General features: G+C 39.3%; 4 protein-coding genes and 1 pseudogene across 12 annotated transcripts; 2 read left to right on the top strand and 3 right to left on the bottom strand.

The window, feature by feature from the left end:
* Positions 1-169,819: 169,819 nt before the first annotated feature.
* B3GAT2 (beta-1,3-glucuronyltransferase 2) lies at positions 169,820-267,311 on the top strand. 2 transcript variants are annotated; one of them, XM_024248367.3, is made up of 4 exons: positions 169,820-171,061; positions 234,159-234,303; positions 266,343-266,491; positions 266,572-267,311. In XM_024248367.3, exons 1-4 carry the CDS (start codon positions 170,471-170,473, stop codon positions 266,656-266,658), a joined length of 972 nt encoding a protein of 323 aa, XP_024104135.1. In that variant the 5' UTR covers positions 169,820-170,470; the 3' UTR covers positions 266,659-267,311. The 2 variants fall into 2 exon arrangements, with proteins under 2 accessions (XP_024104135.1, XP_054413665.1); XM_054557690.2 differs by having other exon boundaries at positions 169,826-171,061; positions 266,343-267,311.
* On the bottom strand, positions 266,303-467,194 carry SMAP1 (small ArfGAP 1). Of its 8 annotated transcripts, none has more exons than XM_054557685.2 (11): positions 467,107-467,194; positions 387,722-387,855; positions 365,228-365,313; positions 354,919-354,994; positions 336,683-336,763; positions 329,717-329,797; positions 291,700-291,790; positions 275,595-275,719; positions 271,251-271,422; positions 270,053-270,360; positions 266,303-268,107 (listed from the first exon to the last, which is right to left on the bottom strand). In XM_054557685.2, exons 1-11 carry the CDS (start codon positions 467,138-467,140, stop codon positions 267,973-267,975), a joined length of 1,323 nt encoding a protein of 440 aa, XP_054413660.1. In that variant the 5' UTR covers positions 467,141-467,194; the 3' UTR covers positions 266,303-267,972. The 8 variants fall into 8 exon arrangements, with proteins under 8 accessions (XP_054413660.1, XP_054413659.1, XP_002817095.1 ...); XM_054557684.2 differs by lacking the exon at positions 467,107-467,194 and adding an exon at positions 462,600-462,852; XM_002817049.6 differs by lacking the exon at positions 467,107-467,194 and adding an exon at positions 462,405-462,839.
* Positions 435,762-462,318, bottom strand: LOC103890926 (transmembrane protein 192-like; annotated as a pseudogene).
* Positions 467,195-528,899: 61,705 nt separating the features above from the next.
* On the top strand, positions 528,900-530,126 carry LOC100447565 (spermine synthase). The gene is given in 2 exon segments (XM_002817048.6): positions 528,900-529,045; positions 529,047-530,126. Coding segments are annotated over 2 exon segments (1,161 nt in total). The 5' UTR covers positions 528,900-528,905; the 3' UTR covers positions 530,068-530,126.
* Positions 530,127-543,138: 13,012 nt separating this feature from the next.
* SDHAF4 (succinate dehydrogenase complex assembly factor 4) lies at positions 543,139-571,845 on the bottom strand. The gene is made up of 3 exons (XM_024248723.3): positions 571,749-571,845; positions 559,541-559,693; positions 543,139-550,437 (listed from the first exon to the last, which is right to left on the bottom strand). The coding sequence occupies exons 1-3, from the start codon at positions 571,810-571,812 to the stop codon at positions 550,328-550,330; spliced, it is 327 nt and encodes a 108-aa protein (XP_024104491.1). The 5' UTR covers positions 571,813-571,845; the 3' UTR covers positions 543,139-550,327.
* Between the last annotated feature and the right edge of the window lie 4,871 nt (positions 571,846-576,716).

The following is a 576,716-nucleotide window of genomic DNA, read 5'->3' as shown; positions in this document are numbered from 1 at the left end:
AGCCAAAGAGAAGACCAAGTTCAGGAAACTCTGTTGGGAAGATGATTAAAATGTCAAAAGACAGAATTGAAGAAAGGTATGTCAAAGGCAGTAACGAAGCCCAAAGATCTGGGCTGTATGTGTGTATGTGTGTGTGTGTGTGGTGTGATATTCTGAGATGGGCATGTAATATTCTGATATAAGTACTTCTGAGCAGTTTTTACTTGCAAATGGATAGAAATTACATGCTTTTTAATGATATTAGCCATATCAGTGGGTGGTGGTGAGAAAAGAAAAATGGAATCAGAGATGTATGGGTTCTGACTAGCTCTGTCATTAACTAGGTCCTGGGCAAGTCATTTAATTCAATAACCCTAAATCTATTCATGACACACAATCCCCAGTTTCTCCAGACCTCTATAAAAATGTAAGATTTCTGTTCCCTAAATCAGAGTCACCAGACTCAACTTTGCGAGATCTGGGGTGAGCTCAGTAAGGTAATATGATTGATTATTATTATTATTATTTTTGATGGAGTTTTGCTCTTTGTTGCCAAGGCTGGAGTGCAGTGGTGCTATCTCGGCTCACTGCAAACTCCGCCGCCTCCTGGGCTCAAGCGATTCTTTTGTCTCAGCCTCCTGAGTAGCTGGGATTACAGGCACCCGCCACTATGCCTGGCTAATTTTTGTATTTTTAATAGAGACGAGGTTTCACCATGTTGGCCAGGCTGGTCTCGAACTCCTGACCTCAGGTGATCTGCCTGCCTTGGCCTCCCAAAGTGCTGGGATTACAGGTGTGAGCCACCGTATCCGGCCGGTAATATGAATGTGTTAAAAACTCCTTCAGCAACTCTGAAACTGAGTTAAGTTTGTGAAGCATTGGTCTGCATGATCTTTATGGTTCCCCCCAGCTCAAAAATCCCAGAGTGACTCCTGAGTCACCAAAAACAAACTGAGATGTGCATCACATCATATTGAGTGTTTAATTTACACAAGCCATGGAAGTAACAGAGCTATTTATTTCATTTTCAAATAGACTCACTTACCAGACACAGCTAATCTTGTTTATTATCTGGTTGGGGGCTGAGAGGAAGGTACATTTGGCACTGAATCATCTGCCTTTGTGTCAATGAACCTCCAAGCAAAGTGATTAAAAGAATTGAAGTAGGCTGAGCATAGACTGGGGATAAGCCTATTACAAGATCTAGAAAGAATTTATATGTTCCCAAGAGACTAAGTGAAAGCCATAAGTATAGAGAGAGCAAATGTTTTCATTTAATATTAACTTCCCCTTTCAGAGACCCCACTGAGCACTGTGCAATGGGCTGGCACGGGTGATGACACAGACGAGTGAGAATCTGATTATAATGTATATGAGGAAAAAGTACCTCATTTAGGACTCCTCTCATCCTTCAGTCCTATTAGTTTCATTTACTAACAGTATAATATTGTTGAGCTCACCCATTTATTAGAGGCTTCTTAAAACCACAAGTATGAAATTTTAATTTTGTACAAAATATTTGTGTTCTGACTTCTTGTCTAGATTCAAAAATTCATTGTATAGCTGAAAAACATTAGCTATTTGTGGCCCCTTTAAAATGTCTTGAAATCCCTAATTGATTAAAACTATTTAACATTATGTTTCCTTATGGTATTGTGCACTAGGCTATAATAATTCATTTCATCACAGCTTCCCTAGGACCTCCTGTGATGTTTATGAGCTTTCTGCTATGGTGATTTGATTTTCATTTATAAAAGAATGTGTTACTACCTAGTCATTCCCATTTTCTAAGAAATCTTTTCTCTTAAATTAGAAACCAGGTGTGAATTTTAACCTTTTGGGTCTGTGATAAGTGTTTTAATGGCTTCATTTAACAAACTATACTATTATTTAATTGCTTTGATTCATCTAATTTTGTGAAAAACCCAGGGAAATAGGGTTGATGTGAAAACTAAATTAATACTCACTGCCATGTATGAACTTCTTTCATACTCAGATGGCTCCTCAATGGCACTTAAGCTTCATAAGACACAGTTCTCATGCTAATCCAAAGGTCTGGAATGATAAACTATTAGAAGAGGAAGGGATCTTAGAGCTTATCAAGTATAACTTCTTACTGGTTTGGAAATCTACCTATCTATCCATCTATCTATCTATATCTATCTTGAAATGTGAGTACTCAGCTTCTGCATGAATTCCTGGGACAGGAGAAAGCCTATACCAGAGTTGGAAACTCCTAAGAATAACTTGGAAACCCCATCATGATATAGAGGTGTTTACTACTAAACTCACCACTGTGACCTCTGGACAACTGAACAAGATTAATTCACTTCTCCTGACAGCCCTCAAATTGTTTGAAGACAGCTGTGCCTACAAAAACATCTCAAAGTTGCACATCCCAAGAGGCTGCAGGAAGAAGGCAGATAGTAGGCAGGGCTAACATGCGTCTCCTACTTGGATGGTCAGAACAGTGTGTGGAGATTCACACTGTGAACTTTTGTTCTAAGAACTACTACAGGAATGTACCAGGAAAACCAAAAGAATTTACAGATCCTTTGAAAGAAATGGCATGCCATTGCAAACTCAGTGAGACAGAAAAAAAACTGTGAGTTCCCAAAGTATGAGGGGGGAATAACCTGCCTCCAAACACATATCCCCACTGGGGAATCTGAAAACTCAGATGGTGGGGGAAGGATTTAACCTTACCTAGAGCTGGAATGGATTTAGGGAGCTGTGCAAAATATAAAAGGAGAAGCAGCACTAGGAATAGCCTTTTAGGCACCCCCAGTCTCCAGCTTGAGCCCAGGGAAGTCATCTCTGACTATATCTCACAGGGCCCCTTGGGGAAGGCAGCCAGCAGAATTAGGGAGGGGTCAAAGGGTGAATGAAGCTGCCAGCTGAATTTTGTGATACTCTCTACTGGGCATGAACTTCCTTGAGCAGAATCTGGGGGGCAAAGAAGAACAGCTGCAGATATAGGCACAAGAGCTACTGCCATTGTGAACAGAAGGGCATGGGCTGTGGCCTGAAAGCCATGTTTACTTTCTCAAGGAGGAGGCTTCTGCCCTAGGGCAAGTGTGAGTTTTGCACACAGGTTTCACTGTTAGTAGGGCACTGCAGGAGCAAGATGACCTTGCCAACCGTGTGGGAGGTAGATGAGGCCTTTTGCTACCAGCTATCTTGCACTTCCCTGGCAAACAATACTGCTAAACAGAGGCAGCCATACTCCCTTCTGAAGCATAACCCCATTGCCCTCAGAACCATACCTTCATCCTCCACAGTGGCCGTGGCAAGCTCTGCCCAAGAAGAGTTTGACCTCAGACCCACCTAACCCTGCCCCCACCTGATGGTATTTCTTTAGCTCAAATCCCTCTACTAACACTGCAGCTGGTGTTCTATTATAAGTGCCACCTCCTGGCTGGAGGCCAACAAACTCAGGTCATTACAGCAACTCTTGTCAGAATGACCCTGATCCCAGGAAGGAGAAAATAATACCTAATTCCACTGCCTGCAACATCCTGGCTAACCAGAGGTCCTGAGTGTATTCACATAGCAACTTCACGGCTAGCACAGCCAGCATTCAAGAAAGCCAGCACACTAAACCTATCTAAAGCCAAGGATTCTCACAGAGTCTACATCACTCCCCTGCCACCTCTACCAGAGCAGGTGCTGGTATCCATGGCTAGGAGACCTGAAGACTGATCACATCACAGGACACTTTGTAGACATTCCCAGGCCCTAGCCCAGAGGCTGGTAGCCCCACTGGGTGGCTATACCCAGAAGAGCAAGTAACAATCACTGCAACCCAGCTCTCAGGAAACCTCATCCCTATGGGAAAGGGGAGAACATGATATCAAGGGATCACCCATGGGACAAAAGAATCGAACAGTAGGCCTAAAGTTCCAGATCTTTTTGCTAGTGGGTAGTTTCTCACAACAGAGACACAATTGCAGTGCTGGGCACAGTAGGGAAAGTCTGCACCTCTACCCCAACAAGCATACACCCTTTAATCATGAAAGACCTTGGAGAAGGGCTCTTTGTTCCCCCTTGGCACTCCAGTGCAGACAGAGCTGGGGCTTCCCTCACAGGACTGCAACTTGAAGGCACCTATAGATAGCCTTTCTGGAACAATCCAGGGTGAGTGCAGCCCCCAGGAGGAGTACCCCCAAGATTCAGGCCTGTATAAGAAGCAGAGTCACAATTCTTCCCTACTTGGAACATCAACATTCCCTGGAGATAAAAACAGGTGCCTGTCTGAATAGCTGAAACATTAGGACAGAGGTGAGGCTGTGAGGTGAATAGTTTTCCTGCTGACCTGGCAGGAGAGTGGAGGTAGCTCCCACTCTTCACCCTGATAAAACCTCAACACATCTAATTGAGAGTTCCCCCAGTCACCCTCATCAAGGCTGGAACCTCAGCCCACTCTTGGGTATTACATTTTACTCACTTATCTTAGCCAAAACCAGTGCCTACCCAGGGATACCTCCCCTATTAGCTTTAAGCCTGAATAATCAACTCAGTAAATGAAACAATGGGAAAAATTAAATAAATAAACTATACACCATGAAAGAATAAGATAAGCTTCAAGAGATCCCTGCCATTTCAACTCCATCAGAGACAGGCAACTCACTGACAAACCAAGAATATACCAGCATCAGAGATAGACAGCACACAAAGACTCTCTATAACTAATGAACTTATACAAAGTCTTCACCCCTATAAGCACAAGAACCAAATTAGGCTAAAATAAACACTATGATCTGATCCTTAAGAGAGAGAAGAAGGCTGGGCACGGTGGCTGATGCCTGTAATCCCAGCACTTTGGGAGGCTGAGGGGGCAGATCACCTGAGGTCGGGAGTTCGTGACCAGCCTGACCAACATGGAGAAACCCTGTCTTTACTAAAAATACAAAATTAGCCAGGCGTGATGGCGCATGCCTGTAATCCCAGCTACTCAAGAGGCTGAGGCAGGAGAATCGCTTGAACCTGGAAGGTGGAGGTTGCTGTGAGCTGAGATTGCACCATTGCACTCCAGCCTGGGCAACAAGAGCCAAACTCCGTCTCAAAAAAAAAAAGAGAGAGAGAGAAGAAAAAGAGAAATTTAAATAAAAAAAAATACAGTCCAATCAAAAATAAATTTAAGAAAAATGTGAAGAAATAGTCTACCAAAATGAGAAGGAAACAGAAAAGTAACTCTGATAAGATGACAAAACAGGGTTCTATAACACCTCCAAAATATTACACTAGCTCCCTGACAATGGATCCAAACCAAGAAGAGATCTCTGAATTGCCGGATAAAGGATTCAGAAGGTAGATTATTAAGCTATTCAAGAAGACACCAGAGAAAGTTGAAAAACAACATAGATAAATTAAAAAAAAAAACTATTTAGGATGTGAATGAAAAATTTTCCAGAGAAATAGATATCATAAAGAAAAAACAAGCACAACTTCTGGAAATGAAAGACACACATGGGGAAATACAAAATGTAGTGGAGAATTTCAACAATAGACTGCAATAAGTAGAAGAAAGGACTTCGGAGCTCAAAGATAAGGCTTTCAAATTATCTCTATCAGGCAAAGACAAAAGAGAATTTTTTAAAAAGTGAAGAAAGCCTCCAAGAAATTTGGGATTGTTAAATGGCCAAACCTAAGGATAATTGGTGTTACTAAGGCGGAAGAGAAATCTGAAAGTTTGGAAAACTTATTTGAAGGAATAATTGAGGAAAAGTTCTCTGGCCTTGCTAAGAGATCTAGACATCCAAATAAAAGAAGCTCAAAGAACACCCAGGAAATTCATCACAAAAACATCATCACCTAGGCACACAGTCGTCAAGTTATCTAAAGTCAAGATGAAGGAAAAAAATCTTGAGACCTCTGGGATAAAAGCATCAGGTAGCCTATAAAGGAAAACCTATGAGATTTACAGCTGATTTCTCAGCAGAAACCTTACAAGCCAGAAGGGATTTGGGTCCTATCTTTAGTCTCCTTAAACAAAATAATTCTTAGCCAAGAATTTTGTATCTAGCAAAACTAAGCTTCAGAAATGAAGGAGAGATAAAGTCTTTTTCAGAAAAACAAATGCTGAGAGAATTTGCCACTACCAAACCAGAACTATACGAAATGTTAAATAGAGTTCTAAATTCTGAAGCAAAACCTCGAAATATACCAAAAATATAATATCCGTAAAGCATAAATCTCACAGGGCCTATATAACAATAACACAATGAAAAAAAAGTATTTGGGTTACAACTAACATGATGAATAGAACAGTACCTCACCTCTCATTACTAACATTGAATGTAAATGGTCTAAATGCCCCAGTTAAAGATACAGATTGGAAGAATGGGTGAAAATTAACCAACCAAGTAACTGATGTCTTCAAGAGATTTACCTAACACATAAGGACTCACATAAACTTAAGGCAAAGGAGTGGAAAAAAAATATTCCACACAAATGGAAACCAAAAGTGAGCAAGGGTAGCTATTCTTATATCAGACAAGACAGACTTTAAAGCAACAAGAGTTTAAAAAGACAAAGAAGGATATTATATAATTATAAAAGAATTAGTCTAACAAGAAAATATCACAATCCTAAATATATACGCACCTAACACTGGAGCTCCCAAATGCATAAAACAATGACTACTAGACCTAAGAAATGCAATAGACGGCAACACAATAATAGTGGGGGACTTCAGTACTCCACTGACAACCCTAGAAAGGTCATCAAGACAGAAAGTTGACAAAGAAACAATGGACTTAAACTGTACCCTAGAACAAATGTACTTAACACATATTTATAGAACATTCTACCCAACATCTGTAGAATATACATTTTTTTCATCCGCACATGGAACATTCTCCAAGATAGACCATATCATAGCCACAAAACAAGTCTCAATAAATTCAAGAAACTCCAAATCATATCAAGTATCATCTCAGCCCACAGTGGAATAAAACTGGAAATTTACTCCAATTTCCAGTTGGAAATACATGAGATACATGAAATGCATGAAATACATGAAAATTAAATAACCTGCTCTTGAATGATCTTTGGGTTAACAATGAAATCAAGATGGAAATTTAAAAATTATTTTAACTGAATGATAATGGTGACACAACCAATCAAAACCTCTGGGATACAGCAAAAACGGTATTAAGAGGAAAGTACATCGCATTAAATGCCTACATCAAAAAGTCTAAAAGAGCACAAATAGACAACCTAAGCTCCCAGCTCAAGAAACTAGAGAAAAAAGAACAAACCCAACCCAAACCCAGCAGAAGAAAAGAAATAACAAAGATCAGAGCAGAACTAAATGAAATTGAAAGAAAAATAATATAAAAGATAAATGAAACAAAAAGCTGGTTCTTTGAAAAGATAAACAAAATTGACAGACCATTAGCAAGATTAACCAAGAAAAGAAGGGAGAAGATACAAATAAGCTCAATAAGACACAAAATGGGAGCTTTTACAACTGATACCACAGAAATACAAATGATCATTCAAGACTACTATAAATACTTTTACATGCACAACTAGAAAATCTAGAGGAGATGGAAAAATTCCTGGAAATAAACAACTCTCCTAGATTAAATCAGGAAGAAATAGAAACTCTGAACAGACTAATAACAAGCAATAGCAAGATTGAAAGAGTATTTTTTAAAATGCCAACAAAAAATTGTCCAGGACCTAATGGATTCACAACTGAATTCTACCAGACCCTTAAAGGAGACTTTTACCAATTCTACTGAAAATATTCCAAAAGATAGAGAAAGAGACAATCCTCCCTAAATCATTCTATGAAGCCAGTATCACCCTAATACCAAAACCAGGAAAGGACATAACAAAAAAAAAAAAGAAAGAAAGAAAGAAAACTGCAAACCAATAACCCTGATGAATATAGATGCAAAAATCCTCAACAAAATTCTAGCTAACTGAATCTAACAGCATATCAAAAAGATAATACATCAGGATCTAGTGGGTTTCATCCCAGGGATGCAGGGATGGTTTAACATATGCAAGTCAATACATGTGATACATCACATAAACGGAATTAAAAATAAAAACCATATGATCATCTCAATAGATGCAAAAAAAAGCAATTGACAAAGTCAAATGCTTTTTGATTTGGGGGACTTGGGGGGAAAGGTGGGAGGGGGGTAAGTAATAAAAGATTACACATTGGGCATAGTGTACACTGCTTGGGTAACAAGTGCACCAAAATCTCAGAAATCACCACTAAAGAACTTTTCCATGTAACCAAAAACTGCCTGTTTCCCAAAAACTATTGAAATATATATATTTTTAAGTTGCACATCCCTACTTCCTACTGTGTCCCTCCCTCCCATGACATGGTTTTTCTAGAGCCCTTGCCCATTTCTTTTTTTAAATCTATTGTAGTTCCAGGATATAGGAATGTTTTGCCCTAGAAGGAAAAAGATTGTCTTTGTAGAGAAGGGTTCATTCCTCTCTTAGAATTTAAAATTAAATATTTATTATAAAAAAACCAAATATGTGGTTACACATTGTAATTTCTCACCAGGCACCATCTACTCTTTGTATGAGCTTTTTATTCAGTAGATTACTGCTCTCAAACAAAGACAATGTCATATTCGTTTTTGAATCCTCTGCAACTAACAAACTGCCAGCACATGACCATCCAATATATGTTTGCCTTAATAAAATTTAAGACACTTCAAGTGAACTTCTAGAAACCCTGCCAGTCTTGATTAATTGCACAATAAACACACCTCTAGTTCAAGATCTGCAAATGAATTAAAGTCCAGCTATTTGACTAGAACAAAAGGGTCTTGTGGATGCAATGTGGAACTTCTGTTCCCCAGTAATTTCTCTTTGGCATAATATACATCACTTTGCAGGATAATATCATTTTCAGTGTTTTTCTCATCGTTTACAAAATCAAAGGACCTAATCCAGGAATTATACTTTCATTCCTACTTATAAAACATTACAATAGAAGTATGTTTTCCTTTTAAAACCTATTTTGAAAAAACCTCTGTTGTTCATTAAAATATTAGCTATTAATAATAATAAATATTTCAACTGGACATCTTATACCTTGGACACTTTTCAAAGCACTTCCAAAATATATGACATTATCATCAGCCATCCTTGTGAGATAGGCATCATTCTTTTGTTTGTTTGTTTGTTTTTTGAGATGGAGTTTCACTCTTTTGCCCAGGCTGGAGTGAAGTGGCGTGATCTCAGCTCACTGCAATGTCCGTCCCCCACCCCCACACCTCCCCCACTCTGGGGTTCAAGCGATTCTCCCACCTCAACCTCCCGAGTAGCTGGGATTACAGGCATGTGCTACCATACCTGGCTAATTTTTGTATGTTTAGTAGCAATGGGGTTTCACCATGTTTGGCCAGGCTGGTCTTGAACTTCTGACCTCAGGTGATCCACCTGCCTCGGCCTCCCCAAGTGCTAGGATTACAGGCATGAGCCACCGCATCCAGCCTAGGTATCGTTCTTTAGTCTTTCATTCTTTTTTAGAGAGAAATCATAAAATTGCCTCTTTCTAAAACAAATACATTTTAAAAAAAATTAAAACTTCCTCTACCTAAGGAATATCCCTGTAACCCACAGTTGTCACATTCCAAACTCTCTTGTCCTTTCTTGGCCTAAGAGCAACCCTAAGAAGAGCTGTATCTCTGAGACCAAGGCTATTTTGTACCCAAAGATTTGGGAGCAGCTTAGCCAGCCCCACAGGAACCCAAATAGTAATCCCTCATTTGTGCAACAAGTTTATGCAGGTCCCAGACACCACACTCCATCTTGCCCAACTTTAATAATGAAATTATGGTAAACTTTAAGTTTCCATAAACCATGGCTCTTTTCAAGATATGCCAAGCAAATTCTCAAGGCGATAAGCCATGTGACAAAGCTGCCAAGTAGGGCAGCCTGCAGTGACCCCTTCTGCTGATTAGTCCCAGCCTTTGAAATGTCTAACTACAACAAAGACCCCAAAATAAAGGTGCTTGACCCTACCTCTGCAAAAGTGATGTAGTGTTGTTGGTAGAAATAGAAAAAAAATTGCAACCAGGAGTAACTTTACTGCCTGCATGACATAATTTCATTCGAGAAATATATATTGCACCCCCTCCATGTAACAGGCATGAATAATTTTAAATATTTAATTTTAAGTGAATTAAACTCCTTTGCATCTTGACTTATAGAATAACATATTTCTGAGAACCAAAGGAGAGTGAAGTTTGCTCATCTTAGGTAAGTAACCAGCCTGTATTACAGATTGAAGTATCAGCTTTCAATTTTTTTTATGGTTTCTTCTTCTTCTTCTTCTTCTTCTTCTTCTTCTTCTTCTTCTTCTTCTTCTTCTGCTTCTGCTTCTGCTTCTGCTTCTGCTTCTGCTTCTTCTTCCTCTTCCTCTTCCTCTTCCTCTTTTTCTTCTTCTTCTTCTTCTTCTCCTTCTCCTTCTCCTTCTCCTTCTCCTTCTCCTTCTCCTTCTTCTTGTTTCTACTTCTCTTCCTCATCTTAGGTAATCATCTTAAATAATCCTTGGGCCAAAAACCCTCCCATGCAACTTCCATCAGTTGCAGTGTCTGTTATTTTCATCTGCCCAGTGTATTATAACCTGACACTGTTAATTTATTTCATTAAAGCTCCCATATTTCTCTTTAAATGTAACCAGATTTTGAAACTCATTTGAAAATATTTTGAAATGAAATTGTATAGGTACTTATTGACAGTGATAAGGGGATAATAGCCACAATAAATCCCAGGCTCATATCTAAATGCTGATGAAAATATTCCCAGGGCATGTGCTAAATTAAACCATTTTTCTTCAGGCAGACTTCTGCCAATTACATGTCGTAGTTTTGTTGACAAGAAGAAATTGCAAATATCTCTTAAAGAAAATTATTTGCAGAGGTTGAATTGTTAAATGCAGAATTGTAAATAGCACCTGTTAAGTTTTGGATGTTAAAAGAAAAAAAGTTTCATATGTAAATCAAAAAAATATATACAATAGTTTTTTCCCTGAATTTGTTTCTAGATTTATTTACCAAAAAGTAGTAATTTTAAAAGGTATTTGCATGAACTCATTACATAGTTACCTTTAGAAAAAAATCAAGTAATCAAATTTAGAAGGCAGAGGAAAGAAAATAAAGGCACAGCATAAAAAGAATCCAATTAATTCATAACAGGAAGTGAAAGTTGACAATCATTACTCTTGCCAAATTGCTTCCCAGACAGGATCTCAAATCAACTGTAAGTTGGCATTAAAGTCAACAACATTTTATCCTGAAACTCATACTTTATTTGTGCCAGTTCTAATGTTCTTGAGAAGTTTTCCTCATTACAAGAATTATTGCATGGTATAGCACAGCCAGTCTGTAACTATATAATATGTTCATATATTTATGTTTACATGTTCAATCAAAAAATATATATTTACTCTATATTTCCTAAGAGACTGGCTCTGGGCTGGATGCTGGAGTTACATCTGAAGGCAAAACAGACACCATCTCTGCCCTAATGGATCTTTTAATCTAGTGGTGCAGTTCGACATTAATCTCACTAATATATCATTGGAACTGCACTTAAGTAGCATGAGGTAAGGTCCAGGGTGTTATCAAAATGTATACCCAACGGGACTTGATCTGAAGTGAGAGAGTGAACAAAGGCTGTCTTCTGGTTTCCAGGGAGATCAAACAGAAGAATGCAAATGAAGTCCTAGTGGCTTTTCTTGTTTTATTTGTTAATGATCTGACTTCCTGGCAGATTGAATTTGATAGATTCAGTGGTATATTATGCTATACCCATCCCTGGGGAGAGAAAAATATTTTAGCCTCAAGGTGCTGTCTTGACATGTGTGCAAAATTATGCCATGGTCCTGGTCTCTTCCTTGAGCCAAAATCACGCTAAGTTCCTGTTTTTAATATGCCGATCACATTATAAAACAGGGTTAAACAGAATGAGAAAAGTAGACGTTGTAAAAATGCCTCTTGTTTTGTGTAATAAAATATTTATTATGATAAATAATCTTGTTTTGAGAAAGTACATCAAAGAGAGACATAATTCACAGATAGCATAGATTTACATATTGCAGAAACAGCATTATTAATGTTACCCATCAAAAGGATGGCATCTTTTTTGTCATAGATCTACATGCCAAAGTAAAAGTATTTAAATATTCAAAAGATTTCCAATTCTGCTAAACAGTATTTAGAAGTTTAAAGATAAGCTTTCTGAAGTTTAAAGATAAACTTACCTTTGTGAAAATACATAAGACTAATTCACTCTGAAATTTTCTGCATTTGTGAACTGAACCATGCGAATTTGAAAGTTTAAATATTTTGGACATCAGAGATGAACCGATATATTTAACTTCCTTTGGCATATACCCTCTGTTGATTACTAAGCAATATTGGTAGGCAGTGCATAGCTACGTGTCCATTCAGAGAAGCATTTTGCCTGGATGGTCTGATGGGCTTAGGCTTGAGGGAATATCAGCACTTTCCTGGTTCCCTTAGTTCCCTGGTCCTGTTCTTCTCGCCTTTTCTGTTTCAGAGTCTTTGCCAGTTCCCACATCTTTTCACCTTCCTCCCAACAGGCTCTGAGAATATGGACTCAACTTCTGTCTAAGATAGGTATTATCAACCTCCATTCCTGAATGTAAAGAAAAAGGGCTAGAGCTTATTTCTCCTTTCCAATGTCACAAAGCAAAAAAATACAGAAAAATTAAGGAACTTCTTGCAACATGCAGACTATGCTAATGCAGATCCCAAAATTCTGGATAAAAAAATAGTATCACAATAATATCACATAGCTTAGACGAAAAGAAATCCTCAATTGGCCAGAAAACATACGTGAATTTTTCAAAACCAGGATGAAAAACATGAATGGATGATGTTTGGGGGTTGGAGAAATCATAAAAAATGGGTCATGTTTTTTCCTGATATTTGTCTTAAATTTCACTTATTTTCATACCAATCAGTATTTTTTTTTTCTGGAGACTGAGTCTCACTGCTGCCCAGGCTGGAGTGCAGTGGCGTGATCTCGGCTCACTGCAACCTCCACCTCCCCGGTTCAAGCAATTCTCCTGCCTCAGCCTCCAGAGTAGCTGAGACTACAGGCGCATGCCACCACACCTGGCTAATTTTTTGTATTTTAGTAGAGACAGGGTTTCACCGTGTTGCCCAGGCTGATCTCAAACTCCTGAGCTCAGGCAATCCAACTGCCCCGACCTCGCAAAGTGCTAGGATTACAGGCATGAGACACCGCGCCCAGCTTCCAATCAGTATTTTCTATTCTTGCAACACAAACTATTTTTATTTTATGTATACAAATAATTTTTTAAATATATATTTTTGTTACTTTGCATGAGAAATGTATTAATTTTTTCTCTTCTTAAATCTTTTGTAAGAGTTAGTCAGAAGAAACATAATTCTCAAAAGAGAGATCTTGTAAAGATTTTTTATGTAACTAATGTCATTAACTGTTATGCTTAGAAGAAGACATACTTTAATAATCATTAGAACCATACAAAAATAAATTAAAATCCACAGGTTCCAACTTCTACTGACTTGACTATAACCCTGGGAAATTCAGTTGACATTTCTCTGTCTCAGTTTATCCACTTGAAAATCAATTTAATAATATTCTTAATTTACTTTTAGTGTCAGTTGGAGACTTAATTAATGTTGATAAACTAATTTTCTTTGGTTAAAAGACTAGATAATTATGCATTACTTTAGTGTTCTTAATTTTGAAAGTATTGTAAGATGTTTAAGTGATTAAGTCTGCAAATTTTTCATTGACCTTTATTTGAATTTGATTAATCACAATATGTTTTAATTTTTAAAGCATATATATGGTTTTTCAAAGTGATAAAACCTTTACCATTCAATAAAGCAAAACTACACCAAAACATTGTCTCCTTACTTTAAAACTCTGTGTCTCATTTCTTACATTGCTTTTGCTTTTAATTGTACTCAAAGAAAGTATATCTAAACTACGAGTGTTCATTTTCAGTTAAAAATATGTATAAATAGATTTTGAATGAGCTTTAAATGCTGGTTTCATTTATCTTATTTCTTCAAACATGGTGTGATTGTGTGTGTGTGTGTGTGTGTATATGTGTGTGGTGGGATAGGGAAATGAGGTATGAGCTCAACGTATATGTGTGTTAGAAGTAAACCTCATTACAAATGTGTAATTGATATAAGTAGATCAAGGTGAACCAAAATAGGACTTGGATGTTTAAGAATCAGAATATATATTTCTTTATCATACCTCTTCTTCTAAAGATTTAACAGAAAAATAATTTTTCTGAGTTTTATCATAATGCCACTCTTTCTTAATATTCTAGCCTTCATTTTGCTTAACGCATTTTCTTCACTTCCTTTCTGTCCCCAAATGATAGGAGCTTCTTCTGAGAAAAGGTAATGTGGAGAAAACTGCCCTAAAATTAGCTATATACAAGAGATGACATAAAATATCAGTGCAAAGAAAGAGATAATAGGAGACCGAGGGGAAGCATGTCAGGGTCGGTGTTCTGGAGCATCTCCCTGCCTTTTTCATAAAGAAAGGCAGAAACTGTCAGTCCACTAATAATGATTTTTAGAAGACTTCAGTGTTCCAGGAATGGTGCTGAGGGACATTTGCAAATTCTGCCTTCACTAGCTGAAGAGTTGCTTTTTCTACAGGCTTTACACACGTTCCATGGGTGAGGACAGCCTGTGTCTCCAGCTCGGTCTATTTAAGAGCATCTGTGCTCATTATTGGCCCAGTCCCTCTGTTCATTTCCTTAGCCATTAACCTAGCTACGTGTCCTTTCTCATTAAATCTCTCATCAAAACATTTGTTGGTGCTCTGGGGGAAATATAAAGTTTGGTCGGGCCTCAATTATCCACATAAAGGCTCTGTGTTGTACATTGCCCTTTTATTCCTCCTCCATTAAATCAAAGGGTGAGGGAGGAAGAGTGTATGATATAATATTGGAAAGATGTGTTGGAGTCAGATTACGGAAAGCCCCAAATGTTGTACTAAGGAATTTTGTACTTTATAAAGGATAGCAATGGGAAGCTATGGGAGGTGTTTGAGTAGTAGAGTGTAATATTTTAATTATACTTAGAGAAAATACTTAGAATACATTAAAAGAAGGGAGGATGAAGCCAGGAAAATATTTAGGTTATTTTAATCAGTGAAGCAGTGATGAGATAACTCTATTGGAGATGGAGAGAAAATGGCAGATGAAAGGGATTTCAGAGGAAGAGGCTGGGAGAGTCAGAGATTATGCCAAATCTTCGAAATGAAGGATGAGGAGGATTGGGGTGACATCCTTAGAAATGAAGGATGAGGAGGATTGGGGTGACAACACAGAAGGAAGATCATAGGCATGTGGAGGTTTTACAAGCCAGTGGATCAGTCAGGTGAGACTAGAGGGGGAAGGCATTGTGAATGAGGGTGAGAGACTCCATAGGAAAGTTCAGTGAGGTCGAGGGAGGGTGAAAGAGCCAAGGAGAGAATATAGAAGACAGCAGAGGGTGGAGGAGGGAATAGAAACTTCACCATTAGAGCAGGTGAAGGTGAGTGTGGAGAGGACAAGGTCAAAGAAAGAAAGGAGTTCAAGAAGGAGGAGAGTTCAGCAGTCTCAAAGATGGCTGAGAGATCGAGTGTGAAGGAAAGGCCACTGGATTTACCCCCTAAAGAGCAAGGATACAGTCTTGACTAGCTGGACAGTTAGTCCAGTTTTCAATTTTCCATGTTGCTGCTCCTCTCTCTAGCACGAAAAATTGCAAGTTGACTCTAAGACACACCCAACACTGTTGCATATCATTATGGTCTCTTCCCTTTTATTTTTAGCCTATTGTCTTGCCTGTCCAATGGGCATTGTAAAACCTACGTCTGAGAACCACACCAACTCTCAAGCTCTGTGAGATGCTGAGAACCTGGTGTCTACATGACACGAAGTGTGCATTGCAAAATTAACTCATTTTCTACATATAATCCATGGTTGTTATAATTCCAGCCCCATAGAGGAGTGAGTAAAATATTTCTTTTCAAAACAAGACTTTGATTTCTAGAAAATACTCTTTATTTTAAATGTGCAGGCACTTTTCTAGGAGTAAATGCCAAGTGACCTGTTTGGAAGTGGCCTTTACTTCAAATAAGGGAGTCGTCTCTTTTCATCCATCTTAATCTGCAGTAAGTATCATTGCCCATCATGCCATTGCTGTCTGCTTTATTATCTAAGCGGAAACATGCACCTAAAAACACAGAAAGGCAGCCTGCAGCCTTTGTGTTGTGGAATTCAGAAGTCACGTGGCCTCTCACAAAGAAAATGGCCACTATTTGCCCAGCTTGTATTAGAGCCAGCTCTGTGGCTCTACTTTGTGGTTGGCATAATACTTCGCTCCAGGTGAGTAGATTGCCAAGTGCCAATGTGATGTGTTTTATTATCAGAAGTAGATTTACTATGAGGCTGCAATGAGGGTTAAGCTTGCATGGGCCCTTTCCATGTCACATATTATAAAATTTGCAGAAGTGAACTATTTTCACAGGATCAACTATAGTCCACCATGACTTTGAGACCCCACCCAACCCAACCCTCATCACACTTTCCCACGTGTCTATTGGTGTTGGGGCCGTGGGCATTTTTGGAATCCAGCCAAGAGAAACTTTGAGAATCATTTAGTTTGAGATATCACTTCCAAGTTATTGCTAACTGTTCTAGTAAAAGAATGGCCTCAAAAAATCCTCCCATCACCCACTCTTGTGCCAACTCCCCTATCAACACAACAGAAAGCCAGGACAGAGGTTGTACCGCATTGTGGACCCATCTTGGAGAGCCTGGTTCCAGAAGCATGCAGGTGGTACCAGGCCTGCTTGTAAAACAAACCTTGTGGCTCATACTAGGAGAAAGAAACTTGACAGTGGCTTTCTCAAACTTAACAACAATCCTAAAAGCTTACATGACATGAAAAATAATGAATTGTGATGCTGAAACAAATTTTTCTAATCTGTCAATGGTAAAAAAAAAAAAAAAGAAAGAAAGAAGAAAGAAAGAAAAAGAAAGAAAGAGAAAGAAAAGAAAGAAAGAAAGAAAGAAAGAAAGAAAGAAAGAAAGAAAGAAAAGAAATAAAGAAAGAAAGAAAAGAAAGAAAGAAAGAAATTTTAATTAGCGTGCTAAAAAGAAAGACTGAATTATCTTTCCAGGGTATTGAAAAAGATATTACAAAGTAGTCATCATATAAACTAGTAGTCAAAAAATATGTAGAAAAAAAAGTAAGACAAGTCATAGAGGTGAGTCCATCAGTTCATAAAAATATACTATTTATATTACTTTTCTGTATTTTATTATGCTGATAGGGCCAGCTCCATGAGTGTGCAACCTATGCAGTTGCAGGGCTCCACACTTAGAAGGGACCTGAGCTTGGTTTAATGTTCTGCTGAAATTCTTAATACTTTTTGAACAAGAGGACCCACAGTTTTCATTTTACACTGGGCCCTGGTGTGGTAGCTTACACCTGTAATCCCAGCCCTTTGGGAGGCTGAGGTGGGCAGATCACCTGAGGTCAGAAGTTCGAGACCAGCCTGGCCAGCATGACAAAATCCCATCTCTACTAAAAATACAAAAATTAGCCAGGCATGGTGGTGCGTGCCTGTAATCCCAGCTACTGAGGAGGCTGAGTCAGGAGAATCACTTGAACCCTGGGAGGCAGAGCTTGCAGTGAGCTGAGATCGCACCACTGCACTCTAGCCTGGGCAACAGAGCAAGACTCTGTCTCAAAACAAACAAAACAAAACAAAAAAACAGGAAAGAATTAGTGCACTAATTGAGATGAGAAATGACAAATCCCAGATGAAGAGTTATTTCTCAGCTTTTTAGTATGTGTGTTTCCTTGTGATTTCTCATTCTGAATAACTGTATACTTTCATACCTAATATTGATTTCATAAATGGGTCTTCCTTTTCTTAAAGAAAGCCCCTGAAATTATATAAGCTTAATGCCCCACAAAACCTCCACCATGGTAAGTGTCCTTCAGGCTTTAGTTATCCAGAACTGAGTAACAGCTGGCAAATTACTCAGACTGAATTCCTTCCCTTCTGTTCAACTTGTAATCATTTCTCAGCTTTTTTAGCTTTTACTTTCAGCAGAGGAAGGAGCAGGAGGCAGGAAAAACACAACTCGGCCAATTCTCATCATTTGTTAAGAGCTCCAGAAATCAAATAGAAAGTGGAGGAGTTGAAGAGAAAGGATTTTGGTATTGTTTGCAACTTTCTTTTGAGAAGGCTAACCCTGTACCTTCATTTCCAACCTTCATGACTGCAGGGTGGTGTGTGTGCTTGTCTAATAATATCCTTATATTTTTCTTGGCAACGGCTCATGTTTCAAGTGATGGGAGGACATTTCTCAGTCGTGAATTTCCCTTGCTCTGTTTCTTCCCTCCACTGAAGGCTTCTTATGGTCGGGAAGCTGGAGACAGTAGCCCGCTCATTAATTTGGCTTTAGAAAGGGGTGGGTGTGGGTGAGCAGAGCCAAAGCTTAGATGTGTGTGACCTTTCTCATGCACATCTTTCTCTCCACCTTCGGGAGTGACAGCCCCTAAATTCAATCTCACTTGAGTAGAGCTCTTTCCTATTTTAAGACTGAATTCACATAAATTTTTCACTTTTATTAGAATACAAACCTGTTTTCTTATGGTGGTAATATTCTAAAGATACTCATTCCTTTGGATAAAGTGATGAATCATTTCTTAGTAGGTGGGTCTTTACCCATATTAACCATAGTTACTATATACAAAGTAAAAGAATATTTGAAACAATGAATAAACTGACTAATTTTCTTCAAGAAATCAATTACTGATAAATTCTAAGGAATTTGACAGGAAGCTAGCCAGCAGTATAGGGAGTTTCTTCAATACATTAATTTTCATTTTTTTAGATGAGGTTTGAAATTAGATTCAGATTGCAAATTACAGCTTTGTATGGGCTCCCCACTGCTAGCTAGTGAAATCTTCTGGCTTCTGGGGATGAAGCAATTTGGCTTCCCATAATAGGACTGCAAGAACCTTATTTCCCACTGGTAGAATAATATGTCCACAGCCTGAAATGCAGAATTCAACAATTGCTCTTTGACTGGGTCACCAGTAGGGACACGTTAAAGTCTCTCTCACTCTCTCTCTTTCTCACAAACACACACACACACACACACACACACACACACACACACACACAAAGGCATGGAAAAATAGCGGTCTGACTGTATATTTCAAATTCATTCTGAAACCTGCCCTCCAAGTCATCTTACTCAGCCTTCGGATATGGTTCACAAATTTGTATTTTCCTTTCTGTGAAAAGAACTAACCTTCGGATGGTTTCTGGGCATGTGATGTATAAACAGTTGGCATCTCTCATACCCCTGCCACACAGTGGTGGATGCTTTCACAAGTTCTTTCTCCAGGCAGAAAAGGAAGTTTCTTTCAGTTGAGACGTCTGAAATATATCACAGATTACTTGATGACAAAGCACGTGATGATTAATTACTATGCATGCACCTTATCGGGGCTTCAGGAGTCACCTAAAAGCTGGCTAACAGTACACACAGCTTCCATCTTTACAAGTTAAATATATACAAATGGACTGGCTGTCTTCATACTCAGTCAGGAATTTCTCCTTCTTTCTGGGGGGATATTTCCCTAAAGGAGACTGTTGATTCAGTCATAGCACCTAGTTTTCAAATATACCTCCCACCTCAGAGTTTCTTGGAACTTCCTGCACAGTTTCAATTAATTTTCTGCTTCTTCTGGTTACTTAGAGGTTGGGAGGAGAGGGGTGCAGAAAAAGAGAACAAATTTCATAACAGTTTATCAAAATTATTTTGCCTCATGTGGTTTTTTGTTGCCCTTTCTGCTGTGTCTTTGAGTGTTTGGAAGCAATTTATGTTGCACTGAGACTGTTTTTCTTTCAGAGGTTCCTGCATTTGAAATTCAAATTTCAACTGTCAGCAGGCTGTTTGCTCCAAAGGCGCCTTTTCATAAGGCCCTTAGCAGGGTCCCTTATGGCATATTCCTCAAACAAGAAGCGTTCTTACTCCAAAAGCCCAGAAGATTCCCATTCTAGCTGGTGGGAAGAGAGGAGTATAAAACAGTAGGCTAATCCTTCTTGCTTTCATTTGGCTGGTACTACTGAGAGCTCTTTGCCTCCAATTCAGGTTATATCATCCCTGGCTTCACACACCTTTCATGGTTCTGTTCACTGGCTTGTCTTGTTCACTCCTGTGCCTGTGTTGGCAGTGTCTGGCTAGAATGAGGACTCAGGGTTAGTAATCACCCAAGAAAACTCTCTCAATGTCTTTTTCTCTCTCTTTTGGCATCACTTTCCGTTTGACATAAGGTTCACAGTGCTTTGAAAGAATAAATAATGTAAGATTTCTAAATCTTAAGTAATCACAACCTTATTCAAACTTACAACCCATGTTATCATATTTGTAATAGTTTCATGAACTATTCAACTTTGTTTAATACTAGGATTTTCCTTTCTACATTTGCTCATCCAAAATAACCGTATTTGCTCCATTCCTCAAACAAGGTGGCCTGGGGAAGAGACATGGGGAGGGCCATATGGCAGTGGGCACAAAGTGTGAAGACTTTTGTGTCACATGTTAACACACACTAGAGATCATCCACCACAGAAGCAGCGGGAAATAACCCAGAAGGTGAACAGATCCAGCTAGCTAGCTGCCATTAGCCAGCCTTTTTCATCGGCCACCCCAGAATGGCATGAATGGAGAGGTCACAGTGGTCAAACTGGTAGAAAGATGTGCACCCAAGAGCATAGACTTCTACTTACCAAAGCCAATCTGACTGTTGCTGCCTCTGAATGCCTAACCTGCTAGGAAGAGAGACCAATATTGAGCCCCCAATATGATTTATTCCTCAGAGACCAACTGACCACTTGGTGGCAAGTTGGCTACTGGGGACCCCTTCTATCCTGGAAGGGCTGGCATTCACCCTCCCAGGGCTGGAAACCTATCCCCTGTATGATTTTCCTTTGCCTGTCCTCAAAACCTCATCCAGCACCACTATCTGGGGCCTAATCCATAGGCTTGAGATCCACACAGACTAGTATCTAACCGGGGCAAGCTTAAGGGAAATGTGGAGGGAAGCTATTACCACCCCAAGGAAAGAATGAATCTGGAGTCTAGTGAGAATGGTAGCTATGAAAGCACATGGAGGGGTACAGCCTCTGTTGGACCAAAGCAGGGAAGACTGGCAGAAAAAAAATCTGAAAATTTTTATCCACCTTCCCTTCAATTTTGTGGTTCTTCCTCCCAGCCACCCGCCTCACCCCCATTGCCTGAATCCAACCTAGTGATGCTATCCCAAAGGCTTCACCTTCTGGGAAATAGAGCAAGGCACAGAACAGAAAATGCATCTGGAAAGAGGGTAAACAGAGGCTACTGCACACTCTGTCACTTCCCTCACCATGAGATATGGGGGATTGTGCCCCTGACCACTGGTTATGTCACACAGTGTTCATGCAGAAGCAGCCAGCCTCGTAGAGTTTGGGAATGGCTTTGTGAGGGCAACACTGAAGTGGCAGCTCAGAGACAGCACTCTGAAAGATAGGGTGCCATCCTTCATGATACAATGTACACATTAAATTAGAAACTTCAAAATGGCACTCTCCCCACAGCAAGAATACCTGGGTTTGGGAACAGAAGGGTACTTCTCCCTGTTCCACTGTATTGTGGATGCACATGTGCAATAGCCCCAAAGCAAGGGTGTGATTACCAAGGGTTTTGACCCTGCAGCAGTGAAGGTTTGAATCACACCTTCCAAAGGCAAACCACCACAACCTGCTGAGGTGACAGCTGAGGGTGATGGGAATTTAGAGTAGAGAGTGGAGGAGGGGGAGGAAGAGGAACGCATGTGGCCCTGAGACCAACTACAGTGACAGGGACTTAGTTTGTTCTTAAGAGAGTAACCTGCCTGTCTTAGTCTGCTCAGGCTGCTATAACAACAAACAGACAAACAAAAAAACATCATTTGAGTGACTTATAAACAACAGAAATTTATTTCTCACAGTTCTGGAAGCTGAGAAGGCCAAAGTCAAGATCTCAGTATCTGAAAAAAAAGAAATGAACAAAGTTTCCAAGAAATATGGGATTATGTAAAATGGCCAGACCTAAGGATAACTGGTGTTCCTGACGGAGAAGAGAAGTCTAAAGGTTTGGAAAACTTATTTGAGGAAATAATTGAGGAAAACATCCCTGGCCTTGCTAGAGATCTAGATATTCAAATACAAGAAGTACAAAGAACTCTTGGGAAATTCATTGCAAAAAGATCATCACCAAGGCATGTAGTCATCAGACTATCTAAAGTCGACATGAAGGAAATAATTTTAAGAGCTGTGAGACAAAAGAATCAGGTAACTTATAAAGGAAAATCCATCAGACTAACAGCAGATTTCTCAGCAGAAACCTTATAGGCCAGAAGGGACTGGGGTCCTATCTTTAGCTTCCTTAAACAAAGTAACTGTCAGCCAAGAATTTTGTATCCAGCAAAACTAAGCTTCATAAATGAAAAAGAGATAAAGTCTTTTTCAGACAAAAAAAGGCTGAAGGAATTGTCATTACCAAACTAGAACTACAAGAAAAGCTAAAAAGGAGTTCTAAATCTTGAAACAAAAGCTCAATATGCACTAAAATAAAGCCTCCTTAAAGCATAAATCTCACAGGGCCTATAAAACAATAATACAATTTTAAAAAAAATCTAGGTAACAACTAATATGATGAATAGAATGGTACCCCACATCTCAACATTAACATTGCATGTTAATGGCCTAAAAGTTCCACTTACAAGATACAAGATGGCAGAATGCATAAAAGCCACCAACCAAATATCTGCTGTCTTCAAGAGACTGCCCTAATACATAAGGACTCACATAAATTTAAGGCAAAAGAGTGAAAAGTGTACTCCAAGCAAATGGAAACCAAAAGTGAATAGTGCAGAATGCATAAAGCCACCAACCAAATATCTGCTGTCTTCAAGAGACTGCCCTAATACATAAGGACTCACATAAATTTAAGGCAAAAGAGTGAAAAGTATACTCCAAGCAAATGGAAACCAAAAGTGAATAAGAGTAACTATTCTTATATCAGACAAAACAGACTTTAAAGCAATAAGAGTTAAAAAACAAAAAGACAAAGTAGGACATTATATAATGATAAAAGAATTAGTCCAACGAGAAGATATTACAATCCTAAACGTATATGCACCTAACACTGGAGCTCCCAGATTTATAAAACAATTACTACTAGACCTAAGAAATGATATAGACAGCAACACAGTAATAGTAGGAGACTTCAATACTCATCTAACAGCACTGTACAGATCATCAAGACAGAAAGTCAACAAAGAAACAATGGACTTAAACTATAACCTAGAATAAATGGACTTAACACATTTATAGAACATTCTTCCCAACAACTGCAGAATATACATTCTTCTTGTCAGCACATAGAACATTCTCCAAGACAGACCATATGATAGGCCACAAAATAAGTTCAATAAATTTAAGAAAATCAAAATTATATCAAGTATCTTCTCAGACAACAGTAGAATAAAACTGAAAGTCAACTCCAAAAGGAACCCTCAAAAGTATACAAATACATGGAAATTAAACAAATTGCTCTTGAATTATTTTTAGGTTAACAATGAAATCAAGATGGAAATTTAAAAATTCTTTGAAATGAATGATAATAGTGACACAACTGATCAAAACCTCTGGGATACAGCAAAAGCAGTGTTAAGAGGAAACTACATAGCATTAAATGCCTACATCAAAAAATCTGAAAAAGCACAAATAGACAATCTAATGTCACACCTCAAGAAAGTAGAGAAACAAGAACAAACCAAACCCAAACCAGCAGAAGAAAATAAATAACAAAGATCAGAACTAAATAAAATTGAAATACACAAGAAAACCAATACAAAAGATTAAAAAAACAAAATCTGGTTCTTTGAAAAGAAAAACCAAAATGATAGACCCTTAGCAAGATTTAACCAAGAAAACAAGAGAGAAGATTCAAATAAGCTCAATTAGAAATGAAACTGGAGATATTACAACCAGTACCACAGAAATATAAAAGATCATTCAAGGCTACTATGAACAACTTTATGCACACAAAACTAGAAAATTTAGAGGAAATTCCCAGAAATATACAACCATCCTAGATTAATAAATTCCCGGAAATATACAACCTTCCTAGATTAAATCAGAAAGAAATAGGAACTCTGAACAGACCAATAACAAACAGTGAGATTGAATCAATAATTTTTTTAAAATGCCAACAAAAAAAAATGTCCACAACCAGATGGATTCACAGCTGAATTCTACCACACGTTCAAAGAAGAATTGGTACCAATCCTGTGGAGACTATTCCAAAAGGTAAAGAGGAGTCCTCCCTAAATAGTTCTATGAAACCAGTAACACCCTAATAAAAACCAGGAAAGGACATAATGAAAAAAGCAAACTACATACCAATATCCCTGATGAACATAGATGCAAAAATCCTCAACAAAATACTAGCTAACCAAATCCAACAGCATATCAAAAAGATAATACGTCATGGTCAAGTGAGTTTCATCCTAGGGATGCAGGGATGCTTTAACATATGCAAGTCAACTACATCCCATAAACAGAATTAAAAACAAAAACCATATGATCATCTCAATAGACACAGAAAAGGCATTTGATGAAATCCAGCATCCCTTTATAATAAAAACCCTCAACAAAATAGGGGTAGAAGGATTTACCTCAAAGTAATAAAAGTTATATATGACAAATCCACAGCCAACATCATACTGAACGGGGAAAAGTTGAAAGCATTTCTTCCGAGAACTGGAACAAGACAAGGATGCCTACGTTCACCACTTCTATTCAACATAGTACTGGATGTCCTAGCCAGAGCAATCAGACAAGAGAAAGAAATAAAGGGCATCCAAATTGGAAAAGAGGAAGTCAAAATCTTACTGTTCACTGACGATATGATTGTATACCTAGAAAACTCTAAAGATTCATCCAAAAAGCTCCTAGATCTGATAAATGAATTCAGTAGTTTCTGGGTACAAAATCAATGTACACAAATCCATAGTACTGCTATATGCCAACAATGATGAAGCTGAGAATCAAATCAAGAACTAAATCCCTCTTACAACAAGTGCAAAAAATAAAATAAAATATTTACAAATATACTTCACCAAGGAGATGAAGGATCTCTACTAGGAAATCTAAAAAACCCTCCTGAAATAAATCACAGATGACACAAACAAATGGAAACACATTCCATGCTTATGGATGAGAAGAATCAATATTGTAAAAATGACCATACTGTCAAAGCAACCTACAGATTTAATGCAATTCTCATCAAAATACTCTCATTATTCTTCATGGAACTAGAAAAAAAGTCCTAAAATTCATGTGGAATCAAAAAAGAGCCCACATAGCCAAACAATACTAAGCAAAAAGGACAAATCTGGAAGCATCACATTACCTGACTTCAAATTATACTACAAGGCTATTGTTACCTAGTACTATATTCTCCAAGATAGACCACAAAACATGTCTCAATAAATTTGATAAGCCACAAAACAAGTCTCAATAAATTTAAGAAAATTGAAATTATATCAAGTATCTTCTCAAGTTACCCAACTTCAAATTATACTACAAGACTATAGTTACCTAGTACTATAAAATCAGGCAGTGAGTACCATCATATTACCTGACTTCAATTATACTACAAAGCTGTAGTACTAACACCATATAGTATGGCATGGTGCTGGTATAAAAATAGGCACATAGGCCAATGGAACAGAATAGAGAACTTGGAAATAAAGCCAAATACTTATAGCCAACTGATCTCAACAAAGCATACAAAAGATAAAGTGGGAAAAGGTCACCCTATTGAATAAATGGTGCTGGGAAAACTGGCAAGCCACATATAAAAGAATAAAACTGGATCCGCATCCCTGACCTCGTACAAAAAAGCAACTCAAGATGGATCAAGGACTTAAATCTAAGACCTGAAATCATAAAAATCTTAGAAGCTAACATCAGAAAAACTCTTCTGGACATTGGCTTAGGCAATGAATTCACTGCTGAGACCCCAAAAGCAAATGCAACAAAAATAAAAATTAATTGGATCTAATTAAACTAAAAAAAACCTCTGCACAGTAAATAATAACCAGCAGAGTAAACAGACAACCCACAGAGTGGGAGAAAATATTCCCAAACTATGCATCCAACAAAGGACTAATGTCCAGAATCTACAAGCAACTCAAACAAATCAGCATCAGAAAAAAACAACCCCATCAAAAAGTGAGCAAGGGACATGAGTAGAAATTTCTCCAAAGAAGATACACAAACAGCCAACAAACACATGAAAAAATGCTTAACACCACTAATCATCAAGGACATGCAAATTAAAACCACAATGAGATACCACCTTACTCCTGCAAGAATGGCCATAAATAAAAAGTCAAAAAACAATAGATGTTGGCATAGATGTAGTAAAAAGGGAACACTTACATTGCTAGTGGAAGTGTAAATTAGTACAAACACTTGGAAAACAGTATGGAAATTCCTTAAAGAACTAAAAGTAGAACTACCATTTGATCCAGCAATCCCACTACTGGGTATCTACCCAAAGGAAAAGGAATCATTATATGAAAAAGACACATGCACATGCATGTTTATAGCAGCACAATTCGCAATTGCAAAGATGTGGAACCAACCTAAGTGCTCATCAACCAATGAGTGAATAAAGAAAGTGTGGTATTTATACACCATGGAATACTATTCAGCCATAAAAAGGAATGAAATAATGTCTTTTACAGCAACTTGGATGAAGCTGCAGGCCATTATTCTAAATGAAGTAACTCAGGAATGGAAACCCAAATATCATATGTTCTCACTTATAAGTGGGAACTAAGCTATGAGGACACAAAGGCATAAGAATGATATAATGGACTTTGGGGACTCTGAGGGGATGGTTGGGAGGGGGTGAGGAATAAAAGAGTACATATTGGGTACAGTGTACACTGCTCAGGTGACAGATGCACTAAAATGTCAGAAATCACCAAAAAAGAACTCATCCATGTAACCAAAAACCCATCTTACCCCAAAAACGACTGAAATTTCAAAAATCACCAATTAAAAAATACATATGTGTGTGTGTGTACACACATATGCTCACACATAACACTGAAAAAATCTAAAGGAACAGAAAATAAACATAATTATCTCATGGTGAGATTATGATGATCTTTTTGATATGTTTTCATATATCATAACTTTCTTTCAACCAGAAAATGTTATATTTATAACCAGGAAAAAAGTAAGTAAAATATTGGAAGTATTCTTTTTGAATTTTTAATTTTTGTGAATTCATAGTAGTTGTACATATTTATGGGTTACATGAGATATTTTGATACAGGCATGAAATGTGTCATAATCACATCAGGGCAAATGGCATATGTATCACCTCAGGCATTTATTATTTATGTTACAAACAATCCAATTATACTCTTAGTTATTTTTAATGTACAATTAAATTATTTTTAACTATAGTTCTCCTGTTGTGCTATCAAATATTAAATCTTATTCATTTTTTCTAACTATTTTTGTACCCCTTTACCATCCCCATTTTTCCCCGTATCCCACCCCTACTACCTTTCCCAGCTTCTGGTAACTATCCTTCTACTCTCTATCTCCATGAGTTCAATTGTTTTAATTTTCAGCTCCCACAAATAAGTAAGAACGTGAGAAATTTGTGTTCTGTGCCTGTTTTATTTCACTTAATGACCTCCAGTTCATACATGTTGCTGCAAATGACGGCATCACATTCTTTTTTAATGGCTTAATAGTACTGTGTTGTGTATATGTACCACTTTTTCTTTATCTATGTATCCGTCCATCTATCCATTCATGGATACTTAGGTTGCTTCCAAATCTTGGCTATTGTGAATAGTTCTTCAATAAACATGGGAGTGCAGATATCTCTGATATACTGACTTCCTTTCTTTTGAGTATACACCCAGCAGTGGAATTGCTGGATCATATGGTAGCTCTAGTTTTAGTTTTTTGAGGAACCTCCAAACTGGTCTTCATCATGGTTGTACTAATTTACATTCCCACCAACAACGTACAAGGATTCCCTTTTCTCCACATTCTCACCAACATTCGTCATAGCCTATCTTTTGGATAAAAGCCATTTTGGGGTGAGATGATATCTCACTGTAGTTTTGATCTGCATTTCTCTGATGATCAATGGTGTTAAGCACCTTTTGTATACCTGTTTGCTATTTGTATGTCATCTTTTGAGAAATGTCTATTCAGATCTTTTGCCCAGTTTTTAATCGAATTGTTAGGTGTTTTCCTATAGACTTGTTTGAGATCCTTATATATTCTGGTTATTAATCCTTTGTCAGATGGATAGTTTGCAAATATGTTCTCCTATTCTGTGGGTGTCGCTTCATTTTGTTGATTGTTCCCCTCGCTGTGCAGAAGCTTTTTAACTTGACATGATCCTATTTGTCCATGGAAGTACTCCAATGTGTTCAGAGCCAGTCAAATGCTGTATAGCAGGGCACATGAACCAAAGTAAGTCCCCAACTAAATTTTAAGCTTTTATTTACTATAGCAACTCACTCACAGTGCTACCACGTAAATATTTTTAGAGGAATACTATTTCCCTTTTCCTGAAAGTTCTCAATATATCTACCTACCACTTCTGAACATTGGCAACAAAGGCTTATGTAATTTTCCTTTTTCTATGTTATCATAACAAAGACAGACAAGTTTTAGAAACTAAAAATTCCTGCAGGAAGAATCTCTATCAATGTTTATTCATTTATTCAATAATTGAGCATTTTTAGTACAATGGGAAACTGAGACAAATAAATATGACATTATAATACAGAATGATGTTATGATGGAGCATATAGTAGAGCTGCTTAGAAAACACCTGACATACCTTGTGGGCCTTGCTCCTCTCCATCCCTCCTCAGGGACTCCTAGCAGAAACTCAAATAATTCTGACTTCTTCAAAATCAATGAGAAGATGTCTTTAAACTTCTCATGTAGGCGTACAAACAACTCTGATGTATGTATGAAGGTGGTAGTAAGGGGAAAACGAAAAGAACATCAATCATACATAAATCTCATTCTTTCTGACTCTTCATCAACAATGAATACACGTTATAATCTGAACAAATTATACTGCCACATGGTTTATGGGGATATTTCTGGTTCAATGCAGAGAGTGAGGGGTTTCACCACTGGTCACTTGATCCATAAAAGTTGGTGGATGCCTCATAGCCACTCCCAAGTGAGTCCAGGGGATTAAAAACGAGCTGTCAAGAAGGGGGTTTGTGTGGAGCTGCGGACCCATTCTCTGCCTTGCTCTACCTGGCCTGTGCCCCAGGAGGCTGATGTCTGTGGACTGCAACAACCAGGCTCCCTGGCTAATAGCAGGCATGAGAAGGAGTCAGCAGATGGGAGAGTAAAGAGAGTGGATATAGTATAGATAGATGCATTTCCCATCTACTGACCAAGGAGCAAGTTCAGGGAAAGTAACTTGATTTGTAACAATCAGCTATCTTTCTTCTTGCAGCATACATACAACACTACAGACTGTAAAATAGATGTATGTTAACATATGCTTATTCATAATTATTTATCTAATTGTTGCAAAAATCCCAAATGTAAATCTTACTTCTGCCTGGGTGATAATATTAAAAGGCTCCCATGTTCTTTGTGCAGTTTCTCAAATTGGCATTAGTGGTTCATTAATATTTAAGAGACCTGCTGTATCATATTAGCTAATCATACCAAAGACTCTCTTTGGAATCTGTCAAGCATAGACCTGGCTTCTATTTTTATAGCTTGATGTGTTCCATAGGCTGATCTGACTATTTTTAAAACTATCAATCCCACTTTGACTAGAAGAAAATTGTCTGCATTAAAATGCATACTTTAACCAAGGTAAATATCACCTGAGATTAATATAATTTGAATTGCTATTTCTGAGAAATAAAAATGGCAAATACATATCCTCCTTGGTTCTTTGCACAAGGGGGCCGATTTTTGTAAAGCTAAAGGAGTAAGTCCTCTGGAAGAATTTGTATAATGTAAGACAGGACAAAGGATATCCACTGTCCCTCAGGCAACCCACATGGCTCTTCTGCTCTTGCTCTCCACTAGGTGCAGGTACTCCTAAACACACACCAGAATATTCATCTGGATATGGAGTTACACGCAATGATCCCCCATTTGGTCTTGTCCAGGGGACCTACAGAACTAAATAGGAATATGCCAACATCAGATGCAGAGACTATCTTTGTAGTGTTGACTTCAGTCTCTGGTGACTGTGCAGAAACAGAAAAAATACTAAAGATTCCTCAGTTAGATTTAGTATTTACTGTATGTAATCATTGCCAGCCATTTCCAACAATAAATAAACCATTATCAAGTGCTTACTGTATAAAAGGCACTCTCTCTGCTGGACCCTGTGGGAAAATCAAAAAGGCTAAAAGAGAACCTGCCCACAAGCCCTTACAACCTGGTTGGAAGGAGACTCTAAATATAAGCTGATGGCCAACTAGTAAAATGAGGCATATATATGTACTAGATACTTGGGCAGGCTATGTAAGGAAGCCCTTATGAAAGCTGTTTATTTAATACTAGGCAAAATGTCCAAATTTTGGTGTAGCGTACACTGGTTAATTCTCCCTGACCCGTAATTCCCTCACTTTCCACAGAGTAATCTCCCATCTTTAGCAGATGAAGCTTAACACAAGAGCAACACCAAAAACCATGAAAAAGAAGGTAAGCTTATAGTGTTTCTTTTAAAACTTTTCCCCATTGTGTGTCTCTATCTCTTATAGTTTATGTTTAACACTAATTATCACCAATATTTTCATGATTTTTTAATAGCAAAAGCATTTATGAGTTTAGAAACATTTGTCTCATTCATTTCCTGATATTTGGAGGCCTGATTAAATGGTGTCTTAGCCCTGGTCTTCTAGAAAACAAAGCTTAAGGCGAAGATTAAATTGCTAACAACTTATTTGGGAAGTGCAAGCCCAGGGAGGTAAGGATAAAGGAAAGGGAAGCAAAGAAAAATGTAATGCAAAGTGTTACTACGTTAGCTATTGCTTCACAACTAGCCATGGAGAGATACAGAAGTTGCTCAGCAGGTGTGTTCCCTCAGCAGCAGAACTTCTCCAGAATGTTGTAAGGAGGAAGTGCACTTTACAGTAGTCCACATTACAGACAAAAGAAGGGGAACTAATAGCCAACTGCCATCTCCCTCTTCCCTTTGAGCAAGGTTTACCCCATTGGAGAGTAACTCCCCTGAACTTTGAGGTTGCATGAATCAGCCCCATCTGTGAGTGCTCAGAACCTATTCAGCTCCCTGGTGACTGACAGATCTCATTCACTACAATGTAGTGCTTCACCCAAGTTCAAAAATGGAGGGCCAACCGGTGCAGAAGAGAGACAGAGAAGACATTATTATTACAGCATTATTGAGGACACTGGAGAAGGTGTACCCGATTTGTATCAGATGGAGATGGCTTGCATAACATAATCTCAATTTCTCTTTACAGCTCTCAAAATATTTAACATAATCGTTTTTAAACAGTAAGCATACAGTAGCTACTGGTTCAACAAGCAGCATGAGACACTCTAAGTCTATGGGTGGCAACCCCCAAACTTGCAGATATAACGTCTGTAATAGACAGAAGAACGGCCCCAAAGATATCCATGTCCTAATCCCCAGATCTGTGACTATGTTAGGTTACTTGGCAAAAGGGACTTTGCAGGTGTGATTAAGTTGAGCTAGGGAGATTAGCCTGGAATTATGCAGGTGGGGAATTCTAATCACAAAAGTCCTTAAACATGTTGAAGGGAGGTACAAGGGAGGTCAGAGTAATGCCATGTGAGAAGGGCTTCACATGCCCCACTGCTTTGAAGATGGAGGTAAAAAAGGACACCAGCCAAGGAATGGAGGCAGACTCCAGAAGCCGGAAAGGGCAACGAAACAGCTCCTACCCCGGACCTATGGAAAGGACACAACCCTGCCTACACCTTGATTTTAGTCCAGTGAGACCCATCATGGCCTTCTGACCTACAGAATTGTAAGTTAATACATTTTTGTTGCTTAAATCACTACTAAAGCAACAAAATGTGGTAATTTGTTATGTCAGCAATAAAAACAAATCCTGTAGTCTCCCCTTATCTGTGGTTTCACTTTGTGAAACTTCAGTTACCTGCAGTCAACCACCATTTGAAAATACTAAGTGGAAAATTCCAGAAATAATTCATGAGTTGAAATTGTGTGCCGTTCTGAGTAGTGTGACGAAATCTCACTCCATCCTGCTCCATTCCCCCAGGAGGTGGATCATCCCTTGGTCCAGTGCATCCACGTGGTAGATTCTCCTTGCCTGTTATCACATAGTATCTGACTCGGTTATAAGATCAACTGCCAAGGTATCAAGTGTTTGTGTTCAGGGAACCATGATTTTACTTAACGATGGCCCCAAAGATCCAGAGGAGTGATGCCGGCAATTCGGATATGCTACAAACAAGCCATAAAGTGCTTCCTTTAAGTGAAAAGGTGAAAGTTCTTGACTTAACAAGAAAAAAAAAATGTCTTCTAAGGTTACTAAGATCTATGGTAAGGACAAACCTATCTGTGAAATTGTGAAGACAGAATAAGACTTTTGTGCTAGTTTTGCTGTTGCAAAACTTTTTTGTGCTAGTGTTGCTGTTCAACTGAAACAGAAAAGCTATGGCCACAGTGTATGCTAAGTGCTTAGTTAAGAAGGAAAAGGCACTAAATCTATGGGTGGGAGACACAAACAGAAACATGTTTCAGTTGACTATAATCAAATTTGGTTCTATTCTTGGTTTCAGGTATCCACTGGGAACCTTGAAACATGTCCCCCAAGGATAAGGGGACTGCTGCACAGTGTCTAGGAAATAAGCAATTTCTGTGAGGCTCTTCTGTCCTTCTGTCACAAACCTTAGTTCATTCTCACCATACCATCACTTTTTTTTAAGAAATAGAAGACTTAAATGGTGTATGTTTTACATGACGTTGGTTTTATAATATCTCTAATTAGTTAGAAAAATAACATGTTATGTTTAATGATGCAAATTTAAAACCATATCCACTAAAAGAGATTAATTTTTTTAATGATAAAGGAGCCCTTTACATGAATGGAAAGAAAACGGAAACACGTAAATAGCATCATCAGTTGTTAAATATTGAGGAAAGGAAGGGAGGAAAAAGCAAGCAGGAAATTTGGTACCAGATTTGGCCCAATGTGAGGAAAAATCTTCTAAAAATTAAGTTGCATGAGATATCTCCCTATCTCAGAAACAAACTTGGGAGATGACTGTTTAAACACAGTTGGTATAAATATTTGATAGATATTATGAAGGAAATGAAAGCTTCTGATGTGTTACCTTTATGGTTCCCCCAGCCTTAAAATCCTGTGATTAATCTAGGAAATAATTATATTGACTTTATTATATTAATGGCATAAAAAGGAGAAATACAAAAAAAATAGAAACTAGATACCAGGAGTGTATCTACAGGCAAATGCAAAAAAGAAAAGTCAAGCTGAGTTAAGAGGAAAAAAGGAAACTCTGAAATGAAATGTCTATTATATTAACCGTTGCTAGAAGTATATATTAAGATTGATTTGTGTGAGGTATCTCTCTAAAAGAAAAAATGTGCCATATCCCAGGTATTACAGAGACATAGTTAAAATAAGGAAATCGTGGCAGGAAGGATTTAAGATATCAAAGAGCTGTGTATATAAGAGATGCATAAACATGACAAAGAGGAGATAGATGACATTAGTACTGGTGAATGACCTAATATTTTATAAGAGAAATGATGATATTAAGATCTTTGGCTGGCAAAAGGAAATCGTTTTGGCAAAATTTGCAATATGGACAAAAATGGTGGAAAGATAATTCTTAGACATGATGACATGGTAAGAAGTACATTTTAGGATAGATTTTCTGAATGTTATAAAAGATGGAAATGACAACACCATTGATCACAAGGGATTTGAATTGACCAGAAATTGTTTAGAGACTGCGCTATAGAAAAAAAAAAAAAGAAAAATCTGTTTCCTAAATGTGCTGAAATGTGTTTACAGCCTTACATAAATTATTGAACAGTCAGCATCCTGAAAGCACATTTACACTTTCGTCCTTGGAAATGAATCAAATGTGTAATGAGGAAGACCAGAGCAGAGATGTAAAATGATTCCAGGCTGTCTACATTTACAGTATAATGGGCTTGGTAGGATTAAGATATGGCTTAAAGGTTCACATCACTAACCTCTTTATGTTTCATCTTTCTCTTTGTGCAAAAAAGGTTCTGACTAAGTGAGCCCTATGTTTCTTACAGCTCCAGAGATTAAGGCTATGCTTTTCAGTATGGCCATGTAATATTTTTTTGACCCCAATCTAATTTTTTTAACCCAGGCCTCAGTGTAATAACTTATCATGCTCTTGTCTTTAGGTTTCCATTTATAATGATTTGAAACTTTCCTCTCTTCAATAGTAGGAAACTTTTCCACTTTTCAACAACCCAAATCTACTTATTCCTTGGCCTACACCTGCAAATCTCATGTTTCACAGATTGTAGTTAGGGTCCTACCTAGTAACTACACTCTGAACTAGCCTGAAGTTTTTTTCCATCTCAGTTGCTCACTCTGTCACTCACAACTCTTTAATTCACTTCTAGATCACATAGAAGCTTTTGAATATGTATTAGTTCTCTATTGCTGCAAAACAGGGTGAGAGATGGAACTGAAATGAGGTGAGGGTGAGTTCACTGAAAGTTTTTATGAGAATGACAGTGCACTTCAGATTCCCCACCCTAATCCTCACCCTTTATCTCTCGTCACTATCCCAACACTAAGAGCATAGCAGGGCATTTTACTCCTAGTCAAGATAGAGGGATCATTTCTAAAGCAACTGAATTAACCATCTGGAAAAGCTTAAGGTTTAAGGTGTGGGATTGGAGTTTCAGCTAGCTTCCTACCAGCTAGTGCTTATCAGCAGACACACCCTGCCCTACTTCATGATCTGTGTATGCACAGTATACACAGAGCGATGTCCTGCCTATGGAAAAACTCACCTACTGTCACAAAGCAGGTGTGATATGTAAGTGGAGAGGTTCTTCTGGCATCAACGTTGGCATCAACGTTAACATCAACATTAAAAAGAAAAACCAAGGTAAACTAACAGAAAATCTGACTCTGGAGGAAATGTTATTCAGGAGACAAAAGAGCACTAAAAAAAATAAAGCTACCAAGCACTGGGATGAGGTCATAGGAGACTAAGAAAAATAAGCAATGTTAGTGATATCTTTTGAAGAGAAAAGAAAGAAAGAAATGTCCATACCAAAAAAAATATGCTTGCAAAGAAAATTTGTGGAAGGACTACAGGTAAAAATAAGAAGTATACCTTATTTAAATAAGCTGATTTTAAATTCAGAAACAAGCATAAAATCATAAAAAATATATATGTTAAAAAACATCTCTGGCAGAAGGAATATCAGTTTCTATTAAGCTTTGAAGAATTTCTTCTCTTTCTCACTGCTACACAGGGAGGGAAAATTATATTCTAAGGTAGAAACAGATGTGGCCTGGAAAGAGAAGCTTGGGCCCTCTTCCGAGATCAATCACAGTGTGACCCAGAAAGCACTGAGTTCAGAGCAAGCAAGTGTTGTGAAATGGGAGGCATTTTCCCTTATTCCCCTCACCGGGTGTGCGATTGGTGGTGTGGCTCACTTCTTTGGTGCTCCACTGCTCAAACCCCTAGGGGAAGCATGTGGACGGGCAGGTCATGGGGGGCGGTTTTGGGCTCCAACCCACGGCAGCATCTAGGGTCGAGTGTTTCCAGCTCCCGAAGCCCCAGTGGGTGTGTGTTACAGTGTGCTCTTTCAGCTTTGCTGTCTGCAAGTGGCTTGTGTTAAACAGCTCAATTAGACCCTTTGCCTTATTTCAAGGACAGCGGGCTTTCTGTATCCCAGGGTTCTTGCCCTAGTGTACTGGGAAAATCGGATCATGAAACAGGAGTGTTTGTCCTCACTTAGGTCCGTGGGCACAGGCCCAAGGGTGAAGCCCTCACCAGGGACTCAGCCCTTCTCTACTCAGTACTTCCGTGACCCTCTCCCGTATCTCTTGGACTCTAGTTCTGTCCCAGCCGGTAATTACTGAGCACCCTTAAACAAATCATTTCACAGTTATGGGCCTCTTCATCTGTAAAATGAGGCCACTTACTTACATGATCTGTGAGGCCCATTTCAGCTATGAATTGGTGATTTTTTTTTCACAGAGAGACTTCAGAAATGTACCAAAAGCAAAATCTGAACTAAGATGACCCATTTTTTGCTCTATTTTTATTCAAGAGAAAACAGCAGCATACAGACCACAGCCATTCAAGAAAGCCTCACCATCTACCTAAAGAATAGTTTTACATCCCCACTTTGAAATAGACATTTTGAAATATACCTAAACATACAGAGAGAGAATAGAAATATACCAAAGGACATGTCGATACAAAGTAATATTTTTTAATTTATGGCAAAAAATAATATCGTGGCTTGATGTGTGGAGCTGATCAGAGTCCTGAGTGATGAGTAGGATTTACTTCCTGAGTCTGGATTTGTTAGAGCATCAACCATAAAAACAAAATTAGATAAGCTATAAATCAGGAGTCACCTCTAGCTTCTTGCCTCTGCCTACCCTGACCAAAAGGAGGAATATTCAGCAGAAGTGACCGTGGGCCCTTTCCACCCAGCCCTGCACAGAGGGAGATGACTTCTCTACTCACTCCTCTGTGAGTTTCCTTAATGACTTACCTCCCTGCAATTACTCCTTTCCACACAAAGAGATCTTCTCTATAGGCCCTATAAATGCTGGCCTTCATTTGTGTAACACTTGCTAGTACACAAAACTCTCACTTGCTAGTACACAAAACTCCCTCACATAAGGCCTTTCAATCGATACTCTCAATAACCATGTGAGATTAATAGAACAAGATGGAAGAACTCTGGCTCAGAAAAGTTTTGCAGCTTGTGTTTCACAATCTGCTAAATCGAGGCAAGGCCAGCATTCCTTATAACATCAAAATAAAAAGGAAAACACAAGGCATCAAGTGACCAGAGCTCATTTAAGTGTTAGCTTTTGTTTCCCCTATAATTAAAATGTTAACCATGACCCATACATGCTGAGACACACTGTCTGAAGGTTGGAGTCCTCGACCTTCCCAAAGACCTTGGGCTCCAGCACTGGGACAAGACAGACACACTTGGCTTATGGCCTCGGCAAGCACAACCCAGTGACTGTCTCTCATGCACCTTGATCAGAAGAAAGATTGAGTGCCCTTTGGAAAATTAATGAGTAAACTTCTCCCTTACCTATTTTTCTATCTATCCATTAATATCAAATTTAAGCAAAATTCTCCAACTACAAGAAACTTTGTACAAAGACCCTCAAGGCACTGCATAATTCTCTCTCTTTGGTGAAGATATGTAAGCTACATAGGGGCCCAGTTTTATTCTTCATAAAGAAGTAATAGTTACACCAATTAGCTCCATTCACTTCTGACAAAAGTGAAACATTTAAAATATGTACCCTTACACATCTCTATCATTCTATGCCTGTATCACTACTCATCTGTACCATTCAACACCTGTATCACTACATATCTGTATCATTCCACACGTATATTACTATACAACTGTACATCCCACATCTGTATCACTACACATCTGCATCATCCCACACCTGTATCACTACACATCTGTACATTCCACACCTGTATTACTACACATCTGTATCTCCCACACCTGTATTACTACACATCTGTATCATCCCACATCTGTATTACTACACATCTGTATCATCCCACATCTGTATCACTACACATCTGTACATTCCACGTATGTATCACTATACACCTATATCACTACACATCTGTACCATTCCATACATGTATCACTACACATCTGTATCATTTCATACCTATATCACTACACATCTGTACGTTCCACACCTGTATCACTACACACCTGTATTACTACAGATACGTATCATTGCACACTTGTATTATAACACCTCTGTATCATGGGTCTGGGGCCCAATTTAGTAGATTTGGGTGGCGACTTCCCAGAATACCAGGGTAGAGCTTCACAAAGTAGCACACACAATCACTCCTGTATTGTGTGTGTGTGTGTGTGCCTGCATCTCTATCTATCTATCTATCTCTCATCTATCTATCTATCTCTCTATCTCTATCTGTCTACATGGTTTTGAGTCTGTCTCCTCTTCTAGTCAATAAGCTCTTTCAGGAAAAAGACACTCACTCATTATTTTCCCCTATTCCCAGTATGGGTTAGGCAATCGTTGAATATTTAATGCCCAGATAAATAAAAATATATGAGTCTTAGAATTAGACAAGCCTGTGTGGCATCCCTTTGCCACTATGTCTTAGCTGGGTGACATTGAGCTAATTTTGTTTTTTGCTTTTAATCTGTATCTCAGACTTGTAGATAATCTGAATCTCAGATTTATAGAGTTCCTTTTCTATAAAGTGAAGATAGTGCTGCATAAGTTTCAGGGTTGCTGAGAGGATTAAGGGAAGAGTTATGAAAGTGCCTGGCACAGTCCAGGTGTATTGAGGCATTCAATAATGCTACTTTCCCTTCTTCTATAAAATTGAGATTGAAGTAATCATCAAATACGCATTGAATATCAAAAATGTACAAAAATTAGTTTTCATCCAAATTTAGTAAAAATAAACAGGATATATTCTCACTAGCAAGGGCTACTCTAGAGGGGGACATAATATCATATTTGATACTTTCAAGAACTATGCTAGTTTATTGCCTGAAGAAATAACAGCTTTACATGCAGCAAGGATGAGCTTTCTGGCAGTTAAAACTGCTCTAAAGAATCACTATTTGTTGCCACTAGTTAACCCAGCCAATTGAGGCACACCCCGAAGGAGTCTTTTAATGGAGAGAGTAAAGATTCCCAAGCTGCATTTTTAAATGCTTCTAAAAATGAACATCCCAAAGGGATGAATTTTTAAACGCTTAAGGGTATATGAATGGGGCATAGTATAAAATGAAGTCGAGATCTGGCAACCATCCAGCACAAGTATTTCTCTGCTGCTGAGGCAAACCCTGAAAAAGAGCAGGCAGCAGAGCCACAAGTCCTTCCTTGAAGAAGGATGTGGCTGGTGCCTCTCCATGTCCACTACTCCTATCCTGTCCCTGCAAATCTCCCTGTTACAAACACCAGAAACTCATTCTGGTACTAAGACAGCAAGCGGGAATTTTGGAAAAATCTACAGGAAGCCCAAAGAACCAGCAACAAATAGGAAAAAGTTGAGAAAGGCATAGCCAAAACCCTGCCACCAAAACCATCTCCTTAGATAGCCGACACTGGACAGTGGACACCAACACAAGTCCACTCTAGACTATGCCTCAACCCCTCCAAACATCATGGCCAGCTGCCCCTTTAGGCCTCTCCCTAAAGAATTGTTTGCGACCTTAGGAAGCAATTAGAGGTGGTTTTCAGCAAAATCTATTTGCTGCCTGGGGTTCTAGGCAGCTTCCAGCTTACTTCCACAAGATGAAAAAGAAGACATATTTTTTCACTTGCTAGGGGAAAGAGGCCATATCTCCCACCTATCTCAGGAATCTCTCAGAATCCAAAGGATATTTGGCTGCTATGTTTCCAAATGCGAATGTCCATCACAGCTCCCTATTCCCTGTTATTTTCCCTGTCTTACACTTGAGGAAATTTGCCAACAGAGCACAGGAAGTGGTAGAGTTCATGTAACTCCTCGAATATACACTTTTTCTGCACTCACTGACAAATCAAGTCTGATTTTTAAAAAAATTAATTCAGTTTATCAGCTTCCTGACAAATCACTTTCATTGTTCTATGAAGACATTGTCTAGGATTTACTATTGTTATAGTTCCTTCAGCCACTTAACTGCTTTTCTTTTCCCCTATAAAGGCATTTTCAGACACTATAAAATCTGAGAGTCTGCATCTCCTTTTCCATCCAAGAATAAATCACAGGGACAATACACTAAAGTTGCATGAAAATACACAAGCTGAGCTTCAGCCAAAGAGCCCGACTCACTCAGAAGCAACTGTGCTTATGCGTCAGGATGCTTTATGATACAGCTAAGTGAAGCCAAGTATCTCGCCCTCTCAAGTACAAAGATCATTTAAATAGATGGCTATATGTGTGACTCTAATCACCAAAATCTGGGATCAATTATGGAAGTTAGTCAGTCCTAAAATTTTATTTACTATCTGATACAGATGTTTACTTTCACTTTCAGATTTCGTTGTCAGCTGGAAAATTTATTTGGCTGTCCCAAGATAACCATTCGTAGGTGTAATTTCTCATGCCAAGAGTTTGCAGCCATTTGCTATCTGCTGTAGTTCTTTTCACTGCGAGGGGGAACTAAAGTTCCAAAAGAAATCTGCCATGAAAAAGTAACAGGGTGGCTCAAACAAACCCATTTCAACCTTATTTTCCTTTTCTTGTTTGACTACAGGTGGTAAAAAAAAATCCATCTTCTCAGACTACCTTGCTGACGAAAAAAATAGCTCTGTGACACAGTTCAAGCCGATGAGGTATGAGCAGAAGAGTTCTCTGACTGTCTGGAAAGTCTGATTTCCTGATACAGACACCACTCTTTTCCCCATGCCTGAATTCTAGATGTGTTGATAGATACTGTGGCAGCCATCCAGGGACCATGAGGGGCAGACCAAGAGAATTCCAGAAAGGTTGACTTTGTTATAACTTCAACCTCTGAACCACCTGCCTACTCTGAACTATGCTGAATGAAGCAAAAAACAAGTAAATAAATCCATATGTGTTTAAGGCTGTGTAGTCTGGCTTCTGATATTCACAACCAAAAGCAATCCTTCCCTTACAAGTCTGACAAATGAGAAGTTATTATTCTTCCCTGGAGGCCACACAATCACCCTGGAGAGGGTGGGACTGACAGTGAGATCAAATGTTTTCCTGTGATCACAGAAACAATGTGGTGATCTCGGCCTAGAGCAATAATATGGATATATAATGCATTGATCCCCAAAGCAAAAAGTCATCTTAACCTTGCATCCCCGTCTTAAATATTACTGCTAGTTAACATCCTAATCTCTCAGCCAGCACTGGATCTGCCAAAAAATAAAAAATAAACATCCTAATCTCAATCGGTTACGTTTATTTTGGAAACTAGTCTAAAGCCATTAAAATCTGCTAATTGAGCAAAATAATGTATTACAAAATCGTTGTTTCTCACTTAAACTTGCTTTTAATTCTGAAAAAGGTCTTTGGCATATAAAACTAAACATTCTATGTTGCTTTCTTTGATCCCTTTCCTGAACAAAACACTTCAATCGTTTCTTGGAATTTATAGAATGTAATCTAACTCATTGCTATGGCCTAAAAGCCTCATGTGAACTAACCACCCGCCAGCCTTATAAAATGCCTTCTCTCACTCATGCTACATCTCTGACATGTCTTGTCTCTGTTCCCAAGTCTGCAAGTCTGACCCTCCCCAAGATTTTGCCTCAGTGTTCTCTTCCCACACTCCTATAATGACAAGCTCTTTCCAGCTGTTCTTGGCATGAACATCTCATCTTCAAAACAGCCTTCCCTGACCGCATGACTACAGCAGCCTCAACACACTGTTACATTCATAGCACCTTCCAAATTCACAGTACCTTCCAAAATTTTAGTCATTTCCTGACTAAATAAATAAGTGGATTTATTTATTTGGTTACTAATTGTCTCTCCCCATCCTATTAATATAAGTCCTAATATAAGAACTTTGCCTAGGTCAAAAAAATGTAACCTATAGATTAGAAAACAAATTGTTTAAATAGATTATTTTGTTTCTTTGCCAAGTGTTTTTCAACACACTAAGAACATCTCAAACTGTCTGTTTTCTAGATCATGCATACAATCAGCAAGAATAATAATAGCTAATGACAATGTAGTTCTCACTCTGTGTCAGGTAATATGAAAGCTTTATATGTATTAACTTATTCCATCTTCACAACAATTCTGTGAGGTAGGTACTGTCATTAGAACCCCATTTTACAGATGAGGAAATGAGAGGGTTCCCTAGGGTTGCCCAGCTGGTAAGTAGCAGAGTTGGGGTTGACAGCCAGCCACTTGGCTGCAGGGTTCTTCCTTGCAAGCATGACCCTGCTGCTGATTGACAGCCTCCCAATAATGACTCCCTTGCATTGCTACAGTGCTTACCTCATTTTGAAATTCTTTCATGTGTGTTATATTAGATGATATAAGATTACGAACTTGTCAGGGATGGTATTTATAGTCCTGTTCTATTGATGAGAATACTAAGATGCAGCCATAGTAAGTGATTTACTCAAAATCATAATAGCACCTGGTAGAAGTGAAATGTGACCCAGAAGTTCTGATTCCTGGTCCAGAATTTTTCCCTTGGCACCATGTGGCCCATGGGCCTAACACAAATCCGCACAATGTGTTATTCCCCTCATAGGAGTCCCTTTAAAGAATCCATTGCTAGTGGATGTTTTATTTCTTTCCTACATTATGGTAATCAACAATGTATATTATATATTACATCTGGACCCTAAAAAAATCTTTTAGAAGCAATCATGTCCCTACATGTTTAACTGATGATGTCACCCTGGACATAACCATTTTTGTAATGAATATGAAAGCAGTTGGAAGCTGTGAGACACTTTACAAGCATGAGTATACTGGAAGTCACTGATTTTACATCAGTAATTATTCTCATGTATAATTGTCCTCTATCACCATTTACAAATTCCCAAGGAGCAAGAACTGCATAATACTTGTTTTTTGGTACTTATTTAGAACAGCCGAGAAGGCAATTTCCACTTGAGCAGGAGTTTGTTTCTTCTTTTACAAATCAGAATGAACAGTCCCAAAGGTTTTGAATGAGTTTAAGTTATCTCACTCTAGCTAATTCTGTCAAACAACAAATGGTTATCAGGCATCTGCTGCAGCCCAGCCCCATGCTAGGCACCAAGGAACACAAAGGAGTGGAAAACACCAGGCTTGCTCCCAGGAAGCTAACCCTCAAGTTGTGGATACAGAGTTAATGCATTGCAAACAATTAAAGAGCAAAATATAGCAACATGTAATTTATGATGAATTCTCTGGTACAAACAATACGAGAACTTAGGAAAGGAAAAAGAAAAACAGGAGGAGACTTCATCAATACACAGGCTACTTTCTGCACATAGACCTACAGGGTTTGCATAAATTGCTATCTTCATGCTTTAAATATACATAGCATTGAGTCAGTGACTCAAATGGGGTGGACAGTAATAATAATGTATGACTAAGAGATAGATATTTTTTGAATAGAATATGTAGGCAGGAGGACATAGGAAGTGTCCCATCCTTTGACTAGAGGTTAGAGAGCAGCGTTCTGAGAGATTTAGTACCATGTGAGCCATCCATGTGTATAGAACTCTCACAAAGACCAAAACTTAAAAGCTAAATATCTCCCAAGTATCTTCTCATTTGTTTTATTGTTTTCCGACTCTTAGAGTCAAACAGATATTTAAGTCCAAATATTTTTAAAATATAAAGTAGTGTGTATATTTAGGACTAGATTCTATAGAATTGGAGCCTGACTGAATGAGGGAAATGAGAAGGAAAAAGGAGTTTAAGATGACTCCCAAGTTTATACAACTAAGGAGATAGTGGGGCCATTTCCTGAAATGGAGAATATAATTAGAAACGTTGGAGGAAATGATGAGTTCTGTTTTGGACATGTTTAGTTCGAAATTCCACAGGGCATTCAGTGGAGATATGTAAGAAGTAGGAAGAAACAATCCTCTCAAGTTCAAGAATAAGGATCTTGAAGACATCAGCATATGGATGGCAGTTGAAGTCATAATCATGACTCATCCACAGAAAGTATATAAGGTTGAGATTTTAAAGAACTAACTATTTAAGGGTAGGCATTTAAAGAGAAAGCTCAGACAAGGTAGCTAGAAAAGGAGCTGGCAATCAGAAATGAGCTAGCTGAGGAATGAAAGCCAAGAAAAAAAAGTTTTAGAATGGAGGAGAGATCTATGAGATTAGGCATACAAGAGATCAAGTAAGGCAAGGACTTAAAACTGTCTACTATAAAAAAAAGATGAAAGATTATTAGTAACCTTGGCAAGAGCAGTTTGCATAGAGAAAAAGAAAAAATAGACTGCAGAGTCAATGGAGTGACCAGAAATTTAGACTTACCCTTCTAATGAACACAACTAGAAAAGCTGAACTAAGTATACTAAAAATCATCCTGATGGCATCAAGGCATAACAAAGATAGTGAAGTATCATTGGGTCAGTATCTTGGGGAAGATAGATCTCAGAGAAGTAAGGCAAATATATGGAACCACTTTTCTTCTAGGGGCACTTGCCGCTTCTAGAGGTGTGGGACCAAGAATCTAAGAGCCTGAGTAGAGCTTTTACAGTTATTGAGAAGATGGGGGACAAGGGTTGAAGTGTGTGTGGGTGGAGCTAGCTTTGAGTTAAGACCCTCCTACAAAAGCCACTACCCTCAGAACAAAAGTGAACCAAACATAGATCCTTACAGCAACTGCAAGAACCATCTCTACTTAGAACCATCACAGTCTTCGGTCAAGGTTGTTCTAGGGAGAAGAATATATGTCTGTTTTCTCTAGGGAAAGATAACATCACCCTAAGTGTCAAATTTTCTCACAGTTTTGCTAAAATAGTGACTAGCATTCAATCAAAAATAACTACGCATGTTCACCAAAAGGTGTGTATAAGAAAGTTAGCCTCCCTGAATGTTAAAGTACCAAACTGAAAACTATAAACAACACAATACTAAATAAACTGTGATGCAGTCACACAATGGAATACAACATAGTAGTGGGAATGAAAAAATCCACAGCAACTACATGAAGTGGTATGAATGATGCTCACAAAGATAATGTTAAGTGAAAAATAGCAAAACACATAAAAACACATACTTTATTATTTCACTAATATAGAGCCCCAAAACCACACAAAAACTCATCTATAGCATGTTGATGACAGAATAATGGTTATCATTGGGTGGGCAGAAGGGGAGAGATGGAAGAGATAGTTTCTAGAAAGGTTTAAAGAGGGCTTTTGGGGATATTGGTAATGATATGTTTATTGATATAAATGAAGGCTACATAGATTAATTCATGGAAATTTATCATGCTATATACTTACATGTGCACTTTTCTGCTTGAATATTTTACTTCAATAAATTTTTTAATTAAAAAACTTTTTAAATAACAAGGCACATAAGATAATTAAGCAACAAGATGTAAACACTTCAAAAAAAGAGAGACATTGTTTATACCACAGAGGCTCCACATATTTTTGGTATCGAACATAGGCTTTAAACTAACTAAAATTTTATGTTGAAGGGGATAAAAGACAAAACTAAGAAATTTTTGGAGTACTGTAAATTATAAAACAAGGAACAAAATGGGAATTTTAACCTGCAAAATATAAAAACCAAAATCAAGATTTCAATGAATAAATTTAGCAGATTAAATAGTTGAGAAAATAGTGAACTAAAAAAGAAGAAATTATTCAGAATAAACCATGGAAACTCAAAAAAGATGAAAGATACAGAGGAGAGGGAAGAGACATAAAGGATACAGTAAGAAGTTCTAGTATGCATGTAAATAGAATCCTATTAGCAGGGAAGACACAGTAGGTAAAAAACAATATTGGAAAAGTTGATGACTAAGAGAATGTTCTAAAATTGATTAAAAACATGAAGCCAGAGACTCAAGAAATACTACAAACTCCAAGCAGGACAAACAAAAAATAACTTTTACTACATCATCATAAAGCTGCAAGACAAAGAGAAAAATACTAACGAGTGGCTGAGGGAAAGGACTGATTATTTTCAAAAAAGCAACAATCAGACTGAAAGTTTAGTACTTAATATTAGAACTGGAAATAGAAGTCTAAAGAAAATGAAATAATGTATGTAAATGCTAAAAATAAATAATGGCAAACCTATAATACTATGTACTGGAAAAATAATTAATGTTTTCAGACAAACAAAAACAAAACACTTGTCATCAGCAGATCTGCACTAAATAAAATACTAAAAGATGTTTTTTGGGAACAATGAGAATGATTCCAGTAAAAGATCAGGGATATAAGAAGCAATTAAAAGCAACAAATGATCTTAACAGGGTTCTTTTGGAATAGGACCCATCTCTTCTTCTTTGCTTATCAGTCATTCCTCTGTCCTCATTGGTTGTGTAGGGTAGACAATGACCAAGTTCATCTTTCTCAGACTTATCCAGGAAAACCTCCATTATACACTAAAATGTATATCCAAGAAAAGTTTTGAGTCTCCAGAGTGGTTCAGGGGCAGTTCCCTGTCAAAGACTTCAAAAATAGGAGTGATTTCCACAGGGAACAAGTCAATGCCCCTGAAATGTCAGTCCCATATTATTGGACAGGATCTGAGCACCAAAGCTGTCTGCCTCCACATGGCATTAATCTCCTACCAGCCCACTGGGTCACTGGGGCTGAAGATACTGGTGATGCCCAAGAAGCTATCATGCCATATGCCAAACTTCTCACTAAAAATGTTGGTTTTCTTGAGCATGTTTAGCAAGATCTGTGCCTAAGGCAGCTGGTTTTCTTCATTCTGCAGCCCAGCATCCAGTTCCAACTGTTATGGTTTAAATTTCCCATATTTGTTTTCCTCTGGGTTCATCTTTTCAGTTTCTACCTGAACTTCTCAAAATGTCCTGACATTTTTTTAGTTTATTTTCACTTCCTCCAGTTCCTGAATCTGATTCACTTTCTGAACTCAATCCATTAATTCTACTTTTCCTACTCACACATCATCTTCTTCTTTTCCAAAAGGTATTTGTAGCTCTGATATTCATCTTTGGTTATAAGAAGCTAGTTAGATATCTAGTCACTCTAAAAAACTATCAGAGCACTCCTCACACAGTGGGTCAGTTATATCTCTTTGACTTTGCAAGAAGTGAAAAAAAATGACCCCAATAACCTTTAGAGTGGGGCTGAAGATATCAATGGTGTGCAACTCTTCATTATAGTGAAGCTGTTGAGAATTGATTACACATGATCCCCCATCCCCATCCCAGAGGGGTCATCATGAGGCTCCACCACGTAGGCATCTGGAGTTACAACCTTTCTGGAGTTAGGGTCTTTCTCCAGGGTCTTCCCTGACTTCTCCTAGGCTACCCTGAACAGCAGAGCTGGGAGCTCTTCAGATGGTAAAATCAAGATCTTGAAGCCTACATCCAGTTTCAGTAGCTGGCTAGAACGCCGGCGAATGCCATGCTCTGAGGACATGGCAGTACTACCAGAAATCTGCAATCTCATCTCTTTTTTAATTGGAAAACAAATATATTAATTTTTAATTTTTTTATTTTTAATTTTTGTGGGTACATAGTAGGCTTATGTAATTATGGGGCACATGAGATGTTTTGATACAGGCATGCATGCAATGCATAATAATCACATCATGGAGAATGGAGTATCCCCTAAAGCATTTATCCTTTATGTTACAAACAATCCAATTATACTCTTTTAGTTATTTCAGAAAGTAAAATTAAGTTATTATTGTCTATGGTCACCCTGTTGTGCTAGCAAATAGTAGGTCTTATTCATTCTTTCTGGGTTTTTTTTTTTGTACACATTAACCATCCCCACCTTCCCCCAACCCTACCCTCCCACAACCATCCCCAGCCTCTGATAACCATCCTTCTGACTCTCTATTTCCATGAGTTCAATTGTTTTGATTTTTAAATCCCACAAATAAGTGAGAACATGTGATGTTTGTCTTTCTCTGCCTGGCTCATTTCACTTAACGTAATGGTCTTCAGTTCTATCTATGTTGTTGCAAAAGACAAGAATGCATTCTTTTTATGACAGAGAAGTACTCCATTGTGTATATGTACCAAATTTTCTTTATCCATTCATCTGTTGATGGGCACTTAGGTTGCTTTCAAATCTTACCTATTGTGAACAGTGATGCAACAAACATGGGAGTGCAGATAACTCTTCAGTATATTGATTTTCTTTCTTTTGGGTATATACTCAGCAGTGGGATTGCTGGATCATGTGGTAGTTCTGTTTTTAGCTGCAATCTCATCTTGATGCCAAGCCTCCTCTGGCTCCTCAATTCCTGACCTTTATTCCTCCTTCTAGAACACTGATCTCCTAGAACCACAATCTTACTAATAATATCTTGACACTTTCCCATAAAACCTATCAGTGCCCTCCTGGGTCCCTATACTTTTATACCTTCCTTTGCTCCTTCTAATCTAGTGGTCTTTCTAAAAGGGAAATTTGATTATCTCACTGACTTCAAAACTTTCCGTAGCACTCCTTCTCGGAGAAGAGTGATCTTTTTTAAATGGACATTTGTGCTGGCACTCCCAGTATCTGTCTTCCTAGCATCCTCGGGTTAAAGTGCAATTTTTGTCATAATTTGTCATACAGACCCCTACCTGCCTTTCCAGTCCCATCTTTTACATTCTTTGGCTTCTCCACTCACAGTTTCCTCCATATCTTCTTACCTGTACTGAATTGACTTTCAGTTATACAAAGGCTGCATACTGTTTCATCAACCTGGAAGACTACTTCTGAGCCTGGCTAATTCACACTCATCCTTGACTTATATGTCACTTCCTCCAGGGAGTCTTCCTTGCCCTCCTAATCTAGAGTAGGTGCCAGCAAGTTCCCTTGCAGTTACACTGGAACTCTTTTAACCCACCAAATTATATAAGTAAATGAGTGGGAGGAAAAAAAAGAGTAAATGGGAATACAGGCACAAAGTCTAGATTCTCTTTTCTAGAAGGGTAACTTTAAAAGGATGAGGAACCATTAAATATAAATATAAGCAACATAAGATCATAGCCGTAGCATGAAGTTACCAAGGATAAGGGGTATTATTAGTGGCAATGGATCCTTGAGGAATACAGAGGGGAGCAGCCCCAGAGCTTAGATGGCAAGGTTAGTCTTGGATAATTATGATAGGTAACATTTATTAATTACTTACTACACACAGAAAGCTATTTTAAGTCCTTTATAGATGAAGAAACTAAAGCACAATATTAGCTGAATTTTACTGCTTGTAAGTTAAAATTCAGGACCTAAATCTAGGCAGCCTGGCTCCAGAGAAAGTGCTCTTAACCATCCTACTGAACTGGACCTAAAGAAGCACATTTTCTTCTTTAAAGCTGAGGGAGAAGGTTTATATAGTTTATCCAGATAACATAGGGTTAGGGAGAAGAAAGAGGGAGCAGGTCTCTACAGCTCCTGCTTTTTTCAGGGAGAAATTAATGTCATTCACTAACATGGTGGAGGTTGAGGGGTAAGTTAGAGAGGAACTGAGGGGAACGTAAAATGTTGGGGTTTCTGCTGTGTTATTTGGAGGCATCTTATTCACAAGTGGGTTTCTTAAACCTGCACTACTCAAAGTGTGGTTCATGGTCCAGGGTTGGTGTGCAAGCAATTTGTTACCTTTCACCAACCCATAAAATATTGAAATTGAGAAAAATATTTAGAATTTTACAGCAAGTTGACATTGTTGCTATATCCAAGTGCATGAGGCAGAGCCTCCTCTCCCTAAATAGATATAGATGAGCTCAAGTGTTGTAGAACTCACGCATGTGGCAAGAACATTGGAAATTTAAAAAAATAATAACAATAATAATAATAATTGTTCCTTTCTACAAGTAGTGAGAGAAGCACCAATTAAGGAGAGAAGAAAGGAGTAAAGCTTTGGAGGATTGCAGAGCTGACTCACTCCAAGATGATCTCACATGACTCTGACATCTGAACTGCACTCCATGAAAAAAGAAAATGCAACTTCTCTAGAAATGGCTTTGCACTCTCTGGGGAATGGTATAAATGAACATGGACAAGTCATGCAGAAAATCTGCTGAGAGTGCTGCCCTGTACTCTGTGACCTACATTACTGAAGCAGAGAGTTGTAAGGAAAAGAATGAAAAGATCTTGGTTCTAGTTTCAGCTCTGCTCTGACAACCTCTATAATCTTGAGAAAGTCATTTAATCTCTTTAATCCATTTGATCCTCAGTGTGATCATTTAAAAAAAAAAAAAGAGTATATGAGGAACAAGAATAGGGGAGAAGAGTGTTGCCCTAGATAATCCCTAAGACTTCTTTAAGCTTTAGTATCCTATTCTTATTCATCCGATGATTCTGAGAAACTCCACCTATGAACACTAAAATACATTTAGCCTGTGGCTTTTCAAGCAAGTATCATAGAAACAGAAATTATAAGTAGTTATTATATCAGGTGAGATCTCACATAAATAGGGTACGTGTGTTCCTTATGAGTGCGTTGCAGAAATGGCAAAGTGATTTTCTGGTATTTCTTGACTTTATGACAGTGCTGCATGCAAATGTTTTATCTTCTGTAAGAGATACTGTGTTCCTGGTGTACTTTGTTTATGAAGAGTCTTGCTTGTATTTATATATATTTTTAAACTTCAGAAAAAATAATCATCGGAAAAGATAAACGCACCTAAATGTCCTAAATTCCATGTCTAACTATTGTTATATTAAGTCCCATTTGTCTCAGCTTTTTAGAACTAGAATCTAAACAAAATATTCACTTAATAAATAATTGGTATATTCATGTAAATATATGGCATTTTTGGCTTAATGATGGTGTTCAAGTTTTTCTACACCCTACTTCATCTGTTGTTCTGTGATTTGATGGCTTATTTTTTGTGTATACTTATATAGAAACTGAAGGGCTCTGCAGAGCGTACATTATCCTCATTCTAAAGAGTTAGATAACAAAGGACCAAACTTGGGCCACAGCCCAATTGTTCATTTTCATTTTGGTGAGAACATTTCATTATCTTCCTGTAGGATCTAATAAAGTATTGTTTAACTGCTTCTGAGTAGTTCTTATACACTATCCTATGTACCTCCTATTTTACTTGATTTCATTGAAAGAATGTCCCCAATTGAATTGTGATAGATAGCAACTCAAGATTTGTTTCTACAGAACAAAATAATAAACCCTAAGTCACAGTTCCCTTTAAAATCCTGCATCTTGGCAGGTGTTACTAAAAGTCTTTGGTTTGCATTTAAATAAGATGCTAATTTATTCCTTTACACGGTTTTTATGAGAAAATAATTTTCCAGAGCATTTTTAAATCTGTGGTTTAATATTTGCAGACTTGAAGAAATACTGTTGTGCTGCCAGCATCTGGTCAATGACATATCGTTTATTTCCCGATGCACTATCAGGCACAGTTTTAAATAATAAAGGCAGATTACATCTATTCTTCTTTAATAAAAGCAAATTCTATGTCTTACTCAGTAATCATTTTAAAAGAGTCAAAATACAGTCAATAAAAATAAATTAATCATTTTTGCCATTTACTTTTCCACAAATTAATGTTAATTATACTTATATGGAAATGTCTTTGCTGACAGTTTCCTCCCAGAAAACATACTATGTCTGCTTTTTTTTAATTCTGGCTTTATTTGGATACTCAGAGGGTATAAAAAATCTACTAGGCCTTTTAGTATAATTATAATAGTGACAATATATTTAATCTGAGATTTTGGTTTTACCAAGGCAATAAGAAACAATCATAGTTTATTTCCAACTATCGAATCTATAATCCCTCATTGTCAATTGCCCTTAGATCCTGTAGGAACTTTTTCCCTGAAGGGGAAAAAGAAGACCTTGAGAGCTTGTAGCCTAGGAAAATGGCATACTGAAAAGGAAATATTGAGTAAGGAAATAACTGAAAAGTAAGCCAAAGAGAAAAACTAACACTCACCAACAATCTGAAAGTCTGGTATATTTTATTTACAAAATTTTTGTTTTTCAGTGTTGCATATGGAAATTTGTAAAATAAAATAAAATTTTTGTTTTATCTCAGATACATGGCCATAAAGTCATTTTGAACATTTTATGACTAAAACCCAAAGTCTATGTCCTTCTGTATTATATTGTAGCAAGAGAACTCTTTGTGCTATTTGTGCTACTGATGCTACTGAATTTGCCATTCATATCACAGCTTTTCAGAATTTTGATTACCCACAATGGTTATATTTTAAGGGAAAACATATATTTTATCTGCTAAAGAGTTCATAGTATTTGACCATCCCAAGTTCTTATTTGCCCCCCTGAGATAGGGAGACAGGGATTTTACCAACTTACAGATGTAAAACCCTGAGCACCCAGAGACTAGTTTACTGTTTTACCAAAGGTCGCACCAGCTGTGGCAGAGCTAGGATCAGAAAACCAAGCTGAGCTGGTTTTTCCACTCATGTGTATTTTCTACACACTCCAAGGTTTTGGCTTCTAATCTTCTTTCAGGTTTCAACACAATTTAGTGGACATTTAATGATGAGAATAACATATGCTATCTTGATAAACAAAAATGCACCATGGCTATGCTCAAACAATCAAGTCATCTCAGTGTTTGTGAATCTTCTTTCTCCTCTGCTTCCTGCAGAACAGGGAGGTATTTAATACCAATTAAAGATGCATTTAATACCTTTCACTGATGCTGAGCCATCTGTTATCAGTTCTGTTCAACTTACAGTTCTAGAAAAAAAATCTTCCTCAATACCTGAATTATATGAACACCATTTCAAAGTTTGTATTCATTCACTATCATCCCAAAAATATAAAAAGTTTAATATAGGAAATTATTTGATTTACCAAATTTAAATTGTTATCTAGGCAAGAAACCTCCCAATTTTAAAAAGAAAATGAGGGAAGAGGTTTGGCAAAGATTGAAAAGATGAGAAAGGAACAAATTTAGTATGAGAAATTAATTGAAAGAATGATAAAATGATGTGAAAAAAATACATCCCTTCCTCCCAATATGCTTTTTATCGATCTTTTTTCGTAACTATATATTTCACTTAATAGTTTGAGTCACTGAAGCTTGCCTCTTCTCATTTGCTCATTTTACTCTAACTTCAATATTCTTTTACATTGTCTCATTCCTGTAAAACATTTGCTCATACCATCATTTAATATCAGTTAAAAATGACTTGGTAGGAAGAGAAGATTTGATTAATCACTGAAGCTTGAAACTTATCTCAAATCCCACCTCTAATGTGAAACCATCCATTTATTCCGGGAGACACACTGATAGACCCCAAATGTGATGGTATGGTTTAAATGTTCGTCTCCTCCCAAACTCATGTTGAAATGTAATTGCCATTGTAACCATCTTAAGAGGTGGGACTTTTAAGAGGCAATCAGGCCATGAGGGCCCTGCCCTGATGGGAGTGGATTATATGGATGAATGGGATTAATGCCATTATCACGGGAGTGGGTCTGTTACTATGGGAGTGAGTTCCTCATAAAAGGATGAGTTGGGCCCATTTCTCTTTCTCTCATCCTTTCTTGTCCTTCTGCCTTCTGCCATGGAATGAAACAGCAAGAAGACCCTTCTGAGATTTCCCAGCCTCCAGAACTGTGAGAAAATAAATTTCTGTTTATTATAAATTACCCAGTCTCAGGTATTCTGTTATAGCAGTACAAACAGACTAAGAGATGTGAAGAGCGCATGCAACGCCAGGGGAGAAAGGTCCCAGTGCACCAAAGTCTGGAGGGAAGGGGAGGGCGAGGGAGAGGGTGAAGAGCTGAACACCCTCTGATTCGACCACCACTAATAGGCTGTAAATTCTCAGAAGAGTTACTAAAAGTTGTGCAATGTTTTAAATCAGAGAAAATGTCTCTGCTGATAATTTTTTTTTTTTTTTAGACGGAGTCTCGCTGTTTCGCCCAGGCCGGAGTGCAGTGGCGCGATCTCGGCTCACTGGCTCACTGCAAGCTCCGCCTGTCGGGTTCACGCCATTCTCCTGCCTCAGCTTCCCGAGTAGCTGGGACTACAGGCGCCCGCCAGCGCGCCCGGCTAATTTTTTGTATTTTTAGTAGAGACGGGGTTTCACCGTGTTAGCCAGGATGGTCTTGATCTGCTGACCTCGTGATCCGCCCGCCTTGGCCTCCCAGAGTGCTGGGATGACAGGCGTGAGCCACCGCGCCCAGCCTCTGCTGATAATTTCTTAAAAAAACAACTGAGGCCTGGCGCGGTAGCTCACGCCTGTCATCCCAACACTTTGGGAGACTGACGCGGGTGGCTCACAAGGTCAGGAGTTCAAGACTAGCTTGGCCAAGATTGTGAAACCCCGTCTCTACTAAAAAAAATACAAAAAATTAGCTGGGCGTGGTGGCGGATGCCTGTAATCCCAGCTACTCGGGAGGCTGAGGCAGAGAATCGCTTGAACTCGGGGGCAGAGGTTGCAGTGAGCCGAGATCGCGCCACTGCACTCCAACCTGGGCAACACAGTGAGACTCCATTTCAAAAAAAAAAAAAAAAAAACGGAAAAAATGACTTATCTTTGTACCCAGACTAGCGTGGCCAAGCCTGGGGCCGCTTCTGTAGATCTGTTGGAGTGAAAAGGCATAATTAAGAGAATCACAAGAAACTAAGCCAAAACCTTGTGGGGGCTCTCGGGCAGGCCTCACAAAGTCTGCAGAATTGGGTTTGGGCCAGGTGCAACCAGATTCCCAGAAAATGGAGGTTGGCAGAGGATGTGATCCCTTTCCCACCACGGCCGAGCTGCTGTTGTCAACTAATAATAGTCTCATGCTTCTACCTTCCTTGTCTCATAATCATCTCTTCTCTGAAGCACTTAGCTCAAATGCATTTATTGACACTCTGCTAATTCTTGTGCTTTAGACTTGCAAACAAAAATGTGAGAGGGTCTTGCCAATAACGGGGTAAGATCAGGAAGGAATAAGGAAAAGAAAAGCAACAGCAAAATTTAGAATACTTCTTAGATGTTAGCCCTGCTTGTCTCTATGTACATATGGTCCTGATAAATTATTATTCACTTAGCATTATTTTCAGTTAATAATTTTAATTACTTAAAGGATGTGCATGGATTTTCAGGAAAAAAATATATGTAATAGTAGGTTACATATATATGTATATATATAATAGAAAATATATATGTATATATAATAGAAAATATACATATATAATAGAAAATATATATATACATATATAGCAGAAAAACATATATGCCAAGAAAATGACCTCTGAATTATCATTTATAATTAAAGAAAGAATGAAATACAGTAGAAAGAAATCCCAGAGCAGCCAAGCCTCAGCATGAGCCCCACCTCCATACCCTTCTAATTGTTCCCACCCACTGATTTTCATTGAGGACAATGGCCCTTGGCCACTTCACTCATAGATAGGGCTGTTCTAAGCCACATGACCTGGTACCTTGGTCAAGATATTTGGACCACAAAGATAATAGGTAAAGGGTAACAAATCTAAAGTCTTCCCATAACCTAGAAAGGAAACTGGTGTGAAAGGTCATCCCAAACAAACAAAAGAATAACATGCCAACAGTTATAATGATTTGAATTGAATTACAGGGTAAACCTGAGCAGTTGATAGGGGCAAGTGGAAGTGAAAGCACAGAAGAAAAGAAGGCAATGTGCAGACTCCTGCTGTAAAGAAAATACATCTGAAGAAAAGAAAAGGTCAGGTGGCTGTGCAAAGAATGAAGAGAAATCTGATGGATCAAAGCTAAATGAAAATGTGTCCAATGGGTCTTCTTCCTCAACTTTCTTCACTTCTTTCCTACATACCATGAGGTCATATTTTGGGTGGTAAAATTGCTTCTGCTTTTTAAGCTACACATATTAAGTAGAGTAGTTAGATATACCATGGGCTAATGATGAGAACTCAAAAATTCTCTTTAGAAAATTGACAATTTGTTTATTTCCATTGCTACTGTTAATTGTACAAGGAAACAACACAATTTTCTTTGAATATTTATGAATAGTTAAAAATTTAAAATAAGAAGCATTGTATATACTTACTTTTCTATGACTGTGCCCATATCCTACACAGTAAAAAGATTACATTTGCCCAAAATTGAATTATTGTGCCTACATTAAAATTATAATGTTTTTGAGGGTCTCATTAAACTATTCCTACAATATTGTTGGTTGTTCAAAATCAAGTATAAATCTGTTTTTTAATACATACGTGGCTACTGGCTCCTCTGTCCAACTGCTGATTCTTGCACAGTGAACTGAATTTACTTTACAGGTATTTATTGAGCACTCATATGTGTAAGGTACTCTGCTATGTGCTGTGGAGTTTTTTGCAATCTTTTACAATATTAAGAATCACCTAGAACATTTGTTTAAAAAAATAACTGAGGTCCAATCTAAATTCCTGAATCAGAATTTCCAGGTAACAAGGGCTCCACATTATTCTTATCCCTGAGGAAGTTGGAGATAACTGTGGTAGAAGACAGAAAGATGAGCAAAGCTCAGCTCCTATAGTCCAGTAATTCAAGAGTTGAGAGACACTTAACAATGGACAGATCATTTAAACAGAAAATCAGCAAAGAAACATCATACCTAAACTGCACACTAGACCAAACAGACCTAACAGACATTTACAGAATATTCCATTTAACAGCTGCAGAATACACATTCTTCTCAACTGCACATGGAACACTCTCCAGAATAGAGCATATGTTGGACAACAAAACAAGTCTTAACAAATTTAAGAAGATAGAGATCATATCAAGTATCTTTTCTGAACTCAATGGTATAAAGCTAGAAATCAATAACAAAAAGAACTTTAGAAACTTAAAAAATACATGGAAATTTGAATAACCAATGGGTCAATGAAGAAATTAAAAGGAAAATTAAAAAATTTCTAGAAAGAAACAAGAATGGAAACACAACATACCAAGACCTATGGAATTCAATACAAGCAGTTCTAAGAGTTCATAGCAATAAATGGCTACCTCAGAAAAAGAAAGATTTCTAACAACCTAACATTGCTCCTCAAGGGACTAAAAAAATAAGGACAAACTAAACCCAAAATTGGTAGAAGGAAGGATATAATAAAAATCAGAGCAGAAATAAATGAAATAAAGACTACAGAAACAATGCAAAAGATCAATGAAATGAAAAGTTGGTTTTTTGAAAAGATAAACAACATAAACAAATCGTTGTTAAATAAGACGAGAGAGAATACTCAAAATCAGAGATGAGAAAACAGACATAACAACTGATACCAGAGAAATACAAAGGATCATATGAGACAATTATGAATAATTATGTCAAAATTTGATAGTCCAGAAAAAAAATAAATTCCTGGACACATACAATCTACTGAGGTTGACTTATGAAAAAAAAGAAAGTCAGAACAGGCCAATAACAAGTGAGGAAACATAATCAGTAATGAAAATTATCTCTTAAAAAAATACAAAATAAACAAAAACAAAAAAACAAAAAATACCACCTCAGAACCTGATGGCTTTACTGCTGAATTCTACCAAACATTTAAAGAAAAACAAATTCCAGTACTTCTCAAAGTATTCACAAAAAATTGAAGAAAAGGTAATACTCATTCTATGAGGCCAGTATTTCCTAATACCAAAACCACAGAAGGACACAACAAAAAAGGGAACTACAGGCGAATATCTCTGATGAACATAGATGCAAATTCCTCAACAAAATACTAGCAAACCAAATTCAACTGTACATTAAAAAGATCATTAATTATGATCAAGTGAGATTCATCACAGGGATGCAAGGATGATTTAACGCACACAGATCAATAAATGTGACTTGTCACATTAACAGAAAGAAGAACAAGACCATATGATAATTTCAATAGACAGGAAAAGCATTTGACAAAATTTCACATCCCTCCAAAATAAACAACCTTTAACAAATTCAATATACAAGGTACATATCTCAATGATATGGTTTGGATCTGTGTCCCCATCCAAATCTCATGTTGAATTGCAACACCCAGTGTTGGAGTTGGGGCCTGGTCAGAGGTGATTGGATCATGGGGGTGGATCCCTAAGGAATGGTTTAGAACCATCCCCTTGGTGCTGTCTCCTGACAGAGTTCTCACGAAATCTGGCTGTTTAAAAGTGTGTAGCACCTATCCCCAGACCCTAGTTCTTGCTTCTGCTCCACCACATAAGATGTGCCTGCTTCCCCTTCATCTTCTGTCATGATTTTAGGTTTTCTAAGGCGTCCCAAGAAGTAGAAGCTGCTATACGTCCTATTCAGCCTGCAGAAGCATGAGCCAATTAAACTTCCTTTCTTCAAAAATCACCCAGTCTCAGATATTTCTTTATAGCAGTATGAAAATTGACAAATACACTCAACATAACAAAAGCCATATATGACAAACATATACCTACCAGCATACTAAGTGGGGGAAAATCGAAAGCTTTTCCTCTAAGATATGGAACAAGATAAGAATGGCTACTTTCAATACTTATATTTAACCAAGTATTAGAAATCCTGGACAGAGCAATTAGACAAGAGAAAGAAACGGAAAGGAGGAAGTCAAATTATTCCTGTTTGCAGATGACATAATCTTATATATAAAAAAACCCCTAAAGACTCCACCAAAAAGCTGTTAGAACTAGTTTTTACACAAATTCAGTAAAGCTACAGGATAAGAAATCAGTATACAAAAGTCGGTAGTGTTTCTACATGTCAATAGTAAATTATCTGAAAAATAAATCAAGAAAACAATTCCATTTACAAGAGCTACCAAAAAACTTATAAACCTAGGAATAAATTTAACCAAGGAGGAGAAAAATCTCTATACTGAAATCTATAAAACATTGATGAAAGAAATTAAAGAGGACACAATAAGTAGAAAGATATCCCATGTTCATAAATTAGAAGAACTAATATTGTTAAGATGTCCATTCTACCCAAAGTAATCTACAGATTCAATGCACCCTCTGTCAAAATACCAATAATATTCTTCACAAAAATAGACAAAACAATCCTAAAATTTCTAAGAAACCACAAAAGATGCCAAATAGCCAAGACAATTTTGAGCAAAACAAAAAAACAAAAACAAAGCTAGAAGTGTGACACTTCTAGACTTCAAAACATACATGTAGTTGTAGTATCCAAAAGAGCATAGTGTTGGCATAAAAATGGACACATACGCCAATGGAAGAGAATAGAGAGCTCAGAAATAAATCTATGCATTTACAGCCAACTAATTGACAAAGATGCTAAGAACACACCTTGGAGAAAGAATAGTCACTTCAATAAATAGTAATGGGAAAATTGGACATCCACACACAGAAGAATAAATCTGGACCCTTATCTTTCACCATATACAAAAATCAGATCAAAATAGATGAAAGACTTAAGTGTAAGATCTGAAATTATGAAATTATTTCAAGTAAATATAGGAGAAATGCTTCATAACATTGAAGTGGGCAAGGACTTTTTTTTAATAAGACCTCAAAAGCACAGGCAACTAAAGCAAAAATGGACAAATGAGATTACATCAAACTAAAAAGTTCTACACAGCGAAGAAAATAATCAACAAAGTGAGGAAAAAACTCAGAATAGGAGGAAATATTTGCAAACTATTCATCTGACAAAAGACTAATATGAGTTGGAGCTCCAACAACTCGTAAGCAAATAAATAAATAATCTGATCAAAAATGGGCAAAAGGCTGTAATAGATAATTCTCAAAAGAAGATATATTAATGGCTGACAGATATATAGAAAAATGCTAACCATCACTAATCGCCAGTGAAATGCAAGTAAAAACCACAATGATATATCACCTTACTTCAGTTAAAATAGATATTATCAAGGAGACAAAAGATAACAAGTGTTGGAGAGGATACAGGGAAAAAAGGGAACCTTTACACATTATTGGTGGGGATGTAAATTAGTACAGCATACTGGAAAACAGCATGGAGGGTCCTTAAAAATTTAAAAATAGAACTACCATATGATTCAGCAATTCCACTACTGGGTATATAAATCACTACATCAAGAAGATATTTGCACTCTCATGTGTATATTGCTGCACTATTCACAATAGTCAAGATATGGAATCAACCTAAATATCCAACAATGGATAAACAGAATAAGAAAATGGGGTATATATACACAATGGAATACTATGCAGCCACAAAAAAAGAATGAAATCCTGTCATTTATGACAAAATAGATGAACCTGGAGGACTTTATGTTAAGTGATATAAGCCAGACACAGAAAGAATATACTCATTCATATACAGAATCTAAAAATGTTGATCTTACAGATATAGTAAAGAGTGGTTACCAGAGACTGGGGAGGGTGGTGGGGAGAACGGAATGAAAAGAGGTTGGTCAGTGGGTACAAAGTTATTAGATACAAGGAATAAGTTCTGGAGTCCAATTATACAGTAGGATGACTATAGCCAACAAAAAGGTATTATAGATCTCAAAATAGCTAGAAGAGAGTATTTAATGTTCCCACTACAAAGATGATAAATGTTTGAGGTGATGGATATGCTAATTACCCTGATTTGATTATTATGCAACGTGTACCTGTATTGAAACATCACATTGTACCCCATAAATATGTATAATTATTATTCATTAATTTAAAATAAAAATAATTTAAAGAAAACATAGAAGAATGAAATGAGTATATAAGAAGTAGTAATATCGAGCAGAAGAGGAAGAGATCACATATGATGGGGAGAGTGATAGTTATGATGAGAGATATCATGAACAGATTGATAGATTTCATATGGTAGAGACTATGGCATTTCACTAGGCATGTACAGACAGCAGCAGGTATGGATGTAGGAAAGTGTGATATGTACTTGAGAAATGGAGAGATGTCCAGCCTAATTTGACTATAATGTATGAGTCTGGCATACAATGGGAAAACGGAACCAACGGAGACAGAGAAGCCTTGAATGCCAAGGTAAAGAGTACCTTTTTATGCAGGTGGTAATGTGATTAAATCTATTCCTTATAAATACTAATCTGCCAGAGGTAATTAGAACAGTTTGAAGTAATTGAAAATGGTAAGCCAGAAGCCCCAAAAGACATCATTTCAAAGGACCAAAGGACCAGTAATGAAGGGTGGTGACGATGAACTAGAAAGACCATTATTTATGTCAGGTCACTGGAGAGATGGCTGTATTTCATCTTCACTGTCCTGTTTCTTTAAAAATGCAAATGTATATAATGTTCACTCAACAAATATTTATCAAGCACTTTCGGCATGCCAGAGCCTTTGTAAGGTCCTGGCGTCCCAGCCTTTACCACTTTGCTAACGGGTTAACGTGGCAGACAGAGGCACCAAGGGGAGTGGGGAAGGGTTAGCAGATTGAAAGCAATTACTCTGTAACATTTTTCTTGTGAATTTACTACATGGGTATTTTCTACACTTGATTTCCAATAAGGAGAATGTCTTAACTCCTTTTGCTGAATTTATTAGTCTCAATTCATTGAAGCTGAAAGTTAAGAAAGAAAACTTACCAGACAAAACCTTGGAGAATAAATGCCTGTGTGGTTTGTGGCACTCCCAGACAGTGCTCTACTGTCTTCAGTCACCAATTTATATGGGATACTGCTTACCTGCTGTGTCCACTTTGGGCCCACATTGCCACAATTGTGCTTAAATTCTCATGATCAGACACTTTTCTGAACCACATATGAATGGGTTTTTAATCCAGATCTTTAAAAAAAAATTGATGAGTTGAGAATTTCTTGAACCCTACTTGTAATGGAAAATATTAAGTGCACTAAAAAGTCTGTATGTGGGGATATAAATATACACAGACACACACATTCACAAAATACAGACACACACGAAGTAATTGCACCTAGTATTCCAACATATTTACATAGAGTGTAAACTACCAATCTCTTTGTTAGAGTACTACTAAAGCCCATAGCTTGAAGTATCCCTTAGCTTGAAGAAAACAAGCTAAGGATGCCATTTTCATCAGCATTCTCTGCTTCTGTCATTGTGCAAACTTCACCCCTGACCCACCTCTCCATTCCACACCAGCATGTTTCCCCACTGACAAAAGCACTTCTGCCTAGACTCAGAATTTTCTTTTATCAAAACTGACAGGCTAAGCTAGGCATGTTGGCCTGTGCCTGCAGTCCCCAGTCCGAGCTACTCAGGAGGCTGAGGCGGAAGGACTGTTTGAGCCCAGGAGCTCAAGCCCAGCCTAGGCAATACAGTGAAACCTTGTCTCTATACAAATAAATAAATAAATACATACATACATACATACATACATATATACATACATACATACATACATACATACATACATACATACATACATGAGATGGAAAACTGACAGGCTAACTATATGGTGTTCTCAGTGTCTGCATCAAACTGTTCAAATTTATCTCCTCCAGACTCAATATCTGCAGATCCTAATAGATTCTGCAAAAAGATCCACTCAAGATGCCTGCTGCAAAATCCTTAGCAGTGTCATCTGTGTTCTCTTCAGGCCCCAGAAGTCACTGTTTCCTAGTTGCCCAGCATCTTGCCAGAAGATGCTCCCTCTCCTGCAGTGGCCAAAGTTAAAAGCAACCCAGTTGAAACCTTGCCAGGGTGTGATGTTTAGTCATTCCTTGTTAACATCTAAATTTGACTTTGAGTTAGGGAAAAGCAGTGAAAAGAGTAATCAAAGGGTACCTCATAATTCCATAAGATGGAAGAAAATACTCCTAAAATGTTCCCATGGATTGTTTCAATACTAGAGTTTTCTTTCCCTTTTTACTTCTCAACATGATTCACATTTTTATTAACAAGCTTTGCAACTTTATAATGAATATATATGTTTTTAAATAACTAAATTGTGTTTAATGGGATGTATATTGATTTTTGCTTAAATATGTTCGAAGAATACACAAGAAACCAATAATATGGAAGAATACACAAGAAACCAATAATATGATTACCTGAGGAGAAAAGATCTGGGTAGCTAGAAGATGCAGCGGGGCCGGGGGCGGGGCGGACTTTTTACTGCACACCCTCTTGTGCCTTGAATTTTGAACCATGCAAATGTATTTCCTAGTGGAAAATAAAATTAAAAACCAAGTCAGTTAGAACAGTAGGAAGGTAATAAGGAGAGGATTTATTCATTTATATATGCATTCTGCAGGCATTACTAGCTATATATGCCAGGCATTGCGCTAGGTGTTGGGACACAAAGATGAATAAAGATGCAGCTGATCTCAAGCAGCTCACAGTGACTGAGATTTGGATATGATTCGTCCACAGCAACGATTTTTATTACTATTTGAAAACCAATGAAGAAAAAAAAAACCTCAGGGAATTTTGTTATCACTGGAGGATCCAGAAATATTTATGCTTTCTTCTCAAAGCTAAATTATGTGCCTAGTTGAAGGCAACTGGGTCTTGCAAAATTAGGCTGGACCTTTTATAACTAAAGAGGCAGCTAAGATTGTCCTTTAGAGCATGGTTTTAGGAATGAGATGAGATTTGATTTTTACTCTCAACTTTGTTCCTCACTAGCTGTATGACCTTGGGTAAGTTACTTAACATTTCCAAGCCTCATATTGCCTACAGAATGAAGATTCTAATGAACTTACCTCATAAAGTTATTGTGAGAATTAAATTTTAAATGTGTGCAAAGCATTTTTTTATACTTGTTATTATTATCTGGAGAGAAATCCTGGATTCTCAACAATAAAACTTGTCTACTTGAAATCTCTCACAAAGGTTAAAGAAAATACAATTCAATTTCTGCTGGCAGATTCCTCTCAAAGATGCCTATTATTTTTTTCTCCTACAATTCTTGCTCCCCAAAATGAACATTTGGCTGACAGCTTAGCCAGAATGCAGAGTGGCTCCCAGGGAAAGGAGGCACCTTCCAAAAATCCATGATGAATATCCTTCAGCTATATAACTCCACAGGCTTAAATTCTACTTTGTAGCCAGGGCCTAGGGCATTAACCTTCTTGGCAGTTTCAAGTCACACACTGTGCAGAAATCAGTTCCTTTGGGGAAAATATATCATGTATTGAAGCAGGTTAGGATCCATAATTTTTATGTGTGTTCTGCACAGGTACTTTTTTTTCATATTTTTAAGCTTTACATTAAAATAAGTCCATAGTGCCATGAAACAAAACATTGATAAATTTTACACATACAGAAATAATATATCCATATTATGTAGCAAAATAATAATAAACAAAGTCAAAAGAAATAAATTGAGAAAAGTATCTGCTACTTATGTAACATACAAAGCTAATCTTGCTAACATACAAAGAGTTCCCACAAACTGAGAAGGGAAAAAAAATCAATCTAATGGAAAAATAGGCAACAAATCTGAACAGATTGTTCACAAAAAAGGAAATGCAAATAGCTGTTAACATGAAAAGATGAGCAACCTAAATTGATATATCAATTTTTATTTAAGATATTGGCAAAAATATAAATATTTAGTAATATACCCTGTATGGTGAGAGGTGGGGAAACAGTCACTCATGCATCAGAGGTAGATGGACATACAAATTTGTGCAGTCCCCATGAAGAGTAATAATTTTCTGGACATGCTATCCCAAAATATGGCATCTTGGTGTTGAATATTTTAAGCTGAATGAATTTAATAAAACAGCAGACGCAGGGAGGTCACTCTGACCTTCCCCCTACACCGCTCCCCTAAAGCAGGTCATAAGATCCTCATGTGAGAGGTGGCATCCCTATACCCGAAGGAAAGAAACATCCCTTTCTCCAAAGACAAAGGAACAGAAAGGCCTTTCTACATTTCCCCACTTTGTTATCAATAGATCATATTATTTTTTAACCTTATCATATTTCTCCACAACTGTCCATTCTTCATCAAGCCTAGCATAAAGATACTCAGGTTTACCTTCTTTGGGTCTTCATATCTTTATGAAAGCTCTAGTGTCTCCTAAAACTTAAATTAAATGAACTTGTGTGCTTTTCTCTTGTTAATCTGTCTTTTGTAATAGGGACCTCAGCCATGAACATAAAATGAGTAGGAAAAAAAAAACAGAAAAAAAGATATTTGTGGTCCCATACAGTATCAATTTGGCAGTATTTGTCAAAACTTAAAATGCGTATGTGTTTGATCCAGCAACTTCACTTATGGAATTTATCCTACAGATGTATTTGTACACCTTCAAAATGATAGATGTACAAGATTATTTATTCACTATTATTTGTAACACAAAAGTTAGAAGCAATGCAAATGTTAAAAAAAGAAATTAAGGTACTGTATTTCCATACAATAGAATACTGGGAAGCTGTATGAATGTATAGCTAGACAGAGAGACAGATATTATAATTTTTACCCAGACATGCTGGCTCAGGCCTGTAATTTCAGCTACTCAGGAGGCTGAGGTGGAAGCTCACTTGAGCCCAGGAGTTTGAGGTTACAGGAAGCTATGATTGCACCACTGCACTCCAGCCTGGGTGATGTCTCTACAAACAAACGAACAAGATACATATTACAATTTTAAGAAGGAAAGTTTACATATACTAACATGGAAAAAACTACTGAATATTTACTGTAAGTGAAAAAAGCAAAATTTAGTAGTCTTTTTATTTGCTACCTTTTATTTTTTAAATTGACTTACAGTAACAATCAATCAGTTGCTTGGATGTGCATACAAAAGCTCTGAAAGAAAATATATTGCAGCTAACCACAGTGATTGGGCAGGAGAGGATGTGAACTTGGCAGAGGGGCAAAAATAGGAGGAGAAAAAAGACACGTACTATTCCAAAGCTTTTGTTTTTTGGCCTACTTGAATAATCACCTGAATTTTTTTAATTAAAATTAAAAATGTAACTGGAGCTGGAACATGAAGCCCCTTAGACACCACCGCCCATTTCTTCATGATGAGAACTGTTTTAAGATGAAAGGTTGGAGATTTAAGTTGGACACACTGAGTATCTGAAAAGACCATGTCTGGGGGCCAGTGCAGGAATGGGAGAGTGTCATCTGTAGAGAATGTGACGGGGAACAGGGGCTGTGGCATTTCTCAGAAGATTCTGTACCATTCTAAATGCTTCTTATTAACCTTACAATTTTAGTATCAGAGTGGATTTGACATCAATTCTCTCTCTTGTTTCATGTGAAAAGCCTTTATGTTTGTTTTAATCTTATGGGACTAATTGGGTACATGAGAGACTGCACAGTGTTGTAAGGAATTAAGAATCTGAACTCTGGAGCCTGACAGCCTGGGTCCAAACCTGGCTTCAATTCTTGCTGGCAACGTGGCTTTTGGCAAGGACATTACTCCTCTGCGCCTCAGTTTTCCCGTATGTGTAACAGGGATCACAACAGCACATCCTCCTAAGACTGCTGTGAGGACTGAATTGGCACAGAGCACTCAGGACAGCCTGTGCCTCGGAGCCACAGTAAGCACTTCCTGTGGCAGAGCAGGTTCTAAGGCCAACCCAGAGCTGAGAGCTGGCATGATCTTCAATACTGAAAGGATACACAGTTCTAATTAAGGTGTCTATACACCCTTCTTGTTTTCACAGTGAGCAAAGCATTTGCCAACTGAATAAAACAATACGATTTGCAGTTGTAATATCCTATTAAAGTAAAACCATTTAATTTTCCTAATGCAATATGGCTTCCTCCATTCTCGTTAGGTCCTCGTTGCTCAAGTTTGGAATGCAAGTACAAGAAGAGTGATGATTCCAAGCAAGGACTTAACCCATCATCTTTTCATCCACTTGCCTCAGCACACAGGGACTGAATGGGATAACCTAAAACAAGACCGAGGTCAACTTCATATTGTGGACCCAGGGGGACCAAAAGTATCCAGTTGTTCAAGGAAAAGACACTCAGCCTCTCCATTCCTATCTGTGAATACATACTGTGGTCTTTGTTCTCAGCACCGTCAGTATTCTAGAGTTGTTAGCACTGTAGATTCTAATGTGTAGGTTAGGAATTGATTTGGCTTTCTGACTATGAAAAAAATAGAACACCTTTTTTTCTAGGGCCTTCCAAAATACGCAAAATCTAGACTCATACTTTCCATTCATTTTAATTATTCTCAAGTGCAATGTCTACAATTTTTACTGTGTTATAATGTTCTATAAAGTTATATTATTACATGCAAGTTACAATAAAGCTTGAGCCAAACTATTATATGAATTTACTATAGTAATACCATGAAAAATGATGCACTCATGAATAGATAAAGTGACAAACGCATCAGAAAAAAAACAAGTCTGAATATCATTTGGAAGTGTACTCTAGCAGCTATGGCATCAAGACACTCTTTAGAGAATGTTTCTGGGTGAACTCAAGCACTCCATATGCTGCTAATGATACCTAATGGAAGTCATTTAAATGATTCCACATCCTGTTATATATTGAAGTCAATAATCAGTGACTTAATATGAGAAGCAAGTCAGTGGTTTTAAAATTATTATGTAAAAAGCCAGGAGCAGTGGCTCACGCCTATAATCCCACACTTTGGGAGGCTGAGGCGGGTGGATCACCTGAGGTCAGGAGCTCAAGACCAGCCTGGTCAACATGGTGAAACCTCGTCTCTACTAAAACTACAAAAATTTGCTGGGTGTGGTGGTGCACACCTGTAATCCCAGTTACTCAGGAGGCTGAGGCAGGAGAATCACTTGAACACGGGAGGCGGAGGTTGCAGTGAGCCAAGATCATGCCACTGAACTCCAGCCTGGACGACAGAAATTCCATCTCAAAAATAAAATAAAATAAATAATTATGTAAGAAGATACTACGTAGATTAACTTTTTTAGGTTTGCTGATCAATTAAGAAGTCACAATCAAGCAGAGCCTACATTCTTCTAAGTGCTGCAGTGAACCACTTTCCTCATTAATAAAATCCAACAGTCCTAAGTTCAAGCAGGCAGCTGTTGCATTTATCATACTTATATTTACAAATGACTATAATGATCACATAATGTTGTTACTATCACCTTTTAGAAATGACCCGGAATTTGTTTTCTTAGAACTCGTGTGGGCCCTTCCATTTCAAATGTGGAATATATTTACTGTGTTTCAGTTGAGGGGTAGAAGTACATCTCACCAATTATTTAGAAGTAATGAATATACAATAAACCAGACATAGAAGCACATTTCTTGCAAATCCCACTTATCACAATACACTATCATATGAAAGATTAAGATCCAAAGCTGGGGAGATTGACTAGCTATTGTACTTTCTAATAGTTGATGGTCAAAATTTTCAAGTAGTTTAGATAAATCCAAACCTTGCAAGTGAATTTATTCTCCATCATAATTCTTGAACCTAAGCGTGATTTATCACTCATCTTCACTCCCTTTCCACCCAGCAGCCACTTTTGTTTTCATCTTGTGGATTAAGTCTATGTCAGATGAAATTCTAAGCATCCTGAGAATTTCAACCCTATCATAGTCAATTTCACCAAGAAGCTGGAAATGTACAATAATGCCTTATGCACATTATCACCACCTCATCCCCTGCACTGACATCTCTACAGCATGAAACAACATTTCTTCTTTAAATGAAGACAAAGAAACTATGAAGATAAGGGAGAACCAGCACCCAAAATCTTCTTTCTAAGTCTTAAATAAGTGTGTCTTATATAGCTTTAAATTATTGTGATGTGCTTTTACACCTACAGTTGAAAAATACAGCTTTATCATAATAAACATTCTAATTCAAGAAGAGAGGAAAGGGGTTAAAAGAGTTGTTTGCTTTGAGGAAATAGGAGGTAGTAAGGAAAGAATCACAGAATGCCTACTAGAATTAACAAGATATAAATTTCTTCCAGGGTGGGACTGTCTCGCTTCCCTATTCTTTCCCCTTCCCTTCAGCCCCACAACCACCAGCAGAGCGTTCTCTCATATTTTTTCCATCTGTTCAGACAGCTGTTCAAGACAGACTACTTTTGGTTTACTGATTTCTTCATAAATTAATCACTGTGCAACAAGAATGTATCAGATCAAATTATCCTCTCCATATAAGCTTCTGCGATAGAAAAAAATGTTATATACGTGTATACACACACACAAACGGGCACATGCACACATGAACAGAGAGAGGGAGAGAGTATATGAATTATTTATGAATATGAGTCTGTTGAGGCACTTCAATAATGAAAGCACTTAGACAGTGGTATTCACAAAAGTGTTCATGGCAGTTAGAATGGTTTTGCATATATAGTGTATTATTTTTTAAATATCTATTGTGAGAATTTCTAACTGGATATTTATGTGTCTTTAACCCAAAAATATAATTTCTTAGGAAGTTGGTCAGAGTATTATAGTTTTTGCAAAAAAAAAAAAACTCATTAAAGCTGATTTTTGAAAACCAAGGTACATATGCAATCTGTTTATTCACAATTTAGCAACAGTAGGGACCTTATTTTAAGACTAGTAACTAAGCAGTTACCTTTACTCTAGTCCAAAGCCATTTCTCTAGGGTCTTCCAAAATACTTTATTATTAAAATTTATTATTAGTCTTATTGTTAGAGTTAGAAAAAGAAAGGCTACAAAATAAATGAGCTGGTGCCAGCTTACAGGAACAAGATGCACTTGGAAAATAAGCACCAGTATTCAAAGCAACTTACATAAAGTTACATTATTTGTATGAGAAAGAGAGGTGTAAAAGAAGGGTAGGTTTTTAGCATCATGATACTTCTATGAGACACTAACACATCCTTAAAAAGTTATTCCCTGAGAAAGGTCGATTGGTTATTTTCTGATCATTTGAGGAACAAAGAGTGTGAAAAAAGAACACACTCCAAAGAAACAAATTCTGGGTTATTTCGTTTTGTTCCAGGGCACAACCCAAGATGTGCAAACATGGAAAATAGTGACATTACAATGACAGCATAATAGGTGATTTGAACACCAACTCTTATTATGACCTTTTAAAATGTATACATGCATACTGTCTACTGATTTTATTGAATTATTACTATAGTTACCATAAGTGCTAATCTGTTGCCAATTTTGTGTTCCTATTTATAAAGAATAAGTAAAGATCCAGCTGAGCTGTAAAAATGCAAAACTGTATAGCAGTGTTAGGAATGTTATAGCAATGTTCTAATACATGAACGGAAGCTATAAATAGAAGTTGCAAAACAGGATCTCAAAATCATTTGGAAACGTAACCTGCTGGCTATCTATACTTACATATTGTTCATTGATCCTCAAGTTATAATAAAGGCTCTTTGGTAGAGAATTCCATGCCCTACGTGATGCTGATAATGCACATACAAATTCTGAGGCAGACCAGGTTCAGTGGCTCATGCCTGTAATCCCAGCACTTTGGGAGGCCAAGGTGGGCGGATCATTTGAGGCCAGAAATTTGAGACCAGCCTGGCCAACATGGTGAAACCTCATCTCCACTAAAAATACAAAAATTAGCCGGGCATGGTACCACACGCCTGTGGTCTCAGCTACTTGGGAGGCTGAGGCAGGAGAATCACTTGAACCCAGGAGGCAGAGGCTACAGTAAGCTGAGATTGCGCCATTGCGCTCCAGCCTGGGTGACAGAGCAAGACCCCGTCTCAAAAAAAAAAAAAAAAAATTCTGAGGCATAGTCACTCCCTCCCCATATTCCCACCTCCAGTCTCTGTAAGCAGAAAGAAGACTATGGAAACACATGCATTATGTTCCCATTCACACATAAACAAGGAGTTTCAGTCAGGTTGGGGGGTTATTTGGCTCGCTGATGGGTTTTAAATAGAATATCTTCCCTCTTTTGAGGAATCTTGTGAATCAGGTCCCCAAGACAGGAAATGTTAACTATATGGAGAAAACGAAAAAAGAGCCATCACTAGATGTCTTCGCTGTGGCCTTGAGCAGCCACCTAATTTATTTGGGCCTCAGTTACCTTGTTTAAAATAAGGTGTTGGACTTCATAATCTCTAAGTTTCCCTCCAGCTCTGTGGTTCTAAATCTAGATCTCTTATCTTCTTAAATATGTAGGTGGCCTAAACATTAACAGGAGACCTAAAAGAAGATCTTATTAGTAAGAAGATCTTACTAATACGTAACCCATAAACGTGTAAAGTGAGAAATCATACTCTGATTTCTCATTTTACACCTCTATGGGCTACTTTGTCCTTCTTTCGTGTGGCCTAGAGCTAGGGAGCATGTGCCTGTGAGCATGTTGGAAGCCACTTGGGCCCTGGAAGTTACCACTAAGCTCTGCTTTTCAGATGAACAAAGGGGCCAAGAGAGGACTCCTATAATTATCTGAGACTGTGACAATTTCCAAGAACCGACATTCATCAGTGCACATATTGGAAAGCAGGGCTTCCTACTTTCCAGATGGCACAGAGGGCGATTGGGGGATAATTCTGGAGAATAATGCAACTTACACTCAAATGGGGGCCTTCCAAAGGAGGTGGGCAAAGCAATATTTTCCCTCAATTATAGCTTTATAAGCCAATTCCTGTATTTTACACACCAAGAGTATGCAAATGTTCCTTTCGGGAGAAATGTTATTAAGCATATTGGCAAGAAAAGATGACAAAGCTGGGGTGTAGCTTAGCTATTTTAATAATACAGAGAGCCAATTGTTTATTCTTTGGAGAGTGACTCTAGCAAGCAATTAAACTTCTAAAGTGTCAATAAAACAAATGTTGATTACACCCAACCTAAGAATCTGTAATAAAACAGAAACAACTTTTTTTCTCACTTATATGTTCAAGCATGTGGCTTTGAAATTACATATGCTTATTTTCTATTGTCATAAGGTAAGACATTTTCAATTATTGGTAAGAAAAATTAAAATCCTAGTTTCAAGAAAATTATCTTCAAAGATGATGCAGTTCCTCTGAAACAGTTGTAGTTTTTGTTTTCTATCACTCAAGTCTTAACGTTCTCAAACCAAGCCTGGGACTTTTATTTTACTCAGTGTTCCAAGTCAGAATTTCTCCATTTAGTTCCTGAATTAGGCACATGGGAAAATTTAATTTAGTTCACAGGGATCTAAGCATTTTGCAAATGTTTCATGCCGTAAAAATGTGTTAAGATACAATACTACATATTTTATCCTACTCCCTCTAAAAATCTCTATTTGAAATGCACATTTGTGACACTCCAGATTAGGTTTTGGAAACTGGGTGGGTAGTTTTGAAAAAGAAAATACGCTTTATGAGATCAGACTGCAAACAAAGGACAATTATTATAATAACAGGAAATCCTAAAAAACCTAGAGTATTTTTCTATTAACTTACTGGCTGGGATTTAATAGAATGTTTGCCAGCTGTGTTTCCAAAGTCAATGTCCAAAATGCAGACATTGGAAGGAAAAGCATTAAATGTCCGGTGAGCAGCACTGAACAGAGTGAATGCCCCAAATAGGTGCTCAAGAAAGCGTGAGCCTCAGCCATCTGAAAGTTTGGAGTAAGACAAGGAAACAGCTTTGTTTCATCTGAGTTTTCACTAATGTCAACACATTCTCTCTGAGTGCTGATATTAGAGTCTGGATATTATTTCTAGGAAGACTCTTTCACTGAGCAATACAAAATGTAAAACACCCAAATGACTTTATGGTATTAACAATATTCCATGCTTGTCTTGTACTTTAAAGTGTTGTAGGTAAGAGTGTTCAAAGACTTTTATATATATCTTTTCAATTTTCAAAACTCTATGAGGTGGACAGAAAATGTACTCCCACCTTTGTTTTGCAAATAAGGATTCTGAGATGCATAGAGGTTAAGAAACTGACTGCAGATGACTGGGCTATGAGTAGATCAGGAGGCCTACCCAAGTCTCCTGCTTCTTCCCCAAAGTACTTTTCGCCACTCCTCCCTGCTTCAGAATTTCTCAAAGGAGTCATTCTCATCTTCCTCAGCAAACACAAAGCTCTAAAATCATCAATGTGTCCAGTGGAGGAAGGATCTGAGATTGAAGCGTCCAAGAGTCTAAATCCCTTTTACATTCAGGTCATTTGTCTAAGAAGCAACTTAAGCTGTCTTTCCAGTGACCTGATTCCAAATAACATGAAAATTGCAGTTCTGTTTCACAGAATCACGTTTTATAATATTTCATTTTGATAGCTTTTCTCCATGGTCAGGTATAAGCCACCGTGGTAAATAAATGATATATTTGTTTGTGTCTTCCTTAAAGGTGGACCCATTCAATGCATTTCCCAGCGGCTCATTACCCAAGAGAGACTGGAGGGCTGGCAGCTTGCGTGACCTCATTTGCAGGATGCACTGCAGTCTATCTAGCCCATTAGCTATCTAAACCATCTCATTGCAAGACAAACTCAGGGCATGGGGCAAGCAGACTATATTAGGCAGCTGCCTCCTACCAGAACCTGTGCAGGTCAGAAAACCAATAGGTCAGTGTTACATGGGTATGTCTGAGCACATGGCATCTTTGGCAGAGCCTATAGCAGAAGTTTCTAAAATGCCTAGTAATTGGTTCCAGCAGGATTTTCTGGGGTAGGTGTCTGAGGGCTGAAATAGTCAAGGTTCTCATTTCTCTGTGCCTTTTCTAGCAAGAGCCAGTGCTGTCAGAATCAAAGCTTGCTCTGTTTCAAAAGATGCTCTGTCTTTTAGTAACTTATTTTTATCACTTGCCATTAGTTTTCAAAGAGTCATTCCTTTTACTCTCACCCTTCACATTTCTCCTTTGCTCTTGAAACCTGTTATGCTTTATACCTAAGGACAAAAGCAGCTGGAAATAGGAGTCCTTTCCACTCTCCCACATTGCTCCTTTTCAGACACAAAACACAAAAGCCAGGCTCTGTGAATGAATTGTTGCCACAGAAGTTTGATTGCAATTATTCCCTCAGCTATCATTTTAACAACACTAATAGAGATAGAACACATGCAAACACATACACACACACACACTCACACTTATGGAAATACATGTGCCTTATATGCCATGGCCTCTAAAGTGATTGCTGATGGACAATAGATCGCCTTTTCAAGAAGAAAAGGGACATTTGAAAATGGATTGCTTTCAATAGATCTTTGACATCTCTGAAGCAGAATTTGTCAAAAATGTTGAGATTCCGACTGAAAGCACTCTCCACACACAAACATACCAAAAGCCTGTCTTGTTGTACAGCTACTTCTCCTCTTGCATATTCATAAAAAGCATTGTTGTCCTACCTCCGTGAATTCTCCTTGCTTTGTTAGAATCTTGTATGTCAGAGCTGAAAGAGAACAGATCAACCATCTTGATTTTCACACAAGAAAACAACAGCCCAGAGGGAAAGTCACTCTGCCAAGGCTACATGATGGTGGCAGCCAGGCTTCGACACTCCATCCAGTTCTTCTTCCACCACCAGGCCAGTCTGCTTCTCAGGGAATACAGTCTAAAATATTTTATGCCTTCCACAAATATTTATTGGCCACAACCATGTGTCTGACCCTAGATGACGCCAGGGGAAGATACAAAAATAATAAGATAAGAACTAGACCTTCATAAAGATGCCAACAGTAGAAACTGGGGACTACTGGGGGTGGAAGGGAGGGTTTAAAAAGTAACTATTGGGTACTCTGCTCAGCATCTGGGTGATGGGATCATTGATACCTCAAACCTCAGCACCGCACAATACATTCAGGTAACAGACCTGCACATGTACCCACTGAATCTAAAATGAAAGTTGAAATAAACAAATAAATAAATAAATAAATAAATAAGAAAAAAATGTGGAGGGATAAAACAAAACTAGACCTTGAGGGTTACTTTATTCTTAATGTCTCTTGTTAGTTTGTTATTTAAAGAGAACACGAAGTAATAAAATATCTCATATAAGATGAAAAGTTTACAGTTACAGTTTTCTAGGTTTGTTGATGTTAGAGAAAAAGAAGACTTAATATCCCTATGGATATCCCCCAAACTATAGATATGCTTGAAGCAAAATGAATGACTTTGAAGACCAGAAAAGGATAATTTAACATCGTAGAGAGTTTTTAAGAAAAGTGCACACACACACACACACACACACACACTCTATACAATATATTTGAAATTTAACACTAAACTCACTAAATCTCATTCAAACATCTCTATTTCATAACCAAATTATATTTAGAAATACATACACATAAAGTATTAATGGATTTAACTTACCATGTTTTTACCTGTTTTAATGTTTCATATGGTAGAGTATATTGGGCCAATTAAATTTAGGGGAAAAAAATCTATAAGTAAATAAGTATTTGTTTCTTCTCTCCCATTTTGCATTTCTGAAGTCCCATATAAATATATAGAATGTTTTCACTGTTAGTGAGGACACCCAAAGCCTTGCAAAATTGAGCATTCATTCTTCCCAGCCCTGAAGGACCGCCAGAGAAGTCAGGTTTGAAAGACACATCATGTGACTCATTTCCCTTTTCTTCTATGCATTCCACCTTTTGATCATGTGGAGTTCCAGCTTCACTCTTGAGTGGCCTCGAGTTCAGGGAGATAGACAGAGCATTAAATTTCAAACAGGAACAGATTCTGAATAGGCCTTGGGTGACTGACACACAACCTGGGGATGCAATCTATTTCACTACCAAAACAAAGTCGCTTGCTGTATCTGCAGGCTCTGTGAAGCCTTTCCTGTGAATAAAATCCAGCTGCTGAATACCTGTGATGGCTGTGTGACTCACAGCAAAAGCTTACATTTAGATGCATTTCCCCCTGTACATGCTTTGCTTTTTTTCTCCTTCTTACTGTCAACGGTCCTTTAACATCTTCACAGCCTTTCCATTTTATAGTAAGATAATAATAATTGTAACTATTTATTAGATATTGATTGTATATCAAGCACTGTGCTAAGCACTTTGCATTTCACTAAAACTGCACACCAAGTATACAAGGTAAAAATTTGTAACACACTTATGAAGAGTACTTAAGTAACTTAACCAATGTCCCCACAAGTAGCAAGGTGGTAGAGTTCAGATTCCAATGTCCAGTTGACATTACCTGCCATGCAGATAATCACTATCCTCTTCCAACAGTGACAGAGTTTGTTATAGGTTTTTTACCTCAACTTCAAATCCCAAGTTCGCTTTCTAGAGTCACTGAGTCACACTTTAAGGACACCTTATCCATCTAGTGGGCTCAGAGAACTAAAGTAAAATTCAATTAATTTTAGAGAAAATACTAGAACACTATTGTGTTCATTTCCTGTTGATGCGTAACAAACTTAGTAACTTACACAACTTAACCACAAACTTAGTAACTTACAACAACACAAATTTATGATCTCACTATTTCCAGGGGTCAATGGTCTGGCACATTTTAGGTGGGTCCCCTGCTCAGGGTCTCATAAGGCTGAAATCAGATGTCTGCTAGGCTGGAGGCGGTGACTCTTGCCTGTAATCCCAGAAATTTGGGAGGCCAAGGTGGGAAGATGGCTTGAGCCCAGGAGTTCAAGACCAGCCTGGGCAACCTAGTGAGACTTCATCTCTACTAAAACTGAAAGATTAGCTGGGTGTGGTGGCACACACCTATGGTCTCAGCTACTCTGCAGGTTGAGACAGGAAGATGGCCTGAGTTTGAGAGATCAAAGCTTACAGTGAGCCATGATTGTGCCACTGCACTCCAGCCTGGGTGACAGAACAAAACCGTCTCATAAAAAAAAAAAACAAAAGATGTCAGCTATCCATGTTCTCATCTACAGCCATGACTAGCCAAAGATCTCTTCTCAACTCCCTCAGGTCATTGGCAGGATTCATTTCATTGTGGTTGTAGGACTGAGTTCCTCATTGTCTTGCTGGCTGTCAGCCCCCAGAGGCTGTTCTCAGGTCCTCGCCAGCCACGTGACTCCCTCCAGCTCAGCAACAGAGAATATCCTCACACCAAATTCCTTTCCTCTTTCAAATCTGTCTAACTTCCTCTTCTGCAACCAGCCAGAGCAAAGTTTCTACTTTTAAAGAGCTCATGTGATTAGGTCAGGCCCACCCAGATAATCTATCTTAAGGTCAACTGACTGGTACCCTGAATTGCATCTGAAAAATCCTTTCTGCCAGTTAAGGTAACATAATCACAGGAGTAACACCCAGAGCTGGAGATCATAGGGGCCATGTTAAAATTCCATCTGCCATAGCAATCCAAAGTCAAATCATCTTTAGCTTATGTTTAAATCTAATCAATTGTTCTCTTCCGTTATTTGAAAAGCCAATAAATATTGCAGAATAAGAGTTGCTATAACAGAACTTTCACCCATTGATTGCAAAGAAAAGATAGATTTGACAATGCTCTGATTTGCTCAAGCAATCCTCCTGCCTTAGCCTCCCACAGTGCTATCCATGTTTTATATCAGTCCCAAGACACACCAACTGAAGAGCCCTTGCCACTCTCATCTGCTTATAGGAGTGTGTTGTGGATGACCCCATTTTTAAGGTACATGATTTTAGAATAAAATAAGATAATATTATATCTGTATGTATCTATGTTTTTCATTTCAAGCTGAATTTTAAAGAATGGAGTTTAGAGGTTCATATTAGTCTTTTGGGGCTGCTATAATAAAATACTACAGTCTGGATGGCTTATAAACAACAGAAATTTATATTATAAACAACAGTTCTGGAGGCTGAGAAGTCCAAGATGAAGGTGCTGTCAGATCCAGTGTCTGGTGAGGGCTCACTTTCTCATAGCTGCTGCCTTTTCCCTGTGTCTTCATGTGGTTTCACTAGCTCTCTTGGGCCTCTTTTATAATGGCACTAATCCTATTCAAGTGGATGCTGCCCTCATGACCTAGTCACCTCCCAACACACTCCACCTTTCAATACCATCAGCTTGGGGGGTTATGATTTTAACATGGAGGACAATCATTCAGACCAAAGTAAGGGCTAGCCCATCAATTTACCTTATAAGCTCAAACAATGGGACCACTGTTCCCTGGTATAGCTAATACAGTATCCCCAAATAAAGCCTTTTAAATACAAAAGAACTAGAAAACAGTTTAAAGATCTCAAGTCCCAAATATACCTAATATGGCTGATCTACATTTATTAAGTTTGAGAACATATTAGCAAAACACAATTTAAAAATGAAAAGCATGCAGACTAGGGGTCAGGAAAACTGGATAATAGTTCTGTATTATAAATTACCTCAGCTGAAAACTAAAATAATTAATTTAGATAGCCTCCAGCGGTTACATGCAAATAATCTGTCTCAAGTGCGAAAGTAGTGCTGCTTGATTATCAAACTCCTAGCTCTCCAGGCTCATTCGACTGCAGTCTTCTCTGTCAAGAAGAACGGTCTTCAGACCCAATTAAGGAGAGAATATACATTGTTAAGATGGATTGGGAACTTGGGGTAGGTGAGAAGATTGTCAAATAGCTTCTACTGTTACCAGTGGAAGAGATCTGAGTTACCCCGAGTTATTGGCAGCGAATCTGTATGGGTCCACAGCAATTTCAGCCCTTGCCTCCTCAGGAGAAAGAACTTGACTGAGGGGCATAAAGCAGAAAAAGAGACTGAGGCAAGTTTCAGAGCAGCAATGAGTTGATTGTAAAAGGCCTTAGAACATGAAAGAAAGGAAGGTGCACTTGGCCTATGTGGGCACATGAAAGTTAAAGAGAAAAGGTCAAATGTCCCATTTAACCATAATCCTAGGACTTCTGTAAGCTTACCTCTGTGAAAGGAAAATATCTTGGGCTCCCCAAATCACTAAGCTAAAGAGAAATGTCAAGCTGGGAATTGCTTCGGACACCTCTGGCTCCCATTCTATTCAAAGTCACCCTCTGCTCACTGAGATAAATGCATATCTGATTGCCTCCTTTGAAGAGGCTAATCAGAAACTCAAAATAATGCAACTATTTGTCTCTTATCTACATACAACCTGGAAGCCCCCTTCCCACTTCAAGTTGTCCCGCCTTTCCAGAACGAACCAATGTTCGTCTTACATATGTTAATTGATGTCTCATGTCTCCCTAAAATGTATAAAACCAAACTGTGTGCTGACCACCTTGGGCACATTTCATCAGGAACTCCTGAGGCTGTCACAGGCATGCGTCCTCAACCTTGGCAAAATAAACTCTAAATTCGCTGAGACCTGTCTCAAATTTTGGGGGTTCACATCTTTCTCTAAGGTGGGCTTTCTGCATGCCCAGTGCTTTCCTTACCCTCTGGAATTGAGCGCATGCCATGTGTTTAGGGAGCTATATGCATCACCATCTGAAGTTTTCTTCCCTTTTTCAGTGGAGTGTGCCCCCAGAAGATTATACTTCACCATTTTTGTCTCTTAACAGGATGCCTGGGAAGTGGCTTCTCCCTGGGACTGCATTCAATTAACGTTTTGATGTTAATAGGTGTGAACCATCACGACATGGCCTCTCGCTGGTGCTGCTGAATTACCATTTTTAGAGAGGTAATGCAATAATTGCCCAACCATCACCCGACATTTCTAGTGGGTGAGGGAGAGAGCCCTCTCCTGCCCCACTCATGCCTAACTACCTGTAACGCTACCTTCTCTAGATGGGGTTAAGTCTTGGACCTTAATGAATTACATCCCAGAAAGTGGGCAACACCTGCAGGTGAAGTCCTTGATTCACTCCCTGGCTGGACGCCTGAAAATAGGCAAATATTGATTTAATTTTTGTCAAAACTGGAAATCCTATAAACTGCAGACATGTATCCTATAAACTGTAAATAGATGATTTGGGAAGGCTTAGGAAAGGAAGTCCAAATGGCTAGGAAGTAGTACAGAGTCATAATAAGAACAAGTGTAAACTGGCTGGCCATATGTCCTGTGCAAATTGGGTTACTAGACTGATAAGGAAAGAATATATAGAACAAATCTTGTATCTGTGTAATTACAAGGGTCCCCAGAGAGAGGACGGATGAATCTAAGTGTGGGGTAAAGAGCAAAGAGAAATAGGAACTGAGAAAGTCAGGGACAAGAGGGACACTAGTGAGGAGAGCCAAGACCACCTGGTGACCATCAAACAGATCATCTGGAGGCAAAACTCCTTATCTGGGAATTTAGAAGCAATCAAATTTCCCTAGTTTCTAAAGTCGGCATGTGGTTCCAGACCTCCTTCAACTTTTAGTTTAAAAGTAAGTAAAATTTCTATACATCTCTGTAATGTCATGCTGAAACTCATTTTACAACCCTAAGCTCCCGCCTTAAGGTCCATAAATACCACTAAGGAAAAATCCACTGCGGTGCATTCAGTCCTCTTGCCGAAGCGCTCTACTGCACCCTCTTGCAGCATTCTTCCTTTCTAATAACTTTCCTTTTAAAACCTATTCTGTTGTCAGTAAATTCTTTTTACCAACCTGCGCGTCAACCACTTCCCAATACCAGGGCTCTGACACCTCTCATGGCAACTAGTAGAAGCGGAAGTGGCAGGGAAGACAAGAGAAACCTTAGCCCTGGAGGAAAGGAAGATAAGAGCAACTCCCTTTGTGAAGAAGAGACCATGTGAACCCAGGAGGGCGCCCCACTCTCCCAGCTCAGAGGAGATGCTGTAGGAGTCTTACAGAATGGGGATGTCAGTACCAGTGCCCTGGCCTTGGGGCACACAGGGATCAGGATGCCAACCACACTGCAGGGAGAGAAGCAGCACAGGCAGAGGCTGCAGGAGCCACCACAGCCCAAGGAGCTATGCAGCTGCTGAGCCAAGCTGCAGACAATGGAGCAATCAGCGCTGGCGCATGACGCTCAAATTGGGTGCCCTTGAGCTTAAGAGAACAGAGCGCCTTTTTTTCTGTCAATGTTGTGAAGACCCACAGACTCATTTTTACTCCCTTAGATTCGTGGACAAACCTGTTAACTTGACTATTAGCTATTAACTTAGCTATTCAGCAGCGTGGGCTACAGGTTTCTGGAGTCCTTCTGCCTGGGACTGAATCCCTGTTCCTCTGCTTATTAGTTCTGATGTGCACAAGTTTTATTCATCCATAAGATGGAGATAGTCAAACTGCCTTCCTAATAGGGGCATTCAGAAGATTAATTGAGAATTATCCATGTAAAGTGCTTAATAAATATTAGTTGTTATTAATACTTTGGCTTAAGCCGGTGGTGCCTAGGGAAACCTTAACCAAGTCTCTCATGACATATTTGTGGACAAGATGGAGAAATGAGGAATAGGCATAAATACAATTTTGTGACTTGTAACTGGCTAAGTGGCAAAGCAACAGAATGAAAATTAATGAGAGAATATCAGTCTGGAGAATTCTTGTGAATTACAAAAGACCTCCTGAGAGTCTTCAAATTGTTTCTCTCCTGCAGGTCCTTGCTTTAATTCTAAGACAAAAAACTGACAGGCAATTCCACAGACCTTCATTTTTATATACTCCTAAAATTACTTAACAGTAACTTGCTAAATCAGTTATTGAAGCTTTCTAAAATTTAATATTTACAATCTAACTAAAATTACCATTACTAAAATTACTGAGGGAGCTACACAGCTCATCCTTCTCCAGGAAGCCCAGGAGCTAGATAATACTGAGCTATACTGCAGCACTCCTACCACCTGGGCACACATGCAACATCCAGAAACTGCATTGTTATCACTACATCATCAAGCTTACCATGAGCTGTCAGAGTTTTTAAGTGCTGCTGTGCATTACATTAACTTGTGTATCACATTACATGTTAACCAATACTCCTCCATCCTCAATCACTTAATGAATGTGCTCTTTATTTCCTGGCACTCAGGAGTGCCTGGATTTTTCCCAAGGAAGTAATCACCCTGCCCCAGGAGATTCCTTGAGTACAAGCTGCTCACTTTCCAACATCGCATGTGCCTTGGGTTCAGATGATAGAGTGGGGATTTTTTTGTTTTTGCTCCAGTGTCTCTCCCAGACCATGATTCATCCATATTGAATAAAATTTTATGCAGGTTCCTTTGAGGCTCCTGCCTTCTGGCTCTACCATCCTGAACCCTCTCCATCCGCCCTCTAAGACCACGCCCCCGCCCCACACCCACTGCTTTATCTTCCTTCACTTCCTCCTGGTTCCTTGAGGACTTTGGCAGCTGATTCACAATCTTCCCCCTTGCCACAAGTGCTGCCATTATCCTGGGTGGTTGCAATGTTCATGTGGATGACCTACCCAGATCCTGGTGTCTCAGTTCCTCCCTCTCCTCAGCTCCACTTCAGAGCAAGCTTAGCTAAGAGAGCCACATGGGGTATCACCATTGTGCAGTATGGCTCCACTCTGAATTTCAGACTCTTTCTAACCACAACCATCTCTCCATCCACAGAATTTTCAAGAGAATTTCTCATTCTCTTCCTTCTTATTCCCAGGACCACATAAATACCTCCAATTCCTCTACTACAGCAATGCTTCCTTATCCAGGCTTTTCCCTATCCAACCCTGGTCCCATGGCACACCCTTAACCAACTCTCTCACTGTATCAGTTTCCTGTGGCAGCTGCAACAAATTACTGCAAACCTGGTAACTTAACTGAAATTGATTATCTCACAGTTCTTTTTTTTTTTTTTTTTTTTTGAGACTGGGTCTTGCTCTGTTACAGTGGCATGATCATGGCTCACTGTAGCCTCGACCTCCTGAGCTCAAGCAATCCTCCTACCTCAGCCTCCCAAGTAGCTGAGAATGCAGGTGCATGCCACCACACTCAGCTAATTTTTCTTATTTGTGGTAGAGATGGGGGTCTCTCTATGTTGCCCAGGCTTGTCTCAAACTCCTGGACTCAAGTGATCCTCCAGCTTCGGCCTCTCAAAGTGCTGGGATTATAAGCAAGAACCACTGCACACTGCTTCTCTCACAGTTCTGTAGGCAGAAGTCAGAAATCAAGATGCCAGCAGGGCCACACTCTCTCCAGAGGCTGTGGGAGAGAATCTCTTCCATGGCTCTCTCCTAAATAGTTTCCAGAGGAGAGAGGCATGGAACAGATAGGTTCCAAGACTTCCTTGACTTGTAGCCATATCACTCTGATCTCCATCTCCATCTGGTATGGTTTGGATCTGTGTCCCTGCCCAAATCTCATGTTGAATTGCAATCCCTAATGCTGGAGGTGGGGCCTGGTGGTAGGTGATTGGATCATAGAAATGGTTTCTCACAAATGGTTTAGCACCATTCCCTTGGTGCTCTTCTCATGAGAGTGAGTTCTCATGAAATCTGATTGTTTAAAAGTCTGTGGCACCTCTCACCTACTATCTCTTGCCGCCACTCCAGCCATGTGATGTGTTGCTTCCCCATCACCTTCCTGCACAATTGTAAGTTTCCTGTGGCCTCCTCAGAAGCCAGGCAGATACCAGCATCATGCTTCCTATACAGCCAGTGGAACCATAAGCCAATTAAGCCTCTTTTCTTTATAAATTTCCCAGTCTCCAGTATTTCTTTCCTTTTTTATTTTCTTTGAGACAAGGTCTCACTTTGTCACCCAAGCTGGAGTGCAGTGGTGCAATCTTGACTCACTGCAACCTCTGCCTCCCAGGCTCACATGATCCTGTCACTTTAGCCCCCATAGTGTCTGAGACCACAGGCATGCACCACCATGCCCAGCTAATTTTTTATTTATTTATTTATTTTTGGCAGAGACAGGGTATCACTGTGTTGTCCGGGCTGGTCTTGAACTACTGGGCTCAAGCGATCTGCCCACCTCAGTCTCTCAAAGTGCTGGGATTACAGGCGCGAGCCGCCACACCCAGCCCCTCAGGCATTTCTTTATAGCAGTGCAAGAACAGACTAATACACCATCATCACATCACCTTCTCTTCTGTCTGTGGGTATTAAAGCTCCCTCTGCCTCCCTCTTATAAGGATAGATGTGATGAACCTTACAGCCCACCTGGATAATCCAGGATAAGCATCTCCTTTTAAGTTCCTTAACTTAATCATACCTTTTGCCAAAGTAACATTTATTCCTTTGCTATATAAGTAATAGTCACAAGTTTCAGGGATTAGGAAGTGAACATATTTTTAGGGAGCCATTTTTTTATGCCAAGCACAGTCACCAGTATTCTCAGCCTCCTACCCTCCCTGGTGTTCCTCTGCTCCCTGACCAGAAAAGTGTTGACTTTCTTCCCTGCCACACCTGGGCCGCCTATTGCTGCTGAATCATATCACACACTCTCATAATAGACACCACTATAAATTCAATCTCTAATCTAGAAAATCAGATCTGTCACTTCTCTTCTGGATTAGGCCACACTATTGAGTCAAGTCCAGGGTCACTGATGGGCATGAATGAGGACTTAGATTCAGTTTGAAGTCGTCTTTATTTTGATGCATCCAAACAAGAAGTGCAAGAGATACCTACAATGCCAATTGGATGTCGTGGGCATATTCCTACGTCCTTCCTTTTCACTCAAGGAGGTATACCAGAAGTTTTGTGGTGTCAGCCACTCATGTGGAGCGAAGAGGGCCGGAGGACCAAAGAACCATGGGCTGGTTGCCTTTGCTGTGTCCAATGAGGTCACACACTTAAAGTTGTGTGAGGAAGCTCCTCAGGAAGCCATGTCACCAGGCCCAATGTGCAGGTTCTGGGATTTGTGTTCCCTGCTGTGCCAGCACAGGGGTCTGGGAGCTTTCCATTTTGGCCTCTCTAGAGGATTTTCATGCCTGCTTAGAATAGAAAGAGTCTCTAGTGATTTCCCATTGTGCTAAGAATAAAATCCAAACCCCTTGCATGACTCCATTATATTCCTCTTAAGTCACTTCTTTCATCTCTTAGCACTCCCCACCAGTAACACTAAAATGCTTGAGGTCCCCAAAGGTATTCATTTTTGTGTCTTGCCCTTGAATCTTGGCACTTACTAATCTCCCTGCCTGGAATATTCTTCTCCCCAATCTCCCCTGGCTTACTGCCATCACCCATCAGGAACCAGGCCCAGCTCCACATCTTCCCAGAGGCCTCCACCCAGCCTCCAAGTCTTCCTCCAGTCCCACCAGCACCACCACAACTCCTGGCTGCTTTCGGTCCCCTCTTCTGACTACAGCACCTTACATGTTTCTCTGCCATAGCTTTTTTCATGCTATTTTCTATTTCATCATATTTATAGTACTCTTTCCTGTGACACCACAGGATCCCTGTAGGCAGATGTATATATCCCCAGCACCTAGCACAGCACCTGACATATAGTGAGTGCTCAGTAAATAATGCATGAATAAATTAGTGTATTTTATTAATACAAATCATCTGTAGTGTTTAGGAGCTAGAGGTGTTCATTATTCATAGAAAATGGAATATCAGGAATGAGGAAGGTGTTGGTCCCCCCATTCCCTGCACTGGTCAGGCTGGCCATGATGTTCCATGTGTGTGCACCACCATTCAGGAAGGAAATGGATACTGTAGCATGTCTGGTGAAGCCCAAAGAGAAAAGCAAGGGGCTGGAAACCATGAAAGATGAGGAACAGCTGGAGAAACTAATGATGTTTACCTTGGAGAAGATTTGGGTGCTGCCTATAGGAAGGCAATCTTCCAGTCCTTGAGACGATGCCATGTGGCTCCAGTGGAACTGATCTACCAGTCAAAACTGGCCTCAGAATGGAATGGGCTACTTTGGGAGAGAGAGATTAATGTGCCTGAACATGCGGGAATCACTTGGGCTTGTAAAAGAGTTGTCAGCATCACGTGAGCAAGTCCAGGAGATGTTTTCTGCAGACTCTCCAACTCTAATGTTCCAAGGTTCAAATTAATTAGCATTCCGGGCACTTTGGTGCTTAGTAGTTCGGAAACAACCTCAGCTCCATTGTGCTGCATGGGAGTGCCAGAGCATTGACAAATGCAGTCCTGGCCAAGCCAATCTCTGCTAGTTGAGTGCAGACAATTCCAGCCAAATCTTTCAGCATGATTGGATTTCTTCTCCCTTCCAACTGTCTGTCAGTGGTTACAAAATTGTACGTTTTGCTTTGTAAGACTTGTGACAAACTGATTTAAGGATGATTCTAAAAACAAAGAGCAACCACTTATTTTCAGTTCTTCAGGAGCCATAGAATAGGATTCCAGACACTTCCTGAGCTGGTATCATGGGTTCTTGTTTGTACATAACATCATTATTCCTCAGCTGACATGTTTGATTTATGGCTCTTAATATCTTTGAAGTAATGCACTTGGTAATTGTAGTCACTCTATTGATTTTCAGAAAGCTACTTTATACACTATGAAGCCACCTTCAAAGCCAGTGAATCATGCGCTCTTGATTTCCAGCTGCCCAGCCAGTAATGTGAATATTCAAATAGGGCTCTTGCCACTATATGGACAACATTTACTCTGGGACAATATCTTTAACTACCCAAACTAATTTATCCATTAGGGAACTGTGTGTTGCTAATCGATTCACTGAACCTTGCTTTACCTATCTCTAGTGCTTTATGTATGTCCAAGACGTCCAAATAAAAAATGATCATATGGAGCAGGGAAAGAATTCCTTCCTTTCTGGAAAATACACACAAATAATAATTATTATTTTATGAAAGAGAATTCACAACTGCTAAGAAAATGATAGAAGCAAACACTAAGATTTAATCTCTCTCTGACAGAAGCCATAGTCTCTGTTGAGGTAAGTTTTCCTGATGGATTTCTAAGGTTTTAAGCTGCTGATTTTGGTCTCCTTTTATCCATGTGTATGTTTCCCTCTGAGGCCTATAAACAGCTTTTAGAAGTGATCAATTTACTCATGCCTAACGGGCCGGGTGTATTTGCTGCTCTCTGCCCTGTAATTTGTTTGCTCGTCATCATTAATATTCAAAACACAGCTTTAAGGACTGGGCAGAACAGGTCATCAATCAATACTGCAAAGAGGAGATGACTGGATTCCCCTGTTTATGTTGCAGAAGCCCTGTCCAGATTAGGCATTTCCCAGTCTCTTCAGCATTGCCCTAAGTGTGCTGATTTATTTGTTGGTGCAATGCCATGGATTGGGAGTCAGAGGATGAGGGTTGCTTCCCATTCTGCCACTGACCAGGTGGGTGATAATATTCAAGCCAAAACTTCCTTGAACTTTGGCCTCATCTCTGTAAAATGGATAATAATTCTTCTACCTACCTCTCCAAAGTATTACAAGAATCAAGTAAGCAAAAGCACTCGATAAGTCATAAGTCACTGATCAAACATACGGTCATGTATTTATCACATGAGATGACTGTGAGGAAATACTTCATACTGTTCATGGTAGGTAAAGAAAAAGGAAGGACATATATATAGGTGAAAAATTTCACATGTAGCACATACAGGCCTGTGTTAAGTTTATAGGGATTTTATATAATTTAAATCTGCACTAATCTAATACAGGACCTTCACAAGCACAGAATTAGACAAACCTCCTACAGATTGTATGAAAGACAAATGTGTGAATTCTTATCCAACTACATACAAGCAACAACATACAAGAGGCAGGATTGAGACCAGGCATGTTCTCCAGATGAACGTAACAGTCTCATCACATTGCATGGAGTTGAATTATTTACTTGTTCATTTCTCACACTAGTCTGTGAACTCCATGGGAACAATGACATTGTCTCTTTTCTTCATCCCTAGTCCCTAACAAGTGTAGTTTCCTAGGCTACCACCTGACTCTCTATGCAATGCAACTAAATCACTCACTCATTATGTTAAGTGAAATAAGCCAGGCACAGAAACACAAACTTCACATGTTCTCACTTATTTACAGGATCTAAAAATCAAAACAATTGAACTCATGGACGTAGAGAGTAGGAGGATGGTTGCCAAGGGTGGGGAAGGGTAGTGGCGGGATAGAGAGGAGGTGGGAAGGGTTAATGAGTACAAAAAAGATAGAATGAATAAGACCTACAATTCAATAGCACAATAGGGTGACTATAGTCAATAATAACTTAATTATACATTTTAAATAACTAAGAGTGTAATTGGGTTATAACTCAAAGGATAAATTCTTGAGGAGATGGATACCCCATTCTCTATTATGTGCTTGTTTCACATTGCATGCCTGTATCAAAACATCTCATGTATGCCATAAATATGTACATGTACTATGTACCCAAAAAATTAAAAATAAACAAGTAAATAAATAAAAAGGCAAAGAGAAAAATGTATGAAAGTGCTTTGTAAATGGCAAGAGCTATAGCAATCACAGGAGCAGCTGCAGAAGCAGCCACATTTTTAATTGATGTAGTGGCTGCCTGAGCCTTCAGAGGCAGGCTGGCAGAGAGAGACGAACTCTAACTGCGGCCCCTGTGTGCAACGGGCCAGCCAAGTGAGATGCCCTAGCTTACAGCTGCGTGATGGCACCTGCAAACTTCTCTCACATATTCATCCTCCTCTTGAGTCTCTGTATTAAAAACTGGACTCTCCTCATTAGCATTTCATTAAGAAGATGGGATTCAAACCAACATAACATTAACAATATGTATATAGTATCTACTACTTGCCAGACGCTTTATATATATATTATCTGCTTTAGTCCTTGAAAAAATCCTTATGAGGTCTACTATTGTCATCTTCATCCTCTTTTTTCAAAAGAAACCAAGGCATGCAGCAATTAAGAAGTTGCTCAAAATCACACCTTTAGTAGGTACCAATGTCAGGGCTTGAATCCAGACAATCCAACCCAGAGCCTACGCCCATCAGCACTACATTACACCACTCATCAGCATGAGAGACATATCCTGTGTTCCTTTCCCTCTCATTCTCCTCTCAACATGTAAACAACGAATGCACAGAAAGGAAAGGTCAGTCTTTGAGGTCCGTGTGTATATAAACAGGCCTTATCAGCCTGGCCAGTGTCCTGCCCATAGTACTGAGCTGACAGCTACAGTTGAGCAACACTGCGTTTAAAATAAAATAAAAAATTTAAAAAAAAGTTAGAATGTGGCTACATATAGAAGAAATATAAATGTGGTCTTGATAGTGTTCATCCCAGTTTAGGAAATCATTGATATGCATTCACATAAGAAAATCCCAGAGAGCCCATTATGAGTTTCGCAACTAGGATGTGATACTGAGTGCAGGAAATTACTGGACTGGTGAGTCTCTAGATGAAGTGAGCTAGGAGTTGAAAACTGATTGAATATTTCTCCAGGAAAAATCTGCAAGCTCTTCTACTGCTAGATATAAAAATACAGAGGTTTCAAACCTCCTAGGAATATTACAGTATCTAATTAGGTTTCTTGAGAATGACGAAAAGTACTGACACATTTTCTTTTCTCCTAAAGGGCAAGGTTTTATCCATCATCACTGATTAATACCCAGAGGCATTTTTCATAGCCCCAGCCAGCAGTCAGTGTCAGCAACCCAGGTGGAAAGAGGCTGGGAATATAATTTCCTGACCCAGAACAATGAAGATAAGCCTAGAGGTGGGATGGAGTAGGAGATAGACCCAAGATTACACCATCCCAATGGCAAAGCAAAAGACACCTAGGAAAGTTTTTAAATAGCCAAGTAGAGGTGGCAGTTTTCCCTTCTCTAATAAGGAGGCCAGGCGCGGTGGCTCACACCTGTAATCCCAGCACTTTGGGATGCCAAGGCGGGTGGATCACTTGAAGTCAGGAGTTCAAGACCAGCCTGGCCAACATGGCAAAACCCCGTCTGTACTAAAAATACAAAAATTAGCCAGACATGGTGGTGCAGACCTGTAATCACAGCTCTCAGGAGGCTGAGGCACAAGAATCACTTGAACCCAGAAGGCGGAGGTTGCAGTGAGCCGAGATCGCACCACTACACTCCAGCTTGTGTGACAGAGCCAGACTCTGTCTCAAAAAGAAAAGAAAAGTAACTAAGGAGTGACATAATGTAATAAATTTATACATTATATGAGAGACATAAATGTAAACTCTATCTTTAATGAAACTAAGAGGTGTATATAACCCCAAACTTTAGTATTAAAGGAAAAGAAGTCACACGTGGTAAAGCTCAAGATGGGTGTTAGAAGATGCTGAACAGAGCACAGTTCTCTAAAGTAAGTGGCACTCTCTGAGGGCAAAGTCAACAATCCTTTGTGTGGAATAACAGAAGGGTTTATATGAGAGAGTGGTAGGAGCTTACCTAGACCCTACTTAGCACAAAGGAAAATTAGAGAAGATGGGGATGAATGCAGAATCACAGTGGATAAGCTATAAATGTAGATAGTCATTGGTCAGGAGACAGGATGGAGAAGACACACCACATCAGAAACCATGCAGCTGCCAGTATCAACTAAGTAGAGAGAAATTGAGACCAAAGTAATTCACACATACCTATGACCCTATAATATGAGGAGAATCCTGAAACACAGAACAATGATTCTCCTTATATTATAGAATTAATTATAATTCTTATGGAATTATATTATATTCCATAAGACTGATGAAAATTGTGAGCAAATATATTGGCATGAATTCAAAAATTTATTAAGAAACAACTGTCACTATAAAATGAGGGCTCAGAGCAGAGATGCAAGAACTCAGATGAAACATGGGAAGACAATGGGAGCAGCAGCGTTCAAGAAGCAAGAGAAAAACAAAATCATTACCAAAGCGAAGGCCACATCAAAACCAGTCCAAAAGATAATAGACATTGCTGAAACCACCTAAGGGGTACATAGAGGACAGAATTGAGAAAAATACGCAAATGAAATGGAGATAAATAGTGTAAAAGAATTACAATAAAATAATAGATACAGAAGTTTTTAAAAGATCTAACAGAGTCCTTTTTTGTCTCAACCACAAAAAAAATTAAAAACTCAAATTTTAGAACAAGAGAAATATTTAATGATATAATTCTAGAACACTTTTCAATAATAAAAGATCCACTTGAACCTACATTTGAAAGTACATATCATGTTCCAAGAAAAAAAAGTGACACAAAAGCATCAACACTGTGGCACATCCTGCTAATGTTATTGAACTTGAAAAATAATGAAAGAATTACTTGGACCTCAAAGCAAACAGTCAATTCATCTACTAATGAAAAAAAATATTTTGGTCTGAGACCCTGGAAAATATTACAACATTCCAAAAGCCTAGATAGTTACTAGTAAAGAACATATGATCTAAGAATTTTTACCCAACAAACTGTTGTTCAAGTACAAACAGAAAAAAACCCTCAGGGAATACAGCTGCCATGAGCACCTCTTGAAGAAATTACTAGAGGACACATTTCAGCTAAACAAAAGATGATGACAAAACTACAAAGGACAGGCTGGCAGTGAGCCCTAAATCTAACTGTAGGAGTAAAACTAAAACAAATGTAGGGATTATGGCTAAAGGATAGAGTTAAAATGCTCTAAATATAGACAAAATTGCCATAATATAACAAATAAAATTTAGGAAGAAAGAAGAAATTAATGGTGACAGATAATGTAGTGCACTGAACCCCTTATCTTTTATAACTAGGGATTAAAACAGCAATTAAAGACATTAAATCAATAAATAAAAGTATAAATGTATTATATGTAAAGGCAAAGACAAACATATCATTAACAAAAAGGAAATGGGGGCAAAGGAGGGAAAATGGAAAAGGTGGAAATGTGGTAATTTATTTCTCAGAAAGATAAAAATTGAAGATTAAACACATACCTCTCTTGGTAAACTGGGAATGAAAGAGAACTTCCTTAATCCATTAAGAGTATATACAAAAAATAGAAAATATGCTTTATCCTAGAAAGTTGAAAACATTCTTTTTATGATTGAGAACAAGATAAGGATGCCCACTATCACCATTTTTATTCAACATTTACTAGAGATATTAGAATTGTAAAGGAAGAAACAATTCTGTCATTATTTGGAAATGGTACAATTCTCTACACAGAAGAATGCAGCACTCTTTCCTGGTATTAAGCCACTATTAAGAAATCAACTGCAAGGGATCATCATGGAAGACAGGAGGCAGAACTAGATTGCAGCTCTGACTCAGATGGACAGAGCGGCATGCGGAGGCTTGCATCATGAATTTTAGCTCCAGAATAACCACAGGAATAAATCAGGAATCCAGAGAGGACGCACAGACCCTTCGAAGGAAGCAGACTGCTCCTGCAGAACCCAGAAGACACCCTAAATACTGTGAGTGCCCAAACTGCAGAAGTGGGAAAGGGAGTTCCTCTGCCTGGAACACCCACCCCCAACTGGAGAAACCAAAGGTCTACTTTGCAGGAGAAGACTCCGACTTTACCTGATGCTGAGTCAATTTAGAGAGCTGAGTGAAAAAAGGGGTAGAGGAAACAGCGGCAAAGGCCCTGGGAGTTTGCTGATCTCTGAGTAGGCCATTCCTGCATAGCACCACAGGGATCCTTCCAGAGGGCAGCCAGAGGTGCAGGGAAAATGTCACAGGAAGAAGGAAGTCTCCAGCTGAACTTTGTAACAATTTGAACTGGTCGAGAAGCCTCCTGCTAGAACTCAGGGGAAGGGCATGAATCTGGCATGCAGACTCCACAGGCAGGGGAAGAACTAAAGCCCTTTTCTTTTGCAGCTAGGAGGCAGATCACCTGGGGCAAGTTCTCAGCCCTGCTTTCCCACTGCCTGGAAACAGACTCTGTTGTGGGTGGCACGGTGGGATTGAGATCAGCTGTTCGGTTTGCATAGGGGCTGGGTGAGGCCTGTGACTGCCGGCTTTCCCCCATTCCTGACAGCCTGCATAACTCAGCAAAGGCAGCCATAATCCTCCCAGGTACACAACTCCATTGATCTGGGAATCTCATCCCCATCCCTCACAGCAGCCGCAGCAAGACCCACCCAAGGAGAGTCTGGGCTCAGACACACCTAGCCCTGCCCCCACCTGATGGGCCTTCCCTACCCACCCTGGTAGATGAAGACAAAGGGCATATACTCTTGGGAGTTCTAGGGCTCTGGCCACCGCTGGTTCCTCTCTATACTAATGCTCTCTGGAAAGCTAATGCTCTCTGGAAAGCACCATCTCCTGGCAGGAGGCCAACCAGCACAAAAATAGAGCATTAAACCACCAAAGCTAAGAACCCTCACAGAGTACATTTCATCACTCTACCACCTCCAATGGAACAGGTGCTGGTATCCACGGCTGAGAGACCAACAGATGGTTCACATAACAGGACTTGTGCAAACAACCCCGGGTACCAGCCCAGAGCCTGGTAGACTTGCTGGGTGGCTAGACCTAGAAGAGAGATAATTGCTACAGGTTGGCTCTAAGGAAGCTAGGAAAAGGGGGAGAGTACTACATCAAGGAAACACCCCACTGGACAAAAGAATCTTAACAACAGCCTTGAGCCCTAGACCTTCCCTCTGACAGAACCTATCTAAATGAGAAGAAACCAGAAAACCAACTCTAGTAATATGACAAAACAAGGCTCTTTAACACCCCCCAGAAAATCACACTAGCTCACCAGCAATGGATCCAACCCAAGAAGAAATCCCTGATTTACCTGAAAAATAATTCAGGAGGTTAGTTATTAAGCTAATCAGGGAGGCACCAGAGAAAGGCAAAGCCCAATGCAACAAAATCCACAAAATAATACAAGAAGTCAAGGGAGAAATATTCAAGGAAAGAGATAGTATAAAGAAAAACAGTCAAAACTTCAGGAAACTTTGGACACGCTTGTAGAAATGCAAAATGCTCTGGAAAGTCTCAGCAATATAACTGAACAAGTAAAAGAAAGAAACTCAGAGCTCAAAGACAAGGTCTTTGAATTAACCCAATACAACAAAGACAAAGAAAACAGCATAAGAAAATATGAACAAAGCCTCCAAGAAGTCTGGGATTATGTTAAACAACGAAACCTAAGAATAATCCGTGTTCCTGGGGAAGAAGAGAAATGTTATAGTTTGGAAAACATATTTGAAGGAATAATTGAGGAACACTTCCCTGGCCTTGCTAGAGACCTAGACATAAGGACTCACATAAACTGACAGTAAAGGGGTGGAAAAAGGCATTTCATGCAAATGGACACCAAAAGCTAGCAGGGGTAGCTATTTTTATATCAGACAAAATAAACTTTAAAGCGACAGCAGTTAAAAGAGACAAAGAGGGATGTTATATAATGGAAAAAGGCCTTGTCCAACAGGAAAATATCACAATCCTAAACATATATGCACCTAACACTAGAGCTCCCAAATTTATAAAACAATTACTAATAGACCTAAGAAATGAGATAGACAGCAACACCATAATAGTGGGGGACTTCAATACTCCACTGGCAGCACTAGACAGGTCATCAAGACAGAACGTAAACAAAGAAACCATGGATTTAAACCATACCTTGGAACAAATGGACTTAACAGATATATACAGAACATTCCATCCAACAACTGCAGAATACACATTCTATTCAACAGCACATAGAACTTTCTCCAAGATAAACCATATGATAGGCCACAAAATGAGCCCCAATAAATTTAAGAAAACTGAAATTATATCAAGCACTCTGTCAGATCACAGTGGAATAAAACTGGAAATCGACTCTAAAAGGAACCTTCAAAACCATGCAAATACATGGAAATTAAATAAACTGCTTCTGAATGATCATTGGGTCAAAAACAAAATCAAAATGGAAATTAAAAATTATTTGAACTGAACAATAGTGACACAACCTATCAAAACCTTTAGGATACAACAAAGGCGGTGCTGAGAGGAAAGTTCATAGCCCTAAACACCTATATCAAAAAGACTACAATAGCACAAACTGATATTCTAAGGTCATACCTCAAGGGACTAGAGAAACAAGAACAAACCAAATACAAACCCAGCAGAAGAAAGGAAATAACCAAGATCATAGCAGAACTAAATGAAATTGAAACAAAAAAAATACGAAAGATAAATTAAATAAAAACCTGGTTGTTTGAAAAGATAAATAAAATTGATAGCCCATTAGCAAGAGTAACCAAAAAGAGAAGAGAGAAAATCCAAATAACTTCAATAAGAAACGAAATGAGAGATATTACAACTGACACCACTGAAACACAAAAGATCATTCAAGGCTACTATGAACACCTTTACACACATAAACTTGAAAACCTAGGAGAGATGGATAAATTCCTGGAAAAATACTAACCTCCAAGCGTAAATCAGGAATAATTAGATACCCTGAACAGACCAATAACAAGCAATTACCAACAAAAAAAATGTCCAGGACCAGATGGATTCACAGCAGAATTCTACCAGACATTCAAAGAAGAATGGGTACCAATCCTATTGACACTATTCCACAAGATAAAGAAAGAGGGAATGCTCCCTAATTCACTCTATGGAGAGTCAATTATCACCCTAATATCAAAACCAGGAAAGGACATAACCAAAAAAGAAAACTACAGACTGATATCCTTGATGAAGATAGATGCAAAAATCTTTAACAAAATACTAGCTAACCAAATTGAAAAATATAACAAAAAGATAATCCACCATGATCAAGTGGGTTTTATACCAGGGATGCAAGGATGGTTTAACATATGCAGGTCAATAAATGTGATACGCCACATAAACAGAATTAAAAACAAAAATTGCATGATCATCTCAATAGATGAAGAAAAAGCATTTGACAAAATCCAGCACCATTTTATAATTAAAACTCTCAGAAAAATCAGCATACAAAGGGCATACCTCAATGTAATAAAATCCATCTATGACAAAACCACAGCCAACATAATACTGAATGGGGAAAAATGGAAAACATTCGTTCTGAGAACTGGAACAAGACAAGGTTGCCCACTCTCACCACTTCTCTTCAACATAGTACTGGAAGTCCTAGCCAGAGCAATCAGACAAGAGACAGAAATAAAGGACATCCAAATCAGTAAAGAGGAATTCAAACTGTCACTGTTTCTGACGATATGATTGTTTACCTTGAAACACCTAAAGACTCCTCCAGAAAGCTCCTAGAACTGATAAAAGAATTCAGCAAAGTTTCTGGATACAATATTAATGTACACAAATCAGAAAGTCTCCTATACACCAACAGTGACCGAGTGGAGAATCAAATCAAGAACTCAACCCCTTTTACAATAGCTGCAAAAAAAAAAAAAAAAAAAAAATACTTAGGAATATACCTTACCAAAAAGGCAAAAGACCTCTACAAGGAAAACTACAAAACACTGCTGAAAGAAATCATAGATGACACAAACAAATGCAAACACATCCCATGCTCATGTATGGGCAGAATCGATATTGTGAAAATGACCATATGGCCAAAAGCAATCTATAAATTCACACGATCCCCATTAAATACAACCGTCATTCTTCACAGAATTAGAAAAAATCCTTCTAAAATTCATATGGAACAAGAAAGGAGCCTGCATAGCCAAAGCAAGACTAAGCAAAAAGAACAAATAGGCAGGCACCGCACTGCCTGATTTCAAACTATACTATAAGGCCATAGTTGCCAAAATAGCATGGTTCTGGTATAAAATAGGCACATAGACCAATGGAACAGAATAAAGAACCCAGAAGTAAACCCAAATACCTACAGCCAACTGATCTTCGACAAAGCAAACAAAAACACAAAGTGGGAAAAGGACACCCTTTTCAACAAATGGTGCTGGGATAATTGCCTGTCCACATGTAGGAGAATGAAACTGGATCCTCATCTCTCACCTTATATAAAAATCAACCCAAGATGGATTAAGGACTCAAATCTAAGACCAAAACTATAAAATTTCTAGAAGATAACATTGGAAAAACCCTTCTAGACATTGGCTTGGGCAAGGATTTCATGTCCAAGAACTCAAAAGCAATGCAATAAAAACAAAGATAAAGAGCTGGGACTTAATTAAACTAAAGAACTTTTGCATGGCAAAAGGAACAGTTTGTGGAGTAACATCCCACATTCTCCCATATACATTCTAACCACAGTTCTGAATAAAGAACTGAAAGGAAAAGGAACTTTGGGTTGCCCTGTCTTTCTCTTCCTTTATATCATGAATTTTTCTGTAAGTGTTTGGCTAATGCAGAGAAGTGACATGAATGAAAAAGGATATGATTGGGTTCCTTGGCCATTCGTATATGTCTTAGAATGTCATTGTCTTCTTTTTGCAGTTTAAGCAAGTTCTGGTTTAAATGAAAAACATGGCCTCTTGGGGCTGTTGGCATTTCCACTTAGCCACATCCATAACACATTTACCTTGTATTCCTTTGAGAAAACAAAAAATTCTCATGTATTGTGGGTCTACCAGAATCCTATAGTCACGGGGCCTCAAAAACACTACATGAAAACAGATACTGAGGAATGGTAGGCATGCTTATTGTGCATATCTCTGCTCACTCCCATGCTTCGTTGTTCCATCAGACATAATTTCAGAAAAAAAAAAAACGAGTTCAGAGACAAAATTGTTAACAATTTCATGAGGATGACAGCTGGGCACTGAAGCAAGTGCAGGGCCCTTCTGAGAATAGGCCCAGTGCAACCGCACAGGTTACACATCCACAAAGCCAGCCCTGCATCCAGACGTTTACTATTAAATGAGAAAATCTGGATGAGCATAGCCGGTTCTCTCTCCTCTGTGTGTTTTGTTTTGTTTTGTTTTTTTGTCTAATGTAATAAATGCTTAGGAGGGACATTATTAGAGCCATCATATTGAAAATATGTCTGAATGACGGGTATTATGTTGTAAATTTTGACCTTTCAAGGTTCTATTTATCAGTTTATTATCAAACTGTCTCTATGTGAGAGAATAGAGCAGTCTTCTGAGCGCTCTTGGTGACATTGCTACTGAATTCTTATGATTATTAATGTGGGATATGGAAATTTCCCCTAAAGAATTAAGAATGAATTCTTAAGTCTGGAGTTATTCTTCAGGGAGTACGTTCAAACTGATAAACTCCAGGATTAGTATTCAGTGGAGAAACAAATGGGATTGGAAGTGCTACTTTCTCCCATTGTCAATGTGAAGCTTGTCAAAAGTATCTTGGGTTTCTCTGCATCATTTGCTTTGCCATGTAACAGAGACCACACAATTGGAAGAAAATATTTCAGTCGTTGTGATGCCTATTCTACTGAGAACTTTCCAAAATGTGTTTGACTTCCAGTTGCCCCAAAAACAAAGTTGGCTCTATTATAAAAAGTGCCCAGATGCCTGGGACAGAAAGGAAACTCTCCATGTTTTTCATAAGCTGTATTAGGTGCAAACATGGCTGAAGAAAATGTCCTTGTAAGTGACCTGGGGTAATTCACTTAGTTCCTCAAGTGTAAAGGGGCTGGTAATAGCAGTATCTAGCTTAGAAGCTTAGTGTGATTTAAATAAGACATGAAAGATTGAGTATAGTGCCTGATTCATAGAAAGTGCTCAATAAATGTTAGCTACTATTATTAGCTGTTATTCCAAGTGCTTGGTAAGTTGCTGTATATTAGTCATGTTAGAGGGAGAGATGATGGAAACAACCCACATAGTCCTATTCAGCCAGCTTCTGCTTTTATCCTGCTGGAATATTGATTGGAGATATTTATTGGAGAATCCTCTAGACAAGTCCTCCAGACATTTACCACCATAGGTTCCCACCCTTAAATAATGTTTCCTGGACTTTATCAAATGGTCCAGATGATAGGCAGGTGGAACAACTTATTCCGTGGCCCATTTCCCTGGGCACACAACCTGGCACTACCTCCAGAAGCTCACCTCGCTAGTGTAACCAGTCACAGTGGGTCCTCAAGGACTCCATTTCGTCTTAAACATGTATCAGAATTTCTTCCCATTGCGAGCAGGAAGGTAAAGCCTAAGTCCCTCAAAACATTAGGAACATTAGAATATGTATCACCATAACTTTTTTAAAGTGTAGCAAAGTAGTATCTCAACAATCTGGATCACAGAAATCCTTTCCTAGAGCATGATTCAAGTGCCTGAAGCCCTAGAGTTTTAGAAATGCTTTATGCTAAAGATAGCAGAAACATCCCTTCTATCTCCAGCTGTGAGGCTAGTCCCAGAAGCTATTGATTAAATACATCACAGCGTTGAGCACACAGCAACTTCTCAGTCAAAAATACTTCACCTAAGAAGAATAATCAGCTTAATAATCATCCTCAAAGCATCAGCCTGGTCCTTCTCTGCTTAAATAAATGCAAAAGAAACTGCAAGTGCCATAGGCAGAGGGGTATAGAAAGGTTTCCAGAGGGGGAAAAGAGCCCATGGAAAGAAAAATAACAAGAAATTAAATGACACACTGTGAAATAAACCATAGATAAAAGAAATCATGAGATAAATTATAAAATATTTTGAACTGGGTAAAAATGAAAATCGTATATAAAAGTGTGTGGGATGCAGCTAAAGCAGTGCTTAGAGGGAATTCATAGCTTCATTTGCTTATATTTGAAACACAAAATGTCTAAAAGTCAAGATCTAAACTTCTACCTTCAGAATGCAGAAAAACAAAAGAAAGTTGGAGGGCAGCCAAGATGGCTGAATAGGAACAGCTCCGGTCTACTGAGCAACGCAGAAGACGGGTGATTTCTGCATTTCCATCTGAGGTACCAGGTTCATCTCAGCAGGGAGTGCCAGACAGTGGGCGCAGGACAGTGGGTGCAGTGCACCATGCACGAGCCGAAGCAGGGCGAGGCATTGCCTCACCCGGGAAGCACAAAGGGTCAGGGAGTTCCCTTTCCTAGTCAAAGAAAGGGGTGACAGATGGCACCTGGAAAATCAGGTCACTCCCACCCTAATACTGCGCTTTTCCGACGGGCTTAAAAAACAGCACACCAGGAGATTACACCCTGCACCTGGCTCAGAGGGTCCTATGCCCACAGAGTCTCGCTGATTGCTACCACAGCAGTCTGAGATCAAACTGCAAGGCGGCAGCGAGGCTGGGGGAGGGGTGCCCACCATTGCCCAGGCTTGCTTAGGTAAACAAAGCAGCCGGGAAGCTCCAACTGGGTGGAGCCCACCACAGCTCAAGGAGGCCTGCCTGGCTCTGTAGGCTCCACCTCTGGGGGCAGGGCACAGACAAACAAAAAGACAGCAGGAACCTCTGCAGACTTAAATGTCCCTGTCTGACAGATTTGAAGAGAACAGTGGTTCTCCCAGCATGCAGCTGGAGATCTGAGAACGGGAAAACTGCCTCCTCATGTTGGACCCTGACCCCTGACCCCCAAGCAGCCTAACTGGGAGGAACCCCCCAGTAGGGACAGACTGACACCTCACAAGGCTGGGTACCCCTCTGAGACAAAACTTCCAGAGGAACGATCAGACAGCAGCATTCGCAGTTCACGAAAATCCACTGTCCTGCAGCCACTGCTGCCGGTACCCAGGCAAACAGGGTCTGGAGTGAACCTCTAGCAAACTCCAACAGACCTGCAGCTGAGGGTCCTGTCTTTTAGAAGGAAAACTAACAAATAGAAAGGACATCCACACCAAAAACCCATCTGTACATCACCATCATCAAAGACCAAAAGTAGATGAAAACCACAAAGATGGGGAAAAAACAGACCAGAAAAACTGGAAACTCTAAAAAGCAGAGTGCCTCTCCTCCTCCAAAGGAATGCAGTTCCTCACCAGCAACGGAACAAAGCTGGACGGAGAATGACTTTGACGAGCTGAGAGAAGAAGGCTTCAGATGATCAAACTACTACAAGCTACAGGAGGAAATTCAAACCAAAGGCAAAGAAATTAAAAACTTTGAAAAAAATTTAGATGAATGTATAACTAGAATAACCAGCACAGAGAAGTGCTTAAAGGAGCTGATGGAGCTGAAAGCCAAGGCTCGAGAACTACATGAAGAATGCAGAAGCCTCAGGAGCCGACGCAATCAACTGGAAGGAAGGGTATCAGTGATGGAAGATGAAATGAATGAAATGAAGTGAGAAGGGAAGTTTAGAGAAAAAAGAATAAAAAGAAACAAACAAAGCCTCCAAGAAATATGGGACTATGTGAAAAGACCAAATCTATGTCTGATTGGTGTACCTGAAAGTGACGGGGAGAATGGAACCAAGTTATAAAACACTCTGCAGGATATTATCCAGGAGAACATCCCCAATCTAGCAAGGCAGGCCAACATTCAGATTCAGGAAATATGCAGAACACCACAAAGATACTCCTGGAGAAGAGCAACTCCAAGACACATAGTTGTCAGATTCACCAAAGTTGAAATGAAGGAAAAAATGTTAAGGGCAGCCAGAGAGAAAGGTCAGGTTACTCACAAAGGGAAGCCCATCAGACTAACAGGGGATCTCTCAGCAGAAACTCTACAAGCCAGAAGAGAGTGGGGGCCAATATTCAACATTCTTAAAGAAAAGAATTTTCAACCCAGAATTTCATATCCAGCCAAACTAAGCTTCATAAGTGAAGGAGAAATAAAATCCTTTACAGACAAGCAAATGCTGAGAGATTTTGTCACCACCAGGCCTGCGCTAAAAGAGCTCCTGAAGGAAGCACTAAACATGGAAGGGAACAACTGGTACCAGCCACTGCAAAATAATGCCAAATTGTAAAGACCATCAACGCTAGGAAGAAACTGCATCAACTAACGAGCAAAATAACCAGTTAACATCATAATGACAGGATCAGATTCACACATAACAACATTAACTTTAAATGTAAATGGACTAAATGCTCCAATTAAAAGACACAGACTGGCAAATTGGATAAAGAGTCAAGACCCATCAGTGTGCTGTACTCAGGAAACCCATCTCATGTGCAGAGACACACATAGGCTCAAAATAAAAGGATGGAGGAAGATCTACCAGGCAAATGGAAAACAAAAAAAGGCAGGGGTTGCAATCCTAGTCTCTGATCAAACAGACTTTAAACCAACAAAGATCAAAAGAGACAAAGAAGGCCATTACATAATGGTAAAGGGATCAATTCAACAAGAAGAGATAACTATCCTAAATATATATGCATCCAATACAGGAGCACCCAGATTCATAAAGCAAGTCCTGAGTGACCTACAAAGACACTTAGACTCCCACACATTAATAATGGGAGACTTTAACACCCCACTGTCAACATTAGACAGATCAATGAGACAGAAAGTTCACAAGGATACCCAGGAATTGAACTCAACTCTGCACCAAGCAGACCTAATAGACATCTACAGAACTCTCCACCCCAAATCAACAGAATACACATTTTTTTCAGCACCACACCACACCTATTCCAAAATTGACCACATAGTTGGAAGTAAAGCTCTCCTCAGCAAATGTAAAAGAACAGAAATTATAACAAACTGTCTCTCAGACCACAGTGCAATCAAACTAGAACTCAGGATTAAGAAACTCACTCAAAATCACTCAACTACATGGAAACCGAACAACCTGCTCCTGAATGACTACTAGGTACATAACAAAATGAAGGCAGAAATGAAGATGTTCTTTGAAACCAATGAGAACAAAGACACAACATACCAGAATCTCTGGGACACATTCAAAGCAGTGTGTAGAGGAAAATTTATAGCACTAAATGCCCACAAGAGAAAACAGGAAAGATCCAAAATTGACACCCTAACATCACAATGAAAAGAACTAGAAAAGCAAGAGCAAACACATTCAAAAGCTAGCAGAAGGCAAGAAATAACTAAAATCAGAGCAGAACTGGAGGAAATGGAAACACAAAAAAACCCTTCAAAAAATTAATGAATTCAGGAGCTGGTTTTTTGAAAGGATCAACAAAATTGATAGACCACTAGCAAGACTAATAAAGAAGAAAAGAGAGAAGAATCAAATAGATGCAATAAAAAATGATAAAAGGGATATCACCACCTATCCCACAGAAATACAAACTACCATCAGAGAATACTAAAAACACCTCTATGCAAATAAACTAGAAAATCTAGAAGAAATGGATAAATTCCTCGACACATACACCCTCCCAAGACTAAACAAGGAAGAAGTTGAATCTCTGAATAGACCAATAACAGGCTCTGAAATTGTAGCAATAATCAATAGCTTACCAACTAAAACGAGTCCAGGACCAGATGGATTCACAGCAGAATTCTACCAGAAGTACAAGGAGGAGCTGGTACCATTCCTTCTGAAACTATTCCAATCAACAGAAAAAGAGGGAATCCTCCCTAACTCATTTGATGAGACCAGCATCATCCTGATACCAAAGCTGGGCAGAGACACAACCAAAAAAGAGAATTTTAGACCAATATCCTTGATGAACATTGATGCAAAAATCCTCAATAAAATACTGCCAAACTGAATCCAGCAGCACATCAAAAAGCTTATCCACCATGATCAAGTGGGCTTCATCCCTGGGATGCAAGGCTGGTTCAATATACACAAATCAGTAAATGTAATCCAGCATATAAGCAGAACCAAAGACAAAAACCACATGATTATCTCAATAGATGCAGAAAAGGTCTTTGACAAAATTCAACAACCCTTCATGCTAAAAACTCTCAATAAATTAGGTATTGATGGGACATATCTCAAAATAATAAGAGCTATCTATGACAAACCCACAGCCAATATCATACTGAATGGGCAAAAACTGGAAGCATTCCCTTTGAAAACTGGCACAAGACAGGGATGCCCTCCTTCACCACTCCTATTCAACATAGTGTTGGAAGTTCTGGCCAGGGCAATCAGGCAGGAGAAGGAAATAAAGGGTATTCAATTAGGAAAAGAGGAAGTCAAATTGTCCCTGTTTGCAGATGACATGATTGTATATCTAGAAAACCCCATTGTCTCAGCCCAAAATCTCCTTAAGCTGATAAGCAACTTCAGCAAAGTCTCAGGATACAAAATCAATGTACAAAAATCACAAGCATTCTTATACACCAATAACAGACAAACAGAGAGCCAAATCATGAGTGAACTCCCATTCACAATTGCTTCAAAGAGAATAAAATACCTAGGAATCCAACTTACAAGGGATGAGAAGGACCTCTTCAAGGAGAACTACAAACCACTGCTCAAGGAAATAAAAGAGGATACAAACAAATGGAAGAACATTCCATGCTCATGGGTAGGAAGAATCAATATCGTGAAAATGGCCATACTGCCCAAGGTCATTTATAGATTCAATGCCATCCCCATCAAGCTACCAATGACTTTCTTCATAGAATTGGAAAAAACTACTTTAAAGTTCATATGGAACCAAAAAAGAGCCGTCATCGCCAAGTCAATCCTAAGCCAAAAGAACAAAGCTGGAGACATCACACTACCTGACTTCAAACTATACTACAAGGCTACAGTAACCAAAACAGCATGGTACTGGTACCAAAACAGAGATATAGATCAATGGAACAGAACAGAGCCCTCAGAAATAATGCCACATATCTACAACTATCTGATCTTTGACAAACCTGAGAAAAACAAGCAATGGGGAAAGGATTCCCTATTTAATAAATGGTGCTGGGAAAACTGGCTAGCCATATGTAGAAAGCTGAAACTGGATCCCTTCCTTATACCTTATACAAAAATTAATTCAAGATGGATTAAAGACTTAAACGTTAGACCTAAAATCATGAAAACCCTAGAAGAAAAACGTAGGCATTACCATTCAGGACACAGGCATGGGCAAGGACTTCATGTCTAAAACACCAAAAGCAATGGCAACAAAAGTGAAAATTGACAAATGTGATCTAATTAAACTAAAGAGCTTCTGCACAGCAAAAGAAACTACCATCAGAGTGAACAGGCAACCTACAAAATGGGAGAAAATTTTCGCAACCTACTCATCTGACAAAGGGCTAATATCCAGAATCTACAATGAACTCAAACAAATTTACAAGAAAAAAAGAAACAACCCCATCAAAAAGTGGGCAAAGGATATGAACAGACACTTCTCAAAAGAAGACATTTATGCAGCCGAAAGACACATGAAAAAATGCTCACCATCACTGGCCATCAGAGAAATGCAAATCAAAACCACAATGAGATACCATCTCACACCAGTTAGAATGGCAATCATTAAAAAGTCAGGAAACAACAGGTGCTGGAGAGGATGTGGACAAATAGGAACACTTTTACACTGTTGGTGGGACTGTAAACTAGTTCAACCATTGTGGAAATCAGTGTGGCGATTCCTCAGGGATCTAGAACTAGAAATACCGTTTGACCCAGCCATCCCATTACTGGGTATATACCCAAAGGACTATAAATCATGCTGCTATAAAGGCACATGCACACGTATGTTTATTGCGGCACTATTCACAATAGCAAAGACTTGGAACCAACCCAAATGTCCAACAATGATAGACTGGATTAAGAAAATGTGGCATATATACACCATGGAATACTATGCAGCCATAAGAAATGATGAGTTCATGTCCTTTGTAGGGACATGGATGAAATTGGAAATCATCATTCTCAGTAAACTATCGCAAGGACAAAAAACCAAACACTGCATGTTCTCACTCATAGGTGGGAATTGAACAATGAGAACACATGGACACAGGAAGGGGAACATCACTCTCTGGGGACTATTGCGGGGTGGGGGGAGGGGGGAGGGATAGCATTAAGAGATATACCTGATGCTAAATGACGAGTTAATGGGTGCAGCACACCAGTATGGCACATGTATACATATGTAACTAACCTGCACATTATGCAAATGTACCCTAAAACCTAAAGTATAATAATAATAAAATAAAATAATTAAAAAAAGAAAAACAAAATAAAGCATATTAAAACCAAAGTAAGTCGAAAGAAGAAAATAATAAAGATAAAACAGGCATTAACTTATCAATTAAATAGAAAATAGACAAGTAATAGAGAAAATTAACAAAGCAAAAATTTAGTTCTTTTGAAAGGTTAACAAAATTTATAAATGTTTAGCAAGGCCAATGAAGAAAAAAAGAAAGAAAATACAAATTACCAATACCCAGAATGAAAGGTGAGGCCTACCTACAGAAACAACATATTTTTAATTGACTCATTGTAATTGTACATATATTTGGGGTACAATTTGATGTTCCAGTACATATATATGTTTTATAATGATCCAACCAGGGTAATTAGTGTGTATCTATCACCCCCTGCATTTATCATTTATTTGTAGTGGAAACATTCAAAAGCTTCTCTTCTAGCTATTTTTTAATATTCAATACTTTACAGTTAACTGTAGTCACCTGCTGTGCAATCAAACACAAGAATTTATCCCTCTTAATTGTATTTTATACCTATTACCCAACCTCTTCCCATTCTCCCCTTTCCCTACTCTTCCCCAGTCTCTGGTAACCACTGTTCTACTCTCTGCTTCTATATCAACATTATTTTTGAGATTCCACATATGAGTAAGATCATGCAATATTTAACTTTCTGTGTCTGGTTTATCTCACTTAACATGACATTTCCCTGGTTCATCCTGTTGTTGCAAATGATGGGATCTCATTCTTTTTTAATCACTGAAGTCACTTCCAGTGTGTGTGTGTGTGTGTGTGTGTGTGTGTATGTGTGCGTGCGTGTTTATCTCATGTTTTCTTTATGCATTCATTAACTGAAGCACACTTAGATTGATTCCATATCTTAGCTATTACAGTGTTGCAATGAACATTGGCATGCAGACATCTCCTCAACATACTGATTTCATTTCCTTTGGATATATATCCAGTAGTGGGATTGGTGGATCATATGGTAATTCTCTTTTTAATTTTTTGAAGAACCTACATACTGTTTCCATAATGTCTGTACTAGTTTACAATACTAATGTTGGTGGCAACAGTGTGTGTTCCTTTTTATCCACATCCTTGCCAAATGTTTTTTGTCTTTTTTATAGTAGCCATTCTAACTGGAGTGAGGTGGTATCTTATTGCGGCTTCGATTTGTATTTCCCTGATGATTAGTAATGTTGAGTGTATTTTTATATACCTATTAACCATTTGTATATCTTATTTTGAGAAATGTTTATCAAAGTCTTTTGCCCATTTTTAATCAGATTTTTGCCTTATTGAGTTGCATTCCTTAAATATTCTAGATATAAACTCCTTGTCAAATATATTGTTTGCAAATATTTCCTCCCATCTGTAGGTTGTCCCTTCAGTCTGTTGATTGTTTTCTTTGCTGTGCAGAAGCTTTTTGGTTTTGTGTAATTTATTTGTCCATTTTTGCTTCTGTTGCTTGTGCTTTTTTTATTTCAATAGTTTTTGGGGAACAGGTAGTGTTTCATTACATGGATAATTTCTTTAGGTGTGATTTCTGAGATTTTGGTGCACCCAACACCCTAGCAGTGTACACTGCACCCAATGCTTTTTCAGTCTTATTTTAAAAATCCTTGCCCAACCCAATGTAATGAAGCATTTTTTCTGTTTTCTTCTAGTAGTTTCATGAATTTGGGGTTTTATGTGAAGTCTATAATTCATTTTGCATTGATTTTTTAATATGGTGAAAGGTAGGTCTAGTCTCATTCTTCTGCATGTGAATATCCAATTTTCCCAACACCATTTATTGAAGAGACTGTCCTTTCCTCAGTGTGTGCTTCTGGCATCTTTGTCAAAGATCAAGCTGGCTGTAGGTGCATAAATTTGTTTCCAGGCTCTGTATTCTGTTTCATTGGTCTATATGTCTGATTTTATGCCAGTGCTATGCTGGTTTGGTTACTATAGCTCTGTGGTATATTTTGAAGTCAGGTTAGTGTGATGCCTCCAGCTTTGTTCTTTTTGATCAGGACAGCTTAGGCTATTTGGGGTCTTTTGTGATTCTATATAAATTTTAGGATCACTTTTTCTATTTCTGTGAAGAATTTCATTGGTATTTTGATAGTGATTGCATTAACCTGTAGATCACTTTCAGTAATATGACCATTTTAACAATATTAATTCTTCCAGTCCATGTACATGGGATATCTTTCCACTTATTTGTTTTCTCTTCAGTTTCTTTCATTGGTGTTTTATAGTTTTCAACATAGAACTCTTTCACTTCCCTGGTTAAGTTTATTCCTAGGTACCTATTTTGTAGCTGCTGTAAATGAGATCATTTTCTTGATTTCTTTTTTAGGTAGTTCAAAACTGGCACATAGAAATGCTACTGATTTTTGTAGGTTGATTCTATATCTTGCAACTTTACTGAATTCATTTATTCTAACAGCTTTTTGATGAAGTCTTTTAGGGTTTTCTCTATATAAGATCATGTTGTCTGCAAATAGGGATACTTTTACTTCCTTCTAACTTCTTTCTCTTGCCCAATTGCTGTGGCTAGGATTTCCAGTACTATATTGAATAAAAGTAGTAAAAGTGGGTGTTCTTGTCTTGCTCCAGATATTGAAGGAAAATCTTTCAACTTTTCTCCATTTAGTATGATGTTAGCTGTGGGTTTGTCATATATGACCTTTATTATGTTGAAATACATACCTTCTATACCTAGTTTGTTGAGAGTTTTTATCATGAACAGATGTCTAATTTTGTCAAATGCTTTTAAAGCATTTATTGAGATGACCATGGTTTTTGTCTTTCTACTAATGTGGTGTATCACATGTATTGATTTTGTGTATGTTAAACCATTCTTGTATCACTGGGATGAATCTCACCTGATCCTACTGAATGATCTTCTCCATGTGCTATTGAATTCAGTTTGCTAGTATCTTGCTGAGAATTTTTGTATCTATGTTAATCAAGGATATTGGCATGTAACTCTCTTTTACTGTTGTCTTGTCTGGTTTTGGAATCAAGGTAATGCTGGCTTTGTAAAATAAGTTTGAAAGTATTCCCTCCTCTTCACTTTTCTGGAATAGTTTGAAGAGACAGAAACAACATATTTTTAAAGGATAAGGAGCTATTATAAATAAGTTTATGCTAAAAAATTACCAAAATTTATTACATAAGAATTTTTTAATGAATAGCCTATATTTGTTAAATAAATTGAATTTAAAATTTAAAACCTCCCCACAAAGTAATTTTCAGGCCCAGAAATCTTCACTAGTAAAGGATAGCTAAAACAACCTTTAAAAAGAATATTGGATAACTTGTGTTACCCGATTTGAATTCAAGACTTCATATAAAGATACCATAATCCAGATAGCATGATATTAGTCCAAAAATAGGCAAACATACCAATAAAATGGAATCAAAATTTAGAAATAGACCCATGCTTATATGATCAATCAATTTCTGACATATGCTAAGTAGTTTGGTATCATATTTTATTTAGTCATCTTATAAGGTAGCTACTTGTTATTAGTATGCCCTTATGAGAAAATTGAGACACAGAGAGGTTATATAACCAGCTAAGGGCTACACTGCTAGCAAGTGACAGGGCTAATCTTCAAAACCAGGCAGTCTGCTCCAATAATCTATTCTCTTAGCCCATGACACTGTTCTGCTTCTATGACAAGTGTTCCATTATTGAGTTAACATTGCAAACCTCTGGGAAAATTTATAATTAAAGGTATAAATGTTCATATAAATCAAACCTATAGTATTAATATTTTAAGCTATGTTTAGGGGGAAATAGTGAATATTTTATTTTAATTACTTGTAATATTTAAAGACATGTAAGAGTTATTATAGATAAGCCTAGAGACAACTTGGATTTGTTTTGCATTTGTTGTTGTATTGTTGTTGTTGTTGTTGTTGTTTCTTAGAGAGAGGATCTTGCTCTGTCACCCAGACTGGAGTGCAGTGGCACAATCATAGTTCACTGCAGCTTCAAACTTCTGGGCTCAAGCAACCCTGTCACCTCAGCCACCTGAGTAGCTGTGGGGGGCTCTTGCTATGTTGCTCAGGCTGGTCTTAACTCTTGGCCTCAAGTGTTCCTCCCACCTTGGACTCCCAAAGCACTGAGATTACAGGCACTAGCCACTATGCCTGGCGTTAGATTGTTATTTTTAATGTAAAAGTAAAAGAGAATTTGGCCAACATTTTAAGCAGTATTGGAATATTAAAGAGCACTTAAGATTACCCTGGGTGTACCAAGGGGTGCAGGCTGTAGAAGTGGTCCATTCCAGCATAAGGAGTATTTTGTCACTGTTATTGATAGTATGTCAGTACATGATAATAATAAAAGGCAGACCAACAACACTTAATTGCTTTTATTATTGTTTTTAAATTATCTACAGATCGCGTACCCCTTTACTGTCTGTACCCCAGAGTGGACCACATCTGTCACTCCCATTGCTATGTCACTACTTTAAACTCCCCATATTTGTAAGTTTAAAGTTTCATATTTATAAGGATTATTTAAGTTCTTTATATGATCTGTTTTTCAGACAACTGGATTTCTTGAAGAAAATAAAGAACACCAACTGTAGAAATGCAATTTAAAGTATATAAGAAAAATTAATTCAGTTGTAAATGTTACTTTAAAAATAATTGTTAAAATTTGCTAGATTTATAAACAGAAAGCTAAGATTTGTGAGTTGAACCTAAAGGCTTAAGGAACGATAAAGTTTTTTATGTGCCAAGCCTTTTATAAACACTTTTTACACATTAACTCATTTATTCCTCACAACTACCCCATTAGTATTCCCAGTTTACAGCAGTGGAAACTGAGACCTCAGCTAGAAGTAATAAAGGCACCTCTGCAGAGTTGTGGTGAAGGTTAAATGAGTTGATGTGTACAAGGATAAGTCCCTGGCCCAAAGTCAGAGTAAGGAGAGCTAAGACTCAAACACTGGCATCTGCTTGACTGAGCTCTTAAACTTTTGAATTTGTAACTTTATTTAAATTGAATATTAATTTTTAAGACAAAGATAGCCCCTGAAAATGGCATAAAAGCCATCCTTCAAGGATACCATTGGTGTCAGAAAGAACATTGACATTATCAACTCCATAAGTAAGATATGATTATTACAGAAGATAAAACTTAGATTGAGGTTTAATAACCTGCCCAAGGTTAACCACCTAATAACAGAGGGGCAATGTTCTGTCTCGAATCTAACTCCACAGCCAATAGTTTCAACCACGTGGGTCGAAAATGCCCTAGCACCTTCCTACTCAGTATGGTCCACAGACCAGCAGCACAGAGGCATCACTTGAGAGCTTGATCGAAATGCAGAATCTCAGGCCCCACTGGCAAATCAGAATCTGCATTTTAACTAGATTTCCAGGTGATTCCGTGCATGTTAAAATTGAGATACACTGCTGTCTCTGACCTGCCCTCTAATTCCCTGCCATTGAGAATCTCCTGGGCCTCTTAACACATCTTCGTTATGTTTCTATGATATTTTCTGCTCAGCCCTTCTGCTAGCCAAAGGGCATGAACAAGGGGGTAAAGATACCTGATTGATAAGTGTCAGAGAAAAGAGGTAGGCAATAAAAAAGAAGGGAAAGAAGATGTTGAAGCTTCCTCTGAATGTTTTAACTGGAAGTAATCTCCCTCATCCACATCACTCACTTAATATGTACTTAAAGTCTAATCTTGTTATCATTTCAAGTGTCCTTGTTTCATCTCTCTAATCATGTTTTAAGCACATTATATATAGGATGTGTATGAGTAGTGGATAGAATAATTTTTTATGTAGCCCTGACTACATGAACTCCCAATTTCAATTGGCTGTGTTGAAATAATAAGAAAAAAAATGTGAGTCCATCTTTTCATTTAAAGGATGAATATAAACTTTAATTCCATCACTAGTTCATTAGTTCCATTCTGGCTTAACACAGGTGCTGCCAACCTGTCCCCATTTTTCTTTTCTTTTTTTTTTTTTAAACAACACTTCAAGCTTATTCTTTCCAAAATCAATTTAACTATTTTCCTCCAAAAATGACTTTTTATCTTATAGTATCTCAACTTACACTAAGACTTTCCACTCAGGCACCCCAGTATTACATCATGGACCTCAGTTCCTCTTTCTCTGTCCCTAATTACAATTGATCCTACCTCCTAAATCTCTTTCTCGTTTGTTTCTGCGTGTTCATTCCTACCTCCATCGGCTCAGTTAAAGCCCCTAATATCTATCACCTGGACCATTGAAACAGCTTCCTAATTGCTTTTCCTGCCTCTGGTTCTCCTCTCTTCAAATGGTAAACAATTTCCTGTCTAGGAAACAAATCTGATCATGTCACTCTTCTAAAAAACCTCTAATGGTTCCACATTGTTTATGGGGCAATGTCCTGACTCTTAACCCAGCACTCAAGGCCCTTGAGAAATGCCCTGGCCTGCAATTTGGGCCTCATCTCCCTGCTCTTCCCCGTGTGCCTGGAATTTTAGTGTCCCTGAATGGCTCCCTCATTCCCGGATGTATCTTCTCATGCTGTTCTCTGCCTGGCATGCTCATGCCCCCTCTCCATTACCAAACTCTTAATATTTATTACCAGTCCTAGCAGAGATGTCACTCCTCCTTGAAGCCTTCCCTACCCACCACCACCCCCTCTAAAATGGTGGTAGACAAACAGCATCAGTATCACCTGGAGCTTGTTAGAAATGCAAATTCTCAGAACCCACCGAAGACCTACTGAAGCCAAACCTCTGGGCGTGGTCACAGCAATCGGTAGTTTAACAAACCCTGCAGGTGATTCTAATGTACGTTTGAGTTTGAGAACTACTGCTCTAAAGACTATTTATCAGCCATTTCTCTTCATACTAATGGTAATTACCCAAGTTTCTTCTCCATTACTTGAGAAGAAGTACCTCACATGCAGGAAGCTTGTCTTACTCATCTTAGTTATTTCAGTGTCTGAAACATAGAAGTCTATCAATCGCTCTGCAAATCAAATAAGAAATAAACAAGTTGGGGAAGGGGCTGTGATGGGGAGATATTGGTCAAAGAATAAAAAATTTCAGTTGGGATGAATAAATTCTGGAGATCTATTGTACAGTATGGTGACTATAAATAATAATAACATACAGTTTTAAAAATATTATATACTTGAAAACTGCTGAGAGATCATCTTAAATGTTCTCACCACAAAACATAACTCCGTGAGATGATATATATGTGAATTAGCTTGATTAATCATTTCACAACATACACATATTTCGAAACATTACATTGTACATTGTAAATATATACAAGTTTTATTTGTCAATTATACCTCACTAAAGCTGGGAAATTTTTTAAATAAATTTTTTACCTAAAATTGAAAAACGTTATCATACTCCTGGCTTTTTACAGTCCTATCCATAACATTAAAATTTTTTAAACTATAGTTTTTCCTCATGTCACTTCCCTAACTTGCCAGATTCTCCGCAGATGTCAACCCTTCCAGAGTTGGATGGTTCTTGTCCCCACAGAACAGAGTGTGAAATCCCAATAATCAATCCAGCATGGCAGGCAGCCTCCAACACCAGTTTTTCTTCCTTTGACAATGGACCCTGTGAAGCAAACTTTTAGGAACCAGCCTCAGTCCAAGTGCCTGAAGCACTTTATAGTCATTCATCTGAAATTGCTTCCAGGCTGGTTATAGGACAATTTCACAGACACACACACACACCACTTGTTGAAGGCCCAAGTAAATATTCAGCATTATCAATAAGGATAATCCCATTAAAGTGAAATAAGAGAAAAAGGTTAATGGCTAAACTGAATATATTTGGTTATTGTTTCTCTTTTGAGAAATATACCTCATGCCATAATGGTATTTTAGTGTAACTCTAAAGTGTGTTTATACAAAATTAGAGAAACTTTGGTTCCACTTTGTGGCAGCACCATAATGTCTATGTCACATGACGCCAACTATTAAATATTAATACAAAGGCAGGGATTTAATGTCTGTTTCCCCTAGAGGAGTGCCTGGTACGAGGTAGGCTGTTGATAATATTTGTTGATTATTGATTTTTTTATTGGTCCTAATAACTCCATTTTTAGTTAAGCCAAAAAATGCACACAGTATAAATATACAGTTTTCACATTATTTTTGTCTAAAAGGAGCTAATGACTAGCTCCATTTTGAACTACAAAATGCAAATTAGTTTCATGTTTTGTTTAAAATTCCTCAGACTCCTCTAGGCGTCCCTCTGGAGAGTTCAGGTTCTTCCCATCATTTAATGATCTATTTACTGAAGCCAAGGGCAGAGTTGCTAGTGGTTAACTTCCCAACACACTGGTTGTTAATAGTAACAGCTGATACAGTGTTTTCTGGCTGCAACTGTGCTGGGAAATCAATAGTTCTTTGTTGATTAATAACTGATTTCTCCACTGATCAAAATGCACAGATCAATGCACTGCTCCATCTGGTTGCAGCCTCCACCCCTGCTTCCTCCCCAATAATGGATGCCTCAGCCAAACTGTAGCACCCGTTCCTGCCATCCAATTCATGTTTCATTCTGCTCAGAATATGACTGGGATACCCTACAACGAACAAGAAGGTTGGGCCATACCCGAAATTTGGCTTTCAAATTTTATAGCCAGTTGTCTGTGCACTACCCCCGCTTCCTGTCCACTAGATGGTGCTACAGACCTGTGTTTGTAACAGTTCACTGGGCTTTCAGAAAGATTGAAAACTGTAGACAGGTGAAATGCTGTGGAATGTTTAAAATCTATGAACATTATTTCTTTAAACATTCTGGTCTGTGCATGTGTCTTGGCAGGCACTTTAATAAAAAGTCCACCCAAATGAATGGAAATTCACAACTTGCCCATTTATTTATTACACCTGGCAGCCTGGGGCATACACAATTTCAGGGCAAGCACCTCCTGGCACCTCTGTGAACAATATAAAGCAGCTATTTACTCAGTGCATAACAATTAATGTGCTCCCTAAAGGGTAGAATTTATGACACTGAATACATAAGAGAATGCTTTGTGATCTCCCAAGACATTGCTCAGTAAAATCAGTGGGTTGTCATATCTCAGGTTCATTAATTGCTCTACGGATCCTAACACCCGGTAGAGAAATCAGAGTAGGAATTTAGCCAGTGAGCTTTTGTGTTTCCAGTAATCACCTTTCCATCAAGATTGAAGGTCAAATTCATGGAGGAATCCAGTTTTTCAAGGAAACCTTGGCTTTTTTTTTTTTTTTTTTAACTATGAAAGAACTTCCCTTCTGGTTATTTCTATACCAGTTCTACTGATGGGGGGATGGGGAGCTAGTAGTAAATATGGCTCATTTGGAAAATTATCTGAATCCTCTTTTGTAAAAAGGCTAATTTTGTTGTTCTATTGTGTTCTTTCCCTTTGTGGCACTGAAGACCTCTCTCAGCGATAACATAAATCAAGCAGATTTGGCTTGGAGGCAGCCATCAGCTTCCTGTCCTTGTGACAAAATGGACTTAACCTCATTTGCAATTGACCACCCCCTTTTCACTAATTTTGAATTGTTTGGTTAACTCACTTTGGGAAGGAGTATCAATAATTCAGCATTAGCCAGTTGGCATGTCACCCTGACAGATGGAAACAGCTACAGTGCTATTGATTCAGCTACTCCCTCTCAGGGGGCAGTGGTGAGATTCCACCCACCCTCACTCCCCCATCTCCTGTCTATGGGATTAGTGAGAGAATAGCAAATGGTTCCAACAGTCACTAAACCCTGTCCAAGACCTCCTGACTACAGCCAAATATGCAAATTTCCCAGGATGTTTTCACATCAGAAAAAAAACGAAGAAGCAAGAGCAAAGGGGGCTGCACAAGGCACCGGAGAAGAGAACTGAGCACCTGGGGGTCAGCAAGAGGTGGCCCAGAAAAAAAGCCAAGCCAGGGACCAGCCTCCCTGCTCCTGATTCAGCCCCCCTCCCAGGCACATCAGCAAAGGACGGGAGGGAGGAGGAAGCGCGCGCGTGCACGTGTGTGTGTGTGTGTGTGTGTGTGTGGGTGGGTGTGTTTTTGTGCATAAAACAAAGAAAGAAAGAGAAGGGGACAGAGACAGACAGATAGAAAGAGAAGAAAGAGTTGGTAAAATTGTGGAGGTTTGGTTGTATACCATGTTTGTTTGGGACTGTGTAATTGTTGGTTTCCCTATTCCTCAGGTTTGTCAGCGGCTGTCACTAAGCACAGTTGAGGAAGGGGAGGGACTGTCAATAGTGATCTAGTCTGGTATACCTAGCTTACGGTTAAAGGCCTTAGTCAAAGAATGCACAACAAAAATATTTGCTTTGTGTCTATAGTTGAAATAAACCTGTTTTATGTTTATGCTGTCTTTGGATTCATAAAAATTTAGAATTCCATAAAGACTTTGGAGTCTTTATGGAATTAGGACATACAAATTAGGACATCAGTAAGATGCCCAACTAGAAGCTCCTAGCGCTCTTCCACACACACAAAACAGAACAAAACTGAATAAATAACTACATTTTGACTAAAATAGCTAAAAGAGAGTGCTAGGGAATAGGAAAAATCCAGCAGGAATCCTATAGAGCTCAGAAACCCAAGATGGCCACATAGAGAATGGAAAAAAATACCTCGCCTCCACCACTCCATCCCCACAGTTGAGATCAGCTTGGAACCAAGAAGGACTTTTCCCTGCAGGGAAAAGGTGAGCAAGAGGATCCCAGCACCCCCATCACCATCCCGGCTACCTGCAGTCTTCACTACTGGAGACTCCTACAGTCCTCACAGGTTCTGAGCCCAGCTGAGACAGTTCCCTGGAGTCCATATGCTGAGCTAACCTTAGAGGAGCCTATACTGCATGCCCCTACTAGCCTGTACTGCTACTTCTCTGCACCATTGTGGAACAGAAGCAATGCTAGAGTGAGCTCTGCTCCAGGGTGAGTAGCCATTGTATACCTCCATCCCAAGAGGCTCAGCCACCCCTGCCCCACATCTACCCAGGAGCCCAGTATCTCTGAGCAGAGTTGCTGCTACATCCAACCCCCAGGACCAAGCTGCCACAAAGCCATTTCATCCTGCCATCTCAGTTGCTGGTATTCCCTCTCCTCAGGGACAAACTGAAGTGATACCCCACAGCCAGGGATCCAGAACTTCTAACTCTCAGAGCAGTCACACCCCCAGAGCCACAGCTGAGGCAGCATCCAGTCCTGTGGCCTCCTGAACATGGGAAGAGTCATGACCCTGGCCCCAGAGCAGATGTAGTAGGCCATCCCCCAGGGACCTCAGGTCTTCTGCACAAGAGAGCAGTTGCACCTCCCAGCACCCCAGCTCATCCTGCACTCTACCATCAGGGATGCAGAGGCTCCACTGAACCTGGTCGCTGAAATTTCTGAGGCTGAGCAGACACAGTGCCTTGCATCCTGGGGAATCAAAGCCTTGGCTGAGCTGGATCACCTTGCCTTCCAGGCCAAGCCGCCACAGTTCTCTGCCTACCTGGAACTGAACTAGCCCTGACTCAGGCCAAGCTACTGAGGCACCCCAATCTCCAGGCAGTAGAATCATCATGACACTCCTACCCATCTTCTGGGACAAAGCCACAGCAGCCTCTTGCCACCTGGGTCCTTACTGCTGCTGCCCCTGGCCTCAAAGAGCCTGGGCTACTGCCATATCCCACCATCTCAGGGTCCAAAGTCACAATTCTGTGACTCTGTGTGGTACCTCATCCCTTGGGTCCCAAGCTGCCAAAGTGCCCTATTGGTTCTGAGTCCCAAATTGCAACTATGCCCTGATTCTTGGGGCCTGAGCCTCCAGAGCATGCCTTCTTCCCCAGAGCCATGCCAGTGGTATAACTTGCCCCCCAGGGTCAGAACCACAGCTACATCCCAGCCTTATGGGCCTAAGCTGCTGAGATGTGCCCTGGAGCAATAGATTTTGGCTTAGTGGAAGAACTCCAATCCTGTAATTGTGGTGTGTAAATCATAATTATCTCTAGTATAAAGATGCAACATAAAAATTTTCACAAATAACTAAAGCTACAATAAGTTGTTAAAGACTACAGAATATAAAGAGATGTAAATTATGACATCAAAAATATAAATGGGGTAGAGGGTAAAATTCCAGTTTTTGTATGCAACAGAAGTTAAGTTTTCATCAGCTTAAAATAGCAGATTTTAAAAATAAGGTGTTTTAGGTAAGCCTCATGGTAACTACAAAACAGAAAAACACTACAGCAAATATACAAAAAGTAAAGAGAAAGGAATCAAAGCTTAGCATTACCAAAAAAATTCAAATCACGAAGCTAAACAAGGAAGGAATAAAAGAAAGGAGCTTTAAAAAAAAAAAAGAAAAATAACAAAATGGCAGTAGTAATTCCTTACCTATCAATAATAACCTTGAATGTAAATGAACTAAATTCTCCAATCAAAAGACACAGACTGGCTACATAGATTTTATAAAAATAAGATCCAACTATATGCTACTTAGAAGAGGAAACTTAAGCTTTAAGGAAACACGTACGCTGAAAGTAAAAGAGTGGAAGAAGACATTTCATGCAAATGATAACCAGAAGAGAGCAGAAGTGGCTACACTCATATCTGATAAATAAACTTCAAGTAAAAACTGCCACAAGAGACAAACAAGGTCATTATTAAATGATGAAGGAGTCAACCAGGAGAAGAGAACAATTGGAAATTTATATGCATCCAACATTGGAGCACCTAAATACACAAAGCAAGTATTAGTGAACATGAAGGGAGAAAGAGATAACTAGCAATGCAATAATAATAGGGGACTTCAGTGTCCCACTTTTAACAATGGGTAGATCAACCAGACAGAAAATTAAGAAAATACTGGAATTAATTTGCACTTTTGACCAAATGGACATATCAGACATATACAAAACTTGCCATCCAACAGCAGCAGAATCCACATTTTGCACCAGTCCACATGAAACATTCTCTAGGATACACTATATGGTAAGCAAAAAAAATAAGTCAACAAATTTAAGAAGATTGAAATCATACTTAGCATCATTTTGGACTGTAGTGGTATAAAACTAGAAATCAATAACAGGAAGAATCTTGGAAAATTTACAAATATGTGGACAATAAATAACATGGTCAGAACTACCAATTGGTCAAAGAGATCAAAGGGAAAATTTAAAATATTTTGATACAAATAATAATGGAAACACGGTGTACCAAAATCTATGGGATGCAGCAAAAGCAGTTCTAAGAGGCAAGTTTATAGCAACAAATGCCTATATATAAAAGAAGAAAGATTTCAAACAAATTTGTCTAATATTACATCTCAAAGAACTAAAAAAAAAAACTAAACCAAAAATTAGCAGAAATAAAGAAGTAGTAAAAACCAGGACAGAAATAAATCAGAGAACACAAAAATCACAGAAACAATAAATAAAACTGAGTAGTTTTTGAAAAAAATAAATAAAACTGAAAAACTCTTAGCTAGTGTAAGAAAAAAAGAAAGAATACTCAAATAAAATCAAAAATGAAAATAAATTACAGCAGATGCCTCAGAAATAAAAAGAATCATAGTGACTATTATGAACGATTTTATTCCGGTAATTTGGTTAACCCAAAGGAATTGGATAAATTCCCAGAAAAATACAATCTACCAAGATTGAACCAAGAAGAAAAAGAAAGCCTAAACAGACTAATAACAAGTAAAAGAAATTGAAGAAGTAATCAAATACCTCCCAGTAAAGAGAAGCCTAAGACCAAATGGCTTCACAGCTAAATTCTACCAAGCATTCACAGAAGAATTAATACCAATAATGTCCTTCCCAAAAATAGAAGTAGAGGGAATACTTCGAAACACAATTTATGAGGCCAGCATTACCTTGCTACTTAAGCCAGATACAGATTTCACCAGAAAAGAAAACTACAGGCCAATTTCTCTGATTAACATTGATGCAAAAATTCTCAATAAAATATTGGCAAACTGAATCCAACAACACATCAAAGAGATTATACATAATGGCTGTATTAGTTAATTCTCACACTGATGTGAAGAAATCCTGAGACTAGATAATTTATAAAGGAAAGAGGTTTAATTTGCTCACAGTTCTACATGGCTGTGGAGGCCTCAGGAAACTTAAAATTATGGTGGAAGGCAAAGGAGAAGCAGGCACCTTCTCCACTGGGTGGCAGGACACAGTGAGTGCAAGCAAAGAAAATACCAGATGCTTATCAAACCATCAGATCATCCAAGACTCACTCACTATCACAAGAACAGCATGGGGGAAACCACCCCCATGATCCAGTTACCTCCACCTGGTCCTGCAATTGACACATGGGGATTACTGGGATTATGGGGTTACAATTCAAGATGAGGTTTTGGGTGGGGACACAGCCAAACCATATCAATGGCCAAGTGGGATTTATCTCTGGCATGTGAGTCTGGTTTAAGATATGCAAATCAACCAATGTGATACATCACATTTACCAAATGAAAGATAAATCTACATGGTCATCTCAATTAACATGGAAGAAGCATTCAACAAAGCCCACAAATTCTTTCTTGATAAAAACTCTCAAGAGTTTAGGCATAAAAGGAAAGATTCTGAACATAATAAAGGCCATCTATGAAAAACCCACACTGTAATCAATGGGAAAAAATAGAAAGCTTTTTCACTAAGATTTAGCACAAGGCACTTCTATTCAACATAGTACTTAAAGTACTAGCAAGAGAAATCAGACAAGAAAAAGAAAAAGAATCCAAATTGGAAAGGAAGAAGCAAAATTATCTCAATGACAGGTGACATAATCCTATCCGTTAAAAAAAAAATCCACAAAAAAAAACCTATATGAACTAATTAAAGAATTCAGTAAAGTATTAGGGTACAAAATTAACATACAAAGATCCATAGCATTTTTATACACAAATAATGACATAACTGAAAAAGATATCAAGGAAAAAAAATCCCTTTTATGTTAGCATCAAAAAAATAAAATATCTAGGAAGAAACTTAACCAAAGAGGTGAAAGATCTATACACTGAAAACTATAAAATATTCATGAAAAAAACTGAAGAAGATCCAAAAAGATATCAATGCTTATGGATTGGAAGAATTAGTATTTTCTAAATGTTCATACTACCCAAAGCAATATACAGATTAAGTGAAATCTGTATTAAAATCCCAATGGCATTCTTCATAGAAATAGAAAAAAACTAAAATTCATATATGCTATGGTTTGAATATGTTCCCCAGAGTTAATGTGTTGGAAATTTAATCCCCAATGCAATAATGTTAGGAAGTTGGACCTAATAACAAGTGATTTGGTGTAAGGACTCTGCCCTCATGAATGGATTAATGTTATTATTGTGAGAGTGAGTTAGTTATCTCTAGAGTGGCTTTGTTATAAGTGTGAGTTTGGGCACCTCTTGCTCTCTCTCACAAGTGTTCTCTTGCTCTTCCACCTTCCACCATGGGATGACATAGCAAGAAGGCCCTTGTCAGATGGAGGCCTCTTGACTTTGGGCTTCCCAGCCTCCCTAAGTGTAAGAAATAAATTTTTGTTCCCTATAAATTACCCAGTCTGTGGTATTCTATTACAGCAACACAAAACAGACTAAGACAATATGGAAACATAAAGATCCCAAATAGTCACACAAAAAAAATCTGAGAAAGAAAAATAAAGTTGGAGGCCTCACATTTTCTGATTTAAAATCATATTGCAAGTCTATAATAATCAAAACAATATGGTACTGGCATTAAAAACAGACATATAGGCCAGTGGAACAAAATTGAGAGCCCAGTAATAAATCCAAACATATATGATCAATTAATTCTTTGCCAAGGGTGCCAAGACAGCACAATGCAGAAAGGATAGTCTCTTCAGTAAGTGGGGCTAGGAAAACTGGATTTCCACATGGCAAAAGAATGAAATTGAACCCTTATCTTATACCATACCTAAAAGTCAACTCAAAGTAGATAATATACCTAAATAAAAGACTTGAAACTATAAAACTTCTACAAGAGAACATAGGTAGAAATCTGAACATCAATCTTGGCAAAGATTTTGTGGCTATCACCCCAAAACCTTAGGCCAGAAAACAAAAATAAATAGATGGGATTATATCAAACTAAAAAGCTTCTGCATAGCAAAGGAAACAATCAACAAAATGAAATGTAGCCTATGGTTTGGGAAAAAATATTTGCAAACCATATATCTGATAGGAAGTTAGTATCCAAAATTTATAAAGAATCCATACAATACAATAGTGGAAAAACACCCAGTCAAAAATGGGCAAAAGACCTGAATAAACATTTCTTTTTAAAAAACTTAAAAATGGCCAACTGGTATATGGAAAGGTGCTCAACATTATTATTAATCATGAGGGAAATGCAACTCAAAACCTCTATAAGAAACCACTTCACACCCCTTAGGATGGCAATTATCAAAAAGTCAAAAGATAACAAATGTTGGCAAGGTTATAGAGAAAAGGTACCTATACACTGTTGGTGGGAAAGGAGACTGGTAGAGCCATTATGGAAAACAGTATGAAGGTTTCCTAAAAAGTTAAGAATGGAACTACCATATGTCTCAGCAATTCCTCTTCTGGCATACACCCAAAGGAAATGAAATAACAACCTTGTAAAAAAACATCTGCACTCCCATGTTTATTGTAGCATTATTCACAATAGCCAAGATACGGAAAAAACTTAAATGTCCATCTACTAATGAGTGGATAAAGAAACTATGGCACATATATGCAATGGAATATTATTCAACCCTAAAAAGAAACAAGATCTTGCCATTTACCACAGCATGGATGAGCCTGGAGGACATTCTGCTAAGTGAAACAAGCCAGATATAGAAAGAAAAATATTGCATGATCTCACTTATATATGGATTTTTTAAAAAAAACAACAAATATACAGAGATAGATAACAAAACAGTAGTTACCAAAGGTGAGGGGAAGAGGAAATGTAGATCAGAGGATACAAATAGCAAGTATGAAGGATAAACAAGTATAGATATCTAATATACCATGTGAGGACTATAGGTGATAAGAACCATATGGGAGTCATGCTAAATGAGTAGATTTTAGCTGCTCTTGCCACAAAAGCAAAAAAAAAAGTAAATATGTGTTATTATGGATATGTTAATTTGCTTCACTATAGTAACTGTTTTAATATCTATATGTATCCCATAATATCATGTAGTGTACCTTAAATATGCAATAAAATTTATTTTTTTAAAAAAAGGCTTTGATCATACCACCTAATTTTTTTATTCTTCATCCCCCAAAATAGTCTTTGGAAATGATAAAACAGATGAGAGTATGAATAGATTGCTGTAAACAAGCTATTGTTTGAGCATGATATTGTCCATTATGGGCACCTAGAAGACCTTACTTTGGGCTGGTTGGTTATTTAGGTACTTTTGCAAGGTCCCCTCTGAATTCATGTTCTTCCAGCTGCCTTGACCCCAGAAGCACATCTTCATTTGTGTTACCTGCTGGGCTGTCCAGCAGTCTGTCAATGAGCAACGTTGCCATGTTGGTCAAGACTTCTTCTTTTTTTTTTTTTTTTTGCTTCTTTTTTTTAAAATTATACTTTAAGTTCTGGGAAACATGTGCAGAACGTGCAATTTTGTTACATAGTGGTTTGCTGGCACGGTGGTTTGCTGCACCCATCAACCCATCGCCTACATTAGGTATTTCTCCTGATGTTATCCCTCCCCTAGCCCCCCACCCCACGACAGGCCCCAGTGTATGATGTTCCCCTCCCTATGTCAATGTGTTCTCATTATTCACCTCCCACTTATGAATGACAACATGCAGTGTTTGGTTTTCTGTTCTTGCGATAGTTTGCTGAGAATGATGGTTTCCAGCTTCATCCATGTGCCTGCAAATGCCATGAACTCATCCTTATTTATGGCTGCATAGTATTCCATGGTGTATATTTGCCACATTTTCTTTATACAGTCTATTATTGATGGACATTTTGGTTGGTTCCAAGTCTTTGTTATTGTGAATAGTGCTGCAGTAAACATACATGTGCATGTGTCTTTATAGTAGAATGATTTATAATCCTTGAGGTATATACCCACAAATGCGGTTGCTGGGTCAAATGGTATTTCTACTTCTAGATCCTTGAGGAATTGCCACACTGTCTTCCACAATGGTTGAGCTAATTTACACTCCCACCAATAGTGTAAAAGTGTTCCTATTTCTCCACATCCTCTCCAGCACCTGTTGTTTCCTGGCTTTTTAATGATTGCCATTCTAACTAACATGACATGGTATCTCATTGTGGTTTGATTTGCATTTCTCTAATGACCAGCGATGATGAGCATTTTTTCATATATCTGTTGGCTGCATAAATATCTTCTTTTGAGAAGTGTCTGTTCATATCCTTTGCCCACTTTTTGATGGGGTTGTTTTTTTCTTGTAGATTTGTTTAAGTTCTTTGTAGATTCTGGATATTAGCCCATTTGTCAGATGAATAGATTGCAAAAATATTCTCCCATTCTGTAGGTTGCCTGTTCACTCTGATGATAGTTTCTTTTGCTGTGCAGAAGCTCTTTAGTTTAATAAGATCCCATTTGTCAATTTTGGCTTTTGTTGCCATTGCTTTTTGTGCTTTAGACATGAAGTCTTTGCCCATGCCTATGTCCCGAATGGCATTGTCCAGGTTTTCTTCTAGGATTTTTATGGTCCTAGGTCTTAAATTTAAGTCTTTGATCCATCTTGAGTTGATTTTTGTATAAGGTGTAAGGAAGGGGTCCAGTTTCACTTTTCTGCATATGGCTAGCCAGCTTCACCAACACCATTTATTAAACAGGGAATCTTTTTACCATTGCTTGTTTGTGTCAGTTTTGTCAAAGACCAGATGGTTGTAGATGTGTGGTGCTATTTCTGAGGCCTCTGTTCTGTTCCATTGGTCTATATATCTGTTTTGGTACCAGTACCATGCTGTTTTGATTACTGTGGCCTTGTAGTATAGTTTGAAGTCAGGTAGCGTGATGACTCCAGCTTTGTTCTTTTGGCTTAGGATTGTCTTGGCTATGTGGGCTCTTTTTTGGCTCCTTATGAAGTTTAAGGTAGTTTTTTCCAATGCTGTGAAGAAAGTCAGTGGTAGCTTGATGGGGATAGCATTGAATCTATAAATTACTTTGGGCAGTATGGCCATTTTCACAATATTGATTCTTCCTATCCATGAGCATGGAATGTTTTTCCATTTGTTTGTGTCTTCTCTTATTTCCTCGAGCAGTGGTTTGTAGTTCTCCTTGAAGCGGTCCTTCACATCCCTTGTAAGTTGGATTCCTAGGTACTCTATTCTCTTGGTAGTAATTGTGAATGGGAGTTCACTCATGATTTGGCTCTCTTTGTCTGTTGTTGGTGTATAGGAAGGCTTGTGATTTTTGCACATTGATTTTGTACCCTGAGACTCTGCTGAAGTTGCTTATCATCTTAAGGAGATTTTGGGCTGAAATGATGGGGTTTTCTAAATATACAATCATGTCATCTGCAAACAGAGACAATTTGACTTCCTCTCTTCCTATTTGAATACACTTTCTTTCTTTCTCTTGCCTGATTGCCCTGGCCAGAACTTCCAATACTATGTTGAACAGGAGTGGTGAGAGAGGGTATCCTTGTCTTGGGCTGGTTTTCAAAGGGAATGCTTCCAGTTTTTCCACATTCAGTATGATATTGGCTGTGGGTTTGTCATAAATAGCTCTTATCATTTTTAGATATGTTCCATCAATGCCTAGTTTATTGAGAGTTTTTAGCATGAAGGGGTGTTGAATTTTGTCGAAGGCCTTTTCTGCATCTATTGAGATAATCATGTGTTTTTTTTCATTGGTTCTCTTTATGTGATGGATTACATTTATCAATTTGCATATGTTGAACTAGCCTTGCATCCCAGGTATGAAGCTGACTTGATTGTGGTGGATAACCTTTTTGATGTGCTGCTGGATTTGGTTTGCCAGTATTTTATTGATGATTTTCACATCGATGTTCATCGGAAATACTGGCCAGAAGTTTTCTTTTTTTGTTGTGACTCTGCCAGGTTTTGGTATCAGGATGATGCTGGCCTCATAAAATGAGTTAGGGAGGATTCCTTCTTTTTCTGTTGATGGAATAGTTTCGGAAGGAATGAATGGTACCAGCTCTTCTTTGTACCTCTGGTAGAATTTGGTTGTGAATCCATCTAGTCCTGGGCTTTTTTTGGTTGGTAGGCTATTAATTATTGCCTCAATTTCAGAACTTGTTATTGATTTATGCAGGGATTTGACTTCTCCCTGGTTTAGACTTGGGAGGGTGTATGTGTCCAGGAATTTATTCATGTCTTCTAGATTTTCTAGTTTATTTGTGTAGAGGTGTTTATAGTATTCTCTGATGGTACTTTGTATTTTTGTGGGATCAGTGGTGACATCCCCCTATATCATTTTTTATTGCACCTATTTGATTCTTCTCTCTTTTCTTCTTTATTAATCTGGCTAGTGGTCTCTCTATTTTGTTGATCCTTTCAAAAAAACAGCTTCTGAATTTATTGACTTTTTGGAAGGGTTTTTTTTTGTCTGTATCTCTTTCAGTTCTGCTCTGATCTTAGTTATTTCTTGTCTTCTGTTAGATTTTAAATTTGTATGCTGTTGCTTCCCTAGTTCTTTTAATTGTGATGTTAGGGTGTCAATTTTAGATCTTTCCTGCTTTCTCTTGTGGGCATTTAGTGCTATAAATTTCCCTCTACACACTGTTTTAAATGTGTCCCAGAGATTCTGGTATGTTGTGTCTTTGTTCTCATTGGCTTCAAAGAATCTTTTTTCACCTTCATTTTGTTATTTACCCAGTAGTCATTCAGGAGCAGGTTGTTCAGTTTCTATGTAATTGTGCAGTTTTGAGTGAGTTTCTTAATCCTGAGTTCTAATTTGATTGCACTGTGGTCTGAGGAACTGTTTATTATAATTTCCATTCTTTTGCATTTGCTGAGGAGTTTTTTATTTCCAATTATGTGGTCAATTTTAGAATAAGTGCGATGAGGTGCTGAGAAGAATGTATATTCTGTTGACTTGGGGTGAAGAGTTCTGTAGATGTCTATTAGGTCTGCTTGGTCCAGAGCTTAGTTCAAGTCCTGAATATGCTTGTTAATTTTCTGTCTCATTGATCTGTCTAATATTGACAGTGGGGTGTTAAAGTCTCCCACTATTATTGTGTGGGAGTCTAAGTCTCTTTGTAGATCTCTAAGAACTTGCTTTATGAATCTGGGTGCTCCTGTATTTGGTGCATATATATTTAGGATAGTTAGCTCTTCTTGCTGCACTGATCCCCTTACCATTATATAGTGCCCTTGTTTGTTCTTTTTGATCTTTGTTGGTTTCAAGTCTGTTTTATCAGAGATTAGGATTACAACTCCTGCTTTTTTTTTGCTTTCCATTTGCTTGGTAAATTTTCCTCCATCTCTTTATTTTGAGCCTATATGTGTCTTTGCACATGAGATGGGTCTCCTGAATACAGCACATTGATGAGTCTTGACTCTTTATCCAATTTGTCAGTCTGTGTTTTTTAATTGGGGCATTTAGCCCATTTACATTTAAGGTTAATATTATTATATGTGAATTTAATCCTGTCATTATGAAGCTAGCTGGTTGTTTTGCCCGTTAGTTGATGCAGTTTCTTCATAGTGTCGATATTCTTTACAATTTGTTATGTTTTTGCAGTGGCTGGTACCAGTTGTTCCTTTCCATGTTTAGTGCTTCCTTCAGGAGCTCTTGTAAGGCAGGCCTGGTGGTGACAAAATCTCTCAGTATTTGCTTGTCTGTAAAGGATTTTATTTCTCCTTCACTTATGAAGCTTACTTTGGCTGGACATGAAATTCTGGGTTGAAAATTCTTTTCTTTAACAATGTTGAATATTGGCCCCCACTGTCTTCTGGCTTGTAAGGTTTCTGCAGAGAGATCCGCTGTTAGTCTGACAGGCTTCTCATTGTGGGTAACTGAACCTTTCTCTCTAGCTGCCCTTAATATTTTTTCCTTCATTTCAACCTTGGTGAATCTGACAATTATGTGTCTTGGGGTGCTCTTCTCAAGGAGTATCTTTGTGGTGTTTTCTGTATTTCCTGAATTTGAATGTTGGTCTGTCTTGCTAGGTTGGGTAAGTTCTCCTGGATAATAGCCTGAAGAGTGTTTTCCAACTTGGTTCCATTCTCATCACTTTCAGGTGTGTACCTGAAATCAAACATAGATTTGGTCTTTCACATAGTCCCATATTTCTTGCAGGCTTTGTTCATTTCTTTTTATTCTTTTTTCTCTAACCTTGTCTTCTCTCTTTATTTCATTAAGTTGATCTTCAATCACTGATATCCTTTCTTCCACTTGACAGCTATTGAAATTGTGTATGCTTCACGAAGTTCTCGTGCTATGTTTTTCAGCTCCATCAGGTCATTAATGTTCTTCTCTACACCGGTTATTCTAGTTAGCAATTCATCTAACCTTTTTTCAAGGTTCTTTGCTTCCTTGCATTGGGTTAGAACATGCTCCTTTAGCTCGGAGGAGTTTGTTATTACCCACCTTCTGAAGCCTACTTCTGTTAATTCATCAAATTCATTCTCCATCCAGTTTTGTTCCCTTGCTGGCAAGGAGTTGTGATCCTTTGGAGGAGAAGAGGTATTCCCGTTTTTGGAATTTTCAGCCTTTTTGCTCTGGTTTCTCCCCATCTTTGTGGATTTATCTACCTTTTCTCTTTGGTGTTGGTGACCTTTGGATGGGGTCTTTGAGTGGACGTGCTATTCCTTTCTGTTTGTTAGTTTTCCTTCTGACAGTCAGTCCCCTCTGCTGCCGGTCTGCTGGAGTTTGCTGGAGGTCCACTTCAGACCCTGTTTGCCTGGGTATCACCAGCGGAGGCTGCAGAACAGCAAAGATTGCTGCCTAATCTTTCGTCTGGAAGCTTTGTCCTAGAGGGGCACCTGCCAGATGCCAGCCAGAGCTGTATGAGGTGTCTGTCGGCCCCTGCTGGGAGGTGTCTCCCAGTCAGGATACACGGGGGTCAGGGACCCACTTGAGGAAGCAGTCTGACCCTTAGCAGAGCTCGAATGCTGTGCTGGGAGGTCCGCTGCTCTCTTCAGAGCTGTCAGGCAGGAATGTTTAAGTCTGCTGAAGCTGCACCCACAGCCACCCCTTTCCCCAGGCGCGCTGCCCCAGGGAGATGGGGGTTTTATCTATAAGTCCCTGACTGGGGCTGCTGCCTTTTTTTCAGAGATGCCCTGCCCAGAGAAGAGAAATCCTACAGTCTGACCACATCAGCCTTGCTGAGCTGCAGGGGGCTCAGTCTAGTTCAAACTTCCTGGCTGCTTTGTTTACACTGTGAGCCTAAAACTGCCTACTCAAGCCTCAACAGTGGTGGACGCCCCTTCCCCCACCAAGCTCAAGCATCCCAGGTCAATCTCAGACCAATGCTGTGCTGGCAGCAAGAATTTCAAGCCAGTGGATCTTAGTTTGCTGGGCTTCATGGGGGTGGGACCCGCTGAGCCAGACCACTTGGCTCCCTGTCTTCAGCACCCCTTTCCAGGGGAGTGAACGGTTCTGTCTTGCTGGCGATCCAGGTGCCACTGGGGTATGGAAAAAAAGAACTCCTGAAGCTAGTTTGGTGTCTGCCCAAATGGCCACCCAGTTTTGTGCTTGAAACTCAGGGACCTGGTGGGGTAGGCACCACAGAGAATCTCCTGGTTTGCAGGTTGCAAAGACCATGGGACAAGCATAGTATCTGTGCCAGAGTTCCTCAGGCTCAGTCCCTCACGGCTTCCCTTAGGTAGGGAAGAAAATTCCCTGACCTTTTGTACTTCCTGGGTGAGGCGATGCCCCACCCTGCTTCGGCTCACCCTCCAAGGGCTGCACCCCCTGTCCAATCAGTCCCAATGAGATGAACTGGGTACCTCAGTTGGAAATGCAGAAATCACCCACCTTCTGCGTCAATCTCGCTGGGAGCTGCAGACCGGAGCTGTTCCTATTTGGCCATCTTGCCAGCAATCTCCAAGCCTTGATTCTAAGTGTCTCTCCAGGGCCTCTCTTCTGCAACCTGTGCAGCCCCAACCCACTCCTCTTCACAACAGTGGTTTGCGTGATGTGTTGGCATGTAACCAGGCTCTTCCTGTTGATTTGGGCAGCAACAAGCATAACTTCGTTGTTTGATTCCCTTTCCCTCAGTGAGTGATTACTGGACTCTACAGGAGACACTGATAAAATTGCTGAAGATGTTAAAAAGAACAATAGTGTGTCTCTGTCTTGAGAGTGAAAACAGAAGGGTACATTCTGACCGTGAGTATTTAGCCATCTCATTTGGTCTTAGCCAGAAACATCTCTGAACCTCCAAAATGACATAATCAATCTTATTGATAATTCACTCTGACAAACAGATTCACTAAATAGTCTTCTCCTTAATAAAAATAACCCACATTTCCAAAAACTCCTTGGTTAATAGTACTTCATTTAATGACCACAAAACCCTTTGATAACACATTATTTTTAAAGATTACCAAAAGTGAAGTTCAGTGGAATTAACTGATTTGGCTAAAGCTTCATGGCTTCATGGCTAAAGCTTCATGACATGGCAGGGCCAGGTCATTTGAATCTAAATCCCACCTTCTCTTTACTGCCTCTGCTGTAAATAATGAAATTCACTGGGTTTATACTGCTGTGTTAATTATATGACTGTATTGGTGTAATACTGGAAAAAAAGTTTTTAAATGTTGCATGCTGTGCTATATCCTCACAAATCTATGGAGGTTAGAAAGAATAAAAAGGAGTCATAGAACAGTGGAAATAGCACGGGATTTAGGGTCTGACTAGCCTGAGCCAGAATCCTCACTACTTATGTGGCTTTAGGCAAAGTACTCAACAACCGTGGACTTTGGTTTTCTCATAAAATGGAGATGATAATTCCTACTCAATGCATGTGTTATGAGAATTAGAAATTATAACAAAATAAAAAGAATGTCTTATATTCATGGCACCTAATACTAGCTTTTATTAGCTATTATATTCACTAACTTCAATATCATTTTATTTAAATAAATAAAAGGTAGGGATTTCATACAATCCCAGAATAATCTGTGAGTTTGGGATCTGACTTAGAAGGTGTAGTGTACAAAATAACAGAAACAGGCCTTGTGTCTTTACAGATGGCAAAAAAAAGATGATGTTTTATCTGCTCTTGTTAACAACTTAGATAATGTTTTCCCATTGTCTACAAACTAAACTGTTCTATTGTCTGTGAAAATGAGTTTGGTTTCAGAAATAAGTTCTAGAATTATTGAAACTTTAGAAGACATTGGGCACTTTGTTTTGTTAACCATCTGACAGTGATATACTCAATTTTGCATCTGATTTCCCCCCCCATCCCTGTCATTGTCAATTACTTTGTACTATATCAGGATTTGGAAAACAGTTAATCAGGTTGGATTGCTAGGCAACCTTGAATGTGCCTTTGATTTAATCACAAACACATGCTGCTGCATTCATCAATGTTCCCTTTATGTAAGCTTCTTCATTATTGTCATGCTTTACCTTCGGTCATAGCATGCCTGTTTGCTGATTTCCATGTCAGAGAAAAATGTTACATAACTGACGTATTCACGGGAATGAGCAACCAGAACTAAGGAGTAGAGTCAATGTAAAGATGTAACTTAGCAGAAAAGTTCAACTATTCCAAATCTATGAAATCCGTATTAGAAAATGTTATATGTCAAGAGATGGTAACAATGCCTACATTCCACCAGGCCATATTTCTCTGGTTAAAGCAATACAATGGTTAAAGAAGTACAATGACAATATAAAAAATTTCAAGGATGGGCTCAAAAAATGGAACAAAGAACACTACAGGTATTGCATGAAGACACTAAAGGTAAGAAAACTATGGCAATATTATTTTATTATGGCCTTTTTTTAAATTAAAGACTATTCTATTTTTTGTAAGTGAATTTAACAACAATGACTTTGTAGAATATCTATGTATGAACTAGGAAGACTCACATAATTATTAGTTCTTCATGTCTCTCAGCTACTTCCAGCTGGAAATGTGAAAATGTGAAAGTTGTGTTGGCATTCATCAATGCAGCCAGTTCAGGAAATTCCTGGCACTTGTCCCTGTTTTTCTTGACACTTTTCTGGGTGTCACTTTCTATGTTTAAAATGGAGAATTTGGACATCTAAAGCTATTTCCAACTCACCATTTGCAAATTTTGTAGCATTTTATATTTAACTCACTTATTATCTCTTATGAGCCCCATATTAAACTTTTGAGATAGGTCAGGAAGATATTCTTATCTTCATTTAACCCATGAAGAAACTGCTCTCCAGAAGCCACTGCCAAGCAAGTCATCCTAAGTTTCACTGCTAAAAACTAGACTGCTAGACAACCTACTACTTTGAAGAAGGCATTTTTAAAAGTGCTATTTTTATTCAATGTGACATGCAGTATTATTGAAATGCAGATATATTTTCAGTCAAACACTAAGATAAAGTAGCTTCTCTGTGACCAAGGATTTAACTTGATTAACTGGCAATTTCAAGTGTTTAAGGGTAGAAATTAGCAGCTTGACTGTGTAGGGCAATGGTACAATATAAAAAAGGGAGCATTCAGAGAGAACACAAGAAGGTGTATCTCTGGGAATGAAAGTACTTTATAACATCAGTGGACAGCCCAGAGCTATGTGAGTTTCTTCTTTCTCATTCAAATTCTTTCTTAGCAACGCTTCTCAAAAATAAAATAGAGCTGGGTGCAGTGGGTGGCACATGCTTGTTGTCCCAGCTACTCAGGAGGCTGAGGGAGGAGGATCCTTTGAGCCCAGGAATTTGAGGCCAGCTTGAGCAACATAAAGAATACAGTTCTTCATCCACGACTCTGTAGGCCAGCCTCTAGAAATACTGCCACCAGTCCACCTATGACCTTGGAATTTCAGGGTCCAGAAATACAGCGATCCACCCTCAACTTTCCATTAGGGAACCAAGAAAAAGCTGGCCAGCTCCTGACACCACTGCCACTACCTGTAGTAATAAAAAATACATTTTAAAAATTTGTATACTTTTCCCTTCAAGCAGTAGAGCTTAATTCCCCTCTCCTTGAGAGTTCACTGGACTTAATGACTCTCTTACATAGAAATACAGCAGCCACAGGAAAAAATGAAATAAAATTCTGACACAATTTGATCTCTCACTTTTATGCCAAAGCAGAAAGATTCATTTATTTCTTATTTATACTATTATAACATCATCCCCAATTTTTCAACTGTTAATGTGATTTCAAAAATGAAGGCTAACTAGCTATGACAAGCCCACACTACAGTGACTGTGGCCCTTGAGTCTTCTGTGGCATCATAAATGTGAACTCAAAGTTCTCTTCAAGGTAAAACCAGCCTAATTGTCCCATAGAACTGATGTTTATGGTTTATCTGAATAAACATAAAAATTGATCCTCCCAGTCTTAAAACTTGAGAAAGGTACAATTGTCTTATCTGAATTCCTTTCTCAGAAAACCAACCATCAGGCTTTCCAGATAATATCAAGGAACTGAAACACACCAGATCACTGCGTCTGAACAATGAGATGCCAGACCCCTCACCCATAATTGCCTAAGCAACCACCTGCCTCCTGTTGACCAACTTCTCTTCTTACCCGCCTCTAATTCCTGTTTTCCCACACATGGTTACATTTCTTCCCTGCTAGATAAACCCCAATTTTAGTCAGTCAGGGAGATGGATTTGAGACTGATCTCCATTTCCTCAGCTGCAGCACCTTACTAAAGCCTTCTTCCCTGGCAATACTTGCTAACTCAGTGATTGGCTTTCCGTGTGGTGAGCACCCCTAGAACAAACCCCAGGTGTTTTGGTAACAACGATAAGCTATAGGTGTAATAGGAGGCATAAGACTGATTTTTTTCTCCACAAATCAGAATGTATGTATGCAATTGAATTTTAGACCCTTCAAAGTAGGCATAATGGAGAGGACAGATCGTGCTGCTGATGCTCAAAATATTTTTGGAAATGCCTTTAGAAAAAATTTGAAAGGCACAAAAGTTTGTCTCATTGTGATCAGACAGTGCATATATACTTGTGTGTGCATGTGTGTGACTAAAAAAGATTTTTAGTGACTAAAAAAATTTGCCCAAGCTTGATTATTAACTATATGCACAAGAATTGACTTTCGGTACTCATGGAAATAACTAAAATTCAATTCCACCTTTAAAAATAAAAAAGTGATATTCAAAAGGAAGGTACTCAGCAAATGCTAAGTGTTCAATATCATTATTTAATTGAAATAAATGTGATGTAGTCCCTTGAGAGTTAGAAAAATTCTCTCATACAGAATTCTGTCTCTTGCTTTCATCCTCCAGTATTTTGAGCCATTCTATTCTTTTTTTTTTTTTTTTTTTTTGGAGATGGAGTCTGACTCTTTTGCCAGGCTAGAGTGCAATGGCATGATCTCAGCTCACTGCAACCTCCACCTCTCGAGTTCACGCCATTCTCCTGCCTCAGCCTCCCAAGTAGCTGGGACTACAGGCCCCAACCACCATGTCCAGATAATTTTTTGTAGTTTTAGTAGAGATGGGGTTTCACCATGTTAGCCAGGATGGTCTCAATCTCCTGCCCTCATGATCCACCCACCTCAGCCTCCCAAAGTGCTGGGATTACAGGCGTGAGCCTCCGTGCCCAGCCAAGCCATTCTATTCTTAGGTGGAAGGAGTATAGAGTCCCAATATTTGTTGAATACAAGAGAGTGCAAGTTAGTGCATTTTCATTTAGCCCTCACGCTCCACTGAGAAATAGGCATTATTACTACCATTTAACACAGTAATTGAGCAAATGAGGGCCAGGAAGTTATGGTAGTTTGGTAGTGAGTAATGAAGCAAGCAAAATGGCCTAACTCATTTGGGCTTAAAAGTCAGTATTCTTTTGACCATATTGCCACAACTCTAGAAGTAACCAAGTTCATTTTGGAGGTGTATTAGTCCATTTTCACACTGTTATAAAGAATACCTGAGACTGGGCAATTTGTAAAGAAAAGAGGTTTAATTGACTCACAGTTCCACATGGCTGGGGATGCCTCAGGAAACTTACAATCATAGTGGAAGGCAAAGGAGGAGCAAACACCTTCTTCACAAGGCAGCAAGAGAGAGAGAGCAAGCACAGGAGAAACTGCTACTTTCAAAACCATCAGATCTCGTGAGAACTCCCTCACTATCATGAAAACAGCATGGAGGAAACCACCCTCATGATCCAATCACCTCCCACTAGGTCCCTCCCTCAACACGTGAGGATCAATTCAAGATGAGATTTGGGTGAAGACACAAAGCCAAACCATATCATTCCACCCCTGCCCCCTCCCAAATCTCATGTCCTTCTCACATTCCAAAACACAATCATGTCTTCACAACAGTCCCCCAAAGTCTTCACTCATTACAGCATTAACCCAAAAGTCCAAGTCCAAAGTCTCATCCGAGACAAGGCAAGTCCCTTCCACCTAGGAGCCTGTAAAATAAAAAACAAGTTAGTTATTTCCAATATACAATGGGGTTATAGGCATTGGGTAAATATTCCCATTCCAAATGGGAGAAATTGGCCAAAACAAAGGGGCCACAGGCCCCACGCAAGTCCAAAACCTGGCAAGTCCCTCATAAAATCGTAAGGCTTCAAAATAATCTCCTTTGACTCCATGTCTCACTTCCAGGGCAAGCCGATACAAGAAGTGGGCTCCCAAGTCCTTGAGCAGTTCCACCCCTGTGGCTATGCAGGGCACACCCCCCACAGCTGCTTTCACTGGATGGCTTTGAGTACTTGCAGCTTTTCTAGGCACACAGTGCAAGCTGTTGGTGGATCTACTATTCTGGGGTCTGGAGGATGGTGGCCCTCTTCTCACAGCTTAGCTAGGCAGTGCCCCAGTGGGTACTCTGTATGGGAATCCAACCTGGTATTTCCCCTCGCATTACCCTAGCAGAGATTCTCCATGAGGGCTCCACCCCTGCAGCAGACTGCTGCCTGTACTCCAAGTGTTTCCATATCCTCTGAAATCTAGGTGGAGGTTCCCAAACCTCAACTCTTGTTGTTTGCACACCCACAGGCCCAACACCAAATGGACACTGCCAAGTCTTAGGGCTTGCACTCTCTGAAGCAATGGCCCAGGCTGTACCTTGGCCCCTTTCAGCCACCTCTGGAGCTGAAGCAGCTGTGAAGCAGGGCACCATGTCCAAGGTGTGGAGGGAGTGGCCTAGACCCAGCCCATGAAACCATTTTTCCCTCCTAGGCCTCAGGGCTGGTGATGGGAGGCACTGCCATGAAGCTCCCTGAAATGCCCTGGAGACATTTTCCCCATTGTCTCAATGATTAACATTTGGCTCCTAGCTACTTATGCAGATTTCTTCAGCTAGCTTGAATTTCTCCCCAGAAAATGGGTTTTTTTTTTTCTACCACATGGTCAGGATGCAAATTTTTCAAAGTTTTACACTCTGCTTCCCTTTTAAACATAAGTTCCAATTTCATACCATCTCTTTGTGAATGCATACGTACACTTTCAGAAAAAGTCAGGTCACATCTTAAATGCTTTGCTGCTTAGAAATTTCTTCTGCCAGATACTCTAAATCATACCACTCAAGTTCAAAGTTCCACAGATCCCTAGGGCAGGGACAAAATGCCACCAGTCTCTTTGCTAAAGTATAGCAAGAGTGACCTTTGCTCCAGTTTCCAATAAGTTCCTCATCTCCATCTGAGAACACCTCAGCCTGTACTTCATTGTCCATACCACTATTAGCATTTTGGACAAAACCATTCAGCAACTCTCTAGAAAGTTCCAAACTTTCCCACATCTTCCTGTCTTCTTCCGAGCCCTCCAAACTGTTCCAGCTTCTGCCTATTACCCAGTTCCTAAGTCACTTCCACATTTTCAGGTTATTTTTATAGCAGTGCCCCACTCCTGGTACCCTACTTTCTGTATTAGTCTCTTTTCACACTGCTATAAAGAATACCTGAAACTGGGTAATATAAAGAAAAGAGATTTAATAACTCACAGTTCCACATGGCTGAGGAGGCCTCAGGAAACTGACCATCATGGTGGGAGGTAAAGGAGAAGCAAGCACCTTCTTCACAAGATGGCAGGAGAGAGAGAGAGAGAGCAGAGGAAACTGCCACTTTTAAAACCATCAGATCTCACAAGAACTCCCTCACTATCATGCAAACAGCATGGGGGAAACTACCCCCATAAATTGGGGTCCCTCCCTCTCCACATGGGGATTGCAATTTGAGATGACATTTGGGTGGGGACACAGAGCCAAATCATCTCAGGAGGTATGAATTCTGACACTATATATTTTTAATGAATTAAATGACTTTGCAATCATACCTCATATTTCAGAAATACCATATTTTTGGGGACTTTCGTATATATATATATATATATATACGAAATATATATATATATACGAAAGTCCCCAAATATATATATATATATATATAGAGAGAGAGAGAGAGAGAGAGAGAGAGTTCGATTTCATTTATTCTTTTCACAGCAGTCCTTTCTTGGTTTCCATTTATCTTATGTGGCTCATAAAACATTATTTATACCCTTTTAACTGAATTAGCTAAAAGGAAAACCTAAAGCAATTACTAGTGATCTGAATAATGTTCATCATAAGAAAAATGCAAACTGTCAAAAACCATGCCCTATATATGAGCAGAAACTGCTAACTTCAGTCCTTCCCACCATTAGCCTTTCTAAGTTGCCACCATACTTTCATCCTCAGGTTTTTTTCATTGGGTAAAGAAAGAGGGAGAACCCTTTCTTTCCTCTGCCATCACTGATTATTTCATTATGTAAAAAGAAGGTATCAAACAGACTTGGTAGAGTATTAGCTTTTATAGAAGGAAGTAGGGCATAACGTGTTTATCAGGCAGAACAGAGAACTTTAACAAAGGCAGAGGCTTTGGGGTACAGAGTGCAGTCTGATTAAATGTTCATTACTCACCAGCCCAACTCAAGTCTATGCTGTTAATCCCCATGGAGGCCTTTCAAACAGCACACCTGGAAATGAGTGAAAAGAAATGTTCTCCAGAGATGACATCAATTTCTTCAATTCAAGGCAAATGTTTAAAATAAAAGATAAAATTGTGCCAGGCATCAGTGGGATTTTAGTGATTACTTGGTTTACTGTCCATGCATGACATAAACATTGTAACTCCTTTTGGAGGGAAGCTGAGCAAAAAAGCTTTTTGCAAGGTTGGATGTGATTTGTTGCAAACACAGACATATTCAAAGGTAGTTAACTAGAATTTATAGAATGCTAAGGCATATTTTTTCATACATTTTTTTCTTCCTTAAACATTAAAACAATAGTAAACACTAAAACAATAGTAAACATTCTTTTTAAAGACTTTGCCTTAGATGTAGTCTACTTATCTTTTCCATGAAGGTGGGAAAAATAATACCCCTACAAGATATGTACCATTTATCTTGGCAAATACATAAATCCTGTGTATTTATTATCATTAGGAATGTCATAGTGGAGCAAATAAAATTTCAGGAAAACAAAGATTGTACCTAAGGTGATAAAAGTTAGGCACATACAGACACCCTTATTCTGCAAACAAATCTGTCTAAAATGTATTTCTCTGACTTTTTAAAAGGAGTATGATCATTTAACTTTTACTTAATGTCTTATGTTATCATTATAGACATTGGTTTTAGTATGTTGTATTTTGATTCTCAGTAATGACCTTCAGTGCTAATAAAATATGTAAATAAATTTTCCTAGGTGCCTATATTTATGTAATTGAGAATTTTGCAATTTTCTCTGTTCCAAAGGCTGTCATTTCCCAATATATTGGCTTCTCAGTGAAACCTCCCAATAGCACACCCTCCTCACATGCCCACACTCACGAGCGCACACTCAACACAACACATGCATTCATGTCCATCAGTCCCTCTCTAGCTCTACTCTATCTCCATCTCTATTTCTCCCTCATTACATCTAATTCCCTGCCTTCTGAAACCTAGGAAGTACCAAAGATCACCAGAGAAACCAAATAAGCAAACTCGTTAAATCAAGTTTTACGTAATTCAAGGTGTACCCTAAGGCAGGTTCCAATTTCATCCTACAGGATTTCCTCACTACCCAAAGAGGACTCCTCTTATTTTGAGTATGTAGCTGTCTAAGGAATCATTAAGAATGCCAGATATCCAACCACCAGATAGATGGGGCATGACTTTTCTATCTCCATCCAGTAATTTGGTCGAAATTTCTTTCTTTACTGGGGGCTAAATATTCTCACTACACCCTAATTATCCTGTACATTGGCAAACAAGATTCTTTTTCTATCCTCTTTCACACAATTGTAATGTATTATTTCTCCTAAAATATCTGATTTGCTTAATTTAAAAGTTTCAAACAGTATTTTACTGAATTTTCACAGACAAATTGAATATGAGTGAGTTGTTCCAAGTTTTCTTTCCACTTTAGGAAATAATGATCTCATCCCTAATTGTACTGCCACAGCCCCCAAGCTGTAAATAATAACGTCTCAATCAAACTAATTAATTAAATAAATCAGGCAAAGTACCCCAAGGAGAAGTATTTAATAAAATATTTGTATTTTTTTGTGAGGAAGTGATTAGGAGGATTTGTTTGCTATAAGCCTCTATGAGGAAAATGAATGACTGAAAACCAAACTGAGAGATTTAATTTTTTTAATCACCTTAAAAATCTGTCCTGGGTCAATGCAAATTTAGACTCATCTCTTAAAAACCCTTTATATCTCCACTTATGGTCCAATCCAAATTGATGTTCACAATGTTATTCCTTAGCCATTGTGAGAGCTTTAGTCACCTAAGAAAAAAATTAAGTATATTCGGTATATTCTACTCACTAGGGTATAACAGCAGCAATAAACTTCTGGAAAATTCTTAACAATAGTTAAACCATAATTGTCTTCTGATTAACTGTGACTTGACCATACAGTTTGCTTATCCAGAATTGCCTCTTTACCAAATTAAGATTAGTCAAACTTTTGCCATATGCTTATTTCTTCTTTAACATACTTCATATGGTTCTCAAATGTCAAAATCTATTATATTGCTACTTTCTGAAATGTATTTTTGTGTAACCTACCTTGTACAAGAAAAAATTTGATTGTTTAAAAAATTCAAGCAATACAACCAGATAGAATTAGTTTAAAATAGGTTAGAAATCTGAGACATAGATTAACAGGTGTAGGAAAGTTAAGCTGAGACCTGGAGTGAGGTTAACACAACAAGGCATGATATAGAATTCTTTACTTTTGCTAGTATAAACTATTATTTTTGTCTTTAATCCTTTTAGCTGCCAAGCATTTACTCTGTAATTCTTCATTTCACAGAAAACCAAAAGAGCCATTGTGCTCAAGGGAGTAAGAGCCTATTAATATTAGCTAAAACCAGCTTTCAAAATTCCAACAGGAAAACCAAACAATTTTCCAACAACCTTTACAGATCATAAAATGCCAGAGGCAGAGTGAAGTGGGCAGTGTCTCCAGAAGCCATTCTGTGCAGATCCACAAAGCTACTAGTCTTGGCCAACTAGAGTGCAAAGGGAAGAGGCATAATCACATTACTTTGTCCCCAGGTACCATTGACCCTTAGTCTGTGTGTTAGTCCGTTTTCACACTGCTGATAAAGACAAACCCTAGACTGGTCAATTTACAAAAGAAAGATGTTTAATGGATTCACAGTTCCACATGGCTGGGGAGGCCTCACAATCATAGTGGAAGGTGAAAGGCACATCTCACATGGTGGGAGGCAAGAGAAGAGAGCTTGTCCAGGGAAACTCCCCTTTATAAAACCATCAGATTAACTGGGCATGGTGGCTCATGCCTGTAATCCCAGCACTTTGGGAGGCCAAGGCAGGTGGATCACCTGAGGTCAGGAGTTCAAGACCAGCCTGGTCAATATGGTGAAACCGCATCTCTACTAAAAATACAAATTTAGCTGGGTGTGGTGGCACATGCTTGTAATCCCAGCTACTTGGGAGGCTGAGGTAAGAGAATCACTTGAACCTGAGAGGTGGAGGTTGCAGTGAGCCGAGATCACGCCACTGCACTCCAGCCTGGGCAACAAGAGAGAAACTCCATCTCAAAAAATAAAATAAAGTAAAATAAAATAAAATGATCAGATCTCAGGAGACTTATTCACTATCACAAGAATAACATGGGAAAGACCCACCCCCATGATTTAATTACCTCCCACCAGGTCCCTCCCACAACACATGGGAGTTGTGGGAGCTACAATTCAAGAAGAGATTTGGGTGGGGACACAGCCAAACCATATCAGTCTGTCACTGTAAAATATCCTCATTGTAGATTATATTTTATCTATTTTCCATATACTCTAAAAAGATGCCCCTCCTCCCACAAAAAAAAAACCTAGCCAGCAGAATTCTAGCTAGCACAAAGTGAAAATAATTTTAAAAAATGATATCCATGAAGGTAAACCAGCTTCCTTAATTTTTAGTTTTACTAAGAATATCATAAATATTTAGATTTCCTTACCTGATAAAAAGGATCAGGGGCTCTGGAGGCCGGGGCAAGGCCCTGGTGTGGATACCAGAAGGGGCTTCCTAAGAAAGCAACAGGTTAGATCCTGGCAGACAGTCTAAAATCCACTTGCGAACGTAAATGGTGCAAGGCAATAGGAGGGAGGCAATTTATGCAGTCAAAGAAGCCAGAGAACAAGGGGAGTAGAACTGGAATCATTGAAAGCAGAAGTGCAGTCTTTGGACAACACTTTCTTTATTCATTCCCTAAGATCATCACTGCTGTGGGCCAGATGAGAGCATTTAAAGATAACAAACAAGTATGACGGTTATAAGGCTTAAAACGCAACCTAAATGCTATCTGTCATATAATGGCTTTGGAATATATACCAGGTATCTTGTAAATCATAACTGAAGACATTCAGAACTGAAGAGAGTATTTCACCTAATCTAAACTTGCTACTGCAGGGTTTCTGCATTTGCCCTCAAATTGTGATCACCTATATCCAAAAAGAGGGTGTTGATGGCTGAATAATGAATATTGGTCTTTCATAAGATGCAGGTGTTGTGATCCTCCCTTAGATTTAGAGGAAAAAGATCTTAGGCTCAGTCTGTGTATGTGTGTTTGTTGTGTTGAGACAAAGTCTCAAGGCAAGTGCAAGTAAAACTCAAAAAGAGCTTATTACTTTTTGATATGGTTTCGCTCCATGTCCCCACCCAAATCTCATGTTGAATTGTAATCTCCAATATTAGGGGAGGGGCCTGCTGGGAGGTGATTGGATCATGGGGACAGATTTCCCCCTTGCTGTTCTTGTGATAGTGAGGAAGTTCTCACTAGTTCCAGTTGTTTAAAAGTGTGGGGCACTTCCCCCTTGGCTGTCTGTCGTGCTCCTCCATGTGAAGAAATGCTTGCTTCCTCTTTGCCTTCCACCATGGTTGTAAGTTTCCTGAGGTGTCCCAGCCATGCTTCCTATATAGCCTGCAGAACTGTGAGTCACTTAAACTGCTTTTCTTCATAAATTGCCCAGTCTCAGGTAGTTCTTTATAGCAGTGTGAAAATGGACAAATACACTTATACATTTTACCATGTCTGAAACATGGAGATTTTGGAAACCTTTCACATCTAAGAAAATGAAAACACATGTTATACTATCTTTGAATTAGGCATTTAAGGACAATGGAATAAATAGGATAGGACACTAAAGAAACCACATGAATTGACATACAGCAGAAATCTTTGCGAAAAGTCAGTGATCAAATTTGTACTCAAACTTCAGTTTGGATCATTTATACTTCAGAAGTAAAAGGTAGATTCTAGATTCAATGGAATGAGAATTACTATAGAAGGTAGGAGAGTTGAGTTCTACTACAAGCTCTGCCATTAATGAGCAGGGTGACCTTGAACAATCCTCTAACTCTCCCTAGGCCTCAGTTTACTCCTCTGAAAAGTTAGGAAATTAAGATATAATATCTAAGTTCTGCTAGACCACAAATTGTGTGAGTCTAGTTCAGGTTTGAGAATTTTTGTGGTTGACATAATGGTGAAATGGCTTCCATTATAAGTTTTCTTTTCAGTTGAAATAAAATCCATGGTAATTTGTTTAGAAAATTGAAGGAGAATGTGAATTACGTTAGATGGGAGAATATTGTGAAGTATTTATTCTCTCTAGGTTGAAGTGTGCCTGTCAAACATATCTGGTTATACTGAGTCAATTTTTGCTTTTTTCCATATTGTGAGGGAGGGGAGAGGAGTTGCTATCGAGATATAAGATATTACACTATAATGGAGCCAATTCAGTTCAATATGACAGAAGAAAGAAAAATATTTACAAATTAGAGCCAACATCACATACACATGTCCAGCAAGTCAGAGTGGTCCCACAGAAAATAATAATTATCATCTCATAATGATCTGGGTTACATATTAAGTCAGCTTCATACTCACACCTTGGTTTATATAATTCAATTCAGTTAACATTTTTTAGCACCTTCTATGTGCATATCCCTAACCTAAGTACTGTGGGGAAGGCAAAAATGCACAAGATATGGCACTTCTAACAAAGATTCTTTGTTTGACCAAGCTTTAGCCAGGTTTCTGAACTTTCTCCTAGGCCCATCTGTGCACTTCCTTATAAAATTTAGTTCTGGCAAAGAACCCTGCTAAGTCAGTTTATCAAAAACCCTCCATGCTAAATATCTGATCATCTTTGATATTTGCTTGGATTCTTCATCCTCCATCATTCCCTGGGTGATATCTGATTACCCTGGTCTGTCTTCATCAAGAATCCTGTTAGGTCAGTTTAGCCAGAATCCCTTCTACCCCTGATGTATCCTTTTATTAATTTTCCATCCATTGACTCCCACCCTGCTCCTTGACTATAAATTCTCACTTGCCCATGCTGTATTCAGAATTCAGTCCAACCTTTCTCTCCCACTGCAAGACCCCATTGCAGTGGTCCCTATACCTGGTGGTATAGGGATCACTAAATAAAGTGAATAAAGTCTGTCACTTGAATAAAGTTGGCCTCAACATCTTTTAACGAGTGGTATGAATATTTTTTTTCTCTAACTCTTCCCACCAAGACCTCATAGAATAGGAGAAAGTTGGAAGGAGGCTGTAGGAAAATGAGAAATACATACAAAATGCAAAGGCAAGATATGCTAATGAATACTATCAGCAAAGTGCAAAGTTAAGGAGAGATTCCACCTTGGAGAAAGTAGAAAGGATTTTGCAATTGTTGATGTCAGATCTCGATGTAGAAATTTGGGTAGGACTCCAACATTGGGGCCAGGGTAGAGATGGAGGAAGGCATTTAAAGGCAGCAGAAGCAAACTCTTAACAAGGGAGGAAAATGAAAGGTGTGTGTCTTAGTCTATTTGTGCTGCTATAATAATTCTGAGACTAAGTAATTTATAAAGAACAAAAATGTATTTCTCACAGTTCTGGAGGCTAGAAGTCCAAGAGCAAGGCACTGGCAGATTTGCAGTCTGGTGAGGACTGCTTTCTGCTTCCAAGATGGCAGCTTTTTGCTGCATCCTCACATGGAGGAAGAAGGCAAAAAGGGATGAACTCTGCGTCCTCACATGGCAGAAAACATGGAAGAGCCAGATGTTCTCTGAAGCCTCTTTTATCAGGTCTTTGATCCTACTCATGAGATTGGAGCTCTCATGACTTAACCACTTCCCAAAAGTCCCCACCTCTGAATATCACCACAATGGGGATTATTAAGTTTCAACATGAATGTTGGAGGTACACAAACATTCAAATTGTAGCAGTTTGTCAAGAGAACAGTGACCTAATACATCATGATGTTTATTAGATAATCATGTGATTGCCATTCTAACTAACTTTGTTTGTAAAAGACTTAACCAATGGTCTTAAAACTTACCCAAAAATATCAGTAAAGTCTTAAATAATTAATTGTAAGTCTTATAGTAAGGCCACAAAAGACTCAGTGTTTCACATATATATGTTCATCATTTTAAAGAACGTTAACTTATCAATTACAGAATTTTGTTTCTGTGAATTTTTAGTTACCTTGGTGAATGTCCGTGAGAAAAAAATCACAAAGCTGTTAAATTAATCCCTTTTACAGAGCAATGACATTTTAGCTTCTTCATTTACCTGTGGTTAAATTGGCAATTGCAGTCTGTATTATTTGCATTTAATAGTTATAGTAGCTACTTTTTCATGAAATAATCAATTTATATACAGAGGACTAAATTGGTTTTGCAGTCCAGAAGTACTGCAGTAAACAAATAAAGCAAAATGAAATTTGATTATAATAAATCTGATATGGTAGATGGCATATTTAATAAAACTCATGGCTCTTCATAGATAAGGAATCCCTAATATAGATGTGTCAAATAAAATGTTAATTATTCCATCAAAGAATTATATAATATCTCATCTTTAGTGAAAAAGACTGGAAGACTACAAAATTGTTTCACTGAAAAATTAAATAATATTATCTTTTTTGTAAAAAGTTAAGCCAAGAATCTTAATAAATTCTGCCTATTTCTTCAGAAAAAAAGTATATTATTTTTAAATGGCCCAATACAGAACATTTTACATAGATGAAATAAGTATAGCAGAAATATTTGAGATTCATTCACATTTCCAAATTACATAATTATGAAGTGAATTAACTTATTTAATATATTTTCCAGTACGATAGATCAAAACTGTGTCATTGTAGGGATAAAAAAATTGACTTGAAAAGATGAATTACTCTTCTGGTTTCCATTCTAAGTGAATATAAATTTGGACAAGATTAAGATTTTAATATCGGAGAGTATTTGTAGAGATTTCATTCCTGAATGTCATGTTTTTGTTCTTGTTGTTGAAATTAATTTGGTATACAGAAAATTTTTTTCTGTGGTTCCATTTTTGTTCGTTTATATCTGAATTTTTCCTGAAAATTATTTATAGTGATTTTGAAAGATGCATAAAATATTGCAAGATAAAGTAAAAATTGATGAGGAAAATGAAGCAGAGAAAACAAAGAAAGGAAAGCAATATGAAGCCTGAGTGAGGTTTGTGTACGCAATACATGGCATGAAGTCTCATACTGTCACTTGAGCAGGCCATACATTTGCCTGTAGTGCTTCCAAGTAGTTAGTATATAGAGTGGATGATGTGTCAGAGAGTCCTGTAGCCAATCATATTTCCCAAAAATGGACACACCAATATTTTCAGTCCCTCATGCTCCTCCAGAATCTTGCTACTCCCAATCAAGAGGTAGAATCTATTTCCCTTCCTCTTGAACCTAGGAAATGACTTGGGCTGCCTCGACAAGTAGAAAGCAATAGAAGTGATGCTATGTGATATCCACAGCCAGGCCATAAAAGATGATACAGCTTCTAATTAGTTCCCCTCCTCTCCCTTCCCCTCCCCTCCCCTCCCCTCCTCTCCTCTCCTCTCCTCCACAGCCAGGCCATAAAAGATGATACAGCTTCTAATTCCCTCCCCTCCCCTCCCCTCCCCTCCCCTCCCCTCCCTTCCCCTCCCGTCCCCTCCTCTCCTCTCTGGAGGTGCTCATGCTTGGAATCCAGCCACCACGTGTAAAGATCCCAGAACACATGGAGAAGCCACATGTGAGTGTTCCAGCTGACAGCTCCAGCTAAGTGCTCAGCCAAAGCCAGCATCAGACACATGAGGGAATGAACATATTGAAGATTCCTTCCTCCAGCCTTTGAATCTTCCAGTAGAGAAACCAGATATTGTGGAGCCGGGACAGGCCACCCCACAGTTTCCTGTTGGAATTCCTGGCCCGCACAAGTAATGAGCAAAATAAATAATCATTTTATGCACTAAGTTTTAAGATAATTTATTATATTATGTAACCATAGCAACTGCAGTAGTCCCTAAGAGAAAAACAAATCTGGAGATGCTCAGCCATTCCCAGTTCTGAGAGACTACAGACAAATTTCTCTTATAGGTTTTAATTGAGAAAACACCGTGAAATAATGAACAAGGTTCTCAACAATATTTGTACAACAACATGGTCTTGGTTTCCTGGGTCTCACCTTATAATGACTCTATGGGGAGGCTGATTGCATCAGGGCAAAGGGCAGCGTGGCCAGAACAAATATCGGAAGAGTGCATAAGTGCAGTTCACATTTATGGTTCTTTGATGCTCTGACCTGCTGCAAAGATGGGTTGTAGTAGGCGGAAGATGCATTCTTAGACATACTCAAAGACACCATTAATAGTGATTATTACAGAGGGGTGGTACTGCGGGCTAGGGGAGGTAGAATAAGAGTAAGACAACAGGAAACTTTTACTTCCTACTCTTTATTGGTAGTTGAAAAATTTACCCTAATCATATCGTTATTTTTTTTTTAAATTATACTTTAAGTTCTAGGGTACGTGTGCACAGCGTGCAGGTTTGTTACACAGGTATACGTGTCCATGTTGGTTTGCTGCAGCCATCAACTCATCATTTACATTAGGTATTTCTCTTAATGCTATCCCTCCCCCAGCCTCCACCCACTGACAGGCCCTGGTGTGTGATGTTTCCCACCCTGTGTCCAAGTGTTCTCATTGTTCAAATCCCACCTATGAGTGAGAACATATGGTGTTTGGTTTTCTGTTCTTGTGCAATTTTGCTGAGAATGATGGTTTCCAGCTTCATCCATGTCCCTGCAAAGGACATGAACTCATCCTTTTTTATGGCTGCATAGTATTCCATGGTGTATATGTGCCACATTTTCTTAATCCAGTCAATCATTGGTGGATATTTTGGTTGATTCCAAGTCTTTGCTATTGTGAATAGTGCCACAGTAAACATACGTGTGCTTGTGTCTTTATAGTAGAATTATTTATAATCCTTCGCGTATATGCCCAGTAGTGGGATTGCTGGGTCAAATGGTATTTCTAGTTTTAGATCCTTGAGGAATTGCCACACTGTCTTCCACAATGGTTGAACTAATGTATACTCCCACCAACAGTATAAAAGCATTCCTATTTCTCCACATCCTCTCCAGCATCTGTTGTTTCCTGACTTTTTAATGATCGCCATTCTAACTGCCACGAGATGGTATCTCATTGTGGTTTTGATTTGCATTTCTCTGATGACCAATGATCATGAACATTTTTTCATGTGTCTGTAGGCTGTGTGAATGTCTTCTTCTGAGTAGTGTCTGTTCATATTCTTTACCCACTTTTTGATGAGGTTATTTGTTTTTTTCTTGTAAATTTGTTTAAGTTCTTTGTAGATTCTGGATATTAGCCCTTTGTCAGATGGATAGATTGCAAGAATTTTCTCCCATTCTGTAAGTTGCCTGTTCACACTGATAGCAGTTTCTTTTGCCATGCAGAAGCTTTTTAGTTTAATCAGATCCCATTTGTCAATTTTGACTATTGTTGCCATTGCTTTTGGTGTTGTAATCATGAAGTCCTTGCCCATGCCCATGTCCTGAATGGTATTGCCTAGGTTTTCTTCTAGGGTTTTTGCGGTCTAACATTGAAATCTTTAATCCATCTTGAATTAATTTTTGTTTAAGGTGTAAGGAAGGGATCCAGTTCAGCTTCTACATATGGCTAGCCAGTTTTCCCAGCACCATTTATTAAATAGGGAATCCTTTCCCCATTTCTTGTTTTTGTCAGGTTTGTCAAAGATCAGATGGTTGTAGATGTGTAGTGTTATTTCTGAGGCCTCGGTTCTGTTCCATTGGTCTATATACCTGTTTTGGTACCAGTACCATGCTGTTTTGGTTACTGTAGCCGTATATTACAGTTTGAAGTCAGGTAGTGTGAGGCCTCCAGCTTTGTTCTTTTGGCTTAGGATTGTCATGGCTATGCAGGCTCTTTTTTGGTTCCATATGAACTTTAAAGTAGTTTTTTCCAATTCTGTGAAGAAATCAGTGGTAGCTTGATGGGGATGCAATGACTCTATAAATTACCTTGGGCAGTATGGCCATTTTCATGATATTGATTCTTCCTGTCCATGAGCATGGAATGTTCTTCCATTTGTGTCCTCTTTTATTTTGTCAAGCAGTGGTTTGTAGTTCTCCTTGAAGAGATCCTTCACGTCCTTTGTAAGTTGGATTTGTAGATATTTTATTCTCTTGGTAGTAATTGTGAAGGGGAGTTCACTCATGATTTGGCTCTCCCTTTGTCTGTTCTTGGTGTATAGGAATGCTTGTGATTTTTGCACATTGATTTTGTATCCTGAGACTTTGTTGAAGTTGCTTATCAGCTTAAGGAGACTTGGGGCTGAGACGATGGGGTTTTCTAAATATACAATCATGTCATCTGCAAACAGGGACAATTTGACTTCCTCTTTTCCTAATTGAATACCCTTTATTTCTTTCTCTTGCCTGATTGCCCTGGCCAGAACTTCCAACACTATGTTGAATAGGAGTGATGAGAGAGGGCATTCTTGTCTTGTTCCGGTTTTCAAAGGGAATGCTTCCAGGTTTTGCCCATTCAGTATGATATTGGCTGTGGGTTTGTCATAAATAGCTCTTATTATTTTGAGATACATTCCATCAATACCTAGTTTATTGAGAGTTTTTAGCATGAAGCGCTGTTGAATTTTGTTGAAGGCCTTTTCTGCATCTGTTCAGATAATGGTTTTTGTCGTTGGTTCTGTTTATGTGCTGGATTACATTTATTGATTTCCATATGTTGAACCAGCCTTGCATCCCAGGGATGAAGCCAACTTGATCATCATGGATAAGCTTTTTGATGGGCTGCTGGATTCGGTTTTCCAGTATTTTATTGAGGATTTTTGCATCGATATTCATCGGGGTATTGGTCTAAAATTCTCTTTTTTTTGTTGTGCCTCTGCCAGGCTTTGATATCAGGATAATGCTGGCCTCATAAAATGAGTTAGGGAGGATTCCCTCTTTTTCTATTGATTGGAATAGTTTCAGAAGGAATGGTACCAGCTCCTCTTTGTACCTCTGGTAGAATTCTGCTGTGAATCCATCTGGTCCTGGAATTTTTTTGATTGGTATGCTATTAATTATTGCCTCAATTTCAGAGCCTGTTATTAGTCTATTCAGAGATTCAACTTCTTCCTGGTTTAGTCTTGAGAGGGTGTATGTGTCGAGAAATTTATCCATTTCTTCTAGATTTTCTAGTTTATTTGCGTAGAGGTGTTTTTAGTATTCTCTGATGGTAGTTTGTATTTCTGTGGGATTGGAGGTGATATCCCCTTCATCTTTTTTTATTGCATCTGTTTGATTCTTCTCTCTTTTCTTCTTTATTAGTCTTGCTAGCGGTCTATCAATTTTGTTGATCTTTTCAAAAAACCAGCTCCTGGTTTCACTGATTTTTGAAGGGTTTTTTGTGTCTCTATCTCCTTCAGTTCTGCTCTGATCTTAGTTATTTCTTGCCTTCTGCACTTTAGAATTTGTTTGCTCTTGCTTCTCTAGTTATTTTAATTGTGATGTTAGGGTGTCGATTTTAGATCTTTCCTGCTTTCTCTTGTGGGCATTTAGTACTATAAATTTCCCTCTACACACTGCTTTAAATGTGTTCCCGAGATTCTGGTACATGGTGTCTTTGTTCTCATTGGTTTCAAAGAATATCTTTATTTCTGCCTTCATTTGGTTATTTGCCCAGTAATTATTCAGGAGCAGGTTGTTCAGTTTCCATGTAGTTGTGCGGCTTTGAATGAGTTTCTTAATCCTGAGTTCTAATTTGATTGGATTTTGTCTGAGAGAGAATTTGTTGTGATTTCTGTTCTTTTACATTTGCTGAGGAGTGCTTTATTTCCAATGATGTGGTCAGTTTTAGAATACGTGTGATGTGGTGCTGAGAAGAATGTATATCCTGTAGATTTGGGATGGAGAGTTCTGTAGACGTCTATTAGGTCCGCTTGGTGCAGAGCTGAGTTCAAGTCCTGGATATCCTTATTAACCTTCTGTCTTGTTGATCTGTCTAATATTGACAGTGGGGTGTTAAACTCTCCCATTATTATTGTGTGGGAGTTTAAGTCTCTTTGTAGGTCTCCAAGTACTTGCTTTATTAATCTGGGTGATTCTGTATTGGGTACATATATATTTACGATAGTTAGCTCTTCTTGTTGAATTGATCTCTTTACCATTATGTAATGGCCTTATTTGTCTCTTTTGATTTTTGTTGGTTTAAAGTCTGTTTTATTAGAGACTAGGATTACAAACCCTAGTTTTTTTGCTTTCCATTTGCTTGGTAGATCTTCCTCCATCCTTTTATTTTGAGCCTATGTGTGTCTCTGCACGTGAAATGGGTCTCCCGAATACAGCACACTGATGGGTCTTGACTCTATCCAATTTGTCAGTCTGTGTCTTTTAATTGGGGCATTTAGCCCATTTACATTGAAGGTTAATATTGTTATGTGTGAATTTAATCCTGTCATTATGATGTTAGCTGGTTATTTTGTCCATTAATTGATGCAGTTTCTTCATAGCTTCGATGGTCTTTATGATTTGGCATGTTTTCACGGTGGCTGGTACCAGTTGTTCCTTTCTATGTTTAGTGCTTCCTTCAGGAGCTCTTGTAAGGCAGGCCTGGTGATGACAAAATCTCTCATCATTTGCTTGTCTGTAAAGGATTTTATTTCTCTTTCACTTATGAAGCTTAGTTTGGCTGGATATGAAATTCTGAGTTGAAAATTCTTTTCTTTAAGAATGTTGAATATTGGTCCCCACTCTCTTCTGGCTTGTAAGGTTTCTGCTGAGACATCCATTGTTAGTCTGATGGGCTTCCCTTTGTGGGTAACCCAATCTTTCTCTCTGGCTGCCCTTAACATTTTTTCCTTCATTTCAACCTTGGTGAATCTGACAATTACGTGTCTTGGGGTTGCTCTTCTCAAGGAGTATCTTTGTGGTGTTTTCTGTATTTCCTGAATTTGAATGCTGCCTTACTAGATTGTGGAAGTTCTCCTGGAAAATATCCTGCAGAGTGTTTTCCAACTTGGTTCCATTCTCCCCATCACTTTCAGGTACACCAATCAAATGTTGATTTGGTCTTTTCACATAGTCCCATATTTCTTAGAAGTTTTGTTTGTTTCTTTTTACTCTTCTTTCTCTAAACTTGTCTTCTTTCTTTATTTCATTAATTTGATCTTCAATCACTGATATCCTTCCTTCCACTTGATCGAATTGGCTATTGAAGCTTGTTCATGCGTCACAAATTTCTCATGCCATGGTTTTCAGCTCCATCGGGTCATTTAAGGTCTTCTCTACACTGTTTATTCTAGTTAGCCATTCATTTAACCTCTTTTCATGGTTTTTAACTTCCTTGTGATGGGTTAGAACATGTTCCTTTAGCTTGGAGAAGTTTGTTATTACCGACCTTTTAAACCTACTTCAGTCAACTCGTCAAAGTCATTCTCCATCCAGCTTCGTTCCATTGCTGGCAATGAGCTGTGATCCTTTGGAAGAGAAGATGCACTCTGGTTTTTAGAATTTTCAGCTTTTCTGCTCTGGTTTCTCCCCATCTTTGTGGTTTTATCCACCTTTGGTCTTTGATGTTGGTGACCTACAGATGGGGTTTTGGTGTGGATGTCCTTTTTGTTGATGTTGATGCTATTCCTTTCTGTTTGTTGGTTTTCCTTCTAACAGTCAAGTCCCTCCACTGCAGGTCTGTTGGAGTTTCCTGGAGGTCCACTCCAGACCCTGTTTGCCTGAGTATCACCAGTGGAGACTGCAGAACAGCAAATATTGCAGAACGGCAAATATTGCTGCCTGATCCTTCCTCTGGAAGCCTCGTCCCAGAAGGGGCACCTGCCTGTATGAGGTGTCTGTCAGTCCCTACTGGGAGGTGTCTCCCAGTTAGGCTACACGGGGGTCAGGGACCCCCTTGAGGACGCAATCTTTACGTTCTCAGAGCTCAAACGCCATGCTGGGAGAACCACTGCTCTCTTCAGAGCTGTCAGTCTGCAGAAGTTTCTGCTGCCTTTTGTTCAGCTATGCCCTGCCCACAGAGGTGGACTCTATAGAGGCAGTAGGCCTTGCTGAGCTGTGGTGGGCTCCACCTAGTTCGAGCTTCCCGACTGCTTTACCTATTCTAGCCTCAGCAATGGTGGACACCCCTCCCCCTGCCAGGCTGCTACCTTGCAGGTCGATCTCAGACTGCTGTGCTAGCAGTGAGCAAGGCTCCGTGGGCGTGGGACCCACTGAGCTAGGCATGGGAGAGAATCTCCTGGTCTGCCAGTTGCTAGGACTGTGGGCAAAGTGCAGTATTTGGGCAGAAGTGTCCCATTTTTCCAGGTGCAGTCACTCACGGCTTTCCTTGGCTAGGAAAGGGAAATCCCCATACCCCTTGTGCTTCCAGGGTAAGGCGACGCCCCACCCAGCTTCAGCTTGCCCTCTGCGTGCTGCACCCACTGTCCAACCAGTCCCATTGAGATGAACCAGGTACCTCAGTTGGAAATGCAGAAATCACCCATCTTCTGCGTCGATCACGCTGGGAGCTGCAGACCAAAGCTATTCCTATTCATCCATCTTAGAACATATCCCATATCCTTATTTTTTAAAAAATGTTTTACAAGTCAGTAAGGCTTTGAGCCTTATGTGAGGAATTTTCAGTCTTCCAAATGTGGGTTTTTTTTTTAAACCTAATATATTTTGCCCTTATCATGTTCTCTCCCAGGTATAGGTTTTAGGGATGGATATAAACTTTTTTTTCCTTAGTTGTCATAACCACCAGCAATTCATCTTTTTAGTTGACCCTTATTGCTTATGTAGTGCTAAATTAATTACCACTATCCTTTAGTCACTGAATTCTGAGAGCTGGCATATGTGTGATGACCAGGGAGTAAATGGAGCATGTGGAGTTCCAATTGGTTGAATTCCCTGGTGTCCCAATTAGTCAGAATCTCAGTCTGTGATGCATCTTCCCAAGTGAGCAGGTTGTGGTAACAACACTTCCGGTGACATGATGATGAGTTCATTTTCTATTGTACATAACACATAAGAGTGTTCATTTGTTCTAAGTAGCTAACAATGTCTAGTTGCACAGATCCTGAAGATTAATAACAAACTAGTAGGGACTATCTCTTCACATATATTTTATAATATATGTACTTCTGTGACTGAGACAGATGCATGCCTTTATCAGACCCTGGCCCAGGTAATGACTCCAGAAGTGGCCTAACTTGCCTTATGGCACATGTGAACTCCACATCTATCTGGCTATACTTCATAAACATCCCTTCTCTCAGCAGAACTTTTGACTCATAGGAAGTTTGAAATTATACTCCTTGAAAAGTTACATGAAGTGCAGTACTTTATGTTACTGGTTAAGTTCAGAGCCTAGATTAAAGCAGGTTTGGCTTCTTCTTAGGGAAACTGGGATGGGATGAATCGGAATTTCAACCATGTGACTTGCCACTCCAAATGCCTGTTGCTTTTAGTGGCATAACATGACCCAGGTTAGATCATGGTAACTATGTAGTAAAGAATTTTTGCCTTGTCTAAAGAGAGGTCTAGCTTTTGCCCTTGGCCCCTACAAGTAATCTCTAAAGCCCTGGAATGTCCTACCCGATTTTTAAAAAGTGTTTTTGTTTATGTGGGGGATTTGAATCACTACAACAATGTGATGTAGGCGGGGGCTTTGGATGGTATCAGCTTGAACTCTCAAGGGGCTGGAGACATGTTTGGAACTTTTCTGAACTCTGTTCTATGAGCTTCTAGTTTTGGTTGATTTTGTTCTGTAACCATTAGTTCTAATAATGAACAGTGAATATAACAGCTATATTAGTCCATTCTCATGCTGCTGATAAAGACATACCCAAACTTGGCAATTTACAAAAGAAAGAGGTTTAATGGACTTAGAGTTCCACATGGCTGGGGAGGCCTCACAATCATGGCAGAAGGCAAGGAGGGGCAAGTCACATCTTACATGAATGGCAGCAGGCAAAAAACGAGGTTATGCAGGGGAACTCTTCTTTTTAAAACCATCAGATCTTGTTCGACTTATTCACAATCATGACAACAGCACATGAAAGACTGGCCCCCATGATTCAATTATCTCCCACTGGGTCCCTCCCACAACAAGTGGGAATTCAAGATGAGATTTGGATGGGGACACAGCCAAGCCATATCAACAGCTTTCAGTGAGTTCTGAGTCCTTCTACCAAATTATTGAACCCAGGGACAATTTTGGACCCCCAAATTTGCAATTGGTGTCACAGTGAGGACAGTTTTGTGGTCTGTGCTCCTTCTAATATCACAATAACAGGGAAGTCTGTGAGCTCTTGAATAATATTGCTGGCTCTGGCATGAGCTAGGCAAATAATAAGGATTATTGAGAATTACAGGGAAAATAAAATTGGGGTAGGACAATGGACCCATGTGAGTAGTTCCTCAATCAGAATTGATGGGACTTTCTGAAACTGAGTGGGAGGTTTAAACAATCAGGTTAAACAGCAGGCAGCCAGACAGAACCCACGATAGGGAGGGAGGGTCTTGTGAAGGGACCCACCTACCTGCTGGAAGAAAAATGTCTACATTAGAGATTTGGTCTCAGGTCTTGAGATTTCACGTGCTCTAATCGCCTTCCATAGGCTGACAAACGATTGAAGAAGACCAGTTCCCAGTGTTTCAATGATTTTCCTGGGAAAGGCCCAGGCACAAGTGTTAGACTTGCCTTTCTTTTGCTTTATGCCCTACTGTTCTAAGAAGGTCTGAGGGACCAAGTCTAAGTTCTGGTTAGTTAAGAAAACCTCCCAGCCAGGTAGAACTGAGCCACTTATGCAGATTTAAGACTCATTCAAGGCAATTTCTCCTTGACCTTCATAAGGAGAAGAAACTGAGGAAGCCACATACCAAGATCATCTATTATAACCCTGTCACTGAAGGACATGAGCAATCTGGAATCAGGCCACTGTGAAAATGATGCTAAGAGTCAGGAACACCTCTGTAGTACCTGAACTGGCCATCCAAACCCATCTTCCAAATCTATCCAGACTCAAAAATCACATGATTAGTTACCAAGTACAGACTAGAGGCTGTGCATGGAGAAATGATCTCTCACTTGGCCATGTGACCTTGCATTCTGGCTCATGACATTATTAACACAATTTGCCCAAACTTCAGTGACTAGGTACCAGGGACTGGGGTTTTCAAATATGGAATCCAGGTGACTGAGAACAGAAACCCATCCAGATAGAGATTTACACCTGTGGGTCTCCTGAGAGTTAGTGGAGGCATTTTGGAGAACCTACTTTGAATGTGGTAGGAACTCCATAGAACAATGCTTCTGGAACTGTGGTCCCTGACTAGCAGCATCAGCATCAGTGGAAACTGGTTAGAAATCCAAACTCCCAGGCCCTACCCAGACCGGCTGAATGAGAAATTCTGGGGGTAGGGCCCAGTTTCTGCATTTTAGCAAGCCCTCCAGCCAGGTGATTCTGATGTGTGCTCAAGTTTGCGAACCACTGCCATTAGGAGAAAGAGAGAGCTACTGCCAGAATTAAGGGAAGAGAGTGGAACAACTCTACCACTGTCACCACATTTGTATTTATATCACTGACCATTAAAGGCTACTTAAAAACTGAAGTGTAGGCTGGGCGTGGTGGCTCATGCCTGTAATCCCAGCACTTTGGGAGGCTGAGGTGGGCGGATCACAATGTCAGGAGATTGAGACCATCCTGGCTAACATGGTGAAACCCTGTCTCTACTAAAAATATAAAAAAAAAAAAAAAATTAGCCAGGCATGGTGGTGGGCACCTGTAGTCCCAGCTACTTGGGAGGCTGAGGCAGAAGAATGGCATGAATATGGGAGGCGGAGCTTGCAGTGAGCCAAGATTTCACCACTGCACTCTAGCCTGGGCAACAGAGCAAGACTCCATCTCAGAAAACAACAACAACAACAACAACAAAAAAAAAAACCACACACACACACACAAAACTGAAGTGTAAGAGAATAGGAAGGAAAATTTTTAAATAAGATAATAAAGGGAGGAGATAAATTTAACAGAAGAATAAAACAAGGTATTGAGGACAAAGAAAAGGAAAGGAAAGGAAAGGAAAAAGTAAACTTTAAAAAAAAAAATAAAAGACAGTACTATGGTTTGGACTGGTTCGTTTGTCTCCACCAAATCATGTTGAAATTTAATCTCCGTTGTGGTGGTATTGGGAGGTAGGGCCTAGTGGGAGGTGTTTGGGTCATGGAGGGCAGATACCTCATAAAGGGCTGCTTGTGAGTGGGTTCTGGCTCTTGAGAGACTGGATCAGTTCTTGGAGATAAGAATTAGTTCCAGAGAGAATAGGTTGTTATAAAGCCAGGACACTCCTTGGATTTGGTACCTCTTGACACATGCCTGCTTCCCATCTGATCTTCTCTGCCATGATGTGATGCAGCACAGAAGCCATCCTCAGAAGCTGAGAAGATGCCAGGACACTGCTTCTTATACAGCCTACAGAACCACCAACTAAATAAACCTCTTTTCCTTATGAATTACCCAGCCTCAGGTATTCCTTTATAGCAACACAAAACAAACTAAGATTGGAAGCAGGAAACTTAAACTGGAGAGATACAGGCACGTTAAGTGAGGCTGTACAGCTAGATCTTAAAAATGTGTGCAAGATTTAGGTACGCCTATGCTTATATTGTAGCTCCACCACTCATTAGTTAAATGATCTCTCTAGCCTTAGTTTCCTAACCTGTAAAATGAAGTGACTACCTGGCCATATTGTTGTGAGGATTCAATGATATAATACGTTTGAAGGGCTTAGCACATTAAAAGACTGACACATATTAACTATGGAATAAATAATAGCTGTTTTTTATTAGAAATACAAAAAATTGTAAATAATCAGCCTCCATTATGAAGCTATGACAGATTCTGATGTATATCAGAGTACATTTGTAATGAAACAAGTAAAAAGAAGTGGAGATCAGGGCAAAAGGAAAGACAAGAAGAAAGGAAACTAGAGGAAAAAAAAAAAGAAACCCATTTGAGATGAGTGATTAGGTAACATGGGACCCTAATAAAGCCTTGAGTGGAGTTGTCTTTCAGAGTCCTGGCTCCTAACACCCAGGCCTTGATCCAGACCCTTTTACTGAGTGCATCAGGGGAGACATACAACATCTCTTTCGCTGTATTTTGCCTCAGGCCCATCCAAAAACACAGGGACATTTCAGACAATTCGTCTATACCCACTCCACTCTGGGCCTTCCCTTCTTAGTTCTGCCTACTCTGGAGGAGCGGTTGCTGGTCTGATTGGTCAGAGACCAATACATCTTTGGGACCACGATTACTAGTCCCACAGAGACTCTGCCTCCTCTGCTCTTTTCATCCTGCTTCCAGCTTTCAGAGGGGCATCTGGCCTGGTGGGAGCTGGCTTCTGATCCAGCCAGCCAGCTCCTCACTCTCCCTTCAGGGCCCAGGCAGCCACATGGGTAAGTGGGCATAGGACTTTCTTGGAATGCAGCTGGCTTAGTCTCCCTTATTTCCTGCGTCTCTCTTAAGCTACACTTCTCCTCAAGGTCCCTGCTTTACATGATTCAGGTGAGGGCCCCTTCTCAAAAATGTTAATCTAGCTGTTTGTTAGAGCCCAGCTCTGGAATATCAGTGGTTACCCAGGTATTCATACATACGTGGTTTGTCCTGCTTTTGTTTCCTTTGTGTGTGTCCTTCCCTTGGGAATATGAAAGGCAGGCAGGAGTCAGGCTTTTATGGATACCTGGCTTAATACTGGCAAAACTTCACCCTGGCAACAGAGATTGGCCTCTGGTGTCTGCTTGGGTCTGTCAAGGAGGGTCCTATCCACTTCATTAAATAGATCTCCACTTTTGTGAAGCCTGGGAACCAAGGAAGCAGCAATCTGTCAGCCAATGCCTGTGAACTTGGGTCATTCATGGGCTTAGCCTTTAGACTTTTATTTTTAATACTTATAGAATGTTCTATATGGTAGTTAATTATTTGAATGTTTACAATTATTTGAGTATTTCATTCATTCACAAGACATTTATGTAGTGCCTACTAAAGGCACATAGGTGGGCACACTAATGTGCCATCACTGTGCTGGGTTGGGGACAGGAAAACAGAATCATAGAGGGTCCTTATGCAAAAGTGTCTATTTTGAGTAGGTATAATTTGCTCATAGTGTCCTCTAAGTGGCATGGGGAGGGGGAGAAGTTTAACAAGGCAATTAATTTCTAATTGTGAATCTGGAATTACTAGGAAGTTGTGACCTATGGGCCAGATGTGACAATATCATTTCATTTCATCTGGCTCCCAGCAAGCTGAGCAAATGCCATGATAGCATTTTTACTTATGCCTTTACTCTGGGTATAAAAAGAAGCACAGTCATGCAGTCCTCAAGGCAAAGTTCTGTGTGACGTCCTGTGGATCCATTTACATACATGAGTGTCTGTGACTATATTCTCTCTCCCCAGCATCCCTTCATACTCCATTTCTACTTCTTTATTTCTCTATCCCAGTGCTGTCCAATAGCAGTTGATATGGTTTGCCTGTATCCCCAAAATCTCATCTTGAATTGTAATCCCCATAATCCCCATGTGTCAAAGGACAGACCAGGTAGAAGTAATTGAATCGTGGGGGCCATTTCCCCACACTGTTCTCGTGATAGTGAGTGAATTCTCACAAGATCTGATGGTTCTGTAAGTGTTTAGTAGTTCCTTCTGCATTCATTCTTCTTCCTGCTGCCTTGTGAAAAAGGTGCCTTGCTTACCCTTTGCCTTCCGCCATAATTGTAAGTTTCCTGAGGCCTCCCTAGTCATGCTGAAATGTGAGTCAATTAAACCTCTTTCCTTTATAAATTTCCCAGTCTGTGGCAGTTCTTTATAGCAGTGTGAAAATGGACTAATACAGCACTACAATGCAAGCCATGTGTGAATTTTACATTTTCTAGTAGTCAGATTGAAAAGTAATGACACAGGTAAAATTAATTTTAATAATACATTTTATTTACTCCAATACATCCAAAATATTATTTCAATATATCAATACAAACATTAACAATGAGGTATTTTGCAGTCTTTAAATAAGACTTTAAAATCCTACCTGCATTTCACACTTACAGCACATTGCAGTTTAAACTAGCTACAACATTGCAAGTGATCAACAGCCACATGTGGCTGACTACTGGCTACCCTACTGGACAGCAAAGCTTTAGCTTCTTGTATGAGGCGGGGTTCTCCAGAGACAAAGAACCATTAGGATGGATGGATGGAGAGAGAGAGAGAGAGAGAGAGATAAGAGATTATGGAAATTGGCTTATATGATTATGGAGGCCATGAAGTCCCAAGATATGCCATCTGCAAGCTGGAGAACCAGAAAAGCAGGTGATATAATTCTTTCTGAGTCTGAAGGCCTGAGAAATAGGGGAACTGATGGCGTAACACCCAGTCTGAGGTCAAAGACCTGGTTGGGGGAATTGGGGGATGGGAAGCGTTGCATAAATCCTAGAGTCCAAAGGTCCTAGAACCAGGATGTCCAAGGGCAGGGGGAAATGGATGTCCTAGCTCAAACAGAGAAAGCAAGAGAGGGAATTTACCCTTTCTCTATGTTTTTGCTCTATTTGGGCCCTCAATGGATTGGATAATCTCTGCCCATATTAGTGAGGGCAGATCTTCTTTCCTCCCTGTACTGATTCAAATCTAATCTTTTCCAGAAACACTGTTGAAGACACATCCAGAAATAATGTTTTACCAGTTATCTGGGCATCCCTTAACCCAGTCAACTTGACACATAAAATTAAGCATCTCATTCCTTCTCTCTTAAGCTTTTTGCCCTATTGCCATCCCCAATTGTATCTCTGCCATTCAGCCTCCTCTCATACAACTCATATATCTTTGTCTATAACTGTGAAAACTGTAAAAAAGGTATAGTTTGTATCACTTTTGTCAAAAATGTAAGGTTGCATGCTGTCAAAAAGAACTAGAGTTGGACAATAGTTAAAATTGTAAAAACAGATATTATTTAGAAACTATTGCAATCGGGGAAAAGAGACATCAGTAAAGAACTGGGCTCAATGCCAAATACAGCATGGATAAGTGAGGATTTACAGCTATGGAACAGGGCAGGAAGTCAGTGGATGAAAAATTATGAAGAGGAAACATCAGGGGTAGAAGGATTCTTACTAAACCAAACTAAGATTCTTGCAAAAGGCAAGCCAAGGCCATCAGATATCTAGGGTGGGGAATGAGGAATTTGATGAGATATTGAGAGTGATCAGATATGAGAGAAATTGTCTCTCAACCGATTTAGCAATATTCTTGCTAAATTGGGTGACGCAGACTTGAGAACAGAGTCCAAGGATGAGGCCTAGTTGAAAAGAGGGCTCAAAGGAGCCTGTCTGAAGTTTGGTCAAGGAGAGAGCCTTTGTACATCAACAAGTATGAGCCTCATAACAACCCTTTCAAGTAGGCAGAGCTGGCTAGCACAGTTTGCCACTCCTAGTCAATTTCTCTAAAAATACCAGTAATAATACCAGATAACACAGGTAGCCCTTAGCAAGTGCAAGCACTATTTGAAGAACTCCATATATATCAAATAATACACTAAATTAATTTTCTAAAAATTTATATTATTAGAGACGTTTTTTCCCCTCTTGATAGTCAATTGCCCTTGTTAAAAAGAAAAAAAAAGAAAGTCATTCCTTTGAACCCATAGTTTGTATCCCACAGTACATCAATTACAGATGATCCAGTAAATACCCCTTTCTTCCTCCAATTACAGCAAGTCTGATGCTGGCAGCAACAAAGAGGAAACATGGAGTACCAATAAATCCTTAGCCTCAAAAAATATTATCTTCTCTAAATACTGACTAAAATTTTTACAGAGCTATCCCTATTACAGATAGATTTTCACTCAAACACTATAGAAGTTAATTCTATGAACTACCACCACAAGTTCTTATTGTTATGAGAGACAAAATAGGAGGGGCCAGAAATGGGACCTTGATCTTCTTACCCCAAATTCAGGCCTCTTTGCTACTAATTTGTGCTTTTACATTACAATGACCACTTGATTACTAATTTTTAAAAATGGAAGCAATCAGTCCTATTCTGATTGTCACTGACTCACTGCACATTCAGAGGCCAAAAGTGGATCCTACACAATAATAATAATAATAATAATAGCAGCAGCCAAAGCTTACTGAACACTTACTGTATTATTTGATATAGTTTGGCTGTGTCCCCACCCAAAATCTCATCTTGAATTGTAATCTGAATTGTAATCCCCATGAGTTGGGAGTGCGACCTCATGGGAGATGATTAGATCATGGGGGCAGTTCCCCCATGCTGTTCTCACGATAGTGAGTGAATTCTCACAAGATCTGATGGTTTTATAAGGCACTTTCCCCCCTTCACTCTGCACTTCTCTCTCCTGCCACCATGTGAAGAAGGACGTGTTTGCTTCCTGTTCTGTCATGATTGTTGAATTTCCTGAGGCCTCCCCGGCCATGCATAAATGTGAGTCAATTAAACCTCTTTCCTTTATAAATTACCGGGTCTCATGTATTTCTGCATAGCAGCATGAGAACGCACTAATACATTATTGTTCTAAGGATTTTACATGTATCAACTCATTTAATTACAACAACTTTAAATGCCGAAGTCACTTATGTTTACAGATCTATTATCTATTCAACTCTTTCACATTTGTGGAAGACAGTTACAGTGGCAAGAATGTTGGCTTTGGAATAAAAAAATAGGATTGGATTCAAATTCTGTCTCTTACATTTAACTGGCTGTGTGACCTTAGAAAAGTTTCTTACTCTACCTACTTTTCAGGGTTATTGTATTTTAAAGTATGTTTAGTGCATTGAACAGACCCTGGCTCATGATCATTCATATACAGTGTCTCTTAGTTATAGGAGCATTATATTTATTTGACAGGTGAGGAAACAAGTTTAGATAGGTAACCAGTGAGTGGATACCTAGGATATGGACTCAGGTCTCCTGATTCCAATGCAACTCTTTTTCCCAGGTACCATGTTGCCACTCTCTTGACAAGACTGACCTGGATCTCAAGTAACTTCTAAAGACTGTAATAACTATGCCAGGTGGACAGTGTTTGCACATTTAGGTTTCTATGTTTTATTACCACCACTTTCTAAGTAATCAAGGCCTACCAGACCATATAGAGTGACACCCTGAGGCCTAGCAGGTGGAAATTATATTAGAATATGAATTTCATCTGAAATTTGAGGGCTTTTGTTTTTGGTTAGCTATAATGTGTCTGTTAGCAATTATACTATAGTTTGGGAATGATGATTTTGCTAGCTTAATTGCATTTTATTTGAGTAGAATTCTAAGCACTTTTCTTTAAAAATAATGGACTCAATTTTTCAGCCCTCGTGCTATTTCTGCTTCAGAACCAAACTTTCTTAATGGGCTCCTTTTCTGGGCATCCCTTAACCCAGTCAAGCTGACACATAAAATTAAGCATCCCACCCTTCTCTTTGTGTGGTTAAATTCTTAGGCTGGGGCTATAAATTGATAGAGGAATAAAGGAACAACCCCCCTCTTAACTTTAAGAGATTTATATTTCACATAGAACACCATATATGTGCCTAAGCCAAGTCATACTTAACTTGGCACTCAAGAAGCAGAAACTAAGAAATGTAGTCATTTCAATGGTCCACCTGCAGGCTCATAAATGCATCTGTTATGAAAATAATAAAAAAATTAATTCAAGCCACTGATCTACTACATTTAGACAAAAGTTGAACTTAAAACATTGACAATGTTCCATTATTTTAATTATTATATTTTGGAGGTAGGTTGCTCATATAACATGTGTTTACCTACAGGAACTAGATTTACTTTTGAGAGAGTGGACAGGAGATACTTTCTTGTTTATGAAGATACACAAACCTTCTTTAATTATGTCTGCAGCTACTAGATAATATGCAACTGGTTATAAGATTTGGTAACACAATATGATATTAATAGTGTAATGCAAACCCATCAACAGAACTGGAAAAATATTCAAAGTACATTTCCTATGGAGTTTACCAAGAAACCACCTAAACTCGTTCATTTTACATACAAGAAAACTGAGGACCAGAGATCTGAGACTTGCCCAAGAGCTAATCAGTAACTGGAACTTTCTATGGCCTTTATCTTATACCCACTCCCCATATTCATATTGTTTGCTCCCAATATTTGTACTCAACATATCCAAGAAAAGGCATCCAACTAAACCAAAAGCCATTTGGAAAGAACATCTTTATTTAAGTAAACATAGGTGGTTTAGATGCAGACCCTGCTTTTGCTAAAGTTTATTTTTAAAATTCATACCCCCACCAATCTTCATATAGAAAAATTGTTTTGAGACAGGGTCTCTGTCACCCAGGCTGGAGTGCAGTGATGCCATCATAGTTCATCATAGCCTCAAACTCCTGGGCTCAAGTGATCCTCCTGTCTCAGCCCCCCAAGTAGCTGGGGCTACAGCCATGCCCCAACACACACAGCTAGTTTTGTTTTGTTTTGTTTTGTAGATAGAGGGTCTTCCTATTTGCCTAGGCTGGTGTCAAACTCCTGGCCTCAAGAGATCGTCCCACTCTGGCCTCCCAAAGTGCTGGAATTACAGGTGTGAGCCACTACACCCCACCCAGTGGTTACGTCCTTGATCAAGATGTATCCTTAAGTGAATTACAGACAGATGTTATGAAAAGCTACATTAATTTTTAAATTTCATCTAAAATAGTAAAATGACTTCATGATCAAATGACTATAAATGCTTCTACTATCTTCTTGTGGAGGAAAGGCATGGTGACAGCAGTTTCTGATCCAGCTGCAGAGATGCCTGAGCCCATGGCCACCAATATGGCCTACGGTGGCCAGTACCAATCTGTCGGGGGTGACACATCTGGGCAAAACCCCAACTGGCACTACACTGGCCTAAAAAGCCATAGAGTGGGGTTAGATGATTCAACTAGTATTTACTGGGACAGGAGGTTTTCCCATGGCAGAAAGTTATGTCAGTTATGGAAGACAGTATTCACTTACTAAGCATTCTCTTTAGTCTCCTCCATCAAGCCTGTTGCCTGCCTAGGCCTCTCGAGTACTGCTTACCATCAACCACACCATAGAGTCTGGATTTGAAATCCCACCCATCAATGTTTCACTTTGAAGCCTTGAGGAAGCTGATGAGTTCTGTACTCAGTGTTCTTCACCTATTCCTTTGTTTCTACGCATGCGCACGCACACAAACACCTGTTGGTTTCATCCTATCATTATGCACAAGTTCCTATCAGATTATAATTGCACTACCACCATCACTTCCTATCTGTATTAGTTTGCTATAGCTGCTGTAACAAAGTTCCACAAACTGGGTGGCTTAAACAGCACAAATTTATGTCTCACCGTTCTGGAGGCCAAAGGTTCAAAATTAAGGTGTCTGCAGGGCCACACTCACTTCAAATGCACCAGGGAAGTATCTGTTCCATGTGCCTCTCCTAGCTTTTGGTGGTTTTTTTGGAAAGCTTTAGCATTCCTTGACTGGTGGCAGTATAGCTCCAGTCTTCACGTGGTGTTCTCCCTGTGTTCGAGCCCCTGTGCCCAAACATCCCCTTTTAATAAGAACACCATTCACATTGGATTAGGGATCTACCCTATTCCAGTATTAACTCACCTTAACTGCTTACATCTGCAATGACGCTGTTTCCAAATACGGTCACATTCTGAGGTACTGGGGGTTAGGACTTTCATGTATGAATTTTGAGGGGATACATTCAACCCATAATATTTTGCACAAATCAGGCACTTGATGTAGTTCTTAAAACAAGAGCAGTTGGAAGCAGTATTATCTTGGCAAACAAGTGGTAGAACATAACCTATTTTACATATTTTAATTTTTTATCATGGAAATGTTGAAACATATGCAAAAATAGGCCCAATAATGTAAGGAACCCCAGGTCTTCATTTCCCAATTTCAACAATTACAACCCATGGCCAATGTTGTTGCATCCCCCTCCTGTAAGATAGAGGGAGATTCTCTTACAGGTATGAACTACAGTGTCTAAAATTACATTCATCTACATTAACTTCTTTGATTTTCATAACAACTGGAAAGGTAGGTTATGTAGTTTTACAATAAAATTCATGTCTAACAAATTACTATTTTAATGTAAATGCCAATTTTTAAGATAGTGAGGGGAAAAAGGGAAGAATGCCAGTATGTCTTTATGCATGTTTTATTGGGTTTTTGTGCATTCTAATCCATTAATAAAAGGAAAGGAAGGAACACTGGTATGTTATATCGTCAGCTCTTATTCACACTGAATGGAATTAGTTTTCAATGGAATTGTTAAGGTAAATTGCCAATTTCTACTTTTCTAGAAAATCACTTTTACTGAAAAATCTTGTTCCTAACCCATCCTATAAAAATGGGATTTTACTGAACTACCTCTAACGTCACATTTTGTACATAATGGCTGCAAATGTCTAAAATGTTAAGGAAACATTATAATTTAGAACAATTCTAGGCAAAAAGTGATTTTGTAGAGGATCCAGATGCATGAAAAAAACAAATGAGCCATTTAATTTGTAGTTTAGATGTCATTTTTCTGACAGTTATCAATGAAACTGTCATGTATCCCTGGAATTTGGGTCTGTTAGAATTTTTTATTTTGATATTCTTTCGCATAATTGTGTCTGATATTTTAATAGAAGGTATTTATGTTCGCATGCATGCGGACATCATCAATACTTTCACGTTACATTATTACTCATACATGCATTAGTTCTGATTCTCTTCAAAACCTAATTTGCATAACTACAATATTATATATTTATAAATACTTAATTTTGTATAGTTTTTAAACAATCCTTTTCCTACTTGACTAAGAATATCAAAGATGTCCCCAAATGCTTACTTGAAGGTTGATTTAGTCACACTAGCAGAACCTCAGGCTCAAATGTCAAATGGGATCATTTCTGTACAGTGCAGTAACCATATTGCAATCTTTCTGCTGCCAAAGTTACAGTTGCATATTACTCATCAAGGCAAAATGTAAATGTTTAGTGATTATATGATATGTTTTTTGCTAATTCCCCAAATGGGATTTTTTTTACCTTTGTTTATTTGAGAACAACAACTGAATGCTGAAATGCAGTGGCTGATGCCAGCAATCTAAGGCTTCATTAGTAGAGATGAAGCAATGCTCACTTTGCTACACAAATAATTAGAGAGATTAAATGAAAATAAACATTGAGAGGATGTGCAGACACTCCAAAGTTAGGTAATTATTTTAATTACTCTAGTGACTTCCAGCAACCTTCATTATCAGCCACAGATCAAGCTTAAATTGTTTTATGTAAGAATATCATAAGCTACATGGAAAAGTACTATAGCTTACTTAGTGATTATGCTTCATAAAAATGACATTTTCTCCAAGCTCCCATTTAAAGGAGTTGTTTCCATTCCAGCTCCTGATAGACTCGTGACATATTCTTAAAGTATGTTTTTGCACTTAAAAATGTTTTGCCCTGGTTTTGTACTTCAAATGGACATCCTTAATAATAATTTTTGTATCTTTATATCTTTGCTCAGATTCGATCATAAGAGATTCCGGGCCACATATTGAGTGGCTTAATGTAAAACAATATGGCATATTCAGCCATCTGAAATAAATGTCACTTGGAATCATGTCATCCTTATTGCATGACAAGCTATACCTTGTATTTGGGGTAAATTTATTTCTTCTTTCTTCCACTCCCTACACCAACTTGGGAAGACTCTAACATAGGCTCTAGGAATCATCTTCATTACAAGCAGAGGTACTATTTAGAAGCATTATCAGTCCTGTTTAGATTTCATTTTATATTCATTTGATAACGATGATCCATCAAGATCTCTTGTGTTAAGGTGTTCTTTTGAGGAAGGGTTATCTGTATTTAAATATCATTTATTGACTGCCTGTGTAATAATGGCTCTTCTTCAAAGTACCCAACATATACCATTTAATCCTTGCAAGATTCCCATGGAGTACGTATTATTAACCCCATTTTCCAGATGAGGAAACAGGCCTTGGGAGGTTCACTGATTTTCTAAAGTTGCACAGTAGAAAGTATCCCAGATGGGACTCAAACCCAGGTCTGCCTGACTCCAAGAACCATGAAGTTCCCCAACAGATGACTGAATGAAGTAAACTTGGGTACAAATGCTAAGGGTAATAGAAAAAAATGAAGTGACAGTTTGTGATGTGCTAATTAAGTGTTGTGTTTTATGACAGCCATGAATTTCTGGGCAAGAGCTAAAGTCAAACTGCAAATTCAATTGATTTTGAAAGTGTTTTGGGCTAGGCACAATGGCTCACATCTGTAATCCCAACACTTTGGGAGGCCAAGGCAGAAGGACTGCTTGAGCCCAGGAGTTCAAGACCATCTTGGGTAACAGGAGACCCCAGTCTAAAAAACTAAAATGAAAAAATTAGCAGGGTGTAGCAGCTTATATCTGTAGTTCCTGCTACTCAAAAAGCTGAGGCAGGAGGATTGCTTGAGCCCAGGACGTCGAGACTGAAGTGAGCTGTGTTCAAGTCACTGCACCCCAGCCTTGGCATTGAAGACAGACCCTGTCTGTCTCTCTCTCTCTCTCTCCGACACACACACACACACACACTCACACACACACACACAAAGACAGTGTTTCATCTCTGAATAGCCCTGGTTCCTGGAGAGGATGCAATAGCAAATAGGTTTTATGGCATAGTTGGACCAACCAAAAGTTCCCCACTAACAAAGTTTAGTGATGTTTTTAGTACAATTCAGTAACCACTTGAATTTTACTCCAGCAAACACAAGTCATTTTAACCAAATTTAAAATATCCAACAGGATGAACCAGACTTCAGTAACTTAGGGGAAAGGGGTGCACTGCTTCCTAAGAAAAACCTTTTCTTAAAGGGAGGCCTTGACTTCCTTCCTCTTCCCCATCCTGGCATGATGCTGGTGCAGGATACATTTCCAAGGTTGTGTTATATTCAGAGGCACATTAGGCTATTCGAGAGAATGGGAAGAGGTCTAAATGGCTTCGTTGTTTTCTATGTGTAGAATGCACTAATCTGCAGAGTTTAATGTATGAGTTGTGGATGGCACAGGGAAGTTGGGACAGAAGGCTAGCTCTAGAGAGTTGTTGGGGTGGCTGGGTGTTAGTCTGAAATTTCACTCTCACGTTTCAGAATCTGAAGAGGAAGTTAGGGAAATTCACAGATAAGCCAATGCCTTGTAATAGGTGGGGGGTTCAGGGGTAGGACTGGGAGAAGAGGAGCTGTCAGAAAAGCTGGAGAGCCATTCGCCCCAGAGCTCTCAGTTGCACCAGAACGCACAGTCGGAGAGAGATTTATTTGTGAACAAGCCCGAGAAAGGCAGACAACCCAGACAAGATGGGCTCAGAAATTATTTATCATAGGCTAGGGCAGAACAGTCTGGAGCTTTCCTTCTGCTTTGCAAGCACTTCCCTGGGACCTGCCTGGGAAGCACAGCCCTTCTTCCTGGTAAGTTACAGAAGGTCAGACACTCAGCTAGTAGGCCAGCTAGACAGCAAAAAGTGTCTAAACTAAGTGCCAACTGTTTACTTGGGGTCTTCCAGACCCTATCATGGTTCTATTCGTCATGGTACGCTCTGTTTGATTTCAATCACACCATCTTTATATCTAGGAAGGCCAAACTGGCCCAGCTGTGTTGGGTGGGATTTCTGCAGGCCATGCAGTGAGGACGCCACCAGCTATAGATACACGCAGGAGACCCAAGTTCTATTTCCACTATGCCACTTGCCACTGACCTCTGAGAAATCATTTTAAACCCTGAACCTCAGCTTCCTCATCCTGAAAATGAAGGCGATTCTACTTCCTAGGCCTTCTTGACAGGAGCCTTGGGAGAGCCAAACGGAATAATTCTGGTGACAGCCAAGAACTGGGAGGGACCGTGACTCCAAATTACTGAAGAAAAATAAGTTAAACATGCTCAGCTGGAGTTTTAGGAATTTCCCCCGCAATGATCAAACTGCAGTCAGGAAGCAGCCCTCTGAATTGATTCTTTCTTATGGACTGTCTCACATGCCAAACACCTATGTGCAGCACCCTTCCATCTCCGTGGGCTCCAATTGATGTCTGCCTTGCAGTGAAAGCGCTTTTTGTTGCCGCTGTTCGATACACCCCAGCACATCAACGCAGCAGCTGGGAGCAGGAGGAGGAATCCCTTCGCTTTCTCCCCTCCTTTCACTCCGAACCCTAGGCATCAGCAGCAACGCGCGTAGCCCAGCAAGTTTCCGCACGTGAATGGATTTTCCTGGCTCATCTCCAAAGACCTTGCAGTATTTCACAAAGCTGAAGAGAGGTGAACGAGCATCATCCCCTCCCGGAGGTTGTGCAGCCCCGCGGGGACGCTCCTCCCGCTCCTCCCGCTCCTCCACCCGCGGTACAGCGGCCGCCTCCTGAGTTTGCTCGCGGGGCCGTTAGCGCCAGACCCAGCGGAGAGCCGGGGGCCCCTCCGCGCCTCCCTCTCGCAGACCCTCTCCACCAGTAGCAGCGCTGCTGTCTTCCCACAGGAGGACTTGAGAGGACGCTGGAGTCTGCAGCGCCCCCGCCCCCTCGCTTTTTCTTTCTTTCCTTGCTTTGGGATCTTGCTGCTGGATCCGGAGAGGTTCTGAGAAGACAACAGCGAGGGACTGAGAGCAGGCTTCCGCTGCGGCGCACGAACACAACCGGGGCCACAACCCCCAGCGTCTCCACAACCCCCAGCGTCTCCACCCGCTCCTCGCCACCCCGGTGGGAATGTGAGGAAGGAAAGCCCCCAGCGCCGCCACCCGCCCTGGAAGGCGTCCCAGAGAGCGTCCTGGGTGCCCGCGGCTGGAGCCCCCGTCTCCGCAGCACCGCGGGACTGGAGCGGCCAGGCGCACCGGGTGCCGCTTCTCGGCTCCCACTCTTCAGAAAGAGCGCGGTGGGGATCAGCGCCTTCCCCGCACTCGGCACAACTCCGGGACCCGCGGCGTGCGGCTGGACCGAGTCCCGCTTCCCGCCAGCTCACTCGGAGTCGGGGGCAGCCCCTGCCCGCCCGCCTGCACCCCTTGTCGCTCTAGCTTGCCCGAACCTGCCGCCCCTCCACGCCCAGGTAGTGAGCCCCGCGGCTCCAGGTCTCTGCAGCGCCCTCGGCCCCATGGACAGGGCACCCGTCACCACTCCTTAAGTGCTGGCGCCGCCGCCGTCCAAGCTGCGCACTGAGGTTCCTCGGCTCGCCCCTCTCTGGGGTGTCCGAGAGCCCGGGGAGCGTGCACCATGAAGTCCGTGCTGTTCACCCGCTTCTTTATCCTTCTGCCCTGGATCCTAATTGTCATCATCATGCTCGACGTGGACACGCGCAGGCCCGCGCCCCCGCTCACCCCGCGCCCCTACTTCTCTCCCTACGTGGTGGGCCGCGGGGGTGCCCGACTTCCGCTCCGCAGGGGCGGCCCGGCTCACTGGACCCAAAAGCGCAACCAGTCTCGGCCGCAGCCACAGCCGGAGCCGCAGCTGCCCACCATCTATGCCATCACGCCCACCTACAGCCGCCCGGTGCAGAAAGCGGAGCTGACCCGCCTGGCCAACACGTTCCGCCAGGTGGCGCAGCTGCACTGGATCCTGGTGGAGGACGCGGCGGCGCGCAGCGAGCTGGTGAGCCGCTTCCTGGCGCGGGCCGGGCTGCCCAGCACTCACCTGCACGTGCCCACGCCGCGGCGCTACAAGCGGCCCGGGCTGCCGCGCGCCACTGAGCAGCGCAACGCGGGCCTCGCCTGGCTGCGCCAGAGGCACCAGCACCAGCGCGCGCAGCCCGGCGTGCTCTTCTTCGCTGACGACGACAACACCTATAGTCTGGAGCTCTTCCATGAGGTAAAGGCCAGCCCGCCCCGCTGGGTGGGCGAGGGCGGGAGGGGGCCCTCCGGGCCGGCCGGGCTGCAGCCACACGCCCCTTGCACTCCGGGTGCACTTTTGAGTTCTCAGTTCTCCATGCGCGCATTCGGGGCACCGAGTGGAGCCGCTCCTTGCTGCCATTCCGCAGCCTCCGCTGGCCGTGGGGGTGGAGGGGGTGTGTGTGAGAAGATCACTGTGGCTCAAGGAGGCGGGTGTCTGCTCTGGGGCTTTTCTGTGTGGAGATTGTGTCACGAGAATAGCACAGGTGTGAGGCGCGGGAATGATTTCCAGGGGCCAGGCTCCTGCCATGAGGATGGAGCTTAGACCTGCAGGCGCTGGCTGCGAGAGGAGATCAGGGAGGGACCTGCACCGTAGCGGGTGGCGGCGGAGGGGTGGGGGGTGGTGGGGGCGGGTAGGCTAGGTGTTACTCGAGGCCTTTCAGTGCCTACAGGTGTGATTCTCAGTCTAGGACCATATAGGGAGAAAGGTGGAGATAGCCTAGAGAGAAATTTCACAATTGCGGCCCACTGGCACGGAAATGGTTGTGAGAAGAAACACTGACTTATGTGGAGGTCCTTCCTCTCTTTCCCACGCCTCACAAAAGTCTTTTCTGACCCTCAAGATTACTTTTTTTTTTTTTTTGCAAGAAAACCGTTTCTGGAAAATAAACTGTTCTGCCCTGTGGTTATGTCTTTTTTGCAGCCCAAGGTAATCATCTGGGCTGCCTGGTCCCTTTTCACAACCTTTCTCTAAGGCCTCTTTTTGGCGAGTTAGCCAGGACACATTTGGCGGGGCCTTTTGCGTCGTTCTGGTGCAGTCAGGTCCTGAGTGCAGCCGGGCTCCCTGCTGTTGAGATGGCACATGAGTTCCCTGGGATGGCCGCGCGCACACACCCTCCCAGCAGGCACAGGGTTAGAACAGGTGTTCCTCCTTGAGGCTAGTATCTTGCGGTGTGTGTGTGTGTAGCCTGCAAATGAGACTAAGTGGCATGGGTTTTGTCAGTTTTCTTCTCTCTACGCAATTACAGCCAAAGAAAATCTTCTTGATTGATTTGACGCCCTGTGAGACTGTTGCCTTCCTCCACCTGAAATTTCTTGACGTCCTGCTTCAGAGACTCCTCCTCAATTCCCCTTCTCCCAAGTAAACTGGACATTGGGAAAATACTATGTGTGAGTTGGACACTGAACTCCTAAAATAATCTGTGTGTCTGGTCATCAGATACCCTAACTGCTTCCCACACTTTCATCCTCGTCTCTGGGTTGCTTTCTTAACCCCAGGGCAGAGATATTCTATACTCTTCCAGTTTAATTTTTCTGTGTGGCTTTAAAAAAAATTTTTCTTAAAGGTAATTGCCGCCTTCATTTCTATTCATCCTCTCTTTCATGAATAAAAGGCACAGTAATTGTTCTTCATCTTTTCTTTTCCATCCTTTCACTGTAGAGGGCTTTCTTTCCACGTTTCTCCAGATGAATAAATAAGCTTGGCATTGTATAGTATGGTCCTTACTCAACCCAAGATTAGAGATACCATCTGACGTTTTTAACTGGGCTTTTAATCCTGCTTCAGTGCTCCCGCCTCCAAAAAAAAGTGGCTTGCATCTGAAGCAAAGACTGTACATTTCAATGCACCATAATTTTTAAACCGCAAGGTCTTTTTTTTTCTTCTACAACTTGGAAGTTGCCTCGTCTGTGAAAATGTGTGGTCTTGTTGAAGTAAAATAGTGCACATTACTGTTAATGAACACTGTAGGAGGCTAGATTGTGAAGGAGGAATGATTTAGTTTATTCCGAGCTTCTAGCCTCTTGGTGTGAGGTGTTAGAAGAGTTGGCACACGCAGGCAGTGAAATGATTCAGGACACAGCCTTCCTTTGATGCTTCCCAAGCTGAAAGGAGGGTTTGTTGGTGGGGGATATTAAGCATCAGGAGAAAATTCCAGTAGGTTTTTCATTAGTCCATATGGGGGAAAATATAAAATGAGGAGAGGGTAAGGAGAAAAAATAGTGTTGTCAGGACATTATAAAGGAAAAACGCAAAACTTTCAAGACACTAAACTTTTGTACAATTGGAAGTAATACAATAATCAAAATAAAATAAGAGCATATGCAACATTTTTAATGGTGAGGTGCCACATATACAAAATATACAACAGGTTTATTGTTTCTGTTGTCATTTTAAGCATAATAGGCATGACATACTTAGAATTTAAGTTTTCTATCTCCTGGAGGTCACTCCCAGACAGTAATTTTATGACTAGTACCTTTCTCTACCACTCCCCCACCAGCATTGTTTTTGGACAGTTTAGGCCTCTGTTTGACATATATGTATGCTGATACATTCAGTTTTCTTTATTATAACATTTTCCTTGCATGGCAAACATTATTGAATTCCGTCATTAGGCTAGTGGAATTTATGAATTCTTAGTCTTGTGCATTTTCCAGAATTTGGAAATCCTTAGGTTTATTTGTGAGACAGCCTACCATACACCCATTCTCAGATTAATGATTCCGTGTAAATTACAGTTTAGACATTGTTCTCTGGAGACAAGGTAGGACCAGATAAAACATTGAAAATCTGCAGCTCCTTGGGGGAAAGCAAAGATGCTGATTTAGGAATGCTATAGGGCTGAGGCATATATCTCAGCCCTTTATATTGTGCATGCACACCAATTAGTTTTTAAGTAATTCACAGTACTTAAGGAAAGAATACCCCAAGTCAGGTTTCATCTTTTATTCATGGTGCTTCTAATTTCCATGGTTGATGTTAAAGTGGATAAGATAAAAGGAGGAAAATGAACCAGGTACAAATTAGCTCCGTAAGTACTGGCTGCAAATGAAGGAAAGCAAAGGATGAAAGGTCTCCAAATTAAATTAAAGACGTAACAGGCAATCTGTGTTCGATTATTCCTCCCTGGTAACTGGAATGGTGCTTTGTCGTCTCATACAGCTAACTAATTTTCAGCCTTTCCTTTCAACTGAGCTGCACCGCCAGGAAAGAAATATTTGCATTGAATACTCTTATGTTAACAGCCAAATCCATTTGCAAATGAAGTTTAGTGTGAATCTTAGCCACAGAAATGGGGCTGTTCATTGGAGAAGGAGGTGGTAGGGGTTTTTCAGGTTTCAAATATCTCAACAGCTACTCCTCTTCTTCCTGTGGCATTGATGGGGTTTTGCACCGTGGATCACAGGTAATCCTGCCTCCCTGTGCATCCTATCCATCTATCTCTGGAAAAGCTTATTTGCAAAGGATTTAAGCTGCTTTAATAAAAGCCACAACTACAGATAAATGTGACTTTATTTTTAGTCATGTTTTCAATAACACTATTGATCAGATTTCTGTTTTTCACCAGAAAACCTTCAAAGCTTTCTTAAATTTAAAACAGATGCTTTTCAGGTGAAGTTGGTTTCACCTCTGGAAATCAATTGAATTGAAATGTAAAAAAAAAAAATAGCACTTTCCAAGCAAGAAAAAAAAAACTTTAGAAATTTTGAATTTAATGAAATAAGACTGGAAGACAGGCTGGCTCTCAGACACTTAAGGGGTTGTCAAAGGAGTCAGTGACTGAGATTGCATCTAGAAGATGTTTCTGGAAAGCAATGAACTAAAGAAGCCCCTTGCTTGAATCTTTTGTTGGGTGCTATTAAGCTATTTGTGTACTAGGCAGATAAAGGAGTTTTGAGGTTTAATTCTGTCTGGCTTTTTTTCAGAAGTATTTGTGTGCTTTCCCTCTTTACCTGCTGCTTATTGGAGTCATAATCTGAAGGATATGCAAGTTTACCATGTTTGGCCCTTTTCCCCCTAAATAGTACTTCCATATATGTTTCCTGAAAGGAAACATGAGATTTACCTTTTACCCTTGGTACATTTACTTTATTTAGGGTAATTCTTTTTAAAGTGAAGGAACCTAGAAGATTTTCTTGGGTGGAACATTAAAAGACCATTCTACCTGAAATGTGTCCCTTGTATTTTATTTCTCTCCCTCTGAAAGCTATTAAGAGTCATGCCATAGGTCTGATAAAATGTGAGAATTTTATAGAAATGTATATATGAAACTACAGCCAATTTTCTTAGGCTATAAATGTTAGGTTTTCTTTACTGTCCCTGGGTGTACAGTATTTGAATTATGGTTTGTTTTTGGTAAGAGTTTTCTTTGGAGACCAGCAGTTTTCATTTGGATGTTGATATTTTAATGGGCCAGAAATAACAATTTGGGCCTAAAGATGTTCTCCCTTCTGCCTTTTCCTATTGTCTTTTTCCATCATTCTTCCTCTCTTAACCTGCTTCTTTCACTGATGATTCTGTCTCGTGAATAGACATGAAAACATGTTCGGATTATTGCTTGGTGCAATGAATGTTGTGTCTTTTAAACATTTAGGCTGTTGCTGCTTCTTGGAAACCATTGTGGGTGGCTCCCTTTTTTCTGTCTACTCTGCTTGCCTCTAAATTACAAGCTGGTAAATTTTCTCTTGTGTGAACAGTAATGGAATAGTAATTGCTTTTAAGGCATGCTGCAAAAGCAAAATAGAAAAACCAAAGTCAGTGGTCTTATTTATTAACTATTTCAGGTGGTATTCAAGTAGTGGTAGGTTTTTTGTTGTCGTCATTGTTTTTTGCACAGAATTCAATATTGTACAGATATGTCTATTTAAATGTTTTGGACTCTGAAATATTCAGCCTGTGTAAGTTAACACATATATATTTGATTCACAGTGCTTGTGAAGCATGAAATTTAAGTTTTCCATGGAGCTCAAATTCTCCCGCCAAAATACAAATAAAATTGTTAAACCAGTGTATAGATAGATGCATAGGTAGGTTTAGAATAGATCTCCAAAGCACAGAAATAAAACTAAGATAATTTGTTGTTCATGCCTGGTAATTTTTGCATACAATTTTAAATAAATGTTAATACCCTATGTCATGGATATAAGCAAAATATAGTTGACATAAATTGAGCATTTACTATAGGCAAAGAAGTACCTTTAGGGTTTTACATGTATTATTTAATCCTCATAACACCCTGAGGTAGGTAATAGTACTGTCTCTGTTTGTTTGTTTGTTTTAATACTAATGCTAATATTTAGTTACGGACCCAGTCCCTTGGTGAGTACAGAGGACTTAAACAAATGCAACCTGATGGTAATATAGTTGTTTACCTCTGATCTATATAATCAGTATCCCCATTTTTTAACAGAAGCACTAGGAAGTAACTTGAAAATGTCATGTAGCTGTTAAGTGGCAGAGATAGGATTTTGAACCCAGGTGCCCTGGTTCTAGCGCCTGCATTGTTGACTGTCCTGCAACTCGTGTCATTTAACACAGTCACATGAAAATATGTCATTATTATAATAAGTAAAGCACCTGATTAGCAGGAGCCTTGTGATATTATTACTGTCTTCTGCCATTCTTGAATTCAGGACTTTCTTCTCGGTTATGTCAACTCTTAGCTTTCTCCTTTGACCTTTTGTTACTTTTTTCCTTTTTGTCGTTAATGTATTACATTGAAAAATAAAAATTACATGTTAATATATTTGTTGTGTAGACTATAATGTTTTGATATAAGATACATTGTGGAATTACTAAAGCTAATTAATATATTCATTACCTTACAATTTTATCATTTTTTGTGTGTGTGGTGAAAACATTTAAAATCTACTCAGCAATTTGCAGGTGTACAATACATTGTTAATAACTATAGTCACCAATTTGTGGTGCAGTTGATCTTCTAAATGTATTCTTCCTAACTGAAATTTTGTATCCTTTGACCAAACATTTCCCCAATTCCTGCCCCTACCTTTTTTCCCCTGATAATATTTGGTCTTGTGAAAATTTTATCTCATCTCTCACTATCTCTAATTTATAGACCATTTGATATTTAGATGATTTTTACAAGCTAGATAAAAACTGCCAAGTTAGTATATAAACTGTAGTCTTTTTCAAACTATGTATTCTTGTGAATAAGAATTGATAACTTCTATAGATATTAAAATTAAGTTTTTCCTCATTTGCTATGTATACATCAACAACTCTGTCTCCTAGGCGTGTATCGTGTCAGGGCAGGCAGAGCTGAATGGAAGAATAATTTTCAGGGTATAATGGGAGAAAATACAGAATTATGTGAAGCAGGCTCAGGGGTTTATTATTGAAAGAGAGGAGAGGAGCTGGGGGCCTGAGCCAATTTGCGCTGAAGCTAATGTGGCTGAGGTGGCTCCTTCTGGGAACAGAGATGTGCTTGGAGGAGCCTTGGTTCTCCTCACCAATGTACCCCTTATGTTGGCTGCTGCAGGCAGCACTACCAGGTTCATTTGCTCACTTGTTGGTAGAAGGTTTGTTAATTTTCTTGTCCAATTTTTTCTGAGATTAGGAATTTCCTTGGATTAAAAACAAAATAAATCATTGGTTGAGTCTTTTTGCAGGTTTAAAAAAAACAAGAAAACTTGGAGGTGGCTTTGCTGAGGAGGACAGCCATGTTCTCTACCAGAAGTCAGATTGGGTATTTTTCCTAAAACAACTAAAAACGCAGTAATTTGTTTACTTTTTAAAATCCGTCTCCTCCATCTGTGGAAAGAGAACTTTAAACACTATTTATGTTACATGCTGAATCTAAGACTGTTGTTCCTTCAGCTTGAACTGCGGGATATTCCTAAATTGTACCTGCATCTCTAGTGAAAGCTGAGTGTGCTAAATGCTGGCCATTCTCCATTAACTGAGATTTCAGTTATCTAAGAGAATTGCATCTTAGCAGTACTACTGTATTACTCTGTAAGATTCCTTCTACCTACCTGAGCTCAAACTTCATCCTATTCAGAAGATGTTTTAATATAGCGAGTCAGTAGGCCTTCTCTACCACTTAACAAATATTAATTGAGCACCTACTGTGTACAAGGCACTTTGCTTAATTAAGTCAGGGAGTATTTCAGCTCCCTGAAACAGAGAGCATCTCAGCCCTTACAGATTGATTCTCTGGACTAAATATGCACAGTACTTTCAGTGCCTGTTGAGAGAAATGAACATGTCTGGGAGTGTAAAGCAGAGGTCCCTAATGGAGTTGTTGATTGTAGGAGTAATTGTGGAGGAAGTGACATTTGAGCTGAGAAGTAAAGAACAACAGGGCCTAGTGGGTGATGGGACAGGGATGAAAGAGCCCTCCAGAGAGAGGAAGCCATATTTGTGAACCTGAATACTCAGAGACCTGAAGGATGTTCTCGATGGCAAGAGGCTGGGTGGTGAGAAGATGAGGTGGAGAAATAGGCAGCCACTTTTCCATCTTCTGCGTGTCAAAGTGCAGTTCTCATCTTTGAGAGAAGCTGTCCTGTAAAGAACTCTTCAGGTTCTGTGTATTTGGAAGTGGCATCTAAATCATGCCCATTGGAATCTTCTTCCTGGATACTATCGTGTCTTTATGTAAACTTGTGAATTTAAAAGTATACATAGCAGTGTCAGGAGCATGCTTTCCTTTTTATTTTTTTGCATCTGGTTTTCAGAGTGCCCATTAGGCAAATTTTTGGCCTTTAACTTTTTCAATAGACCTTGGATAAGGTGGGTGGTAAATTGATAGGAAAACTATAGATAAGTATTTGTCCATCTAGTTGTACCAAAGAAGTGGTAATATAGACTTTTGTGGATCCTTTAGAGCACCTGATATCACATTAAATAATATGATACCTGAATATGTATTTCAGTTGTTTCTCCCACTAGATACCAGGGTAGGAATTTTCTTTTGTTTACTGTTGTATCTGTAGTGTCCAGAGCAGTGCCTAGCATGTAGTGAATGCTCATTAAATATTTTTTGAATGAATGAATTATAAGACACTTGAAAGCTGGAGGAATTTATTATAAACAGAGTTTAATCCCTGAAAGGAGTCCTGCACAGAGATTGTCAATCAAATCATAGTTTTGAAGTCTGTGTTGTATGTCTAAGATTGTATTGAGCCCTTTAAATAGAAACTGGAAGATAAATGTGGTCCCTACTCTGATTCTAAGAGCTTTTATACTAAAAGGAAAGAGAATGTCATGAGTATTTATGTATATAGCAAGGCATTACCATCAACAGCCATTAAAAGAGGGAGGTTTGTCAAGGTGGTCGTGAGTCAGTTGAGTATTTGGCCTCTTCACACGTGTGAGAGGCTGGAGGCTGGTGGGGAGCTCACATAGGCGTAACAGCCCATGTTCAAATCCAGCTTCACTGCTTAGTGTTTGCATTACGTTGGCAAGGGTTGACTGCCTCGAGTGATTGTTTTAAGTGCTCTAGGCAAGTAATAAATATTAGTTCTTTTTGCCTTGTTCTCTCCACTATGGGTGACTGCCCTAATTGAGGGTATACCAGATAACTGCACTGTCTTGGTTTGTTAAATGCCTCTAAATGCTCTTCTCCTGACATCTGGACTATGTTTCTAGAGGCCTGGGGGGAGGAGGAGGTAAAGGTACTTGACTTTCCCAAATTAGTCTGTACCCAAGTGGAACTGCATAAATTGGGTACCTTAATTACACCATTGGGTATTACTAGAGTGATTAGAGGGACAAGAGTTAAATAGGGCTTGTCTACAAAGAGTCCTGGGAGGAAGTGAGATGTGAGAGAACTAAAAGCATCTAAAGGACATTTCAGATGGAGAGGAGGTGAAAGGTGTTCTCCTGTGGGTTCTGACTTCTGATGCTAACTCCTAACGGTGAAAGCTAGGAAGTTGGCTTACATGTAGCTCAGAGCAGGATGCTAACCCGGCTCACTGCAACTTCCACCTCCTGGGTTCAAGCGATTCCCCTGCTTCAGCATCCTGAGTAGCTGGGATTACAGGTGCAAGCCATCATGCCTGGCTAATTTTTGTATTTTTGGTAAAGGTGGGGTTTCAACATGTTGGCCAGGTTGGTCTCAAACTCCTGACCTCAGGTGATCCACCCACCTCGGTCTCCCAAAGTGCTGGGATTACAGGTGTGAGCCACCGTGCCTGGCCCTAGGTGTGGTTTTTAATTACTATGTGATCCCAGGGCCCAGTGTGGACCTAGGGCATAGTTACTACATGATACAGTGATTATCGTTGGCACAAATTAATGAATCAAAGAGATAGTATGTTACAAAGGAGAGGGCATGAAATAGATTTTTTTTTAAGCACATGATTAGAAGCAGTAGTTTAAGGTCATTTCCTGGGGTGGGAGGGTTAGGAGTATTCTTCTGTCCAGCACCTGTTGGAGGAGGTGGAAAGGATCCCAGATGCCAGCCTTCTCTGTGTCCATCCTTCTCCCAGCCTTGCCTGGGGACACTGAGCCCCTTGCTGGGCTTCAAGTGACTGATGCTTTTTTGGGAAGCCCCATAAGCTTGTTTCTCTTTTTGCAAACATTGCTTAAGTTTTCGTTAATAAAAACATTCTAAAGCTTATTTAGTGCCAGAATGAGGAAAATGTAGGAGAGAGAGAGAGGGGGTGTGTGTGTGTGTGTGTGTGTGTGGTTTTACCTACCTGTGTGGTTGCCTTCTCCTTAACTGTGAATGCAGTGGCTGCTTTCCTTGTTCCTTCTCCACAGATCCTGTACCCTCCATTTCAGTTTCTGGCAAGAATTGTGGCCAGACCCAGGGATCTGATGCAGTGGTCCCCAACATTTTCTGGTAACATAATTTCTAAAAGAATTTTGTAACATTAACCCTCTGGGATATTTTTTAATTGACATGTACATTTTAAAAATCATTTTAAACTGTTGCAAAGCTTGTGATTTCCCGTGTATTATAAATGTTGACATTTGTAATGAAACTTAAATATGTCCAGTAGATCTATAAATATTGTTAACAGTTTGATACCCACCACCATTCATTTAATAAACATACTTTTCAATGACATTTGGGTGGAGAGAGATATATATATATATATACATATATATATTTTTAAGTGAGACAGCATCTCTCTCTGTTGCCCAGACTGGAGTGTAGTGGTGCGATCACAGCTTACTGCAGCCTCCACCTCCCTGGGTCAAGCAATTCTTCTGCCTCAGCCTCCTGAGTAGCTGGTACTACAGGCACATGCCACCATACCTGGCTAATTTTTAATTTTTTGTTTGTTTGTTTTTTTTGGTAGAGACAGGGTCCTCCTATGTTTCCCTGGCTGGTCTCAAGCTCCTGGCTTCAAGCAGTCCTTCCGCCTCATCTTCCCAAAGTACTGGTATTACTGGTGTGAGCCACCACACCTGGCCACGTTTGGATATTTTATATTGCTCTTTTTTTTTCTATCTTCATTCCTCCTCAGAATTTTATCTTAGCATAATATTTTGAGGTTCAAGGTCATCTCCCTATCACACATATCTACAATGACAAAAAGAATATAGATAGAATTTAAAGTTTTAAAATCCTGTGGCTATCCGCCTCTGTCTTAGAAAAGCTTTAGGATTGCCTTACCATTACAATTAGTATTGGTAAACAATTAATCAAAACAACAATAAATGTTACAGGGTTGGGTAATTAACTATTAAACATAAAAGCTACATTTATTAGAAATCGATTTCTTAGTGACATGGATGGAGCATTTTGTTGCTGATTATATATTCTGTATTGACAAATATTACAGATTGCTAGAGATAGAATTTAGTATAAATTTCATTCCTATTAGGTCAACTTTTTTTTACGTAAAGAAGTAATTAAGGTGGGAAGCATTTTCTTACAGCAGTGTTTCTCAGTTTTTTGAACTCTCAAGCTTTAAGCCAAAAATTATGTGGTGATCTGACAGCAAAAACTATTTTAATGATTTATTAATGATATTAGGTCCCCTCCAGTTTTGTTGAATGCAAATAATTAGAAACCTCTGGTTGCCCCAACGGATTTATTACCCATTCATTAGAGACATTGGCTTTCTTAATAAAGATAGCAATATTTCTGATTACCTTTGTTTGGTACCCTGCAGGTTTTATTAGGTGGGACAGTGCATTTGATAACAATACAGGATGGGTGAGCAGTCAGGCCCTTTGTGAAGTGGGAGAAGGGTGATGTGAAGCGGGGTGGGGCGGGGGTGGGGGGCGGAGCAAGAGAGAAGGATGGAGAACCTGCCCCTATCCAAGTGGATCAGTTTTAGGAAAGCTTATGCCATATATAGGGATGCCAAGGGTCTGGGAATTTATTCCCTAACTTAAAGCTATCTGCATTCACATATTCCATGGAGAGTTGTGTGCATTCAGGTATCATGCACTCCCAGTCTGAAAAACTGCTATTTTGGTTGAAAGAGTATAAAGACTTGGAAGATGGGGCCTCTAGGCCTGACTGAGCCAAAGGCTCCCATGACCTCAAGGGAACTGACTAGTGCTTTTTTCATTTTTTACTGCATTCTGGGTCCCACCCTTGGCATTCAGATGTGTGCATGAGCTGCTGTTTAATTTTCATCATCTGCTTTACAAATGAGGAAAAGCCCTGATATCCAGCTTTCTCATAGGACCTGATAATAATACCTATGGTTTTGAGAATTAAACGAGGTGATAGATATGTGTAAAGTGGGTAAACAGAGTAACTTCACTCTCTATTTGTACATCTCTCAGAAGTCTGGGGCAACAGGAGCTGTGGAAGGCTCCAGAAGACAAGATGTCACAAAGCCACCTAGCTACTGTAGCTGTACCAATCCTGACAGTCATAGCGGCCCCAAGGTGCTGCTCTGTTGGCTGATGGGAATGCAGATTTAAGTATGGTCCATATGTGGACGTGTTGTTTTACGTCTAAATAAACTTGGCATTGCAAGATGAAAATGCCAGTATCATTTTTAAAGGTCAAGTGACAGTTTGGAAAGATTTTTATAACTTTGATAAGTTCCTCAGCTACATCTGTTCACACTGGCAAGAGTGCTAGAGACGTTCTTGGGAAGTCTTTTCTATCAGAGGAGCTGCAGCCTTGCTCTGCAGAAAAGTTCTGATGACAGTCATCAGAGTATTTGGGGCTCATGCACTAACTGTTAATTATTTTCATTTTTCATTAATGAAAATTTATTTTTTCATTCTTCTTTAATGAATTTAACTATTTGCCTCTACCTTTGCTTCCTGCTGTGTATACTGATAAGACAGGTTTTGGGGTTTTTATGTTTTCTGGTCTTGCTTTTCCCCTTTGTTTTAGGATTTAAAAAACAAAAAGGTTAAAAGGGTAGGTTGACAGTGCTTGCAGTTTCTGTTTTACAGCAATCCCTGCTGTTCCTCTGAAAATTGGTTGATCGTCCTAAAATTTAAAATATATAGATGTTCATTTGATTGGCTCTGGTAAATCTAGTGACATTTAAAAGTACATGGCAGCTAGGCATGGCGGCTCACACTTATAATCCCAGCACTTTGGGAGGCTCAGGCAGGAGGATGGCTTGAGCCCAGGAGTTCGAGACCAGCTTGGGTAACATCATGAGACCCCAACTCTACAAAAATTTTTAAATAGTTGGGTGTGGTGGCATGTGCCTGTACCCTCAGCTACTTGAGAGGCTGAGGTGGGAGGATTGTTTAAGCCCTGGAGTTTGAGGTTGTGGTGGTCTATGACTGCACCACTACACTCCAGCCTGGATGATAGAGTGAGACCCTGTCTCAAAAAAGAAAAAGAAAAAAGTTCATGTCTATTCTGTTTTTTGTTATGTTACTTTCCTCTAAACATGAAGAAAAGCAGTGAGGAGAAACAAAAATTGAGTATTCCTGTGTTTTTTATTGTAGTAAAATATACATTTGCCATTTTATATTTAACCTGATAACCTTCAGTGTTGTAAAATACACATTCATAATTATTCATTTAACCTGATAACCTCTAATCTCCTTTCCATGAATCGGACTAGGTACCTCATATAAGTGGAATCATACCATATTTATACTTTTGTGTCTGGTTTATTTCACTTAATGTCCTTAAGGTTCATCCACATTGTAGCATGTCTCAGAATTTAATTCCTTTTTGGGGCTGAATAACATTCTGTTATATGTATATTCCACATTTTGCTTATCTGTTCATCTCTTGATGGGCATTTGTGTTGCTTTCACATTTTACCTATTGTGAATAATACTGGTACCAATATTAGTGTACACATAATCTGAGTCCCTGCTTTCCGTTCTTTTGGGTATATACACAGAAGTAGAATTGCTAGACACAATGGTACTTCTATGTTAGTTTTTTGAAGAACTACCCTACTGTTTTCCATAGCAGTTACACCATTTTACCACCATTTCTATTTACCATTTCTATTTACCATTTCTATCACCAGACCACGAGGGTAACAATTTCTCCACACCTTAGCCACCACTTGTTATTTTATGTTTTTTGGGTAATAGCCATGCAAAAAAATATGAAGTAAAGTGAAATATCATTATGAAAGGTGTGAAGTGATACGTCTTTGTGATTTTGATTTGCATCTCCCCTATAATTAGTGATGTTGAACTTTCATGTGCTTATTGGCCACTTGTCTGTCTTCTTTGGAGAAATATCTGTTCAAGCCTATTTTGCCCATTTTTGAATTGGGTTTTGTTGTTTTTAGGAATTCTTTAGATATTTTGGATATTAGTCATGTATCAGATATGTGATTTGCAAATGAGGATAGCCTTTTTATTTGGTTGATTGTGTTCTTTGCACAATAGTTTTTATTTTTCATGAAATATAATTTTCTATTTTGTGCTTTTGGTGTTATATATCTAAGAAATCATGCCAAATTCAATGTCATGAAGCCTTTCCCCTGTGTTTTCTTCTAATAGTGTGTAGTTTTAGCTCTTTTGTACATGGTGTTGGGTAAGAGTTCAACTTCATCCTTTTACATGAGAATATCCAGTTTTTTCCCAGCTGCATTTGTCAAAAAGACTCTTCTTTCTTCCATTGAATGATCTCAGTGGAAGTCACTGATCTCATCAAAAATCATTGACCATATGTGGGAGCGTAACCACCCAATGGGTTCTTCTTGCCTGCTGCCCAGATATAGCTGGTTTATCAAGATGGGAATTGCAATAGAGAAAGAGCTTTCCACGTGTACAGCTGGCTAAATGGGAGACTGGAGCTTTATTATAAAATAAATAAACCTCCCCCAAAATTTGGATGCTAGGGTTTTCTCTTTTTTTTTTCTTTTTTATTATTATACTTTAAGTTCTAGGGTACATGTGCACAACGTGCAGGTTTGTTACATATGTATACATGTGCCACGTTGGTGTGCTGCACCCATTAACTCGTCATTTACATTAGGTATTCTCCTAATGCTATCCCTTCCCCCTGCCCCCAAACCAATACAGGCCACAGTGTGTGATGTTCCCCACCATGTGTCCAAGTGTTCTCATTGTTCAGTTCCCACCTATGAGTGAGAACACGTGGTATTTGGTTTTCTGTCCTTGAGATAGTTTGCTCAGAATGATGGTTTCCAGCTTCATCCATGTCCCTAAAAAGGACATGAACTCACCCTTTTTTATGGCTGCATAGTATTCCATGGTGTATATGTGCCAATTTTCTTAATCCAGTCTATCATTGAGGGAAATTTGGGTTGGTTCCAAGTCTTTGCTATTGTGAATAGTGCCGCAGTAAACATACATGTGCATGTGTCTTTATAATAGCATGATTTATAATCCATTGGGTATATACCCAGTAATGGGATGGCTGGGTCAAATGGTATTTCTAGTTCTAGATCCCTGAGGAATCGCCACACCGATTTCCACAATGGTTGAACTAGTTTACAGTCCCACCAACAGTGTAAAAGTGTTCCTATTTCTCCACATCCTCTCCAGCACCTGTTGTTTCCTGACTTTTTAATGATGGCCATTCTTTTTTTTCTTATTTTAATGTATATTTATTGTATTATTTGTGAGGTTTAATATCTTTTTTGTTTGTTTTCTTTTTTTATTTTATTATTATTATACTTTAAGTTTGAGGGTACATGTGCACAATGTGCAGGTTAGTTACATATTTATACATGTGCCATGCTGGTGTACTGCACCCATTAACTCATCATTTAGCATTAGGTATATCTCCTAATGCAATCCCTCCCCTCTCCTCCCCACACCACAACAGTCCCCAGAGGGTGATGTTCCCCTTCCAGTGTCCATGTGTTCTCATTGTTCAATTCCCACCTATGAGTGAGAACATGCGGTGTTTGGTTTTTTGTCCTTGTGATAGTTTACTGAGAGTGATGATTTCCGATTTCATCCATGTCCCTACAAATGACATGAACTCATCATTTTTGATGGCTGCATAGTATTCCATGGTGTATATGTGCCACATTTTCTTAATCCAGTCTATCATTGTTGGACATTTGGGTTGGTTCCAAGTCTTTGCTATTGTGAATAGTGCCGCAATAAACATACGTGTGCATGTGTCTTTATAGCAGCATGATTTATAATCCTTTGGGTATATACCCAGTAATGGGATGGCTGGGTCAAATGGTATTTCTAGTTCTAGATCCCTGAGGAATCGCCACACTGACTTCCACAATGGTTGAACTAGTTTACAGTCCCACCAACAGTGTAAAAGTGTTCCTATTTCTCCACATCCTCTCCAGCACCTGTTGTTTCCTGACTTTTTAATGATTGCCATTCTAACTGGTGTGAGATGGTATCTCATTGTGGTTTTGATTTGCATTTCTCTGATGGCCAGTGATGATGAGCATTTTTTCATGTGTCTTTTGGCTGCATAAATGTCTTCTTCTGAGAAGTGTCTGTTCATATACTTCTCCCACTTTTTGATAGGGTTGTTTGTTTTTTTCTTGTGAATTTGTTTGAGTTCATTGTAGATTCTGGATATTAGCCCTTTGTCAGATGAGTAGGTTGCGAAAATTTTCTCCCATTTTGTAGGTTGCCTGTTCACTCTGATGGTAGTTTCTTTTGCTGTGCAGAAGCTCTTTATTTTAATTAGATCCCATTTGTCAATTTTGGCTTTTGTTGCCATTGCTTTTGGTGTTTTAGATATGAAGTCCTTGCCCATACCTATGTCCTGAATCGTAATGCCTACGTTTTTCTCCTAGGGTTTTTCTGGTTTTAGGTCTAACGTCTAAGTCTTTAATCCATCTTGAATTAATCTTTGGATAAGGTGTAAGGAAGGGATCCAGTTTCAGCTTTCTACATATGGCTAGCCAGTTTTCCCAGCACCATTTATTAAATAGGGAATCCTTTCCCCATTGCTTGTTTTTCTCAGGTTTGTCAAAGATCAGATAGTTGTAGATATGCGGCGTTATTTCTGAGTGCTCTGTTCTGTTCCATTGATCTATATCTCTGTTTTTGTACCAGTACCGTGCTGTTTTGGTTACTGTAGCCTAGTAGTATAGTTTGAAGTCAGGTAGCATGATGCCTCTAGGTTTGTTCTTTTGGCTTAGGATTGACTTGATGATGCAGGCTCTTTTTTGGTTCCATATGAACTTTAAAGTAGTTTTTTCCAATTCGGTGAAGAAAGTCATTGGTAGCTTGATGGGGATGGCATTGAATCTATACATTACCTTGGGCAGTGTGGCCATTTTCATGATATTGATTCTTCCTACCCATGAGCAAGGAATGTTCTTCCATTTGTCTGTATCCTCTTTTATTTCATTGAGCAGTGGTTTGTAGTTCTCCTTGAGGTCCTTCACATCCCTTGTAAGTTGGATTTCTAGGTATTTTCTTCTCTTTGAAGCAATTGTGAATGGGAGTTCACTCATGATTTGGCTCTCTGTTTGTCTGTTATTGGTGTATAAGAATGCTTGTGATTTTTGTACATTGATTTTGTATCCTGAGACTTTGCTGAAGTTGCTTATCAGCTTAAGGAGATTTTGGGCTGAGACAATGGGGCTTTCTAGATATATTATCATGTCATCTGCAAACAGGGACAATTTGACTTCCTGAATACCCTTTATTTCCTTCTCCTGCCTAATTGCCGTGGCCAGAACTTCCAACACTGTGTTGAATAGGAGTGGTGAGAGGCAGCATCCCTGTCTTGTGCCAGTTTTCAAAGGGAATGCTTCCAGTTTTTGCCCATTCATTATGATATTGGCTGTGGGTTTGTCATAGATAGCTCTTATTATTTTGAGATACATCCCATCAATACCTAATTTATTGAGAGTTTTTAGCATAAAGGGTTGTTGAATTTTGTCAAAGGCCTTTTCTGCATCTATTGAGATAATCATGTGGTTTTTGTCTTTGATTCTGTTTATATGCTGGATTACATTTATTGATTTGCGTATATTGAACCAGCCTTGCATCCCAGGGATGAAGCCCACTTGATCATGGTGAATAAGCTTTTTGATGTGCTGCTGGATTCGGTTTGCCAGTATTTTATTGAGGATTTTTGCATCAATGTTCATCAAGGATATTGGTCTAAAATTCTCTTTTTAGGTTGTGTCTCTGCCCGACTTTGGTATCAGGATGATGCCGGCCTCATAAAATGAGTTAGGGAGGATTCCCTCTTTTTCTGTTGATTGGAATAGTTTCAGAAGGAATGGTGCCAGTTCCTCCTTGTACCTCTGGTAGAATTCAGCTGTGAATCCATCTGGTCCTGGACTCGTTTTGGTTGGTAAGCTATTGATTATTGCCACAATTTCAGAGCCTGTTATTGGTCTATTCAGAGATTCAACTTCTTCCTGGTTTAGTCTTGGGAGGGTGTATGTGTCGAGGAATTTATCCATTTCTTCTAGATTTTTTGCGTAGAGGTGTTTGTAGTATTCTCCGATGGTAGTTTGTATTTCTGTGGGATCAGTAGTGATATCCCTTTTATCATTTTTATTGCATCTATTTGATTCTTCTCTCTTTTCTTCTTTATTAGTCTTGCTAGTGGTCTATCAATTTTGTTGATCCTTTCAGCTCCTGGATTCATTAATTTTTAGAAGGGTTTTTTGGGTCTCTATTTCCTTCAGTTCTGCTCTGATTTTAGTTATTTCTTGCCTTCTGCTAGCTTTTGAATGTGTTTGCTCTTGCTTTTCTAGTTCTTTTCATTGTGATGTTAGGGTGTCAATTTTGGATCTTTCCTGCTTTCTCTTGTGGGCATTTAGTGCTATAAATTTCCCTCTACACACTGCTTTGAATGTGTCCCAGAGATTCTGGTATGTTGTGTGTTTGTTCTCATTGGTTTCAAAGAACATCTTTATTTCTGCCTTCATTTTGTTATGTACCCAGTAGTCATTCAGGAGCAGGTTGTTCAGTTTCTGTGTAGTTGAGTGGTTTTGAGTGAGTTTCTTAATCCTGAGTTCTAGTTTGATTGCACTGTGGTCTGAGAGACAGTTTGTTATAATTTCTGTTCTTTTACATTTGCTGAGGAGAGTTTTACTTCCAAGTGTGTGGTCAATTTTGGAATAGGTGTGGTGTGGTGCTGAAAAAAATGTATATTCTGTTGATTTGGGGTGGAGAGTTCTGTAGATGTCTGTTAGGTCCGCTTGGTGCAGAGCTGAGTTCAATTCCTGGGTATCCTTGTGAACTTTCTGTCTCGTTGATCTATGTAATGTTGACAGTGGGATGTTAAAGTCTCCCATTATTATTCTGTGGGAGCCTAAGTCTCTTTGTAGGTCACTCAGGATTTGCTTTATGAATCTAGGTGCTCCTGTATTGGATGCATATATATTTAGAATAGTTATCTCTTCTTGTTGAATTGATCCCTTTACCATTATGTAATGGCCTTCTTTGTCTCTTTTGATCTTTGTTGGTTTAAAGTCTGCTTTATCAGAGACTAGGATTGCAACCCCTGCCTTTTTTTGTTTTCCATTTGCTTGGTAGATCTTCCTCCATCCTTTTATTTTGAGCCTATGTGTGTCTCTGCACATGAGATGGGTTTCCTGAATACAGCACACAGATGGGTCTTGACTCTTTATCCAATTTGCCAGTCTGTGTCTTTTAATTGGAGCATTTAGTCCATTTACATTTAAAGTTAATATTGTTATGTGTGAATTTGATCCTGTCATTATGATGTTAGCTGGTTATTTTGCTCGTTAGTTGATGGAGTTTCTTCCTAGCCTTGATGGTCTTTACAATTTGGCATTATTTTGCAGTGGCTGGTACCGGTTGTTCCTTTCCATGTTTAGTGCTTCCTTCAGGAGCTCTTTTAGGGCAGGCCTGGTGGTGACAAAATCTCTCAGCATTTGCTTGTCTGTAAAGGATTTTATTTCTCCTTCACTTATGAAGCTTAGTTTGGCTGGATATGAAATTCTGGGTTGAAAATTCTTTTCTTTAAGAATGTTGAATCTTGGCCCCTACTCTCTTCTGACTTGTAGAGTTTCTGCTGAGAGATCCGCTGTTAGTCTGATGGGCTCCCCTTTGTGGGTAACCTGACCTTTCTCTCTGGCTGCCCTTAACATTTTTTCCTTCATTTCAACTTTGGTGAATCTGACAATTATGTGTCTTGGAGTTGCTCTTCTCAAGGAGTATCTTTGTGGCGTTCTCTGTATTTCCCGAATCTGAATGTTGGCCTGCCTTGCTAGATTGGGGAAGTTCTCCTGGATGATATCCTGCAGAGTGTTTTATAACTTGGTTCCATTCTCCCCGTCACTTTCAGGTATACCAATCAGACATAGATTTGGTCTTTCCCATAGTCCCATATTTCTTAGAGGCTTTGTTAGTTTCTTTTTATTCTTTTTTCTCTAAACTTCTCTTCTTGCTTCATTTCATTCATTTCATCTTCCATCACTGATACCCTTTCTTCCAGTTGATCGCATCGGCTCCTGAGGCTTCTGCATTCTTCACGTAGTTCTCGAGCCTTGGTTTTCAGCTCCATCAGCTCTTTTAAGCACTTCTCTGTATTGGTTATTCTAGTTATACATTCGTCTAAATTTTTTTCAAAGTTTTTAACTTCTTTGCCTTTGGTTTGAATTTCCTCCTGTAGCTCGGAGTCGTTTGATTGTCTGAAGCCTTCTTCTCTCAACTCGTCAAAGTCATTCTCCGTCCAGCTTTGTTCCGTTGCTGGTGAGGAACTGCGTTCCTTTGGAGGAGGAGAGGTGCTCTGCTTTTTAGAGTTTCCAGTTTTTCTGCTCTGTTTTTTCCCCATCTTTGTGGTTTTCTCTACTTTTGGTCTTTGATGATGGTGACGTACAGATGGGTTTTTGGTATGGATGTCCTTTCTGTTTGTTAGTTTTCCTTCTAACAGACAGGACCCTGAGCTGCGGGTCTGTTGGAGTTTGCTAGAGGTCCACTCCAGACCGTGTTTCCCTGGGTATCAGCAGCTGTGGCTGCAGAACAGCGGATTTTCGTGAACCGTGTATGCTGCTGTCTGATCGTTCCTCTGGAAGTTTTGTCTCAGAGGAGTACCCGGCCATGTGAGGTGTCAGTCTGCCCGTACTGCGGGGTGCCTCCCAGTTAGGCTGCTTGGGGGTCAGGGGTCAGGGACCCACTTGAGGAGGCAGTCTGCCCGTTCTGAGATCTCCAGCTGCATGCTGCCAGAATCACTGCTCTCTTCAAAACTGTCAGACAGGGACATTTAAGTCTGCAGAGGTTCCTGCTGTCTTTTTGTTTGTCTGCGCCCTGCCCCCAGAGGTGGAGCCTACAGAGGCAGGCAGGCCTCCTTGAGCTGTGGTGGGCTCCACCCAGTTGGAGCTTCCTGGCTGCTTTGTTTAGCTAAGCAAGCCTGGGCAGTGGCAGGCGCCCCTCCCCCATTCTCCCTGCAACCTTGCAGTTTCATCTCAGACTGCTGTGCTAGCAATCAGCGAGACTCCATGGGCGTAGGACCCTCCGAGCCAGGTGCGGGATATAATCTCCTGGTGCGCCGTTTTTTAAGCCCGTCGGAAAAGCGCAGTATTAGGGTGGGAGTGACCCGATTTTCCAGGTGCCGTCTGTCACCCCTTTCTTTGACTAGGAAAGGCAACTCCCTGACCCCTTGTGCTTCTCGAGTGAGGCAATGCCTCGCCCTGCTTTGGCTCGCGCAGAGTGCACTGTACCCACTGTCCTGTGCCCACTGTCTGGCACTCCCTAGTGAGATGAACCTGGTACCTCAGATGGAAATGCAGAAATCACCCATCTTCTGCGTCACTCACGCTGGGAGCTGTAGACCAGAGCTGTTCCTGTTCGGCCGTCTTGGCTGCCACCCAGGGTGTTGATTTTCAATCTTTCTTTCTTTCTTTTGTGGGCATTTAGTGCTATAAATTTCCCTCTACACACTGCTTTAAATGTGTCCCATAGATTCTGGTATGTTGTGTCTTTGTTCTCGTTGGTTTCAAAGAACATCTTTATTTCTGCCTTCATTTCGTTACGTACCCAGTAGTCATTCAGAAGCAGGTTGTTCAGTTTCCATGTAGTTGTGCAGTTTTGAATGAGTTTCTTAATCCTGAGTTCTAATTTGATTGCACTATGGTCTGAGAGAGTTTGTTGTGATTTCTGTTCTTTTACATTTGCTGAGGAGTGCTTTACTTGCAACTAAGTGGTCAATTTTGGAATAAGTGCGATGTGGTGCTGAGAAGAATGTATATTCTGTTGATTTGGGGTGGAGAGTTCTGTATATGTATATTAGGTCCACTTGGTGCAGAGCTGAGTTCAAGTCCTGGATATCCTTGTTAACCTTCTGTCTCATTGATCTAATATTGACAGTGGAGTGTTAAAGTCTCCCATTATTATTGTGTGGGAGTCTAAGTCTCTTTGTAGGTCTCTAAGGACTTTTTTTTTTTTTTTTAATTTGTGCACATATTTATTTGTATTTTTAAATAAACATTGGAAGAATAAACCAAAAAACAATTTTTAACCGTTACTTATAAAAATGGAGAAGGAACACAGTTGAAGGAACAAAGATGGAAACAAGACCAGAATAAATACTTGAGTACATAGTTCCCACTTTGGAATCACATAAATTATATGATTTTATATAAAAGTGAAATACAAAATTTAAAGTCTCCGAGATTGAAACACAGAGTGAAAAAGACAAACCTAGCTGTATAATAAGATGGTAGCATAATCAAACAGAACACAATTCTTTTTTTTTTTTTAATAATTCTAAAACTTTTACTTTTTTTTTTTTGGATTTGTCAAATTATTATTTTTTTTCTTTTTATTATTATTATACTTTAGGCTCTATGGTACATGTGCGCAAAGTGCAGGTAAGTTACATATGTATACATGTGCCATGCTGGTGCGCTGCACGCACCAACTCGTCATCTAGCATTAGGTATATCTCCCAATGCTATCCCTCCCCCCTCCCCCTACCCCACAACAGTCCCCGGAGTGTGATGTTCCCCTTCCTGTGTCCATGTGTTCTCATTGTTCAATTCCCACCTATGAGTGAGAATATGCGGTGTTTGGTTTTTTGTTCTTGCGATAGTTTACTGAGAATGATGATTTCCAATTTCATCCATGTCCCTACAAAGGACATGAACTCATCATTTTTGATGGCTGCATAGTATTCCATGGTGTATATGTGCCACATTTTCTTAATCCAGTCTATCATTGTTGGACATTTGGGTTGGTTCCAAGTCTTTGCTATTGTGAATAGTGCTGCAATAAACATACGTGTGCATGTGCCTTTATAGCAGCATGATTTATAGTCCTTTGGGTATATACCCAGTAATGGGATGGCTGGGTCAAATGGAATTTCTAGTTCTAGATCCCTGAGGAATCGCCACACTGACTTCCACAAGGGTTGAACTAGTTTACAGTCCCACCAACAGTGTAAAAGTGTTCCTATTTCTCCACATCCTCTCCAGCACCTGTTGTTTCCTGACTTTTTAATGATTGCCATTCTAACTGGTGTGAGATGGTATCTCATTGTGGTTTTGATTTGCATTTCTCTGATGGCCAGTGATGGTGAGCATTTTTTCATGTGTTTTTTGGCTGCATAAATGTCTTCTTTTGAGAAGTGTCTGTTCATGTCCTTCGCCCACTTTTTGATGGGGTTGTTTGTTTTTTTCTTGTAAATTTGTTGGAGTTCATTGTAGATTCTGGATATTAGCCCTTTGTCAGATGAGTAGGTTGCGAAAATTTTCTCCCATTTTGTAGGTTGCCTGTTCACTCTGATGGTAGTTTCCTTTGCTGTGCAGAAGCTCTTTAGTTTAATTAGATCCCATTTGTCAATTTTGGCTTTTGTTGCCATTGCTTTTGGTGTTTTCGACATGAAGTCCTTGCCCATGCCTATGTCCTGAATGGTAATGCCTAGGTTTTCTTCTAGGGTTTTTATGGTTTTAGGTCTAACATTTAAGTCTTTAATCCATCTTGAATTGATTTTTGTATAAGGTGTAAGGAAGGGATCCAGTTTCAGCTTTCTACATATATGGCTAGCCAGTTTTCCCAGCACCATTTATTAAATAGGGAATCCTTTCCCCATTTCTTGTTTTTGTCAGGTTTGTCAAAGATCAGATAGTTGTAGATATGTGACATTATTTCTGAGTGCTCTGTTCTGTTCCATTGATCTATATCTCTGTTTTGGTACCAGTACCATGCTGTTTTGGTTACTGTAGCCTTGTAGTATAGTTTGAAGTCAGGTAGTGTGATGCCTCCAGCTTTGTTCTTTTGGCTTAGGATTGACTTGGCGATGCGGGCTCTTTTTTGGTTCCATATGAACTTTAAAGTAGTTTTTTCCAATTCTGTGAAGAAAGTCATTGGTAACTTGATGGGGATGGCATTGAATCTGTAAATTACCTTGGGAAGGATGGCCATTTTCATGATATTGATTCTTCCTACCCATGAGCATGGAATGATCTTCCATTTGTTTGTATCCTCTTTTATTTCCTTGAGCAGTGGTTTGTAGTTCTCCTTGAAGAGGTCCTTCACATCCCTTGTAAGTTGGATTCCTAGGTGTTTTATTCTCTTTGAAGCAATTGTGAATGGGAGTTCACTCATGATTTGGCTCTCTGTTTGTCTGTTATTGATTTATAAGAATGCTTGTGATTTTTGTACATTGATTTTGTATCCTGAGACTTTGCTGAAGTTGCTTATCAGCTTAAGGAGATTTTGGGCTGAGACAATGGGGTTTTCTAGATATATTATCATGTCATCTGCAAACAGGGACAATTTGACTTCCTCTTTTCCTAATTGAATCCCCTTGATTTCCTTCTCTTGCCTAATTGCCCTGGCCAGAACTTCTAACACTATGTTGAATAGAAGTGCTGAGAGAGGGCATCCCTGTCTTGTGCCAGTTTTCAAAGGGAATGCTTCCAGTTTTTGCCCATTCAGTATGATATTGGCTGTGGGTTTGTCATAAATAGCTCTTATTAGTTTGAGATACGTCCCATCAATACCTAATTTATTGAGAGTTTTTAGCATGAAGTGTTGTTGAATTTTGTCAAAGGCCTTTTCTGCATCTATTGAGATAATCATGTGGTTTTTGTCTTTGGTTCTGTTTATATGCTGGATTACATTTATTGATTTGTGTATATTGAACCAGCCTTGCATCCCAGGGATGAAGCCCACTTGATCATGTTGGATAAGCTTTTTGATGTGTTGCTGGATTCTGTTTGCCAGTATTTTATTGAGGATTTTTGCATCAATGTTCATCAAGGATATTGGTCTAAAATTCTCTTTTTTTGTTGTGTCTCTGCCCAGCTTTGGTATCAGGATGATGCTGGCCTCATAAAATGAGTTAGGGAGGATTCCCTCTTTTTCTGTTGATTGGAATAGTTTCAGAAGGAATGGTACCAGCTCCTCCTTGTACCTCTGGTAGAATTCGGCTGTGAACCCATCTGGTCCTGGACTTTTTTTGGTTGGTAAGCTATTGATTAGTGCCACAATTTCAGCTCCTGTTATTGGTCTATTCAGAGATTCAACTTCTTCCTGGTTTAGTCTTGGGAGGGTGTATGTGTTGAGGAATTTATCCATTTCTTCTAGATTTTCTAGTTTATTTGCGTAGAGGTGTTTGTAATATTCTCTGATGGTAGTTTGTATTTCTGTGGGATCGGTGGTGATATCCCCTTTATCATTTTTTATTGCATCTATTTGATTCTTCTCTCTTTTTTTCTTTATTAATCTTGCTAGCGGTCTATCAATTTTGTTGATCCTTTCAAAAAACCAGCTCCTGGATTCATTGATTTTTTGAAGGGTTTTTTGTGTCTCTATTTCCTTCAGTTCTGCTCTGATTTTAGTTATTTCTTGCCTTCTGCTAGCTTTTGAACGTGTTTGCTCTTGCTTTTCTAGTTCTTTTAATTGTGATGTTAGGGTGTCAATTTTGGATCTTTCCTGCTTTCTCTTGTGGGCATTTAGTGCTATAAATTTCCCTCTACACACTGCTTTGAATGCATCCCAGAGATTCTGGTATGTTGTGTCTTGGTTCTCATTGGTTTCAAAGAACATCTTTATTTCTGCCTTCATTTCGTTATGTACCCAGTAGTCATTCAGGAGCAGGTTGTTCAGTTTCCATGTAGGTGAGCGGTTTTGAGTGAGATTCTTAATCATGAGTTCTAGCTTGATTGCCCTGTGATCTGACAGATAGTTTGTTATAATTTCTGTTCTTTTACATTTATTGAGGAGAGCTTTACTTCCAAGTATATGGTCAATTTTGGAATAGGTGTGGTGTGGTGCTGAAAAAAATGTATATTCTGTTGATTTGGGGTGGAGAGTTCTGTAGATGTCTATTAGGTCTGCTTGGTGCAGAGCTGAGTTGAATTCCTGGGTATCCTTGTTGACTTTCTGTCTCGTTGATCTAATGTTGACAGTGGGGTGTTAAAGTCTCCCATTATTAATGTGTGGGAGTCTAAGTCTCTTTGTAGGTCACTCAGGACTTGCTTTATGAATCTGGGTGCTCCTGTATTGGGTGTATATATATTTAGGATAGTTATCTCTTCTTGTTGAATTGATCCCTTTACCATTATGTAATGGCCTTCTTTGTCTCTTTTGATCTTTGTTGGTTTAAAGTCTGTTTTATCAGAGACTAGGATTGCAACCCCTGCCTTTTTTTTGTTTTCCATTTGCTTGGTAGATCTTCCTCCATCCTTTTATTTTGAGCCTATGTGTGTCTCTGCACATGAGATGGGTTTCCTGAATACAGCACACAGATGGGTCTTGAGTCTTTATCCAATTTGCCAGTCTGTGTCTTTTAATTGGAGCATTTAGTCCATTTACATTTACAGTTAATATTGTTATGTGTGAATCTGATCCTGTCATTATGATGTTAGCTGGTTATTTTGCTCGTTAGTTGATGCAGTCTCTTCCTAGTCTCGATGGTCTTTACATTTCGGTATGATTTTGCAGTGGCTGGTACCGGTTGTGCCTTTCCATGTTTAGCGCTTCCTTCAGGAGCTCTTTTAGGGCAGGCCTGGTGGTGACAAAATCTCTCAACATTTGCTTGTCTATAAAGTATTTTATTTCTCCTTCACTTATGAAGCTTAGTTTGGCAGGATATGAAATTCTGGGTTGAAAATTCTTTTCTTTAAGAATGTTGAATATTGGCCCCCACTCTCTTCTGGCTTGTAGGGTTTCTGCCGAGAGATCCGCTGTTAGTCTGATGGGCTTCCCTTTGATGGTAACCCGACCTTTCTCTCTGGCTGCTGTTAACATTTTTTCCTTCATTTCAACTTTGGTGAATCTGACAATTATGTGTCTTGGAGTTGCTCTTCTCGAGGAGTATCTTTGTGGCGTTCTCTGTATTTCCTGAATCTGAATGTTGGCCTGCCTCGCTAGATTGGGGAAGTTCTCCTGGATAATATCCTGCAGAGTGTTTTCCAACTTGGTTCCATTCTCTCCGTCACTTTCAGGTACACCAATCAGACGTAGATTTGGTCTTTTCACATAGTCCCACATTTCTTGGAGGCTTTGCTCGTTTCTTTTTATTCTTTTTTCTCTAAAGTTCCCTTCTCGCTTCATTTCATTCATTTCATCTTCGAGAGCTGATACCCTTTCTTCCATTTGATCGCATCGGCTCCTGAGGCTTCTGCATTCTTCACGTAGTTCTCGAGCCTTGGTTTTCAGCTCCATCAGCTCCTTTTAGCACTTCTCTGTATTGGTTATTCTAGTTATACATTCTTCTAAATTTTTTTCAAAGTTTTCAACTTCTTTGCCTTTGGTTTGAATATCCTCCCGTAGCTCGGAATAATTTGATCGTCTGAAGCCTTCTTCTCTCAGCTTGTCAAAGTCATTCTCCGTCCAGCTTTGTTCCGTTGCTGGTGAGGAACTGCGTTCCTTTGGAGGAGGAGAGGTACTCTGCTTTTTAGAGTTTCCAGTTTTTCTGCTCTGTTTTTTCCCCATCTTTGTGGTTTTATCTACTTTTGGTCTTTGATGATGGTGATGTACAGATGGGTTTTTGGTGTGGATGTCCTTTCTGTTAGTTTTCCTTCTAACAGACAGGACCCTCAGCTGCAGGTCTGTTGGAGTACCTGGCCGGCCGTGTCAGGTGTCAGTCTGCCCCTGCTGGGGGATGCCTCCCAGTTAGGCTGCTCGGGGGTCAGGGGTCAGGGACCCACTTGAGGAGGCAGTCAGCCCGTTCTCAGATCTCCAGTTGCGTGCTGGGAGAACCACTGCTCTCCTCAAAGCTGTCAGACATGGACATTTAAGTCTGCAGAGGTTACTGCTGTCTTTTTGTTTGTCTGTGCCTTGCCCCCAGAGGTGCAGCCTACAGAGGCAGGCAGGCCTCCTTGAGCTGTGGTGGGCTCCACCCAGTTCAAGCTTCCAGGCTGCTTTGTTTACCTAAGCGAGCCTGGGCAATGGCGGGCGCCCCTCCCCCAGCCTCGCTGCCGCCTTGCTGTTTGATCTCAGACTGCTGTGCTAGCAATCAGCGAGACTCCGTGGGCATAGGACCCTCTGAGCCAGGTGCGGGCTATACTCTCCTGGGGCACCGTTTCCTAAGCCCATCGGAAAAGCACAGTATTCGGGTGGGAGTGGCACCCCTGGAAAGGGTACTCCCTGACCCCTTGTGCTTCCCGAGTGAGGCAATGCCTCGCCCCTACTTCGGCTGGCACACAGTGCACTCACCCACTAACCTGCGCCCACTGTCTGGCACTCCCTAGTGAGATGAACACGGTACCTCAGATGGAAATGCAGAAATCACCCGTCTTCTGCGTCGCTCGCGCTGGGAGCTGTAAACCGGAGCTGTTCCTATTCGGCCATCTTGGCTCCTCCCAACCTCTAAGGACTTTCTTTACGGATCTGGGTGCTCCTGTATTGGGTGCAAATATATTTAGGATGGTTAGCTCTTGTTGTTGAATTGATCCCTTTACCATTATGTAACGGCCTTCTTTGTCTCTTTTCATCTTTGTTGGTTGAAAGTCTGTTTTAGCAGAGACTAGGATAGCAACCCCCGGTTTTTTTGCTTTCTATTTGCTTGGTAGATCTTTCTCCATCCCTTTATTTTGAGACTATGTGTGTCTCTGCATGTGAGATGGGTCTCCTGAATACAGCACACTGATGGGTCTTGACTCTTTATCCAATTTGCCAGTCTGTGTCTTTTAATTGGGGCATTTAGCCCATTTACATTGAAGGTTAATATTGTTATGTGTGAATTTGATCCTGTCATTATGATGTTAGCTGGTTATTTTGCTCATTAGTTGTTGCAGTTTCTTCATAGCATCGATGGTCTTTACAGTTTGGCCTGTTTTTGCAGTGGCTGGTACCGGTTGTTCCTTTCCATGTTTAGTGCTTCCTTCAGGAGCTCTTGTAAGGCAGGCCTGGTGGTGACAAAATCTCTCAGCATTTGCTTGTCTGTAAAGGATTTTATTTCTCCTTCACTTATGAAGCTTAGTTTGGCTGGATATGAAATTCTGGGTTAAAAATTCTTTTCTTTAAGCATGTTGAATATTGGCCCCCACTCTCTTCTGGCTTGTAGTGTTTCTGCTGAGAGATCTGCTGTTAGTCTGATGGGCTTCCCTTTGTGGGTAACCCTACCTTTCTCTCTGGCTGCCCTTAACATTTTTTCTTCATTTCAACCTTGGTGAATCTGACAATTATGTGTCGTGGGGTTCCCCTTCTGGAGGAGTATGTTTGTGGTGTTCTCTGTATTTCCTGAATTTGAATGTTGGCCTGCCTTGCTAGGTTGGGGAAGTTCTCCTGGAGAATATCCTGCAGAGTGTTTTCCAACTTGGTTCCATTCTCCCTGTCACTTTCAGGTACACCAATGAAACATAGATTTGGTCTTTTCACATAGTCCCATATTTCTTGGAGACTTGTTCATTTCTTTTTACTCTATTTTCTCTAAACTTCTCTTCTCACTTCATTTCATTCATTTGATCTTAAATCTCTGATACCCTTTCTTCCAGTTGATGGAGTCGGCCACTGAAGCTTGTGCATTCATCACGTATTTCTCGTGCTATGGTTTTCAGCTCCATCAGGTCATTTAAGACCTTCTCTATGCTATTTTTTCTAATTAGCCATTCGTCTAATCTTTTTTCAAGGTTTTCAGCTTCTTTGAGATGGGTTCGAACACCCTCCTTTAGCTCGGAGAAGTTTGTTATTACCGATCTTCTGAAACCTACTTCTGTCAACTCTTCAAAGTCATTCTCCATCCAGCTTTGTTCCTTTGCTGGCGAGGAGCTGCGATCCTTTGGAGAAGAGGCGCTTTGATTTTTAGAATTTTCAGCTTTTCTACTCTGTTTTCTCCCCATCTTTGTGGTTTTATCTAACTTTGGTCTTTGATGATGGTGACCTACAGATGGAGTTTTGGTGTGGATGTCCTTTTTGTTGATGTTGATGCTAGCTTTGTTGATGCTTTGTTAGTTTTCCTTCTAACATTCAGGACCCTCAGCTGCAGGTCTTTTGGAGTTTGCTGGAGGTCTACTCCAGGCGCTGTTTGCCTGGGTGTCACCAGCAGAGGCTGCAGAACAGCAAATATTGCAGAACAGCAAATGTTGCTGCCTGATCCTTCCTCTGGAACCTTCATCTCAGAGGGGCACCTGGCTGTATGAGGTGTCAGTTGGCCCCTACTGGGAGGTGTCTCCCAGTGGGCTACTCAGGGGTCAGGGACCCACTTGAGGAGGCAATGTGTCCATTCCCAGATCTCAGACTCCGTGCTGGGAGTACCACTGCTCTCTTCAAAGCTGTCAGACAGGGACGTTTAAGTCTACAGAAGTTTCTGCTGCCTTTTGTTAAGCTATGCCCTGCCCCCAGAAGTTCAGTCTACAGAGGCAGGCAGGCCTGGTTGAGCTCTGGTGGGCTCCACCCAGTTTGAGCTTTCTGGCCGCTTTGTTTACCTAATCAAGCCTCAGCAATGGCAGACGCCCGTCCCCCAGCCTTGCTGCCATCTTGCAGTTTGATCTTGGACTGCTGTGCTAGCAGTAAGCAAGGCTCCATAGGTGTGGGAACCGCTGAGCCAGGCATGGGTTATAATCTCCTGGTGTGCCGTTTGCTAAGACCGTTGGAAAAGCACAGTATTAGGGCGGGAATGTCCCGAGTTTCCAGGTACCATCTGTCATGGCTTCCCTTGGCTAGGAAAGGGAATTCCCTGACCCCTTGCACTTCCCGGGTGAGGTGATGCCCCGCCCTACTTCGGCTAACACTCCATGGGCTGCACCTACTGTCCAACAAGTCCCAGTGAGATGAACCAAGTACCTCAGTTGGAAATGCAGAAATCACCTGTCTTCTGCATCACTCATGCAGAAGCATGAGCTGTAGACTGGAGCTGTTTCTCTTTGGCCATCTTGGAACGATCCTGCTAGGGTCTTTTCAAAGATAGTTTGGCAGGGAGAGAGATGACAAGGAAATGGGTGCTGCTGATTGGTTGGAGGTGCAATCACAGAGGTGTAGGAAATGATCCTCATGCTGAGTCCACTTCTGGGCGAAGGCCGCAGGACTGGTTGGCAGGTCAGGTGATGCCATCTGGTTGTCAGAATTGCAAAAGCCTGAAAAGACATCTCGAAAGGCCAATCTCAGGATCTATAATAGTGATATTATCTGCAGGAGTAGTTGAGGAAGTTGCGAATCTTGTGATTTGCAGAATAATGACTGGTAATTGTTCACGTCTGTGTCTTAGTAGAATTGAGGCTCCTCTCATTCTTCCATTCTGGTGGTCTTTCATTAGTTTTACGAAAGTAGTTTAGTTTGTGGGAAGGGCTATTATCATTTAAACTACAATCTAAATTTCTTCCAAAGTTAGCTTGACCCAATCCCAGGAATGACTAAGGGCATTTGGAGGGTAAAGGCAAGATGTGGGCTGGTTAGATCAGATCTCTTTCACTGTCATAATTTTCTCATTGTTTTAAGTTTTGCAAGGGTGGTTGCATAGGGTTTATTTCTGGGCTCTCTATTCTAGTCCATTGGTCTATATGTCTGTCTTTATGCCAGTACCACGTTGCTTTGATTAATGTAGCTTTGTTGTAAGTTTTGAAATTGGAAAGTGTGACTTATTTATTCTTTTCAAGATTATTTTGGCTATTCAGGGTGCCTTGAAATTCCATGTGAATTTTAAGATGTATTATTATTCTGTTACTGCAAAAAACATCATTGGGATTTTGATAGAGATTGCATTGACTCTGTAGATCTTCTTTAGTAGATTTAGCAATAGTAACTCTTCCAATCCTTAAATATGGAATTTTGTTTCATTTATCTTTGTGGTCTTTAATTTCTTTCACCAGTGTTTCATAGTTTTTAGTGTATATAGTTTTTGCCTCCTTGGTTAAGTTTATTTGTAAGTATGATTTTTTATGCTGGTAGGTTTTATTTTTTTAAATTTTGTGGGAAGTGTTTTATTAATACAAATTTATGGGTTACAAGCGTAATTTTGTTACATGTATAGATTGTATAGTGGTGATGTCAGGACTTTTATGGTATCCATCACTCAAATAACTTCCATTGTACCCATTAAGTACACCCCACTCCCACCTGTTAAGTTTTAATAAGTTGGTTTAGTCTCTGTCCTGTCTCTGAAAAATGTCAGATACTACTAATAGAACTAAACAATCCAGGACTGAGAGAAACTTTAAGTACATACAGCAATATAAACAGATCTTAAAAATATGATACAGCATAGAAAAATGGAAACCAAAACATATTCCACAATGTCATTCAGTACTTTTAAATTACTACACAGAAAGTGTTATACATTTCACAAAAATGTATAAGAATAGCACACACAAATTATCAACAAAATAATACAGGGTTTTCTGAATTGTCTGCCTGTGAGATGTTTCTAAGCAGGGTTTTATTATTGATTGATTGATTGATTGAGACAGGGTCTGACTCTGTCGCCCAGATTGGAGTAAAGTGGTGCAATCCTGGCTTGACCTCCTGGCTCAAGTAATCCTTCCACCTCAGCATCCCAAGCAGCTGGGACTGTAGGTTCACACAACCATGACTGGCTACTTTTTTAAAAAAATTTTTGTAGAGACAGTCTCACTACACTGCTCAGGTGGTCTCAAACTCTTGGGTTCAAGCAATACTGACACCTCAGCCTCCCAAAGTGCAGGGATTACGGGCGTGAGCTGTTGCATCTGGACTAAGCAGGGTTTTAAGTGACTTGGTTCTTGTTTATGTTGACACTAAACATGCATCAAAGATTAACCTTCTAAATTCTGGAACACATAAAGAAGGGCAGCCCTTATTTCAGGGCTGGGCTGATGATAGAATTTACTTGATGCAGTTTTTCATAGAAAGATATGTGTCTTTTAGTTTTAAACATATAAGAAAAGAGTTTCCACTGGTTACCTGGTACTAGGTCCCAATGTCTAAACCAAGTTTGGAGAGTCACATCCTCTGAGCAGCATATGTTGATGATGATGCTGATGACAATGATGACAGAAGACACTTATATGGTACTTTATTTATGTAGCAGAACCATAGTCCTTTACATGTTTTAATTCATTTAATCTTCAAAACAACCCAATGACATGGTACATTGATGTTGTTGTACCCATTTAAATGTGTGGAAATGGTCATACAGTGTCTTATTAGTTTGCCTGAGGCCACACAGCTAATTAGTGGTGGATCTGAGGTTGGATTTCTAGGAGCCACATTCACAAATCCAACACTGCACTTTGCTTTTTCTCTATTGTCTGTCTCTCATTGATTTTTTTATTCTTAATTTTATTTCCTTCCTTTATTTTTGGTTTAATTTTCTCTTCTTTTTTTAGTTTCTTGAGATGAAAACTTAGATCTTTGATTTTTCTACCTCTCTTCTTTTCAATATTTATTATGCTTAAAGCTTTACACTTCACCCTAGGCATTGTTTTTGTTGCATCCCAAATATTTTGATGCTATATTTTTATATTCAAAATATTTTCTAATTTATGTTTATTTGTTCATTTTAAAAACAATTTTACTAAATATAAAATGTTAATTTTGAAATACTTCAGATTTTCTTACATTTGGTTTTGATTTCTAATTTAATTCTATGTGGTTTGAAAATATATTTTCACTCAATTGAAATTTATTGATTTACTTTATATTCCTGCATGTGGTTGATACTGGTGCATGTTGCATGTACACTTAAAGAACATTTATTCTGTGATTGTTGGATACAGTGTTCTATATTTGTCAGTTAGATTGAGCGCTGCTCAGATGTTCTATAGCCCTACAGATATTTCATATGCTTATTGTATAAAATACAAATTGTTAATGTTTCTGATTAGGACTAGAAGACTTCTCTTTTACCTTTTAAATATATTTTTTATTTTATGTATTTTGAAACTATGTTATTTGGTGCCTATACACTTAGATTTTTTTCTTGAGGAATTGATCCTTTATCATTATGAAATATCCTTCAGGCACCCTGCTCCCACAGACGTGTGCATCTTGCTGTACCCCTGCTTCTGCTGGCACAAATGCACAGGCATGGATCCTGCTGCCACCACCTTGATGAAATGTGTGGCCAGCACCCCCATCAGAGTACTGTTACCAGCACACTGGGAATACCTTGCTCCCAGAGTGCAGCAGCTTTCTAACCTCTATGGGGCAGAGAACAAAGTTTGGGGGCCCAGTACCAGCCCACCAGCGTTACATCACATAGGCCATGAGTGATGAGCTGAGCCTTGGTGCCCTGAAAGCATCCAAAATGAAGCCAGTCTACTGAACTGACATTATACCACAATCAAACCTTCAAGAATATCAAAGAATATAAAAGTAAAAAGCCCTATCCAAAGGATAGCAACTTTAAAGATTAAAGGAATGTCAGTCCACACAGATGAGAAAGAATCAATGCAAGAACTCTGGCAATTCAAAAAACTAGAGTGCCTTCCTACCTCCAGACAACCCCACTGGTTCCCTAGCAATGGTTCTTAACAAAACTGAAATGACAGAGATAGAATTGAGAATCTGGATAGAACACAATCATTGAGATTCAGGAGAAAGTTGAAACCCAATCCAAGGAATCTAAGGAATCCAATAAAACAATACAAGAGATGAAACGAAATAGCCATTTTAAGAAAGAACCAAACTGAACTGATAGAGCTGAAAAACTCACTACGAGAATTTTATAATGCAATCACAAGCATTATTAACATCAGAATAGACTACTAACATCAGAATAGACCAAGCTGAGGAAAGAATCTCAGAGCTTGAGGATTGGTTCCTCAAGTCAACTCAGACAAAAATAATGAACAAATAATTAAAAAGAGTGAACAAAACCACTGAGAAATATGAGATTAGGTAGAGACCAAATCTGTGACTCATTGACATCCCTGAAAGAGAGAGAGAAAAAGCAATTTTTCCAGCCTTGCTAGAGAGGCCAAAATTCAAATTCAGGAAATGCGGAAAACCCCCGTGAGATACGATATAAGACAACTATCCCCAAGACACATAGGCATCAGATTCTCCAACGTCAACATCAAAGAAAAAATACTAAGGCAGCTAGAGAAAAGGGGCAGGTCACCTACAAAGGGATTCCCATGAGGCTAACAGCAGACCTTTCGGCAAAAGCACTACAAGCCAGGAGAGATTTGGAGACCTATGTTCAGCAAAAAAAATTCCAACCAAGTATTTCCTGTGCTGCAAGACTAAGCTTAATAAGCAAAGGAGAAACAAGATCCTTTTCAGACAAGCAAATGCTAAGGGAATTCATTTCCACCAGACATGCCTTACAAGAGGTCCTTAAGTGAGTGCCAAATATGGAAACAAAAGACTGTTACTGGCCACCACAAAAATATACTTAAGGACTAGACTTCTGACCACTATAAAGCAATTACACTATCAAGTCTGCATAATATCCAGCTGACTTCATGATGACAGGATCAAATCGACACATATCAGTATTATCCTTAAAAGTAAACATGCAAAATGTCCGACTTAAAAAGTACAGAATGGCAAATTTGATAAAGAAATAAGACACATGGAGTTTTGCTCTAAATGGCAGGATAGGAACAGTTCTGGTCTACAGCTCCCAGCAAGATCAACGCAGAAGACAGGTAATTTCTGCATTTCCAACTGAGGTACCTGGTTCATCTCATTGGGATTGGTTGGACAGTAGGTGCAGCCCATGGAGGGCGAGCTGAAGCAGGGCAGGGCATCACCTCACTGAGGAAGTGCAAGGGGTCAGGGGATTTCCCTTTCCTATCCAAGGGAAGCCATGAGTGACTGTACCTAGAGGAAAGGTACACTCCTGCTCAAATACTGCACTTTTCCCATGGTATTCACAACAGGCAGACCGGGAGATTCCCTCCCATGCCTGCTCGGCGGGTCCCACGCCCATGGAGCCTTGCTCACTGCTAGCACAGCAGTCTGAGATCGACCTGGGATGCTGGAGCTTGGTGGCGGGGGGAGAGGCGTCCACCATTGCTGAGGCTTGAATAAGTGGTTCTATGCTCACAGTGTAAACAAAGCAGCAGGGAAGCTTGAACTGGACAGAGCCCACTGCAGCTCAGCAAGGCCTACTGCCTCTGTAGATTCTACCTCAGGGGCAGGACATATCTGAACAAAATGCAGCAGACAGCTTCTGCAGACTTAAACATCCCTGCCTGACAGCTCTGAAGAAAGCAGTGGTTCTCCCAGCACGGGGGTGTTCAAGCTTTCATAACGGACAGACTACCTCCTCAAGTGGGTCCCTGTCCCCTGTGTAGCCTGACTGGGGGATACCTCCCAGTAGGGGCTGACAGACACCTCATACAGGCGGGTGCCCCTCTAGGATGAAGCTTCCAGAGGAAGGATCAGGCAGCAATATCTGCTGTTCTGCAGCCTCCATTGGTGATACCAAGGCAAACGGTCTGGAGTGGAGCTCTAGCAAACTCCAACAGACCTGCAGCTGAGGGGACTGTCTGTTAGAAGGAAAACTAACAAACAGGAATAGCATCAACATCAGCAAAAAGGACATCCACACGAAAACCCCATCCGTAGGTCACCAACATCGAAGACCAAAGGTAGATAAAACCACAAAGATGGGGAGAAACCAGAGCAGAAAGGCCAAAAATTCCAAAAACCAGAACGCCTTTCTCCTCCAAGGATCACAACTCCTCGCCAGCAAGGGAACAAAACTGGACAGAGAATGAATTTGATGAGTTGACAGAAGTAGGCTTCAGAAGGTCAGTATAATAACAAACTTCTCCGAGCTAAAGGAGCATGTTCTAACAAATCGCGAGGAAGCTAAAAACCTTGAAAAAAGGCTAGATAAATGGCTAACTAAAATAGAATAACCAGTGTAGAGAAGAGTATAAATGACCTGATAGAGCTGAAAACCACAGTATGAGAACTTTATGAAACATACACAAGCTTCAATAGCTGATTCAATCAAGCGGAAGAAAGGATATCAGTGATTGAAGATCAAATTAATGAAATAAAGCAAGAAGACAAGATTAGAGAAAAAAGAGTGAAAAGAAACGAATAAAGCCTCCAAGAAATATGTGACTATGTGAAAAGACCAAATCTATGTTTCATTGGTGTACCTGAAAGTGACAGGGAGAATGGAACCAAGTTGGAAAACACTCTGCAGGATATTCTCCAGGAGAACTTCCCCAACCTAGCAAGGCAGGCCAACATTCAAATTCAGGAAATACAGAGAACACCACAAAGATACTCCTCGAGAAGAGCAACCCCAAGACACATAATTGTCAGATTCACCAAGGTTGAAATGAAGGAAAAAATGTTAAGGGCAGCCAGAGAGAAAGGTAGGGTTACCCACAAAGGGAAGCCCATCAGACTAACAGCAGATCTCTCAGCAGAAACACTACAAGCCATAAGAGAGAGGGGGCCAATATTCAACATGCTTAAAGAAAAGAATTTTTAACCCAGAATTTCATATCCAGCCAAACTAAGCTTCATAAGTGAAGGAGAAATAAAATCCTTTACAGACAAGCAAATGCTGAGAGATTTTGTCACCACCAGGCCTGCCTTACAAAAGCTCCTGAAGGAAGCACTAAACATGGAAAGGAACAACCAGTAGCAGCCACTGCAAAAACATGACAAATTGTAAAGGCCATCGATGCTATGAAGAAACTGCATCAATTGATGGGCAAAATAACCAGCTACCATCATAATGACAGGATCAAATTCACACATAACAATATTAACCTTCAATGTAAATGGGCTAAATGCCCCAATTAAAAGACACAGACTGGCAAATTGGCTAAAGAGTCAAGACCCTTGACTGTATTCAGGAGACCTGTCTCACATGCAAAGACACACATAGGCTCAAATAAAGGGATGGAAGAAGATCTACCAAGCAAATGGAAAGCAAAAAAAAAGCAGGGGTTGCCATCCTGGTCTCTGACGAAACAGACTTTAAAACAACAAAGATGAAGAGAGACAAAGAAGGCCATTACATAATGGTAAAGGGATCAATTCAACAAGAAGAGCTAACTATCCTAAATATATATGCACCCAATACAGGAGCACCCAGATTCATAAAGCAAGTTCTTAGAGACTAAGTCTACAAAGAGACTTAGACTCCCACACAATAATAATGGGAGACTTTAACACCCCACTGTCAATATTAGATGGATCAATGAGACAGAAAATTAACAAGGATATCCAGGACTTGAACTCAGCTCTAGAGCAAGCAGAACTAATAGACATCTACAAAACTCTGCATCCCAGATCAACAGAATATACATTCTCCTCAGCACCACATCACACTTATTGTAAAATTGACCACATAATTGGAAGCAAAACACTGCTCAGCAAATATAAAAGAACAGAAATTACAACAAACTGTCTCTCAGACCACAATGCAATCAAATTAGAACTCAGGATTAAGAAACTCACTCAAAACTGCACAACTGCATGGAAACTGAACAACCTGCTCCTGAATGACTACTGGGTAAATAACAAAATGAAGGCAGAAATAACAATGTTCTTTGAAACCAATAAGAAAAAGACACAACATTCAAGAATATCTGAGAAACATTTAAAGCAGTGTGTAGAGGGAAATTTATAGCACTAAATGTCCACAGAAGAAAACAGGAAAGATCTAAAATCGACACCCTAACATTGCAATTATAAAAGAACTAGAGAAGCAAGAGCAAACAAATTCAAAAGCTAGCAGAAGACAAGAAATAAATCAGAGCAGAACTAAAGGAGATAGAGACACAAAAAACCCTTTAAAAAAATCAATGAACCCAGGAGCTGGTTTTCTGAAAAGAGCAACAAAATAATTAGATGACAAGCAAGACTAATAAGGAAGAAAAGAGACAAGAATCAAATAGACGCAATAAAAAATGATAAAGGGGATATCACCACCGATCCCATGGAAATACAAACATCATCAGAGAATACTATAAACACCTCTATGCAAATAAAATGGAAAACCTAGAAAAAATGGAAAAATTCCTGGACACATACACCCTACCAAGACTAAACCAGGAAGAAGCTGAATCTCTAAATAGTTCAGTGACAGCTTCTGAAATTGAGGCAATAATTAATAGCCAACCAACCAAAAAAAGTCCAGGACCAGACAGACTCACAGCCAAATTCTACCAGGGGTACAAAGAAGAGCTAGTACCATTCCTTCTGAAACTATTCCAATCAATAGAAAAAGAGGGAATCTTCCCTAACTCATTTTATAAGGCCAGCATCATCCTGATACCAAAGCCTCGTAGAGACACAACAAAAAAAGATAATTTTAGGCCAACATCCCTGATGAACATCGATGTGAAAATCCCCCCCAAAAAATACTGGCAAACTGAATCCAGCAACCCATCAAGAAGCTTATCCACCACGATCAAGTCGACTTCATCCCTGGGATGGAAGGCTGGTTCAACATAGGCAAATCAATAAATGTAATCCATCACATAAACAGAACCAAAGACAAAAACCACGTGATTATCTCGATACATGCAGAAAAGGCCTTCAACAAAATTCAACAGCCTTTCATGCTAAAAACTCTCATAAACTAGGTGTTGATGGAATGTATCTCAAAACAATAAGAGTTATTTATGACACACCCACAGCCAATATACTGAATGGGCAAAAACTGGAAGCATTCCCTTTGAAAACTGGCACAAGACAAGGATGCCCTCTCTCACCACTCCTATTCAACATTGTGCTGGAAGTTCTGCCCAGGGCAATAAGGCAAGAGAAATAAATAAAAGGTATTCAATTAGGAAAAGAGAAAGTCAAATTGTCTGTTTGTAGATGATATGATTATATATGTAGAAAACCCCATCTTCTCAGCTCCAAATCTCCTTAAGCTGATAAACAACTTCAGCAATGTATCAGGATACACAATCAATGTACAAAAATCACAAGCATTCCTATCCGTCAAGAACAGACAAACGGCCAAATCATGAGTGAATTCCCATTCACAGTTGCTTCAAAGAGAATAAGATACCTAGGAGTCCAACTTAACAAGGGATGTGAAGGACCTCTTCAAGGAGAACTACAAACCTCTGCTCAGCAAAATAAAAGAGGACACAAACAAATGGAAGAACATTCCATGCTCATGGATAGGGAGAATCAATATCATGAAAATGGCCATACTGCCCAAGGTAATTTAAAGATTCAATGCTATCCCTATCAAGCTATCACTGACTTCACAGGATTAGAAAAAACTACTTTAAAGCTCATATGGAACCAAAAAAGAGCCCACATAGCCAAGACAATCCTGGGCAAAAAGAACAAAGCTGGAGGCATCACACTACCTGACTTCAAACTACACTACAAGGCTACAGTAACCAAAACAGCATGGTACTGGTACCAAAACAGATATGTAGACCAATGGAATAGAACAGAGGCCTCAGAAATAACACCACACATCTACAACCATCTGATCTTTGACAAACCTGACAAAAACAACAATGGAGAAAGGATTCCCTATTTAATAAATGGTGCTGGGAAAACTGACTAGCTATATGTAGAAAGCTGAAACTGGATCCCTTCCTTACACCTTATACAAAAATTAACTCAAGATGGATAAAAGACTTAAATGTAAGACCTAAAACCATAAAAACTCTACAAGAAAACCTAGGCAATACCCTTCAGTACATAGGCATGGGCAAAGACTGTATGACTAAAACACCAAAAGCAATGGCAACAAAAGCCAAAATTGACAAATGGCATCTAATTAAACTAAACAGCTTCTGCACAGCAAAAGAAGCTACCAACAGAGTGAATAGGCAACCTACAGAATGGGAGAAAAATTTTTCAATCTATCCATCTAACAAAGGGCTAATATTCAGAATGTACAAAGAACCTAAACAAATTTACAAGAAAAAAAAACCACTCCATCAAAAAGTGGGCAAAGGGTATGAACAGACACTTCTCAAAAGAAGACAGTTATGTAGCCAACAGACATATGAAAAAATGTCCATCATCACTGAGATGCAAATCAAAACCACAATGAGATACCATCTCATGCCAGTTAGAATGGCGATCATTAAAAAGCCAGGAAACAACAGATGCTGGAGAGGATGTGGAGAAATAGGAATGCTTTTACACTGTTTGTAGGAGTGTAAATTAGTTCAACCAATGTGGAAGACAGTGTGGCAATTCCTCAAGGATCTACAACTATAAATACCATTTGACCCAGCAATCCCATTTGTTGGATATATACCCGAAGGATTATAAATCATTCTACTATAAAGACACATGCACACGTATGTTTATTGCAGCACTATTCACAATAGCAAAGACTTGGAACCAACACAGATGTCCATCAATAATAGACTGGGTATACAGTATTCTATGTCTGGTTAAAAAAAAAAAAGTTATTCAATTTTATGGATTTGGATTAGGATCATTCCCAGTTCTGTAAATATTTGCACCTATAAGGATATCAGGAAGGAATGTCAGGCAGTTTACTAATAACTTTTCAAAGTCTTAGAAAAGTTGCATTTTTTGCTGGCACCAAGAGGGGAAAACGTCATAAAAATAGTTTCAAAATCTATAATCAATGCTTTCTCCAAAATAAATGTCTTTGTTAAAAAAAATAATAATAATAGACTGGATAAAGAAAATGTGGCACATATATACCATGGAATAACTCTGCAGCCATAAAAAAGGATGAGATCATGTCCTTTGTAGGTACATGGATGAAGCTGGAAACCATCATTCTCAGCAAACTATCACAAGGACAGAAAACCAAACACTGCATGTTCTCACTCATAAGTGGGAGTTGAACTATGGGAACACATAGACACAGAGGGGAACATCACACACCGGGGCCTGTCAGAGAGTAGGGGACTAGGAGAGGGATAGTGTTAGGAGAAATACCCGATGTAAATGATGAGTTGATGGGTGCAGCATACCAACATGGCACATGTATACCCATGTAACAAACCTGCACGTTGTGCACATGTACCCTTGAACTTAAAGTACAATTTAAAAAACGAAGAAGAAATAAGTCACAATTGTATATTGTCTTCAAGAGACCCATCTCACATGCAGAGCTACCCATAGGCTCAAAATAAAGGTTTAAAGAAAAATCTACCAAGTAAATGGGAAAAGAAAACAGGAGTTACTATTCTAATTTTAGACAAAGCAGACTTTAAAGCAACAATGATCAAAAAAGACAAGGGCATGACATAATCATAAAGGGTTCAATTCAACAAGAAGACTTAAATATCCTAAATATATGTACCCAACACAGGAGCTTGCAGATTCATAGAACAAATTCTTACAGACCTACAAAGAGACGTGGATAACCACACAGTAATATTGGGAGACTTCAGCACCCCACTAACAGTATTCAATCATCAAGGCAGAACACTAACAAAGATATTTGGGACCTGAACTCAGTATTTGACTAAATGGACCCAACAGACATCTACAGAACTCTGCACCCCAAAACAACAGAATATTCATTCTTCTCATCACCACATGGCCCATACTCTAAAGTCGACCACACAATCGGCCATAAGTCAATTCTTAGCAAATTAAAAACACCAGAATCACACTAACCACACTCTTGGACCGACCATGGCACAACAAAAGTAGAAATCAGCCCCAAGAAGATCACTCAAAACATACAGCTACATGCAAATCAAACAACCTGCTCCTGAATGACTTCTGGGTAAACAATGAAATTAAGGCAGAAATCAAGACATTTTTTGAAACTATTGAAAATAAAGATAAAATATACGAAAATATCTGAGACACAGCTAAAATAAAGATAAAATATGCCAAAATCTCTGGGACACAGATAAAGCAGTATTAAGAGGGAAGTTTATAGCACTAAACATCCCTATCAAAAATTTAGAAAGATCTCAAATTAACAGCCTAACATTGCACCTAGAGGAACTAGAAAAACAAGAGCAAACCAACTGCAAAGCTAGCAGAAGAAAAGAACCAAAACAAGAACTGAACTGAATGAAATTGAGATAGGAAAATGATATAAAAGATCAGTGAAACCAGAAGCTGGTTCTTTGAAACAATAAATAAGATGGATAGACCACTGATTATACTAATCAAAAGAGAGAGCAGATACAAATAAACTTAATCAGAAATGACAAAGAGGACATTACCATCAACCCAACAGAAATACAAAAAACCCTAAAAGACTATTACAAACACCTGTATGCAGACAAACTAAACCTACAAGAAACGATAAATTCTTGGAAACATACAACCTCCCAAGATTGAACAAGGAAGAAATTGAAACCCTGAACAGACCAATAACAAGTTCCAAAATTGAATCAGTAATAAAAAGCCTACCAAACAAAAAAGCCCTGGACCAGATGGATCCACAGCCAAATTCTGCCAGATGTATAAAGAAGAGCTGGTACCATTCCTACTGAAACTATTCCAAAAAATTAAGGAGGAGGGACTCCTCCCTAACTCATTCTATAAGGCCAGCATCATCCTGATATAAGGCCAGCTTCATCCTCATAATGAAAACTGGGAGAGACAACATAAAAAGAAAACCTCAAGTCAATATCCTTGACAAACAGAGATGCAAAAATTCTCAACAAAATACTAGCAATCTGAATTCAGCAGCACATCAAAAAACTAATCCACCATGATCCAAGTAGGCTTTATACTTGGCATGTGAGATTGGTTCACCATATACAAATCAATAAATATGATTCATCACATAAACAGAACTAAAAAGAAAAACCAAATGATAATCTCAATAGATGCAGATACATCTATTGAATGCAAAATTCAATACCCCTTCATGTTAGAAACCTTCAACAAACTAGGCAGCAAAGGAACATACCTCAAAATAATAAGAGCCATCTGTGAAAAAATCACAGCCAGCATCATACTGAAAGAGCAAAAGCTGGAAGCATTCCCCTTGTGGAATAAGACAAGGATGCCCACTATCACCACTCATATTCAATATACTACTGGAAGTCCTAGGCAGAGCAGTCAAGCAAGACAAATAAAGAAAAGGCATCCAAATAGGAAGAGAGGAAGTCAGACAATATGATTTTATACCTAGAAAATTCCATAGTGTCTGCTCAAAAGCTCCTAAATCTGACAGACAACTTCAGCAAAGTTGCAGTGTACAAAATCACTGTGCAAAAATAAGTTGCATTCCTTTACACTAACAACATCCAAGCTGAGAGCCAATCAAGGACACAATCCCATTCATAATAGCCACACAAAAAATAAAATACCTAAGCATACAGCTGACCAGAGAGGTAAAATATTTCTAGATTGAGAATTACAAAACAATGCTGAAAGAAATCAGACAACACAAACAAATGAGAAAACATTCATTCCATGCTCATGGATAGGAAGAATCAGTGTTGTTAAAGTGGCCATACTGCCCAAATCAATTTACAGATTCAATGCTATTCCTTTCAAACTACAAGTCATATTTTTCACAGAATTAGAAAAAACTATTCTAAAATTCAGGTGGAACCAAAAAAGAGCCTGAATAGCCAAATCAATCCTGAGCAAAAAGAACAAAACTGGAGGCATCACATTACCAAAATTCAAACTATACTACAAGCCTACAGTAACAAAAACAGCATGGTACTTGTACAAAAACAGACACATAAACCAATGGAATAGAGAGCCCAGAAATAAAGCTGTGTACTTAGAACCATCTGATCTTTGACAAAATTGACAAAAACAAACAATGGGGAAAGGACCTCCTAGTCAATAAGTGATTCTGGGATAGATCGCTACCCATGTGCAGAAGATTAAAACTAGACCACTTCCTATCACCATATATAAAATCAACTCAAGATGTATTAAAGACTTAACTGTAAAAACTATAAAACCTTAGAGGAAAACCTAGGAAATACCATTCTGGACATAGTCCCTGGCAAAGATTTCATGATGAAGATGCCAAAAGCAATTGCAACAAAAAACGACAAGTGGGACCTAATTAAAGATCTTCTGCACAACAAAAAGAAACTATCAAGAGAGTAAACAGACAACCTACAGAATGGGAGAAAGTATTTGTAAAGTATGCATCTGACAAAGGTCTAATATCCAGAATCTATAAGGAACTTAAGTTTACAAGAAAAAAAAAAAAAAACATTTAAAAGTAGGTAAAGTAAATGAACAGACACTTTTCAAAAGATGACATACATGTGGCCAACAAGCATATGAAAAAATGCCCAACATCACTAATCATTAGAGAAATACAAATTAAAACCACAATGAGATACCATTGCACACCAGTCAGAATGGGTATTATTAAAAAGTCATAAAATAGCAGATGTTGACGAGGTTATGGAGAAAAGGGAATGCCTATGCTCTGCTGGTGGAAATGTAAATTAGTTCAGCCACTGTGGAAAACAGGGTGGCAATTTCTCAAAGTACTTAAAACAGAACTACCATTTTACCCAGCCATCCCCTTATTGGGTATATGCCCAAAGGAATAGAAATCATTCTACCATAAAGACACATGCACACACACGTTCATCGCAGCACCATTCACAGTAGGAAAGACATGGAACCAACTTAAAATTCCATCACTGGTAGATTGGATAAAGAAAATGTGGTACATATACACCATGTAATACTACGTAACCGTAAAAAAAGAGTGAGATCATGTCCTTTGCAGCAACATGGATAGTGCTGGAGGGCAATACTCTAAGCGAACTAATATAGGAATAGAAAACCAAATGCTGCATATTCTAACTTATAAGTGGAAGCTAAACATGGAGAACACATGGATACAAAGAAGGGAATAATGGACACTGGACCTACTTGAGGGTGGAGGGTAGGAGGAAGATGAGGAGAGAAAAAATGACCTAATATGCTTATTACCTGGGTGATGAAAATCTGTACACCAAACCCCCACAACATGCAATTTATTGATAACAAGCCTGCACATGGACCCCTGAACCTAAAATAAAGTCTTAAAAAAAGAAGAGGGGCCGGGCACAGTGGCTCATGCCTGTAATCCCAGCACTTTGGGAGGCTCAGGCAGGTGGATCAGGAGGTCAGGAGATTGAGACCATCCTGGCTAACACGGTGAAACCCCATCTCTGCTAAAAATACAAAAAATTAGCCAGGTGTGGTGGTGGGCTCCTGCAGTCCCAGCTGCTCGGGAGACTGAGGCAGGAGAATGACATGAACTCGGGAGGTGGAGCTTGCAGTGAGCAGAGATCATGCCACTGCACTCCAGCCTGGGCAACAGAGCAAGACTCCGTCTCAAAAAAAAGAAAAACAAAAAAACAAAGAGGAGGAAGAGGAAAATAAGGCTCATAGTGCTTAAAATCACACATGTGCCAAAGCCAGCTAGTAAACAGAGCAAAGATCTGAATTCAGATATTTGTTTAACCACTGTGGTTCTAATTATATCACGCACCTTGGACTCAAAGCAGGATAGAGAAGGTTGGGCAGTGGATCACAAAAGATATCAGCATAAATACAAATCATTTATTCTGTATTATCTGATGCCAAGCAGTGTGCTTAGCACTTTACATACATCATCTTATTTGTACATCGCAATTACCTTCTGATATAGCTGTCAATTCCCACTTTTATCAGGAAACTGAGGATCAAAGAGGGTAAGTAATATATCCAGAGTTACAAAGCTGTTAAAAATATTAGAGGGTCTGACTCCAAAAAGCAGTATCTTAGCCACTCAGTGTATATATTTTTAAAAGCCCCTTATTATCTCTGGTAATCACTGTCTTGAAAACTACTTTGTCTGATATTAATAAAGCCACAGTAGCTTTCATACACCTTCTTGTTTACATGTGATTTCCCATATTCTTTTATCCCGTCTATGTTCTTATACTTAAAATGTGTCTATTGTCAATAGTATATAGTTTTTTCTTGTTTCTTTATTCATTTTGCTTTCCTGATACTCTTTTCCCAATTAAGGAGGTAATAATCTGTAAGCAAAACCTTATTTACATAAACACTGCTGCAGTCTTAGACCGAATAAACAGCCCTAGCATGTGTGTGTGTGTGTGTGTGTGTGTGTGTGTGTGTGACAGAGAGAGAGAGAGTGTGTGTGAGTGTGTGTGTGTTTGGGCTTTCTGAATTGGATTTTCTTTCAAGATCTACCTACATCTTTACTTTTGGCCTAAGTAATGGTTGGTCATGTTAACTGTGTAAAATATTAATCTTTTTCTGAAGCTGCAAAGAGTCCATGTCTACTTACTGTTTTAGGAAAAGTTTTTTCAAATTTGGAAAATGTCTACCTTTTAAAATATTTTCTGGGAGTGTTTAATTACTTCTATGATTTTAAAGGGTTCCCTCCCTGTTTTACTTTTATCCAGCTGTCACGTATTCTGAGTATGTTTTCCACCAGGAGAACCTGAGAATTTTTTTTTCTCTTAGATTTTGAGTATAGAGATGAGATTTTATCCTGCATCCAGTTCCAACCTGTTAACATAATTCTATGCAAGTTTCCTCTCTTGTTGTGTTTATTTCCCTTTATCCTTATCCTCAGTCATCTATTCTAATGTTTATGCTGTGCATTATTATATTTGTATGTATCCTTGTGAAATGTAGAGTGCTTTAGTGCAATATTTTAAGTGTACATAAATGGCATGATAGATTAAAACATTTTTTCATGTTGTACAATGTTTTTAAGGTTTATTTATATTGCTATGTATACCTCTAGTCTACTGCTTCTAACTGTGAAACATTTTTTTCAAATTCAAATTCTCATAAATGCTGTATTTATTTTGGAAATTAGAATTCAGCACAAGGTACTTCTCTGTATTCAACACCATAGCATTTTAGTGCTTTACTAATGGGTGGAAAAATTAAACTTCAGTCCTGCTGTTCAGAGAGCCTATTTAGTCAAAGATGGCCAAGATGGAAAGCTTCCACTTTCTTGTGAGTCAGGTCCTAGTAAATGTGAATCTTACACAGAGATGATTAGTTATAGCTCCTAGCACTAACTCCCTGGAGACAATGTCCTTGGTGCCCCTGACTCTCTTCCATTTAGGCACTCATCTTTTTTAGATGCCTTAGGTTTATTTACGTAAAATCATGCTGCACTTCTCCCTGATACTGTGGTTAAAGCTTTTATGGCCTTGTGCCAAACTAACAGCCCAGAATAGCTACATGCCAGGGAGATATTGTCAGCAAGGTTTGGGCATTAATATGAAGAATCTTGTATATTGTTGAAAATTCTGGTCCAACAGAATGGAAAGTGTGCCGAATAGGAAGCTTTTGGCTACAGGTGACAAAAACCCCAACTCAAACTGGCTTCAACGCTAAGCACATATATTATCTCACTATATTAGCAGAATAACTAAATATTGGCTGCTGCAGAGGCAAACCCTGACTACTGAGAGGCTTGATACAGTAAAAGCTTATTGCTTGGACTCACAAAGTTTGCCGGGGGTTGGTGACTCTCCTGGGCAGTTAGTGACTCAGATATGTCGCTTTATAAGCAACACATGACTTGTAAAGTCACCCCTGCAAGGGAAGAGGACTGGTGGATCACACAGATTGTTTTTAAGGACCAGGCTGGAAATTGACTTATATGAATTTTGCATAAATCCATCATCAGTCATATGACCTCATCCTAACTGCAAAGGATGCTGAAACATGGAATCTTCCTGTGAACCTAGGAAGAGGAAAAGTGTTGAGCAAGAAGCCACATTCCCATAACAGGAAGTCCAGATATACAGCAGGTTTTAGGGCTGGATGACTTAGTGACTCAGTGGTGTCATCACGGTCCTGGAGTCTTTCCAATGCTCTCCACCCTGCCATCCTCACAATGTCAGCTTTGTCTTCAGGCTGGTTCTCTTCCTGGTTGCAAGGTGGCTGCTGTAGTTCAGCCATCGCAACCAGACATGGCAATGTGCTGGGACAGAAAGGGACCATCCTTAGGAGTGAGGGCACTTTTCCCAGAAGCAGCCCAGCATACTTCCTCTGATGGCCAGGACTGCCAGGCCCAAACTAATCACTGACAACTCAAGATTTATCCCTGGCATTGAGAGACCATCACCCTCTTGGCAGTCATGTGGGGGAAGGGCTGGTTACCATTTGAACCAAAATGAAGCTCAGCCAATAAGGAAGAGAAGAAAGTAGATGTTGAGTAGGCAACCAACAGTATCTGCCATAGCCCATCCCTGGACTCGCTCAGGTTTCATGGTAAAGTTTGTGGTTTTCTTCATGTTCCTGCACCATTCTCAGTAAGTGGATGCCTAGCATTGCATATTTTCTTTTGCTATTGTAATGCTGTTTCCATAATAGTTGCTTGTGTATAGGATCGTCATTGATTTTTCACTCACCTTTGTTCAGTTTTCTTTTATCTATGTGTCTGTGTAATTGCCTTAAATTCTTTTTTCAAGCAGTATTAGATGTTAATTAGAGACTGAGAAACCCAGAGGTGGAAGGATCTTAAGTAGAGCAGGGGATGGGATTAAAGAATAAGAAAGCAAAGAATACTGTATTTCATTTCTGTGAAAAGAGAGGTTACATCTCCTTGCATGAGGAAAAAGTAGGAGTGTGTGCTTTTCTCAAAACTTGCTATAAGGCTGGGTGCAGTGGTTCATGCCTATAATCAGCACTTTGGGTGGCCAAGGCAGGAGGATTGCTTGAGCCCAGGAGTTTGAGACCAGCCTGGGAAATCTAGTAAAGCCCTGTATCTACAAAAAATAAAAAATTAGCTGAGTGTGGTGGTGCACACCTGCAGTCCCCAGCTAGCTGGGAGGCTGAGGCAGGAGGATTGCTTGAGCCCAGGAGGAGGTCAAGCTTGCAGTGAGCTGTGATCATGCCACTGAACTCCAGTCTGGGTGACAGAGTGAGACTCTGTCTTAAAAAAAAATTGCTACGAGACAATGCTCTATGTATGTGTATGGTCGTGGTAGAGTATAGGGGTGTACGATCTCTGTAATGTGCTAGAATATTACCTAATTTTGAAACTGCATGGTTAATAACATCTTTTAAGAATGTCTAAATGCTTTAGAGACTTCTTTTCCCCCATTCTCCCTGAGAAGAATAGGAGATAGATAGTTGGTTTTCCTGTGGAAAAATTAAGAAAGAGAAATGAAGCAGTTTAAATTTCCTCACATTATCATGGTATCAAGTAAACTAGAGCAGAGGTCTTTGGGTTAGAACTCATTGGGGAAAATAGATTGAGTGTGGCCAAGGCAACCATTCCTGTAGTGAACTCAGCTCCCTTTTATGTAGTGATGACAAATAGTTGAACAATCCAATACATGCCCCAGTCCCTCTCTACACACACTACACACACACACACACACACACACACACACACACAGTGCCAGGAGACATTCCAGGACCATATTTTTTTAAGAAGAAAAAGTATTATTATGCTTTCAAGTCAGTTATGTTAGTTTATTCCTTTTTTGAGATGTAGAGTAGCTCCTTTGTATCTGAGTTTGCCTATTACATGAAAAGACTAGTGGATAATTATACCAGCTATCCTATGTTACAAAGAGCTGCAGATCCCCATGCCAAGTGAACGATACAGCTACACAAACCTTCTGTTACCTGTTGGACACACTGCCACAGAGGTGAGCAACATGCTGTTTGCCATTAAAGAACTCAGGACCCTTGAAACCCATTTTGGGGAATATATGTAGCAAATAATCCAATTTTAAAAGGGGCAAAAACGTAGGTTATTGGAGTACGTTAGACATGCTAATCTGCAGCAGTTTTGTGCAAACCTAAGTATAATTTAATTTTGTATAAAGTTTTCCTTTTGATATCCAGATAAAGATTAACGTAGTCATTGGCAATTATATTTATATTTTCAATAAACATCACATTTTACTGAAGTATACAGATCTATGCAAGGGGTAGTGGAATAGACAAAGCTCATTTGACTTTTCCAGAAGGAATGCATTTTAACATTGGTGGCTCCTGTGGTTAGGGGGACTTCCAAAGCAGTAACTCTTGTGTTTCCTCAGCATCATCATCATAATTACACCACTATACACAATAATTATACTCCTAGCTGTGATTCTATTCTACAACAGTTGCTGCTTTCCTAGAAACCTTGGGGAAAATAGAAATTTAAATAGCTCATAGATTTGGCTATGATAAGTTCACACAAAGACAAAATTGCATTTGGCAGTTTAGTTTCCCCAACCTTTATTTGTTTCCTGATAACTATATTTAGTCTGAACCTCTTTGTTAAGGACACCACATAGGTTATATTGTCTTCCTCCTTGCATCCAATGAGGCAGCATATATTGCCAGGTCATTTTTTTTTTTTATGGTGATGCCAAACTTGACCACTTGGCCAAGGGAGTGACTGCCATACCTCTTATTGTGAAGGCACATTTTCCTCCTGTAATTAACAAGTAACCCCAGGGATGATACCTTCAGACAATGAGAATATTTTGTTTTCCAATAACTTTTACCCAAGAATAGCTACACACACCCCCTGTAATTATAGACTTATGGGTCAGTTTTTCTCACCGTGTGTTTTAATCCATCGATGTCATTCTTTCTGATGTTTAAAATCGTTCACAGATTGGCCAGGAACCCTTCAGACCAGCGTCTGTCTTCATTGAACTTGTCCTTGTTTAGCTTTGAGCACTTCTTGGCTTTTTTGGCCCAAGATATCTTAGGCTTATCTCGTACTTTCAGTACTCTGGGCGTGTGTCAGACCTGAAATCAGCCTCTTCTCCAAGGAGACCTATTTCCCTTTAGTGGAAAATAATATTTACAAACCAAGAGTTGGGTGTTTGTGCTTTACTGCTACTGGGGTGTTAATTTTTCTAGGCTCTTTAATCGTGAGTTCATATTGAAACCACCTAACTATACCTTTCTTGAGGTATAGTTTACCTAAACGGAAGTGTACTCATTTGAAGTGCGGAGTTTGCTTCATGTTAGCAAATTCATATACCCTGGTAACTGTCGCCCTGTCACCTATGACCTTTTGCAGTCAGCCCTCTTTCAGCCTCTGACCTGCTTTGTGTCACTGTAGATTAGTGTACCTATTCTAGAATTTCATGTATGTGGAATAATAGTATATGAGGCCTTTTCTCTGGCTACTTTTACTCAGCATTATGTTTTGGAGATTGGTACATGTTATTATGCATATCAATTATTCATTACTGTCTCTTACTGAATAGCAATCCATTGTATGTACGTTTTGCTTATCTATTTATTTATCTATTTACAAGTTGATGAACATTTGGGCCGTTTCCAGCTTATGGATATTATGAGTGAAGCTGTTTGAACATTCAGGCACAAGGTTTTGTATGGACATAAGCTTTCATTTCTCTGCAGTAAATACCTAGGAAAGGAATTGCTGTGTCATGTTTTTTAACTTTATAGGAAACTACCAATTTCTTTTCCCAAGTAGTTGTTACCTTTTTTTACTACCACCAAGAATGTATATGAGACCTAATTATTCCACATTGTCATCAACCCTTGGTATTGCCAATCTTTTCATTTTAGCCATTCTGGTGGGTCAGTAGTGGCTTTAATTTCTGTTTTTTAATTTTGTTTAATTTCCGAAATTTTAATTTTATTGTGGTTTTAATTTCCATTTCTGTAATGGGTGATGACACAGAGCATCTTTTTGTGTGATAATTGGTCATTCATATATCTTGATGAAATGTCCATTCATATCTTTCACTGACTTTTTAAATTGGATTGTCTTTTTTCTTGAGCTAAGAAGTTCTATGCATTCTGAATACTAGTGTTTTGTCAGATGTGTGTATTAGGATATGTTCTCCCAGTCTATGGATTACTTTAAAAATTTTACTAATAGTATCTTTTGGAGAGTAGAAAATTTTAATTTTGATGAAGTCCAATTTATAGATTTATTTAAGGCTCCTATTATTTATGTCCTGTTTAAGGAAGTTTTGCCTACCCAAAGACCTCAAAGATTTTCTCCTGTATTTTCTTCTATAAGTTTATAAACTTAAAAACTTTAGCTTTTGTGTTTGGGTTCATGGTCCCATTTTAATTTAATTTTTATAAATTTTGTGAGATATGGGTGTTGTTCTTTTTCTTTCTTTTTTAATTTTTTAGTTAATAAAAATGGTATATATTTGTGTTGTATAACATGGTGATTTGATACATGTATACATTGTGGAATACATATTACCTCACATGGTTATCATTTTTTTGTGATAAGAACACTTAAAAATCTGTCTAAGCAATTTTTAAGTATACAATATATTAACTATAGTCACCATGATATACAACAGATCTCTTGAACTTATTCCTTCTAAGTAAAAATTTATGTCCTTTGACAACAGCCCCTCAATCCCTGCCACCCCTCGCTCCCTGTCCAACCTCTGATACCACCATTTTACTTTCTGTTTCTATGAGTTTGACTTTTTAAGATTCCATTTATCAGGGAGACCATTGGTATTTGTGTTTCTTAGCCTGGTGAATTTTACTTAGCATAATGTCTTCCCAGTTTTTTTATGTTGTTGTAAATTACAGGATTTCCTTCTTTTCTAAGGCAGAATAGTACCCTATTGTGTTTATGTGTATGTATGTGTGTATGTATATATATGTGTGTGTGTATGTGTATATATATGTGTGTGTATATATGTGTTTATATGTTTATATATGTTTATATATATGTTTTTGTTATATATGTATATATATGTTATATATAGTTTGTGTGTGTATATATGTATATATGTATATATATGTATATATGTATATATGATATACATGAATATGTATATATACATGTATATATGTATATATACATGTATATATGTATACATGTATATATGTATATATACATGTATATATGTATACATGTATATATGTATATATGTATACATGTATATATGTATATATGTATAGATGTATATATGTGTATATATGTATATATGTATAGATGTATATATGTGTATATATGTATATATGTATATGTGTATATATATGTATATGTGTATATATGTGTATATATATGTATATATATATATACACACACACATATATATCCCGTTTTCTTAATCCATTCATCTGTTGATAGGCACTTAGGTTGATTTCATATCTTGGCTATTGTGAATAGTGCTGCAATAAACATGGGCATTCTCTTTGACATACTGATTTCATATCCTTTGGATATATATGTTCAATAGTGGAATTGCTGCATCATTTGGTAGCACTATTTTTAATATTTTGAAGAGCCTCCATACTGTTCTCTACAATGGCTATGCCAATTTACATTTCTATCAACCATGTACAAGGGTCCCTCTTTCTCCACATCTACTTTTTTTTTTTTTTTTTTTTTTAGCATGGATGTCCATTCATTCCAGCCCTGATTGCTGAAGAGACTGTCCTTTTCCCCCATTGAACTGCCTTGGCATCTTAGCCAGAAATCAACTGACTATATGTAGGAGGAACTATTTCTAAATTCTCTAGTCTCTTCCATTTATCTATATATTTATCCTTACACTAATGCCACATTGTCTTGATTTATATAGCTTTATAATAAGCAGAGCCCAGTCAGGCCCCTCCTAGACAGTCCATACCAGAATTCACAAATACATATGACCTAAAGCAAGTAACATAATTAAGTGAAGCTGTTCTTGTATAAGCAGTATTACTTTATTTATATTAAAATCTAAAGGGCTAAAATTTCAACATGATTCATTTTCATTTATTAATGTTTTGAGTCATGTCCCTTTCTCACATGTCTCATGGTTCTTATTATGGTTTATTTCTAATGGTATCTTTATACACATACTTTTCACACTAAATATTTAGGAACATTCCCTGTTTTCGTACATAGAACAATATCGCCTCCATACATTTTTGAAATGCATGGCCTATTTCATCTGTTTTTCAGTTTCCCACTTCAAAGAGAGGAATACAGTATCTCCTGTGACAGCATCAGCTGGTTAATGAATGGTGATTGGCATGCAGACTCAGCATTGAGACTGCAGTGGGGAATGATGGGGACACTGTGGCAAATGGGGGAGGGCTGGCACTGCTGAGAGGGGCACAGCCACTCTACGCCACTTTCATAACATCATGTCAAATGTACGCAAATTCACCATTATTTTGTTGCTCAAATTATTCCAGCTTTGTCCACTAGGAGCTGTTTCAATTGGCTATGTCCCTTTGACACACACACCAATGTGGGTGTGTTCGGTTTTTTGTCTGTTATTTGAATGCTTCTTTCCTTTCTGGCTCCTCCAGGCTTATCTTGTGTATTTCCCATCCCAGTCCTAGAATCAGCCATTTCTCTAAGAATCCCTGGTTTCTTTTATAAGAGAATGGCATTAGAAAATGCCACAGAGGTTAAGTGTCATTCCCATTACATCATAGCAAGGGTACATACTATCAACACGATTTATGACTATTGATGTTACCCTTAATCATCTAGCCAAGATGGATGGTGAAATCATTAGGAGAGGGATCCAAGAAAGAGGAAGAAAAGCAGACTTTATGTTCATTTTCAAGCTTTTTCCAAAGGAAAGTTATAGGTGTATTTGATCATATAAATATCGTTTTTGTTTTGGAAAATCACATGTTTAGGGACAATAAAATTGGAAAGAATCCTTGCTTCCAAATCACCTCTGTGTTCAAATCTTCATCATATTTGCACTGCCCTTTCCTTTGTGTTCTTAGTTCACGGGTCCCATTGGATTTGGTGGGTTTCGTTTGCTTTTTGCTACTAAAATTGTTAGTTTAAAAAAACAGGATACAGAGTGTCACATTTTTTATTGTAACTGCACTTTCTTGAAGTTGCCTGTAGCATTTTAAATTTCAGAAGATCAATAACTTTATTCATTCCCCTTTGGGAAAAATAAAACAAGATTTTAACTAGTGGCATGTCTTCAAGGAAGCTAAAGGCATTTAACTTTTTCTGTTTTGCTCTAAGGGCATTCTGATGATTGCCTGAATGTGATCTTCTGAGTGTTCCAGTCCCTGGAGCTGGCTGTTAGCCATCTCCCAAGGAGGGTCAAAAAGGACGTAGCAGAAAACTGCAGAAAGAAAAGTTGGCTAAAGAAACAGGAGCTGCCAGCCAGGGCAACATAGTGAGACCCCAACTCTATAGAAAATTTTAAAAGCTGTCCTGGCATGGCATGCCTGTAGTCTTAGCTACTCAGAAGGCTGAGGTGGGAGGATCACTTGATCCAGGAGTTGGGGGCTGCAGTGAGCATTTCCAGCCTGGGTGACAGAGGAGACCCTGACTCAAAAAAAAAAAAAAAAAAAAAAAAAGAGCTGGTTGTTGGTAAGGGCCACCAGACTGCAGTGCATGGTAGTCACCTGCCTCCCTCCTTTCCTAGAGAAGATGACAACGTGATGAACAAGCACCACTACCCTGGAATAGTTTAAATGGCATTCAGCCTGGAGGAGTGTGCACATGCACCAAATATATCTTGTGTGTCCTTTGTAGCCATTGGGTCTATGGAAATTACTCTGGCTGTGAGTTTGGTTGATTAACATTGCTATGCAAGCCCTGTCCATTTAGTTGGAGGTTATCACAGGAGGAATAAACCACAGAATATGACTTTGGCATTGAATAAATGGGAAGAGAGTGCTTTTGGGGGCCAGACCTGTTTGTAATATTATAACTCCTATAAATACATGAATTGCTGCCCCTTTATCATAATATCCATTGCTTTAATGCTCTGTTTTAGATTGGAGTTCACACCAGACACCTGAGGTTGTGTTTGTTATGTAACTGCTATTTCATGTTGAGAAGTAGCAAAGCTTTTAAATACTGAGAATATTTTAGTTATATGAAGATACTTTTAATAGTCACTGTTGTTATATTCCCCCCACCCCTCAGAAAATAACAGGGCTGTTAAGGAATCCTTAAAGAGCACAGATTGAGTGAAAACGACACAGAACAAAGGATAGATCCCAAGAGTGAAATGAAGTTCTGTAAATAGCTGTGCCATTTTCCTTTGAAATGTCTGGCACACTCTATATAGTATAGTGGTCGAGGATAGAGGGGCTAATTCTGTGATGAAGCATTCTGCATGGAATTTCAGCAGGGCATAGATGGTGAGGGCATCTGGATCTTTTTGAATTTTTAAACTAATTATACGACAAACTTTTTAAAATGTAGCATACCTGGAAACATCATCCTGCCACATCACCTGCATTTAAATAATCATTGCCTCACCTTTAACACCCAGCCCTCTAGAAAAATAAAGCATGAACAAATGTTAGCCCTGAGCTGCTCTCAGTAATTTGGAGTGTGCTAAGCAAAACCTACATTTTCTAGCATGAAATTGGCACAGGAATGCAAAGTTTTGCTTCTTTGATTCATCTGGTTACCTAGAACCTGAGGCCATTCTGTATTCTGTGGACAAAATCCTATATACCTTTCATGACCCAGCTTAAATGAAAAGTCTAATGCAAAACATGCTGAATTTCTTTGGCCATATTTAGTTGTTCTAGTGGTCCCACAGGTATAGTTTATTATTCTTTTTAATTCCCTTTAATGGCAATTTCTCTTTTCCTTTTTTAAAAATGTCTTTTGCCTTCTGTTCATTTATTACCTGTCTCCCTTTTTGATTGTGAGCATGTCTCTTGCACAGCACAGACACATAGTGATTTATTGTTACATGTGGGCCCACATTTATTTTTTATTTCTATTTGTTTTTTATTCCTATTTATTTATTTATTTATTTATTTATTTTGAGCCAGGGTCTTGCTTCATTGGCCAGGCCAGAGTGCAGTGGTGCAATCACATCTCACTGCAACCTCTACTTCCCAGGCTCAAGCAATCCTCCCGCCTCAGCCTCTCAAGTAGCTGGAACTACAGGCACACACCACCAACCACACCTGGCTAATGGGCCCATATGTAAATGACTAATTAGTACTTAAACACTTGCCAAGAGTTGTTTAATACCTGCTGTGTGCAGGACACAATTTTATACATTCTTAAGGGAGCACAGAGGTGTCAGATGGGGTCTGCCCACCAGTTTTTCACAGATTTGAATATTTAGCGTTCTGGGCAAAAGCAGTTTAGGAGCTGAAAAATCATAGCCATTTTAAGAAGATTATCTTACCCAAAAACCCACAGTACTATTGTTATTGCCTTATATATAAAGCCATTCTGTTAATTTTTTAGAAGTATGTATTAGGTTTAACCTGGTTTCTCTGTGTTTGCCATGTTTAACATCTAAGGCCAAAAATTTGAAATATTTTTATTTTCTGAGTATGTCAGGAAAGAGGAGCCTGAAGCTGGAGTGAGTTGGGGAGGTGGGGGGGACTATATTTTTATGAAAATTTTAGTAAATTTCCTGGGTTTTTGTCCCACCTATGGGGAAGACCTAGGATACAAAAGCATTAAATGTTAATATTGATTCAAGAATTAAATCATCAAAACATTGCTGGGAGAAATTAAAGACCTAAATAAATGTAGAGAGATCACGTTTATGGGTTAGAAAACTCAATATTGTTAAGATGTCACCAAATTAATATATAGATTCAATGCAGTCTCTATCGGAATTTGCTGAAATTGACAAGCTGACTCTGAAATTCATGTGGAAATAAAAAGGATCTATAACAGTCAAAACAACTTTGAAAATGAAGGATAAAGTTGTAGGAGTAATACTATCTGATTATAAGACTTATTATAAAGCTATGGTAAATTAGGATATTGTGGCATTGGTATTAAGATCACTGAAGAGACCAATGGACCAGATTAGAGCATCCAGAAATAAACCCATACATATATGCATAGCTGATTTTTGAAAAAGTTGTAATGGCAGCTCAGTTGTTCCAGGACAATTAGATATAGTTGGAACAATTAGTTATCCATATACAAAAAAAGAAAAGAACTTCAATCAGTTCCTCATACTGTATATAAAAATTAACTGAAAATGGATCATAGTCTAAATATATTACCTAAAACTATAATACTTGTAGAAAGGAGGAGAAAACCCTTGTAACCTTGGATTAGGCAAATAAATATATATATATTTTTTTTTTCAAGCAGTTCTCATGCCTCACCCTCCTGAGTAGCTGCGGTTACAGGTGTTCCCCACCACCCTGGCTAATTTTTATATTTTTAGTAGAAACAGGGTTTCACCATGTTGGCCAGGCTGGTCTCGAACTCCGGACCTCAAGTGATCTGCCCACCTCGACCTCCCAAAGTGTGCTGGAATTACAGGCATGAGCCACCGTGCAGAGCCACAAAAATATTTTAAGTAGAACATCAAAAGCATGATCCATAAAATAACAAATAGATGAATTGGACTTCATTAAGATTAAAACTTCTGTTTTTCAAAAGACACTGTTATAAGAATGAAAAGATGAGCCACGGAGTGGGAGAAGATATTTATACATCATATAAAAGATTTGTATGCAGAATATATAAATAACTCTCAAAAGTCAATAGTAAGAAAACCTTTTTTTTTTTTTTTGAATGGGCGAAAGATTTGAACTGACTTTTGCCAAAGAAGAGATACAGATAGCAGTAACCATATTAGTCATTAAAATAATGCAAATTAAAACTATAATGGGATACCACTATTAGTAGTATGTATTAGAATTACTGAAATTGAAGATCGACAATACCAAGTGTTGGTGAGGATGTGGAGGAACTAGACGTCTCTTACACTGCTGATGAGAATGTAAAATGGCAGAAGCACTTTGGAAAATAATCTGACAGTTTCTGAAAAAGCTAAACGTATACCTAGTGCATGATCCAGCCATTCCGCTTCTACGTATTTATCTTAAAAAAAGAGAAAGAAATTCGCATAAACTTGTAAACACGTATTTAGTTTGTAGCAGCTTCATCTGTTAATAGCCAAAAGCTTGAAACAACCCAAATGTCCCTCAGCAGGTGAAAGTGTAAACTGTGGTATGAACTACACAATAGAATACCATCCAGCAAAATAAAGGAGGGAACTATTAATGTACATTACAGGTAGATGAATCTCTTTATAACTATGCCAAATGAAAGAAGCTATATTTACACATACACACATTCACATACACCCCACATGCTGAGTTATTACATTCATACAAGATTCTAGAGGATGCAAACTAATGTATAGTTACAAAAAAGAGATTGGGGTTTCCTGGCAATGGGTGATATAAAAAGGGACTGGACAAATGGATTTAAAAAGGGCACAAGGAAATTTGTGGGGGTGCTGGGTGTGTTATTTATATTCATTGTGGTGATGGCTTCATGGCTATATACATATGTCAAAATGTGTCTAATTTTAGACTTTAAGAAACGCATTTTATTCTATACTAGTATTTCAGGGATCCCAAGACCACCCTGTTTGGTGGTTTACTAGGACCTGTAGCACTCAGCATATAGTCGTTCTTAGGGCTAAGACTTATTACACTGACGTAGAAGGATACACAGGTGGATCAGTAAGGGGAAACGACATCAGGCAGGGTCCAGAGGAATCCATGCGCGGGTTTTCTATGTTCTCTCCCTCCCTCTGAGATCACACACAGCACACCACCTCTCCAGTAGTGAAAATGTAGTCACAGGCGTACAATGATTATACCCAGGGAAACCCACTTAAGACTCAAGAGTTCAGGGTTTTTGTTCAGAGCTTGTCACATAGGCACTCTTGCCCACCAATATTTCATATTCCTGAAAGGAAAGCAGTTGTTCAGTGCCTCAGACAGATAAAATAACCTTATAAGGGTAGGAAATGTTTCAAAAGCCGTGTTCCCGGACTCTAGCCAAGGGCAAGCCTTGCAAGCAGACCTTTCTAAAGATAACAGTCTCAGGCTTGTTAACACTTTTCTGCAGTCACTTGTACCTCAGCTTGTTAAAAAAAAAAAAAAAAAAAAAGTTGTAAAAGTTAGTGTGAGTTAGCACAAGACAGTCGCAGTTCATTTATTGAAAAAATGATAGATACTATAAAAAATAGTAACTTTAGATTTGAGGCAGACCAATGCTGTGAGAACCTCATTACTTGGAATGCTTCATACCCTTAAATCCCCTCTTTGGAATTAGCCAGGAGTGTTGGTGGGTGCCTGTAATCCCAGCTACTCAGGAGGCTAAGGCAGGAGAATTACTTGAACCTGGGAGGCAGAGGTTGCAGTGAGCCAAGATCACACCACTGCACTCCTGCCTGGGCAACAGAGTGAGACTCTGACTCTAAAAAAAAAAAAAAAAAAAAAAAAACCCTTTTTGGAACAAGATAGTGTGTCTGGAATTGGTGGGTTCTTGGTCTCACTGACTTCAAGAATGAAGCCGCGGACCCTTGCGGTGAGTGTTACAGCTCTTAAGGTGGCGCGTCTGGAGTTTGTTCCTTCTGATGTTCGGATGTGTTCGGAGTTTCTTCCTTCTGGTGGGTTCGTAGTCTCGCTGGCTCAGGAGTGAAGCTGCAGACCTTCACGGTGAGTGTTACAGCTCTTAAGGCAGTGCGTCTGGAGTTGTTCATTCCTCCCGGTGGGCTCGTGGTCTCGTTGGCTTCAGGAGTGAAGCTGCAGATCTTCGCGGTGAGTGTTACAACTCATAAAAGCAGCGTGGACCCAAAGAGTGAGCAGTAGCAAGATTTATTGCAAAGAGCGAAAGAACAAAGCTTCCACAGTGTGGAAGGGGACCCGAGCGGGTTGCCAATGCTGGCTCGGGCAGCCTGCTTTTATTCTCTTATCTGGCCCCACCCACATCCTGCTGATTGGTAGAGCCGAGTGGCCTGTTTTGACAGGGTGCTGATTGGTGCGTTTACAATCCCTGAGCTAGATGCAAAGGTTCTCTACGTCCCCATCAGATTAGTTAGAGTTTCGACACACAGGTTCTCCAAGGTCCCACCAGAGCAGCTAGATACAGAGTGTCAATTGGTGCATTCACAAACCTTGAGCTAAACACAAGGTGCTGATTGGTGTGTTTACAATCCTTGAGCTAGACATAAAGACTCTCCACCTCCTCACCAGACTCAGGAGCCCAGCTGGCTTCACCTAGTGGATCCCGCACCGGGGCTGCAGGTGGAGCTGCCTGCCAGTCCCGGCCGTGAGCTCGCACTCCTCAGCTCTTGGGTGGTCGATGGGACTGGGTGCCGTGGAGCAGGGGGCGGTGCTCGTAGGGGAGGCTCGGGCTGCACAGGAACCCACGGAGGCGGGGGAAGGCTCAGGCATGGCAGGCTGCAGTCCTGAGGCCTGCCCCGCGGGAAGGCAGCTAAGGCCGGGCAAGAAATCGAGTGCAGCGCCAGTGGGCTGGCACTGCTGGGGGACCCAGTACACCCTCCGCAGCTGCTGGCCCAGGTGCTAAGTCCCTCATTGCCCGGGGCGGCAGGGCCGGCCAGCTGCTCCGAGTGCGGGCCGCCAAGCTCACGCCCACCCGGAACTCCAGCTGGCCCGCAAGCGCCCCGCGCAACCCCGGTTCCCGATCGCCCCTCTCCCTCCACACCTCCCTGCAAGCTGAGGGAGTGGGCTCCGGCCTTGGCCAGCCCAGAAAGGGGCTCCCACAGTGCAGCGGTGGGCTGAAGGGCTTCTCAAGTGCCGCCAAAATGGTAGCCCAGGCAGAGGAGGTGCCGAGAGCAAGCGAGGGCTGTGAGGACTGCCAGCACGCTGTCACCTCTTAATAGTATAATAATAAGTAAAACCAGGAAGCTTGGATAATGGGAGCTTCTAATTATTTTTACTCTTTAATATTGTGACTTTCATTTCTATTGTATTTGAAAATCTTTCCCAGGTATATCATTTTTTTCCTTTCATAAAAAATTCCTTGGTTGATGATCATTATTTAACCACTGGTTAACTGATTATGACCCGGTTCAGTTCTATAGCAAATAAAAGATAAAGCACTGCTGTTGAAATTATAATCACCTCAACAACAAGACCACCTCATGCAGTTGTGCAGGTTATACCTCGTCCAAGGCACACCCAGCTGTGAGGGTATGTGGAGCTTAAGTCCAGCTTGTATTTTGCCAAGCTATGGGCTCCAGCATGGGGTGTGTCTGCCCGAGAAAGGGGCACCTTTTTCTAGTTTATGCTAAGATGCCTTTTGAGCTGTTCAGCACGAGCCCTGGAAAAAGGTGGTGGTAGCGATTTTCTCCTACAGTGCTGCCTAATATCAGCAAGCTTTCTTGTGGGCATCTCTTTCCCCTTAAAGAAATCCAGCTAGTAACTTTCAGTTGAGCGTCATGTTTAACCAGGATTCCACTGTGTGTAACAAGGACAAGCGATTCCAGCGGTCTCTAGTTTGGCCCAATTGCCCTTGAAAGGCAGGCAAATGTTTAGGGTGTGTGTTTCTTTTTATCACTCTGGAAGAAGCCAGGTTCAGGTCTGTATCTGGATCCCATTATTAATGTCCCCAGCCAAGATTTCTGTGTATGTATAGCAATAGAAAAGTCAGAGAAAGGACGCTCCTGTGACTTCTCTGAGTGAAGTTTTTGTTCTTCCTGAGTAATGAAGTTTCCTAAAAGGGAATTAAACTTTCTCACCTTGGAAGATAGAAGTATTGTTTAAAGATTCAACTTTGAAACAAATAGGAAAATATCTGATAGTTGCAACTTAGCTTCAAATCAGTGATGTCTAGATATTGACACCCATTTTATTCCTCCTAAACCTTGAGCCCTAGCCCAATTTATGACCAAGTAGAGATCATGGCACAGCAGCCAGCCTAACAGATGGGGGCCATACTCTAGCAGCAGCAGGATTCAGTTTTGAAACCTTCAACTTTTGAAATCTTACACCACTACCAGCCCTACTTCTTCTACATAGATCACATTCATTTCCTCCCTCTTTTTCCTAAGAAAACTTAAAACACATGTCTTTTCCCTTTTTATAGATGCGAACCACTCGCAAGGTCTCTGTCTGGCCTGTGGGCCTGGTTGGTGGGCGGCGCTATGAACGTCCACTGGTGGAAAACGGCAAAGTTGTTGGCTGGTACACCGGCTGGAGAGCAGACAGGCCTTTTGCCATCGACATGGCAGGTGAGCAGTGTGGGTGATGACATTTGTTCCTGCTGGACTGTTCTTATGCTCCTGTTTATAATGATGCACTGGATGAAGGAAGCTTTAAAAGACAAATTTGGATAAAACCCTACATCATATCATATTCAGGAGATGAAATATTTGAACTTTCAAAATAGGCTCTTTGGTTAGATCAAGTGAAAATTGATTTGGAGGGTGATTAGAAAATGCCCATTCTGTTCCATTTTGTCTCCTGTCTGTGCCTTTATCCCACAGGCATCTACGTGGCAGCTACTGGGTTGGCCACTAGGGATTCGGTGGTGAGAGCTAGACCTGGCTCCTGCCTTCCAGGGGTCTGTTAGCTGGAACCTTTTGGCTCCCTTCTCTAGAAGACCGATATATTAAAATATATCATGTTTATTGATAAATTTAACAATGATATAAAAATTGACAAGTCATTTTAATGCTTATTGATAAGTTTAGTGCTTTATTGATATATTTAATACTAAAATATAAACTTAGATTTCTAGTATTTCAAGAATTTATTGAGTATAACTGTCTTAAAGTTTTTATTCCCTGAACAACCAACTGAATTGAATTAGCCCTGCAGTAGGACCACACATTCTAAAATGCTACTTTATCATAAAACAACTCATTTTCTATGGGTTATAGAAAATGATGCCTGTGATAACTGTGGAAGGATGGCGTTTGAAACATGAGGCTCAGAGGCAAAAAAAAAAAAAAAATTCGGTGACATTTATACTCTAAAAATGAAGGCAGAAAGGCTTCAAAATTGATCTCATCAATCTTGAGCTCTGAAGCACAGCTCTGTCAGGCTGCCAGCCTGTGCTTGCCCCATCTTCTGTGCATATTTCCCAGCCGTAGTCAAGATCTCCGCGTTCAGTATTCTGATGGGATGGAGGCTGTCTTCTGAACTGGATTCATCACTTTTATTCTGACAATACTATAAATCTGAGGGAGCCAGAGGACGAAGAATACCAGGAGTCATCTGAGGGGTACAGCGCTCATGGACGGCTGTGTGGTGGGTCTTGTCACGTGGCATCATGGGAGAAGACAAATAGGAGATTTTTACTCAACATTTAACACATATCTCCAGAGCACCAGCCCTCAGCCAGGCCACGTCTCAGGCCCCTGACCTCTCCATCCCTCTCTTACTCCAGCTGTTTGCTTTGGTCTTCAGTTCTTGCAGCTCCAGAACTGAGCTGGCATCTCAGCCTAGGTCTCCACCTGGAGGCAGAAGGAGAGGCAGCAGAGCCATCTTGGACGGTCCCGAGGACTCTTGAAAGAGGCCTGCCCTCGACCCGCTCAGAGTCCATGGTCCTGAAAACATGGGGCATAGTGTATCTTTTGAAAATCAGGCTTCTTGCTGACCAGAAGTGTACCTTAGAGCGGAAAATTTAGACAACATTAGGGAAAGTCCTTCTACTTCTCTGGGACGTAGTTTTCTTGTGTAAAGTGAGGCAGTTGCCGGAGATGACCACGAGGGCCCTCCAGTGCAGCCCTCCTTTCCTGGCCTCCCACCTTGGGACTCTCAAGTAAGAGCCCAAGCTTGGGCTTCTAAGTGAGGATTGTGACTGCTCAAGCAGCCGCAGACAGACTTTTGCTTCAGATTTTCCCAGAGCCTTGTTTCAACACAGACTTCCCAGACATATCTCCTTAACAGGTGGGATGTCTGCCCATTTCCTTGCATGGATCGTGCAAGGTGAGGGCAACTTGGGTAACTCTTCTGGATTTTAATGTAGGAACTTTATGTAGATGATCAGGTATCAAATAGACTTGTTGAATATTTGCATTGGCTCCCCTAGAATTTGGGTCACATTGATATTTCTAAAATTAAAGATGTATGTGTTTGTGCATTAGGGCTGGCCTAGCTAGGACTGCCAAATTCTGTGGGAATTCTTTTTTCCATGACAAGACCAATGTTTGGATTTTTCTAAGCATTTCAGTATATTTCCAAAGCATATTAAAAACATACCCATCATAATAAAATATGAATTATTTCCTTGCTCTGTATTCATTATCGTTGTTTTAAAATAGGAATAAAGTGTCTGTCTCTAAGGAGACAACTTTTGTCACACTAAATAATTTTTTTCACTTCACACGTGAACTTGCTTTGCCTCTTAGCTTTCAGTAAATTATTGATATTTTTGGAAGTCTTTAAGTGAGTTGGTTGATAGGATAATTCTATTTGTTCTAATTCTAACTTGAAAATTTGTGGCTTTGTTTAGATTCCACATACAATTCATTTATTCTCTGGGAAAAGGGAAAGACCTTTTAGGCCTTCATGTTCAGTTGGTGCTTCCCACCTCATTTCCAAGTTACATGTACACACACACACACACACACACACACACACACACAATCTCTAGAAGGGGAGAAAGAGGTGGGGGACCCACATCCCTGCTGTGGCCAGGACAGTCTGAGGAGCTCTACTTTGAAAATGCTGTGTGATAGTCAAGTGAGAGCACCATATTGGAGCCTAGGTCTGTCTTGCATTTGCAAAGCAGATTAAGAGCCCAAATGGAACATTTGTGGGTTTGAGCACATTCAGTAGAAGCCCCTCAGAGCCTGTCCTGTTTGTATCTCTGTGAGGTCATCATATAGCCCATCACTAGAAACTCATTTGAGTATCAAACACTGAAACTGTGATGTTTCATGTCATTCTAGTAGTTCTTACACTGTCATTTTATTGCCATGTTGAACTTCCCTAATACTGAAATTTTGCTCTCAGGTGACATGAAACATTGTTCTTGAAATAATCTTATGTTTACAACCATAATGGCAGAATTAAGATTATTTCTGTTCCATTGGAGGATATTTTTTAAAATAATGATTACTACTTAAAAAAATTAATATGCCTGCCCACAAGATGGAAAGAAAACACTGGAGGCAGCCCCACTGGTGGTGTGCAGTTGGCTTCAAAGCTGACCAGTGGCCACGTAGCTCTGCCAAGCCAGTGAGACCCTGGGAGGTTTCTACTGTTCTGTGCCTCAGAATTCAGTTCCTACACCTCAGGAATCTGAGGATTGGCTAAAAGTGAGGAAGTCCACACAAAGGTTTTAGCTCTGTTTTGAAGGGAGGCAGTTAATTTCAAGTGACAGACTCACTTCAGCCACTTCCAGGAGGTGTCAGTAAGAACCACTGCTTGAAAGAACTGAGCTTAAATCAATCTTCACCCTCACCAGGAGGTGTAGATTTGTTCAAGTTGAGAACTTAAAACAGATATTTATTAGGAATCTTCAACATTGGCATGTGCCTTATTATTAATTCGAGGATGTGGCCTGTGGGACATGGTGCTCCATTAATGACAGTATATGCAGTTCCCAGTTGAGTTGCTGGCACACAGTAGGTACTTTATTCTGCTAAAAATACAACTAGGTGTACTGCAATTCGATTCTGACACCACCTGGAGTTGGTGCAGACCCCACAGGTTAGAGGGCACAGTCTCCAACAAGACTGCCCTTACTTCACATGCCCCCCACGAGCTGGAGAGTCCCAGGCCACCTGCACTTCTGATCAACTGACTGCACTGGATGTTTCCCACAATCTCCTCAGGTTTGCTAATTTGCTAGAATGACTCATAGAACTCAGGAGAGTGCTATAATTATACAGATTATCATTGTAATCAGTGTTATAAAGAATACAAGTCAGGACCAGCCAAATGAAGTGACACACAGGCCAGCACGGCCAGGTGGAAGGAGCAGGCTGGGAGCATACAGGTCTTCCGTGCCTTTTCTTCATATAGGTGAAGTCTAGGAAGGCTTAGTTTTCTGGTCTGGAGTTCTGTGGACCAGGATGTGTCGAAGCCCTGGGGATAGATGTGCTCCCACAGGGAGACTCTGTGGCAGCCTCAGATTGCATCCTGGGGGCAGGCATTTGAAGTGACTGCAGGGGAGGAGCCAGGAAAAGAGACAAGGCCCAGCAAGAGGGTATTAGGGTGGACAGTGGCGAGGTCACTGGAGAGAAGGGGTGGATGAATGATGAATTCCGTTGTTGGATGTGGGAAGAGGAGGACCCTTGGTGAGTATGGGAGAAAGACAGCTGGAAGCAGAATGGTCTGAGCAAAGTTAGGTTTCTGGCCGGGCACGGTGGCTAACACCTATAATCTCAGCACTTTGGGAGGCTGAGGCAGGTGAATCACCTGAGGTCAGGAGTTCAAGACCAGCCTGGCCAACATGGTGAAACCCCGTCTTTACTAAAAATACAAAAATTAGCTGGGCATGGTGGCAAACGCCTATAATCCCAGCTACTCAGAAGGCTGAGACATGAGAATCACTTGAACACAGGAGGTGGAGGTTGCAGTGAGCCGAGATTGTGCCTCTGCACTCCAGCCTGGGTGACACAGGGAGACTGTTTCAAAAAATAAAAATAAAAAGTTAGGTTTCTAATGGAGCAGAGGGGGAGAGATTTGATCTGGGAAAGGCTTGGGGAGGTTCTGTCTTGGCTGGACAGGGATTTGAAAGGATGTTGTGCTGATGAGTGGCCAGGAGGTATGGGTTAGGAAGAGGAAGGGTGCAATGGCCACTGAGGTCCCCTCCAACTCGAGGGTTGTGTGATTTTGACAAGTTCTGATTCTAAGGACTGAGGTTGTGTAAGGCGGTGCACCTGGTTATACTTGTCTTCTGTTGGCAGCCAACTCCTCCTCGCCTATGGCCTATCACCAGCTTTCCAGTTGGTGGTAGTTTCTATTCAGTGGAGGCTTAAAAGGCCCTGACTTTTGTGGAGAGTGGGTGGGGAGCATGACTAGGAGGCAGGAGGGCCAGGAGACAACTCTTTCAAGAAATGCGGCAGCAAATGAGTAGAAAAGAGAGACGGTGGCAGTTTCAAGGGGTAGAACAGCTTTTTCTTCTTTCTTTAATGATGGAGGGGGAGAAATTGAAGTTTTAAGAAGTGGTAAGTGTTGAAAGTCCCAAAGGAGAGGAAATGAGGGGACATCAAGACCTTAGATGAACAGGTTCACCTAGATAGAGTCACCTCTGACTCCCAGAAAAAAGGTGAGATAAGTAAGGAAGCCAAGGGCTGGGAAGGTGGAGGGGCCAGTTGTTGGAATTGACCGTCCGCCAAATGTTAATAGAGGGAGAAGTGACATTTGGCTGAATTCCACACACACTGAATATAGCAGCCCCTCGCCTCAAGGAGTTTTGTATCTAGCAGAGAGAGAATGGCTACAAGAGCATGGCGGATATATAGTGGGGTCGAAAATGAGTACAAGTGGAATGTTTGGGGATTACATTTAAAGAGAAAACCACAGCCACTGGGGGAATTTCGGGAAAGGTCTTGGGAAGAGGTGGCATCTGAGAGGCACCTTCCATGCTAGGCCCAGGCCAGGGCAGGGAGGGATCATGGGCAGGGTGTGTTTTTGGAACAAGTTATCCCAGGGTATGTGTAGCTCTTGGGAAGGGCAAGCTGGGGTCAGATGGTGAGGACTGAGTGCTAAGATGAGAAGTTTTTCTTCATTTCTGTGGACATTGGAGAGTCCAACATTTTTCAAGCAGGGGACTGATGTGATTAGAAATACAGTTTGAGAACCACATGTTGGCAGGTGTGGGATGAATTGGGGAGGAGGGCTGGGCCTGGAGGCTCAGGCAGCCATCTGGGTAATGAGCCCATAGGGGGCTGGGAAGTGAGAGGAGGTCTTAAATACCACAGCTATTAGGGGCTTATAAAATTTTAACAGCCTTTTCAGATTATACTCATAAATCAGCAGACACTTAGATCTTTTTAACACCTTTTTCTGTTGTATGGTATGGTGATAAATGATGTATTAAATTTAAGTTTGGTTAATTTTAATTGGTGTAGTTTGTATTATCCTTTGAGTCGTAATTTATGTGCAGAAAATACAGTGATGTTGGGTAATTAAAACATTCTTTTAACCAGAACACCTATTTTGTGTAAAATAGGAGTCTGCATATTAGGGAAAAAAAAAAAATCACATCACCTGACTGAAGTTTTCAAGCTCAGGATTCACTGTGCGTGTGTTGTCCCGGTGGAGGGTGTTGAGGCTGGAAGTGAGGAAGACAGTGATCATGCCTGCCTGGGCCTCTTGTATCCATACCTGCCCTCTCCCGTGTCCACTCCACCTCGAAGCAAGAGGAATCTTTCAGGAATGCAAACCAGATGCTTGGCAGTCCCTTGCTCACAGCTCTTCAGGGGCTACTTATGCTCTTGGAATAAACAATTCCTTGTCACTGGCACCTGCCAGGCTCTGTCTGGCCCACCCCTGCCCACCTTACTATTCTTGTTCCCCTCTACTCAGTCTTTGCGGGCAGAGATCACTTCCTCCAGCATATTCTGCCCTTCCCTTTGGGGCCTGCACTGATGCCCCTGCCTGGAAATGCTCCTTCCTCGTTCAGCCCTACTCATCCTTCAAATCTCAGCTTAAAGGCTGCCTTCTTGGGGAAAGTTTTGCTGATGCTTCAATTAAGATAGCTCCTCCCGCGTTATAACGTGCTGTTCTCTCAGCCTTCCATACCTCTGCACCTTGCCACAGTGGTTGTACATCTCTCATTATAATTGCTGAGGCTCCGCCGCCCCAACTCCCAGAATGCATCCTTCCTGTAGGCAGAAGCCAGACTATCCTGCCTTCCACTCCTTGCCCAGTCCCAGCCCCAGGTTTCCCATAGCCCCAGCCTGTGAGTGGGGCTGAGTGACTGCACTATCCCAGAGCGGCTGTCCCCGCTACAAGTTTACCAGGCAAACCTTTAAAAAATTATTATAAATGATGACCGTGAAACTGGAGGGGGCCAAGGGATCACTCTGGGCAGGTTGCTGAAGCCTGCTTTCTGTGGGCTCTCTGCAGGGACATGGGAATGACAGTTATTCTGGGTCTCCTTCATCTCAACGTTTGTCAACAGGAATTTTGCCTGGGTTAATTTATTTGGCAGACCTTTTCTCAGTAGATAATGCTGTGATCAGCTTCAGCCCAGCCTGGATCAGATGATATCAAAGCCAAATGAGCAGTCAAAATTAATGACGTTTTACTTTGCTTCATGAATATAAATATTGCAAGAAAATGGAGGGAATTGTCTTCCTGCCACTTCGGAGTCATTCGTGATTTAAGTGTGCTGTTTTCCACACGTGAATGTTTTCTATGAGAACTATAAAGTTACTGAATGTTCTCAGTAGAGTGACTTGATGTGTCATGTGGTACCTTTTAGTGCAGGATCTAGGGACCAGCTTGGGACTTTGTCCTTGGGTTGATACAGTGTGATTGTCACCAGGAGAGGACTGCAGCTGCCAGGGGGTGGTAATTCTGTCCCAACAACTTATAGAACCGCAGGGACAGGTGGCAGAGTGTTGGGGCAATAGGCAGCCTGCTACTCAGTTTTTAATCTATTTCTAGAACATGGTGCAATCTAGAGACTTGCAGGGATTTGATGACCTCAGTACTGTGTCTGGTTCTGTCTGCATGTGCTGTGGCCAGGGCTGTGCTGGGTAGAGGTGGACGTGTGGGGCATTGAGCACCTGTGCATCTGTGTGCTCATACTCAGGGTGCTTGCTCTGGAGCAGCTGGCAGTGGGGTCAGGTGGGGTGGACATGGAGAGGGAGGGCTCTGCAGAGGCCTTTCAGGGCTGAAGGGGAAGTGGGGAGAGGGGTTTCCAGGCCTCTGTCCACCTCAATTCTAGCAGCTCTGCATTTACATATTGGAGATCTCCTCAAGATTTCAATGGAATAAAACATTCATTCCAGAACTAAAAATTTTGAAAACCTGAAGTTTTCCTTTCTATCGGGATGTCCAGCAGACTCAATAATTATATATTGTTTGTTGAGCATTTACCAAGCATCAGGCATTCGGAAGCATTCTATGTTCTTTCTTCATGAATCCTCACTCAGCTGTGCAAGGGATATGCTAGTTTTATTATCCCCACTTACATATAAGGAGCCGAGGCCTAGGTATGCTAAGTGAGTTGTCTGGGATTCAGAGTCAGGTCAGTGTGTCCACAGAGATGGTCTCCAACTCACCCACCTATAGCCAAGTCACTGAGTTCTTAGTCTCTGAGCCTGCAGAACAGTTTCTTGGTTTCTTCATCTGCAGAACAGGAAAAATGAAATTTTTCACAAAATCAGACATCACGTGCAAAGCAGCCAGGAGTAGAACATTGTAGACACTTGGTGAATGTCACTCTTAATCAAGAAACAAGACTGTGCCTTTGGGTTCAGCTGGCTCACACATTTATTTTGATGAATTAGGTCAGTGTTTTGTTTGATTTTCACAGTGGTGAGGTCCATGCAGGTAGCTGTAGGGTGGAAGAATCACTTATCCTTGGGTCCTGCTCTGACACATACAGGCTGTGCAGCCTGAAGATCTAGGGGAACATCTGTTTCTTCCTAATACCTGTAGATTAGGGATCATTGCACCAGCTTTCTGGGTTGTGTTGAGGTTGAAGTAAAATAAATACATACAGAAGTTCCTGCTGTTCTGTGACTATCTGAATCTGCACCCACTTGTAGCTTTGTGAGCTCACTCTTAACAGTAGTACTGAAGAACATTTGAACTCCGCTGTGGGCTCATGATGAACTTCATTTCTCTTCTGGTGGGTGGACCTGTGCTCATTATCATTCAATGAATTGGCTCAGCATGCAGGATGGCATGCTGAGATAAACGCTAGCCCTTACTTTAGATTAAATACCCCCAAAAGAGAGTGATCAACAGGAGAAAATCAAAGCCAAAAAAGATCATTAAAGAGTTGTTTAGGAGCAGATATGTGTTCATTGTTAAAATTTCCCAGCTGAAAAACTAAACAAACAGCACTTGAGCTTTCAGAAGAAAATGCCATTTGTAACATTGAGATTTGCAAGGCATTTGGTGCCATGTGAGTGCCGCTGGCCCCTGTAGGTGAGTCTATGTAGACCATGAGACAAGTATTCAATATGCAAATTCCTGATGGCACATAGGGAAGGACTTAAAAGAATGATTTTCATGCTTTCTAATCAAGTCACAAGGGGGCAAAAGTCCTTTTTCACCACCTTGACTTTCCTAAGAGTCCCTAGGAGAACATCTGCGGGTAATAGTTTTCATCTAGAATCTATTAAAGAGGTATTATTTATTTTACTCATGTAAATAGTTAGGATTAAGGGTTGTTGCCCTGCACCGCTCACATGGGGGCTGGGGTGCAGACCACTTCTCTCTTTGGCATGCAGGTTGTTTGCTGTGACTACTACACATTTTTCTGCACTAGCTTCAGAAGTTAAGGCTTGCAGGCATTCTTCCTGGGCTCCCTGAGCGGCTCCCTGAGCAGCTCCCTGAGCAGCACCCTGACCCCAAACACTCTGCACATCAGTTCACCTCAATTTTAAATCCCTCAGGCCAACCGCCGTGGTCAGTCAGCATTGCCCTAAGCTGATGGGCCTGATTAAACCAAGAGTGGCACACACTGCCCTCCAGCCTAGGATATGGAATGTCACTTTTCTTCTCACGTTTGCCTAGCTAATTTCCAGTTACTCTTCCAGACTCATTGATGAGGCAGAAATCGCTTTGTCTGGGAAGTTTTTCCTGATTTTCCATCACACATGGATGCCCCTTTCTACCTTTTCTCCTAGAATCCTTGGCTTATGCATTTATGAATATTTCCACAAGGTGGCGCTCATGTCAGTGTCCTCCCTGCCCCTGGCCGCCTTGCTAGCCTGGGAGTACACTAGGAGGGCGCTCGGGTCTCCCTGCATCTCCAGGCGGACACAGTCCCTGATGGTAATAGCTTGAACAAATGTTTGCTGAATTCATGAATTTTAACATGTTTTCCTTTTCTAGTGTAAGGATTATCAAAATTAAGACTTAAACCTTCTCGCTTCTGAGACAACATTGCCATTATTTAATGGTGGAGGTGTAAAGGGGGATGCTGAGCTGTACTCCAGAGCTCTCTGAGGAGGGTCTAATTCAGCGGGTCTCCCCATGGCTTCGCATCAAAATGGCAAGGGGCTTTGAAAAAACACCCACACCTGAGCTCCACCTAGGAGCAAAGAGACCATATGGTCTCTGAGGGTGAGGCCTGGTATTTGTGTGGTTGCAGGTCTTTTTTTTTTTTTTTTTTTTTGAGTCTTGAGGTGATTCCGAAGTGCACCCAGGAGTAAGAGCGGCGGGCGAAAGTGACCAGAAGCGACTCCTATTTCCTTCCTGTGGCTCTTTATCGTCCCTCAGTGGTCACAGTCCTTTCCCAGGCCGCCCCCTGTGTCCATCTCAGGTGGGATAACCTCATGACAGAGTTTGGGAACACTCAATAGAGTCACTTCCATAGAAAATACTTCTTCCATTGCTCAAGCAGGAAGAAAATTTGAGCATAGGACAGGAATATTTTAATCATAATAACTGAAAAACACCAGCAACAATATAAATAAAAAGATTGCCTGTATTCATTGGGAATGCAAGTTTAATCTGTGTTTTTATTGTGGTGAAATATACATAACATAAAATTTACCATTTTAACCATTTTGAAGTGGACTGTTAAGTGGTATTCAATTCATTCACATTGTTGTGCAACCATAACCACTGTCCAACTCCACACCTTTTCCATCATTGAACCAAAATTCTATGCTCACTAAACAATAAGTCCTGACTTGCCCCTCCCCTCAGCCCCTGGTTACCACAATTCTACTTTCTGTCTCGATGAATTAGACTATTCTAGGTACCTCATATAAGTGGAATCATGTTTGTCCCTTTTTTTTTTTCTTATTGAGCATAATATCCTTACGGTTCATTCATATTATATTATGTATCAGAATTTCATTCCTTTTTAAGGCTACTAATATTCCATTGTTACGTATAGGCCACATTTCGTTTATCCATTCATACAGCCATGGACGTTTGGGTTGTTTCCACCTTTTGGCTACTGTGAATAATGTTGCTATAAACATTAGTGCACAGATATCTGTTCGAGTCCCTGCTTTAGATTCTTTTGGATGTCCAAAGTATAACTGTTGGATCACAGGTAATTTTTTGTTAGAATTTTTTGAAGAATCACCATACTATTTTCTACAGCAGCTGCATCATTTTACACTCTCCGCAGCAATGCAGGAAGGTTCCAGATTCTCCATATCCTCACTAATACTTATTTGCTTCTGTTTTGTTGTATTAGTTTTTTTAATAATAGCCACCCTAATGGGGATGAAGTGGTATCTCATTCTGGTTTTGATTTGCACTTCATGTGCTTCATGGCCATTCGTACTTCCTTCTTAGAGAAATGTCTATTTGAGTCCTTTATACATTTCTATAAAATGTGTATGTATTTATTTGGCTTCACCAACAGAAATGGGTTTTCTCACAGTTCTGGAGGCTGGAGGTCCAAGGTCAAGGTGTCAGCATGTGGGTTCCCTTGAGGCCTCTCCTTGCTCACAGGTGGCCTTTCCTCTGCAGTATGCATTCTCTGCTCTCTCCTCTTTTTATATCAGTCATATTGGACTTTGCCCATTTTTGAATTGAGTTGTTTGGTTTATTGTTGCTGAGCTGTAGAAATTCTTTATATTTTGGGTATTAATCCTTTATCAGATATGCTATTTACAAATATTTTTCCCATTCTATGGGTTACCTTTTCCACTCTGTTAATACTGTTCTTTAATGCACTAATGCTTTAGTTTTGGAAGAAGTCTAGTTTATCTATTTAATTTATTTATTTTTATTTTTTATTTTTTGAGATGTAGTCTCGCTCTGTCCCCCAGGCTGGAGTGCAGTGGCATGATCTTGGCTCACTGCAAGCTCTACCTCCCGGGTTCACGCCATTCTCCTGCCTCAGCCTCCTGAGTAACTGGGACTACATGCACCAGCCACCACGCCCAGCTAATTTTTTGTATTTTTAGTAGAGATGGGGTTTCACCATGTTAGCCAGCATGGTCTCAATCTCCTGACCTCGTAATCTGCCCGCCTCAACCTCCCAAAGTGCTGGGATTACAGATGTGAACCACCACACCCGGCCTACCTATTTGATCTTTTGTCGCCTGTGCTTTTGGTGTCATATCTAAGAAGTCACTGCTGAATCCAATCTCATGAAGCTTTCCTCATTGTCTTCTAAGAGTTTTATAATTTGAGTTCTTAAGCATTAGTCTGCTGTTAGAGAAAGAATAACAAACCTTCATTTATCCAGAATGGTTAAGGGATGGGGGCAGAGTATGGTCTTTTTTATAATTAACTGTAATAAGTTTTACCATTTCTATATTCCTCCATCCATTAAAAAGATCAGAATTAGAAAGTAAGAAAATATCTAAAACCATGCTGGAAAACAGAAAAGGACATGTACAATGAAGCTTCTGGGAGAAATGTGAGGCTAAGTTTGGATGGACAGACAGAGGAGGGGGATCATATGAGAAGTAAGAGGATGGTGTCCTCATGGGAGCCTCTGGACACCCCTATTCTCAGAGTGCAGAGATCCAGTGGGCTGAAGGGGCCGTGCCTCAGACACATGCCATGAAGCCCCTACACAGCTTCCTCGCTTGGCAGAGAATGTCCCCACATCAGGTGGGGGTTGTGTGGTAGGCTCCTGGTTCTGCCTGACTTCTGGGCAGTTTCCTCTCATTAACATGGAGGGAAAAGCTCTATCACAGCCCACTGGTGAAGCCCCCTCTAAAGTGTTGAGTTTCCCTGAGTAGCTCCCTGGTTTTTCTGTGGAAACTGTTCAAAGTGGCCACCGGTGTGCCTAAAATAAAGCCTCTCACAATTGCTGACAAAGACCAATACAAGTCATCAGTGCTGTTCAGCCTTGACTTCTGTTTGCAAATATGAGTAGATAATTAAAAAAGTAAACCAAGACACAGGAGTTCCCAGTGAAAGAGTATAGGAATCAAGAGAGAGCTTTTAAAAATTCTAGAGTTCATTCTCAGATTTTAAAAGATGTGGCATCATAAAACAAGAGCCAGCAGCTATGAGGAAAGAGTCATTGGAGAGCAAGGATTCCTGTAAATAAAAGGCATGACTGCTGGAATAACCTCATGTGAGAGGGTGACAGCATCGAGGCTCTAAGTGTCAGTGATACTGTTAGGGTTGCAATGTAGAGAAGTGGACCCCAAAGCCCTCCTCCAGGAATTCTTCCAAAATAGGAGCAAAAGTACAAAGAAATAGAAATGTCAGTGGAAGGAGACTTATAAATCCAGCATGTTCAGTAACGGTTTCAGAATTAGAAAATAAATATATATGAAATATCAAGAAAGAAACAGAGCTGGTTGTGGTGGCTCACATCTGTAATCCCAGCACCTTGGAAGGCCAAGGCAGGAGAATCGTTTGAGGCCAGGAGTTTGAGACCACCAGCCTGGCCAACATGGTAAAACCCCATCTCTACTAAAAATATAAAAATTGGCTGGGCATGGTGGTTCACACCTGTGATCCCAGTTACTCGGGAGGCTGAGGCAGGAGGATTGTTTGAACCCGGGAGGCAGAGGTTACAGTGAGCTGAGATCATCCCACTGCACTCCAGCCTGGGTGACACAGCAAGACTCACAGAGCAAGACTCTGTTTCAAAAAAAAAAAATTAGCCAGCTGTGGTGGTGCACGCTGTAGTCCTAGCTACTTGGGAGGCTCAGCCAGAAGGATCACTTGAGCCCAGGGGATTCGAGGCTATAGTCGTGCCACTGCACTCCAGCCTGGGTGACAGAGTGAGACCCTGTCTCTAAAAATCAGAAAGAAGCAGGATACAAGTTCCTATAATACTTGAGTTTTGAGAGTGATTCCATTGCCAGGTTTGAATTTGGGCTCTGCTGCTTCCTCAGAGTGAGCTTTTAGGCAAGTAACTTAGCCTTTCTGTGCCTCCATTTCTTCAACTGTAAATTATGGTAGTAATAGTATCTACCTAGTGGGGTCACTGTGAGGATTAAGCAGGTTAATACAGACAGGGCACCTAGAACAAGGCCTGGTTCACTGTGAATGTTTCCTAAAATGTAGCTGCTGTTAAGCCAACCGTCACTGCCACCACTACTCTTAGTTCTTAGAATGTACAGGTATGCGGCTGCCCCGTGAAAGCTTCACAGTCAGTCCGGTTTACCACTCCAGTCTCTCTCTCTACCTCCTCTGCCACATTGCCGCCTCCACCCCCACCCCCACGCCCCGTCATCTCTTACCTGGACCAGCAGTAACCTCCTAACTAGCTCCACAGCTTCATTTCTTATCCCCAATAATATGCTCCCTGACCCGTTAGGCTCCAGCTTAAAACATTTCTGCAGCTCCTCTTGCACTTCATTTCTCCATGGCCTCCCAGGCCCTGCGTGGTGGGCATCCCCACCCCCGAGCCTCGCTGAAGTCATTTTCCTTGTGTTCTCTGTGTGCTCAGCTTCAGTGGCTTGCTGTCCCACCTCACAATCCCGCCATCACATATACTTGTCTCTGCCTGGAAGGCTCTTTCCTCGACCCACCTGCCTCTCCCACATCATCCTTCAGATTCCAGCTTAATCATCCTTGGTCCACCCTGGAGGGTCAGATTTCTTCACATAGCACCCGCACCCTTCCTTCATAGCACTCACCACCGTGTGTGCACCTGCACTATTAGCCAACATTCCACCTCCCTGACAAGACTGCACCTGGGCTATAATGACTCTAAGATGCAGATCATGACTGATTTTGCTAACCACCTTCTCCCCAGTCCCTGGCAGTTTGCCTGGTATGTATGTTTTTGTTGGATGAATGAATGAATGAATAAATCCTAAGTTTAGAACAACTGTGCCAGGATTTAATAATAAACAAAACAATCCCAAGGGTATTCAGAGGGGGTCAGGGGGAAAACTGCTTCTCCATGAAGGAGGGAAAAATCAGACTAGCATCAGGTTTTTTTCTATAACACTGAATGATACAGAATAATGGAGAAAGATGTTTAGAGTTCTAAAGAAAAGAAATGGATCCTAGGATTTTGTACCCTGTGAAATCATTATGTCTGTGTGAGGGCAAAAGAGACATTTCAAATATTTTTCTCAAAAAAACAAACAACAACAACAAAAAAAACCAAAGTCACTTAAGGAAAGCACTTTAGCCAAAGTGAATTGGAATAAGAAACTAAAAAATAGGAAGGTTGCTGTACCAGATAAAGTAGTAAGCAACAAAAGTGGCAAGTTTTACGATTAAAAGTGGATAGTAACTAACATGATTGTGAAGTTTAAAGCTGTTTGTTGGAATCTGGAAATAGGAGAAGCAAGGTGAAAATGAAGTTTTCAAATAAAAACGTTGGTGTATTTCAATGCCTGCTGGTGAGGGAGAGGATAGGAAATGAGAGAATAGGTGCCCACTGCTAGCAGATGTAGTCTCATTCGAAAAGGTAGGGGGGATAGGGGACAGAGAGAGGCTTTAATTCATGATGATAAGAGAAATATCAGTTCCTTAAAAGCTCCTTAAACAGTTAAAAATATTTTAAATAAGGAATTTTAAAGGTAACCACAGTAGAATACATATAAAACAAAACCTTTTCAACAATTAGAGGAAGAAGAGAAACCAAAATGAATTCAAAAAGAAAGGAAAAAAGCAAAAAAAAAAAAAAAAAGTATGTAATGCACCTAAGATAAAACCAAACATGATAACCACACTGTGTGAAAAAAATTAAATTGCTCTAAATAAAACACAGCAGCAAAGCTATATCTCATATAAAAGACACCTAAAAATGTGATGGAGATGAACAATAAAGAGATAAACTATAGTATCCTAAGGAAGGACAAACAACAAAAGAGCAGGAGTGTTCACATTCGTGTTGAACAAAGCAGAAGTCAAGGCCAAAAATGTTGAATGAGAAGGAGAGGAACATTTTGTATTGACGGAAACTATGTATACCACAAAAGTACAGCATTCATCAGCCATTGTGTATGAGTTATCAACGAGTCCAAAAACTAAAGGCAGACATAGATAAAAATAGAAAATTTGACAAAACCATAATCATAGTAGACATGTTTAACACACTTATCTAAATCTGACAGATTTAAGTAGACAAAAGGCTGTAGAAAATGGAATATATAAAAAACTTGATCTAATAATTATATATAAAACACTGTAATCAATATACACAGAATATACCTTTATTTCAAGTGTTCATGAAACATTTATAAAAATTGAAACTGCATCAGGCCATAAAACCTTAAAAAAGTGCTTATATAGGCTCAAAGCACTACACTAGAAACTAATAATATTACATAATAATGATAATTAAAAAGTGGAGTTAGATCTGTTGACAAGTAGGTGACCAGAGGTAAACTGAGAGCAGGGCTGGAGAAGCATGAATGGTTTGATCCTTGCTCAGAAGCCTGGTCCCTGGCCAGTCTCTCCCTGTGCTTCCCCATCAGCTTTTGCAGGGAGGAACACAGGATTACAAAAGTCATGGCTGGCTTATGGAAACACAAGCTGAAACTGAATCTCAGGTAAAACACAATGTCCGTTAGGACAGTGTGTTTTACCCACAGTTCGTTTTAAAGTGGGGAAGCATGGACAGTCTTACAGGCAGGTGCCTTGAGCAGCTCCACCCCCACCGCCACCACATTCATGTCAGTCTTGGCCTGAAGATAATCTTCAGGCTACACCAAGGTTCAAAGCCAATGTAAGGTAAGACTTGGCTGCAGGATTTTGCATGCAGAAACCATCAGCGCTGTTAGAAGCCCCTTTGAAGGAGTGAGAAGGAGAAAAACCTGTACAGAGGAGAGAGTACAGGTTACTCTAGGTACTTAAGACCAGGACTTGATGGTAAGAGAGCCTACGGGAAATGTCCAGGAAGAACCCATAGCTCTGCAGAAGAGGCAGAGGGTCGGGGGAAAACTGCCTGGCCATGGAGTGAGAGTTGGACCATCCCAATCCTGCTCCTTCTCTTTTGTGTCTTGGGTGAAAGAGTAAAATGCCTTCCAGGTTCTGATGTAAGCTCCTTCTTTGTCCCAGTGTCCAGGCCTGCACTGGTGACCTTCTTCAGCACTCTCTGTACCTGTGCTGAACACCCCAGGTGGGGCCCATCTGTCTGCTCTTACCTGGACCATCTAGTGCAGCAGACACTTTGCTGGTCTCTCTACCTCAGGCAGTTACTATACTGCTGCCAGAGAAATTTTCCTAAAATTGACTTTTGATTAGACTCTGGAGCCAAGGTTGCCTGCCACAGAGTAGGGTGCAGAGTCCTGGGCACAAGCAACTTGACAGCCTTGTCACCCATCATTGCTGCTCCAGCCTAAGACTTGGCCTCACAACTCTCCCTTCCTCTACATGGATGCTTCAAAGTCCCTCTCAGATTTCAGTGTCTCCAAAGCCCATACTCATTCTAGTCAGATAGCATTTGCTTCTCCAACTTCGGTGCTCCCAAAGCTCTTTTACAGCGTCTGTGGCACAGCTGTGCCCGTATCTGCTCTTCTAATTAAACTAGGAGTTGCCAGAGGGCAGAGACCACACTCAGTATTGTGTTACCAATACTGAAAACCAGCAGTGGGCCCCTAAAGAGCTTCTGAATGAGTGAGTAATATCAAAAGGAAGATGAAAAATGAAAGATAACATACTTTAGATTGGTGAATAAGAATGCTCTTTTTTAATGATTATGCTTAACAAAGAATGCTTACTATGTTTCCAGGTACTGTTCTGTTCGTTTACATATATTCATTTAAGATTTACAATAACCATATAATATGGTAACTGTCTGCATTTTACATTTGTGTAAACCAAGGCACAGAACAGTGAAAGTACCTTCCTGAGTCACTTTAATAGTAGACGGCAGAGTAAGGATTTGAATTCAAGCCCTCCAAGTTACAAGCCTTTACTCAACTACCATCCTTCCCCACCACACTATTTCATTAAAATAGGTCTTTAGGAAACTCTGAAGATTTCCAGTCAGAAACCAACATAGCTTCCATGTGAAACTAGGAGGTGATGTAATAGCTTCATTAGTGAATCCCTGAAGAGCTACTATTTAAAAAATTATTTCACCAGTATTCACTAGGATTGGGGAATAAGCACCTTCTTCACTATGCTCTGCTATATTTTCTGGGTTGGACTAGAGTGGCTTAGTTTGACCAATTCAGTAGTACCATGGCCTCTTACCCAGGCCATGTCAAGCATGTTGACTCTGCCATGCCCAGCATATACAAATAAACTCTGATGGGTTTATTTCCCATCAGAGTCTTTTTGGTTCTAAACTTCAGTGTTAGTTGTGCCCACTAAAAAATAATTCATGGATATTTTCCATATTCAGTTAATTAAACCTCTTTATATTATGTTTGGTTATTAGGATCAGATTTTCCATCCTTGCTCAGCATCCTGATTGTTTCCTTAGAAGATTCAGTTTTCTATGATAGTATTTTCAGAGTAGAGATTTAAATGAGTTGTTTTATAGATTAAATAAAGAACACTTCTTGGAAATGCAGAGTGTTTCACTTTTTTCCATGGAAAATAATGACTGCTAAATACCTTTTGAGGAATTTTTAAAATTACTTTTACTTAAGTTTCACCTTGAAGCAATTATGAAGTTTCAGTCAGTATTCAGCAGATTAACAGACCTGTTTAACAACCAAGGCACGCTTTTTCATTCTTCTTCCACAGCAGAAGAAAATAATTCTAAATTATAATTGGAAGTAAATGCGGGAAGCTATGGTTCTGTTAACTCGGTAGGAAAGGGTAGATTTGGAAGAAAATCTATCATGGCTGTAAAAGAACACTTCATGACATATGAACACTCAGTCTTAGAGCCATGAAAATTATAAAGGAACACTTGCAGGAAACAGTGGCAATTTGGAATAGTAAATAAGCAAAGGAAACATTCCTTTATATAGCCTTCTTTTCTGCTTTCTATATTTGATTTAAATCTAGTGGAAATGATTCCTAAATCAATTCTACTAACACATTTGTTTCTCAATTGGATAGTTTTGAGATGCCAGGGCTGGAAAGTACAGGGCCAGGGGGAAAAAAAAAGTAGTTAAATAGCAGTTTTCTGTTTTCAATCATCAAACCCTACATTACAGTATTTTCTTTATCTTCTATACTTAACTATAATGTGATAATGGGATTTGGGGTTGCAAAAAGAGTAATGTCATTGGGAATGACAGAGTAAGGACTTCTGAATATTCTCATCCATAAAAACAATGAGAACACTGGCAATATTTGTCAAAGTCAACTTTTTAAGAACTATGGAAATTAGCTAAAAGTATGCAAGAATCTGGGGCGTTTTTTTGTTTTTAAAAAAAGGCTAAATCTTGGTAAGAGCAGTATTGTAGTATATCAATTTGCCCTATTTCCATCCCCTTCTCTCCGTTTCCTCCATGGTAGCTTTGAAAACCAACAGCCCTGTAATCATGGTGAAAACCAGCAGCATAGCAGTTACTAGAAGGGCAGAACAGGGTTGGAACTCATTCAGAGCTCCATTCTAAGAGAATTGTCATTATGTGATCTGTCCAGCAATTCCCTAGAAAACCCTATTCACAAGGCTTGTCTTTATCTGACTTCATTCACCAGAGCAAACAGCCTTTTCCCTGGGAGCATTTGTCAAAAACAGCTTGTGGTGATTGTTTACCATCACAGCTCCCTGAGGCAATAACAGTTGTGGCAAACAAGCTAAGCAAAAAACTTCATTCCATAGGGGCATTTGAAAAGCTCTGACATATTTCTGGAAGGCCTTGTGGATGTGTAGGACTGTATGCATGCCCAGGGCTATGTGCTTGTTCAAGAAAATCCTTACAAAGCCCTCAGTTTCCCCCTCTTAGTATTGTGAGCCCCTGTGCAATCAAGAAGTGAAAACTAAGGCAGTTGTAAATTGCCTGGCTGAGTGTTGAAAGCATGCCCAAATGGACACAGAGCATCTTGGCAAAGACTGAGAGACTCTGGTTCCAGGCATTTAAGGAAATCTATGTCCAATATTTAGTTGACCTCTAAGCTAACTGAACACAGACTTCATTGCCTACACTCAGCAAAGAACACAGACTTTACAAAGTTAGTTCAAGAAAGTCACTAAAACGATAATGACAACAATAAAAGAACAACTAACCTTAGAGAATCTGATTTCCAGCGTTGTCACATTATTTCAAATGTCCAGTTTTCAGCAAAATATTACAAGACATGCAAATAAACAAGAAAGCATGACCAATACACAGAAAAGAAAGCAGTTGATAGAAACTGTCCCTGAAAATGTCTGGACATTATATTTGCTAGGTAAAAACTTTAAATCAGATATTTTAAATATATGGAGTCCACTAAAGATAACCATGTCTAAATAGCTAAAGAAAAATGGAAGAATGATGTCTCACAAGTAGAGATCAATAAAGAGATAGAAATTATATATTTTTTAAAAAGAACCAAATAGAAATGCTGGAGTTGAAATGTACACTAATAAAAACAAAAAATTCAATAGAGGGGCTCAAAGCAGTTTCAGCAGGCAGAAGAATCAGTGAATTTGAAACATAGGTAAATTGATATGATCCAGTTTGAGGAACAGAAAAAAGAATGACGAAAAATGAACAGGGCCTCATAGTCTTATTATTCACATATACTAATATACATACTATGAGTCGTAGAAAAAGAGAGAAAAAGGGGCAAAAAGAATATGTGAGAAAAAATGTTAGAACTTTCCAAATCTGTATGAAAAACATTAAACATCGAGGAAGCTCAGTGGATTCCAAGTAGGATAAACTCAGAGATTCATACCTAGACACATCATAATCAGTTGAAAGCCAAAGATGAAGAGAATCTTGAGAGTGACAAAAGAAAAGTGAATATGATTAACAAAGACTCTTTAATAAGCCTGTTTATTAACAAAGGCTGATTTATCAGAAACCACAGAGACTAGAAGGCAGTGGGATGACAGATTCAAAGTACTGGAAGGAAAAAAAAAAGATCAACTGAGAATTCTGTATCCAGCAAAACTATCCTTCAAAAATGAAAGAGAAATGAAAATATTCCCAATTAACAAACACCATGAAAATTCATTGCTAGCACATGTGCCCTACAAGAAATACTCAAAGGAGTCCTTTAGGCAAAAGTGAAAGGATGCTAGACGGGAACTCTAATCCACGTGAACAAATAAGAACACTAGTAAAAGTAACTACATAGGTAATTTTGAAAGGCCATATTAATGTAATCTTTATAGCTCTTTTCTCCTGTTTTGAAAAACAACTACATAAGCCAGTCATCAAAAATCTGGTTTGAGGAGCACAAAATGTATAAAGATATAATTTTTATGACAATAATAGCACAAATGAGGGGCAAGAATGGATCTATGTAGGGGCAAAGTTTTTTTATACTGTTGAAATTAAGTTGGTATTAATCTGAACTAAACTGTTAGAAATTGAAATGTTGATTGTAATCCCCATGGCAACCTCTAAGAAAATAACTCAAATGATAAATGACAAGAGAATTAAAGTTGTACACCAGGAAATATTTAATAATAAAGAAGGCAGTAATAGAGAAATAGAGGAATAAAAACAACATTAGACAAGTAGAAAACAAACTTCAAAAAGAGAAATGTAAATCAATTTATTGGTAATTACATTAAACGTAAGTGGATAAAAAATCCAATCAAAAGGCAGATGGACAGGATGTATAAAACTGATCCAACTATATGCTGTCTACAAGACAAACATGTTAGATACAAAGACACAAATAAATTGAAAGCAAGAGAATAGAAAAAAGTATATATCATGCCAACAGGAACCAAAAAAAAAAAAAAAAAAAGAACGGGAATGATTATATGAACAGCAGACAAAATAGACTTTAAGGCAAACTGTTACTAGAGACCAAAAAAAAGTTATAATGAGAAAAGGGTCACTCTGTCAAGAAGATATAACTATAAACATATACGTGACTTACAACAGAGCCCCAAAATACACAAAGTAAAAATGACAAAATTGAAGGAAAAAATAATTCATCAATAATCATTGCAACTATCAACATCCCACTTTCAATGGTAGACAGAACAACTAGGTAGATCAACTGGGATAGAAGACTTGACAAACACTGTAAATCAATTCGATCTAACAAACATCTATAGAACACTCCACCCAAAAAGAACAGAATACACTTTCTTCTCAAAGGCACAGTGGATTATAATCTTGGACATTCTCCAAGATTATAGACCATCTTAGGCCATAAAGCAGGACACAATAAATTTAAAATAACTAAAATTACACAAAGTATGGTCTTGGTTTATACTGGAATGAAATCAGAAATTAATACCAGAAAGGAGTTTGTGAAATTCACAAATATATGGAAATTATACACACACTCCTAAAAAAACAATTTGTTAAGAAATCACAAGGAAAATTGGGAAATATTTTGAAGAGAATGAAAATGGAAAAACAACATATGAAAACCTATGGGGGTACAGCCAGAGTAGTGCTTAGCAGGACATTTATATCTTCACATACCTCCATTAAAAAGAGGAAAGATCTCAAATCAATAACCTAACCTTCTACCATAAAAAACTAGAAAAAGAAGAGTAAACTCAAAATAAGCAGAAGGAAGTTATTAGATTAGAGAAAAATACAGAATATAAAAACAATATAAGAAAATCAATAAAAATGTTTTTTAAAAACCAACAAATTGGGAAACCTTTAGTTAGACTGTCAAGAAAAAGGAGAGAAGCCTCACATTACTAAAATCAGGAATGAAAGCACGAATATTAATACCAACCTTACATAAATTTTATGAGAATACTTTAAAAAATTGTATTGCAACAAATTAGATAACCTATATGAAAATGGACAAATTATTGGAATGACTGTTAAAACTGACTCAAAAAAATCTAAATAGGCCTATAACAGAGAGATTGAATTAATAATCAACAAAACTTCCCTCAGAGAAAAGCCCATTTTCAGATGGCTTTACTGGTGACTTATACCAAACATTTAAAGAAGAATTACCAATTCTTCACAAATGCTCCAAAAAATGGAAGGGAACACTTTTGAAGTCATTCTACCAAGCCAATGTTACCCTGATACCAAAACTAAAGATATCACGAAGAAAAGAAAAAAAAAACAGACAGACCTATCCCTTTTGAATACAGATGCAAAAATCCTTAAAAAAAATACTAGTAAAGTGAATTGAGCAACATATAAAAAGGATTATACACCATGAGCAGGTAAGATTTATCCCTGGAATATAAGATTATTTCAAATATAAAAGTAAATCAATGTAATACACCATATCAATACAATAAAAAACAAAAGCCGCACAATTATATCAGTAGATGCAGAAAAAGCACCTGACAAAATTCAGCATTCTTTCATGATAAAAACACTAGAGAGAAGATCAATACACTAGGAATAGGAGGGAACTTCATCTATTTGATAAAGCATATCTATGAAAAATTCACAGCTAACATTTTTAATAGTTGAATGCTGAAAGCTTTTTCCCTAAGATCAAGAATAAGACAAGATGACCCCTCTACCCATTTGTATACATCATTGCACTATAGCTATAAAAGGCACCCAGATTGTAAAGACATTAGTAAAACTATCTCCATTTATCAATGACATGATCTTTTACATAGAAAAATCCTAAGGAACACACACACACAACTTTTTTTTGTTTGTTTGTTTTTAAGAGATTTTCTTGAGGGTTAATTTACATGGCTGTTTGGACATCTCTTTGTTGAAAAGGAAAACTCTTTTTTTTTTTTTTTTTATTATTATACTTTAAGTTTTAGGGTACATGTGTACAACGTGCAGGTTTGTTACATATGTATACATGTGCCATGTTGATGTGCTGCACCCATTAACTCGTCATTTAGCATTAGTTATATCTCCTAATACTATCCTTCCCCCCTCCCCCCACCCTACAACAGTCCCTGGTGTGTGATGTTCCCCTTCCTGTGTCCATGTGTTCTCATTGTTCAATTCCCATCTATGAGTGAGAACATGCGGTGTTTGGTTCTTTGTCCTTGCGATAGTTTGCTGAGAATGATGGTTTCCAGCTTCATCCATGTCCCTACAAAGGACATGAACTCATCATTTTTTATGGCTGCATAGTATTCCATGGTGTATATGTGCCACGTTTTCTTAATCCCGTCTATCATTGTTGGACATTTGGGTTGGTTCCAAGTCTTTGCTATTGTGAATAGTGCCGCAATAAACATACATGTGCATGTGCCTTTATAGCAGAATGATTTATAATCCTTTGGGTATATACCCAGTAATGGGATGGCTGGGTCAAATGGTATTTCTAGTTCTAGATCCCTGAGGAATCGCCACACCGATTTCCACAATGGTTGAACTAGTTTACAGTCCCACCAACAGTGTAAAAGTGTTCCTATTTCTCCACATCCTCTCCAGCACCTGTTGTTTCCTGACTTTTTAATGATCACCATTTTAACTGGTGCGAGATGGTATCTCATTGTGGTTTTGATTTGCATTTCTCTGATGGCCAGTGATGAGCACACACAACTGTTAATGCTAATAAAATGAGTTCAGCAAGACTGCATTGATACAAAATCAATATATGAAAATCAATTGTATTTATATACACTAGCAATGAACAATCTGAAAATTAAACTAAGAAAATTTCATTCACAATAGTGTCAGAAATAATTTTTATTATTTCTGCTTAGTAATAAAGTATGACACACACAGGAAACTATAAAATATCACTGAAATGAAGAACTAAATAAGTGGAAAGATATCTTCATGGATTAGAAGACTTTATATTGTTATGGATCAGAAGACTTAATATTGCTAAAATGGCAATATTCCCCCAAATTAATCTACAGATTCAATGCAATTTTTATCAAAATTCTGGCTGCCCTTTTTGTAAAAATTGACCAGGTGTTTGTTTCTAAAATTGATATGGAAAGTGATGAACTCAGAAGTTGGGGGATTTATACTTCCCAATTTGAAAACTTATAAAACTACAATAATGCCATCACCAGATGGAGCGACATGTGCCTTGTAGTCCCAGCTACTCAGGAGGCTGAGGCAGGAGCATCCCTCGAGCCCAGGAGTTTGAGACCAGCCTGGACAACACAGGAAGACCCTGTCTCAACTTAAAGAAAGCAAACTACAGTAATACAGTGTGGTACTGACATAAGGATAGCCATATAGATTAATGAAATAGAACTGACAGTGTAGAAATAAATCATTTATGGTCAGTTGATTTTTGCCAAAGGTTCTAAGGCAGTTCAATGGGAAAAAAAGTCTTCTCAAAAATTAGTTCCCAGAGTTATGAATATGCTAAAACCCCCTTAATCATACCGTATAAAAGGACAAGTTATAATATATGTGAATTATATCTCAATAAGGAGGGCTGGTGGGCAGGAAAGGTGGAAACACACAACATTCCAAAAGGCAGTGTATGCTTTGCTGGGAAGAGGTATGAAAGGAGAGTTGGCCAGCTCATATCTTTCTCCAGCAAGTTCCATGACTGTATTGTGTGTATATACTTTTTAATATGAAAGTTGAAATCTCTTTTTCTTATTGTTTAACGTGGTGGTAAGGAGAGGCTTTTGAAGTTACCTGATAGCTATTGTTAACAATAAATGTGTGTCAAGAGCCCAATACTCTAGAACAACTACCCAGAGTGATCATTACAGAGAAAAAGCTGTTAGTATCTTTCTTGTGGCCAAACTATAAAAGTCTTGTTGCCAAAAGTCATCATTTAGAAACTGGAACTAGTTCTTATTTGTAACAGCCTTGCTAAGATTAGATGATGTATAGTTGGAGAAGAGAGAATGTGGCAGTGGGATGAGCCTATGGAGGTGAGGCTAAATTGGTACTTACAGAAGGAACTGAGAAGCACTATTGATACTGTTAACTGTGGCTGAAGGGAGAAGAGGACGCTTGCTGTACTTCTTCCTTTCCAATATTTCTGCCTTTTTTGTGGGGGCGGGAGCCTTATTTAAATGGCCAGGATCTCCAGGACTTTGTTGAATAAAAGTCAAGAGCAGCCATCCTTGCCTCATTTCAATCTTCAGGGATTTAACACTCAGTCTTTCACCATTAAGTATAATGTTGGCATTAGGTATTTTTGTAGATGCCATTATTAAGTTGAGAAAGTTCACTTCTAGTCTTAGTTTGCTGAGAGGCTTTTATTTCTTCTTTTCATTATGACTAGATGTTAGATTTTGTCAAAGCATTTTCTCCAGCTATTGTGATAGTCAGATTTTTTTTTAATCTGCTAATATGGTGAATTACATTGATTGATTTTGAAATTTTAAACCAACATTGCAATCTGGAGATAATCCTCAAGTGGTCATGATTTATTGTCTTTTTATTGTTGAGTTTGATTTGCTAAAATTTTGAGAATGTTTCTGTGATCATGAGGATTATTAGTCTGTAGTTTTCTTGTAATGTTTTTGTCTGGTTTTGGTATCAGGGCAATGCTGATCTTACAGAATAACTTGAGAAAGATTTCTTCCTTTTCTATTTTCTAGAAAAATGCATGTAGAATTGCTGTCATTTCTTCCTTAAATGCTTGGTAGAATTTACCAGTGAAGCTCTCTGGTCCTGGAGGGTTGTGTGTATGTGTGTGGGAAGATTTTAATTATAAACTTAATTTGTTTGATACAGGGCTATTTCACATTATCTATTTCTTCATGAGTGAGCTTTGTAGCTTGTCTTTCAAGGAATTTTTCTATTTTGATCTAAGTTGTCAAATTTACTGTCATAAAAAGTTGCTTATAATAGTCCCATATTATCATTTTAAGGTTTGTAGAACCTATCTCTTTCATTTCTGAAGCTGGTAATTTATATCTTCTCTTTTTCCTGATAAGCATGGGTAGAGTTTGTCAATTTTATTAACTTTTTTTTCCTAAATGACTAGGTTTTTGTTTCACTTATCTTCTCAATTGTTTTCTATATCTACTTTAGTCATTTCTGCTCTTATATCTATTAGTATAATCCTTTTCTCCATTTACTTTGGGCTTCATTTGCTTTCTTTTTCTAGTTTATAAAGGTAGGAGCTTAGGTTATTGAATTCAGACCTTTCTTATCCAGTAAGTGCTTAATGTTTTCTAAAAACTAATTTCCCATCTAAGCACTCCTTTAGATGTATCCTACACATTTTGATATGTCTTGTTTTCATTTTCATTCAGTTAACCACTTTATCATTTCCCTTTTGATTTCTTCTTTGGTTTGTATTTTGCTTAGAATTATATTGTTTAGTTTCCAAATATTTGGGATATTTTCCAGATATCTTTGTATTACTGATATCTATTTTAATTCCACTGTAGTCAGAAAACATATTTTGTACAATTTAAATTATTTTAAATGTATTGAGACTGATTCATGGCCCCAACTATGGTCTAACTATCGTGATAATGTTCCATGTGTACTTTAAAAGATTGTATTCTGCTGTTGTTGGGTGGAGTATTCTATAAATGTCATTTAGGTGTAGTTGAGAGTGTTATTTAAGTCTTACATATCTTTTCTGAGTTTTCAAGTTTGTAAATTTTTCAGTCGTCATTTCTTCAAGTTTTTTTCCCTGTCTCCCTCATTCATTCGCCTTTCACTCTGTTCGTGTGACTCTGTACAGTGTGTGTGTCTTGGTCTTGCCTTTTCTGTTTCATTTTGGTAGTTTCTATCATTATGTGTTCGAGTTTACTCAACTTTTATTCTGCAGTGTCTCCTCTGCTGCTAATCCCATCCAATGTATTTTTCATCTCAGACATTGTATTTTTCATCACTGAGGTGACTTGGGCATCAGGCATTTTGAATTTTATGTTGCTAGATACTGGATGAGAGAGACATCTATGTATACACACAACCATACATAAAAACACATATATATGTAATGTTATACTATATTATAAATACATATGTATTCTTGAGCTTTGTACTGGGACACAACTGAGTTAACTTGGAAACATTTTGATCCTTTCCAAGCTTGCTTTTGAAGTTTGTTAGGCAAAACCATCTCAGCCTTTAGTTTAGGGCTAATCAATTTGACCTTACAACAGGCATGATAACCTTCCAAGTTCTCCTCCAGGTGCTCCAGCTGTTACTAGGTAGCTCCACTCTGGCTACTGAGAATGGGAACTAGTCCCCTCCAGTAATTGATTCACCTGCTCCTTGCCAGTGGTTCTGTACCTGGCCTGAGGTAGTTGTGTGAGTATTTGCTCTTCATACTCAGTTGAAGACTTGAGGAGAGCCGTCTACAGATCAGCAGAGTTCTTCCCTCTCTAGTACTCCACCCTGCATATCCTAGTTGTCTTGGCCTCCTCAAATTCTCAGTTGTTTCCTCAATTCAAGGGGACTGCAGAGCTTTCCGGGTTCCCCTCCCTGTGGTGTAGCCTGAAAACACACTTCAGGCAGGAAGCTGGGGCAGTTGTAGGGGTCATATTTCTCTTTTCTCAGAGATCTCTGTCTCATGTGCCTCTTTTCCAATGTCTGGAAACTTTTTTCAATCATTTTGTCTGCCTTTTCATTATTTAAAACAAATGAGGAAAAACCAGTCCCTATTGCAATTTTGTCCAGAAATGGAAATAGCTTGTTGGACTTTTAAAGTCTTACAAATTTTCTACTCAGTAATCAGTAGGCATATATGGAGGTAGGCCCTATCCCTCTGCCTGAGAGGGAATAGTTATTCCTGAGTATCCATAATTGGTTTCAGGACTGCTACCGATACCAAAATCCATGGACGCTCAAGTCCCTGATATAGTGTTTACATATAACCTAGACACATCCTCCTGTATAAATTATCTCTAGATTACTTACCTAATACAATGCAAATGCCATGCAAATGGTTGTTATACTATATAGCTTTAAAACTTGTATTATTTTGACTGAGCATGGTAGCTCATGCCTGTAATCCCAGCATTTTAGGAGGCCGAGGGGGACAGATAACTTGAAGTCAGGAGTTCAAGACCAGCCTGGCCAACATAGTGAAACCCCGTCTCTACTAAAAATACAAAATTAGCCAGGTGCACGTCTGTAGTCCCAGCTACTCGGGAGGCTGAGGCAGGAGAATCGCTTGAACCCAGAAGGCAGAGGTTGCAGTGAGCCGAGATTGTGCCACTGCACTCCAGCCTGGGCAAAAAGAGTGAAACTCTGTCTCCAAAAACAAAAAAAGCCCTATTATTTCTTGTTGTATTGTCATTTTTTTATTTTCAGATATTTTTAATCTGAGGTTAGTTGAACCTGCAGATGCAGAATCTGCAGATACAGACGGTGACTGTGTATCCTCCTCACCTAGCTCTGCTGAAGAAGTCAGGAAATCCTGCCTTCTCAGTGAATAATCATTTTTATTTGCATTTTTTTTTTTTTTTACTCAGCTGACCAGGGCAGAAAATCCTACGCCCATGATTTTCGTAAGCATCTCCAAAGTAACCAACATCTTTAAAGATAACGAATCTCACTAAAAAAGGAAAGATATAATACTTGAAGTACATATACTTGGAATTACCCAAGAAAACATCTTAGGTTGGGAATCAATGGTTTAGGATTCCCTTTACTGTGATTTCAGAGGGGAGAACTCTTTAACTCTGCCCCCAGCTTCACAGCAGGTCAGATTCCCCAAAAGTAACCCAGGGGTTGACCTAGTTAACATGCAGTCTCTCCTGCCAGCTGTGACCCGCTTCCTTTCAAGAGATCACTGAGCAAAGGAAATTACGTTAGCTGATTGAGGGGCATCTGAATTGTGCTCCTCCACCCCTTTGTATTAGAGAATAGAAAAACACTTGGGTACTGTGGAGAGCCACAGCTAACATGCCTCCAGGGTGCCGGCCTTTCAGGTGCGCACCATTCTCTAGTGACACCAGGAAAGGGGACCTTGCAGCAAAATGATGTATAGCTTCACAACTGGCTGTTAACTTTGCAGAAATTGTAGATTTTGCCACGTAATTCTGTGTGAAGAGCTGGAAGGATATTCCTGTGCCAAGGAAAGCAACAAAATAATCTGAATCCTTCAGTGGTCATGATGATTAATGTGTTAAAGTCTTAGGGGAAAATGAAGGAAATCAGATCCAGGTGGTTGCATATCATTTCCAGAAATTACCTCTGCACAATTTGAATTTGGATCCCATGTTTTTGAGAGAATGGGGAAATACACCCAGTATCCTGAAGCCATGTGAAGAACGTATCAGGAGTTTTAGTGTGACTGAGAAGGGCAGGCTCTCATCTGGATTAAAAAAAAAAAAGGATAAAGCTTATTTATAAGCATATGGAAAAAAGCAAGAAATCTTTTAACACTAAAATCTGACCTGTTGGAAAGGACACTTTACGTATCAACTTGAACCTTTGGCTTTTGCTGAGGTGTCTGGTGGTTGTCCTAGTTGTGTCTAAGGAAGGCTTCGGACTTGTTACCAGAGTTGCTATCACATGTAGGTGTCCTGGCTTTGCTACCTGGAACTTTCCCAAACCTTTTAAATCTGTCAACCAGTATTCTTCCAGCCATAAATGGTGGCTGGCATCACCTGCCCCTCATGATCACACTGACAATGGTATTTTTATTTATATATTGTAGTATCTTTTGAACTTGCTTTGCAGTCAGTGGAGTCTTTCCATACCTCAATTTTTCATCAGACATTGAGTTGAAGTGTTACACTTCTCTCGCAAATAAATGGGGAAGTTAGAAAATCAAGAAAGGTTAAATGAGTTGGCCAGTGTCCCAGGGGCAGGGACCTAGGCAAAAACAAAAGGCTTCTAATTCCAAATCCAGTATTCTCTGCTAAAATGTGCCACCTCCCTCCCTTTAGGGTTGGTGGAGGTATCGATACTGGGGCTAGTCCTACAGCTAATGCTTTAGGATTCTTTGTTCTGCTTCACTCAGCACCTGCTGTACCATGTTATGTTTGTAAGTGGCTTAGTGTTAACTTTTCTCCAAAAGGCAGCAGGGTCTGGAACAGGGAGACTGGCCCAGTCTGGCATCTGGAGAGGATGGTGGTTGTGGTGTTCTCACAGCTCCTCCATTACCACCTGGTATCATTTAGTATTACTTTGCAAACTGAATCATAAATTAACTCATTTAATGTAGAGAAGGGCAAAAGTTGCTGAGAAATGTTTTGGGGGTTGGTCCTCAGAGCTTCAACTCTGGGAGGGTGCCTGACTTGACAGTATCACCTTAGTCACTAAGGAAAAAGAGAACCGGGGCTTCATACCTTCAAAACAATTATTATTTGCTGAGATGGCAAAAACAATTGTAGAGTGCTTCAATGGTTGAGCTTTAAACAGTTTGTTAAACTACAGATTAAATACTAATGATTCTTTTTTCTTTGAGACAGGGCCTCATTCTGTTGCCTGGGCTGGAGTTGCAGTGGCACAGTCATAGCTCACTGCAGCCACAACCTCATAGGCTCAGGCAATCCTCCCACCTCAGCCTCCTAAGTAGCTGGGACTACAGGCACACACCACGTGCCACGACACCCAGCTAATTTTTGTATTTTTTGTAGAGACAGGGTCTCATTATGTTGCCCAGGCTGGTCTTGAACTCCTGGGCTCAAGTGATCCTTCTGCCTTGGCCTCCCAAAGTGCTGAGATTACAGATGTGAGACACTGTGCCCAGACAGTAATGATTTTTCTTATGACCAAACCACTGAAGAAAATTTACACTTATTTTTGGTAAATGAAATACCAAAAAAAAACTTTATCAGATGATGGCCTGATATCTCCTGCACTGATTTCTGCCCCACATACCCTTTTTAGATTGAACCAAATTAGAAATATAAACCAGATGATTAAAAATTAGGTATGATTCATTTTCTAGCTAACTGGCTTTACTTCTGTTGCTCCGTCTTCTAAATGCAAAATGAATCCAAGCAGTGCTGAATTTAAGGAAGCATACATAATTAATATTACAGGGCAGACAGGAGAGCTGGGCATGTGGTCTCATACCCCACGTGTAGTTAGGTAAGCATGTATGTTTTTCAGCTGCATTTATTTCTTAGTTATTCCTAGAGTGGCAAATGTGGGGGGCTGACCACTGTGAAACAGCAACTTATAAAATTCACCCTTTATTATCAACAGACTAAACTTCCTATTTTGCATAGATGCTCCTGTGCACACCTTTATTTTACACGGAATGTAAAATATTGTAATGATTGATTTTCCTTTGAGACTGTAATACAGGTAATGTTCCTATTCAACTTTGTAAACCAAGACCTGACACACAGTAGGTATTTTAAAAACTGTTTTGATGTGACCAAAATTATACAGAAAAAAGAGAAGTACACCAGTATTTTAAAGTCTCTTTTTTTTGTTGTTTATTTTTCACAAAGGATTTGCTGTAAGTCTTCAAGTCATTTTGTCCAATCCAAAAGCTGTATTTAAGCGTCGTGGATCCCAGCCAGGGATGCAAGAATCTGACTTTCTCAAACAGATAACAACAGTCGAAGAACTGGAACCGAAAGCAAATAACTGCACTAAGGTATTCATTACACTTGTGCTGCCCGACCTCGAGTGTCAGCATGAAGAGTGCGCTACCCAAGCTATTTCCTTCCCCTTTAGGTTCTCGTGTGGCACACTCGGACAGAGAAGGTTAATCTAGCCAACGAGCCAAAGTACCACCTGGACACAGTGAAAATTGAGGTATAAATTGAAGCAGCAACTGGTGCAGTTAGCCCAGCCAGTGGATCCATACGGAAGAGGATGTTTGGAGTTTAGGCTGCAGAGCATTCAGGTATTGTTTGTTTTACTTCAGTACAACAGCCTTTCTTGTCATCTGATGGACATCTGTTTAAATGGAGCTTGTCAGTTAACATAAGCTAATTGGATGGTTGGTACAAAATGTATGTTTTGTCTTCATTTGTTCTGCATGTTTTCTCTACAACTAAATTGAAAGATTTTTGTACAGTGCCGATACTGCAAGATACCACTCTGAGTATATTATATATTTTTTCTTTTTCTCCAGTTTGCCCTTATAATTGGTAGACTTGAACAGGTTGGTAGACTTGAACAGGTTTTTAAAACAGACAAGTATCTTGTCGGCTAAACGTTCCTGATTCCTGACTCTGCAATACTAAGTAATTTTTGGAAGGTTAGTGGGAGTATACATCATAGGAAATAAAAACCCAGAAATGAAAAGGTCTATGGAGTCATCTGTTTAATATAGGGAAATAACATTTTGTCAATACTAGGCACCATAAAATGTAAACACAATTACTGTCATAAACCTGGATATACCTTCAAGGATTGAAAGTGGCTTTGTTTTAGTTACCCTGTTTGCATATAGTGCAGAAAAAGGTCTTCATGTTAGCACTATGTACATTAAGAAGAGATCCAAATTACAAGAGAGGCAGATAAAATTTGAATTCTTTAAACATTCATTAAACTAAGTTTTGGAGTAACATCCAGGTTTATCTTCCTTTCACTAACCACGTGCCCTGTTAAGCACATCATAACAATAGCACAGTGAAGTGAATGATGAAGTAAAAGAATTTTGATACACTAGAAAACAGTGCTCAGTGAGACATTTACATTCTATTTATATGATTAAACATTTGATCATACGGTACCTTCCTACAGGATTACTGGCTAATTTTGGGGTGGGGTTTATACTGTTAGAGGTATTACTAACATGATAACTACTTCCCTTATATGCAAACATTAGAGCTATAATTTTATTGAGAGGAAAACTGATTTTGCAAGTTGAGCAGCTTCTCAACTAACGCAGTACATGAAATCATGGGAAATATGAGCAAAGCTGCCCTTGACATAAAATGGTTTATCAACCTGCTTTTCACCACATCAAATTGAATCAGTACAGACCAACACGGTCAATCAGGTCATTCTTAATATGAACAAATGGGTAAAAAGAAAAAAATATGCATATGAATAAACAGGGGAACTAGATGCGTTTCAGCAAGGAATGTCAAGTGGTAGTTCTGGATGAAACTTGTATTGCAGTTTTCATTTCCACAGTTGTGTGCTCAGAGTCTGACCCGATGAGCTTCCAGACCATCCTGCTGTTGTGCTGGGGGGCTGGCCAAAACCTGCAGTAGGGGTTGCACTACTGATACTCATGCCAGCCATTTGCTGATTCATCTGTGAAACATATAAAAGGCTTAGTTCAAGAGGCTTACTTCACTTTTAATTCTTGTTTCTTTAGCCACACAGTTGGTCATTTTTTCATTAATGTGAAAACTAGTCCAAGCACTGGAATAAAAACAGAGTACCATACAAATATTTCTTAAAGCAAATAGCTACTTTGTTCCCTTCTTTATCTACTTTCTAGATTCAGTTTCCCCAAAGATTAACCACAACTTAAAAAAAAATACCAAAGCAATCTTGGGATTTTAATGAGTCCGCTACTCTTTCACCTACACTAGGATATTGTGCTTTAACTACTAAGGAGTAAGAAAATTTTAGGAAGTAAAATAGTCTAAAATTATCCTATAAACTTTGTATGATAGATATTATTCTCTATTAAAATCTTATATACTTCCTAAATATTTTAAAAGTGGCCATAAAGCATTTATTTCTCTGGCTGATCTAACAACATAAACATCTAAAATTTATTTTCATTGTATACAATAAAGTATAAGATTACATGTATTTTTCTTCAAGACTGGAGTCAAATATATATATAAGCATCTTAACCCTGTGATTCTCTTACTTCCAAAATTGGTGATAAGAGAAGGAAAGGCAAGATTTACCATATAGTGAGTGGGTTTAAAACTTACACTCAGAGTTAGACTGTGTTCTTAATTTAATACATTTGACTTATTTACAGTTTCAAAGACACTAATATAAACTACATCACTAATCAGGCATAAGTGTCTGAAGAAGCAGATCACATCTTCATACCTACTAAAGGACATTTTAACCACCTTGTCATTGGCCAGTAGATTGCACTGATGGAGTGCTGGAGAACAGCATCACCCTTCTGCATTATCTGGAAGTAGGAGCCAGTTTTAACTCCTTCCTAGTTCATCTAGCACCTTAACCTGAGCTGGGTGTGCTTCAGCATGTTGACCATGTGACTGACACTTAGCACATACAATTTTTTAGATTCCCAGCAGGTAGAGACCAATGTTTTACCTATATTCTTGTAAATGGTGGTAGCAAAATTAACTGGGATATATAGTGATTGTGCTATTGTTAGAAATCACTCTAGACTGTTCCCTGAATGCTCTAAAGGTAAAATAAGTGACCAAACAGAAACCAAGATTGCCAGAATGCTGGAGGAACATCAATGGGAAGTGTAAAAGGAAAAAGAGTGGGAGCATGAACCTCTCTAAGAGCCTTTGTCTGTGCAGCTAGAGAAAAGTCAGAACACAGCACCTGAAATAGAAATGTTCTATCTTAGCTCTAACTTAGGTAGAAATAGGATTTTATAATATGAGGGGATGTCTGGTTCACACCTTATGGGAATTGAATCTTTTGTACTCTTTTTAAACATAAAAGTCATTATAGGGTATGTAAAAAGAAAATACAACTTTACGAAGGTTTTTGAACAAAAAGAATTTTTACAGAGCCATGGGGCAGTAATCATCTGACCTGAAAAATAGCCTTAGATCCCTCATAAAATAGTGCTTTGAGAATATGAGGCTAGATTTTTTTTTCTAATAAAAGATCCTAAAATTATTAGTGAAGCTAAGTTGCCTAAGTGGACTGTAAAAACGTCCCGCCAGCAAGCTGGATAAAGCTTAATGCTAATCTCAGAGGTGGCAGAGAGGGAGTCTCCTGATGCCTAAGATAATTTCTGGCCATTAGCAAACAGATTAGTGGTGTTCACGTTACAGTTACATTACAATTTGAAATGAAAGACGTTTAACCTTTTTTTTACAGAGTACTCTAAAATAGGGATAATAACACATCATTTGTCTATCTGATACAACTTCATAATATTTATAGCTACTTTTGACCCTATAACATATTATCCCTATTGAATTCTTTCTGCCAGATCACTAGACTTAAAAAAAAAAAAAAGATTTAGAAAATAAATCTGGTTTGATTTGGGAGAAGCTAGAAAGTAAATGACCCCTACCTGTGAGAGGCTCCACTGGGGCTGCTGAGCTTGTGGCAGGCCAAACTTACTCTGGGGTGCACCCATTTGTCCCACCATTCCTCCTTGGGGGCCAACAACGTTCTGAGGAAGTGGCATCACACCAGTTTGTGCATTTCCCATAAACCCATTGGGCATGGGCATGCCCACCATCATGCTTGGACTCTGTCCCATCACATTTCCTATAAGGCCAGGAGCTGCAGGCACAGGCACGCCCATCGATGGAAAGCCCTGAAATGCAGCTGGTGCTTGTGAGGTAAATGGTATATTTGTGGGTCCCATAAATACACCTGCACCACAAAAAGAAAATGAATGAAGACAGAGCTATCACGTGTAGTTGCACTCACCTCTATAATCACAGAAAAATTGCCTTTCTGAACTACTTACAGCAAACATTTTAATTCCACTTTGGCTGCTCCTACTACTCAGACCAACCCACACCTAAACCCTGAGAGCTGGTTGTTTCTAGGATGCAGACAAATCAGTTATTAACCTGAGTAAATTTAATTAAGAAATGTAAATCATATGCAACAGCCACACAAAATATCTTCCACTGTGAAGACCAAACTATGTAGCATGACATCATACACTGTTTTATTGCTGACTTGTACCACTGATCCCCCAGTACGAAACAGGGAAGTGAGAGCTGACTGTATCTCGCTTCAATAGGTGTAGTGGGCTGCCAAACAATTTTAGCTCACATGTGAAATGCAGCTCATTATTTTAAAGGAAATGGTGTGAAAGATTAAAACTCTGTAAACAATAAGCCTTATGCTAATATTTTGTTATGATTACAAAAAAATTCTTAAGATTTTTTTTTAATCCATGTGGTAACTCAAGACTGTTTACCTGCAGAGAAAATATACTGTATGCCGTCATAAACTTCATGCAAATCAAGTTTCAATAATTCATCAAAGATAATCCGTGTTCTATAAGCTTGTGAAACAACATTTAGTGATCTATGAACAGCTTGTTAATTCCAAATAAAGTTCTGTGAATCCTGTACATGCCTCTTAATTTTTTAGTTCTAATGCTCGTTCATTTCGGCTTCATAGTTGTATAAACTGCAACAAAAGCACTCACTACATGGAACAATAAAAGATATATAATTGATCTTATTATAACTACAAAGGATGTACTTCTAGTAATGTCACTGAAAGCAGATATCAAAATTCATTACCAGGAGTACTTTGCTGTTGAATGGTTCCTGTGCCATACAGAGATAAGATGGAGTCTTTGGAAAGTTGTTTCTTTGCCACTTCTTCTGATTTTGTAGTTTGCTCAGTGAATAAATCTAGATCCCCAGATGTTACTGTAGACAGGGTCGCAGCTGCTGGTGCAGAGGATGTCCCCTGAGACAAACACCAAAATAAGCTATCAAATTCTGCATAGTAAAGCGCAGCTTATCCATTACTTAAAATCCAAATAAAGTTATAAAATTAGACAGGAATCAAACAACTGTAGAAGGTAAAATGGTGCCATTCAAGAGGATCACTTACAAGCCCATATAAAAACATCTACAGTCAAGACAGTACTTCTTAATTTGAATCTGTTAATGTAGGTAGACTGAAGCATTTTCACAGTAAGTTGCATTTACTACCTAAGGTGACGCCAAGTTTTTGCTCATCAAATCCTGGGGCTCAACAATAGTTACAGATGAGAGGACCACCACTCCATAGCAACTACTGCTTCAAGAAACTGGTATCCTTTGGAATAAAGAACACTTCTACAACTACAACAGACTGTAAGAGGATTTGCAATGGCTACTTAAAAGGTTTTATCTTTTCAAAACCTGTATCATAGGATTTTTATACATCTAATCAGTTTTAACTGCAATATTAGACTGCTTCTTATCTATCCAGAAATGAAGGTACAGCAAAACTTTGACCATCTATAGTCTGAACATATCCTGCCCTTCACTTTTGGACAAGGGGGCAAATGAACACAAATACAAATAAACATGTAGATAATTAATATAAAACAAACATTTTCACTTAATCTCATATCTTGCACACAGTATTATACAATCACAACTGCTAACCTTAATCATCTCCATAGTCATTAAACATTAAATCACATTCACATGTTATATGGACTTGTTTTGAATATGAAAAGAGTTTCAAAGAATTCTATGAAGACTAGTAAAAGCTGGCTGATCCTTCTCAAACTAGAGAATAAGGTGAGTTGCAAGTGGAAATTAAATTCAAACATTTAATGTCCTCCTAGAACACCATGCAATAAGTTACCATCCAAACATTGTACTTATAAACTACACAGAACAGTATTTTGAATCTTATGACTAAGCAAGAATTTTAAGCAACAAAAAGCCACTTAATTTTCCAAAAATTCAAATATGTAAGAAATTAGATATCATGGAATACTAAATATCACAATACCATTGAATAAAATATATCTAAGCTACCAATGAAGCAGCAGCAGATCACAGAGCTAAGAGCATGGGCTGGAGCCTGTCTGCCAGGACTAGAGCCTGCCCCCATGACTTTCTGTGGTACACTCAGACATGTTACTTAACTTCTCCTTTCAGTCTCTCTCCTATAAACTGGGGATAAGCTTGATGATCACAAGAAGTGTTTTGCACAAAGGCTGGATTAAGTACTTGGTGTTTATTGTTAATATTGTTTATAAAACAAAGCCACTACATCACGAAGTGATCTTTTTATCACACTTAGTATCTGTTCAACCTAAAAGTCTGCTGAAAACCCTGCGGTCTATTCCCTGTGGATAAGAGAGAACTATAAAAAAACCCAAAATGTTGGGAAGCTATGATTCCACTCTCATAGTAGAGCAGCCTAATATTCACATACTGTAAACATCATAATATGAAACATCTGCCTCAACAAGGACACAGTCTAAAAACAGCCAAACCAATCAGCAGGACTAGTAAGCACTCAAATGACCACTTACTTTTTGGTGCTCCATTCGCCAGCACTATGACCCCAGGATAAAAGGGGAACAACTTCTGCCTCTCATTTTACACTTCGGGAAGCTGCAGACCATCTAACCGAAGGCTTTCTGGCCTTCTGAGACCCAAGGGCTTAACCAAGAAAAAACAGGACTCAGCCCTTGTGTATGTCTAGGTACTGTTGGTATATGCATATGTATATGTATATGTATATGTATATGAAAGAACAGGAAAGGGGTTTCTCCATGTCAACAATGAAGACTCTGGAACTGTTCCTCTCCAGCCCCCAAAACACAGGTACACTCCTGTCAGCTAAGTATTTCTAACTAACCCCTTTAAGAAAGACTAGACCCCAGAAGGCAGATGATAAAATCAATCTATTTCATATTCATAAGTTAGAAAATATTTTACTAGAATTTGTATATACTCAGAAAATAACACAAGGAGTGAAATAATACAGGGTTCAGAAGAATTCAAAATCTTGGTGTCCACAACTAGTTTGAGCTCAACTTCACGTATTAAAAACCCACCAAAATGAGTAAATTACATGGTAGCAATATATGCATAAAATCTGTAGTTTCAGCACCATCCCCGACTTTCAAAGGCATTATTTTGAAAATATGTCTGGATTTTTTTTTTTTTTTTTTCAGACGAAGTCTCACTCTTGTCCCCCAGGCTGGAGTGCAATGGCGTGATCTCGGCTCACTGCAACCTCCGCCTCCCGGGTTCAAGCAATTCTCCTGCCTCAGCCTCCCGAGTAACTGGGATTACAGGCACACGCCACCACGCCCAGCTAATTTTTGTATTTTAAGTAGAGACGGGGTTTCACCATGTTGGCCAGGCTGGTGTTGAACTCCTGACCTCAGGTGATCCACCCACCTCAGCCTCCCAAAGTGCTGGGATTACTGAACCACCATGCCTGGCCAAATATGTCTGGATTTTAATCTCTACATGAAGTTTAGACGAAAGATACTACTGTTCACCAAATATTTTACAGGGCTCAACATAACTGGTACAATCTAACCAGTGCTCAACAAAGCAGTGTTCCAAAAAGAAGTATTAGATATGATTTTAAAAATTAACCCTATGTCCTACCAGGTACTGCTCAGAATGCCTAAAGTGAAGGCCAGCTGCCACCCCTCTTAAAGCCAGAGGCTACACTCCTTGTCATGGCACTACTTGTGCTTAAGAATTAAACGACATCTGCATTGTTCTACTTGCTGCTTTAATACAGAACAGAACACGTGAAGTACACTGAAACCTCAGAGGTGGGATCTAACTCTCTTAAGCAGCTAGAAAGCAACTGTCAGACCCCAGTGACAGTGCTAAATAAGTCTAGCAGGTATAACAGCCGCACTACAATGCTAGACTAAAAATAAATGGCTTTTCACTTTCTGATTGTCAAATATCCTAAATACTTCTTTCCAAAGACACAATATTAGACAATTTTGTCACATGTACACCTATGCCTGTACCAATTTGTAAGTTAATTAATGTTAACTGAAATAACAGTAACAATACTCTCTTTTTTGTGTGTGTTATAGGAGGGGAAGAAGGGGCAAAGCCATAAAATAAGCTATTTTGCTGAAAATAAACACTACTGCTGCAGACAATTTTGATAAAGATCCATTTAATTATTCCTAAGAAATCTACTTGTTCCATTCTAATGGTAACTATATAATGACTATCATAATAACAATAAATATGTGCAACAGAAATATGTTACCAGCCTTCTTATAAGACATTGACTTTTTCTTATTAAAACTGCCTGCCAGAACAATTCAGATTTGACTCAGTTTTTCTATGGAAAAGGAAATATTTTATCTCAAAAATTATGCTGCACAAACTGGTTGTTTATTTGTAAAGTATAAACTTAAGATAGAATCTTAATGTTGTATGCTGAAGAGTAATTTGTTTCCTGAAAGTTCATATAGTTCACATTACAAAAATTCCATGTAATGTTAAGAATGCAATTCAAAATTTCTTCACCATTAATACTTTTATTAAAATATCCCAATCATTAATTGTTCTAGATTTTTAAAAAATCACTTAAAAAAAAAAGCAAGGTAGATTTTAAGGCTAACTTAAAACATAATTTACCTTCATTTTACCTTTATTTTAAAAAGACAATGAGTACTGAATTTGCTAGAACTTCTGCAGTCAATATTTACAAACAGCCACAATTTTAAAAGCTCTGAAGTAAGGGACCTTGTTGATCTCAGGAAAGTTGAGGTAGTCAGGGTTTTTCCACTTGTTCATTCTAAATACTGTTGTTTCCCTAAAGCAAGGGTTAGAACTTTAAAGACAGTGAATATTTTAGGTTTTGTGGGCTATACATTCTCTGTTGTTAATATTTAACTCTGCTTTTGTAGCAGGAAAGCAGCCACATACAGTACGTAAACCAGTGGGAGCGGCTGTGTGCCAATAAAACTTTATTTGCAAAAACAAGCTGCTGGCTTAGTTTGCAAAACCCTGGCCTAAAGAACAGGAGACTTTTAAATCAGTTACTGCTCAGGAACAATTCTTCCAAAATTGAAATTTTGAAACTTTTCAAAAAGGAAATAAGCAGCAACCATATAAAACCATATTCTTATCACATACCTGAGCTGGGGGCATGACAGTTGCAGGTAAGGGATTAGAAATCATCGGTCCAAAGATGTCCAGATCATCGTTCAGGGGTGGCGCCGTTGTGTTCCCATTGGTCACTGGTGCCACAGCAGGGCCATCTGAAAAGAATATAGATTCTCGTCTTAACGTAGAATATCTTAAATTACTTGAAACATGGCATTATTTTAAAAATTGATATATGATTAAAAAAAAAGAACAGTTCAAAAGTTGGTAAAACATTTGTTCTCCTTCTACCCACCCCGGATCCCCTTTCCCAAAGAAACCATTTCCAGTTTTGTCGATTCCCCCAGAAATATTCTTTATCCACTGGTTTCTAGGTATATATCCAAACCTCCTTTTTAACCAATGGTATCATACTATTCACATTATTTTGCACCCTAATTTTTTTAAATAAAATCATAGATTTTTATGGTGCTTCCTATATGCCAGGCACTGTTCTGGGTACTTTACATGTATCAACTCATTTAATCCTCATAACCTTATGAGGTAAAAACTACTTTTGAGATAAGGGGCTAAGGTGGAGTTTGATACCACACTCATATTAATAATCCCTCTCCATAAATGTATGTGTGAGGGTGTGTGTGTTTTGGAGATAATATCATTTTTACCTACCATGGAAATAAGTTTTGATGATCTAAAACATCTGAAATGTTATGTTTTAAAGTCACAACATGGAAGAAAACTAGATAGAAAAAAGAAAACACACATACAATACTTAAACTGATTCTACAGGAAGCATCCATAAAACTCCAAAATAAGTCCTTTCTTTATTCCAGCACAGCCACTTTTAGTGATGGCTGTACCAAGCCACTGCACTGTACAGGGAAAGGGACTCTGACAGAGCTTCCTATTTAAAAATTCAAATTAAAAAAGTTTTTAAAACTGTAATTTCAAGAATTCAAAACCGGTTTATTTTATATCCCCTTTTTATGTTAGTGAACATTTATAAGGGCTGGGGGCAGGAGCTGAAGTGGAGTGCTGTGGGTCAAGTTTGCATGCACAGCACTCCAGGACTGGAACATCTCACAAGGTTCAGTTTTCTGTAACCACAACCAAGTAACAGTTCAGAGCATCATGACTCCAGCCTCTTGAGAGTTATAGCCTAATTAACCTTCTATCTTAACAATTTACAGTCTCATTTGATCTCTCTTTGGTAGACCATACTCTCATCAAAGGGAAATTTGTCATCTTTACAAACCTTTTCAACAATGAATGGGATATCTTGTACAAAGTAGATACTCAAATACTGACAAATTCAATGGAGGATCTACCATCTCATTCATATTTCCACCACAATCCACAGAAACTTAGAGAGTTCTTGTCTTTTTCCAAGTATAACTATAGAAATTGGTATCTTATTTCCCTGTTTAAGCTTCAGTTACAAAGAATTATTAACACATAATCATGATAAAATATTTTTTGCTATTTAATTTACAAAAGACTTTGTAAAGCCCAAATTAGGTTAATCTGGAAGTTATTTAACTGCAAATTTTTCAAGTCATTTTCAGTGATATCACATTATCACAACCATTAAAAGAAACATATTGATATGTATTATACATGTTATATCTATATCTAGTACTATGGACAATTAAAAGGTGAAGCAATAAAACAATGTATATAGATTATAATTTATAATATATGGAATTTTAAACTGAGACAACTATCAAAGTATTAAGACTCATACATGAAAACAATTTTTTTCATTTCTAACCCTTTCAAATGGCAATATTCACTTTAAAGTTAGACCTCCTTAAAGCGCTACTTTGTTTTCCAGTTCATTCCATACCCCATTTACATGATGTATAGTACATTATATAAATATCAGCCAGAAATAAAGTGATACTTTAAAGGGACAAGGCATTCTAGGTTTAAAAACACAACTAAGGAATATCTTTTTTGTTTGTACCTACACTTCAGTAAAGAAAGTCCAATAATAATGACATATAAGCCAGTGGTGCTTTAACTCGTGAGCTACAGAGTTAGAGATGGGCAAACATCATCATCAATTAGACATGTTTCATTCTATCACATGAATTGAGGAAGCACTTTATTAGCTGCAAATATATATAAAATGTATATATATATGTACAAATTTTATATGTTTATAAAATTTAAACTCAAATAGAAGCACATGTCCTCTAAAACAATGTAAACTACAACCAAAATGAAAGGAAAAAAACGGTGACAAGCTGAATATAAGCAACTATTTCCAGTTTTTCCGTTACAGTTGTTTTTACTTTATTAAGTAGTAGTTCACAAAATCAGACAAATTTATGGAAAAAAAATTAACATGAGAAAATCCCGCTGATTTTTTGGCAAACCGAGAAAATACTATCAATTGCTTTTTACCATAGCACATGTCAATCTAGTTCACAGAACACCAGTGTGCCCAGGATGCACTTAGTGAGAATCACAAAGTTCATCCACTACAAACCAATGCTATGTCTTATTACTTTTATAAACTGTACAGCTTTCAGAAATTTTAAGACTGTTCTACTTAGTACCTTAGACTCCTCTCAGAATATTTACTTATACTTTCAAATCTAAACCACATTTGGTATCTAGCAATACATTTTCTAATCCGTAAAACAACACACAGCACATTACTTGGTTTCTGAAGTCTTATTTTACCTTTAACCCCCTTTAGTATCACATATGTGACTAATAACTTCTCCAGTGTCACAGAGCAGGAGCAAAGTCTTAGATTGTAATCTTATTCGATGTTTACTGTAAAAGCAACACATTCTTGCAAAAGATTCAAACCATGCAAAAATGAAGAAACTAAAAGTACCATAGATGGTGGTGACAGTTGTGCAATGTGAATATACTTAATGCCACTGATTATATATTGTAAAATATTTAAAATAGTAAATTTTATGTGTGTTTTACCACAAGTTTAAAAACAATGTATATACGATCATACAAAAATAGTCTTCTTTATATAAAATTATGTATGTGTAGGTTCGGGATTTGCATTCTGTGATACTGCATGTGCCTATAATAATTTATTTATTTAATGTGTGACTCAAGAGAATTTAGGTAGTTTCCAGATTTTCACCATAAAAACAGAACATTCCTCTATATAAAGTCTACACAGCTCATGTCCCTTCACTGCAACGTAACTTGAATTCTGTTTTTACCACTGCACTATAAACAAGTCCATATTCTCTTTCCATGTGTTTTTTTATTATTATTACTATATTAAAATTAGCCTCTTGAAATTTCTGGCATTTCACACAAACAACAAAGTTGTGATCTCTCTGTAACCAGCCACCATGGTTAATGGAGCTGTCGTGAAGTCAATTCACAAGGTAAGTCTGAGGGACTTCGGAATCCTTTTTAGAATGAGACAGAGGAAGCACCTGCTTAGGGACAGCAATCTTTGTGGCAAGGCTGACACTGTTTTCAATTGATTAAGAAAGACTTTTTCATACTCCTCAAAAACCTGAGGTAAGAACTTTCTGCCAGGCCTCACCAAGATTTTTCTCTACACGGCATCCTTGTGATGAGCATAGGTGACTGCTCTCTGCTCTCACCATCTGTCTCTACTCCATCTTCTCACCCTTTTGTCTCTACTCCATCTTCTCCCCATGTTATCCCTTAATAGTGGGTTCCAGATTTCACAGCCATCAATTTTTCTAGTTACTATCAAAGCTATGCATTCACAGAATTGTTGAAAAAACAAATTCTTAACCTAAATGAAAACTTCTCAGCCTTGCAAAATTGGTAAATACAAGTTCCCAATGGGTTTTCAATAGTTGCTAATTTTACTTACAACATTTAGCTCGCTTAACACATTATTTAAAAGGGATTGCTTCAATTCATTTTGAAGGTCACTGTGTTTTTAATTTTCAGTGTTTAAAAAGGACAGTTAAAGACTCGTTATCATTACCATCATTATAAACATCACATTCATCCTGGATGTTTTTAAAGAATGTTTACATGTTATCATTTTTGTCCCCATGCAAGATGAGAAGGGCATCTCCTTCCATTATCTCCAGTTATACCAACTAGGACACAGAGCAATGAAAAGACTTCCTCAATGTCATTGACCTTTTTAAGCAGCAAAATTTGTACCAGAACAGAGTCTTCTCACACCTAGACTAGTGCTCTTTTCTTTAAACCACATTTCATCAAAAGCCATGTAATTTCAACTGCACCTAATTATAAACAAATCACTTAAAGTTCTGAAAATTAAAAAACAACTTTAAAATAGTTTATAATTATTTGTACTAAATTTGAGAAGCAGTTACTTAAACAGTCTAAAAATCATTTGGTGCCACACTCAAAATTTTCCTCATCATGTCCCCACTCCACTGTCCTGTACTGACACCAGTATCTTTTCAGTTTTTAGGGAGGGATTCAAGTGGATATGGTCATCAGTGAGCAAACTGGGCTCCTGGAAGCAACTGTGGGATATAATCAGGCCTTGGTCAACTAAGAATATTCACAAATTATTGGGAGTTAAATGCATCCTTTTGATCATGGGCCCACTAATAACATGGTCTTTGCTGATTAATAAAAGCTCAGAGGCCACAAAATCAAGAAAATACCAAGATATTGAAAACAGTTATTCAGATAAATAACTTTAACATTTAGAAAGCATAAGGCTTATTCAAATTAAATATTGTAAATCACCATAATGTAAGAAAAACATTTAAATCAGCATGGGTTATACCTTGTTGGTGCATGCACACACATGTACAGTCACACACACACACACACACACGGAAACTTCCTCTTTCAGGGGAGAGAGAACATCAGACCACACAGTGCCTTCTATGAGATTAGGGGATGTGTGTGAAAACTAATCAAAATTCACCGTAGACATGCACCTTGCTCAGCTACAGAATGATGGTGGAAGCAGCAGGAGGCAGCAGTCCCCCTTTAATTAGTATGCAGAAACAGTAGCTAGTGGACAATAAAAATAATGGGAGATCCAGAGTACAAGAAAAGCCTAGGGCAAATGGAGGAAATTCAGCTGGGAATATCATAAAGAACGATAAGGAAGCACAAAGGACCCCTTGAAAAGGCAGTGAGCAAACAGAAGAAATTAGGACAATGCAGTAAAATGAAGACAGGATTTCCATCTTAAAGGCAAGACATCAAACCTACAGTTAAGTAGCTTGTGGTAAGTATTTTCTTTCTTCATTACCTTAAGATGTTAGGCTAGTGTCTTATTTGGGAACTGAATTGATAGATGAATGTTTTTAACTACCCACATATGAGAAACTGACAGGAAAAGATTAAAATGTTTTCAGTTGCAGAAAAAAATTGTTAAAATCAGTGCTACAACTTCCAAGAACAGAAGGCATTCCCAGCATGCATTCACTGGCCCACTTCACATCATCACACTGAGAGATGTTAGAAAGAGGTAACATTTCAAATATGACAAAGTCATGAGGGCCAGTCTCTTGTCACCTAAAAATCCTCAATATGGGAAGTGAGCCAAATGACTCTATTAATTGTAACGATACCAGAATTCATCTGATGCCAATAATCCAAATGAGGATAAGGTAAATAAAGTATTTTTAACAATATTGTCTCCCCTTGGCACATTCCAAGTGCCTTTAAATTTATAAACTAAAACTAAAAGGAAATAAGAATACAACACTTCATATTTTAATACAAGTTTAAACACTAATATTTATTTAAGTACTATGTGCCAGATACTCTGATCAATAAAGTATCTCAGTTTAATCCTTACCTCACCTGGAGGGAATCTGCACAATAAGCCTAGGACTTCAACACGGGTCTCAATGGTGCACTCGGAAAACTCAACTGCTATAACCACTTTGAGAAATGTTTCCTGGTGTTCTCAGACAGAAACAGGTGCCCATTCCCTACCCAGAGTTACAATAATTTATATGACCATTGACCTACCTCCCTAAAATAGTGCCCTGAGGGCAGGGGCTGGCTTCACTACCCAGCCCAGGCATAGTACTTGGCACAAGCTCCTTTCTGAGGCACAGGATGACTCCTGAGCCCACAACACCCAGCACCACCTCCACTGCAGGCCATACCATCCACAGCAGGTCAGTCAGGCCTACAAACTCTACCTCCAAATGTTCCGCTAATCCAGGGGCTGCAAAGTAGAAGCCTTCCCAAGCATCTTATCCTTTTCATCTTTAGTTTTTATGGCAACGGAATGTTCTTAGGCTGAACAGGCATGCCTCAGTATTCCAGAAGCCTCTTTACTCCTCGCTGGCACCACTTTTATAGCCCAGAGCCATGACCAGTCCCACCTGCTTCGTCACCAGGAAGAGTGCAGCTGCCTCCTTAATTTAATGCCTGACACAAAGCACATACTCAATACATGATTAATTGAAATGCTTTCCAAACACAGGTTATGGGAGGATTTCTTGGTGACAGCAGAGCCATGGCGGAAAACAAATAGTAGCTCAGGTGATCCTACTTTTGTGGGAGAAAAGTGAAATAATGACACTATTTTTGAAAAGTACAAGCAATCTCCTGGCTACAAATCCTTTTCAGTCATCATCCTACTTACCACCAGCACATTTAGCCCTAGCTGATCCTTCCTCCTGTAAAATTGCCTCTCTTAGAGTTTAGAGCCACATTCTCCTTGAAGACTCCACAGCCATTGCTACCAATATCCTGGACTGGCTCCTCTTCCTCTGTTTTCATAGACACAGCTTCCACGCAACTATCTGCCTATGAGATTACAACTGCTTCTTAACTAGAATCCCTACACCAGGGCTTCCCCTTTCCAGCTGAACAAGTACAGTGAGGCTGGAATTCTTTTTTTTTTAAATTAATTTATTTATTTGTTTATTTTTATTTTATTATTATTATGCTTTAAGTTTTAGGGTACATGTGCACAATGTGCAGGTTTGTTACATATGTATACATGTGCCATGCTGGTGTGCTGCACCCATTAACTCATCATTTAGCATTAGGTATATCTCCTAAAGCTATCCCTCCCCCCTCCCCCCACCCCACAACAGTCCCCAGAGTGTGATGTTCCCCTTCCTGTGTCCATGTGTTCTCATTGTTCAATTCCCACCTATGAGTGAGAATATGCGGTGTTTGGTTTTTTGTCCTTGCGATAGTTTACTGAGAATGATGATTTCCAATTTCATCCATGTCCCTACAAAGGACATGAACTCATCATTTTTTATGGCTGCATAGTATTCCATGGTGTATATGTGCCACATTTTCTTAATCCAGTCTATCATTGTTGGACATTTGGGTTGGTTCCAAGTCTTTGCTATTGTGAATAGTGCCGCAATAAACATACGTGGGAATTCTTCCTCTCAATCATAAATGTGTCTCCAGCGCCCCTCTGTCCAAAGTTCAGTGCATCACTGTTGTCACAGCACCTCCCAGGACTATTCTACCTGCTACCTCACTGGTCAGAGCCGTAACTTACCCTCCTGCTAATCTGTTCCAACTGTCCTAACATAGCACTTGTGTGCCCTATGATAAGATACACATAGGTTTTAAATCATAAGATCCTCTACAAAGGTACAGCTCTAAAAGCTGCATTTATCTGGGCATTTGCTTATCTTTTCCAACTGTTATTCACTCTAAAGGTGATCTCCATAAAACATTAGATTTTACTTGAAATAAGTTTGCATAGCACAAAATAAACTTATTTTATTCTCCTCTAGCAGCAGCAAGAAAAAATCAACCTCTGAATTAAGGAAAATAGAATTTAAATTGGAATTTTAGCATTAATCCAGATTTCAAAATGAATTCTCACAACCAGTTCTCTTAGATAATCCCATCTTTTCCCTCAATGATAATTCTGTCTTCCAGTTTCTGGACAGCAGCCCCATCCCCCTCTTGCGCTACTATAAACACACAGAGCTGCATCTTCTGGTGTTTACCAGTGTTCCATGAACTCTGCTGGTGCTCAATAAATACTAATTGAATTCATCCTTTACTTGAATGTCAAGAGGCATTAGCTGATCATAATCTATTTGCACAAATAAGAAAAAATGTCAAAGAGCAACATGAGATTTTATGTATTACTAATCTAGTTTAAGGCAGATAAGAATGTGACAAATGGCTGTTTTTCATTACCATTTTTGTCTGAGCATGAACCTTCTACCTGTAGTACACACTTGCTACAATGAAAACTCCCAAATCTAATTCTTCTTCCATAACTAGTGAAGCGTCATCATAACCAGTGATGAATTTAAAGTGGAAACAGCACTGTTTAAAGAAGGCTGCTTCCATGATATGAAGTGATTCTCTCCTTAATGGAAAAACTCCTTAAAGCTTTCTAAATTTTCATGTTGATCAAAGAACCCTTTTTATTTTCTACTCAAGAAACCATTTAAGGTTTTCTCCTTAATTTTTATTATTACTTGGAATTCCTTTATATTAAAACACAAGACTTGATTTGTAACATCAACTCACATGTCTTATTTTAGTAAATTCAAGTCACAAATGTCCATTTGAAGCATATTAAACTTTTCAAGCTTTAAGTTGTTTTCAATTTGTTTAAGTGTGCCTGAGAGCTAAGTGGAGCTATTTATTTTTATTTTTCAGTTAATTTTTCATACAGTTAAATAGTATTTAGGCTAATTTGCTAAAATGACTAACATGGTCTTAAAAGGTAATCCTAATCCTCTTACTGTATTTGGCCCTCCCTTTTCAAGCCACTACCAAATGCCAGTCTACTGTGCCAGCAGGGAAATCTACTACACATTTCTACAAACCAGCCAACTTCTGATCACGGGATTCTCTTATGCACAGGCACTATGATGCTGTGTAAGGGCAAGAGCCCCATGGTGCTACTGTCTTTCAGAAGACACCACACACACACGCACACATGTGTACACACACACGCACACTGATTTAGAGCTATCTGAAATAGCTGAGAAGTGGTATAAGGAGGAAGCTTTGTAGAACTGATTGTTTAAAAAATAAATATATATCAAATCACTGCACCATTTTATGGCCTCAAAAAACAAGAAATATATAAATATGAAACCAGATTGTATAACCAAATTTCTTTCTAAATGTTTAAAATGGTGATAAACTAGATTCCTGAGGCCACCCAATTTCCTCAGTTCTTTTAGTCAACTGCAAATCCATCAGAGGCCACAGACCATGCTTTGCAATCACTGTTTCCCTCCATCTCCCTCTTTCTCTCTAATGGTGGTGGCTATTCAAGGAATAACCCAGCAGGAGTCCTACTGTGTGTTACTCAGCATAATTTTTGAGTCCCTTCTCCACACATTCCTTCAAAGGCCTGTACTACCTCTTGGTGATCTCCCATGACCTGGTGTTCAGGTTATAGTCTCAGCACAGGACTGTGTGCAAGTTACTGTGCTAGGTGCTTCACATAAAGCACACCATTTATTCTGGCCCTCAGCTACAGAAGAGTTCCTATTTCCATTTCCCAGATGAAGCTGCTAGAGGGCAGACAAAACCCAGGTACTACCTCTAAACCAAGTGTCCCGCCCCCATGACTTAATACTGCCATCTATTGATTTGATGAATGGGTCCAATGTCTATTTTGTGTATAGCACAATCTCACCTGTCACAGCTCAACATAGTGTTAAGATTCTGAGCCCTGAAGTTAGACTACTCAGTCTAAATCCCAGTTCTGTAATCTACCAGCTGTGTGACCTTATGCAACACTCACTTAACCTCTCTGTGCCTCAGTTTTCTCTTCTATAAAAGCGAAATAATGATAGTTCACCAATCTCAGGGCTGTTGCAAAAATTCAATAAATAAATATCTGTCAGCACACAAGACAGCCCCTGGCATCTAGTTAGCAGTATCTGATTATTAACATAATAAGATAATTTAATACTTGGGTTAGATGCCTTGCTTTGGTTCATCTTAAGAGCTGAAATTAGACTTTGGCATTAAACAGATCTAGGTTTGAGTCCCAATTCTATAGTACAGCAGCAGTGCCTTGGAAATTAATTTTTGTTAGCTTATTAGTTGTTAGTTTTATTATTAGTTAATTAAAAAAAAAAAAAAGGGAAAAGTGTGTGTGGGTGTGTAAAATACTCGCTACCCTAAAGAGCTGCTGTCAGGATGAAATGCAACTGTGCCAGATACCACAGACTGCCAAAGCCCCATCTGGGCGCTTCTTGCTGGCACAGCCTACCTCCACTCTATAGGATGAATACTAATTTCCTAGCCTCTCTTGCAACTAGTGAGGTAATATAATCCAATTCTGACCAAGCATACCCTGGGAATCCTGCTGGGGAATTTTCTGGCAAGTTTTTACTCCTGAGAAAAGAAACTGGTAAGGAAAAGCCATCCTTTAGGCGTGGTCCTATGAGGATAGGATGCTGCACCTTCCATGTGTTGGCCATAAGGCGACAAGCCTCCAGAGTAAAGCCAGTGCTGTGATGAGGGTGGCAGAATGAGGAGAAGCAAAGAGGAACCTGGCTCCCTGCGCTCACTGTTCCACCACTGCACAGCCCCAAACCACCGTGTCTCCAGATTTCTCTTCAAATGAGATAATTAGATGTCCTTATGTTTAAGCCATTTTCAGGCTTCCTGTTACTTGTAGTTTGAAGTCGCCTCATTCAGAGGTCAATTTTACTCCTCTCAACACCTAACAATTCTTTGTCCTATCCACCAGCACATTCTCTGGAGGTTCTGTGCTGTTTCTAAGAAGCTGTCCCTTCTTGCTCTCTTCTAAAGTCTGTGATATCATCAACTCACCCAACAGCACCTGTTTCTGGTGTCAGTTCCCCAACTGCCCTACTACTGACTCAGGACCACTTGCAAGTATCTGCCCATTGCTAGTTACCTTACACCAATATATTCATGTAACTGCATTTTCTTTCCTATGCAGTGTGACTACATAAGAATAAACCAATCCCTGAGACCTCCTTTTTGAAAGGGTAATAATAGTTCACTGAACATACTTTTCTGAGCAGAGGCAATACAGGTTGTTATCAGGTTTTAAACCATCTCTGAAAAACATAACTTGACTATAAAATTTTCTTGGGCACTTCTGCTACAGTCTTCCTCACCTTCAATCCTCCTCCAAGAAAAGGGGGATGTGCACATAACCACACAAACGTCCTCCAGATCTGGTCAAATAGGTAGCTCTAGGACACCAGCGGTTTTCCAGGTCCACTGGTAACTGTGGATCACCAGGACCACTGCTGCTAAATCTGGCATTCTTTTACTCAGCTCATTCCCAAATTTGCTTTATATAGCACATGGACTTTGAGAAACGGCTAGAAATTTCTCTGTAGGAATTTTCTGTTTGAAAGGTAAGTAGAGTACTTTCTGTAGTACTTTCTGTATTCATCTGTCTCATATAAAACTGGGTATATGTTGCTAATAACAAAATGGGTTATATACTAATGGCTTAATTTCACTAGCATTGTCTTGACCACTGTCATATGTTAAAGCCTTTATTTCCTGAACACAAACATGAATGGGGAAACTAAAATTTGCAAACTTTTCTCATCGACTTGCCCAAAACTGTATGTTCCTTTGAGTGTTTCAATTAAGAAAAAACTGAGGGAATCTCTACCTGCTTCTCCATATAGTTCAGTATTTAAAATAATTTAAAGTAAAAGTTATGAATGTTTAGATAGAAATTTCCCCAGATTAAAGTAATGATTAGAATGGATAAAATCAAATCAGTTTTATATAAACAGTGAATAGAGAAACACATGAGTACACCCCTGAGCTAGATTTTCATTACCAAGATCATGACTTGATTCTTTGTGAGATGCTTTCTGGGGCACTGAGAGGATGCAGTCCCCCCAGACAGCCTCGGCAGTGCACCCAACACATACAACTCTGTGTCTGGTAGGATTGTGGGTAACGCCTCCTGACAAGGAACCAGGCTGCTCTGCAGTGCGCATGTGGTACACAGCCACAAAACAGAACCCCTGCAGGAACCATTAATGGGAGGTTGAAATGAAATCTCTAAGGTCACATTCAAGGCCAGTAATGTGTAATTCTTCTCAAGCCTTATGCCCAAAGCATGTGCTCGCCCTTGAAGACTTTATTCTCAGAGGCGGTCTTATGCCCCCACACTCTAAAAATAAGCCCCATTGAATAGAAGCATTAGTCTGGTGGAACTGTCCTAACCAATTGGTAAGCAGTCTGTCAATTTTTATATCTTTAAAACTAATAAACAACAAAGAATAGACACTAGCCTAACAGTATAATTCACAGTCCTAAACTAGCTTCCTAAGTAAGGGGACCCGAAGAGCACTCTTCTCACAAACCCTAGAAGCTGATTTTAATTCTATTTTAACATAGGACGTGCATACTCAAGTCAGGATATGTCTGTGTTTGATTCAAATCTGGTACATTCAGAGATTATTCAATCTGGCACTTAGTCAAGAGGGGCCCCAGGCCCTCGGTAATTTCTAAGACTAGAGGCAGGTCAAGTATCTCACCCTGTTTATGGTATTACAGAGTAAAGTACTATAATAAATAGTAGTCCTACAGCTTTCAAACACGAATTAATATCTAAATATGAGGCAGCTCTTGTAGGTACTATTGGGAACATAAAGCAGGGGTGAGAAAACCTTAGCCCATGCCTGTTTTTACAGTTGATCGGAACACAAGCATGATCGGAACACAAGCATGCTCATTCATTTACATGTTTATGGCTACTTGCACACTACAATGGGAGTTGAGTAGTTGTAACAGAGATCATAAGGCCTGCAAAGCCAAAAATGTCTATTTGGCCCTTCTTGGAAAAAAATGGCTGCTAAAAAGTATATATAATATAAAGTATTTTATGTTTGAACTTTGAATGGGTAGTAGATCAGGAAAGGTGAGCTTAAGAAAGAAGGTTTTACCTGAGTTACTGGGTTACAAAAAAGAAAGTAAGTTCATTAAAGTCCCATCTAAAGGAAAGATCAAAAACTAGTCTTAAGTATTAGGCTATTATGAAACTGTTAAGAGTGATAAAGATGGCCGTGAGTCCCATGGATCCATAGCTGTGTAACTGAACTATCGCTATACAGGTTTTCTCTATATTTTCTGGAAATGTTTTAAGTTAATGTCTGTTCTAGTCTCACTCATACGGAGATATGCTGTCATCTTTGCATGACCATAAATCATACTTCAAGGCACCTACCCCCCCAATCCCCGCTGTGTTTCAATTTACAGGGGAAAACCAGGGTCCCATTGGAGGAGAGTGGCATGCTTCTGAGCAGATAAATAGCCTGAGACCCAAGGTGGACACCAATCATCAATCCAGATTTAGAACCACTGTTTGTTTTGAGCTGAAAGAGACCTTTGATTCTCTGTAGTCTCCTGGACTTTCATGAATTCATCGAATTTTATGCTGAAACATAGCTTTTTTTAAAAAAAGTCTGAAAATATTTTTTAAGAGTTTAGGAAATCGATAACCAGCAGATGTGAAGAGCTGTATGTGCTCTGGGTAAGACACTTCCTCTTCCCTGCTGCTACAACTCCCTCACAGCAAGACAGCCCTCTTTCTAACCCCATCTCCCACTCCTGCTACCTTTGGAACCCTTCCGCCAAATGATCTAATGACCCACTGTGAGTCATTGCAAAATCCCCCTTACATTCTTAACCTTTTTTCACAAACATTCCCTAACTTCTCCTGCTAAATGAACTTTGGTTCTCCCTTAAAGACACTGTTTCCTGAAGCTGTTCCACTGTCCAAAAGAGTGACGTCCCAGCAGACGTACAGGCCCATGAGTGACAGAAATAAATGTTAGTTGATGTAAGCCACTGAAATTTTGGAGTTGTTTGCTATGTAACACGCACAGCAAGAGTTGACTACTTTAGAAACTGATACAAGAGGGGTGCTGCCACAACCAAACCCTAAAATTTGTGGCAATGACTTTGAGACAAGGTGGTAGAAGATAAGGAAACACTTGTTGGAACTTAAAATGGAGACACAATATGCAATAGTGAAATGGCTGGTAAAAAGTGCCCTGCAATAATCAGGAAGGTAGAAAATGTATCAAATGAAGTCACAGTAGAGCTGCCCTAGCTGACCCACAGAAAGAGAAACAGATGTTTAATGTTGTAAGCTGTTGAAACCTGAGGCTTATTTACTATGCAGTATTATTCCAACAATAATGGAGTATCTCAAAGGCCACTCATACCGTTTGTCAACTAGATCCCATCCACTCCAGGCTATTCAAGGACACTTCTAGAGCAATTTTTCCTTGTCCTGAAAGTTATCAGATTTACCTCTCTACAAGTTCATTTCTAACACTAAACATCTTGTAATGTCATCCTTAAAAAAACCCTTTCCTGTCCACCTTGCCCTACTATAATCTAGTCTCAGCACAACCGCCACAATAATTCTTTAAATACTAAAGTCAGATTATTTCTTTTCAGCAAATTCCTCCAATGTGTTTCCAGGTCACTCAGAGTTAAAGCCAAAGTCCTGTTATAGTCAGCTTGCCCACTCCCTACCCCTTCCTTCCTTGTCTCCTCTGTTACTACTCTCCCCTAGATCATTCCACTTTAGCCACACTGTCATCCTTGCTGGTCCTTGCACACTTCAAGTAGGCTCCTACTGAAGAGCCTTTGCATCTGCTGTGTTCTTCTCAGAATATTCTTGCTTACAGATCCAGATATCCAGACTTTCTTCACCTCCTTGCTCCAATAAGACATCTGTGAATGCCCCCCTGTCCACTCTATTTAAAATTACAACCATCCATTTTTGTTTTCTTTCATCTATAGTACTTACCACATATAACTTACAATATATTTTATTTAATTGTTTATTCACTGTCTCTCCAGATGGAATGAAAGCCCCAGAAGGCAGGGGTTGTAGTCTGTCCTCTTTCAGATCTATCTCCCTAGTATCTACAATGGTACCTTGACACACAGTAGACAGCAGCTATTTGTTGAATGAATGTGTAAGATATGAATCAGGCCTAGATTATATTTTATATTTCTAAGTTATAAACTAATAAACCAGGCATGTAGACTGGAAAAGAAATGCTGCAGTGAAGATAAAGATATACTAAAGTTTTACTAAGATTTTTTTTTACTTTAATAATAATTTCTTTTCTTTTTCTCTCATTTACAGTAAAGGAAATAAAACAAGAAATTGAGGACTACAATTCAACATAATTATATTTAGAGCCCCTGGACTGAAGCCTTATTTTCAAAATTACACTTATTTTTTATATTTCTAATATACAACTTTTTACCATCATAGAAGAATTGTACCTCCAGGGAGTATATTTGTACGATGTACCAGCTTCCTAAGAAATGAATAAAACATTCAGCTATAATTCTTAAAACAGACAACAATTTATTCAATAACAACTAGGATCAATTTTTTGGAAAGCAGTATATGAAGGTCAACTCTTCCACTTCAACTAACTGCCTTTCACTCTTTTCCTTCTCAATCTTTCTCCAAACTAAAAGAAAAGAAAAATTTAAATTATTCCTGTGCCAAGGCTCAGATATTACTAAAAGTAACCTTTCATCAAGCCAGTTCTTTTAGAAGAAAAAAATGTAAAAAAAAAAGAGAAGCTAACAATATTTGTAGATAAGCACAATATAAACACTCCTTGAACGAAGGCCTGTTTACTTACTACATAGACAACATATACCTTTCAGCCATGAGAACAAACAGGACATTATATTAAAATTAGCACTTCTCATTATCATTGAATAAGTTATATGAATCTAGTCACTAGATCTGGATGCAAAATGTGTTGCTTCAGTTAACCAAAATTAAATTTTATTTTAAACCAACATATTTTACAATAAGGCTACCCTAGAATTATTTTGCTAAGGGGAAAAATCCCCCACAAAACTAAAAATTCGAGAGAGAGAGAGAGAGAGAAGAGAAAATAATCCACTCTTTATTGTAAGCGCTAAAATGTCACATCTAGCAAGCCTTTGAAGATTACTTTGATATCTTCTTTTCCCCAAGGAACTCATTACTCGTATTTCAGTGAAAACAGTGCTGACAGACACTGGCTCCCTTATTAAAGATTTCTTTTTTGTGGGAAGTTAGCAAACTACTCATACCATTTTCAAATTCAGTTAACAGGTATGTTTTGGCATACTCAAGATAAAGCCATTATATTCACTCCAAGTAAAAGTTTCAATTGTTTTGTAACTCCAGCAGTGACTTTTATTTTTTATTACTTACCAAGTCCTAAAAGATCCACAGTGGGCTCCACAGCTTTTTTAGGGCTGGTACTTTTTTTAGGCTCCAGTTGCTGATCTTCTTTCTTCTGCAGCTTTAAAGTAAATAATTGGATTTATTAATTTTTCTTAAGTAAATTTAACAAGATTTTAAGCCCCAATTAATTACAGGTTTCTGATAAAGTTAGTGTAAAAAAATATATGAGACATAGTATAATAAAACCTAGAATATTGTTTGTTATATACAAAACAAGCAAACATGACTGTTGAAGTTGCAATGACAATCCTCACATATTGGGACCCCAAAATAGTGAATAAAACAATTTAACTCTTAATATAATTGTTCTTAACTACTAGCTCTTTTATATGAAATTATACATTTTAAAGAAATGCATTTCATATTAGTTCCTAACTACCATTAATGTACTTCTGTGATAGAGTTTGGCTCTGTGTCCCCACTCAAATTTCATCTTGTAGATCCCGTAATTCCCATCTTTTATATGAAATTATATATTTTGAAGAAATGCATTTCATATTATTTCCTAGCTACTGCTAATGTACTCCTGTGATACAGTTTCGTTCTGTGTCTCCACCCAAATCTCATCTTACAGCTCCCATAATTCCCATGTGTTGTGGGAGGGACCCAGTGGGAGGTAATTAAATCACGGGGGCGGGTCTTTCCTGTACTGTTGATTTGACGGTATTATAAGGGGTAGTTTCCCTACACAAGCTGTCTTTGTCTGCTGCCATCCACATAAGATGTGACTTGCTCTTCCTTGCCTTCCATCATGATTGTGAGGCCTCCCCAGCCACATGGAACTGAGAGTCCAATTAAACCTCTTTCTTCTGTAAATTGCCCAGTCTCGGGTATGTCTTTATCCTCGGCATGAAAACGGACTAATACATCCTGTTAGCTGAGACTGGGGAGGCCTCGGAGTCTTCATGAGCACACTGTTAACCCATCATCCACACACTGTATGATACATGAGACACAACTGCCAGGAAAAGCCTAATGAAATGGTATTTGATATACTTTCTTCCTGAATCTACATTATTAATTACTTTTTAAATATAATATTCTTCTAGTTCTCAGGAGCTGAAGTCATAGTTACACATTCCAAACTTACTTTCTCACAAAAAACATTGCATAGGACAGAATGAAAAAACCTACACCTACTGGATTATCACTTCTAAAGCCTACTTCTAATAAACTAAGAAAATAAAACGTTCAGTTGAGTGCAGTGACTCACACCTGTAATAACAGCACTTTAGGAGGACAAGGTAGGAGGATCTCTTAAGCCCAGGAGTTTGAGACCAGCCTGGGCAATGTAGCAAGACTCTGTCTCTACAAAAAATGAAAAAATTAGCTGGGTGTGGTGGTGCACACCTGTAGTCTCAGCTACTCGGGAGGCTGAGGCTGGAGGATTGGTTGAGCCCAGGAGGTCAAGGCTGCAGTGAACTATGATTGCACCACCGTAGTTCCAGCCTGGGTGACACAGTAAGACCCCGTCTCTTAAAAACAAAATGGAATAAATAAAGAAAACATTCATTCATTTCATTCAAGAAATGTAGAAGATCATTTCTTCTACAACTACCTGAAGAATTCACAACTTAGTTGTTACATGAGTTCATTTTTTGTTAGCTATTAGAGATATGTTAACTTCTAAGAACATATACCTACCCTTATTTGTCTTTTAATCACTACACTCTCCCTTAGAATTATTGTTTAACCAATTAGCCTACTATTACCAGGTGTCAATTCTTTTTTTTTTTGGAGACGGAGTCTCGCTCTGTAGCCCAGGCTGGAGTGCAGTGGCGTGATCTTGGCTCACTGCAAGCTCCACCTCTCGCGTTCAAGCCATTCTCCTGCCTCAGCCTCCCAAGTAGCCGGGACTACAGGCGCCCACCACCACACCTGGCTAATTTTTTTTGTTTTAGTAGAAACAGGGTTTCACCGTGTTAGCTAGGATGGTCTCCATCTCCTGACCTCGTGATCCGCCCGCCTCAGCCTCCCAAAGTGCTGGGATTACAGGAGTGAGCCACTGTGCCTGGCCCAATTCTTTAATAACTCTCTCAAATACAGAATTAGCCACCTGTAACAGTATATAATTTTCAGAAGTTTAACATAATCCATTTCACATTCTCTATTCTTTCACTTTTCAACCTCTAATACAGGTTCAGACTTACCTTGCTTAGCAAAAGGATTTCAAAATAATTTCAAGAAAAATATTCCCTGTAGTCATGAAGTAAGGAATTCTTTTCAACTGATTACTCAATCTGCTACTATAAATAATCAAATCTGCAAGGGAATCTGCGGATCGTGTGGCCATGAGCGTGCAAACTTCAAATATTCCAGGGCAGGATCCTAGCAGCTTCCTGGGGTGGGTCTTCACTGGTCACATCACAGCCTATAATACTCTGAAGAGTGTCTTAAAGTAGTCTTTAAGTAGGTAGTTAAGTCTAATCCCTATTTTAATTTGGCTTAAAAATCAGAAAACTTTGAAGTTGAAAATAAACTTAGAAAATCTGGCCAAACACATTCATTCCACAAATTAACTGAGGCTCAGATGTTATGTGCCAAATAGTAATACAGGAACTAAAATTCTTATTTTCTGCCACTCCAAATTTAGCATTCTTTTTTTTTTTTTTTTTTTTTTTTTTTTGGTGTATTTTACTGAATCTTCTCCCATGGAAAAAAGCATAAAACAAACTAAACCTGTGAGGAATTCCTTCCTATTTATTTTCTATGATCTAAGACTTTGGAACCCCTTCAGGCTAAAAAGGATCTTTTTAAAAAATTCAAATAGAAACTCTTGTTTATAAGGCATTTGTTGCCAATTAGAACTACCTTTTAAAATGCTGCTGAGTGTGAAACTATCTGTCATAGTTTGAAAAGAAAAGAAAAAGCTAAATTGAGCAATGCAGAGGTCCTCTAGTAATCCCAACTCCCACCCTCAGAACTACTGCAAACAACTTGGAAAATATCTTTCTTTCCAGATGTTCACACATGTATCTGTGTTCTAAAAGCTTCTCATCTTCCTTACATTTCAATTTAAATGAGTAGTCATCAACCATTTTCATAGGAAACTGTATAAATGACAACATATATATAGCTGTGCAAAGTAAAGAGAAACACTAAGGCGAGAATAAGAGAAATCCTAAACAGTTTATCAAACTGCAGGTGGGGCCCACTAGCAGTTTTTGAAATCTATTTTATGGGCCACAACGAAACATTTTTTTGGCATGTAAAAATGATTCAGAATAGAAAATAGGGTACACTACATAAAAGAAAGGTAAATATTCCCAGATTGTTGTTTTGCACATTTGCACACACATGTGAGCACAAATCTGGATCATAATGTAAAATGTATTTCTTAGCAGAGTGGTAGGTTGACAAATGCTGCTCTAAAGACAGTCTGCTCCTTTGCTCCTACAATGCTCAGATTATGAATGAGAAATGTCTATGTCCTAAACCCTGTTATTCCAAATAGAGTTGGCTATTCTAGATGGATTTCAACAATTCAGACATGAATTATCCTTAGAGTTGGCATCTGAAAGGTTGTCCCACAAATCAAAAAAGCAAAAGGATTGATCACTTTAAAATCTACTTTGTATCCCTCCATTATCAAATCTTGTGGAGGCCGTAACCTGAACACAACAATGTGTTGCAAAGGTGATTTTAGAGATTACTTTTCTATGTCTTCATAGTATATACAGTATATACTTCTTCATATATATTAGCGAAAGCTACAAAGATTAAATTCAGATGATACTCTTCTTCATTGATAATTGTAAACATAAGAAATTAACCTCACTATTTTTATTTTTAAAACATTTAAGGACAGATACACCAAAGCACAAACTACATAGGTAAGGAATCCTTCTAAAATTCTAGATAGAGTAACAAATACTTAATCTTTTAGAGCTTAATATCCATTAAGAGTTATTAATTTTCTATACAGTTTTCTTGAAAGACTTTAACAAAAACTGAAAGTTATTTTTTATTTATATTTAAAAATATTTTTACAGATTTTTGTGTAAAATGACAGGAAGTAAGTACTTATTTCCTAGTCCTAGATGAGTAATAATAACTTAAAATACAGACTCAGGAGATGCTATTGTTGGAATGTGTCACCCAAAGTTCACGTGTTGGAAATGTAATCCCAATGTAACAGTGTTGAAAGGTGGAGTCTAGTAAGAGATGATTAGGTCAGGAGGGCTCTACTCTCGTGAACAAATTAATATCATTACCACAGGCATAGGTTAGTTATCAAGAGAGTGAATTTGTTATGAAAACAATTTCGGCCCCCTCTTGTTCAAGTGCTCTCTTGCCCTTCCAGCGTCCAACGATGGGATGATATAGCATGACGGATCCCACCAGATGCTGGAGCTGTCCTCTTGGACATCTCAGCTTCCAGAACCATGAGCAAATAAACTTCTTTTGTTTATAAATGAGTCTGTGCTATTCTGTTACAGCAGCACAAAACAAACTGAGATGGAATAAAGAAAATCTTTGCATATATACTGCCATTATGAAGGTTCTAAAAAACCTGAAAACATGCAATCCCCTAATAAAGACACACACACACATAGATTCAATGTTTTTTAAAAAAAATTTTAAATATCTAGGTGTTGTGTTTTATTCCATTACATTGTACATTTAAACCCAATACTATCACCAGTAAATCAAGGTGGGCAAAGCCTATCAAAAGGCTACTTCCACACCAAAAGCAATTGCAAAAAAAAACAAAAATTGACAAATGGGACCTCATTAAGCTAAAGAGCATCTGCACAGCCAAAGAAACTATCAACAGTAAACAGAAAACCTACAGAATGGGAGAAAATTTTTGCTAAGTATGTGTCCGACAAAGGTCAATATTCAGAATCTATAAGGAACTTAAACGAATTAACAAGCAAAAAACAACCCCGTTAAAAAATGGGCAAGGACATAAGCACTTTTCAAAAGAAAACATACACGTAGCCAACAAGTGTCTAAAAAAATGCTCAACATTACTAATTATTAAAGAAATGCAAATCAAAACCACAATGAGACACCACCTCACACCAGTCAGAGTGCCTATCATTAAAAAAATTTAAAAAATAACAGATGCTGGCAACGCTGTGGAGAAAAGGGAACACATATACACTGCTGGTAGGAATGTAAATTAGTCCAGTCATTGTGGAAAGCAGTTTGGCAATTTCTCAAATAACTTAAATAGAATTAGCATTTGACCCAACAATCCTGTTATTGGGTATATGCCCAAGAGAATAAAAATTGTTCTACCAAAAATACATATCCACACATATGTTCATCACGGCACTGTTCACAATAGCAAAGACATGGAATCAACCTAAATGCCCATCAACAGTAGTCTGGATAAAGAAAATGTGGTACATATACACATGGAATACTATACAGCCATAAAAAAGAATGAGATCATGTCCTCTGCAGCAACACTGATGGAGCTGGAGGCCATTATCCTAAGCAAACTAATGCCAAAACAGAAAATTAAATACTGCACGCTCTCACTTATAGGTGGGAGCTAACCACTGAGAATACATGAACACAAACAAGGGAACAACAGACACTGGGACCTACTTCAGGTTGGAGGGTGGAAGGAGGGAGAGGATCAGAAAACTATCAGGTATTATGCTTATGACTTGGATGACAAAATAATCTGTACACCAAACCCCTGTGACATGCAATTTACCTATATAACTAAAACCTGCACATGTACCCCTAAACCTAGAATAAAAGTTAAAAAAAAAAGTAAAAATAAGAAAAGATTACTTCCAATCATTATATCATGACCACTGCTAGGACTGCCTAATATTGCCATATTCTAAAAGCTGACAAGACAGGTACTCAGCCTCTGACTGAAGGGGAAAATCATGGCTGGCCTCAGATATCAGACTAGGAAGACAGAGTTGAAATGATAATTCTCTTTTGTCACATTGAAGAATCCAGCATTTCAAAAATCAAACATTTAAAATAATTAAAATCAAATCTCACGAAATAAGATAGGAAGTTCAGAATAATTTTCTTCTTGTCCTTCATTACAGTATCTGTAGCAACAAGGCAATTTAAATAATCCAGATTAATCAAGAAGAGAGCAGCAGTACCCTGTGTACATGTTAAAAATCCTGTCTCATGGCCACTCTAAAGTCTACTTAGTTTCTACAGCAAAGCACACTTGATGCTCTTTGTCTTTCTTTACAATATAAATCACCAATGTTAACGTGTAGAGAGGAACAACAGATTTCCAAAATGTATTCCAATTAAATATTTTGGTTAACAGACACAGACATATGTGTAATGGATTATGTCTTCCTGAAAACTTTTCTAAAATGGAAAAATCTTCAAGAACATGTTTGACTTTTTCCAGGTTTGCCTGTAACACAAGAAGTCATTTTTATCAAATATTTTCAAGACATAAAGGTTGTAAACCTTAAACAACAAACATGAATATATAAACTATCAATTAGTACTTTTGCTCTGTAGCATACCAACTGTATTGTACTTTGCAAAGACTTACAAGATACAATTATTTAAGATACTTAAAATATAGCTATCGTATAAATACAAAGTAAATAATATCTGGAAGCCAAATTTTAGAAGATTTAAGAATAAAAATGCTATTATCTTGTTAGGATTTATGGGCAGGGATTACTGGTGTGTGATAACAGTAAATTAATACCTTGATGACCACACCTTCCCTCATTTAACTGTCATCCTTTTGATACCTCACATTCATCTCAGACATGGCAAGCAACACATACAGACTCACTCCACTATAAATTCTGCTGCTATTGAAAACATTGCATAGGAAATTTGTCTTTTAATAGTGAAGAATGCAGTCAACTGTGGGTAGATAAAATTAGGCAATCTATAATTTATTAAACAAAATTTTCTAACAAGCAAGAACATAAGTCTACTTAAAGCAATTTTATAAAATGTAATTTCCTTAGATTCACATTGAGCAGATGTCTCATTCAAATTATTAAAGCTTTTATTAGCAGAAGCTTCACTACCCAATCTTTTTGGGATTCATTAATGCTACCCCACAGAATATAATTGAATAAAAAACTATTTAGGTCCCAACTCCTACACTTACCACCATTTCCTAGCCCTTATTTAAATAACAGACATAACAGCTGAGCCTCTAGAAGGTGATTCACGATTCTTCAGCTGGCCAGTTAATGTAGACAAGAGCACAAATATATAGTACAATAGGAAAGCTATACAATTTTCTAAGTTCTAGTGGTAATTATTCAAAATTTTCTTTTAAAACTGACATCTCAAATTATAACTTAGTTTATTTATAATCAGTTTCCTTTAATATTCCTATAATCTTAGAACAACAAGAAACATAAAATGTATTATATTCAACTTTTTCATTTTAACATTAAGGAAATTAAATGACATGATTTGTCCAAAGGCTCCGTAAGTGGCTCTCGTGGCAAAGGTTAATCTCCTAACAGGGTTCCTTGCCCTGCACCATGGTGCCTTTTGCTGAATAATTTCTATCTATCAAAAATTAGATTTAAAAATAAATATTTACCCAATGCTTAACAATACATGCATATTCTTACAATGACATAACAGAAAACTGCAATTAAAAAAAAATCATGCCAGGTGGCACATGACGGTAGTTCCAGCTATGTGAGAGGCTGAGGTAGGAGAATCGCTTCAGCCCAGTAGTTGGAGAACAGGCTGCACAACATAGCAAAAACACATCTCAAAAATAAAAAAACAAAAACAAAAAGAAAACAAAGAAAAAAACAGAAAAAAAAAATACAATCTGATAGAGGGTCAAAGCAAGCATGCCAATAATTTTAACTCAAGGTACACTATAAAGACCACATGAGAAGTATGATTCTTTGAAGTTCAAAGGTAATGGTAGTCGTAGGTGATTAGGATTTTATAAAGGTAGTGACATTAAGTTTTGTGTATGTAGGAAAAATAGGAAAGAGTCAAATAGGAAACACGGTTCACTCTACTGCCCAGGATAGAGTGCAGTGGCAAGATGGCAGCTCACAGCAGCCTTGATCTCTTGGGCTCAGGTGATCCTTCCACCTCAGCCTCCCAAGTAGCTGGAACTATAGGCATGCACCACCATGCCCAGCTAATTTTTGTGTTGTTCTGTTGCGGTTTGAGACAGAGCCTCACTCTGTTGTCCAGGCTGGAGTACAGTGGAGCAATCACCACTCACTGAAGCATTGACCTCCCTGGAATTGGCAATGGCACCATGTGAAGAACACTGAGTGGGAAAGGTGCTAGATGGTGGATGTATCTGACCTCTAGTTCTACATGTAAGGAATAAAAGATGAATCTGAAGATTTTTATTCTATTTCCACAATGTGGAAGGACCTAAATAAATAGCCAACTAGAGCTAGCATTCATATATGTCACTGTTTTTCAATGGGGGTAGTGAAAAGAAAAAATATTACTCCTGGAGAAGTATGTTGTGTATATGAACAGCAATGAGGAAGAAAAATCTGACCACCATTGTTGTAGGTGGGAGGCTTTGTGACTGTGATGTGGTCAGAGCAATACTTTAGGAAAAAACTAATCGACTGCCTCAGTAGAACCTGATGATCTGAAATACATTTTCTAACAAGTTACTCAACAACACATAATTCCCAGAATACTATCCTACCTGATTACCTACTGAAATCTTCATAGGTCTAACCTTTACTAAAATTTTCAGTAAAAAATCCATGAGTTAATATTACCCACTATATTACCTACATTAGTTGTTTACTCAAATAAAGTCTTTTGACTATATGCTATAAATACATTAATAAAAACCAGTCTTATATTCCTATATAGATTGATAGCTATAATTACTATGTTTGTTTGTATTTGTATGCTTTCAAAACTGAATTATATACAACCTTAAAACTATTTTATGTGAGAAAAAATTTTGCATATAATTCTTGTTTATTCCCAATATCTTATTTATTCAAAATCTTTAGTTTCTTTTTCTCCTGTTTACCATTCTTTATAATATAGATCTTTTTTAAATTAAAGCTGTCAACACATAGAGTACTCTTTTTGAATTTAATATTCTTTCTTAAATTGTATTTTTAGGGTTTAATTTATTACAATGTACATTTTATTTCCCCAATCATATGGACATCTTCCAGTAAATGTTCTCTGTAAGACCTATGGACACTACCGTCCCAAACAGTATCTCACTGGGCTGGAGAAGTTATCAAGGATTTACACAAATTTCAGAAGTAGGAGCAGCCTTGAAGACATTTAGTGAATTATGTGATACACAAAACACTACTGTAACATCTCTCTTACACGTCCATTCTCTCTGTAAGAAAATCTTCCAGTGTTATGGAATCACTGCATATGATGATATAGCATATTTTACATTTGGATAATTACAAATATTAGAAAGTATCCTCTTCAGACAATTTGTAACATCTACCCACTTAGCCGTACTCTCTATGCTACAACCATGCAGAAAACTAATGGAGGAATAAATTTGTGGAGCTGACCTTCTCCAAAGCAACAGAAGACCATTAATTCATACCAGAACTTTGGTCATCTACAATTCAATGACATTTTCTTTTGTGCTATATTCAGGACAAGTTTGGGTACATTTGCTTCAGAATTTTACATTTATCCAATTTGTTGGCATTTATTTTAACACTATCTGAGGGATTTATTCTGTCATTTGATAACTAATCTTTATTGCTTGGTCATTTGAAAATTTGAACAATATGGCACAGATATCCACAGTTAATAAAAATGCTGAAAAGAATAAGTCCAGTATTGACCCCTGAAGAAAGCAGAGAACTTCCTCTAAACTGATATCAATTCTATTAATTGGAAAGCTGTCTATCTGGTTCATAATCTACCTTACTATCTGATCATCAGGCCCACCTGTCTACATCTTGACCAGACGCATATTTAAGAATCTTGGCCAATAAGCGAGCTTAGTCTGACAGGAACTGTGGGTTTTTTTTTTCTTTTTCTTTCTTTGTTTCTTTTTTTTTTTTTTTTTGAGACACGGTTTCACTCTGTTGCCCAGGCAGGAGTGCAGTGGCAAGATCACAGCTCACTACACTGCAGCCTCGATCTCCTGGGCTCAGGTGATCCTCCTACCTCAGCCTCCCAAGGAGCTGGGACTGTAGGCATGCACCACCATGCCCAGCTAATTTTTGTTTTGTTTTGTTGGGGTTTGAGACAGAGCCTCACTCTGTCATCCAGGCTGGAGGGCAGTGGTGCAATCACCACGCACTGAAGCCTTGACCTCGCAGGCTCAGGTGATCCTCCCACCTCAGCCTCCCAGGTAGCTGGGACTACAGGTACAAGCCACTATGCCCAGCTAATTTTTTGTAGAGATGGAATTTCACCATGTTGCCCAGACTGGTTTTGAACTCCTGAGCTCAAGCAATCCACCTGCCTCGGCCTCCCAAAGTGCTAGGATTACAGACGTGAGCCACCATGCCAGCCAGGAACTGTTCTTAAAGAATCCATGGCAGGCAACCAGTGAGTGCTGGTAAGACTATGGAAAAGAAGTAAGTTGTTAAAAAAAAAATGCTTTTAAATTTTGCATAGAATCCATGTCAAGCTTAATGACACAGCATTCATAATCCACTATATTTTCCTTCTGAAAATCAAGATGTGAGCCCATCTCTAATCTCCTGGTTCCCTAGTTTGTAGCATTTCTCAAAGAATGACCTAGAGTGCTCTATAAATGGTTCTAAAAGGTTTCTTATTATTCATCCCAAATACTGAATGGCTACACTGGTAAGTTTCCTTAAAATAATACTTGGCAGGATTTTTGTGAGAATTAAGCAAAGTAATTTAAAGAGAGTCCCTTTCACAGTAGCTGGCACATAAGTGCTTCATAAATGGTAGCTGGTAGTGGTTGCAGTAGTACATTTTATAGTTACATAGCAGGACTAGTAAACACTAGGGATACAAAAATGAAGAACACGTTTCCTAATCTTAAACTCATACTCTAGTTATGCACATGGAAACAAACATAATCTGGTTCAGTGTGGATCAGTGTAATGATAGAGTTAGAAAATAGAAGTTTTCTGGGGGCACACAGGAGTGGCATGCTTATTCGGCTTAGCATGTGTGTGAATGAGAGTCAGGTGAACACAAGTCCTGGTTTGCTCATAACAGCTGATGCCTGTTATTCCAACTTAACTGTTTAATAGTGCCTGCTTTCACTCTTACAAGTATCCAATTTGAAATACCCATCATAATTATACCTAGAGCCTTTAACTTTAGACAGGAATTGGCTACAGTACTGCTAAACTTGTCATTAATAGGTTCCTCTCTTGACAATGGTAAGCTCCTGTTCGTAAGACTCTACGGATTGCATGCAAATGCCCAGTCACCTCTCAGTAGTGAATTAGCAAGACTTTTTTTAAAAGTAGTAAACCCAACAGGAGTGGCTATACCTACAGCTATATCTTTAACACTCATCTCACTATTGTTATTCTTGTTTTTACACAGTATTCTGGATGTTTGCAGAGAAGGAAAAAAAAAGTAGTTTTTGATAATACCACTTATTAGCAAAACTATGAAAGAAAAAAATTAGCCAAACACCTGAGTTTTAACCCCAGCATGGACACTTCCCAGCTGGGTGACTTTGAACAAGTCACTTAGTATCTCTGAACATGGCTGGCCTCACAGATTTGCAACCTATGCAGTCTCATGGAGCCCCAGTGCTACCTTTAATATTTCCCTATGGCCATGATAGGACCATGATTTCTGTTCCTATTAGAACTTGCTTCAAAAGCAGAAAGAAGGCAATGGTGTTCTAAGAAACAAGGAAGACCAAAATATCCTATCCTATCTTACTCATGTCACTCCCCTGTGTTAGCCAACACATACAGTGAAAATGATGACAGAGAAAGAAAAAAGATAGGGCAGCCGACAGTTCTTTTCCCTTTCCTCATCGGTAAACTGAAGGTAGAGTTGATAGAAAATATGTGTATCAAGAAGTGAAATAAAAACAGTAGAGTTAGTTTCTGCATGTTTCCACTGCTCTGCTAAGAACAAGTGACATATGCATGTGGAAGCTAAGAATATGAAGTGTATCACTTCATTGATTCCATATATGGGTTAAATGCTCTTATGTTTGCAATTAAAACTTCACTGCATAATATAAATAATAAAATTCATATTAAGAATGTAAAATTTTAATTTTTCTTGATTTAAAACAACATTAAGTAACAAAAACACACCTTCATAAGCACAGAGACTGTGGAAGAAAAAAAAGCTTTATATTTTAGTACCTTTAATGGTACTTTTTATTCCTGTTTTCTGAACAAGAGGTCTCTAATTTTCATTTTGCACTGGGCCCGCAAATTATGAAGCTAGCCCTGTGAGCCTAAGCTTTTGATCGGCAAAATAAGAATAATAATAGCTATCATATTGACCTTATGACTGCTGAAATAATAATAAAGATTCATATTATGAGACTTTCCACTTCTGGTCCAGCAAACAGGGAGCCTGCAAGTCACCATCCTGTTTTAACAAGTAAAAAGCTGAACGAACTGGAAAATAAACACCTCTTTTTAAGTCTATCAAAGAAGTGAAGTCATAAGGCAAACTGTAGCCCTGAAAACAAGAGAGACAGGCAGGAAGATACACAGAATCAACTTATGGGGATAAAAACCCAGTCCCAAGGTAGGAAAATCTGAACTGTAATTGATGAACTGCTGGAGGCTCAAATATGGACAAGTCTGAGAGATAAAAACTTCAGGGGATCCAGGTCATAGGGTGGCCCTCACCCTTCTGAGTTTTACCTCCAGGATGTCAAGCAGGTTCCTACAATGAAGATGAAAAAAGAAAAAAAAAAAAAAACCCTTGGGCTCTGGCAGGGGGAACTGAAAAATAACTACGGTTGGCTCTCTATCTGTGGGTTCCACATGCATGAATTCAATCAACCACAGATTATAAATATCCAAAATAAATAAAAATAAAAAATAATACAACAAAAAATACAAATTAAAAAACAGCCTAACAATCTGCATAGCATTTACATTGTATTATGTATTATAAGTAATCTATATATTATTTAAAGTATATGGGAGGATGTACATAGGTTAGACACAAATATGACACTTTATATAAGGGACTTGAGCATTTGTGGATTATGGTATCTGCAGGGGGTCCTAGAACCAATGCCCCATGAATACCAACAGACAACTGTATTTTGAAATATGATGGAACATTCTGTTCTTTTTAACAAGGCCTGCCCTGAAGAGAAACTATTTTACCAGAGCCTGACCTGCTAGGAGTTTTATTAGAGCTTAACCTACCTAGAGGAAGGAAAATACCCAATTCTAGTCCCCTCCAGCCATCCTGTCTCACCTAAGGGGTGCAGGATAGAGGCACTTGTGAAGTATATAACACAGGGGCACAGGCTCATTAAAGGACTGAGATCTAATCACAGGATGATAGAACACTTCCCCTCCCCCAAAATATTAATAAAGTCCTATTTATCTGAGTTCCTTTCACCCACTACATCATGTCTAGCTTTCATGAAAACATTACAAACATACTAAAAGGTAAAAAACACAGTTTGAAGATAAAGATCAAGCATCATAACCATACTCAATTATGGCAGATATGTTGGAATTATCAGACCATGAATTTAAAGCAGCTATCATTAGTATGCTAAGGGCTCTAATGGAAAAAGTAGACAACATGCAAGAATAGATAGGTAATATAAAGAGAGATGAAAATTCTAAGAAAGATTTAAAAAGAAATAAAGAGATCAGAATTGAAGAACGCTTTTGGTGGGCTCATTAGGAGACTGGACACAGCTGAGGGAAGAATCTCTGTGCTTGAGGATATATCAATACAAACTTCCAAAACAGAAAAGCAAAGGAAAAAAAAAAAAACACTGAATAAATGGAAAGGAATATCCAAGAACTGTGGGACAACTAAAAAAGTGTAACATACATGTAATGGAAATACCAGATGGAGAAGAAGGAACTGAATGTAACAAATATCTGAAACAGTATGACAGAATTTCCCCAAAATTAATGTTGGATACAAAACCACACATCCAGGAAGCTCAGAGAACACCAACTAAGATAAAAGGCCAAAAAATTATACCCAAGCACATCATGTTCAAACTGCAGAAAATCAAAGATACAGAGTTGAGGTCCTTTGCCCTTACCTTTTCTTGCTTCTTTCCTTCCCCTTCCTATTTTTGGATGTTATAGAAATAGACTGAAAAGCCATATAGCATATTGGTTAAGGATACATATTCTGAAGGCAGACTGATCATATTCAATTCTCAGCATGGCCACTACTCAATAGCTGTGTGACCATGAATAAATTGCCAAACTTCTGTCTCTCAGGTTCTCATCGTAAATGAGAATAATAATGCTATCAACCTGATATAACTACTGTGAGGACTACGAAATAATATATTTAAAGAGCTTAGAACAATGCCTCACAAACATTAAGCACAAAGTATTTGCTTGCTATTTTTATTACCTTCAATGACCCATCTAATCTAATTCTTGACCCTTTCACCTGGGCTGCAACATTCTTAAGTATAAGTTTTAACTTAGTAAAACTACCTTCTATCAAAGTGTATATATTCAGGAAGTATTTTCCTAATTTTCTATTTAAGGAAATTTCTAATTTACTAAGAAGAACTGTAAAGCATGCATGCTTAGTGAACAAAGGCCTTTCTTTCATTAACTAGGAAAGCTTTGCACATAAAGTAATTGGATTTCTTCCCTTTTTATTGCCTCACTTGCAATAAAGCTTCAAATGATTGCAAAAACATTGTAGAAATTCCATGAAGAAAAAAATGTTTTCAATTTACTACAAGCCTGTAATAGAACCTAAAATATGGTTTTCTGCTACAACCTACACATTCTTTATCATCACAGTTACTTTAATAATAAGCAAGTGTTAAAAAGCTGTTACACCTTTGGCGGGTTTCTTCTTTTAGGCTTGCGGGCATTGTAGTATATGGTTATTTAACTAACAAAGTAAAGTTACTATCATCCTGCTATTGCTTTCTGTTAAGTAATAATTCTTATTTTAGGTATTCAATTCTTTCTTTTTAAAACTAGGTAAAACAAAACAGTAAGAACAGAGCAAACCATCTTGGCTGAAAGAGCTTTTTTCACGTAGTAGTCAATATTTTCTCAGGCTAATTAAATTTACTCATTTAAAGACAACCTCTCAACTGCCAGGAAATTCTGTACTCTTGATTAGCACAGAATAAGAAAAATGTTAGTTTCTATACTCACTAGGATATTTTTCTTCATGACAATGCCATATATTTATAAGAATGTTCATAGCAGCTTTACTCATTGAAGCCCTAAGCCAGAAACAACTCAAATGTCCACTAACAGCAGAATAAGAAAATAAAGTATGGCATATGTAGACAGACAATAGAAGAATGTTCAGCAATAAGAAATGAGAATGCAATGACATGGATGAATCTCACAGACACAATGATCAGCAAAAGAATCCATACAGAGGAAGAGTTGCATGGTATGATTACATTTACATGAAACTCAAAAACAGACAAAACTTAATCTTGTTGATATAAATCTAAATACTGATTCAAAGTTTTTAATAATCGTCTTAATTTTTCTCTTTAAAAACAGGACATCTTGAGAAAATGGGGCAGGGAGGGGGGGAAATCCTAACAGGAACTTCAAGTGCTACCTAGAGTGATATCTACTAAGGAAAAGGATACAGAAATCAAACTTTAGACTTTACAAGGTCTAAATCCAGCAGCTATTGATTATTCCCTTGAACCACTGTTACTGTTTGTATTAATTAGTTTATTTAGGTATGATAGTTTGGGCTACTTAAAAATAAGAGTCGAAAAGCAAACTTCCAAATAATGCTTATCATAAAAAAGCAAATCAACACACTCTGCAAAATTAAACGGGAAAAAATAACCAAAAAAATCTGCTAGACTGTCTTAGACGGAAGTTCTCTCTCACTTGATCAAATTATCTTGAATAATAAAGTTTTCTTTTTTTTTTTTTCAAGACGGAGTCTCACTCTGTAGCCCAGGCTGGAGTGCAGTGGCACGATCTCGGTTCACGACAACCTCAGCCTCCCGGGTTCCAGCGATTCCCCTGCTTCAGCCTCCTGAGTAGCTGGGCACCACACCCAGCTAATTTTTTGTATTTTTAGTAGAGACGGGGTTTCATTAGCCAGGATGGTCTCGATCTCCTGACCTCATGATCCGCCCGCCTCAGCCTCCCAAAGTGCTGGGATTACAGGCATGAGCCATTGCACCCGGCCTAAATAATAGTTTTCATAATATTTCTCTAGTCTCTGTATCAAGGCATACCATAGTTATCACCATCAAATTAAAGAGTTTCCTTTTCTTTTTTAAAAAGCTCATAACATCAATTATGACTATTACCTATAGAAAAATGACATGAAAATCTATAAACAATATCTCTACTGATATATCCAATACATATAATGCTTATATATTTAATCAAAAGAAGATATTCCTTAAAGGTATAAATACAAGAAGAATTTGAAATCATTTTTTATATTTTTGCTTATAACATTCTGTGGTCAATATATGGCTCCAGAACCTTATCTTTAATCATATCCCTATAGCTCCAAACACATGAGAAAATATTAAAAGAAAAAATCCATAAGATTAGTCAGGCTCAGAACTGAGGTAAGTATCTTCCTGGAGCAGAAATCAAAGAGAAAGGCAAGCAGACAGTGGGACTGAAGCCACTATCCTATAGAGCCTTACGGGCAGGAAACAGAATCTCACATAGTAATAGGGGATTCCAAGTCCAGTCCAATGTTTGAAACCACAGGCTAAGACAGGATTTTCCAAAATGATCTGAAGTAGAAGCATATTACTGTAATTCAGGAGAATGTACTCTTCTTCTTAGTAGAATTTAGTTTAAGTAACAATATATGTGGGCAACCTATTTCGAAATCTTGGAAATAACACTGTTCTTATCCGACTTCAACATATTCTAATTAAAAACTGTACCCTTTTAGCATTCAATTTGACTCTCATTATATTACGATTAATAGTGCTCACTATTTACCATCTGGGTCTAAACAACCTTCTTAATTTTCCTGTATATTTTCAAGTCATTTTATGCTTTGGAGAAGAATAAAGGGAGACTGAAACGCTCCATTACAATTTTCAATAAAAATGGAAACACAGCAAACTCAAATTTTAATTCCACATGTTTCAGGTTTTGATGGTATGAAGACCTGAAATAGGAAACATCCTTTGAATGAAACTATCATGAATGAACATAGAACTTATCCATCTTGTAAATATTTATTCTAGATTTAAAATATCTCTATTAAGTTTTAACATATAGTTACTCTGGTTCTTTTTTTTTTTTTCTCACCCTTACATCATTGAAACATGGTATTTTTAAAAACACTGGCAGCTCATCTTTTTGTTGATGAGAGAATGACCATTTCTTTGCTCTGTAAGTGCAAAAATAGCAAAAAAAAAAAAATTGCAAGAAAAGAATGCAGTACGTTTACATGCTACAAACATGGATAAGCCTTGAAAAGACTATGCTAAGTGAAAGAAACCACTACAAAAGACCGTATCTTGAATAACGTTTATATAAAATGTCTAGAATAGGTAAATCTACAGAGACAGAAAGATTAGTGGTTGCCAGGAGCTGTGGAAAGGAGAAACGGGGAGTGACCACTAATAGCTGTGGGGTTTCTTTTGGGGGTGATGAAAGTGTTCTAAAACTGACAGTGGTGATGGCTACGCAACTGTTAATGTAAGAGAAGCCACTGAACTATATATTTTAATGAGTGACTTGTATGACATGATATATGAATTAAGATATCAATGAAGTTGATATTTTAAAAGTAACATCGTAGAAAAATTTTAAATTGGGAAAACGTTACTAGCACAGTTCTCCTGTAAACTGGAAATAAAAAGGCTGCTGTGACCATACTTTAGCAGTGAATACATATTCCAATCCAGTTTGAGGAATGCCAACACTCTACAGGGACAGTCTTCCATTACCACAAATTTGGCATCCCCCAGCCCAGCTCCACTTTCTCATCTGAAAGAAAAGAGGGATAGAAAGCCAGGAAAGAAGAGAGAGATGACTAGGGGAAGCAGGTTTGACAAAGAAACCTCTCCACTTCAACATCCTGCCTCAAGGCCAAAAGTACCTCCTGGATACCAATTCCTAAAAGAATTCCCCATTATAACCTTCTTTATTCTATTTTGCTTGCAAATACATTTGTATGTGGCAAAATAGCATAATATGAAAACCACAGAAATAGGCTTTCTTTTCTTTTCTTTTTTTTTTTTTTTTTTTTTTGAGATGGAGTTTTGCCCTTTTTGCCCAGGCTGGAGCGCAATGGCACAATCTTGGCTCACTGCAACCTCTGCCTCCTGGGTTCATGCGATTCTCCTGCCTCAGCCTCCCGAGTAGCTGGGCTTACAGGTGCCCGCCACCATGCCCAGATAATTTTTTTTTTTTGTAATTGTTTAGTAGAGATGGGGTTTCACCATGTTGGCCAGGCTCATCTCGAACTCCTGACCTCAGGTAATTCGCCCGCCTCAGCCTCCCAAAGTTAGGTTTTCATTATAAAGAAGATTTGATATACTCCAGAAACCCTAAAATTACTTGAATATTCAAGAGTAGAATTTAGAAAGAGGAGAAAGTGAAAATAATGGAGAAATGGGAATGGAAAGAAATGCCTGATGCTGACGGTTCTTGAGCAGCAAATCACAAATCTAACAAGGTCACTGTTGGCTATTTTAGTCTGGAGATATACTTTTTCATCTAATGAAACAAGAGTTCTAATTTCAAATCCACAATCTGCTTTTGATTTGCTTTTGTTTCAAAGACAATTCTCAATTTCTAAAATTCTCAATCCTTAGTCTTTGGAAATGGGTTTGAAGGGTAACCCTTTAGCCCCTTACAGATCTTGATTGGCTTCTACCTGGTTTTCAGGGAACTCAAAACAGCCTGCTTGTACAAAATAAATATCAAATTTATTTTCTGACCCCTCTTTAAAATCAACAAAGAGATGGGGCCAAAGAGAACTCTGTGAACATCTTTGGGAACTCAGAAGTACGATCACAAAGGGGATAACAATAAAAACAAACTTTTTAAAGCAAAAAACACTCTCAATAAGTCCTGGACTATTTGGTTGTCATTTAAAAGGGACTTTTTAATGAAGGTGAAGACCTTAGTCCACAGCTGTGGTTGAAGAGAAAAAGTCCCGGTTTTCTGAAAGCAATGGATAAGAGCTTGCAGAAAAGAAGAGGAGACTCTGTTTTGTATCACCGCAAGGAACTATGATTACACAAACCACTTTTAAACTTTCCAAAGATCAGAAATCAAAGAACCTCAAATTGATCTTTCCTTAGATGTTTTTAAATCAACTATGAAAAAAGGATTGCTTTTCCTTCTAGCAATCAGTTCCAGAAATTTAAAGTCCACAATACTAAAGCAATAAAGGTCCTAAGGTGTGGTGAGAAAACATAGGGACAATGAACTAATATCTGTTCAGCAGAATAATAATGTGTGGCTTGAACAGGGTTAGTAGTTAAGAAGCAGAGAATATGGCAAAAATATATATATATATATTCTAATACAGTTTTCTAATATAGTTTGAGAGCTACTGCTTCTGGGAAAGGGGTCCTGTCACTAAAATCTACCGATTGGAAGTGGGAAGAGATGGAACTGGGGGGACTTGTTAGATGCAATGCAATGTCCATAAATCACAAATATATCTGAAATAGACATTTGCTCCTTTTGTGTTCATTTTATATATTATCCCTTTTATAATTGTTATAAATGCTGTCATTAAAAACAAATTACTAAATCTTTAAATCTTTAAATGCTATAAAGTTTAACGCCTAATCATTAGTTTTAAAAAATCTTCTAGGAGATAAAATACAGAGTTGGCAAAATAATATTTTAGGCTTTTGGTTAACATAAAGCAGTGGTAGTGACAACTACTAACAATCACACTTATACCTTTTATTGATAAAGCACCACATATGTTTGAAATGATTATATGTAACAGCAGGACATTTTGTTTTGTTTCTTACTATATCCCTAGTGCTGGACATACAGTGACTGCTCAATAAAAACGCACTCAGTGAATAAATAAATGAATCTGATACAGCAGGCCTTGGAGTTTGGTAAGACTGTTTGTTCAAAAGCAAAGTAAAAAAGTATTTCAATCATTCTTTGAGAAGCAGATGCTGGCTAATCTACCTTTATAAATAGGACTGTACATCAACCTCCAATTATCTCTCTCCCATAGCTTCTTAGCTAGTTTCTCTTTTTCTAACCTCACCTGCCTTCAATCCATCTTACATACTATAGCCAGGATTTCATCTTACTAAAGTGAAGTATACTTCCCTACTCAAAATCAGAAACAATCCACTATTTATCACGAAATTTAAGGTTCTCTCAATATTATCTTTATTGGTTTATACTCCATTATTGTCTTATACTTCAGTTAAATTGGATAATTGCCAAAATATGCCTTACAATTTCCATTCTTTTAATGTTCTTCCCTCTGCCTGTTGTTCTCTCCTCCTAACAATCTTTCAAAGCTCATGTCAAATATAAACAACTTCCATGAAGACTTTCCTAATAATCTCAACATGATATCTCTCAATTCCCCAAACCTCCACACTCTGTCTCCTATTGTATCATATCTGCCTTTTGCTAGAGTTATTTATCATATCATCCCCTTTTAATTACTAGTTCTTTCTGAATTTTAAGATTCTTGAGGGTAAGCTGTTTTCATCATTTTTATATTCCTTCCAACCCTTTAGCCTGCCTTACACACTGCAGGCATCCTAAGAGTTGCTACATTCAATCCCAAGATTTCCTCCCAGAAACCTTTCAATGCATTTCTTTAAATAATACACAAACATACACAAATACATATAAGCAAATATAAACATATGTCTATATAAACTTAAAAAAAAAACACCTTGAGTGTATGGGGATTGACAGCAATCATCCTGTTTCAGTCTAACTGCCTTTTGAGCTTCTTTCATCTCAAGGGAACGATCTTGTCTTTAAAATCCCTACATTCTACTATCAACAGTGGGGTGGGGCACGAAATAGAATTAAAGTTTTTAGATGCCACATGGAAGGTTTCTCTCCTTTCTAGCTATAGGTCTCCTGCTCTGCAATCTGCCCCACCTCCCCGCCAAAAAAAGTATTCTTTCTAAAGAGGACCTTAAAAATGTTTTTTGCATAATTATGTTTCTTGCACATCTTACATACATAGTCCTTTACTAAGAGTATCATATTCCACAAATATTTTATGCAATTGTTATGGGCCAACCATCAGGACTGCCAAGGTAACTTACACAATTGGACTGCCCATCATAAAGCACTAAAAACGTAATTTACTTGTTCAATTTTATGTATTGTATTTTATACAACTACATTCAAATAAATTAGACTTTAATGTTAACCTATAGTTTTGGTCCTCTGGGTAGGTATTCTACCTTAACATTTTGGTTAGCATTCCAGAAAATCCTTGGGACAGTAAATTACTATACCCAGATAAGACACTAAAAAGGAACATATTTATTTAATCAGCACAGTACCACTTACAAGCAATTAGTGTGAGCAATGCCAAGGTCAGGAACAAACCTACAGCAGATAAATTTTATAAAATGCTAAGATTATCTTTGTCATTAAAAGCTGGGCTCCAGTCTAACCTCTGAGTAGGAAAAACACAGCTAGTTCCATATCTGTCCATCCTTTGCCTATTCATTTGACCCTTTATGAGCTGAACTATCCCTAGATGATAGGTAAACATTTAGTAATGTACAGAAGCTAACAATACAGTGTGTTGATAAGGTGATACGTGTGACTGATAGTTCACTATAAAATGAGACAAATGTAAAATGGTGGTAACATTTAATCTACCACCAATCTCAAGAACAAACTGTCAGACCAAATCCTTCTTAAGATTGCTTTTTTCGGCCTCACTCTTCAAGTCACACTGAATGTCAGAGTGGCTAGAAGAGCAATGCCTCCTTAGTCCTAAGGCATGCTTTATACAGTAAAAAGAGGAGGGCTAAGTGTGGGTAGGCAGGATGAAATCAGATGGTATACTCAGGAGACTAAATTCAGACGAAAGGAAACAATAGGATGTAAAACACAGCACAGAGCTGAAGGCTCTAATGACATCTGATCAAAGCTATGCAGTCTATAAATCTAAAAGGGAAAGTTTCAAATGATGAAAGGTCTTGAGAACATTGGCACAGGGGAAAAAAAAACCAAGGCTGCATAGTAGTCTCTGTAAGATTATTATATCCACTGCTATCAATGTTCTCATCAGAGTCTACAAATGTTCCTATCAGGTAACTATGAAGTGATAAGACTGATTTTCAAAATCCATACATAAAAGCCATTGTTGATCCTTCTGATGCAATATCTCAATAATTATCATTGCTATCAAAAGACAGAGTCTCTATTTCTCCAGATCCACAACGAAGAATGTCAAATGATGGGTCAGTAATGGGTCCAGGCTGATAGTAGGAGACCATAAACCTAGGAAAGAGGCAACTGTAAAAGACAGAACAGCCATCTTTTGGCAGGCAGCAAACCAGGGAGACTAGAAACTCCCAAGGCCAGGAGATGCTTTACTGTAAATAGGTGCAATCGTTTTTAAAAATAGAACACGGATGCCTCCCATGTTAGTGGAGAAACATCTCCTTTCATCGCTGCACATTTTTTACTTTCAGGTTAAATTTTATTTCCTTCAGTCAAATGCTACCAGATAAATTAAGGATTAAACAGAAAAAATGATTTTCAATTCATTAAAATTGGATTATAAAGATAAAATTGTATATGCCTGCAATGTGTCTTTTTAAAACTGTATTTATTAATTTTTTATTGTGCAACATAGCATAAAATTTACCATCTTAACCATTTTATGTGTATTGTTCATTTAACAGATTTTAAAAATTTTCTGGGAGATTTTGTGCATTTAACATATTTTTTTAAAAATGTTAAAAGACAAATATTACCAAAGGAAGCATATATTAACACATCTAGAACACTACAAGTTTAAGGCTCAATATATACGTTCTTATGCACTAGTTTTATTGTGGTGGGGATAGGTGAGAGGGAGGGAGTAGGGGAAGAGAAGGTAAAAAATGATTTATCAAATTTTAATATTTAAAAATTTTGTATAATTATGAAAACATAATATTAAACCCTTAATTACTCTGGGTAGTTTGTTACACAGTATGTAAGTGGTTGGTGAAGAGAAGCATCTAACAGAATTATATTTATTCATTTAAACAAAATATATTATGCAAATATATTTGTATAACTTAAGCCTATTTTATTTTCAATTCATTGCTGTTCTCACTTGTAAGGATGGAATAATAAATGGGAAGATAAAATATCCTTATTCCCATTTATTAATTGGTAGGTAATCTTTACTCAGTTGGAGAAGCAAACCCTTGCTGGGTACTCTCCAGAAGCCTGTGACATACCCACCCCCACTACACCATCATAGGCCAGTACAACACATTACCATTAAAGGTAAAATAAATGCTTATAATACAACATTAAATTGGGGGTGAGAGAAAAAATAAAAAATACAAAACCATACCATCTACATTCCCAAAAGAGAACTAGAAACAACTAAAATGTTAAAAGTGGTGAGACTCCAGACAGTAAGATGTAAGGTGATTTTCCTTTTTACTTTTTCCTCTATTTTCCACAGTTTTTATAATAAGGGAAAACTGCTAAAAAAAAAAAAATGAGGCTGAACATAATTATCACAGTGATAAAGATTTAGAAGGAGATGTAGACCTTGTTATGTAGAAAGGAGAGACACACTGGGGGCACGAGTATAGAACTAAATCAGAGCTACTGAGACAAGAATAAGAATGCCATGTTCAGAAGACAGTCTCTATTCCGGTTCCCTGAAACTTCATAGGTTCCAAAAGAATAAACTGAAATGAAATGAAAGGTGAAAACATAGGTAATGGACAGACTCTGAAAGGGCTAGGCTTTATTAACATTTATTCTGTAAGCAATTGATTTAGTTATCTTTTATTTTTTAGCTTGTAATTTCTCCCTGTATTCAGGTCCCTACTAAGTTTTGAAGAAGTTAAAATATTTCTTTCCTGTCTCCAGTTTTTCTGGCACTGCAATACTTTCAAATAAATGCAGTACTCTAGAAAAACTATTATTAAGTACCACAAAAGTAATATTCCAGAAGATGAAGAATAACAAAGTGTACGGCTACAGGCTAATGGTTTCTGTGGCTCAAGACTACATGTCTAATCAAATTTTTATCCTAACATTCTGTTCTGTTTTCTTCCTCCAAAATGCAGATAATTCTAATCAAATAAGAATTAGATAAAAAGATGTGTGATTTTGAAAGATAAATCTGACTTTGGATAACTTATAATTAAGAAAACGCTAATTTCTGATTCACTCGATCCTGTATTTTACTTTCCACCTAATGGTATTAAAACTTTTCTTCATATACGTAACTATATTATTTCCTTCTGGCATCCGAGTAAAACCTGAGAAAAAGATCTTGTGTCTACAGCAGTCCCCCTTACCTAACGTTTTGATTTCAGTGTCTTCAATTACCTACAATCACGGTCACAAACTATTAAATGGGAAATTCCAAAAATAAGCAATTCGTAAGTTTTAAATTACACACGGTTCTGAGTAACATGATGAAATATTGTCCCAGCGATGTGAATCATCCCTTTGTCCAGCACATCCACGCTTTATACGCTACCCACTTGTTAGTCACTTAGTAGCCATCTCACTTATCAGATCAAAAATCATAGTATATACAAGATTTGGTACGACCCAAGGTTTCACTGGCTACATCTTGGGACATATTCTCTGCAGATATGAGAGGGACTACTGGATACCGTTGGCCCTCCATTTCCATGAGTTTCACAAGTTCCAAAAAGCAAAACTTGAATTTGCCATGACAGGGTACTACACTGAATCCACAACAATAAAGGGATCTGCAGGCATTGTACTGTATTACTATAAGTAATCCAGAGATGATTTAAAGTATATGGGAGGATGTGCAATAAGTTATATGCAAATCGTATGCCATTTTAAATAAGGGACTTGAATATCCACAGATTTTGTTATCTGTGTGTGTGTGTGTGTGTGTGTGTGTGTGTGTGTCAGCAGGGGTGGGGTCCTGGAACCAATCTCCCACGGGTACTGAAGGACAACTATATTCAAAGGAAGCCTTGACTGATCTCACCGGTGCCCTCCCGAGGATGGCATAACAGGCAGGTTTTCATTCTTCTACCGAGACCCACTTTCATGGATCTAGATTTTGAATCAACAATTCTCAAGTGAGAAGTGATTATGCTCCCCAGGGGGCATTTAACAATGTCTCTGAAGACATTTTTTACTGTTAGGACTGGTAAGATGCTGCTGAACATCCTACAAGAAACAAAACAGCCTCCTGGCCACTCTATCCCTAATGCCAAAAATAGCACTTGGCATGTAGTAGGTACTCAGAAATGTCCAAAAATATTTACATATGAGGAAACTGAGGCACAGAGTAGTTAGATATCTAGTAAACAATAAAGTTGAGAATCAAATTAAAGTCTTGTAATCAAGTATAGGTTCTTCTATTTGCATCTTTTAGTAGTTTGTTAATATTTTTCAAAAGGCTTTTAAAAGCCTATATCCTTTGACTCAGCAACTCCAGTTTTAAAAATTGATTGTAAGAAGTTATTACACAGTTGTACACAGATTATGTATACAGATTTTTATTATCCCAAAGAGAGATAAACTTTAAGCAGAGTCTTAATGTGCTCAGTGGAAGGTAAATTATGCTACATCCATTTGATGGAATGTTAGTAAAGACAGAAAGGCACAGTATATGTTCCAATAAAAAAAGGGGAGCCAGGTGCAGTGGCTTATGTCTGACTTGAGGCCAGGAGTTCAAGACCGGCCTGGTCAACACAATGAGACCTCATCTTTAAGAAACTTTTTTAAAAATTAGCCGGGCATGATGGCATGCTCCTGTAGTCCTAGCTACTTGGAAGACTGAGGCAGGAGGATTCCCTTGGGCCCAGTTTGAGGCTACAGTGAGCTATGATCACACCACTGCACTCCAGCCTGAATGAAATAGTGAGACCCTGTATCTAAAAAAGAAAAAAACAAAGAAAAGTCAGTCAAAATACTGTCAAATGACAAAGGGACAGAGTAGGTTACAAAATAATATGTATAATATGATCCCATGTGGATATATATATTTCCATGGGAAACAATTAGGAAGGATGAATGCCAAGGCATTAGTGATCATTTTTTTTAAGTGGTAACATTAATTTTTTCTTCTTGCTTACATGTATTTTGTGACTTCTTACAAATACATATGGTTTGAATATTATGGGGAAGTAGAAGAAAGAGACTATCAAAAACCTACTAGGAGAGACAGGCACATTGGTGTATGCCTGTAGTCCCAGCTAGTCAGGTGCAGAAGGCTGAGACAGAAGGATCCTTTGAGCTCAGGAGTTCTACGCATGCCTGAGCACCACAGAAAGACCCTATCTCAAGAAAAAGAAAAGAAAGAAAATACACTTGGAGGAAACATACATTTACCAATTTCTTGGTTAAAGAATAAGAAACCCTATACATTTACCAAACAAGACAGATTATTTATTTTTACTTAGGGGTACCACTGTAATCTTTCCTGCTTCAGAGGGAAAAGATTTTTTCTTTTTTAATACTTCCTAGCTAAAGAAAGATGGGGAGTTGTTAACAGCAACTAGCATTCTATACCATAATAAAACTTGGGCAACAGGGAAGCAACACTAAAATGCTTCCTAAACCTAATATATAGTGATACTGAATCTATTATTTCCTTAAAAAATCTATAAACAAAAGATCACCATCAAACTAATCTTCAAGATCTAGCTTTAAGCTAGAAATGCAAAGATTTGAGGAAAATATAAAGAATCTTCGAAAACTGTTTATACAAATGTTCTGTGAGACATCTGCTGCATTTACTCACCTATACCATGTTTCTATGATTTTTATAAAAGTATTATTTATTGAAAATATCTTGTTCTAAAATGCATTCACGTATCATATGAAAGGTTTATTTAGCTTAAATTACAATGAGAGCTTGGTGGGTGTGTAAATGTATCTGTCAGATTGTTAAACAACATAACCTATCAATCTAGCATCTGGCAATGAGCCATTTAATTTAATGATTTACTAAGAATAATTTATTTGATTTACAACTGGTTGTTACTTTTACATGGTTATATTGAAATTTCAAGTTCAACAGATTTGCAATTGTTATATTGTGTTTATATTAATAGGTTAGCTGACATATTTATCAAATACAAATGTATTTTTTAAATTGTATTAACATAAAAGGTTTGTTCAATGAGGAAGTTTGATGGTTGTTTTCATTTCTTTCCCAACTAATTTTTTTTTAAATCATTATTCATCTACATTATCTCCTTAAATACCCAAATACTTGCCGTATCTTGAAATAAATGTATTGATGCTGGTAAGTATGTATTATCAAAAGCAGTGGTCTTCTCTTATAGCATCACTGCTTCTCCACTTTCCTTCCTGGAATTTTTATTCTACTTTTATATACTTTGTGAATTGATTTTCTCTTAAAAACGTCAAGAAGCTAATGGCAAATATCTGCACAAGAGACATTATTTTACATTAAGAAATATCACAATACATACTTTAGGGACTCTATGCCAATGAAAACAATCTATTTTAAACTAAGAATACTCCACCAAGGCATATATACAAGAAACCAGTAAGTGTACACACACACACACACACACAGAGAGAGAGGGAAACAGCCTGCACTAGAAATAAATGGCTATATTTTCTCCTAAATTAGACTTTGTGTTTTAACAGAAAAAAAAAAAAAAAAACCTGATTAAAGAGAGCAGTAACTAAGGTAGGCAAGAAACCAGTTTGAAATAATAATGAGGAAAAGTCACTGAATAAAAACTAATTATGTAGCTATCTGAAATCCACCTTTAAGGATACTGTTAGATGATGTTTGGAATCAGTCCCTATGTTCAATAGGTGAAACAAGTAATTCTAAATTTAAAGCTATTTATTGGCAAAAGAGGCTCTAGAGATCATCGAGGCAAATCTTACCATTTAATAAAGAAAGAAAAGGAGGCTCTGGACAGTTAAGTGACTGATGGACCAGAAGCTAGAGCCTGGCTCTCCACCTGACCCTGCTTCTTCCGCGGCAACCATTTCTCACTGTAAGGAGTTGGGGAAGGAAGTGTCTCAACAAATTGGGCTATCTGTTTTTAAAAATAAAGTTTTCATGGAACACATTCACTTACTGCTTTTATGCTATAAGAAAAGAGTAGTTGTGAAAGACACATTAAGGTCTACAGCTTAAAATATTTACTATCTGGTTCTTCACAGAAAAAAGTTTGCTGATTCACATTACAGATTTCTTAACACATGATCAGAAGTTTCAGAACTGAATACGTAATAAGTACAGCTGACCCTTGAACGACATGGGTTTGAACTGTGTGGATCCACTTACATGTGGATTTTCTTCCACCTCTGCCACCTCTGAGACAGGAAGACCAGCACCTCCTCTTCTTCTTCCCCCTCAGTCAACTCAACATGAAGACGATGAGGATAAAAACCTTTATGATGATCTACTTCCACTTAATGAATAGTAAATATATTTTCTCTTCTTTCTGATTTTCTCTAGCTTACTTTAAGAATATATTCTTATATATAATATATAATTAAGAATATAATATCTAATACTTGTGACATACAAAATATGTATTGACTATTTATGTTATTTGTAAGACTTCCAATCAACAATAGGCTATTAGTGGTCAACTTTCTGAGGAATCAAAAGTTATATGAGGATTTTCAACGGCACAGCGGGGGTAAGGGCCACAACTCCAGCATTGTTCTAGTGTCACCTGTATATATAACATGTTGTAATAAATAGTACTATAACCAGAAAAGAGTAGTAATCATCTTTAAAAGGCTTAACTTTTTTTCCCAGCAAAGAATTGATTATTTTCCATGTTCCATGCTTTGATATGTAAACCTTTGAGAAAACCTATAAAACTTAGAAACTTCCAAAGGAGAAATTAAAATCTGATTAAACTGAAAGATAACTCATATAACATTCCTTTAATAGAGTACTCCTCATCTACAGAAACATATTTATAGATCATTGATTACTTGAGAGACAACCTAGTACATAAATCTAAACTAAGTGAATTAAATAGAAATGTCCAATGAATGACAGAGTATTTTAGAAAAAACGAAATTTACACACAATTTTCTACTGGTATATCTTAAGCATAAAAGAGAGATATCTATTTAAATATCAAAGGCATCTGCCTTATTAGTCACTTGATTCATTACATTTTTAGGTTTTACCTTTCTCCTCCCAGAAAAAAAGCAAGCCTACCTCCAACTGACACAATTAGTAATAGTTTCTGGAACATTACAAAAATGTAAACCTCAATGAGACTTAGGTATAAACAAAATACAATTTAAACAAAAGTAGTAGACTGCTCAAGGAAAACAAGTTTACAGAAGGAAAAAGTTGCTAACTAGAAACTAACAAATCAATGAAAGTTATTAATTCCCTAGTTAGCATAGTATGGGATGAGGTTATATATGAACACAGTTCTTTTATAGGGAAGCCTGGATAATTCATTATAAATTATGTAGAATGTACAACAGCACTTTAAATTGCAATAAAGAACCTGAAGACATATATGTCAAATAGAAATACACACAACACATACAACACAGGGCTTGAAACCAAAAGAATTGGGTTCAAATTCCTGAGCTGCCAGCAACTGGTAACACTCAGCAAGTCACTCCTGAGAGACTTTAGGTCCTTTGAGGATTTAGTTTTCTTCTTTATAAAATAAGGAATTTAAACGAGATAAGCATGGTTCCTTCCAAATCCCAAATATGTTTAACTGCTTATTAAGCTATTACTACGTGTCAAGAACTATATTAATGGCTTTAATAACTTATAGAAATAAGTTTGACTTGAAAAAACTAATTCTAGAATAAATAATCCCTATCAAGCATCTTCTTTCAAACTCATAACGAGGTGGATCTTCATCCAAGACAGCTCCGGTCTGCAGCTCCTAGCATGATCGACACAGAAGATGGGTGATTTCTGCATTTCCAACCGAGGTACCTGGTTCATCTCACTGGGACTGGCTGGATAGTGGGTGCAGCCCATGGAGGGAGAGCTGAAGGAGGGCGGGGCATCACCTCACCAGGAAGCACAGGGGGTCACGGATTTCCCTCTCCTAGCCAAGGGAAGCTGTGACAGACTACCTGGAAAAACGAGATACTCCTGCCTAAATACTGTGTTTTTCCCACGGTCTTAGCAACCGGCAGACCAGGAGATTCTCTCCCGTGCCTGGCTTGGCAGGTCCCACACTCACAGAGCCTTGCTCACTACTAGCGCAGCAGTCTGAGATCGAACTGCGAAGCTGCAGCTGGGCAGGGGAGAGGCATCTGCTATAGCTGAGGGTTCAGTAGGTAAACAAAGTGGCTGGGAAGCTCAAACTTAGCAGAGCCCACCGCAGCTCAGCAAGGCTCACTGCCTCTATAGACTCCACCTCAGTGGACAGGGCATAGCTGAACAAAAGGCAGCAGAAACTTCTGCAGACTTAAACGTCCCTGTCTGACAGCTCTGAAGAGAGCAGTGGTTCTCCCAGCACTGCATTTGAGCTCTGAGAATGGACACACTTGCCTCCTCAAGTGGGTCCCTGACCCCCGTGTAGCCTAACTGGGAGACACCTCCCAGTAGGGGCCGACAGACACCTCACACAGGTGGGTACCCCTCTGGGACGAAGCTTCCAGAGGAAGGATCAGGCAGCAATATTTGCTGTTCTGCAGCCTCTGCTGGTGACACCCAAGAAAACAGTGTCCACAGTAGACCTCCAGCAAACTCCAACAGACCTGCAGCAGAGGGACCTGACTGTTAGAAGGAAAACCAACAAACAGAAAGGAATAGCATCAACATCAACAAAAAGGACATCCACACCAAAACCCCATCTGTAGGTCACCAACATCAAAGACCAAAGGTAGATAAAACCACAAAGATGGGAAGAAACCAGAGCAGAAAAGCTGAAAATTCTAAAAACCAGAGCGCCTCCTCTCTTCCAAAGGATCACGGCACCTCGCCAGCAACAGAACAAAGCTGGATGGAGAATGACTTTGACGAGTTGACTGAAGTAGGCTTCAGAAAGTCGGTAATCACAAACTTCTCGGAGCTAAAGGAACATGTTCTAACCCATCGCAAGGAAGTTAAAAACCTCAAAAAAAGGTTAGACGAATGGCTAACTAGAATAAACAGTGTAGAGAAGACCTTAAATGACCTGATGGAGCTGAAAGCCATGGCACAAGAACTTTGTGATGCATGCACAAGCTTCAATAGCTGATTTGATCAAGTGGAAGGAAGGATATCAGTGATTGAAGATCAAATTAATGAAATAAAGCAAGAAGACAAGATTAGAGAAAAAAGAGTAAAAAGAAATGAACAAACACTCCAAGAAATATGAAACTATATGAAAAGACCAAATCTACGTCTGATTGGTGTACCTGAAAGTGATGGGGAGAATAGAACCAAGTTGGAAAATACTCTGCAGGATATTATCCAGGAGAACGTACCCAACCTAGCAAGACAGGCCAACATTCAAATTCAGGAAAAAGAGAGAACACCACAAAGATACTCTTCAAGAAGAGCAACCCAAGACACATAATTGTCATATACCAAGGCTGAAATGAAAAAAAAAAGTGTTAAGGACAGTCAGAGAGAAAGGTCGGGTTACCCACAAAGGGAAGTCCATCAGACTAACAGCAGATCTCTCAGCAGAAACACTACAGGCCAGAAGAGAGTGGGGGTCAATATCCAACACTCTTAAAGAAAAGAATTTTCAACCCAGAATTTCATATCCAGCCAAACTAAGCTTCATATGTGAAGGAGAAATAAAATCCTTTATAGACAAGCAAATGCTGAGAGATTTTGTCACCACCAGGCCTGCCCTAAAAGAGCTCCTGAAGGAAGCACTAAACATGGAAAGGAACAACTGGTACCAGCCAATGCAAAAACAGGCCAAATTGGAAAGACCATCGATGCTATGAAGAAACTGCATCAATTAACGGGCAAAATAACCAGCGAACATCATAATGACAGGATCAAATTCACACATAACAATATTAACCTTAAACATAAATGGGCTAAATGCCCCAATTAAAAGACACAGACTGGCAAATTGGATAAAGAGTCAAAACCCATCATCACCAGTGTGCTGTATTCAGGAGACCCATCTCACCTGCAGAGACACACACAGGCTCAAAATAAAGGGATGGAGGAAGATCTACCAAGCAAATGTAAAGTTAAAAAAAAAAAACAGGGGTTGCAATCCTAGTCTCTGATAAAACACACTTCAAACCAACAAAGATCAAAAGAGACAAAGAAGGCCATTACATAATGGTAAAGGGATCAATTCAATAAGAGCTAACTATCCTAAATATATATGCACCCAATACAGGAGCACCCAGATTCATAAAGCAAGTCCTTAGAGCCCTACAAAGAGACTTAGACTCTCACAAAACAATAATGGGAGACTTTAACACCCCACTGTCAATGTTAGACAGATCAACGAGACAGAAGGTTAACAAAGACATCCAGGACTTGAACTCATCTCTGCACCAAGTGGACCTAATAAGACATCTACAGAACTCTCCAAGCCAAATCAACAGAATATACATCCTTCTTAGCACCACATCACACTTATTCTAAAATTGACACATAATTGGAAGTAAAACACTCCTCAGCAAATGTAAAAGAACAGAAATCACAACAAAACTGTCACTCAGACCACAGTACAATCAAATTAGGACTCAGGATTAAGAAACTCATTCAAAACTGCACAACTACGTGGAAACTGAACAACCTGCTCCCGAATGACTACTGAGTAAAGAAATGAAGGCAGAAATAACAATGTTCTTTGAAACCAATGAGAACAAAGACAGAACGTACCAGAATATCTGGGACACATTTAAAGCAGTGTGTAGAGGGAAATTTATAGCACTAAATGCCCACAAGAGAAAGTAGGAAAGGTCTAAAATTGACACCCTAACATCACAATTAGAAGAACTACAGAAGCAAGAGCAAACAAATTCAAAAGCTAGTAGAAGGAAAGAAATAACTAAGATCAGAGCAGAACTGAAGGAGATAGAGACACAAAAAAACCTTCAAAAAAATCAATGAATCCAGGAGTGGTTTTTTGAAAAGATCAACAAAATAGATAGACTGCCAGCAAGACTAACAAAGAAGAAAAGAGAGAAGAATCAAATAGACGCAATAAAAACTGATAAAGGGGTATCACCACCAATCCCACAGAAATACAAACTACCATCAGAGAATACTATAAACACCTCTACGCAAATAAACTAGAAAATCTAGAAATTGATACATTGCTGGACACATACACCCTCCCAAGACTAAACTAGGAAGAAGTTGAATCTCTGAATAGACCAATAACAGGCTCTGAAATTGAGGCAATAATTAATAGCCTACCAACCAAAAAAAGTCCAGGACCAGATAGACTCACAGCCAAATTCTAACAGAGTTACAACGAGGAGCTGGTACCATTCCTTCTGAAACTATTCCAATCAATAGAAAAAGAGGGAATCCTCCCTAACTCATTTTATGAAGCCAGCATCATCCTGATACTAAACCCTGGCAGAGACACAACAAAAAAAGAGAATATTTAGACCAATATCCCTGATGAACATCGATGCAAAAATTCTCAATAAAATACTGGCAAACCGAATCCAGCAGCACATCAAAAAGCTTATCCACCACGATCAAGTCGGCTTCATCCCTGGGATGCAAGGCTGGTTCAACATATGCAAATCAATAAACGTGATCCATCACATAAACAGAATCAAAGACAAAAACCACATGGTTATCTCAATAGAAGCAGAAAAGCCCTTCAACAAAATTCAACAGCCCTTCATGCCAAAATCTCTCAATAAACTAGGTATTGATGAAACATATCTCAAAATAATAAGCGCTATTTATGACAAACCCATAGCCAATATCATACTGAATGGGCAAAAACTGGAAGCATTTCCTTTGAAAACCAGAACAAGACAAGGATGCCCTCTCTCACCACTCCTATTCAACAGTGTTGGAAGTTCTGGCCAGAGCAATCAGGCAACAGAAAAAAATAAAGGGTACTCAATTAGGAAAAGAGGAAGTGAAATTGTCCCTGTTTGCAGATGACATGATTATATACCCAGAAAACCCCATCGTCTCAGCCTAAAATCTCCTTAAACTGATAAGCAACTTCAGCAAAGTCTCAGGATACAAAATCAATGTGCAAAAATCACAAGCATTCCTATACCACAATGACAGAGAGCCAAATCATGAGTGAATTCCCATTCACAACTGCTACAAAGAGAATAAAATACCTAGGAATCCAACTTACAAGGGATGTAAAGGACCTCTTCAAGGAGAACTACAAACCACTGCTCAACGAAATAAAAGAGGACACAAACAAATGGAAGAACATTCCATGCTCACAGATACGAAGAATTAATATCGTGAAAATGGCCATACTGCCCAAGGTAATTTATAGATTTAATGCCATCCTCATCAAGCTACCAATGACTTTCTTCACGGAATTGGAAAAAGCTACTGTAAAGTTCATATAGAACCAAAAAAGAGCCCGCATTGCCAAGTCAATCCTAAGCAAAAAGAACAAAGCTGGAGGCATCACGCTACCTGACTTCAAACTATACTACAAGGCTACAGTAACCAAAACAGCATGTTGCTGGTACCAAAACAGAGAGAGAGACCAATGGAACAGAACAGAGGCCTCAGAAATAACACCACACATCTACAACCGTCTGATCTTTGACAAACTTGACAAAAACAAGAAATGGAGAAACGATTCCCTATTTAATAAATGGTGCTGGGAAAACTGGCTGGCCATATGTAGAAAGCTGAAACTGGATCCCCTCCTTACACTTCATATGCAAATTAATTCAAGATGGATTAAAGACTTAAATGTAAGACCTAAAACCATAAAAACCCTAGAAAAAACCTAGGCAATACGATTCAGGACATAGGCATGGGCAAGGACTTCATGATTAAAACACCAAAAGCAATGGCAACAAAAGCCAAAAATGACAAATGGGATCTAATTAAACTAAAAAGCTTCTGCATGGCAAAAGAAACTACCATCAGCGTGAACAGGCAACCTAAAGAATGGGAGAAAATTTTTGTAATCTACTCATCTGACAAAGGGCTAATATCCAGAATCTACAAAGAACTTAAACAAATTTACAAGAAAAAAACAACCACATCAAAAAGTGGGCAAAGGATATGAACAGCCACTTCTCAAAAGAAGACATTTATGCAGCCAACAGATACATGAAAAATTGCTCACCATCACTGGTCATCAGACAAATGCAAATCAAAACCACGATGAGATACCATCTCATGCCAGATAGAATCACGATCATTAAAAAGTCAGGAAGCAACAGATGTTGGAAAGGATGTGGAGAAACAAGAACGCTTTTACACTGTTGGTGGTAGTATAAATTAGTTCAACCATTGTGGAAGACAGTGTGGCGATTCCCCAAGGATCTAGAAGTAGAAATACCATTTGACCCAGCGATCCCATTACTGAGTATATACCCAAAGGATTATAAATCATGCTACTATAAAGACACATGCACACGTATATTTATTGAGGCACTATTCACAATAGCAGACTTGGAACCAACCCAAATGTCCATCAATGACAGACTGGATTAAGAAAATGTGGCACATATACACCATGGAATACCACACAGTCATAACAAAAGGACGAGTTCATGTTCTTCACAGGGACATGGATGAAGCTGGAAACCATCATTCTCAGCAAACTATCACAAGGACAGAAAGTCAAACACCACATGTTCTCACTCATAGGTGGGAATTGAACAATAAGATCACTTGGACGCAGAGCAGGGAACATCACACACCGGGGCCTGTCAGGGGGTGGGGGGCTGGGGGAGGGATAGCATTAGGAGATATACCTAATGTAAATGACGAGTTGATGGGTGCAGCAAACCAACATGGCACATGTATACCTGTATAACAAACCTGCATGCTGTGCACATGTACCCTAGAACTTAAAGTATAATAATAAAAGAATTAAAATTAAAACAAAAACAAAATTAGACACAATGAAGAAATAAGGTATTTGCAAACACTTAACTGGAAAAGGACTAGTATCTCCCATACATTATGTATATGTGTATAGAGAGCTACAAATCAATGAGGAAAAGCAGGCAATCCAATAGAAAAATAGGCAAAAGACCTGAACCAGGCCTATGAAAAGGACGATTTTTGTGTTTTATTCCCTTCTGTATTTTTTTTTAAAGGGTGTCTTGCTGTGTTACCCATGCTGGAGTGCAGTGGCTATTCACAGGTATGATCATAGCACACTGCAGCCTCAGACTCCTGGGTTCAAGTGATCCTCCCACCTCAGCCTCCCAAGTAGCTGGGGACTACAGAGGTGCACCATCACACCCCATTTAAAGTTTCACTTTTTAAAAAACACGTGCCTTATTTTCACATGTATTATTTTCATTTTTTAAATGTAAAATAAATGAAGCTATAGTGAAAAGAAGGAGGCAAAAAAGACATGAAAAGGCACTGGGCCTCATTTTGTAATCAAGGAAATGAACAGTAAAAATTTAATGAGATACCATTACATACTCACCATATTGCAAATGCTAAAATCCCTGACTGACAACACTATGTGTTACAGAGAATGTGAAATTACTTTGATGGTAAGAGTACCTTTGGTATACACTTTGGAAAAAAGTTTGACATTATCCAATAAACTTCAAGATGCACATACTTTATGATGCAGAAATTCCACTACTAAGTCACCCTAAAAACATACAAGCTTAGATTCCATATACAAAAGTTTCAAAGCAGCATTATTTAGAATAGTTAAAATCTGTATATAATCCAAATGTTCAACAGCAGAATGGATCTTCTTTCTTATATACAGTACTTCTATTATGTACTTTAAATGGATGTACTTTGTAGTATCCAATTTATGTCTCAATAAAGTTGATTTTTAAAATTTCAACAACTAAAATCAAGGATGCTCCCTTTACTGACAATTCTCTTAGTATGATTCCATGCTCTTATGATGAAATGCATTCAAAGCCAAGCCACCATAAATATTTAACCAATCCCTTTACAAAGTACAACGTTCTCACTAGCTCCAGTTCGCCTAATCACATCTATCCTGTGTATCACTGCTAAAATAATTTTCAAAAAAACTTTTCTGAATTAGGAGTACCATGTGCTTTAGAATTTGAAGTGCTGCTCACAGCCTTTCCTCCCCCTGAAAGAATAAACATCTACAATTTGAGTTCAATCTACCACTCTGGTCTTATTTTTCACTACTTTCTATACATAGACAAATCCCTTTCTTTAAATTCACTATTTTTCTAAACATTTTATTTACAATTTTCATACATTCTTCAGGCTGTTCTCTTAAACATGTACCCCTGTCTTCCACCTTAATCCTACCTATGTTTTAGGAGGTAGCTCAAAGGCTAACCTTAAGCACAGAGTCTTTTCTGAAGTCCCTTTCATTTATGTTCTTTTCATTCTCTAAAATTCTAAGTCTTCTAAGTCTAATTGTGTATGAAAGCTAAAAACACCATTCTCTATGTCATTCACAGGAGAATACCTGTCTCCAAGGAACTCAGATGGTTTATACCCACACATATAGATAACTGATTACAAATAATATAGAGACAAGCTAGAAGGACATGCTGAGCACACAGCATTCACTCAACAATTGCTTGTTGAAAATAATGATTATTTACATATTATAAATATCCAGAAAGTCACTAATATATAAGTATACAAATAAAATGGTAATCCTAATAGATTATTTTTAAAAAAAGAATTTTACCTTTTCAGCTGTAAGTGGTTTTGCCGGCTTTTCTGGCTCCTTTTCTCTCTTTTTCTCTTCCTTTTTTTTTTCCTTTTCTTTCTAAAACACAGCCCAAAGTTTTGATAAGTTTACTTTTTTAAAAAATGGCAATTTTTGACTCATCTTTATTAGTTTGAGTCATCATCTGAAAAAGGTAGAAATATTCAGTAATTACAATATCTACATGCTGTTGAAATATAATAAACAGTAAATTCATATTCTCATTGAGGTTATATGCTGATGACACTAAAGAATATCTGTTAAAAAATTAAGACAGAGGCACAGCGGTAAGACAATTTAGCTCTTCTTTGATATAGCAGGGTTTGTTTCGTGTTTGTTTTAAATGAATGAGATCTCCATTCAATAAATTCTCACTATATCCTTTTATTAGGTTAGACTTCCTAACAGCAATCACGAAGTTGAATTTTGAATGAAAAAAAAAAAAACTAAGTGATAGAACAGACTTCTTTATTACACAAAGATAAATTATAATAGGCAAATATAAGGGGAAGCCTATAAAATCAGTTTTTTTAATCACAAAATATCTTCAGTCCATTATCTCAGATTTTGCTTTAAAAAAAGGGGTAAATACAGTGACTTTCTCATGAAAAAAATAATGTTCAAGATAGTGCTTGGGGACCACAGCCAACTGACTAGTGTAAGGCAGTAAAGTATAAATGGCATTATGATATTCACAATTTGCATTTCCAATAAGGATTAGATATAATGTTAAAAACTTAAGGATTAAAAGATCAACAATAAATCTTAAGGGCCAATAGAGGAAAATGAAAAGAGATTAAACAAAGAGCATTCATAAGGCATTTAGAGGAAAGAGATGACTAGAAACTGAGAACTGAAAGTCTACTGCAACTAAACACTAACCTGGCCCTTAGTTTCCCAGCAGCAAAAGAAGAAAAGATAAACTGATGAACCTAGGGAAGGCAGCATGATAAACACGCAGAACTTAGTCAAAATACCTAACGGCTGCATTTGTACCTATGCCTTTAAAATGGTGTCTGATGCAACCTCTGTCAAAGTAAATCTGCCATTTGTAAATCAGGAAAGATAATATTGGCAATTCCCAGGCCATAATGTGAGAGAAATAATAAAAGTTCAAAGGGCTTTGCAACCATTCATATAAACTTCAAAAACAGGCAAAAATATGATGTTTGGGAGGGTGCACACTAGTATAAAACTATTTTAAAAAGCAAAAAAGTAAAGACGATGATAATAAAAATCAGGATGCTAATTACCATTAAGGAGAAGGGATGAGGTTATTTAGGAACAGAGTTACATGGGAGCTTTCAAAGTGGTAATAACGTTTAGTTTCAATATTCATTACACAGTGATAGTCTTGTAAGTATTATACTAGATATATATTTAATGTGCATTTCAGCACTAAAAAGAAAAAGTAAAAGGCACTAAGAACCTAGAAAGCAACTTTGCAAACTATAAAGCACTACACAAATACGGCACATTATAATTTTAGTGTTTGTTGTGTGATTTTAAAAAGAGGAAAGGAAAAACTTACATCTTAGTTCAAAATTTTAAAAGAAATTCATAGCAAAGATCTTTACATTTGGGGCATGAATAAGCAATGTCTTCAACTGCAATTTTAAGAACAGGGAAATTCTAAAGCATTTCTTTTTTTAACCTTTTATTAGCCATTAATAAAAGGCAGTAAGTGTTGTAATAGTAATTCACCAATTAGTGAAAGCATTTAAGTAGAGGACAAAACTAACAAACTATTGGTATATTGCTTTGCAACAAAAGAAGAATACACGGATAGCATTTCCAGAATATGGACAGTTTATACATCAGTCTCCTTTAGACTAGGATTCTCTAAAATTATGTTTCAATAATGCTGTTCAGGAACAGGATAAAAGTCAACATAAAGTGGAACTTGTGCTAAAACCTGAAGAGTAATCTATATCCTTTAGTTACCAGACAAGCATATGTCAAAAGTGACATTCTCCCTTAAACATTAAGGATATTAACATAGTCTAGCACAGACAGAAGACCATCTAGAAAGTTGGGATAGTTCTCAAAAAAGATCTTCATATCTACTAAAGTGCCTGGGCTTTATACTGGAAATAAGGAAGATGTAACCCTTTAAGGATAACTAGAAACATTACCTACTGCTGACTCAACCATTTCCCAAATCAAAACCTTCATTTCCAAAGCACAACTACCACTTATTAAGTGCTTCCTATGGGCCAGGTGATAAGCACCTTATTGTCTAATTTAATCTTTGCAACAATTTTCTGAAATAAAAACTTTACCTACTGTCATCTTACAAATGAAGAAACATAATCTTAAGAAGTAATGCCCAAAGCAACACAGTTAATCAAAGCTAGTAGTAGGACTGAGGGACTATGGAGCCCAAACTTCCAAGTCTCACTACTAACTGTGGTCCAGTGGAGCTTTGATATTTATTATTTCTGTTATTATTCCTTACAGTAACAGCTAATACTTTCTGAACCGTTACTATGTGCCAGGCACTGTTTTGGCTCTTTTAATCCTCATAACAACTTTATGAAGTTAGTAATATTATCCCTATTTTATAAGTAAAGAATAAATAGGATGTGCAAAAATTTTATATATATTATAAAATGTTTTCTATATATTCGTAGTAAACTATGGTGCAGAAAGCAATGTGACAGAACATTTTCATTAATATGTTGAGAATGAGGCCAGGCACGGTGGCTCATGCCTGTAATCCCAGCACTTCGGGAGGCCGAGGCAGGCCTATCACCTGAGATCAGAAGTTCGAAACCAGCCTGACCAACATGATGAAACCCTGTCTCTATTAAAAATACAAAAATTAGCCGGGCGTGGTGGTGGGTGCCTGTAATCCCAGCTACTTGGGAGGCTGAGGCAGGAGAATCACTTTAATCCAGGAGGTGGAGGTTGCAGTGAGCTGAGACCGTGCCATTGCACTCCAGCCTGGGCCACAAGAGCAAAACTCCATCTCAAAAAAAAAAAGGAAAAAGAAAAATATGTTGAGAATGAGTTGCTCCCTAACCTCTCAGAGCTATTAGTTATTGCTATGGTTTGAATGTTTGTGTCCACCCCAAAATTCACATGTTAAAACCTAATCCCCAATGTGATATTATTAGGAGGTGGGGCCTTTGGGAAGTGATTAAGTCATGAGGATGAAACCCTCATGAATAGGATTCACACCCTTATTAAAAAGGCCCCAGAGAGATTTCCTGCCCTTTCCCACTATATGAGGGCACAAAGGTGTATCGTTTTATGAACCAGAAAGTGGACCCTTCACAAGACACAGAATCTGCTGGAGACTTGATCTTTGTCTTTCCAGCCTCCAGAACTGTGAGAAGTTAATTTTTGTTGTTTATAAGCTACTCAATCTATGGTATAGTGTTAAGAGTAGCCAGCACAGGTGAAGACAGTTATTTCTCAAGAAGGCCACTGTCATGAGTAGGAAATAAGTTTGACTTCCTAATCACCGTGATTGGTGGGCACATATGAAATCACTAAAAACAAATCAAATTCGCTTGCTACATTTACTAGAGGGAGAGCATGACTTGATACTCTTTTAACACCGGAATTCAGCTGTAAAACTACAGCTGTCAAGATACATGCAGCACATGTATGTTTACTGCAGCACTATTCACAATAGCAAGACTTGGAAACAATCCAAATGTCCATCAGTGACAGACTGGATTAAGAAAATGTGGCACCGAGGTCAGGAAATCGAGACCATCCTGGCTAACACGGTGAAACCCCGTCTCTACTAAAAATACAAAAAATTAGACAGGCGTGGTGGTGGGCACCTGTAGTCCCAGCTACTCGGGAGGCTGAGGCAGGAGAAAGGCGTGAACCCGGGAGGCAGAGCTTGCAGTGGGCTGAGATAGTGCCACTGTACCCCAACCTGGGCGACAGAGCGAGACTCCATCTCAAAAAAAAAGAAAAGAGAAATGTAGCACAATACACCATGGAATACTATGCAGCCATAAAAAAGGAAGAGTTCGTGTCCTTTGTAGGGACATGGATGAGACTGGAAACCATCATTCTGAGCAAACTATCACAAGGAAAGAAAACCAAACTCCCCATGTTCCACTCATAGGTGGGAACTGAACAATGATATCACTTGGACACAGGGCAGGGAACATCACACACCGGGGCCTGTCGTGGGGTGGGGGGAGATACACCTAATGTAAATGATGAGTTGATGAGTGCAGCAAACCAACATGGCACATGTACACCTATGTATCAAACCTGCACGTTGTGCACATGTACCTTAGAACTTCAAGTATAATAACAATAATAAAAATATAGCTGTCACCTACTCTGATTCTGGCAGTGGTATTAGGATACAGGCTTCGAAGTAATATTAACAGCATGGGTTCTAAACTCATCATGCAGTTTGACCCACAGATGACTCCCATCCATAGAATTAAAAGCTGCTAAAAGATCTAACAGTACTGTGAAAACCTAAGTTGTTTTAAACTATTTTCTCAGCAAGAACAAAATACTGCAGTATTTTGTATTTTAAAATAGTCGTTCTTGAAACCTGGTGGCTATATGCACAAGTGACATAGTGAAACAGCTGACCTCCTGTGCAAGAAAACTGGTTAAACATTCAAGTCCAGTAAGATGGAGGTAAGTACATACTGGGTTCATTATAATCAAACTATACTTGAGTGATTTAAATAAAGACATAGGGCCAGGCACAGTGGCTCACGCCTGTAATCCCAGCACTTTGGGAAGCTGAGGTGGGCAGATCACCTGAGATCGGGAGTGCAAGACCAGCCTGACCAACACGGAGAAACCCCATCTCTATAAAAATACATAATTAGCCAGGCATGGTGGCGCATGCCTGTAATCCCAGCTACTCGGGAGGCTGAGGCAGAAGAATTGCTTGAACCCGGGAGGCGGAGGTTGCAGTGGGAGGTTGCAATAAGCCGAGATCACACCACTGCACTCCAACATGGGCAACAAGAGCGAAACTCCGTCTCAAAAAAATAAATAAATAAATAAATAAAAATAAAATAAAGACATAGTGTCCAAAATTTTTAAGCTTTCTCTCTCTCTCTCTTTCTCTCTAACTACTCTCCTCCCCTCTTCTTTCCCCTGGGCCTAGACCTGTATATCCAACCAACTACTAAACACCTCAGTGTTCCACAGTGACCTCATACTTAACACGTCCAACTTTTAATTCACCTCTTTCCTTTTCTGCTCAAACCTGTTCCTTCTTTTCAGCTCATATCCTTGTCTCACTAATTGGCACCATCATCTACTAAGAGGTTTAAGATAGAAACTAGAAGTCACAAGCTTCCCAAAGCACCTCCACAAGACATCAATTACTAAACCCCACAGACTGTACCTTCTTAAGACCTCTCAAAATTACACTCTCTTGGCCAGGTGCAGTGGCTTATGCCTGTAATCCCAGCACTTTGGGAGCCCAAGGCGGGCGGATCACAAGGCCAAGAGACAGAGACCATCCTGGCCAACATGGCGAAACCCCGTCCCTACTAAAAATATAAAAATTAGCTGGGCATGGTGGTGTGCACCTGTAGTCCCAGCTACTCAGGAGACTGAGGAAGGAGAATCGCTTGAACCCAGGAGATGGAGGCTGCAGTAAGCCGAGATCGCACCACTGCAGTCCAGCCTGGCAACAGAGCAAGACTCCGTCTCAAAAAAATAAAATAAAATACAATAAAATTTAAAAATTACACTGTCTGTCACATTCCCTCTGTTACTACTTTGGAACATGTCCCCCTCATTTTATTCCTGGATTAGAATAATAGGTTAAGTCTTTTCCTCACCCATGACCACAAAATTCACTCCCCACGGAGCCTGTAAAGTAGTGTTACAACATGAAAATCTGATCCTGTCACACCCACCCCCCAACGCTTAAAACTCATCAATAAAGTGCCCAAGCCTTCAGAATCGAACTCCTTCAGTGGGCTCATAAGAAGGCTCCTTCATGAGAAAGAGAGGAGCCTTGCCGTTCTACTCATATTTCAGTTATGCCATTCTACTTGCAACTCCCCAAACACTGCACTTTGCCCATATGTTTTTTCACAGGCTAGTTTACCTGTTTGGAATTCTTCCTAATCCTTCCTTATATCTAATGCTTATTCAGAGCATAAGATGCATCAAAATGATGCCTCCTATATTAACTGCAGGACAGTAAGCGTACCTCAATCACAGCCCATAATATATTGTACTATAAACTGCTATATAGTTATCTGTTTTCTTGCTTTAGACTGTAAGCTCCTGGAGGGCAGGGGCTATATCTTGCCTTTGTATACCACACATCTAGCCAACCATTTATCATTTATCCCATGTCTACGGGAAAAAATGATAGGTGAAAGGATGCCTGAAACTAATTTATTAAGGCCAATGTAACAAAAAAAATAGGTAAAGAGTCAAAAGAAATGAAAACTCTCAAATATTTGTACGGATGACTTTAAAAATACATAGTGGTAGTATCTGCACCCTAACCACTTCCACCCAAAATGCATTCTAACAGTTGTCATTGATGATTCTGAACTCATTATCCCAATATACACGTTTTATCTGTATGATGTTTACTATTGCTTAAAAAAAAGAAACTTGACATTAACTTTCTTTAAGTGCTTTTAACAACAGAATCATAGAAAGAAAATATTTTTTTTAAAAAACGTTCCTGTAAGTATAAGATAGTAATGGGCACAACAACAAAAAACTAATTGCTTCTTAACTGTTGAGATACAGCCATGGGGCCAATAAATCAGTCATTCTGAAATTAAATATAGATTCAAAGTTCTTTAATCATACCTGTGGTATAAAAAATTTCTAGAAATTGCTGTTTTAATTCTAGGGATCATTCAAAATATCAACAACTATTATAGTGTTCCCAAATGACATACTGCAAAAGGAAGTTAATTTACCATTTAACACTACATAATGTAGCTGGTTAAAACATTACCATACCTCCAATTTATTTTTGTCAACAGCAGCTTGCAGAGAAGGAGAGGATACCAAAGGCTGAAGAGGAGCATCAGAGGAAGAAATCTGTGGAGTACAGGTGAAAAGTCAGGAGGAAAAAACAAAAAGAAGGTAATGAGAATTGACAGGCACACGAAAGAAAAAATCCCCGTATATTTTTGAGATATAGAAGCACTTAGAGGCATGTTAATAAAGTAAAACAATGCATCGAGAAATAAGTAGTGCTTTTTAAAAATTTCAATTTGAAATTTATAAAAGGATTTCATACTGAATAATATATGATTTAAAATGGATTTTACTAGGATATAAAATTTAAAATGTAGTCAGATAAGATCATACCAAAAGTATATGGAAAATAATTAAGCTTCTCTCATAGTTCATCTTTAGTCGACATGACTATTGAAATACAAATGTTCTGAAACATGAAGACACATTGTCCCAAGTAGTAGAAGAGCAAAAATGAGTTTTTGGTTTTACTTATAATAACTTTTAAGAATGAAAAATAAAATGCAGTTGAAATAGTAAAAGTTAATTAAAATTTTAATCAACTGTTTAAGAAAACAGAAAAAAAGCTAGGAGAAAAAAAGAGCAGATTAATGTAATATAACAGCTGAGCAGCAGACTTATTATAAAGCAATTTATACACTTCCTTAAGATCAGCAGACAAACACCATTTCCAGTGCTATACTTGCTGAATAACCCCAATGAGAGTTATATATGCAGCCCAGGCAATTTATACACGAAAATGGGTTTCATCTAAAAGCTTTTTTCACACATCTTCCTGCCCAATTTCTACATGCGTAGTTGATCACTTTAATGGAAGCATTATCTTCCTGCTCTTTTACTGCCAAAATGTAACTGAAATACATTTATAAAATGCATAGATCTTTGGGGCCATAAAACTGACATCTCTATATTGCCCTATCATATCAATAGTGCCTATGAGAAATTTTTAAAACTAAAAGGTGCTATTACAGATAGGTCATTATGTAATGTCAAAATAACACTGCAAGATGACAAGTCCTCCCTCAATCTGCTTGTTATTAAGTTAGTTATGGCAGTAATTCCTGAATCACAACACAAGACTACAAACTTCAGGGAATTTTTTTCTCCTTGCTTGCTCACTGTTGGCTCTGTTATAATTGTGTAAGTTAGCCACTTAATGAATATTAATGCAAGTTACACACGACAGAAAATAAACAACAGAAGAAAATGTAGATCTTCCATTAAAAAAAAGGCAAAGTCGAACCTTAAAGCCTGGCTTAAACCTGGTTTGTCCTATTGGATATTTACTTGCTAGAAATCTTTAATTACTACTTTATACAGAAAATAAAAATAAAGCACTTTGGGAGGCCGAGGCACGCAGATCACTTGAGGTCAGGAGTTCGAGACCAGCCTGGCCAACATGGGGAACCCTGTCTCTACTAAAAATACAAAAATTTAGCCAGGTGTGGTGGTGCATGCCTGTAATCCCAGCTACTTGGAAGGCTGAGGCAGGAGAATCACTTGAACCTGGGAGGCGGAGGTTGCAGTGAGCCAAGATCACGCCACTGCACTCCAGCCTGGGAGACAGAGCGAGCCTCCGTCTCAAAAAAATAAAAAATAAAAATAAAAAAAGAATAAAAAGCCATAAGATCACTTTAGAAGATAGCTGTATCATAAAGACCTCTTTGCCCAAGCTCATGAAAAGTGGAACAAAAATATAAAAGGATAATACAGGCATTGAGTATGTCAAAAGTTACTAATCCTTAGAAAGCAGCAAGATAATTCATTATAAAAGTGCTTGTCCTCCATTTGAGAAGATGATAAGCTGATGTGGCCACTTTTAAAACTCAGTAGCAGGAATATAAAATTCTATTCAATAAATATCAGTAATTTAACAACAACAACAACAAAAATTCAGACAGGGTCTCACTCTGTCACCCAGGCTGGAATACAGTGTGAAGATCATAGCTCACTATAACCTTGAATCCTGGACTCAAGTAAAAACCTTTTTTATTTTAGTAACCACTTTTTTTTTTTTTTTTTTTTGAGACAGTCTTTCTATGTTACCCAGGCTGGACTCAAACTCCTGAACTCAAGCGATTCTCCTGCCTCTCAGCCTCCCGGATAGCTGGGATTACAGATGCACATCACATTTTAATACAAAAAAAAGAAAACAGAAAAATAAATGATTTAATACCATGTTCCAGTTGGGAAAGAAAACAAACTTAACTCAAGAAGAAAGACATTTGAAAAGTCAATGGACAGATGAACAAGTGAATTGATAACAAATCAGAAACATAATGGAAGAAAGATGCAAAAGGGTACACAGTGTATGAAACCACTCACATAAAACTCTAGAAAAGAAAATATAATCTATGATGATTAACAAAACCAGATCAGTCACCAAGGCCATGGTTGGGGGCTGACTAGCAAGGGACACAAAGAAACCTTTTGGAGTGACGAAAAGGTTCTATATCTTGATTGTGGTGGTAGTGGTTACACGAGGATGTGTATTTGTAAAAATTCATTGATCTGTACCTTAAAATATCTACCTTTTATTATATATGAATTATATTTCAATAAAGTCACTCTTTAAAGTCATATTAGCAGGGTAATATTCATTACGTGAGCAAGGAATAAAGAAACAGAAATCAACATATTGACAACTGGAAGCAAGTGACAGTACAGAACACAGGGGTAAATGAGGGAAGAAAAAAGGGCAGTAAAAAGGAAAAAAGAAATACAGAGACATGAAAAGCTAGGTACTCGAGTCTTCTTTCTAAATCTCTAGTAGGAAATCATCAATATCCATCTTCTGGATTAGTCCTCCTAACTGGTCTCCTTGCCCCAAATCTTGCTCCTCTCCAAATCCATTCTCCATACCATGTCATTCTCGAAGTAAATCTGACCACCACATATCACTGCTTAGAAGGCCTGAATAGTTTATATACATTATATAAGGACAGAGTACAAACTCCTTAATCAGGTAACAAGTGTGATCTCTACCTTATCCCCCTATTCTTCCCTCCCCTGGCTACATTCATATACACTCTGCCCAGCCATATATGACTCTTTCTGCTTTTTCTCTAGTCTGCTTCTCTGAACTCCAGGGGCCTTTCCTCTTTCGTCCCTCTTCTTCAGAAACCCATGCTTCTGTTAGTTCCTACTCATCCTTTAATTTTGAGTTAACACTGCCTCCTCTGGGAAATATTCAAAGTATTCCTTGATCTCTCTATAGAGCCTGGAGTAAGCACCTCCTATAATATTTCCCTAATATGTAAGGTTTTTTTTAAATTTTTTATTTTTATTTTTTATTATTATTATTATACTTTAAGTTTTAGGGTACATGTGCACAATATGCACGTTTGTTACATATGTATACATGTGCCATGTTGCTGTACTGCACCCATTAACTCATCATTTAGCATTAGGTATGTCTCCTAATGCTATCCCTCCCCCCTCCCCCCACCCCACAACAGTCCCCTGAGTGTGATGTTCCCCTTCCTGTGTCCATGTGTTCTCATTGTTCAATTCCCACCTATGAGTGAGAACATGTGGTGTTTGGTTTTTTGTCCTTGTGATAGTTTGCTGAGAATGATGATTTCCAGTTTCATCCATATCCCTACAAAGGACATGAACTCATCATTTTTATGGCTGCATAGTATTCCATGGTGTATATGTGCCACGTTTTCTTAATCCAGTCTATCATTGTTGGACATTTGGGTTGGTTCCAAGTCTTTGCTATTGTGAATAGTGCCGCAATAAACATACGTGTGCATGTGTCTTTATAGCAGCATGATTTATAGTCCTTTGGGTATATACCCAGTAATGGGATGGCTGGGTCGAATGGTATTTCTAGTTCTAGATCCCTGAAGAATCGCCACACTGACTTCCACAATGGTTGAACTAGTTTACAGTCCCACCAACAGTGTCAAAGTGTTCCTATTTCTTCACATCCTCTCCAGCACCTGTTGTTTCCTGACTTTTTAATGATCGCCATTCTAACTGGTGTGAGATGGTATCTCATTGTGGTTTTGATTTGCATTTTTCTGATGGCCAGTGATGGTGAGCATTTTTTCATGTGTTTTTCGGCTGCATAAATGTCTTCTTTTGAGAAGTGTCTGTTCATATCCTTCGCCCACATTTTGATGGGATTGTTTTTTTCTTGTAAATTTGTTTGAGTTCATTGTAGATTCTGGACATTAGCCCTGTCAGATGAGTAGGTTGCGAAAATTTTCTCCCATTTTGTAGGTTGCTTCTTCACTCTGATAGTAGTTTCTTTTGCTGTGCAGAAGCTCTTTAGTTTAATTAGATCCCATTTGTCAATTTTGGCTTTTGTTGCCATTGCTTTTGGTGTTTTAGTCATGAAGTCCTTCCCAATGCCTATGTCCTGAATGGTATTGCCTAGGTTTTCTTCTAGGGTTTTTATGGTTTTAGGTCTAACATTCAAGTCTTTAATCCATCTTGAATTAATTTTTGTATAAGGTGTAAGGAAGGGATCCAGTTTCAGCTTTCTACATATGGCTAACCAGTTTTCCCAGCACCATTTATTAAATAGGGAATCCTTTCCCCATTGCTTGTTTTGTCAGGTTTGTCAAAGATTAGATAGTTATAGATAGGCGGCATTATTTCTGAGGGCTCTGTTTTGTTCCATTGATCTATATCTCTGTTTTGGTACCAGTACCATGCTGTTTTGGTTACTGTAGCCTTGTAGTATAGTTTGAAGTCAGGTAGCGTGATGTCTCCAGCTTTGTTCTTTTGGCTTAGGATTGACTTGGCGATGCGGACTCTTTTTTGGTTCCATATGAACTTTAAAGTAGTTTTTTCCAATTCTGTGAACAAAGTCATTGGTAGCTTGATGGGGATGGTACTGAATCTATAAATTACCTTGGGCAGTATGGCCATTTTCACGATACTGATTCTTCCTATCCATGAGCACGGCATGTTCTTCCATTTGGTTATGTCCTCTTTTATTTCGTTGAGCAGTGGTTTGTAGTTCTCCTTGAAGAGGTCCTTCACATCCCTTGTAAGTTGGATTCCTAGGTATTTTATTCTCTTTGTAGCAATTGTGAATGGGAGTTTACTCATGATTTGGCTGTTTGTCTATTATTGGTGTATAGGAATGCTTGTGATTTTTGCACATTATTTTGTATCCTGAGACTTTGCTGAAGTTGCTTATCAGCTTAAGGAGATTTTGGGCTGAGACAATGGGGTTTTCTAGATATACAATCATGTCGTCTGCAAACAGGGACAATTTGACTTCCTCTTTTCCTAATTGAATACCCTTTATTTCTTTCTCCTGCCTGATTGCCCTGGCCAGAAATTCCAACACTATGTTGAATAGGAGTGGTGAGAGAGGGCATCCCTGTCTTATGCCAGTTTTCAAAGGGAATGCTTCCAGGTTTTGCCCATTCAGTATGGTATTGGCTGTGGGTTTGTCATAAATAGCTCTTATTATTTTGAGATACGTCCCATCAATACCTAATTTATTGAGAGTTTTTAGCATGAAGCATTGTTGAATTTTGTCAAAGGCCTTTTCTGCATCTATTGAGATAATCATGTGGTTTTTGTCTTTGGTTCTGTTTATATGCTGGATTACATTTACTGATTTGCGTATGTTGAACCAGCCTTGCATCCCAGGGATGAAGCCCACTTCATCATGGTGGATAAGCTTTTTGATGTGCTGCTGGATTCGGTTTGCCAGTATTTTATTGAGGATTTTTACAGCAATGTTCATCAAGGATATTGGTCTAAAATTGTCTTTTTTGGTTGTGTCTCTGCCAGGCTTTGGAATCAGGATGATGCTGGCCTCATAAAATGAGTTAGGGAGGATTCCCTCTTTTTCTATTGATTGGAATAGTTTCAGAAGGAATCGTACCAGTTCCTCCTTGTACCTCTGGTAGAATTCGGCTGTGAATCCATCTGGTCCTGGACTTTTTGGTTGGTAAGCTACTGATTATTGCCACAATTTCAGAGCCTGTTATGGGTCTATTCAGAGATTCAACTTCTTCCTGGTTTAGTCTTGGGAGGGTGTATGTGTTGAGGAATTTATCCATTTCTTCCAGATTTTCTAGTTTATTTGCGTAGAGGTGTTTATAGTATTCTCTGATGGTAGTTTGTATTTCTGTGGGATTGGGTGGTGATATCCCCTTTATCATTTTTTATTGCATCTATTTGATTCTTCTCTCTTTTCTTATTAGTCTTGCTAGCGGTCTATCTATTTTGTTGATCTTTTCAAAAAACCGGCTCCTGGATTCAATAATTTTTTGAAGGGTTTTTTGGGTCTCTATTTCCTTCAGTTCTGCTCTGATTTTAGTTATTTCTTGCCTTCTGCTAGCTTTTGAATGTGTTTGCTCTTGCTTTTGCTTTTCTAGTTCTTTTAATTGTGATGTTAGGGTGTCAATTTTGGATCTTTCCTGCTTTCTCTTGTGGGCATTTAGTGCTATAAATTTCCCTCTCCACACTGCTTTGAATGCATCCCAGAGATTCTGGTATGTTGTGTCTTGGTTCTCGTTGGTTTCAAAGAACATCTTTATTTCTGCCTTCATTTCATTATGTACCCAGTAGTCATTCAGGAACAGGTTGTTCAGTTTCCATGTAGTTGAGCAGTTTTGAGTGAGTTTCTTAATCCTGAGTTCTAGTTTGATTGCACTGCGGTCTGAAAGACAGTTTGTTATAATTTCTGTTCTTTTACATTTGCTGAGGAGAGCTTTACTTCCAAGTATGTGGTCAGTTTTGGAATAGGTGTGGTGTGGTGCTGGAAAAAATGTGTATTCTGTTGATTTGGGGTGGAGAGTTCTGTAGATGTCTATTAGGTCTGCTTGGTGCAGAGCTGAGTTCAATTCCTGGGTATCCTTGTGAACTTTCTGTCTTGTTGATCTGTCTAATGTTGACAGTGGGGTGTTAAAGTCTCCCATTATTATTGTGTGGGAGTCTAAGTCTCTTTGTAGGTCACTCAGGACTTGCTTTATGAATCTGGGTGCTCCTGTATTGGGTGTATATATATTTAGGATAGTTAGCTCTTCTTGTTGAATTGATCCCTTTACCATTATGTAATGGTCTTCTTTGTCTCTTTTGATCTTTGTTGGTTTAAAGTCTGTTTTATCAGAGACTGGGATTGCAACCCCTGCCTTCTTTTGTTTTCCATTTGCTTGGTAGATCTTCCTCCATCCCTTTATGTTGAGCCTATGTGTGTCTCTGCACGTGAGATGGGTTTCCTGAATACAGCACACTGATGGGTCTTGACTCTTTATCCAATTTGCCAGTCTGTGTCTTTTAATTGGAGCATTTAGTCCATTTACATTTAAAGTTAATATTGTTATGTGTGAATCTGATCCTGTCATTATGATGTTAGCTGGTTATTTTGCTCGTTAGTTGATGCAGTTTCTTCCTAGCCTCGATGGTCTTTACAATTTGGCATGTTTTTGCAGTGGCTGGTACCGGTTGTTCCTTTCCATGTTTAGTGCTTCCTTCAGGAGCTCTTCTAGGGCAGGCCTGGTGGTGACAAAATCTCTCAGCATTTGCTTGTCTGTAAAGGATTTTATTTCTCCTTCACTTATGAAGCTTAGTTTGGCTGGATATGAAATTCTGGGTTGAAAATTCTTTTCTTGAAGAATGTTGAATATTGGCCCCCACTCTCTTCTGCCTTGTAGAGTTTCTGCCGAGAGATCCGCTGTTAGTCTGATGGGCTTCCCTTTGTGGGTAACCCAACCTTTCTCTCCGGCTGTCCTTAACATTTTTTCCTTCATTTCAACTTTGGTGAATCTGACAATTATGTGTCTTTGAGTTGCTCTTCTCGAGGAGTATCTTTGTGGTGTTCTGCATATTTCCTGAATCTGAATGTTGGCCTGCCTTGCTAGATTGGGGAAGTTCTCCTGGATAATATCCTGCTGAGTGTTTTCCAACTTGGTTCCATTCTCCCCGTCACTTTCAGGTACACCAATCAAAAGACGTAGATTTGGTCTTTTCACATAGTCCCATATTTCTTGGAGACTTTGTTCATTTCTTTTTATTCTTTTTTCTCTAAACTTCCCTTCTTGCTTCATTTCATTCATTTCATCTTCCATCACTGATACCCTTTCTTCCAGTTGATCGCATCGGCTCCTGAGGCTTCTGCATTCTTCACGTAGTTCTCGAGCCTTGGCTTTCAGCTCCATCAGCTCCTTTAAGCACTTCTCTGCACTGGTTATTCTAGTTATACATTCATCTAATTTTTTTTCAAAGTTTTTAACTTATTTGCCATTGGTTTGAATTTCCTCCTGTAGCTCAGAGTAGTTTGACCATCTGAAGCCTTCTTCTCTCAACTCGTCAAAGTCATTCTCTGTCCAGCATTGTTCTGTTGCTGGTGAGGGACTGCGTTCCTTTGGAGGAGGAGAGGCACTCTGCTTTTTAGAGTTTCCAGTTTTTCTGCTCTGTTTTTTCCCCATCTTTGTGGTTTTATCTACTTTTGGTCTTTGATGATGGTGACGTACAGATGGGTTTTTGGTGTGGATGTCCTTTCTGTTTGTTAGTTTTCCTTCTAATAGACAGGACCCTGAGCTGCGGGTCTGTTGGAGTTTGCTAGAGGTCCACTCCAGACCCTGTTTGCCTGGGTATCAGCAGCGGTGGCTGCAGAACAGCGGTGGCTGTAGAACAGCAGATTTTCATGAACCGCAAATGTTGCTGTCTGATCATTCCTCTGGAAGTTTTGTCTCAGAGGAGTACTCAGCCGTGTGAGGGGTCAGTCTGCCCCTACTGGGGGATGCCTCCCAGTTAGGCTGCTCGGGGGTCAGGGACCCACTTGAGGAGCCAGTCTGCCCCTTCTCAGATCTCCAGCTGCGTGCTGGGAGAACCACTACTCTCTTCAAAGCTCAGATGGAAATGCAGAAATCACCCGTCTTCTGCGTCGCTCATGCTGGGAGCTGTAGACCGGAGCTGTTCCTATTTGGCCGTCTTGGCTCTACTTATGTATATTTCCATATTGGCCACCTGGGTCAGTGGAGGTTGTTGGCCTCTCTTCAAATCCAAAGAACACTAAAGCCCTCACTCAGAGAAACAGAGCAAACAGAAACATCCATAGTAGGACCAGAAATTCCAGGGGAGGACCAAGAAGGCATCTGTCTTCATGATCACAAGGTCCCAAAATAGGCTGCCTGCAAGCTGAGGAGCAAGGAGAGCCAATTCAAGTTCCAAAACTAGAGAACTTGGAGTCCGATGTTTGAGGGCAGGAAGCATCCAGCATGGGAGAAAAATGTAGGCTGGGAAGCTAGGCCTCATATGTAAGTTTTATCACATGTCGTCTTATAAAAATCTAGTTACTTATCAGTATTCTTTGTTCAACTAAAGTTATCTGAGGCAGATATTATTTCTATTCTGTTCACCATCTTTAGCACCTGACATTCAACAGGTCTCAATAAATATTTTCAACTGTTACAGGAAAAGAGGAGGAAGGAAGCATCTCAGAAGGAGAACCAAAAGGAGGCTCCATCTCAGCAATTGTTCTTTGAAAGTTCATTGGCTTGCTAACATACTTTACTGAAATCTCATAGAAGTTATCCATATTTACTTTCAAATTTAGAATTTATTTTGTAACAGATATTAATTCTATTTCACCGGCTCCTAGTACTTTTATACATGTAGAGCATAAGATTCCGACCTTAGAAAATTTTGCTGGAAGTTGGTGGTGTCAGTGAATTCAGTAGTCATATTTAAATGTCCTTCCAAACTCCCACCCACCCCTTCTATCCATGAAATATGCGGTAGAAATCCAGTAAAGACATTCTTCGGAAATAAAATGAGTTTTCTTCAGAAATAAAATGAGTTTAACAGTCCTTCCTTCAGTTATTCTTAAGCTCAGACGTTCTTCTCTAGGCCACCAACAAAGTAACCGATATGTGAAAAAACTCCCAGAACACAATTGTATAAACTTAACCTCATGCAAAAGAAAAACTGACCATGTAAAACAAGTTCCCAACTCCCATCTACAAGAATAAGGTGAACAAACACCCTTTGAAAAGGTATGAAGTAATTGAAGGCCATAAAGTAATTAAAGGCCATAATTGAAGGCCATAATGTTTAAAATTTTCTTGATGAATTTTTTGAAATATTTGCTACTACCACCCTTTTAAACAGAATAATGCTATGAAAATTAAATCTGGTGGTCCAAAGCAGTGAAAAAGATACAGTCACTGAAAAACATCTTATAGATTAATTGTTGGCAATGGATTCCTCCAATCTCATTTTGGAAATTCCTGGATGTGTTTTCTAAGTAGAAATTTTATCACAGCAATTCTCAAATGGCTGTCTCATGAGCTTTTAGTATACCATGAAGCTCAAGTTTTTCAGAAGTCTAGTAATCATTTTAAATATATGATTTCCAATGTCTCTTGCACTCCATGGCATGTCTTGGATTAAAAAAGCTGAAAACATAAACATTTACTAAATTAGTATATAACCCATACAAAACACAACATCAATGAATCTCATCCGTAGGAGGATTAAAAGACATTGAAAACTTAACCAAGTAACCATAGCTACCAAGTGTGTAGAAGAAGCCTAAATCTTAATATTTAATATTTTAACTTTAAAATCTGTGGCCAAGTCAATAAGAAATATGTAGAATTCTGGAAAACTTAAAAAAATTTTAAGTCCTTTACATGCTCTATTGGGGTGTCCCATAATTAAAGGGCTGATTAAAATGTGGAGCAATTAATGAAACAGAACTCAAGCCAAGATTTTTCGAATGATATAAACTCTTATAATTAAGTTTGAGTATTCATTTTTCTTAATTATCTACCTGCTTATAGTCATTTGCTGCCATCACAATAGCTTATATTGCAAGTGGTTATGTGCTAGGCACCCTACTAAGAACAGAGTATACTTCATCTTAATTCTTGCAGCAGTACTATGAAATTCAGACAATATGACATCCCTATTCCACAGAAGAGGAAGCAAACTGTAATGATAAGAAGTAACAAAGAAAACCAAGTAGAAACCCTGCTCTTTTACACTAATCTCAACTCACTAGCTGAAGAGACACAGAGACAGGATGGGGCAGGGGGAGAAAGAAAAGCTACTGGAGGAAAAGAGCGAATTATGTGGCAGTTCAGCCTCATCTACCTAAGTCCTCTTGTATCTCTTAAACTCACTTAAAATACTTTGCTTCCCATTGTGATTCACTACTGGTAAGTGAGCAAGGGAAGGAGGACAGACAGGATAGATTTCTCTTTTTCTTTTTTGAAACAGGGTCTTAAGTCTGTTGCCCAGGTTGTAGTACAGCGGTGTGATCACAGCTCACTGAAGCCTCAACTTCCTGGGCTCAAGCAATTCTCTCACCTCAGCCTCCCGAGTAACTGAAACTACAGGCGCACTCTACCACACCCAGCTAATTTTTTATTATTACTTTTTGTAGAGACAGGGTCTTGCCATGTTACCCAAACTGGTCTCAAACTCCTGGACTCAAGTGATCCTCCTGCTTCAGCCTCCTAAAGTGCTGGGATGATAGACATGAGCCACCATCCCTGGCCAACAGGACAAATTTCTGCAAAGTGTGTCAAATTTCCCATCACTCAATGAAATCAGGCAGAACAAGGGAGGTAGGCTCATTCTATATGACCATAGTAGGCAGAATTCTGACAGCCACTAAAATTCCCACCCCCTGGTATACACACTCTGTATTAACACCAACCCTGTGATTGTGGGCAGGACTGTGGTAAATCAAATAATGAGCGGGCCATGTGTGGGCTAAAGCAAATGTCAGATTCTGACTTAAAGCCTGCCACCAGATGCAGCTATACAGTTGAAGTACATCAACTCACTTGCCATTATAAACCCTGCCACCAGATGCAGCTTAATTGTCACTTACTACTCAATGATAGGGTTTTGATATGAGTCTGCAAGCAACTGATTTACTATGGTCTCTGTGCAGTCAAACCTCTCTGCCAGTGTTGATCTGTCTTTGTAGCCACTCTCCAGCACTAGCATCACTGCTTCAGCTCCACCTCGGATCATCAGGCAATACATCCTCACATGGAGCACACAATCTGGATCCCTCACAAGGGCAGTTCTATTCAACATGCTCTATTCAACACACTGAATAGAGCACTAGGGGAGAATAGTAGGAATCAGTAGGTTAAGTGACAAGGAAGCTCAGAGGCAGGGAAACCCGAAATGGCAGCATCAAGAGGGAAGCCATGCAGCTAGCCAAGATAGGCTAGAAGCCAGGAAGGACTCCCCATCATGGTGGCAAGGTAAGCAAAAATCCTTAACAGTCCACATTCCCACCACAGCTCCTGCAATCTTAGCTACAGGAGAGTCCTTCAGCCCTCACAGGCCCTGAGTCTAGTATAAGGAGCTGCCTGGAGTCCACGCAACTAAACTATCCCAGAGAGAATTCATACTGGATCTCACCCACCCACTGGGACCAAGCTGCTGCTGCACAGTGCCATTTTGACAGTACCGCCAACACTAGACTACATCCAGCCCTGAAGCCCAATAATCCCAGCATCTTGACATCCCTGGGATCTCCCTCCCAACATCACTTGACATCTTCCCGGAAGGCCTCAGCATCAGAACACCAGCTAGACTCAGCAGTGCAGCCAAGTCCCTGGCACCTGAGTCCTGCAGAAGCCTACACCCTGGAGAAGAGGCAGTCTTGCACATCAGGGAGTCTGCTCCAGGATATAAGGAGCTGAAGCATGTGCTCTCCAGACCTGAGAGTCGCCTGCCTGGGGCTGCCACCATAGACAGTGACCCTGCCCCTTCCAAGAGCAGAGCCATTGTGTATCCACGTACATTGCCTGGGACACCAATGCAAATGCGTGCACATGCTGCCCAGGGACCTGAGAAGTGACTGGCCCGGTTGGCCAACATCCACACACACTGCCTGTGCAGTGGACAGGACTGAGGAATGGCTTGTCCCTATCACTGTCAGTGCCCACACACCCAGCCCAGCGACCCAAGGAAGGGCTTGGTTAGAGGTACCCCATGGCCACCATATATATCTGGAAAGTCCTCCTGGATACCTGAGAACAGGCCTACTCAGAGCTGCTGCCACCAACACCAGCATGGACTGCCCAGGGGCCTGACAACCGACGTACTCAGACTGACACTGTTGTTGGCATCCTCCACCTAGGGACCCAAGAACCCTCCCACAGCCACCACCGCGCACATGACCCAACTAGGGGCTTGAGGATTAACTCATCTGGGTCCTATGACATCCATTGCACATGCCCAATCTGCTCATGATCAACTGGGATTTATCCCAAGCATGCATAAATGGTTTAACATATACAAATCAATAAATGTGATACATCACATCAACAGAATGAAAGACAAAAACCTTATCATCTTTTCAACAGACACAGAAAAAGAATTTCATAAAATTCAACATCTTTTCATGATAAACATTCTCAATAAATTAGGCATAAAGGAACATATCTCAACATAATAAAGGTCATATATGACAAACCCACAGCTAACATCATACTGAATGGGGAAAAGCTGAAAATTTCTCTTCTAAGAACAGAAAAAAGACAAGGATACCCACTTTCACCAGTCTTATTCAACATAATAACATAATATTCAACATAATATCCTTTGTGTTTGTAACACAAAGGATAACACTTGAGGGGGTAGATAGCCCATTTTACATTATGTGATTTTTACACATTCCATGCCTGTATTAAAACATCTCGTCTCTTATAAATATATACACCTACTATACACCCACAAAAATTAAAAATTATTAAAAATAGATTAAATACTTAGCTGGGTGTGGTGGCTCATGCCTGTAATCCCAGCACTTTGGGAGCCCGAGGCAGGGGGATCACTTGAGGCCAGGAGTTCAAGACCGGCCTGGGCAATGTGGCAAAACCCCATCTCTAACAAAAATACAAAGTTAGCCAAGCATGGTGGCATGCATCTGTAATGCCAGCTACTTGGGAGACTGAGGCAGGAGAATCACTTGAACCCAGGAGGCGGAGGTTGCAGGGAGCTGAGATTGCACCATTGCACTCTAGCCTGGGTGAAACAGGGAGACTCCATCTCAAAAAAAAAAAAAAAAAAAAAAAAAAAAATTTAATAATGAAGACTTAAATAGGAGACCAAAACTATAAAATTTGTAGAACATAGGAAACACTGTTCTAGGCAAAGATCTTATGAATAAAACTTCAAAAGCATAGGCAACAAAACCAAAAATAGAAAAATGGGACTACATCAAACTAAAAAGCTTCTGCATGGCAAAGGAGACAATTAACAGAGTGAAGAGACTTTCTCTGTAAAATAAGAGAAAATATTAGCAAACTACCCATCTGACAAGAAACTAACATCCATAATATACAAGGAACTCGAACAATTCGACAGCAAAAAAAAATAATAAAAAAAAGCAAAAGATCTGAATAGACATTTCTCAAATGACACAAAAATGGCCAACAAGTACATAAAAAAGTCAAATCAATAATCATCAGAGAAATGCAAATCAAAACCAAAATAAGATATCTTACCAGTTAGAATGGTTTATTATCAAAAAGATGATAGATACTGGAGAGGATACAGAGAAAACAAAACTCTTAGATACTGTTGGTGGGAATGTAAATTAGTACAGCCACTATGGACAATATGGAGGTTTCTCAAAAAATTAAAAACAGAATTACCATATAAGCCAGCAATCCCACTACAGGGCATTTATCTAAAGAAAAGGAAATTAGCATATCAAAGAGATACCTGAACCCCCATGTTTACTGCAGCTCTATTCACAATAGCCAAGATACAGAATTAACCTAAATTTCCATCGATAGATGAACAGATTTTTAAAGTGTGATATATATACACAATGGAATACTATTCAGCCATAAAAAGAATGAAATCCTATCATTCACAGCAACATGGATAACCCTGGGGGCCATTATGCTAAGTAAAATAAGTCAGGCACAGAAGTATAATGCCACGTGTTCTCATTCTTCTGTGTGAGCTAAGAAAAACTGAACTCATGGAAGTAAAGGGAAGAACTATGGACATTGAAGGGTAAGGGAGAGGAAAGGATGGGGAGAAATTTTTAACAGATGTGACAGTACAGCTAGATAGGAGGAGTACAATCTAGTGTTCTGTAGTATTGTAGGGTAAGTACGGCTAACAATAATTTAGTGTATATTTTCAAAAAGCTAGATGATACTGAGTGTTCCCAACACAAAGAAATGATAAATGTCAGCAGGGTGTGGTGGCTCACGCCTGTAATCCCAGCACTTTGAGAGGTCGAGGTGGGCAGATCACGAGGTCAAGAGATCGAGACCATCCTGGCCAACATGGCAAAACCCCATCTCTACTAAAAATACAAAAATTGGCTGGGCATGGTAGCACACCTGTAGTCCCAGCTACTCAGGAGGCTGAGGCAGAAGAATTGCTTGAACCCACGAGGCAAAGGCTGCAGTGAGCCAAGATCGCGCCACTGCACTCCAGTCTGGCAGCAGAGCGAGACTCTGTTTCAAAAAAAAAAAAAAAGAAAAAGAAGAAATGATAAATGTCCCTCTGTGGATACCCCTTAAGTACTCTAGTACTCCTGGAATACCTTAGATATAAGGTACTTATATTTTTTTAAATCTGTTCCTATCTCCACTGTGATAAATGTCTCTAACAGTCATGTCCTCTTTGTTTTAGTATCCTAGGAGATTGTGAGCACAATAAGTGATCCAAATTTATTTGGATGAGTGCTCAATCTATTACTGAAGACGAAACACTGAACAGAAATATGTAATTCTTGGTACTACATAAGATCAGTTACTTGCTCACTGATCACCATGGAAGAGGAAAAAATCCTTTAAATCTGCTACAATATAAACTTATTTATTATTATTTTGCTTATACTGGAATAGGTGGAATACATTTTCCCTTGGGTTTACTGTGACTTTTGTAAATCTTTCTGCATTTTCATTTCAATAGTACTATAAACTCAGGAGTATATACTGAAGTAAACAAACTTTTACCTTAAAATTTTTACTCTCAAGCCTACAAAAAAAAAAGGAAGAAACTGTAGAGTGAATACCTCTATAAACATCACTAATATTAGTCAAATAGTAACATTAGCCATATTTGTTCTCTCTCTACAGACACAAACACACAAAGCTGCTAGGTTTCACCAAACCACTTGAAAGCGTTAGGTATCATGACATTTAATCTCCAAGTATTTTATTCTACCATGTATCTTATAAATGAAGGAATTCTTACAACTAAGCATACCATTATTACACTTGAAGGGGGAAAAAAACCCAACTCACTAACAGCTACCATCCCAAAATAAAACTATCTTACACATTACTATGTAAAAATAATTTCCTAATTATTGCCAAGAAAAGAAATATAATACAAATATAATTTTAAAAATTATGATATTTTAAAAGTGTTTAATATGAAACAGTATGTTCTCTAAAATAAACTAAAATGATTTCTTAACATTTCATATGAAAATACATTACACTTTTAAGTTAGTCCTTTCCCCCCTCAATGCTTACAGTGGCCTTAATTTTATAGACATTATATTCTCAATCCTGTCAATTTTTAATCAATCCTTCAACAGATTTCCTCACATCCACTGTAAATGCAGCTCCAATGCTACACACAAGGATATCTTTGCTCTAAAATACACACTAATGATACTTGAAAACTTAATTTTTTTTTTTTTTTTTTTTTTGACACAGAGTCTTACTCTGTTGCCCAGACTGGAGTGCAGTGGCTCAATCTCAGCTCACTGAAACCTCTGCCTCCTGGATGCAAGCAATTCTTCTGCCTCAGCCTCCCAAGTGGCCGGGATTACAGGCATGCACCACTGGGCCCACCTAATTTTTGTATTTTTAGTAGAGATGGGGTTTCACCATGTTGGCCAGGCTGGTCTCAAATCCACCTGACTCAGCCTCCCAAAGTGCTGGGATTACAGGCATGAGCCACCATGCCCAGTCGAAAAAAAAATAAAATTTTTTTTAATAAAAAGAGATAGGGTCTCACTATGTTGCCCAGCAGCCTGGTCTTGAACTCCTGGGTTCAAATGATCCTCCTACCTTGGCCTCCCAAAGTGCTGGGATTACAGGCATGAGCTACCATACTGAGCTGATACTTAAAAACTTTTTTAACAAGATTTTTTTATGGCCAAAGATAGCATATTAAAATATCCTAACTTTATTAGGATTTTACTGAATTTTAAATATATTGCTTCTCCATATTGGCCAAATAGGAAACCAGTTTGTATGAAAAATGAGATGAATCTATTTCCAATCTAAATTGCTTGACAGATGACTTCACCAAAAGATTAACTGGTTTGTAGCTTATCAATCTAGGAATCAAAGTCCAAAAACATGATTTCAACAATAAAGGCAATTAGCCTTAGACTATAATTAACTTGGATGAGAAAATTTTTTAAAAACTAAAAAGAAACAGCTGATAAAACATAACAGTCCTGTGTCATTTAACAATTGGGATACATTCTGAGAAACATATCATTACATGACAGCATCATCATGCAAACATCATCGAGTGCACTCATACAAACCTAGATGGTACAACCTACTACACACTTAGGTAATATGGTAACATCTATTACTCCCAGGCTACAAACCTGTACTGCATGTTACTATAGTGAATACTGTAGGCGATTCTAACACAATGGTAAGTATCTGTGTATGTAGATATACCTAAACATAGTGTACAGTAAAAATAAGGGATTATAAACTTATAAGACCAACGTTGTATACACAGTCTGTCATTGACTGAAATGTTGTTATGGGTACCTGATGGTATTTGATTACTACTGTGAAGACTTAACTATTAGAAGTATCAAAATGCTTGCTAATAACAAATGTAAATGCCATGTTTTAATATATTCCTGGGCTACTGGTTTCATTTCTCAACGGACCAACCAAAGAAAGCCCTTAGAGGAAGCCATATTTGCCTTTTTTCTTTTTCATACATTTCTAGAATCTAGGGGAAAAAATTTCTCTCCCACCATTTTCAATTAGTGGTTCTAGCTTTTTTGCAAATTTCAAAAATTGACTTAATTAAATGCCATGTAAGTGGTTATTAGATTTAGAATATGCTCCTTTCTAAATCAAGAGTTCTGCTCTGCAAGAGCTCAACATTATATAACCAAAAAAGTTCCCAATATTCAAATGTAAATATATACAACTAGTATATTTTCACAATAAATAAATTAAGCTGTATTGCATGTTAAAAGTTTGAGATCTAGTCAACAATTGATGAGAGATGGTTTTACTTACATTTGTAATAGCTATGGCATTTTTATCGTAGTATTTCTTCTTTTCATATTTATCTCTGATAAAAAATTCCACTGCTCTGAAAACAGATAACTTAAGGAAAAGCACGAATTCAGTGATATGTACACTTCCCTTTATTCACTCCACTCCACAAAGTTGGGACTCTAAATTTAATTTTCCTACTCCTCAATCTGTGCTCTCTTTCACATTATTTCTGCAACTACATTCTGTAAACTACTTTTCTTTCTCTTAAAGAAGTCTACCTCTTTCAGGAAATTTTCTCACTGAACAAAAATCATCCAAACTAATTCTAGAAAGAAAAGTAAATGACAATTCTTAATTCCTACATCACCACCACCACTATCAATGCATCACCAAACTTTAAATTCAATTCAGGTTCATTTGGGGTTTTTAGTATAAGAAATTAACATCTATGCAAGTACCCACACTGAGCCAGACATTGTATACTATATACACTGTACATACTTTGGGTCCTTTAATTCCTCCCACACCCCACTAATGTGCATATTATTAGTTCCATATTATAGATGAAGAAACAGCAACTTGGAAAGATTAAGCACTTGTGATTCCAATATCTATGTTCTTTTCCACTATATATGCTGTCTCTGGGCACATCATATAGAATTTCACATGTATTAGAAGAACAGTGGCCAATTTTATCCTTGCAAAGGTGAGAAATGGAAAAGTCAAGATGCTAAAGCCAAGGTTAGTCTTCTTTAAATTCTTGAAGTTGTGTGGACTCATCTTACCTGTTAATAGAGTGAGTAATTTATACTGGGATTGAGTGTTTAGAGTTACGTGACATCGATAACTTCTCTTACCATTCATCATATTCCACTGAAATGGAAATTCTTAAAGGGGTTCTTAACCTCTTTAGTGACATGAGCTCCTTTGGTACTCAGGTAAAGCCTGAAGACTCCTTTCTGATAATTCTTTTCAATGCATAAAACACACATAATTACAGAAAAAAACGAATTACACTGAAATATAATATCTCTGTGAATCCCCAAGTTAAGGGGATCATTCTAGTCAAAAGAAAAGTTACCTGAGCAGTAATACAATACAGTTTCAAATAACCATTCATAAAAATTTTTTTAAAAAGCCTTTTAAACTGACAGTTGAGGCAACAGGTAATAGAAAGGGTTGACAGACCACACAACAGGTCCCAGAATAATGTTGTTTTGTTACGACGCTGATGAGACAAAAAATTTATTTCTAGCCAAGCCACTGTCTGTGTAGACTTTCCAAATTTTCCCCTACCTACTTGGGTTTTCTATGGGTACTCAAGTTTCATCTCATATCCCCAAGATATGCACATCAGGTTATTTCACATGTCTAAATGGCCCAGTATGAGTGAGTGTGGGTGTATGTAAGTATACCCTGCAAGAGAACAGTGTCCTGTCCAAGGTTGGTTCCCACCTTGTGCCCTGAGCAGCCGGGATAGGCTCCAGCCACCAGCAACCCTAACCTGGAGTAAGCAGGTTGAAAAGTGAATGAATAAATGAATACAAATTATTGTAAAACAAAAATTTGTCAAGTATATAATCATACAAATGCACAATCAATAAATGATGTGGTAAGAAAGTGCTCAGCAAGCCCATCATATTTGTTATTGTTTTTCAACTTCATGATGGTAGGAGGTGCTCATTACAATTTTTGCTTTACAAACATTTATTCCTTGATTTGACCCACCACCACTATGACTATCACTCACTGATTCACTAAAAATTGGGTAAATAATTATCTCACTTGTTTTTATTAGTCTTCCTTAAATGTATGTATATAACTCACATTTATTTCAAACTTTGGTATTAGACATGTTACGGATCTTTATTTAGAAATGTCATATATTTGTGACCAGAAATATGCCATAGGAACTTAACTCTTGTTTATATCAACTAGCCTAGGGTAAAACCGGTTTCATTATACGTCATTTTGCTTAAAGTCGTGGTTTCTAAGAACCTATCAAAGACATTAAGTGAGGCTCTATATGGTAGATATGAAAAGAATTGGGGCATTATGAAAGCACTCACAGTGGGCCAGGGACGCAAGTTGGACAGAAAATCTAAACATTCCATTTATTAAGAGGAATAATTGGACACTGTTTATAAAGACAAGTTTTCTGGCTGGGCAAAATGGCTCTTGCCTGTAATCCCAGCACTTTGGGAGGCCCAGGTGGGCTGATCGCTTGAGCCGAGGAGCTCAACACCAGCCTGGCAACATGGCAAAATTCCATCTCTACAAAAAAATACAAAAATCAGCTGGGTGTGGTAGTGGTGTGCCTGTAGTCCCAAATACTCAGGAGGCTGAGGTGGAAGGATCACATGAGCCTGGAAAGTCAGGGCTGTAGTGAACTATGATTGCACCACTGCACTCCAGCCTGGGCAATGGAGTGAGACCCTGTCCAAAAAAAAAAAAACACTTGAAAGTAAAACTACTCCTTTATCCATGGGCTGCAGAACAGATGTTGTATTGACAGGCATGAAACAACATGTTTGTATATCTCCATCAGAGCTCTTGGGTTACTAGGAGCATTGTCAATGAACAGTAATACTTTGAAAAAAAATCTTTCTTTCTGAGCAGCAGGTCTCAACGGTGGACTTAATCTATTCAGTAAACCATGCTGTGAACAGATGTGCTGTCACCCAGGCTTTGTTGTTCCACTTAGAGAGCACAGGCAGAATAGATGTAGCTTAATTCTTAAGGGCCGTAGGATTTTCAAAACAGTAAATATTAGCTTCAACTTAAAGTCACCAGCTGCATTTTCCTAACAAGAAAGTCAGCCTGTCTTGAAGCTTTGAAGCCAAGCATTGACTTCACTTCTCCAGTATGAATGTCCTCGATGCCATCTTCTTCCAACAGAAGGCTGTTTAGTAGTCTCCACTGAAAATGTGTTGTTTAGTGTAGTCACCTTCATCAATTATCTTAGTTACATCTTCTGGATAACTTGCTCTTTCATCTTGATTTTTACGCTCTGCAGATGACTTCTTTTCTTAAACTTCATGAACCAGGCTGGGAACAGTGGCTCATATCTGTAATTCTAGCACTCTGAGAGGGTAAGGGTAAGGGTAATTCTAGTACTTTGAGAGAGTAAGGTAAGGGATTACCTAAGCCTGGGAGTTGAAGAACAGCCTGGGCAATATAGCAAGCCCATCTTTACGAAAAAAAAAAAAAAAAAAAAAATAGCTGGGCATGGTAGTGTGCATGTTGTAGTTCCAGCTACTCAAGAGGCTGAGGCAGAACGATCGCTTGAGCCCAGGAGACAGAGGCTGCAGTGAGTTGACTGCCCCACTGCATTCCAGCCTGGGTGACACAGTGAGAACCTGTCAAAACAACAGACAAAACAAAAACACAAACTCATGACTCAACCTATGCTAGCTTCAAACTTTTCATCTGAGGCTTCCTCATCACTCTCAGCCTTCACAGAATTGAAGAGAGTTAAAGCTTTGTTAAGGATTAGGCTTTGGCTTAAGGAAATGTTGTGGCTGGTTTGAACTTCTATCTAAACCACTCCAACTTTCTCCATATCAGCAAAAAGGCTGTTTTGTTTTTTAATTATTCATGTGTTTACTAGAGTAGCACTTTTTAATTTCCTTCAAGAATTTTTCCTTTGCATTCACAACTTGGCTAACTATTTGGTGCAACAGGCCTAGCTTTCAGCCTATTTTTGCTTTCCACATGCCTTCCTCACTAGCTTAATCCTTTCTATTATAGCTTTTTGATTTAAAATGAGCAAGGTGAGACTCTTTCTTTTACTAGAACACTTAGAAGTTACTGTAGGTGTTAATGTTGTATCACAGAATAGGGAGTGCAGAGGAAAAGAAAGGGAAAAGCTGATCAGTGCAGTCAGAATGCAAACTTTTATAAATTAATTAAAAACATGCATTTATGTTACAATTCTGTTATAACATTTGCCACCTTACACTGGTGCAGTTCGCAGTGCCCTGAAACAATTACAACAGTAACATCAAAGATCACTGATGACAGATCACCATAAAGATATACTACTAATAAAAAAGTTTGAAATATTGCAAGAACTACCAAAATGCGACATGGAGATCCAAAGTAAACATGTGTTGTTGGAAAACATGGCTCCAACAGACTTGCTTTGCACAACGTTGCCACAACATTCAATTTGAAAAAAAAAAAAAGTAATATCTGTACAGTGCAAATAAAGCAACATGCAATAAAACAAGGTATTCCTATGTAGAATACTACGACGGTTTTACAAATACTGAGTTTGCGAAAGTTAAGTATGTTAAGTATACAATCTTCTGGAGTTGAATACAATACTAACATCTGGTAAAATTGTATGTTGCTGTGAATTTTCCAAAATAACAGGTATCTGTGAAATCTTAATTTATATTTAATGTATTTTATATAAATAATTCAAATGCAGTTGAGAGTCTCACTGCTGTTTACAATAAGAAATCCTTTCAGAAATTATCTCTAAGAAGTATACATTTTTAAAAAATTATAAGAAGCCAAAGTTGGTATGTTTGGTACATAGTGTTTTTCAAAGATATAAAAATAAAGCATTAGGGTAGAAGAACTTACTAGAACCTTCCTAATTATTAACATAAGATCACTTTTTATACTTTTTAAAAGGCAATCCAAGTACACTACAAAGAGAATTTTTAAATTCCATGGGAGTCACCCAAGGAAGAAATCTAGTTTGGAAAACATGCTATATCTTTGGTTGCTCTCAGTTCCTACGTGCCTCCTAGCGCAAGAATGTCTCACACAGTCCTTGTATATTTTTGTACAAGGTCCCAAATGCAAGCCAATTCTGTACTGTTAGTTCACCTAAAGAAACAGTTATTTATCCCAGGGGTTGGCAAACTTTTCCTTAAAGGCCCAGAAAGTAAATGTTTTAGGCTTTGTGGGACAGTTGGTCTATGTTTCAATTACTCAACTGTCCCTTCACAGCTCTCCAAAGCGACCACAGAACATTCATAAATGAATGTACATGGCTGGGTTCTAATAAAACCTTATTTACAAAAACAGGCAGCTAGCTCATGGGCCTGTAGTTACTGATTCCTGAATTCTATTCAGTGCTAGAGGGCAAAGAACAGCCAAATGGATTAGCAGGGGGACATGTGTCTGTAAACTGTCATCATAAACAATCTAAAGATTTTCAAAGGATATTTTTACCATAGTTTTGCATTATATGTTGACATTCTCAAAGAAGATAGTCTCCAATGTACAGCCTCATTTCCAGTACAGACAGGCACTTATTATTTCACCGGCAGTTATTGTGACCTTCAAGTTAGCTGATCTATTGAACCTATACCTAGATATGTAAAAAAGATAGTAATACTCACCTCACAAGGTTGATAAGAGTTTGAAGATTAAGATATACATAAAGCACTTAGTACAGTATCTAACAGAATTTAACGTATGAATTTAGTTTTACTTTTATATACTTTGGTGCCTCAGTTTCATCACCTTTAAAATGGGGATAATACCAGTATCATCTCATAGGTTTATTATAAGAATTAAATAAGCCAATAATATCTAAACAACTAAAATAGTGGATGGTACATAGTGTTATTTAAGTTTTAGCTCTTATTATTAACAAACATATTCTGATAGGCAAATCACTTAAAAGATAGGGTCCATGGTAGCAAGAGGAAACCGAATTACTGTATTGAGGGCTAAGATGGCTTGCATACCATCAAGTTTAAACAGATGAGTAAATGAGAAACAACAACAAAAGAACCAATGAATCTGGAGATCAGGAACTATTTATCTTCATTTTACAGTCTCCAGAAGTCATTTGGGATATAAGGACTTAGTTATACTGACACAGATCAATAATACAACCCAAAAAATTAGAAACAGAACAATAATATTTTCAGGGAGTCAGATAAGAAATACATTATTATAATAACAGTTCAAGTTTTAATTTGGGACTTACTTAGTAAACAATATCAAACTATCCCAGAATCTTCCCCATGCCTACAGTTACAAAGCACTCAGTACAGCACCCCTAATTCTCCCTGTCCCCAAAACTAACAATTGGTACTCTACAAGCTTAGAAAAATTTCAACATTATTATACGCTTTATCTTTTAACGTGTATTTATATATTTTAAGATTTTTTTCTTTTCTTTAAAAATATACCATTTGAAAGACAACTAAATTAATATCTACTCCCAAAGAAGAAAATCTTCCAGTTTCAGACACACACCACTGACAGCAGTAAAACTTTGAAAAGCTCAAAGGAGAACTGCTGATTAGCTTTGGTACACAATAGATCTCATGGAACTCAAGTAATTAAAGTTTTTTAGATAAGACAAAATATCCTAATAATGATAAGCTTAATGTAAAGCTTTATCATTTGTCATGCACTAGGACATGCAGCCTATAATTAACCACATCCCACATGAGAAATTACACTTTCACAGCAGCTTTTGCATAACTTTTGTAAATTGCAAAGCTTTTTAAAAAGTGACAAATCTTCTTAAGAATGCAATGAGGTCCCATATTATATGAGTTTAACTTAGTTTGGTTATACTTGCTCTAGGGATGAGACAACTATATTTATATCTATAAAACTACAGAAATGTTAGGCTTTTCAAAGAGCAACGGGCTTTAGAAAGATGGATAGATGAAAGGAAAGACTGGAGGGAGGGAGAGAGAAAGGCAAGCTGCTTTTCTTACCAGCCTCTCCCTACAAAACCTCCAAATTACACTGTTTCATAATTAAAAGAATAAAAAGTGTTGTTGTTATAATAACCAAGGTAATTTTTTTAAAGGCTACAGATTACATTAGATACGGGGACTAGTCTCATGGTCCAAGAATTGTCATCTTATACTCTTAAGTAATCATCTAGCTCAAACATGTTAGACAAAGACCCTCTTTAAACAAGTCTGACAACCATATGAATAATAAAGATCAATACCTCATATAAATATGACCATAATTTGTAAAAAGGAGTAACATTTAGTTTGAAAAATTAAATAAGAATGCCTGAGGTAACAACAGCAAATATATAGTTAATCCAAAAGCCTAACATAAATCATACCAGGTAATGAAAAGTTGAAATCTTCACCTAGATCTTACAATCTAGCTGCCAAGAGTGCCAAATTATAATAACCCTATTTTCAAAGGCAATCAAGACTTAAATGTGGCAGCACTTATTTTACTCAGACTACCATCATTAAATAATACTCAAGTGTCCCGATACAGGAGGGAAAGTCTGGAGGCTTTAGGAAGTTTCTTAATAGCTCTTTGAGCATCTCACCCTTCCCACACCACTCCCGACAAAAGAAAATATTATGCTCTATGTCACCGAGTTATTTTGGGAAATAAAAAAGATAATGTACATAAAATGCCATGGTCAGGGCTTGGCATAGGGCAAACGCTTATTAAGCAGTAAAGTTATTACAGCTGTTGTTTCCAGTATTATATCTTCACTGTGTAGAAGGTCAAGGATTTACCAATATAGACACTAATCAATTCACTATAAAAATCTCATCTTTCCTGAAATCTATAGATAAGGACCAAATATTTTAAAATATATCAGCCAAGATAACAGAACTAATAATGCAATATCTCATTAGCACTTTCTCTCTCTAAGGTGCATCCCAAAATTGGTGGTAATGAAGAAATAGTATTCCTACCAACCTACACAAAATGGTGCATAGAATAGTTCAATAAGTGAGGATACCAAGAAGATATATACTGTCCTGCCCTCAATATCCTTCATGATAATTTGAAAACAATATGGAATCAGTGTAATAAATTAAATAACTTGGAAGCTACTCTCATTCATAGGTAACACATAAAGGATGAAACCAAAATTTTCAAAAACGTCAAGTAATTTACCCTGTTATATTCAAGGGACACCTAAAAAATCCAACCCAACCCAACCTCCCCACCCTGCCACAGACACAAACTTCCAGAAAAGGAGGATTCTTCAATTTGAGGGGTCATATATATCAACTCAGGCTTGTGAGTGGGGGGCAAAAAAAGAGGGAATAAATTAATGTAACCAGCAAGCAGCTGGTAACAACCACCTACAATGCTGATCTGTATGCTGTACTGTTTTTCCTTCTACCATGCTTTATTCTTCAGGATTCAGCCATAGGCTTTCATTTTCCAGAGAAGGAAAAGAATTCTCAGGATTCTCAATAAAATCTGCAAAATAAAGACTGCTGCCCTAGGTAAACATAACCTGACCCAGCACTTTATATCATCACCTACATGCTAAGTGACTCCTCAATCTGAATGTACTGCTCTCTTCTAGGGTCCAGACTCATGTTTCCAGCCACCAAATGGGGTAACTCCATGTATATGTGTAACAGAAGCATCAATCTGCCCAAAGTAAGAAAGCATGGCTCATTATCTTTCATTTCTAACTCTTAATCCTCCTGCTGGTAATGAATTCCTTCTCCCAGTGAATAAGCTTTATGGTCAACCAAGCTAGAAATTTCAGGGTTATTTTAGTGACTCCCTCGGAACCAAAGCCAATCTTAACCTAGCTTTCCCAACTTGTTTCCAATCTCTCCAATTTAATCCTGCCCATTCCCAATGCCACTATCTAACTTAGATCGTCATTGCTAATTTTGGGCTGTACAAGTATTTCACATGGTCTCTCTGCTTCTAGGCTCTCCTCCCACCTCCAACTATTCTTCCTTACAGTGGAAGTTAATGTTTCTAATGTTTCTCCTGCTTCAAAACCCTTCATGTGTTTTTAAACACTTGTGCCAATGAAATGAGGTCTAAACTACTCTACATCATACTGAAAACCCTTCGCAATTTGGACCAAAATACCTTCCAAGCTTCTTCTGCCCTAAAAGGTCATGTTCTCTCATACCTCCATACTTTTACTCACACAATTTTTTACACCTGAAATGAACCTTCCACCATTAACCCTGCAAACCTTCTATAACAAATACAGCCTTGGATATCAGATTGTGAGAAAGGAGTGGGGCGAGCAGAAACAGAAAACACCAAATACAAATTACTAACTTCTCAATTATAATTTAAAAGGTTTCTGTCCAAATGTGGAAATAAATATATAATGACCTATATCTCTGTGTGAGAAAAGATATTTCTTCCACTGGCCACACAAATTGTTTTACTATACAAATGGGTACAATATATTGATCTTTAAAAAACTACATTTTATTGTCAAAGTCACAAATGTTACCTTCAAACAGAATCCACGTACCTACAAGTAATCAGATAATCTTATTTATACAGCAGCACAATTTTGATGAGCTGCTTTTTCAAACTATGAGTTATAAAAATCCTACAGAATTATGATTTTATATTTAACAAACATAAAAAACATATTAAAATGTTTTCATGGGAAACTATTCTATCCACTCATAAAGGTGGATTATGTGGGAAACAATTCTGTCCACTCATAAAGGTGGATTCATAAAGCAAACATAGTTGTGCAACCTACAACAGAGTGTCAGTAGTGTAAATTACTCAGAATTTACGCTATGTAAAAAATACTACGTAATTTGTCTTCTAAATGCCACAATGCCTCACATAAATATAACTACTATATAAACGTAATCAAAGAATATATGGAAATGATTTCTAACATACTCAGGAAGCTTACAAATCAAGTCTCTAATAACAGTCTAAAATAATAAACAGCATATACTTTCCAATTGAGAGATGGAGAACAATCAAGAAGAATCAGTCATAACATTTTACACTTAGTAACAGAGATGCCCCTCAACTTACAGTGGGTTAGGCCCCAGTAAACCCATCCTAAGTTGAAAATATTTTAAGTCAAAAATGCATTTAATACACCTAATCTACCAAATATAGCCTAGCCTAGCCTACATTAAATGTGCTCAGAACACTAACATTAGCCTACGGTTGAGCAAAATCATCTAACACAAAGCATATTTTTAATAAAGTATTGAATATGTCATGTAATTTACTGAATACTGTACTGAATGTGAAAACAGAATGGTTACACTAGCACCCAAAGTACAGTTTCTACCAAACGCATACTGCTTTCTCGCCATCATGAAGTGGAAAAATCGTAAGTCAAATAATCATTGTGAATCAGGGGTCTGTAATCACATCTAAATACCATACGTATCGTGTATTTTTATGTAATTATGTAATCTGTGTGCCAAATTCCTACTAAAAACCTACCACATACAAAGCACAGCTCACAGCAAGTCAATTTCTATCTTTAATGAACAGTAGCATGATAAAGTTCACATCTTCCTAAATACTAACAGATAAAATATGAACTGTAAAAATGAGTTAATGTTTTTTAAACTCAAAATAAATAAGTTTTAAAGGATACTGATCTGTCTGTGGTCTTCGAAAGTTCTCTGGAAGATTGGCTTCATAGAGTAGTCTTGCTTTAGTATTTCCCATATCTTGCATGCACTATAATAAAAAAAATTTTTTTCATTACTCACATAAACATTAACAAGTGATTCCTGCACATACATACACATACATACATATACACAAATACCAAATAATTTATTATTTCCAATATATATTCTCCTTAGAAATATAATTTAAATCACAACTACGAAATTAATCACTCAAGTTAAAATAGAAGCATATTTTTAATCCTTCACATTTATCAACATATGTTGATCCATAGTCCATAATCTAAATGTCTTTTTTGTGAAAACAGTACCACCTTTACACTTACTACTTCCTAACAGTGAATTCTCTTGTAGTTTGTAGGCAGTACTGCCATTTTTTCTAGGGCACCACTTGAACAATGCTCCCATTTCCAGGGCTGACAAGTTTTCTTTCTTTTGAGCTTTGAAATACCCTGGGATTCTACTGATTTACAATCAAGATCACAATGAAGGCCAGATAAAAGAGAAACAGTGCTGACCTAGAACTCTGCAGAAATGTATTAATTTCTTTCGAGTTATTAATAATAATCCCTTGGAGTTTCCCTACAAAATCCTACTAATAAATTGTGCCTAATGCCCAAACTTTACATATAAGTTCAGTTCATAGAAACTCCTCCCTAAAAATCTGTGAATTCCAATGGTAAGAACAATTGCTCAGTAAGAATAAAACAATTTGATAATCATTTCAACCAGTTTAATTAGATTTCAGTGTCATCTATGAGGAATGACTATCCAAACAGTACTTCCTTGATATTCTATTATATTAGAAACTAAATGTAAGATTTAAGAACATTACAATATTATATGACATCATTTACATAGAACTTGAGTTCCTTAAAATGTTTTAACTGGTAGAGAGATCAGTTTTCATAATATTTCTTTTTCTTCCTGTTTCCCAGACACACACCCCTATGTCCTTGAGATGACAATCCAGATTTAACAGGTTACCTGACATCTGCCTTGAGTTGTAGCCCTCAAGTGTACACAGAACTATCTTTCTTCAAACAAAAAATATAGTGACTCTTCTCCCAACTGAGAGTTTTAAAGTGCACTAAATTCCAATATACAATCACCTCTAGGTATCTATTCTTCCTCACCTCAATGTAAGTATTCTCTCAGAGTAAACTACATTTCTAAGTCTTCCCTCTAGAGATAATGAGAAAGTGAATAAATGGGGGGGGCGGTGAGAAAAATGGATTAAAGGGACGGGCTTTATCATTAAGCTCTAAGATGACATAGAAGGCAAAATAAATCTGAGCTTCAAAATTGTGTAAAATAAAAAAATTATAAAAGGTAAACAGTATAAAGTCAGAGGGCTCTATGACATCACAGTGGCTACTAGCATGAAGTTAGCATAAGAAGAGTTAATATGTAATTCTGTGTGCGGGGAGAGGAGCTGAGAAAATTTCAGTATAGCTCACCCTTCCTGAAAATCGAAAAAATGTTTTCCATCTCAAGCATTCAAATGATGCTGCATCTTTGTGCCGTGATGGGAATTTGTAAACAGAAGATGATCAAGTTATGTAATCATAAAGACATTAAATATTTGGAAGAACTAGACCAAGTAAAAACGCCTCTTAGTCTGCAATGAAGCAAAAAGTAATTCAGATATAGTTCACTGAAACTGCAAAAGTAAGAAAATTTGAAAAGTTTCTATCAAGCAAGCAAGAATATATAGAAATTTTAACAGAAAAGTTAAGATTAAAAATGCTATACTATATCTCATCAATCCTCATTTACATTTTTTCATATTTTAACATCTTTGAAATAGGAATCCATCTCACAATTGATGGTGTCTAATAATTGGTATTTTTTTTCTTATTGGTCCATAAAGTGGATGTGCTTCTTAAAATCAGCAGTATCTTATATTCAATGACTATGACTGTACATATTTATTTAATGTAGCTCACTAATATCTTGGGGGGAAAATAAAAAATAATTAGGAACAAGGCAGATATGTACATTACACCAAACTATTAAACACTGTTCTAGTGATGTTATCACAAATAGATAGTAACATTAAAATCTGAAAGGTAGAGGTGATGTGGAATAATGAGTCATTTCTATAGGAGACCACTGGCAAAAAGTGACTGCGTAAAAGTGCATGGATGTGTTTGTTAGTTGGGATTTGGGGAAACAAGAATTCAATGACATCACAGATGTAGAGAGATCATTTTGTGACTATAAAAAATACATTGGTGAGCTTAGTTTCTAGGTTTCTAAAAAGTAGACTAGAAAAGGGTAGGAGGTAGGGGAGCAGTGAAAGAACCAGTGAAGATGAAAGATTGAGCAATTTGGAAATGAGAGGGCAGGGGAAAAAAAACAGGAGCTGATATTTTGGGGAGGCGATAAAGAATATGGGGCAAACTAGCTGTCCTCAAGGACTCAAGGCCCTGAAGAGTAAACTCTGCCCAGTAACTAGCAGGAAAAAAAAATAAAAATAGCATAATAGCTACAGTGACACAAGCATTAGCCTCAACACTTTACCTATATTTGCATTTTTAAATTTCAAAACAACCATGAGACAGGCATTATTATCCTAATTTTATAGGAAAAGAAATGGAATCTGTAAAGATGTTAAGTAACAGGCCTAAGATTCTATCAGTCTCCATAATTCAACTTGTGATAGAACCAACATCACCCATCAATGATTTTGATATTTCAGGCTTCATCCAGTGGAACTGGGACTATGTCCTGCAGGGCTTACTAACAGCAGGCTCTTAGTTTTAGAGGCCTGGTTTTCATTTTACAGAGAGGAAACTGAGGCACAAAGAGGTTGTATGATTTTTCTACTGGGTAATATAATGCATTAGTGACATGGCTGACACTAAGATTCAGTTTCTTCACTCCCAAACCATATCACCATGCAGCAGCTAGTCAAAATAAGTACCTAGAAAATTTTACGACAAGACAGAAGATGCTGTGTTACCTCTATTATTAAAACATCATTCCTGTTGTTAAAACATTATTCCTTTTCTTTTAGGTTCTCTCACCAAAAATGCTTCTGCTTATTCTTTGGCAATTAATCATTCAGTTTTCCAAAGCTACGTCAAGCAGACTGGTTGCAAAAAAATGGGGGGTGTGGAGGGGATAAATGACATGTACTTTTGTCTAAAAGAAAAACTAAGTTATATTTTTTAAATTATTGGTAATAAACTAGCTATCTGAACCTCTACCATCTAGTTCCTATGAATCAAGCCAGACCCTAAGTACTATTTTAATTTTCTAAACTTGCTTTCACTTCTCCAATAGGAGGGATAATTGTGAGGCTATCAAATAAATCACTAAAAATTCAAAGATCTTAGTAATTTTGAAAATTCTTTGGCTTTAGAGAAGTCACATCATTCCCTGTCAGTATTTTTTTTTCTCTTTATCTCACACTTCAAGTATGAAAAAAGAAAGGGGAGGACTCTGAATTACTTAAGTTAAAGTTTCTATTAAATTTATTTTTTAAATATTTTAAGTAGACATTTATTTACTCATTAAACTATACTTCATCTCAAAATGAAGACTTAAAAAACAAGTCAAGCAACCAGTGAGGAGAAAATGTATTGATATTCTTGACAAAGTAAGAAATGATTGTAAGAATCTATTGAATACAAACTCGACATTCATGTTTACTTTAAGAAAAATATATTAATATATTGAGGAATAAATGAACATGTACTTCTGCCAGTAGACTGAACGTATTTTTATTTTTATTTATTTTTTCTAAGACAGAGTCTCACTCTGTCACCCAGGCTTGAGTGCAGTGGCACAATCTTGGCTCACTGCAATCTCCATCTCCTGGGTTCCAGTGATTCTCTTGCCTCAGCCTCCCAAGTAGCTGGGATTACAGATGCGTGCCACCATGCCCAGCTAAGTTTTATATTCTTAGTAGAGACGAGGTTTCACCATGTTGGCCAGGCTGGTCTCAAACTCCTGACCTCAGATGATCTGCCCGCCTGGACCTCCCAAAGTGCTGGGATTACAGGTATGAGCCACCGCACCCTGCCAATTGAACATATTTTTAAACTACTGTTACTGACTTTTCCCATTAAGTTCAGCCTGTTCTCATTTAACATATGTTCCCAGAAAGATGAATTTTGTACTGCACTTTTTTAGTTGACTCATCTTTATCCAAACTTACCACCCTTATAATTACAAAGGCAGGCTTCACCTGGAAATGGTGTAACAAACCATTGAAGAATCCTAAACCCTACTATTAAAAGTATTTTGCCCTCATCAATCCATAATCGATGCGTTCTTAGTTTCCCCACATAACCTAGTACATACAACATCACCAGCCCAAAGCATGACATCATTTGGAAGTCAATATTTTAAAGTATTTTTTGAATTGCTGAAATTCATCTACTGCCTAACGTACTGTCATCGCAATCTAATGTATATGAAACATTTCTATTTGTGAAACTTCCTAAGTACAAAACATTTTACCCAATCACAGTTTTAGCATTAAAACAGCAAAATCCCTATTCTAAAACAATTTTAAGTCATTTATATTTTAGAGACTGAAGAGAATTGGGGCTGTCAATTTAAAATTTTAAATGACATTTGCTTATCACATTTGTCTAATTTAATACACTAAAACATACAAAAAATAACCCGTATAACAAAACATGGGAATAGATAAAAAGAAAGTAGGCAGAATCAATGAGTAAGCAAGCAAATGTAATAGGAGATTTCATTCATTTTTAATAGTACTGTAAATGTTAAAAAAAAAATCACTGTTTTATGTCAACAGGGCATCTCCAGTGACAAATGGCAATTAAGCAGCACACAACAGTTTTACTGAAAACAGAACCTTGAAATAAATTTGTGAAGATAAAGAGTAGGAACAGATAAAGTGTGCCCAAGTTTACGTCACTGTCAGGATCAGGAAACAATAATTAATATAATAAAAGGCAAAATAAATGACACACCACCTGAAATTCCAAATTAATAATGCATTCCCCTGAAAAGAAGACTTGTCAAATATTTTGTTTTAATCTTCCAAAATCTTGGAAATCAGAGGTCTCTAAGTGAATAATCTACTTCAAGGTATGGCTTCTTCTTGTCCTAGGCCAACTAAAGCCAAATACAGTCTATTCCATGCTCAGTGGCTAAGCCTCATAAATGTGGCTTCTTGGACTTTCCTTCTTTGTACATCTCCCTTTTTCTCAGTATCTTCTTCTTACCCCTGTACTTTGTCCCTCAGATGCTAAGAAGTACCTGAGCAACAGCCATGAATAGTAAAACTAAAATTCATTCTAACATATTGTTTCAGGAAGCTATCTGCATAGTTTTCACAAATTTGTATGTGTGTACTGACTTGCCCTTTGAGGTTTACTGGTTGTTTTTTTTTTTTTTAATGAGGTAAGTGGAGGAAAAATAATAGAGAAACAGATATTGCAAATGATTAGGTTACAATTAAGTTGCAATTAGATCTTCTAAATTCCCAATGGCAAAACTGCAAAATGTTAAAACAGTCAGTCCAATCTTAAATATCAATGTTTAACAGAAGGATGCCACATGTCTATGTTTAATCTGGAGGAAGAAAATTAATCTAATAACTATTTAAAATAGTTTTCTACCCAATTGATACGGTTTGGCTTCATGTCCCCACCCAAACCTCATCTCGTAATACACACACGTCAGGTGTTGGGAAGGGACTTGGTGGGAGGTGACTGAATCATGGGGATCTGTTCCCCATGCTGTTCTCATGATAGTGAGGGAGTTCTCATGAGATCTGATGGTTTTAAAAATGGCAGTTTCCCCTGCACGCTTCTCTCTCTCCTGCTGCCATATAAGATGTGCCTTGCTTTCCCCTCGCCTTCCGCCATAATTGTAAGTTTCCTGGGGCCTCCCAGCCATGAGGAACCGAGTCAATTAAACCTCCTTTCCTTATAAATTACCCAGTCTCAGGTGGTATTTTTATAGCAGGGTGAGAACACACTAATACACCAATTTTCTTCTACTCCATTTTCTGAGGAACTGATTGAGAGAAAGAAGAGTCCTACCTACGTGTCAAAAGATTTTTGTAAGAATATAAAAATGTATGCCAACTATAAGTCTGTGTATATATATATATGCATAAAATATTTGAGGAAAAATATACAAAAAACTGATAAATATGGTTACTTCTATGGAGGGCAACTGAATGACAGAGACAGAAGTGGGAGGGAGAATATTCACCGCACTTTTGTACCCTTTAAAGTTTGTACCATGTCCACATATTTTCTATTCCCAAGAACTAAATAAAATAATTAGAAGGGGCTATAGTAATCCTGCACTGTTTCTAAGTAAAATACTATCTAGAGGGAGATTCAGTAGGGTATCCAAGCAGCACCTGAATCAGAAAAAGGAGACTTCCTCCTTTACTAAGGAGAAAAAAGTCTTCTCATAAATCAAAAAGATCATGAATATATATTTTTAAAAATCTCATCCAAGCAGATCTTACACTCAAAATACATTCAAAGCATAAATATGGCATTTATTTTCCATGTATTTTTCCAGTATCATCATCTTATAGAAACATCATTGTTGCTGATGATTAAAACTTTCTCAAATTTTTAATGTATTTGTGTGGGAGGGGGGAAACTACTTGCTCTATTATTTTCTACTCATTAAAAGCTTTAAAACACAAAGACTAGGATTTTCAACTGAAAATCTTATTTCCAGCTAAATATATATATTTGTAAAAACTTTTATAAAGAAAAATGAATATTTTTAGTCCCTGGATAAATTCTTCATGGCAGTAACTCACCTCTACTACCACTTGAAATTTTCCAGAAATTTCTCTATCTTCCTCTCAAAATCCACCAGGATTTCTTGCATAGGAGCAAGCCTTTCAGGACTGGTTTCAAGATCTTTTGGATTCCAGCTGCTGGAAAAGAAGGGCCACCGTTTTTGGTCTCAGGAACTCTTTGGAAATATTTAATACAGAGTCCATTCCTTCAGTTTCATAAAATTGTTTTTTAGGGGAAGTTGTTCTCTGTTTTAATTATTTTTTTAAAGAATAAACCACACAATTCAAATTTTTTAATGATGATGTGGAATTAGAGGTAGCAGTTTTCATACTTTTCACAATTTCTAGATATTCTCAGATATTGATTTATCTGTTGCAGCATTTGCTAATTACTACAAATGGAGAGAATGTATTCTTTTTTTGTAAGCAATGCAATTAAACATTGTTATGACAAAATTGGAAAAGCTTCACATTGCACTCTTCTGTCATCTCTACTTACTATAATATCCATACCACTTAAAGTCCAGGAATAAACGATCACTTTCACTCTAGGTGCTTAAGGCCCTGCTCAGGAATCATCCTGGACTCTCCTCTCTTCTGCCAAAAGTCTTGGTTATTCTAACTCCTCAATATATTCTTTGTAGGCATCTCCTGTTTATCAAGTCTACTGCCATTACATTAATTCAGGATCTAGTCATCTATTGCCTACGCTATTGCAGGAATATTTTTAAGAGCTCCCTACTCTCTTCCTACTATCACTCATAAGATCAACACCAAACCAGTCACTGGCTGTAACCTTCACCTTTACCTCCTCTGACACATAGAATTGCACCTAGCACTCTGATCACAGAACACTACTTTCTCAAACACGACATGCTTTCTTCCACCTTTCTACCTGAAAGGCCCTCAGCACATGGTGGTATGCGTTCAGTGATTTGTAAACAAATAAAGGTTACTATATAAATAATAATGATACATTTAAAAAATATTAAAACTTACCATATGACCAGATAATACAATATTAAAAAGAGCCACTTTCTTGAAGTACTGAAGATCACCCACCATTTAGTTAATAGAGCCAGAAGCAGAACCCAGTTCTACAGTCCCAGGCCAGTATTTTAACTATGAATGCTATCTTCTATCATTATATTCACACAAAGCAGGAAAGAGAATACACTTCTAAAATATTATGTGCAATAAAATTAATAATTATGTTTCTAGATGACTGATACATACATGTATTCTTTCAACACCACCTAACAAGTTCCTGTACTCTATAGGGGGACTTAAGCCCTTATCTTCAAATAACTTATTATTTATTCTCTCTCAGTTCTACCTAAATTAGGCAGTTTAGAATTAAGACTTAAATCAGCCTCTGAAATTGAGGCAATAATTAATAGCCTGCCAACCAAAAAAAGTCCAGGAGCAGATGGATTCACAGCCAAATTCTAGCAGACGTACAAAAAGGAGCTGGTACCATTCCTTCTGAAACCATTCCAATCAATAGAAAAAGAAGGAATCCTCCCTAACTCACTTTACGAGGCCAGCATCATCCTGATACTAAAGCCTGGCAGAGACACAACAAAAAAAGAGAATTTTAGACCAATATCCCTGATGAACATCAATGCAAAAATCCTCAATAAGATACTGGAAAACCGAATCTGGCAGCACATCAAAAAGCTTATCCACCAGGATACAGTCAGCTTCAACCCTGGGATGCAAGGCTGGTTCAACATACGCAAATCAATAAACGTAATCCATCACACAAACAGAACCAATGACAAAAACCACATGGTTATCTCAACAGATGCAGAAAACGCCTTTGACAAAATTCAACAGCCCTTCATGCTAAAAACTCTCAATAAACTAGGCATTGATGGAATGTATCTCAAAATAATAAGAGCTATTTATGACAAACCCACAGCCAATATCATACTGAATGGGCAAAAACTGGAAGCATTCCCTTTGAAAACTGGCACAAAACAAGGATGCCCTCTCTCACCACTCCTATTCAACATAGTGTTGGAAGTTCTGGCCAGGGCAATCAGGCAAGAGAAAGAAATAAAGGGTATTCAATTAGGAAAAGAGGAAGTCAAATTGTCCCTGTTTGCAGATGACATGATTGTATATCTAGAAAACCCCATTGTCTCAGCCCAAAATCTCCTTAAGCTGATAAGCAACTTCAGCAAAGTCTCAGGATACAAAATCATGTGCAAAAATCACAAGCATTCCTATACACTAATAATAGACAAACAGAGAGCCAAATCATGAGTGAACTCCCATTCACAATTGCTTCAAAGAGAATAAAATACCTAGGAATCCAACTTACAAGGGATGTGAAGGATCTCTTCAAGGCGAACTACAAACCACTGCTCAATGAAATAAAAGAGGACACAAACAAATGGAGGAACATTCCATGCTCATGGATAGGAAGAATCAGTATCGTGAAAATGGCCATACTGCCCAAGGTAATTTATAGATTCAGTACCATCCCCATCAAGCTACCAATGACTTTCTTCACAGAAATGGAAAAAACTACTTTAAAGTTCATATGGAACCAAAAAAGAATCCGCATCACCAAGACAATCCTAAGCAAAAAGAACAAAGCTGGAGGCATCACACTACTCGACTTCAAACTATACTACAAGGCTACAGTAACCAAAACAGCATGGTACTGGACCAAAACAGAGAGAGAGACCAATGGAACAGAACAGAGGCCTCAGAAATAACACCACACATCTACAACCATCTGATCTTTGATAAACCTGACAAAAACAAGCAATGGGGAAAGGATTCCCTATTTAATAAATGGTGCTGGGAAAACTGGTTAGCCATATGTAGAAAGCTGAAATTGGATCCCTTCCTTATACCTTATCCAATAATTAATTCAAGATGGATTAAAGACTTGAATGTTAGACCTAAAACCATAAAAACCCTACAAGAAAACCTAGGCAATACCATTCAGGACATAGGCATGGGCAAGGACTTCATGACTAAAACACCAAAAGCAATGGCAACAAAAGCCAGAATTGATAAATGGGATCTAATTAAACTAAAGAGCTTCTGCACAGCAAAAGAAACTACCATCAGAGTGAACAGGCAACCTACAGAATGGGAGAAAATTTTTGCAATCTACCCATCTGACAAAGGGCTAATATTCAGAATCTACAAAGAACTTAAACAAATTTACAAGGAAAAAACAAACGACCCCATCAAAAAGTGGACAAAGGATATGAACAGACACTTTTCAAAAGAAGACATCTATGCAGCCAACAGACACGTGAAAAAATGCTCATTATCACTGGTCATCAGACCAATGCAAATCAAAACCACAATGAGATACCATCTCACACCAGTTAGAATGGCAATCACTAAAAAGTCAGGAAACAACAGGTGCTGGAGAGGATGTGGAGAAATAGGAATGCTTTTACACTGTTGGTGGGACTGTAAATTAGTTCAACCATTGTGGAAGACAGTGTGGTGATTCCCCAAGGATCTAGAACTAGAAATGCCATTTGACCCAGCCATCCCATCACTGGGTATATACCCAAAGGATTATAAATCATGCTACTATAAAGACACATGCACACGTATGTTTACTGCAGCACTATTCACAATAACAAAGACTTGGAACCAACCCAAATGTCCATCAATGATAGACTGGATTAAGAAAATGTGGCACATATACACCATGGAATACTATGCAGCCATAAAAATGGATGAGTTAATGTCCTTTGTAGGGCATGGATGAAGCTGGACACCATCATTCTCAGCAAACTATCACAAGGATACAAAACCAAACACCGCATGTTCTCGCTCATAGGTGGGAATTGAACAATGAGATCACTTGGACACAGGGTGGGGAACATCACACATTTGGGCCTGTCAGGGGGTGGGGAGCTGGGGGAGGGTTAGCATTAGGAGAAATACCTCATGTAAATGACGAGTTGATGGGTTGCAGCAAACCAATATGGCACATGTATACCTGTGTAACAAACCTGCACGTTGTGCACATGTACCCTAGAACTTGAAGTATAACAAAAAAAAAAGAATTAGGAGTTAAATGAAAATCTTCCACTAAGTAACATTTTAACAATTTCGTTCACTCCTTTGACATAGTGATAATCACCTACATGTAACAGAAAATTCTAAAATATGCCATTTTCAAAAAAACTATTAGTATTACCGACCTTATTTAAAGTTTAACCTTAAAAATTTTTAACAAATCAAGAGGAACAAGAAAATATAGGGCATAATCTTGCACATTCAAATTAAAAATTTATATACTTTTTTCCAAATGGATTGCTTAAAAAGCAAATCTCTTATTAAACTTCACAGATTAAATTTCGTTACAGACAGTATCACATTTCTTTCTTTACCTCAATCTTCACATGTAGGCAATACAAAAACCCAATGCTATATGCTGCTCCCATCCTCTGCTCTTCTTTGAAGATACATTTAATGATTCTAGCAAGGGTTCAGCATCAACTGAATCTCAATTAACTTAAAAAGTTAAGCATGTACCTGAGGCCCTAATTTGAGAAATGTTGTTAGCTTGATCGAATTATAATGAGAAATCCTTCCACAAAATAAGAAAAAAAGGCTTTTTGGCCTATGGTTTTCTTGAATAAATGTGTACCAAGAATTGTTTACTGAAAGCTTATTATGTGCCTCGTTCTATAAGACATTATGAAAATTTATCCAAGGGCCAAACCCCTAAGAGATTAAATAATGTTCTAACACAGAGTTCTCCAAATTACCTTTAAGTAAAATTTTATTCTATGAAATGTTGCTTATCATAAAAATTCTGTAACAGCAGAGATAATTTTCTAAGTTCCCAGAATCTCCCCAGAAAAAAGAAAACAGAAAGGCCTAGGTAGAAAAACTAAAAACCAATGGATGATAGTTACAACAAAATTAACTGATTGATTATCCCCACAGACCTCAAAATGCCATCAGGTAGAAACAAATCACTACAATGACCACTAGACCTGCCTGATGCCTGCAACTAATGGGAAGTCCAATGGATCTGAGAAAAAAAACCCAAAACATTCAAGAGATATATAAACTGGAAATCACAGAGAACCAATCTGAGAAAAGCACAGGAAGTTGAAAAGGATTTTTCCCCAGTCTGATATGGTTTGGCTGTGTCACCACCCAAATCTCATCTTGAATTGTAGCTCCCATAATTCTCAGGCGTTGTGGGAGAGACCCAGTGGCAGATAAGTGAATCATGGGGGCAGTTTTCCCCTTACTGTTCTCGTGGTCATAAATATGTCTCACAAGATCTGATGGTTTTATAAGAGGAAACCTTTCACTTGGCTCTCATTCTCTATTGTCTGCCACCATGTGAGATGTGCCTTTCACCTTCTGCCATGATTGTGAGGCCTCCCCATGCATATGAAACTCTGAGTCCATTAAAACCTCTTTTTCTTTATAAATTACTCCAGTCTTGGGTATGTCTTTATCAGCAGCATGAAAACAGACTAATACTGTAAACTGGTACTGGGAATGGGGCGCTGCTGTAAAGATATCCGAAAATATGGAAGTGACTTTGGAACTGGGGAACAGGCAGAGGCTGGAACAGTTTGGAGGGCTCAGAAGAAGACAGGAAAATGTGGGAACATTTGGAGCTTCCTAGAGACTTGCTGACTAGCTTTGACCAAAATGCTGATAATGACATGGACGATGAAATCCAGGCCGATGTCGTCTCAGATGGAGATGAGGAACTTGTTGGGAACCGGAGTAAAGGTGACTCTTGCTATGTTTTCGGAAAGAGACTGGCTGCATTTTGCCCCTGCCCTACAGATTTGTAAATCTTTGAACTTGAGGGAGATGACTTAGGATATCTGGCAGAAGAAATGTCTAAGCAGCAAAGCATTCAAGAGGTGACTTGGGTGCTGTTAAAACCATTCAATTTTAAAGGGGAAACAGAGCCTAAAAGTTTGGAAAATTTGCAGTCTGATGATGTGATACAAAAGAAAAACTCATTTTCTGAGGAGAAATTCAAGCCAGTTGCAGAAATCTCCATAAGTAATGAGGCGTCAAATGTTAATGAGCAAGACAATGGGGAAAATGTCCTCAGGGCATGTCAGAGACCTTCCTGGCAGCCCCTCCCATCAGAGGCCTAGGGGCCTAGAAAGAAGAAATGGTTTTGTGGGCCAGGCCCAGGGCCCCCTGCTGTGTGCAGCCTAGGGACTTGGTGCCCTGCATCCCAGCTGCTCCAGCTGTGGCTAAAGGGGCCAATGTGTAGCTCAGACCATGGCTCCAGAGGGTGTAAGCCCCAAGGGTTGGCAGCTTCCCTGTGGTGTTGAGCCTGCAGGTGCACGGAAGTCAAGAATTGACTTCTGGGAACCTCCGCCTAGATTTCAGAGGATATATGGAAATACCTGGATGTCCAAGCAGAAGTTTGTTGCAGGGGTGGGGCCCTCATGGAGAACCTCTGCTAGGGCAGCATGGAAAGGAAATGTGTCATGCAAGCCCCCACACAGAGTCCCCACTGGAGCACTGCCTAGTTATCTACGAGAAGAGGGTCACCATCCTCCAGACCTCAGAATGGTAGATCCACCAACAGCTTGCACCATGCACCTGGAAAAGCCACAGGCACTCAATATCAGCCCGTGAAATCAGCCAGGAGGGAGGCTATACCCGGCAAAGACACAGGGGCAAAGCCATAGGGGTGGAGCTGCCCAAGGCCACAGGAACCCAACTCTTGCATCAGTGTGGCCTGCATGTGAGACAGAGTCAAAGAAGATAATTTTCGAGCTTTAAGATTTGACTGACCTACTGGATTTCCAACTTGCATGGGGCCTGTGGCTCCTTCATTTTGGCCAATTTCTCCATTTGGAACAGCTGTATTTACCCAATGCCTGTACTCCCATTGTATCTAGGAAGTAACCACCTTGCTTTTGATTTTACAGGCTCATAGGTGGAAGGGACTTGCCTTGTCTTGGATGAGACTTTGGACTATGGACTTTTGAGTTAATGCTGAAATGAGTTAAGACTTTGGGGGACTGTTGGGAAGGCATGATTGGTTTTGCAAGGTAAGGGCATGAGATTTGGGGGGGGCCAAGGGGTGAAATGGCATGGTTTGGCTGTGTCCCCATGCAAATTTCATCTTGAATTGTAGCTCCCATAATTCCCATGTGTTGTGGGAGAGACCCAGTGGGAAATAATTGAATCATGGGGGCGGTTTTCCCCTTACTGTTCTCTTGGTAGTGAGTAAGTCTCATGAGATTCAATGGTTTTATAAGGGGAAACCCCTTTCACTTAGCTCCCATTCTCTCGTCTGCTGTGATGTAAGATGTGCCTTTCGCCTTCTGCCATGATTTGAGGCCTCCCCAGCTACATGGAACTGTGAGTCCATTAAACTTCTTTTTCTTTATAAATTACCCAGTCTCAGGTATGTCTTTATTAGCAGTGTGAAAACACACTAATACGCAGTCCAATAACAATTAAGCGTGAATGGGCCACAATAAGCTTGGAATGGGGAGAGACAGTCTAGCCCCTACAAACTCTCATATCTGACCATGAAGTTTCTCTTCCAGGATAGGACCCCAAACTGAGAAAAAGGAAAAACCTGGGAATTGACTCAAAATTGAGCAGGACAGGTATAACGGAGATAATACAAAAGGAGATGGTCCAGATAAAAGTGCAAAAGGGGAACAGAACAAGAACATTTCAACAAACGGCCTTGGGTTTTTTTTTTTTTTTTTTTTTGAGACGGAGTCTCCCAAGTAGCTGGGACTACAGGCAAATGCCCTGTGCCCGGCTAATTTTTCTATTTTTAGTAGAGACGGGGTTTCGCCATATTGGCCAGGCTGGTTCAAACTCCTGACCTCAGGTGATCCACCCACCTTGGCCTCCCAAACTGCTGGGATTACAGGCGTGAGCCATCGCCTCCAGCCATAGCCTTGTTTTTAAACATCACATGAAAACAACGGAAGAGGGAGGTATGTGAAGTTAAAAAAAGCTATCTTGAATAGGACTTCCTCCTAAAAGTAAAGGAAAATGAATATTGCATAAAAATGATCAACAGAAAGAATCAAGGTAAAATCTCATATAAAGTTAATATTAAAAAGAGTAAGAATAATAGCTCTACAATGAAGCCACACCTAGAAAACTTTTCCCAAAAAACAGATTAAAACTGTAACCTACTACTTTAGAACTAGCTAAAAGACATGTATGTGATGAAAAAACATATAAAATTAAAGACATGGAAAAGTGGAACAACCAAATTCGAAATTTTAAAATAAGAAATATTCAGAATTAAAAAGACAGAATCAAGAAAAAATTGGAAATAAAAGAAAAAACATTTCAGAAATAAACATTAAACAAAATGAACCAAGACAACAAATAATAGTCTAAGAAAAATGGAAAGGCAAAAGAAGGAAAAAAATGTAATTTAAAAAAGTAATAAAAAGGATCCAAAAGCAAATGATAAATATTGCCATTAGGTAATAAAGATCCAACATACAGGTAAGAGGAATCACTGAAGAAGAAAACTAAAGCAAGAGAATATTAAAAATAAACTGTAGTTCAAAAATAAACTGTAAGTCAAAAAACTTCACTGAAACAAAAAAAGATATAAAACTACTTACTGAAGAAGCATACCATATGTAGGTATTTTTGGTCTAAAAGAAACTCACTTTATATTTAAATATATAGTTAAACACATAAGCACAGAAGATTTATCAAACACCGAGCAAAGGAAAACTGCAGTGGCCACTACTGTATGCATAAAAATTCATACATCTATACAACTGCTGTGCAACAAAAGATAATGTGAGCCAGTTATATCATTTTAAATCTCTATTAGCCTCATTTAAAAAAATTAAAACAGGTAAAATTGATTTTAAGTATATATTTTATTTATGTTTCTCTTCTGCAGAACTTACATGGAAAATACTATGCTTATCTCACCTTCACTCACAGACTTAAAAAATAGTGTCATGAAAACTTTTTTGCAATAAACTGATAATCTAATTACTCACCAATATCTAAGACAGCACCCAGGAGGAAGGATCAAAGCAATACATTCTTGGAATCTGCTCTAAGTAAAACAAACTTGCACATCTTATGTAAAATTTAAATTTTGACTACCTATCAATATTCTAGGTTCTCTCCAGTTCCAGATTTTTATTTTTTAAAGATAGCAGAGGTACCACACAAATATTGTACTTTAATCAACTGCAAGTCATTTTATTTGAAAAACTAATATCCTTCTAAAAAAATTTATTCCAACTTTACTTGAAATAACTATGTCAGAGTGAAAGAGCAGAAAACTTCTTTAATGTACTTAGCTACTTTCATCTCCTCTTATAATCCTAAACATCTCAATTTTACCACTGAATATTGGGACAACATGACCACTAACATAAGTAGTGCCTGTAGTTTTAGTTGCTTTTTAAGCTACCATAAAATATTTATGGTATCTATCAATACTCTTTTGCCTGTTCACTCTGTATTTGGCCTGACTGAGAATTCAAGTTGAGGCCACAGAATACAGAAAAGCTTACTTATGAAGACTGATGAAAACCCCTGATTTTGCCTTCCATAAGAAATTTTTTCTAGGAAAGATCAAAAGTTTAAATTAAGACAAGCAAGTCAATACTATGACATAGGTATTGCTAAGTTAAGTTAAAGACTACCCAGTTAGCTCATAGGTTTTTCTAGGAATAACTAGGTTACAATAGAAACCTGTATCCACTTTTTTTTTTTTTTTCTTAATAGAAAATATAAACAGCAAGTGTGTTCGAAAACATTCCTTCCAGATTCAGAAAAAAAATCTGTCTTACAGATTTAACCTGAGAATCTTTTCACATTCTTTTGACTTGTGTGAGAGTGCCAACATTTTTTATCCTCTGAGGTTGAATTCCACTTTTGGTAAAAGCTGAATCACCATCACTAACCATGATATAATTTTTATGCAAAGACAAGAAATGAAAATGTTTTTGGAACTGCTATGGTAACTAAAGAAGACTGACTATACAACTAAAACATTCTCAAGAATGGAAGAAACTTCAGAGTCATCTAAACTACTCCTCATCTACCTAGTGAATGCTTAAATCCCGGCCACACGATTCCAGGTGGTTGTCCAGCCTCTTTACAAACCCTTCCAGTTCAGAGTAAACCAACCTATCTTCCAAGGCAATCGATTTCATTTCTGGACAGTTTTAAATATTGAAAAATACTGCCTTTCTAGTACCTGCATATATTACCCTTGGAATTTTCATATGCTAGCTTAAGTTACCCTCCCTAAGGCTGCTGTATTTTTGGAATTTTAAAGCGAAACAGGAACATGATGTGAAAAGGACAGAGATCAAGAAACAAAAAGAGACTATATAAAAATACAGGCTAAATGGGGAAGGGGAGTGCATGATTCTTTTTTCTCCATTCCCCATTCATCGCTAAGGATAATAAGTGTTATCTCACAGAATTTAATCAAACCAAAGACTGATCTCAGCATGCCATTAAAAAATCAAGTGCATACTGTGTTCCTAGCATAGTGGAAGCCACCACAAGCACTACAAAGACACATATGATAAATTTTTTAACTGCTGGAAACTTACAATTTAGTTAGACATAAGCAAAGGTAACAATATATGGTACTTGCCATAGATAATTGAGCACATACTACATACAGAAGAATCTTTTATTAAAGTAGAGATTTAAGCTGGGCTTTAAAGAACAGGAAGGATTTGGTTTGCCAGAAGGAATATGCAAAATACATTTCCGGCCAAGCACGGTGGTTCATGCCAGTAATTCCAGCACTTTGGGAGGCCAAGGCAGGTAGATCACCTGAGGTCAGGATGCTGAGACCAGCCGGGCCAACATGACAAAACCCTGTCTCTACTAAAAATACAAAAAAATATTTAGCCAGGCATGGTGGCTCATGCCTGTAGTCCCAGCTACTTGGGAGGCTGAGGCAGGAGAATCACTTGAACCCAAGAGGTGAAGGTTGCAGTGAGATGAGATCGCACCACTGCACTCCAGCATAGGTGACAGAGCAAAATTCCATCACAAAAACAACAAACAAACAAAAAATACATTTCCAACAAGGACAACAGCAGAACCAAAACAAAACAAAAGAACACACTATCAGATTGTTTCAGCAGAAAGAGCTGTCTGGTACAGCCAAAGCTATTTGTTGTAAAGCATCTGAAGTAAGGTCAAAGACAAATGATGAAGCCAGAAGGCAGAGGAACATGAAGACTAGTTTAATGAAAATAAAAAGTTTTATGAGTCTCACAGAAGAATCAATGCAAATTTCTTAGGATGGAAGTAAAATAACCAAAGCAATGTTCTAGGAAAATTACTCTGAATGCACTGTGTAAAACAAATGGAGATGTGACACTGATGAGAACACCAGGAATAAGGCAAAGCCTTGGACATGTCGGAGAAATGAAACTAGAAAGCAGCAGAAGCAAGAAAAGAATTAAGAACACAGAAGCAAAAGAGAGAAAGGAGTAAGAACCATAGAATATACAAGTTTTTAAGAGTAACTAGAACAATGACATTAACTTTCTTTCCAAACAGCTCATTATTTCAATTTTAGTTTGTCAAGCTGCAAGTAAAATAAAGACATCTACTAATCTTAATATTTACAAATGCTAAACATCAATAACTATCACTATAGACCAAATTTCCATACTGAAATAATTTCATAAATCCTTGTTTCCTGTTTCCATATGGCATATACAGGGATTTGGTTGATATTGCTATACAACAACAGTTAATTCTGGTATTCCATTCTTTACTCCACCCAAATGTATAATATCTTTGGCAGGGGGAGGGGAAGGAAGCTATAGTATTTATAAAAGTATAAAAAACTTAGTCCTTTCCAAAAATTTGAGAAGTACCTGACAATAAACCCAAGACCAAACACAATTAATCTGACCATGAACCACATTAAAAGAACTTTTAAGACTTTTTTACAGTGAGTAACTTTATTTCTATGTTATTAAAAATCAAAGTAAGTTTTGGGTGACAACTATTTTCTTTTAAAAATAAGCATACAGCAATTCTAACAGCTGTATATATTGTGCTCTAAAATCTGAAACACATAACATATACATAAATAACAGATAAAAATATGGTACATATAATATCAGTTTATAAGTAACCTTGAGGAAAAACTTAGTAGTTACATTTTACAGAATTATACACACACACACACACACACACAAAGAACATTTTTATTTAACAGCTTGACTGGGCTCAAAGATTAAATCATGTTTCCATACATATTTACTAATAAAAGGTATTTTTAAAAAAATAGAGCTAGCCAAAACAGTATCATCTTCGAAAATTAGAAACACAATTATGAAATGTTGCCGGGAAAGACAAAGGGTATAACTATGTAACTGTGTACAGTAAAAGTATTTTTCTTAGTTCCATAAATAAATACCTCCCAAGTACTTCTTTTTTAGACTGAGTCTCACTCTATAACTCATGGCAGAGTGCAGTGGGAGGATCTTGGCTTACTGCAAGCTCCACCTGCCAGGCTCAAGCGATTCTCCCACCTCACTTTCCAGAGTAGCTGGGACTACAGGTGTGTGTCACCACACCCGGCTAATTTTCGTATTTTTAGTAGAGACGGGGCTTCGTAATGTTGGCCAGGCTGGTCTCAAACTCTTGGATCTGCCCACTTTGGCCACCCAGAGTTCTGGGATTACAGTAGTGAGCCACCACTCCTGGCCTCAAGCACTTTTTATATCAAAGAAATTATTATAAAATATCATATGAATATGGAACATTATATCACATTGTGATCATCACTTTTGCCCATCTGAATTAAACGTCAAAGTTAATAGGAACAGCCTCCAAAAAGACAGATATTTTAATGTATAGCAAAACTAACCCAATGGGATAGAAATCAGTGTAGTGTATGCCCCTGGGGGACTTGACTGGAAATTGGCATGAAGGAACTTTCTAGTGTGACAGAAATGCTCTATCTTCATTGGGGTATTGGTGACATCATACAGACATTTGCCAAGACTCATAAAACTAAATGAGATCTGTGAACTGTTCTCTCTCTAATTATACCTCAAGTTTTTTCTTTTTTTGGTTTTATACGTTTATTTTCAGAGTAAAACAATTACACAATTTAAATCCAGGTCTAACAGAATTACTCTGCCAAAGTCAGCAATAATGCCAAAATGCATTCTCACTTCCAGACACTCACCAGTATCATCTGAGTCTTCTCCCAGTGAAGCAAAAGGGTCTGGTATTTTATTAATATACATCTCTCTTATCTGCAATATAATCTACAATTTCTTGTGGACATATTAACTTTTCCACATCTATATCAGGAATTTCAAACCCAAATTTATCTTCCATGACCATGCGTACTCTCTACTTGGTCCAAACTGTCAAAGCACAGGTCTTTCATAAAGTAAGAATTCACTGAGAGCTTCTCTGGGTCAATCTTGTCACAGGGTTTCAAGATATAAAGAAGACAGTCTTTGATTCCCTCTAACGTCAAAGGGGGCATGTCACTATACTGACAGCACAACTGTGTAACTTCTACCCAGCACGTGCACAAGCACCAAAGCCCGCTGTGGAGCCAGCTGCAAAGCCCCAGCCTCATCAGAGTCCCCACAGAGCACAAGTGATGCTGAGCAGCAGGCTGTGGCCAGCATGGGACCCGGGGCATCAGTGTGATGGCCAAGGGCAGGTGGCAGACACAAGCTGCCATGGCTACCCCGACCAGGATTTCCTACCTCAATTTTTTAAAAAGAAACACAGGAGACCAGGTCCAGTGGCTCACGCCTGTAGTCCCAGCACTTTGGGGGGCCAAGGTGGGCATATCACTTGAGGTCAGGAGTTCGAGACCAGCCTGGCCAACATGGCAAAACCCCACCTCTAATAAAAATACAAAAATTAGCAACACATGGTGGCACACACCTGTAATCCCAGCTACTTGGGAGGCTGAGGCAGGAGAATCGCTTGAACCCAGGAGACAAAGGCTGCAGTGAGCAGATATCACACCACTGCACTCCAGCCTGAGCAACAGCGTGAGTGAGACTCCGTCTCAAAAAAAAAAAAAAAAAAAAAAAAAAAGATGGGAAGAGCAGGGGAGGGGGGCCAGACAGAGCAATTCCTATCAAGAAGTTGGCAAATGCAATCAAATAATGTTCAAATACAACTTCAAATATTATTAATAACTGTTTTTAAAATCCTTACATTGTAAAAAACAAAACCCAATATTTTGCCATGTACTTGTAACCTATGCCAAAGAAAACCAGTGAACTGCAGCCCTCTGATTAGAAAATTCTACTCTAAGCTATACAGCTGCCCATCTCAAATAATTTGCTATTCATTTCCTCTCAACAACCTAATTGAGAAAAATATTTCTGAATAACTGAACTGTTGAAGGATCTCGTCTTTTATCCTTAGTTTGAAATAAGCCATTAAAAAAGCAGGATACTTCGGTCATGAATGCTTTGTACCTCCATAACCCATTACAAACACCAAGTTATACTGTCAAGCTACACCTCACACGTTTCTTGAAAAAGAGTTACAACATTAGCCAGGCATGGTGGTGCATGCCTATAGTCACAGCTACTTGGAAGGCTGACATGAGAGAATCGCTTGAGTCCAAGAGTTTCAGACCAGCCTGGGCAACATACCAAGACCCCGTCTCAAACAAACAAAAAAAGACTTACAACATCATGACATCTGTTACCATATTCTACAGAGATACCAAGAACACTGCCTTACAGAAGTGTTTAAAAAGCTCTGCTTCTTTGATATAACTAGTATGTTTTCTCCTCAAGGATCTTGAAAATACATAAAAGATTGCATTTCCCTTTATGCTCTAGCCAGCGAAAAGCTCAAAAACTAATTTAAGATGGAACCAAATAAATTATGCTTGACTTTACAGCCTGAACATCTCCATTCTGTTTTTCTACCCCTACTTCACCCCATTCATGTAAACTATTGGGTTAAGATTCTAAGATGTATCACTGAGTCTCAACCACATATATTTATGTATTTAGCACTTCATAGTGACTTAAAAGTAATTTCAAAGGGGCATAAATAAGTGGTGTAACTTCACTGTGAATTACATAATAAGACCAGTAGAAGTAATCATTTTTACAATAGTGGCCAACCTTAAATATAAAAAGTAAGATTTTGAGAATTGAAGACTGTCACATTGGGAAAACGGCAAACTTTTAAAATTACAAATCTACCTCTAGCAGAGTTAAACCACCCATAAATAAGTTTAGGTTGGTCATAAGAACATTTGTTCACTGGGTTGTCTTACAACTTCTGGGCCTTGTCTGAAAACTAAGAACACCTCAGAACAGAAAGGAAATTACTCAAGTCCATTTTTAGGCTACAGGTGGTTTTTTACTTTATCTTTACCCAGGCTCCCTCTACTGATAAAAAAATAAAACAAACTATGGAATTATACTGGCAAATTTTATCAACAAAAGAAATAATACTTTAAAAACACTTTAAAATCAACATTTTACAAAGTATAGATTAAAAACTGACTTTACTATAGACACAAAATGAAATAAACACCTGTGAAATGAAAATTCAAATATTCCAATTTAATATGTGGCATATGTCATTTCAACATACAAAACTACTTTTCAACGTTAATCCTTAGATGCAAGAAGGGTTAAATATTTTTAAATCATTTTAAATATTTTAAATAATTTCTTGGTAATATAATGTTTACCTGTATCTGTTCTGCTGTCCATTGGTCTAGGTTGACTGATTTGACCCTGGATATATGAACCCCAAGATTTCTATGAATTCCAGCACATCTGATGCAAATAAACACACCAATATTCCAGGAAGCCCATCGAGGACCTAATTTAGAAGAAGAAACCACAAAAAAAAGCAAATGTTAAAAACAAAAATAAACACAACAGCATATTAGAAGCATTCTCGGTTTTATATAATTGTAATGGAAGCTTAGAGAAGTCACATGCTCAAATTTTCAAATGGTACTGGCAGCAGTCTGCTAAGAAGACATGTGTCTTGGCAATCTTCAAGAACCTTATTGATTTTACTCATTTTGCTTTCCTAGAAACTTACCCTCCACTCTAAGATTTTAAAACTAATTTATATAAACAGCTTCTTCACTTAGCATATTTGAATCAGGAATAGTAATACCGTACTGTAAAAATAATTTCTTTATTAAATGTATAAGATATGCACAAGATTAACAACAAACAAAAAATCAAAGACATATCAAAAATTAAATGTAGAAATTAATAAGAAAAAGACAACCGGAGGGCCTGGAGCCAAGATGGCCAAATAGGAACAACTCCGGTCTACAGCTCCCAGCGTGAGCGATGCAGAAGACAGGTGATTTCTGCATTTACATCTGAGGTACCAGGTTCATCTCACTAGGGAGTGCAAGACAGTGGGCGCAGGACAGTGGGTGCAGTGCACCCTGTGCGAGCCGAAGCAGGGCGAGGCATTGCCTCACTCGGGAAGCACAAGGGGTCTGGGAGTTCCCTTTCCTAGTCAAAGAAAGGGGTGATAGACGGCACCTGGAAAATCGGGTCACTCCCACCCTAATACTGCGCTTTTCCAACGGGCTTAAAAAACAGCACACCAGGAGATTATATCCTGCACCTGGTGTGGAGGGTCCTACCCCAACAGAGTCTCGCTGATTGCTAGCACAGCAGTCTGAGATCAAACTGCAAGGCGGCAACAACGCCGGGGGAGGGGCGCCCGCCATTGCCCAGGCATGCTTAGGTAAACAAAGCAGCCAGGAAGCTCAAACTGGGTGGAGCCCACCACAGCTCAAGGAAGCCTGCCTGCCTCTGTAGGCTCCACCTCTGGTGACAGGGCACAGACAAACAAAAAGACAGCAGTAACCTCTTCAGATTTAAATGTTCCTCTCTGACAGCTTTGAAGAGAGCAGTGGTTCTCCCAGCACGCAGATGGAGATCTGAGAACGGGCAGATGGCCTCCTCAAGTGGGTCCCTGACCCCTCACCCCAGAGCAGCCTAACTGGGAGGCACCCCCCAGTATGGGCAGACTGACACCTCACAAAGCCGGGTACTCCTCTGAGACAAAACTTCCAGAGGAAGGATCAGACATCAGCATTCGCGGTTCACGAAAATCCGCTTTCCGCAGACACCGCTGCTGGTACCCAGGCAAACAGGGTCTGGAGTGGACCTCTAGCAAACTCCAACAGATCTGCAGCTCAGGGTCCTGTCTGTTAGAAGGAAAACTAACAAACAGAAAGGACATCCACACCAAAAACCCATCTGTACATCACCATCATCAAAGACCAAAAGTACGTAAAACCACAAAGATGGGGAAAAAACAGACCACAAATACTGGAAACTCTAAAAAGCAGAGCACCTCTCCTCCTCCAAAGGAACGCAGCTCCTCACCAGCAACGGAACAAAGCTGGACGGAGAATGACTTTGACTAGTTGAGAGAAGAAGGCTCCAAAGGAACGCAGCTCCTCACCAGCAACGGAACAAAGCTGGACGGAGAATGACTTTGACTAGTTGAGAGAAGAAGGCTTCAGATGATCAAACTACTCCGAGCTACAGGAGGAAACTCAAACCAAAGGAAAAGAAGTTGAAATCTTTGAAAAAAATTAGACGAATGTATAACTAGAATAACCAATACAGAGAAGTGCTTAAAGGAGCTGATGGAGCTGAAATCCAAGGCTCGAGAACTACAGGAAGAATGCAGAAGCCTCTGGAGCCAATGCGATCAACTGGAAGAAAGGGTATCAGTGATGGAAGATGAAATGAATGAAATGAAGCGAGAAAGGAAGTTTAGAGAAAAAAGAATAAAAAGAAACAAACAAAGCCTCCAAGAAATATGGGACTATGTGAAAAGACCAAATCTACGTCTTTTGATTGGTGTACCTGAAAGTGACGGGGAGAATGGAACCAAGTTGGAAAACACTCAGCAGGATATTATCCAGGAGAACTTCCCCAATCTAGCAAGGCAGGCCAACATTCAGATTCAGGAAATACAGAGAACGCCACAAAGATACTCCTCGAGAAGAGCAACTCCAAGACACATCATTGTCAGATTCACCAAAGTTGAAATGAAGGAAAAAATGTTAAGGGCAGCCAGAGAGAAGGGTCGGGTTACCCACAAAGGGAAGCCCATCAGACTAACAGCGGATCTCTCAGCAGAAACTCTACAAGCCAGAAGAGAGTGGGGGCCAATATTCAACATTCTTCAAGAAAAGAATTTTCAACCCAGAATTTCATATCCAGCCAAACTAAGCTTCATAAGTGGAGAAGAAATAAAATCCCTTACAGACAAGCAAATGCTGAGAGATTTTGTCACCACCAGGCCTGCCCTAGAAGAGCTCCTGAAGGAAGCACTAAACATGGAAAGGAACAACCAGTACCAGCCACTGCAAAAACATGCCAAATTGTAAAGACCATCGAGGCTAGGAAGAAACTGCATCAACTAACGAGCAAAATAACCAGCTAACATCATAATGACAGGATCAGATTCACACATAACAATATTAACTTTAAATGTAAATGGACTAAATGCTCCAATTAAAAGACACAGACTGGCAAACTGGATAAAGAGTCAAGACCCATCAGTGTGCTGTGTTCAGGAAACCCATCTCGCGTGCAGAGACACACATAGGCTCAACATAAAGGGATGGAGGAAGGTCTACCAAGCAAATGGAAAACAAAAGAAGGCAGGGGTTGCAATCCCAGTCTCTGATAAAACAGACTTTAAACCAACAAAGATCAAAAGAGACAAAGAAGACGATTACATAATGGTAAAGGGATCAATTCAACAAGAAGAGCTAACTATCCTAAATATATATGCACCCAATACAGGAGCACCCAGATTCATAAAGCAAGTCCTGAGTGACCTACAGAGAGACTTAGACTCCCACACAATAATAATGGGAGACTTTAACACCCCACTGTCAACATTAGACAGATCAATGAGACAGAAAGTTCACAAGGATACCCAGGAATTGAACTCAGCTCTGCACCAAGCAGACCTAATAGACATCTACAGAACTCTCCACCCCAAATCAACAGAATATACATTCTTTTCAGCACCACACCACACCTATTCCAAAATTGACCACATACTTGGAAGTAAAGCTCTCCTCAGCAAATGTAAAAGAACAGAAATTATAACAAACTCTCAGACCACAGTGCAATCAAACTAGAACACAGGACTAAGAAACTCACTCAAAACCGCTCAACTACATGGAAACTGAACAACCTGTTCCTGAATGACTAATGGGTACATAACGAAATGAAGGCAGAAATAAAGATGTTCTTTGAAACCAACGAGAACCAAGACACAACATACCAGAATCTCTGGGACACATTCAAAACAGTGTGGAGAGGGAAATTTATAGCACTAAATGCCCACAAGAGAAAGCAGGAAAGATCCAAGTTGACACCCTAACATCACAATGAAAAGAACTAGAAAAGCAAGAGCAAACACATTCAAAAGCTAGCAGAAGGCAAGAAATAACTAAAATCAGAGCAGAACTGAAGGAAATAGAGAAACAAAAAACCCTTCAAAAAATTAATGAATCCAGGAGCTGGTTTTTTGAAAGGATCAACAAAATTGATAGACCGCTAGCAAGACTAATAAAGAAGAAAAGAGAGAAGAATCAAATAGATGCAACAAAAAATGATAAAGGGGATATCACCACCTATCCCACAGAAATACAAACTACCATCAGAGAATACTAAAAACACTTCTATGCAAATAAACTAGAAAATCTAGAAGAAATGGATAAATTCCTCGACACATACACCCTCCCAAGACTAAACCAGGAAGAAGTTGAATCTCTGAATAGACCAATAACAGGAGCTGAAATTGTGGCAATAATCAATAGCTTACCAACCAAAAACAGTCCAGGACCAGATGGATTCACAGCCGAATTCTACCAGAGGTACAAGGAGGAACTGGTACCATTCCTTCTGAAACTATTCCAATCAATAGAAAAAGAGGGAATCCTCCCTAACTCATTTTATGAGGCCAGCATCATCCTGATACCAAAGCCGGGCAGAGACACGACCAAAAAAGAGAATTTTAGACCAATATCCTTGATGAACATCGATGCAAAAATCCTCAATAAAATACTGGCAAACAGAATCCAGCAGCACATCAAAAAGCTTATCCACCATGATCAAGTGGGCTTCATCCCTGGGATGCAAGGCTGGTTCAATATATGCAAATTAATAAATGTAATCCAGCATATAAACAGAACCAAAGACAAAAACCACATGATTATCTCAATAGATGCAGAAAAGGCCCTTGATAAAATTCAACAACCCTTCATGCTAAAAACTCTCAATAAATTAGGTATTGATGGAACGTATCTCAAAATAATAAGAGCTATCTATGACAAACCCACAGCCAATATCATACTGAATGGGCAAAAACTGGAAACATTCCCTTTGAAAACTGGCATAAGACAGGGATGCCCTCTCTCACCACTCCTATTCAATATAGTGTTGGAAGTTCTGGCCAGGGCAATCAGGCAGGAGAAGGAAATAATGGGTATTCAATTAGGAAAAGAGGAAGTCAAAATTGTCCCTGTTTGCAGATGACATGATTGTATATCTAGAAAACCCCATTGTCTCAGCCCAAAATCTCCTTAAGCTGATTAGCAACTTCAGCAAAGTCTCAGGATACAAAATCAGTGTGCAAAAATCACAAGCATTCTTATACACCAACAACAGACAAGCAGAGAGCCAAATCATGAGTGAACTCCCATTCACAATTGCTTCAAAGAGAATAAAATACCTAGGAATCCAACTTACAAGGGACGTGAAGGACCTCTTCAAGGAGAACTACAAACCACTGCTCAATGAAATAAAAGAGGATACAAACAAATGAAAGAACATTCCATGCTCATGGGTAGGAAGAATCAATATCGTGAAAATGGCCATACTGCCCAAGGTAATTTACAGATTCAATGCCATCCCCATCAAGCTACCAATGACTTTCTTCACAGAATTGGAAAAAACTACTTTAAAATTCATATGGAACCAAAAAAGAGCCCGCATCGCCAAGTCAGTCCTAAGCCAAAAGAACAAAGTTGGAGGCATCACGCTACCTGACTTCAAACTATACTACAAGGCTACAGTAACCAAAACAGCATGGTACTGGTACCAAAACAGAGATATAGATCAATGGAACAGAACAGAGCCCTCAGAAATAATGCCACATATCTACAACTATCTGATCTTTGACAAACCTGAGAAAAACAAGAAATGGGGAAAGGATTCCCTATTTAATAAATGGTGCTGGGAAAACTGGCTAGCCATATGTAGAAAGCTGAAACGGGATCCCTTCCTTACACCTTATACAAAAATCAATTCAAGATGGATTAAAGACTTAAATGTTAGACCTAAAACCATAAAAACCCTAGAAGAAAACCTAGGCATTACCATTCAGGACATAGGCATGGGCAAGGACTTCATGTCTAAAACACCAAAAGCAATGGCAACAAAAGCCAGAATTGACAAATGGGGTCTAATTAAACTCAAGAGCTTCTGCACAGCAAAAGAAACTACCATCAGAGTGAACAGGCAACCTACAGAATGGGAGAAAATTTTCGCAACCTACTCATCTGACAAAGGGCTAATATCTAGAATCTACAATGAACTCAAACAAATTTACAAGAAAAAAACAACCCCATCAAAAAGTGGGCGAAGGACATGAACAGACACTTCTCAAAAGAAGACATTTATGCAGCCAAAAAACACATGAAAAAATGCTCACCATTACTGGCCATCAGAGAAATGCAAATCAAAACCATAATGAGATACCATCTCACACCAGTTAGAATGGCAATCATTAAAAAGTCAGGAAACAACAGGTGCTGGAGAGGATGTGGAGAAATAGGAACACTTTGACACTGTTGGTGGGACTGTAAACTAGTTCAACCATTGTGGAAGTCAGTGTGGCGATTCCTCAGGGATCTAGAACTAGAAATACCATTCAACCCAGCCATCCCATTACTGGGTATATTCCCAAAGGAGTATAAATCATGCTGCTATAAAGACACATGCACACGTATGTTTATTGTGGCATTATTCACAACAGCAAAGACTTGGAACCTACCCAAATGTCCAACAATGATAGACTGGATTAAGAAAATGTGGCACATAGACACCATGGAATACTATGCAGCCATAAAAAATGAAGAGTTCATGCCCTTTATACGGACATGGATGAAATTGGAAATCATCATTTTCAGTAAACTATTGCAAGAACAAAAAACCAAACACCGCATGTTCTCACTCATAGGTGGGAACTGAACAATGAGAACACATGGACACAGGAAGGGGAACATCACACTCTGGGGACTGTTGTGGGGTGGGGGCAGGGGGGAGAGATAGCAATGGGAGATATACTTAATGCTAGATGACGAGTTAGTGGGTGCAGTGCACCAGCATGGCACATGTATACATATGTAACTAACCTGCACATTGCGCATATGTACCCTAAAACCTAAAGTATAATAATAATAAATAAAATAAAATAAAATAAAAGTGCTCTTGGGGCATTGGAGAAGGCTTTATAGAATAAGTCTTAAAAGAAAATTACCGTTAGTTAGCATTAAATTCTTTGTTCCTCATCTTTTCTTTGTAAAAAATGTTTAAGAAAGCTTTTCTGTTTGCTAGTTCATCATGGTAATCAGAAACTGAAGAGAAATTTCTTCTCAGAAAAGCACACAGTTTTATCTTACTTTTCAAATCATGTGAAAGCTACAAGGCAAGTGTACTGAGATCTCAAGAAAATTCCTGTTCATTTTTTAGACATGTAATGTCTTTTACATTATTTATACTTAATAGTGATTTATCAGTCAACCTAATTTTTCCACTTTCTGCAGGGTTTCCATACCTTAAAACTGTCATTTTTACAAAGGCAAAATGACATGGATGAAATTGGAAATCATCATTCTCAGTAAACTATCACAAGAACAAAAAACCAAACACCACATATTCTCACTCATAGGTGGGAACTGAACAATGAGAACACATGGACACAGGAAGGGGAACATCACACTTCGGGGACTGTTGTGGGGTGGGGGGAGGGGGGAGGGATAGCATTGGGAGATATACCTAATGCTAGATGACGAGTTAGTGGGTGAAGCGCACCAGCATGGCACATGTATACATATGTAACTAACCTGCACATTGTGCACATTTACCATAAAACCTAAAGTATAATAAAATAAAAAAAACTGTCATTTTTATCTGAAAGTTAGTAGTCATATAATATTATACAAATTTTAGGGGTGTGTGTGTGTATGTGTGTGTGTGTGTGTATGTCAAAATTTAAATTAGCATTTAAATAAAAAGCTTAGCAGTCATCAGGTACTGCAATGTTATATTTTTTGGCTATATATTACAGTATAGCTGGAACTCTTCAAGATGGGAGGGCACTGTTCATTTTACCAAGAATGTACCTTGTTCTTTACCCTGTCCAGACTTTACCTGCTGTGTAACTTGAGGTCTTTTTTTGTTTTTTGTTTTTTTTTAAAGACAGTGCCTCCTTCTGTCACCCAGGCTGGAGTGAATTGGCAGGGTCTCGGCTCACTGCAACCTCTGCCTTCCAGGGTTCAAGTGATTCTCACACCTCAGCCTCCTGAGTAGGTGGGACTACAGGCACGTACCAACATGCCCAGCTAATTTTTGTGTTTTTAGTAGAGATGGAGTTTTGCCATGTTGGCCAGGCTGGTCTTGAATTCCTGGCCTTAAGTTACCTGCCCACCTAAGCCTCCTAAAGTGCTGGGATTACAGGCGTGAGCCACTGCGCCCAACCCACATAATAATCACATCAAATGCCACTGTCTCTACAAAGCCTGCATTAATATTGTTGGCTGACATTCATTTTTACCTCTTCTATGTTCCTCTGTCATTTGTACTTATTACTATAACCATTATATGATTATTAGAGTTCAAGCTCCTTGAAGGCAGGATTTGTGTTTTGTCATCTTCGTTTAATACTTTGGTCAAAATAGACACATAACAGATAACTGGTGATTTAAATTGGATCTAGAAAACTCAGGTTTGATGAAAAAGTCTTTTATTATTCTTTAACCCCTCTTAGAATTTGGGCTCTAAAATCAGGGATTGCTAAATCTCTTGTGTGTTGTTTGCTGCTACCAACATTCAAATGTAATTCACACTGACCGAGTGCAGTGTGGCTCATACCTGTAATCCCAACAGTTTGAGAGGCTGAGGCAGGTGGAATGTTTGAGCCCAGAAGTTTGAGACCAGCCTGGACACCATGGTGCAACCCTGTCTCTATAAAAAATACAAAAATTACCTGGGCGTGGTGGTATGTGCCTGTAGTTGTAGCTACTTGTGAGGCTGACGTGGGAGGATCACTTGAGCCTGGGAGGCAGAGATTTCAGTGAGCCAAGATCTTCACCACTGCACTCCAGCCTGGGCAGTAGAGTGAGACCCTGTCTCAAAGAAAAAAAAAAGTGGCTTAAACAGGATAGAAGTTTATTTCTCCTTCACATTGGTCTGGACATGAACTGTCCAGTATGGGTAGAGTAGTTCTGTCATCTTCACCATGGGGCTTTTCTAATTGGATCCAAGGTTGCAGGTTCATTCCTTATTGTCTCCCAGCAAATGGAAAAGGAGAAGAGGCCAGGGGAACACAGGCCCACTGTGGTTAATGGCAAAATATATCATTTCTGTTTACATTCTACAGGAGAGGCTGAGAAATGTAGTCTTCCTATCAGGACAGCCACATTTCTAGGTAAAATTCAGAAGCCTTTATTACTTAAAGGAAGAATGGGAAAATTGATATTAAAGATAGTGATTTTTGCCATAGTTTTCAGATTTATTTCCATTTTTAAAAATAGTAGATCAATTGTTCCAGGAATCAAAACATTTGAGTATTTGATTGAGTCATCAGATCTAGCAGATTTTTTAAATTATACAGTCGATTCCCTTACTGTAGGTGATACAGAAGGTTATATACGAGCCTTCCTAGTGAGAACTTTACCATCTACTTTAGGAGACAGAACTAATTACAAATGAAAAAAAGAGTAGATGCCTATTGTGGCACATTCTATGTCATATGCTGTTATGAGTGTAGGCATTTACAGGAGATAAATATTTCCTATAATCTAATAGAGAGGAAAACCGGAAACTGTTAAAGGTTTGGAGTTGGAAACTGAAATGGTGCGAGAGTGTAAACTGGTAATGGAATTCAGATTGGGTGAATTATCTTTCTCCCTCTTATTCTGATAATGAATTCAGAGTGGATGAGCTCCCTCCCTTTTGCTCTGCCTAATCTCTGAGGTTACCTAATACTTTTCAGCCTCAGTTACCGCATCCAGATGTTCTTTCTTAGCCCAATTACTCTTGACTTCTTTGGAACATTTGATACTATTGAACATCTTTTTTTTTCCCTGTTTTTGAAAACAGCTTTTCTTTGAAACGACCTCATTCTCTACTTTTACTGCCTTTCATTTTCTCCCTAAGATTTAGTACTGTCCTTTTTTGCTCTTTTTGTTCTTGGTACTGCAACTCTCATCTTAAAAGAAGGTGTGAGGCTGGGCGTGGTGGCTCATGCCTGTAATCCCAGCACTTTGGGAGGCCGAGGCAGGCAGATCATGAGGTCAGGAGATCAAGACCATCCTGGCTAACATGGTGAAACCCTGTCTCTACTAAAAATACAAAAAATTAGCTGGGTGAAGTGGCGGGCGCCTGTAGTCCCAGCTACTTGGGAGGCTGAGGCAGGAGAATGGCATGAACCCGGGAGGTGGAGCTTGCAGTGAGCCGAGATCAAGCCACTGCACTCCAGCCTGGGCGACAGAGCGAGACTCCGTCTCAAAAAAAAAAAAAAAAGAAGGTGTGTGTGTGTGTGTGTGTGTGTGTGTGTGTGTGTGTGTGTGTGTATGTATCCAGTTTGAACTTTAGTCCTATATCCTAAATCGCCTGCCAGACATTTTCATCTTGGTGTATCACTATCATTTAAAGCATTCAATGGATCTCCTGCAGTTTTCTGACTCCACGAGGACCCTCATGCTTTATATCCTAGGTGCAGAACTTGCATTTTGGCCTCTACCTTCTCCTTTGCCACTATATTTTCTATGAGTAAGCCCTGTCAGTTCTTCCTGGTGATTTCATATTTGTTTGTTGCCATTCTTACTGCTGCCACATTTATCAGTCCCTTAATTACGTTAGTTATATGAAAGCAAATCAGGAAGTGTGTTGAATGCTTGAGTTAAAGATTGTGGAGAATGCTCTAGAACCTTGCTCTTCAAAATGTCATCTGTGGATGGCAACATGGGCATCACTGGGAACTTGTTAGGATGCAGAACCTTAGGAGCTACTCTGGGGGTCACAGAATTAAGAGTCTTCATTTTCATGATATTTCCAGTTGATGTGCATGCACATTAGGGTTTGAGAGACACTGATCTAGAATTCACTGTGCATTTCTGCTTCCCTTCTCTCTCCCTTCTCCCCCCGACTTGCCTTTTTTTTCTGACTAGAGTGCAGTGGTACCATCATAGCTCAAAGGGCCTTTGAACTCCTGGGCTCAAGCGATCCTTCTGCCTCAGCCTCCCAAGTAGTTAGACCTGCAGGCACTCACAACTACGTGTGGTGTGTAGTTTTTAATTTTTATTAGAGACCGCTGTGGTTTCACTGTGTTACCCAGGCTGGTCTCAAAACTCCTGGCCTCAAGTTATCCTCCCACCTTGGCTTCCTGAAGTGTAGGGATTACAGGTGTGAGCCAGTTTCCGGCCCACTGCCTATCTGTTTAACCTTTCTTAGTTTGAGACTTACTTGCTAAAAATAATTAAACCCTCCAGCTATTACTCTGTAACTATTTACCTTAATGTGTAAGGTTCAAAACAGATAGATATGTTGTAAATTGTTGTTAGAAGTGATGAGACAGAGTGGAAAGTAACTGGGGGAGGCAGCTCTATCTAGAGTTGTCATAGATGTCCCAGATGTATGTTTGCCAGTTTATAGATGTAATTTCTCAAATTTAAAAGCAGGATATTTGGGGATAAGTTGCATGTGCATAATCTTCCTCCTGTGTAATTAAGGAATTTGGGGGGGCATTATTTTTAGTTTTACTATATTGTAATTACTAGCTTTAATGTTGTTGTGTAGAGCAGCGTCACCTTTAGATAAACAGCATGTACTTAGAAGGCTATGTTTAAAAAAAGCTTTATTTTTTATTTTTAATTTTTTGATATAGAGTCTCTCTCTGTCACCCAGGCTGGAGTACAGTGGCAGGATCTCGACTCACTGCAATCTCTGCCTCTGAGGTTCGAGTGATTCTCTTGCCTCAGCCTCCTGAGTAGCTGGGATTACAGGCACCTGCCACCATGCCTGGCTAATTTTTGTATTTTTAGTAGAGACCGGATTTCACCATGTTGGCCAGGCTGTTCTCAAACTCCTGACCTCAAGTGATCCACCTGCCTTGGCCTCCCAAAGTGCTGGGATTACAGGCATGAGCCACTGTGTCCAGCTACTTGATTTTTATTGATATCTCTTACTATATATGTACATTTTTCATAATCAACTAATTTATAGAAGTCTGTTAGGAATATGATTCTGAATATTTGGCATATTTTCCAGATATTGCTTTTATTTTTCCATTTTGACTTTATTAATTTTACAAGCAATATGTGAAAAAATCTTAAGCAATTTTTAAAATTATTATGAAAGAATATATTCAAAGGTATGAAGAATTGTACAGCTAAGACTTGTATTCTTGTATTCATATGTGAGTTTTTTGGCAGTGTTTTTCAGAACTTTTTGACCATGAACTGAAGAACTAACATTTTGTAGCACACCTCAGTTCATATATGCATATTATATGTTACTGAAACAAAAGTTTGTATTCTTGCAATACAGCTTAGCAATTCAGTGCTACTGTTGCTCTCCAAGCCCACAGTGAACTTTTCCCTGATCACATCCTCTTTCCTTACCACCAGTTACCTGCCTCAATTTCATGAAATTTGTACATACATTTAATTAATATGCAGTATGCTATTATTTTACATATTTTTCAACTTATGTAAATGGTTTCACACTGTATATATTCATCTGTAACCTTTTTTAATGTCAGTGTTATATTTGAGATTTAGCCATGTTGATGCAACCCTTTTTGAAGCAGTCTTGTTTCCCCTTCTTGCCAACAATTAGTAGTTAAAAATTTTTTTTTCCAGAATGTTGGGTGCAAAATGGAAGTAACTGTAGAGTTAAAGAGCAGTTTCGCTAATTACCAGTGAGACTGTGCATATTTTCATGCTTATTGGCCATAAATTTCTTCTGTGAATTATTCATTCATATCTTTTTGCTTATTTGCTATTGGGCTGGTTGTCTTTTTCTTTTTTTTTTCTTTTTTAAATTTAAATTTTATTTTATTATTACTATACTTTAAGTTTTAGGGTACATGTGCACAATGGGCAGGTAAGTTACATATGTATACATGTGCCATGCTGGTGTGCTGCACCCATTAACTCCTCATTTAGCATTAGGTATATCTCCTAAAGCTGTCCCTCCCCCATCCTCCCACCCCACAGCAGTCCCCAGAGTGTGATGTTCCCCTTCCTGTGTCCATGTGTTCTCATTTTTCAATTCCCACCTATGAGTGAGAATATGCAGTGTTTGGTTCCTATTTCCAATAGGAAATAGGATGTTCCTATTTCTCCACATCCTCTCCAGCACCTGTTGTTTCCTGACTTTTTAATGATTGCCATTCTAACTGGTGTGAGATGGTATCTCATTGTTTTGATTTGCATTTCTCTGATGGCCAGTGATGGTGAGCATTTTTTCATGTGTTTTCTGGCTGCATAAATGTCTTCTTTCAAGAAGTGTCTGTTCATGTCCTTTGCCCACTTTTTGATGGGGTTCTTTGTTTTTTTCTTGTAAATTTGTTTGAGTTCATTGTAGATTCTGGATATTAGCCCTTTGTCAGATGGGTAGGTTGTGAAAATGTTCTCCCATTCTGTAGGTTGCCTGTTCACTCTGATGGTAGTTTCTTTTGCTGTGCAGAAGCTCTTTAGTTTAATTAGATCCCATTTGTCAATTTTGGCTTTTGTTGCCATTGCTTTTGGTGTTTTAGTCATGAAGTCCTTGCCCATTCCCATGTCCTGAATGGTATTGCCTAGGTTTTCTTCCAGGGTTTTTATGGTTTTAGGTCTAACATTTAAGTCTTTAATCCACCTTGAATTGATTTTTGTATAAGGTGTAAGGAAGGGATCCAGTTTCAGCTTTCTACATATGGCTAGCCAGTTTTCCCAGCACCTTTTATTAAATAGGGAATCCTTTCCCCATTGCTTGTTTTGTCAGGTTTGTCAAAGATTAGATAGTTATAGATAGGCGGCATTATTTCTGAGTGCTCTGTTTTGTTCCATTGATCTATATCTCTGTTTTGGTACCAGTACCATGCTGTTTTGGTTACTGTAGCCTTGTAGTATAGTTTGAAGTCAGGTAGCGTGATGCCTCCAGCTTTGTTCTTTTGGCTTAGGATTGACTTGGCGATGCGGGCTCTTTTTTGGTTCCATATGAACTTTAAAGTAGCGTTTTCCAATTCTGTGAAGAAAGTCATTGGTAGCTTGATGGGGATAGCATTGAATCTGTAAATTACCTTGGGCAGTATGACCATTTTCATGATATTGATTCTTCCTACCCATGAGCTTGGAATGTTCTTCCATTTGTTTGTATCCTCTTTTATTTCCTTGAGCAGTGGTTTGTAGTTCTCCTTGAAGAGGTCCTTCACGTCCCTTGTAAGTTAGATTCCTAGGTATTTTATTCTCTTTGAAGCAATTGTGAATGGGAGTTCACTCATGATTTGGCTCTCTGTTTGTCTGTTGTTGGTGTATAAGAATGCTTGTGATTTTTGTACATTGATTTTGTATCCTGAGACTTTGCTGAAGTTGCTTATCAGCTTAAGGAGATTTTGGGCTGAGACAATGAGGTTTTCTAGATATACAATCATGTCATCTGCAAACAGGGACAATTTGACTTCCTCTTTTCCTAACTGAATACCCATTATTTCCTTCTCCTGCCTGATTGCCCTGGCCAGAACTTCCAACACTATGTTGAATAGGAGTGGTGAGAGAGGGCATCCCTGTCTTGTGCCAGTTTTCAAAGGGAATGCTTCCAGTTTTTGCCCATTCAGTATGATATTGGCTGTGGGTTTGTCATAGATAGCTCTTATTATTTTGAGATATGTCCCATCAATACCTAATTTATTGAGAGTTTTTAGCATGAAGGGTTGTTGAATTTTGTCAAAGGCCTTTTCTGCATCTATTGAGATAATCATGTGGTTTTTGTCTTTGGTTCTGTTTATATGCTGGATTACATTTATTGATTTGTGTATATTGAACCAGCCTTGCATCCCAGGGATGAAGCCCACTTGATCATGGTGGATAAGCTTTCTGATGTGCTGCTGGATTTGGTTTGCCAGTATTTTATTGAGGATTTTTGCATCAATGTTCATCAAGGATATTGGTCTAAAATTCTCTTTTTTTGTTGTGTCTCTGCCCAGCTTTGATATCAGGATGATGCCGGCCTCATAAAATGAGTTAGGGAGGATTCCCTCTTTTTCTATTGATTGGTATAGTTTCAGAATGGTACCAGTTCCTCCTTGTACCTCTGGTAGAATTCTGCTGTGAATCCATCTGGTCCTGGAATCTTTTTGGTTGGTAAGCTATTGATTATTGCCACAATTTCAGCTCCTGTTATTGGTCTATTCAGAGATTCAACTTCTTCCTGGTTTAGTCTTGGGAGGGTGTATGTGTCGAGGAATTTATCCATTTCTTCTAGATTTTCTAGTTTATTTGCATAGAAGTGTTTTTAGTATTCTCTGATGGTAGTTTGTATTTCTGTGGGATAGGTGGTGATATCCCCTTTATCATTTTTTGTTGCATCTATTTGATTCTTCTCTCTTTTCTTCTTTATTAGTCTTGCTAGCGGTCTATCAATTTTGTTGATCCTTTCAAAAAACCAGCTCCTGGATTCATTAATTTTTTGAAGGGTTTTTTGTTTCTCTATTTCCTTCAGTTCTGCTCTGATTTTAGTTATTTCTTGCCTTCTGCTAGCTTTTGAATGTGTTTGCTCTTGCTTTTCTAGTTCTTTTCATTGTGATGTTAGGGTGTCAACTTGGATCTTTCCTGCTTTCTCTTGTGGGCATTTAGTGCTATAAATTTCCCTCTCCACACTGTTTTGAATGTGTCCCAGAGATTCCGGTATATTGTGTCTTGGTTCTCGTTGGTTTCAAAGAACATCTTTATTTCTGCCTTCATTTCGTTATGTACCCAGTAGTCATTCAGGAGCAGGTTGTGCAGCTTCCATGTAGTTGAGCGGTTTTGAGTGAGATTCTTAATCCTGAGTTCTAGCTTGATTGCACTGTGATCTGAGAGATAGTTTGTTATAATTTCTGTTCTTTTACATTTGCTGAGGAGAGCTTTACTTCCAAGTATGTGGTCAATTTTGGAATAGGTGTGGTGTGGTGCTGAAAAAAATGTATATTCTGTTGATTTGGGGTGGAGAGTTCTGCAGATGTCTATTAGGTCTGCTTGGTGCAGAGCTGAGTTCAATTCCTGGCACTTTTAAAATAACATTTATCACAATGATTTACAGTTAATTGTTTTATCTGTCTTTTCTGAGAAACAGTGATCTCTTTGAGAATAGTGACTTCATTTTATTGATCTCTGTATGTTCTGTACCCAGCACAATGTCTGGTATAAAAATTTAAGCAGTCTCTAGCTTACAAAGGATAGCTAAGACCTTGAGCCATCTGGGTTACTGCTGCCAAAACTGCTAAGGGAGTATTTTCAGAGGAAACTACCATCTTACTAAATAAGTAAGACATTATTCATCATATTTCCAAATACACTGTCTGGTTTAATCCTAACAAATATGCAAAGTAGGTAATATTACCACTCCATTTTAAAGATTGAGAAATTAGGCTCAAAACATAAAGAAAAAATGGAGAGCCAGCTGAGACCATGACAGAGGCAAATCTCCAAATGCAACTGTGAATACTGTGTCTCCTACTATGGTAATTCCATCATTCCAAACGAAATTCCCTTATACTGGCTGGGGGATTTTACTCTACTTTGTCACCTTTTCGAAATGTCAAGTCAATTCTGTTGAGACTAATGATATAGGTTTAAAGATGCAAATTATCTATTCATCTCTCCAGAACTATCAATCCTTCTAAAATTATTATAAGTTTGCTTTGTTTCCTCATAATACCCAAGATTAAAAGAAGTAAGAATTGAATTTGGTTTGATTTGTTGGAGAGGGAAACTGCAAAGGGTAGAGAATTTTGCCCAAGGAGGAACAGAAGAGGAGGGCAAAATCAACTGAGATGTAAACATTAATTCTTAAGGCAGCATCATAGTAGTGGATGCCCAGGGAAAGAGACACACACCAAACTCAAAGATCTCAAAGAGAAACTATATATGTCAAAATATTATCCAGGATCAGGCAGGAAACAAGGAACAAACCCTTCTCTTTCCATACCACAGGCCCTTTGTTCTTTACCCAAGAGCACTGACTAGCCCTTCACTGCTCATGGTCAGCTATACTATGGGTCGGGTATGTTTGTGAACTACCAGGAAAACCAGGAAACAAGCCATAAAAACGTGTTTTCCCTCATGCCTGTAATCCCAGCACTTTGGGAGGCCGAGGCAGGCAGATCATGAGGTCAGGAGATCAAGACCATCCTGGCTAACACGGTGAAACCCCGTCTCTACTAAAAATACAAAAAATTAGCCGGGCGTGGTAGCAGGCGCCTGTAGTCCCAGCTACTCGGGAGACTGAGGCAGGAGAATAGTGTGAACCCAGGAGGCGGAGCTTGCAGTGAGCTGAGATCGCGCCACTGCACTCCAGCCTGGGTGACAGAACGAGACTCCGTCTCAAAAAAAAACAAAAAAACACTGGTTAATTTAGAATATGGAGTCTGAGCAAATACATAGAAATGCCAGCTAAGAAGCCATTGACTCAGATGCTATCATATTTAAAAGATTTCACATTTCAACCCAAAAGTTTAAATAGAAGTTTCATAAATAGTATTCGGACAAAAGTTATTTTACATTTCCAAAAGGTTTCTCCTAGCAAATACACTCAATAGAATGTCTGGGAGTTTTTTAATATTAAATATATTTCATTATATAATATTTTATTAAGAAAAAAAGTTCTTTAAAATATTCCTTTTTAAGTAATCTTAAAGCTAATAACATATTTTGCTATGACCTAGTCACCTGTGGTTATCTATGTCACGTTCATGTTTTCCTGTAAAGAAGCCTCGGCAATGCTAAAAGATGACATGTAGGTATAACATTTTACAACTAGAGTTCCTGCAAAACCTTTATAAACTTCGAAAGAGTTTAGAAGAAAGTTTCCACATACTGTTGCTGATTGGAAGAAAGTTTCCACATACTATTTAATTAATCATTTCCTAAAATGAAGCATTAATAGAAGGCAAGTGATTGTGATTACTCAAAAAAATAAGTTCACAGAAAATTTCCTATCTTGACCGGGCACAGTGGCTCACGCCTGTAATCCCAGCATTTTGGGAGGCCGAGGCAGGCGGATCACCTGAGGTCAGGAGTTCAAGACCAGCCTGGCCAACATGATGAAGCCCTGTCTCTACTAAAAATACAAAAATTAGCTGAGCGTGTGGCAGGCGTCTGTAGTCCCAGCTACTTGGGAGGCTGAGGCAGGAGAATTGCTTGAACCCGGGAGGCAAGGGTTGCAGTGAGCCAAGATCACAACACTGCACTCCAGCCTGGGTGACACAATTGAAATTCCGTTTCAAAAAAAAAGGAACATTTCCTATTTAAAAAAAAAAAAAAAAAAAAACCTCAAATACCCCAGTAAGTACAAACATTACCCATAAAAATGGACATAATTAATTCTTCTAAAATTTGTCTGAAACAAGACTGACATTAAATAATAAGAAAACATTTTCATTTTATTAAAAAACAAAAGAATTGATATTTAACTCATTGCAATCTTTTTTTTTTCAGTATATTTGGTAAGAAAATTGTGTAGAACCAAGCAAACCAATAACATAATAGAAAATAAAACCTTTGAAAGAAAAGTTCTAAAATAAATTATTTTAAAGCTCCCCTACTCAGAAAGACAGCACCTACTGGTGTGCTGCACCCATTAACTCGCCATTTAGCATTAGGTATATCTCCTAATGCTATCCCTCCCCCCTCCCCCCACCCCACAACAGTCCCCAGAATGTGATGTTCCCCTTCCTGTGTCCATGTGTTCTCACTGTTCAAAAACTTAAAGTATAATAATAATAATAATAATAATAATAAAATCATTAATAAAAAAAAAGAAAGACAGCACCTAAGTTGTAGTATTTAAATAATTCCCTCGGAATTGCTATTTTTTTAGGAAAAAAAAGAATCAGTCACATTCAAACTCAGAATAGCAGCACATGCATTCACCTCACAAAGATTTACTGAGAGTCTACTACATCAACACACTGTTAAGGCTCTGGGGATATAGTAATAAACTAAACAGATAAACTCCAGCCATCATGGAACTTATACTCCTATGGAAGGCAGTATACAATAAGCAAACATGTGAAAGTAATAGTGTATCAGTGTGGTGAATTTTATGGAGAAAATGGATAGGGAGTACAGGTGAGAAAGGGGGAGGGAAAGGTAGTTATCATTTGGTCAGGGAAAGTTCTATTCGACCAGTGATCTGACGGAGTTACGCAAACAAACCATGCAGCTATCTGGGGAAAGAGTAATTAAGGTAAAGGGAACAATAAGCACAAAGGCCTTGAAGAATGATATGGCTTCTTCACGTTTAAGGTATACATTGAGGTATTCCTTAAGAAATGTTTAATGTATGTTTAAGAAATATCAAGGAAAGCCTGGTGCAATGGCATGTGCCTATAGTCCCAGCTACCTGGGAGGCTGAGGCAGAAGGGATGCTTGAGCCCAGGAATTCAAGGCTGCAGTGCTGGAGCCACTGCACTCCAGCCTGAGCAACATAACAAGACCCAATCTCTAAAAAATAAAAAGATACACCAAGAAGGGTCCAAACAAACAAACAAAAGAGTCTATAAAGGGCCACTTTTACATCCCTATAAAATATAATAAAAGTTTACTCAGAAATGTTTTTAAGCTGTTGCTGCCCAAACAACCTTTTCCCTAAGTATAAAACAGCACAATCGGTACTGCTAGGGATAGGCCCCCAAATCTGGCCATAAACTGGCCCCAAAACTGGCCATAAACAAAATCTCTGCAGCACTGTGACATGTTCATGATGGCCATGACACCCATGCTGAAGGTTGTGGGTTTACCGGAATGAGGGCAAGGAACACCTGGCCCACCCAGGGTGGAAAACCGCTTAAAGGCGTTCTTAAACCACAAAAAATAGCATGAGCGATCTGTGCCTTAAGGACATGTTCCTGCTGCAGATAACTAGCCAGAGCCCTTCCCTTTGTTTCAGCCCGTCCCTTTGTTTCCCATAAGGAATACTTTTAGTTAATCTATAATCTATAGAAACAATGCTTATCACTGGCTTGCTGTCAATAAATATGTGGATAAATCTCTGTTTGGGGCTCTCAGCTCTGAAGGTTGAGTCCCCCGATTTCCCACTCCACAGGCTATATTTCTGTGTGTGTGTCTTTAATTCCTCTAGCACCACTGGGTTAGGGTCTCCCTGACAGAGCTGGTCTATGCACAGTACATACACATAGTTCTATCATTTTAATTCAGTGCTCAGCACATGCTTAGTAAGTATGAAAGAAGGAAAAGAAAGAAAGGATTAAAGCTAAGTGAGGAAAACAATGCTAGAATTCCTCCAAAGGATGTTCTGGGCATGCGCTACTGTTCTGTCAGGCACTGGAAAGGGTCAAATGGCAAAAACAAAAATAATTTGCTCTCTACTACTCCCTACTCTCCCTAAAATTCAAAGTCAAATTGTGGGATATAGGGCAGGCAAATATATTAACAGAGGCTGATGGCCATTAATTATCTCAGAAGGCAACCTCTTTACAAATGCTCTAATTCCAATCTAACAGTATGCTTTATTTATGTGGCACTGCCCTTCATTAGTACTTGTAGAGCTTGACAAATTTGTTGCCCCTGACATTATTGGGACAATTGATGAAATGTAAGTTCTATAGATATCAATGATAATTTCCTGATTTTAATAAATGTACTGTGACCATGTAAAGTCTTTGCTATTAGGAGATGATATGCTTTGGCTGGGTCCTCATCCAAATCTCAACTTGAATTGTGTCTCCCAGAATTCCCATGTGTTGTGGGAGGGACCCAGGGCAAGGTAATTGAATCATGGGGGCCGGTCTTTCCCATGCTGTTTTCGTTATAGTTAATAAGTCTCATGAAATCTGACGGGTTTATCAGGGGTTCCCACTTTTGCTTCTTCCTCATTTTCTTTTGCTGCTGCCATGTAAGAAGTGCCTTTCACTTCCCACCATGATTCCATGATTCTGAGGCCTCCCCAGCCATGTGGAACTGTAAGTCCAATTAAACCACTTTTTCTTCCCAGGCTCAGTTATGTCTTTATCAGCAGCATGAAAACAGACTAATACAGTAAATTGGTACCAGTAGAGTGGGGCGTTACTGAAAAGATACCCAAAAATGTGGAAGCAACTTTGGAAATGGGGAACAGACGGAGGTTGGAACAGTTTGGAAGGCTCAGAAGACAAGAAAATGTGGGAAAGTTTGGAACCTCCTAGAGATTTGTTGAATGGCTTTGCCCAAAATGCTGATAGCGATATAGACAATAAGGTCCAGGCTGTGGTGGTCTCAGATGGAGATAAGGAACTTGTTGGGAACTGGAGTAAGGTGACTCTTGTTATGTTTTAGCATAGAGATCGGCGGCATTTTGCCCCTGCCCTAGAGGTTTGTGGAACTTTGAACTTGAGAAAGACAATTTAGGGTTATCTGGCAGAAAAAATTTCTAAGCAGCAAAGCATTCAAGAGGTGACTTGGGTTCTGTTAAAGGCATTCAGTTTTATAAGGGAAGCAGAGCATAAAAGTTTGGAAAAAACTTTGCAGCCTGACTATGTGATAGAAAAGAAAAACCCATTTTCTAGGGAGAAATTCAAGCTGGCTGCAGAAATTTGCTTAAGTAGCAAGGAGCCTAATTTGCATAAGTAGCAAGGAGCCTACAAATCATTTTCATAGAACAAGTCCTTTTCTCTCTAACCCCATACTTTTCTTGCTAATTTCACCTACTACTGTTAAGAGTCCATAAGACATCAAGGTATTAATCCCCATGACCATGGGGAAAATGTCTCCAGGCCATGTCAGAGACCTTCACAGCAGCCCCTCCCATCACAGGTGCGGAGGCCCAGGAGGAAAAAGTGGTTTCATGGGCCAGGCCCAGGGTCCCCATGCTGTGTGCAGCCTAGGGACTTGGTGCCCTGTGTCCCAGCCTCTCCGCTCCAGCCGTGGCTGAAAGGGGCCAATGGCTTCAGAGGGTGGAAGCCCCAAACCTTGGCAGCTTCCATGTGGTGTTAAGCCTGCAGGGAAACAGATGTCAAGAACTGAGGTTTGGAAACCTCCTCCTAGATTTTAGAAGATGTATGGAAACGCCTGGATGCCCAGGCACAAGTTTGCTGCAGGGGCAGGGTCCTCATGGAGAACCTCTGCTAGGGCATTGTGGTAGGGAAATGTGGGGTCAGAGCCCCCACACAGAGTCCCTACTGGGGCACCACCTAGTGGAGCTGTCAGAAGAGGGCCACCATCCTCCAGATCCCAGAATGGTAGATCCACTAACAGTCTGCGCTATGTGCCCAGAAAAGCCACAGACGCTAAACACCAGCCCATGAAAACAGCCGGGAAGGAGGCTGTACCCTGCAAAACCATAGGGGCAGAGCTGCCCAAGACCATGGGAACCCACCTCTTGAATCAGCTTAACCTCAATGCATGACCTGCAGTCATGGAGATCATTTTGGAGCCTTAAAATTTGACTGCCCTGCTGGATTTCGGACTTGTATGGGCCCTGTAACCCCTTTGTTTTGGCCAATTTCTCCCATTTGGAATGGCTATATTTACCCAATACCCGTACCCCCACTGTATCTGGGAAGTAACTACCTTGCTTTTGATTTTACTTTACATGCTTATAGGCAGAAGGGACTTGCCTTGTCTCAGATGAGAATTTGGAGTGTGGACTTTTTGGTTAATGTTGAAATGAGTTACGACTCTGGGGGACTGTTGGGAAGGCATGATTAGTCTTGAAATGTGAGGACATACAATTTGGGAGTGGCCAGGGGCAGAATGATATGGTTTGGCTGCATCCCCATCTAAATCTCAACTTGAATTGTATCTGCCAAAATTCCCATGTGTTGTAGGAGGGACCCAGGGCAAGGTAATTGAATCATGAGGACTAGTCTTTCCCATGCTATTCTCATTATAGTTAGTAAGTCTCATGAGATCTGATGGGTTTATGAGGGGTTTCCACTTTTGCTTCTTCCTCATTTTCTCTTGCTGCCGCCATGTAAGTGCCTTTTGCTTCCCACCATGATTCTAAGGCCTTCCCGACCATATGAACTCTAAGTCCAGTTAAACCTCTTTTTCTTCCCAGTCTCGGGTATGTCTTTAACAGCAGCATGAAAACCGACTAATACAGGACACAAACGCTGAAATATTCAGGGATATAGGAACATTTTGGCTGTAAGTTCAGGGGGGTAAATGTGTGTGTTTGTACACATATATAAAGGACAAAGAGAATAAATGTGGTAAAATGTTACCATTTGAATCTGGATGGGACATTCAAGGGTGGAAGAGAGTACTGTATTAATAATTTCCTTCATTCTTGCTTCCATTTGTAAAAATGAATAAAAAATGAAAATACTTGTGTATAACCATTCAACGACAATAATAATAGAAAGAATTTTTTTAAAAAGTATCCCTGTATCCACACTATGAAGATCGGTTTCTTCATTCGAAAATACAAACACCACCATCTACTACATTCAGGTAACTGCTATGAATACCAAACGACAAAATACATATAATGAAAGCACTCTATAACTACAAATCATTTTTCATAGAACAAGTACTTTTCTCTGTATCCCATACTTTTCCTTGCTAATTTCACCTGCTACTGCTAAAGAGTCCATAAGATATCAAAACTTCAACTCCAAAAATCTACATTTCCTTAGTCATGCAATTCCACTGATTATATATGTTATAAAATAGTTTTTTAAATGTTTTTAATAATTGTTTTAAGGAGAAATCACACATTAAAAATACACATTAATTATTAGATACTTGTCAAGACGAGAAAAACAAGAAAGGACTTTTTAAAATAAGAAAATGTGGCATATCTCTAGTCTTCATCCCTTCTCCAAGCAATACTTTTTTTTTTTTTTGAGATGGAGTCTTACACTGTCGCCCAGGCTGGAGTGAAGTGGTACAATCTCAGCTCACTGCAACCTCTGCTTCCCGGTTCAGGGGATTTTCCTGCCTCAGCCTCCCAAGTAGCTGGAATTACAGGTGCCCGCCACCACGCCCAGCTAATTGTTTGTATTTTTAGTAGAGATGGGGTTGGATCATGTTGGCCAGGCTGGTCTCCAACTCCTGACCTTGTGATTCGCCCTCCTTGGCCTCCCATAGTGCTGGGATTATAGGTATGAGCCACCACGCTCAGCCCCAAGCATTGCATTCTTATAACCAACTTGCATAATGCCAATTAAACATGTCCAAGATGGAATTCATTTTTCCATTCAGCCCTTCCCTCTCTCTTCCTCCAACATTGCTTTTCCACACTCCCCCAACTTAGTTTGTGATGTAAAGGGAGAAATAAAAATGTCATTCTTGCTCCTCTCTTTCTTTCACTATCCTTAACCATTTAATCAAGCAAACATCTTGATTATTTTATCTTCTCTTTTCAAATTCATGACTTTACCCTCATCCCAGCTGGACCTCTGCCCCAATTCAGGATCTCATTAGCTACAATGTCCTCCTGGTCCCAAACACTGCTTCTCAGATTCATTAACCCATCAGATAAAATTTAATTTAATATGCATACGTACACATGTGTGCATGCCTGGTTGCCAGTAAACAATAAAATTTTTTAAGTCAGAAGGGGAAAAAAAAAAACACCAAAAAAATTGGAAGGGGAGCTTGTGGAGCTTGTGGGGAGGATGGAATATTAATAAAATAGTCATTTTATTTTAGTCATTGCTTCCACAAAAATCTGCTCTGTGAAAACCGCCAAGTGATAATTCATCTAACTTTTTCCTTTCCCAATGAACAGCACTAAAATAGATATATAATATAAACTTCCTGAAATTCAATATATTATTTTCTCATCATCAAGTATTTAATCTTCTAAGAGAATATACCCAGGAAAAATGAGAACCAATTCTTAAAGATGCCATGCTAGTAAAATGTATTTTTTTAAAAAATACTCCTGGTTCTATTTGAATGGTATAACCAGAAACAAAACCACCTAAAAATGTGATCTGAAAATGTGTTAGCAGTGACATCAGCAAGATGATGGAAAAGGAAGCCCATGGCTTTACTTCCTCCCACAGAAGCACTGAATAAACATCTATACACAGTTCAATTTCCTCTGAGAGAAAGCCAGAAACTGGCCGACAGTCTCCTATACATGGGGCAACTGAGAAAACATCCATATCCAAAGAGGTAGAAAAAGTTTAGACACACTTGCACACAAACCCCTCCTTGTGCACTGCACCAAACAATCAAGAAGGAATCCCCAATATCCAGCTTCTAACTAAGGAGTGAAGGGTTGGACCATGCATGTAGTGACCCAACTTTTGCAGTTCTCTTAGAGGATTTGGCTCCTAAATCACCTAGCTCTAAGAGCAAGAGTGTCTTGGTATTCATGAGTTTTCCTGAACTGTGGACAATAAAAAGACAGTGCAGCCTAAATAAGTGTGCAGGCATCTGCCACAGATCCTCTCTCCAGCTTAGTGTGGAATGAATAGGAGATAAGCTCTGGCTCTAAGCTTCTCCCTAAAGATAGAATGAACTGCAACACACATCTAACACACCAATCTTCCCATCTGCATCTCAAGAAACTGGCTTCTAATTCATCGGGCAGAACTTGGCACACCCTAATTCCTGGAGACCACTAAGAAAGAACAAAGAGTATAGTTTGGACAAACGAAAAGATTTTAGAGGTACCTAGAAACTCTGGCTGGCCTAACTGGTAAGAATCATCTCCTACACAACACCAGTCTCACAAGACTAGTAGAGGCAGTAGTCTTATCTAATGCACAGAAGCCAAACCAAGAGTGAGGGCAATAAAGAAACAGAGAAATATGTTCCAGATAAAAGAACCATGTAAATTTTCAGAAACTGACCCTAAGGAAATGATGATACGTAATTTACCCAACAAGAAATTTTTTAAAATGGTCATAAAGATGATCACTGAGCTCAACAGAGCAATGCATAAACAAACTGAGAACTCAACAAAGTGACAGAACATATTTTGAAAGCACCAAACAGAAATTATACAAATGAAAAATATAATAACTGAACCAAAAAGTCAAAAGACGGGTCCAGTAACAGACTAGATCAAGCAGAAGAAAAGATCAGTGAACTCCAACACAGGTCACTGGAAATCATTCGATCTGAAAAGCAAAAGTAACAAAGAAAGAAAAAGAGTAAAGACAGCTTAAGGCAGGGGCCTCCAACCCCCAGGCCACAGACCAATACAGATATTGGTCTGTGGCCTATTAGGAACCAGGCCACGCAGCAGGAGGTGAGTGGTGGGCAAGTGAGCAAAGCTGAGCTCCACCACCCCTCAGATCAGCAGTGGCATCAGATTCTCATAAAAGCACAAACTCTGTTGTGAACTGCACATGCAAGGGATCCAGGGCACATGCTCCTTATGAGAATCTAATGCCTGTCACTGTCTCCCATCACCCCCAGATGGGACCATATAGCTGCAGGAAAACAAGCTCAGGGCTCCCACTGATTCTACATTATGGTGAGCATATAATAATAATAGAAATAAAGTGCACAATACATGCATGTTTATAGCAGCACAATTCCCAATTGCAAAAATGTGGATCAAATGCCCATCAACAAGTAGATAAACTGTGGTATGTATATGTATGATGGAATACAACTGAGCCATAGAAAGGAATGAATTAATGGCATTCTCAGCAACCTGGATGGGACTGGAGACCATTTTTCTAAGTGAAGTAATTCAGGAATGGAAAACAAACATCATTATGTTCTCACTCATAAGTGGGAGCTAAGCTATAAGGATTCAAAGGCCTAAGAATGATACAATGGACTTTGGGGACTGGGGGAAAAGGGTGGAAAGCGGGTGAGGGATAAAATACTACAAATTGGGTTTAGTGCTCGAGTGATGACAGCACACCAAAATCTTACAAATCACCACTAAAGAACTTACTCATGTAACCAAATACCACTTGTTCCCCCAAAACCTATGGAAATAAAAAATAAAATAAAATAGAAATAAAGTGCACAATAAATGTAATGCACTTGAATCATCCCAAAACCCTCCACCTCTCCCACCTACCCTACTCCACCACCCCAAGTCCATGGAAAAACTGTCTTCCACAAGACCAATCCCTGGTGCCAAAAAAGTTGGGGACTGCTGACTTAAGGGACTTAAGTGAAGCCATCACAATATAGGCATTATCAGAGTTGCAGAAGAGAGAAAGAAAGGGACTAGAAACACATTCAAAGACATAACGGCTGAAAACTTCCCATGCCTGGGAAAGAAAATACAAATCCAGATTCAGGAAGCCCAAATGATACCAAATAGGATTAATCCAAAGAAACCCACACAGGCTAGGTGCAGTGGCTCATGCCCATAATCCCAACACTTTGGGAGGCCAAGACAGGTGGATTGAGCCCAGGAGTTTGAGACTAGCCTGGGCAACATGGAAAAACTCTGTCTCCACACAAAATACAAAATTAGCTAGGCATGCTGGCAAGTGCTTGTGGTCCCAGAAACTAGGGGTACTGAGGCAGGAGGTCCTGAGCCTAGGGAGGTCAAGGCTACAGTGAGCCATGATCGCACCACTGCACTCCAGCCTGGGCAACACTTTAAGACCATGTCTCCAAAAAAAAAAAAAAAAAAGGAAAAAAAAAAAAAGATACCCACACAGAGACAATACATTATCATCAAATTGTCAAAAATTAAAGACAGAGAGGATTTTGAAAGCAGCAAGAAAGAAGCAACTTGCTAAGTACAGGGGACTCTCTATTTCTTATTAGATTTTTCAACAGAAACCTTGCAGGCTGAAGGGAATAGAATTATATATGCAAAGTGCAGAAAGAAAAAAAAAATTGTCAGCCAAGAATACTATACCCAGCAATCTTGTCCTTTAAAGCTGAAGGGGATTTAAAGGTGTTCTCAAACCAAGAAAAGCCAAGGTACTTTATCACCACTATACCTGCCTTGCAAGCATGCTAAAGGTAGTTAGTTATTCAAGTTGAAATGAAAAGATGCAAAACAACAACATATATGTTTTTTTGTTTTTTATACCAAAAAAAGTACAAAACTTGTTAGTAAAGTTAAATATACAGGCAAAATAAAAAGAATATTTTATTACTATAACAGTGGTGTGAAGTTAATTATAATCCCAGTACAAAACCTAAAAGATAAAAGTACTAAAAACAACTCTAACTAAATTATCTTAAATACATAATACAATAGATCTAAATTGTGACTCAATAACATATAATTTGAGGGTAAGTAAGGTAAAAATGAGTGCTCCTGCATGGAAAAGAAGTTAAGCTGTTATCAGCTTAACACAGATAATTACAAGATATTTTATATAAGCCTTCTGGTAACTACAAAAAAAACACCTATAGAAGTTATACAAAGAATCACAGCATTACAAAAAGCAACAAGACAATAGGAGAGAAAAAGGAGGACAAAACAACTATAAAACAAACAGAAAACAGTTAACAAAACAGCAACAGTAAATCTTTCCTTGTCAATAATTACTTTAAATGTAAATGGACTAAACTCTCCAATAAAAAGATACAGCAGCTAAATGAATTTAAAAAAAAAAAAGATCCAACTATACATTGTCTACAAGAAACTAACTTTAGATTCAAGGACACACATACGGGGAAAGTGAAGGAATAGAAAAGAATAGTCCATGCAAATGGTACCCAAGAGAGTGGCCATATTTACATCGAAGTACACTGTAAGGCAAAAACTGTCTCTAGAGACAAAAAAAGGTCATTACACAATGACAAAAGGATCAATTCAACAAGAAGATATAACAATTGTAAACAAATACACACCAACATCAGAGCACCCAAGTATATAAAGCAAATACTGACAGAACTGAAAGAAGAAACTGATAGCAATACAGTAATAGTAGGAGACTTCAGTACCCCATTTTCAACAATAGATAGGACATCCAGACAAAAAAATTAATAAAGAAACGGGGCTTGAACAACACTACACACCAAATAAACTTGACAAGCCTATACAGAACTTTCTACTCAACAGAAGAATATACATTCTTTTCAAGTGTACATAAAATATTCTCCAGGACAGATCACATTAGGTCACAAAACAAGTCTTAACAAATTTAAGAAGTTCAAAATAATATCATCAAATACCTTGTCCAACAACAATGGAATTGAACTAGATAACAAGAAGAACATGGAAAATTCACAAATACTAAATAACGCACTATTGAACAACCACTAGGTCAAACAGTAAGTCAAAAGAGAATTTTTTAAATATCTCAGGATAAACAAAAACAAAAAGAGAACAAACCAAAACTTACGTGATACAGCAAAAACAGTAATAAGAGGAAATTTTGTAGTGATAAATGCCTGCATTAAAAAATATCTCAAAATAAACAACCTAACTATACACCTCAAGGAGCTAGAATAAGAACAGACTTAACCCAAAGTTAGCAGAAGAAAGGAAGTAAAAAAAACACAGATAAATCAAATAAAGCATAGAAAAACCACAGGAAAAAAAATCAACAAAACTAACAGTTGGTTGTTGAGAAAATAAAACTGACAAACTCCTAGGTAGTCTAAGAAAGAGAGAGAGAAGACTCAAAATCAGAAATGAAAGAGGAAGCATTACAAACGATGTCTCTGAAATATAAAAAAATCATAGGATGGGTGCAGTGGCTCACACCTGTAATTCCAGCACCTTGGGAGGCCGCGGTGGATGGATCATTTGAGGTCAGGAGTTCAAGACCAGCCTGACCAACATGGTGAAACCCCATCTCTACTAAAAATACAAAAAATTAGCCAGGTGTGGTGGCACATGCCTGTAATCTCAGCTACTCAGGAGGCTGAGGAAAGAATCACTTGAACCCGGAAGGCGGAGGTTGCAGTGAACCATGATTGCACCACTGCACTCCAGCCTAGGTGACAGAGTGAGATTCGGTTTCAAAAGAAAAAAAGAACAAAAAAAAGAAAAGAAAAGAAATTAAAAAAAATAAGGAACTACTTATAAACAACTAGGTGCCAATAAATTGAATAACCTAAAGGAAACAGATAAATTCCTAGGAACATAAAACCTATCAAGACTGAATCAAGAAGAAACAGAATTTCCTGAACAGTCAAATTACAAATAGAGATGAAAGAAATAATCAATAACCTCTCAACAAAGAAAAATCCAGGACCAGATGGCTTCACAGCTAAATTCTACCAAACACTCATCAAAGAATTAACACCAATCCTTCTTAAAATTTTCCAAAAAATAGAAGTAGAGGGAGTATTTCCAAACTCATAGTATGAAGCCAGTATCACCCTCAGGGTAGTACCAAAGCTGGACAAAGATGCCACAAGGAAAGAAAGCTGTAAGCCAATGTGTCTGATGAGCACACATGCAAAAATCTTCAGTAAAATACCAGCAAACCAAATTCAACAACACATTAAAAAGATAATACACTTTGACCAAGTGGGATTTTCCTCTGGGATATAAGGTTGGCTTAACATACACAAATCAATCAAGGTGATTACCCCTCATTAATGAATGAATGATACAAGCCACATGATCATCTCAATAAATGAACAAAAAAGCATTTGACAAAAGTTCGACATCTTTTCATAATAAAAACTTTCAACAGAATAAGTATAGAAGGAAACTTCCTCAACATAATAAAGGCCATTTATGAAAAACTCAAAGCAAACATAATAATCCGTGGGGGAGAAGCTGAAAGCTTTTCTTCCAAGATCTGGTACAAGGAAAGGATATCTACTCTCACCACTTCTATTGAACACAGAATTGGAAATATTAACAAGAGCAATCAGACAAAACACATAAACAGCATCCAAATCAGAAAGGAAAAGGTAAAATTATCCTCATTTGCAGATGACATAATCCTTTATGTAGAAAATACTAATGACTCCATTAAAAATATATATATATTAGGCCAGGTGCAGGTCCCAGCATTTTGGAAGGACGAGGCAGGTGGATCACCTGAGGTCAGGAGTTCGAGACCAGCCTGGCCAACATGGTGAAACCCCATCTCAACACAAAAATTAGCCAGGCGTGGTGGCAGGCACCTGTAATCCCAGATACTCAGGAGGCTAAGGCAGGAGAATCACTTGAACCTGGGAGGCGGAGGTACTTGCAGTGAGCAGAGATCGTGCCAATGCACTCCAGCCTGGGTGACAACAGTGAAACTCCGTCTCAAAAAAAAAGAGCTAATAAATTAATTCAGTAAAGTAAAACACAAAATCAACATACAAAAATCAGCTGCATTTATTTATACCAATAGTGATCGATCTGAAAGAGAAAACACAACAAAAGGAATAAAATACACTCAGGCTCTGCATAATGACCTTTCAATCAATGACAGACCACATTTACAGTGACAGTTCCATGAGATTATTATGGAAATAAAAAATTCCTATTGCCCAGAGACATTGTAATTATTGTGACATGGTAGCACAACAAATTACTAACATGTCTGTGGTAATGCTGGTGTAAATAAACCTATTGCACTGCCAGCTGAATAAAAGTATAGCACACACAATTATGTACTTGATAATAAATGACTATGGTACTGGTTTATGTATTTACTATACTTTTTACTGTTATTTTAGAATGTACTCCTTCTACTTATTAAAAAAAGTTAACTGTAAAATAGCCTCAGGTAGGCCCTTCAGGAGGTATTCCAGAAGACGGCATTATTATTATAGGAAATGACAGCTCCATGTGTGTTACTGCCCTTGAAGACCTTCCATGGGATAAGATGTGAAGGTGAAAGAGGGATACTGAAAATCCTGAACCTGTGGAGTCCTAGGCTAATATGGGTGTTTGTGTCTTAGCTTTGAACAAAAAAAGCTTAAAAAGTAAAAAAGCAATAATAATAATAGACAAAAGCTTATAGAATAAGGATATAAAGAAAATGTTTTGTATAGCTGTACAATGTGTGTCTTAAACTTATTACAAAAGAGTCTAGAAGTTTAAAAACTTTTTGAAGTTTTTAAATAATAAAAAGTTACCGTAAGCTAAGGTTAATTTATTAATCAAGAAATTTTTAATACAAATTTATTCTAGCCTAAGTGTACAGTGTTTACAAAGCCTACAGTAATGTCTTACACTTTCACGTTCATTCACTATTCACTCACTGACTTACCCAGAGCAACTGCCAATTCTGCAAGCTCCATTCATGGTAAGTGCCCTATATGTGTATACCGTTTATCCTTTTTTTTTTTTTGGAGATGGAGTCTCGCTCTGTCACCAGGCTGGAGTGTGCAGTGACGCAATCTCGGCTCACTGCAACCTCCGCCTCCCGGGTTCAAGCGATTCTCCTGCCTCAGCCTCCCGAGCAGCTGGGACTACAGGTGCATGCCACCATGCCCAGCTAATTTTTGTATTTTTAGTAGAGATGGGGTTTCACCATGTTGGCCAGGATGGTCTCTATCTCTTGACCTCATGATCCGCCCACCTCAGCCTTCCAAAGTGCTGGGATTACAGGCATGAGCCACCGCACCCAGCCTGTTTTTTATCTTTTATAGCAATTTGTACTGTACCTTTCCCAGGTTTAATTGTTTTGATATATAAACACTATGTGCTACAATTGCCTACAGTATTCAGTACAGTAACATGCTGTACAGGTCTGTCACCTAGGAGCAATAGGCTATACCATGACAGCCTAGACACAGAGACAGCTAGTTTGTGTAAGTACACTCTATGAGTCTCCCACAATGATGAAATCACCTCATGACTCATCTCTCAGAATTTATCCCCATCATTAAGTAATGAATGACTGAAGTTAGGAATAAATTTAACCAGGGTATGAAAGATCTGCACACCGAAAACTATAAAACACTGATTAAAAAAAATTGAAGACACAAATGGAAAGATACCTTGTGTTCATGAATTGGAAGAATTATATTGTTAAAATGTCCATGCTACCTAAAACAATACACAAACAAATGCAATTCCAACGACATTTTTAACAGAAATAGAAAAAAACTGTAAAATTTGTATGAAACCACAAAAGGCCCCAAGTAGCCAAAACAATCTTAAGGAAGAAAAAAAGGTTGCAGGCATCACACTTCTTGATTTCAAATCATATTATAGGATGGGTGCAGTGGCTCACATCTATAATCCCAACACTTTGGGAAACTGAGCCAGGAGGATTACTTGTGCCCAGGAGCTTGAGACCAGCCTGGGCAACACAGACCTGTCTCTACAAAAAATTTAAAAATTAACCAGACACGGTGGCACACACCTGTAGTCGCAGGCTCAGGTGGGAGGATCACTTGAGCAAGGAAGTCAAGGCTACAATGAGCCATGATCGTGCTACTGTATTCTAGCATGGGCAACAGAGTGAGAGCCTGTCTCAAAAGAAAAAAAAAAGTATTATAAAGCTATAGTAATCAAAACAATATGGGCATATTGTTTATGGTATGGGCATAAAAATAGACACAAACTAATGAAACAGCATAGAAAGCCAGAAATAAATCCAAGCATATATGGTGAAGTAATTCCTGACAAGCCTGCCAAGAAGACACAATGGCAGAAGTACAGTCTCTTCGACAAATGGGGTTGGGAAAACTAAATATCTAATGCAAAAGAATGAAACGGGACCCTTATAACACACACACACACACACACACACACACACACACACACACACACACACACACACACACACACACACACACACACACACACACACACACACACACACACACACACACACACACACACACACACACACACACACACACACACACACACACACACACACACACACACACACACACACCCCTTAGAAGAAAATATAGGGAAAAGCTCCTTCATACTGGTCTTGACTGATTTTCTAGATATCACAGCAAAAGCTCAAGCCACAAAAGCAAAAATAAACAAGTGGGACTACATCAAACTAAAAAGCTTCTGCAATGCAAAGGAAACAATCAACAAAATGAAAAGGCAGCCTACAGATTGGAACAAAATATTTGCAAACCATCTCTCTGTTAAGAAATTAACATCTAAATTTTTTTTAAAACTTACTAGCAAAAAACAAAACCAAAAAAACACTTATTTAAAAATGGGCAAAGGACCTGAATAGACATCTTTCCAAAGAAGGCATAAAAATGGCCAATACATATATCAGAAAGTACTCAACATCATTAGTCATCAGATAAATGCAAATTGAAACCACTGTGTAATATCACTTCACACCTGTTAAGAAGGCTATTATTAAGAAGACAAGGGATAACAAGTGTTAGAAAGGTGTAGAGAAAAAGAAACCCTTATATACTATTGGTAGGAATGTAAATTGGTACAGCTATTATGGAAAAAAGTATGCAGTTTCTTCAAAAATTTAAAAATAAAACTACCATAGACCAAGCAATTCCTCTGATTTCCCTAAAGGAAATGAAATCAGCACTTCATAGAGATATCTGGACTCCCGTGTTCATTGCAGCATTTTTTCACAATAGTTAAGATGGAAATAACCTAAGTGTTTGTCCATCAACGGATGAATGAAGAAAGAAATTATGGTGTATATATACAATGGAATATAATTCGGCCTTGGGGGAAAAAGGGAGAACCCATCACTTGAGACAACAGGGATGAATCTGGGGGACATTATGGTTAGTAAAATAAGCCAGATATGGAAAGAAAAACATTGTATAATCTCACGTATATGTGAAATCTAGGGAGAAAAGTAAACACAAACAGAGTAGAATGATGGTTACCAGGGGCAGGAAAGGAGAGGAAACAGGAAGAGGGAGGTCAAAGGGTACAAATTTACAGCATGTAAGATTGCTAAGTCTAGAGATGTAATGTTCAGCATAAGGACTATAGTTAGTAACACTGCAATATACTGAAGACTTGCTGAAAGAGTAGGTTTTAGGTACTCCTACCATGCCAAAAATGGTGACTATGGAAAGTGGTGGATATGTTGATTTGTTTGACTGTAGAAATCATTTCACTATATATGCGTATCAAAATGTCACGTTGTACAGCTTAAATACATGCAATAAAAAATAAATTTTAAAGCCTGGCCAACATGTAGACATGGTGAAACCCCATCTCTACTAAAAATATGAAAATTAGCTGAGTGTGGTGGCATGCGCCTGTAGTCCCAGCTACTCGGGAGGCTGAGGCAGGAGAATCACTTGAACACAGGAGGTGGAGGTTGTAGTGAGCTAAGATCCCACTACTGCACTCCAGCTTGGGCGACAGAGTAAGACACTGTCTCAAAAATAAATATAAATAAATAAATAAATGTTTAAAATGTGTTACATTAACAATATTAGGTTTCAGGTGTCTATTTTCAAGCGTTTTTAAATGCCAAAATAGTTTGCTTTTGAAAATAAGTGTTTAGTTTTCTTTTCGCAAAGGCAACAGTAAAAGGCCTTTACTGTTATGTTAATTAACAGATCATGCTCTCAATAGCTTTCAGGCTGACTTTCAACATACATCAATTTTGCCTATCATTCCTTTTAGCTAAAAAAAAAAAAGTTAATGACGATAATACAAAAGTTTTATTTAGGATTACCAATTTAAGATTAACATCCTTTATTACTGAAATAATAAATCACATTCATGAAAAGAGAAAGAATGGACACAAGTGAATATATTCAGAGATGACGTTTATTTATTTTGTTAAACAAATCAAGCTCAAATGTTCCATGCTTATGTGATCAAAATATGACAAAATCTCATGAATCCAAATTCCAGTACATCATAATTGGAATAAAGTTACTCTAATAGTATAAAACTAACATATAACAAGAGAAACCATTAATGTCAAAAACAGCTGATACACAAAAACTATTGATAAAAATCAAAGAAAAACCCAGAATAAGGAAAGACAAATATATGCGGCAAAATACAAAACAGCTATATTCCTAATCTTAAATTTTATTCTAACATCATTCTAATGACTAATGATTAAATTCCAGAAACTAAATTAAACACTGGCTTATTTGATATATCCTGGGGCTATACATTAGCAACTCATTTATTCTACTTCCTCTTTTATTCGTGAATTCTAGATCCCATTATTATTTGACCATACATTCATGCCAAAAATCTAACAATACACATAACACAAAATAATTCAGAAAATGGTGTGGGCATCTTAATTTGGATTAATAGAGAGCGCCATCTGGTGGTACAACGAAAGTTTAATATATTTTTTCATTTTAAAGGCATGTATTAAATACAAATAGGGTTATGCAATTCTTAAAATTTTTAATTATGCAAACATTTTAAGTGTACAGAAAAGCAGAGGGAAAATCTGCCAATAAAACAACCAAAAATATGAACCCACTTTACCTCTTTAACCTCTATATAACATGATGGTTTACCAGATCATCCAGAGAGCAGCCAGATAAAAGCATAATATGCCAGTTTACTACGGTATGTCTGTTCCATATGAAACCATGAAAAAAGACAAGTTCAACAAATGCATTATTAACAAACACGATCTTCACTAAAAACAAGAAGTTAGTTGACTGGTTTTAACCAGTCAAGATTTTTATCTTAAGACTTTAAGATAGTTGGGGGGGAAAGGACTTATTTTTACTGTAAAACTTAATTTTTTTGTTTCTCTTGTATCATATGAAACAAAAACCAGAGCAATAAACCCCAATAATAAATGTTTCTCTAAAAAAATCAAAATAGGATCCACCAACTTTGTTGTCAAAAATCTTGACATATCATGAGGCCAAAATAGGAACAGAATGATGAAGTTTGGTACCTCTCTTTCCCTTTCGGTGTTTCTAATTATCCCATTATCCAAAACTTTCTTCTTTTCCTAACCATCAAGTGCTGTCATTCTGCTCCATTCAAGCCTTCATTTCTTGGTGGAAATGCCAAACTGTCATACTTTACACAATCATAGTGGACTCTGAGTTCATGAAGTAGTTACACACTAAAGGCAGTGTAACAGCTCTTCTACAAAGAACAACCTGGGTTTGCTTTATCAATCAGAAGCTTATGGCTATGGAACTGTAGACAAATTTTATAGGCCTCTCTAAACCTCAGTTTCCACACTACAAAATAGGGAAAGTTGATCTATACCTTGTAGGGTCGGGGCCTTTGAAATTAAAGGGCGTGAAATACATAAGTACCTGGCACAAAGTAAGAACGTTATACCTGTCACTCCCCTCCCTTTTACTGACAAGGCCATCCTGCCACTCCTTAAGTAATAGAATGTTTCCTTCTTGCTGTCTACTCCAACTGTGTGCAGTTATATTTGTTAGAAAATTCTCTCTTAAACTGGCAAGAAAATGCCAAGAGTTCAATGAAAAGATCATAATGGCCCCAGCGTGGCGGCTCACGCCTGTAATCCCAACAGTTTGGGAAGCCGAGGCAGAGGATCACCTGAAGTCAGGAGTTTGAGACCAGCCTGGCCAACATGATGAAACCCCATCTCTACTAAAAATACAAAAAATTAGCCAGGCATGGTGGCAGGCGCCTGTAATCCCAGCTACTTGGGAGGCTGAGGCAGGAGAATCACTTGAACCCAGGAGGTGGAAGCTGCAGTGACCCAAGATCATACCACTTCACTCCAGTCTGGGCAACAGAGCAAGACTCTGTCTAAAAAAAAAAAAATCATAATGAACTGAAATGGTTGGAGAAAATTTCATTCAAAAAACACTTCATAAATGCAGTATAACTTTGAACTAGGCCTGGAAAGATGGATGAGATATGGAAGAAGGGAAAAGACTCAGAAGCTTAATTGTTCATTCACTCATTCATTGACTCACTGTCATCAAAACTGTGGTTAATGCTTACTATGTGCCAAGAACTTTCTAGTTACTGGGTATCCTCAGGGAAATAAAACGGATGAGAGTCTGCTATCATGAACTACAAATCCCAAGAAAGCAAGACAGAGACAAACAAGTTAGATGTTTGTCTTTGGATGCCTGCCTGTTCAATTAATAGCACCTTTCAGCTTGAAATGGAAAAATTAACTAAAATAATAAATGTCTCTATATATTCGAACTTTTGCTTTTTAAAAGTCTTGATATAAGGAGAAGCAGAAACTGATAGCTAAAATGATACTCTGAATTAGCTGCAGAGTCCAACTACTTTCTTGTCTTTCAAGCTCACAAATAATGGATATGGTTGACTAATCCCACTTAATGTCTTTGATATCAGTAACAATGAAAATTGCTATATCCAGATTTTTAACAAATACAACTGTGGAATATATTAGCCTTGTTTGCATTTTAGCAGGAAGAATAAACTCAAAGACTAAGGCAAATTCTGTACCAGTTTGACAACAGCAAACTATAATTACGTAAACAGATGTTTTCACCATTCTATGAAATGGAACGAGATGTTATTTGAAACATGAACAATTTAAATAACTTGCTGCAGAATATAACCATTTTAATTCGACTTGAAAAAATCTGTAATTTAGCAGTCAGCAAAATATAATCAAATTTATATATGAAGAGCACAGCACATCACAGGAGATTTCCTCTATAAGTTGATTCAGACTTCAGAGAATCAGGAGGCGTAATGGATTAACTTGTTTTGTATCATTCACTTAGCAGTATCAAGCTTTCATTGGAACAGAAGAGTACTAGTAACATCAATAGTCTTCATTTTCTCCTGTATTTTGTTAGTAGCTCTAAAAATTACATGAGGACAGATGTTATAAATAAACTTAAATATAACTGTTCTCTTCAATAAGCCTAGGAAAAATATAAGTTTCAATAAAAAGAAACAAGGGGTTTAAAAGTAATTTTCTTTTCATGGATTTTTTTTCTACTAAAATACTATATTGAGTTGTTTTCTAACCAAAATATGAAGGAACAGACACTGAAATTTGCCCAATCGACTAAAACAACTTTAAATCCAAACTAAATATATAACACATTGCTGAAGAAACTGGAAATCAAGAGATGGAAAACAAACTAGGTGAGAGCCTTACAATGAACTCAGCTTACTGTCCAGGGAAAGTGTCCAGGCCATGGCAAAGGGAAGATAAATCCAGGGGCAGCCCAGTGGCCTCCCTAACTCCAGGAAATGGATCTGGGAGTTCACAGAGACTAAGGTGGCTGAATTTCATAAGGCAGCATACAAGAGGAGAGAGATGCACAGAGAGAAAACTCCTTAAACATGCAAAAGGTCATCATTGAATATTTAATTGAGTACTGATTGGTGCACATGTGTGAGGAAACTACAGAAGGTAGGGAAAACCCCACCCAAAACAATTAGAGGAAACTAACTTGAAAACTTTATTATTAATGGATCATCAGATGTGGTATTCAGAAGAATTTTTGCCTCACTAATGGAAAAATTAATTCTAGAAAGTCCTGTAGTCTCACCTAGTAAAGCTTAAAAGCAAGATATGAAAAAGTCGGGCTATTTCCAAGCAACTTAACTGCATCCAAGAAAAAAAGGTCAAAAATATTTATAAAAATACAAAAATATCAGGAACCGATAAAATTCACCATATCTAGCATTCAATTGAAAAATGCTGGCTGAGCGTGGTGGCTCACACCTGTAATCCCACCACTTTGGGGGAGGCCAAGGTGGGCGGATCACCTGAGGTCAGTTCAAGACCAACCTGGCCAACATGGTGAAACCCTGTCTCTACTAAAAATACAAAAATTAGTTGAGCGTGGTGGCAGGCATCTGTAATCCCAACTACTTGGGAGGCTGAAGCAGGAGAATCACTTGAGCCCGGAAGGCAGAGGTTGCAGTCAGCCATATCGTGTCACTGAACTCCAGCCTGGGTGACAGAGCGAGACTCTGTCTCAAAAAAAAAAGTCATGAAAAAAGGAAAACATAATCTATAAAAAGGAGGAAAGTCAATCAATTGAAACAAACTCTCAAATTACACTTGAATTAGCAGGCAAGGCACAAAATCCATTATCATTGACTTCTGTATGTTCAAGAAGCTATAAGAAAGACTGACCATGGGGACAGGCACAGTGGCTCATGCCTGTAATCCCAGCACTCTGGAAGGCCAAAGCAGGTGAACTGCTTGCACTCAGGATTTCGAGACCAGCCTGAGCAACAGGGCCGAGACCCTGTCTCTATAACAAACATAAAAATTAACCAGGTGTGGTGGTGCGCACCTGCAGTCCCAGTTACTCAGGAGGCTGAGGTGGGACGATGGCTTGAGCCTGGGAGGTTGCAGTGAGCTGAGATCACACCACTCAACTCCAGCCTGGGCAACAGAGCTAGACTCTGCCTCAAAAAAAAAAAAAAGAAGAAGAAGAAGAAGAAGAAAGAAAGGCTGAACATGTGAAGAAGAGGCATGAGGCATGGAGTGCATGTGTGTGTGGACACAAAAGACCCAAATCAAACTTCTATAAGATGCAAACTATAATGACTGGGATAAGAACTACACTGGATAGAATTAAGAGATGAGACAATCAAGAAGAAAAAACTATTAAAAGAATGTGAAGACAAAGCAATAGCAACTATCTAAAACGAAACAAATAAACAGACCTCCCCCCCCCCAAAAAAAAGCATATAACTGAGCTCTGCAGCAGTTTCAGCAACCTAATTAACTTTTAATTGGAATTCCCAAATTAAGAGGTGGAGTGACAGAAAAAGTAAAATAATTGCAGAATTTTTTCCAAAAGCATCGAAAACTATAAACCCATAGAACCAAGAACCTCAAAGGAATCCCCCCAAAAAAGAAACATGAAGAAAGCTACCAAAAGACAATTCATAATCGAACTGATTAAAACTAAGGAAAAACAGAAAAAAATCTTAAAAGAAGCTGGGGGAAAAGGCATTACGGACAAAGGAACATATAATGATGACAGATTTCTCACAAAATCAATGGAAACTCACAAACAGCAAAACATCTTAAAAGTACTGAAAGTAAAATACTGTCAACGTAGAACTTTTTGCCATACTAAAACATCTTTTGAAAACAAAGGTGAAATAAAGGTCAGGAAAGTAATCAATGAAGTAGGAGGAGGCAGAGCAAGATGACCAAACAGAACCAATAATCATCTCCCCTGCAGGAACACCAAATTGAACAATTATCCACACAAGAAATCACCTTCATAAGAACCAAAGTATCTGGTTTTAATATCATATTGAGAAAAGGGGCACTGAAGAGGTTAGGAAAGACAGTTTTGAATTGCCTACACTACCCTCCTCAACCCCCTGGACAGCAGCTGTATGACAGAGAGAGAATCTGTGTGCTTGGGTAAGGGAGAACGCAGTGATTGTGGAACTTGGCATTGAAACTCTGTCCTGCCAATCATGGTAGGAAGCGACACAGGGCAGAAATCAGCTGGAGCCCAAGGAAGGAACTTTTATACCAGCCCTAACCAGAGGAAAATCATCCATCCCAGGAGTGAGAACCTGAGTTCTGGCTAGTCCCACCAGTGCATGCTAAAGCACTCTGGGGTCCTAAATAAACTTGAAAGGCAGTCTTGGCCACAAGGACTGCAATTCCTAGGCAAGTCCCGGTGCTGTGCTGGGCTTGGAGCCAGTGGACTTTGGGTGCACGTGACCTAGTAAGACACCAGGCTAGGCATGGTGGCTCATGCCTGTGATCCAGAGCCGGGTGGATCACTTGAGCTCAGGAGTTCGAGACAAGCTTGGGAAACATGGCAAAACCTGTCTCTACCAAAAATACAAAAAAATTAGCCAGGCATGGTGGTGTGTGCCTGTAGTCCCAGCTACTAGGGAGGCTGAAGTAGAAGGATTGCTTGAGCCTAGGAGGTGGAGGTCGCAGTGAGCTGAGATACCAGCTGGGGCAGCCAAGGGAGTGCTTGCGTCACCACTCCCCCAATCCCAGGTGGCACAGCTCGCAGCTCTAGGAGAGACTCCTTCCTTCCGTGTGAGAAGAGAAGAGGGGAGGGTAAAGACGACTTTGCCTTGCAACTTGGATACCAGTTCATCCACAAGAGAATGGAGCACCAGGCAGAGTCCTGAGGCCCCCATTCCAGGACCTAGGTCCCCGATGACAATTCCAGACGCACCCTGGGCCAGAAGGGAACCCACTGCCTTGAAGGGAAGGACACAGTTCTGGCAGGATCCATTACCTGTTGACTAAAGAGCCCTTGGGTCTTGAATAAACACCAGCAGGTAATACTTGCCAGTACTTGCTAGTAGCCAAGTAGAACTTGCTGCAGGCCTCGGGTAAGACCCAGTGCCATGCAGGTTTCAAGCATGACCCACCATGTTCACAGCTGTGGTGGCTATGGGGAGAGACTCCTTCTGTATTAGGTCGTTCTTCTGTTACTATACATAAATACCTAAGGCTGGGTAATTTACAAAGAAAAGAGGTTTAGGCTGGGTGCCGTGGCTCACACCTGTAATCCCAGCAATTTGGGAGGCCAAGGCAGGTAGATCACTTGAGGCCAGGAGTTTGAGACCTGTCTGGCCAACATGGTGAAACTCTGTCTCTACTAAAAACACAAAAATTAGCCAGGCATGGTGGTACATACCTGTAATCGCAGCTACTCTGGAGGCTGAGGCACAAGAATCGCTTGAACCTGGGAGGTGGAGGTTGCAGTGAACCAAGATCATGCCACTGCACTCCAGCCTGGGTGACAGTGAGACTGTCTCAAAAAAGAAAAGAGGTTTAATTGGTTCACTGTTCTGCTGGCTGTACAATTATGGCACCAGCATGTGCTTGGCTTCTGGGGAAGCCTCAGGGAGCTTTTACTCACGACAGAAGGTGAAGCAGGTGCTTGCAGGCCATATGGTGCGAGAAGGAGCAAGGGGCACAAGGAGGTGCCACACACTTTTAAATAATCATATCTCATGAGAACTCACTCACTATCTCAAGAACAGCACGAAGCTAAGAGGAATCCATTCCTGTGACCCACGAACCTCCCGCCAGGCCCCACCTCCAACACTGGGGAATACAACATCTCAACATGAGATTTGGGTGTGACAAATATCCAAACCATACCACCTTCTGCTTGAGGAAAGGAAAGGGAAGAATAAAGGGGACTTTGTCTTACAGCTTGGTTGCCAGCTAAGCCACAGTGGCATGGAGCACCAAGCAGGCTCCTAGGATCCCAGATTCCAGGCCTTGGCTTCTGGACGGCATTTCTGGACCCACCCTGGGCCAAAGAGGAGCCCACTGCCTTGAAGGGAGAGACCCAGGCCTGGCAATATTTACTACAAACTCACTGAAGAGCCCTCGGGCCTTAAGTGAACATCAGCAGTGGCGAGGCAATACTCACCACAGGCCTTGGGCAGTGGTGGTCATGAGGAAAGACTCCCACTTGAAGAAAGGAGAGGGAAGAATGGTAAGAACTTTGTCTTGCAGCTTGGATGCCAACTCAGCCACAGCAGAACAGTGCATTAAGTGGATTCCTAAGCTTCCTGACTCCAGGCCCTGGTTCTCAGGCATTTCTGGACCCACCTTGGGCCAGTGGGGAGCTCGCTGTCCTGAAGGGAGGATACAAGCCAGGCCGGATTCACTACCTGCTGACTGAAGAGCTCTTGGGCCTTGAGAGAACATCAGTGGTAGCCAGGCAGTGGTCGCCACAGGTCCCGGGTAAGACTCAGTGCTATGCTGGTTTCAGGTCTAATCCAGTGCAGTCCCAGTGGTGGTGGTCACATGGGTACTTGTTTCACCCCTCCCTCAGCCGCAGGAAGCTCTGCACAGAGAGAGAGACTCCATTTGTTTGCAGGAAAGTAAGGGAACAAGAGTCTCTGCCTGGTAATCCAGGGAATTCTCTCAGATCTCACCTAAGACCACCAAAGCAGTACCTCTACCGGTCTGCAAGAGTCAGTGTTACGGGGTCTGGATCCCCCCAATGCAGATGCAGCTGCAATGAGCAAAGACTTAGATCAGGATACTCAATTCCTTTGCATACTTGGACAGTCTTCCCAAGAAGGATGAGGATAAACAAGCCTAGACAGAAAAGACCACAATAAATACCTAACTCTTCAATGCCCAGACATCAACAAACATCCACAAGCATCAAGACCATCCAAGAAAACATGACCTCCCCAAATGAACTAAATAAGGCACAAATGATCAATCCCAGAGTGACGGAGGTATGTGACCTTTCAGGCAGAGAATTCTAAACAGCTGTTTTGACAAAGCTCAACAAAATTCAAGATAACACTGAAAAGGAATTCAGAATTCTATCGGATAAATTTAACAAGAGATTGAAATAACTTAAAAATCAAGCAGAAATTCTGAACCTGAAAAATTCAATGGACATACTGAAGAATGCATCAGAGTCTCTCAATAGCAGAATTGATCAAGCAGAAGCAATTCGTAAGCTTGAAGCAGGCTATTTCAAAATACAGTCAGAAGAGACAAAAGAATAAAAGGATAAAAAAGAATGAAGCATGCCTACGAAATCTAGAAAACAGTCCTAAAATGGCAAATCTAATAGTCATTGACCTAACAAGGAGGTAGAGAGAGAGATGGGGTAGAAGGCTGATTCAAAGGGATAATAACAGAGAATTTTCCAAACCTAGACAACAATATCACAATTCAAAAGCACAGAGAGGTTACAGATTTAACCAAAATAAGACTACCTCGAGACATTTAATTACCAAATTCCTGAATGTCAAAGATAAAGAAAGGATCCTAAAAGAAGCAAGAGAAAAGAAACAAGTAACATACAAAGGAGCTCTAATACATCTGGCAGCAGATGTCTCACTGGAAACCTTACAGGCCAGGAGAAAGTGATATGACATATTTTAAGTGCTGAAGGAAAAAACTTTTATCCTAGAATAGTATATCAAGTGAAAATATCCTTCAAGTGAAGGAGAAATAAAGACATTGCCAGACAAACAAAAGCTAAGGGATTTCATCAACACCAGACATATCCTATAAGAAATGCTGAAGGAAGTTCTTCAATCTGAAAGAAAATGATGTTAATGAGCAACAAGAAATCATCTTAAGGTAAAAAGCTCACTGGTAATAGTAAGCACACAAAAAAACGCAGAATATTGTAGCATTGTAATTGTGGTGTACAAACTGTTCATATCTTGAGTAGAAAGGCCAAGAGATGAACCTATCAAAAAATAACTACATCTTTTCAAGACACAATGCAATAAGATAGAAATAACGAAAAGTTAAGAAGTGGGGGGAGGAAGTTAAAGTGTAGAGGTTTTATTAGTTTTCTCTTTGCTTGTTTGTTTTGGCAATTAGGTTGTCATCAGTTTAAAATAATGGATTATGTTATTTGCAAGCCTCATGGTAGCATCAAGTCAAAAAACCCTACACAAGATACATAAAAAATAAAAAGCAATGAATTAAAACATACCACCAGAGAAAATCATCTTCACAAAAAGACAAGAAGCTGCCAGGTGTGGTGGCTCACGCCTGTAATCCCAGCACTTGGGGAGGCCAAGGCAGGCAAATCACGAGGTCAGAAGTTCGAGACCAGCCTGGCCAACATGGTGAAACCCCATCTCTACTAAAAATACAAAAAAATTAGCTGGGTGTGGTGGCGGGCACCTGTAATCCCAGCTACTAGGGAGGCTGAGGCAGGAGAATTGCTTGAACCTAGGAGGTGGAGGTTGCAGTGAGCTGAGATTGCACCACTGCACTCCAGCCCCGGCAACGGTGTGAGACTCTTGTCTCAAAAAAAAAAAAAAAAAAGGAATAAAGGAAGAGAAGACCACAAAACAACCAGAAACAAATAACAAAATGGCAGTATTAAGTCCTTACATATCAATAACATTGAATGTAAATGAATTAAACTCTCCAATCAAAAGACAAAGAATGGCTAAACGGATAAAAAAGCAACATCCAATGAACTGTTACCTACAAGAAACACACTTCACCTGTAATAACATACAAAGACTGAAAATAAAGGGATGGAAGAAGATACTGCATGCAAATAGAAATCAAAAAAGAGCAGGAGTAGCTTATATTGGACAAAATAGATTTCAAGAGAAAAACTACAGAGATAAAGGTCATTTTATAATGATAAAGGGGTCAACTCAGCAAGATGATATAACAATTGTAAATATATATGCACCCAACACTGTAAAACCCAAATATATAAAGCAAATATTATTAGAGCTAAAGACAAAGATAAAACCCAAGTTAATAGCTGGAGATTTCAACACCCCACTTTCAGCATTAGATCATCCAGACAGAAAATTAACAAAGAAACATTGGACTTAATCTGAACTATAGACCAAAACGGACCTAACAGATATCTGCAAAACATTTCATCCAACAGCTGCAGAATACACATTCTTCTCCTCAGCACACAGATCATTTTCAAGGATAGACTATATGCTGGGCCACAAAACAACTCTTAAAATTCAAAAAAATTGAATTCACATCAAATATCTTCTCTGACCACAACGGAATAAAACTAGAAATCAATAACAGGAAGAACTATGGATACTATACAAACATATGGAAATTAAATAGTATTCTCCTGAAAGGCCAAGGGATCAATGAAGAAATTTAAAAGGAAATTTTAAATGTCTCGAAACAAATAAAAATAAAAACACAACATACCAAAACCTGTAGGATAAGACAAAAGCAGTACTAAGAGGAAAGTTTATAGCAATAAGCACTTACATTACAAAAGCAGAAGACTTCAAATAAACAACATAATGATGTAGCTTTAAACACCTGCAAAGCAAAGGGAAACCAAGCCCAAAATTAGAAGAAAAGAAATAATAAAGATCAGAACAGAAATAAATGAAATTGAAATAAAAAATACAAAAGATCAATGAAACAAAATGCTGTTTTTTTTGAAAAGATAAGCAAAAGATAAGCCAGACGAAGAAAGAAAGAAGACACAAATAAATAAAATCAGAGATGAAAAAGGAGACATTACAACCAATACTGCAGAAATTCAAACCACCATTAGAGGCTACTACGAGAAACTACATGCCAATAAATTGGAAAAGCTAGACGAAATGGATAATTTCCTAGACACATATAATCTACCAAAATTAAACCACAAAGAAATCCAAAATCTAAATAGACCAATAACAAGAAATGAGATTGAAGCTGTAATACAAAGTATTCCAGCAAAAAAAAGTCCAGGACCCAATGGCTTCACTGCTGAATTCTATCAAACATTTAAAGAAGAACTAATACCAATCCTACTCGAACTATTCGGACAAATAGAGGAGGGAATACTTCCAAACTCATTCTACAAGGCTAGTATCACCCTGATACCAAAACCAGACAGACACATCAAAGAAAAGGAAGCCAATATCCTGACGAACACTGATGCAAAAATCCTCAACAAAATACTAGCAAATCAAATTAAACAACATATTAAAAAGATCATTCATCATGACCAAGTGGGATTTATCCCAAGGATGCAATGATAGTTCAACATATGCAAATTAACCAATGTGATATATCATATCAACAGAATGAAGGACAAAAACCAAATAATCATTTCAACTGATACTGAAAAAGATTCTGATAAAATTCAACATCCCTTTACGATAGAAACCCCAAATAAACTGGGTATGGAAGGAACATACCTCAACACAATAAAAGCCATATATGACACACCCCCAGCTAGTATCATACTGAATGGGGAAAAACTGAAAGCCTTTCCTCAAAGACCTGGAACAAGACAAGGATGCCCACTGTCACTACTGTTATTCAGCATAACAGTCAAACAATGTCTAGCTAGAGCAATCAGACAAGAGAAAGAAAGGGCATCCAATTTGGAAAGGAAAAAGTCAAAGTATCCTTGTCTGTAGGTAATATGATCTTATATTTAGAAAAAAACTAAAGACCCTACCAAAAAACTATTAGAATAAACAAATTCAGTAAGGTTGCAGGATACACAATCAATATACAAAAATCAGTAGCATTTCTACATGTCAAGAGCAAACAATGAGAAAAAGCAATCAAGAAAGTAATCCCATTACAATAGCTACAAATACAATGAGATAAATAAACCTGAAAAGAAATGAAAGATCCAGAAGCGCCTTGTCCACAGAGGAGGGTGTATTTAACCACTGTTTCTTGCCAATTGTCAAAAAAAAAAAAAAAAAGAAATGAAAGATCTCCGCAGTGAATAGAATAAAACGTTGATGCGAGAAGCTGAAAAAGACGCACAAAAAAACAGAAATATATTCCATGTTCATGGATTGAAAGATTCAATATTGGATTTTTGTTGTTGTTGTTTAAATTATACCGTTGATCCTAAGATAAACCAAGCAGTTAAATAATTTCAAAAAGTAAACAACGGACATTATCCTCAAGTTATCAAGGTGTTTACAAGGTACTTTTACCCCCAAACCCTATATAGTATACAGCCACACAGGTGAGAACCAAATTCAGGTTTCCAACAAAAATTATAAAATGTTATTCAGCAAAAGCTGCAATTCTCTATGGCAGCTTGTGAGACTACTCTGGATTCCTCTGCAATTGCTGTCAAGACTGTAAGCCTCTCACATTCTACTTGGCTAACAGGCAAGGTCCAAGGAAGTCAGAGCCAACAGTCACTCAACACTTCATTGTGTCACTTCATATATACTATTATGTCTCCTTGCTTTTCAACAACTTCTTCTAGGTTTCAAATAGTCCTGAATCCAGTCTCTGAGGTAATACTGCTAGGTTAAGTATAGATTTTTCCTTCTTCAAGTACATCAGGATATGGCTTAGCTTTATTAAACTTCCAGATTTTCACTGTGTAAATGAGCAGACACATCAGAAAACAGATCAGCTCCAGGGCCAGGATGGCCAGAAGGAGATCAAGATATAATCTGATCTGCTAGGTTCCAGGAAGGAATGCTGCAACACAGTATGAAGAGAATTACTGTGTTGCCAGTGGAGTGTATCATTAACGCAAATCTCTTGAGATGCCTTATCCGTCAGTAGATCAAGTTATAGCCTCGATTTCTGACTTTGCTGTGGTGATACTGGATGTAGCATTCAAGATGTAAACGGAAAATCCACCACAAAATAACTTTCCAAAGGATTACAACCATTTGAACTTCAAGAGGGTTGGTATAGTTTCCTGGGCACCTGTCTTCATTTAGATTAGGGTAAGAACAAACCACATCTGTTAAAAATGCTAAAAATAACACAACATAAATAAACAAAAGAAGATTTGCTATGATGACTGTAGGAAAAAGATAGAATCAGGGTCTAAAATGAGCTTCTAGTGAGTAATGTTAAGAGAAGCTGGGTATCCAGAGGTGGGTCATCTTCAATACTTTGAGTGATACCCAAGAAACCCCTTAAATTTTTAACCAATTTTGCTTTAAATATATGAGTCTCAAATCAACTTCCAGGTCTCACAGTTTTTCATTTTCTCAACCCCTCCATCCTTCCCCCAATGCCATTTTCCAAAGCCAACCTGGCCTCTCCACCTGTCAGAATCAATATTGTTAAAATGTCCACACTACCCAAAGCAATCTACAGCTTCAACACAATCCCTATTAAAATACAATGATGGCCAGGCACGGTGGCTCATGCCTGTAATCCCAGCACTTTGGGAAGCCGAGGCAGGCGGATAATGAGGTCAAGAGATGGAGACCATCCTGGCCAACATGGGGAAACCCTGTCTCTACTAAAAATACAAAAATTAGCTGGCTGTAATGGCACACACCTGTAGTCCTAGCTACTCAGGAGGCAGAGGCAGGAGAATCGCTTGAACCTGGGAGGCAGAGGTTGCAGTGAGCAGAGACTGCACTACTGCATTCCAGCCTGGTGACAGAGGAAGACCCTGCCTTTAAAAAAAAAAAAAAAAAAAAAAAAAAAAAAGAAGAAGACATTCTTCACAGAAATCCTAAAATTTACATGAAACCACAAAAGACCCAGAATAGTCCAGGCAACAAGAACAAAACTGGAGGAATCACATTACCTGACTTCAAATTATACTACAGATCCTCTAAAACAGCCTACCAAAACAAAAACAAATTATAGTACAGAGCTATAGTAACCAAAACAGCATGGTACCGGCATAAAAATAGACATGGGCTGGGCGCGGTGGCTCACGCCTGTAATCCCAGCACTTTGGGAGGCCGAGGTGGGCAGATCATGAAGTCAGGAGATCAAGACCATCCTGGCTAACATGGTGAAACCTATCTCTACTAAAAATACAAAAAATTAGCCAGGCATGGTAGTGGGTGCCTGTAGTCCCAGCTACTCGGGAGGCTGAAGCAGGAGAACAGCGTGAACCTGGGAGGCAGAGATTGCAGTGAGCCAAGATCACGCCACTGCACTCCAGCCTGGGCAACAGAGCGAGACTCCGTCTCAAAAACAACACAAAAAATAGACACATAGACAAATGGAATCAAATAGAAAACCCAGAAATAAATCCATACATCTAGAGTGAACTCATTTTTGACAAAGGGGCCCAGAACATACATTGGGTAAAGAGCAGTCTCTCCAATAAATGGTATTGGGAAAACTGGATATGCATATGCAGAAGAATAAAACTAGACCCGTATCTCTCACCATACACAAAATTCAAGTCAAAATAGATTAAAGGCTTAAAGCTAAGACCTCAAACTATGAAACTACTAAAACATTGGGGAAACTCTGCCCAGACAAAAATTTCTTGAGTAGTACCCCACAAACACAGGCAACCAAAGCAAAAATGGACAAATGGGATCACATCAAGTTATAAAGCTTTGGCACAGCAAAGGAAACAACAAAGTGAAGAGACAACCCATAAAATGAGATAAGATATTTACAAACTCTCCATCTGACAAGGGATTAATAACCAGAATATATAATGAGCTCAAACGACTCCATAGGAAAAAATATAATAATCTGATTTGAAAATGGGCAAAAGATCTAATCAGACATTTCTCCAAAGAAGACATACAAATGGCAAACAGGTATATGAAAAGGTGCTCAACATCACTGATTATCAGAGAAATGCAAATTAAAACTACAATGAGATATCATCTCACTCCAGTTAAAATGGCTTTTATGCAAATGACAGAAAATAACAAATGCTGGCATGGATGTGGAGAAAAGGGTAAATTAGTGCAGCCACTATGAAGAACAGTATGGAGATTCCTCAAAAAAACTAAAAATAGACCTACCATATGATCCAGCAATCCCACTGCTAGGTATATACCCAAAAGAAAGGAAATAATTATACTGAAGAGATACCTGCATGGCCATGTGTATTGTGGCACTATTCACAATAGCCAACATTTGGAAGCTACCTAAGTGTCCATCAACAGGGGAATGGATAAAGACAACGTGGTACACATATACATTGGAGTACTATATTCAGCAATAAAAACGAATGAGGTCCTGCCATCTGCAACAACATGGATGGAACTGGAGGACGTTATGTTAAGTGAAATAAGTCAGGCACAGAAAGACAAACTTCTCACATTCTCACTCTTTTATAGGAGCTAAAAATTAAAACAATTGAACTCATGGAGATAGAGAGTAGAATGATGATTACTAGAAACTGGGAAGAGTAGGGGGTTGGTGCAGAGGGCCACAGAATTGAGACGGTTAATGGGTTTAAATATATAGTTAGAATGAGTAAGATCTAGTATTTGATAACACAACAGGGTGATTACAGTCAACAATAATTTATCGCACATTTTAAAATAACTAATAGTATAATTGTAATGTTTGTAACATAAAGAAATGATAAATGCTTGAGGTGATGGAAACCTCATTTACCCTGATGTGATTATTATGCTTTGTATGCCCATATCAAAATATCTCATGTACCCCATAAATATATCCACCTACTATTATATGTACCCATAAAAATTTTTAAAAAATCAGTGAAGTAGAAAACCAAAAGGCAACAAAAAAGTCAATGAAAATAAAGACTGATTATTTGAAAAACATCAATAAAATCGGTAAATCTCTAGCATGGCTGATGAAGAAAGAGAGAAAATACAAACTACCAATATCAGCAATGAGAGAAGCGACATTACTACAGATTCTACAGATATAATAAGGGAATATCATAAACAACTTTACGCTATAAGTGCACCAACTCCTTGAAAGACACAAATGAGCTCTCTCCAGAAGGAAAAGATAACCTGAATGGCCTAATATCTATTAAATAAACTGAATCTGCTCAGCAAAAAACAAACAAAAACTCAAGGCCCAGATAGCTTTACTGGCGGAATCTACCAAATGATTAAGGAATAGTGTCAGTTTTATACAAACTCCTCCGGAAATTGAGGGAAAAAAACAGTGGGGAAGGGGAGAAGGGGGAGGAGGAGAATACTATCTAATTCATTTTGTGAGCCTAAAATTATTCTGATACCAAACCAGACAAAGATATCACAAGAAATGAAACCTACAGTTCAACACTCTTCATGACAATATGTAAAATCAGAGCAAATCAAATTCAAAAAATATATATATATATAAAAGATACATCATGACCAAGTGTAGTTTCTCCCAGGAACGCAGTTTAATGTGTGAAAATCAATGTAGTTCAATATATTAAAGAACTTAAAAACCGGCCGGGTGCGGTGGCTCACGCCTGTAATCCCAGCACTTTGGGAGGCCAAGGTGGGCGAATCACCTCAGGTCGGGAGTTCAAGACCAGCCTGACCAACATGGAGAAACCCCAACTCCACTAAAAATACAAAATTAGCTGACCGTGGTGGTGCATGCTTGTAATCCCAGCTACTCAGGAGGCTGAGGCAGGAGAATCGCTTGAACCCAGGAGGCGGAGGTTGCAGTGAGCCGAGATCGCACCACTGCACTCCAGCCTGGGCAACAAGAGCGAAAGTCCGTCTCAAAAAACAAAAAAAAAGATTTTAAAAACTATATGATCATCCCAAAAGATGCAGAAAAGCATTTGATAAAATTCAACATACATTTCTGATGAAAATTCTCAGCAAACTAGCAACAAAGGAAATTTCCTCAACTTGATAAAAGGTATCCGTAAGACTTTTACATAAAAGATAAAGTCTGAACCCTTTCTCCCTTAGTATCAGGAACAAGACAAGCAAGTCCACTTTCACCACTTCTATTTAACTAAAGGTTCTAGTCAGTGCAATAAAATAAGGAAAAGGAAATAAAAGGTATTCAAATTGGAAAAAAGAAAAAATTGCCTTTATTTGAGGATGATAATTGTCTAGGTAGGAGACCTAATAGAATCCATGAAAAAAGCTATGAAAACAAGTAAGTGAGGTTAACTAAGTTGCAAGATGTAAGTATGCAGCAACCTACAGTATTTCTATATACCAGTAATAATCAGAAATTAAAATTTTTAAAGTATCTTTTACAATAGCATTAAAAAATAAAACCTTATGGAAAAATCTAACAAAAAAATAAGCAAGGCCCATACACTGAAAACTATAATATACTGCCAAGCAAAATTAAATAAGATCTAAATAATTGGAGAGATATATTTTGTTCAGATTGGAAGACTCTATATTAAAAGATGTCAATTCTCTCTCAAATGGATCTACAGACTCAACGTATTCCCCGCTGAAATCTGAGATTATTTGTAGAAATTGACAAAGTGATTCTAAAATTCATATGAAAATTCAAGAAACCTAGAATAGGCCTAACAACTTCGAAAAAAAATAACAAAGTTGGAAGATTTACACTACCTTACTTACTTCCAGGCTTATTAAGAAGCTACAGTAATAAAGACTGTACAATACTGGCATAAAGGCAGACAAACAGATCAATGGAACATAATAAATTTCAGAAGTGCTCCCTCCTGGACATATATGGTCAATTAACTTTTTTAAAAAGGTGCAAAAGGAGAAAGACTAATCTTTTCAAGAAATGGTTCTCAGGCCGGGCGCAGTGGCTCACACCTGCAATCCCAGCACTTTGGGATGCCGAGGCAGGTGGACCACCTGAGGTCAGGAGTTCAAGACCAGCCCTGCCAACACAGTGAAACCCCATCTCTACTAAAACTACAAAAATTAGCCAGGTGTGGTGGTGCACACCTGTAATCCCAGCTACTCAGGAGGCTGAGGCACGACATGCGAATCACTTGAAGCAGACTGGGAGGTAGGGCATGCAGTGAGCCCAGATCGCACCACTGCACTCCAGCCTGGGTGATAGAGTAAGACTCTGTCTCAAAAAAAAAAAAAAAAAAAAGTTCTCAAAGGATCAAATATCCATATGCAAAAAAAAAACTTTGATCCATACCTTGTATCATATATAAAATGCAACTCAAAATGGATCATGGACTTAAATATAAAACATAACACTGTAAAACTTTTAGGAAACAATATAGGAGAAAATCTTCAGGATCTAGGGTTAGGCAAATTGTGCTTAGACTTGCTAAAAACACAGTCCATAAAAAAATTACTAAATTGAACCTCTTCAAAATTAACTTTTCTTCTATGCAAGACCATGTGAAGAGGATGTAAAGATAAGCTACGAAGTAGGAAAAAGTATTTGCGCATATCTGACAAAGGACTAGTATCTAGAATATATAAAGCACTTTCAAAACTCAACAGTAAAAAACAAAATCTATTTAGAAAATGAAACATGAACAGACATTTCACTGAAGAGGACATACAGATGGAGAACTGGCACATGAAAAGATGTTCAACACCATAAACCACTAGGAGAATCCAAATTGAAACCAGTATCACTATTACAACACATCTAACATAATTACTAAAATAAAAAACAGTCACAACACCAAATGCTGGCAAAGGATAAACTAAATAGCTCACATCATTAGTAGATGTATAAAATGGTACAACCACTTTCGAAAAGTTTGGCACTTTTTTTATGGATCTAAGCATGCAATCGCCATACAACCCAGTAAACTGCACTACTGGGCACTTATCAGAGAAATAAAAACTTACATCCACACAAAAATCTATACAAAAATGTTAACAGCAGCTTTATTTTTAATACTAAAAAACTACAAACAGTCCAGAGGTCCTTCAACAGATGAATGGTTAAACAAACTATGGTACAAACATATCACAAAATTCTATTTAATAAAAAGAAAAGAACTATTAACAGACACAACAACTTGGATGTGTCTTGAAAGAATTACACTGAGAAAGGCCGATCCCAGAAGGTTACATATTGCATGATTCTCTTTTTATAACATTTTTGAAATGGCAAAATTTTGGAAGTGAAAAACAGATTCATGGATGCTATGGGTTAGGAATGGATGGGTGGGGTGGGACAGAGAAAAGTGTGTGTGGTTTTAAGCGGGCAACACAAGAGATTCTTGTGGTATATAACTGTTCCATATCTTGACTATGGTGGCAGATATATGAATCTTCACTTTTGATAAAATTGTATAAAAACACATGCACACACACACACAAATTACTGTACAAGCAAAACTGCAGAAGTCACAGTAAGACTGGTGGGTTGTATCAACATCAGTATCTTGGTTGTCACATTCGTCTATAATTTTACAAGATGTTACCATTAGGAGAAACTGGGTCAAGTGTCTATGTATTTTTTTAATCATCCAACATATATTCAACTGTGATTCACACATTATAGTTTCTCTACGTATGTTTTGATTTATAGCTTTCCTTCCATCCCAAACATGCACCAAAAGAGTAAAGAAGCTATTATCTCAACTAAATGGCGTCAAAAAAATGACCATTATTCTTAACCTAACTTTACTCTTCAAAACAGAGAAGCAAAATACTAGAAATACTCAATGCCCTACATTGAGAAAAATGTGCTATAATCATTCAGCAATAAATATATAAGTTGCAGCAAATTACATGGTACAATAAAATCTTAATAACCTAAAATCCTACTAAATATATTTCCCTTGGTTAATTGGAATTTTTTTTGAGAAACTGCTGTTATGTGAAAAGAATACATGGCAAAGAAATTCATCACAAATTTAAGAAAATGATTACTGCATGAAAATGATAATCCTCATTTTTTAAAATTTGAAAATTAAAACAGCACTGTCAAACTGTACTTTCCATGATGCTGGAAACATTCTATAATCTGCATTATCCAACACATTAGCTCCTAGCCACAGTGGCTATCAAGCCTAGAAATAAGGCTACTGGAATTAAGAAAGTGAATGTTCAAATTCGGTTAAATAGCCTTATGGCTAGTGACTTCCACATTCGACAGGACAAGCCTAGAACTTACAGAAAAACTTAAAAAAACACAGAGAGACAGCCACAATGTAAAAATCATCATCATCAGTATATTAGGTCAATATTTCTCAAACAGGGCACTACTGGCATTTTGGGCAGAATAATTCATTGTGCAGAACTGTCCCAAAGAGAATATTCCTTTCAAATGATAAGGGTATTTTTTCCCAAGTTTAGTTTTATGACAACTTTTGAAATTACAGAGTATTATTACATTCAAAGAAATTACTAAAGCTATTAAATTCACAGCAATAATGCATTTTCACCAGCAGAGGGCAGATACATGTTATAAAACCACCACTTCGTATATATCATATTCAAATATTTAAGAAGCCCAATTGCACTGAAAAGTACACAAAAAGAATTGTACTTCTGTAAGATAAGAAAGCAAATGTGCTAAAAAAGAAATGTGTATTTTTTTCAAAAATACACCGACAAGTCTCCCAGAAACCAATTTTTGTCAACTGTATCAGTTTATTCAAGAGTTAACTATAATCCCTCAAACAAAACAAAGTAACCCTGACAAAAGTTCCATTAAGCCTTATTTCAAGGGCCATTTACACCCATATTAATAACATTCCTTCCACTGCGAAACAAATTCCAAACAATTTTCTTCACAGACCACATAAGTTGTCAGAATCCCAAGAGAAAATACGCATTTGTTTCAAAAGTAAACTAAACACAGAAAACAAAACAAGCAATGAAATGTGGCAAAGGTGTTAAAAATGGTAAAGGACTGCCTAAGAAAAGCATAAGAATACTAAAGATTCACTTTCTTAAATCTTACTGCACTGCATGGCAGGTAATAAAACAGACTCTGAAGCAATTTGGGTTCATCTTCACAACAGAAATTTTCATAAGAGCTTAGAAAATAGTTTTAATGTCTACCAAAAAATACAAAAATCAAATGGCGTTTTCTAGTTCCTTTGACCCTCCGTATTGCATTTAATTTTCCTAACCATATCCCCTTCTTAAAACCTTGGCAGGGTGCAATGGCTCATGCCCGTAATCCTAACACTTTGGGAGGCCACAGTAGGAGGATCACTTGAGGCCAAGAGTTCGAGACCAGCCTGGGCAACACAGCGAGTGAGACTCTGTCTCCACAAAACAATGTCTGAAATGAGCTGGGCATGGTGGCGTACATCTGTAGTCCCAGCTACCTGGGAGGCTGAGGTAAGATCATTTGAGCCCAGGTGTTTGAGGCTGCAGTGAGCCATTGTGGTGCCACTACACTCCAGCCTGGGTGACAGAGTGAAGTTCTATGTTAAAAAAATAAAATAAAATAATAAAAAAATTAAAAAAACCTCTTCTCCCAAGGCTTTTCTGTTCTGGTTTTCCTTATAGTCTTCCTTCACAAAGAATGGGACGATTCTACTTCATCCCATTGCCTCTCTACAAAGTCTTCATCATTGACCCTCTGGTTAGACAAGTGTTGAATGGAGTAATATGGCTTTAGGAAACACTTCTATGCTGATAACTCCCAAATCAACAATTGTCCCTTTGTCTATTTTCTCCCTGACATTTCTGCCCAGTACTTACACCTGCCTTCAGAAAGGTACGTACAAAGCACATCCACTAAGAATATGCACAAACCTGTTTACCTGGTTATTCCTACATGAAACAACTTTGCCATTCTCCTTTAAGTTTGACTTCACTCTTCCTCAAGAACTACCTCTTTTATTAAAAACCTTCCCCAGCCCCCATTCTTGGTGATTTTTACTTTCTCTGAATTTATTTAATATCTAATACTTGCATTACACTTTCCAGAATACATTCCTTGTTTATGGCCTGCCTCTTTAAAGTAAAGGCTCCTCAGGGCAAGGTAGGGTAGAGTTTCTGCTGTGTATCTCTCACTAATGTCTACTCTAGTGAATCAGCAGATAAAAAGTTAAAAAAAAAAAAAAAGTATTAACTACTTTATTTTCCTGAGGCTTCCATCAAGTATTTTTGCACTGGTCTAGTCTCAGAATCTGTTCAATTACATTTTTTACCAAACAAAATATAATTCACAAATGCTTCCTGCAAAGTAATAAATGAATGAGTGCTCAAAAAAAAAACTAAGACCTGGCATAATTACCAAACACCTACTCATTTATCAAACCCTTACTTTGTGCCAGACATTACTTCACAAGCTCAGTTAATCCTCACAACCCTGTGACACAGGTATTACCATTCTACATGTAACGACACTGGAGCTCATGAAGTTTAAATACCACACCCCCACCACGAAGAAGGAAGGAGGGAGTGAAAGGAAAGAAAGAAATCAGAGCCAGCAGTGGGAGAGCTGAGCCTTCAAAACAGAGCAGTGAGCTTTCAAAGCCCATGTTTTCCCTATCCTAGTATGCCTCTCCAAGAGAAGAGCAGAGCAGAGACTACTAACCCACAGACAACTGGAGGAAGAATATTACAGAGGAAATATTACCATATAACTACTTTTTTTACTTTATCACGTAAACTTGGGTAGAAGGAATAAAAATGTAAACAAGTTCAAAATATCATAAGGACACTGAAAAACTTAGAAAGTTCTTTAAGGAACTAATAAAATCTACACATACAGCATTTACTCCCCTGAAATTTTTTAAATGTTAGTTTACTTTGGCAAAGAAGTTGAACTTTGGTGATCATTTAAGGATTTGGTGGTCATTAGAATGTTATAAAATAAAAGGAGAAATGAAAATGAAGCTTAATTTTTAAGAATCGATAATCCTTGTTTCACCTGATGGTCTTAAAGTTTACCCCTTGCCAAATCTATAATTTCTTTCTTTGCCCAGGTGACTTAGAATCCTTAAAAAAATCAGCTTAAAATTTCAAAAGTCTGATCAAGCACAGTAAAGCCCTCTTTATTTTGTTCACCCCTTCACCAGTGCTCTAGTGCTTTCCATCTATCTGTACAATCTCTCTCAAACACAAAAATATTTTCCACACTATTTACAGATTTATATAAAGAGATAACGATTTGTTCCTAGTTAACGTTGCAGATGACAACAAATATCATCCCAAATTTTGAAAACATGTTTACATTACTGCCAAATTTATGTTTGAATAAATTGGCTAAATAAATAATAGATAATCCTTGCTCACTCTGATAACCAATTATCTTCTTAATATGCTGCCATTACACAGATAACGGTTTGGTTAAGCATAAAAACCCACAATTTACCTCCCTTCTCACTGTGCACAACGACTGAATTTAAAGAGAATGAAAAGATTAAAAAGTTGGGTGTTATCTTTTGTGAAGGTCAACGGTAATACATTAATATGTGACCTGACAAACTAACAGACAGATTTCCAGAAGACTTGGGTTCACTCTCATGTTCTCTCACTGTTCCACTGCTTTTAACAAGTCATTTAACCTCTTTTATCTCTCTAGTATAGGAGACTCGAACAGATACTATACAGGTCTCTTTTATCTCTAAACTTTCAACAATTCCATAATTACTGAAAAATATATAGATATAGATCTGAAACTGAAAATATTTTTCCAAAATGCTCAACCCACTTATTCACGGTCTTATGGGTGGAATATGGAGATGAATGGTGCGGCCCACCAGGATACCCAGAAGAATGAATGTTGTCTGGAATTTTGTGTTCTCTTGGCCCAATGACTGGTCAAGAGAGAAATGTGAAAAGGGTTGCCAATCCCACCCTCCCAAAATGTAGGGGCAAATCCTTAACAGAATAGAAATGACCAATGAGCACATTAAAAAATGTTCAATATTCGCAGTGGCTCACACCTGTAATCCCAACACTTTGGGAGGCCAAGGCAGGTGGATCACAAGGTCAGGAGTTCAAGACCAACCTGGTCAAGATGGTGAAACCCTGTCTACTAAAAATACAAAAAAAATTAGCCAGGCGTGGTGGCAGGCACCTGTAATCCCAGCTACTCGGGAGGCTGAGACAGAAAACTGCTTGAACCCGGGAGGCGGAGGTTGCAATGAGCTGAGACTGCACCACTGCACTCCAGCCTGGGCGACAGAGCGAGACTCCGTCTCAAAAAAAAAAAAAAAAAAAAAAAGTTAAATCTTAAGAGTATCAAGAAAATGCAAAATAGTATAACATTTTCACCAACTGTATTAAGGAAGCCTTTTAAAAATATGATATGAATACCCAGTAACAGACTGGGTACAATAAGTCAGCCACTCTTTTTTTGAGATGGAGTCTCACTCTGTCGCCAGGTTGGAGTGCAGTCACACGATCTCAGCTCACTGCAACCTCCGCCTCCCAGGTTCAAGTGATTCTCCTGCCTCAGCCTCCCAAGTACCTGGGATTACAGGCGCATGTCACCACACCTGGCTAATTTTTGTATTTTTAGTAGAGACAGGGTTTCGCCATGCTGGCCAGGCTGGTTATGAACTCATGACCTCAAGTGATCCGCCCACCTCAGCCTCCCAAAGTGCTAGGATTACAGGCATGAGCCACAGCACTCACCTAGCCATTCTTTAGATAGTAGTGGTGGGAAGGTAAACTGGTCCCAACACTTCTGGCAATACAGATCAAACGGGTTTTAATCTGGTATACTCTTTAACATAGACCTTAGATTTTATTCTGAAAAAAAAAAGTGTGCATACAAAGCTTTGTAGCAGCAGTATATGTAACCACAAAAGTTAGAAAACACACCAATCAGTGGAGAGGCATTATTTTTTACAAACTTTTAAATTATTTTAAAACATTTACTATTAGCCAATATTCTGTGCAGTGAGGGCTGGGCGTGGTGGCTCACACCTGTAATCCCAGCATTTGGGGAGGCCAAGGCAGGTGGATCACTTGAGGTCAGGAGTTCAAGACCAGCCTGGCCAATATGGCAAAATCCCATCTCTATTAAAAATACAAAAGTTAGCTGGGCGTGGTGGTGGGCGCCTGTAATCCCAGCTACTTGGGAGGCCGAAGCAGGAGAATCACTTGAACCCAGGAGGCAGAGGTTGCAATAAGCCAAGATAATGCCACTGCACTCGAGCCTGGGTGACAGAGGGTGACTCCATCTCAAAAAAAAAAAAAAAAAATCTGTGCAGAGAATAACCTTAAATCCCCTACGATGTCCCACTACCCTTATTTTCAGCAAATGACTTCATCAACTAATTGTCCCCTCACATTTCAGACCCATCTTACTCTCTCACAAATTGATCCATATTCTTCCTGATCTTTTTTCTCCTGTCAAAAGCTAACCATTTCATTTGTATTTTAAATTTTCTCTAAACCTTGCATTAATATATTACCTAGATATGCCGCACTTGCTTCTTAGAGAACTTGCTTGCTCTTAGTCATGAAAAAGGAACCCCTACCTGCTATTCCTGCAGCCCTAGTAGCACCTAATAGAAAATCCTGCACCTAGAGGCACCAAAAAACCTGATGTTCTAAAGATTCCACAAGCAACTTTAGAGCTGTGTATGAATAACACAACTCCTCAAGAAAAACAAAACATTAAACCACTGTTTTCCATAATGTTTTCAAAGTACTCATTAGTATTCTAATTGACTTGGCACACACAAATAAAAAAAACACACACACACAAAAGGCACCAAAGATTTTTCATTCTTTAAACCAGCATCAAGAAGTTTATCACTTCTGCAAAATCTTTACTCAGACCATTAAATTTATTTTCAAGGAAGATGAAAATAACTTTAGGAGTGTATATGTTACAAAAATTCAAATAAAAGAATTGAGAAACCGCTACATAATCTACAGTAACTGTTAACATCAGCAAAAGAAGTAAACAACATGTTTGTATGTTTTTTGTTTTTGTTTTTGAGACAGGGTCTTACTCTGTTGCCCAGGTTGGAGTGCAGTGGCATAATCATGGCTCACTGCAGCCTTGACCTCCTCAGGAGATCCTCCTACCCTAGCCTCCCAAGTAGCTGGCACCACAGGCATGTGCCACCACACCCAGCTATTTTTATTTTATTTTCACTTTTTGTAGAGACAGAGTTTCATCATTTTGCCAAGGCCGACCTCGAACTTCTGGGCTCAAGTGATTCACCTGCTTTGGCCTCCCAAAGTGCTGGGATTAGAGGTGTGAGCCACCATTCCTAGCCTATGCATTGTATTTTTTTTTTTTAAATAAACTCCCTCATCCCGATCCTTAGCAACCACTGACCTGTTTTCTGTCCCTATAAGTTTTATCCTTTTATTTAATAGAAATCCATGTAATTATGGCCGGGCGCAGTGGCTCACACCCGTAATCCCAGCACTGTGGGAGGCTCAGGCGGGCAGATCACCTGAGGTCAGGAGTTCGAGACCAGCCTGGCCAACATGGCGAAACCCCGCCTCTACTAAAAATACAAAAATTAGCTGGGTGTGGTGGCACGTGCCTGTAATCCCAGCTACTTGAGAGGCTGAGGTAGGAAAATCACTTGAACCCAGGAGGCAGAGGCTGCAGTAAGCCAAGATCACACTACTGCACTCCAGCCTGGGAGACACAGTGAGACTCCATCTCAAAAAAAAAAAAAAAAAAAAAAAACCAGGAAATCCATGTAATTGTAATCTATACTCTGTAGTCTTTTGTGTATAGATTCTTTTGCTAAACATAATGTTTTTATGACTCATCCACTAGTTCATTGCTTTGTACTGTAAAACATTATTCCACTGTACGGATGCACTATTTTCTTTATCCATTCGTCAACTGATAAACATTTGAATTGTTTCCAGTGTTTGGCTATTATGAATAATGCTGCTATGAACATTCAAGTGCTTGTTTTACTTTGTCTTATCATTAAGTTGCATTATTTCTTTAGATATTCTGAATAAAGGTCCTTACCAGATAAAATATTTTTCCTAGCCAATCTATGACTTTTAAGTGTCTCTTAAAAAGCAAAAGTTTTTAATTTCGATGAAGTTCATTTTCTCAATTTTAACTTTATGGAATATAATTTCGTGTCCTATCCAAGAATCCTCTGCTTAATTCAAGGTCCCAGAGATTTTCCCCCATGTTTTCTTCTAGCAGTTTTATAGTTTTAGCTCTTAAATTTAGTTTTATGATCCATCTCAAATTAGTTTTTGTGAATGGTCTGAGGTAAGGTTCAAGGTATTATACATTCTGTTGTTGTTGTTATTGTTGTTGTTGTTGTTGAAAAGACTATCCTTTCTTTCTCTCCACTGAGTTACCTTGGCACTTGTGTTAAAAATTGACCATAATATGTGAGTCTATTTCTGGACTATGTATTATGTTCCACAGATAACTGTAGCTTTTTAATAACTGTTAAAGGCAGGTTATGTAAGACCTCAAACATTATTTTTGTTTTTCAATGTTTTGATTTTGGAAGGTCCCTTGCATTTCATTAAAAATTTTAGAATCAGCTTGTCAGTTGCAACAAAAAAAGCCTTCTGGGATTCTGACTGGAATAATGTTGAATTTAGAGACTAATTTGGAGAGAACGGACATCTTAAAAATACTGAGTCTTCTAATCCATGAGCATGATATCTCTGATACCGCTCTCCACTTCTTTAGGTACAGTATTCATTAATTTCTCTCAGCAATCTTCTGTACTTTTTGGTATACAGGTCTTGCACATATTTTGTTAAATTTATCCCACAGTTTTCATATTGTTATGCTATTATAAATCATAATTTTTATTTCAACTTCCAATTATTTGTTGCTAGTATATAGAGTTACTTTTTCTATAGTCACTTTATTTCTGTAAACTTAATAAACTCAATTATTCATTCTAATAGCTTTTCTATAAATTTCTTAGAATTTCCTATATAAATGATCCCATTGCAAAGAGATCGTTAAATGATTATTGCATGCATGTATTTTTAAATAGGTCCTATGAGAACGGCTAATTTAAGTAGTACTTCATCATCCCATACCATCTTAAATACACCCAACTCAGTACCACTTATAAAAATCTAGATTCTGGCCGGGCGCGGTGGCTCAAGCCTGTAATCTCAGCACTTTGGGAGGCCAAGGCAGGCGAATCACTGGAGGTCAGGGGTTTGAGACCAGCCTGGCCAACATAGCAAAACTCCGTCTCTACCAAAAATACAAAAATTAGCCGGGTGTGGTGGCACACGCCTGTAAGCTACTCCAGAGGCTGAGACAGGAGAATCGCTTGAACCCGGGAGGCAGAGGATGCAGTGAGCCGAGATCGTGCCAATGCACTCCAGTTTGGGCGACAGAGTAAGACTCCATCTCAAAAAAAAAAAAAAAAAAAAAATCTAGATTCCATATACAATTTTTATCACAAATCCACTTTGGTAGGCAGAATAATGGCCCCCAAAGAAGTTCTGTTCTATCCTTGGAATCTCTGTGAATAACTTAAGGACACTCAGATGGCAGTATTGTCCTGGATTACCCAGATAAATCCAAAGGGTCATAAACACGCCAGAGAAGATGTAATGATGGAAATGGAGGGCAAGGAGGAGCAGAATCAAGGATGACACACTGCTAGTTTCAAAGATGGAGGAAGGAGCCATGAGCCAAGGAATGCAGGTGGCCTCTCCAAGCTGGAAAAGAAAACAGATTCTCCCCTAGAACCTCCAAAAGGAATGCAAGCCTGCTAACACCTTGCCTTTAGCTCTCTAAGACTCTTTTTGGACTCTGACCTGCAAAACTGCTAAAATGATAAATTTGTATTGTTTTCAGCCATTCAGTTTGTAGGATTTTTTAATAGCAGCAATAGGAAATTAATATACTGGTGATGATCATTTCACTTAAACATTCTTCTGTTAATTTTTTTGTCACTGTGCACCATCATCACCCTACACCAAAAGCAACTTCCAAGAGCAGAAATGCATGAACTAAATAACGACCTAGGCTAAACCATAATTTTTATGAATTTTTCTATAATGAAAGATAAAGCTATCCCAAATATTATTTCCCACAGAATTCCCCTTATTTTCTTAAGTTTAGGCTTGAGCTCATCACTGCTCAATGAAAGGCACTCTTCATAAAAGATCAATGAGAGACATCTGAAGGTCTACCATCAATCACTTGGATCTCTGGTCAAATGGAGACCAAAAATTGCTGGGGTATAGGGGCCACAGAGAATGGAAGATTATTAGAATTACTTTTAATTCTCTTCCCTTTGGACCCTCAAGGTCCTCACATTTATCACTCAAAATATATGTAAACATAAAATTAGCATGTTTCCAAGAGCACTTTATCTAAGCTCTGTTTTAAGTGAAATAATTTCAAAAATCACTTCTATATGATACTGTAACTAAATGCCACTCCAAATTAAACACAGTTCTACCTAACATCTGAGTAACTAAATGCCACTCCAAGTTAAACACAGTTCTACCTAACATCTGAGGTAGAAATACTGACATTAATAGTAAGAAAGCATTACAGTGAAAAAATTTTAAACAAAAGGACTCCTCAACCTGTGGGGAAGAGTTGTATGAGTTGTGTGATATAGCTTGGGATAATTAAAGATAATACTAGGTAAATTTGCTCGGCAAGACCTAAATCATCAGTGAAAAGCTTTAAATAAAAACTATAAAAGTTTGATGACAATCCATATCTCAATAGGACTCAAAAAATAAACTCTCAATAATATAATTTTTTAATAATAATAGTAAACACTGACATAGAAGTGACAAGGTATGTGGTGAAACCCCGTCTCTACTAAAAATACAAAAAATTAGCCGGGCGCGGTGGCGGGCGCCTGTAGTACCAGCTACTCAGGAGGCTGAGGCAGGAGAATGGCATCAACCTGGCAGGCAGAGTTTGCAGTGAGCCGAGATCGAGCCACTGCACTCCATCTCAAAAAAAAAAAAAGAAAAAAAAGAAGTGACAAGGTATGGGATTCAAGAAAGAACACAGACCATACAAGGTTGAAATAAATCTTTGCAATAAGGATTAAAGAGAACAAGGACAACTGGTCACTAAGCAAGTCAGAGGCAAAGCTTGGACTGAATCCTAGCTTTGCTCAACCAAGCTAGTGTTCTTTCAATCCTATCATGCTGTTCCTACGGTTTAAAAAGCCCAGGTAGATGACCAGTATCTGACCTAGGGATATAGCAAAAAAAAAAAAAAAAAAAAAAAAAATATATATATATATATATATACACACACACACACATATATGAAGACAAAACAAAAAACAAAGAAAAACACTAAAGCACTTATCTGTGGACTCAGTAAGTTTCTAAAATAAAGTTTAGGCAAGGTGCAGTGGCTCACACCTCTAATCCTAGCACTTTGGGAGGCCTAGGCGGTAGGATTGCTCAAGGCCATGTGTTTGAAAGCCCAAACAACATAGCAAGGCCCCTCCCCACCACACCCAACAAAAAAATTTTTTTTTAATTAGCCATACATGGTGACAAGCCTGTAGTCCCAGCTACTTGGGAGGCTGTGGCAGGCGGATCACTTGAGCCCAGGAGTTAGAGGCCACAATGGGCTATGATCACGCCACTGCAACCCAGCCTAGGCAACAGCATGAGACCCTGTCTCTATAACAAGGAAAAAATAAATAAATATAATAAACTTTAGTGATTAGACAAAAATTCCAATTTGTTTAAATTGGTATTTTGAAGTTATGGTGGTTCTGCTATTAAATGCAAGGAGGGAAACTAAAATGAAGATATTGTCCACATTTGAACACATTTGGCAATAATCTGAGAAAAACCTTAAGTTAGCTGAAGGTGACAGTCTTCCCAACAACAATCTCTTACATCACAAAATTTCTACAACAAAAACAGGTGTTTTATCTAGCATACCATCAAACATAGTTAACAGCACAGACTATATCTCCTGGGCTCAAATCCTGACTCTACAGTAGATTCCCACCCCTATCTCATCTCAATAAAATCACAATTTCCCCAGGTTATAAAAGCTTCTAATGCTCATCCTTGCTCCTCCAGACTGTACCCTTATTAGCAGGCTAGGTTCTAGAGCCAGCACAGATATACTGAGGCTCCAACACGTCCTGTAAAATATACTGGAAGAAAATATCTATTACCAATTATGCTTCGAGTTCCCCAAGACCACCCTCATGTTCAGTAATTTGCTAAGAAGATTCAAAAGATTCAATATACAGTTGTACTCATCGTTATGATTTATTATCGCAAAAAGATACTAAGCACAATCAGCAAAGGAGAAAGGCACAGAAAGTCCAGGGGAAATTAGAAGCAGGCGTTCAGGTGCTCCCTTCCAGTTGAGTTGCAATGAACACACTTAATTCTCCCAGCAGTGAGCTGTGACAACACATGTAAAATGATGCCAACCAGGGAAGCTCATCAGAGACTCAGTGCCAAAGGTTATTAGGGAGACTGGTCATGTAGGTACCCCTGGCTGGCACATATGCCAATTCCAGAATCCCAGAAGAAAAGCAGATATTCAACATAAACCACATTTATTATACAAACAACTTAGGCACAATGACAGACTCATCACTTAGGGTGGTGGGACCATCCCCAAGATTCCCCTCAGATGTCAGCCAACCACCGCAAGGCCTGCTTTGTTAACTCTTTTCTCCACACCAATGACTAACAGATCCTTTTGAGCATGAACCTTATCTACCTATCCCCTGCTAATCCCCAGGTCCTAAAAAAGTGCCAGTCACTCCCCTCCAAGTTTTGTGTGTGTGTGTGGTTTTTTTTTTTTTTTTTCAGACGGAGTCTCGCTCTGTTGCCCAGGCTAGAGTGCAATGGCACGATCTTGGCTCAGTGTAAGCTCCGCATTCCGGTTTAAAGTGATTCTCCTGTCTCAGCCTCCCCAGTAGCTGGGATTACAGGAGTGCACCACCACACCCAACTAATTTTTGTATTTTTAATAGAGATGGGGTTTCACCATGTTGGGCAGGCTGGTCTCAAACTCCTGACCTCAAGTGATCCACCCACCTCGGCCTCCCAACATGCTGGGATTACAGGTGTAAGCCACTGCTGCAGGCCTCCCAAAATTTTTTTAATGAAAAAATTCCTGGCTCCACTACTTTAAGTTCTGTGTACCTGGGTAATAATATTACCTACCTCAAAGGTTGTTTTGAGGATTATATGAGTTAGCATATATAAAGTGTGAAGTACATCATCTCTGGTTAAAAAAAAAAAAAAAACCACTATATAATTTATGAGTATATATATAATGTTATTATTTGCTTTTTTTTTTTTTTTTTTTTTAACATTCTCCAGGTCACAATGGAGCTACCCTATCTCTAAACCTCTAATGAATCTACCAATGTAAACATAGATTAGAAGTTAACTGGTAATTGTTTCATGTCTACTGAGATCTCTAACTAGCTTGTAGACAACTATACCCAAAACTTTTTCTTTTTGTTTTTTGAGATGGAGCCCCACTCTGTCGCCCAGGCTGGAGTGCAGTGGCGCGATCTCGGCTCACTGCAACCTCCGCCTCCAGGGTTCAAGCAATTCTCCTACCTCAGCCTCCTGAGTAGCTGGGACTACAGGCATGTGCCACTGCACCTGGCTAATTTTAGTATTTTTAGTAGAGACAGGGTTTTGCCATGTTGGCCAGGGGTGGTCTCAAACTCCTGGCCTCAGATGATCCACCTGCCTCAGCCTCCCAATGTGCTGAAATTACAGGCATGAACCACTGCACCCGGCATCCAAAACTTTTTTAACACACACAGTATCTAACGTAGTACTTAATCTCTTTAGTGCCCAGAAAATATTGATTTATCAACAAAATTAAATGTCTGTTAAATCAACTCTTTACAGTGGTAAGAATGTAAAGCGGTCAACTCTTCTGATAATAATTACAAAATGGCTTCCAAGTTTCTTTGATCTTCTTGCATTGAGAAAATTGAGAAACTGAACTAAAACGGCTTAATTCTAATCCATGAAAAGACGATTAGTAGAAGCACTTGAAATAAGCAAAAGGGGCTGGGTGTGGTGGCTCACACCTGTAATCACAGCACTTTGGGAGACTGAGGGAGGCAGATCACTTGAACCCAGGAGTTCAAGACTAGCCTGGGCAACATGACGAAACGTGGCCTCTACAAAAAATACAAAAATTAGCTAGGCATGGTAGCACACATCTGTAGCCCCAGCTACTTGAGAGGCTGAGGTGGGAGGATTGCTTGAACCAGGGAGGGAGAGGTTGCAGAGAGCCTACATCGCACCTCTGCACTCCAGCCCAGCGACAGAGTGAGACCCTGTACCAAAAAGAAAAAAAAAAAAAGCCAAAGCACTTTTTTGAGTTTATAAAGTATATACTTTCAAATATTCTACTTTGCCTTAAAGAGAGCATGGATTCAAGTCTGTTATAGGTTAATAAAGGTGGAGAAAGATATATATATCTTGTACAGCAACAATTTAGGAGATGTAAGTCTCCTTAATTAATGAAGTCAAGTACTGAAAGTTTTATCTTAAACAAACAAACAAACAAAAGACAAAGAACTGTGAAGAACAAAAGGAGGGGAGATAACATGCAGCCCAAGTTTTAAACTGATGAGTCAGAGACCAATGGTTTCCATCCCAGCTCTGATACCAGGGCTCTGCCCAATCAGGAAAAACCTCAAGATCAGCAGAATTACAAGAACAACAGACCCATCAGACTGAAGTTTCACATTTTGAGGAAACTTTTAGATTGGCAAATTTCTTTAGGTGAATTATAATCAGACTTTCACTTATATAAATTTGTTCTATAAGCATCAACATCATAATAAACACCAGTTCCCCAAGGTGAACTTTACTTTTTAGTAAATATTACTACACTTTAAAAGTAACAACTCCAAAATATCAAAGACTTAATGAAAAACATGAACTCTTGGATTGGCTCTTGCAATCAAATGCGCTCTACACGTTTCTACTTTTTGAAAAAGTTAGAAAGCTAAAAGACTCCCTTGAAGGCAAGGTATTGGACATAATTAGGATCTGCCAATTATCTGCACATGAAAAGCACAAGTGGGACAGAGGCCACATTCCTACAGAAAGGGCAACTAACAAAAAACGTCTACAGACACTAAGTGGTTGCAGCTCCACAGGCCTTATTCCACCATCAGCATGCCAGTTTCCTGGGTGAGAAGCAGCTATGACAGTGGGGCAGCAGCAGCAGTGGTGGTATGTGTGGCCTTGAAAGCAGTTCAGTAGTGGCTCCCTGACTTTCCCTCCTCCAGCTCTTCCAATGACTTGGTAAGTACCTGATTCTGGAAAATAGCTACAGTGGATCTCTTTCCTGCTCTATACCCTGACTTATATATTGACATTGTGTGAATTTAGGTCCTCTTACTCTCTTCTTGGACCACTGTTCAACATCTCCTAACTCAGGATTTGCCTGCAATCCTCACTATCCCAGTTCTTCCTCTGACCTGAGACTACCAAAACTGATCATGCTTAAAGAAAGCTTATCTAGTAAGGGCCATATGGAAACTTCTTCTGTTCTTTCATACCAGTACATTTGTGTGTGCAGCTGTGTCCTTTAATTCCTTCTCTATCTGATGAAATCCCACTCCACCTTCAGAACCTAGCTCAAATGAGGACTCCTTCTGTGACTGGTCCCAACAGGGTCACTCCACATGCCACTCCCTTTCACAGGTGCACTCCCTTTCACACACCCTGCTGCCTGCCAGGGGCTCTGTGCTCATTCATTCACACATTCATTCATTCAAAAAATATTTGCTAAGTTACATTTGCCTACCACATGTCCTGAAAACTGGGGATACTACCCCAAGATACACAAGATCTCTTCTCTCTTACAGCTATAATCCAGCAGGGATATAGTATACCCCATAATTACCTAAATAATGTTTAATTACAATTGTGATAAGTACGATCAAAGATTCAGGGTGTTGTCTTTTATGTATAAACGGAAGCCTAACCTAATCTCAGAGGATCAAGGAGAATTATTTCCCTTGAAAAGACATTTAGGCAGGAATTGAAAGATGAGCAAAAGCTGAGCAGGCAAAAACTTGTTAGAAAGCTTCCCAGGCAGAAGAACAGCACATGCAAAGGTCTTGAAACAGCATTTAGGAACTGTAAAGACCACCAATGGGCAAAAGTCAAGGTGCAAGGGGAACAGCCCAAAATAAGTATAGAGGTAGTTATTTCTTAAAACCATTATTACAAGCACTTAGCACATCGTTTTAGAATCATTTATTTGCAAAAACACAACCCACACTAAACAAACTCCTTTAGGTCTTACAAATTTTTTTAGCTCTCTTACCTAATACAATATCTAACAGTGTGTCTTCAAGTCAAGATCTGCGGAACGAAGAAACGAGTGTTTGATCTGAGCAATGAGCTTACCCTCTCAATATCAGACAGGCTAAACAAAACAATCTCTAGAGTTAAAAAACCTTATGTTTCTGACTACCCAACATTGAATGGGCAAGAGACTCACTTTCATACCAATTTAAACATGCTCAAAATCAAACCCAGCAAAAGATGGAAACAGACCAAATGTTCACCAATAGATGGATAAATTGTGGTTTATCCATACAATGGAGTATTATTCAGCCATAAAAGGAGTGAGGTACCGACACATGCTACAAAATGAATGAACTTTGAAAACATATGAAGTGAAAGTTAGAAACAAAAGTCCATATGTTGTATTATATTAAATATCCAGAACAGCCAAACCTACAGAGATAGAACATGCAATAGTGTCTGCCAGGGGCTGGGGAGAGGGGATAGTGGGAAGAAACTGCTCAATGTGAATTTTATCTGTATGTTTAGTTTTTGTTTTTGTTCTTCCCTGAGACAGTCTTGCTCTGTCACCCCGGCTGGAGTACAGTGGTGCGATCTCGGCTCACTGCAACCTCCGCCTCCCAGGTTCAAGCAATTCTCCCGCCTCAGCCTCCCATGTAGGGATTACAGGCGCCTGCCACCATGCCTGGCTAATGTTTTTTGTATTTTTAGTGGAGACGGGGTTTCACTATGTTGGCCAGGCTGGTCTTGAATGCACTTTTAAAATCTCAGAAATATACATTAACAAGCATGGGACATTTCAATGTGGTACCTGCCAAGCCCAGCAATGTTTTCTAGCTCTACCCAGCCAAGTTCAGGCTACTCCTGATGTCCAGCACAAGATGCCCTATTCTGAGCAAGTGAAAGAATAGAGAAGTGAAAAAAAAAAAAAAAAAAAAATCAAAGCTAGGATTACCTGTAGATAACACTTTAAATACTGAAAACTAAACTTGAAGCTGGCAAGGCGTTCCCAGTCCCACTGCTCCCTAAAGTGCCACCAACTAATAACCAACAAGAGCCGCTTTAAACTCCCACTGAGTCATGAATGCAGCTAGGAGAGAGGAGGAGTAGTTCCATCTGCCTGTTCTTAAATTCTCCAGTTGTTCAACAGATTTGGTAAGAGCAGGATCAAGAGCAGGAAACTGGCGCCTATGCCATCCTTTTCTCCTTCCTTGCTTCCTAAATACTGTCAATCCAGGAAACACAGCTGGTGATTCAGTAAGAAAATGTTAAAACCCAATTGACATACCTCTACCAACTATGATAAGGCAAGATAATACAGGCACCTCAAATCCTAAGCTTTAGTTTTGGTACATATTCTCAAAGATCAGTGGAAAAAGCTTCTTTGAAAGAAAGAAAATTGAGTTAACTAGGAAATAACTTTGAAATACAGTATATGAAAAGTTTGATGCAATTTACTAGACAGTGAAGAAAACAGTAATACATACACAGAATGAAACTTCTTAGTAACTGAGCTATAGAGTAAGACCTTTAACATATCTTTTAAAAGTACTATATTTATTATGTCATCCTAGCATATAGATCCAAAATCATGTAACAAGCCAAGAATTCTACTAAAAAAGCCTCCATAATGTACTTCAACCTTACCAAATACTCAAAAACTGTGAAAATATATTTACATCAATTGCTCTATCATGTCGAATTTTTCAATTATTACAACCATGAAATCAAGTCTAATTAAACCAATAAGTGGCCTTACCTGTGATTTTTTGCCTGAAAGATCAAGATAAAACAATGAAATAATTTACAAATCATTTTAATATTCTTCTAGATTTAGTAGCAACAAGAAAAAAATAATCCTTGTAAATTATACTGTGGAGTTCATGCCCTTCAAGCTGCACCCTTGCACTCTTGATACCATTCTCTTCTCTCCCACTTCCTTCTCTTCTCAAAACAAGTAAACCAACAAAAGGCCAGACAAAACCAAAATACAAAAGACATTCATTCAATATATATCTACTGATTTCCGTGGCAAGACAAACATTGAGCAAAACGAATACTTCCTATTCTTCAGGTCCAAAGAAGTAAAACTTTTGATCCTAATTTAAGAAGTACATGATTCTCTTCTCCCCACCCCAAAAGAGTAAATTAAAAAAAAAAAGTTAACATGGTTAATAACAGCTTTTAAAAATCTGTATTATTTTAGAAAGCATTAGTGAAAATCTGATTTTATAAAGTACTTTTTTGGAGACAGAAATTTGAACAAAAATTAAATTATTTTTAATAACGTCTGTAGATGAAGGAAGGTTAATTCTGAAACTGTTACTATTCGATTTTTAATGAACAGATTTAATATTTACCAGCATCTCTACTTAACCATGTTATTACTCAAAATGACAAAATGTGTACTATTTAGCTTCAGCTTTTTTCTTCTTGGCCTTTTAAAGGACCGTTTTTCAGTGTTTTGCTAGTGCAGTCAATGAAAAGCAAGCAACTGAGCCTAAACACAGTGCAGAACTCCCAAATAACCACACACAATCAAGTTATTAGGAAAACAAATATTACAAGAACCAGGCGTGGACTTTGTAAAAACTCATCACCTGAAAAGGTTACATAGGATAAACATAATCTTGACTCAATCAAGTTACTATATTGAAAAGTGCTTCATAAAAATAATCTAGTTACAGCATTCCCGCATGTTTCTTCCAGTAATTCAGTACCTGTTACGACAGTGAAGTAACCTGCTGATGCTGTGTGGCTCAGTCTAGTCAAATATTATCAGCCTACTGAAATGTGACTCATTTATATAGTATTGAGACAGAACAGTAAAGAAAGCTTCAGGAAATGTCTAAGTCAAATAACACAGAAATCTTAAAGGACATTCCCCAAAGAGACTGTCTCCTGCTTTGGAGAACTACTCTATTTCTCACCCAATAACGAAATAAACCAATTAAAAATATACACGATCTTTTCTTAACTACACAAGACATTTCTTTAAAAAAAAATTAGAAATATTTCCCTTCAGATTATTTACAAGACATTAAACATAAATCAGATCTCCAAACACAAAACATAGCAGCTAAAAATAGTATATCTATTTCAAAGGCTGAGGCAGAAGCCCTCCAACCGAAAAAACTAAAATTAGGTCTTTTCCATCTCTAGATCTTTAAAATGAACCTTCAACATTTATGAGGTACACAAATCAGTGTCCACATATTCTCCCAAACTAGCTGGTCAGAGAAAACCTAATTACTAAAATCTTCAGAAATATAAACCCACTGTCCTCCAAGAGACTTCATGTAATGAAATTCCTCTTCATTCTGGCTAATAACCAGACTAAAAAACAATACTACTACTAATAAAGACCTTTCTCCAATTAATTTATCCGTAGAACTCAAACCCACCGAAAAAGACCACCATACTCTTTTTCAGGAAGCAGAGATAAAAGCCTTATACAAAAGCTGTCAGGTGGGCAGGCAGGTAGGGCTCCGTCTAGGAGACCAAGAATCCGAGCCTGGAGAGAGAGGACGTGGTCACACCGGAGGGTAGAGGAGGGGATCTAGACCTAAGGGCGGCCCCACCCACAGAGATAGCTATGAGCAGAGCTAGGAGGGCAACTCTCTAACCCTAAGCTCTGCCCAGACTCGTGCCCGGTTCCGCGCTCCCAGCCCCGCTCCTACCCCCAGCCCTGTGGAGGGTCCGAGCATCGCTACCCCGGCACTTGCTCAAACCCGTGCCGGGGAGGAGGGGAGGCTGGGGCCAGACAGGGCCTGCGGGCCTGACCTCGCCGCCGCCTCTGGCAGACTTGAGGGTCGACCGGAGCCCCGCGCCCCCCTGCCCGCTCAGCCACCCGCCCTCCAGTCAGGGCAGGGGCCGGCCGGCGAAGCCGAGGCATCCGCTCGGGCCCCGAGCGCCGCAGCGGCGGGAAGGTCACCGGTCGCAAGAGGCCCCGACCAGGGGCAGCGACGACGTCCAAGCTACCTTTGGCCTCGCAGTCGGCGCAGTACTTGTTGTCCTCCTCCCTCAGAAGCTTGGATAGGATGAGCTGGTGCTGCTCGTTCAGCTTCTGAGCCTTCTCCCGACAGGAGCGCGTCGCCATCTCGGCAGCGGGGCGGGGAGCCCGGGGCAGCTACGGCGGCGGCGGACGCTGGCTGGAGCCGGGCGGAGTGAACGTACCTGGCGCCGCCGGGGCCGCGGGCGGACTCAGCCCAGGAAGCGGCGGCGGCAGCGGCAGCTGGAACGGGAGGAGGGGAGGCGGCAGCGGCGGTGGTAGCGCCGACGTGTCCCGCCTCCTTGCCCGGCCTGCCGGCACGCACCACCCTAGCCGGCGAGGGGAGGGGGAGGGGGACTGGGACGCGCCGAGGCTTCCGGGTGGCGCGGAGGAAGGAACCCGGGTGCCGGGCGCGCTGCGCATGCGCCGAACGTATGGAGCCCGGGCTGCCGAGCATTTCTGCAAAAAGGCCTTCTGCCCAAGGTGATTCCCGAAAGGTAGCTGGCACTGCCTCATACGAGTTTTCCCCCCTTTTGAGATGTGATGGTCCGCGAGGGCCTCGAGTAAAACCCGATAATGGAAGACCTTTTACAAGAAGCCTACTTTGACTTGCCCATTTGCCTTTGCTCTTGCTGGCACAACATTGGAAATGCAGAAATAACTAGCGACTGGGTGGGTTCATTTACTCATTCGAGGTTTATTCGCCTGCAGTTTAGAAGCTGGAGATACGGATGGAATAAAAGAGGAAAAACGGTCTCTTACATTTTAAGGGCGAGAAATAATCTAGTAGTGACATGTATTAAGGGATAACATTTCATTGAGTGATTACTCTGTTAAACGAACTGTTAGCTCATTTAACCCTTTCCCCAACCTTATGATATTGTTATCCTCATTACACAGGAGAGGAAAGTGAGGCATAGAGGAGTTAAGTAACCTGACCAGATTACAGAGCTACTAGTGGAGGAGTTGAGATTCAAATCCAAAGCAGTCTGGCTCCAGAGTCTGAAAGACCTGGCAGTAAACCCTTCCATAAGGGGGAAAGTGTGACCAGGAACCCAAATACTAGGCGGTGATACTTTAACAAGAAGCTGTGTAAATAGTGATCCTTAATGCAAGAGAAAGAGAACTAAAGAAAACACTTTTCACTGGAACCCAGACCCTAATCCAGGCTCATGAAGTTTGAACTCTGGGTGACGCAGTTTCAATGATTTGGCATGTTGTATATTATGAGGAAGTTCTAATATGGGGCTTATGCAAGCCGAATAAACACAGTCCTTGCCTGCGGTGAAGCAGATGCTAAGAAAGGCAATGAGCAAGAGTCGGTCTTACACTTCTTAGTAAGGCCAATTTCTAGCCGCTGGCCCTGCATAAAAGTGACCCTCATTGCTACCTACCCTGTTCTTGGCACAGGGGCTCAAAAATGTTTGTGGAATTAAATTGAATGGATATGGCAATGAAGATGCTCAGTAATTAAACAAATTAGAGCTTATACTACATAGCTCTGACAAATAACAACTAGGGAGATATTGGTGAGTTCCAATGAACAGAAAAAAACATTATGTGGGAGGTAGAACTTATGAGCCTTGTCCTGAAGATACGCTGGATTTAGATGGGGACTGGGGAGGGAGATATTAAGAAAGAGCAGCTTGCACAAAAGCATGAAGACTGAAGTACCTTGGAAAACAGACTGGAACAAAAGGTACTACTTAGGACGGAGTGAGAGATAAGGCTGCATGAGTAAACTATGATAGAGTTATGGAAGACTTGGGAAGCCAGACAAAGTAGTCTGGCCTTGATGCAATTGACAGTAGAAAACCTGTAAATTTTTGCCGAGCACAGTGGCTCATGCCTGTAATCCCAGCACTTTGGGAGGCCGAGGCAGGCGGATCACCTGAGGTGGGGAGTTCGAGACCATCCTGACCAACATGGAGAAACCCCGTCTCTACTGATAATACAAAATTAGCCAGGTGAAGTGGCGCATGCCTGTTTAATCCCAGCTACTCAGGAGACTGAGGCAGGAGAATGGCTTGAACCCGGGAGGCAGAGGTTGCAGTGAGCGGAGATCAGGCACTCCAGCCTGGGCAACAAGAGCAAAACTCCTTCCCCACCCACCCCCCCAAAAAAAGAAAAAGAAAGCCTGTAGATTCTTCAAGTAGGATAATAGCTTAATAAAAAGGATCTTTTGGGAAAGTTAGTCCTGCAGTAACCAGTAAACACCATTTTTTGAGTACCTCTCCTCCCTACAAAAATTCTGTTCAGCACTGTAAGGACTCAGAAAAACAATACAGGTTTACCACCAAAAAACAACCTTCAGGATGGATTGAAGGGTCACAGCGATGTCCAGTACAAATACTTGTGTGCCACACGTATAACTTTAAATAATGCAGTAGCCACATTTAAAAACAGAAAAAGAAACAGAAAATACATTTTACTAATACATTTTATTTAACTCAATGTATCCAAAATATTTTTAAGATGTAATATAAAAAATGGCATATTTTCCGTTCTTGTTTTCATATTCTCTTCAAAATGCTGTATAACACAGCTCATTTCATTTTGGAGTAGCTGAATTTATTTTTTAATAAAGAAATTATCAAAAAATTGAGCCTAGGAGTTCGAGACCCTGCTGGTCCATGGGGTCTCACTATGTGGGCCAGCATGGTCTTGAACTCCTAGCCTCAAGCTATCCTCCCACCTTGGCCTCCCAAAGTGCTGGGATTACAGGTGTGAGGCACTGCGCCCAGCCTGGAGTAGATGAATTTCAAATGTTCAGCAGCCACATGTGACTAGCGGATACATTATTGAATAGTGTGGTTCTAGATGGTCAGCTTAGAGGCTATTAACATCTAAATTTGAGTTGATTGTATTTTAAGACTATAGTAGGAAGAAAAAGACTGGTCCCCAAAACATCTTGGGAAGAAAACAACATTGCATTTATTCACCAGTATTTATTAAACAACTTCTATCTAGTACACTAATAATCAGAAGCTTACAGTCTACTATGAGCTACAAATATGTAAATAGAAAAGGACTACACTGTAAAGTTTATAGCAATTATAAAGTGTTCTGGGAGCAAAAGGAACAGAACATCCAGTAGCCTGGGAAAATCTGGGAAAGTTTCACGGAGGAGGTGATGCTTAAACTTGGCTTTTAACAGATGGGGGAATTTTTCAAGTGAATGGGGGTGGAGCGGAGAGAAAGGAATTGCTTTAAAAAACATGTATGGACTTCTGAAAGTTCAGGGTTATATGCTAGGAGTAGTGAGGATATGAGGCCCAAGAAACCTAGAATGTGTTTGGAGAACATGAAGGTAGGAAAGGAAACAAGATGGAGAGGTAGATTGCCACCAGAGGGGTAAGAGCTTTGTAGCCAAGCAACACAGTTTGAACCTCATGGGTTTATAGAACCAATAGAAGCTTTTACATGGAAAAATGACTTGATAAGCTTTCTTCTCAGTAACTCTCCATACAGTGGCAGTATGGAGAACATAGTGGGGAAAAACTTATCAAGGGAACAGATTACAGGGCTGTCTCAATAATAGTCCAAAGAAGATATGATGAAGGCCTATTTTAAGCAAGTAGCATAGGGTTTGGGAGAGACAGAATCAAATGATGTTTTAAAATTAGAAGCAGCAAGATTTGGCAGCTGACTGTATGTGGAGGGCAAGAGAAAGAAGGTGGGAATAACATCAAGCTTTCTAAGTTGGAAGAAAGGTAAATGGTGATGCCGTTAACCCAGATCAAGAATAGAAGGGGTAGGCCTCTCAGTCCAGCAGTCACAGGGCTGAGCCAGCAGCACTAATCCTCCCAGTTCTCCGTGTGCTCAGCTTCCTGCTCTGCAACCATGACACAACAGGCCATCTCCTTTGCCAAGGACCATCTGGCTGGTGGCATTCCTGCTGCCATCGCCAAGATAGTTGTGGCCCTGAGTGAGCAGGTGAAGCTGCTGTAGCAGATGCAAGGCGCTAGGAAGCAGGTGACAGCTGACAGCAGTGCACAGGAATTGTGGACTACTTTCTTAAGCAAGCCCTCAACGTCACATTCAAGGATAAGCAGACACAGCTATTCCTGGGAGTATGGATGAACACACACAGTTCTAGAGCTGTTTAGCCCACAATCTGGCCTCCAACAAAGCAGAGCCAGCTGTCTCTGCTTTGTGTACTTGCTGGATTTTGCCAGAACCCATCTGGTGGTCAATGTTGGGAAATCATACACAGAGCTGGGATTCAGGTTCAAAGACCTAGGAGACTGTCTGGTGAAGATATGTAAGTCTGATGGGATCTGGGGCCTGTACCAGGGCTTCAGCATCTCTGTGCAGGGCATCCTCCTTTTCTGGGCAGCCTGAAGGCCTAAGGCATGCTCCCTGACTCCAAGACCACCACATCATGGTGAGCCAGATGATTGCCCAGACTGTGGTGGTGTGGCCAACATGACCTTCTACCCATTGGGCCCTGTGCAGACCCAAAGGAGCCAACATACTGCACACAGGAACCCTCAATTGCTGGAGGAAGATTTTTAAGGAGGAAAAGGAAAAGCCTTCTTCAAGAGTACATGGTCTAATGTTCTCAGAGATATGGGAGGAGCTTTTAGGCCTGTCCTGTATGTGGAATTGAAGAAGAGTAAGTGCCTTTCCTTACTAGAAATGAAAACCAAGAGAATCATACAGCATAGTTACCTGTTATGGACCACTGACCTTTGAGAAATTTCATTTTCTTGGTCCTGGCCATAGTACATCTGTAGAGGGCTAGAGAAGGCTTTAGAAAAGGGGTTCACCATGATCATATTCAACCATTGGCACCCTGAATCCATGCATTGATTACTGGCAATAATTATGACATCACCATGGGTCCACAAACAAGGCAACTCCTTCAAACAGACCTGTAATCTAGGCACTTGTAGAACTCAAACTGTGTTTAAATATTTATTTATTTTGTATTTATTTATTTTATTTTTTATTTTTTTGAGACGGAGTTTCACTCTTGTTGCCCAGGCTGGAGTGCAATGGCACAATCTTGGCTTACTGCAACCTCTGCCTCCCAGGTTCAAGCGATTCTCCTGCTTCAGCCTCCCTAGTAGCTGGAATTACAGGCACCTGCCACCACACCCAGCTAATTTTTTATATTTTTAGTAGAGACGGGGTTTCACTATGTCGGCCAGGTTGGTCTCGAACTCCTGACCTCAGGTGATCCACCCGCCTCAGCTTCCCAAAGTGCTGGGATTACAGATGTGAGCCACCATGCCCAGCAAATATTTATTTATTTTTGTTTTGTTTTGTTTTGTTTTATTTTATTTTATTTTATTTTATTTTATTATACTTTAGGTTTTATGGTACATGTGCGCAATGTGCAGGTAAGTTACATATGTATACATGTGCCATGCTGGTGCGCTGCACCCACTAACTCATCATCTAGCATTAGGTATATCTCCAATGCTATCCCTCCCCTCTCCCCCCACCCCACAACAGTCCCCGAAGTGTGATGTTCCCCTTCCTGTGTCCATGTGTTCTCATTGTTCAATTCCCACCTATGAGTGAGAATATGCGGTGTTTGGTTTTTTGTTCTTGCGATAGTTTACTGAGAATGATGATTTCCAATTTCATCCATGTCCCTACAAAGGACATGAACTCATCATTTTTTATGGCTGCATAGTATTCCATGGTGTATATGTGCCACATTTTCTTAATCCAGTCTATCATTGTTGGATATTTGGGTTGGTTCCAAGTCTTTGCTATTGTGAATAATGCCGCAATAAACATACACGTGCATGTGTCTTTATAGCAGCATGATTTATAGTCCTTTGGGTATATACCCAGTAATGGGATGGCTGGGTCGAATGGAATTTCTAGTTCTAGATCCCTGAGGAATCGCCACACTGACTTCCACAAGGGTTGAACTAGTTTACAGTCCCACCAACAGTGTCAAAGTGTTCCTATTTCTCCACATCCTCTCCAGCACCTGTTGTTTCCTGACTTTTTAATGATTGCCATTCTAACTGGTGTGAGATGGTATCTCATTGTGGTTTTGATTTGCATTTCTCTGATGGCCAGTGATGGTGAGCATTTTTTCATGTGTTTTTTGGCTGCATAAATGTCTTCTTTTGAGAAGTGTCTGTTCATGTCCTTCGCCCACTTTTTGATGGGGTTGTTTGTTTTTTTCTTGTAAATTTGTTGGAGTTCATTGTAGATTCTGGATATTAGCCCTTTGTCAGATGAGTAGGTTGCGAAAATTTTCTCCCATTTTGTAGGTTGCCTGTTCACTCTGATGGTAGTTTCTTTTGCTGTGCAGAAGCTCTTGAGTTTAATTAGATCCCATTTGTCAATTTTGGCTTTTGTTGCCATTGCTTTTGGTGTTTTAGACATGAAGTCCTTGCCCATGCCTATGTCCTGAATGGTAATGCCTAGGTTTTCTTCTAGAGTTTTTATGGTTTTAGGTCTAACATTTAAGTCTTTAATCCATCTTGAATTGATTTTAGTATAAGGTGTAAGGAAGGGATCCAGTTTCAGCTTTCTACATATGGCTAGCCAGTTTTCCCAGCACCATTTATTAAATAGGGAATCCTTTCCCCATTTCTTGTTTTTGTCAGGTTTGTCAAAGATCAGATAGTTGTAGATATGTGGCATTATTTCTGACGGCTCTATTCTGTTCCATTGATCTATATCTCTGTTTTGGTACCAGTACCATGCTGTTTTGGTTACTGTAGCCTTGTAGTATAGTTTGAAGTCAGGTAGCATGATGTCTCCAGCTTTGTTCTTTTGGCTTAGGATTGACTTGGCGATGCGGGCTCTTTTTTGGTTCCATATGAACTTTAAAGTAGTTTTTTCCAATTCTGTGAAGAAAGTCATTGGTAGTTTGATGGGAATGGCATTGAATCTGTAAATTACCTTGGGAAGGATGGCCATTTTCACGATATTGATTCTTCCTACCCATGAGCATGGAATGTTCTTCCATTTGTTTGTATCCTCTTTTATTTCCTTGAGCAGTGGTTTGTAGTTCTCCTTGAAGAGGTCCTTCACATCCCTTGTAAGTTGGATTCCTAGGTATTTTATTCTCTTTGAAGCAATTGTGAATGGGAGTTCACTCATGATTTGGCTCTCTGTTTGTCTGTTATTGATGTATAAGAATGCTTGTGATTTTTGTACATTGATTTTGTATCCTGAGACTTTGCTGAAGTTGCTTATCAGCTTAAGGAGATTTTGGGCTGAGACAATGGGGTTTTCTAGATATACAATCATGTCATCTGCAAACAAGGACAATTTGACTTCCTCTTTTCCTAATTGAATACCCTTGATTTCCTTCTCCTGCCTAATTGCCCTGGTCAGAACTTCCAACACTATGTTTAATAGAAGTGGTGAGAGAGGGCATCCCTGTCTTGTGCCAGTTTTCAAAGGGAATGCTTCCAGTTTTTGCCCATTCAGTATGATATTGGCTGTGGGTTTGTCATAGATAGCTCTTATTATTTTGAGATACGTCCCACCAATACCTAATTTATTGAGAGTTTTTAGCATGAAGAGTTGTTGAATTTTGTCAAAGGCCTTTTCTGCATCTATTGAGATAATCATGTGGTTTTTGTCTTTGGTTCTGTTTATATGCTGGATTACATTTATTGATTTGCGTATATTGAACCAGCCTTGCATCCCAGGGATGAAGCCCACTTGATCATGGTGGATAAGCTTTTTGATGTGCTGCTGGATTCGGTTTGCCAGTATTTTATTGAGGATTTTTGCATCAATGTTCATCAAGGATATTGGTCTAAAATTCTCTTTTTTTTGTTGTGTCTCTGCCAGGCTTTGGTATCAGGATGATGCTGGCCTCATAAAATGAGTTAGGGAGGATTCTCTCTTTTTCTATTGATTGGAATAGTTTCAGAAGGAATGGTACCAGCTCCTCCTTGTACCTCTGGTAGAATTCGGCTGTGAACCCATCTGGTCCTGGACTTTTTTTGGTTGGTAAGCTATTGATTATTGCCACAATTTCAGCTCCTGCTATTGGTCTATTCAGAGATTCAACTTCTTCCTGGTTTAGTCTTGGGAGGGTGTATGTGTTGAGGAATTTATCCATTTCTTCTAGATTTTCTAGTTTATTTGCGTAGAGGTGTTTGTAATATTCTCTGATGGTAGTTTGTATTTCTGTGGGATCGGTGGTGATATCCCCTTTATCATTTTTTATTGCATCTATTTGATTCTTCTCTTTTTCTTTATTAATCTTGCTAGTGGTCTATCAATTTTGTTGATCCTTTCAAAAAACCAGCTCCTGGATTCATTAATTTTCTGAAGGGTTTTTTGTGTCTCTATTTCCTTCAGTTCTGCTCTGATTTTAGTTATTTCTTGCCTTCTGCTAGGTTTTGAATGTGTTTGCTCTTGCTTTTCTAGTTCTTTTAATTGTGATGTTAGGGTGTCAATTTTGGATCTTTCCTGCTTTCTCTTGTGGGCATTTAGTGCTATAAATTTCCATCTACACACTGCTTTGAATGCATCCCAGAGATTCTGGTATGTTGTGTCTTGGTTCTCGTTGGTTTCAAAGAACATCTTTATTTCTGCCTTCATTTCGTTATGTACCCAGTAGTCATTCAAGAGCAGGTTGTTCAGTTTCCATGTAGGTGAGCGGTTTTGAGTGAGATTCTTAATCCTGAGTTCTAGCTTGATTGCACTGTGATCTGAGAGAGAGTTTGTTATAATTTCTGTTCTTTTACATTTATTGAGGAGAGCTTTACTTCCAAGTATGTGCTCAATTTTGGAATAGGTGTGGTGTGGTGCTGAAAAAAATGTATATTCTGTTGATTTGGGGTGGAGAGTTCTGTAGATGTCTATTAGGTCCACTTGGTGCAGAGCTGAGTTCAATTCCTGGGTATCCTTGTTGACTTTCTGTCTCGTTGATCTGTCTAATGTTGACAGTGGGGTGTTAAAGTCTCCCATTATTAATGTGTGGGAGTCTAAGTCTCTCTGTAGGTCACTCAAGACTTGCTTTATGAATCTGGGTGCTCCTGTATTGGGTGCATATATATTTAGGATAGTTAGCTCTTCTTGTTGAATTAATCCCTTTACCATTATGTAATGGTCTTCTTTGTCTCTTTTGATCTCTGTTGGTTTAAAGTCTGTTTTATCAGAGACTAGGATTGCAACCCCTGCCTTTTTTTGTTTTCCATTTGCTTGGTAGATCTTCCTCCATCCTTTTATTTTGAGCCTATGTGTGTCTCTGCATGTGAGATGGGTTTCCTGAATACAGCACACTGATGGGTCTTGAGTCTTTATCCAATTTGCCAGTCTGTGTCTTTTAATTGGAGAATTTAGTCCGTTTACATTTAAAGTTAATATTGTTATGTGTGAATTTGATCCTGTCATTATGATGTTAGCTGGTTATTTTGCTCGTTAGTTGATGCAGTCTCTTCCTAGTCTCAATGGTCTTTACATTTTGGTATGATTTTGCAGTGGCTGGTACTGGTTGTGCCTTTCCATGTTTAGCACTTCCTTCAGGAGCTCTTTTAGGGCAGGCCTGGTGGTGATAAAATCTCTCAGCATTTGCTTGTCTGTAAAGGACTTTATTTCTCCTTCACTTATGAAGCTTAGTTTGGCTGGATATGAAATTCTGGGTTGAAAATTCTTTTCTTGAAGAATGTTGAATATTGGCCCCCACTCTCTTCTGGCTTGTAGGGTTTCTGCCGAGAGATCCGCTGTTAGTCTGATGGGCTTCCCTTTGATGGTAACCCGACCTTTCTCTCTGGCTGCCCTTAACATTTTTTCCTTCATTTCAACTTTGGTGAATCTGACAATGATGTGTCTTGGAGTTGCTCTTCTCGAGGAGTATCTTTGTGGCGTTCTCTGTATTTCCTGAATCTGAATGTTGGCCTGCTTTGCTAGATTGGGGAAGTTCTCCTGGATAATATCCTGCAGAGTGTTTTCCAACTTGTTTCCATTCTCCCCGTCACTTTCAGGTACACCAATCAGACGTAGATTTGGTCTTTTCACATAGTCCCACATTTCTTGGAGGCTTTGCTCGTTTCTTTTTATTCTTTTTTCTCTAAACTTCCCTTCTCGCTTCATTTCATTCATTTCATCTTCCAGGGCTGATACCCTTTCTTCCATTTGATCGCATCGGCTCCTGAGGCTTCTGCATTCTTCACGTAGTTCTCGAGCCTTGGTTTTCAGCTCCATCAGCTCCTTTAAGCACTTCTCTGTATTGGTTATTCTAGTTATACATTCTTCTAAATTTTTTTCAAAGTTTTCAACTTCTTTGCCTTTGGTTTGAATATCCTCCCGTAGCTCGGAGTAATTTGATCGTCTGAAGCCTTTTTCTTTCAGCTCGTCAAAGTCATTCTCCGTCCAGCTTTGTTCCATTGCTGGTGAGGAACTGCGTTCCTTTGGGGGAGGAGAGGTACTCTGCTTTTTAGAGTTTCCAGTTTTTCTGCTCTGTTTTTTCCCCATCTTTGTGGTTTTATCTACTTTTGGTCTTTGATGATGGTGATGTACAGATGGGTTTTTGGTGTAGATGTCCTTTCTGTTAGTTTTCCTTCTAACAGACAGGACCCTCAGCTGCAGGTCTGTTGGAGTACCTGGCCGGCCGTGTGAGGTGTCAGTCTGCCCCTGCTGGGGGGTGCCTCCCAGTTAGGCTGCTCGGGGGTCAGGGGTCAGGGACCCACTTGAGGAGGCAGTCTGCCCGTTCTCAGATCTCCAGCTGCGTGCTGGGAGAACCACTGCTCTCCTCAAAGCTGTCAGACAGGGACATTTAAGTCTGCAGAGGTTGCTGCTGTCTTTTTGTTTGTCTGTGCCCTGCCCCCAGAGGTGGAGCCTACAGAGGCAGGCAGGCCTCCTTGAGCTCTGGTGGGTTCCACCCAGTTCAAGCTTCCTGGCTGCTTTGTTTACCAAAGCGAGCCTGGGCAATGGCGTGCGCCCCTCCCCCAGCCTCGCTGCCGACTTGCTGTTTGATCTCAGACTGCTGTGCTAGCAATCAGCGAGACTCCGTGGGCGTAGGACCCTCTGAGCCAGGTGCGGGCTATACTGTCCTGGGGCACCGTTTCCTAAGCCCGTCGGAAAAGCACAGTATTCGGGTGGGAGTGGCCCGATTTTCCAGGTGCCGTCTGTCACCCCTGGAAAGGGAACTCCCTGACCCCTTGCGCTTCCCGAGTGAGGCAATGCCTCACCCCTGCTTCGGCTGGCGCACGGTGCACTCACCCACTGACCTGCGCCCACTGTCTGGCACTCCCTAGTGAGATGAATACGGTACCTCAGATGGAAATGCAGAAATCACCCGTCTTCTGCGTCGTTCACGCTGGGAGCTGTAGACCAGAGCTGTTCCTATTCGGCCATCTTGGCTCCTCCCCCCGCAAATATTTATTTTTTAAAAAGTCATGTCTCCCATTTGTATTTGAGCACTATTTCCTCTTTTGCATAGCCAAATATTTGCAATCATGTTGTATGTTGGGCATTCTTCTGCAAAACAGTAACAAGAGGACACTGAAAAAACAAGAAAGAATAAAAGAGATAGTCCAGATTTAGGACTGGGGAGAAGCAGCATTTGCTTGGGGACATGTTAAGTTTAAGATGCGCCTAGGACATCCAGCTTCATGTGTCTAATGAGACATTGTATATTGACTTCTAGAACTCTGGAGAGGAGTTACTGCTGGTAAAAGTCATTTGGGAATTATTTGCATTCAAAGGGTCATAGAAGCTGTAAAGATGGATGACATTCCCCCAGAGAAAGCACATAGACAAAGGAGAGAAGAGACCTAAAGACAAAATTCTGGGGATTGCCTACTAAATGAGGAGTGGACAGAGAAAGGTGAACCATTGAAAACAGTGGAAAATCAGAAGCCAGGGAAGGAAAGGTTTTGAAGAAGAAAGGGTGAACACCAACCAATGCCAACTATTCCAGAAAAGTCAATTATTTCCATTTTAGACAGTACATACAGCATATGGTCATCAGTCTGCACAGTTCGTTGTTTTCTTTCATAGCCCAAGAACAAGAGAAGATAAATCATCTGATGAGGCTTCCAAAGCCTCTGATTGTCTGGAGGGTTCCATGAAATATTGAGGGAGGGACGGGGACCGTTAGAAGGGAAAAAAGAAAAAAGGTACAAGGATAGGAAGCAGTGCTAGAATTAACTATTGAGTGTTAAGTAAGGAAAGTGTCCAAAGTGTGTGTGAGAAGTGAAGTAGGAAGAACCAATGATAATAGGTTTCTTTGAGGCCACAGGTGATGTGATGTGGTTAGGAAAAGGATGCTGACAGCTAAATGAAGAGAAGTGTCTAGTGACACTTCTCAGAGGGATGTAGTAACTTGTCCTGATGAAGTCCTGGAAGTCAAGGTGTCTATGGATGCTTGCTGGATGGGGAGTGAAGTTGAAGGGTCTGTTTTTGCAGATTCTTAGAGAGATGAGGTCACTTTTGACTCTAATTATTTGTTTCTGGTCAGAGGAAAAAGATGAGAAACAGGTTTAGGGAGTTTGACTACAATGGAACCAGGATTCAACAGAGGATATAAGTAAAGAGGGAAAGTGATGGAGTAGGAAAATGAAGGAAAAAATTTAGGTCAGGTGAAATGGACAAGAATGAGCCAAATATGTGGGTGTAGGTGGAACATCTGATAAGAGCAGTAGGTATAGACAACTGGGAGGATGAGCATAATAGTAATAAGAACCAGTGTTTTTTAATCTCCCACTGTGGAATAATGAAATCAATCTTATTATACTATTTTTCACATCAGGAAACATCAGCCAGGATGCGGTATTTCATGTTGAGATAACAAATAACTTCAAAATCATAATGGCTTCAGACAATAGAAGTTTCTTCTTGGTCATGCTCATGAGCATTGGGCTCGTAGGGATTCTACCCTATGTTGTCGTCACTCTGGTACCAGGCTGATAAAGTCTCTATCACTTTTCAGGGAAAAGGCAGGAAGATGACTCTTAAAGGTCTCTCCCCAGGAATAATACGTATCCACTTCCACTTTTAAGCCATTGGCCAAAGCAAATGCATGAACCCTCCTAATATCAGGGGAACCAGAAGTGCAATCCTACCATTTACCTAGAAGGAGAAACCGAAATATCACTGAACAGCACAGAAACTGTGGCCCAGAGATGTTAAGTACTTGGTTGAAAGTTATTGATATCTTGGTTATCAATCAAGTATCTTGGTTGAAAGCCTAGATATTAAGTAGCAAAACTGGCTTTCGAGGTTATGTCTTGTTGGCACTGAGGCCCTGGCTTTTTAATAAGCTATGCTATCCCTTGAGATGGAAAACAGAGTAGAACAAGTTAGACCCATCAATAACAAGAGTTAAAGAGAGACCAAGTGTATTGAGTCAAGAGGAACATTTATTACGGAGATAGGTAAACAAACATCATTTACACACCCACAAAAAGAGGAAACCCAGGAAAGACCCTAGATTTTTGTTTGTTTTGCCTTTAAAAGTTACATCAGGGGGCCGGGCGCAGTGGCTCGTACCTGTAATCCCAGAACTTTGGGAGGCCGAGGTGGGTGGATTATGAGGTCAAGAGATCGAGACCATCCTGGCCAACATGGTGAAACCCCGTCTCTACTAAAAATACAAAAATTAGCCAGACATGGTGGTGCATGCCTGTAGTCCCAGCTACTCGGGAGGCTGAGGGAGGAGAATGGCGTGAACCCAGGAGGTGGAGATTGCAGTGAGCCTAGATCACACCACTGCACTCCAGCCTGGCAACAGAGCGAGACTCCATCTCAAAAAAAAAAAAAAAGTTAACATCAGGGAAACTTACTGTGTTTGTGCTTCCTAAAAACTTAGCCCAACTGGTGCCCTCTTTTAATTTATGCTCAGATACCAAGGAACTCTCCTCAGTGTGGGGAGAGGGAGGTCTCTGTTGAAAATTTGCGACTTCCACACAATTCTTCCCCACCTTCCTTTGGAAGTAAGTTATTTCCAAATGTAATTATTAAGCAAGTACCTATTATAAGAATACACAACCTCCCACTGCCAAGAAAATATAACTTCCAAAATCCCAATTTCTCAGTTTTTTACCCTCCAGTACAGAGACGCTGAAATTTTTTGAGTGGTCATATGGGCAACCAGTATCCCCAGTCACAAAACAAAGCTTGATACAAGGAGTCAGAAGAACGTATTCAACCCCTGCAGTCCTGCGAGGGAGACAGGAAAACCAACTTACACATGTATTTGAAGGAACCATTAGAGGGGTATCTAGGCCTCAAGTTTGGCTGTGGGAACTCTAACCATTCTTTGAAGCATTTTGTTGAAGCAGAATTAAACAACTCAGAAAATTTTCCTGAACCTGCCCTTCTTATTATCCTCCACAGTCCTGACCCCACCAGTCTTTTTTTTTTTTTTTTTTTTTTTGAGGCAGAGTTTCACTCTTGTTGCCCAGGATGGAGTGCAATGACATGATCTTGGCTCACTGCAACCTCTGCCTCCTGGGTTCAAGCAATTGTCCTGCCTCAGCCTTTGAGTAGCTGGGATTACAGGTGTGTACCACCATGCCTGGATAATTTCTATATTTTTTAGTAGAGACGGGGTTTCACCAAGTTGGCCATGCTGGTCTCAAACTCCTGACCTCAGGTGATCCGCCCACCTCGGCCTCCCAAAGTGCTGGGAATATAGGCATGAGCCATCATGCCTGGCCCCCACCAGTCTTTTGACAGGAAAGTTGACGGCTCTCCCCACTCATCTAGTCATCCATTCAACAATATATTTTTGGCCGGGCGTGGTGGTTCACACCTGTAATCCCAGCACTTTGGGAGGCCAAGGCAGGTGGATCACAAGGTCAGGAGGTTGAGACCATCCTGGCTAACACGGTGAAACCCCGTCTCTACTAAAAAAATATTTAAAAAATTAGCTGGGCACGGTGGTGGCCACCTACAGTCCCAGCTACTCAGCGAGGCAGGAGAATGGTGTGAACCCCGGAGGCGGAGCTTGCAGTGAGCCGAGATAGCGCCACTGCACTCCAGCCTGGGTGACAGAGCGAGACTCTGTCTCAAAAAACAACAACTACAATATATTTTTTAGTTATTTCTATGTTTTGAGCACTGTGATAGGTACTGGGGATAAAACTTAGTAAAAAAGACAGTCATAGCCTGATCCCTCACTCCTAAAGTAGTTTATTGTCCATATTTTATAGTGAGGATCAGCTTCCCTCACTGTCACTTTGGAGATCTCCAGAGCCTATACCACTAATGCACATGGCAAGCCCTTAATAAATGTTTGCTGAATGAATGAGCAAATGAAGTTCAATATAGGTGCTCACATGTGAAAACATTTAACTTCGATAAGCAGATTGAAGAAACATAACTTTTTAAGCATTTTTTTTCTAAATTAGAGATAAGGTCTTGCTCTGTCACCCAGGATGGAGTGCAGTGGTACCATCATAACTCACTGCAGCTTCTAACTCCTGGACTTAAGGAATCCTCCTGCCTCAGCCTCCTGAGTAGCTAGGCTATAGGCACATACCACCACACTCAACTAATTAAAAAAAAAAATTTTGTAGAGATGGGGTCTCACTATGTTGCCCAGGCTTGTCTCAAACTCTTGGCTTCAAGGGATCCTCCTGCCTTGACTTCCTAAAGTGCTGGGATTACAGATGTAAGCCACTGAGACTTAAGTGACATTTTTTTAAAAAAGGGACCCTAATGCACAAAAATCCTGTTTATGTCACTCCCAATTCACTTCCAATCTTGGTCAAGTTATATTTTATTTCATGTTTCTGCCTTTTCCCCACTTACGATTAGATTTCACAGAGTTTCTGCATCTCAATTTTGAAAGATAAATTCTAAGTAATCAGAAATACACTGTCAACTTCAAGATCTAAAACAGTAACAACAAAACTGATCTGGGATGAAAGTTAATCACGTAGACTCGGCTTTCACAAATCTAAACTTGGCAGTAATTTAACTTAAGCCTGGTTATTTGAAGGGAAGATAAGTGAATAAGCAATTTCATCCTACTTAAGACAAAAGACATGAACACAAGTTGGAAGATACATGTTCTGCCTTTTTAAGGGTATAATAAGCATCTATTGTTTTTGTCTGCCCAGAGTCCCTCCTCCCTTCTTCTAGCAGCACTGCCCCAATTTTACTTTGGGGAACTATTCCCCTTCCCTATTGAATACAGTTTCGAAGGCATGACTGTCAACCAAGGTCTCTGTACTAGGCATGTGACCAAATTAGGCCATACAGTGATTAAATTAGGCCATTCAGGTACTTTCCTCTTGCAAGTCGAGCTTGAGGGGATTAACCCAAAGACAGAAACAGCTGGAGATCATTCATCCCTATAGACGTCAGTTCATCTATTTCATCCTGCTCTCTTGATCTTCACAGCTACTCTAGCTCCTGTTTTTTCGGAAGACTTAACTTTTTAGCTTTCCTTCAGATTCTTTGACTACCACCCGTAAGTCTTCCAATGCATTCCTCTTTTGCTTGTTAAATTTTAAAAGTCATAGAACAGATTTATGTAGAGCACCAACATTATTGATAGTGAGCCATGCACCATTTGATGAAAGTAGAGGGGAATGTGCTATGGTCTGAATGCTTGTGTCCCCCCAGATTTTCATGTTGGAACATAACCCCCAATCTGATAGATGTGGAGCCTTTGAAGGTGATTAAGTCATCTGGACAGAGTCCTAATTAATGGTATTAGTGCCCTTCTAAAAGAGGCCCAAGGCCGGGCGCAGTGACTCACTCCTGTAATCCCAGCACTTTGGGAGGCTCAAGTGGGTGGATCACCTGAGGTCAGGAGTTCGAGACCGGCCTGGCCAAAATGGTGAAACCCTGTTTCTACTAAAAATACGAAAATTAGCTGGGCATGGTGGTGAGAGCCTGTAATCCCAGCTACTTGGGAGGCTGAGGCAGGAGAATCGCTTGAACCCAGGAAGTGGAGGTTGCAGTGAGCTGAGATCACACCATTGCACTCCAGCTTAGGCAACAAGAGTGAGACTCCATCTCAAAAAAATAATAAAAAATATAAAAATAAAAGAGGCCCAAGGGAGCTTGTTGGCCCCTTCCACCAACTGAGGATGCAACAAGAAGGCCTCATCTATGAACCAGGGAATAGATCCTCACTAGATACCAAATCTGCAGGTGCTTTGATCTTGGTCTTCCCAGCCTCTAGAACTGTGAGCAATAAATTTTTGCTCTTTGTATGCCACCGAGTCTAAGGTAGTTTGTTATAGACACTCAAATGGACTAAGACAGCATGCTCTTAAAAAAGTTAGCTTCTTTTTCTAGTCTTTAAAGGAACTCATTTCTAGGCGTTTCTTCTAGGCCTTTGAGATTTGGTAACTTTGCTGGAATGAAACATTTTACACATGAAATTTTCCACCATTTTTCATTCTTGACCTTCTTACCAAAATAGTGTATATCATCTCAGTAATTCCAAACTAAAAGTAGCATAATTTTAGGAGCAAGAGGGAAAGGAAATAGGCATAGGTTTATTTTAAATTGTTTAAAAATGTTATTTATTCATTTCCACCTTAGGATAGGCAGAGATTTTTTTAGGACACAAGATGCACTGACCATAAAAGAAAAAAATTGAAATCAGACTTTATTAAAATTTAAAATTTCTGCTCTTCAAAAGACACCATTGAGAAAAAGGCAAAAGGCAGGCTATAGATTTGGAGAAAATATTTGTAATATGTGATAAATACAAAGGACTTATTTAGAGAATATATAAGGAGCACCTGCAAGTCAATAATAAAAAGACAACCCATTAAAATGGCAAAAGACTTAAAGAGATATCTCAAAAAGATACATGAAGAACCAGTAAGCTCCCGAGACATCATTAGTAATTAGGGAATTGTACAATAAAAACTATAATGAAATGCCACTTTATACCTACTAGAATGACTAAAATAAAATGAATGATAATATCAAATAGTAAGTAGGTAGTGAGGCAACTAGTATTCTCATTGCTGTTGGGAGCATAAAATTTTATAACCAGTTTGTCAGTTAAAGTTAAACATATACTTCTCCTGTGACCCAGAAATTCCATTCTGAGAAATGAAAAAAATATATTCATAAAAAGACTTATATAAGAATGTTCATAATAGTTTTAGTCACAGTAGTCAAAACCTGAAAACAACTTAAATGTTCATAAACAAGAGAATGGATAAACAAATAATGATATATTTACGCAATGAAATATTACTCATCAATTAAAAAGACAAACTAGGCCAGGCGCAGTGGCTCACGCCTGTAATCCCAACACTTTGGGAGGCCGAGGCAGGCAGATCACCTAAGTTCGGGTGTTCGAGACCAGCCTGACCAATGTGGAGAAACTCTTTCTCTACTAAAATTACAAAATTAGCTGGGTGTGGTGGCGCATGCCTGTAATTCCAGCTACTGGGGAGGCTGAGGCAGGAGAACTGCTTGAACCCGGGAGGCAGAGGCTGCAGTGAGCTGAGATCGCACCATTGAACTCCAGCCTGGGCAACAAGAGCGAAACTCGGTCTCAAAAAGAAAAAAAAAAAGACAAACTACAGGCACACAAAACAACGTAGGTGAATCTCAAAATTATTATGTGGAATAAAAGAAGCCCTACAGAAAAGAGTACATACCGTATGATTCCATTTATATGACATTCTAGATCAAACAAAACTAACATATGGCCATAGAAATCATACCCATAATTGTCTAGGAAGGAGAAGGATGAGGAGTGACTAGAAAGTTGTATGAGAGGAACTTTCTGGGGTAACGTAAGTGTTTTATATCTTAATGGGGGTGATGATTTACGCAGGTTTATATAGTCGTAAACATCATTGAACTGTATCCCTAACATTTATGCATTTTATTGTACATAAATTATACCTCAATAGAAAGACTATTGAAAAAAGATATTAGTGGACATTGTATCATATAGGTCCTTTAGGAAATGGAGCATAATTTGGTTTCGTTTTTTCCCATTATTCTTGATTCTGTGCTGAGCATTTCCCCTTATCCTTCTTTGAAACTCTACTCTTGGCTTTTCTGTGTAATCTCTAATGCATGCCAACTCTGCTTCTCTGAGCCTGTTAAAAGTTGCTCCTCTTCATTCTCTTCCCTCAATTGCCAGTGCTGAGTCCTCAGCCCCTTGCTCTTCTTTCCTAAAGGACATGTGCTGTATTCAGGAACTGTGCCTTTTCGTAGCTTCCACCATCACTTCTACTCTCAGGAACTAGCATATAGGGCTGGGTGCTGTGGCTCAAGCCTGTAATCCCAGCACTTTGGGAGGCTGAGGTGGTTGGATCACCTGAGGTCAAGAGTTCAAGACCAGCCTAGCCAACATGGTAAAACCTCGTCTCTGCTGAAAACACACAAATTAGCTGGGTGTGGTGGTGGGCACCTGTAATCCCAGCTACTCAAGAGGCTAAGGCAGGAGAATCGCTTGAACACGGGAGGCGGAGGTTGCAGTAAGCCAAGATCGCACCATTGCATTCCAGGATGGGCAACAGAGCAAAAACTCTGTCTCAAAAAAAAAAAAAAAAAAAAAAGGAACTAGCATACAGGGTCTACCCTTGCACATGACCAAAACTACAGCCCTTGATAGCCTTGACTGCCACTCTCCCAGAGGCTTAGAGAATCGTTTCCAGGGTCTCCTTTCCGTCACCCTCTTCAAACCTCCCATCTCTGCTGAAGTCATATTTTCCATTCAGTGAGCTGCCACCTAGATTCCACGTATCTGTCTTGATGCTTTGCACTGGCAGCTCCTCTGACTATCTACCTAGTTTATTTGATGCCAAATCCACATTTTCCTTCTCTCCATGGTATTGCCTCTCAGGCTATCTCCCTTGTTCCTCCCAGTGAATGTCGAGGGCAAGCTACGCCTGTCTCCTTACCCAACTAAGATGTAGCTGCCATGGCAAGCCTCTTGGAGAAGGACACACTCTGTGGACTTCAAACCTCTCACATCAGGCAGGTGCCTGTAATCCCAGCTACTCAGGAGGCTAAGGCAGGAGAATCTCTTGAGCCTGGGAGGCGGAGGATGCAGTGAGCTGAGATCGCACCACTGCGCTCTAGCCTGGGCGACAGAGTAAGACTAAGTCTCAAAAACAAACAAAAAAACCTCTCACATCAGCCTCCTACTGCCACTCCATTTCTACAAGGAATGCCTAGCTTGCTTTAGAAGTCAATCTCCAAAACCAAACTCATCTCCTTCCTTATTCAGGCACCACCTTCCAACATTCCTGCTTCTCACATTAGTAATTTTATGATCCCAGTTGTCTGGCTTGAGACCTTAGAGTCATCTTTGATTTATTCCAAAAAAAGAAACGTCCAATAAATGACCTAATCGCATCATTTTGTTCTTTAAAATGTCTCCTCTAATTTAATGTATCAGTTTCTCACACCCATCTGGGCCTTTTTGTTTCCAGACTCTCCCTGACCCAAATTTACTTAATGCCATTTTTTTAGGTTCTGTAAATTTCAGATCAAAGGGCAGGGTCATTACTTGTTCATCAGCCTAATGCAGATAAAGCAGCTGAAAAGGCCAAAAATGCCCAAAGTACTTGCAGATCAGGGACTTGAGTCTCCTTTCCTATATTCATTCATTCAACAAAAATATTTTGAGCATGGACCATATGCTCCTCACTGGAGATAAATTCACAAATAAAAAATACACCCTCTAGTCTTAAGTACCTCACAGTCTAGGGAAGAAGACAGACAGTAATCAAATAATCACACAAAAATTGCTAGTAAAGAAAGAAATAAGGTGCTATAAGGACATGTGAAAGGGAGATTTGGCCCCAGTCATGGAAATCTTCTCAAGCAAAGAGATAACTGAGCTGGCAGCTAAAAGATTAATGGGGGCTAGGCATGGTGATTCACACCTGTAATCCCAACACTTTGGGAGGCCAAGGCAGGAGGATTTAATTGAGCCCAGGAGCTGAAGATCAGCCTGGGCAACATAGCAAGACCATGTCTCTACAAAAAATTTAAAAAGTAGCAGGGCATGGTGGCACATGCCTGTAGTCCCAGCCACCTGGGAGGGTGAGGCAAGAGGATTGCTTGAGCCCAGGAGTTCGAGCTCCAGTGAGTCATGCTTGTGCCACTTCACTCTAGCCTGGGTGACAGGGCGAGACCCTGTCTCTTAAAAAATAAAAATAAAAAAGATTGATAGGAATGAACATAGTTTCTGTACCGGGGAGAGGGGTTGGAAACACATAATATTTACGTTCAAGGAAGTAACAAAAGACTTGTATTGATACTGAGACCACAAAGGGCTACATGGTACAAGGCCAGGCTGGGGAGGTAAGCAGAGATCAAACCATACAGGGCTTTTCAGTGGTCATAAAAGCCCACCACTCAGCTCTTCTGCCACAGGGGAGCACAGGCAGCTGACAGTCTGAGCCATTGCTCTCCTGAATCCGCCACTGTGTTCGCACCAAGGCTATGCTTCCCCTGGGCTGCTCCCAGCCAATAACGAGCATGGGCACTGGTAGGGAGGGTGAGGGAAGGCAACTAATATAAGACAAGAGACTCCTTTAACAAGCAATGTTGCCTCAAAGACCCCTGTTGGCCTGGCCAAAACTTTCTCAGAACTTTGCTGCCTCTTCCTACCCAATCTGAGCCTCTTCCTACCCAAATCCTCCTTCCTGCTCCCTCTCTTCCACAGGTGTTAGACCTGCATCACAGTCTGAAAGTTCTTCTGCATTCTCCTTCTCCTATTTATTTTTATAGACATCCCCCCTAATAATCATCTTTCAGGTCTAATCCCATCTTAGCATCTGCTTCTTGGAGAACTTGAATTAACACAGCTTTGTTAAATAAGATAAATTGCAATTATGGAATTATCCTATACGAAGAGTAATAGGAAGTTATTGGAGTATTATGAACTCTGACTGACATGATCAGATTTATGTTTTGAGGGAAAAAAACCTTCTTGGCAGCAGTGTAGGGAAAAGACTGGATGTAGGCAAGAGCAGATGTAGGGAGACCAGTTAAGTACCTTTGGCAGTGGTCTAGAAGAGATGACAATAGTTGGATTAGGATGGTGGTTATTTTTTTTTATTTTTTATTTTTTTTGAGATGGAGTCTCACTCTGTTGCCCAGGCTGGAGTGCAGTGACATGATCTCGGCTCACTGCAGCCTCTGCCTCCCAAGTTCAAGCAATTCTCCTGTCTCAGCCTCCTGAGTAGCTGGGATTACAGGCATGTGCCACCACTCCCAGCTAATTTTTGTATTTTAGTAGAAATGGGGTTTCACCGTGTTGACCAGGCTGGTCTTGAACTCCTGACCTCAGGTGATCTGCCCACCTCGGCCTCCCAAAATGCTGGAATTACAGCCATGAGCCACCTCACCCAGCCAGGATGGTGGTTATAGAGATAGTAAGAAGTAGGTGAATTTGAGAAATTTAACACGATAAAATCAACAAGACTTGGTAATGGACAATAGAGGTAGTAAGGGAGAAGGAGGTATCAAGACTGACTCTGAAGTTTCTGCCTGTGCAGCTTAGGTGGATGGTGCCATTCACTAAGCAGGGCAACACCCATTGGTATGTTCTAGGGTGATCATAAGTCTGAAGTGCCTTTGAAATATACAAATAGGGCCCGACACAGTGGCTCAAGCCTGTAATCTCAGCACTTTGGGAGGCCAAGGCAGGTGGATTGCTTGACTCCAGGAGTTTGAGACCAGCCTGGCCAACATGGCAAAACCCCATCTCTACTAAAAATACAAAAAATTAGCTGGGTATGGTGGCATGCACCTATAGTCCCAGCTACTCAGGAGGCTGAGGTAGGAGAGTCACCTGAGCCCAGGAAGTCGAGGCTGCAGTGAGCCAAGATTGCATCACTGCACTCCAGCATGGGCAACTGAAGTGAGACCCTGTCTTAAAAAAAAAAAAAAGCTGTCAGGCAGACAGTTGGATATCTGAGTCTGGAGCTCAGAGAAGAGGTCTGGGCTGGAAGTATACATTAGTGATTGAAAGTATAAACATGGCTGAGTGCAGTGGCTCACACCTGTAATCCCAGCACTTTGGGAGGCCGAGGCGGGCAGATCACCTGAGGTCAGGGGTTCGAGACCAGCCTGGCCAACATGGTGAAACCCCATCTCTACTAAAAATATAAAAATTACCCGGGCATGGTGACACGTGCTTGTAATCCCAGCTACTCGAGAGAGTGAGACAGGAGAATCACTTGAACCTGGGAGGCGGAGGTTGCAGTGAGCCAAGATCACACCATTGCACTCCAGCCTGGGGGACAAGAGCAAGACTTCTTCTCAAAAAAAAAAAAAAAAAAAAAGAAAGTGTAAACATGGTAATATATACATATATTTTTTGAGATGGAGTCTCACTCTGTTACCAGGCCAAGCTGGAGTACAGTGGTGCAATCTTGGCTCACTGCAACCTCTGCCTCCCGGGTTCAAGTAATTTTCCTGCCTCACCCTCCCGAGTAGCTGGGACTACAGGCACATGCCACCACACCTGGCTAATTTTTGTATTTTTAGTAGAGACGGGGTTTCACTATGTTGCCCAGGATGGTCTTGACAATCTCTTGACCTCGTGATCTGCCCTCCTCAGCCTCCCAAAGTGCTGAGATTACAGGCGTGAACTACAGCACCCAGCCTAAACATGGTAATATATTATCACACTAAAGAAGCTATGGAAGTAGAATAAATCACATGAGAAGGAATAACTGAGTAAAAACAGAAGATGGCCTTGGATTGAGCCTTGAGGAACATCAATATTTATTAAGTATTAATATAAGCCAAGCATGATGAACCTGCACAAGTGTCTGAAAAGGAGCCCCCAGAGAGACAGGTGAAAATCTTTCATCTTAAAATTTGTATCATTTATTTACTGTTACATAACAAACCACTTAGTAGCTTAAAACTACAACTTAGGCCAGGCTTAGGAGGCAAGCAGAGATCAACCTTAGTACCTTAAAACAATGACCATTTTACTGCTCACAATTCCATGGGTCAACAATTATGGCTGGTCTTAGCTAGATAGTTCTTCTATTGTCTCACCTGAAGTCACTTATGTGATTTTAATTTTCTGGTGACTCAACTGGGCTGGCTGGTTCCTGATGGCCTCCAAGCCTGGATGATTAGAATGACTGGCACAGCCAGGCCCCTCTCTTCATTTTGTTTTCTCTCTCCCCAAGGAGACTAGCCTAAGCTTGCTCACACAGCAAAAGCACCATTACAAAAGACAAGGCCAGGCTCAGTGGCTCATGCCTGTAATCCCAGCACTTTGGGAGGCCAAGGTGGGCGGATCACCTGAGGTCGGGGGTTCGAGACCAGCCTGACCAACATGGAGAAACCCCACCTCCACTAAAAATACAAAATTAGCTGGGCATGGTGGCACATGCTTGTAATCCTAGCAACTCAGGAGGCTGAGGCAGGAGAATCACTTGAACCCAGGAGGTAGAGGTTGCAGTGAGCCGAGATCACACCTCCATTGCACTCCAGCCTGGGCAACAAGAGCGAAACTCCATCTGAAAAATAAAAATAAAAAAGACAAAGCCCAATGCACTAAAGGTCATATTGGCTAATATCCTATTGGCCAAAGCAAGTCACATGTCCAAGCTCAGAGTAAACTTGGGAGGCAATGATATAAAAGCAGGGAGCATGGGACGAGTGATTCCTCGGGAGTCGTGAGAAGTAAGAAACCACCATGGCAATTATGAACCTACAATGATTTGTTTCCCATCAAGTCTAATCTAAGTTACTTTTTACCATAGAATACTACTCAGTGTTCTTTCTATCAAGCTAGTTCTTTCCTTATGCTTCATTCTTGCTGTGATCTCTACTTGAGATTCCTTCCCCATGTCCCAGCCTTCTCCATCTGGTGAATTTTACCCATTTTTTAAAGTTCACCTCGTCTTCCACATTTTTGTTCATTTTACTCTGTCATCCTAGAACACCGCCCCCAACTCTCCTCCCCAGTCCTAAGGCTATGCCAACATCTGACCGATTCTAATCTCAGCTTCCCCATGAAGACTTCTGAAATGGCTCCAGCCTTCATGGATCTGCCTTGTCTATATAATGATCTAATAATTATACCAAACAATTTTGAACTTAATTATATGTGTTTTGTACTTTATGTAATTATGTATGCTTTGTATTGTTGGCTTTAAATAGACCTCTTTTCTATTAATGGATTGCAAATGTCTTGATGAAAAAAACTGTGTCCAATACTTCTTTAACATAATAGCATATAAAGATGAACAGTGTTCTCAAGAATGTTACTGTCCAACAGGGGAGACCTGCCCCACCCCCAAGTAAACAGGTGATTTTAATAGAGTACAGGTGCTATTTCAAGCATAAGTGCAGGATGCTGTGGGAAAACGGTGAACAGGTTCTAAATTTGTTGCTGTTGCTAGTATCTTTGGAGTTTTTTGGTTTGTTTTTATTTCTTAGTGGGGCAGGATGTGGTCAGGGAAGCTGATCTCTAACCTGAAAGTCCAATGATGGGTTAGCCAAAGGAGGGCAGGGCATGGAGAAGGAGTTTCAGTCTGAGGTTTTACTAAGAATGTAGGTAAAGAGGAAAGAGATATCTTGGTTCTTTAAAAACTCCAAGTACAGGACTTAAAAGCTGGGGAATAGTGAGAGAAGAGCAGTAGTGAGATTGGATGCTAAGGGCTTCAACCCTGGAAACTCCGTCCATGTTTTGATATGGTCTGAATTTTCTCTCCAAGAAAATTCATGTTGAAACCTAATCCCCATTGAAGTGATAGAGAGTTGGGGCCCTGGGACAGTGATTAAGTCACGAGGGCTCCACCCTTATCAATAGGATAAGGGTAGTAATAAAATCGGCCTAAGGGAGCAGAGAGCCTCTTCGACCATATGAGGACACAGAGAAGGCACCATCTTTGAGGAACAGGCCCTTACTGGACACCGAATCAGCTGATGCCTTGATCTTAGACTTTCCAGCTTCCAGAACTATGAGAAATACATTTCTATTGTTTATAAATTACCCAGTATAAGGTATTTTTGTTACAGCAGCCCAAATGGAGTAAGATAATGCTTTTTTGTGTTATTCATGATGCTTTTTTGGAGGTAAGTATTTGCCCAGTGTCAGTAGGGCATTGAAGGAACCTCCTAATCCGAGGTCGGGATACATGATAGGGGATCCTCGTGATCACATTTTCTCAACTGCCAGACTCCTGTCCTTTATCCTGTCATTTCTGTATAATACCGAAGGAAAGGCCTGCAGAAAGACTTTAGCTCTAGCCTCTACCTTGAAAAATTAATGAAGACCTCTGTGAAAACAAGAGGTCAGGATTACTGCTATCTCTTGCCTCAATGTGTAAGATTGTGTGAAATCACGTAGTTGGGTAACAATGATTGCAATGGGTCCAATCTCAAAGAGTGATAAAAAAAAAAATCCTGGGCCTTGTTCCTACGCAATAGCCACACTATAACACTGTGGTTGGTGAAAAGTAATCTTATAAGCAAGTCACCAAACAAATACTTCTCTGTATGTGATTTTTAAATAAAAATAGCTACGATCCCCAATCAACGTACAATACTAATTAGTCCCTTCTCAAATCTTATAAATGGTTAGTCAACCTCATTTTAGAAAAGGCCAGCTGTTTTGCAAAAAACTCAAGAGAAGAAAAAGACAAAAATAAGTTTACTCCACCAAGCTGATTTAATGTGGGCTCCCAGGGAGACGGCAAGCATTTCAGTGATGTATCTAACCTAGAATTTTCTTTAGACATTTCTGAAGCTCTAATAAGCCAGATCCTGCTGTGGAAGTAAATTAATCCCAAATACAAGTTAGGCATTTTGCAAAGTGCATTAACTCTTTCAAGCCTCCTGATCACAAAATATCCTGGAATGCCCATTAATAGTGAGATCAAATTGAATAGAGGGCAAATGAAACATCCCTAGTTACAGTGGTCATTTGGGAAAATCTAAATGTGCTCCCAAACGACCTACTGTGTTTACATTTGAATCGTTTGGAGGTGAAAGAAAATAGTTTATTTATCTGTCAGGGATCCTCATTCTGTTTCCAGTCTGAGTTCTCTCCTTCTATAATTTAGCAAATTATATACAATAGCTGAACATTTACCTTGCCTCCCTGCTAAGAAATTCTCAGGCATTTTCAACACTGAGGCCATATAACAAAAAATAAATTCATAAAGGTAATTTCCTGTGAGGTTAGCTTTAGTATTTTTCACCTTTCATGTTCTAATAATAATTTTGTTTATATGCAATGGTCATAGTAACTAAGACTCAAATGGGTCAGTGACTCACCTATTTGTGTTTGTAAAAAAAGGGAAACAGGCAGAAAAGTTGAATATGATTAAGTTTCATTTAATTTCAGTAATATTTCAAGTAGAAAGGCGTTCAGTTAGGAATCTGTATGTAGTTATATAAAATCACAAAAAAAGGGCCAGACGCGGTGGTTCACGCCTATAATCCCAGCACTTTGGGAGGCTGTGGTGGGTGGATCACCTGAGGTCAGGAGTTTGAGACCAACCTGGCCAACATAATGAAACCTCATCTGTACTGAATATATAAAAATTAGCCGGGCATAGTGGTGCACACCTGTAATCCCAGCTACTCGGAGGCTGAGGCAGGAGAACTGCTTGAACCTGGGAGGCAGAGGTTGCAGTGGCCAAGATCACACCACTGCACTCCAGCCTGGGTGACAGAGTGAGACTCTGTCTAAAAAATAAAATAAAATAAAATCACAAAAAAGAAACAACCTAAATGTTCAATAATAGGTAAGAGGAAAAATCATGTATAACAGAGCCCCATAATGAACTATTGTATAAATATTAAAGTGATATTTATGAAGAATTTATATGTCATGTAACTATATGATTACAATTACATTCTAATTAACTGGCAGAGTAAACATCTGGAAGAAAACATATCAAAATGGTAACAGTAGTAGACTTTGAGAGAAGAACCTGTAATATTTTTCTCTACATAACAAAAACTTCAAAGTTTCAACAAAAAGAATATGGCCAGTTTTATAAATGGAAAAATTCTACTTTTAAAAACAAACAAAAATCCATCTTAAAAATTTATATTTTACTAAAACCAAACTTAGTGACTGTAGTACCTATAGTGCTTTTACAGTTTACGTGGCACTTTTACAATTGTTCTCTACTGTCTATTGTAATTGAGACCTTAGCACACCACTTATTTCATATCACGTCAAGCTAATTGTATTCCACTTTTCACAACATGATATTAAACCTGGCAAATGTTTTAGTAGACATAGGATAATTCCCAAATGTAATTTTCTTTATGATTGCTCATAAAATACACATTATAGATGTAGTAATAAAAAAGCTTATGGAAATCATTATATTGAAGTATTTTAAAACCCTCAAAGTGCTACATTCCCTCCTTACTGAATCCTCACATAACATTTTAAACCTTTAAAACTCTCCCTCAGGCCAACACACAGAACTCCCCCACTCTCCCACTTGCTCGCCTCCAACTTTCCTGAAAAGGAAAAAAATAAGCTGAGTATGTCAGGCCTGGACTCCCTCAACATCCCATCCTCACACTCGGGTTCAACTACATAATTTGCAGGGCTCAATGTAAAATGAAAATGCAGGGCCCCTTGTTTGAAAGAGCAAGAGAAACTGCAGTCAAAAGTAATAAAATACTCCATCTCAAAAAAAAAAGTAATAAAATATAAAAATTTTTTTCCCTTAAAACTATTTCATTGCATACAAAATAATATTTTGGGTGTCAATTTTATATAATACAATGAATAACAATTTTTTTTTATTTTTTTATTTTTTTATTTTTTTTGAGATGGAGTCTCGCTCTGTCGCCCAGGCTGGAGTGCAGTGGCATGATCTTGGCTCACTGCAAGCTCCGCCTCCCCGGTCCACGCCGTTCTCCTGCCTCAGCCTCCCGAGTAGCTGGGACTACAGGCGTCCACCACCACGCCCAGCTAATTTTTTTGTATTTTTAGTAGAGATGGGGTTTCACCGTGTTAGCTAGGATGGTCTTGATCTCCTGACCTCATGATCCACCTGCCTCGGCCTCCCAAAGTGCTGGGATTACAGGCGTGAGCCACTGCGCCTGGCCTAACAATATTTTATTAATGTGACATTTTAATCACATGATTTTTCTGTTTCACTTTTCTCCAAATTTATTAGATTGTCAAAGTTTTTATTTTTAGCAATTTCATTTTCAATGCATATAATTGAAAACAATATCAATTATTTTTAAATGAAAGATGGCAAGTAATTTTTGATAATTCTTAATTCTGAGAACAATGTGTTGATGCAATTGTTATTGGTGCTGTTAATGTTTTTAAGCTACAACAACATTGAGATACATATCTGATAAATTTTGAAATATAAGTTTTAGTACATCTAGAGCTGATGATTCTCAGGGAACAATTTTTCCAGAAAGATTTAACACTTCATACAAATCAGTTTTGTGTTAAGTATGATTTTTATTTTAAATGTAAATTTCTACAATAATAATTTAATGGATATTTGCTTGGCAGTGTTGCACTGGTTAAAAACCTGAGATTCTGAACTCTGAAAGATTCTAATAAGTCGATGATGTGCTTAATTGCAATGCTCATGTCTAACACTTCTATTTTACAACAATTTATTTACAAAGTTTGCCTCTTGAGCCCCAAAATTTCCTCTCCCAGGGTTCATGCTGGAGAGTTAATATTTGTGCAGATGCCACAGAGTTGGGATCCTGGGACAGAGATAAAGTGGCCTCCCTCTGCAGATCCTGGGGCTGCCTCATGCTGAGCCCTGCCTCTCTCCCAGGGTTGGGGCCATGGCCACATTGCTTTTGCTGCTCCTGCCACCATCACGCCTGCCAATCTGGACCCAACTCTCAGCCCCTACCACCCCTTCAGGGTTCTGTGGCTCCTCAGACTGCTTCAGTTGCATGCATGTATGCCAGGCAGCCAGGCCTAAACTTGAGTGTACGTTCGCTGCTGCCAGGCATATCTTTTTTGCCCGTGCATGTGTTCCATTGTCCCCTGGATTTCACTTACAAAACACAAGTTCAGAGACAACGTTATTAAGAATTTCAAAGTGGCCACAGCAGATTAAATCAAGCCTCTTCTGAGAGTGAGCCCTGTGCAACTGCCAAGGCTATACTACCAAGAAGCTGGCTGGCCCTGCTCACACCTATACATTTACCTGTCCCCAGCGTTTCTCTTCTCAACTCTTCTTTCTCTTGATGCAATCCTCTCTATTACCTGAAGGATCTTGCTTATTTCTCTCCAGTAATCCCCTAGTCATCTTCTTTCTCTCCAGTTTTTTTTTTTTTTTTTTTTTTGAGACGGAGTTTTGCTCTTGTTGTCCAGGCTGGAGTGCAATGGCGCCATCTTGGCTCACTGCAAACTCCACCTCCCATATTCAAGTGATTCTCCTGCCTCAGCCTCCTGAGTAGCTGAGATTACAGGCATCTGCCACCATGTCCAGTTAAATTTTTGTATTTTTAGTAGAGACAGAGTTTCACCAGGTTGGCCAGGCTGGTCTCAAACTCCTGACCTCAGGTGATCCACCCACCTCAGCCTCCCAAAGTGCTGGGATTATAGGTGTAAGCCACCACGCCTGGCCTCTCTCCAGTATTTTTAAATTATCAACTTATTCTTTACTGATACCTTCTAGATAGCTGTGAGATACTCAAATCTCTCCATCTTTAAATAAGTACATACAGAACTTTCTCCTTCCCTCTGAAGCCAAGTACTGGAATACTAGACTGACATCATTGCTTTGGCTTTCTGATTTTTTCCTTTATCTTCCATCAGACTTCTATACTCAAAACTCCACCAAAATTTGTTTTGAGCAAGGCCACCAAAGGCTTCTTGACTTCCAATCAAAAGGACTCCTTTAATTTTTATTATGGACTAAATGTTTATATTCTCCTCCTCCTATCACCAAATTCATATATTGAAGGCACAACCCCCAATCTGATAGTATGATAGTATTTGGAGATGGAGTCTTTAGGGAAATAATTAGATTTAGATGAGGTTATGGAGCTGGGACCCCATGATAGGATTAGTGTTCTTATAAGAAAAGGAAGAGAGACCAGAACACTGTTTATTGCTTTCAACCACATGAAAACACAGCAGAACAGGGCTGTCTGCAAGCTGGGAAGATCAGTTCAAGGTACTGAATCAGTAGGCACCTTGATCTAGAACTTCCCAGTCTCCAAAATAAAATAAAAGTGAGAAATAAATGTCTGCTGTTTAAGCAACCCATTCTATGGCATTTTGTTACGGCAGCCTGAGTTGACAAAGCTAATCCTTATCTTACTTGGTAATTCGCCTTTCTTGAAATTCCTCCCTTAAATTCTGAAACACCACCCTCTCTCTGTTCTCATTTTACTTCCAACCATTTTGACTATTCATGGCTCCTTTTCATCTGTGCATACTTAATGTTATCCTTATATTGTTTTTCTCCTCCCTCAGCATACTGAGAAATCCCAATGCCCAGGCTAGAATAAAGTGATATGTGTTCAAATAACTTCTGAACTCATACCTTCAACCCAAACCTCTCTCTGAGCTCTTGACCCATAAAATTTATAGCTTCCTGGGTGTCTTCACTGTGATATCCCTGGACACCTGGAACTCAGCCTGTCCAACAGAAACTCATCTCCCCTCTATATTTGTTACACTCATCTTTATTTTTTGAGATGAAGTTTTGGTCTTGTTGCCCAGGCTGGAGTGCACTGATGCGATCTTGGCTCACTGCAACCTCTGCCTCCCAGGTTCAAGCGATTCTCCTGCCTCAGCCTCCTGAGTAGCTGGGATTACAGGCACCCGTCACCATGCCTGGCTAATTTTGTATTTTTAGAAGAGACAGGGTTTCTCCATGTTGGTCAGGCTGGTCTTGAACTCCCAACCTCAGGTGATCTGCTTGCCTAGGCCTCCCAAAGTGCTGGGATTACAGGTGTGAGCCACCGCACATGGCCCATTACACCCATCCTATCTCAGGTGGTGGCACCACCATCCAAATGCACCCAAGTCAGAAAACAGAGGCATCCTTGACTCCCTTCTTTCCCCATATTCAATGATATACCAAATCTGAGGGATTCTGCATTTTTAAGATTTCTTGGCTTTGTCCCCTCTTTCTCCATCTCCATAGTTCTTCCCTCAGTTCAGGCCTTTGTCATCTTTCTCCAAGGCTATCACAATAGTATCTTTTTAACTATTCCCCCTGCTCCAGGGGTGTGCCCTACATAGCTTATCTTCTGCTTTGCTCTAAGAGTGATCTTTCTAACACAAATCAGCTTATGTTTTCCTCCACCTAAGACTTTTCAATGATTCCTCATTGCTGCAAAATAAAGTTCCATGCTGCCTAGTGAATAATAGAAGACCTTCCATATCTGGCCCCTGTGTATTTCTCCAGCTTTTATCTCTTACATCCCTTGCTCTCACTATGTTAAACTCTAGCAGTCCTCCAAATATATCATCTTACTCTTTCTCGCTTTTATTTTCTTTTGCTGAGAAAGCTTCACCTTATTCTCTTACCCTCTTATTCTCCTCTACACACTCAGGGCTTCTCAAATGGTCTGCCATTGACCACTAGTACATGAGATATAAAAGTACTCAGTCTCTGGAGCAGTCAGAGAAGAGCTGAAGGCAGCCCAAGATGGTAAGAAATGGGCAAATTTTCTAACAGTTTTGGTGTGAGACAAAAGAGGAGTCAAGATGACTCCAAGGCTTTTTGGCCTGAACAGTGGGAAGAGTGGAGTTGCCATCAACCTTGAAGGAGGAAGACTGGGTGGTGTAAGTTTGGAAGAGCAGATAAAGTGTCAGTTTGGGATATGGCAGATTTGAGATGCTGACTAGATGGTTATATATAAGCTTAGAGTTCAGGGGACAGATCTGGACCAAAGGCAGAATCTAGGAATCATAAACATGCATGCGGCATTCAATGCCATGTGGCTGGATCAGATCACCAAGAGAATGAATGGAGATAGAAAAGAAAAGTCCAAGGTCTGCACTCTTGGATGTTCAGAAGGAATAGCCAGTGAGATAAAAGGAAAATCAGAAGAAGACTGTGGTGTCCTGGAAGTTAAGTGAAGAAATGGGTTCGAAGATGAAATCCCTGACAGATGGAGTAAAATGAGGACTGAGAATAGATGAGATTTTGCAATATGGAGCTTCAGTGGAGTGGTGGTAAAGAAAGGCTGATTAGAGAGGGTTCAAGAGAAAACGGAAGGAAATTTAAAACAGTGAATATTTTATCAACTCTTTAACAATTTTCTTTCTATAAAGGGAAAGAGAAAGAGGGTAGTAGCTGGTAGAGGGAGCAGGATAAAAAATGGTATTTTTTAAGATGGTAGAAATTACAACATATATCATATAAGGAAAGAAAAATCAAGAAAAGAGTTTGAAGAAACAGGGGTAGATGGGAGAATTGCTGGAGTGTTGTCCATGGGTGGTGAAAATGGAAGGTTTTGGAGCAAGTGGAGGAGCAAGGAGCACCGCGAGGGCATCGCCGGGTCAGCACACAAGTGCACAGACGCTGAGGGTTAGTGATGGGTGCAGACTTAGGGAAGCTCTCTTCTGATTGCTTCTATTCCTCAGCCACACACACAGAAAAATGGCTAATAGTTAGCTAGGAGTGAAAACCAAGAAGAAGGTAAAGATTTTAGGAGAGATGAGAAGGTACAGTCACCAGGGAAGGTGAGAGAGTAATTTTGATGAGAGAAATATAATACCACTGCTGAGTAGAATTATAGGCATCCTTGAGCTGCTGAGTTTAAATTTAGCATAAAACTAGTTTAGGCCGGGCACAGTGGCTCACGCCTGTAATCCCTGCACTTTGTGGGGTTGAGGCGGACGGATCACCTGAGGTCAGGAATTTGAGACTAGCCTGGCCAGCATGATGAAACCCTGTCTCTACTAAAAATACAAAAAATTAGCTGGGCGTGGTGGTGCATGCCTGTAATCCCAGCTACTTGGGAGGCTGAGGCAGGATAATCGCTTGAACCTGGGAGGCGGAGGTTGCAGTGAGTAGAGATTGTGCCACTGCACACCAGCCTGGGCAACAGAGCAAGACTCTGTCTCAAAAAAGAACAAAGAAAGAAAGAAAAAAAACTAGTTTAGCTGGATGTTTTTCTCCAGCCATATTTGGGACGAAGGGGAAGTATATGGAGTGTTCTATTTAAATAATGTTGGGGCTTTGCCAAATGAGCATGAAAAAGAGATAGGGCAAGGAAGTGGAAGCTATATTCAAGGGGATGATTGTGATTGATCAAGAAATTTAAGCTAGATAAGGAGGAGGTTGAAACAAGAGTGAGAGATATGAGAAGGTGGTAAGAGTGGTGTTAAGAATTGTTGGGATTGAAATACTGGCATGAATAAACTAGAAATCTGGAATGTGGTGATCAGAAAGTGGAGTGCTTGAAATTGAAATTATTGGAGTGCAGCATCTCATAGATATTCTCTCTTTATCAGCCATAGTGATCCTTTAAACTATGTATAGTTTTTCTGTATATCAATTATACTGCAATGAAGCCATTAATACAGATACACAAGATCATGCTCATTTCCTGTTCAAAACCATCCAATGACTTCCATCACATTTAGAATAAAATCCAAACACTTCATCATGGCTTACAAAACCCTACATGATCTGATCTGAACTTCCTTCCCCCACTCCTCCCTTGAACCTTTTCACCTGCCAAAAACTCCTCATAAATTCTTAATTACACTTGATTTTAAAGCCAACTCATACTTTGGAGCTGAGTAAACTTAGGCAATCTAGTTATCCTTTTTGGATCTCACTACTGAAGGCAGAGGATATTTTGAGATCTCTCGTAGCTTTAAGAGCTTTAATTAAAAATTTTTCAAAGTAACGTACTTAACCTAATACAATGATGTTCAAGGAGGGGGCAGTGAGGTGGGTGTTAAAATATTATGTGCCAATTTCTTCTACTTACTTTTTTTTGTATGATACTGGACTATTCTTGTTTATGAATTATAAATTGTAATATTTGCTCTTATGTGGAATAGGTTTCTTAGGAATTGTTTTGTAAATACATGTGTCAGTTAAAGTATCAGGCATGTTCATCCTGCATTTTTGTTCCACAGCACTACCATGGAAGCCAGTTGTTAGGCTAGGTGCTGGAGATATACAATTGCCCTATCCTTAAAAACTGAGTGAGAGGCAAATGTAAACAGATGGTTAGAATATTTAATAAGAGACATGTGTCCAAGATACAGAAGAGGTAAGTGTTGGGATATCAGAAACCGTTTTCTAGGATGTGCACAATGGCTCATGCCTGCAACCCCAACACTTTGGGAGGCTGAGGTAGGAGGATTGCTTGAGGTCAGGAGTTTGAGACTGGCCTGGGCAGCATAGTGAGACCCCCGCTATCTCCATTAAAAAATAAAAAAAAATTGGCCAGGCACAGTGGCCCATACCTGTAATCCCAGCACTTTGGGAGGTCGAGGTGGGCAGATCATGAGGTCAGGAGTTCGAGACCAGCCTGGCCAATATGGTGAAACCCTGTCTCTACTAAAAATACAAAAATTAGCTGAGTGTGGTGGTGCACACCTGTAATCCCAGCTACTCAGTAGGCTGAGGCAGGAGAATCACTTGAACCCAGGAGGCAGAGGTTGCAGTGAGCCGAGATCACACCATTGCACTGTGACAGAACAAGACTCTGTCTCAAAAAAAGAAAAAGAAAAAAAAAATTAGCAGGGCTTGATGGCACATGTGTTTAGTCCCAGCTACTCAAGAGGCTGAGGGAGGAGAATCGCTTGAGCTCAGGAATTCAAGGCTGCAGTGAGCTGTGATCACACCACTGTACCCCAGCATGGGCAATAGATAAAGATCCTGTCTAAAAAAACATTTTAAAGGAAAGGTTTTTAGAACAGAAAGAACAGCATGTTAATGAAGATAAATAACAGAATACATAGGAGAGGAACATTCATGCAAAGAACACATTTACAAACATGAAATGTTGTATATTCAATGTTTGCGTATTTAAGAAAATGAAAGCAATTTTGTATTACTGGAGTTGAGTATAGGCGGTAGAGGGGTAAGGAGGCAGGGTGAGGGGAGACATTAGGAGGTAAGGTTAGAAGAACTCTTAGAAGTGGTTTATTCCAAATTCCAGCCCAATGTGGGGATTTCTTCTAGACTGTATAACTGCACTCTCCAATATAGTAGCCACTGCTCTATGTAGCTGTTTACATATCAGTTACAGTTACTTAAGATAATTCAGTTCCTTGTTCATATTCAACTGGTCATGTTTCAAGGGCCTTTTGTAGCATGTAACTAGTGGCTACTGTATTGACAGAACAGAAATGGTACATTTTCGTCACCACACAAAGTTCTAATGGACAGTGCTGCGCTAGAGTATCCCTGACAAGTGTCCATTTATCTTCTGCTCGAATGGTGGGGAAATGGCTACTTTCCAAGATAGTATATGCTAAGACAGTCTATGCCATTTTTATATAGGTCTATTTGCCAGAACATTGTTTTAAACAATTTAACCCATAATGTATTTCATTCCGATTTCTGTGCAACAAGCCTAGCTCTATGGATAAATATAAAACAAGTTCACATTTTCTTTCACTTAATGGCCCTTTGTCTATTTTGCAACTTTTGTCCTGTCTCCCTCTTTTGTTTTCTTCCCCAGGTCAGCCCTTCCATGTTTCCTCCCATGACTGTTTCCAGATTCTGGAAAATTTGATGGCCCTCTTCCATATTTCTCTTAGATTATGTTTTCCTAAACTGAACGCTTTATTTCAGTTGTGGTCTGATCAGCAGAAAACAGAACTACTACCTTCCTGTGCTGCAAGCATTTTATTTCCATATATGGAACCTAAGTTTATTTTGCCTTTTGGTTTTTTTTTTTTTTTAAGCATCTGTCATTCTGTTGTGCATATTAAGCTCATTGGCCACTAATATCTCACTTTATTTTTAACACAAGTCACTGTTCTAGTGAGTCTCTCTGAGCCTGTATCAGTCAAGCAACAATTTTTTTTTTTTTTAAACAAACCTATGTTTAATTTCTTGTTGTTCCTGAAAGTCGGTTACATACTCCAGGGAAAAAGGATTGGTAAAGGGCAGCAAAAGAGTGAAAAAACTCAGAGAGGTAAAAAATAATTCAGAAATAATATGATTTATTAAATGTGTCTCATAAAAATATTAAATTGGATATAGAGGAAAATATAAAATATAGAAGTGATAGCCTTTGGCATCAAATGGTAATAAAATTACCAACTGAAAATGGGCTGACAATAAAGTGCTCTTTTCCATAAATGACTTTTAAACCCTCCTTAGGTTAACGCATGTGCTGAATTATTAAGCAATACTGTATTTCTTTTCCATATTAATACCTCTTTAGTGCATACGAGTTTTAGTTCATCTTTGGGGATACAGATATATGTGTGACAGTGTGCTCACCAGTTGCATGGGAATGCATACACAGTGTTCTGTCCCTGCACCTGGAAGGCCCTCAGGAACCACTCAGGGCTAGCTCTGTTTCACCTTCAGTCTTTACCTTACCAGGAAAAAAACTCCCTTTGTTCCTCTCCTTTGGAACCACATGTGGAAAGGGCATTTCTAACCATTAATTAGAGTTATGAGTTATTAAAATTGCCCTTTGATTAGGCCATCTCTCCCTACTCTTCTTGTACCAACCTTTGAAATGACAATTCCCCCAAGCAAGATGGAGTGGTATGTTTATCACAGCAACCATGGATCTCTGAGGCCCCAGTAATTTAAGTACCTCAAACCTTATCCTGAGTATTTCTGTACCACTGCATAATCCTAAAATTGCATATTTGACAAACAGCTTCATCTCGGATGTTTGATTAAGGTGACAGTTTACACACTTTAGTGAGCAATGTATCCCTAGTATGTTCTAAACCAGTAGGCCTGTGGTGGCTTCTCAGTTCTATCTCCTCAGAAGATTCTAAAACCTGATAATTGAATAATCTATCTATTGTATCCTTTTTAAGATGTTTTCAATACATAATCTACATATGCTGAATAGGTAATTGATGTTTAGTGAAATGAATAACTCCTTGGACTTGGCAAGCCTCTTTATATCCATTATCTCACTAGATCCTTCCAACCCCTTAGGAGAGAAGTAGAGCAGAAGTAATTCCCTCTTTTTATAAGAGGAATTTTAGGTTCAAAGAGATAAAGTCATTTTCTCAAGGTCATACAGAAAGTAAGTGGTGAGCCAGGATTCAAACCTCATATGAAGAGCAACACGCTTTCTAGTCTACCATGATGCCTTCAACTTTCTCACTTATTTCAATAAATTGTCCTTTGTAGATGATTCATTTTATCTTAGAAAGAAATAGCCAGACTTGTCCTGTGGTACATTCTATGACATCCAATCCTATGAGATGAAACTAAACACATGGTTTTTACAAAATAGTCAGCAGCACTCAAGTTTCAAAACACATTCATCACCATTTTCTAATGTTTGTACCTCAATTTATCATGGATTCTTGGACATTTTCTTTTGAACGGCTTCACAAAGTATGATGAGAAAATAGAATTTTGAGCCTGGAAGGGACTTTTATCTTTTAAACCTTTTAAAATTAGCTTTTTGTAATTGAAAAGTTTATATGTGCATACAGAGAAGATCCAAATAGGGTTAGAAGGTATATATATTTTTAAACACACAAAAAAGCCCCTCATCCTAGTTCCTTAATTTTCTTCCCCAGAGGCAATTTATAGATACTCCCAAAATTGTCTAAGCACACACAGAATATAATTGCAAATGGAAGCATGCTGTACACACTATTCTCTATATTGCTTTCTTGTTGTTGTTTAAAAATATTTTTTAGGCCAGGCATAGTGGCTCACGTCTGTAATCCTAGTACTTTGGGAGGCCGAGGAGGGTGGATTGCCTGAGCTCAGGAATTCGAGATAAGCCTGGCCAACATGGCAAAAACCCATGTCTATTAAAAATACAAAAAATTAGCCAGGCATGGTAGTTTGAGCCTTTAATCCCACCTACTCTGGAGGCTGAGGCAGGAGAGTCTCTTGAACCCGGGAGGGGGAGTTTGCAGTGAGCCGAGATTGCCACACTGCACTCCAGCCTGGGCGACAGAGCGAGAATTTGTCTCAAAAAATATGTATATATTTTTTGAAGGGTGTTTCTTAGCAGCACATTATTTTCCTTGGCTGTATAGTATTCTATAGTATAATTTATTCAACAAGTCTTCTAATGATAGACTTCTTTTTGCTATATTCAGTCTTTTGCTATTATAAACAACACTGTAATAACCTTTACATATGCATCTTAATTGAAAGTGGAACTGTAGGTCAATGTGTATGAATTTTTATTGTACCTGTTTATCACTCTAAAGTCACTATCACTGTCTACTTTAATGCTTTTTCCTGTAAATTCAATCGTATCTGTTTTGTTTGTTTGTTTGTTTTTGAGACGGAGTCTCTCTCTTACTCAGGCTGGAGTGCAGTGGCACGATCTCGGCACACTGCAACCTCCCCCACCGAGGCTTAAGCGATTCTCCTGCCTCAGCCTACCAAGCAGCTGGGACCACAGGCATGCACCACCATGCCCTACTAATTTTTGTATTTTTAGTAGAGACGGGGTTTTGCCAGGTTGGCTGAGCTGGTCTTCAACTCCTGACCTCAGACGACCCACCCACCTCAGCCTCCAAAGTGCTGGGGCACAGGCGAGCTACTGTGCCCCGCCAACCTTATCTGATATTAATATTAGGGTCTGTATTTTCATTTTGTGTGATTTTTGGGACACATTTCTTTTTTTTTTTTTTTTTGAGACGGAGTCTCGCTCTGTCATCCAAGCTAGAGTGCAGTGGCGCTATCTCTGCTGGCTGCAACCTCCGCCTCCCAGGTTCAAGCAATTCTCCTGCCTCAGCCTCCCGAGTAGCTGGGACTACAGGTGCCCGCCACCATGCCCGGCTAATTTTTTTATTTTTAGTAGAGACGGGGTTTCACCGTGTTAGCCAGGATGCTCTTGATCTGCTGACCTTGTGATCCACCTGCCACGGCTTCCCAAAGTGTTGGGATTACAGGCGTGAGCCACCGCGTCCGGCCCTTTTTTTTTTCTTTTCTTTTTTTTTTTTTTAGTCAGAGTCTTGTTCTGTCACCCAGGCTGGAGGGTAGTGGCACGCCCATAGCTCAGACAGCCTTGAGCTTTCAGGCTCAAGTGATTCCCCCCACCTGGGCCTCCTAAATGCTAGGATTACAGGCATGAGCCGCTGTGCCTGGCCCATCCTTTTACTTTCAAATTGAGTCACTTTGTTTTATATGTGCCTCCTATTTGGTGCTTATATTTAGGTTTTGTTTTATAGTTCAAACAGATTTTTAATAAGTGAGTTTATCTGTTTTATATTAGCTCTGTTTTCCAATTTTGTTATGTTTTCAGTTTTTAATGCTTCTTTTTACTTGGTTGCTTCTCAAAAGTCTTTTCCTAAAAAGAAACACAGGAAAGATAACAAGAAATGAATAAAACTGGTCATATACAGGGCTTGGTTAGAAACGAAGTGGAAAGAGTAAAGGAAGGAACAACAGTTCTCTGAAATGTTTAATACTGATATTTAAATGTATATGAATATTTCAATATACAAATGTTTAAATATTCAAAAAGTAAAATTAAATCGATAAGGATGGAGAAAAAAACCCAAATTGAATATAAACAAAACAAATAAACCTAACTGTGTCTCAAATGAACATTATAACTACAGAGAAAAAAAAACTAATCCAAATAATTTATAAGCAGTATTTCATTATGCTAAGAGTTTATAGATAAAGTACTATTTATCTATCTAAGAGTTTATAAACAGTACTATCTATAAACTCTTAGCATAAAATTTTTTTATACTGCCAACAAATATTAAAGTCTATAATTGGTTAGGCATTTCGGTTCCTTAGTTTTTTACTTCAATTAAACATTTTCTTTTTAAAAATAGCTTATAATATATAATTCATATACAGTTCACCCAATTCAGTGTATACTATTCAGTGGTGTTTATTATAGTCAGAGTTAAACAACTATCATTACTATTTTTTTTTTATTTTTTTGAAACAGTCTCACTCTGTCGCCCAGGCTGGAGTGTAGTGGTGCAATCTTGGCTCACTGCAACCTCCGCCTCCCAGGTTCAAGTGACTCTCCTGCCTCAGCCTCCTGAGTAGCTGGGATTACAGGGCCCACCACCACACCCGGTTAATTTTTTGTATTTTCAGTAGAGATGGGTTATCACCATGTTGGCCAGGCTGATCTCAAACTCCTGACCTCAGGTGATCCACCTGCCTTGGCCTCCCAAAGTGCTGAGATTACAGACATGAGACACTGTGCCCAGCCTATCATTACAATCAATTTGGAACATTTTCATCACCTCCAAAGGAACCCCATACTGATTAGCACACGCTCCCCATTTCCCCCTAATCTTCCTGCCAGTTCTAGACAACACTAATGTACTTTCTATTTTTATAGATTTACCTGTTCTAGACATTTCACACAAATGGAATTATACAATTTTGGTCATTTATGACTAGTTTCTTTCACTTAGCATATGTTTTCAGTATCTTGTTTCTCTTCATTTGAATATATAATATATTCCATTTTACACATATATCACATTTTATTTTCAAGTAGTCAATTTGACATTTGGGCTATTCCCTTTTTTTATTGTTACGAATAATGCTGCTATGACCATTCATGTATAAGTTTTTATGTGGATGTGTATTCATTTCTCTTGGACATATATTCAGGAGTAGAATTGCTAGGCCATATGGCAACTCTACATTTAACATTTAAAGAAACTACCTAACATTTTCTCAAAGCAGCCACACCAATTTACATTTCCACCAGCAATGTACGAGGATTCCAGTTTCTGCACATCCTCACCAACACTTGTTTTTCTTTATTTTTTATTTTGCTGTTTTATTTTATTTTGAGATAGGGTCTCACTTTGTTGCCCAGGTTGAAGTACAGTGGCACAGTCTTAGCTATCTACAGCCTCAAACTTCCAGGCTTAAGTGATCCTGCCATCTCAGCCTCCCAAGTAGCTGAGACTATAGGCATGCACCAACACATCTGGCTTTTTTTTTTTTTTTTGAAACAGAATTTTACTCTTGTTGCCCAGGCTGGAGTGCAGTGGGGCGATCTTGGCTCACTGCAACCTCCCCCTCCAGGGTTCAAGCAGTCTCCAGCCTCAGCCTCCCGAGCAGCTGGGATTACAGGTGTGTGCCATCACGCCTGGATAATTTTTTGTATTTTTAGTAGAGACAGGGTTTCATCATGTTGGCCAGACTGATCTCGAACTCCTGACCTCAGTGATCCACCCGCCTTGGCCTCCCAAAGTGCTGGGATTACAGGCATGAGCCAATGCACCTGGCCCACCTGGCTAATTTTTAAAATTTTTTGTAGAACTGAGGTCTCATTATATTGCCCAGGCTGGTCCTGAACTTCTGTCCTCAAGCAATCCTCTGACCTGAGCCTCCCAAAGTGCTGGAAATTCAGGCGTGAGCCACTATGCCTGGCCTGTTTATCTTTTCAATTATAGTCATCATAGTGGGTGTGAAGAGGTATCTCATTGTCATTTTGGTTTGCATTTTCATAATGACTAATATTGAGCATCACTTCATGTATTCATTGGCCATTTGCATATCTTCTTTGGAGAAGTGTGTATTTGGATCCTTTGTCTATTTCTATTTTTACTACTGAGTTAAAAGTATTTTTCATATATTCTGGATACAAGCCCCTTGTCAGATAAATGAATTGAAAATATGTTCTCCCATCCTCGGAGATGTCTTACGTTTTAAATTTTGATGAAGTCCATTTTATCTTTTGTCACACTTGTGTTTTTGGCATCATATCTAAGAAATCACTCATTATTTGACTCAAGGTCATGAAGATGTACTCCTATGGTTTTAACAGTTTTATAGTTTTAGCTATTCCCTAAAGGTCTGTGGCCAATTTTGAGCTTGTTTTTGTATCTAGTGTAAGGAACAGGTACAACTTCATACATTGGTATGTAGCTATCAGTTGTCCCTGTATCACTTGTTGAAAAGATTATTCTTTCTCCACTGCATTGTCTTGTCACCCTGGTCAAAAATCAATCGACCATAATGTGAGGGTTTATTTTGGACTCTCAATTTTTTCCTTTGATCTATAGGGCTATTCTTATGCCAGGACCACACTGTCTTGATTACTATAGATTTTAGTAAAATTTGTAATCAGAAAGTATGAGCCCTTTATATTTTGTTCTTTGTGTTATTGTTGTTAATTGTTTTGGCTATTCTGGGTCCCTTGCATTTCCATTTGAATTTTAGAATTGGCTCATCAATTTATTCAAAAAAGGCAGACGAAGGCCAGGTGTGGTGGCTAACGCCTGTAATCTCAGCACTTTGGGAGGCTGGGGCAGGCAGATCACCTGAGGTTGAGACTAGCCTGGTGAAAACCTGTCTCTACTAAAAATACAAAAAAAAAAAAAAAAATTAGCTGGGCATGGTGGCATACACCTGTAGTCCTAGATACTCAGGAGGCTGAGGCATGAGAATCAACTGACTCCTGGGAGGCAGAGGTTGCAGTGAGCTCAGATCATGCCACTGCACTGCAACCTGGGCAACAGAGTGAGACTCTCTCTCAAAAATAAATAAATAAATAAATAAAGGCAGACAAGATTTTAATAAGGTTTGTATTGAATCTATACATCAGTCAGGAAGTGGGAAGTATTGCTATCTTTTTTTTTTTTTTTTTGAGACAGGGTCTCCCTCTGTCACCCAGGCTACAGTGCTGTGGTATGATCATAGCTCATTGCAGCCTTTACCTCCTGAGCTCAAGTGATCCTCCCACCTCAGCCTCCTGAGTTGCTAAGACTGTAGGTGTGCACACCATCCTGGCTAGTTTTTTGTGTATTTTGTAGAGAGGAGGTTTTCCTATGTTGCCCAGGCTGGTCTTGAACTCCTGTACCCAAGCAATTTGCCCACCTCAGCCTCTCAAAGTTCTGCGATTACAGGCGTGAGCCACTGCACCCAGGTAAGTATTTCCATCTTAACGATGTTAAGTCTTCTGATCCATGGAAATAGAATGTCCTTCCATTTATTCAGGGCTTTAAATTTTTCTATCAACAAACTCTTGTATTTTCCAAAGTACATGTTTTGCACTTTCTTTAAAAAAAACAATCATAGGCCAGGCACAGCGGCTCACACCTGTAATCCTAGCATTTTGGAAAGTTGAGGTGGGCAGACTGCTTGAGCTCAGGAGTTTGAAACCAACCTGGGCAACATGACGAAACCTCATCTCTACCAAAAATACAAAAATTAGCCAGGCATTGTGGTGCGCACCTGTAGTCCCCGCTACTCAGGAAGCTGAGGTGGGAGGATGGCTTGAGCCTGGGAGGCAGAGGTTACAGTGAGCCAAGATCATTCTACTGCACTCCAGCCTGAGCAACAGAGTCAGACTCTGTCTTAAAAATATATATTGTATAGTTACATACTTATAAGAATTATATTTGCTTTGATGCTATTGTAAATTAAATTGTTTTCTTAATATAATTTTATGTATTGCTAATGTGAACTATAACTGATTTTTGAATATTGTTGTTGTATCCTTCAACCTCACTGAACTTATTAGTTCTTACAGTTTTTTAGTCAATTCCTTGGGATTTTTTGTATACAAAATCATGTCATCAGTGAGTAGAGATAGTTTTATGCCTTCCTTTCCAATCTGGGTGTGTTTTATTTTTTTATTACTTAATTGCCCTGTTTAGAACTTCCAGTGCAACATTGAATAGAAGTGGAAAGAGCAGACATCCTTGTCTTGTTCTTGAGTTCCTAATCTTCAGGAGAAAGCATCCAGATTTTCACTATTAACGTTAGCGGTGAGTTTTTCATAGATTCACATGAAAGTATTTAGGGATAAGGGCATCCTGTCTGCAACTTACTCTCTCAAAGGATACAGACAATAATAATGGTGTGTGTGTATGTATATGTTTATGGAGAAAGAGAGAAAGAGAATGAATGAATGAATACGGTAAGGTTAACGTGGTAAAATGTTAACAACTGGGGAATTTTAGAGAGCCACACTCTTTAGTATGTTTTCCTGAGCCCTTTTTTCCCAATTGAAAGGACTTACTGAGTGCTGCCTGATCTATCCAGGGGTCTTGCCGTGGGTTTGACAGCCTTATCCTTGGTTTGATCTTTGCTGAAAACTCAGTACCTTTCTTATGTTTATCTTTCATTATTTGGAGTTGAGCAGGATTTTCCTCTTCCAATGCTGTAAGTTCTAAATTTCTGTACTCTCGATTTTCTTTTGTTCTTGCTTATAAACCTGCCAGCTATTTCTGAACCCATCTGTCAAACACAGCTGATGTTAACCAATCTCTTTCCTTAAAATTGGAAGTCCAGAGGCACAGCATCTGCCTTCGAAGTTATCACAGGCAATAGTTTTACCATACACTTTGCCACAGCATAACATGGATCACCATCTATGCTCAAAATGTTCCATTTTTGGCCAGTGGGAGATCTTTGAAGCTGGCTCCTGTGTCATTTTGCTTATTATTCTTTGAACACATTTCACATTTTTTTTTTTTTTGAAATGGAGTTTCGCTCTTGTTGCCCAGGCTGGAGTGCAATGGTGCAATCTCAGCTCACTGCAACCTCTGCCTCCTGGGTTCAAGCAATTCTTCTGCCTCAGTCTCCTGAGTAGCTGGAATTACAAGCATGCGCCACCATGCCCAGGTAATTTTGTATTTTTAGTAGAGACAGGGTTTCTCCATGTTGGTCAGGCTGGTCTTGAATGAACACATTCTTACTTTCTGGCAAAACTAGATATTCCAGGTCCACCTTATACTTTGCCTGCCTACCCCTAATCAGGCATTTATTCAAGAGTCCTAGTTCCTTGAATAAATACGGTATTTACAAACCAAGATCTTATAGTTTTGTGTACTCATTGCTATAGAAATGTCATTGTTTCTAGACTTTTCACAGAAAAAGGTAAGAAATATATGTTTGTTTATACACACAACTGTCTATCTACCTATCATCTAGTTAGCTAGCTAGCTTGAAAACTGAATGTTTACATTGATACCTCCAATTCCAATTCAATAATCCAGCATGTAATTCAAGCTTTCCCCCTTTCATATTTGTACCTCCTTTCTGTAAGTGAAAAGCCTGGCTGCCGTTATCCTCAACATATTTGTTTATCTGCTCAATCTCTCCATATGGAATCAGCCTTCCAAACACTCATGCTGTCTTCTTGCCCCCAGTTCTTCTGGACTCACAGATCACATTGACTAAGTTCCTTTCACCCAGGCTCCAATGCTGCTGAGCACTCAAGTCACATCAGCTGAGTGTCCCAGTCCAAACAAAAGGGAAGGGGAAGTATATTAGTCTGTTCTCATACTGCTATGAAGAAATACCTGAGACTTGGTAATTTATAAAGAAAAGAGGTTTAATTGACTCACAGTTCTGCATGGCTGAGGAGGCCTCAGAAAGCTTATAATCATAGCAGAAGGCACCTCTTCAGAAGGTGGCAGGAGAAAGAATGAGTGCCAGCAGGGGAAATGCCAGATGCTTATAAAACCATCAGATCTCATGAGATTCACCCATTATCACGAGAACAGCATGGGGGAAACAACACCCATGATTCAATTACCTCCACCTGGTCCTGCCCTTGACAGAGGATTGTGGGAATTACAATTCAAGGTGAGATTTGGGTAGTGACACAGAGCCAAACCATATCAGAAGGTACCAAGTTTTTGAAACAATGGTACTATTAAAGAACTAATAATCCTTGACTGAAAGTGTTTGTGACTGTTGGTATCTTAACAATACCCTTCGGCCTGCAACCCAAGGGCTATTTGTTACCCCAGCAGATGCTAGTCTATCCTGATGATACAACAAACAATGAGTGCTGAAAATGGGGTATGAAAAGAGCTATTCCCTAACAGTAATTTCCTGCCCAACTTTAAGAATACAAAATTTTTATTCCTAATGTGTATGTTTTATTTTATTTTATTTCATTTTTTGAGATGGAGTTTCACTCTTGTTGCCCAGGCTGGAGTGCAATGGCACAATCTCAGCTCACTGCAACCTCTGCCTCCTGGGTTCAAGTGATTCTCCTGCCTCAGGCTCCTGAGTAGCTAGGATTACAAGCATGCGCTTACCACACCCAGCTGATTTTGTATTTTTAGTAGATATGGGGTTTCTCCATGTTGGTCAGGCTGGTCTCCATCTCCCGACCTCAGGTGATCTGCCCACCTTGGCCTGCAAAAGTGCTGGGATTACAGGCGTGAGCCACCACGCCTGGCTAATGTGTGTGTATATAAATATATGTTCTTCTGCCCTAGATGGCTGAATGTATGCATTATATATTCAAAAATATACGTATTACTAGAAGGAGAAAATTACTAACTGCATTCCATTTTGTAACAAAAGTGGAGACAAACCCAGTAAAAGCAGTAGCTTATTTATTTAAAAAATAATGTTATTGTATCTTGTTTACAATTTGAACACTCACAAATTGAATTTTTTTTTTTTTTTTTTTTTTGAGACGGAGTCTCGCTCTGTCGCCCAGGCTGGAGTGCAGCGGCTTGATCTCGGCTCACTGCAAGCTCCGCCTCCTGGGTTCAGGCCATTCTCCTGCCTCAGCCTCCTGAGTAGCTGGGACTACAGGCGCCTGCCACCATGCTTGGCTAATTTTTTGTATTTTTAGTAGAGACAGGGTTTCACTGTGTTAGCCAGGATGGACAAATTGAAATTTAGCTCTGCTTGGAGTTGATGCAAGTGTTGCTTTGGACTGGTATTTTGCTGCTCAAATTTGAGATGATCCTGCCAAATGTTATTAGAGTAATAAATGCTAGTGAAAGCACAGTGTGTTAGTCCATTCTTGCGCTGCTGTGAAGAAATACTCGAGACTGGGTAATTTACAAAGAAAAGAGGTTTCATTGATTCACAGTGCTGCATGGCTGGGGAGGCCTCAGAAAACTTACAATCATGGCAGAAGTTGAAGGGGAAGAAAGCATCTTCACAAGCATCAGTGAGAGGTGACAACATGCTAGCAGCCCTCGGTTGCTCTCTGCGCCTCGGCCTCCGCTCTGGCCTCGCTCCAAGTGCCCTTCAGCCCACCGCTGTGCTGTGGGGGCCCCTCTCTGGGGCTGACCGAGGCCGGAGCTGGCTCCCTCTGCTAGCAGGGAGGTGTGGAGGGAGAGGCCCCGGGCGCTCGGGGGCCACCACGGGCTTGGTGGATGTGGGCTCTGCAGGCCCTGCACAGGGCCCTGGGCACCTGCTGGGCTTGGTCGGGGGTAGGAGCTCCCTCTGGGCTGCAGGAGTGCCCAGGATAGGTGCCGCAAAAGCCCACTGAGACCGCCAGCCAGAGGTGAAGCTGACTGGGCTTTTCCGACTGGTGGGGACTTGGAGAACTTTTCTCTCTAGGCTAAAGGATTGTAAAGACACCAATCAGCACTTGGTATTTAACTAAAAGTTTTTAAACGCACCAATCAGCACTCTGTCAAAACGGACCAATGAGCACTCTGTAAAATGGACCAATCAGCTCTCTGTAAAATGGACCAATCAGCTCTCTGTAAAATGGACCAATCAGCAGGATGTGGGTGGGGCCAAATAAGGGAATAAAAGCAGGCCACCCGCCCAAGCAGTGGCAGCCGTGTGCTTTCTCTCATTGTAGGAAGTCTTAGTGCGCCCACTCTTTGGGTCCGTGTGAGACATTTAAGAGCTGTAAGGCCGGTTTGCAGCTTCATTCCTGAAGCCAGCGAGATCACGCACCCACCAGGAGGAATGAACAACCGCGCCACCTTTAAGAGCTGTAACACTCAGTGTGAGAGTCCACGGCTTCATATTTCAAGTCAGCCAGACCAAGAACCCACCAATTCCGGACATATGGGGAAGGAGAATATGCCCCAAGCAGCAGAACTCCCAGACACTTATAAAACCATCAGATCTCGGCCGGGCGCAGTGGCTTGTGCCTGTAATCCCAGCACTTTGGGAGGTTGAGGCGGGTGGATCATTTGAGGTTAGGAGTTCCAGACCAGCCTGACCAACATGGTGAAACCCCGTCTCTACTAAAAAAAATACAAAAATTAGTTGGCGGGGTGGTACACGCCTGTAATCCCAGCTACTCGGGAGGCTGAGGCAGGAGAATTGCTGGAACCCAGGAGGCAGAGGTTGCAGTGAGCCAAGATCGTGCCACTGCACACTCTAGGCTAGGCTACGGAGTAAGACTGTGTCTCAAATAAATAAATGAAACACAAACCATCAGATCTCATGAGACTCACTCATTATCATGAGACCAGCATGGGGGAAACTGCCCTTATGATCCAATTACCTTCAGCTGGTCCTGCCCTTGGACACGCCGGGATCACAATTCAAGATGAGATTTTAGGTGGAGACACAGTCGAACCATATCACATCGTTTCCAAACTTGGCAAAAATAGCCATTCTATATAACCACTCAGTTCAGCAAATAAATGTCACTGTTTCATTTGAAAAGAGTTATTTCAAATTATAGGAAGAAATCAGTAGTTCAGAGCCCAAGCCAATCTCTGAAAACTTCCTGGGACGTGGCCCAGTCGGTTTTTTGGTAGACAAGGCTTCACCGCCTCTCAAGGGGTCAGCTGTCTCATCCTGGTGAGGCACACCCTGATGAAGAAAAACTGGATCAAGGAGCACTGCTTTTGTTGGTTTTGTCACTTTAGTCTCATACTGGAGGTTGAGAGACACTCTGTGCGATCATGTGTTTCCCACACTTACCCTCTCTAAGCCTCAGTTTCCTTATCTGTGAAATAACACTAGAAACATTAAATCTCTGGTTTCTTCAGGATGTCAAGTTCTGTGATTCTTCTACCATTAGGATTATTTATTTTCTTAAGTAAGACCTTCTGACTTGATCAGAAAAATCCCACCAGCTGAAAAGATTTGATGAAGTAGGATTCTTGACTTACAGAAATTAAATGGGGAGGCTTGGCACATGGCTCACACCTGTAATCCCAGCACTTTGGGCGGCCAAGGCAGGCAGATTGCTTGAGGTCAGGAGTTCAAGACCAGCCCGACCAACATGGTGAAACCTTGTCTCTACTAAAAGTACAAAAATTAGCTGGGCATGGTGGAGGATGCCTGTAGTCCCAGCTACTCAGGAGGCTAAGTCAGGAGAATCGCTTGAACCCAGGAAGCGGAGGTTGCAGTGAGTTGAGATCATACCACTGCACTTCAGCATGGGCAACTGAGCAAGACTACGTCTTAAAAAAAAAAAAAAAAAGAAAAGAAAAGCAAAAAGAAATTAAATGGCGAATTCATGTGTAGTGCAGGTTCTTGTTTAGTTAACAGGGGATTCTCTGGAGCCTCTGAAGCAGTTTCACAAACGGAAGTATAAATATAATGATTTAATACGCTAATTATTCTCTTCTACTCCGGATCATATTTAGAATTTAGAATGCATAGGAGATGCCCAGTCCTAACTTCTGAACAACTTGAGAAGAGCTTGTGGTGCCTTTCTCTCCCATTGCTTTTTCTTCTTTCCCAGAGAAACCTGGCTTCTGTTGAGTGAGAATCTGGACCTGATGGTGATGCTACCATCTCTCAGAGGGAGTCAGCTCCTCTGAGATCTCTTTAGCTCTGGAAGCTCTGGTTACCAGAGCTATGGTACACCTCCCTCCTCCCATCACCCAAAGCTCCAAATGCTCCCCAAATGTAGTAACTCTCTCCAGTAACATCCTCTCCAGCAATTTCTTTCAAGCAGAGTAGTTCCTCAAAATTGTCTTTGAAACCAGAGCAGGTGGGTTTCATTTCAGTTACTGTATTTTTCACTTCTAGATGCTCTCATTGCTTTTCATATGTGCTCTGGCATGATTTATATTTTTGCATTCAGCAAATATGTTCAGTTTTTCATTTGTTTAAACATACTGAACTTATAGTTAACTTATAATCAATGTCCGGTTGTTCTACTCTCTGAAGTATGTGTAGGTCTGTTTTTGCTTTCGTTGTTTCTTCTGGTTCTTCCTCAAGTTACCTTGTTTCCTTATGGACCTGGTTATCTTCAGTTGCTGGTCATTATCTTTGAAATATTATCTGTAGAATTTCTCTGGGATTGAGGATAAAGGTCTTGTTTTTGTTTGCTTCTGCAGATATATGGTGGAACTAGCAGCTGGGAAACCACATCATACCAAGTTCAAGACTCGAGGTTCCTTGGCTCACCCTGCATTCCCAATCTGAGGCTGATCTCTGGCACAATTCCTCAAGAAGAGGGTGTTTTGGGTTTGATGTGGGTGTGTGCATGTGTGTGTGCATGTGTGTTCACGTGTGCATGTGTAAACTTTCCTTCAATTTTTTTTTCCTGCTTTTCTCAGGCCTAGTCTATATTCCTCTGAGTTTCAAAGAAAAGGATGAATTTAGTTCCACTTCAACCTAACCCTAAGAATATATATACATATATATATATATTTTTGAGACAGAGTCTCACTCTGTCACCTAGGCTGGAGTGCAATGGTGCGATCTCGGCTCACTGCAGTCTCTGCCTCCCAGGTTCAAGCAATTCTCCCGCCTGAGCCTCCCAAGTAGCTGGGATTACAGGCATGCACCACCACACCCAGCTAATTTTGTATTTTTAGTAGAGACTGGGTTTCTCCATGTTGGCTAGGTTGGTCTCAAACTCCTGACCTCAGGTGATCCACCCACCTCGGCCTCCCAAAGTGCTGGGATTACAGGCACGAGCCACTGTGCCTGGCCTAACCCTAAGAATATAGCTTTTGAAAAGCCTGGCATAATGTAGGGAGGGTCTCTTACAAATTGAGTGACCACACAATCTAGTTTGCTCAGCATAGCCCTAGTTTATACCTGTTGTTCCAATGTAAGTATTAATTATACTCCCTGTATTTGTATATATGTGTGTATATATGTATGTATATGTCAATGTGTGTATGTATATGTGTGTGTGTGTGTGTATGTTTATTATTAAATTGGCTCTCACTGTTATGGAGGCTGAGAAATTCCACAATTTCCCATCAGTAAACTGGAGACCCAGGAGAGCTGATGGTATAGCTCCAGTCTGAATTTTAAGGCAGGAGAAGATGGATGTCCCTGACTGAAGACAAGCAGAAACAGCAAGCTGTCCCTTACTCAGCCTTTTGTTCTAGTCAGGCCTTCAGTGGATTGTATGAGGCAGACCCACCCTGGGGAGTGCAATTGGTTTTATTTAGTCTACAGATTCAAATGTTAATCTTATCCCAGAAATACCTTCACTGACATATCCAGAATAATGTTTAACCAAGTATCTGGGCACCACATGGCCCAGTTAAGTTGACATATTACATGAACCGTCTGACCTCCTTCACACCCAACAGATCCGATTTGGACAACAAATCATTTAATCACCCTTAAAAGATTCCCCACCTTGGGTAGGTCCTGGGCCTTGACAAATATGTTAGGGCCAAATAGCTTCACTGCTCTCATAGCCCACTTACTGCTCTGTCAAGTAATTCCCTACTACCTCAATAGCACTTGGATGCCTTTAGGGTGATCACGTATGTGTGTGTTGGGTGTGTGTGTTTAAGTTTTATCTAGAGTTTGTCATTGCTTTTAGTAGATAGGTTATTCCAAAAATTAATACCACTCAGCCCATTATTACCATTATAGATAGGTCTATGTACCTGTTAGCAGGAACTTAAAACCAGTTTTTCCATAGGAACTATAATAAATGAAATTTTAAGTTCTATATGTTAATGAAGCTCATTTACAGGTTAAATAGTCTATTTTTGCCTGGCTACCTACCCTTACTTCTGTTTCAGAGGCAAAACAAATTCCAAGTTCCAAATAGCCAACTTAAAAACAAAATGACTCAGAGGCAGAGATGAACTCTATGTATGTTTCAGATGTTTAAACTTGTTCCATCTCACATTTTCTAAAGAAAAAAATTTTTTAAATAATGTGACCACCCTTTCAAAACCTGGATGCCCAACGGATGAGGCAGCTCTGACTGAAATGCCTGGGCAAAGTCAGGGCAGCCACCCTACCCCTTCCCTCCTCCCAGAGCCCAGGCTCTTGCAGACTCCTCCCCACCAATGTCCACGGAACACTATTTGCAATAAAGGTGAATGGTTAAAAATAAATGAATATAATAAAATAGTGGAATGCAATATATCCAGGTAACAAACCTGCTCAGGTACACTCTGATTCTAAAATAAAAGTTGAAAAAAAAAGTGGGGAGACAGTAAAAAAAAAAAAAAAAGTGTAAAAATGAAGGAGTGAAAGTCTGTGTTATATACTTTCCCTGTATATAATTTTTCTAGTAATTCAGATTTGAATGCCCTCCTCCCAGTATGGAATTTAGTTTGTATCAATACTTTTAAAACCAATAAATAACTGATAAACTCTATGGAAATGATTTGCAATTAGGCAATTAAACTGCCAATGCTTATATTTCTTGGTGTTAGGGTATGATACACAGATGGTCCCCAACTTGCAAAGGTTCGAAGTCCTATTTTTAGACTTTACAATGGTGTGAAAGTGATTACACATTCAGCACAAACCATACTTCAAATTCTGAATTTTGATCTTTTCCTGGGCTGGCAGAGCGTGGTATGATACTCTCTTATGATGCTGGGCAGTGGCAATGAGCCACAGCTCCCAGCTAGCCATGAGATCATGAGGCTAAACAAGTCATGCTTGCAGTCTACTCTGTTGCCAGCATTTTCTGGATGTTGTGTTTTGTGATTCACATTTCATCATGTCTACACAATGCCCAATTTTGACATGATATTTTCAACCTACAATGGGTTTATCGGGATGTAACTTTATCCTAAATTGAGGAACATCTGGAGTGCTAAATGCCTTTCAGAAGGCAATAATAGATACTGTAGGGAAATGAATTCAATCTGATAGCTGCTAGGCCAAACAAGTAGTTGTAGTACTAAGTTAATAGTGTTAACCCAGGTGCTGGAGGCCAAGATAACATATTCAGGCAAGTATGTATAGAATGGTTCATTGACTACATCCCTTTAAGTTCTGTATGGAGTTAAGAAAACAAATGGACTTGAGAATTTTGGGAATGGAGGCTAGCAACTCACTTCTAAAGTTAAAAAGATATTTGCTTGACTATCAGTTTCATCCATGTCATATACTTCACAATGGCTAAACACAGAGGAAAACATGACATTAGTGATCGAACATATGTTTCTCAAATAAAAACAAATTCCAACCAGAAACTTTCCTTTCTAAGTTAGAGATATTTTAAATTTAGTATCAAGAGAAGCAACGGTGGATGGGGAGAGTTAAAAGCACCAGCCAAGATATCTAGGCTCTGGCCTTGGAAAAAGCAGCTGCCTAACCTCAGCTAGGTGATGTATTAATACCTGTCTCTGCACCTCTGTTTACTCAGCTGAACACTACTTTCAACATCTAATGCCTATGATCAGGATCTGATAGCTATGACTCTTAGACAAATATGTTACCCTCATCCTGCATCCGTCCTCAAACACATAGTCTCATTACTCGAGAGATAAACTTGAGCCAGGTGAGGTGGCTCACACCTGCAATCCCAACACTTTGGGAGGCCATGGCAGGTGGATTGCTTTGAGCTCAGGAGCTCAGCCTGGCCAACATGGTGAAACCCCGTCTCTACAAAAAAAAAAAAAAAATATATATATATATATATATATATATCCGGGCATGGTGGTGGGCATCTATAATCCCAGCTACAGCTACTCGGGAGGCTGGGGCAGGAGAATGGCTTGAACCCAGGAGGCAGAGTTTGCAGTAAGCCAAGATCACACCACTGCACTCCAGCCTGGGCGACACAGGGAGACTCAGTCTCAAAAAAAATAAAAAGGATAAACCTGATCCACTCTGGTTCTACTCTTCAGCAATAGAGTGGAGGCACAGCTCTCAGTTCTTAAACAACTGAATCCAGGCAGGATTCTATGGTCCCCACCCACCTCCTCTGCTCTTTTACATTCGTTAAAATAATTAATTGGGAGGCATTAGGCTGAGACAGCTCCAGTGCCTTGGGTTCCTACCTAACTGAAAGCAAACTGAAAACTGAAGCCTAACTCAGCATGAATGGTTATAGCCTAAGAAAAACAAAGCATAAGCTTAACCAATTAGAAACGGCCAACTAACCTCAACTGAGGACTTTCCGTTTAACTAATTGAATATTTTCTTTGTCTTGCTTCTGCAAATGCATTATACAGGCATACCTCACAGCCCAGAGATATTGTAGGCGCAGTTCCAGACTATCACAATAAAGCAAATATTGTAAAAAAAAAGTCATATAATTTTTTTTTGTTTCCTAGTGCATATAAAAGTTGCCTTTACACTGTACTGTAGTCTGTTAAGTGCACAATAGCATTAGGTCTAAAAAATGTACATACCTTAAAAATACTTTATTGCTAAAAAATGCTAATGATCATCTGAGCTTTCAGCAAGTGGTGCTGTTTTTGCTGGTGGAGAGTCCTCGTTTGATATTGATGGCTGTTGATTGATCAAGCTGTTGGTTGCTGAAAGCTGATGTGGCTATGGCAATTTCTTAAAATAAGACAATGAAGTTTGCTACATCAACTGACTGTTCCTTTCACAAAAAATATTTCTGTAGCATGCAATGCTATTTGATAGCATTTTACCTTCAGTAGAACTTCTTTCAAAAGTGGAGTCAATTGGCCCGGCGTGGCGGCTCACGCCTGTAATCCCAGCACTTTGGGAGGCCGGGGTGGGTGGATCACCTGAGGACAGGAGTTCGAGACCAGCCTGACCAACATTGTGAAACCCCATCTCTACTGAAAATGCAAAAATTAGCCAGGCGTAGTGGCACACACCTGTAATCTCAGCTACTCGGGAGGCTGAAGCAGGAAAATCGCCTGAACCCAGGCGGCGGAGGTTGCAGTGAGCCAAGATTGCACCATTGCACTGCAGCCTAGGCAACAAGAGTGAAACTCCATCTCAGAAAAAAAAAAAAAAAAAAAAAAATTGGAGTTAATTCTCTCAAACCCTGTCACTGCTTTATCAGCTAAGTTGATGTAATATTCTAAATCCTTTGTTGTCATTTCACCAATGTTCACAGCGTCTTCATCATCAGTACATTCTCTCTCAAGAAACCACTTTCTTTGCTCATTCATAAGAAGCAACTCTTCATTCAAGTTGGATCATGAGATTGCAGCAATTTAGTTCTATCTTAAGGCCCACTTCTAATTGTAGTTTTCTTGCTATTTCTACCACACCTGCAGTTACTTCCTCCACTGAAATCTTGACCCCCTCAAAGTTATCCATGAAAGTTGGAATCAACTTCTTCAAAACTTCTGTTCATGTTGATATTTTGACCTCCACCCATGAATAATGAATGTTCTCACTGCCATCTAGAATGGTGAATCCTTTCCAGAAGCTTTTAAATTTACTTTGCCCAGATCCATCAGAAGAATCACTATCTGTGGCAGCTATAGCCTTACAAAATGTATTTTTAAAATAATAAGACTTGAAAGCTGCAGAATGGATGTTGTGTTGTGGGCATTGAAACGACATTAATGTCCTTGTACATCTAAATCAGCTCTTGGGTGACTAGGTACATTGTCAGTGAGCAGTATTATTAGGAAAGGAATCTTTTTTTCTGAGCTGTATGTCTCAACAGTGGGTTTAAAATATACAAGAGACTGTGCTGTAAACAGATGTGCTGTCATCCAGGCTTTGTTGTTCCACTAATGAAGCACAGGCAGAGTCGACTTAGCATAATTCTTGAGTGCCATAGTATTGTAGGGAAGGTAAATGACTGTTGGCTTCAACTTTAAGGCATCAGCTGCATTAGTTCCTAACAAGAGACTCAGCCTGTTCTTTGAAGCCAGGCATTGACTTCTCCTCTCTATCTTTGAAAGTCCTAGATTGAAAATCTGTTGTTTAGTGTAGACACCTTCATCAGTGATCTTAACTAGGTCTTTTGGATAACTTGCTGCAGCTTTTCCATCAGCACTTTCCACTTCACCTTGACTTTTATGTTCTGGAAACAGCTTCTTTCCTTAAACTGCATGAACCAACCTTTGCTAGCTTTAAACCTTTCTTCTGCAGCTTTCTCACCTCTCTCAGCCTTGACAGAATTGAAGCGCAGTGGCTCACACCTGTAATCCCTGCACTTTGGGAGGCCAAGGCAGGTGGATCACTTGAGGCCAGGAGTTGGAGACCAGCCTGGCCAACATGGTGAAACCTTGTCTGTACCAAAAAATACAAAAATTAGCTGGGCATGGTGGCACATGCCTGTAGTCCCAGCTATTTGGGAGGCTGAGGCAGGAGAATAGCTTGAACCCAGTAGATGGAGGTTGCAGTGAGCCGAGATTGCGCCACTGCACTCCAGCCTGGGCGACAGAGCAAGACCCAATCTCAGAAAAAAAAAAAAATGGAAGAGAGTTAGGGCCTTGCTCTGGGTTAGGCTTTGGTTTAAGGGAATGTTGTTGCTGTTTGTTCTTCTATCTAGACCACTCCAATTTTCTCCATATCAACAATACATTGCTTTGCTTTCTAATCTTTTTTTTTTTATTTACTACAGTAGCAATTTTAATTTCCTTTGCATTCACATCTTGCTTAACTCTTTGGCACAAGAGGCCTAGTTTCAGCCTATCTTGGCTTTCTTTATTTTATTTTATTTTATTTATTTAGAGACAGAGTCTGACTCTGTCACCCAGGCTGGAGTGCAGTGGCACCATCTTGGCTCACTGCAACCTCTGCCTCCTGGGTTCAAGTGATTCTCCTGCTTCAGCCTCCTGAGCAGCTGGGATTAAGGCACATACCACCATGGCTGGCTAATTTTTGTATTTTTGTAGAGATGGGGTTTCACCATGTTGGCCAGGCTGGTCTGGAACTCCTGACCTTAAGTAATCTGCCTGTCCCGGCCTCCCAAAGTGCTGGGATTACAGGTGTGAGCCATCATGTCTGGCCCCTATCTTGGCTTTCGACATGTCTTTTAATGCATTTAATACGTTAATAAGTTATGGCTAATAAAGGTTTAAGTAAATGAGTCAATTAACCACAGTAATTTTCCCTCAGTTTGCTGTGGATATTTTCAGACATTGGATCACTCAAAGCCCTCAGGGAGGGTGTGGGAATATGTGTCTGTCTGTGTGTGTATACGCACACACTTAAACATAAATTGATTTTCTCCTTGTAAACTGATCCTCAATTCAGATTGCTAAAACTTCCTTGATGACTTTCTATTAAAATGGGGATGAAGGTCCATTTCCTACAGCCCCATCTTCTCACTGTTTAAAAGGGGAATTTAAAAAAAGTTCATAAGTAAAGTGGTTTAGCAATGTTATTGATAACTTGTTGTATTGTCAAATATAACTGATATGCATTTATATAATTTATACAGTTTTATAGGTATAGTTTATTTATATAGTTTTATAGTTTACCTTACTTCTTGGATTTTTCCTCTGTGCTAGATGCTCTGATTACAGAACAGTATAGAGAGGTTTCCATTTTGTCTCTGAGTGGGAGGTTGCTATTTATGGTATTTAAAATATTGCGGACAGATTTTAGTTTTAAAACTAAGGAATTATCAGTGATGATATTTCAAATGCATTTGAGCAGAAATGGGGCACTTCTCTGATTTTTATATAACTGGAAGAAAAAAATCCAGACCCCCCATATTCTCAGCTCCTAGGCACTAACTCTACAGAGAAGAGGAAAACATTTTCCTATCCCTTCCCTGCTGCTTATCTGGGCCAGTAAGGGAGTAAGTTCTCTCTATACATTTTATATAGGATGTATTTTTTAAGTGTTAATATAATATTTTGTTATGAAGCATGCTGACTAGGACTTAGTAGCACTTTTGACTAGGAAGTAACCCTAGTTTTTTTGCCAACGCACATATATTTCATAAATGTTTTGATTGGGAAAATAAAAGGAGAGGAATATGAGGACTGTATTCGTCAGGGTTCTCTAGAGGGACAGAGCTAATAGAATAGGTGTGTATATCAATGGTAGTTTATTAGAAAGTATTGAGTCACATGGTCACAAGGTGAAGTCCCACTTGAAGTCTGCAAGCTGAGGAGCAAGGAAACCATTCCAAGCTCCCGAAACCTCAGAAGTAGGGAAGCCGACAGTGCAGCCTTCAGTCTGTGGTCAAAGGTCCAAGAGCCCTGGGCAAACCACTGGCATAAATCCAAGAGTCCATAGCTGAAGAACTTGCAGTCTGATGTTTGAGGGCAGGAATCATCCAGCACAGAAGAAAGATGAAGGCCAGAAGACTCAGCCAGTCTAGTCGTCCATGTTCTTCTGCCTGCTTTTATTCTAGCAGTGCTGGCAGCTGATTAGAAGGTGCCCACCCAGATTGAGGGTGGGTCTGCCTCTCCCAGTCCACTGGCTCAAATGTTAATCCCCTTCCACAACACCTTCACAGACACACCCAGGAACAATACTTTGCATCCTTCAATCCAATCAAGTTGACACTCAATATTAACCATCACAAGGGTAGAACACTAGCAACTGTGAAAAGTAAATAAAAGAATGAGGCACTTGGAAACAAAAAACAGCCAGTGAGAAATGAGTAGAATGCAGATGGTCCAGGGTATGTTATTTGTTGCTGTTTTTTGGGTTTTGTTTTGTTTTGTTTTGAGATGAAGTCTTGCTTTGTCGCCCAGGCTGGAGTGCAGTGGCATGATTTGGCTCACTGCAACCTCTGCCTCCCAGGTTCAAGCAATTCTCCTGCCTCAGCCTCCAGAGTAGCTGGGACTGCAGGTGAGTGCCACCACGCCTGGCTGATTTTTTGTAATTTTAGTAGAGACGGCGTTTCACCAAGTTGGCCAGGCTGGCCTCGAACTCCTGAGCTCAGGTGATCTGTCCACCAGGGCCTCCCAAATTGCTGGGATTACAGGTGTGAGCCACCGCACCAGGCTGGCCCAGGGTATGTTAAAAACAGGGATGCCAAGTGTAGTCATGTGAGTATGCCCCCATACACGCAAGGGCAGAATCACCAAATCAGTCCCCCCAGAGAATTGCAAGCACAGTCATATTATTTGTGGGGTGGGAGTGGAGTGGGGGTGGCTTCCTTCTCCTCTTCAAGGTTGTATAAGTGTCCCTAGGTGGGCACGGTGGCTCATGCCTGTAATCCCAGCACTTTGGGAGGCCGAGGCAGGTGGATCACCTGAGATCAGGAGTTCAAGACCAGCCTAGCCAATATGATGAAACCCTGTCTCTACTAAAAATACAAAAATTAACCGGACATGGTGGCACGTGCCTGTAATCCTAGCTACTTGGGAGGCTGAGGCAGGAGAATTACTTGAACCCAGAGGGGGCAGAGGTTGCAGTGAGCTAAGATGCCACTTCACTCCAGCCTGGGCAAAAAAGCAAGACTCCGTCTCAAAAAAAAAAAAAAAAAAAAAAAAGTCCCTACACAATCTAGAAATTTGGGGGAGGGCTTCTGGTCTACCATTAATCACTGCTGGGCATAGTCATCCAAGCCTGCTTGGCCCATTCAAAGGCTGGTGGCTGCCTTCTCCATACCAGGCTTGGTACAGGGATCTTGTGCTGTGGCTCTTGGTGGGTTGAGTTGTGTATCTCCCCCAAAAAGATATTTTGTGGCACTAAATCCTGGTACCTCAGAATGTGACCTTATTTACTGGAATAGGGTGGGCCCCTAAAACAATATGACTGGGGTCCTGCTGTGTGCATGTGAAGACAGACACTCGGGGAGAACACCAGTGACTACAAAGGCAGAGATGAGAGTTGCGCACCTGCAAACCAAGGAATGCCAAAGATTGCTGGCATACCACCAGAAGCTAGGAAGGAGCAAAGGATTCCCTTTCAGGTTTCAGAGGGCGCATGGCTCTGCTGGCATTTTTGGAGTTCTAGCCTCCAGAACTATGAGATGTCACATTTCTGTTGTTTTAAGTCACGTGGTTTGTGGTACAGCAGCCCTAGACAACTAATACAGCTTTCAAGATTGTGGATCTTGGCATTTAGCCCCCAGGAATCCCTACCCTATCCCCTCGAAGGCGATTCTACCAGGGATTCTGCCTGGCATGAGGTACAAATGGGCCATACTCCCTCTTTAAGCTAAAGTCTGGGTCCTCTTCCCCTCCGCTTCAGAGGTGGTCCAGCTTAAAGCCTCCTCAAAGGATGTGAATCACAATAGCTGTTTACTTCCCTGGTGGAGTAAGAGGAGTAAAAAAAAGAAATGGGACCTTAAAAACACAATACCGGCCTCTCTTTCTTGGATTGGTTGGAGGGACAGAGAAACTATTCTTTCCTGATGAGGCCACAGTAATTCAAGAAACATCAAGAAAGAGCCCACTGGTTTGTTTTTTTTCCCTTAATATCTTACCCTGTCATGTTACCCAGTGTGCAGTTGTTCCCTGTCCTGTGCTGTCTTAAGCACAATCTCAGTCACCCAGACCTTCAGTGAGAGGCTGGCAGGAGAAACTGGGGGCATCAGGAACACAGCAGTACAGGGAGGTGTGGCCTCCTATCACCGTCCTGTAGACCGTGGCCAGTGTGGCGACATCAGTATCCCACTGAAGGGACATGGACAGGGCTGTAAGCTGCGGAGGGGCAAGGGGGACACATGTGCATCAGCGACTAACCCACACACCGTCCTGCAACAAACCCCCTTCCCAAACTTGCTAGTGAATGGCGACCCTTAGCAGGAAGAAGAAGGTATCCACTTGGGTTACGGTTACATTTTACAATAGACAGGAGACTCTGAGAGACTGTATGCTGAATGGTTAGTGAGAGATTTGGGCTGGAATGGTGGCTGACACATGTGTGATCCCGGCACTTTGGGAGGCTGAGGTGGGTGGATCACTCCAGGTCAGGAGTTTGAGACCAGCCTGCCCAACATGGCGAAACCCCATCTCTACTAAAGATACAAAAATTAGCCGGGCGTGGTGGGCACCTGTAATTCCAGCTACTTGGGAGGCTGAGGTAGGAGAGTGGCTTGAACCTGGGAGGGGAAAGTTGCAGTGAGCCCAGATCACACCACTGCACTCCAGCCTGGGTGACAGAGCAAGACTCTGTTCCAAAAAAAAACAAAGGAAGAAAAAGAAAAGCTGTGAGAGATATGTTTAAGGAATAAAGCTATCCTCAAAGAACCTAATCTCCACTTTTCCAAGAACTGGAAACAAATTACATAATACAAGAGGACTGAACCAATAATAATAATTTTCCTGAATATAAAAGATGATGAAACTTTTGAATGTATTTGCTACAATTCAGCCAGGCACGGTGGCTCGCACCTGTAATCCCAGCACTTTGGGAGGCCAAGGCAGGTGGATCACTTGAGGTCAGGAGTTTGAGACCAACCTGGCCAACATGGTGAAACCCAGTCTCTACTAAAAAAATACAAAAATTAGCCAGGAGTGGTGGCAGGCGCTACTTGGGAGGCTGAGGCAGGAGAATCGCTTGAACCCAGCAGATGGAGGTTGCAGTGAGCCAAGATGGCGCCACTGCACTCCAGCCTGGGTGACAAAGCGAGACTCCATCCCAATAAAATAAAATAAAATCCGTGAAATCATAGCCCTTGGTCTTTAAAAGGAGTATGCTACAAAACTGGAGGACTGAGAACCAAGGTGTTACCATCCTGCTTACAACAGCATGTTTAATCTCCATGTAATTATGAGTATTATGAGTCTAAAATAAATACCTTGCAACACGTGAATACAAGCACAATCTTCCTAAACTTAAGATGAAACAAAACCTTAAGAGAACAAGATCTTTTTCTTTTTTTTTGGTTTGCAGTCAGATCAGTTGTTTCTCAGAAAACATACACTTTTAAAAATTCATTGAACTTTCAGTACTCTATCCCTGGGCCAGTGCCTCCTTCATCTGGCAATACCCCTACTCCCCGCACCCCCACCTACCACCCTCAGCTAGTCAGACTGCCCAGCCAGGGACCCATCTCTGAAATTTGCTTTAATTCCTCTACATCAGGCCAGGTGTGGTGACTCACACCTGTAATCCCAGCACCCTGGGAGGCTGAGGCAGGTGGGTCACTTGAGGTCAGCAGTTTGAGACCAGCCTGGCCAACATGGTGAAACCCCATCTCTACTAAACATACAAAACAAAACAAAACAAAAATAGCTGGTGGTGCATGCCTGTAATCCCAGCTACTCAGGAAGCTGAGGCACGAGAATCACTGGAACCCTGGAAGTGGAGACTGCAGTGAGCCAAGATCATGCCACTGCACTCCAGCCTGGGCAACAGAGCAAGACTCCATCTCAAAAAAAAAAAAAAAAAAAAAATCTACATCAAAATTTACACATCCAGTCTGAAATTGTTTCCCTTAAAATATCTCAGAGGGGGAACAATTTGTAAGGGGATAAATTAAACAAAGTTAATAACTGTTGATAAACATTGACAACCATTAAATTTGGGTGATGGGTACATGGGGACACACAGTATACTATTCTACCTTTCTGTATTTTGAAAATTCCATAATAAAAGCTTAATTAACAATTAAAAAATGACATTTCTGATCTCTTTCCACAAGAGATTGCTTAAGGCCAAGTGGCAACGAATATGTAAAACACAATTAGCATAGTCTCATAAGATACACAAATTCACTTGACAGGTGTGCATCTAGAGGGCCAACTGAGCATGCCTCTAATGTGAGGAAAATTGTAAAGTTCAGTGGGGAAAAGCTTGGAGAAAAGAAAGTCTTCTGAGAGGGCTTAACTTAAATCATGATATGTAGGTCTTAAACTGGTTCTGAGTATGCCCTAAAAATGTATCTAGTAGAAAAATAGGATATGTCTTATGCTTCAATTACTGGAATAGCTATGACATTCACGCCTAAGCATCTTTCCAGTGACCTGACTCTGGAGTGGTGACTTGGTTCCCTTGACCGACTGCAGAGGGGGTGGTGTGGAGGTGGGTAGGGGGCTGGATTTGTAGGGAATCAAAGGCCCCTCATTTGCCCATCAGTGATCATGCCTGTCAGGCTGCTACACGACAGAAGAGGCAGCTTTGCTTTGGCAGAACATCTGAAAATGTCAGTCTTATTCTTTTCTGAAACTATTTTTGCCTTTTACATTTTAATTATTTTAAATTTTGGGAAGTATCTGAACACAGTGAGAATCTTTATTCTGTTATTTTGGCACTGGCTGTACCCATAGATTGATTCGCATTTCTAGTCAATCTTTTCAGATTTTCTCAATAAAAACTGAATACAAATAATTTGGAGTGTTCTATTAATTGTGAAAAGTTAGTAATGTTGAGCATTTTTTTCATATGTTTGTTGGCCATTTGTATATCTTCTTTTGAGAATTGTCTATTCATGTCCTTAGCCCACTTTTTGGTGGGATTGTTTTTTTCTTACCGATATGCTTGAGTTTGTTGTAGATTCTGGATATTAGTCCTTTGTCAGATTTATAGATTGTGAAGATTTTCTCCCACTCTGTGGGTTGTTTACGATACTGACTGTTCCTTTTGCTGTGCAAAAACTCTTTAGTTTAATTAGGTCTCAGCTATTTATCTTTGTTTTTATTGCATTTGCTTTTGGGTTCTCGGTCATGAAATCCTTGCCCAAGCCAATGTCTAGAAGGGTTTTTCCAATAGAGTTTTTATAGTTTTAGGTCTTAGGTTTAAGTCCTTAATCCATCTTGAGTTGATTTTTGTATAAGGTGAGAGATGAGGATCCAGTTTCATTCTCCTACATGTGGCTAGCCAGTTATCCCAGCATCATTTGTTGAATAGGGTGTCCTTTCCTCACTTTATGTTTTTGTTTGCTTTGTCGAAGATCAGTTGGCTGTAAGTACTTAGGTTTATTTCTGGGTTCTTTATTCTGTTCCATTGGTCTATGTGCCTATTTTTATTCCAGTACCATGCTGTTTTGGTAACTATGGCCTTACAGTACAGTTTGAAATCAGGGCCAGGTGCAGTGGCTCATGCCTGTAATCCCAGCACTTTGGGAGGCCAAGGTGGGTGGATCATGAGGTCAGGAGTTCAAGACCAGCCTGGCCAACATGGTGAAACCCCATCTCTCTAAAAATACAAAAAAAAAAAATAGCCAGGCCTTGTGGCAGGTGCCTGTGATCCCAGGCACTCAGGAGGCTGAGGCAGGAGAATCGCTTGAACCTGGGAGGCAGAGGTTGCACTGAGCTGAGACTGCGCCACTGCACTCCAGGCTGGGCAACAGAGAGTGAGACACCGTCTCAAAAAAAAGAAAGAAAGAAAGAAATCAGGTAGTGTGATGCCTCCAGATGTGTTATTTTTGCTTAGTCTTGCTTTGGCTGTGTGGGCTCTTTTTTGGTTCCACATAAATTTTAGAATTGTTTTTTCTAATTCTGTGAAGAATGATGGCAGTATTTTGATTGGGATTGCGTTGAATTTGTAGATTGCTTTGGGCAGTATGGTCATTTTCACAATATTGATTCTGCTCATCCATGAGCATGGGATGTGTTTCCATTTGTTTGTGTCATCTATGATTTCTTTCAGCAGTGTTTTGTGGTTTTCCTTGTAGGGGTCTTTCAACTCCTTGGTAAGGTATATTCCTAAGTATTTTATTTTAATTTTTGCAGCTATTGTGAAGGTTTTTGAGTTCTTGATTTGATTCTCTGCTTGGTCGCTGTTGATGTATAGAAGAGCTATTGATTTGTGTACATTAATCCTGTATCCAGAAATTTTGCTGAATTCTTTTATCAGTTCTAGGAGCTTTCCAGAGGAGTCTTTAGAGTTTTCAAGGTAAATGATCATATTGTCAGCACTGACAGTTTGACTTCCTCTTTGCCAATTTGGATGCCCTTTATTTCTTTCTCTTGTCTGGTTGCCCTGGCTAGGACTTCGAGTACTATGTTGAAGGGACGTGGTGAGAGTGGGTATCCTTGTCTTCTTCCAGATCTTAGATAGAATGCTTTCAACTTTTCCCATTCAGTATTACGTTGGCTGTGGGTTTGTCATAGATGGCTTTTATTACATTAAAGTATGTCCCTTGTATTCTGATTTTGCTGAAGTTTTAATCATAAAGCGACACTGGATTTTGTCAAATGGTTTTTCTGCATCTATTCAGATGATCATGTGATTTTTGTTTTTAATTCTGTTTATGTGGTGTATCACATTTATTGACTTGTGTATGTTAAACCATCTCTGCATCCCTGGTATGCAACTCACTTGATCATGGTGGATTATCTTTTTGACATGTTGTTGGATTCGGTTAGCTAGTATTTTGTTAAGGGTTTTAGAATCTATGTTCATCAGCAATATTGGTCTGTAGTTTTCTTTTTTGGTTATGTCCTTCCCTGGTTTTGGTATTAGGTGATGCTGGCTTCATAGAACAAATTAGGGAGGGTTCCTTCTTTCTCTTTCTTGTGGAATAGTGTCAAAAGGATTGGTATCAATTCTTCTCTGAATGTCTGGTAGAATTCTGCTGTGAATCTGTCTGGTCCTGGACTTTCTTTTGTTGGTAACTTTTTAATTTCTATTTCAATCTTGCCACTTGTTATTGGTCTGTTCAGGGTATCTAATTCTTCCTGATTTAAGCTAGGAGGGTTGTATTTTTCCAGGAATTTATCCATCTTCTCTAGGTTTTCTATTTATGTGTATAAAGGTACTCACAGTAGCCTTGAATGATCTTTTGTATTTCAGTGGTGTCAGTTGTAATATCTCCTGTTTCATTTCTTAGTGAGGTTATTTGGATTTTCTTTCTTCTTTTCTTGGTTAATCTTGCTAATGGTCAGCACTCTCCACTGGCCGCAGCCTGAAATGCCGCGCGGCACCCCAGTCTCCCACGGCCGCTCCCCCAGGCATGGCACAGGGCCTCGCCTCACTATGGCAGCAGCAGGGCACAGCACGCTCGACTTCATGCTCGGCGCCAAAGCTGATGGTGAGACCATTCTAAAAGGCCTCCATTTTCCAGGAGCAGGGGATGGCGAAGTCGGTGCACACCTGGCAGGACCATGGCTATTTAGCAACCTACACAAACAAGAATGGCAGCTTTGCCAATTTGAGAATTTACCCACATGGATTGGTGTTGCTGGACCTTCAGAGTTATGATGGTGATGCGCAAGGCAAAGAAGAGATCGACAGTATTTTGAACAAAGTAGAAGAAAGAATGAAAGAATTGAGTCAGGACAGTACTGGGCGGGTGAAACGATTACCACCCATAGTGCGAGGAGAAGCCATTGACAGATATTGGCCCACCGCTGATGGGCGCCTGGTTGAATATGACATGGATGAAGTGGTATATGATGAAGATTCACCTTATCAAAATATAAAAATTCTACACTCGAAGCAGTTTGGAAATATTCTCATCCTTAGTGGGGATGTTAATTTGGCAGAGAGTGATTTGGCATATACCCGGGCCACCATGGGCAGTGGCAAAGAAGATTACACTGGCAAAGATGTACTCATTCTGGGAGGTGGAGATGGAGGCATATTGTGTGAAACAGTCAAACTAAAACCAAAGATGGTCACTATGGTAGAGATTGACCAAATGGTGATTGATGGGTGTAAGAAATACATGCGAAAAACGTGTGGTGATGTCTTAGACAATCTTAAAGGAGACTGCTATCATGTTCTAATAGAAGACTGTATTCCAGTACTGAAGAGGTACGCCAAAGAAGGGAGAGAATTTGATTATGTGATTAATGATTTGACAGCTGTTCCAATCTCCACGTCTCCAGAAGAAGATTCCACATGGGGGTTTCTCAGACTGATTCTTGATCTCTCAATGAAAGTGTTGAAACAGGATGGGAAATACTTTACACAGGGGAACTGTGTCAATCTGACAGAAGCGCTGTTGCTCTATGAAGAACAGCTGGGGCGCCTGTATCGTCCTGCGGAATTTTCAAAGGAGATCCTCTGCATCCCTTCATACTTGGAATTGTGGGTATTTTACACTGTTTGGAAGAAAGCTAAACCCTGAAGATCAATAGCCCCTATCACATGTGCTGCAAATAGCCTTCCTGACCTCCATATGCTGTACATGACATTGAAATGAGTCAGGCAATTGATTGTGAATTCCTTAAAGTTTTCCTTTTTTTAAATAATGATTTTTAATTTAAAAAAGCAAATGGAAAATGTATATTTTGATGAGCTTAGGGTGTTATTTTTTTTGAAAGTCAGATGAAGGATGGTTAGATAGCACAGCGAAGACTGCTAAATGCACTGAGCCCCCATTAGAATCTGATTTTTGTTCCTTTTTATTTCTCTGTGGGCTTTTGTTTTTGTTTTTGTTTTGGTACATCTTCAATTTGGATATTTGGAGGAGTGAACATCGTTGTTTTGCTGGAGGGAAGATCTTGATGGTGTTTCTTTCCCCAAAAATGGACTTAGATATTAAAATTTGGTGCTTATAAGAGTTAAAAAAAATAGGATTGCTTCAATTAAAATTACAAAAGAGACAAAAAAAATCTTGCTAATGGTCTATCAATCTTATTTATCTTTTCAAAGAATCTGCTTTTTGTTTCATTTATCTTTTGTATTTTTTTGTTTCAATTTCATTTAGTTCTGCTCTGATCTTTGTTATTTCCTTTCTTCTGCTGGGGTTGGGTTTGTTCTTGTTTCTCTAGTTCCTTGAAGTGTGACCTTAGAATGTCAGTGTGTGCTCTTTCAGTCTTTTTGATATAGGTGTTGAGGGTATGAACTTTCCTCTTAGGACCGCCTTTGCTGTGTACAAGAGGTTTTGGTATGTTGTGTCATTATTGTCGTTCAGTTTGAATAATTTTTTAATTTCCATCTTGATTTTGTTTTTGACCCAATGCTCATTCAGGAGCAAGTTATTTAATTTCCATGTATTTGCATGGTTTTGAAGGTTCCTTTTGGAGTTGATTTCCAGTTTTATTCCACTGTGGTCTGAGAGAGTGCTTGATATAATTTTAATTTTCTTAAACTTATTTAGGCTTGTTTTATAGCCTATCACATGATCTATCTTGGAGAAAGTTCCATGTGCTGTTGAATAGAATGTGTATTCTGCAGTTGTTGGATGGAATGTTCTATATATATCTGTTAAGTCCACTTGTTCCAAGGTATAGTTTAAATCCATTTTTTCTTTGTTGACTTTCTGTCCTGATGGTCTGTTTAGTGCTGTCATTGGAGTATTGAAGTCCCCCACTATTATTGTGTTGCTGTCAATCTCATTTCTTAGGTCTATTAGTAATTTTTTAATGAATTTGGGAGCTCCAGTGTTAGGTGCATATATGTTTAGGATTGTGATATTTTCCTGCTGAACAAGGCCTTTTACCATTATATAATGTCCTTCTTTGTCTCTTTTAACTTCTGTTGCTTTAAAGTTTGTTTTGTCTGGTATAAGAATAGCTACCCCTGCTTGCTTTTGGTGTCCATTTGCATGCAATGCCTTTTTCCACCCCTTTACTTTAAGTTTATGTGAGTCCTTATGTGTTAGGTGAGTCTCTTGAAGGCAGCAGATGGTTGGTGAGTTCTTATCCATTCCGCAGTTCTGTATCTTTTAAGTGGAGCATTTAGGCCATTTACATTCAATGTTAGAATTGAAATGTGAGGTACCATTGCATTCATTGTGCTATTTGTTTCCTGTGTACTTTGTTTTTTTTTGTTTGTTTGTTTTTGCTTTTTAACCTGTATTTTTGTTTTATAGCTCCTATGTGATTTATGCTTTACACACGTTCCATTTTGATGTGTTTCCAGGATTTGTTTCAAAATTTAGAGTTCCTTTTACCAGCTCTTGTAGTGGTGGTTTGGTAATGGTGAATTCTCTCAGCATTTGTTTGTCTGAAAAAGACTGTATCTTTCCCTTATATATGATGCTTAGTTTTGCTGGATACAAAATTCTTTGCTGATAATTGTTTTGCTTGAGGAGGCTGAAGATAGGGCCCCAATCCCTTCTAGCTTGTAGGATTTCTGCTGAGAAATCTGCTGTTAATCTGATAGATTTTCCTTTATAGGTTACCTGGTGCTTCTGTCTCACAGCTCTTAAGATTATTTCCTTCATCTTAACTTTGGATAACCTGATGACAATATGCCTAGGCAATGATGATCTTTTTGTGATGAATTTCCCAGGTGTTCTTTGTGCTTCTTGTATTTGGATGTCTAGGTCTCTAGCAAGGCTGGGGAAGTTTTCCTTGATTATTCCCCCAAATATGTTTTCCAAGCTTTTGGAATTCTCTCCTTCCTCAGGAACACCAATTATTCTTAGGTTTGGTTGTTTAACAGAATCCCAGAATTCTTGGAGAACTTGTTCATATTTTCTTATTCTTTTTTCTTTGTCTTTGATGGATTGGGTTAATTTGAATACCTTGTCTTTGAGCTGTGAATTTTTCTTCTATTTCTTCAATTCTATTGCTGAGACCTTCCAGAGCATTTTGCATTTCTAAAATTGTGTCCAAAGTTTCCTGAATTTTTTATTTTTTTTCTTTACGCTATCTATTTCCTTGAATATTTCTCCCTTCACTTCCTGTATCGTTTTTTGGATTACCTTGCATTGGGCTTCACCTTTCTCTGGTGCCTCCCTGATTAGCTTAATAGCTAACCTCCTGAATTCTTTTTCAGGTAAATCAGGTATTTCTCTTGGTTAGAATCCATTGCTGGTGAACTAATGTGATTTTCTGGGGGTGTTAAAGAGCCTTGTTTTGTCATATTACCAGACTTCGTTTTCTGGTTCCTTCTCATTTGGGTAGGCTCTGTCAGAGGGAAGGTCTAGGGCTGAAGGCTGTTCAGATTCTTCTGTCCCATGGGGTGTTCCCTTGATGCAGTACTCTCCCCCTTTTCCGAGGGATGTGGCTTCCTGTGAGCTGAACTGCAGTGATTGTTGTCTCTCTTCTGGGTCTAGCCATCCAGCGAATCTACCCAGCTCTGGGCTGGTACTGGGGGTTGCCTGCACACAGTCCTGTGATGTGAACCGTCTATGGGTCTCTCAGCCATGGATACCAGTGCCTGTTCTGGTGGAGGTGGCAGGGGGGTACAATGGGCTCCATGAGGATTAGCTTTGGTTTTTTTTTGTTTTTGTTTTTGTTTTTGTTTTTTTGAGACCCAGGGTGGAATGCAGTGGTGCGATCCCAGCTCACTGCAACCTCTGCCTCTCGGGTTCAAACGCTTGTCCCTGCCTCAGCCTCCTGAGTAGCTGGGATTATAGGAGCCCACTGCCACATCTGGCTAATTTTTGTAGTTTTAGTAGAGATGGTGTTTTGCTATGTTGGCCAGGCTGGTCTTGAACTCCTGACCTCAGGTGATCCACCCATCTTGGCCTCCCAAAGTGCTGAGATTACAGGCATGAGCCACCACGCCCAGCCACTTTGATGGTTTAATGCTCTATTTTTGTGCTGTTTGACCTCCTGCCAGGAGGTGGCACTTTCCAGAAAGCATCAGCTGTGGTAGTATGGAGAGATACTGGTGGTGGGCAAGGCCCTAGAACTCCCAAGAGTATATGCCCTTTGTCTTCGGCTACCAGGGTGGGTAGGGAAGGACCATCAGGTGGGGGCAGGGGTAGGCGTGTCTGAGCTCAGACTGTCCTTGGGTGGGTCTTGCTGCTGTTAGGGATGGGGGTGTGATTCCCAGGTCACTGAAGTTGTGTACCTAGGAGGATTATGGCTGCCTGTGCTGTCATGCAGGTTGTCAGGGACATGGGGGAAAGCCAGCAGTTAGTTATAGGCCTCACCCAGCTCCCATGCAAATCGAAGAGTTGGTCTCACTCCCACCGTGCCCCACCCAACAGCCCTGAATCTGTTACCAGGTGGTGGCTGAGATGGGCATGAAAACTTGCCCCAGGCTACCCACCTCCCAGCTGTGAAAGAAAAGAGCTTGGTTTTTCCCCACCTGTGGAGTCTGCACACCAGATTTGCGCCTTGCCCCAAGTTCTGGCCAAGAGGCTTCTCACCCCGCTCAAATTATTACAAAGTTCAGCTAGAGCTTTCCTTCTCCCAGTGGAGTTTTACCCCTTGCTCCTCTGGCCACTCTTCCGATGGATCCCTGTGGTGCCAGGTAGGAATGGGCTGCCTGGGGACCCAACAAGCTCCCAGGGCCTTTCTGCTGCTTTCTCTACCCCTGTATTTCACTTGGCTTTCTAAATTGACTCAGCTCCAGGCAAGGTCAGAAACTTCTCCCACAAACAGACCTTCAGCTTCTCCAGTGGGGGTGTGTGTTCTGGAGACAAGGGTCTCCCTCTCCCACCTCCACAGTTAGGACACTCACAGCATATATTTGGGGTGTCTTCTGGGTCCTGCAGGAGCAGTCCGCTTCCTTCAGAGGTCTGTGGGTCCTTTCAGGATTTCTGGTTTGTTCTTGCAGTTGATCTGGAGCTTAAATTCACAATGCGAGCCTCCGCACGCTGCTGTGTCCAGAGCTGCAATCTAGTCTTGCCTCCCGTGTACCATGATGATCCCTCTTTCCTGCTACACACTTTTAAACAACCAGGTCCCATGAGAACTCACTCACTGTCACAAGAACAGCAAAGGGGAAGTCTACCCCTGTGATCCAATTACCTCCTACCAAGCCTCTCTTCCAACACTGGGGATTACAACTCAAGATTAGATTTGGGCAGGGACACAAATCCAAACCATATTAATTAGCTTGACCTCTCCCAGCCTCATCTTCCTCAAACACCTCCCACCTTTGTCAATCATCACTTGCCCTCTGCACTTCAAGGTGGAACTTTTTACTAGCTTTCTTATATTGATATTAGAAATCTTAGGAGAGTCCAAATCTTTTAGTATTTTGAAAAATGGTGCATTTTATCTAATAACTAAAAGAATTTAGTACAACACATTTTATAGCAATTTAAAGTTTTAAAGATTCTTCTCATATTTTCTAAATTAAAACAAATAGCAGGCCAGGCACAGTGGCTCACTCCTGTAATCCCAGCACTTTGGGAGGCTGAGATGGGTGGATCACCTGAGGTCGGGAGTTCAAGGCCAGCCTGGCCAACATGGTGAAACCCCATCTCTACTAAAAAATAAAAAAATTAGCTGGGCATGGTGGTGGGCACCTGTAATCCCAGCTTCTCAAAAGGCTGAGGCAGGAGAATCACTTGAACCCAGGAGGTGGAGGTTACAGTGAGCTGAGATCGTGCCATTGGACTCCTGCCTGGGTGACACAGCAAGACCCTGTCTCAAAAAAAAAAAAAAAAAAAAAACAAGCATTATAGATGTTTTTTGAATGACTTTGAATAGGATTAATTATTCTGTATCACTTAAAAGGCCTAATTGGCCTAGTTCTAGTATCCTGAGTCCAATTCCAGAATGCTGAGCTACATAAACTATTATGAGAGGGGGCTGTTTGAGAAGGAAACACAACCACCTTCTGGGTGGTGAGCAAGGATCAGGCTGTATACAGCTGAAGGAAGTTCAGTCTAGCAGGCCTAACACAGTACATATATATATTACATATTATATTATATTATATTATATACATAAATTATATACATATAAGTTATTGCAGTAAGTAGTAGGTGTTAACTCTCACATATGGGGCTCGTAGCTCATAGGGAAAGGAGATCCACTGTAAAGTAACAAGAGCAGTATATTTTATGTAGGCAAACATGGCAAGAAGGAATCCAAGAGCAGTAACTATTTAAACTATTGTTGATCAACAGGAAGTTGGCATATGGAAGAATGTCTATAGGTAGTAGGGCTTCATTTCTCTTGAGAGACACAATGGCAAGAGTTTAGCAGAGCAAATCTTAGAGGGATTTTGTGTATAAATAATCAAAATAAGGATCCGGTTACCCAAATTACAAGAAAGGGGAGGACAAGGTCTTAAAGCCTGCCCAGTCATTGCTCTGGAGGTCAATGTCCTAGTAATAGCAATTTGAATACTGTAACACTTTTCTATTGTTGTCTAAGAAATTACCACAAACGTAGTAGCTTAGCACAGCACACATCTGTTAGTTCATAGTTTCTTTTCCACAGGTCAGAAGATTGGGAATCAGTTAGTAGGGTCTTCTGCTCAGGGTCTCACTAGGCTGAAATCAAAGTGTTGGGCAGGGCTGGGACCTCACCTGAGGTTTGGAGTCCTCTGTGTTGAACCTCATTTAGATGGCTGGCAGAATTCACAGTCTTAAGAGGGTAGGAATGAGGTCCTTGTTTTCTTGTCAGCTGTCAGCTATAGATCATTTTCAGCTCCTACAGGCCACCCTCAGGTCTCAGCCAATGGTGCTTTCACAAGATGGCAGTTTACCTCTTCAAAGCCAGCAGGAGAATCTGCGTCCAATAGGCTACAGCAGAGTCTTATAAAAAAGTCAGGAAACAACAGGTGCTGGAGAGGATGTGGAGAAATAGGAACACTTTTACACTGTTGGTGGGACTGTAAACTAGTTCAACCATTGTGGAAGACAGTGTGGCGATTCCTCAGGGATCTAGAACTAGAAATACCATTTGACCCAGCCATCCCATTACTGGGTATATACCCAAAGGACTATAAATCATGCTGCTATAAAGACACATGCACACGTATGTTTACTGCGGCATTATTCACAATAGCAAAGACTTGGAACCAACCCAAATGTCCAACAATGATAGACTGGATTAAGAAAATGTGGCACATATACACCATGGAATACTATGCAGCCATAAAAAATAATGAGTTCATGTCCTTTGTAGGGACATGGATGAAATTGGAAACCATTCTCAGTAAACTATCACAAGGACAAAAAACCAAACACCGCATATTCTCACTCATAGATGGGAATTGAACAATGAGAACACATGGACAGAGGAAGGGGAACATCACACTCTGGGAACTGTTGTGGGGTGGGGGGAGGGGGGAGGGATAGCATTAGGAGATATACCTAATGCTAAATGGTGAGTTAATGGGTGCAGCACACCAGCATGGCACACGTTATACATATGTAACTAACCTGCACATTGTGCACATGTACCCTAAAACTTAAAGTATAATAATAATAATAATAATAATAATAATAATAATAATAATAAAGGTAATACGATCCCTGGAGTGACTATCACGTCACCTTTGCCACGTAATGTAGCCTAATCAAGGAAATGACGGTCCCCACAAGACTGGTAACTACAGAGTGGAGTGCTGCTGCAGACAAATTCAAGGTCTCCACAACTGGATCAGCCAGTGAGAAAAACCAGCAGTGGGAAGGTAGCCTTCCCTCACATTCCCTTTCAAATCACAATAAGTGCATCTAATTGGCAGAACTTAATTTGCATGCATAACTCACTAGAAATGTAATTTGTGGCTTTCTAACCCGTTCAGAATGAAAATGCTCCCCAAAAGGTTAGAATGGAGAACAAAGCCAGATGTGTAGAAGGGAAGTGTTCTGCATGCCAGCCATGACATCTACATGAGGGATAAGGGGTTGCTGCAGTGACGGCACGACCAGGCATGGTCATTGTATTAGGGTGCTCCAGAGAAACAGAACCAATAGGATATATAGAATCTATAAGAGATGCTTTGTTATAGGAATTGGCTCACAAGATTATAGAAGTCAAGAAGTACCACATATGCCATTTGTAAGCTGGAGAACTGGAGAAACTGGTGATGTAATTCTTTCTGAGTTTGAAGGCCTGAAAAGCTGGGAGGCCACTGGTGCAAGTCCCAGAGTCCAGAGGCCTGAGAACCTAGAGCTCTGATGTCGGAGGGCAGGAGAAGATGGATGTCCCAGCTCCAGAAGAGGCAGCAAATTCATTCTTTTTCTCCCTTTTTGTTCTTTCCAGGCCCTCGACAGTTGGATGATACATGCCCACAATGGTGAGGGCGATCTTCTTAACTCAGCCTACTGATTCAAATGCTAATTGCTTCAGGAAACGCCCTCATAGACACAGCCAGAAGTAATGTTTTACCCACTATCTGGGCAATGCTTAACTCAGTCAAGTTGATACCTAAAATCAACCATCACAGCCAGGATTAATTAGCTGGAACAGCATTAAATGTATGACATGAGTCATACTTTTTTTCCTTTTTAAAGTAGAGAAAGGCACTTTATGTATCTAATTTATACCTATCCTTATTCCAGAAAGGACTGAAAGGGGAGAGAAGAGCTATGCGTTGGTAGAGAAAGAAAGGGGGCATTCTAGTCAGCATTAGTCTATATAAAACTGGGCAATAAAAATATTTGGATTGTTTTGCCTAGGTGAAACATTTAGTATGTAGGTATGGAGGACGATAGAAGGCTGTGACTCATATAATCAAGGGCTCAGGTTTGATATGAGACAATCTACTCAGAAATACTGACATTTCTGAGCAGCAGAATTAAAATGAGGGATAACTATCAAAACAAAATCTCATGTAAGCACTTTTCAAAATAAGGAATCTAGCCGAGTCACTGACTTCAGGATGAGACAAAATATGAAAGTCTTCTGGCAAAGAATCCAAATTTTATATCCCATTAAAGTTTCAGATGCCAGTTTGAATACAGTGACCCCTTGTGCTAAGGAAAATACAATGTTTTAAGATAATGGTTACAGGCCACAGTCTATAACATCTCAGTTTATAAACTCAGATTTTTCCAAAGGAGCTACGAAAAGACAAGCCCCGCAAAAACACATTCCTAGTTTCTTCCTTGTGCATGTTTTCAACTTCCAATATTATAAGCTGCTTCTAAAAGCTCTTTTGTTTTTCATCTCCTTGTCACACCTGCATCAATAACAAACTCCATTCTCAATCTGTCCACGATTCCTTTTTACAAGCAACAGCTAATAAGGAGTATTTGTGGCTTCTAGGCATCAGACAAGATTCTATTTGGTAAAACTAAGTTAGAAATACACGGCCTAAATATATATAAACCTTATTCCAAAAGAATATAGGATGTTACAGAATTTTAAGTAATGTTCATAAGTTATTATTGAGTAACCTTTATATTCATTAACCAATGCTATGTAAGGCACAAATAAATTATAGGCTCAAACCCTAATCTCTGTGGAAGCATTCCTCAAAGGAAGAGGAATGGATATTGAAGATGCTTTAGGGATTATTTAAATCTTTTTTTTTTTTTTTTTTGAGACAGAGTCTCTCTCTGTCGCCCAGGCTAAAGTGCAGTGGGGTGATCTCAGCTCACTGCAACCTCCACCTCCCAGGTTCAAGGATTCTCCTGCTTCAACCTCCCAAGTAGCTGGGATTACAGGCACATGCCACTATGCCTGGCTAATTTTTGTATTTTTAGTAGAGATGGGGTTTCACCATGTTGATCAGGCTGGTCTCGAACTTCTGACTTCGTGATCCGCCCGCCTCAGCCTCCCAAAATGCTGGGATTACAGGCGTGAGCCACCGCACCTAGCTTGGGATTATTTAAATCTTATTTTTACATTTTTGCAACACATTTTATATATTTTACACATCTATATTGTACGCCCCAATGAAACTGATTCTCAACTAGATGATGGACAAGTAACATTTGTATCTGTCTAAAATCTTTTGAACACCATCTCTATATCTGACAGTCCCTCTGTGTGAAGTCTGCCTTACCCACAGAGTTCAGTAAAACCACACCTCCCAGCCTCCACTGGAGTGCAAACATCTGACTTTAGTGTTCATCACACGGATATATCAGTGTGATATATCCACACAAGACAGTCATTCAGAAATGGGTTAAACGTGGTGAAAAGGAAGTCATTGGGACACAGGGGTTCTGAGGCCCCTGTGGTGGTGGTTGCACACACAACCACACACTATAGGTTCCTGCCTATAGAGGTAAAACTAGCTCACATTACAGGTAACAGCTACCTTCTTCTCCAGCCAGTGCTGTAGTGGGGTGTGGTTCTGCTAGCTGTTCCAAAGATTCTTATTTAGTATCACCGTTCCTACTTAAATCAGCTCAGTAGTTCTTGGAAATGTGGTTGGAGGACCCTCAGCTCTACCAAGCTCTTCCAGTGGATCTGTGAGATCTTCCCTTTTCCAAGTACATAACTATGTGAAGCCAGCTTTTCTTCATCATACCTCAGTCAAAATACCACAGCAGATCGAATGCAGAAGACGCTATGAGAACACAGCTGCCTTCTATTAAGTTAGACCTTGAAGAGAATAAAACAATGCCACTCTTTGCAATTTCTTTTTTTTTGTTTTGGAGAAGTCATGTTTCAAAACATTTCATTTTATGTTAACATGTAATAGGTTTGCTACCGGCTTATTTTTAATGAGTTAAGTATGTTAAATATTACTTAGCTTTAATTCCTAATACAGTAAGTGTGGATAGATATCGTACATAAAACAATGTTCTTTGGGGTCCTAAACAATTTAGGGACCTCAAAAGCTTCTAAGAGTAAAGGGTCCCAAAACCAAAAAGTTTAATCACCACCAAAATAGATTATGTCGTCTTCATCTAAAAACCTTGCATAAAAACAGCTACATTTTTCTTTAATTTGCCACCTAGACTTGGCTGATTATAAGACAGAAGTTGGTTTAGAGACAATAGATGATATTTCCTCCATAAAGAGAAGAAGGGGGAGAGGGAGAAGCAGAAGGCAATATATGTTATTTTAGAACCAATGGTCAATAGGAGTATCGTGGAGAGGTACCTGTTTCTACAAATAAAAGATATTTTATTTTTTCTTTATTTTTATTTTTTTGAGACAGAGTCTCACTCTGTTGCCCACGCTGGAGTGTAGTGGCTCCACCTCAGCTCACTGCAACCTCTGCCTCCTGGGGTCAAGCAATTCTCCTGCTTCAGCCTCCCAAGTAGTTGGGGTTACAGGTGCCCGCCAGCACGCCTGGCTACTTTTTTTTGTAGTTTTAGTAGAACAGGGTTTCACCATATTGGCCAGGCTGGTCTCAAACTCCTGACTTCAAGGGATCCACCCACCTCGGCCACCCAAAATGCTGGGATTACAGCTATGAGCCACGACATCCGGCCTGCAAATGAAAGATCTTAAGACAGAAGAAAGTGCCCACAGGACAATGAATTAATATTGAATACTTGTTAATCATAAATATTTCTTAATTTCACACATGCCCTCATATTCATTGTTAGTTCGATAATCTTTTGTAATTCATTTATAGCAACCAGTCTTCGGGAAGTTGACAGCAGCTTAGTTCCAGAGGTTGTGGCCACCAAAAATGCTCTTCTTGGACCAGGAAAAATTTTTATATATCCGGGAATCTTAGTTTTATCACTCTGCTCACTCCATATCTTCTTGATCAATGTCCATGGAGGCTTATATATGGCAAAGTCAGAACACATTTGATTATAAAATGAATATTTAATTAATAAATATCCCACAGACCCTGTTTAGATTTTAAAAGCTGAAAATCCAGGTCTCTGAAGAGTCATCTCGTACCAAAAGTTCAGAAAGCGATAGTCTCATTAAACTTAGGAAGTTCCCTTTGGTTTGTTTGGGGTGAAGTATAGTCACCTGCAATCCTTTATAAAGTCTTCAGTCAGTTGTCTTCTGGAACTGTTTGCATGCACACATCAAAACACATCAGACTTTATGCTAAGGTGGCAGGGGATCTGTTTCATTAATCACCAAATACAAAGAGCCTAGCAGTGGCCTGATGCGGTGCCTCATGCCTGTAATCCCAGCATTTTGGAAGGCTGAAGCAGGCAAATCACCGGAGGTCAGACGTTTGAGACCAGCCTGGCCAACATGGTGAAACCCTGTCTCTACTAAAAATACAAAAAAAAAAAAAAAAAATTAGCCAGGCGTGGTGGCAGGTGCCTGTAATCCCAACTATTCAGGAGGCTGAGGCAGGAGAATCTCTTGAAACCAGAGGCAGAGGTTGCAGTGAGCCGAGATCACACTACTGCACTTCAGCCTGGGCGACAGAGCGAGGCTCACTCCCAAAAACAAACAAACAAACAAACAAAAAACAAAACAGAGCCTCACAGAATATCGAGCACGTAGTAGGCAATCACCACTGATTAAATAAATGAATCAATTCAGTGAATGAATGAACTCATTAGGCACTCTTCACTTTACTTTCCCTTCTAATTGATCAATCAGCACTCATTAATATCTCACTGCCATTCTTATCTTTTATTTAGAAAAATTACTGTCCTGTTCTGAAATTATCAAATTACTAATATACTATCATTAACAATTGCTATGACAAAGTTTTCTCACTGCAAACTATCCAATGAACGTTTGTTATTTACCAGCAGAATGTGGCTTTATGCTTGCTCTTACAAGTTTAATAATAGGTAATATATATATATATTTTGACACATTGTAGGTCTCAGCAACTGGGACCTACTAGACATAATTCAATCTAACCAAACACTCAATATGTACAACACTCCATGGCATGAGCCTTGTACATAAAAGATCAACATATAATTTCCCAGAAATCCCCCAAGCGATAGAAAAGTGTTTAAACTATGATTATACTAAAAAAAACACAAGAATTGTATGACATTTTCTGAAAAACTGTCTATAAGTTGTTTTTAAAAAGTTATCCATGTTAATCTAGGTTCTCTACAAAACAGATGGCAACATGGCATTAAGTTTGAAAGAGATTTACTGGAGGAGATATCTGTGAATTATGAAGGAGGGGAGTAGGTAGGGTTTGACACCTGTGAAGGAGAGAGTGAAGGAAAGGAGTATGGGGTAGGAAGAATCTCAAGACAGTAGCATGTTTCTAAGGAAATTCTGGGCAATCTAATGGGAAGTCCTTGAGCCAATGTTGCCCATCAGGGGAGTGGGTCAGTGTTAATAGTCCTGCCATTCTCACTCATTGGCTGGGAACAGCAGGAATACAGTGGTAGATCCCATGGGATAGCAGCTAGGCTTCTCAGTCAACTCTGCTTCTCACAGGAGGAGATATGGGTGATGCATTTCCATGGCTACCGCATCGTCTTTTGTAGGTACCAAATTGATAGTCTTCAAGTTTTTTCATGAATGTTTGATAGACATACAGACCACAAGTGTTTTCATGCCGCCAAATTTTACCTATATATTTGATACTGTAATGTATCAAATGTATATAATGTTAAGAGTTATCTTAATACAACACTTTGGTTGTTATATATTTTAGATTAGCTTTTGAAGTATATAAGTTGTCTTTTTTCTATTGTACATCATGATAGTTAGTGTAGAACACAAGCAAAACTATACAATGAAAATCTAACATACTATTTTTCTTTTTTTTTTTTTTTGAGATGGAGTCTTGCTCTGTCGCCCAGGCTGGAGTGTAGTGGTGTGATCTCAGCTCACTGCAACCTCTGCCTCCCGGGTTCAAGCGATTCTCCTGCATCAGCCTCCCGAGCATGTGGGATTATGGGTGTGTGCCACCACGCCCAGCTAGTTGTCTCAAACTCCTGACCTCAGGCGATCCACCTGCCTCAGCCTCCCAAAGTGCTGGGATTACAGGCATAAGCCACCAAGTCCAGCCTAACATACTATTTTTTGAATGTTAACTTAGTAAAAACCTTTACTAACTTGGGCAGTTGGAGGTTGACTGAATTATATAATATTTCTAAAGAAATGTAGTTATTACTTTGTAGCATACATAGTAATTGCAACTAGAAGAATGAATGTTGACTGAGAGAGAAAACTGATATAAAGACCAAATGACTAGTCCTAATTACACACTAGCTAATTTGTTTCTGGGATAATAATTCTTATTCCCTTAAATGAGTCTCCGTACAATCTTCTCAAGTAATATTGCACTTGTAATTTATATCACACAGTTATCAGCCTACTGGATTCTGTCTTCTATAGGCTTTGCAAAACCTTTCTTCCTAAGTAATTCAAAAGTAGCCTGGGAGCTGAAGGCCCAACCTCTGAGTGTGAGTGAGGCCAGATGGCATGCAGCAAAGGATACCTTAGGGGAGCCCAGCAGTTCCTGTCCTTCCATTATTTCAGATCTGTACACTGGACTTGACTTCTCCTGACCCAGTTATCAAAAGGCCACGGGGTAGGAGGTTTTGAGTCATCAAAACTGACTGAGCTAGTCCATTTTATCCCGTTTTTCTCATATTTACCCTCTATACCTATTGTCTTAGTCCATTTTCTGTTGCTTATAAAAGAATAGCTGAAACTGGGTAATTTATTAAAAAATGATATTTCTTTTTTTCTGAGATGGAGTTTCACTCTTGTCGCCCAGGCTGGAGTGCAATGGTGTGACCTAGGCTCACTGCAACCTCCACCTCCCGGGTTCAAGTGATTCTCCTGCTTCAGCCTCCCGAGTAGCTGGGATTACAGGTGTGCACCACCACATTTGGCTAATTTTGTATTTTTCATACAGATGGGGTTTCACCAAGCTGTTCAGGCTGGTCTTGAACTTCTGGCCTCAGGTTATACACCCGCCTTGGCCTCCCAAAGTGCTGGGATTATGGGCATGAACCACCGCACCCGGCTGAAAAATGGTATTTATTTCTTATGGTTCTGGAGGCTGGGAAGTCCAAGTTCAAGGGTGACATGTGGGCCAAGTTCATGGAGTCTTGCTGGTGGAGACTAGACTCTCCATAGAGTCCTGAGGCATCACAGGGTATGATACAGTGAGGTGGCCAAATGTGCTAGCTCAGGTGTTTCTACTCTTATAAAGCCACTAATGCCTCACCCTTATGACCTCATTACATCCTAATTACCTCCCAGAGATCCTACCTGTCAAATAGCATATTTGGATTTCCCATCTCATTAATACTGTTACAATGGGGATAAAGTTTAACATGAGTTTTGGAGGAGACAAACATTCAAACCATAGCATTCTGGCACTGGCACTGGCCTTCCAAAACTAATGTCCTTATCACATGCAAATACATTTATTCTATCTTCATAGCTCCAAGGTCTTAACTTACTCCAGCAACAACTCAAAAGTCCAAAGTCTTATCTGTGATCCTGTGAAAACAATTTATCTACTTCCAAGATACAACGGTAGGACAGGCATAGGATATACATTTCCATTCCAAAAGGGAAAAATAGGAAAGCAAAATGGAGTAATTGGCCCCTAACAAGTCAGAAACCCAGCAGGGCAGACATTAAATCTTGAAGCTCAGCCAGGCACAGCGTCTCACACCTGTAATCCCAGGACTTTGGGAGGCTGAGGCGGGAGGATCCCTTGAGGTCAGGAGTTCAAGACCAGCCTGGCCAACATGGTGAAACCCTGTCTCTATTAAAAATACAAAAAAAGTAGCCAGGCATGGTGGAAGGTGCCTGTAATTCCAGCTACTCAGGAGGCTGAGGCAGGAGAATCGCTTGAACCCAGGAAGCAGAGGTTGCTGTGAGCCAGGATCATGCCATTGTTTTCCAGCCAGAGTGACAGAATGAAGAATGAGACTCCATCACAAAAAAAAAACAAAAAAAAAAAACAAAAAAAAAAACACCCTGAAGCTGGAAAATAATCTCTTTCAACTCCATGCTGGCATCCTGTGAACACTGAGGTAGGGAGTGGGTCTCCAAAACATTGGGCAATCTCATGCCTATGGCTTTGCTTGCTATAGTCCACGTGGCTACTCTCACAGGTTGGAGTCAGGTGCCTGCAGCTTTTCCAGGCTGGTGTTGCATACTGATAGCTCTACAGTTCTGGGGTCCCAGAGTGGTCCTGCCCCTGTGGCTCCAGAGTGCACTGCTCTGGTGGGAACTTTCTGCAGCAGCTCTGGTCCCATATTTCCACTCAGCATTGCCCTAGTAGAGGGGTTCTCTGCAGTGGCTCTGCCCTTGCAGTAAGTCTCTGCATGGGCCCACAGGCTGTCTGATACATCCTTTGAAATCTAGGTGGAAGCTGCTATGCCTCACAGCTCTTGCTGTGTGCCTGCAGCATGAGCAGCATGTGCACGTCACCAAGGCTTACTGCTTGTGCCCTCTGGAGTGGGGGCATGAGCAGCATCTGAGACCACTTGCATCACTGGATAGTGCCAAGATTTACAACTTGTACCTTTTGGAGTGGCAGGTCGAGCCACATTGGGGACCACTTGAGCTAGAGCTGCCTGAGCAGCCAGAATGCCCAGCAGTAGAGGCCCAATGCAGCCTGGGGCAGCAAGCCCTTAGAGAGTGCCCTGGGCCCGTCCCTTTAAACCATTCTGCCATTTTAGGCCTCTGGGCCTGTGATGGGAGGGGCAGCTTCAAAGATTTCTGAAATGCGTTTGGGATCTTTCTCCCATTGTCCTGATGAATAATCTCTGGCTCCTTTCTAGCTATATTAATCTCTTTAGCAAACAGTGGCTTGGTCATACTCTTGGTTTCCTCTGCTGAAAAAGCTTTCATTCTCTACCACATGTCCAGGCTTAGAGTTTCCCAAATCTTTCTGCTTTGCTTACCTTTTGATTATAATTTCTGTCTTTAAGTAACTTATTCCTTCTTGCAGTTTAATGTAAGTGGTTAAAAGTAGCCATGCAATAGCCTGAATGCTTTGCTGCTTAGATATTTCTTCCATCAAATATTCTAATTCATCATTCTTAAGTTCAGCATTCCTTGGAATTGGTAGCTGGGAGTAGGGTGTTGCTATAAAACACCCAGCCTTGGGCCTGGACACAATCCAGCCAAATTCTTTGCCACTTTCTAAGAAAGGCTCTTACTCCAGTTTCCAACACTTTGATCTTCAGTTCCATCTGAAACCTCATCAGAATGGCCTTTACTGTCCATATTTCTATCAGCATTCTGGTCGTGATCAGCATTACATAATCAGCATTATGACCACTTAAGTAATCTCTAGGAAGTTCCAAACTTTCCCTAGTCTTCTTGTCTTCTAATCCCTAATCAGAATCTAGGCTTTTTTCACCCTGCTCCTCCAAACTCTTCCAATCTTTGCCCATTATCCAGTTCCCATGCAGCTTCCACATTTTCAGGTAACTTTATACCAACACCTCACTCCCAGTGCCGGTTTTCTTAGCCCATTTTCTGTTGCTATAACTAAGTACCTGATACTGGGTAATTTTGAAAGAAAAGAAGTTTATTTCTTACGGTTTTGGAGGCTAGAAAGTCCAAGGTCAAGGGGCACATCTGGCCAGGGCCTTGAAGCTAGTGAAGGCTCTCTGCAGAGTCCTGAGGCAGCGCAGGGCATCACATGGCAAGTTGGCTGAGTGGGCTCAGATGCTAACATGCCAGCTTAAGTCTCTCTTCCTCTTCTCATAAAGCACCAGCTCCATTTCCATGATAACCCATTTGTCCATTAACCCATAAATGAATTAATCTTCATGAGGACTCTGCCCTCTTAAAGGCCAATCACCTCTTAAAGGTCCCACTTCTCAATACTGAGACATTGGGGATTAAGTTTCAACATAAGTTTTGGAGGGGATAAGAGGGGACAAATTTTCAAACCATAGCACCTATGTGAATTTTATGTTCCACAAACTAACGTATATACTTCAGTTCACTCATGTAAATAATCACTATTTTCAACTAATGACATTTAAAATGTTGTACTCATATAAAACAATTTCAAGTATTTCAAATTTCATTTTTAAAAATCTTTCCTCCCACTGGCCAGGCGCGGTGGCTCATGCCTGTAATTCCAGCACTTTGGGAGGCTGAGGCGGGCAGATCACGAGGTCAGGAGATCGAGACCATCCTGGCTAACACGGTGAAACCCCGTCTCTACTAAAAATACAAAAATTAGCTGGGCGTGGTGGCGAGTGCCTGCAGTCCCAGCTACTTGGGAGGCTGAGGCAGGAGAATCGCTTGAACCAGGGAGTCAGAGGTTGCAGTGAGTGGAGATTGCGCCACTGTAGTCCAGCCTGGGGACAGAGCAAAAAAAAAAAATCTTTCCTCTCACAACGCCTAGAGACTTGGAAAAATACATTCATAATTTAAAGAGAGTTAACACTTATTGAGAAGTAGGTACTATACTACACACTGCTCTAAGTGGCTAACATGTTGTGTTGGCTAATTTTATGTGTCAACTTGAGTAGGCCACAGGGTACCAGTTTAAACATTGTTTCTGGATGTGTCTGTAGGGGTGTTTCTGAATGAGATTAGCATTGGAACTGGTGAACTCAGTAGACTGTCCTTCCCAATGTAGTTGGGCATTATCTAATACATTGAAGGCCTGAACAGGACAAAAGGTAGAAGGAAGAAAATTCACTCCTTTTTTCTTGCCTCACTGCTTGAGCTAGGACATCTCTTCTCATCTTCTTTGCCCTCAGACTGGATTTATATCATAATTCCCCTGGTTCTCAGGCCTTTGGACTCAGACTGATTCACACCACTGGCTTTTTTGGGTCTTCAGGTGTTCAGCTTGCAGATGGCATTATCATGGCACTTCTCAGCCTCTAGAACTGCATGAGCCAATTCCACATAATCTCTCTCTCTCCTATTGAAAAACCCTGACTAATACATGTTATTTATTCATTTAATCTTTTCAACTTCCCTGTTAAGTGAAAGTGAGACAGGAACAATATAGGGTGGTCACAGAAGAGCAGAAAATTCCAGGCAGCAGTTTTACATGATTAGCAAAAAGGAAATTGTTGAAATGGCTGCATAAACTAGGGGCTGACAAGATCCTGAAAAACCAGGGTGTGAGTCAAGTTGGCTAAGACTGACTGGACCCAGCATGGCACTGGCTATGACCTAGGTTTCACCTAGGACCTCATTATATGCTCATTAACATACTAAAGCACACGTAGTGCCATGACTATTCTGGGAACACCTATATTTGGTGTAAAAGTCGGTGGCACCACAATTCCAAGAAATCTTCACCTTTTTGCAGGAATCTTCATGAATATTCCACCTCTTGGTTATAGAAACCCATAAAGATAGAAGCCCTAAACTCCACTGAGTCACTCTCTCTTGAGTATGCCCACACTCCCCTTTCTTGAATGTGTGCTTTTCTTTTCTTTTTATTTTTTTTTTTGAGACAGGGTCTCGCTCTGTCACCCAGGCTGGAGTGCAATGGCACAATCTTGGCTCACTACAACCTCTGCCTCCCTGGTTCAAGTGATTCTCCTGCCTCAGCCTCCCAAGTAGCTGGGATTACAGGTACCCGCCACCATACCCGGCTAATTTTTGTATTTTTAGTAGAGACAGGGTTTCGCCGTGTTGGCCAGGCTGGTCTCAAACTCCTGACCTCAAGTGATCGACCTGCCTCGGTCTCTCAAAGTGCTGGGATTACAGGCATCGGATATGTACTTTTTACTTTGCAATAAATCTCAGTACTTTCACTATTTTCTGACTTGTCCTTGAATTTCTTCTCATGATGGTATCAACAGCCTGGACATCAGCTGGAGTTAAGGTCCCACCAGTGTTTGCGGACCTCCTGGAGCCCACCAGTATCAAAAGTATTATTATTTCCAACTTACACATAAGGATATTGAAGCACAGAGAAGTTAAATAAGTTATCCAAGGTCACATAGGTAGTAAGAAGTAGAGTCAGAATTTGAACTCAAGTGATTGGGTAATTAATTAAGTCACTGGCTCCAAGTTAAAGATTTTCTGTTATTATTGTGGCCTTCTCAAACTATAATGTATTATTTAACTCACATGTTAAAAGCCACTATCCCCCAGCACACAGCAACACAATCATTTTTTAAAATTATTTTATTTATGTGTGCATTTTATAAGCAACTGATTAATTTAAACTGAAAAATGATGAAGTAAAGGCCTACAGCTCTAAGAATCATGTCTAGGCTTGGCGCGGTGGTGCACACCTGCAATCCCAGCACTTTGGGAGGCTGAGGCAGGTGGATTAACTGAGGTCAGGAGTTCGAGACCAGCCTGGCTAACATGGTGAAACCTTGTCTTTACTAAAAATACAAAAATTAGCCAGGCGCAATGGTGGGTGTCTGTAATCCCAGCTACTCAGGAGGCTGAGGCGGGAGAATTGCTTGAACTTGGTGGGGCAGAGATTGCAGTGAGCTGGGATAGTGCCACTCCAACTCCAGCCTGGGTGAGAGAGAGAGACTCTGTCTCCAAAAAAAAAAAAAAAACAAAACCAAGAATCATTTCTATACTCATTAAATTAATATATGTTAATGAAAAAATATTTTCCCTTTCCTATTTTTTTTTTTTTTTGAGATGGAGTTTCGTTCTTGTTGCCCAGGCTGGAGTGCAATGGCGCGACCTCAGCTCACCACAACCTCCACCTCCTGGGTTTAAGCCATTCTCCTGCCTCAGCCTCCAGAGTAGCTGGGATTACAGGTGCATGCCACCACGCCTGGCTAATTTTGTATTTTTAGTAAAGGCGAGATTTCTCCATATTGGTCAGGCTGGTCTCCCTTTCCTAATTTATAGCAGCATATTTTCTTCCAAAGCCATCATATATATATATATTTAAACACATTATAGAAACTACACGACATAAAGGATATAAAGAAAATAATCAGAAATAAGTTAATTCAGATGTACATATTCAGAAAACAATATTGAGGTTAAAGAATATGCGACTTAAAAATCAATACAGCGTCCTTTTCGTTCCCAATCTCCATATCGGGTAGGTTCTGGGCCCCTGGGTCCACCTTTTTCTTTGGTCACTGGATTAACATCATCTGGAAATTCTAAGGAAAACGAGATATAAATAAAGCAGTTAATGGAGGCAGGAAAGGCCTTATAGTCAATTTTATTTAACTTATTTATTTATTAATTATTTTTTGAGACAGAGTCTCCCTCTGTTGCCCAGGCTGGATTGCAGTGGCGTGATCTGGGCTCACTGCAACCTCTGCCTTCTGGGTTCAAGTGATTTTCCTGCCTCAGCCTCCCGAGTAGCTGGGATTACAGGCGCATGCCACCACGCCCAGCTAATTTTTGTATTTTTAGTAGAGAAGGGGTTTCACCATGTTGGCCAGGCTGGTCTCAAACTCCTGACCTCAAGTGTTCTGCCCGCCTCGGCCTCCCAAAGTGCTGGGATTACAGGCGTGAGCCACCGAGACCGGCCTATGGTCAATTTTAAAGACAGGGTTGCTGATAGGCTAGATCTTACCAACCTGGTTACCATGCAGTCTTTAAATGAACTGTAAATGTGATTCTTTTTCCTGAGTTTGAGAAGAGAATACAGAGTACAAATTCATAAGACTTGAAAGGTCTTGAAATAAGATTACTTTGAAGGAGTCACTTTGACTTAATGCCACAGTTTTCTGACCAGTAGAATGGGGAGAACAATCATACTTCTCTCACTGTGTTGATAACTAAACAAGGTAATACATGTAAAGGGTTTAGCGTGGTGCCAGGTGCATAGGAATGTCAATTAATCTTAGCTAGAGAATTACTGTTCCTCATCACAGGGTTTTGGCTTCAGCAACTGGTTGGCTGGGACTGCCATCTATAATCATAATAGTAATTATTATTCTTAATACTATGTGTTCATAGTAGGAATCCCCATCACAAGCCAGGCTCAATTCTCAGCACTTTATGTATGCTAATCCATTTACTCTTCCTAACAATCCTATGGGACAAGAACAATTATTGTTCCAACTTTATAGATGAAGAAAATGAGTCACAAAGGGTTAAGAAAGTTGCTCTGTATCACATAGCTTCTAAGTGATAAAACTGAGTTTGAATTCAGACATCCTGGCTGCAGTCTTGTTCTCAGCCCATACACTGTACTGCTCTGTATACGGAAAAAACAGGAGAGGAACCAACTATTAGACAGAGCCCTAATTCTTTGTTTTGTTTTGTTTTTTGAGATGGAGCCTAGCTCTGTTGCCCTGCTGGAGTAGTGGAGTGGCGTGATCTCAGCTCACTGCACCCTTCGCCTCCTGGGTTCAAGCAATTCTCCTGCCTCAGCCTCCCAAGTAGCTGGGACTACAGGTGCACACCACTATGTGCCTGGCTAATAATTGTACTTTTAGTAGAGATGGGGTTTCACTATGTTGGCCAGGCTGGTCTCAAACTCCTGACCCCAAATGATCTATCCACCTTGGCCTCCCAAAGTGCTGGCATTACAGGCGTGAGCCACTGCACCTGACCCCTAATTCTTGTGTGTGTCTGTGTGTGTGTGTGTGTGATGGAGTTTCACTCTTATTGCTCAGGCTGGAGTACAATGGCATGATCTTGGCTCACTGCAACCTCTGCCTCCAGGGTTCAAGTGATTCTCCTGCCTCAGCCTCTCGAGTAGCTGGGATTACAGGTGTGCACCACCATGCCCAGCTAATTTTTTGTATTTTTAGTAGAGATGGTGGTTTTACTTTGTTGACCAGGCTGGTCTTGAACTCCTGACCTCAGGTGATCCACCCACCTCAGCCTCCCAAAGTGCTGGGGTTACAGGCGTGAGCCACTGTGCCCAGCCGCCTGGCCCCTAATTCTTAAACTGTATCTATTTATTTATTTATTGTGGCCACTCTCCCAACACTTCCCATTCCTTCCCAGATTTACATTATCTTCAGCAATTATCACTAATTTAGTATATTTTTAAACTTTACTTTGATTATTGTCTGTCTCTCCCACTAAAATGTTAAGCTTCATTATGGTATAATTTTTTGTGCATTTTATCCATTGCTGTTTCAGTGTTTGGCTCACAGAGGATACTTAATACGTATCATATGAATGAATGAAGAGATTTATTTTCATCCTCATGGCCATCCTGTGGGCAGTTTCATTCATTTATTCCACTATTACTCCGCCAGGCCCTATGCTATGTAAAGGTGGGGTGAGGGATACAGTAGTGACCATGCAATAGAAGGCCCCTTCCCTCGTAGGGCTCACAGAGTACTGAAGTAGGCCAAAAAAAAAAAAAAAAAAAAAAAAGGCAAACAAATACATACAAGAATAACAAACTCTGGCAAGGCTTGAAAGGGAAAGTGCAAAGTGCCCTATCATCTCAGTTTCTTCTCATAAGGGCATTCTAAGGCAGGTGTTAGGAGGAAACTGAAACCCAGAGAGTAGAAGCCTCTGAGAGCTCCAGTTCAAACCCAGATTTGCTTTATTCAAACCCCATGGTTACTTAGGTCTCTCTTACATTCAATCCCTAGAGAAGTCAGTTATACTCCTGAGACACACACCAAAAGGCAACTAGACTTTTGGGGGCATGGGTGTCACATTCCCTCAAGGTGGGTATTCTCTGCTGAGGTCGTCATCATAGCTACTTAGAGATGTTGAAACCTGTTCTACTGAGGAAGCACATTGCTTGGACTCTGGGAGAAGGTGTAGGGGCCAAGGAAAAACATCCTCCTTGCCCTCTGAAGGTTTGCCAAAAATCAACTGACAAAAGACAAATTAACAGAAGAAAAGGCATACGGCTTTTATTTTATCCTGCATAGCACAGGGAAACTGCAGGATACCCAAACTATAACTCTTTAGAAAACTAAATGATCTTCACCAAAATCATAAAGCCCCTCTCTAGGCAAAAGAAAAAGGATACAGAATTTACCGTGAAAATTTTTCAAATATTCATTCTTTTATTCTTGTTATATTGTGAATAAACTCTCCCCCATACTCATCATCATTCTGTTTTCAAAAGAATTCCATGCTTTACTGCAATGCGAGGTGGCTTTTTCCTACTCTACGAACTCCCTCGAAGGCCTCTCTAATGGAAGTTCTTCTTTCTCACATATCTCTGTGGCTCACTGGATGTCTTAGCTTGAGCTGCCGTAACAAAATACCATAGACTAGGTGGAGTAAACAGCAGAAACTTATTTTCTCACAGCTCTGGAGGCTGGTAGGCTGAAATCAGGGTGCTAGCATGGTTGGTTCTCATGAGGGCTTTCTTCCTGGCTTACAGATGGTCGCTTCTTGCTGTGTCCTCACATGGCAGAAAAAGAGAGACAGCAAGCTTGCTGGTATCTCTTCTTATAAGGGCACTATTCCCACCATGAGATTCCCATCAGCTTTATTAAAGTATTGTCTGCTTATAATAAAATTCACCCATTTTAAGTACGCAGTTCAGTGAGTTTTAACAAATGTTGACAGTCATGTAAATAACACAAAGTGTGAAACAGTTCCATCCCTTAAAGATTTACCCTACTCTCATGATCTAAACCTAATTATCTCCCAAAGGCCTCATCTCCAAATACCATCATCTGGGGGGTTAGAGCTCCAGCAGATGAATTTTGGGGGAACATAATTCAGTCCACAGCACTGGGGAAGAAAGAACAGGTCAAGATGTCCCTGCTCCTCACTGCTGTTTCCAGCCTCTCATTCTAATGCCAGACCTCTACAGCCTTTCCTTTTTGGAATTCTATACCATTTACCTATCCAGTGCTTTTCTCTAGTCTTATAGTAAACTCAAAGATTCTTCTGTCTTCTTGGATGGGACCAATATCTGGTTCATAGTTTCATCTCTCTCTCCCTATCATCCCTAATATCGACATCCACATTAGTAAATCATCACACATCGAGGCCACAGAGGTCACCAATCTCTTTCCTGATGACTTTCATATCTACTTCTGCTGTCCACTGGACTTTATTATTTTTTGAGTATGTTCCTCCTCCAAATCCCACACTCTTTTGAGCACTCTTCTTTCTGACCACACCCTCGTATCTTTCCATGTCTCTTCTTCCTCACATTTGTTAACCTAATTTTTGCCCTTATAATAGCCTACAGTTTTCTGAAACTTTTTGTTCTCACCATTACCACCCTGGTTCCTGCTCTCAGTGTCCCATTTTAGAACTAATGCAACATTATACTATGTGAAAGGAACCAGACACCAAAGACTACATATTGTAGAGTTTCATTTAAATAAAATCCTAGAAAAAGCAAAACTACAGTGATAGAGAACAGATCAATGGTTGCTGGGAGGAGGTGGGGAGAGGATGAACTGCCTTGTACCTCTTTAGGGGACAGAACTATTTTACACTTTGTGTGGTTTCCATGGCTGTAAACATTTGTTAAAACTCACTAGCCAGGCGTGGTGGCTCATGCCTGTAATCCTAGCACTTTGGGAGGCCAAGGTGAGCAGATCATGAGGTCAGGAGTTCGAGACCAGCCTGGCTAACATGGTGAAACCCCAACTCTATTAAAAATACAAAAATTAACCAGGTGTGGTGGCAGGTGCCTGTAATCCCAGGGAGGCTGAGGCAGGAGACTCGCTTGAACCCGAGAGGCAGAGGTTGCAGTGAGCCGAGATCATACCACTGCACTCCAGGCTGGGCAACAGAGCAAAACTCCGTCTCAAACAACAACAACAACAACAACAACAACAACAACAACAACAACAACTTCACTCAACTGTATATTTAACATGGGTGAATTTTATCATATGCAGACTATATTTAATAAAGCTAATTAAAACAACCTCTATCCAAATACATTTCCTCACTGCTCACTGCATAAAGCCCTTACACTGTAACCTGGGATTTCAGGCCCTCCCAGATTTGAGCTGAACCTGCGTGTCTAGCTTTATATTCAATTAATCCAAGCCTGTCTAACCCACGGTCCACGGGCTGCATGTGGCCCAGGATGGCTTTGAATGTGGCCCAACACACATTCGTAAACTTTCTTAAAACATTGAGTATTTTTGTGTGATTTTTGTTTTGTTTTTGTTTTTGTTTAGCTCATCAGCTATTGTTAGTGTATTTTATGTGTGGCCTAAGACAATTCTTCTTCCAATGTGACCCAGGGAAGCCAAGAGATTGGACATCCCTGTATTAATCGAATACATATATAATTTACGCTGAAGCCAAAGAGGCCCATTAGCTGGGTCTTGTAAGTGTTAATGTTTTGCAGCCTCTTTCTCTTTGAGCATAGCTTTCTCCAGTTATTTTGAAACGTCTCCTCACCACATCTTATCTACTTATAAAAATTTTACTTTTCAGGCCAGGCATGGTGGCTCACACCTGTAACCCCAGCACTTTGGAAGGCCAAGGCAGGTGGATCACCTGAAGTCAGGAGTTTGAGACCAGCCTGACCAACATGGTGAAACCCCGTTTCTACTAAAAATACAAAAATTAGCCAGGTGTGGTGCCAGATGCCTGTAATCCCAGCTACTCAGGAGGCTGAGGCAGGAGAATCGCTTGAACCCGGGAGGCGGAGGTTGCGGTGAGCTGAAATCGCACCACTGTCCTCCAGCCTGCGTGACAGAGCGAGACTCCAACTCAAAAAAACAAAAAATTATTTTTCCTTAGACCCCAGCTCAAATGTTATCTCTTTTGTTGACTTTTCTCGATCTTTTTGTGTATCTCTCATGCTAGTTACCACATGATGTCCTGTTCATCGTTATTTACATTATCTCATCTTCCTTTCTTATTCATCTTTATACCAAGCAGAGTGCCTAGCTACTAACATTTTCCTTTATGATCTTAATAATGAAATCTACTCTTTTCAAGGAGACAACCTACACAGTTTTCTTAGAATAAAGTACATACTAGAGGCGGGGAGACAAGACTAGAAGGAAGGAAACAAGGAAGCAGAGAGGCTTGTTAGGAGACCAGTGGAGCTAGAGACAGCTTGAATTTGGGCCTTACTGGTAGGATGAGTAAGAGGGAATAAATTTGAGAGATGTTAAAAGGGTAGAAGCAACAGGACTTGGTTAGTGATCAGTCACAGGAGATAGGAAGAGGCAGGAGTAAAAGATTATCCCCAGATTTCGGGCCTGGGTGACTTGGTAGATGGGGTGGACTGGAAATCCAGAAGGAAGAGGAGGATATGAGATCAGGCAGGCGGGAGGGCTGAAGGTGAGTTGGAACAATGGGTACAGGATGACTTTAGTTTTAGAAATATTAATTTTGAGACTTCTGGAATATGCAAAGAAAGATATTCAGGAGGCAAATGGAGACAGGGGAGTGATGCTCAGGAAAGAGGTCTGATTAGAGGTATAAATGTATGAATCACCAACACATAGGTGATATTTAAAATCATTTTAAGCTGGGCGTTGTGGCTCATGCCTGTTAATCTCAGCACTTTGGGAGGCTGAGGTGGGAAGATGGTTTGAGCCCAGGAGTTCAAGACCAGCCTGGGCAACATACTGAGACTCTATCTCTTAAAGAAACAAATAGAAAAATTAGCCAGGTGTGGTGGTGCATGCCTGTAGCCCCAGTTACAGGAGAGGCTGAGTAGTGAACCCCAGGAGGTTGAGGGTGCAGTGAGCTGTGATGGCGCCACTGCACTTCAGCCTGGGTGACAGAGTGAGACTCTGCTTCAATCAATCAAATCAATCAAATCATTTTAGGGAAATATGAAATCTCCCTTGGAATACTTAGGGGGCTAAGAACAGAGGCAAGGCAAATACCCACATTTAGGTGTTGGGCAGAGGCAGAGGAGCTCAAAAAGGAGCCCAGGAAGAAACTGGTGAAGAAATAGGGTGAGAAACTAAAGAAAGCATGCCAGGAATGGTGGCTCATACTTGTAATCCCAGCACTTTGGGAGGCCGAGGCAGAAGGACTGCTTGAGCCCAGGAGTTGAGGCCAGCCTGGGTAACATGGCAAGACCTCATCTCTACAAAAAAATTTTTTTAATTAGGTGAGCATGGTGGTATGTGCCTGTGGTCTCACTTACTCAGGAGACTGAGGCAGGAGGATAGTTTGAGCTGGGAAGGTTAAGGCTGCAGTGAGCCATGTGTTCATGCCACTGCACTTCAGCATGGGCAACAGAGCAAGACCCTGTCTCAACAAAACAAAACAAAACAACACACACACACACACACACACACACACACAGAAAATGAAACTAAGGAAAGCATAATGGAAATCAAGGCAGGAGATTTCCAGAAGCAACAGTTAACACTGTCAAAGGTTGTGGATTGTTCAAATAAAACAAGGACTGAAGAGTACCTACTGTATTTGGTGATGTTTGTCAGAAATTTCTAAGGGATGGTAGGTTCAACATAAACTTGAGTGATACAAAACTTACGTTGAATGCCTACCATTATCAAATAGATGATTAGCTTTTGAAATGTGCTGGTTTTTGCTTTCTTTTTTTTTTACTGTGGTAAAATATACATAACATAATATTTCTCATTTAACCATTTGTAAGTGTACAATTTGGTAGTATTAAATACATTCACTGCCAGTAATATTTCTCATTTAACCATCTGTAAGTGTGCAATTTGGTAGTATTAAATACATTCACTGCCAGACACAGTGGCTCATGCCTGTAATCCCAGCACTTTGGGAGGCCGAGGTGGGTTGGTCACTTGAGGTCAGGAGTTCAAGACCAGCCTGGCCAACATGGTGAAACCCCATCTCTACTAAAAATACAACAATGAGCCAGTGTGGTGGTGTGCCTGTAATCCCAGCTACTCGGGAGGCTGAGACAGGAGTATTACATGAACCTGGGAGACGGAGGTTGCAGTGAGCCGAGATTGTGCCACTGCACTCCAGCCTAGGTGAAAGAGTGAGGCTCCATCTCAAAAACAAAAACAACAACAAAAATATATTCACAAGGTTGTATAACCATCACCACTATCTATACCTAAAACATTTTCATCATCCCCACAATGAACTCTGTACCCACCAAACAATGACTTCTTCCTTAGTCCCCGGAGTCCCTGATAGCCTCTATACTGTCTCTATGAATTTGCCTATTCTAGGTACCTTATATAAGTGGAATCATATATTTGCCCTTCTGGGTCCAGCTTATTTCACTAAACATAATGTTTTCAAGGTCCATCCATGTTGTAGCATATATTAAAATTTAATTGCTTTTTATGACTGAATAGTTTTCCACCAGATGCATATGCTACATTTTGTTTAACAATTCATTTGTTCGTGAACATTGGGTTGTTTCCACCTTTTGGCTACTGTTAATAATACTATGAACGTAGTTACAGAGATATCTGTTCAAGTCCCTGCTTTCAATTCCTTTAGATACATACCTAAGAGTGGAACTGCTGGGTCAAACGGTAGTTTTATGTTCGATTTTTTGAGGAATGACCATACTGTTTAACACAGCGGCTGCAACGTTTTACATTCCCAGCAGAAATGCTTGAGGGTTTCAATTTCTTCACATCCTTCCCAACACTTGTTATTTTCCATTTTTTTCTATTATAGTCATCCTAGTGGTTGTGAAATAGTATCCATAGTTTTGATTTGCATTTCCCTAATGATAATGATGCTGATGCTGAGCATCTTTTCATGTGTTTGTTGGCCATTTGTACATTTGTATACCTTCTCTGGAGAAATGTCTACTCAAGTACTTCGCTATTTTTTATTTTTATTTTTTGTAGATTACTGGAGTTCTACACACACACACATACATACATATAATATACATATATATTCGTTATTTCTTTATCATATCTCATTATTCATATAGCAAAAGATATAAGTTAAGACTCAAGTGCTTTGCTATTTTTGACTTTTTGTTGCGTTATTGGAATTCTTTATATATATAATATGTGTACATTACATATATAAAGTGGTTATATTTATTATACCTCATTATTCACATAAGATCTTCTTTGATACAAATAACATAACCTTCTTTGATACAAATAACATCATTTATTTGTATCAAAGAAGGTCTCAACTTATATATTTTGTTATATGAATAATGAGGTATAATAAATAAAACAAACACAATCAAATACCTGTCAGAGTCTTGAAAATCTTTTTTATTAAGAAATCTACATGTATTGATGATCAATATGGTGATTTTACTCATTGTTGAAATATGCTTTATTACTATAGAATTTAAGCAATAACATATTTCTTTCCTTTCACTCATTTTCTCAATAGCTAAAACACTTTCCTTGATACTTCAAAAACTGAGAGGTGCTTTATTATACTTACTTTCCAGTGGTTCTTTCTCTAAATGGGAATCCTCTGGTGCATCAAAACGACCTTCTGGTAACTTCGGCTTCTTAAGGGACTGTTTGACAAGTTCAGACTTTCCTCCTTGAGAAGAACTTGTTTTCCTCAGAGAATGACACAGAAGGGGTGATCCTAGAAGAGTGGAGATAATAGAAAAATAGGAGCTGTTCATTTATTCCACTTTAAACATTTATAAAATTTTATTTATTTGTTTTTACTTTATACATTCACATTTCTCAAAGTTCAAAAAGTACAAGAGGACGTAGAGTGAAAATTCTTCCTTCCTCTCCAGCCATTTCCCTTCCTGGAAGACCACCAGTTTGAAAAGAAGGGCTATGAAATAAATTAGTTAATCGTTATCTATATTGCAGAAACTTATATTAAAACATTAATTCCTATCTGAAGCAATGCCAAAAAACCAGGAGTTCAAATATTAAGAGTAACTTAGTAGTACAAACTTTCCAATGACAATATTTAGTATTCAAATCTCTAAAAGTCAGAAGTGGCTACATTTAAATCCTAATCAAGGTCCTCTTTTCCTGTCAACTAAAACTTTAAGAATACATCAAGTTGGGCATGGTGGCATGCACCTGTAGTCTCAGTTACGCAGGAGGCTGAAGAGGGAGGATTCCTTGAGCTCAGGAGCTCAATTCTAGTCTGGGTAACATAGTGAGACCATGTCTCTAAAAAAACTTTGTTTTATGGGGAAAGAAGTCCCTACTTGATAAACAGTGCTGGGATAGTTGGCAGCTATGTGCAGAACAATGAAACTGGACCCCTATTTGTCACCACATACAAAAATTAACTCGAGATGGATTAAAGATTTAAATGTAAGACCTCAAACTGTAAGAATCCTAGAAAAAAACCTAGGAAACACTCTTCTGGACATTGGTCTTGGGAAATAATTTATGACTAAGTCCTCAAAAGCAACTGCAACAACAACAACAACAAATTGACAAATGAGACTTAATTAAACTAAAAAGCTTTTGTAGAGCAAAAGAAACTCTCAACAGAGTAAACATACAACCTACAGAATGGGAGAAAATATTTGCAAACTACACATCAGAGAAAAGTCTCATATCCAGAATCTATAAGGAACTTAAAACAACTCAATAAGCAAACAACAACCGCACTAAAAAATGGACAACAGACATGAAGAGACACTTCTCAAAAGAAGACATACAAATGGCCAACGAACATATTAAAAAATGCTCCACATCACGAATTGGTAGATAAATGCAAATTAAAATCATAATGAGAGACCATGTCACATCAGTAAGAATGGCTATTATTAAAAAGTTAAAAAACAACCGATGCTGGTGAGGCTGTACAGAAGAGGGAATACGTATATACTGCTAGTGGGGATGTATCTTAGTTCAGCCACTGTGGAAAACAGTTTGGAGATTTCTCAAAGTACTTAAAACAGAACTATCATTTGACCCAGCAATCCTGTTACTGGGTATATACCCAAAAGAAAACTACTCATTTTTCACACCAGAAAGACACATGCACTTGCATGTTCACTGCAGCACTATTCACAATAGCAAAGACACAGAATCAACCTAGGTGCTCATCAGTGGTGGACTGGATAAAGAAAATGTGGTACATATATACCATGGAATACTATGCAACCATAAAAATAATGAAATCATGTCCTTTGCTGCAACATGGATGCAGCTGGAGGCCATTATCCTAAGTGAACTAATGCAGGAACAGAAAACCAAATATTGCATATTCTCACATATAATGTTCTAATTCTATAGAGTGAAACACTGGATACTCAAGAACATAAAGAAGGCAACAATAGAAACTGGGTACTACTGTCAGGGAGGGAGGAAGGGGATGCAAGGGTTGAAAAACTAACTTTTAGGTACTATGCTCATTACCTGGGTGACGGGATTATTCGTATCCCAAATCTCAGCATCACACATATACCCAGGTAACAAACCTGCACATGTACTCCCTGAATCTAAAATAAAACTTGGGATTTTAAAATGTACTGGGTGTCTGCAATGCGTAAATAAGATCATTTTCTCTCTAGTTTCTAAAGAGAGTTTAACTTTCAGTGCTATGAAAGTTATCCAAACCCTCATTGAGATAATATTCAGCAAGGGCAAAACCACCGGGAAAAAAGTGATCTCAGTGTTAGGGGTTTCCAGCTTCCTAAAGAATTTGCTTTAGAAGCAGATAAATTTGAGTACAAGTTCTAGCTACACCTCTGTGGCAAACAGAATAATGGCCTCAAAGATAATCAGAATCCAATACCCAGAATCTGTGAATAGGTTTGGTTACATGGTGAAGAATTTTGGTAGCAGACAGAATTAAGGTGGCTAATCAGATGACCTTAAAATAGGGAGATTATCCAGTATTATAGGGTGGGTCAATGTAACCACAAGGGTCCTTTAAAAGGGAAGACAGGGTTGGAAGACAGACCAGACCCGATGTTGCTGGCTTTGAAGACGTAGGAAGGGGGCAAGCCAAGGAATGTGGGCAGCCTCTAGAAGCTAAAAGAGAAGGAAATGGATGTGGCCTCCAGAAGGAACACAGCCCTGCTAACTCCCTGGTTCCAGCTCAGTGAGACCCCTTCCAGACTCCTGACCTCCAAAACTGTAAAACATGTTAAGCCACTAAATTTGTGGTAATATGTTATAGCAGCAATAGGAAACAAATGCCAACCACTTACTAGGTGTTGGATGTTGGTCAAATTACCCTTTCTGTTTCCTTCCCTCTAAATAGAAAAATTACAGTACCTATCACATGAGATTGCTGAATAAATGGGACAATTTATGCATTTAGTATAGTGACAAACAGTATTTATTGTTATTTTGATGGAATTATCTGTAAGCTCTTGACAGCATTACATATTAGCATGTTTTTTCATTACACATATTTTTCTCATATTCTAGTCATCACTACATAACCCCACCTTGTTTAAAGAAATAGACACAAATACATATGCATACAAGTGGTTAAGATAAATATGTGTATGTCTGTGTATGTGTACACATTGAGCAAGTGCATCAATAACTTGAGCCTAACTCTGGGATGTATAAGTTAATTTGTGTAAGGGTTTCTGGTGAAGAACAGAAAACTGTATGTTGGGGAAAGTGAGGAGGAGCAAAGTGTAAGTTGGAGAAACTGGTCCCTAATATGACCTTGCAGACTTCTGAAGGACTTTATCTATAGAAAGAAGGTTTACAAGGAAAAGTTGAAAGACCAGTTTTCTCAAGGGACTCTAAAGGAGGCCATTGGAAACAAAAACAGAACTATTTTTGTAGTCAGGTAACAGTGTGACAGAACACAGGGGAAGATAATGCCCCTCATTTCTGTACAAGATAAGATGGGACACTGTGCTCCTTGGTACCTGCAGGCTTTACAGCTTTTGACACAAGTGTGTGCACATCAGCCTGCCAGGGGTGTTGGTAGTGAAGCACATACAAGTAGCTTCAAAGGCAGACCAAAAGAAACAAGGGCGTGTCAGATGAGGAGCTAAGCCCAAGGACCACTCCTGTTAATTCTGCCTATTAAATAGTGGGTGTTGAGCAATAGTAACTGTATTCATGTTAGGATTACATTTTGGCTATCAGCAGACTTTTGACTACCTCGACTACACGGGAAATAGCTGACAAACTTAAAACAAAAGTCTCTTTTAACAACATCATGAAATAACAACCATAAAGCCCATCTCTTCTACTTCAAGGGGTGGTTTGACTTTATCCAAACCTATTTAGAATTGTGTTTACATGGACATAATAGACAAGAAGAAAACCGTCTAAAAGAAGAAATAATAAAAGCAAAAGAATGACTCTCTCTCTCTCTCACACACACACACACACATATACAAAAACAACACACAACTCAAAACTTTCGTCTCTGGTAATTCGATAAATCAGAAATGCCAAAACTCTACAGCCATAAAATACCTAAAAAGGTAAAACAAAATCAAACATCTTCTAAATCAGAGATAGAACCTTTACGAAAGTAAATAATGATAAACTGAAAAGACAGTCCAGTGAGGTAAACACAAAGTGAAACGGGTACACTTATTGTCTTTTTCTTTTCTTTTTTTTTTTTGAACAGAGACAAAAAAAAATTAGCCACCACACCCAGCTAAGTTTTTGTATTTTCAGTAGAGATGGGGTTTCACCATGTTGACCAGGCTGGTCTTTTTTTTTTTCCAGACAGAATCTCACTCTGTCCCCCAGGCTGGAGTGCAGTGGCACGATCTCAGCTCATTGCAACCTCCACTTCCAGGGTTCAAGTGATTCTTGTGCCTCAGCCTCCCGAGTAGATGGGATTACAGGCACCCACCAATACGCCGAGCTAATTTTTGTATTTTTAATAGAGATGGGGTTTCGCCATGTTGGCCAGGCTGGTATCGAACTCCTGACCTCAAGTGATCTATCTGCTTTGGTCTCCCGAAGTATTGGGATTACAGGCATAAGCCATGGTGCAATGCCTTCTTGTGTCTTTCTTGCCTAGATCTTAGGATACAGAGCTTTCAGGACAGCAGGGAGATGACAGTCTCTTAAACTCAAGCAAAATAGAAAGCACAGGAGAAGCCAGGACTCATGGAGGCTCACATACTGAGAAAAGAAAGTGAACTGAAGATTTTTGTTGTGTTTTGAAACAGGGTCTTGCTCTGTTGCCCAGTCTTGAGTGTAATGGCAGAATCATGGCTCACAGTAGCCTTAATCTCCTGGACTCAAACCATCTTCCTGCCTCAGCCTCCTCAGCAGCTGGGACTACAGCCACGCAACACCATGCCCAGCTAATTTTATTTTTTGTAGAGATGGGGGGTCTCACTATGTTGCCCAGGCTGGTCTCGAACTCCTGAACTCAAGTGATCCTCTTGCCTCCCAAAGTGCTGGGATTACGGGTGTGAGCCACCGCACCCAGCTGAAAGATTTAAAACATAGATAAAAACCACCTGGGGGATTTTGTTAAAATGCAGATTCTGAGTAGTTCTAGGTGGGACTTGTAATTCTTGCATTTTTAACAAGCTCCCAGGTGATAATTATGATGCTGTTCCAAATAGCAAGGAACTAGAAGAAAGACAGTTAAGGAAGAAAAAGTGTCTACTTTAACCTTGGTTCTGAGTGAAGATGTGAAAAGTAGAAGCCCCTCTGAGATTCTGAAGCCACTGGCTGACCCACACCCGTGTTTAGGCCTAACTACACACTAGCTGCATCTTCCAAAAATCCCTAAGCATCTTTTTTTTTTTTTTTTTTTTTTTTTTTTTGAGATGGAGCCTTGCTCTGTCACCCAGGCTGGAATGCAGTGGTGTGATCTCAGCTCACTGCAACCTTCACCTCCCGGGATCAAGCGATTCTCCTGCTTCAGCCTCCCAATAGCTGGGATTACAGGCATGCGCCACCATGCCCACCTAATTTTTGTATTTTTAGTAGAGATGGGGTTTCACCATGTAGGCCAGGCTGGTCTCGAACACCTGACCTCAGGTGATCCACCCGCCTTGGCCTCCCAAAGTGCTGGGATTACAGGCATGAGCCACCATGCCCGGCCAGCCTAATCATTTTTCATCATCTCTTTTTGCTTAATTACTTTCGGCTTTGCAAAAGTTTTTTTTAGGCTGGGCACAGTGGCTCACACCTGTAATTCCAGCACTTTGGGAGGCCAAGGTAGGAAGATTACTTGAGGTCAGGAGTTCCAGACCAGCCTAGCCAATAAGGTGAAACCCCATCTCTACCAAAAATACAAAAAATTAGCTGGGCGTGGTGGTGGGCACCTGTAATCCCAGCTACTTGGGAGGCTGAGGCGGGACAATTGCTTGAACCAGGGGAGCAGAGGTTGCCGTGAGTGAGATCACGCCACTACACTCCAGCCAGGGAGACAGAGCAAGACTCTGTATTAAAAAAAAAAAAAAAGAAAAGAAAAGAAAAAGAAAAATTAGGCCACAAAACAAAGAAAGAAAAACACGGAAATTCAGAAATAACAAACCTAAAACTCAATAAAAAGGCCAAATAGCTGGCCGGACATTGTGGCTCACACCTGTAATCCTAGCAATTTGGGAGGCTGAGGCGGGTGGATCACCTGAGGTCAGGGGTTCAAGACCAGCCTGGCCAATCTGGTGAAACTGCATCTCTACTTGAAATACAAAAATTAGCTGGGTGTGGTGGAGGGTGCCTGTAATCCCAGCTACTCAGGAGGCTGAGAATCACTTGAGCCCAGGAGGCAGAGTTTGCAGTGAGCCAAGACTGTGCCACTGCACTCCAGCCTGGGCAATAGAGTGAGATTCCGTCTCAAAAAAAAAAAGGCCAAATAGCAGAATAAATACAATTGAAAAGAGAATTTATGATCTGGAATGAAGTTTCAAAGAAATTATACAGAAAAAAGCATAGAGACAAATGAATAAAAATAATGAAAGATTAGCTGGGCATGACTGCATGACGGTGGTGCCTATAGTCTTAGCTACTCAGCAGAAGGCTGAGGCGGGAGTATGGCTTGTGTCCTGGAGATCAGGAGCTATGACTGCACTACTGCTCTCTATCCTAGGTGACAGGGCAAGACTCTGTCTCTCAGAAAAAAGAAAAAAGTGTTCCCAGAAGTAAAGTGGGAGATAAGAATAGAGAGAAAATGCTTTTACATACTGACTATACAAAAGTCTTTATACGTTTATCAAAATCAAAATCTTTATAGGTTTTATCAAAATCAAAATCCCACCCAAAATACACATACCTGTGCATGCATGTGCACACACACACAGACCCACGAGTCTGAACAGAGGAATGTAACTGTATCAGTAATTATAAGGGTAAAGAGACTATTAGTCTGCAAAACAACAAAAACCCCCATACAAACAAACCGGAAACAAGCCATATGCTGTTTATGTGAGATACACCATTTGCATGTTTAAAAAAAAAAAAAACACAGAAAATGGAAAAATAAGATAATAAGAAAAAAATGAATAAAAGATAACATAATTTACAATGTAAAAATAACTTTCAATATAGTCTTCATTTTTTAATTGATAAATATTATATACATTATGGTGTACAGCATGTTTTGAAATATGTATATATTGTGAAATAGCTAAATCAAGCTAATATATGCCTTAACTCACGTATCTATCAATTATTTCTGATGAGAAAACTTAAAATCTACTTTCAGCAATTTTCAAGCATACAATACATTAACTATAGTCACCATGTTGTACAATAAATATCCTTTGAATAACTTATAACAAAGAAGATCAACAATAAACAAAGGTTGGTGCTCTGAAAAGACTGAAAGTGTTCCAGCCTGGCCAACATGGTGAAACCTCGTCTCTACTAAAAACACAAAAATTAGCCAGACATGGTGGTACATGCCTGTAATTCCAGCTACGAGGCTGAGGCAGGATAATCACTAGAACCTGGGAGGTGGAGGTTGCAGTGAACCAAGATCGCACCACTGCGCTCCAGCCTGGGCGACAGAGCAAGACTGTCTCAAAAAAAAAATAAAAAAAAAAAGACCGAGAAAGACTGAAAGTGTTGTAAAACCTTTGGTAAGGCTACTATAAAAAAACAAGAGAAAGCAAAATAGATAATATGAGAAAAGGGGAGTACATAATTATATGGAGAGCAGAAAATTAAAAAAAAATACCAGAAACTTGATGTCTATATATTGTAACAATACAAAATGGAAAAACTTTCCAGAAAAAGTTAACTTACCAAAACTGATTTAAGAGGAAACCTGATAAATATAATAATAACCATTGTAGAAGTTAAACAAGTAATTTAAAGTCTTCCCTCGAAGAGAAGAGCAGGTCTAGACAGTTTTGCAGTTGAGTTGTAACAAACCCTCAAGGAACAGAAAATTCCAATCTTCAACAAAATCTAACAAAGAAGGGAAAAGGGAGAGTAGAATCCCCAATACATTATATGTGGCTAGAATAACCTTAATATTAAAACCAGGGAAGCCCGGGCCTGGTGGCTCACACCTGTAATGCCAGCACTTTGGGAGGCCAGGGCAGGCATATCACGAGGTCAGAAGTTTGAGATCAGCCTGGCCAATATGGTGAAACCCTGTCTCTACCAAAAATACAAAAATTAGCTGGGTGTGGTGGCGTGCGCCTGTAATCCCAGCTACTCGGGAGGCTGAGGCAGAAGAATAACTTGAACCCGGGAGGCAGGGTTTTCAGTGTATAACAGAAGAAAATTACAGGCCAATTTCTAAACAAAATATAAGCACAACAAATACAACATTATATTTAAAAATACAATCACCATGATCCTTTGGAATATTTTCCAGGAATGCAAGTGATTCACTATCAGAAAAATCTGTAACTTACCACCTCAACAGATTAAAGCAGAAAATGATAAACACCTCAGTAAGATGAAGAAAAATCAATTCAGTAAACTTCAAGATTTATTCATCATTAAAAATCAAATACAAATACATAAACAAAAACAAAACAAAATCCCAAAACTCTACATAGAAAGGGACTTCCTTAACCCAAAAAGGGTATAACTGTAGCTAATACCACATTTTTTTTCATGTTCCATGAAATTTTATTTCACAAAGGCTTGGACTCTGAAGACCCACAGTTACGGATTATTAAATCCAGTAAGTAAATTTAAATCCAAAATAAAGAGTTTTAACAAAAACATAAGATGGTGATTTTTTTATTTAAAAGAACAGAGTTATTTGGGAGATAGCTAGAACTCTTCCCTGAGGATTCGTTTATAAAACACGCCTTAAAAGTTATTAGGAGATGGTGACTTAAAAAAAAATGCAGCAATTTTATCTAAATGACTGCAATATCACACCTTAATGATAAAATACAAATGCATTCCCTTTATAATCATAAACAAGATAAGTATGCTTGCTGTCATCACTTCTAGTCAACATGGTGCTAGAAATCTCAGCAAAGAAAGAAAAACAAAAGAAAAAGATACAAGGATTAGACAGGGAGGGTGGGGGGGGCACGGTGGCTCATGCCTGTAATCCCAGCACTTTGAGAGGCCGAGGCGGGTAGATCACTTGGCTAACATGGAAAAACCCCATCTCTAAAAATAAAAATAAAAATTAGCCGGGCATGGTGGTGCACACCAGTAATCCCAGCTACTCGGGAGGCCGAGGCAAGAGAATCACTTGATCCCGGGAGGTGGAGGTTGCAGTGAGCAGAGATTGTGCCACTGCACTCCACCCTGGGTGACAGAGCAAGACCCTTTCTCAAAAAAAAAGATTAGACAGGGAGAAACTAGACTGTCACCATTTGCAGATGATATGAATGTCTACGCAGCAAAGTCCCCAAAATCTGCAAAGTAAATTATTTAAATTAATAAGGTAATTTAGATACAAAATCATTAAGCATCATGTTTCTGTACATAAACAACAGTCAGAAAATAGTAAGATTTATTACAAAGTTATGGCTAGAGTTATCAAGACAGGTAGTATCAGCAAAGGAATAGACAAATAGGTCAATGGGACTGAGAAAAGAGCCAAGAAGTAAACGTATGCATATATGTATAAGTAAACTTGATTTATGATGACTGGCATTATATCAGTAGGGGAAAGGTCCTATAAATACATGAACCTGGGACAAGTGTTTGATATGAAAAAAAATGAAAACTGGTTTCCTGCCTCACACCATACACAAATATCAATTCCTGGTAGAATAAAGGCTTAAATGTGAAAAGCAAAACTGTAAACCTTGAGAAGAAAATACAAGAGATTATGTCTATGACTTTAGGGTACAGAAGGGTTTCTTAGACAAGACCACAAGGCAGTAACAATAAACAAAAGGATCAAGACAAAATTTTACAGATAAAATTATAAACATCTGTTTATTAAGATACCTTTTATATTGAAGCTGCATGATTGCACATGCAGACCCATTATTCTATTCTGCCTAGTAGTGACAGAAACAAACCACAAATTGAGATATTTGACACTTACATAACTAAAAAAGGTTTAGCATACAAATACATGTAAAGAATATAAATAAGAAGCAATCTGTTAAGAAAAAAGGCTGGGCGCGGTGGCTCATGCCTGTAATCCCAACACTTTGGTAGGCCGAGGCTGGGAGATCACCTGAGTTCATGGCAAAACCCTGTCTCTACCAAAAATACAAAAAATTAGCTGGGCGTGGTGGTGGGCGCCTGTAATACCAGCTACTCGGGAGGCTGAGGCAGGAGAATCGTTTGAACTCAGGAGGCAGATGTTGCAGTGAGCTGAAATCTCACCATTGCACTCCAGCCTGGGCAACAAGAGTGAAACTCCGTCTCAAAAACAAAGAAAGAAAAAAGAAAGAGGTATTTCACAAAACGTTAATATTTGAAACGATGTTTTACTTCTTTAATCAGAGGAAAGCAAAATCACAATGAGGTGTCATTTCATTACCCTATAGGCAGCCAAAAATTAAAACCTAAGGCAAAATTAAGTTTAGGCAAGTTTGTGGAACAACAGGAACTCTAATACACTGCTGGTAAAGTGAAAATTGCTATAGAATTAGAAAATGCCGTTACACCTTGGCATCATATTGTAACATTGAAAAGACCTATACCATACTCCAGGAATTCCACTCCTTCCACTAATGCACAAATAAGGTACACAAGAATGTGTAGCAGCCAATCCTGGTGTTTCTGGAATTACCCAAATGTCCTTTGAGAAGGGCATTGGAAAATGTATCATATGTTCACACAGTTGAATGAAGAACTACAACCTCAGACGTCAATGTGAATCAATCACAAAACACAGTGTTAGCTGAAAAAAAATCAACAATATGAAACCATTTCTATAAAGATTAAAAACATCATTACACAGTTGTATCAGGAAGCAGCAAACAGAGACCTCCTTGGCAATGGAGACTATTTCTTAAATTGGAGGTTGAGTTCATAGATTCTGGTTGTGCTTCATAGCTTACATGTGTGCTACATAGCTTACACGTGTGCTACGTGTGTGTGTATATATATATATGGAATAATTCATAATTGTTTAAAACAAGTTAAAGGGGGATGTTGAATGAACCCTTCAAAATTTTAACATTATTACCTTGAGGTTCGGATAATGTGGGACTTTCACTTTCTGTATTATTCATTTCTGGACTATTTAAAACTTATACAATTAAGTAAAATGTTTGTATTTGGGGAAAATGATTGCACAAAGGAAAACAAATTGCATAGAAATCCGGCGCCATTTGAGGGCAATAATTACTGTTTTCAACTTACATAACTTCTCCAGGTGTCATACATTAAAATTACGTTTTGCGGGCCGGGCGTGGTGGCTCACGCCTGTAATCCCAGCACTTTGGGAGGCCGAGGCGGGCGGATCACGAAGTCAAGAGATCGAGACCATCCTGGCTAACACGGTGAAACCCCGTCTCTACTAAAAATACAAAAAATTAGCCAGGCATGGTGGCGGGCGCCTGTAGTCCCAGCTACTCAGGAGGCTGAGGCAGGAGAATGGCGTGAACCTGGGAGGCAGAGCTTGCAGTGAGCCGAGATCACGCCACTGCACTCCAGCCTGAGGGACAGAGAGAGACTCCATCTCAAAATAAATAAATAAATAAATAAATAAATGAATAAAGTTTTGCATAGTCTGGGCTGCTAACTGTATTATCTTGAGAAAAATTTCCAACAACCATGGGTTTAAAAATGTTGGTTTTACTGAAAGCATGAATGCTTTTTCTACACTGACAATTCCTGGCTTCATCTAATTTACGTTATACTTATTTGACTTTGGCTCACTTCTGCACTTTTCCCATTTTTAAAAGATAAACTGTAAACTGCCACAAATCCTTTTCTGCTGGAGCCTGGACCAGGAGCGCGGATTCCTGTAAATAATGATGTAAATAAGTAAGTGAATCAATGACTCCCATTCCCAAAGGGCCTTCTTTTCCATTTTTCTCAGGGGCATCAAAGTGCGGTGTGCCCTGCGAGCTCCCACGGGAACAACCCGTAACGTCTGTGGTCCTGTTGGGCCACCGCGTGCTCGGTAGGAAGCGGACGTCCCGGGGGCTGAAAGGGCCTTAGCGATCTTCTCGCTTTAGTCCCACCCGAGACCCGGGGCGCTGCAGGGACCTGCCCAGGCCACTGGGTGGGCGGCTGGTCGGGAGAAGCTGGGCAGCCCCTGGCAACACCGAACGGCCAGGACACACGCGGCTTCCTCCGCGGGAGGCGCTTCTCTCTGCGCCTGGGCCTTCACGACCCCTCCCGCGACCGTGGCCCCGCGGCCAGGTGCTTACTTGCCGCTCTCCACGCCGTGGCCGAGACCGAGCTAAGCAACCAAGGAAGCCTCGATGGGGTCATGGCGCCGACTCCCCGAGCCTCCGCGCAGGCGCAAAGCAGTAGGGGGAGGAGCAGGCGGCAGGATCCGGAGCCTCCCTGCAGAGGGCGGGGCCTCCGTGGCCGGCTTTAGAAAAGGAGTTAGAGGCATGCCTCGGCTCTTTGGCCAAGAGAGACCCAAGCTACCCGGTGTTAAAACGCCAAATCGTGGCTGAACTTAGAAGAGGGAATAATTCCGTTCCGTTCATGCTTGTCAGTCTGAGCCGAAAGGTCCCGTGGAAGATCCCTTTTATAGTTTACAAAGATTGAGCGCCTTTTACTCTCTCACTCATGTAAAAGCTTCTTATACCTACTTCTCCCTATTTTGTGTTTTAAATCTTTGTTCAGTCAGCTCCCAGTTCGTCCATTCTGACCGACTAACCAGATGATATGAAAGGCGACATTTTTGAATGAGGTGCAAAGCAAGAAAAGGCTCTCCATCCAGGCTAGGATCCAGTGCAAGGAGCTCTGCCACTTGACCCTTACATCCCACCAGCTCTAATAGCGTTGAGTGGATGTGGCAGACCTGGATGCTTTGTGCAACTCGTGGAAATCTTTACAGAATCATAGTGAAGGCCCCCAGAATTCTGGAATTTTGTCTTTTCTTTTAAAGAAAAGTTTCTGGCTAGGTATTGCGCCTTGGTAGTGTCTGACCATATGACATCAAGTGGTTATACGATCGAAGCTTCTTATCATGAACTGAGAATTATCTGGTTCTCCTAGATAAGGAGATCCTTTTACGAAGTGAAAGTGGGCCGGGCACGGTGGCTCACTCCTGTAATCCGAACACGTTGGGAGGCCGAGGGGGGTAGATTATCTGAGGTCAGGAGTTTGAGACCAGCCTGGCCAACAAGGCAGGCTCTACTAAAAATACAAAAATTAGCCGGGCGTGGTGGCACATTCCTGTAATCCCAGCTATTTGGGAGGCTGAGGTAGAAGAATCGCTTGAACTCGGGAGGCGGAGATTGCAGCGAGCAGAGATCGTGCCACTGCACGCCAGCCTTGGAGACAGAGCAAAACTCCATCTCAAAAACAGAAAAAGAAAAAAGAGAGAAAGTGGGATACACAGAACTGGGCCAGAGTCAAAACGGAAACAGTTTTCATTTGTAGGGAGCTCACAGTCCTAAGGTCATGCTTTTGACCTTTAGTTTATATCCACAGTTTAATAATGAATTCCTTGTGACTAGACTGAGGAAAAAATTCAAAGTCGGATGATGGCTTCGCTCAATAAACTGGCCCAGCTGGCAACTGACTGCTTTTCATATTTAGAGCCCCACTTAACAGAGGCCCTGAAGGAACAGAACAGGGAAAAAAAATTCTTTCCAGCATGCATAACTTAGCTTATTTATGTATTTTATGTTTTTACAGGCACAGGTCACCACACCTAGCTGATTTTTCTATTTTTAGTAGAGACGGGGTTTCACCATGTTGACCAGGCTGGTTTTGAACTCCTGGCCTCAAGGGACCCACCCCTCTCAGCTTCCCAAAGTGCTGGGATTACAGGTGTGAGCCACTGTGCCTGGCCAGAATTTAGCTTATCTTGTATGCTTTGCCTAAAAAGAGACATGGCTTGAGATAAAAATCTACATCATTTCATAGACAGTGACTGGTTTGTCAAATGGCTGGGAACTGGGAATGTAAAAGTTTTGGACTAGGTCTTTGGAATAGGACCTCTCAAAGTGGTTCCAAAGCATGAAAACATTTGGGTCCTATTGAACGTGAAAAAAAAAAAAGGCTTCCATTGCAGAAGGGCTCTTAATCAGAACAAGATTATTAGTTATCTATTGCTGCCTCACAAATTATCCCAAAATTTATTGGCTTAAAACAATAAACAGTTATTCTCTCACAGTTTTTGTGGATCAGTAATCTAGAAGCCAGAGTGACTGTGGTTCTGGGTCCTAAATGAGGTTGCAGCCAAGCTGTTGGCTGAAGTCCCAGTCTCGTATAAATGCACAACTAAGGGAAGATCTGCTTCCAAGCTCATTCACCTGATTATTGGCATGATTTGGTTCCTTGTGGACTTTGGACTGGAAACCTTCTCAGTTATTTGTTAAGTGGGCTTCTCCAAAGGCTATCTTGCAACATAGCAGCTGGCTTTCCACAGGACAAATGAACTAAGGAGCAAGAAAGACCACTCAAAATGGAAGCCCTGAACTTCTGTAATCTCATCTCGGTAGCGACATCCCACCACTTCCACTGTATCCTACTATTAGGTCCAGCCCACTCTCAAAAGGGGATTACACAAGGGCTGCAACAGTGACCCATTCTGTGGACATCACTCTGCCTCTTTCCCCCACAGCAGGTGTGGACTCAGTAACAAGGTAGCCATGGTGGCAAGAATGGAGACATACATGTGCTTTTAACACCGTCTTTCTTCTGCCATGACTGATTGGCTACTACCACTACTTGCCAACTGCAGTGACCAACTTGATCCTCTGATATACTTTTATGTGGTCTGGGTGGCAGGTCTGATTACAATGAAATCCTACTGTTATGAAGGAGGTAGCAATTTGTTCTTACAGGAAGAGACAATTATTCTGCATTTAGATTGTTTTCCCTGATTTATGCTTATTATATACTTCACCTGTGGACTTACTGAATACCTTAACACACTACTCCATATTTAATACAATATCCTATACAACATTGCTTCTTATCGAAGAACTCATTTTCTTGTGAAAGATGTAAAGCAGGGGACTAATGCCTGCAGGATTCACAGCCTTATGTATTCCATCATCCAAAAGCAACCGATTTTATGGAATGACGGACAGCCTTATTGAAAATTGTTTTGGAACCAGGTGAGAAAATACACTTTGGGATACTGCCCTAAAGGATTTGTCATATTTTCCAAAAGAGTCAACGGTATTTGGTGATATATCTTCTGTTGACAGAATAACAGAGATCAAAGAGTAGAAAAGGGTCTGACTTACTATTGTATATGACTTACTGATATAAAATATATTTTGCTTTCCATTGTGGTAGAGAAGAGACAAGCTCCCACGGCCCCTGAACATACCTGTATATTATTACTGAGTGTGCCAGACTGCAAGTCTTATCCATCTCCTGATGCTAAGCAGTTTCTGTAGCCAGTCATATAGGCACCTAAGTAGGTCAAGGCAATCGCAGCATTACTACCATTAAACTGCTGCTCCCTGCGGGAGACTAGCTTGTTTGTTGTTTGCTCAAAAACTGCTTGATTCTTGATCCTGGATTCTTCTCCTGTAATGCAACCCCCCATGTGCACAGACGTCATCCGGCCCTCTGCATCACACTGTGGGAATTGGGCTACAGGAACTGATGCAAATATGCAGACACTCTGGCTTCTATTTTGCTGTAATAAAGCTGTTTTGTCTTTTGCCCAGGAGTATCCTGTCAGCATCCATGAAACTGCAGCAACCTAGCCTGTAACCTTGCAAGTAGGATAAAATCTCAGACCCTTCACTACTCTTGCTAGCCGTCTCTGAGTCCAGGTTCTATTGGTATAGCAATTTTTGTGCCCAGCTGGAATTGCCACCCAGCCATTTTGACCTCATTCCTCTAGGTAAGGTTAGAGAAAGTGGTGATGGTGCTAGCTGGAGTGATTGGCTCTGATGACCATGGAAAAAAGAGAGTAGGGATAAGAGTATAACCAGAAGTCAGGGGGGTCTCCTGCAATCCCTCCTCATAATACCATGTTTTTATATTTTATTTTAAAAAATACCATGCTGAATGGTAACATTTACATATAAGACTATTACAACCATATATAGGCAAGACCACCCACACCTCAGATCCTCTGTCATCCACTGGATACATAAATCTGATCAGCAGAGGTGCTGGTGGAACATAAAGAAAACAGAAAATAGTTGGCAGTGGTGAGAAGTCATAACCATCTAGATTCACGACCAGTCACAGGACTGAGTACTGTATTTGCGACGTGTTATTAGAGAAATTTGGGACATAAAACATGATGCTGCTTTTACACTATCCTGAAAATTCTGATTGAGTTGGTCTGTAATAAGGTCCTAGAATGTGTATTTTTAAAGTAGTCCGGGTAATTCTTGCCACAGACACTTGCAAAGCCCTGCTCTATTTTATTTTCTTCCTCACTGGCTTATGCATGTTTATAAAATTTTCTCTTATTTCATATATATATATATATTTGAGTTGGGGGGGTCTCCCTGTTGCCCAGGCTGTAGTGCAGTAACTCACTGCAACCTTGAACTCCTGGACTCAAGTGATCCTCCCACCTCAGTCTTCCAAGTAGCTGGGACTACAGGCGCATGCCACCAGGCTCACTTAAAATTATTTTGTAGAGATGGAGTCTTGCTATGTTGCCCAGGCTGGTCTTGAATTCCTAGCTCAAGTGATCCTCTCACCTCAGCCTCCCAAAGTGCTGGGATTACAGTCATAAGCCACCATGCCCAGCTTCTTTCCTATTATACTGTTATTATGTATAGGGGTGGTGGTTAGGTCACAATTTTGTCAATGAGTTGCAAACTATTGAGATGAGATTATTACAGAATCAGAGAACATCACTGAGGTCCTGGACTTTAAACTGGATGAGGGATAGTAGCACTACGTCAGACAGATGCATTTTAAATGTGTAAATATGGAGAGAATTATGCTTGCACATGTTGGGAAGACAAAAAGATGGACTATATTACACCTGATGTGTTTTTATATTTGGTGCTGTCATCAAACCCATTTCATATGTTTGGTTAACCTTGGTAAAATAAAGGGTCCCATTTTCTACTGTGGAAACTAACGAGGTCAGATACATCTGCTGTCTTTGATGCCTGACAGCCCAAGCACTGGCACAAGACTTAAACTTGGTCAGTTGGACATTCTACTATGCTTTGAATCTGAAGTGATAAAACAAGTACTTGAAATCCAGTTTCCAGGGTCAT

This window comes from Pongo abelii, chromosome 5, assembly GCF_028885655.2.
Source record: "Pongo abelii isolate AG06213 chromosome 5, NHGRI_mPonAbe1-v2.0_pri, whole genome shotgun sequence".
Taxonomy (NCBI): Eukaryota; Metazoa; Chordata; class Mammalia; order Primates; family Hominidae; genus Pongo; species Pongo abelii.
The sequence above is the reverse complement of the archived record's forward strand: the minus strand, read 5'-3'. Positions and strand labels throughout refer to the sequence as shown.

What these genes read in the sequence shown, in the direction of transcription:
- B3GAT2 (XM_054557690.2), top strand. Translation starts at nt 170,471, where the DNA reads ATGAAGTCCGTGCTGTTCACCCGCTTCTTTATCCTTCTGCCCTGGATC. An exon ending in GTCTGGAGCTCTTCCATGAG is followed by an intron (nt 171,062 to 234,158) that starts GTAAAGGCCAGC and finishes CCCTTTTTATAG; the next exon opens with ATGCGAACCACTCGCAAGGT. An exon ending in TTTTGCCATCGACATGGCAG is followed by an intron (nt 234,304 to 266,342) that starts GTGAGCAGTGTG and finishes TTTTTCACAAAG; the next exon opens with GATTTGCTGTAAGTCTTCAA.
- SMAP1 (XM_054557684.2), bottom strand. Translation starts at nt 462,837, where the DNA reads ATGCGCAGCGCGCCCGGCACCCGGGTTCCTTCCTCCGCGCCACCCGGA. An exon ending in GGACAGCAGAACAGATACAG is followed by an intron (nt 365,314 to 387,721) that starts GTAAACATTATA and finishes TTTTTATTATAG; the next exon opens with TGCATGCAAGATATGGGAAA. An exon ending in TCAACAGCAAAGTACTCCTG is followed by an intron (nt 270,361 to 271,250) that starts GTAATGAATTTT and finishes TTTGTGGTGCAG; the next exon opens with GTGTATTTATGGGACCCACA.
- SDHAF4 (XM_024248723.3), bottom strand. Translation starts at nt 571,812, where the DNA reads ATGACCCCATCGAGGCTTCCTTGGTTGCTTAGCTCGGTCTCGGCCACG. An exon ending in CACGGCGTGGAGAGCGGCAA is followed by an intron (nt 559,694 to 571,748) that starts GTAAGCACCTGG and finishes CCACTCTTCTAG; the next exon opens with GATCACCCCTTCTGTGTCAT. An exon ending in AGAGAAAGAACCACTGGAAA is followed by an intron (nt 550,438 to 559,540) that starts GTAAGTATAATA and finishes CGTTTTCCTTAG; the next exon opens with AATTTCCAGATGATGTTAAT.